The sequence below is a fragment of the Alosa sapidissima genome, chromosome 9 (assembly GCF_018492685.1).
Source record: "Alosa sapidissima isolate fAloSap1 chromosome 9, fAloSap1.pri, whole genome shotgun sequence".
Lineage (NCBI taxonomy): Eukaryota > Metazoa > Chordata > Actinopteri > Clupeiformes > Clupeidae > Alosa > Alosa sapidissima.
Window position 1 is genome coordinate 677,181 of NC_055965.1, and position 543,999 is coordinate 1,221,179.

At 40.7% G+C, this 543,999-nt stretch overlaps 14 protein-coding genes and 3 long non-coding RNA genes across 34 annotated transcripts; 9 read left to right on the top strand and 8 right to left on the bottom strand.

Moving 5' to 3' along the window:
• Positions 1-21,460: 21,460 nt before the first annotated feature.
• LOC121718531 (son of sevenless homolog 1-like) lies at positions 21,461-71,384 on the top strand. 2 transcript variants are annotated; one of them, XM_042103540.1, is made up of 23 exons: positions 21,461-22,537; positions 38,530-38,655; positions 39,372-39,503; positions 40,536-40,700; positions 40,840-41,049; positions 41,158-41,301; positions 43,874-43,984; positions 44,796-44,894; positions 47,343-47,470; positions 50,272-50,930; positions 53,916-53,997; positions 54,331-54,453; positions 54,626-54,729; positions 55,005-55,227; positions 59,180-59,299; positions 59,557-59,719; positions 66,158-66,275; positions 66,710-66,882; positions 68,517-68,633; positions 68,965-69,235; positions 69,525-69,569; positions 69,918-70,033; positions 70,112-71,384. In XM_042103540.1, exons 1-23 carry the CDS (start codon positions 22,451-22,453, stop codon positions 70,601-70,603), a joined length of 4,008 nt encoding a protein of 1,335 aa, XP_041959474.1. In that variant the 5' UTR covers positions 21,461-22,450; the 3' UTR covers positions 70,604-71,384. The 2 variants fall into 2 exon arrangements, with proteins under 2 accessions (XP_041959474.1, XP_041959475.1); XM_042103541.1 differs by lacking the exon at positions 69,525-69,569 and having other exon boundaries at positions 21,462-22,537.
• A 1,098-nt stretch (positions 71,385-72,482) lies between these two features.
• On the bottom strand, positions 72,483-73,988 carry gemin6 (gem (nuclear organelle) associated protein 6). Its single transcript, XM_042103542.1, has 2 exons — positions 73,479-73,988; positions 72,483-73,054 (listed from the first exon to the last, which is right to left on the bottom strand). The coding sequence occupies exons 1-2, from the start codon at positions 73,601-73,603 to the stop codon at positions 72,688-72,690; spliced, it is 492 nt and encodes a 163-aa protein (XP_041959476.1). The 5' UTR covers positions 73,604-73,988; the 3' UTR covers positions 72,483-72,687.
• Positions 73,989-83,628: 9,640 nt separating this feature from the next.
• LOC121719307 (serine/arginine-rich splicing factor 7-like) lies at positions 83,629-148,241 on the top strand. Of its 4 annotated transcripts, XR_006034232.1 has the most exons (7): positions 83,629-83,801; positions 90,730-90,910; positions 100,669-100,845; positions 101,907-101,987; positions 105,269-105,316; positions 147,210-147,382; positions 147,467-148,241. XR_006034232.1 is itself a non-coding variant. In XM_042104784.1 (6 exons), exons 1-6 carry the CDS (start codon positions 83,783-83,785, stop codon positions 147,244-147,246), a joined length of 543 nt encoding a protein of 180 aa, XP_041960718.1. In that variant the 5' UTR covers positions 83,629-83,782; the 3' UTR covers positions 147,247-148,241. The 4 variants fall into 4 exon arrangements, 2 of the variants coding, with proteins under 2 accessions (XP_041960718.1, XP_041960717.1); XR_006034231.1 differs by lacking the exons at positions 147,210-147,382; positions 147,467-148,241 and adding an exon at positions 101,098-101,561 and having other exon boundaries at positions 105,269-105,317; XM_042104784.1 differs by having other exon boundaries at positions 147,210-148,241.
• On the top strand, positions 139,640-140,729 carry LOC121719308. Its single transcript, XR_006034233.1, has 2 exons — positions 139,640-139,874; positions 139,909-140,729. It is a non-coding gene; the product is annotated as an uncharacterized LOC121719308 (long non-coding RNA).
• On the bottom strand, positions 140,483-144,995 carry LOC121719306. The gene is made up of 9 exons (XM_042104782.1): positions 144,500-144,995; positions 143,557-143,680; positions 143,020-143,254; positions 142,622-142,895; positions 141,803-141,977; positions 141,571-141,647; positions 141,068-141,395; positions 140,735-140,883; positions 140,483-140,625 (listed from the first exon to the last, which is right to left on the bottom strand). Exons 1-5 carry the CDS (start codon positions 144,773-144,775, stop codon positions 141,861-141,863), a joined length of 1,026 nt encoding a protein of 341 aa, XP_041960716.1. The 5' UTR covers positions 144,776-144,995; the 3' UTR covers positions 140,483-140,625; positions 140,735-140,883; positions 141,068-141,395; positions 141,571-141,647; positions 141,803-141,860.
• A 12,968-nt stretch (positions 148,242-161,209) lies between the features above and the next one.
• Positions 161,210-226,126, top strand: LOC121718555 (heterogeneous nuclear ribonucleoprotein L-like). The gene is made up of 13 exons (XM_042103580.1): positions 161,210-161,642; positions 197,615-197,733; positions 198,907-199,144; positions 199,636-199,721; positions 201,175-201,271; positions 201,427-201,499; positions 202,470-202,541; positions 205,734-205,948; positions 209,878-209,999; positions 213,890-214,091; positions 221,724-221,781; positions 223,549-223,647; positions 224,263-226,126. Exons 1-13 carry the CDS (start codon positions 161,430-161,432, stop codon positions 224,316-224,318), a joined length of 1,650 nt encoding a protein of 549 aa, XP_041959514.1. The 5' UTR covers positions 161,210-161,429; the 3' UTR covers positions 224,319-226,126.
• Positions 170,750-181,458, bottom strand: LOC121718557. The gene is made up of 2 exons (XR_006033972.1): positions 181,365-181,458; positions 170,750-170,819 (listed from the first exon to the last, which is right to left on the bottom strand). It is a non-coding gene; the product is annotated as an uncharacterized LOC121718557 (long non-coding RNA).
• On the bottom strand, positions 172,276-176,374 carry LOC121718556. Its single transcript, XM_042103581.1, has 4 exons — positions 175,367-176,374; positions 175,112-175,270; positions 174,339-174,434; positions 172,276-173,007 (listed from the first exon to the last, which is right to left on the bottom strand). Exons 1-4 carry the CDS (start codon positions 175,520-175,522, stop codon positions 172,678-172,680), a joined length of 741 nt encoding a protein of 246 aa, XP_041959515.1. The 5' UTR covers positions 175,523-176,374; the 3' UTR covers positions 172,276-172,677.
• A 9,086-nt stretch (positions 226,127-235,212) lies between the features above and the next one.
• Positions 235,213-281,137, top strand: LOC121718135 (atlastin-2-like). 4 transcript variants are annotated; one of them, XM_042102978.1, is made up of 14 exons: positions 235,213-235,313; positions 240,648-240,931; positions 244,925-245,059; positions 245,210-245,314; positions 246,253-246,303; positions 248,883-248,939; positions 256,780-256,872; positions 256,957-257,095; positions 258,312-258,439; positions 258,525-258,581; positions 259,016-259,087; positions 264,647-265,078; positions 266,039-266,053; positions 279,743-281,137. In XM_042102978.1, the coding sequence occupies exons 1-14, from the start codon at positions 235,238-235,240 to the stop codon at positions 279,851-279,853; spliced, it is 1,755 nt and encodes a 584-aa protein (XP_041958912.1). In that variant the 5' UTR covers positions 235,213-235,237; the 3' UTR covers positions 279,854-281,137. The 4 variants fall into 4 exon arrangements, with proteins under 4 accessions (XP_041958912.1, XP_041958913.1, XP_041958911.1 ...); XM_042102979.1 differs by lacking the exon at positions 266,039-266,053; XM_042102977.1 differs by lacking the exons at positions 266,039-266,053; positions 279,743-281,137 and having other exon boundaries at positions 264,647-266,004.
• Positions 281,138-282,950: 1,813 nt separating this feature from the next.
• LOC121718134 (lysyl oxidase homolog 4-like) lies at positions 282,951-322,617 on the bottom strand. Its single transcript, XM_042102976.1, has 15 exons — positions 322,592-322,617; positions 321,399-321,678; positions 320,304-320,944; positions 319,940-320,154; positions 316,237-316,275; positions 315,824-316,034; positions 315,043-315,223; positions 313,914-314,068; positions 313,507-313,674; positions 312,463-312,616; positions 311,048-311,291; positions 310,720-310,835; positions 308,648-308,784; positions 285,111-285,222; positions 282,951-284,913 (listed from the first exon to the last, which is right to left on the bottom strand). Exons 2-15 carry the CDS (start codon positions 321,661-321,663, stop codon positions 284,843-284,845), a joined length of 2,709 nt encoding a protein of 902 aa, XP_041958910.1. The 5' UTR covers positions 321,664-321,678; positions 322,592-322,617; the 3' UTR covers positions 282,951-284,842.
• Positions 322,618-325,785: 3,168 nt separating this feature from the next.
• map4k3a (mitogen-activated protein kinase kinase kinase kinase 3a) lies at positions 325,786-371,075 on the bottom strand. 3 transcript variants are annotated; one of them, XM_042104745.1, is made up of 34 exons: positions 370,868-371,075; positions 366,494-366,551; positions 361,544-361,634; positions 361,155-361,219; positions 360,248-360,303; positions 360,001-360,048; positions 359,774-359,816; positions 359,419-359,491; positions 353,051-353,182; positions 351,369-351,431; positions 351,053-351,134; positions 350,326-350,442; positions 347,125-347,203; positions 346,848-346,906; positions 346,418-346,480; positions 346,235-346,261; positions 344,819-344,877; positions 344,084-344,191; positions 341,983-342,034; positions 341,063-341,228; positions 338,451-338,560; positions 338,264-338,305; positions 336,019-336,103; positions 335,096-335,175; positions 334,459-334,519; positions 334,227-334,329; positions 334,088-334,146; positions 333,822-333,925; positions 332,182-332,353; positions 330,254-330,322; positions 330,032-330,124; positions 329,497-329,567; positions 328,186-328,241; positions 325,786-327,177 (listed from the first exon to the last, which is right to left on the bottom strand). In XM_042104745.1, exons 1-34 carry the CDS (start codon positions 370,961-370,963, stop codon positions 327,090-327,092), a joined length of 2,730 nt encoding a protein of 909 aa, XP_041960679.1. In that variant the 5' UTR covers positions 370,964-371,075; the 3' UTR covers positions 325,786-327,089. The 3 variants fall into 3 exon arrangements, with proteins under 3 accessions (XP_041960679.1, XP_041960677.1, XP_041960678.1); XM_042104743.1 differs by having other exon boundaries at positions 341,063-341,261; XM_042104744.1 differs by lacking the exon at positions 346,235-346,261 and having other exon boundaries at positions 341,063-341,261.
• A 3,730-nt stretch (positions 371,076-374,805) lies between these two features.
• Positions 374,806-379,868, top strand: tmem178 (transmembrane protein 178). 2 transcript variants are annotated; one of them, XM_042105621.1, is made up of 4 exons: positions 374,806-375,627; positions 377,104-377,217; positions 377,640-377,777; positions 379,124-379,868. In XM_042105621.1, exons 1-4 carry the CDS (start codon positions 375,216-375,218, stop codon positions 379,363-379,365), a joined length of 906 nt encoding a protein of 301 aa, XP_041961555.1. In that variant the 5' UTR covers positions 374,806-375,215; the 3' UTR covers positions 379,366-379,868. The 2 variants fall into 2 exon arrangements, with proteins under 2 accessions (XP_041961555.1, XP_041961556.1); XM_042105622.1 differs by lacking the exon at positions 374,806-375,627 and adding an exon at positions 376,512-376,935.
• A 14,302-nt stretch (positions 379,869-394,170) lies between these two features.
• Positions 394,171-422,144, bottom strand: slc8a1a (solute carrier family 8 member 1a). 6 transcript variants are annotated; one of them, XM_042104842.1, is made up of 11 exons: positions 421,991-422,098; positions 417,395-419,247; positions 404,250-404,353; positions 403,453-403,473; positions 403,196-403,213; positions 403,066-403,080; positions 401,816-401,884; positions 401,059-401,186; positions 399,777-399,876; positions 395,157-395,435; positions 394,171-394,957 (listed from the first exon to the last, which is right to left on the bottom strand). In XM_042104842.1, the coding sequence occupies exons 2-11, from the start codon at positions 419,191-419,193 to the stop codon at positions 394,581-394,583; spliced, it is 2,910 nt and encodes a 969-aa protein (XP_041960776.1). In that variant the 5' UTR covers positions 419,194-419,247; positions 421,991-422,098; the 3' UTR covers positions 394,171-394,580. The 6 variants fall into 6 exon arrangements, with proteins under 6 accessions (XP_041960776.1, XP_041960775.1, XP_041960780.1 ...); XM_042104841.1 differs by lacking the exon at positions 404,250-404,353 and adding an exon at positions 404,911-405,017; XM_042104846.1 differs by lacking the exons at positions 404,250-404,353; positions 417,395-419,247 and adding an exon at positions 404,911-405,017 and having other exon boundaries at positions 421,991-422,144.
• A 29,540-nt stretch (positions 422,145-451,684) lies between these two features.
• On the bottom strand, positions 451,685-454,512 carry LOC121719785 (myelin and lymphocyte protein-like). Its single transcript, XM_042105552.1, has 5 exons — positions 454,371-454,512; positions 453,357-453,524; positions 452,308-452,448; positions 452,134-452,211; positions 451,685-451,990 (listed from the first exon to the last, which is right to left on the bottom strand). The coding sequence occupies exons 1-4, from the start codon at positions 454,458-454,460 to the stop codon at positions 452,137-452,139; spliced, it is 474 nt and encodes a 157-aa protein (XP_041961486.1). The 5' UTR covers positions 454,461-454,512; the 3' UTR covers positions 451,685-451,990; positions 452,134-452,136.
• A 17,575-nt stretch (positions 454,513-472,087) lies between these two features.
• LOC121719293 lies at positions 472,088-473,238 on the top strand. Its single transcript, XR_006034226.1, has 3 exons — positions 472,088-472,224; positions 472,757-472,852; positions 473,110-473,238. It is a non-coding gene; the product is annotated as an uncharacterized LOC121719293 (long non-coding RNA).
• A 23,797-nt stretch (positions 473,239-497,035) lies between these two features.
• pgap4 (post-GPI attachment to proteins GalNAc transferase 4) lies at positions 497,036-499,514 on the top strand. Its single transcript, XM_042104756.1, has 2 exons — positions 497,036-497,363; positions 497,656-499,514. The coding sequence occupies exon 2, from the start codon at positions 497,822-497,824 to the stop codon at positions 499,013-499,015; it is 1,194 nt and encodes a 397-aa protein (XP_041960690.1). The 5' UTR covers positions 497,036-497,363; positions 497,656-497,821; the 3' UTR covers positions 499,016-499,514.
• Positions 499,515-500,901: 1,387 nt separating this feature from the next.
• On the top strand, positions 500,902-530,396 carry tpcn3 (two pore segment channel 3). 3 transcript variants are annotated; one of them, XM_042104752.1, is made up of 19 exons: positions 500,902-501,524; positions 502,135-502,217; positions 502,301-502,418; positions 502,603-502,731; positions 503,544-503,660; positions 503,902-504,020; positions 504,192-504,293; positions 504,923-505,049; positions 505,169-505,412; positions 507,332-507,476; positions 519,219-519,404; positions 522,297-522,361; positions 522,478-522,565; positions 524,477-524,546; positions 526,017-526,236; positions 526,370-526,460; positions 526,564-526,677; positions 526,878-526,987; positions 529,890-530,396. In XM_042104752.1, the coding sequence occupies exons 1-19, from the start codon at positions 501,429-501,431 to the stop codon at positions 530,006-530,008; spliced, it is 2,343 nt and encodes a 780-aa protein (XP_041960686.1). In that variant the 5' UTR covers positions 500,902-501,428; the 3' UTR covers positions 530,009-530,396. The 3 variants fall into 3 exon arrangements, with proteins under 3 accessions (XP_041960686.1, XP_041960687.1, XP_041960689.1); XM_042104753.1 differs by having other exon boundaries at positions 500,903-501,524; positions 505,208-505,412; XM_042104755.1 differs by lacking the exons at positions 500,902-501,524; positions 502,135-502,217; positions 502,301-502,418 and having other exon boundaries at positions 502,609-502,775.
• The last annotated feature ends 13,603 nt before the right edge of the window (positions 530,397-543,999 follow it).

Genomic DNA, 543,999 nt, shown 5'->3' on the forward strand with positions numbered 1-543,999 from the left:
ACTTAGCTAATCGTTTTTAGCGGTTTTGCTAAAAATGCTAACTAGCATGCTAACATGCTAGTGCTAGCATGCTAACTATGCTAACCACGTTACTTAGCTGACTTAGCTAATCGTTTTTAGCGGTTTTGCTAAAAATGCTAACTAGCATGCTAGCATGCTAACTATGCTAACCACGTTACTTAGCTGACTTAGCTAATCGTTTTTAGCAGTTTTGCTAAAAATGCTAACTAGCATGCTAGCATGCTAACTATGCTAACCATGTGACTTAGCTAATCATTTTAAGCAGTTTTGCTAAAAATGCTAACTAGCATGCTAACATGTTAGCATGCTAACTATGCTAACCATGTTACTTAGCTAACTTAGCTAACTAGCTACAGTGGGTAGGAGTCATAGTTGATGACAAGTAACAGTTACAATGGCTGAACAGTTAAAAAGTTCAGTAGTTTAAAGGGTTAAATTGTTTAACAGTAAAATATTATAGTGAGGACTTTTATTTTGAAACAGTTTTTGGCAGAGGAAGCAGTTGAACAGGATGTGTAGTCTTAATAGGGCCAGTTTGTATGCTTAAAGCCTGAGACTGGCAGTTGGTCCAGGTGGCCAGAACACCTGCCATAGGATTCTAATTGCTTAACGGCCGTATTGTGATGTCATAATCATAATGTTAAGTCAATGGGGAAATTTTGATAGTTTTTAATTAATAGTTTAAAAAGTATAAAAGTTACAAAGTTGAAAAATACATAGCCCAATTGTCCTAAGTAAGACCTACGTAACAAAGTTTGAATGAAGTTTCTACGTTTAACGGTTGAAGCTGCATTAAACGCGTTAGAAGAAGAAAAATAAGAACTAGAAAAGCATTTCCTGAAGGAAATACAGTGCATGAAAATGCAAAAATATGATGTAAAATATCATAGAGTAAAAACAAACTATATTGGTTGCTAAGTAGATGAGGTTTAATATAGTTGGAATGACTGAACAGTTAAATAGGTGGATAGTTTAAATGGTTAAATTATTTAGGTAGATAGTTGACGATAACTGACAGTTGGAATGGCTCTAATGTTTGCTAGCAGTTATGCTAACTATGTTAACAAAGATAATAATGTTAACAAAGTTACTATGCTAACTAGCATGCTAACTATGCTAACCATGTTACTTAGCTGACTTAGCTAATCGTTTTTAGCAGTTTTGCTAAAAATGCTAACTAGCATGCTAACATGCTAGCATGCTAACTATGCTTACCACGTTACTTAGCTGACTTAGCTAATCGTTTTTAGCAGTTTTGCTAAAAATGCTAACTAGCATGCTAACTATGCTAACCATGTGACTTAGCTAACTTAGCTAATCATTTTAAGCAGTTTTGCAAAAAATGCTAACTAGCATGCTAACTATGCTAACCATGTTACTTAGCTAACTTAGCTAACTAGCTACAGTGGGTAGGAGTCATAGTTGATGACAAGAAACAGTTACAATGGCTGAACAGTTAAAAAGTTCAGTAGTTTAAAGGGTTTAATTGTTTAACAGTGAAATATTGTAGTGAGGACTTTTATTTTGAAACAGTTTTTGGCAGAGGAAGCAGTTGAACAGGATGTGTAGTCTTAATAGGGCCAGTTTGTATGCTTAAAGCCTGAGACTGGCAGTTGGTCCAGGTGGCCCGAACACCTGCCATAGGATTCTAATTGCTTAACGGCCGTATTGTGATGTCATAATCATAATGTTAAGTCAATGGGGAAATTTTGATTCGTTTTTAATTAATAGTTTAAAAAGTATAAAAGTTACAAAGTTGAAAAATACATAGCACCCATGTCCTAAGTAAGACCTACGTAACATAGTTTGAATGAAGTTTCTACGTTAAACGGTTGAAGCTGCATTAAATGCGTTAGAAGAAGAAGAAGAACTAGAAAAGCATTTCCTGAAGGAAATACAGTGCATGAAAATGCAAAAATATGATGTAAAATATCATACAGAGTAAAAACAAACTATATTGGTTGCTAAGTAGATGAGGTTTAATATAGTTGGAATGACTGAACAGTTAAATAGGTGGATAGTTTAAATGGTTAAATTATTTAGGTAGATAGTTGACGATAACTGACAGTTGGAATGGCTCTAATGTTTGCTAGCAGTTATGCTAACTATGTTAACAAAGATAATAATGTTAACAAAGTTACTATGCTAACTAGCATGCTAACATTCTAGCATGCTAACTATGCTAACCATGTTACTTAGCTAATCGTTTTTAGCGGTTTTGCTAAAAATGCTAACTAGCATGCTAACATGCTAGTGCTAGCATGCTAACTATGCTAACCACGTTACTTAGCTGACTTAGCTAATCGTTTTTAGCGGTTTTGCTAAAAATGCTAACTAGCATGCTAGCATGCTAACTATGCTAACCACGTTACTTAGCTGACTTAGCTAATCGTTTTTAGCAGTTTTGCTAAAAATGCTAACTAGCATGCTAGCATGCTAACTATGCTAACCATGTGACTTAGCTAATCATTTTAAGCAGTTTTGCTAAAAATGCTAACTAGCATGCTAACATGTTAGCATGCTAACTATGCTAACCATGTTACTTAGCTAACTTAGCTAACTAGCTACAGTGGGTAGGAGTCATAGTTGATGACAAGTAACAGTTACAATGGCTGAACAGTTAAAAAGTTCAGTAGTTTAAAGGGTTAAATTGTTTAACAGTAAAATATTATAGTGAGGACTTTTATTTTGAAACAGTTTTTGGCAGAGGAAGCAGTTGAACAGGATGTGTAGTCTTAATAGGGCCAGTTTGTATGCTTAAAGCCTGAGACTGGCAGTTGGTCCAGGTGGCCAGAACACCTGCCATAGGATTCTAATTGCTTAACGGCCGTATTGTGATGTCATAATCATAATGTTAAGTCAATGGGGAAATTTTGATAGTTTTTAATTAATAGTTTAAAAAGTATAAAAGTTACAAAGTTGAAAAATACATAGCCCAATTGTCCTAAGTAAGACCTACGTAACAAAGTTTGAATGAAGTTTCTACGTTTAACGGTTGAAGCTGCATTAAACGCGTTAGAAGAAGAAAAATAAGAACTAGAAAAGCATTTCCTGAAGGAAATACAGTGCATGAAAATGCAAAAATATGATGTAAAATATCATAGAGTAAAAACAAACTATATTGGTTGCTAAGTAGATGAGGTTTAATATAGTTGGAATGACTGAACAGTTAAATAGGTGGATAGTTTAAATGGTTAAATTATTTAGGTAGATAGTTGACGATAACTGACAGTTGGAATGGCTCTAATGTTTGCTAGCAGTTATGCTAACTATGTTAACAAAGATAATAATGTTAACAAAGTTACTATGCTAACTAGCATGCTAACTATGCTAACCATGTTACTTAGCTGACTTAGCTAATCGTTTTTAGCAGTTTTGCTAAAAATGCTAACTAGCATGCTAACATGCTAGCATGCTAACTATGCTTACCACGTTACTTAGCTGACTTAGCTAATCGTTTTTAGCAGTTTTGCTAAAAATGCTAACTAGCATGCTAACTATGCTAACCATGTGACTTAGCTAACTTAGCTAATCATTTTAAGCAGTTTTGCAAAAAATGCTAACTAGCATGCTAACTATGCTAACCATGTTACTTAGCTAACTTAGCTAACTAGCTACAGTGGGTAGGAATCATAGTTGATGACAAGTAACAGTTACAATGGCTGAACAGTTAAAAAGTTCAGTAGTTTAAAGGGTTAAATTGTTTAACAGTAAAATATTATAGTTAGGACTTTTATTTTGAAACAGTTTTTGGCAGAGGAAGCAGTTGAACAGGATGTGTAGTCTTAATAGGGCCAGCTTGTATGCTTAAAGCCTGAGACTGGCAGTTGGTCCAGGTGGCCCGAACACCTGCCATAGGATTCTAATTGCTTAACGGCCGTATTGTGATGTCATAATCATAATGTTAAGTCAATGGGGAAATTCTGATTCGTTTTTAATTAATAGTTTAAAAAGTATAAAAGTTACAAAGGTGAAAAATACAAAGCCCACATGTCATAAGTAAGACCTACGTAACATAGTTTGAATGAAGTTTCTACGTTAAACGGTTGAAGCTGCATTAAGTGCGTTAGAAGAAGAATAATAATAAGAAGAAGCCTAGGAAGAACAGTACAGTGCATTTTCATGCACTGTAATAAGAAATTTTGGAAGAACAGTATAGTGCATTTTCATGCACTATAACTAGAAAAGCATTTCCTGAAGGAAATACAGTGCATGAAAATGCAAAAATATGATGTAAAATATCATACAGAGTAAAAACAAACTATATTGGTTGCTAGGTAGATGAGGTTTAATATAGTTGGAATGACTGAACAGTTAAATAAGTGGATAGTTTAAATGGTTAAATTATTTAGGTAGATAGTTGACGATAACTGACACTTGGAATGGCTCTAATGTTTGCTAGCAGTTATGCTATCTATGTTAACAAAGATAATAATGTTAACCAAGTTACTATGCTAACTAGCATGCTAACAATGTTAAAATGTTAAGTATGCTAACCATGTGACTTAGCTAACTTAGCTAATCATTTTTAGCAGTTATGCTAACTAGCATGCTAACATGCTAACTATGCTAATCATGTTACTTAGCTAACTTAGTTATCATTTTTAGCAGTTATGCTAACTATGCTAACTAGCATGCTAACTATGCTAACCATGTTACTTAGCTGACTTAGCTAATCATTTTAAGCAGTTTTGCTAAAAATGCTAACTAGCATGCTAACATGCTAACTATGCTAACCACGTTACTTAGCTAACTTAGCTAATCATTTTAAGTAGTTTTGCTAAAAATGCTAACTAGCATGCTAACATGCTAAGTATGCTAACCACGTTACTTAGCTAACTTAGCTAATCATTTTAAGCAGTTTTGCTAAAAATGCTAACTAGCATGCTAACATGCTAGCATGCTAACTATGCTAACCATGTTACTTAGCTAACTTAGCTAACTAGCTACAGTGGGTAGGAGTCATAGTTGATGACAAGTAACAGTTACAATGGCTGAACAGTTAAAAAGTTCAGTAGTTTAAAGGGTTTAATTGTTTAACAGTGAAATATTGTAGTGAGGACTTTTATTTTGAAACAGTTTTTGGCAGAGGAAGCAGTTGAACAGGATGTGTAGTCTTAATAGGGCCAGTTTGTATGCTTAAAGCCTGAGACTGGCAGTTGGTCCAGGTGGCCCGAACACCTGCCATAGGATTCTAATTGCTTAACGGCCGTATTGTGATGTCATAATCATAATGTTAAGTCAATGGGGAAATTTTGATTCGTTTTTAATTAATAGTTTAAAAAGTATAAAAGTTACAAAGTTGAAAAATACATAGCACCCATGTCCTAAGTAAGACCTACGTAACATAGTTTGAATGAAGTTTCTACGTTAAACGGTTGAAGCTGCATTAAACGCGTTAGAAGAAGAAGAAGAATAAGAAGAAGAAGCCTAGGAAGAACAGTACAGTGCATTTTCATGCACTGTAATAAGAAGCCTAGGAAGAACAGTACAGTGCATTTTCATGCACTGTAATAAGAAGCCTAGGAAGAACAGTACAGTGCATTTTCATGCACTGTAATAAGAAGAAGAAGCCTAGGAAGAACAGTACAGTGCATTTTCATGCACTGTAATAAAATGCCTTGGAATAACAGTACAGTGCATTTTCATGCACTGTAACTAGAAAAGCATTTCCTGAAGGAAATACAGTGCATGAAAATGCAAAAATATGATGTAAAATATCATACAGAGTAAAAACAAACTATATTGGTTGCTAAGTAGATGAGGTTTAATATAGTTGGAATGACTGAACAGTTAAATAGGTGGATAGTTTAAATGGTTAAATTATTTAGGTAGATAGTTGACGATAACTGACAGTTGGAATGGCTCTAATGTTTGCTAGCAGTTATGCTAACTATGTTAACAAAGATAATAATGTTAACAAAGTTACTATGCTAGCTAACATGCTAGCATGCTAACTATGCTAACCATGTTACTTAGCTAATCGTTTTTAGTAGTTTTGCTAAAAATGCTAACTAACATGCTAACATGCTAGCGCTAGCATGCTAACTATGCTAACCACGTTACTTAGCTGACTTAGCTAATCGTTTTTAGCAGTTTTGCTAAAAATGCTAACTAGCATGCTAGCATGCTAACTATGCTACCCACGTTACTTAGCTGACTTAGCTAATCGTTTTTAGCAGTTTTGCTAAAAATGCTAACTAGCATGCTAGCATGCTAACATGCTAGCATGCTAACTATGCTAACCATGTTACTTAGCTAACTTAGCTAACTAGCTACAGTGGGTAGGAGTCATAGTTGATGACAAGTAACAGTTACAATGGCTGAACAGTTAAAAAGTTCAGTAGTTTAAAGGGTTACATTGTTTAACAGTGAAATATTGTAGTGAGGACTTTTATTTTGAAACAGTTTTTGGCAGAGGAAGCAGTTGAACAGGATGTGTAGTCTTAATAGGGCCAGTTTGTATGCTTAAAGCCTGAGACTGGCAGTTGATCCAGGTGGCCCGAACACCTGCCATAGGATTCTAATTGTTTAACGGCTCTATTGTGATGTCATCAGCCCATGTTAAGTCTATGGGGAAATTTTGACTAGTTTTTAATTAATAGTTTAAAAAGTATAAAAGTTACAAAGCTGAAAAATACATAGCACCCATGTCCTAAGTAAGACCTACGTAACATAGTTTGAATGAAGTTTCTACGTTAAACGGTTGAAGCTGCATTAAACGCGTTAGAAGAAGAAGAAGAAGAAGAAGCCTAGGAAGAACAGTACAGTGCATTTTCATGCACTGTAATAAGAAGAAGCCTAGGAAGAACAGTACAGTGCATTTCCATGCACTGTAATAAAATGCCTTGGAATAACAGTACAGTGCATTTTCATGCACTGTAATAAGAAGAAGCCTAGGAAGAACAGTACAGTGCATTTTCATGCACTGTAATAAGAAGAAGCCTAGGAAGAACAGTACAGTGCATTTTCATGCACTGTAATAAGAAGCCTAGGAAGAACAGTACAGTGCATTTTCATGCACTGTAATAAGAAGAAGCCTAGGAAGAACAGTACAGTGCATTTTCATGCACTGTAATAAGAAGAAGCCTAGGAAGAACAGTACAGTGCATTTTCATGCACTGTAATAAGAAGCCTAGGAAGAACAGTACAGTGCATTTTCATGCACTGTAATAAGAAGAAGCCTAGGAAGAACAGTACAGTGCATTTTCATGCACTGTAATAAGAAGAAGCCTAGGAAGAACAGTACAGTGCATTTTCATGCACTGTAATAAGAAGCCTAGGAAGAACAGTACAGTGCATTTTCATGCACTATAATAAGAAGAAGCCTAGGAAGAACAGTACAGTGCATTTTCATGCACTGTAATAAAATGCCTTGGAAGAACAGTACAGTGCATTTTCATGCACTGTAACTAGAAAACGCAATTCCAGGGAATTACCAGTGCATGAAAATGCAAAACATATGGTGTGAAATATATTGTTAAAACAGAGGATGTGCTAATTGGCAACCAACATGATGAGGTTTAATACAGTTGAAATGACTGAACTAGGTAGATGAGGTTTAATATAGTTGGAATGACTGAACTAGGTAGATGAGGTTTAATATAGTTGGAATGACTGGACAGTTAAATAGATGGATAGTTTAAATGGTTAAATTATCTGCTAGGTAGATGAGATTTAATAGTTGGAATGACTGAACTAGGTAGATGAGGTTTAATATAGCCTGGCCACCTGGCCTAGGATTCTAATTGCTTAACGGCAGTCTTAATAGAGCCATATCGTATGCTTAAAGCCTGAGACAGAGTATATAGTTTTAAAAATGTAGATAGTGTAATGGATGTTGATAGACAGAAAGTTGAATGGATGTTGATAGGCAGATTGGTTAATGGATGTTGATGGATAGTTTAATGGGTGGATGAGTGAATGGTTTGAAGAGGATGAATGGATAGAAAGTTGGTTGAAATGTGCCTTATATCCTTGTAGAATGGAGAGACACAGAGAGAGTTGGCCTAGTTCAGCAGAAAGCAGTTGATACAGGTGCAATCAGTTGAACTGATTCTTTGATGGGGCCTAGATTTGCAGCTGGAAGTTGATACAGGTGCAAATCGCATGCTAACAATGCTAACTATGCTAACCATGTTACTTAGCTAACCTAGCTAATCATTTTTAGCAGTTATGCTAACTATGCTAATTAGCATGTTAACTATGCTAACCATGTTACTTAGCTAACTTAGCTAATCATTTTTAACAGTTATGCTAACTATGCTAACTAGCATGCTAACATGCTAGCATGCTAACTATGCTAACCATATTACTTAGCTAACTTAGCTAATCATTTTTAGCAGTTATGCTAACTATGCTAACTAGCATGCTAACATGATAGCATGCTAACTATGCTAACCATGTTACTTAGCTTACTTAGCTAATCATTTTTAGCAGTTTTGCTAAAAATGCTAACAATCTTAGCAATGCTAACATACTAACTATGCTAACCATGCTAACTAGCTACAGTGGGTAGGAGTCATAGTTGATGACAAGTAACAGTTACAATGGCTGAACAGTTAAAAAGTTCAGTAGTTTAAAGGCTTAAATTGTTTAACAATGAAATATTGTAGTGAGGACTTTTATTTTGAAACAGTTTTTGGCAGAGGAAGCAGTTGAACAGGATGTGTAGTCTTAATAGGGCCAGTTTGTATGCTTAAAGCCTGTGACTGGCAGTTGATGCAGGTGGCCCGAACACCTGCCATAGGATTCTAATTGCTTAACGGCTCTATTGTGATGTCATCAGCCCATGTTAAGTCTATGGGGAAATTTTGAGTAGTTTTTAATTAATAGTTTAAAAAGTATAAAAGTTACAAAGATGAAAAATACATAGCCCACATGTCCTAAGTAAGACCTACGTAACATAGTTTGAATGAAGTTTCTACGTTAAACGGTTGAAGCTGCATTAACTGCGTTAGAAGAAGAAGAAGAAGAAGAAGAAAATGCCTAGGAAGAACAGTACAGTGCATTTTCATGCACTGTAATTTCATGCACTGTAATAAGAAGAAGCCTAGGAAGAACAGTACAGTGCATTTCCATGCACTGTAATAATAATAAAATGCCTTGGAATAACAGTACAGTACATTTTCATGCACTGTAATAAGAAATTTTGGAAGAACAGTATAGTGCATTTTCATGCACTATAATAAGAAGAAGCCTAGGAAGAACAGTACAGTGCATTTCCATGCACTGTAATAAGAAGAAGCCTAGGAAGAACAGTACAGTGCATTTCCATGCACTGTAATAAGAATAAGAAGAAGCCTAGGAAGAACAGTACAGTGCATTTTCATGCACTGTAATAAGAAGAATTCGGATAACAGCACTCTAATAAAATGCCTTGGAATAACAGTACAGTGCATTTTCATGCACTGTAATAATAAAATGCCTTGGAATACCAGTACAGTGCATTTTCATGCACTGTAATAATAATAATAAGAAGAAGAAGCCTAGGAAGAACAGTACAGCTAATAATTCGGATAACAATAGAGCTCTAGGCAACTCTAATAAGAAGTTGCCTAGGAAGAACAGTACAGTGCATTTTCATGCACTGTAAAAAGATATGAACTTTATATGAATTACAAAATATATGAATGTATTGAAACATATGACATGATGCCATCTTTTTAGGGGGTGGCTGTCTGTTTTGGACAGTTCTACAAAATGTTATACTGCTTTGTGAATAAAGCATTTACACAAATAAAGTAGGCCTAATTTGATTTTCTGTAATCCTTAGTATTTACCACTGTTGGGCAAGTTACTGAAAATTAGTAATTAGTTACAGTTACTAGTTACTTCTTTCAAAAGTAATTGAATTACCTTACCAATTACTGTATATCAAAAGTAATTAGTTATTAGAGAAATTAACTTTTGAGTTACTTTTAAGTCTGCTATTAAAATGTCAATATGAACAGTAGCCTACTGAATAGTCACAAACACAATAAACCTAATCTTATTGTACTGTATAGTACAGTACGCTGTGTTTGGAAAATAGGCTCCCGCTAGATTTTCATGTAAAAATTTTTTTTTTTTGTCTTCAAATTTTCAAGATCCATCTTTAGTGTTTTTATCTGTATGTTTTAGATAAGCGATTATATCTAGTCCGAAAAGTGATTTTCTTCTAATTTTTGGACAATTAATTCCACTTTTTGCACACAAAACCTACAGATAATGTAGAAAGGTTGTTGGTTCTAAAACAATATCCATAGTTTTCAAACTTTGAGTGTCTGAAAAGTGTAAAAACACCTCCTCCCTTGCCTACAGTGGGTCCCAGTTAAAAATTGACACTTCATTCACGATCATGGTGAATGGTGAAATGTAAGTACAACTGCAGCCGCTTGGGGGCAGCATAGTCCGCTGTGGAGTTCCACGGTCGAACCAGACGGCGCATTCGACAGCAAGGGCTGTGATTGGCCGAGTTTTCAGTGCGTCTCTCTGTGTTTTTAGCAGCCCCTGCAACATGCTAGTCCACTGTAGCCTAAGGCTTGTACATAATGTTAAACATAGTTTTGGATTCAGTGGCAAGATTTCTTGATTGTACAGTGTCTGTCTCTCAGTAATGTTTTAAAATGAGAGCTTCGTCAGCTGGCAGTAGGCTACTTTGTCGGTAGTCATGAGAAGTTCGCTTGATAACAGAACATAAATATGCTGCCCAGAAACCTTGTGAATAGTTCTGATTTTTTTTACTACACTAACGAGGTTGAAATATAGACTTTGCCTACAGCATCTCCTTAACAGTAATGTTAACAAAATGACAGCATTCATATGACAAAGAAAAACGAATTCGGTCACTCAAGACTGTGCCACAGCAACCAGTGTAGGCTACAGTCCTACCCAATAGGCCTACTCGAAGCAGATAGCGTTGTCTGACGGTCGAGTGGGTTAATGCACGTATTTCCAGAACTGCAATACAAAAATATGCGCGTGTTAGTTTAGTTAGTTTTGTGATTTTTTGCACTTTTGCCTCATGTGTTTTCAGGTTTGAGGGCTTTTTTGGCAAGATTGACCTTGGTTAGACTCTGCATATGTTATTTCTCCGTATGGAAAATAAAGTCAATTTTCGACACACGTCTGTTATTAGTTCAATAACAAGTGTTGCTTGTTAAAACATTTGACTAGTGAAACTCAAATGATTTTAGAAATATTTAGCCAAAGCCAAACAGTTTTAGAGAGAAGGAGAGACGCCGGTGCAGCTCAGATGTCTTCTTAATTTTCTTTATTCTTTAGTAAAAGGTGCAGAACATTATTAAACTTTGACTAACGTTTCGATGTTCGTTAGTCAAAAACATCGACACATTGAAATGTTAGTCAAAGTTTAATAATGTTCTGCACCTTTTACTGAAGAATAAAGAAAATTAAGAAGACATCTGAGCTGCACCAGCGTATCTCCTCTCTAAAATATCTGTCTTGGCCTGGTTGCAACGGATTGTGGCCAAACGACAGAAGCGCGGAGAACCCTCCTTTGTCTACCAAAAAGTGTTACTTTGTGCCCCGCGCTCCCCCACTGCTTGTGGAAGAAGGGGATGGGGGAGGGGGGCTTAACGTGAAAAAGCTTAATGTCCCAAAACGGCAACAAGTCATAATGGTAGGCTACAGGGGGGAGGGTATGGGATGACCAGAGCCGTCATCTATCGTCTTTCCAGGCACACAGCTCGTTATATAGCCTATCGACTGCCTTAACAGATAGGCTTTGCTCTTGGGTTTGGCCTTACAGCGAACTCAATGCTCTTGTTGCTTGCAGTTTGTTAAATAAAGCGATGCAGATTACATTATTTATTTCTGATTAATTGCGTCTTTTGATGTATTTTGCAACATTTGCTTGTTAGGCTGGGCTACTGTCAATGTCCTGTACAGGTCAATGTTCAACAATTGCTGGTGTAGGCCTAGGCTATTAATCAATTAGGGACTGTTCGTTATTTATTTAATTAAGGGGCTACCGGAGGAGTTTTGGGAGCGTTAGTCAAAAAAGACGTGACCTCGCCAGCAAGAATTTTTTCTATGACCCTCCAAAGTGATTGAGAAAAAACGCATGACCCTCCCCAGTCCCAACAATTTATTGATGCCTTAGGCTACTGGGTCAATTTGGGAGCTTGCATGCTACGACTCCTTCCTTGAAATGCCTTGAAAAGGCTGTCGTTTGCACAATTTCACAAATAATCACCGGGACCGAAACAAACCTGTCAACTTTTCCCGGGTTTATCGCGTATTTTAACTTTTTCCTCGATGTCTTAGGAGGAGCTGCAGGGCCGTCGCAAGGGGATGCGAGGCCCTGTGCGAACTTGACAGATGCAAGGCCCTTTTCACTTACCTGCATGAAATCATGCGATAGCTTACTTTACACATAGCCAAGGCTACCGTCGGTGTATTTTAATAGTAGCCTAGTCTAATAAGCTACACAGCTTGCCTTTAAGAGGGGAAATTCAATTGTATAGCCTATAACATTAGCTGAGTCACATATTTTGCCATATGGTGTTTATCATAGGCTACATCACGAAACCAAATAGTGTAACAAAGGCGAACACTTTAACAGGGGGAATTGATTGGGCATGAATCATTGTGCTGAACGGTATTTGTCAATGAGCAGAAACACACACGACATTCAAACTATTGATAAGATGTACTGGTCTGTATCTATAGGCTAACATTGGACAAATAAATAACACTGACTCGCCATATCCTGACTCAGGAAAAAAAACATTTTCTTGCCTTGCCGCAAACTCAGCAATGAAATCATAGGCCAGTTTGCAGGTAGCCTAACGTCTTTTTCATAGAAGGGAGAGCCCAGTCTCTCCTGTGACATGGAGGTGCGCAAATAGTTTTTAATAGCCTGTTCAACTTCGAAAAGCTTCGTTCACCCGATGCCAGTCACTGATCGCAATTTCAAAGTTCGGAAAGCTTCATCTTTTTAAGTTTTAAGTGCAGTGGCCCCTATCTGCCCCCTTTGGAATTATATCTCGAGCCTATTATAAGGTCCAGTGCGTTATGTCCTGGGATTCGGATGTGCTCAAAAAGAAAAGATAAAACACTTTTTTATAGATGGTTATGAGGAGCAATGTGAGAGAGAAATTTGATGATCATTGATCGTTGTTTTGGGACGTTAAGCCTTTTCCATAGGCGTCAGTGAAGGAGATTGAAGAAAGACCATTTTTTTTATACGAAAATATTTCTTAACTACAAAAACTCAGTGTCATTCAGACTCAACCCTCTTGTTGTTTTATTATCTTTTTCGTTGTCGTTTGAACGTTGGCAAGCAGGCATGTTGCGGTTGCAATTTAAGTGAAATTTCTACAGTAGGCCTACAACATGCTGTTAGGCTGGGCTACTGTCAATGTACTTGTACAGGTAAATGTTCAACAATTGCTGGTGTACAGGTTATATAATCAATTAGCTAAATCATTTGTCCAGCTGTTTAAACATTTTTTCGTGCTACATTCAAACGCAAAAGGTGCTTTGATATATTTTTCGTTTGAACGTCGGCAAGCATGCTTTGGTTGCAATGAATGAGGAGAATTGCTTTTTTTTGCATTATTTTGAATATGACTCGCTCCAGTCTCAACAGCACGTACTTTTTCCACAAGTTCTAACACACATACTGTAGGCCTATCCCCTCTCGCTTTCTCTCTCTCCATCCCTGCACACGGTGCTTTCTTAAAGGAGCTGCACCATTTTACAACAATTGCATCTACATTTTCATATTAGAATGTTTTGTCAAGTGTAAGCTTAAACTACCGTGATCAATTTAAGTTCCCGTGCCCCCGCTGCGTCATGGAAGCAGTAAGTCAGTCGCATCAAAAATAGTAGTGGCACCCAAGTGACACCTTGTGGTTGTTTGTGTCAACTGCAGTTTGTGCCATTTCTGCTGAGAAAATGGGGTGCGTGATTCATGAAGGAACCCGTCCAAACTTAACGGGGACCCTCTGTATGTCAAAAAAACGATTTCTTAATCTTTATTAAGCAATTACTTTTCTTGATGCTTTCCTTAACCTGCCATGTCATTCTGTTGTACCTTAACAGAAATTTGTCTTGGAAATAATCTATAATAGTACAGGCAACACAGTACACCACTGGGTGTCATAGGCATGGGTAGTTAAGTAGCAGTAGGCAAAATGAACAAACAAAAGAATATAAGGTACAAACAAACAGACAAACCACGGATATAAGTTACAAACAAACAAACAGACAGACAAACCACGGATGGCCCTTTCACAGCCTGAACTAATACACAAAACAAATAACTTAAGGGAAAACATTGGTCAGACACTAAACCATATGCATTTGCTCTCTTTAATCTGGTATGCCCTCCAAATAAGCCTGGGACAGTTGGTCAAGGCTAAAGTTAACACCATCTTGGTCACTGTGATGCTAAGCACTAGTCTTGGTGTGGGCTATGGCTACCCTCAACGGGTCTCCAACTGCAGGGTTACCGAGGCCTGGCTCCCTCCCGATACCCCATGAGGCTGTGGAGCAGCCAGTGCTGGTGGGCTGGATGAATCTTGACTGGTGGGAACAGGTTTAAGCTTGGAGCGATGCATGGTCTTAAGGGGGCCCTCCTCTCCATACGGCCTGATCTTATAGTGTGTGCCAATTCCATCCAGACACTCCACAATTTCATACTTGGTGGACACCCATGTATCCTGGATTTTGTGGCGACCGTGAAAATGGTTCTTGCAAAAGAGTGTACATGTACATTACATTCAGCAGACACTTCTTGACCAAAGTCACTTACATACTGTATGTCAGCTATATTACAAAGGATCACATTGTCCCCAGAGCAACTTGGGGTTAAGTGCCTTGCTCAAGGGCATAATAGGGAAGCCGGGAATTGAACCGATAACTTTCCGGATACTGCACGCTAGCCCAACTCCTTAACCACTACACTACCACCGGCCACTAGAAAAACACTAGAGTGCCAGATGGTAATATGGGTACGGTGTCAGGACCACCATGCCTATGATATGCCACAGCCTCTTCTAAGTGTCTCCTAGCACTAGCATAGACAGAACAGAAGTCAGGTTCTCTTGATGTTACACCACCCAATCAGTCGGTGGACTGTCCCTGTGGTCACCTCCAGTATTTCCAAGTAGGTGGTCGACTGGCAACTGTGGCTTCTGACCGAACATCAGCTTGTATGGGGAGTGCTGTGTGGACTGGTACATGGTGGTATTATAGGAGAACAGGAGCTGAGGGAGCAACTGGGGCCATTTACGCTTCTTTTCAGGGGGTAAGGTCCTGAGCAAGTCATGAAGTGTCCTGTTGAAATGTTCACATTGGCCGTTCCCCTCTGGATGATAAGTGGTGGTTCTACTCTTTGTTATGCTGTAGATGTCACACAGGTGCTTCAACAACTCCCCCTCAAAGCTGCGCCCCTGATCAGAGTAGATTCTCCTTGGCATGCCATACACATAGAACCATCTCTCAGTTAGAATCTTAGCTATGGTGGAAGCTCTCTGATCATGGGTGGGAAAGGTCTGGGTCAACTTTGAGAAAACATTTGTGACTACCAGAACATTCTCTTGTCCTGTGGTACAATAGCCCAATCCAAGAGAGTAAAGTCAATGGAGATTATCTACAAAGGCTTAGTGGCTAACAGATTTCCCAAGAAGGTTCTGGCTACATCTGGGGCCAGTAGCACCTCTGGCATATCAAATCTGTGGTCCTGTCCACCCCCAGATGGCCATGGTTGTTGTGTAGGCTAGTGAGCACTTCGACTCGCAACACCTTGGGCAGTAAAAGCTGCAGCACTGGGTCCCTGGAAGGAGGAGCCTGGATCGCTCTGTACAAGGTCCCATCCACTTCCTGTATCTGGGACACTGCTTTATCAGCTGCTGGACTTCCCTTGGTTCACTCCACTTGTCTTAACGGGTAGGTGGTCGTCCCTGTCACCAAAACCACAGGTATCTGGAAATACAGGGATCAGTCCCTTGCAGGACTTTCAGGTCTCTTTTGGTTTGACCAGGGATGGTGTCCACCATACAAGATTCTGTCTCGGATTGCCTTTCAGACATAGCTACATGGATGAAGGCACACCACCTCCAGCTGAACCTCTCAAAGACTGAACTGCTGGTCATCCCAGCTAAACCTACCATACACCACGACATCAACATCAAATTTGACTCCCTGTCTGTTTCACCAACCAGGACTGCAAGAAATCTAGGAGTTGTTCTCGACAACCAACTAAACTTCTCAGATCATGTTGCCTCAGTCGCCCGGTCATGCCGTTTCGCACTCTACAACATACGGAAAATCAGGACTTACTTGACTCAAGATGCTACCCAACTTCTGGTTCAGGCAATAGTCATCTCACGACTCGACTACTGCAATGCCCTCCTGACAGGTCTCCCAGCCTGCGCAGTGAAACCACTTCAGATGATCCAGAACGCGGCGGCGCGCCTGGTCTACAACCAACCCAAAAGGGCACATGTTACCCCGCTACTCATCCAGCTACATTGGCTACCTATGGCGGCCCGCATCAAATTCAAGTCTCTAACGCTTGCCTACAAAGTAGTCTCCGGTTCTGCTCCCACCTACTTGAATGCCCTCATACAGACTTACACTACCTCCAGACCGCTGCGCTCCTCTGACGAACGATGTCTAGCTCTACCACCGGTACACTCAAGCCAATCCAAACTTTTCTCATCTGTTGTTCCTCGTTGGTGGAACACAACACTTACATAGCAACACTTACAACAAGTCTTACTGATCCTAGCACTCACCAGCCGTTTTAAACTGACAAGTAACTGTTAAAAACAGCACTCACCGACGCACTTATTCCTACTGTACTCTAATGTTTTTTTAAAACTGTCCTAAAATTGTGAGAATTGTTCTAAAACTTACTGTTTACCATGTTGTTAGTCGCTTTGGTTAAAAAAGCGTCAGCCAAATGTAATGTAATGTAATGTAATGTAATGTAATGTAATGTCATCCAAGAGTCTTGGATAGGTGCACTCGAGGCTTACATGTTGGCTATGCCAATCGGCAGGGGGACGTCCAGGCCGTGTGACACAGATCGCAGAGTGCTAGTGGGGTTGTGGGAAGCCTAGAAAGGGCATCGGCATTGCGATTAGCTGATATTTGATATTTGATGTTGTAATCAAAAAGGGGAAGCTGAGAAACCCAGCACTGTTCCAGAGCGCCCAGTTTCGCTGATTGCAGGTATTGGAGGGGATTGTTGTCAGTGTACACGGTGAACTTGTTGCCCAGGAGATACTTGCATTTTTTCCCCGTGATTGCCCACTTGGCTGCAAGGAGTTTGAGTTTCATGGCACTATAATTTGACATGTTCCTCTCACTTGGCCGCAAGCCCCAGCTAGCAAAGGCTATTGGTCGCCGTAACCCATCCTTCTCCTGTCACAGAACTGCCCTCAATCCTGCATGGCTTGCATCCGTCTCTAAGATAAAGGGATGACTGAAATCGGCATAGGCGCCTAGGACTGGCGCTTGAACAAGCCGTTCTTAAACATCCATAAACATATATTTTCAGAAAACTTGTAATGCAAAAAAATATTGTCTCTACATAAATAATAAACTAGTAAAGTTTCATAAGAATATCAAGGAGTTAAATGTTTTACCCTATTCACCCATTCTATGTTGCCTATGGAGGCCAGTTTTAGGCCGCAAATGCTAATTAGCAGGTTTAAAACTAAAAAGTCAGTTAACTAAATATGATATTCAGAATCAGCACCCAACAATTAGGCAAAATACCCTCTTTACCAGTGTTTTCTCACATTTGACCCCCAAGTGATAGTAGTCCCAGTCTTAATTATGCATTATATAAATGATGATGTCATGTAAGTGTGAAAATGGATCGTGAAAATTTGAAGACAAAAAAACTCCTTCGTTTTTTACCAAACAAAGAGCAGAGAGATAAACAACAGTGCGCTGTTACTGTAGTAGGGCTTACGAGATGGAAACGAAAGGGAAAAGGCGCAAGGGAAAAGATGACCATTTAAATTGTAGCCTAATGCACTCTTGCGTGTATTAAATCTGAAATAAGGAGGAATGTGAGGAGGCTGCTGTAAAGAATGCAGTATAAGTATACTCTTTTGATCCCGTGAGGGAAATTTGGTCTCTGCATTTATCCCAATCCGTGAAAAACACACAGCACATAGTGTACACACAGTGAGGTGAAGCACACACTAACCCGGAGCAGTGAGCTGCCTGCTACAGCGGCGCTCGGGGAGCAGTGAGGGGTTAGGTACCTTGCACAAGGGCACTTTAGCCGTGGATGTGGGCATGGGAGAGCAGTGCTCAACCACTTCCCCCGCCCACATTTTTCCTACTGGGTTGGGGATCGAACCGGCAACCCTTCGGTTACAAGCCCGAAGCCCTAACCAGTAGGCCACGGCTAGCCTCGTGAGACCATCCTGATCTCGCGAGCTTCAGGTTTCCACTCGCAGATCAGTCTGGCATCTTTCCGATAGAGAAAATTTGGAGCAGTTCACCAAACGAACGGCCAATCAGCATTGGTTTTGGGGCGGGTTTAGGTGTGACGCAACGAACAACATGACGGCATCCACAGATGAGATGAGCATAGCTATCGCACAAGTTTTATTCAAATTAGAAAGTATTCCTGGGGAAGCTGTGAAGCTATGAGTCTCAGCCATGCAGCTGGGAGGAATGAACGACACAGACATCCTCCACGGCCGATTTCAGTTCATAATGGAGGAATATACTTTCTTCAGAAGTGTAGGGCCTACCGTGAAAACTTGGTGGGAATTGTCGTTGATTAGGTTCATGTCACATACAAATGGTAAGTTAAAAAATGTTAACGTTACCTAACTTAATTGTATGTTAAACGAAGGCATTAGAAGAACACTTTGTTCATCTAATTGGTTGATTTGGCCAGTCGATAACCAACAATGGTGGTGATAGACAGATAGTTTATCCAATCAGCTAACCAGTATTTCCGCCCCTTCCCAAAAGTTCTCCAACGGAAAGTTCCCAGATGGACATGCAGAGCAAATCCGAAGCATCCATCTGGCGGAGTCAGGTTAGGCCACGGCTGCCCCACATAATAAGTTATTAAAAGAATGCATCTGCAAGAGTGTGTCTGTCATCTTGTCTGCAGTCGTTCATTCAAAATCAACAGAGTAACGCAAGTAACAAACTCATTTAAATTTCGGTAATTGTATTTGCGTTACTTGATTTACAAAAATACTTTGTTACATGCTCGTTACCATTTAAAGTAGTGGAATTACAGTAACGTGTTACTCCCAACACCCCTTACTAACCTTAGTTGCCCTCAATTAAAAAATAAATAAATACAAAATCACTATTTTTGCAATTTGCACATCCTCCCACAATTTATTCGCAACAAACTGATAAAAACCACAACTTCCATTGCAATTTTTTAGAAAAGTTGTCACGGAATCAGGCATTTTAGGTCACAACAATCTCAAAAAATCCTTGCGAAATCCTGGGGGGACTGACAGCGCCTCCACTTTCCAGCAGATTATCCCCGCTGCCCGACATTGCTGGAACACAGCCGCTGATCGTGAGGCGAACTGCAAAAGTTTGAGGGCAGAGAACCCACAGGAACATTGCCCCCCCCCCATGATCTTAAGATAATGAACTGACTGTATAAACATTCCTTCTTTATACCTTTTCTTTATACTTACAAAAGTAAAAATACTTAAAAAATACTTAGCATCCATAGCAGTATACAGTACCCTCCAGAATTATTGGCACCTCTGCTAAAGTTGACTAAAAACCAGTATAGATAAATAATCTGTTGGTGATTTATTGTAATCTCACAATGAAAAAAATAGGAAAAATCCAACCTTGAAGGGAAGCAAATTTATTTTGAGAAAAGGGAAAATCTCATAAAGAAATAGGCTAAATATTTTTAACAAAAACACATTGCTCACAATTATTGTAACGTGTAGGTCTTGAAAAGGACACTTGAGGATTTTTTGTTTTGTTTTTGTAAACGTTATACTTTTTGAGATATTAACATAAATCAAGCTTTTTTTCCCCCCATAGACTTTGCATAAGCACTATGACATCACAATGGGCTAATTAAATTGATTTGCGCATGTATCAGCTGCCAGCTGCTCAACTAGTTGCCTATAGGCCCCATCAAAGAGCCAGTTAAACTGATTGCACCTGTATCAACTGCTTTCTTCTCAACTAGGTCAACTCTCTCTGTGTCTCTCCATTCCACAAGGATATAAGGAACATTCCATCTAACCATTGATCCTCTTCAAACCATTCACTGATCCACCCATTAAACTATCTATCAACATCCATTAAACAATCTGCCTATCAACATCCATTCAACTTTCTGTCTATCAACATCCATTACACTGTCTACATTCAACTTTTAAACTATATACTGTCTCAGGCTTTAAGCATACAATCTGGCTCTCTTAAGACTACAGATCCTGTTCAACTATTTCCTCTGCCCACAACTATTTCACAATAAATGTCCTCACTACAATAATTCACTATTAAATAATTTAACTATTTAAACTACTCAACTATTTAACTGTTCAGTCATTTCAACTGTCAGTTGTCATCAACTATGACTCCCGCCAACTGTTTCCTCTGCCCACAACTGTTTCCAAATACAAGTTTGTTTTATATTTTATGTTAATATATGTTTTGCATTTTCATGCACTGGTGATTTCCTCGAAATTACATTTTCTAGTTTTCTATTGTGCTTTTTGTAAATTTGGATAAGTCTCGAGATGAGTTTTTTTCCTTTTCTTATTTAATTTTGGCATTATCTTGAGATATTAATTAAGTCAAGTTCTCGAGAAAACAAATGTTAACTCTTGGCATACAGACTTCCATACTGAGCAGTTGAGCTCTTGAGCAAGGCAACTCCTCACTGCTCCCCGAGCGCTGCTGTAGCAAGGCAACTCACTGTTCCAGGTTAGTGTGTGCTTCACCTCACTGTGTGTTCACTGTGTGCTCACTAATTCACGGATGGGATAAATGCAGAGACCAAATTCCTTAGCCTATACGCCAGGCCTAGAAGCCTAATTTACATTTACAGTTCACACCAAACATGTTTTGTAGCCAGGCCTGTACAATCAGTGTCCATACTTTAATGTCTGTGGCAAATGTGAGTTAATATGTTTATTTATAATAAGAATCAAAACAGGCCTACTGAAATTGCCCCCATAACCTTGTCTAAAACCAAAGACTGAGATGTATAACGCGAGGAGAGCTACAGAGACTGCTATGTTCTTTTCCGCCACTAAGTTGATTCTTAACGTCATCCATCAACAAATCCAGCTTTTTGTCAATAGTGTTATTTATTTGAGTGTGTTGGTTTGGTCTGCAACTAAAGTAAGCAACTGCTTTGCGTGTAATTACAGAAATATGATCGGAAAATGGACCAGGTGTGAAGGATCGGTTTTCTGTGTAAGGTGCGTCTATCGAATTCGTTGAGCGCAACAAGACATCGAAACGGCGTTCATTGCGCATGTACTGTTTTCCTCCACCAACTACTAACGCACGAGACAACAATCGCCAAAATAAATCAGCCGTCCCGGTGATAAAAACGTGTGTATTATCAAGAGCGTGGAATTACAAAACCGCCTGTTTCATGCTGTACTCCGACATCGAGCTGATAGGAAAATTAGTAGCTTTAAGTTGGGTGAGCTCATGGAGGATAAGGTGAGCAACCCTGCCGATGATTCTGTTGAAATGGGTCATTATGTATCGAACTGGGACCTTTGCCCTGTGCAGGCATAGCGCTTTTGTTAAGAGAATGGTTTAAATGTCTACTTGACGACAAACAAATTACAATCAAATTATTGGTACCTGTAAATCAGCATTTCCCATCTGAGCATTTACCCGAGGCAAGATGCTAGCTAACATTAGCTTGTTAACATGCTAATTATCAACAGATAACCAACTTCCGATTTGGATCGATCAGTGTGGTCAACGTCAGCTAACGTTAGATCATTCCAACTAACGTTAGCTAACGCTGATGGCATCTAAGATTTCTGTTTTAGATGTGAAATGTAACGCTGACATAACGTTACCTAGTTCATACGAATACTGTTAGCTACTCCACAGTTATTGGCTTGAAGGGTGAGTGGACTTAGCTGTCCTAGCTAACGCTAGCTAGGTGGTGACATCTGTAGCCTACTGTTAGTAGGCTAGTTAGCTAGCGAGCTAACATTACTCAACGATATGACGGCCGCAGTACCAAGTGTATTCTGGGGAATTCTAACGTTGCTTTAGAAGATATAAAGGCAACTGCCACACAAGACCACACAGCTTGGACGCCTATCGTGTTGTTGTTGTACTGTCACGGTGGCCCGGTGGTCCAACACCTTCCACTGCTTTCATGTGAGAAGAGGGCCGTGGGGAGACTCATCGCTGGCAACTCCTGAATTGCGCACGGATAAAGTTGGCTTGCTAGCTAACTAAAGCCATGCAAGCGGCACAGCTACAGTACGACTTTTTCAGCGAGGACAACGCACCGAAATGGCGGGGGCTGCTGGTACCTTCTTTAAACAAGGTAACGTAATGTAAACTCAAAATGATTGGATGTGTCCGACTACATAGTTAACACAGGTTATACTAACGCTAAATTGACTCCCAGGGTTTTGAGCATTATGATTTTTTATGACACGATAGTGCTGTAACTACCCAGCTAGCGTACCTTAGGCCTGAAGAATAACATTTGTACGTAGATGTTTACAACCACCATACATTGTCTGGCATTTGGTAGATTGCATTGTGGTTTATGTCAGATTTGTGTAACTGAATGTCTTAACAGTTTTGTGAACTTTTTGACATAGTAGTATAATGCACTGCAGAGCATAGCGTTAACGTTTCGCTTAGAAATTCTAGCTACTACTGCCTGTCATCCTCAGCTTACCAGCACTCCATGGCAACAGAGTAGTTCAACCTCATCAACATAACCTATCAACCATAATTATAACGTAGATCGTGTTGCATTGATCATATCTGATGATTGTCAGTACTTTTTCTCTGGATTAGAGATGGCAAAGAGTATTTTGTTTATTTTGCTTATACAGGTCATTTTGACACGCCATGCATGACTGGACGTTATAGCCTAATTACTACATAAACATACTAGAAATGGGCCCAGCAATTGTAAAACACATGGTCTCCAAAATTAACCACAATGCATGAGTGTTATGTCTAGTGTTCAAATAAGAATATTCAGATTGAGTTTTAGATTAGCCAAGCTAAATTCATAGGCACTGACAGAATGCAATTCCAAAGCCCTTTCATTTCTATCTGCAGCTAGGTTCCATGCTTCCTTTGCTACCGTGTGATGAAGCATGCCAGCTTAGCTACCCATTTCAGGTTGCTAGAACTTACCGGGGACGTTTTCCTATGGTTGTTGAATGTTTTTGCTGTCAAATATAATGCTAGTTTAAGGTTACTTGTTTTGGTTTATAGAACTTTCTCCTAACGTGTAGATCTTGGGGGAACCTTTATTGAGTATTGCAATGGTGCAACACTATGCAACATTTTGCCACTTTGCCAAGATATGCTTTTATCAGGTAGGCATCAGGAAAATCTTTTACAGTGAGACATTGCTGCCCAGATATCGGCAAAAGACATTAAGCCTAGTTAGCATGTCAGAAAGCTTCTAGCAGTGTCAATAAAGTTCAGTTCATGGTCTTGGCTTCACTTTGCAACGCTGTGCTGTGCGTACAACAGAGCTATCAGAACTCTGTTGTTAACATCCAGAATAAAGAACTATTCTTTTGCAAGCCAGCCTCAAGTTGTAACTGCTTTTAACTACATTGGATCTACTCAGTAAACCCAGTGTCTCCATTTGGAATTAAGGAGACTGTTTTCAATAGCATTCTTCACAGACAACATATCAAATGTTGAAAATAACAAATTTGACCATTTCATTGAAAAAAAATATGTTCATTTTGAATTTGTTACCAGCAACACATTTCCAAAAAAGTTGGGACAAGGGTCAAACAAAGGGTCAAACAAAATGATGGAGAAGTTAGAAAAGTGCAATGATAAAGATGGGTATGAAAAATAGCATCCCAGACAGGCAGAGTCTCTTAGAGGTAAAGACCTAGGGGTATTCATCACTCTGTGTAAACCTGTGTGGACAAATGATGAAACAATGTCATTTTAATGCTTCTTAACATAAAATAGATAGATAGATACAGCGGTGAAAATATACTTCCAATGCGGCTATTTGCATGAAATTTTCACCAGACATTAGTATTAACTCAGATAATCCACCCATGTAAAAAAAATCTAAACATTAAAGTCCATAAGTAGAGTTATGTGTAATAAATTGGAATGACACAGGAAAAAAGTATTGAACACGCCTGCTGAAATTTCTTAAATAACTTACTTTGGGGAAGAGCCTTTATTCGTAATGACAGCTTCAAGGCATTTCCTGTATCAGTCTCAGTATTCCGGTGTGATTTTGGCCCATTTTTTAAAAACAGATAGCCGTTTAATATTGAAGATTCCAGGGATCCCTCTTGTGAATCCTGATCTTTAGTTAACTTCCAAAACTGTTCAATTGTAGCCTGACGAGCCAGACCCACATTAAAATGTAGGGTCTGGGCACTCACTGTTTGCAGTGCTCAGTCCGAGGGGCGGGATAATCGGTTGTCTTTCAAATTCCCTCTGCACGCAATAGGATAGCAAACTTTCAACGAGCTTCGACATGTTTTTCTTCAGTAATAGTCATGCGGGGTGAGCGTGCATAGAGGCCATGGCGGTGGAGTGCATTACCTATGATTTTCTCTGTAATCATTGTACCTGCTGCATCCAAGTCTTTCTGGAGCTTTCTCCAAGTGGTCCTTAGCTCTTGGGCTACTCTTCTGACTATCCTTCTGACTTCCTGGTCAGAAGGAGATCCTGTGCAGGGCCGGTTGATGATGCAGTGATATTCCTTCCACTTGCATATAATGGCTCCAATACTGCTTACAGGATCATTCTAAAGTTTTGAAATGCATCTGTAACCAGTTCCATTGATATGTTTTGCAACAATAAGGTTGCAAAGGTCTTGGGGAGAGCTCTTTGCTTTAACACCTCATGACATGTTTCTTGTGTGACACCTTGGTAACAAAAAACCTTTTTATAGCCCATCAGTATGTACTAACCCAGTTTATTAATTTGCACAGATAGGAGGGGTTATTAATCTAACAACTTAGAGTAATACTAGAGTAACAACTTCCAATTTTTTACTCATAACTACTTATGGATATTAATGTTTGAATTTCTTTAATATGTGTGGATTACCTAAGTTAATACTAATGTTTGGTGATTTCATGTGAATAGCCTCACTGGAAGTATTCTTACTGAAAAAAATGTTGACGTGTTACTTATTTAAACCATTTAAAACAATACTTATTTTCCTCGCGATAGATAGATAGATAGATTAGGGATGCACGATATATCGGCGGCCGATATATTATTGGCCGATAAGTGAAAAAATGAAAATATTATTATCGGTCCGATAACAGAATTCTGGCCGATATTTTTTAAAGTCCTAATTTAGGCCTACGTAAGGTCCGTCTAGCTACACTGAGCTACTTGAGCTTGGTTGGCTATACTTTTTCCTCAATATAATGTCAGCGGTGTGAATGTATTTCACCACTCTAACAAAATCTGTGGATATGCGTTCATTTGGGAATCTGTGCATCTCAAAATCCTCTCGTGAATGATCCGCCATTTAACCTTACCAGAGCGGAGCTCAGCCCTATCTAGAGTCGTCTTGTGCTGATGTGTTTGCACTTTACCGCACTGGTCGGGGAAACAAATAAACAAACTTGTTAGTGGGACGAGTACATAAGTAGGCCTAGTTCCAAGTTGTGTTTTAGTATTATATTTGCATTACTTTAGCTTGGGTTTTGTATTATTACCTAGAAATATGCTAACCATTCCTGCCTCAGTTCCAGACAGGTCATCATAATAAGTTATTAAAACCTTCGGGGCTAACCCCTTTCATTTCTGCTGCAGCAGGTTGTGCGCAACAGAGTAGACGGACATAAGATACAGTCTGAGGAGTTCCAGCTTTATTCAGTTACCCGCAGTTGAAACTAAACCTAAGTTTCCCTCACAAACTCTGATTTGGTCGCTATACTGTAGCTTATTCCAAGCTGAGCCGTTTATGAGTGTTTAGTCCTAAATGAAAACGATTCATACTCTCTAGCCACTCACTCGCAATTCACTGACGTCAGGTTCACTTAAAGGAGCCACACATACTGTAGGGCTAGGCTACTGTTATGTTGACTGATGTACTATTGAGGACTATTATGAGTTCTGTCCATCATTTGGTGGTAGGTAAAATTACTGAAATAAAATTATGCTTATTAAATGCTTTCCCCAAATCACTTTTCACAATTTTTTTCAAGAGAAATATTATCGGTTATCGTATCGGTATCGGCCACAACATTTAATAAATATCGGTTATCGTTATCGGCCCTAAAATTCCATATCGGTGCATCTCTAAGATAGATAGATACTTTATTGATCCCCAAGGGGAAATTCAAGGTCCCAGTAGCTTATGACACCACGCACAACAACATAAACAGGATGATAAAAAACAAATCCACATGACTAAAATGAACAGTAAAAGATACTAAAATACTAAAACAAGGATCCACATGAATGTACTGTACTGTATAAGCATGAATGTAATGTAAGCATGAGGCACTTCCAGTAAAAGGGGAGGGACTGACCCTGTGATTCAATATGCCGTGGTAAGATGCTCAGTAAGGTGTGTGTCGTGGTAGTGCAAATAAGTCCAACAGTGCAGGGTTTAAGTCTAGCGACCAGCAATAAATATGGACAATATAAGAGATCAGTATTAAATATGGACAATATAATAGAAAAATGTAAGCATAGTAATATAACAATTATAGTATAAGTATATGGATAAAATGGAGGAAAATGTAAACATAGTAATATAAGAATTATAGCAGCAGTGCAAGGATAGCTTTGCAGTAATAGGGTATCAGCCATTGGTCAAGTATGATGTGATGTTAGACCACAGTCCAGACTGGGAGATGGAGGGATGGGTTGTACATATGGGTTAATATAGCCAGTAGACAGTGTAAGCAGTAACAAAGTGAACAGTTAGTACAGTCAGAGTCAGAATTTTGAAGTATTTGGAGAGTTCATCATCTACAGAGTACATAATATCATTAACATATTCAGAGAATCCAAAAAAAAAAAAAAAAAAAAAAAAAATTCAGAGCTGAAAAACAATATTGGATGGCTGTGGTCTTTTGGACCTCAGATGGTACTGCATTAAAACCAGACCTGTTTCTGTAAAGAAAATCATTGTATGGGTTCAGGAAAACCTCTGATAACCATTGTCTATGAGAACAGTTTGAGTCAGAAACTTTACCATGCAACAGAACAAAATTGTATTTAGACATGATACAGAAATACCACCGTCATATCTGGGCCTGAGCTTGTTTAAAATGGACTGAGGTAACATGGAAAAAGGTCCTGTGGTTAGACCAATCAAAATGTGCAATTCTTTCTGGAAATCATAGACTCATCTGGGCTAAAGAGGAGAGGGCCTTTCCAAGCATCCAACCCAACATCTATGACGGTGGAGGTGCATTAGTGCCTACAGCATGGGCATCATTAATTCGGAATGATGTATGCAGGTTGTATACAGGCCAAAATGAATTCTGCACATTTTTAAACAGTATTTCTCCATAGAAGAAGAGTCTGGGTGCTAAAATGGCCTGTCTGCAGTCCAGACCTGTCAAATTAGGTGCATCATGGAATGATAAACGTGATTAAGAATGCCTCATACTGTTAAGCAACTGAAATCCTATATTGGGCTGTAATGGGAAAACATTTACAGAATTTTGTTAATAAATTTCGATGGTAATAATGAAACCTATAATGTAACATTTGATTTGGTACAGACATTCAAAGGTTGCGTATGCTCTCTATTGACTTCAGTTCACTATATTTGAAGGTAGCGTATGCCGAGGAGGATAAACTCATTTAGGTAATAAGAATATTTAGGTTACTGTCTCTGCACGTAAGTAAATGATAATAAAGCTTTAGCGAAGGTATTAGTGTGAGGAGAGTCTTTGCTGCAGCTGCTATGCGATTTTAGTGAATCTAACTAGTGTCGCTATCGTGAAGCAAAAGCTGGGGCATCTCCTGTAACAAACTTTCAGAGGCTGGCGAGTTTGACCAGGGTCATTCAATTGTAATGGAAACACAAGGACTGAGAGGACCGTGTGAGAGTTCCTGGACCAGTTCCCGCCTCCTAGGTTTTACCCCAAACACTCGTAATGAAAAGGGGTCCTAAAACCAAGGCCTGTGAACAGGGTTTGGGCATTGGGCAAAGATGCTGCCCTGGGCTCCGGCCACTAGGGGGACCCGGCGCGGGACATTTAAAAAAGAAAAAAAAATATTATGATCATATTTTTGATATTTCTGATGTATTTCCCCACCCGTAGTGAGGCCCACGTTGTCTTATTGTCATGTGTCGTTGCCGTATCAATGCGTGCTATCACAGACAACAATGGCTTTGCATGAAACGATTAGGAAATATGAAAGCGGAGCTCGAAAAAAGAAAGCTAACTCAGCAAAAGAGAGAGCGGCAGCGAGATGTTCTCAGTAAGGTGCACCTGGCCGTACGCACTGTGCGTACCATCAGCCTACTCAACAACGAGAGAGAATTTCCCCTGTGTGTGTGTGTGTGTATTCACACCAAATTGGCCTACCATAACTTTGCAACTTTGCACAGTATCCCATTAACTGCATGACAGTAGGCTATTTACAATTTTCTGTAAAGTTTGTAAACACATTATCAAAATAAACTTAATGCAGAACTATATGCTCGCATACGCATGCGCACACCTTTTGTTTGAGCAGGAGAAAGAATACGCATACCTATTTCTGTAGGTGGGTGTGCGTACCATAGCAATAATTCCTGCAGGCGCCCTGTCCACTTTATTCAAAAGTGTCGATTGCTCTGATGAGGATCAAAATAGTAATAAGTCTATGTCTAGGGCTACCCCTGTCCCTGACAACGTTACCGTGTCAGTGTGTGCGCGCTAGACTGCGTGTTTCAATGTATTTGACATTGTGGCTGGCTAGGGTTGCGTGTTACAATGTATTACAGACTGCGTGTTACAATGCATCATGATGTGATGTGGTGGATTTAGGGCTGTGTGCGTGCGCGTCAAGAGTTTGGGAGTTGCACATTTTAGGCTGACCTTGGCTACAGCTGGCAGTTTTTTTTCAAGCCTTAGTTGAAGTAATTGATGGTAATAATATGATGGTAATAATATAATATTTCCTGGTTGATTTCTTTTTGTGTGCATTGTCCCACGTTTGTAGGCTACTTGTTTTTTGTGTGTTAGTACAATTGAATGTTGGTTATACGGAGGGAAAGTAATCTCATTGCCACCTACTGTTTGTGTTCCTAGAGTTTAGCGGAGTGGATGGGATTTATTTTTAGAAAAAATATATCTCGGTGCACATTGGGATCTTAATTTAATGCCTTCAATATGCTAGGCACTGGGGTCACCTCTTGATTCTAGTGGTCATACCTTTTAGGATCAGTTGAATTGTTTTGAGTTTTTGTCGTAACATGGTGATGACGAACTACAGTTGCATGTGACGTCACAGGTTTGGGCGCTTAATCTCTAACTGATCAATACGGCAATTTGCTTAAAGGGACACCAGGCAAGCCTGATGCTTTTTCTCTACAAAACTCCCCCTCGCTCGGTCTGAAGCTCTTTTCCTTTTCTTTGCGTCTTCCGTCAAGGGTTTTCGCTGCTTCTTCGCCGGCTCTGCCATTATACACACGTTTGCAACAATCTCTAGCATTTCGTTAGCCTGCCTCTGTGCTGTAAACTGATCCTGCTTCGGTCGGCGGGTAGGATACACCGAACTTGCAAGTGGGATATTCTTCACAGGCAGTAGGGGCGGGCGAGAGAGCCTTCATTCGCCCCATAATGAGTCATTTAACCATATACCGACTTACGAAGATGATTAATTAACACGAAAACGTTGCCTGGTGTCCCTTTAACTGGCGTAACATATTTTTGTAACTAGAAAATGTAATTCCAGGGAATTACGAGTGCATGAAAATGCAAAAATGGCTGCTGAATGAAATATTGTTGAATATTGTCTAAAATATAATCTAAGTAAAAAGATGGAGGTCAGATAGAGAAAAAAGCTGGCGGGGAGCCATAATTGTTGACAGCTTACAGTTGGAATGGCCGAACAGTTAAATAGTTTAAATAGTTAAATTATTTTATAGCAAATTATTGTATTGAGGACTTATTTTGAAGTTGAAGTTGTGGGCAGAGGAAACAGTTGGCGGGAGCCATAGTTGATGACAACTGACAGTTTGAAAGGCTGAACAGTTAAATAGTTGGATAGTTAAAATGGTTAAATTATTTAAAATGGAATTATTGTAGTGAGGAGTTTTACTTTGAAACAGTTGTGGACAGAGGAAACAGTTGACGGGAGTCAAAGTTGATGACAACTGACTGTTGCTAGAGTAGTTATGGTGGTTGCTATGCTGGTTGCTAGGTTTTAACTGTGAATGTGGTTGCTAGGCTGTTGCTAGGGTACTTGAAGTCGTTTCTAGGTTGTTGCTAGGGTGTCCATGGTAGCTACTATCAGAAATAAAGGAGTTACTACAGTAGTTTGCTAGTATAATCATGTTGGTTGTTATGGAAACTGACATAGATGCTTAATTTCAATGGTTGCTAAATTGGTTGCTAGGTAGGTGGTGGTTTAATATAGTAGGCTAGAGGCATAGTTGATGATAGTTGACAGTTGGAATAGTTGAAAAGTTAAATAGTTGGATAGTTTAAATGGTCAAATTATTTAATAGGGAATTATTGTAGTGGAGACTTTTATTTTGAAACAGTTGTGGGCAGAGGAAGCAGTTAAACAGGATCTGTAGTCTTAATAGAGCCAGATTGTATCAGAGAGGGTTAAAGCGGAGCGAGAGGCGCAAACGTTCGACAACTTCCGCGTTCGATTATTGCAAGGGGGAGGGGGGAAAATCCCCCTTTATGCAGACCAGAGTAAGCCCTCGCTGCACTAATGTCAATGGAGACTTGTGGAATTTTACCAATAAATTGGTCATTATGTCTTTCTGGATTTGTTGAGGGTTATTTGGAAAATTGTGTCATAATCTGTAAGTGTTTGTGATCATTTCAAGCCTAATAATGTATTTTTTTAGTGCTCGGATTTGTAATAAAATAACTTAATATCAAACCATGCTGCTGCCAGTTACTGTTTGGTTGTTAGCATGCTAGCTAGCCTCTTAGCTAAAGTAACATTTTAAACGGAGAAGTGTAATTTTTTTGAAATGACAACTAGCTGAATAACATTACTGACATTAGTTGAACTTGCAACAGTATATTAAGTTTAAGCGAAGTCCTTCAACTACTAGTCACTTGTTAGCGCATAGCTGTATTGCCATAGCTACTCCCATTCACTTGTATAGCGTTTTAAGCTAGCGTTAGCTAGCTAGCTAGCTCGGTTCACAGACTAATTAAATTATTCATTCCATGTCCTAAAAAACGATTCATTGGTATCATACATGATTATAGACAATAATACTGTGAACACAATTATGTTTATCTGCTCTTATTGCTTGTTAAGAGAGAAAGTTTATTTAGTGACGTAAGGTGACACTCCCACTTATGCAGACCGGAACTGTCCCGTTTTGCTCCCATAGTAACGAATTACGTTGCTCTATCTTGCTAGTAATCAAGGATCTTTGATTGTATGCTTAATAGTCCAGGCAATCTATGTGAAAAAATCACCCAACCCAAAACTAATTGCAACAGAAATGATTTGTGTTCTATTCAGTTCATGAAACCTTCCCAAATCACATACCAAAAGTCCATGAAAATCCAAGTGGTGGAACATTGTCAAAATTGGAATTATGTGTGCATAGGTCAATGGCGAAAAGCTGCACCTTTGGCAGTTTTATTGAACTTTTATAGTACAGGGGATATGTGAAAATTAGGTCAAATTCTTTCATATAAGCATGAAACTTGGTGAACCTGTACAGTTTGGAGCCCTGAACATTTTCAGATATAAAACAATTATCAAAAAACCCTAATGGTCGTTGTGGCAACTATTAAATGTTCCACTATAACTGAATTACACCTATATTCTTCATTATATCTCCTGAACCAAACATGGTATCTCAGAACAAGTGATGCCTACAGGGATGAGCAGTATTTATGGTACATGTATTCCATATTTCAAATACAAAATATATCGTATATTCGTAATTTGTATTTGACTGGGTTGAATAATTTGTATCAAAATACTTTATAGGTATGTATTTTTGTAGTTTAAAATATTGACAACTATTTTTGGTAAAACCAATACTTTTGGTTATGTGATGACATAAAAGTGCAAAACATTGAATGTAGCCTCTGACTGGTGCTGACTTATTGTGATAATATTGACATTCAGGAAGATGATCCAGTGCAAGTTGAGTAACTTTAGGCGGGTCAATATAGGGTTCAACATCAAAAAATTTGATACAAAAGGTTTTTTTATGGATTCTGGTACTGTTAGACATGCTAAATAACATACTAAAAATCTAGTAAAATCTGACTTTGAGAAAGGGGTCATTTTCAAGATGGCCACCAAAATGGCTGCCAAGAGGTTACAATAGCTATGGGCCCTATCATGACAGTCAAGAGCACGGCGCAAAGCGTATAATCATCACGATGCAACACTATTCTACTTTAGAATATTGTACACTATTGTACAATATCGTACAATATCGTTATGCCCGTCTCTTTTATTGAGCAACGCACCAAGGGGTGTGGCAATTAACGACCTAAGGAGGGGTCTAGCGCATTATCTAAAAATCGCTATCGTACACTACCTAAAACGCATTACGCCACTGACCAAGAAATATCTGGTCAGAAATCCATGGCGAGTTATTTATATGTTATTTTAAAGAGACACCAGGCAAGCCTGATGCCTTTTCTCTACAAAACTCCCACACGCTCGGTCTGAAGCTCTTTTCCTTTTTGTTTGCATCTTCCGTCAAGGGTTTTCGCTGCTTCTTCGCCGGCTCTGCCATTATACACACGTTTGCAACAATCGCGTTTCGTTAGCCTGCCCCTGTGCTGTGAATGCAGGATGTAAACTGATCCTGCTTCGGTCGGCGGGTACGATACACTGAACTTGCAAGCGGGATATTTTTCCTACAGGCAGTAGGGGCGGGCGAGAGAGTCTTCATTCGCCCTGTAATGAGTCATTTAACCATATACCGACTTACGTAGATGAGTAATTAAACGTTGCCTGGTGTCCCTTTAAGAGTGCATTATCAACAGTGATGGGCGAGTGCACAATTACACCCTGCTTTTCTCGTCCACAAGAACGTGCACCAGCGCGCATCCATGTAAAACATTACCAATTACACGATTACAATGGGGAACATAACGCCGCTGACTATCAAAATATCGATGCGCTTTTTGAAGGCGCACTGCTTGCTGTTAAAGGGAATGACAGATGTCACTCTCATTAGTTTAAAGGATGTTAAGCCCAAAACACACCCATGACTAATTAAGAAACATAAGATCCACCTTTTTGCCGGACTTTTGAAAACAAAACCACACCCAATGTGGACTGGACAAACCCCTAAGCTATTTGCTAGTGACCATGCATATTAGACAAATATAGCCCTATATCTCAATTACTATTCAGCCCACAGGGGTGAATCTGAGGACAAATGATGGTCAAATTAAACAATAATATGATTTTAAATGTTAACATTGAACATTTTTGCTCTAGCTTTTTCAGCGATATATTAAAATCAATGTGTTTTAATACAGAGTAAATGCAATATAGGAATATGTACCATGTCCAAGGCATGGAGGAAGATAATACTTAACTGGTATTATATCTCATCTAGAGGGCATATGCTTTTAGAAAATATATAGTTTAGGGTGGTTAATCTGTTTTCCCTGGACATTATAGGCCAAAATGTATCCACTTTACACTAGATTCAGCTTTACAGAATACAGGGCAATGTATTGTGCATGGCATGGAGGAAGATGGGAAATGTCTGAAATTGTGTAATATCTCTTCTAGAGGGTATATGCTTTCAGAAAATATATAGTTTAGGGTGTTTAATTTGTTTTCCCTTGACTGTACATGCCAAAATGTATCTACTGTACACTAGATTCACCTTTGCAGAATAGAGGGCAATATGTTGTGCATGGCATGGAGGAAGATGAGACATGTCTTAACTGGTGTTATATCTCATCTACAAGTAATATGCTTTCAGAAAATATATAGTTTAGGGTATTAATTCTGTTTTTCATAGACAGTATAGGCTAAAATGTATCCGCTTTACACTAGATTCACCTATACAGAATATAGGGCAATGTATGTGCATGGCATGGAGGAAGATGGGAAATATCTTAAATGGTGTTATATCTCCTCTGGAGGGTTTATGCTTTCAGAAAATATATAGTTTAGGGTGTTTAATTTGCTTTCCCTAGACAGTATATGTTAAAATGTGTCCGCTTTACACTAGATTCGCCTATACAGAATGGCAATGTATTGTGCATTGCATGGAGGAAGATGGGACATGTCCTAATTGGTGTCACATCACTTCTAGAGGTTATATGCTTTTAGAAAATATGTAGTTTATGATGTTTAATTTGTTTCCCTTAATAGTGCAGGCCAAAATGTATCAGCTGTTCACTTGATTCGCCTATACAGAATAGAGGAGTATGTATTATGCATGAAGGAAGATGGGACATAAGTTGATTAATGCTATATTTCATGTACAGGGCATATGCTTTTAGAATATGTATAGTTTTGGCTGTTCTATTATTTTGGTAAAACCATGGCCCATGCATAGGCATGCATTTTAATTATTAAGCTTAAACTATATTTATTAGTATAGCATGCACCTTTTGCCAGACGTCACAACAGTCACCTCTTTGGAGGCTAGCTGCAGTTATCTGCACCTTTCTGTCGAATTTGGACATTATCATGTCCATCTTCAACTTTGCCTTTATAATTTTCCTTTATTCATTCACTTACATAAACATACTGTGCTGTCTGATTACTGTTTTAGCCAAAATTGTGCAAAGTAAAGAGGCATCATACAGGCCCCTCTGACTGGATAGACAGTCTCTCAGTCAACCCCCGGGCAAGAGGTAAATTACTATAAGTCTATAAGTCTTGGAAAATGATGGACTGATACTTTCGTGTGATAGGCCTACTGTATATGATTCAGTGGCCTCTAAATCAGACCACCAAAAACACTTTCCTAGGCTAAATAATGCTTAACTATGTGTTTGTACAACTTTAACATTGTGGAACACTTACATGCAAAAACACACTGGCTCTATTTAAAGACGCAACAACAATTTCCATTGATTCAAAGGGCCAAAATGGAAAAATAGACACCAATTAGCAACAAACCAGTCTGAAATAAGCCTGAGAAATGTACTAACTCTTTGAAAATAAAAGAATGTTCCTCAACAATGCAATATTCTAAAATTCCATGTTAAGTTAGATTGGGTCAGATATTCTTTAGAATGCTTATTCTATAACATTCTAATTACAGTTTTGTCAGTTTTTGCTGAAGGATAATGCATAAAACAACCCTCATTTTAACATATTTCCACCAACTGGATTTTCATGGACTTTTACTATGGTGTTTAGATCACCAATTGAAATATAAAAATGTGAAAATAAATTCTGTTGCAATTAGTTTTGGGTCAGACCTTACTTTGCCTGGACTATAAAGCCTGAGACAGACAGTTGCTGGAGGTGGCCGGAACACTTGGCATAGGATTCTAAGTGCCCTACTGTGATGTCATAATCGCCAATGTTAAGTCTATGGGGAAATTTTTAGTAGTTTTTAATTAATAGTTCAAAAAGTATAAGTGTTACCTAAGTAAGACCTACGCACCACAGTTTGAACAAAGTTTCTACGTCAAATGGTTGAAGCTGAATTAAACGCACAAATACGTAGAAGAAAAATAAGAAGAAATCGGATAACAGTAGAGTGCATTTTCATGCCCTCTAATAACTGAGCGTGATGTAAACCGCATGGTGATTACCTTTATGTCTGAATAACTGGTGTTGTGCTTCTACTCCCATGAAGAGCTGGCAGTAAGTGTTAACTCATTGAATGCCAAGCTGTTTTCGGAAGCTTTGTCCTAGAGTGCCAGCAATCTAGACCATTGTTGATGATTTTTGTACAGCTACAGCATATTCTGTGTTATAGCTATGAACACATACAATGGCTCGTTTAAAAGGTGAGACTTTAAGCTCTCAGTGGGTGCAAACCGTGTATTTCTACACGCCTCTGTTCCTGAGAAATCCCACACTAAACAGTGGCTAGTTTTCATCAAAATCCCTGTTTTTTTGGAGATGGAGATGGAAATGGAGATATTGCGTCTTTTATGAGTCACTATCACCAACATATTCGGCACTCTGGCAAGGGCGTGCCCTCTTGCAACCGCGACTCGGCCTACCACTCACTCCGCTAGGCTTGCTCGTGGTGGACCTCCTCAGCACGGTGTTCAGTCACTCCTTGTAATGTTTTTGACCTGTCGTGGTCATCTTGTCTTAGTAGAAAGGTGGACTCATCCAGCGTTGTCTGGCGAAAACGCACCTGCTGCAATATCTTTCTTCGACTTTTTCATTTCTCCCTTCAGCACCTGAGAAGTGTTGCCTGCAAAGTTTCTGGGAAGAGATCTAACGAGACCTGCCACCTAGTGATAAACCCACGAAAAATAAATGACCTGATTTTGACCTGGCGTGCATGTCACTGATAGGCTAATCAGTGACTGATTCGAAACAAAGCGGCAACCACCCAGGCCCCAGATGACCTTAACCTGGCCCTGCTTGTGAAATATTTCTGTGCAAATCTTCTGTCTTCACATCTTTTTCAGACCTTGAAATTGAATCACGTGCCATGTTTGGGCATTAATATCCTGACAAATATTTTCCCTAGCCTCTTCAAATTTTCTAGGGTGGAAGACCAACTCATAAAAAGTGTGTAAACAATTTATGTACTAAATGTCTCCTGGTTTTTTAAAGGGCCCTAGATTTTGGAAAAATGTGCATTAAGTGTGATATTAAGGGTATTAAAAAAAACAGTTTTGTTTTTTCATTTGGTATCAGTCACCATTTCCTCTTCAAATACATCAGTTTATTAATGTTCTCCAACAAGTTGAAGTCTCCACATCAAATGACCGTGACGATAATAAGGATAAAACAAGGCGTGTTTGTATTTTATATATGGATATTTAACATGTAAAGTACCAATATTGTACCAAGTCCCATTCACAGAATAAATGCATATAGTTACAGGTGTTTTGGGAACACCAAAATGAACATTTACAATAAACAATAGATTTTAGTGCCCCCTCAGGTGAAACACAGCATAGCATTTTGCTCCTTTTATAATGGTGTTATGTTCCCAAAACACCTGTAACTACATGCATTCTGAGAATGGGACTTGGTACAATATTGGTACTTAACACACTAAATGTCCATATACTTGGCTATTTCCACATAGATTTTTATTGCCCTACCAGCTACCCCACATACCATTTCAGTTGCATGAAAATGACACAAAAATACAAACACACCTTGTTTTATCCTTATTATTGTCATTGCCTTTTTTTTGACTTCACACTTTGAGACATTAACAAAGGATTATATTTCTAGAGAAAATACTGATTGATGGCAGGTGTGTCACAATAAAGGAGTTTTGAGACCCTCAATATCACTTTTTTTGCATGTTTTTTCTGAAACTAGGGACTTTTGTAAAACCAATGAGACTGTGGTACAAACTTTTAATGATTGAATCGTACTGAGAACATGTTTGTCTTCCATTCTACAAAGTTTGGCTAGTCAGGCTAGGAATAATACTTTTTAAGATGTCCAAACATGGCCTCGAAGATAAGGCCTTTTAGAGAGTGTTCACAAGCAATGGCAAAAAGACTATGAAAACAATAGAATTGAACAAAAATATTTTACAGGTTTTAATTATGGAACCTAAACATTGTGTAGACAATCTTTGAGGAAATCAGAGTCTGTGCTGCAATCATTTTCCTGGATTTTGTCTGATTTGACACAGAATAACTCGTAAAAGTTTTCTGTGACTTTCATCATCTCTCTGCTTATATTCATCCCTCTCACACATTTCTTTACTTCACTTTCTAAGTCTTTTTGCATCTTGCACTGTAACTATTGTTCTGTGTATTTGTATTCTGTGTAAGTATTGCTGAAGAGATCAGGCAGGAGTTATTGGATCGAGAGTTTGCAGTATCATTTTTCCACAAGTATGCAGTATATTGTGTAAGCATCCAACATGCTGTGAAAGCTAGCAGTTCTTCTGTGACCTTGGGAGTGTTATTTTTTTATTAACTTAAATGGTAACATGCTTTTCTGTATAAAATTGTACACAGAAAAATGTCCATGTCCTAATTGTCTGCAGAAAATAAATGTGATGTATGTTGCTTTTTGTGTGTTCAGGTCCTGAGCCAGGTACACCCTAAGCTGTCATCCCAAGAGGAGGCTCTGCAGTACATTGAGGAGTTGATCCTGTTACTTCTAAACATGCTCTGTCAGGCACAGCCACGCACTGTGCAGGATGTGGCAGTGAGTGCAGTTATTATAGCAATTGCTCCAATTGCCTAGCCTCATGCATCATGCTTTTGAGAAGTGGACACATTAACTGCTTATAATTTATTTTGACTGTCTATCTATATTGCACACAGGAAGTTTCGTCAGACCTGCGTTCATATTCATTTTTTTCGTCTAACATATTCAGATTGTATTTTGTCTTTTCTCTAATGCCAGCAGATGAGTCTGATGAAATGTGCAGGTGCTTTATTCAGAGGTTTAAGTTCAAAGCTTAACCACTGAACATGGTAGTGCTGTTCTACCATGTATCCCTTACCATCATTCTGTCTCACTCCATATTTTTCATCTTTCTTTCTTTCTTTCTTTCTTTCTTTCTTTCTTTCTTTCTTTCTTTCTTTCTTTCTCTCTCTCTCTCTCTCTCTCTCTCTCTTTCTCTCTCCTTTCTCCCCCCTTCTTGTGCATATGGTGTAATCACAATTACGTTCTTGAAGCTATACATGTGCTTTGCAGCTTCATATATAGTTTACACATCTACAATGAACTGACCCAGTGTTTCTCCTTTTTACATTCTGGTTTCCCTTCAGTAGAGAGCTGTAGATGTGTTTGTGCTGGTGTTTCCTTAAGTATCATGGAAAATCATTCACCCCTGAAATGGAAACGATTTGTTGTGAAAGTGAATTGTACAGAAATCTGGTCATATTTTCACTTTCTGTGTTCCTATTTCCTTTCAGGAACGTGTACAGAAGAGTTTTCCCCACCCCATAGATAAATGGGCTATTGCTGATGCCCAGGCTGCCATTGAGAAGAGGAAGAGGAGAAATCCTCTTGCCTTACCAGTGGATAAAATCCACCCTTTACTCAAGGTACTACTTAATAACTTATTATCTGTCAGATTCCGTCTCTGGGTATCAACTGCTTATGTGGCACATTAACATACACCAAATTAGATTAATTAATGGTCCAGTTTTTCCTTGTGCACAGCCATTTTTTATGTCATCTATGTCGGATCAATGGCAATGATCAGATGCTAAATGCTGCTTATAAGTGAATATTGAGATCATTCAGATTCCATCACCAATATCTTCATAATTATATAGAAGTTATCAGGATATGGTCTATGGACACACCTCAAGTTGTCATTAGGGGGTGCTATAACACAGTGACACACATGCACATAAATACACACGCACAAACAGACACACACATAAACACACACACACACACACAACCACACACATACATACATACATACATACATACATACATATGTATACATACACACACAAAAGCAAACTCATACATGCACACACTCATTTACATACACATGAGTTGCAAGAGTAGGGGATGGAGACAAATTGATGTGTGATTTTATTTTTGCGGAGAGTGTGCAGGACTGAGCGGTGGTCATATTTTGTACCGCTATGCGGTACATCTAATATTTGGTATACAGTTATTGGATCTTTGAATTATACCAATTAGCAATTTTGAATCATAGAAAGCCAGCAATATTTGAAACCCAGCATATAACAAAGACCATACTATGTGTTTTCACGTTACATTTCACTGTGCATTTCTGAAAAATACCAAATCACAAAGATTTTTTGTCAATCAGTTGAATCTTCTGTTAGTTGTTATATAATGTGAATTCAGAGGGAAAAAAGTCTAAAACATGGAAATATGGTGAAGCCAAAACTGCCTGAGACCTGTTTGTAGGGGAGACACTGAAGAAGAACGCTCTGTTTACAAAGACCAAATTCAGTTCTCAGTTTGTTTTCCTGAAGTGCTGTGGGAAAAGTGAAAGGGGAGGGTTATGTGTATCTTTTCCAGCTAATGTGAAGGATTTTGTAATGAACATTTATCTCCTTAAACCCATAATGCCATCTTCAACCCAACAGGAGGTACTTGGTTATAAAATAGACCATCAGGTGTCTGTGTACATCGTAGCTGTGCTTGAGTACATCTCTGCTGATATCCTGAAACTAGCTGGGAACTATGTACGCAACATTCGTCACTATGAGATCTCCCAGCAGGACATCACTGTGGCCATGTGTGCAGACAAGGTGGGACGTTTTTTAAGGATCACCATCATGCCATTTGGGGTTTTGGTACATATACACATCGAGTATATATGGGATATTCAGAATTGGGTTGTTCTTAGTGTTAGTCCTCGGTCAGTCTGTGATTGCGTTGTCTTGACAGGTGCTGATGGATATGTTCCACCAAGACGAAGAGGACATTAGTGTCTTCCCCCTGATAGATGAAGAGCCGTCATCATCCGAAGAGCAGACTTACTATGACCTGGTCAAAGCTTTCATGGCAGAAGTTCGTCAGTACCTTCGTGACCTCAATCTCATCATTAAGGTGTTCCGCGAGCCCTTCGCATCCAACACCATGCTTTTCTCACTCCATGTAAGCTGTCGCTTTCACCTATGTGATGTTAGCTGCATTTTCTGTTTTTTATCTTTAAGCTTCAGTTTATGCCTTGCTTCTCTCATTGCCTGACTTTATGCCATTTAGGATGTGGAGAACATTTTCAGTCGTATTGTGGATATCCATGAGGTTACTGTGAAGCTGTTGGGGTTGATAGAGGACACAGTTGAAATGACCGATGAGGGTAGCCCACACCCTCTGGTGGGCAGCTGCTTTGAGGACCTCGCTGAGGTAATGGCACTGCCATTCTCCTAAGTAAATCTCAAATCATTGTTATCAGTAAAATGACATAAAGGGACATTTCATCAAGGCAGTGATTTTAATATGGAAGGCAAGTGAAAGAAAAAGAGAAATGTAAACAATCAGTTTTACTATTCTTGCTAAAGGAGCTCACATTAGCCTTCACTTTAGCACACAGCATTTTCCAGGGATATAATTTATTGTCAATCAATCAATCAACATTTATTTGTATAGCACTTTACAACAACCAGTAGGCGCCCAGAGTGCTTCACATCAGAAGCTAAGGGTAAAAACAGCATATCAAGCAGTAAAAAGATTGACATGTAGACTTAAATAAATAACTAGAATTGTCACACCACTACAGCAATTAAAAGCCATTCTAAACAAGTGAGTCTTTAGTTTAGACTTGAAAAGACCAATGTCCGTTATTGTCCGAATATCAGGGGGTAGCTTATTCCAGAGTTTCGGGGCCAAAACCGCAAAAGCCTGCTCATCCCACCGTTTATACCTGGACATTGGGACCTCTAACACCAATTGGTTAGAAGACCGCAAAGACCGGTTGTGCTCACGCAGGGTCAACATCTCAGATAAGTATTCTGGGGCCAGGCCATTAAGGGCATTAAAAACAAACAAGAAAATCTTGAACTCTATTCTAAAACGCACAGGGAGCCAATGTAGTGTATAAAGAACAGGAGTAATATGTTCGCGTCTAGGTGTGTTTGTTAAAAAGCAGGCAGCAGCATTTTGCACAAGTTGCAGACGTGAGATGGACGTTTGACTCAAGCCAGCATACAAGGCATTACAGTAATCGAGTCTTGAACTAATAAAAGCATGAATCGCCTTTTCTAAATCATGCCTGTTAAGAAAGTTCTTAACTTTAGCCAGGAGACAGAGCTGGAAAAAACTTGTTTTAACCACATTACTGATTTGCTTGTCAAATTTCATGTTACAATCAAAAGTTTTCATGTTACAACCAAATTTCTAACAGCTGGCTTGAGATAAGTAGCCAGAGCTCCCAAACTCCGAGCGTGTGTGAAATAATAGGAATAATATCAAATACTTTGATTGCACTGTAAAAACCTGTCTGACCGTGCTGCAAAACAATTTTTAATATTGGCCTCTACACAGTTAAATATACTTTAAAGTGATCACTTTCCATATTATTGGCACGGTGGCTATGTTGATAGTTCGGTTACTGCATTAATAGGCCTACACAATAAACAATGCATGCACAGAAGTACAATGATTGACACACATGGACCGTTAACCTTGCATCAACATTACTTCCTCTTGGTGTCGCCAGTCTGCAATACACACACACACACACACACACACACACACACACACAGTGCAACTGGAAAGTTTTCAGACCCTTTCAAGTTTTCCACATGTTGTTATGTTTCAAACTCATCTTAAAATGGATTCAATTCACTCTTTTTGTCATCAATCTACACACAATACTCCCATTCAAATTGACAGTCATATTAAAAATTAGGAGACCACTGGAAATTTGAATATGATAGGCAACTCATTCGTATGTCACTTAGCAACTATAAGATGACATCAGAAAAATTTGCAGTGGTCTCAATTTTTTTCCATAAAGATAAAAAAAAAAACTAGTTTGTATTGTTTTCAGTATATAGAGACTTACCTAGCGCTTTCTCGTGAAATCATTTGACTTATTTTACGAAAAGTTTGATGTATTTTAAGATATCTCATCCTGAAAAGAAGCAAATTTTTCTGCCAGTGCGTTAAGTAAATTTGTCTTGATAAGAATCTTTAAAATAAGTCAAAGTTAATTAAGTCAAAATGATCTTTTGAGAGAGCGCTAGGTAAGTCTTTTCATACTTAAAACAATACCAAATAGATTTTTTGATTAAGAACACTTAGTTAGATTTAATTGTTTGCAGTGTATATATAAAATGACCAAACCAGGCTTGTTTGGTTTAGCAATATTGATGGAGACCACACGAGGGTCACGTTTAACAAAAGCATATTTATTTAAGTAAATAATTGAGCACAAAAATAGAGAAAATGTCAGGATGGGTGTGGTAAGAAACAAAATTTGAATGCAATTCTGCATGGATGCAGTTTAGTGTAGAAAGCAAAACGAAAGTGCAACTTGGTCTAAGGTGGAGAGGAGGAACCTTGCGCAGCCGCCAGGTAGCCCTTTTATATCGCAACCGCTCAATTAGGGTAGATGACACACATTTGCCTGCTAGGCTCCACCTCTGTAATGCAGACATAAAGAGGACAAACAGACAGGGATGTAACAATATATATGATGTGTATGCCGCGACAAGCCAATACTGTGTGTGTGTGTGTGTGTGTGTGTGTATGTGTGTATATATATATATATATATATATATATATATATATATATATATATATATATATATATATTTACTTTTTTTTTTTTTTATAACTACTGTATTATAACTACACTGTTGATACACTGATGTTGCCCTTTGCACACATGTTGGAAATGTATGTCTTTTTTGCTAGTGGGTGAGGGACTGGTTGTTGGAATCTCATTTTAATTCGGGGTGTGGGTTTTTTCCAGGAGCTGGCTTTTGACCCCTACGAGTCTTTTGCTCAGGACATCCTGCGGAGTGGCTTCCATGATCACTTCCTGAGCCAGCTCTCTAAGCCTGGGGCTGCATTTTACCTTCAGGTTTGAAGCAACAATCAGATGCAGTACAAGACTATTCTGCTTACTCTAATTTGTCCAATATTGTGTGTTCTAAAATCTGAGAATGTATAATTCATAATAAATGACTCGCATCCGTATTGTGATTTACCTATAATAAGTGTGCAGGAACCTTGCGTTATTAGTCACATTGTTTCTTTCTAAACAAAGTTCACACTGTGAACTGGTGCTAGAGTATTCTAGTATAAGGTGCATTCAGACACACTAGTTCTAAGAAAACAGTTCTACTAACTAGAGAGGTTGCCCCTAGAACTACACAGTTCCTAGGGCTTTTGTATTTTGCATTTGCACAGTAGGAACTCTGAGATAACTTAACACACATTAGTAGCCCAATTATTACATGAACATAAAGTTATGAAACAGACAGCATAGCTATTTAGTTACTACCTGATAACATTATCATGAAGCATAAAAAAAGAATTAGCATTGTTCAATGCGGTTTTTATGTATGTTTAAGATTTAAACAGAAGCTGAATTATTTTTTAAAGAGATTTAAATATGGCACTTCTGCTGCCTTGGCATGCACATCAGTCATGGTTCCTATGTACAGAGAAAAGACCCTACTGTACCCCTAAGTAGGATCTCAAATAGATATCGGAACTGCGGTCAGAGGAACTCTTTGATCCATGCTATCCAAATGTGTGAAAAAAGGGGTTCTTGGAACTGCAAAAAGTTCCTACAGTACTGAAAGGGGGATTATCACAGAGGAACCCAACAAGTGATTGCACCACTCTGTCTATCTGTCTCTCTGTCTGTCTGCTCTGTTCATCTGCAGTCTATCTGTGAAGGCTTTAAGGAAGCTGTCCAGTATGTCCTACCTCGCTTGCTGCTAACCCCTGTGTACCATTGCCTCCATCACTTTGAGATCTTAAAGGTAAGAAGTCAACACTATCAGCATCCCCTGTAAACCTCAATGCTTAAGAAATTCAAGAGTCCTATGACCTATGAGCAGTTTTAAGTTAATCCATCGTACAGTATGTCTTGCTCCACTCTGTTTTCACCCAGACAAATCCATTAAAGGGATATTCCACCATTTGGGGAATTGCACTCATTTTCCACCTCCCCTTGAGTTAAACTATTGATTTTTACCTTTCTCCAGTTCATCCAGCCGTTCTCGGAGTCTGGCGATACCACTTTTAGCTCCAGCCTAGCATAGATCATTGAATCGGATTAGACCATTAGCATCTTGCCCGCTAGCATCACACTTAAAATTGACTAAGATTTCTGGTAATTTCTCTATTTAAAACTGGTCTCTTAAGTTAGAAAGTGTAATAAGACTAACGGTAAAAGACTGATGCCGATTTTGTAGGCTGATTTGACATGGAACCTTGCTAGATTGTGATCTAACACAAGTTATTCAACAATTGGGTTCTATGGAAGTATTTATTTGTTTCTGATTGGCCGAGAGACGTTCCATGAGTTGGAATATCCCTGGACATTTCAACTCAGACTTTGCACAGCTAATAATAAATCACTCCGCAATACAATGCAAAGATTTGACACAATGTTCTCATCCCAGCTCTCCACTATTTTAAGCAATGGGTTAGCCTACTCCTTAGCAAACCATAATGAAACAGTGCTTCACCACATCTGTGGATTAAGCCACACAGTCAACTCAATCTAAGTAAGATAAACGAGGATGCTAATTGTTCTCAGCATTGCCAGCATTGTTTATAATATGATTGTCACTTGGAGGAGACTTGTAGACCCTTACATGACATGGCCCAGTGCCCTTGTAACATGCATGCAGCAAAGCTAGATATGAATGTGATTTCAGCCCGACTTTCAACATTTCTTTCAAGAAGACACGTAAACCACAAAGACCAGTAACGAGGGATCTGGAATGTTGGTTACCTAGCAACCAAGACGCTGTCTATTGAAAAGGGAACTATTTTTTGATGCGTAAGAACGATGTCGAAATTAACATTTTTAAACAATAATGGGGTGTTTTCAGATTATTTAGTTTGTGGTAGAATTGTTGTATAAAAGCAATATAGCACTCGTGATCGTGGGATTGGTCATGGATATTCCCACGGCTGTTGTCGCCTGCGCCACTCGGCCTCCGGCCTCGTGGCTACGGCCGAACAACACCCGTGGGAATATCCATGACCAATCCCACTCTCACACTCGTGCTATATTGCTTAATTATTTAGGCTAACCATGGAATTAATCACATTTACACGTTAATTACCGGAAATCTTAGTCATTTTTAAGCGTGATGCTAGCGGACGAGATGCTAATGGTCTAATCCGATTCAATGATCTATGCCAGGCTGGAGCTAATAGTGGTATCGTCAGACTCAGAGAACGGCTGGATGAACTGGAGAAAGGTAAAAATAAATTGTTTAACTCAAGGGGAGGTGGAAAATGAGTGTAATTCCCCAAATGGTGGAATATCCCTTTAAGTCATTGTTCTAGCTTTTCCTCACTATTATTGCTGCTATAACTATTATGTTATACTTCATGGTGCAAATGTTTGTTCTATCTGCCCATGTCTGCTCCCAATGGCAATAGATTTGTGTCCGCAAGTTTTACTTGTGCAGGTTTGTAGTGATGCTATTGGTTGTATCTCAGCCATAGTCTCATCCATGGCAGGTTAAACAGATGACTACATACTTAAACCTCTGATCAACAACTCAACCGCACATCCTCCCTCCCACCTTATTCAATCAATGATACGAATCTGAATGTTGCAGAGGAGTCACAAGGACCAGACCATGTGCCTGTAGAGTCTTTTAATGAGTACAAATCTGGCACTCAGCACTCTAAGCCTCTTTACAAAATTCTTAAGGAGGGGAAACTAAAAGAGTAAATCTTTAAACTGCCTCTACTACATTTTGTTTGAAATTGACATTTTGAGTTTAGGGACTATAAGAACAAGCTTTTAAAGTTGAATGATATCAGATGTGGAATTAGCATTATATATTGTTGATGCAGGTCTTTTGTCATAAACACAATAGAAATTACTAAATAACACAACCTTGATTGTCATCTTGTTCTGTTGCCCTACTCATTCTGTGTCCAAAGAAAATGCACTGGAGAAGCAAACATGATTCTAAACTGCTTATAAAATGGTGTTTTAGGGTATACATTCACGGTTTTTGTGAGTCTCTAATTTCTGTAAAGGGGGAAGGGATATGAATTGAGGGATGAAGACGGGAGAAGGAGCACTTGTTCTGTACTTACTTCTAATCTCCCTCATGAGGAAAGCCTTACAGCGTCATGATCCTGTGTGTGTGTGTGTGTGTGTGCCTGCATGTTTGTCTTTGTGAGTGTATACTTGTGTATACTTCCAGTTTTCTTACCAACTTATTTTTCCCTAGCAACTGGAGGAGAAAAGTGAGGATGAGGAGGATAAAGAGTGTCTGAAGCAGGCCATCACTGCATTGCTGAATCTCCAGAGCAGCATGGAGAGAATCTGTTCCAAAAGCCTCGCTAAAAGAAGGCTGAGGTAGGAGCTTTAATCTGAGTCTCTATTTAAGAATAACTGCCAAAAAACTCTCCTCCATTGCATGCTCTTTGCAATACATTGATAATCATTGTTTCACCGACATATTCAGTGAAACATTTCATCATACACACTCAAACACATACTCAACCTTTCTCATCCAATATGCATCAAACAAGTCCTTCGTTTCCCTTTTGTCCTTAAAATAGTTACTTGACTTTGTTGCAGGGAGGGGGGTGAGTGGAGGGGTTGGTCTTTCACCACTGTTGACCCTGGGAAATTGCGTCAGGATAGGGAGGGATGGTAGGGATGTGGAGTTAGGGGTGGGTAACATTATTGTTCTCTGTTTTCTGGGAAAAAAGCAAGTGGAAGCTTGTGAGTAAAAGCTTCATCTCATTCTGTGAAGCCTGGATATTCGCATTTCTGGTCTTTTATTCGGTTTGTGGCACTATCATTTGGTGTGTTGGATTCTTTTTATTCATCTTCCATGGAAGAAAGAAGAGTTTCCACCTTGAGGACATAAATGATCTTCATTATTGGGGTTTCCAGCTTAGCTGTAATTTTTTTTTACATTTCTGGTCTCTAGTTAACATATTTTTATGGGGAAAGGATGGATCATTTTTTGGTATGTGTCCTAAATAATTTCAATTGTGTGCATACACATTGCAGGAAATGTAGTGTTTTGTGTATTAGAAGACTTTCTTTAAAATGGTTGAGCTTCCCTACCTTGTGTGTGTGTGTGTGTGTGTGTGATTTTGAGAGGGGTGGGTGGGTGTGAAAGACAAAGAACAAGGCATTACCCAATGTGTCAAGGCATTACCCTGAATTTGAGTGTCCTTGTCAGGTTATAGGAGGCTGATTGATATTATTTTATCTATTTATTAATTAAAGATGTTCGTTTGATTGTATGGCAATTTTAGATTTTATACCTCCATTCCCTAGTGTTTTGTTAAGTAATTTTGTGCCTTTTAGCCTGAAACATTTTCAGAGACATGCTTCTGATGTTTTTATTGAGATGAGGAGTAAATCTTGTGATGAGATCAGTGTCACCTTGCTTGCAGCGCAGAGTGACAGTGTTGTCTGCTGGGGCATCCATGCAGCTCATTTTGCTGTACTTTGAGGTGCTGGTATGAGAGGAGTTATCTACGTTCCATCTGCTCTCTGTCACATCTGACACCGTACTCCTCACGGCGAGGCACACGTTTGCCTCACCACTCCTCGCCACGTCTCAGAAACTACAGTAAGCTCTTTTGCAACCCCCTCAGCCAGATTTAAAGCAGACATCCTTTTGAGATGCCTGTACTGGTTGCTGCATTACAGTCCCTTTATTTATATTTTTTATTTGATTTTCTTCCCTGCTTTCCTCAAGTCCTTGTACAGCACAAGCAGATTCTCCTCTAAAAGATTCTCCCGACTCTAGAGGTACCCAATACTTACCTGTCTCACGGCTTGGACACACTGCATCTGTTGCTTGTGTGTTGATTTTTATTTCACCGCCCATGTCAGAGCAACCATGCCGAAATTGCGAGTAGTCTACAGATAAGAAGTGGCACCTATGTGTCATGTAAAAGGCAAATGTGTTGATTCTGTGCTTCAGTTATAGCAGTAATAATAGTGAGGAAAAGCTAGAACAATGACTTAAAGGGATAATCCACCATTTGGGGAATTACTCATTTTCCACCTCCCCTTGAGTTAAACAATTTATTTTTACCTTTCTCCAGTCCATCCAGCCGTTCTCTGAGTCTGACGATACCACCGTTAGCGCCAGCCTAGCATACAGGTAGATCATTGAATCGGATTAGACCATTAGCATATCGCCCGCTAGCATCACGCTTAAAAATGACTAAGATTTCCGGTAATTTTCCTATTTAAAACTGGTCTCTTATATAAACATATTCAGATCAACAACACCAGAATTCCAGCTTCCTCTTTTGATGGTAATCATTATATAATCATGGCAGGTGTGATCTTATCTTTTATTTGAACAACCAATGAATTACAACTGCTTGTAAAGGTTGCCTTTTATAGCAGTATCATGAAGCTAGATAGTCATATTGGTGTTTTTGGTGAAAGTGGAGGCTATATATGTATACTATAAAGATGATTGGCTATAATTGTATTATGTTGAAGGTAAAATAACATAGGTGAAGGAATGTAGTTTTCCAGTGCTCTCTCTCCCCTCTGAACAAGGTAAACATGATTGCTGTATGGTAACTGGTCAACTTTCTGGTCTTCACTTCAGCTCATTAATGTTGCTTATTGTGTATTGATGGCCAGTTAAATCAAAGGCAGACTATGTAGAAAAAAATAGAAGCAGTTCTGCAGCAGGGTCACTTCAGAAACGTTCCTGGTGTGAGCACGCACACACGCACGCGCAACCGTGCTGCAGTAGCAACACAATTCAGTCAGAACGTACACGCAATGGAGGCGGTGTGCCCAAGCCGTTAGATTAGAATTAATCTTCATGTTAATCAACTGTTAATCAATTGAACTCACATAGTAGTGTTTTGGAGCTGTAGATTACAGTGTTGGCTTGGTTATGGTTGTATGATCTTGTCCACACGTTCTTATTTGTAATTAAAACCTGTGAACTTCCCCTGGGTTATCACTGTTAACAGGAGTTATAGGTGTCCTCTTCTCAAGTACTCCTGTCTCCAAACAACTTCCTCCTAGAACATGTTTTAGGAAACAGAACGTCACACCATGTCTACATTATTAGGTCATTCTTTCCACATGACCCATCACTCACATATCACATTCTCTGGGTTTTTACTAATATTTGCTTTATATCCCTTCCATTGTAGCGAATCGGCCTGCCGCTTCTACAGCCAGCAGATGAAGGGCAAGCACCTGGCCATCAAGAAAATGAACGAAATCCAGAAGAACATCGATGGCTGGGAAGGCAAAGACATTGGTCAGTGCTGCAATGAGTTCATCATGGAGGGAGCTTTGACGCGGGTGGGTGCCAAACACGAGCGTCACATTTTCCTGTTTGATGGCCTAATGATCTGCTGTAAATCCAACCATGGACAGCCGCGGCTTCCAGGTGCTAGCACTGCTGAATATCGCCTCAAAGAGAAGTTCTTCATGCGCAAGGTGCAGATCAATGACAAGGATGACAAGGAGGGCGAGTACCGCCACGCCTTTGAAATCATCTTGAAGGATGGCAACAGTGTAGTTTTCGCCGCTAAGTCAGCTGAGGAGAAGAATGGCTGGATGGCGGCTCTAATCTCACTGCAGTATCGTTCCACATTGGAACGCATGCTGGACTCTGCAATGATGCAGGAGGAGAAGGAGGAGCAGATGCGCTTGCCTGGGGCTGAGGTATACCGCTTTGCTGAGCCAGACTCAGAAGAGAATCTGGTGTTTGAGGAAAATGTGCAGGCCAAGTCGGGCATCCCCATCATCAAGGCTGGCACAGTGCTGAAACTCATTGAAAGACTCACCTTCCACATGTATGCAGGTAAGAGGGGGTATCAGGAGGTTATTCGGTACTTTGTTTTAATCAATTATTTTTTTTCTCCATCTTGTTTTTTTGTGTTAATTTGTTTGGTGGGGTGAGTTACCAAGAGCTTCCATTTACTGCACTAAACTGTTATGTCTCAAGGAAGCATGTGCGGTGTGGTTTGTCTATCAAAAAACAGGCAGCACAATTTTCACAAAACTCATTAAAGGGACAGTGTGTAACATTTTCAGTTGTTTGTTAGCTATATTAACATTTCCCATTCATAAATGTGGCCTCAGTCATGTTTAATTACCACCACCACCAATTTGAAGCATACCTACAGTATGGGCTTAGAAATCGGCATTTACATATACATAGCGTTTATAAACGCTCCATCTACGTGCGCCATGTTAAAATAACGGTGGCCGGCTAGGGACATTTGTGAAATACAGCGCCGTTTTTGGCATGCAAAGAAAAACTTTCTTGGATTCATCTGCTGAATTTCCCTACATTCAGCGATGTAAGTTATGAACGCATTTTCTACAACCTACATGTCTTCCTAACATTCCGACATTGGCATTGCATTTTCCAACGAAACAAATAGAGAAAAATTTTGAAAACGTTGTTCGTGATCTGTCACTGTCTCAGCAAAGCTCTTGTGCACAGCCACCTGTTCAAAGGCTCTACCCAGAGACACCTACCATAGTTTTGCTAGAACTAGCAGACTACCACAACGTTGCTGAATGTATGTTATTATTAGGTTAGTTTGCAACAATGTACAAGTTTAACCCAAGTCCTTAGCATCTAGCTAGCGAACATCACTAGCCATTCCCATTCACTTTCAGTTTATTGTGCTAATGTTAGCTAACTAGCTCGGTTAACAGGCAAAATTGAATGATTTATTCCATGTCCGAAAGTGTGTTTCATTGGCATCACACACAAGCAATGACAAAAGAGAAAAGTTTATGTTTTGACACACCTACGGTATTTAGGAGCTAAGGCCATCATCTAGGTAGATTCGCAACAAGATGAGTTGCAACTAGATATGGTAACGTTAAATGCTTTGCGATGGCTTGCAACAGCTGGCAACAACGTGCACCATTTAATTCACACCGCTGCAACTCCTTCTGCGACGGTTTCGTCTCGACGCGGATCTTTGTTGTGAATTGGGTGTTACTGTATGTTTTTGATGTGCGACGGCTACCGTAGTTCTATTAGGTTGTAATATAATCCCTAAACACTAGATGGGAGAAGATCTTACACATGGGACCTTTAATTTTTGGAGCATATCCTACTCATTGGGTAAACTTCCATAGGCTATTTTCTCACAATGATAATGAAAGTGAGTGCCCTTATAGTTTAACTGAAGAATTTGTGTGTAAAGCTGTCTGTCATTCTTATAACATAAATAATGCATTCATAGCCTACCAGAAATTACCACATTTGATGTGGAGAACTTGTGATGTGCACTCAAGCCATTTCAATGCAGGCTAAATGTATAGGAGATCAACAAGTGGGCTAGTGACGAAGATAAATGACATTGTCACAAATGTGAGACAGACCGACCCTATCTTTAGTATTTTTGCCCCTTGAAGAATTTCAAACATTTCGAAATATGTTGTTATTCTTCTTATAGCTTAGATCAAAACAGCCTTATGACTGAGGCTTACAATTATTACAAAAAAAGTTAAATGCACTTAACTGTGCTCAGTTCGACCGCTGGTTGGTTTGAGGTTGCAGACTGGCATGCCCCAGCTGCAAAATATACTAAAGAAAACACTGAATACCCTTACCTTACAGTAGCTTAAACTATCATAGTTGGTTGATTTTTGCCTATATGCATGCGTGTGTAGTGGCGGCTGGTGGTTGAAATAAAATAGGAACTGGGTTCCCACGGGTCATGGAATTTCTGGAATATCATGGAATTTTAGAAAGTCTATTCCAGACATGGAAAGTCAGGGAATTTTATAATTTTTGGGGCAAAGTCATGGAATATCAGGGAATTTTGTTGTAGCAGTTTAAAATAGCCATCCTTTGTGAAGCGACCTTGGGTACCTTGAAAGGCGCTTAAATAAAATGTATTATTATTATTATTATTATTATTATTATTATCCTTTGGCCATTTAAGATTAAAATAGCTATGTTTTGAAAAATACAACCAATTGAAATTGGCTTAAAGCTATGCCATTGTTATAATGATAAGTTTTGATGGCAACTCTAACCTGTATGTATTGTAATTGTTTTTGGACTGTTGAGAAGTAGGGTTGACCTGTTACCACCCAAGTTCAACCTTGTCAGTTGAACTGCAGCATAAATATAGCACAGTGCTTCATCCATTTTTTTCTTGTTTCTATTAACCCTTGGGAAATAAGCCTTTGCAGCAAAATAGTGCATGTGAGCAAGCGTGTATGCAGAGGGTTGGAAAGGGAAAAAGGTGCTTCCTGTCCCACGCTACATGCTAGGCCTGGCTTCCCTGCTGCAACACACACACATGTACATACTTGAAAACATTCACTTAATCTAACACAGTTCACAGACAACCACCTGTGTTAAGCCTAGTGTGTGTATATGTGTGTGTGAATGTGTGTGTATTCTATGGACATGACCCTTTAGTATGAGCCTTGAATGGCTCTGCAATTGTGTAGTCAGAGCTATTTTAAGTAGTGTTTCTGTGCGCACACACATTGAGCTGCCTTTGTACGTCAGAGCAGTGTCTGTTTCCTGCCTTTTAAATAATTCCAGGCCAATTGTTTGTAAATCCACACCAAGGCAGCTATTGTTCCCACAGTAGCCTCACTAAAAGAACAGATCCATCATGTGGCCAAACAGCTCAGTGAAAACCCTGAGCTGCTTCTATGAAGTTTCAGCAATGCTACATTTGACTCCCTTTTAAGCATTCACTGTCTTGACTTAAATCTAATGCCTACTTTGTGTAATAGACTTGTGTACTTCACTTGGCAAACACAAAAATTAACTGATGAACTAAATGTCGTCTTTCACCAGACCCCAATTTTGTGAGGACCTTCCTGACAACATACAGGTCATTCTGCAAACCACAGGAGCTACTTGATCTGCTAATAGAGAGGTGAGAAGAGGCTACAGTGAACACATCATTTCATACACTGCTGTTTAAAAGTTTGGGCTCACTTAGGAATTTCCATACCAACATGTTATATAGTTTGGAGCTATGCTTTTGGTCACCGTCCTCTTTTTGGATGAAATTGGCTTCCACAGCTGTTTGTAGAATTGTGATGTTTGACTTGTAAAATTTGCTGTTTCAATAAAGGCATTGTAATCTTTTTTCTATAGATGAGTGCCTTGGCTTTCCTTCAAGATTTAACTTATATTGTCACAAAGAACACTACATTTATTTGGATGTATTACATCGTATTATGGCTGCTTCTCCCAACTGCTTCAGGTTTGACATCCCTGAGCCAAAGCCCACTGAGGCAGATCAGATGGCCTTAGAGAATGGAGACCAGCCCCTGAGTGCAGAACTGAAACGATTCCGCAAGGAGTTTGTTCAGCCTGTACAACTGAGGTATACATGCATGCATTGAAACACACAGACATATTTGGGTTGGCCATAAAGACTTTTCAGGTTGTCTGTATTGTTTAGCCTGACTGATGTCAGTGTTTTTTAGCATAATGAAAAACACACAGCATCAGACTTAAACATGCACTCTTGCCTAAAGTTAATTGTCTATCTGCAGGGTTCTGAATGTATGTAGGCACTGGGTGGAACACCACTTCTATGACTTTGAGAGGGATCCTCAGCTACTTCGACGCCTAGAGGAGTTTATTGGCACAGTTCGAGGTAAAGAAATGCACGTTGGAAAACAAGAGAAAGATATCCGCTCACTGTCTTCTATGCTCCTAGTGTAGTTTAATGAGTACAACGTTTTGATCGCTCAGATCTTCGTCAGATACACTCACATAGCTCTGTGGACCATTGTCATTATGATCATCACAAATTGGTGTATTAAGTTATTCTGAGCTATCTCTTCTTGCTAATCTCTTATGTATGTGTGCTTCATATAATATTTGTATTAAGTATTTATTTATATTAAGTATTGTGCTAACTCTTTGTAGGGAAGGCAATGAGGAAATGGGTAGAATCCATTACTAAGATCATCCAGCGAAAGAAGCAGGTTCAGGCTAATGGGCCAAGCCACAACATCACCTTTGAGAGTCCACCTCCTCCCATTGAGTGGCACATCAGTAAGCCTGGCCAGATTGATCAGTTTGACCTCATGACTCTACACCCCATTGAGATTGCTCGACAACTCACTCTCCTGGAGTCTGACTTCTATAGGTATGTTCAGCTGTAAATGCTGAGGCCTCCATTGTTGGTATGCATACATGTAATTGTCGCTAGGAAAGCCTTTTAAAAAGCATTGCATGCACATAGCTCTGATTATGGCTAACTTTGAAAATAGTACCGTAATTTCCCAATTATTAGCCGCAGTTTATACATTGATTTTGCAAAATTTTTCCTGCTATGAGGTTAATACACGGGGGCAGTTAATATGGTATTAATATGGTTTCGGTTTATAAAACCCTATCCTGTGACTTATACACAATGCGGCTAATACACAGGAAATCACTGTAATAAATAATATGATTGTTTAGTGAAGCTTTCTTGGTCAGCCCATCCTCCGCTTAGATAAATGTGTTGTAACAACAGCTGGAATCAATTACCATGTGCAGTACCATCAACAAAAAGAGGTAGAATCCATTCATACTCTTAAAAGGGTCTACTCATGGGCTACATTTACGCCGTCAGTTAAATATGACCCAATTCCGATGTGCAACATGGACGTGTAAACAGGAAAAAAACGCATAGATTCTTATATTTCCAGATCAGCTCATATGTGGAATTGATTTATTTTAGGCCTCATTCATATGTGGAAATAAATCAGATATGTGCCAGTGCGACTGCAGTCTAAACAGGCAGATTGGATATTCCCTGTCATTTTCAATTTGCACATCGTTGAAAATGCCCACAATCTTTTACGTTTTTGCATTTACATTACATACAATGTTGCTTTCAGTTTCACGCGAACGCACGACTGGCAGAACAATATAATTAAAATGAAAACAGAGATGGAAAAGCTGCAATAAAAGCGGTAGGCTCTCCACTTTCTTTTTCGCCTTAAAATAAAACCGACTTCTCATGATACTTTGGAAACTAAAGTAAACAACTAGCTACTGAAATGCACTAATGCAAGCTTATTCTGTGCATTTGCAGTGCCTTTTGTTTTCATTTCGGTGGCTGGTCATCATTTCGGTGCACCTCTGGTGTGCATGTAGATCAGTGTTGCGTGGGTCTGTTCACAAGCGCCCCGAGCTTGCCCGATATTTTAATCAACCCAACCGCAACTTGGACCGCGAATATTAATTAATCCGACCCGCTTATTTATAAAATGTGTGCTTTTGGTTAGATTAGATTAGATTCAACTTTGTTGTTATTGTGCAGAGTACAAGTACAGAGACAACGAAATGGAGTTTGTGTCTAACCAGAAGTGCAAAAAATGCAATTGCAATGCATGCAATGTGATATAAAAAGTAATTGGTGCATAGACAGGACAAAAGATATAGTGCAGTGTAGACAGTAGTATACAGTTGTTTTCAGAAGGTGTTTTAGAGTAGTATAAATTAAATATAAGTATGTGCAGTAACTTCATAAGAGCAGAATACATATGGCTATGTAATATGTAAGGGATAATGTACAGAACGCCGGGAATTATTGGGAAAATAAGTCCGACGCGCAGCGGAGGGGTCTTGTTTCGCCCTGAAGGGACTTATTTTCCCATAATGACCGGCGTTCTATACATTATCCCGCTTATTATACGGCTACTTGCCAAAACTAAATAATAAACTCCCCACGATATGACTTTAGCCTACATAGCCTAGCCTATTTGTTACCGTTCATCGTGGCATTTGCTAAAAAACAAATAGTTCGCAACAACACACACTGCTGAACTTGAATCAAACATTCTTTAGAACACAGCTGATCAACCGTCTGCTTTCACGTTTGAATGAAGTTCCAGTCCTTGCGTAGTGATATGAAAGACGTATCAGAAGCACAAAACCCGCCATTGACAGCGGTAATTATATGTTTGCAGCGGTAATTACATGAATTTATTTTACCATAGAACATTGGGAAATCCCATTCAAGTCAATGGAGCGTTCTACTAGCATTGTGAAGAGCCGTATAATAAGAACAATGTATGAACAACATGTACAGATATGTGCAATATAGTGGCAGTACCATTATAGTAGTAGTAAGAACAATATAGATATATGCAGTGTATTAACAGAATATATTACAGAAACAGAATAAATATGAACACTGCAGTTAAACACCACTCATTGACCTCCAATGAAGGAATTTCGGAGCTGCTTAAAGAAATGTTTCCCGACTCTGACATCGCAAAGTCATTCACGTGTGGTAAAGACAAAACCGGGTACATCATCAGATTTGCCCACAAGTTCATATTAGGCCTATAGCACAAGTGCAAACAATAGTTCACCAGTTCATGTAGTGGATGCCAGTTTGTGAATCAGCAACAGTTCATAGAAGATGGCAGTTTGTAATGCATCAACTTGCAGTGAATGCCAGCCAGTGTGCTGGAACTATCCATTCTCTCCATTGCACATTTTATGTAGTTTGTTTTATTTTATTTACTAAGTGAAATAAATATGTGCAATATGTTGTCAACATCAGTGAGTCTCTAAATCTATTCTTTTTTATATGTTATATATGTCAAAATCTGTGTATCGGTATATAATAGAAAGGTTGCTGATTAAGAAATTGTCAATTCAGTGTCGTGATGGTTTAAAAAAAAATCTGAAGGTAGTAAAAAAGGTATTAAAAAGTAGTAAATTTAACATAAGGATTGCTGTATATACCCTGAGTATGAACTATATACAAATGTGTACAGCTATGTGCAGTGTGGTAACAGTACCATTCTAGTGCAGAAACAGTAACATTTGAATAGTTAAAAATATGTGCAGCCTATCATGCAGTGTGATCGTAGGCCATTTCTGTAAAACAAACTAATTTATTTGCGAAACTTTTTACAACAGAACTACACACAGCTAGGCATGCAGGACATAATGTTTGCGCAGGAGAGTGAATGAAAATAAGAGCACAAGCACGTGCTTAAGATTAGCTAAACACTAAGACAAGACTTCAAGGCCATGGACATACATTTTTCTTTCGAAAACAGAAATGGTGAAGGCAGCAAGGTAGGCAAGAGAGATACATTGCTGGTCAAAACGTTAGCATAATAACTGGTTTATAATGCTGAATGAAGCACAATGCTTTACTGAAGCACATACACTGTTTAAAGTCACAGACACAATGAACTAAGGTAACTTTTATGCATGCGCGAACCTATACGGCCTATACATACCGGTAGATATGGCTGTGTAGTCTGTGTACCATTCCTGCAGGCGCCTGCTCACGGCTGTAGGCTAAAGGTTTAACGTGGGAAGGTGGCAAAGTATCAGCATTATTTTACTAAGCTGTTCCAGGTCAGTATGTAAGGGATAATGTATAGAACGCCGGTCATTATGGGGAAAATAAGTCCCGACAGGGCGAACCGGACCCCGACGCGCCAGCGGAGATGACCGGCGTTCTATACATTATCCTGCTTATTATACTAGCTTCTCTCCTCCATCTCTACCATCTTCACCTATGTGGCAAGTATGCTTCAACCAATGATGTCTTTGAAAAGCAATTAGTAAATATTTAAATTAAATATTGATGCTAGCCTTCTCGTGACTTTAAATATTTTTAGAAAATATATATTTAATTAATTGTAACTGACCCGCCCGCAAATGACCCGAATATCATTCATCATTATTTTTTTTTTTTTCAATTTCGGCCGGACTGCGCAACACTGATGTGGATTGTCTCAAGTGTTATACAAATTTAGTGAACCATATAAACAGATATCTGATATGGGCCACTCTCAAACTTAGATGTAAACAGGCAGTCCAAAAAATCAGATATAGGCAGAAAATCCGAACTGTGCATCAAGGCCTGCCGTAAAAGCAGCCATGGAGTTGCTTCCTCAGTTGTCCACAACTCAGTTGTATGTGCCTACTGGAAATCTGTAGCCAGCTTTGCTCAAGGTCATTCCCTGTGTTTCCAACAGCTTCCACAAAACAGCATTTTTTAGCTAATGCCGAATCTCTGAAAATTAAATCTGGTAGAAACAGCACATCAACTCATTTATTTCTGGCTTGGTTTACAGGTCTGTCCAACCGTCAGAGCTGGTGGGCAGTGTGTGGACCAAAGAGGACAAGGAGTTGAACTCACCTAATCTACTTCGCATGATCCGTCACACCACCAATCTCACACTCTGGTTTGAAAAGTAAGAATTCATTTTAAACTGTAAAACATAATTTGCTTGTGAAGGCTTTCTTAAATGGGCCGCTGTTATCCGCTGTTGCCATCTGTTTTTTATTTGTTACCTTTGTTACCTCTGAGAACCCATTACCTTTTGGTGCCTGCCCTTCTAGTTTCCCCCAAAAAATTGGTTGTGTCCACACTTTTAAAGCAGACATAAGCTCTGTTCGGAAATCCTGTGCATTGCACGGCGTGTTGATGGTTACTCCTGCCTCCTCTCAGGTGTATAGTGGAGACGGAGAACTTGGAAGAGCGTGCACTAGTAGTGGCACGCATTATTGAAATTCTGCAGGTTTTCCAAGAACTCAATAACTTCAACGGTGTACTGGAGGTGGTCAGCGCCATGAACTCCTCCCCAGTCTACCGACTGGACCACACATTTGAGGTAAGTTCAACCAAAGTCCTTTTAGGCAAGTCCCTCCACTCGGCGGCCATTTGGCACTCGTTGGGCATCCATTTCGGCAGAAATGCGCGTGCGCAAGGCTTCACGACACCAATCTTGCTCCAGTGGCGAGATCACAACACATGATTGGCACGATGTCTTCACAACACACCATATGATTGGCTCAATGTATTCACATGTCGACGTTTTGCCGAGGAAGGGGTGGGATATGTGTAGACAACGGCCATATTGGCGTGACAAACTAGCCCCATGCATTTCTGAGTGCTGTTCATTTTGAGTGCTGTGTCTCCACATTAGAAAGTCTCTGGTTCAACTCAATAAATTTGCAGCAGTGGAGCAACAATGGGTCATATTATTGGTTGGTGTAGAGTAGTGAAGATACAAATTTTACAAATTTGAACAAACAAGGTCTATACAGGTGGGTCTCAAAAAATGTCCCCCTAATTTAGTTCAGTGGATCTCCCATATATTCTAGATTCAGTAGATATAAAGTGAAATATTTCAAGCCATTTTTTGTTGTAATATTGATGATTACAGCTTACAGATCATGAAAACCAAAAATAAGTATCTGAAAATATTAGAATAAAGAGATAATACAAAAATGTCAGTTTCTTGAACCTTTAAACTCTAAGTCTGGTTCAGTAAGCACAACAGACAAAAGACTGCAGACTTGATAGTTGTCCAGAAGGCATTTATTGACAACCTCCACAAGGAGGGCAAGCCACAGAAGGTGGGCAGGGTGTTCACGGAGTGCTCTATGAAAGCATATTCATGTAAAGTTGAATGGAAAAGTGTGGTAGGAAAAGGTTGTGGACTGAAGCTGGAGTCTGCATCAGGAGCCACCATGCACAGACATATTCCTAGTGTCAAGCCACTCCTGAATCAAAGACCAGGTTAGAGCGTCTTATGTGGGCTAAGAAGAGACAGAACAGGGCCTAGTTTCCCGATAACGATGGAGACACGCTCTTACGAGGGTTTTCTACGATTCATCTTACGATCGTTCGTTTGGTTTTTTCGACTGTTTCCCGAACATGCTCTTAGCGTGAACGCGCGTGCACTGCTCTTAAGATGCTCTTAAGGGGAGCTGTCCACGTTAATAGTTCTGAAATATCCTCTTATTTGATGGTGATGTCAGGTGACTGCACGTCACAGCTATTCCAGTTTAAACTTCGGATCTACACATTAATTCACATCAATACGAAAATAGAAACACTTTGACATCTGCATGTAAGCATCCCAAGTAGGTTATATACCACACAGAGACATAAATAATTGTAATTATTTAAGATTAGATTGTTGCACCATGCAATAATTTGTCGCGGGTCACACGTTTGAAGATAAGAAAGAAGTCGAGTAAGAAAGTGAGGAAATGTGTTAGATTTTGATGCAGTACAGACTAAACCACATGTTCCTTTCTCTGCTTTTACCTCATAGGCCTAATAAAATATAGCCTTCACTTAGCAAAGATAATGGCAAACTATTCTGGCAACGTCTCGTTTCATAACTTGATTGCATTTTTGTCCGCTTTTCATCACATTATTATGACCATTAAATGTAGGCTATGCTATTTTGCACGCTAAAATCTGATTCATCACAGGTAAACACAATAAAGAATAGGAACGTAAGTTGGATAATGTATTCTAAGTTGTAATTCCTCTGTATGTCCTGTTGGTGACCTCAGTGAGAAGTACTGTTAAGATGCTCTTAGCCGGTAACGAGAACTCTGGAGCACTCTAGAGATCTACGAGTGTTTTCACGACGCTCTTAAGCTACGATGGTTTCGGGAAACAGTCGGCAAATCTTAAGACATTCGTAAGAGGGACTTTACGACGCTCTTAGGCTTAAGATGCTTTCGGGGAACTGGGCCCTGGACCGTTGCTCAGTGGTCCAAACTCCTCTTTTTGCATAAAAACAGAATTTGCATTTCATTTCAACTAGTGCAGTGCCCGTTCAAACATGCCATTCCTGTAGAAAACCTGTAGCTGAATTACATGCCTGCAGGTATGCCTGCTTTAAAAATAGGATGATAGGGGAAACATAATTTCAGCTAAACATAATCAATATTGAATCAATAATGAATACTGAATATTATATTAATATATATTAACCTATATTTTATTAATGTGCAGTAAGAAGAATTTAGGCTGCATGTGATATTTCTACAGATCAGAATGACATAAGCCTAACAGCTGTTTTGAGTTAAGGATATATTATTGTTAAGCTTATTGAATATCATCGTTTTGAAATTTGCAACGGTGTGACTCTCTGGTAGGCCTAAGTGACATCACGCACTGTCTGCCACTCGTTGCCTGTAGCTGATCGAAATGACATAAGCCTGAAGCTTTGATGTAAGGCTATATGTTTAGCCTATTGAATAGCTTAACAATATAAAAGACAAACCATTTTGTAGAAAGATGAGATCATATGAGATTTGCAACGATGCGACACAAAAGCTTTGGTAGCACAAGTGACGTCGCTGCATACAGGGAGTCATTATTGTTGAGGTCAGACATAATAATTATCCAAACATCTTGCATCTTAACCCGTGATTCAGTGCTACCAAAACTCCGCTTACCCTCTCTGCCTCTGGTCCTGCGCTGTGCTGTGTGAGAGGGGGAGTGGCTACGGTATTAGACTAGTAGCCTAAGCCTTATTTTTTGCACTCTATGGCTGACAGCCTTTAATGTAGCCTACATGTGCATCAGTTCTAGGCTCAATTTAATTTCTAGGAAAATGTTTTTTTATGTTTTTTAGCCTATGTTACAGCAAGAATTAGTGCCTGGCATGCGGGGGCGTGGCATCACAATGGTTGCTTCCCATCGTGATGTATGTCAACCATCACAATGGACAATGATCTCATCTATCGGCACAACCCTAATGGAGGTCACGTGTTTTGATGCAAGATGCTAAATGGTGCACATGTTCCCACGGTGATCACATGATTGCATGAAGACTTTAGCCTATATGTTTTTTTTTATAAACGAATAGAAAGCATCTTTACTATGTTCTGTTTATGTAGCTTTTCATTTTTTAAAGAGGAAAAAAAAAGCTTCAGATGAAATATTTTGGCGGACCCCCGGTTGAATATCACTGATATACAGTATGTTATTGAAGGTCTTCAATGGCACAGAAATAGTGTCTCGGACAAGTGTTACCTACCTGCAAGTGTTCCCTAGGCTTTAACATTAGAGCGGTCACTTACCTGTAAATCTATTGTTGCCAGAATATAAGTGTGCCAGCAAATTGAAGTTGTTGTGCTGCAAATCAAGGCATTTTTGACTGCTTGTGTCATCACTGATTCAGTGTTATTTTGACTGCATGTCCTGCTTGGTATTGTGGTTTGACAGTTAAATTTTAAGAACAAACTGTAAGTGATGCAAAATAATGTTATTTGGTATCTGTAAAATGCACCCTGCCCACCCTCTCGAAATCAGTTCAGTATGTTTGTTTTCACATAATAATGGTCTATGCACAACACAATCATAATATCAGGGCCAGCATGTGTTCTTGTAAAGTGCCTAGAATGAATAATGCAGTCACAAGTGCCTTTTACACTGCTATCACATTATGGAACAGTACATGAAAATTCCATAGAGGCTTTTAGAAGTCAGGTAAAGACCAAATTCGGCCCGTGTCCGGCCCAATTCCGGCCCACAACGTATGTCAAAATAATAATGTAACCCGACCCTTGAGGGTATTTTTAATTGCGACAAACAACGATACTGATTAAAATAGATGATAGATCCAAGTACGGTGACATCCCATTTGTACTGTCCTCCACTATTTGCTAGACATCCAGAGCTTGATTCAAACCCAAAATCGCTGCACAAAGTTTTCAGGAAATACTTGTATTAGGCTACACGTGAGAAACACGAAGACATGCATTTGTAATGACGCGGAAGCGATGCAGGCCATAGTTTTGCACAAATTGAAGCAGAAATAGGCCTACACCAAATGTTCGCGTGAGATGAAGTCTTAGGTAGGCTATGTTATTCACCTATTCTGATTCTGAAGGAGAATATCCTTTTGGAGATTATGATCGATCGTCTATTGACAGTGATGGTCACGTTGCATCTGTGAATGGAGGTGCGTCTTTGCGAATATACGACAGTGTCCACTAAGCATACCATGCTTATTTCGACCCTCTGCCCTATGGCGCGGGAATCGTGCCTAAAACCTTCCGACCGTCCATCTGATCAATCAACCAACCAACTGACCGTCATACATGTATCAGAATAAATGCCTTTTTATAAGCAGCCTACATATACCTACATGAACCTACATATCCAACATGTGCCCAGAATTGGTACTTATTCTGTTGGAACATGATGGATACATGTAGGCTTGTGTTGGAACATGAATACATGTAGGAAAACTGTACAATGTTGAAACTTCATTAAATGAACATTCATTAGTCTATTTGTGTCGTTATTAGTGACAAGCTATTGCTATTGTTGCTTAAACTATTATGCGTAATAACCATCTGCAAAACAGGACTACCAATTATCTGTGAGATATGAGAAATGCCATAGGCTGGCCTTACCACATTTTCTCTTTCTTACATCAATACGTTATGGAAGCATATGAGCCCACTTCAAATCATCTCCAAATATGTGATTATGTATCCTAGCCTATAGGCTAAGTTTAACAACGTTTTATGGACAATATGCCTCGGACTGCAATTTGAATAGATTTTGCTGTGCTGTACTGTAAAAGTAGGCCTACGGCCATTTCTTAGAGTGGCTTGAGATTAACATAGCCTAAATACTGTAATGTTGACACCAATAAAGATACGTTTATTAAGTAGGCTAACAAGAGTTTTCAGCTGAAATGGCATGAAGACTATGTGGACCGCCTGGACCTTTGAGCAAAACATCAGCAGACAGAGAAGCCCTCAGTGTAGCAATGCAGACTGCTCAGGGGAACCTGCTTATCCAACTGTCGAACTGACAGGCTTATCATAAATTTGCATTTATTTCAATTTGGCTATAGGCTACGTTTAAAGTTCCTATGGTTCACAACTACTCGCAATATGCTATCGACACTATTGGTCATGTTAAGCGTTACTTGCAATGTGAAACTAAAATCTACGACAGTAGAAAATTATGTTTAAAGACAAGTCTTTAAACATAATTTTCTACTATCTTAGATTTTAGACAAACAGACAAAATGCACCAAAAACAAAACCTCCGGAGAGGTAGCTACACATTTGTTGTTGCATGATAAAGCAATTAACGTGCTGGTAGGCGTTTGACATGACGTTTGGATCCACCGGTTGGTAGGAAGGGAGGTTTTTGGCATCATTCCCGCGCTATACTGCCCAACGTAGCTTGGAGGTTGCAGTGGTAATCGTGATGATAGTGTCCGTAATGGACGTGGTACAGACAGCAGGGATAGTAGAAATAGGGCTCTGAACTACAAAGTCACCTGCGATAGGAACTGATTTGACCAGGATACTTTATTGTAGGCCTTGTGGTTATAGGCTAGTAATATTTTACTATTGATATACATCTTAGGTGTTTTCCTGTTAATTTGTTATGTGGGTAATATGACAAAAAAGAAAGTAAACCTGCTTAAATATGTTCATCCAGTATTTACTGAAAGGTGTATAATTTGAGGTGTTTGCCATCCAGTGGCAAATTAGATGGGTAAATTTACCCCCTTCATAAACTTTTGTTTATAGTAAAATATTTTTACATTTACAGTAGGACTTTATCTCTGACCACTTTCAAGCCATGGCCTTTTGAAATTTTGATATAAAAATCCAATGGTGTTGCTTTCTTAAACCTGACTCCTAGTTTGCCAGGTTTAAAAAAGTTATGAGACAAATATTTTTATTTGGTGTGAAACACACACATAGACCTACCTGTTTTTATGCTTTTTTTGTTTGTTTTTATAATTTGTATTAATATTTATTTTATCATTATTTTATTTATAAGCTAAGGTTGCTAGCACAGGTGTCTAAAAATAGATAAAAAGACTTGCACTTTCTGTTTGTAGTTTTGTGTTTAAAAATACAGTATTTGAAAAAAACAATGCATTTTAGGAAATAGCCGTTGTTTTTTTGTATTATTCTTTAACACTGACGTGGCCCTCCAATCGGATGACATTGGCTCATTTGAGTTTGAGACCCCTGACTTAGAGTAACAGATCTGCAATGAAAGATTTGATTATTTGTAGCTGTTCTCTTTGAATTTGGAGGTATTTTTGTAATGTTTAATTTGTATGATATGCCCCTTTTTGATTATAGTATTGTGTCTTGCCAGGCCGTTTTAGTTGAAGGTTTTGTGTTTTTTTCCCCCTCATGTTTGAAGGACCATGTTGGAAGTGTTTTTCACTTTAACATGTTATTCTTTGGATTATGTTATGTTAAATGTGATAAAATCAATTAACTAAACAGTCAATACCTGTCGCCTTTAGCAAATCCCAAGTAGGCAACGGAAGATTCTGGAGGAGGCCCATGAGCTGAGTGAAGATCATTACAAGAAGTACCTTGCCAAACTGCGGTCAATCAACCCACCCTGTGTGCCCTTTTTTGGTATACTTCTTTATCCATCTCGTTACTAGCTAGGTTTTTTCTTGTCTAGAAGAGACATTGGTATAGTGACAATTATTTTTAAGAAATCTCAGATACTATTGAATGTAAATATATATTTTTCTTATGGAATTTCCTTGAGGGGATTCAGCCACTCAAAAAGTAAAAAAAAAAAAAGTTTTTCTCTGAAATATGCTCAAAAAGTACAACAAAAAACCAACAAAAATAACATTTGTTTTCTTGCTGAAGAACATATCAGGATATCTGTAAAGTAAACAAATCACATTTATATGAAGAACACCTTATGGTGTGTATATACTGTAATTGAATTGGTTGAATGTATACAGAATGTCCCTACAGTAATTTGTACCCTAGTGGAAGCATAGAGGTTTAAATGGTCAGAACTCCACAGATTACATCTTTATTTCTGATCCCAGGGATCTATCTGACGAACATCCTGAAAACAGAGGAGGGTAATCCTGATTTCCTAAAAAGACATGGAAAGGAGCTGATCAACTTTAGCAAGCGAAGGAAAGTTGCAGAAATCACAGGAGAAATCCAACAGTATCAGAACCAGCCCTACTGTCTTCGTGTGGAGAATGATATACGGGTGAGGCATGACATTATTTATCATTCTTTGTTTAAAAAAAGATATCTACACACTATCTCAATTAGTGTTTTCATTGTAAACAGTTATGCTGCAGTATGTTTCTGAAGGTTAAGTATGAACATAATGAAGTATGCCATAATAAAAAAAGGTAAATAAATTAAAAACTAAAATATCTGGGTTCGGTGCTGCATATTGGACATACTGTAAGAAATCCTGTTAGATATGTTCCTGTGTTTTCTGTACTATCATTTGAATCACCTTGTCTCTTTGATCTTCATTTCTTTTAGTATTTCACAATCTGGTGGATAACACTGTTATCTCACAACCCCAGATGACAAAGTGATTTTTATATGTAGAGATTTTTTCTTTAATTATTCATTGGCAGAACCCAAATATAATCAGTTATGATGGATAAGTGCCACGTCTGTTCTATTGGTGAATAATTTGTCATCTGGAACTTTTAAGCACAGGGGATTAAATACTTCAAGTAGCATATTTCAGAAATATTTTTGGAAATCTTAAACATAAATGTTCACAACAATAATTGATTGAACTAAATGTACTGCAAAGCGGTACAGAATATGACCGCTGCTCATTCCTACACATTCTCTCTGAAAAAGTAAATAACGCTGGTCAATTTGACTCCACCCCTACTCTTGCAACTTTTGTGTATGTAAATTAATGTGTGCATAGTGTGTGTTTGTTTTGTGTATGTGTGCTTGTGTGTGTGTGTGTGTGTCTGTGTGTGCATGTGAGTGTGTGTAGCTGATATGACCCCCCATGAATGTTAATTCCACAAAATTTAGCAAGCATTCAGAGGGTGTCATTGATCCTACACTTAAAATTTTGTGCAGTTTTGAACCTGTCAGCCAAAGATACCTGCGATTACACCGCCTCATTTTTGCTTTTTAATTTTTAACTAAGTGGTGCTATATCTCAAATGAGTGGATATGGGATGGGTTGACATGGTCCCTTGAGACCAACATACGAAAACAAGTTGGTCATCCTAGGCTCTACGGTTCTTGAGATATTCAGAGAAAACTGTGTCCGGCCTACCCTCCTTTCGGGGGGGCCCTGTGCAGTGGGTGGGGGATAGATCAAAACTATATTGGTCCCATGTCATTCATATGGGGCTACATGCCCACCAAGTTTCGTGCAGCTCGGTTTTTCAGTGTTACGGGAATCGTTGTCACAAATTTACTGAAACAAATGGGATTTCAAAGGGGGTTAAAATACCCCTGTCACCCACTGTAACTGCATTGAAACGCTTATAAAAAGAATGCTGCTATAAAAAGAATTGTAGGACTTTCTTGTCAAGGGTACAATACACCCACATATCTATTTCGTTACAGGCATTATTCACTCTTTTAAGATGGTGTGCAAAGCTGAAGTTTGTTTGTGATATTTTATGTTCCAGTAGTACTGTAAACGTTTTGGGGTCTTTGTGTGTACCACACATTATACATACATACATACATACTAGGATTACCCACGGTTCTACTTTACTCAACTTCAAGTTGCATAAGTGGGTCCATAAATGTTGTTCTTTCTTAAGTTTTACACTGCCATTCTTCATTCAATCTTCATTTGCATCCCTTGATATACCATTTATTCTACTGTCTGTTTTGTTGCAGAAATTCTTTGAAAACCTCAATCCCATGGAGGATAAAATGGAGAAAGAATTTACAGACTATCTTTTTAACAAATCTCTGGAGATTGAGCCTCGCAATGCCCGTACTCTGCCACGATTTGTGAGTTTCACTGCTAATGCATTCATATACAGTACACTTTGTTGTTTATCTGTCCATAGCACGTAGACAAATGACATACAGTAATAGGGTTCTTAAATGTGGTGTATGCCGTTTCAATTGAATGCACGTTTTGTCAAATTCAACAAGTTTATCCTCATAGTCCTCCAACTGTCTATTGTGGGTACAGTCAAAACAACTGGTGGCCCAAAACAACGATAAACTATTCCAGCCAATCAACATGATGTTGATCATGCAGCATGGAAGGGAGGGTTGTAATTAAAGATTAAAGTTTCAAAGATTTGTTGTAATTTGACCTCTGCCTTGCACTCAGCCAAAGAAGTACAACTGCCCACTGAAGTCCCCTGGTACACGGGTTACCTCAGTTCGGCCAGGGACCATGCGCCATCCCACCCCCCTACAGAATGAGCCACGCAAGATCAGCTACAGTCGCATACCTGACAGCGAGATGGAGGGTGCTGCCTCCGCGCCCAACTCCCCCCGCACACCACTCACACCGCCACCTGCCTCAGCTGCCTCAAGCAGTACCGACATCTGCAGTGTATTTGACTCACCACAAGGACCCTCAAGCCCCTTCCATTCCAGTATGTGACACTTTGACTAGCTCTAGGCACACTACTATACTAACTACCTTCCAGGTCATCACTCGCACTAACTTGCCATCTAACAATCATGAGTCCAGAAAAGGTAATGCATATGATTGAGAAATTGTTAACTGAGCTTAAAGTTTGCAAACTCTGTAGTCAAAATGAGGTATTGTTGAAAGTTTGTGATTGTGTATGAGTGTTTGTGGTCTCTCTTTCCAAGTGAGCCATTGGCATCCTTACTCTCCCTCTTAGTTGCTCTTCTTTCTTTCTCTCTCTACCTGGCCAGACTGCGACAGCATCTTTGCCCCGGTCTCTCTCCCCCACGGCCCACGTTAGTATCGGCCTGTTATCCCATGACTTAAGCTCTTGAACACACACTCAAGAGTCCCAGATATTGTGCTTTTCATTTTATTGAGACTGTGTGTAGCACTGTAGCACAAGGTGTTCCTCTTGATTTCACCATTACCCCAAAGCATCCGTGTCTATTGGTCTTATTCTGCTTTGAACATCACTGTGTCCCCCCTACTGTTTCTTTCCTGCATGCACTCACCACCACATCTGTTTCCACTGGTGTGTGTGCTTCCATAGCAACATGATCTCTGTGAGTCTCAATGGGTTGGATAAACTGTGCAACATGTAGAGAAGATGAATCTCAGGATGACATGTCTTGTCTTTTCAGGATCATCGTCCGTTTCCTCCATGGTGTATAGGAGTACAGAAGATGCTCCAGTGCCACCACCCGTTCCCCCTCGCAGACGTCCCGAGTCAGCTCCTGCCGAATCATCTCCCTCAAAGGTAACTGCTGGAAAACTAGGCCTTGTTAATAACTCCACACCAGGTACTAATCTCTCACTGTTCTTTCTTCCCGTTTAGATGATGTCAAAGCACTTGGACAGTCCTCCAGCTGTTCCCCCCCGGCAGCCTACCACTAAGGTGTATTCTCCACGTTATTCTCTGCCAGAACGCACCTCTGTTTCAGATGCTCCAGACAGCCCACCTACGCTGCCCCCAAGGGAGCCGGTCAGAACGCCGGACGTCTTCTCTAGCTCCCCATTGCATTTGCAGCCGCCACCTCAGGGCCGCCGGGCAGGACCCGACGTGGGCCAAACCTTTTTCCCCCCTAATTCCCCCTTCAGTCCTCTACCCCCTCAGACGCCATCGCCGCTAGGACCCCGCAAACAACTGGCCTCCACCCAACTAGACTATGAAGCTGTAACAGGCCCCCCAGGACCACCAATTCCTCCCAGGCAGAGCACCGCTCAGACCATCCCCAAACTACCCCCCAAAACCTATAAAAGGGACCCAGCCCACTCTTCATTGCAACGGGATGGCCTCCCTTTACTGGAGAATGTCAACCCCTCTTAGATTCTGGAGACCTTTGAGGGGTAGGAAGAAAAGTAACACTAAAGACCACCAGTCTCCATAACCCATGACATGTAAGACATTAAAACAGAGTGGGATTTTGCCTTACAAACAAGACTTAAATGCCAGATCACACAACCTTTGAGCAGTTATGATTGTCTTTTTCACACTGCAGACCATTAGAAATTGCTCTCCACCACATCCACGGGAATAGTGTGTATTTTTATTGTTCATAATGTACTTGTGAGTGAGTATTTTTTTTTTTTTTATGTGGCTTGATTTCAGCAACACCATCCTCCCCAACAGCTAGCACAAGCACGTTCTGCGAAAGAAGCAAATTCTGAAAAATATATTACCAGGTTGCACCAACACTTCTGAGAAGCAAGGAACAAAATGAATGTCCCTACATATATAAAACAACAAAAATAATCTGAATTTAAAAGTGGATGCACAATAAAATGGTGACCATAGAAAAACAGTCAGTATTGGACACTGGTGATCACTGACCAAGTTCACTCTGTGAGCCATCATTACACCAAAAGAAAAAAGGGACTGGGAATCTAGTGGTATTCTAGGCTTCACAGGTTCATTCCAGTTCTAGACTAGCAGTTCTGTTCCTGTGCAGTACCACAGTTTAAGGTACCCTTTCACATCAAAGAGGTACTTATGAAACAGTGAAGGATTTTTGTAATAACCTTTGTTTCTCAACAATAATTTGCTCTGCCCACAGGTATGTACAACAGATTGCTTCTTTAAACAAGGGAATAAAAGTTTATTTCAATCAGCTCAACATTAAAAGTGTAATCTCTGACTGCCTCAGTGAAACTGGCCCACAACACTGCTATACAGGGAAAAGCAGCAGGCATAGAAACAGATGTAGAAAACAGTGGGAACTTCTTTCTCTCTCTCTTGCTGTCTGCTCAGCGCTAAAGGGGAAACAGGGTGACTTAGCCTTACACTAAAAACCAACCAACACATTGCTGCAGATTCAAAGAAATTGATTTCTGACATTTTGCCATATTTGCAGTTACATTAGGTTCAACTTTGCTTGACCTGCATTACATTATGCAGAGTAAAGTCCATGGAGATGTGATCGGGTGAGTTGACAGGCCTTCACAGAGCGCTCACATCAACCACATCAAACACCTTTGGGTTGAACTATACAAGCTAGGCCTTCTCGTCTAACATTGGTGCCTGACCTCACAAATGCTCTTCTGGATGAATTCCCACTGACGCATTCCAAAATCTTGTGGCAAGCCCTCCCAGATGATTGGAAGTGGATATATCGGTCATACCCCTTTAAGATTTAGAATGGGATGTCATAGGAGTTCCTGTAGGTGCGATTTCCAGGTATCACAATACCCTTGTTTATATAGTGTACACAGACTATTGTATATTAATATTACACATGTTGATATGTAAATTAAAATAGTTGACGATTGAACAGTAAAAGTGGTTCAGTTTGTGCAAAATATGAGCAGTGCATATTGTAATGTTATGCCATTGCATGTCTTGCAAAGACAGTCTTAGCATTGTGATAAGGATAATGTTGGTGGAGGGAGATTCTTAATATGCTTAAAGAAGAGTACACTGGTAAGTGATCTTGTGAACATCTATGCATCAAAAAGAATAAAGTCATGTTAATGCACACATCTGTCATTCCCATATGCTACCTAGGCTATGCACTAGGGGCCTGGGACAGGCAGAGGGAACTTTCACTAGTTGGACAGATTGTGGTGACTGCAAGGCTTTTATGACCCTTGGAAATAGTTATCTTGGTAGTTCCTTAGTGAAACATCATCCATTTTAATCCAAAATATGCATCAGACAATGCTAGCAAGTAATCTCATTTGGATTAGTTTCTGGATGAAAATGCACTTCATTTTGTAAACAAACTTGATTTTATTTTAAGGACATTATGAAACTACCAGTCTCCAAAAAATAAAATTTCAGGAAATATGGTGAAACCAGAAGCACTAGTTTTTCAATCTTACATTTTTCTTTTCCACTATCCAAGCAATCCTTCAAAATGAATTCAGTCTCCAATAATCTGAAGGTTCGTGTTGAAATTGTTTTTGTGAGACATCTTAATATTTCTGTCCAGGGTTGCTTCGCACCAAGCCTTGCACTCTGGATAAAATTATCTCATTGGAACTACTGCAGTCATCCACACCGTAAGGGCTGCTGATGGTAAGAACATTGGCCACCCTCAACATCTCTCCTTCTTCTTTTACAGGGATGTGGTTCTTCTCAATCCATTGACATAGACTGTGTCTCCGGTGTCTGAGCTTCTCGGGGCTTAGGGTCTCTGTTCCATGGGCTGAAAATATGGAAGCCAAGCGTGTGGTGTTACCTTTGTTTCCATCCTGAAGGACCTCCACAGACTCCACAGCATGGCCTAGAACTACTCGGACATGTGCCTGATCCCCCTCTGGAAATGTAACCAACACCATGCTGGGCAGGGAAAGAAATTAAATATTTAGATCAGTAGGTTACCCAGGGCCACAATTATTCTTGTCCAACTTACCTAAACTAGCCAATAGCAACTGAAGGGTTTGATAATGGTGCAACACCAAATTTGCGCTGAGAGTAGTAATTAGTTTTGCTCTCCCAGTACCTGTAACTATTACATTTTCACTGTAAAATTATTGAATATTTTGTATATTTTATATATTTTGTGACTGACCACAACCATTCCCTGTCCAAACCACCAAAGCAGCAATACATCATAAATGAATTCGCAAGAAAACATCAAAGAAGATCTTGGATACGTGGGTTGAAAAACTTAATACAAGAACTTAACTTATACAAGGAGCAACGATTGTCAACGTAGTTGACGGACTCATCTGCACTGGACAGTTGCTTATGAGGGACTCACCTTGCTGAGACTGGATCCACCGTGAAAACCCAACCTTCATATTGATTGTTGTGCGCTGAAACTTTCACCAGTTTGGACAAAAAAGTTGACCACTTAGGTGGTTTGCTGTCACGCCATCCAGGCATACCTGTACAATGATCTCAACAACTGCACAGCTGTTGTTTCACTTAGACAATGAAAACTTACAAATCATTACGAGGTCTTCGCAGCAGAGGCAGCTGTCATCTATGTTGTAGCAAATAAATGATAGGCTGAGCTTCTTCTTCTTTAGTTTCTTGGCAGATTGCATTGTTAATTTCTTGCATACCGCCACCTACTGTACAGGAGTATGTAGAGTGTTGCAGTAAACCTTTCTTCTCAATAAATCGCCTAGCCTAGAAATCTAGACGCACCTTTTGATGTGGGTCTGGCTCGTCAGGCTATAAATCATTGTCTTTAAGGAAAATAACTAAGGCTCTAATTCTGTCGTTTTGCATTCATTGTTCCCCAAGAATATCCCCTTGAATTTCCCCTGGGGATCAATAAAGTATCTATCTATCTATCTATCATCAATGTTGTCCATTTCTTGCCATCTTTGCTCTGCTCACTAAATAAAGCATGTTTCACATCTTCCTGCGTTTGACATTCTGTGCATAACAGCTTCAGTGTTGCAGTGTTGTCTTGAGTATAGGCCTACTATTTCTTCCTTCCTATTTTTCATATTAATTGTTGTAATAGTGCCTAGCCTTAGGTTCTGCTTTCCATTCTTGTTACCACTTCTTTGTTATTTCAAATTTTATTTTAGCTTTCACTTCTCCTTTCTCTATTCAAACATTAATTTCTATTTCTTTATTTTTTTAGAGCCTTTTTAGCTTAATCATCTGCCTTTTAATTAGGCCTACCTCTAATTCCATGGAATTCTATAGCATGTGCTGGAACTCAACAGAACTGAACTGTTATTCCTAGGCTTTGAGTAATAATCGAGTAAATGGAGAACATGGCGTTAGGTTCACAGAAAGAAATGCTCGTTCGAGGTGGGAAAACGGCTTCCACGCGCAGTGGAGGGTGGTTACCTCGTAAGTGCATTTCTTTCTGTGAACCAAACACTGTTGAGTCCATTATTTAGTGTATTCCACTGCTGCCACTTGCGCTACGTTAATTTCCTGTTATAATTTAAACGTTTTAATCACTAAAACGGTGTTGTTTGTAGAACTACTTTTCGTCACATTAACTAATTTCTCGCAGGAAACTTGCAGGACAAACATGCCGTTACTAGTTCTAAATGGATGGTTTGATATGGCCAAATGCAGAGAGGTGATTATTACAGTGCATGAAAATGAAAAAGTCTTCTTCTTCTTCTTCTTTTTATTATTATTCTATAACCAAGTTCAAGTTTATTTATATAGCACATTATCATACAAAATGTCATTCAATGTGCTTAAAAGAAACAAAAAATAAAAATAAAAGATTAACAGCAATAATAATAGTAATTAATACAATAAAATAGATCAAGGGGAAAATAAGACTGAATGAATAGGAGGTAAAATAGAAATAAATAAATAAATAAATAAATAAATAAATACAATACAAATAAACCTACAAACTAATCAATAAATGCAGAATGAAAAATTTCAGTTTTTAGTTTCTTTTTAAAACACTCTAATCTAATATCTATTGGAAGCTGATTCCAGCGCTGTGTGGCATAATAGCTAAATGCCATTTCTCCTTGTTTGGTTTTAACCCTGGGGACTATTAAAGGGACACCAGGAAACGTGTTAATTAATCATCTTTGTAAGTCGGTATATGGTTAAATGACTCATTACGGGGCGAATGAAGGCTCACTCGCCCGTCCCTACTGCCTGTAGGAAGAATATCCCACTTACAAGTTCGGTGTATCCTACCCGCCGACCGAAGCAGGATCAGTTTACAGCACAGAGGCAGGCTAACGAAACGCTAGAGATTGTTGCAAACGTGTGTATAATGGGAGAGCCGGTGAAGAAGCAGCGAAAACCCTTGACGGAAGACGCAAAGAAAAGGAAAAGAGCTTCAGACCGAGTGAGGGGGAGTTTCGTAGAGAAAAAGCATTAGGCTTGCCTGGTGTCCCTTGCTGAACCGACATTTTACCGAGCCAGTGCCAATGTCACAAGGCAAAGATGTATCGCAAACGTGCTAATTACCGACCATTTCGTTTGAAAATTCTAAAACAACAATGTTATTTAATACTTCAAAATAACATTTTATAAATGAACCTCACATTTTTCAGTAGCCATAGGTGTGTAGATTTAAACAAAATCTAGTTTGTTTACCGGGGCTGCCTGAAATGTCTAATTTTGTTTACCACGCTCAGAGTTTAGTGCTGGGCCTTACACAGTAGTAGTAGGCCTAGGTAGTAGCCTAATCAAGGATCTTTGGTTTAGCTCTTCGAGTCACAGTAAAATGTAATTTTTGGTACATAGCTAATTTAGATACACTTATGGTGTGGGCGCTTGCGTTTCTTTAGGAATCCGCCGTCTTGGTTTGTATAGAAATGAATATTAAGTGACATATACACGGCTTGGGTTATCGTGAGTCAAACGAACAACTACGTTCTCACTGGAAACTGTAGCCTACTTATTTCAAATTTAACCAATGACTTTTTCGACAGCACAGCAAGATGAGACCATGATAACCTTTAGCCTCCCAAATATGACTGTTGGTTTAGCTTCCCAGCTGAGGTGATGGTTTGTTTTGCCTCCAGTGAACGTAATGACGTAGGCTGAGAAGGTACCTATAGACTTTGCATTAGCATTATGACATCATAAAGGGTTATTAACACTCTAAAAAATGCTGGGTTATTTGTTCAACCCAAACGCTGGGTTGAGGTTGTTGGGTCATTTTGGGTGGGGTTGTTTTACTCATGTTGGGTAATTTCTGTAACCCAGCTTGCTGGGTTGATCGTTTAGGACTGCTGGGTTGATAGTTTAGGACTGTGCCCCCTCTCCCCCACCTGACGTAGAGTACACTACCCAGCACCAGGGTGACTTTAACACAGCTGCATAGTTATTTGAGAGGTCGAGGGGTTAAGAAATCGTTCGAATATAATCGGCATATATTCTTTCAACCGTCCAGTCCAGCAGCTGTCAACATGCAATGGAAATCAGGCGATTTTGGAAGGTATGTATCTGCTTTATTTATTTATTTATTTATTTCAATACTGCTAATGTTAACACATCATTCAGTTAGTGAATTCAAGTTGTGTGTAATGTCACCACCAAAAACCACCCAATAAGTTACATGGGTATAATATGAAGCTATACCCTGAATGAATTAATTAGATATATTACCATATATTACGTGTGTTGTGAAGAGACTATGTCGTATATGCATGTTGTATGTGCAGCATGTTATGTATGTACAGTTTTTGCTGTGTAGTGTTACATGCTGTGCATTTACGGAGTTAATGTAGTAATGGGACTCCTAGAGTGGTTGTGTCTATTGGACTGACTATGAACACCTGTAGAGGACTGATGGGGTTGTAACAGACAATGATTATGTGCACCTGTGAAGAAGTGAGAAGTTTGTTGACATTGGTTGATTAACCACTTGTTTTCACCTGGCCCAGTGCTTTATATGAGAGTGCGAGGAGGACTGGGAGGAGAAGGCCATGAGAGGGAGATGTGACAGCAAGTGGCATGACGGCAGAGAGCCCACCATCATCGCAAGCTAAGTACCCTGCTAAGCGAAGTTATATTTCTGTAGCCTTACTTGCTATGTGTTAGTAAGTTGGGGAACGAAGTGGCAGGTGGCTGATGAATGTTTGTTGTCTGTTGCAGCTCAGGATTACATCGGCTGGGCAACAACGCAATCTGGGAGAATGCTGGAAGTGTCAATGAACTCCAACACATGCAACGTTGACAGCGGTGTCTGCTGAACCACCGAAGTATTCTCCAGGGGAGGCAAGCAGGAGCTGCCTGGGAACAGACATTCACCACCTGCCGCCGAGTCCAGCTGGAAGGGAGCAGAGAGGAGTTCCAGTTCCAGCGGTGAGGCTGGACCCCTTGTCTGAGACTCTGGTGTGGGCCCAGGTTCCCCAAGCAACAGGCCTACCAGACCAATGCGTGACTGTGGAAGACTACCAAGAGAGTGGACACGAGTGGCTCATTGCCCAAGCCGTGCTGCAAATGAGCAGGGGAAGAGTCCCACTAAGGATTTGTAACCCCCACCCATATGCTGTGGAGCTGCCCCCAAGACGACCGCTGGCCAGGGTGACCTGTGTGGACCACCATGATGTACAAGCCCGAAGGGAGCTGGTTCTGAGAAGAATGGGAGATGGTGAGGTGGAGGTTGACGTTCGAGCAGTGAGTACATGCCCCGAGAGTAACCATTTGTCTTTGTCGTCACAGGGTGAAGGACTTACCACTCACCAGCAGACCAGACTGGCGGCCCTATTGCAGAGGTGGGCTGGAGTGTTTGCGGCCCACGAAGGAGATTATGGCCGTACCACTGGTGCAGTCCTGCACCAGATCCCCACTGGGGAGGCGCACCCAGTACGTGAAGCCTACCGACCGGTTCCCCCCAGCCTGTACCCGGAGCCCCGGAGCTCCAGACACTCCTACAGGGCATGCTTGATGGTGGGGTCGTCGCTTATGCAAGCCATGCCGTGTCCTCGCTTATGCAAGCAATCAGAACTACAGCTCATTTAAGTTGGGGCTTAAATGGGCTGTTACAGACAAGTTTAAGGACTACTTGTGGGGGGGTCATTCGGGGTCAGTCCCTGCAGCTATAGTGATTCCACCCCCCTACCAGAAGGAGGTCTGGGCTGAGTACCTTAGGGCCACTCGGGGACAAAGACTTTTGGATGCATTGAAGGCTCTATTGGCTGGGAATGGTCGAAGACTCCCGGAAATGGTCCATGGACTGTCGAGAATGAGTCTTGGGTCGGTCTGGTCCAGAAATGCGCCCCTTCAGTCAATAGTCCGTCAGTATCCTTTTGAGGTGGTAGCTCTAGATTACCGGTCACTGGGGAGGTAACATGATGCCTGTGAAAGGTTTAATCAAACCCTCTTATCCCTCCTGAATTCCTTGGGCCAGGCGGATCAGGAAAGGTGGAGTGAGTGGTTGCCAGCTTTAGTTCAAGCATATAATAAAACCCTACACAGTAGTACAGGCCTGGCCCCCTTCTAGATGTGCGGCTCGAAGTGTCGCTGCCACAGGACCAAGGCAGTATATGAATGATCGGATCAGGGCCGCTACAATCGTAGGGCCAGGGCCCTTCGTCTGCTCCCTGGGGAACGTGTTCTTCTCAGTAACTTTCAGAGGAGGAGCCGGGGTAAATTGGCCAGTCTATGCGATCCGGCCAGAGGGAAGAGGAGGTCCGACGCAAACAAAGTGGTGGGTGGCTGATGAATGTTTGTCCGTTGCAGCTCAGGATTACATCGGCCGGGCAACAACGCAATCTGGGGGAATGCTGGAAGTGTCAATGAACTCCAACACATGCAACGTTGACAGCTGTGTCTGCTGGACCACTGAAGTATACTCCAGGGAGGATCTGCCCTGGTTTGGACTTTTTGTGGATTACCTTGCGCCGACGGTGCAGTTACCGGCTACATCGAAGTGCAGCCTATGGATTATTCTTTTAAACTCTGGTCGGCTTCCCGCAAGCGGACCAGCGGACTCATTCCTTTATGTGTTGTGTCTGTGTTGTCCGCGTGACTCGTCGGCCCAGCTGTAAACGCAGAGTGGACAAGTGAGCTGAACTGAATATAATGTGTAGTGTAATCTGACCATTGTGTGTGGGTTTAATGATGAATTGCTGTGCTGTTTAATTATGAATTGCTGTGCCCTCAATATTTGAACGTATCATTGTGTGACGTGCTGTGGGTATGTGTGCATATTTAACTTATCTAGGTGAATAACTTATTTACCTTCTATTTATTAATTTGGTTCTGCTTGCCAGTTGGGGGTGCTTGTGACGTGACTGCATGTGTAGCTGACCTCAAGCCTAGGGGAACTTGGGCCAGCACAAACCAAGTTCTTTACACTTGAAAGGAAAAGAACAAAGAAGGCAGGTGTTCAGGCATGGAGACAATGGAGTTCAAAGTAGGATCCTCAACTCCTTCTCTTATCCTGCCTACCCTGGTGAGTGTGATCTGGCACACCCCATTGCACCCTAGTGGACTGGAGTTGACCTAAAATGCTTTGCCACATTAACCAAATACCAGTTTATCCCAAACCTTCATAAAGCATGCTAATACAAGGTACCGACACAAAAGAAAGGAGGGGGGGGGTTACACATGTTTATAACTGGGCTGCTGTGAGTCCTCTGTGAATTTTTTTTCGTAATTGTGTAATAAAAGAGTGAACTGTTTGAGCCTCATGTGTTTGTGAGTCTGTTTACCTGCAGTTGTTAAAGGGCCGCGACGACTACTTTTTGGGATTTGGTTACAAATATAACCCAAACATTACATACATTTAACCGCACAGTTGTGTCAAAATAACACAGCAAACTGGGTTAAGATAACTCAATGCTGCCCCATTTTACTCAGCATTTTTTAGAGTGTAGAATGCATCAACTGCAGGTGCTTATTCATTTTGGAGTTAGCAAATACAAGGGCATCGTGAACGCTGCCGGGCTATTTTAGCTGAAACTGTAGGCCTAGGTAATCGCACACAGCTTGGACGTTTATGTGTGTGCCATCGATAGCTCCTATACACTGAGGTATACCATTGAAAGAAATGGCAGGTAAGGTCCGCTATGGCCGGCTCAGTCAGTGGCAGGGTGATGTATTCGGAACTATTTTACTGCCATTCCAACTGTCAGTTGACGGGAGTCATAGTTGATGACGACTGTGTTCACATTCTCGTTTCTCCCCCAAAGAACTCACGGTTGGAATGAAAAAGACGCAGAAAATGGCGTCATTCACACTAACAGACTAACAGATTAACAATGGAGTAAAGTTTTAAAAACAGCGGGAGTAGGCAAATTTACATAGGCCTATGCACCCACGTGTGAGTGCTTCCTTGTCTCAGCACGCAATGTCATTAAGAAAGAGCTTGCCACAGCAAAGATGCACATAGTATATGTTTATATTGTCTTTATAACCGAATTTAAAGCACCTAGGCTCTCAAACGTCTATCAACAAAAGCAAACAACAAATGTTAATAATTATGAGGCTACCATTATTAAAATGATAACCATGATAACAGATTGTCTGCCTAATACCATATGGTTGTGTTTCGCAAGTAAATACATGTAGCAAATAGGCTATATGGAATAAATCTCTTATTTCTCTCAAGTCCTGTTGGAAAATGAAATATGGATCTCCATAAAGTTGGTCAGCAGCAGGAAGCATGAAGTGCTCTAAAACTTCCTGGTAGACAGCTCCGTTGACCCTGGACCTCAGAAAACACAGTGGATCAACACCAGCAGATGACATGGTACCCCAAACCATCACTGACTGTGGAAACTTTACACTGCTCAAGCAACGTGGATTCTGTGCCTCTCCTCTCTTCCTCCTGACTCTGGGACCTTGATTTCCAAAGGAAATGCAACATTTACTTTCATCAGAGAACATAACTTTGGACCACTCGGCAGCATTCCAGTTCTTTTTGTCTTTAGCCCAGGTGAGACGCTTCTGACACTGTCTCTTGTTCAAGAGTGGCTTGACACAAGGAATGTGACAGCTGAAACCCATGTCTTGCATTCGTCTGTGCGTAGTGGTTCTTGAAGCACTGACTCCAGCTGCAGTCCACTCTTTGTGAATCTCCCACATCTCCACATTTTTGAATGGGTTTTGTTTCACAATCTTCTCCAGAGTGCGATTGTCCCTATTGCTTGTGCACTTTTTTCTACCACATCTTTTCCTTCCCTTCGCCTCTCTATTAATGTGCTTGGACACCGAGCTCTGTGAACAGCCAGCCTCTTTAGCAATGACCTTTTGTGTTTTGCCCTCCTTGTGCAAGGTGTCAATGGTTGTCTTTTGGACAACTGTCAAGTCAGCAGTCTTCCCCATGATTATGTAGCCTACAGAACAAGACTGAGAGACCATTTAAATGCCTTTGCAGGTGTTTTGAGTTAATTAGCTGATTAGAGTGTGGCACCAGGTGTCTTCAATATTAAACTTTTTCACAATATTCTAATTTAGATACTGAATTTGGGGTTTTCATTAGTTGTCAGTTTATCAAAATTAAAAGAAATAAACATTTGAAATATATCAGTCTGTGTGCAATGAATGAATATAATATACAAGTTTTAACCATAACCATAACCAACAAGTTTCACTTTTTGAATGTAATTACTGACATAAATCAACTTTGTCATGATATTCTATGACCAGCACCAAGTCCATAATTTATCTAGTTACGACCTCAATAGACAAACAAGGGAAACAAAAGACGCCGGATAAATCTATGACTCCTTTATTATGAAAACACAAAGGAATTATATCTGTATAATGGTGCATTCAGAGCACCTCGGAATAACAAGGACCGCCCCCATGGCTACTTTGTTTTTCCGACAGCAAGTGTTCATGTGCTTTGCTATCGGAATGTGTGACAAACACGGATGCCACAACAAAGGTTAAAACATACACTCACTAATCCTAAACAAACAACTGTATTTGCTTAAAATATAGTGTAAGATGCTCGTGAAAGAAAGATATGCAGCTTTCAAGTGACAAAAACGGCAAATTCCCAAGTTCACATTAAAACTGTTGGACATGAAAGGCCACATGGACTACAAACGAACTACAACATGACGACAAAAGTGATGACGAGCCCTTAACTGCAACTCTGTTAGCAAAATCTAGCCCCAGTTTCCAACCTCTGACTCACACATTAAGTGACGTGAATTATGATATTGATAAAATTCCTGTCAAAATGTCTTCCTTTCATCGTCAAGCCTTCCTCTCGTGGTGCCTCATCTACAAACACAATTTCTCTCCTCACAAATATTACATTTGGAACAATAAGGATATCCTTTTCAAGCGTAAATCTCTCTTCTTAGAACAGTGGTTCAACAACAATATTATTTGGGTAGATCAGCTATTTAATAGGGATGGCCTACTTTTCACTTATGATGAATTCCTTTCTGAATACAATATCCCTGTAACACCAGGTGACTTTGCTAGAGTTTTTGGAGCCATTTCATCTGGTGTGTGTATGCTATTTAGGTCCCAACCAAGAATTAGTTATGAACAAATGTTCTTACTCTCTCCAACCCACACTGAAGTGGGCAGAGCATGTTTGTCAAATGAATTCGGTGTCAGCAGACTAATGAGAGCTCTAGGCCTATGAGGGATGTGGCTGCTGCTCCTTCTGCAGTGTCGTGTTGGAATCAGCTTGTGGATGGGGTTAGGTGGAGGAGGGTTTGGGTTCTTCCTAACAAATACTGTATTACTAATAAGGTTAAGGAAGTCTCATTTAAACTCATTCATAGAATTTACCCAGCTAAGTCTTATATTGTAAAGAGATACAAACTAGATATTGATATGAATTGTAGCTTCTGTCACACCCGTCCGGAAAGTTCTGTACATTTATTTTGGCACTGCCCCTTCACTCGCAAATTCTGGCAAGATTTTTGTATTTTTATTTCAGAAAATAAAGGTGAAAAATTTGTGCTGTTTTGGAAATGTATATTGTTTGGCTTGTCAAAAGTTGATTCCAAAGAAAATGCACACACATACATAATTAATCTATTTATTCTCTTAGCTAAATTTCACATTCATAAGTGTAAGTTTATTGGTAGCAAGCCCTCTTTTATGGCCAATAAGAATGAGCTTAAACAGTACATTAATCAACTTCAATTCTGTCATAACCCAAAGCAATACGAACTGTTACAGTAGTAGCCTGTACATTTAGTTTTGGTTAAGCTTTGTGATCTCTTATTATAACCTTCCCTAGCGTCTGAATTGCATACATGTTTTTTTGTCTTTATCTATGTAATATTGAATGTTTCATGGTACCTTCGTGATTTTTAACTTGTACTATGTTTGTTGATGTATCAATGTTTATTCATAATAAAAAATAAAAAAATTAAAAAAGTGACGTGAATGACGCGGAATGATGATGTTTTCACTCGGAGAAAGGTTTTTCCGAAGCCCATGAAGGTAACTTCAACAAGCCTCGTCCCTTGAGCTTTAACAACTGCTCCAAGCGTGTAGATGTCGCCGCGTCATAGTGGCAAAGTGACGCATGCGCAACTCACATCTGCACTCGACTCACATCGGGTAGCGACAACGTTTAAAGACTTTGGGAAAGCAAAGTGGGTTATACAGCCACTGGGTGGGTGACAGCCTCCACGTTTTGACTGATGATCGTATACAATATAGCCTACACTGCGCTGCGCCATGTCAAGATACGGTCGTGGTAAGTTAACTCCCAATGCTCTAACAAAGTGACGTTAACGTTAACGAAGCCGAAACATGATGAAAAGAAAAACGGATAGCAGCCTAGAGCAGCTAATAGCGGTTGAGTTTGCACCAGACAGCTGATCTGTGGGAAACTATATAGGTTACTCAAAGTTGTTGATGGACTGACAGGCTAGCAAATTAACGACACATTGGCAGTAAGGATGTAACCTATTCTTTCACACAACCACACGTCACAGACCACTTGGAGGTTATGGTTATGGACGCTTGTCCAAAGCGACACATAAATACAAAACAATATAGCCTAGGCCTATTAATAGGCTAGGCTACTTACATTTAACAGGGCACAAATTAAAGGGGAACTTGGCAACTATTTTAACGTAATAAACCCGTTTAGAAATCATTTGGATGGTTAAATGACCTGTTCCGGTGAAAATGGTGACTTTTCCCGTTGCCCCTAGCGTCCCCAGGCGGAAAACCAACCTTGCAACATTGCGACTACCGTCCCGAAAAAGAAAAGTGAGAAACAAGAAACTCGTTTTAAATCGTGTTTCTTACCTTGTAACATCCACATTGTCTGCCAAACTTATGCTAACCGTTTTGCTAGCTTGTAAACAAATCCATGTGCTTTATCGTTACCTTTTTCCACAGTTTGAAATAGCATAATGCACAATTTCTCCAGTAGAGGCGGAAATCCTGCCAAGTTTCCCTTTAAGATGTTGGTCAGACTATAATAAGGAGAATATCAATGATAAACAACAATGTCAATTCAATAGTCTGTCATTCCGTGTCAAATCAGGCAAAATCCAGGAGGTTGCAGCACCGACTCCGATTTTCCTCAAAGTTTGTCTAGCCTATACACAATGTTCAGGTCCCATAACTAAAACCTGTAAAATATTTTTGTTCATTTTCTAAAACAATTCTATTGTTTTCACAATAGTTTTGTCCTTGATTGTTTACACTCTCTAAGGCCTTATCTTGGAGGCCATGTTTGAACATTCATATCTTAAAAAGTATTATTCCTAGCCTGACCAAACTTTGTAGAATTGAAGACAAAAATGTTCTCAGTAGGCCTACGATTCAACCATTAAAAGTTTGTACCACAATGTCATTGGTTTCATAGAAGTCCCTAGTTTCAGAAAAAACATGCAAAAAAAAAGTGATATTGATGGTCTCAAAACTCCTTTATTGTGACACACCTGCCATCAATCAGTATTTTCTCTAGAAATGTAATCCTTTGTTAATGTTGTCCCAAAATGTTAAGTCACAAAAACAAAAGGCCATGACAATAAATAAGGATAAAAACAAGGCATGTTTGTATTTTTGTGTCATTTTTGTGCAACTGAAATGATATGTGGGGTAGCTAGTAGGACCATAAAAATCTATGTGGAAATAGCTAAGTATATGGACATTTAGTGTGTAAAGTACCATTATTGTCCAAGCCCCATTCACAGAAATGCATGTAGTTACAGGTGTTTTGGTAACACCAAAATAAACATTTACAATAAAAAAATAGATTTTAGCGCCCCCTCAGGTGAAACACATTTTGCATCAGTGTCATGGTGCCCTTAATTATACAGGTTTTGAAATTAACTATATCACAATGATATTACATTTTTAAAGTCAGACAAGTGAGTGTTTAATGCATACAGTTTTGGTTGTATAGATTTTAAGGTTTTGTTGGGTATTTGACATGGTTGCTAGGTATATGACATGGTTGCTAGGCTGTTGCTAGGGTACTTGAGGTGGTTGCTAGGCTGTTGCTAGGTTAGTTGTGGTGGTTGCTATTAAGCTTCATAATGAACAGTGATATTGAGAAGCATAAAAATTACACATGAACTTGGAAATTAATTGGTTTAATGGACAACTATCCTTGAGGGATCAGATAATAGTTTATTTTTGTAAATTGTAAATCAGGTTTATAGGCCAAGTATACTTGCATACAAGGAATTTGGTCGCTGCATTTATCCCATCTGTGAATTAGTGAACACACAGTGAGGTGAAGTACCAGAGCAGTGAGCTGCCTTTCTACAGCGGCGCTTAGGGCAGCTTAGGCGCTTGCTCAAGGGCACTTCAGCCATGGATGTGGGTGGGGGAAGTGGTTGAGCACTGCTCTCCCATGGTCGGGGATTGAACCGGCAACCCTTCGGTTCCAAGCTCAAAGCCCTAACCAGTAGGCCACGGCTGCCTCCGTGTTTTTTTAAAACCAATGTAAAGTCCATCTGAGTTGACAAGGTCAATGTAGGAACATTTTACATTCAAAATGACTATTGCATCCCGGTGACACCCAACGACCTAAGCCACCATCACCTCACGCCCTGCCCCCGTCTGACGCCTCCTTGCCTGTGCCTGTTGAGGTGTCCACGACTCTGGCAACCTTGATAGGGACATCAAGGAGGTGGTCATCCTCCAGCCCCCACCCCCACACCCCCTCAATACCAGTGCAACACTCACCTCCATTATCACAGGCTATCGTACCCCCACCATCACTGGATATTGCACCCCTCCCCCACATGGCGATCACGAACAATGAGGTGACAACGACCTCAGTCAACAGCCATCAGACACACAGATCCCAGATGCACCCCTCCCCCTCCCCTCCCCTTACACCCCCCATCATCACAAAAGATCAAGTGAGAGCCCAACTAAAGAAGCTGCGCATCAATAAAGCAGCGGGGCCTGACAGACTGTGTCCAAGGCTACTCAAGGCCTGTGCTGCTGAACTGGGGGAGCCACTGAAGCACATCTTCAATTTGAGCCTACGCCTTGGACAAGTTCCATCACTGTGGAAGACATCATGTCTCACCCCTGTCCCTAAGAAGCCACACCCTAGTGAGCTTAATGACTATAGACCTGTCGCTCTTACATCACATGTCATGAAAACAATGGAGCGACTGGTCTTAGGTATGCTCAGACCCCAGGTACGCCATGCACTAGACCCGTTACAGTTTGCATACCAGGAGAAAGTGGACGTGGACGATGCCATCACTTATCTTCTACACAGGACACATTCTCACCTAGACAAGGGGAAAAGTGCTGTGAGAATCATGTTCTTTGATTTCTCAAGTGCTTTTAACACCATCCAACCCCTCAGACTGGGAGACAAGCTCTTGCAGATGGGTGTGGACGCTCACCTGGTAACCTGGATTACAGATTACCTGACCGAGCGACCACAGTTCGTCAGACTGAAGAACTGTCTCTCTGACACTGTGATCAGCAGCACCGGAGCGCCACAGGGAACTGTGCTCTCTCCAGTCCTGTTCACCCTGTACATATCTGACTTCTGCTACAACACCGAGTCATGCCACATGCAGAAGTTTTCTGACGATACTGCAATTGTGGGGTGTATCAGGAACGGGCAGGAGGAGGAGTACAGGAGCCTGGTGGAGGACTTTGTGCAATGGTGCAAACTCAATCATCTTCAACTCAACACTTCAAAGACCAAGGAGATGGTGGTGGATTTCCGCAGGTCTAAGCCCACTCTGCTACCAGTCCCCATTAATGGGGTCAATGTGGAGGTGGTAAGCACCTACAAGTATCTGGGTCTCCACCTGGACAATAAACTGGACTGGTCAGCCAACACTGATGCACTCTACAAGAAAGGGCAGAGCAGGCTGTACTTCCTGAGGAGGCTGCGGTCCTTCAATGTGTGCAGCAAGCTCCTCAGGATGTTCTATCAGTCTGTTGTTGCCAGCGTCCTCTTCTATGCAGTGGTATGCTGGGGAGGAAGCACAAAGAAGAAGGATGCGGGGCGAATTGACAGGCTGGTAAGGAAAGCTGGCTCTGTAGTGGGAGCTGAACTGGAGTGCATCACTTCACTATCTGACAAAAGGACCCTGAACAAACTGATCAACATCTTGGACAATGAATGTCACCCACTCCACAGCACTATTGTTAAGCAGAAGAGTCTGATCAGCTGGAGACTTCGCTCACTGCCTTGCACAACAGACAGACTGAGGAAGTCATTTGTCCCCAGGGCCATTGAACTGTTCAATGCTTCACTTAAGGGAAGAGGAGAGATAGACTTCTCTGCACAGTCTGTCTGCCTCTTCACCCCCTCCATGTTTGGATACTATCTGTCCACTAGCCACTTTTTACCACTGTCTTTCTGCCTCACTGTTTGCGTGCTATATTAGCACATTAGCACATATGCATAACCCCTCCCTGCATGCCACAGCCGAACTGTGGCCACACTTATACCTTTTCTTAAAATAGTTATATACAGGGCTTAAAATTCATTTTTCAAAATGGGGGGGAATTCCCCCCTTAGGTTATTCATGTAGGGGGGATTTACACAATTTGGGGGGGAGGGGGGGTCGATTCTGATACCAAGTCAAGAATTGCGATTTCAATACTTCGATACTTTTAAAAAAAAAGTGTTTGATTTTGGGGCCCCCACCACCCTGACGTCTTCAGTAATATATACTGTAATGGGATCATTCACAACAGTGGACATCCTAGATTCTGCTTGACTCTCTCCACACACACAAATACACACTGAAAATGATAGCTTATGTGATATGTTTCTATCATATATTTTTGAATTCATATAGAGTGTATTTATTTAATAATGCATTTTTTAAAGTATAGCATTTTACTAGTAATTACTATAGTAGCTAAACATATTTAGTAATTTGAATGCCTCATATTGACGTTTAACCTATAACACTTAGGCATATCTTTAATGTGGTGTGTAGGTCCAATTGAGTGCACATTGGTGATGAGTAGGTGTAATTCAGTGCCTGTCACTTTAAGAAAATACCTGAGAGTAATTCTATGGAGTAATTAGCCCCCCTTCAACCTGACGGTTTTAGGCTGTAGTCGCTAGTGAATAAAAGTTGTGCATAGTGCGGTATGTGTATGCAAATCATTATGTTTTCTATGTCATTAGATACAATAAATGTTCAAAAAACTAACATGTCGAAGACAATCTTTCTGGGATCAAGTGTTGACGTGACCTGAGCTAGCAGGATAGTTACCAAGGAGCTCTTTCCAGATGTAAAAGTTTGCCATGGTAGCGTAGCCTATTTGCGTAAGCACAAAGTGGCTCTCTCTCTCTCTCTCTCTCTCTCTGTCTCTCTCTCTCTCTCTCTCTCTCTCTCTCCGTGTGTGTGTGCGTCTGCATGAGGCTATGTTCAATTCAACTCGGTAGTTGATCAGTCCGGTCAATAGCACCGCATTCACGCCACTTAATGATTAGGCTATATTAACGTCATCAGACAGGCTGTAAAAGTGTATGCGGGAATTTCTCGCATTATGATGGCTAGAGTTGCGGGACTTGAACAAATTATGCGCAATACCCGCAATCCCGCAGTGAAATTTAAGCCCTGATATATATAGATATATAGACTTATTCTTGCACTGTTGGACCTACTCATTTGCACTATCACCATGACCACTATCACCGTGACACTCACTCACTCACTCACACAGAGCACCTTACATTACCTTACTATGCACAGAGAATCACAGGCTCAGTCCCTGCCTCAGTCATTGCAAGCGCCTCTTGATTGATTAATCACCACTATGTGGATACTGCTTTTAGAATTGATTTAGATTAAGTGTTAGTATAATTTGTAATATTAGTATATTTAGTATATTCTTTATCCTTACTGCTTAGTTGTGTTCTTATATTATATACTTTTAATTACTTTTTCTGCTGTTAGTGAATGTGTGTGTGTTGTCTGTATGCTACTGAGACCTTGAATTTCCCCTGGGGATCAATAAAGTATCTATCTATCTCTATCTATTGAACCTTCACAAATACCAAGGGTAACAGGCGACTCACATGTTCCTCTTCAATGAAATCCATCACCTTGGATATACAGTGCCTATAAAAAAAGTATTCACCCCCCCCCCCCCCCCCTTGGATATTTCCCCTTTTACTACTTTTATAAATCAATTTAATTTGTCCTTTTTTAACAATAATTTACAAAAATCCCTCTTTAATGTCAAAGTGAAAGCTTTGGATATTAAATACGCAAAAAAAAAGTGCATGTTGTGTGTGATGTCTGTATGCTACTGAGACCCTTGCATTTCCCCTTGGGGATCAATAAAGTATCTCTATCTATCTATCTATCTATCTATCTATCATTATTCATTAAAAAGTCTGACGGTGTTGACTAAAACTCAAGACACAAGTTCAATCAACACAAAAGTACATTAAAACATTTACAATTTGTAACGTTTGATACTGATGAAATTATTGACTTAACTGTAAATTATTATCATTATGATAAATTTTATATTACTTTTACTTATTTTTAAGGTATGTTAAAGTGAGGAGACCTGCTGTATTTGTTGTGCATGCTTTGTTGTGCTATCCTTGTCCTGATTAAGATTTTTTGTCGTTTTTTTCATGTTTTGTCCCAGATCTCAAGAATCACTAAACATGTATTTTAGTTTGTGTGAGTTAGTCTACACAGCTATGAAGAAAATTAAGAGACCACTGCACATTTTTCTGATGTCATATGAGTTGACAGTCATATTCAAATTTGACCTGTGCAGTCAGGTAGCAGTAATTATAGGTCTAGTTAGGACTGCAACGATTAATCGATTAGTTGACTATTACATTAATTGCCAATTATTTCGATAATCGATTATTCGGTTTGTGTCATTTTATTATAGAAAACACATAAACATGATCTCATTGAAGCTTCTTATACTTGAATACTTACTCCTCTGACAGTGAACTAAATTATGGTGTGTGGATAAAACAAGGCATTTGAATACATAATCTTGGGCTTTGGGGGAAAAAAATGAACGCCATTTTTTAATTATTTTCTGGCATTTTATCGATCAAACAACTAATCGATTAATCGAGAAAATGTTATTACGTACCTTCTTTAGGGACAATGGGGCCTAATAAAAAGTGATGTTTTGGCCACAATCAGCGTTGTATTAACTTTTCTATGTGTTTGTTACAGAGACTAAGGTATATGTTGGTAACCTGGGCACAGGTGCAGGGAAAGGAGAGCTAGAGCGAGCGTTTGGATATTATGGGCCATTGCGAACTGTGTGGATTGCTAGGAACCCCCCAGGGTTCGCCTTTGTGGAGTTTGAAGATCCCCGGGATGCTGAAGATGCTGTCCGTGGCCTTGATGGCAAGTACGTAAGTGGTGGATTTTCCCTCATTTGCCACCATGGTGATGAGACCCTCTCACACACATTCAAATATAGTAGTACTGTGAAGTGTTTTGCTCTCATAGAACACTCATCTTTAGGCCCTTTTGCACTATAGGAACTTTTTGCCATTCCTAGAATCCCCCCATTGTGTATGTTCGTATATGCTTACCTCGTGCTATCAGCTATTGTGCTATCAGGTTTGCAAACATTCATTCACAACAGCTCACATCCTCCACCAAGATAATTAATTAAATAATCAGCTGGATTTTTATACCTGGATAGACCTAGTAGTTTCTTGATCACGGTGTATTTTTCACAATAAACTAATTAAATTAATTTAATAAATGATTTTATTGTTCAAAACATCAGCAAGAGTAAACTGTTTCAACCATATTGTTTCAAAATGAACAATAGTAGCCTATAAACGAGGCAACTGATTTGCAATGCATGCTGGGAAGTAAATAAAGCTGAATTACGAGGGAACCTCAACGTGAAATGGACACTTCCATATCTGAACACAGTTCCGGTGCACCACAAAAATCAGCCCCCGTTATGATGACAGACTTACTCCTCAGACTCCACCAAGCGCGCCGGAAGCACCGGTGCAGGGGGTGCGAACGCACCCCCACTTTTCAGGGGTAAAAAAAAAAAAGGGCAGTTGTTGACCACAACACCGACACGACATCGCACAGTGGTTCCCAAATGGGGGTACGTGAAGGCACTCCAGGGGATACGTGAGATTTTAACCCTTCAAAGCCGATTGACGCAAAGTGCGTCAAAAAACACACCCTTTCTTCTCTGTTACATTGCTCCGCAATTGTTCATAGCAGCGAGAAGCCTTTATTGCGTGACAGCAGAAGTGGGGCTTTCCAACGAGATCACGCACGTTAAAGTATGAAGAAAAAAAATAATGAAATTAAATCAAATTGCATCATATTTACAGTCTCTGCGTTCACCTGCGCACCCATTACTCTCGTTTGAATTACTCGCAAACCCGTGAACGCATATGGCAAGCATATCAGATAAAAGAGGAGACATACTTGGTACCAAAGGGCTATCCATTGGTACCAAGTATGTCGATCCTTCTGGCTTATGAAAACAGACGAAGTGACTGCAAAATAATAACGTCATGTACAAAAAACAACTGCACACCCATTACTCTCGTTTAAATTACTCGCGGACCTGTGATCGGATAGATATGCCACGCATGTCAGATGAAAGAGGAGACACAGAGCTATCATTTGATACCAATCATCCTGAACATCCTTCTGGGTTATAAAACAGACGAAGTGACAGCAAAATAATAACTTCATATAGCTCGACTTACCTCACGTTTTTCTCTGTTTTTGTGGCAAAGCATGTTTATAATCCAACGCTATTGTGTGTTTCTCTATGGCAAAGAATGTTCATAATCCGGTTTTGAGATCCTAGCAAATTCCTGCATGGCATTCAATTCAAGGCTCTCACATTGCATCCCAATTTGTTCGACAAAGAAACACCTTTTTTGCCTTTACTTTGTTCATGGCAATGCAGTAAAAAGTTGTAGAGAATCATGAGTGCAGACAGGCACACACAGGCTTACATGTAAACTCGGGTCAAGTTAGGTCAGATCAGTTTGTGTTACAAATATGGAGCGCAGAAAGGTCATTTTTAATCACTAATTAATGTATAACATGATTACAGTCAAACATAAAGGGAACAGGCACAGTTGGGTAACTAGTGTCGTTTTCTTACGGGGATAAACAGTGACCTTTTACGCTAACCTTCAAAATGTAGCAAGTAGGTTACGTGCAGATCTTTTCATCACAGTCATTGACAAGGCTTGGCTACGTGCACAGGACAGAAAATGGAGATTGTGATCATTATTATTGTAGGCTATAGACTACCTCCTTTATTCCTTGAATGGAAATTCCGGTTATGCTGGTGTGTCTGTGTCTGCCAATATCAGGCGCAGTTTATTTTAGCAGATTATTCATTTAGAACTTGTAGCCTAGATTAATTCACTCTGTGCGTAAAAAGACGCTACTTGCAGTCCAATCAGCTTGAATGAAACCACCCGAAATCACTACACAGTACCTAACATAATGACAATTTTTGTTAGACTCTTTTTTAAAATTATTATTAGACTATCTTATATCGTAATATCCCACGTGAAAACGTGCGTGAATAGTTGGCCTCTGGAATTTTCAAAATTGTCTCGGGGAACCCAGCCCGAAACCAGCTTTTTTTTTTTTTTTTGCACCCCCACTTTCAAACTCGTTCCGGCGACGCTGGACTCCACTGATGATGATATAAAAATGCTACTTAATAAATCCTTCATGGAACGTTCCTAAAGGTGATTTTATGGTTGACAAAAATAAGCAGTAAGACATAAAGGGAACGTTCTGGGGACATTCAATAAAGGATCAAAAATGTGTCCTTGATATAACAGTCAGAGAATGTTCCCTAATGGAAAACAGCTGTAAGATGACGTAACAAGAATGTTCCCATACATTGACTAATCTGTGGCGGGGCGCCACAAAATAAAAACCGGCCGCCACACATTAATGTTCTATGTTGTACTATTTAAGATAAGATAAAATCCATTCCATGAGCTGCGCTTTAAGCACGTAGCCTTTCCTTGCCCTGCTCCGCTCTCTCTCGTAAAGAGCTCGCTGCCCCCACCTCTGCATGTGCGATTGCTGAAGGATTGTTGTTGCCACATAGAAGCATTGCATAGAAGACTGCGGGCTAAATTGCTATTAAATCCGTTTAGCATAGTGACTGCGCAAAATTGCTGCACAAATTTGTTTAAAACTGCTGCATTAAAGTTAGCTCTGCTAAGGTCTTATCACAACATAGTACATTGAGGAGACTACACTAAGTTAAGTTATGCAATCAAGCCGTATCTCAAAGCTAACGTTAGAATACTGTTTGGATGTCGAGTTTAGCATGCTTACTTGTTTGTCAATTTTGTTACTCATGCAGGGCTCATTTTATTGACTCTGACACTGAATGTTTGCAAAATCCCGATGTAAATGGAAAAGTGTTTTCCAAGACTCAAAAGTGTTTGTCGCAAGAAGAAGTACGAACCTTTATTTTAACTAACTACGTAGAAAATGTTATGAATTGCATCCACACATCAGCAGCCTTTTAACGGTGTTACAATTGCAAGGGTTCCCTCACGAACATCTTAGGGGCCGTTTACACGACGCCGGTTTTTGTGAAACCGGTGAGGTTTTGTTAACGGTTACGCCTTGCGTACACGACGCCGGCAGTTTAGGAGACTGAAACCGTTTTTGAAACCGGCTTCCGAAGTGGGAATTTTTGAAACTGCCGGCTAACTTTCGCCGTGTAGATGCCTGTAGGTGCGAAGCCGGCAATTTTATGACAACATAGCCCCACGTCTCAACTCAGCCACAGCACTCAACCTGACACGCTGCTTGTCAAAACAAACCAAACCATTTATTTATCATATTAAAATGTTTTTTCTTTCCCCTGTCATAATTTATGTGCACAATGTAGCCTATCAGCCTTTTGTGGCTAAGTTAGAAGCACACGTTAGCTTAACTTATGTTAACTAACTACATGTTAGTGTTTTCTCCAGTAGTGCTCAGACCTAATGCAATGCGTAGGCTAGGCATTTGAAATTTCACATAGCAGTCACATACCTTGAAAATGAACTTTATTAGTTTAACAGTTGAATTGAAAACCGAATTGTCTGTAGTCTCCTTATTTCATGCGACTGCTTAACAAACTGTTTCAACAATGTTTTCTTCTACATGATTCTTCGTAAACGTGAGCTTCTGCACGGCCGGCGCCATCGACTGGTCTGGCATATGCACTACAGCACATTTAGCCGGTTACACCTCTGTGTGTGCACGCAAGTTTTTCTTTACCGGTGTCGTTAAAGGTGTGAAAGCGGTAAGAGAAAATTCACCCGGCGGTTTCGTGTAGACGTAGCCTTAAAGTGACAGGCACTCAATTACACCTATATACTACCAAGACAAGCTTAACCCCCCCCCCCCCCCCCTTCCAAGTCATGCTACTGCCACAAATTCAATCACACAAAACACAAATATACAAAACAATATCTTTTGAGAAGGCCCCCAGAACGTCTTCTAAAGGTTTATTGTGTGTGACCTTCAGTAAACCTTTAGTCACACTTTTTTCTATAGTTTGGCTGGTCCTGCGACTTATAGTCAGGCGCGACTTATAAATGAAAATATATATAATTGAACATGTTTTTAAATGTAAAAAAAATGTTAATTCATATTAACTGAAATGAACCCTATATGAAACATTACCGTCTACAGCCGCGTGAGGGCGCTGTCAAATGCAGTTCTGCACACTTTCAGTCAGAGATTAGTGCTTGCAGTATGCCTGAAACACAAGTGAATATCTAAATTCTGAAATTATGGCTGGGATTCTATTTATAGCCGGCCCTCAGATTCAGACAAATAAAGGCCAGTTATAATTGCCTACATTGTTTCGATTTAACTCATAAAAGAGCTGCTCTTAATATTTTATATTGTTGGTTGGTTTAATATTGTTGCCAATGAAAAGTCACTGTCCTACACCATGGGTCTGTTCGAAACGGGAAAAACTACTGCCTTTTAAGATATCTAACTAGGAAGTGAGGCAGCAAGTTTTAAAAAAACAAAAAAACGCTGAAATCACCGATGTGGAAGTATTTTGTTGTTCATTCAAGTCAATTAACACTAACTTACCCAACTTAGCAAGTGAATAGATGATCTAGTTTCAGTCGAAAATTACCTTACATTGTGCATATTCCATGAACACTAACCTTGGGTCTCTTCGGAGTGTGCTGAAACAATCAAATTATCATTCTGTGTTGTTTCATTTCACTATGTTCACGCCTATGCGTAAAGATGCCCTGCCACACGTATTTCATTACTTTGTGGTAATGTCTGAAGTTCTGCCATGGACATTTTTTGTGGAAAACATGCTTTGGTTACCTTGTTTCAAGCCATCCTAGCGTGGTATTGAAAGCCTGCATGAAGACTCGGCTCGATTTGCGCCAGTCCTCATTAATATTTAACGAGCTAAGCTGCTTGACTCTTGGCTAACAGCTAGTAATTTTCGTCCATAACATGACAGCCGTTATCAACTAATTTTAGCTTCATGGCATGAACTTAGCTTGGCTAGCGAGTGCTAGCATTGTCCAAATGTGCATAAATAAAACCTGCTAGGCTAGCGAGTTCATTAAACCTGTATTGTTGAAGTTCTATTTGTGCATAGCGCACAAGTCCGTTGACATTCGGCCATACTTGCATAGGCCTACGAAAACTGTCACAGAGCTAAATGAATTTTGTGGGCACGGTCTCAACTGGGCGAGCTCATGAATAGTAATGAGCTCATCAATTCCACGTCAATCTGAAGAGGTTTTGCAATTGGCCTAATTTCTCCGCTTATTTCTTTTCATTGGCTAAAGCTGACAGAGGAGTTAGCTGTTCATTTTCACATTCACGACATAGCACAAACACATATGGACCTAACATGTTTAAAAAAAAAATACAAGTAAAAACGGTTATGTGTGGCAGGGCACCTTTAATGTTTGTTCTGTTTACAACTTTGCCATTGGAACTGTTTTAAAATAAAATGTGGTTTCAAAATAAAAGCCCCCGAAACAGAATAGGAAAAGGCCAAAAAAAAAGCAAATGGCATAAGGAATGCATTAATAGTAATAATTGAAAATCAAATGAAATTGTGACTTTAAAATCAAAAATTAAATCGAATCAAGGATTTGGAGAACCAAGACAACCCTACTCACAATATTTGAATTCAATTTCAATTTAATATCACTTATAGAGCGCCAAAATATTACACATGTCTAATGGCGCTTTACAGAGTGTTAAACAATCAGAGAAGGCCCATGAGTAACAGGGATGAGGGAAAAACTCCCTAGAATTGGGTACATGTAGGATAAAAACCTTGAGCAGATCCACGACTCAAGGGCCTGACCCATCTGCCTAGGGTCAGTACAGAACAGTAATGTCTGTTAGGTGTAGAGAAAAGAACATGTGTTTAAAGCCACCTGAGGTGTATGTTACAAAGATGTGGGATGGTTACATATCCAGTATGATAATGCATGAATCTTATTTAGTGTCAGAAAGTTCAAAAAGTCCAGTGTAGGAAGTGAATTGTCCAAGGGACTAGGAGTTGTCATAAGGCAAGAAGTGGGTCGTTAGGCTGCCAGGAATCCAGGCAGGAGGACAGCAATAGGCGATGATGGGGCAGTCGTAAGAAGGGACTTCAGTTGAGATAAGTGAGATGAGGGCCAAACACAAGGATGGCTGGTGACTGGTAATGGTATACCTCACAAGTGAGGCAAGGGGGAAGAGAGAGGGATATAGAGCGGGTTAGTATTACTATAAATAAAAATGGTTAAGTAATATAATTGGTACTAGTGTTATACCATAGTGAGAGTTAAGAGGGAAGTGGAGAGAGGGGAGAGGAGGGGTTTTACGGCGTGACACATGAAAACTCCATGACAGCGCTATGCTATAGCAGCATAACTAAGGCATGGTGAAGGGTAGTCAACACCAGCGCAGGTATGGTCAGTGACCACCGTCGCACGCATGATTGGGGTGCCAGTCACACAAGGACACAGCAGGGTGGTCCATTCAAAAAAAAAACCTGAGGTGGTTGAAGTTCCACACTGCACCATACCTAACTATGGAAGGCACTAAAGAGGTATGTTTTAAGTCTAGACTTAAAAATAGGGATGGTGTCTGCTAATCAAATAGAGGGAGGGAGATTATTCCAGAGGAGGGGTGCGTGGTAGCAAAAAGCTGCCTCCTACTGTAGTTTTTGAGATAATCACTACAAAGAATAATCACTTCTATCTCTCTCTCTCTCTCTCTCTCTCACAATCTCTGTCTCTGAGCCTGTGTTCTCTTTGTTCTTTGTGTTTCATAATGTTGTTCTCCACACTGTTTTTTGAGTGTGAGGGCTCATACCACATTTTGATTTTGTTATTTGGGTAACGCTTTAGAATAACATGTGCTTATTAGGTATTAACAGTGCATAATAAGCAGTTAACAATTCATTACTAACAGTTAGTTAACTGTTGTTATCCTTTAATAACATTAACTAACTGTTAACATGCAGCTTGTAAGTGTTAATAAGCAGCCTTTTAAGTTACTTACAAGCATATTTGTTAACAGTTGTAAGTGTTAACAAGCAGCTTGTTAATGGTGTATAAGACAAAGAGGTGGATAACTAATACGCTCACAGCAACAATTTTGAAGGTGTATTTCTCACAGCTAAACCAAGCTAGATGGAGAGATACAGTATATAGAGAGATAGAAGGTTGGGCTTGTTGGAACTATAGGCTACATGGTCCTCGCTTTAGATTGGGGGGCTGCAAAATTTACTACAAATAGGTAAGAAAGGTCTTATAAGCGTATTAGTTATCCACCTTTTTGTCTTATACACCATTAATAAGCATTAACAAGCTGCTTGTTAACACTTACAACTGTTAACAAATATGCTTGTAAGTAACTTAAAAGGCTGCTTATTAACACTTACAAGCTGCATGTTAACAGTTAGTTAATGTTATTAAAGGATAACAACAGTTAACTAACTGTTAGTAATGAATTGTTAACTGCTTATTATGCACTTTTAATACCTAATAAGCACATGTTATTCTAAAGCGTTACCGTTATTTGTTATGTAGGATGGCTAATTAAACATGCCTGGAATGCGTCAATAGTGTTACTTTTTTATGATGGGGGTACGTGAGCCGAGTCAGGATGTAGAGGGTGGTCCGCGGGGAAAAAAGTTTGGGAACCGCTGGTCTAGCAGATAAACTGAAGATGAAGACTCCAGAAGGGTATGGCAGGGACTACAGATGATCACTGGGTACAAGACTAAACAGACAGCTCAAGATGTAGACCCCCAGCTCCCAGATAGGCTTAATGAATTTTACTGCAGATTTGATTGCCCTCGACTCGACACAGCCCCTGCATAGGACATTTTCAAAATGTGATGTCTTGTCTGTGTCCTTTTTGCAACTAAATAGGAGATTTGCAGATTGTCACATTCTGTTTTTATTAACATTTTACACAGTGTCTAACTTTTTCTGTTTTGGGGTTGTAGGAATGTCAACAACAATCCAGCCGTTTTAGCAACTTTTATGCGGGTACCCGGCCCGTTGCAAGACTCCAGCTCAATGCCAACAACAGAGCGAGCTTACCTTACCAGCCTGTTCAGTCACCCAGCAAATACACAACAACTCCCCCCTTCCCCCCCAACGCACACACACACCAAACCCACACACCAACCCCCCCCATACACACACACCATTTCATCACACACAAAACATACCCCCTCCCCACACACACACACAGGTACACCCCCTCCCGAACACACCCCATTACCCCCCCCCCCCCCCCCCCCACACACACACACACACACTCACACACACCATTTCATGTAGTTTCTTGACCGTCAACGTTGACCAACAGGCCCTTTCCAGTCGGGAAAAATGCATTCAGTACTTGGCAATATCGTGGAAAACAAGAATGTGTATGTCGTGTGCAAATTGTATAAAAAGTAATCAGATTACGTTATATGTTTTGATTACAAAAATTGGCATGTGATCTGTAGTTAGTAATGGATTACATTTCGAAGTAATCTGACCCAACCCTGTATAAATACCAGTGTAAAATAAGACAGCAACTTTTCTAAGCATAAACATAGGCGAAGCACTGCTACTTGGGCAGAGTTGCATGCAGCACCTGAAAAGTCTGCTTTTACTTTTACTCCATGAATTTCCCCTTGGGGATCAATAAAGTGTCTCTCTCTCTCTCTCTCTCTCTCTCTCTCTCTCTCTCTCTCTGTGCGTGCTTGGCTGAGTGAGTGAGTGAGTCACTGCACGCACACAGAAGAGTAGGGTATGTATTAGAGGTGGGTGATATGGACAAAAAGTAATATCTTGCTATTTTTTGTGATTTTGACGATAACGATAATTAGTCGTTATCCTTTATGTGCCTAATGTGACCTTTTAACCAAATCAACCAATGCACTTTGACACATTTCCAGTTCTGCCCCCAGCTACATTAGAGAAGATAGATTGGCCTAACAATTTCCCAAGAGAGAGTCTGAAGCTGAAGTTCCTTTCAAAAGAAATCATGTAGGCTAGCATTTCAAGTTACAGAATAGAAACAAATGCGTTAACTTATGGCTAATGTATATGAGAAATTCCATAGAGATGCTAACGGTTAGCATAATCAATAAAAGTAGATATAGTAGTAGAGCGAACTTCAGTCCATTTACATAAGGGTTACATTAGAAGAGTTCTTTATTTACTTTTTTTTTTTAACTGAACGAAGTAGCCGCACAAAATAAACATTAGGTGTGTGACTGACAACGTGGACCCATTAGCTATCATGTGACTTGCTCTGCTGCAGCCAGGGGCTTCTCTTGCATCTCCTGGATTTAGTGAATGTATGCAGTTTCAATGCATGATCTTGAGTGTTTTCCCCCCTTATTTAAATACTCGATAATGTCAATTTGCACATTGTTAAAACAACAATCACAATACAGTATATATCGCCCACCCCTAGTATGTATCATCTTATCTAACTCGGTAAGATGGCGAATAAGCTAATTTCCCAAAATGTTGGCATGTTCCTTTAACAGAATGTTCTGATTTCTACTGTCTTTTCTAATCTTCTAATGCAATTCTGTATTAAATTATTATGTGAATGCCTTCTCTTGTGTTTCTCAATTAGGGTAATCTGTGGCTCTAGACTGCGTGTTGAGCTTTCCACTGGGACTCCCCGCAGGTCGCACTATGATAGGCCACCAACCCGTAGGCCCTTTGATCCAAATGACCGTTGCTATGAGTGTGGTGAGAAAGGGCACTATGCTTATGATTGTCACCGTTACAGTCGTCGGCATCAAAGCAGGTAATCTCATCCAAATTCTGGATTATTTAAAAATAACTAAACTTAACTTTATTTTGAAATTGCTTGGTTAGTTATTAATGTTGAATAATGTGAATGTACAGAGATGTTCCTATATATTTCTTTCTTGTTATTGTTAACAAGATCTGTACTTCCCCTATGTTAATACTAGTTTTTTTGCAAATATGTGTTGCTGAAATGTTTTACTCTGCAAATTACATTTTGAATGACTCATCGTGGTCCAAAACCTTTCAGGTCATCGTTTGATTCAGAATGTCACAATCCTTTACGATTCAATGAGGCATCTAGCAAATCCCACTCTATTGGTTGTTTCTATGACCAGAGCCCTTTTCCGCTTGACTCCTCCCCTGAGGCACCAGCCACTGATAATGGCACTTTACCCATTCAGAAAGGGCCCAAGCAAAATTGCCCTGCTCCAGACCAGCTCATCAGCCACAGTCAATTTGGTTTTCAATTTGGGTCCCTACGGTTTTGTAAGCAGAGCTACAAGACATGGTGGGCTGCAGTCCATCTTCACCTAGAAAAATCGGCATGCACCTCTATCAAGTCTCAATCAAGCAATTTGGCTGTCAGTATGATCATCGTTAGAAATCAGAAGATCTCGACTAGATGCCTGAGGTCGGCTGATAGATACTTCTAGAACGCCTAGATCTGCTAGACCTTTGGCGCAAAGAAGGGCTCCCCTGCAAACTTGCAAGGTTTATTTTAAATACCAATTAATATATCTTCTTTTCTTAATCTTTACTTCATCTCAAGTCAAATATAATTATTCTGTCAAGATTATTTCTTTTTGTAGTTTGAATAGTGTTTTAAGCAGGTAGACATTTAGCGCTGTAAGTTAGCCTTGGTTGTGTGAATGCATACTATATGAGTAAATCTCTTCTGAGACCATTGCCAGTATTATTTTTAGTTGTGTATAAGGGAAGTTGATGCTTTCAGGATTAATGGATGGAATTTGAGTAGACAGGGGAAGGATAAGCCAGTGTGTGTCTGGTAAAGACCATGGTCTGATTTTTATTTTCTTTCCTCTTCTTGGATGGAAGGTCCGGATCTCGTTCTTACTCACGCTCCCGTGGAAGGAGGTACTCATGTTCCCACTCAAGAAGCCGCAGTCGAGGTAGAAGGTGAGTCAAATACAACTTGTGTGCCAGATGATAACTTCCTGTGTCTTGATAAAAAGATCACAGTATAATATAGTTCCAAGTGGCAATCATCATGGTTGATGGCAAACCAAAGCTTGGATTGATCTTACTTTTAGCAGGATCACTAGATCACAGGCTAGAGTAGGTGCCCTATCTCGTTCCATCATACAATTTTGACATAGAAGAGGGAGCGGGAGTGCAGTGAGCGCTGAGCGAACGTGAGTTGTCGTCAAAAAAAAACTGTCGGGGGCTAAAAAAAGAGAAAGAAAGAGGGGAAAAAGAGATCACATGTCAAGGGATGCGACAGCAGTTAAATAAGTGGATGGTGAAAGGCAACAGGTAGGATTTGTGAATTCTGTGCTTGGAAGCTTGCAAATATTCATGTTAACAGACTAGCTAGCGTTTGCTAACACTGGGAATGTAGCAGCCAAATGGGGGTTTACAGCTATCTAAGAATATGCAAAAACGAGGTTGCTGAGCTGAAAACTGGAAATTATAAGGTAGCATACAATATGACAATAATCTGGAAAATATAACTAATGCAATGACTCTGGTTTACCATGGAATCATGTATAGATTTGCTCCTGTTTACTTGGAGGCTTGTAAATATTCATGTTAACAGACTAGCTAGTGTTTGCTAACACTGGGAATGTAGCAGCCAAATGAGGGTTTACGGCTAGCTTAATGCAAAACCAATGTTGCTGCGCTGACAACTGGAAAATTTAATGTAGCATTTACAATAATTGACAAGAATATGGAAAACATAACTAATAACTGTGGTTTACCATGGAATCATGCATAGATTTGTTACCAAACTTGGAGGCTTAGCCTACAAATATTCATGTTAATGTTCAAGTTTATCTAGCTCTAATGGCAAGCATCATCATTTAGAAGAATAATGCAAACAATGCAGAATCTATGTTTAGTTTTTATTTTGATTGTGCATTAAAACCTTCCGAAATGAGTTAGCGATCAAACATGCAAAGATAATTAATACCTTTGGGTTTTTACAATCTCCATGCAGCTTTACCTTAGTCGCTATTTTCCTCTCTTTTCTGTCTTTCAAACTCCACTGCCGTAAAAGTGTATTATCGGTAATTTTGTCTTCACCTATTGTGCAAAAGCCTCTTCTTATATTAATTTCACATTCTTACAACATAGCCACAACACAACATCAATACATAGCCTTGACACAGACACAAGGGCGTCTGCAGGAACCCCCCATATATCCATGATGGCCTTGAAGTCTTGAGTTGGTGAATTAGCTTAACATTGTTTGCTAATATAACGACTTATTTAGACTATGATTACATCGGAATTGACGTCCACGGTGTTATGGATCCATTTGTCTGCAACGCAGTGTAGCCTACAACTCTCTTTAGAAATACAGGAACAGCTTATTGTGCTGAAGATGACAATGGGTTGAAGCACTGCAACCCTCTGCGTAGCGTGCCAGAATATCCCCAAATTCTCGGATGCACAATAAAACTTATTTCGGTAGGTCAGTCACTTGTGCAGCGCAGGCTTTTCCAAACGGACGGTGCTTACAATGCAACACAACCAAGAAGCAAGGTTTCTGGTGAGGAGCAAGATGAGGACAACCTGAGGTTGAGTGAGTTCATAAAATTGAGCAGAGAATTGATCAGCTTTGAAAATATTTAACGTTGTTTCACATCATATTGAACTCATTCCAAGTAACTTACTACTACTACTACTACTACTAATAAATAGGCTATAGTAGCAACAATGAGTGGGGTCCAAAAAGTTTTAGAGCATAGGGACACTGGGTATTTGGGCATTGAGATTGTCAAATTGTCAGGGGAGGCCTTCATGCACTGTAGAACAGTTTGGGGGAGGGGGGCGGGTTGGAAAGTTTGAGAACCTATATACTACAGTAGGTACCTGTACTGTGTCGGAAGTTTACGTAGGCTAGACTAAACTGTATGTTTTGTTTTCCTTGTCTCCCATGCAAGCTTCAGTCATCCTGACCAGGAGCCAATGAAACAAACAAAAATCCTGAACGGTATTGTTTAGAGCTAAAAATGCACCTGTACTGTATTTGACAGATGTTGGTTGCTAGTGACAAAATGTTAACTTTCAGTGTAGCACGAGCTCTTTGTAAATTAACGCACAAGATACAGTTACATAAAGGAGTTGCAGCTTTATTTAGTGACCAAAAACCCACTAACTTTACCTCAGTCGCCAGCCCATCTAACTTAGTTTTGCTGTCTGTTTACTTTTCATATATCATATGATATAAGATATAGGCCCATAAGTGATTTTTTTAAAATGTGGCTGTTCATTTTCTAATGGAAAATCAAGAGTGTTGTTGCCCTTTTGAATATATAACACTACTATACCTTGAATGCAACGAACAACATGACGGCATCCACGATGAGATGAGCATAGCTATCGCGCAAGTTTTATTCAAATTAGATTCATAGCTTCCCCAGGAATATTTTCTATGAGTCTCAGCCATGCAGCTGGGAGGAATGAACGACACAGACATCCTCCACGGCCGATTCCAGTTCATAATGGAGGAATATACTTTCTTCAGAAGTGTAGGGCCTACCGTGAAAACTTGGTGGGAATTGTCGTTGATTAGGTTCATGTCACATACAAATGGTAAGTTAAAAAACGTTAGTTACGTTACCTAACTTAATTGTATGTTAAACGAAGGCATTAGAAGAACACTTCGTTCATCTAATTGGTTGATTTGGCCCGTCGATAACCAACATAGGTGGTGATAGACAGATGGTTTATCCAATCAGCTAACCAGTATTTCCGCCCCTTCCCAAAAGTTCTCCAACGGAAAGTTCCCAGATGGACATGCAGAGCAAATGCGAAGCATCCATCTGGCGGAGTCAGGTTAATGGTGATATGCACCTGGATGGCTTGTGAGAGTGACACACATTTATCTGTCCATCACATGACCATATACCAAATCAAATTTAATCACATCAGTTACAAACAATAACATATAGACCTTAATGAACATTTTAACAACAGTTCTATTTGTGTGTGCACAGCTTTTTTTCCATGGCAAGGATGACCTTTGCATGGAATTGCCCCCGAGTCTAATATAAATATAAACAGAAATGAGGCTCATGAATGTTCAACACCTGTATGCTATAGTGGTGGTATCAACTATTTTTCACTTAAAAGTGTAGTATGCGTGTGTGCAAACCTTTTGTATAGAACTGTAGTTTTGCTGATACTGTATTATAAGTGAATTTACATGTTCTTTTATCACTCTCACCCAGGTCTAGGTCAGGATCCCGGTCAAGGTCCAGATCTCATCCTAGAAGCAGGTACATTTTTTCTTCACCTGATAGTGAAGGCTGATTGCCAATTGTCACTGCAGGGCTCCAGACTGCAAGGGATCAGTCACTTTAGGTCAAAAAGCGATATGACAACCTCATCAGGGACGTGCACAGACATTTTGCAAGGCCGGGGCTCAAGTGAAAAAAGCCATGTTCAAAGCTATGGAATTCTGTAGCCATAGTCACTTTGGTGAAAATTTAGAAATTGTATTTAATTAACATATTTATTACTACAGTATGCATTCATGTAAAACAAGTAAAGCAAAGCATGTGTGGGGAGTGAAATGTGTGCATTTGCGCTGTCATTTTGAAACAATCAGATGTGCACATATGGAGCCCTTCTGCCTTAATGCACAGATATTGTAAGTTTAATTTCAAAATCCCTTGCTATTTCGTTTTGAAACGAAATCGGAACTGCTTCCATCTTCTATTAACCTAGCTCATTGTTGAACAACACTAGCCTATGCTACCCATAGACAGTAACACTACCACCGCTGTCAAACGGAAAGTTTACTTCTTCTCGTCTACACCTAGACATCACACCCTCTTCTGAATAGACTGTTCAGGATTGGTTTGTGAATGTGTGATGTGCATTGTTCACTTTGTTACTGAGAGCGAGAAAGAGTGGTTAAGTGGAGAGAGCTAGGGACGCAGAACGCCAAAGCAAGTGTTGCCGCTTAAAGCAATGATGACGGTGAAACGATGATGATGATGACCATGCTACAAGACCAAAACAGAGAGACTGAGGAGGAGCTTCTTTCCTCAAGCAATCCGTATCCTAAACAGACACAAGACTATATAAACTGCACTTACACTTTTTTACACACTTGCACATGGACTGTACACACACTGCACTTTATACTCTCTTGCTATTTATTACAAATATTTCTTGATCTTTCTTTCTTCACACTCGCACAGAAAAAGCTGAACATCAAACAAAATTTCACTACATGCTTTACATTAGTATTTTTATGTATGTGACAAATAAACCTCCTTGTATCCTTGTAAATACTCAATATAAGTTAGACTGCACAATGTACATAGACTATAAACATGCCCAATATTACTACAATTTAATAATTCAACATTATATAAATAAATGCTTACCACAGGAGTGCAGCAGCGAACTTGGCAGAGAGAGCTGAGTTTTGTTCAACAAACATTTTAAACCGCTGTTGAGTAAGCGTTCCCAGAATTCTGTGCATGTGTGTCAATGTGAATGAATGTGTAATTGTTAATTTTGTTTGTATTTACGTTTACCATGTGTACTATGTGCTCACGTCGTCACAACGTAACTGTAGGTCACAGAAATGTACCAGAAAGAAGTTGTTACCACATCCAGGCGATTCAGAAATGTACATAGCCACCACGTTATCCAACTACGTTGCGGCGACCTATGCGGCCTGCTTTAAAAATAGGATGATAGGAAAAAACATCATTCCAGCTAAGTATTCAATAATGAATACTGAATATTATACAACATTATAATAAATGTGCAGTAAGCAGAATTTATGCATGGCTGCATGTGATATTTTTTATCAAAATTTAGCTGTTTTGAGTTAAGGCTATGTTTAGACTATCGAATGACTTGATGATAGAGACAAACCATTTTGTGACATGATGCGCATCATCATTATGAAATTTGCAACGATGTGACTCAAAAACAATGTCTGGTAGCCTATTTGCAACATCACGCCCTGTAGTCTCTGGTAGTATATTGACATCATGCTCTGTCTACCACTCACTGTCTGTAGGCTAGCTGGTCATGCTTTGCATGTGTGGCATTCTGAAACGTCCTTAAGTTCAGGACCATTATCGCTTGGTTCAATTTGGGACCTAGCAGTCGGAATTGACCATTGCAAAAGCCACACCCCCTTAGTTATTGTTGCTCTGCCCGTCAAACTAAAAGTTACAGCCCAAGAGGCTCTTTTTGAGAACGACGGACCTGATTTCATTTAGAATCCATCGAAAGACTCCAGTATGACATGGAGACACATGTATAAAAATTCATATCTAGCTTTGTTGGGTGATAAACTTATCGGGAGACTAGTGTGATTCACTGATATTAATATTAGCTGTGCTAGATAGACTTGCATGCATGTTACAAGGACACTGGCTGGGCCATGTCATGTAATGGACATGGTACTGCGAAAAACGGAAAACATAGCCTACATTGCAGAACTACTCAACTTTATTAATTTATGATGAATAAATGTTACACTACTGTGCACAGCCCCATGCTTTTCTGACGTGACGATGCTAACTATGCTAACATTAGTTATCCTCCATATATATTAGTTATTAGTATCTCCTCCAAGTGATAATCATATTATACACAATGCTGAGAACAATTAACATCCTTGTTTATCTTACTTACATTAAATATATGCTAAATGGACTATATATTTTTTTTTATAATTTTTCTCCTTTTTTTGAGTTTTTTTTTTCTTCTATTTGTTTTATCTGTGAAGTGACCTTGGGTGTCCTGAAAGGCATTTTAAATCAAATGTATTATTATTATTATTATTATTATTATTATTACATTGAGTTGACTGTGTGGCTTAATCCACAGAGGTAGTAGAGCACTGTTTCGGATGGTTTGCTAAGGAGTTTGCTTAAAGGGATATTCCACCATTTGGGGAATTACACTCATTTTCCACCTCCCCTTGAGTGAAACAATTGATTTTTACCTTTCTCCAGTTCATCCAGCCGTTCTCTGAGTCTGACGATACCACTTTTAGCTCCAGTCTAGCATAGATCATTGAATCGGATTAGACCATTAGCATCTCGCCTGCTAGCATTACATTTAAAAGTGACTACGATTTCCGGTAATTTTCCTATTTAAAACCCAAGTTAGAAAGTGTAATAAGCAGGGCTTGAAAACGAAATTATTTTTCAAACGTTCCGTTCCGAACGGTTCAGGTAGGCCTATGTTTAACGTTTTCGTTCTTGCATGCGTTCCGCCACAAACATATCGGTCCTGAACCGGTTCGGAACGCAAAATATCGTTTGTTCTTAAAGTTCCGGCAGTGTTTGGCGGGCCTATCAAGTCTATTTTTGTGGACTTTACCTTAGATTAGACGTAGGGGAGAGCCGGGACGATTGAAACACGGGACGAATGAAACAATCCAGTTTTCTCCGAGTGTGATGATGATAGACAGACGTCCTTCGGTCAAAACATAGAGCATGTTAACCTCCTTCTATCAGCCAAATATCTTCCTGCTATGTCATTTTATCACGGAGTGATAAACGAGTTTTGATGCGCAAAAGTAAACTTCATTAGTGGTTACATTTTTTCGATTATCAATGAGTGTTTTTCATTTAAAGGTTTGACGTAATGCTTATTCAGTAGACCATTTAGTGTTCTCCACAATCCCAGACTTTCATATCGCATGCTTGTTTACATGGAAAGCAAATCAAGCTGTAGTGACATATGTCTGTGTCGGGACGATTGACCAGGCTGTAACTCCATGTATTTTAATTAAATGCACAAATAGGTGTGTTTAAACAATTATTTATGGAGGTAAGACATAGAAAAACAGTTTTAGGAAGATGAAAATAAATTTGGGCCCACCAGATAGGGGGTTGAGTTTCCCCATGTTATCCTATGGAGACTGACGGCCGGTGGGTCGTTAAGCCTACTTATTTGGATGTGCATTGGCCTAACCCACCTAAAAACCTAGTGAAACGACATTTTCAACAATATAAACATGATATAAATGGGAAAGCTTACCGTTCTAGCTATAAACATGGCAGAATCATCCACTTCTATTAGATATTAGATATTTCAAAAACCGCTGCATACATGCTTCATGATGATGGCAATGAGTTGTTAACAGACATGCACAAAGACGTATAGCCCTGCAACAATATATCTAAAATAAAAACTTTTGGGAGTACCATTCATGATAACGGTTTTGTTCAAAGCTGAAAATGCATCTGTATTTGACAGAGGACAGATGTAGGTTAGGTTAGATGTAGGTGACCAAATATTAGCTTTCTGTGTGGTACGATCGCTATGTAAATTACGTTTAATTAAAAAGTGTTTCAACTGTCCCGGCTCTCCCCTACTCATTATTTCCCCTTGATTTAGCCTACCGTAGCTATGCCCAAAAATAATAAATCACAGGCAGCATCCAAAAACATTCAGATGGGCTATCCATCCCATAGCCAGACTTACTGTAGGCCTAACCTATGCCTATAAATAATTTCTTATCAAAAATATTTCTGGATACGTGCTAAACTCCTTACCTGATTGTAGCCTAAGTTTTATCCATATGGAGATCTTCAAAGGCTTGCGCTATAATTCCAACCCTGTTTATAAACGAACCTGTCTGTTGCTGACAAGGCCTATCTCATATTTCCCGTTTAACTCTTCTACATAGAATAGGCTACAATTGCGCAAACATTTCAAATCCAGACTTTAAAAACAACAAGGCGTGGACAGGCAAAATAGGCTATTACGCATAGGCTACAAACAATTTCCAAATCAGTTTCAGTAGCCTACGCTACGAGCTGGCCTAAGATCCGAAGTGGCAGACGGATAGGTTACATTACAACAGCAAGACAAAATATACACATTTGGACCAAAGGTCCATTTATTCTTTTTTTTTTTTTTTTCAAACTGCAGAAATCAAATTATTATTTGTACAGTAGTTGGCTACATAGCGGCTTGTTAGCTCACATTAACAGTGTAGATGCGGGCTTGTTTTTCGCACAACCGGAAATAGTCTCCCTGACATAGGATATGCTTTTGTGAAATTTTATAAAATATATAGAGAACAAAAAAAAAACGTTATTAACCGGTTTTGTGGATTTCAGAATAACGTTTCTGTTCCGGAACAGTTGAAGATCATTTTGTTTTCGTTTCCGTTTCTGCTCCTCGTAAAATTCCGTAAAATTCCGTTCGTTTTCGGTTTTCGTTTTCGTTCCCTGAACCGGTTCGGAGCCCTGGTAATAAGACCAACGGAAAATGAAATGTGCCGATTTTCTAGGCTTATTTGACATGGAACTATACTCTCATTCCAGCGTAATAATCAAAGAACACCATGGGCGCAGCAGCACAATGATATCATGCAGCACCTGAAAATAGTCCCCGTAGACTAACTTCCAGCAACAAGGTTGAGCTGCAGCAGACAAATTGGCTAGTGACCTGGATTATTACGCCAAATTGGCAAAAACCAATGTGTCTTTTACTGATATATTTAATGATATCTTTTGTATTTCTTATCCAAACGTTAAACTTGGCAATGCACATATGTGCCTATAGCAAGACAAGACCTGCCAAGTTTGAAATCAATCAGTTACGGTTATAGAGATATGCGAATAACAGACAAACAGATAGACAAACATTCCTGTAATCAATAGATAGATAGATAGGCCTAGTAATAGATAGATAGATAGATAGATAGATACTTTATTGATCCCCAGGGGAAATTCAAGAAATTTGAATTTGATAATTGTCACCACCATGCTGCAGTCATACTATGTGCCGTAATTAGGGGTGTCACAATTCTCCAAATCCTCGATTCAATTTAATTTTCGATTTTAAAGTCACGTTTCGTTTCAATTTTCAATCTTTTTTTAATATTACTATTAATACATTCTTATGTTATTTCCTTTTTGTTGGCCTTTTCCTATTCTGTTTCAGGGGCTTTAATTTTGAAACCGTTCCAACCATGAGGTTGTAAATGGAACAAACATTAAACAGAGACATGAACATAGTGAAATGAAAAATCACAAAATTATAATTTGATTGTTTCAGCAAACTCCGAAGAGACCCAAGGTTAGTGTTCATGGAATATGTACTTTATATGTATTTTAAGCCTTAAAGTAATTTTGTACTGTAACTAGATCATCTTTTCACTAAGTTGATTAGTCAAGTCAAGTGACATTTATTTCATCCATAAGAATGGAAATGACAGTGTTTACGCCCACTGTCATGCTCACATAAAATAAATAAAAACAAGATAAAAAAACAAAAAAATAACACTGCAAGATAATAAGTTATTGTCGATTCTACCTTTGACTTCGAAGTTCGAAAGTGAGATGTAATTTCAATCGATTTCGTGTCTGTGATGCCCCTAGCCGCAATGCATAGCATTCAGTTTATTTTCAGATTTTGAGTATTAATGAAGCGCTTTTGAAGATGTTAGTAGCTCAGACATGAATCAGATCAAGGAAAACAAGCACATGGCTCAGACAGGTGTCTGCTTCAAACCCACTTTCTGGACAAAATTAAATGTGTACATATTTATTTGGTGTACAAAGTCATATTTCTAGGTTTTTACTGAGTAATATTTTGGTAATGGACATGCATTATTATACATTATGGAATGTATTGATGGCAAAATTATAAAAACAATATTTTAGTCAATTTAGAGTCTGCCCCCTCTCTTTCAAATCACTATATCTTTGAATCAACTTTTCCAACAAAGGACTCATTCTATCCTGACACGCCCCATTTTCAAAAAAGAATGTTTGACACAAAAATGTAGATGTTGGGAAAATTATGGGCACTGAGAAAAGCCTACTTCTGTTCAAAAATGAGGAAATATCATTCCAAACAAATGTCACTTTGGTTTCCTTACCCAGGCGGAAGCTTAGGAAAAAAATGTTTGTTTTTAATTTGAATTGAGTTGAATTGAGCACATCGACATGTTCACACCCTCCTCTTTCTGTTTGTTTCTAGCCACTCTGATTCCCGGAGTGAAGGTGGGAGCCCAGAGTGAGATGATTGATCCAATGTTTTTCACAACTCTACTGCCATAGTGGATATGTAGGCTATTTAGTTAGCAACTATCAGTTTTGCAGTTTGAATAATGCCCATTAAAACATTGATCTCATTAGAATAGGGGGATTGTAGCACCATGACACTGCTGTATGCAATACTTATGGTGTGGATACCTTGGACTTTGAGAAGTTTTGTTAACTGTATCAAAATAACTTTGCTCTGTGATGATTTTGTCAACCATACAGTAGTTTTTCAATTTGTGTGTGTGTGTGTGTGTGTGTGTGTGTGTGTGTGTGTGTGTGTGTGTGTGTGTGTGTTACTTAATATATTCATAGTAAACACAAATTAAGATAACTGACACAATAGATTAATAAATTATTTGTATTTATTTCTTTTGGGGGTCCAGTTATGAATAATCTGTTTACTTGATCCATCACACCCATCTGTTCCTAACTTGTTCATAACTAATAAATCAGTGAATTTATACTTAACATGTACCAAAGTGCTTACAAAGCCTTTCCCCCTGAACTCCTAAGACAAAGCACTCAGGCAATAGTGGCAAGGAAGGAAATTGTTTTTAAAAGGAAGAATCCTTAATCAGAACCCATCTCAAAGATGGCAACAGGGAAGCAGAGTAGAAAGAGAGAAGAAGAAGCAGATGGAGTCAGTGGCAGATAACGTAATTCACAAATCAGTCTGGGGGAAGCGTATCAGAATACAGTAACTGAGGTAAACTGTATGATACATACAAGACTGCCCTTGGGTGAAAAATGCAGTGAGTACATTCAAAGTATCAGTTGTACAAAACAGAGCAGGAGCAACAGAAGTTACTATTATAATGACAAGTCGTGTTATGAAACAAGGAATGAAGTCAATGCTGTGTCAAAGGGTCAGAAAAGTCTACCATGCAATGATGTAAAACAATAAAAGGTGTTCAATGAACATGTGTCTTTTTCAAAGGTGAATACTTTTATAGGCACTGTACATAAGAAGAGTTAAAAATTAAGGGCCGAAGTTGACTTCTGCAAGCTGATCGAAAATCTGTAGCTTTATCCCACTGTATTGATACTCTAATGGCCCTTTTCCACTATGGGGTAAAACCCCGGTGTCTGGGGTAAAGCCTTGGACTTTTTATGATTGAGGCCGGACCGGGACCGCGGCCTCAGGTAGGCCCTGGAGTAGGGCAGGGCCGAATCGGGATTCAACCGAGGACTTTTGGAATGGAATATGGTAGCTTTTTTAGGGTTGCCTAGCAACATAAGTGACATTGCTTATTTTTGTGAAGAAAAACGATCTACATAAAAAAAAAAAAATATATATATATATATATATATATATATATATATATATATATATATATATATATATATATTATAAATTGCTAAATAATTAAAGGATAATTCCGGTATTTGGCACTTTGAGTCCCTTTTCTGGTTTGTTTTGGATGAACTAGAGTGGTGAACACAGAAATGTTGACGATGGGTCCTCTCGACTTTTTGACTCGTTTAGAATCTCCTTTGACTGATTCTGAGTGGCTGGCTTCAGGCATGCACAAACATGTCCTTAAAACTAACCTTAACGTTCGTTTTCAAAACTGCAACTCACCGAGTGGTTAGTGATGTTCGTTGATGTTCCAAAACAAGTAGCGTAGCGAAATACAGTTTCTGTCGTGTTTTATTTGGCATTTTGTAAAATCCCATTGATTTCTGTTGGAAGACTCATTGCTCGTTGATATTACTGCACTAACGGAAACGGAAAGGAGGGCTGTTTACATTTGGTTCTAGTCTTTTCGCTCGACTGTGACTGTCCCGCGAGACCTTTTTTTTTACTGTCTACGCATCAGACTCAAATATTGAGCGGAAGTTTATACGCGGTTGTGAGGTATCTGAAAAAATAGTTCCACAATAGCTAATAACACAGATTGAAATCATACATTGTGCCAATATATTTGTTTTTAATCATCAACAAACAGCACTAACCACTCGGTGAGTTGCACAGTTTTGAAAACGAACGAAACGAGTCAAAAAGTCGAGACAAGACCCATCGTCAACATTTCTGTGTCCACCACTCAAGTTCTTCCAAAACAAACCAGAAAAGGGACTCAAAGTGCTAAATACCGGAATTATCCTTTAAGGATACAGGTTCTTACAATGTTATGACTTGTTTAAATGTCCTTGTAATTAATTAACCGACTTACTGAGTAAATGAAGGTGTTTTGAGATAGGTCTCCCCCATGTATGAACCCTTTAAAAGTAAGGATGTAAAGATTTTCTTTGTACTGGGTACCCCTTCATCTTTTTCGACGTGCATGGTACCCAGCACATTGAAGACTGATGAAGAGAGTCATGTGGCATGGTGCAACAAAGTTACATAGTGTAATGCCAGGCGTTCCAGGCATGCATCAGCTGTGAGAGAGAGGCAATTTGTCAGTGTATCATCTTTTTCAGGTAAAAAATAACATACCATTGCTTAAATAGCTTCATTAGCTCCAGGCAATATGTCATCCTGATGTGATTGCTGTTTCAGAGGGCTATGTGGGTTGGACAAGTCAGAGACAGAGGGTTACTGCCACAGACTCTTACCTCTGGCAGGAAATAATGACCTCTGGAGGGAGATAACCCATTATCTATATGGCGTATGATCTTCCAAAGATCTTTCTACTTTAAGATTTATTAGTCAAATTCTTGTGGCGCTTTGACTAGAGCTCATTGGAAGATTATATCACACATCTGTAATCATAGTAAATTGTCTGGTGTAACAACCACTTGTTGAGAATGTGAGGGGAACATTCCATTTCAACACAGTTAAAAGACAGTAATAAAAAAGTGTGAATAAGAATTGAATGCAACTTATGTATATTTATCTTCTAGTGTGTTCTAGTGCCACTTTGTAGTGCACGTCACAGAAACTTAAAAGGCTTGAAAGCTTAGTGAGTCTTCTGACCAAAGCTATATCAGGTTTTCAAGTTGCTCTGCAGTGTGTCTGATGTACTCTCATTAACATTAATTAAACATTAATTTTAATAAATATTTCATTTCTGAAGTTGAGTTAACCTAGCATAGGTTGTAAGTAATATGTAAGTGATTCCATGTTGTTAAACTGTCTCTGACATGGATGTGGTCTTACAAGCGTGCACACACTCCTCTTTGCTTAGCTGAGTGACCTCCTATGGAGATCAATAGCTTGTTTTTTTCTGTCTGGATGAGCAGTGGAAACAATAGATTCCTGGGTGCTTTTTTGGCTTTACAGCAGAGGCAGGAACAGATAGAATCTATTAGTTGTTTTTCTTCTCTAATATAGGGGACGTGAATGCCTGTGTTTTTCTGTATTTAGGCAAACCCTCCTGCTCTCCACTTAACCTAAACAAAAATGTTTGATATAAGAATATAGCGATATCTTTAAACCGTGCTGATTGAGGTGTTACATTCCATAAATTGGGACAATAGAATCCTAATATGTAGATTTTGAATTTAGTTTTTGAGCCCAGGTTTTGAGAGTGATATCAGTGTGGAAACTAATTGTTCTGCCAGGTGGGTTAGGTTATGCCTGGGTGGCAAATTAAATATTCGGTTACATTTTACTTGACAGTATCGACACTGTCATGAACATGTCATAAACAAGTCATAAATGTTTATGACATAACGCTTCTGTTATTAAGTGTCATTCGTTTTTTGTCATAACAAGTTGGGGTTAAGAGTAGGGTTAGAGGTTAGGGTTAGGGTTCATGTGTCATGACAGTGTCATGTCATTCTTATGTCGACACTGTCAAGTAAAGTGTTACCAACTATTCTGTGTGGATTTTTGATACGTGTGTGGCGACATAGTTTTCAATGCAAGGGAACATTTGAGTGGCTCTTAAACTTTACACAAAGCAAAATAAATAATCAACTTATTTCAAAGCATTGTCTACCTGCAAATCACTCATAGTAACAGTATTTAATCGTATGGCCAACCCACATATTACTGTAGCCTATAACTAGATGACAGTTTGGGCTACAGACATCGAACTGCCAAAGCATATACCCAAGACGGATCTATTTCCACCTGATCAAAACTTGTGGTGTTGCCTATGGAGTATTTATAACTCTTTCAGGTACAGTGTATAGGCTTTTATGCCTTTATTGATAAATGATAGTAAGGAGAGTCACAGCAAACAAGTGGGAGAGAGATGGGATGGGGTCGGGAAATGACTCAGATTGGACTCGAACCTATTGTAGGTCCCCATAGGCACTTAGACATGAATGTGGTATGGACCCTGTAGCCAGTTGCTAAATATAAATATGAGTGTTTATTCTATAAAATGCATCGGTTGTTTTGCAATGTTCTTATATGCACATCAATATCAGCATCATATCTTTTTCGCCTCAATGATTCTTGTGACGTCACACTATGCCTTGATCAAAGATGGCTGCACCCTAGGGTAAGCCTGGTGGCGAAAATCTGAATTTCTACCTTGTTTTTCAGCAAAACCACTTGAATTTCGGGTTTGATTGTAAAACCATATCTCATCTAAGATAAAAAGCATCCAAAAAACGGACATTGTTCAGTGCTTCATCTAATCAGTTCTGATTATTAAAGTGAGTATCGTGTGTTTTGCTCAAAATCATAGGCTACATGTGCATTAGGCTTAGCAATGAAAGCAGTGAGCCAGTGCACGCACTCCTATGCTCTTCCAAGTGTCTTTCCCCATGAATTTTGGCCGATCACAGTGTCACAGCCATTTTTGTGTTGTCAATTTAGACACAAACTGGCAAAGATTATAATTATAAGAAATTGAACTTTTGGTGCGTTAGCTTAATTTCACACACTTACAAAATCGCTCATATTATTACCATAAACATTGGCACCCATTTTGAAGCATTTTTAGAAGTTTTAATTTACCTTCCTGGACAAAGATCACAGTTTATTTAGCCCCAACGAGGAAGATGGTAAGAGATGCAAAAATCCTCAATTCTCTCTCGGAGAAGAAAAATCTGTTTTGGCTCCTCTTGCAGCAAGAGTTTGGTTCCAAAACGGTATATCTCCTGTGTTGTGTTGTGTTGTTTTAATTGAGTTAATATAAGAATATCCCAGTTACAGTTCCATTGAAATTACCTGGAAAACTAAATAAAAAAAAAAAGATCTATAAAAAATTAATTAAAAAGGAGGATTTTTGGAACCAAACTCCTCAAATAAGCCATGAACACTCACTAATGCATAGCACATGCACATTGGGGTCAGCCGTGGCCTACTGGTTAGCGCTTTGGACTTGTAACCGGAGGGTTGCCGGTTCTAAGCCCCGACCAGTAGGAACGGCTGAAGTGCCCTTGAGCAAGGCACCTAACTCCTCACTGCTCCCCGAGCGCCACTGTTGTAGCAGGCAGCTCACTGCGCTGGGATTAGTGTGTGCTTCACCTCAATGTGTGTTCACTATATGCTGACTGTGTTTCACTAATTCACGGATTGGGATAAATGCAGAGACCACATTTCCCTCACGGGATCAAAAGAGTGTATATATACTTAATTATACTTATACTGTACATGCTCACCTAACCTGAGATGTCATCAAGCCTGGCAGCTTTGCAGATGTTGACTAAGCTTCTATGCATAAAGGATTTGCGCACGTCAGCCTTTGCAATCATCAGAGCATTTAAGGTTTTAGTGGTAGTAGGGGCTCTCTCTGGGAGGCCGGTATTTAACCTCAAAACAGGAGTAGAAGCTGTTTAGCTCATCCAGGAGTGATGGGAAGAAGGCAGCAATGTTACCTCTACAGTTGGATCTGTCTTTAAATTCTGAAATGGTCTGTCCCTGCCACATGCTTCATGTGTTACTTCCTCTCAGCTGTGACTTGATCATCTGTCTATATTTGGCCGCTCTGATTGTTCTGCAGTGATCATAATGGGCTACCTCCTCCATAGAGTTAAGAGTCAATATACATACAGTATTATTACAGACAATACACAATTTACAAACAGTATACAGATGTTATAAGGTATACCTGAACAAACCAATGCATATGATCATGTGTGGTCTCATGGGTGCGCTGAACACCCTTGTGTGATCAAGTGCTTTGAATACAGGATACTCCACCACTGTGTAGGCGTTGGGACGTCCATTCCAGGATATCAGATAAGAGCATTGATGTGCCACAGTCAAAGGGAAAGAGGACAGCCATTAACCCAGCCCGCACTCCCCCTCCATCCCAATTATTCAAGCCCTTCGGGAAACCAAAACAGTTGGAGTTCACTGCTGGGCACATTGTGTAACTAACTAAAAGGTACATAGGCCACAGAAGCTGTATCCACGTCAGCTTCCCTAAAGCTGATGATACTCATTTGTATTGAGCCTTTTTCAGACAACAGATTTGTTCAGTTTACCTTTGCAGTGCTTTAAAGATCCTGGAGAGCAAGAATACATGTGTTCTAAGAGTGTTACATCACAGTAAACAATGTCATCTAGCCAAATCTGAATGTATACAAAATATCAAGTATTTTTAAAAAATTAGGTTTCCAAATTGTGAAAAAATAACCATTAAGACCAGGGATTAGAAATGGTTCAAAGAATGGAAACGAACACAATTTTTGGTTGAATGTAACCGAAAATGGGAACAAAACCAATTTCACTTGTTCTGGAGTAAAAAAAATTCAATTTTAGATGACGATAATGAGAAGATTATCGTTCCGATTAACCTTTCTTTGAATATAAAAATAAGTCTATAGGCTTGAAAAATCTGCCCACACAGTGTTCCCCAGACAGCTTATAGGATGATTTAGTCAGATTTTATGAATCCTCGGTGTTTCCCCTTGGCTATACCTACAGTATTAGTTGATAAAAAGAATTTTCATATCCAACACTATCTAACTGCCTTTTCCAAGTATGTGGCCTAAATTACTGAAACGTGTGAAATAACATTGGCTACCAGAGACACTAGGGAAATATCTAGGCCTGTCTGTCATGCAGTAGGCTATTACAGGGCTTAAAGCAAGGACATTTTCTGTGCCTGAAGTTAGGCTATCAGACATTTTTGAAGATCTAATATTATATAGGCTAATTGCCTACTTTCAAATCTTGCCCCTCACAGTGTATTTTAACAGTTTGATATAACAGCCTTGATATCGAATGTGTTTTGATTTAAGCTTTAATGCTGTTGGGTAAAAAAGCCTATAGTAATGAACCACTGGCAATGTCATTTTTAAAGGGATGTTATTAACTGTTCTTCTGTAATGTTCTAATTGGTTACCATTTAGAGGAGAGGCCTCAGAACACTGGAACAGGAACAAAAAAAATACTGTTTTTGCTCAGAACGAACTGAAATCAAAATCATTCTGTTTTCAGTCCCTGATTAAGACCTGATAAGAGGCCAATACACACTGCCAAAAAAATGTAAGTAATTGTTCAGAACAAAATGACGTAATAAAGGTCGAAACCCAAAACATTAACCTGTTAAGGAGTGAATTCATTAAGACAATGCCGTTCCCCAGAGAGTGAATTATTTTCCTGGCTCCTTCTAGAATTCTACGTGAACGTTCTATAGTTTCAGTGTTCTTAAAATTGTTTAATGGCAGAAAAGTCCCTGAGGGTAATTGTTGCGTCATGTTATAGAACCTTTTTTGAAAACGTTCTAATCACATATTTGTGATCGTACCAGCCAAAGATTCTATGGACCCTTTCAAGAGTTCCATTATCAGCATCATAGTTGGCCCCACAAGACTTCCTTTTTAACATTCCATATGTTATCTTAATGCAGAGGAAGTAGATTGGGGCCCAAATAGAACGTTCAAGCATTGTTTTTGTTTTTATTGTTGAAAGGGTCTATAGTTAACTAAGATGAATCATAAGACGATTCACCAATGGAACGAAATGGCACTAGTTCCGGACTCCTAAATAGGCGTGTCAAAACATAAACTTTTCTCTGAATAAGCAATAATAACATATACATATAATTTTACATATAACTATTTTACAGTCATTGTTTGTGTGTGATGCCAATGAAACACTCTTTCGGACACGGAATGAATAATTTCATTTTGCCCCGTTAACCGAGCTAGCTAGCTAGCTAACGTTAGCATAGGAAACGGAAAGTGAATGGGAATGTTCGCTAGCTAGCTAGCAGCTAAGAACTTTGGTTAAACTTATATATTGTTGCAAACAAACCTGAAATAACATATGTTCAGCAACTTTGTGGTAGTCTACTAGTTCTAGCAAAAAATATGTTAGGTTAGTTTATCAACCATCTCTGAGTCTAGAGCCTCTGAGAACAGGTGGCTGTGCACCAGAGCTTTGAGGAGACAGTGACAGATCACGAACAAAGCTATTTTTGTCTTTATTTGTTTCGTTGGAAAATACAATTTCAATGTCGGAATGTTAGGGAGACGTGGCTTCTAGAAAATGGGTTCAAAACTTACATCGCTGAATGTAGGGCTAAGGGATTGGTCATATTCCGTGAAAATGTTAATTTCTCCCATAGGAATACATAGACACTGGACCTCCCGCTAGACTCCTAAAGGGGCTTGACAGCTTCAAGTCAAGTCAAGTCAAGTCAGTTTTATTTGTATAGCGCATTTAATGTGCACAGAGTGCAACCCAAAGCGCTCCACATATAGGCTAAGACATTGCCATTGACACATAGACTAACAAAGACAATAGTGGACGGAGCGGCGTAGTCGCCAGCGTACCCGTGACACCAAGACATAGAACTACATTTAAGAAATAACAAACGCAAAAGATGCCGGACGGAGCGGCGTAGTTGCCAGCGTACCCGTGACACCAAGACATACAAGACAGACAACAAACAAATTAATAAATAAAATAAATTAAAATTAAAAATAAAATTAGTCCAATTTCCAACCGGCTGAAAATGTCCAAGGGCAATGATGACTCGCGTGAAACTGCTTCGAACCCCAGAATTTACCCTCTTATGAATCGTCTCGCTTTATCAACCGTCTCTGGCCCAGCTGCATCTGATCACATATTTGTGACCATACTCAACAGGTTAACCTATTGAGTACTGTATTCAAAATCATATCAAAAATCAAACCAAAAAATTTAAATCACAGAATGATCCACATTGCAGCAACTCATGAGGTGACTCAGTGGTGTGTATAGCTCCCACATGCCTGTATACAACACTCCTCTGGAAATATTCCTGATGAGATGACTGATGTCTCCTGGGGGATCTCCTCCCAGATCTAGATTCGGGCATCAGTGAGCTCCTAAGCAGTCTGTGGCACTACTTGGTGCACAGGATGGCTAGTCATTGGCATCAATGGCTTCATTATCCAAGAACTGCCCATACATTCTGGTCACATGAGGCCTGCCTGCACCAGGAGGAACCCAGGGCCCACTGCACCAACGTACGGTTTGACTGTGGATTTCATCCTGGTATCTACAGTAACAGCATTAAGGTTACCATTGGCTAGCACATGGAGGTCTGTGTAATCCTCAAAGGGTATGCCTCCCAAGACCATCACTGACCCACCACAATCATGGTCATGCTGGATGATGTTGCAGGCAGCATAATGTTCACTTCAGTGTCTCCAGACTCTTTCACGTCCGTCATGTGCTGGAGGTCATTTTGTAGGAATCTGTCCAGCTCTCCTCATCTAACAGCCCATCTCCCAGTGTCCCCTTCATACTCTTGAAACTGTGCTGGGAGACAAAGCAAACCTTCTTGCTATCATATGTGTGGATGTGCCTCTCTTCTTCTCTCTCTCTGTCTCTCTCTCTTTCTCTTTCTCTCTCCCTCACTTTCACTCCTTAACTCTATTTACATTGTTTGGTCTGGCTTCTCACGTTTTGAAAATCCCCAAACTATCACTAAAATGAAGAGCATTAGGTAAATCAAGTGTGATGCGTGCATTTGTCTGTGTGTACAGTGGGCGTTGCTTTCAAATGGCCACTTCAGTCGCGCATTACGCGGCGTGAAGCTGCGTGAAGCTTTAGTACCACTTTCAGCCACTGTGCGTCGCTCTGCCACTGTACATCGCTCTGTCAGCCTGCCTGCCGCCCCTTCTGAAAAAGCAGGAGGCTACCATTAAACATAATTGTTGCCGAGAGGAATCCCAGCCTACGAATTCAATAACAAAATAAATCTTGCATAATTAAACATTACCTCGATTTAGGCTACTTGCGTATGGCTTAAGGCTTGACTACACGGTGGTAACGAAAATCGAAATCTGCTTTTGATAGCCTACCGGTGCCGCTACACAAAACGAAAAAATATCTTAATTTGCTGTCTACATTATTGTCAGTGTTGGGGGTAACGCAACTACGCAAATCAAAACAGTGTCTTGTGTGATAATTGAGCCAGTAGAGAAATAACTGTTCAGAATTAATCTGTAGCCTTGGGTAGGCTTCTGCAGAAAACAATGTTTTTAACAGGCTACGCAATAGAGGCTTAGACAACTATGACCGATGTTTTGGTTTCGTAAATTAATTTGCCCTACTTCTTGACTGCAATGTAGTCAATTGACTGCTGGACATGTCATTTTAATTTTTCTGTACAATAAACAAATACATCTGCTTTATACCGCAGAATTACATTCATATTTGGCTGACTTCTGCAGACGCGCAAAAAAACACTGCCACTTCCCTCCCTATATTCCACTGATCACACATCAGACATCAGGGGTGCCTTTTTCCAAAAGCTAACTACGCTTAACCCAGATTCGAACTCTTGGACAGGGGACTGATAACTGCTGCGTAACGGCAGCTGTCATCATCCGGCCTTAACACACTGCGCCACAGAATTGACGGCGTTGGTGAATAGGGGATAAATAACAATAGAGTACACAACTGTTTCACCAGCACATTTAAATGACACGTGTTAAACGTTAATTCAAAGCAGTGGTTAATTTACAAGGTCAGTCTATATGAACCAATGAATTAACTTGATGACCCTGAGAAAAACAGATTTCACGGATTAACGGATGTGCAGGTGTGCCCGTCACGTGGGGCAGCCGTGGCCCACTGGTTAGCACTCTGGACTTGTAACCGGAGGGTTGCCGGTTGAAGTGCCTTGAGCAAGGCACCTAACCCCTCACTGCTCCCCGAGCGCCGCCATTGTAGCAGGCAGCTCACTGCGCCGGGATTAGTGTGTGCTTCACCTCACTGTGTGTTCACTGTGTGCTGTTTGTTTTTCACTAATTCACCGATTGGGTTAAATGCAGAGACCAAATTTCCCTCACGGGATCAAAAAAGTATATATACTTATATACTTATACGTGCTACTAAACGTCATTAACCACCTTAGTCCAGACTACTGAAGTTTGGAAACTATCATGGTCCAAACTTACAAGTACTATGTAAGTACGACAGTTTTGGGAAACAGTCGTAACTTACATGTTGGTTAGTTGAACGATGCATCGTACCACGTTAGTAAAAAGCTAACCTCCGTAGTTGTACGGGAAACACAACCCTGTTTATTTTATTTTATGAAGCCTATAGGCTACAGTAGATCACCTGCCACATTCTCACATGCAAAAGAAAGATGCAATAGCCATTGGTTAAGTATTGAGTATAAACCAATTAAGATAGTAGCCTATACAAAAAGTACTTCATACTATCATAAAAATTCGTTAAAACGAATAGCAATTTGCAATTTGACCAAAACACTGGATTAAATATCGTAGGCACGGGAGAAAACTTGTACATCCATTGGCCCGTGGGGAGATCCCATGCCAGTTGCCTCTCCCTTCAGTGCTATGACTCTGTTGATGACTTTGTCCAGGCCTCAGGCCCCTCCTCCTCCTGGACAATAGACTAGAGGTGGAGAGGTGGAAAGGTGAGTTGTGAGAATGCAGAATGCAGAACCTTTAAAGGTAAACAGGCCTATAACTTGACTAAAACCAGCCTATAACTTGACTAAAACCGTGCAAAACTGGAGGTACACCTGTTATCTGAGCAGTCTGTATGTCCTCGTTTTGCGAATGCGAGGACGATATGAGCCTGTTGCATTTCGTTAGATGTCCGAAACACGCATAATGTTTGAAAACCACTGGCTCGTAATCACAATAATTTAACACACGACAGTTGGATACTTCATCATGTTCCCATGCCTACATTTTGGTTAGTAGCATAGAGATCATTAAAACAATAAAGTATGGCTCTCCGTTTGGGACATCGAAAACTTATATTTTTGATAGGGTAGACTACCGTCGGAGATGCTGACTTGCAAAGGCCTCGGGATAACACGTTATCTCCACTATCATTAGTCAATGCCCCCTTGATCAAAGTGGGGAATGAAAGAAAAAGTTTGAGAACCACTGGCTTAACAAGTTACCTGCAGTCCAGAACACACAGAATATTGCAACAGAAAGTTGCCTTTATAATCAACTACTATTTGTTCCAACAGCATTCAAACAAAGCCTTTATAAAAGTGAAAAAAAAAAAAATATTCCATAAGAAGTAAAATAAAATACTGTTACTGTAGTAACTGTACCACATTATCCCAAGCTTCAAAGAGCTCCCCACGTCTGTGACAGGCAGACGTGACACCGCTAAATTCTCAGCTTGTTTATACCCCACACTGAACGCGTAAGACCGCTAGGCCCATCACTGTGGGGTGCGGTAGCCTACTCTCTGGGATTTAAGCCAAGCAATAAACAAGTAGGCCTATCCCCTATACAATGATATCGGCAAATGTTTGTTTTCCAAAGTAAGAATTTCACTTCACCATGCACCTTCGACAATGAATAGCTCATTACACTTATGTTACTATTAAACGTAGGCCTAACTGGTATCATTACAAACATTATTCTGTGTCCTAAAAACTGGCATTTTATGGTATTGTGTCATGTAAGGTCGTTGCAAAATCTAGAGAAATGTGTGAGGTGGTCAGCGGGGGACAATTGAGATACAAATTGGATTGTGTTATTACTTGAACATTCCACACTATCCACAGCTGTGGTATCGGGGGCAGGAGGATTACTGTTAGCGCAGGCTTTATATAAAATTCTTCAACAGAAGGCCTGCCTCCAATGCAGGCTTGCCCAAAATAAAGGCCTGTGGTTTGCGCAGCCTACAGTAAGTAGATTAAATAACAGACCCGCTACAATGTGCGGTATGATGATTTTTTACGAGCAAGATGTTTTTGGTGCCCTACGCGCACTGCATGTTCTTAAATAATAATGATCATCAGTAGCCTAATATTCAACCATTATTTTGTGTAAATGGGCTATGCATTGGGTTAGACACCAGGGGCCATATTCACAAAGCCTTTTATCGTACCACTAGGAGTAGGCTACTCCTAAATAGCAATAAAATATTTTAGCTAGGAGTTTCTCTTATTAAGTTATTTACAAAGCCTTTCAGACCTACTCTTAGTAAGGAAAAATGACAACTCCTGAACACATTCTGGAGCGGAGCGCTCTAGAATCTTTGACTAAGAGTGAGTGAGTCTTCGTTGCTATGGATGACGTTATTACCCATGCACGAGCTTGACTGAAGTGACCATCTTGATTGGCTGATGATTGTAATGCGGGAATGATTCCAAACACCTCCCTTACGATGATGAGTGACAGGTCTGAGAATGCGTGCACTACACAAGGACGGAAGATGATGAATAACTGAATAAAAAGGCCTAGCCTAAATGAATCAAGAGTAAGGCAAAACAAATAGCCTAATGAAACATACGGATTGATGTAGTATCTTTGTAACATTATTAAATTAATCTGTTACTATGCCTATGCCTACGTTTGCAAAACGTACATTTTAATTTGATTCACAATAATGTTACATTTAATTTACATGTTGACAATGAGTAGCCTAGTTTTGGTTGTTGTTGGTGGCGTTATTGCATGTTAGTTATGCCTACAATGCAAAATTGCTTCCTCACTATTGGAAGCTCCTGTAGCCGCATAGGATTTCAAAACATGGCGAAATGCCACAAAACCGGTTTGTGAATAGGTCTGTGAGTTAGGAGTCCTCTCGACTTCTTTTAAGCTGTCACAGAGGTGGGAAGGTGTGATTTGTTGGGGGCAGGGCCGGATTAACTGGGCACAAATGTCTGATGGCCCCCCCTGCCCCCCAGCCAACGTGAATCAGGAGGTCAGTTGTCTTTCGCACAGGAGGCCATCTAAGGCACGAGCGCATCTGTGAGGCCAAGCCTCACCAAGTAGCCCGTTTGTTTACAACTAACATTTTGAATATTAGTGTCGGGTGAATTAGGAAATAAGGCTCAAAATAGCCTTATGGCTGAAAGCTGCTTAGGATCCCCCCCCCCCCCCTGTCAAGCAATATAACCATACAAACGCGCGGCCTGCACTGATTGTTTCAAAATGAGTAATTTCGCCTTTGTCGGAACTGAAGAGCTGTGGACGGCACGGCAGGGCATGCCCAATGAAAATAAATTAACGCAATGCAACACAACACAGACCCCGCTTCTCTCGCGTCAGTCACTGAAATGAACGCAACACAGAACCCGCTTCTCTCGCGGCAGTCACTGACAGTAGCCTAGAATAAATGTATGGGAAAAAACACTTCCCCATGACAAAGACATCGTAAAACACTGAAAGTTAATATTTTGTCACTAGCAACATACATCTGTCCTTTGCATGTATAGCTATGAACAAAACCATTCAAGAGTTATTTAAGGGGGACGAATGAAACATCCTTCAGCTTAAGTTATGTAAACTTCCCACGACTTCAATATTTGACAACATATCATGAATGGTACTTCAAGTATGTGTTATTTTAGATAGATTGCTGCTGGGCTATATGTCTTGGTTCATGTCTGTTAACAACTCATTGCCATCCTTGCGGTTGCATCCATCCGCCCTTCTATGAAATGAAAAAGACGTAGGCTACCTGCAAGCTGGCCTATGATTTCATTGTTGAGTTTGCAGCAAAAAGCAAGAAGATGTTTTTTTTTCTGAGTCAGGATTTATTTGTCAAATGGTAGCCTACAGACCAGTGTCCATAGTGCACAATGTATCAATAGTTTGAATGTCATGTGTGTTTCAACTCATTGACAAATAGCGTTCAGCATGATTCATGCCCAGTTAATTCCCCCTGTTAATCCGTGTGATCCCGCGCGCGGACCGCAGGGGAAGCTGGCCAAATCGAAGCACTGCCCACTGTACTGTATGCGTGTGTGTGTTTTGTGTGTGTATGTGCATGGGTGTGTGTGAGTTTGTGCGTGCCTGTGTGTGTGTGTGCGTGTGTGTAGCTGATATGGCCCCCCATGAACGGAATTCCATGAAACTTGGCATGCATTCAGAGGGTGTCACAATCAGGGCTTTGAATCGATTTTTTTTCCCAATCGGTTCGTTCCGAACAGAAATGGAATTATAACGTTTCCGGTTATGAGTTCCACCAATAAATTGACGTTCCTGAACCGGTTAGAACAAAAAAATACTGTTCCCGGAACGGTTAATTTCGTTCCTGTCAGCTGTTTAATGCTATAGAATTATGTCACATCTTTCTCATCCAGCTTAAACCAAATGTAATAATATTACAACCATTATTAAATAATAATAATAATAATATTATTATTAATAATAATAATAATTAAAAAGGCCTACAATTATTTCAAATGTGTAGTTTATTGTTAAAACAACAAATTCCAACCTGGCATTTTTAAACAAACAACAAAAAAACAAAGATTTGTGACTGACATTAGGCCTAACGAGAGTAGGCTAAATTGCCTAGGCTAAATTGCCACGATGCAGAAAATATGCCTAACAGCCAATAATAAATAAAAATAAAAGAAATCATGCAGTCACAAAAGCAGATTACTCCCCATATCTGACGTTAACCAAGAAAGACGGAAGTGCAAATGGGTCAGCCTACATTCCAAACTGTTTATTCAGGCGGATGAAAAGAATATCCTCCAGAATTTTGTCATTCAGGGACGACCTAAGCGGAGAAAGAATAAACTTCAAAGATGAAAATGCGCGCTCCACGCTGACTTGGGTCACGGGGAGCACTATGACGGACATTGCAAGTTTGTGCATATCTGCATTTGAAGCGGCCATGGATGCCCAATAATGAAGAACATTCTCGGTGCGCTTTAATCGCGCTTCTCTGCAATAGGCGTCTAACAACGATGCAATGGGAACTCGGCCCTTTTGTATGACAGTGGTTTGTCTTTCTTTAGCCACCAGCAGCTTCTCAATTTCATCATCTTCAGATGAAGATGATGAACGCTCAGCTACACTGTCTGTGTTGGGGGCGGCGGACAGGTTTTGGATCATGTCCCAAGTGCGGCACAGGTGTAATTTCGCCATGTCAGCCTGATTATCTGTCAAAAATAGCCTATACCTAGGGTCAACAAATAAAGCGGCCACAAATGTGTCATTTTCAAACAATGTATGTTGACGTGATTTCATGCACTGGACCAGTCGTTTGGCAAAGGGGCTGTCAATTTTATCGGTATCTAACACACACTTCAGCCACTGGCCGTAAAAGTCACCTGCGGTAAGCTGTTCTGATTGGATGCATTTGGTTGTAATTTTCGCAGGTTTCAACACATTGACTATATTTGAAATGGCCTGCCACTGGGGTTCACTTAAATGCAGCTCATTAACGGTAGGCAACATGTCATCACAAAACAATCTGAGCAAAGTCGTTCTAACATGTCGTGTGTGGAATGCCAGCGCGTGGGGCAGTTAACTATGGCCCATTCTTTTAATAACGGCCACAACATTTGGAGTGCGCAACTTTTTAGCAACACGGCGTGCTTTACCAATGATGTTAGACACCCCCTTCTCTTTCAATGCATCATCTACTGCTAGTTGTGTGCTGAACAACGCACACTGTGCAAGATCTGCCCCTGAACAACAGAATCAATTTCAACATCAGGTTCTCTTCCCGTGTCGTCAGCTTCTGTGTCTGCATCAGTGTCCTCCTCATCATCATTGCCTGTCGCTTGCAGGTCGGACAATAGTTGCACTGCCTTTTTCATGTTGGCACCGTTGTCCGCAGTGATCGAGTACACCTGCTTCAGACTGATTTTATACTCTTCCAACACCTCCTGTACCACAGAAGATATATAGGAGGCCGTATGTCTTTCGCACAGTTCTCGAACAGCCAACGTCCGTAACACAATGTTTTCTCCTTCTGCATATTGCACATTAATCCCCAAAACAGAGCGATCCCTGCAAGTGGCACTGTCGATTTTCAGCAGGATAAGCCTGCCACTAAGCTCGTCTATCAGTTTTCTCCTTTCGCTGTCAGCGAGTGTTGTGACCCTCTCACGATTGTTGGCTGAATTAATTGCGAAACCATTTCCAATTGCTTGTTGTAGTGGGTCAATTATTTTTCTAAAGCCAGTGTCTTCCATTAAGGAAAATGGTCTGCCGTTCACTGTGACCAGCTCCAAACACGCATCTACGAGGGCCTCCGATGTAATGGGTACATGGAGCAATTTTGGCTTCTTCACAGTAACCTCATCTAAAGTTCTTTGACTTGGGCCAGGTCTTTTTTGTGTGGTAGCAGTAGAATTCGAAGACTTGTTGAACAGGTCCGGGTGACGCCTTTGGATATGCCTGTGCAAGTTCCCCCCATGGTTACCCGCTATTTCGGCTCCACATCCCTCAACGTTGCACTTCGATTTGTTTGTTGCTGGGTCAAAGGAAAAATGTTGGCGATTTGGATTCTCAGTATGTCTTCCCATCTACACAAACAGAAAAGGTGCCACAAATGAGAAAGATAATCCGTTTAGTGTGTTACCAAGAATAGCTAGCTATCTGTGCATTAGGCAAACAGAGGTGTTGGCGCCATTTAGCCAAATGTTCGCTAGTCCATCATTAACGTGGATTCGACAAATATAGCTATTGATATTGTGTTTGGAATGAGCGTTTTAATTAACGATGGGTCGTAATTTACCTCTTTTTTAAGATGTGTAGTGGAGACACCGCTCTCTCTCCATTCAGTCAGCGAATGTGTGATGTGATGTCACACAGGAAGTGATCCTCAGCCGTCATGGTAACGTGCGCAGGAAAATAATTACTTTTTTTTTTTTAGTTAATTAGGCAACGAAAACTTTTACCGGTAAACTTATTAACCGGTTACCATTATTTTTAAATAAGTGTTCCTGTTCCAGAACATAAAAAATAATAACGTTTCCGGTTTCATTTCTGTTCCCTGTAAAATACAAAAAGTTCCCGGTTTTTGTTTTCGTTCCTTGAACCGGTTCAAAGCCCTGGTCACAATGATCCCACACTTCATATTTCATGCCGTTTTGAACGTCAGCCAAAGATACAGTACCTGCGATTACAACGCCTCATTTTTGCTTTTTCATTTTTAACTAGGTGGCGCTATACCTCAAATGAGTGAATACAGGATGGGTTGACATGGCCCCTTGAGACCAACATACGAAAAAGAAGTTGGCCATTCTAGGCCCTACGGTTCTTGGTATATTCTCGAGATATTCACAGAAAACTGTGTTCGGCCTACCCTCTATCGGGGGGCCCAGTGCGGCAGGTGGGCGACAGATCAAAAACAATGGTTTTGTGTCTTCCTTGTGAGGCTACATGCCCACCAAGTTTCGTGCAGCTTGGTCTTTCAGTGTCCCGGGAATAGTTTTTTATTTACTAAATTTACTGAAGGAACAAAAAACTGACTAAACCTATATGACCGCCGCGTCGCTGGCGCGATGGTCATAACGTCAGTTTTTGCTCCTTTCCACATCCCATGTCACCTTCTATCCTGATATTATAGATCTGATATTGTACACTAACATGACTTTGTGACAGGCTACATGCTTAGATAAATTTCAACAGAGTCTCTAAGGGGGGGTTCTTCTTTTCAGTAGTCTATCTGGCACTGGGAAGAGGTTTATGACTGGGTTCATGAATGGTCCTGATAATTTGCTCTCTGAGTATTGATCATTTATTGATATGCTATATCCTTGATGTTATGTTATTCTTTGTTAGTCAACACCTCTTAAAATCTCTCTGTCTCCCTCACTCCCCATCCACATAAATGTATATATACTCTCCTTATATATACTCTCCTATATACCTTGCTCAAGGGCACTTCAGCCGTGCCTAACCTCCGGTTACAGGTTCGAAGTGCTAACCAGTAGGCCATGGCTGCCCGTGTATGCATGCTATCATGTAAATGTCAATGTCAATTTATTTATATAGCACATTTAAAAAAGAACAACAGTTAACCAAAGTGCTGTAAAAACAAAATAATAATAAAATAATTGTAATAACAACACAAAGTAGATCCTAAATTGAATTAACCTGTTGAGGAGTACGGTCACAGATGCAGCTGGGCCCCTGGGAGTACGATCACAGATATGTGATTAGAACGTTTTCGAAAAAGGTTCTATAACATGACGCAACAATTACCCTCAGGGACTTTTCTGCCATTAAGTGATTTTTAAAGTGCCCATATTATGCAAAAATCACTTTTTCTGGGATTTGGGGTGTTATTGTGTGTCTCTGGTGCTTCCACACGCATACAAACTTGGAAGAAAAACCATCCATGCTGTTTTGAGTGAGATACGGGTTTCAGAATTGATACCGCCAAAGAGGGTTAAAGCGGAGCGAGAGGCGCAAACGTTCGACAATTTCCGCGTTCGATTATTGCAAGGGGGAGGGGGGAAATCCCCCTTTATGCAGACCAGAGTAAACCCTCGCTGCACTAATGTCAATGGAAACTTGTGGAATTTTACCAATAAATTGGTCATTATGTCTTTCTGGATTTGTTGAGGGTTTTCTGGAAAATTTTGTCATAATCTGTAAGTGTTTGGGATCATTTCAAGCCTAAAAGTGTAATTTTTTAGCGTTCGGATTTGTAATAAAATAACTTAATATCAGACCATGCTGCTGCCAGTTACTGTCTGGTTGTTAGCATGCTAGCTAGCCTCTTAGCTAAGGTAACGTTTTAAACGGAGAAGTGTAATTTCTTTGAAATGACAACTAGCTGAATAACATAACTGACATTAGTTAAAGTGGATAGTTTATACTCAAGTGAATTTGCAACAGTATATTAAGTTTAAGCGAAGTCCTTCAACTACTAGTCACTTGTTAGCGCATAGCTGTATTGCCATAGCTACTCCCATCCACTTGTATAGCATTTTAAGCTAGCGTTAGCTAGCTAGCTAGCTCGGTTCACATGACTAATTAAATTATTGTTATGGTTATGGTTATGGATTTAGCAGACGCCTTTGTCCAAAGCGACACATAAATACAAAACAACATAATAATATTTAAAATTGAACAGGGAACAGATTAAAATGTAGGTCAAATATAGTAAGGAGAATAGTTGTAGTACACAATAATATCAATTCAAGCAATAGCCTAATAAAGCAATGTAAAAAAGGGGAAAGGCAATAATAAAACAATAATGTCAATTCAATCAATAATATAAAAACAATGACATGCTAAGACTACATTAAGGAGAATATCAATAATAAACAATAATGTCAAATTAATTAACAGCCCAATTAAAATAAAACAACATTATATAAACCATAACACATAAGTGCTTAAACAACTAAGTATATGTTGAATAGGAAAGTCTTTAGACCCCTCTTAAACGACCCAAAACTACCACAGGAACGGAGAGCACTGGGCAGTTCATTCCACCAACATGGAACCACTGAAGAAAAGAGTCTGGAATTAGACCCAGTTTTCATGACTGGTCGACACAACATACGCTCACCAGAAGACCGCAGTGGGCGGTTGGGGATGTAAGGCTTGATTATTGAATTAAAATAACTAGGAGCAGATCTAGTTAGTGTCCAATAGGCCAAAGTGAGAGATTTAAATTTAATTCTGGCTACTATAGGGAGCCAATGGAGAGTAACTAGGAGAGGAGTTACATGTGTCCTCTTTGGCTGATTGAAGACCAGGCGTGCTCCAGCATTTTGAATCAGCTGTAATGATCTTGTTACACAAGCGGGTAAGCCAGCTAATAGTGAATTACAATAGTCCAGCTTAGAGATGACCATGGTCTGAACAAGAAGTTGTGTGGAATCTTGTGTCAGATAAGGTCTGATCTTCCTAACGTTGTAAAGCATAAACCGACATGATTTTGCAATAGAAGCTATATGCTCAGAGAAGTTAAGTCGGTCATCAATTACAACGCCCAAGTTTCGTGCCGATCTAGTTGGGGTCAGTGAAGTTGAGTCAAGCTGGATGTTAATCTGTTGGGGAATAGCTGTTTTAGCTGGAAACACCAACAACTCTGTTTTTGAGAGATTAAGCTGAAGGTGCCGATCTTTCATCCAGGCTGAAATATCCTTAAGGCATGCAGAAATCCGGTGGGAAACAATAGAGTCATCAGGTGGGAAAGACAGGTAAAGTTGAGTGTCGTCTGCATAACAGTGATAGTCAAATCCATGGGAGCGAATGGTATCACCTAAGGAAGTGGTGTAAATAGAGAAAAGCAAGGGTCCTAATACTGATCCCTGAGGCACACCTGTGGTGAGGTCATGAGACTTAGATACCGGTCAATAAAAAAAAACCTCACGGACCACCTAGCTAAAAAAAGAGTAGACCTACTTAAATAGTTATTTACACAATAGGCTTACTCACTGAGCCACGTTGCTTATTTTCTTTGCACCTTGCTTATTGTGTCAGAGGATTCATATGATTTAAATTGGCATAACTTAAATAGGCAGCGTTGCAGAACTGTTTGGATTTACATAAAAGTTGGTTCAATATGGCAAACAACTCATCTATATTATATTTTACCATGTCTGCTCGCGGACCACTTGGGATAGCTTGCGGACCACCAGTGGTCCCCGGACCACACTTTGAGAAACACTGGTATAGATAGGAGAATGTCATGGTTAACAGTATCAAAGGCTGCAGATAAATCTAGTAGAATTAATACTGATGACTGAGCAGAGGACTTAGCTACTCTCAATGCTTCAGTCACAGACAGAAGAGCAGTTTCAGTAGAATGACCACTCTTGAAACCAGACTGCATAGGGTCTAGTAGATTATTCTGATGAAGAAAGTCACAAACTTGCTTGAAGACCACTTTCTCCAAAACCTTTGACAAGAAAGGAAGAAGGGAGACAGGTCTGTAGTTCTTCACCTCAGTTGGATTAAGTGTACTTTTCTTTAGCAGAGGTGTAACCCTAGCCTGTTTAAAAGAATAAGGAACTATTCCAGAACTGAGTGAAGCATTAAATACATGTGTGACTGCTGGTAGAACAGTGGGTGAGATAGACTGTAGAAGAGTGGACGGGATAGGATCTAATGTTGTTGGACGACATCGCTGAAGCAATTGAGAGACTGCTTCCTCATCAAGAGGAGAGAAAGAGTCAAATGATGCGGTCATACTAACACAAGGCAAAGCCCTCCTTATAGGAGCATCAAACTGAGCACTTATTTTAGCAACTTTTTCAGTGAAAAATGTTGCAAAGTCATTTGCTGACAGTGAAGTAGTTGATGGTGGTGGTGGAGGATTGAGAAGAGATTTGAAAGTAGAAAAAAGTTTTCTACTGTCAGTGGTGCTCTCAATCTTGCTTTGATAGAATGCCTTTTTTGCAAGTGTAACAGTGGATGAAAAGGATGACAGCAAAGACTGGTAGTTACTAAGATCATTTCCATCTCTGGATTTACGCCATTTCCTCTCAGCAGCTCTAAGTTCCTTTCATATAATTATTCATATCATGTCCTAAAGAATGATTCATTGGTATCATACATGATTATAGACAATAATACTGTGAACACAATTATGTTTATCTGTTCTTATTGCTTATTAAGAGAGAAAGTTTATTTAGTGACACTCCCACTTATGCAGACCGGAACTGTCCCGTTTTGCTCCCATAGGGAGGGAAAGTGAAAACCAGCGCCCCGAGTGGTTGCGTTCCTATCGAAGAGAGGCTCCAATGTTAAGTCCCATAGACCTATTTTAAAAAAAAATATTGTGAGGCCAAATCAGCAATGTTATCCACCAAAAATATTTTTCAGTGTCTATACAGTAATAATATTCTAACTGTGAAAATGTCAGACCCTATTTTGCCTCATTTAAGAAAATCGAAATTGCTCCTTTTGTTTCATAAACGAACTACAAAAGAAGTCACGTGACTTTACCCTTCAATGTTACTCACGTTAGCATGGTTTGTTTATTAGCCTGGTTAGCATTGACACTTAACACTTACAGCTAGCTCTTCATGTGAGTAGAAGCACAATACCAGTTATCCTGACATAAAGGTTATCACCACGCGGTTTACATCACGTTCCGTTATTACAAAAATATGTTAAGCCAGTTAAGCAAATTGCGTATTGATCAGTTAGAGATTAAGCACCCAAACATGTGACGTCACATGCAGCTGTAGTTCCTTATCACCTTGTTATGACAAAAACTCAAAACAATTCAACTGATCCTAAAAATAAGGTATGACCACTTGAAGCAATAGAGGTGACCCCAGTGCCTAACATATGGAAGGCATTAAATTAAGATCCCAATGTGCACCGAGATATATTTTTTCAAAAAAAAAAAAAAGATCCCATCCACTCCGCTAAACTCTAGGAACGCAACCACTAGATGGCGATGAGATTACTTTCCCTCCCCATAGTAATCTTGCTAGTAATCAAGGATCTTTGATACCGCCTTCAGCCTCTGGGTGAGCTGTTCGAAATCGCCAAGGGTTCATACGTCACAAGCCGAAATATTTGAATATCCCCACCCCCTCAGAGCATACGTACAGTGTCTCCACCCACCAGGCACAGCAGTAACTTCTTGGATAGCAGCCATTAGCGATTTGGAAGCACTGGTTCAGATTAGAAGACACCATGTCGAAGTACCACGCAAAATGCTCTGTTGTTGGCTGTACAAAAGAGCATAAAACACTTCATCGTGTCCCAGCCGAAGAGGACAGAAGAGCGGCATGGATTGAATTTATTTTTGATGGCAATATCCATGCTACAGTTGGCAAGAAACTGGCAACAATCATTTCGAGACTGACTGTTTCTCAAACTATGGTCAGTACAAGGCAGGATTAGCCGGGAAACTCATCTTAAACGACGGCGCAGTTCCAACTTTGTGCGAAATACCTGCTGACGAGGAAAATGTAAGTAGTTCTATACAATTTGTAAATTAGGGTAAACTTGTGTGTTGTGTGTTGTAGCAGTGTTTTGCCATTGACACCGAGGCGGCTAACCGCTAGCTTCTTACATTAGTTAGTTTACAAGTTTGCTTGGTTTCTCCTGCAAAGCCATTGTCCAGCGAAACTTTCGAAAGTTGGTTGCGCAACAAAAAGTTAGTTTAAAACAAGTGTGTGTGTGGGCGAGATTACAAGTTTGGTCGTCAAGCTATAGTAGATTTTTGCCCACCACATCAGAACAGTAGCTAGGCCTAGCTCGCCCCTAATCCAAACATATGTTTCTGATGTTTTTAGCAGCTAATTCATGTACAAGGGAGATGTCAAATTGTGCACGTATTTACGTGTTTATTTTGCAATTCTACACGAACTAACCAAGCAGTGTTTTGCTAAACTAACTAAGTAGGTAGTGTTTTGCCACCGTACAAGGTAACGCTAACCGCTAAGCAGCTATAGATAGCTTAGCAATCAGCATTGTCTCGACATTGAAACCCTGTTACCAAATCGGTCATGCAGTACACATCCCCGGCGGTTTCGGTGAATTTGCTAAAATAATGCGTTTGGAAATGTTTTCTGAACTGGAATATGTTAGTGTTGTCCAGGGTAGAACGAGTGTATGGTTGACATTGCTACATCACTGGACAATTTACACACAAAGCCAACCATTATTGGGGGCCTAGCAGCGAAGCTGCGAAGGCACCCATTGAGTTAGTAGTTTTAACTATTATTATTATTATTATTATTATACTTCCGCCATTGGAGTCTATGGCAGTTCCGTTATTCTAGCGAAATTAGCGATTGTTCAGCGAAAATAAGACTTCCGGTTGAGCAGAATTTGCTAAATAAAAGTCGCGTAATACACAACGTGTTCTAGACCTGTTTTTTTTAGCAGATTCGGTCTTTGTAGGTACGCAAACCCGTGTATAATTGCTCAAGTTCGATTGACTTGTCAGATGAAATGGAGAATTTTGAACCTGTCGCTATTCTGAGTGTCTGCACGTAATTCTTCATAACGTACTGATTCACTAGGTGCAACACCCAAACGGGTCCGTGCAGACACTAATTACATACAGCATATCGGTCCATTTGATTTGCTTTATATCCATTTAATATGCTTTACTGTTTACAGGACACAAGATCAGAAATCAAATGCCTAACAATAAAAAATAAGCGAAACAAATGTGGTAAATGTTTTGTTTAAATTTTATTTTGTTGTTCTTCATTTCATTTGCAATAAATATTTAATAGGTTTAAGAATGTGTAATTCTATTGCATGAGTAGTTTCATTGTTTCCTTATCAACAATCACCCGTTGTTTGTTTAGGCCTATTTAGGCTACACATAAATACTGAAGAATTAATGATACAATGCCGCAATTTAGAATGCACATTTATTAATAAAGCTAATGTTTTAACCCCAATGAACAGTGAACAGCTGGAAGACACATGCATTATATTCAAAATCTGAGGGTCAAGTCACAGTAACGTCGTACAGCACTGAAATGTAGAGTAGTTTAAAAACAGAAGAGACAGTACAAAACATGCACATGTATTAATTAAGCTGATGTTTTAACCCCATGTTAGTGGTATAAAATCAATACTTTTGTTAATCCACACAACTTCAGTAATAACGAATTTGTGGTCATCTTATGCAGATGCTTGGTCAATGATGATGACCACACTCAGGCACTGGAGTCGTAGCTCTCATCCTGCGGTGCATCCTTCAGGAACAGTGAACAGCTGGAAGACACATGCATTATATTCAAAATCTGAGGGTCAAGTCACAGTAACGTCGTACAGCACTGAAAGTACAAAACGGTTAACAGTAGTTAAATATAGCAAAAGACACTACGCCTAAAATAACACTAAGGCAGTTTACCAGGTAATTCAGTAAATGGTACATAAAGTTGCCTACAGTACATTATAATTTCCAAAAAAATACATAATAATTAGCCAATTAGTGACCCAATTGGCCAAATACTTTTCTACCAACACAAGGCAATGCCATGGGGAGTTGAACCCCACCCTGGTAAAACCAGAAGTGCCACCACCAGCATTTTTTGCCTTTTTGTAGGGAAAAGCAAAACCTGCATTACACACAATATGATACAATTAAGCCTAGTGTTAAGCTAATTAATGACATACATATGTAATGCAGGGAAAACGAAACCAATTAGCCTTCAAATGTAGACATTAATCAGTAAACTGAATTGTTTGTGTTTAAGCTGACATTATATGATAAGAAGCTACATGGACATAACATGCAAATGTGTGTGTGGTACCCTTTGGTAGCTTTAAAGTCAGGTTTCTACCAACATAGCCTAGTACATTATTCCAAGAGCTGAAGGACCTTACAGTGCATACAACTGGCACTAAACAAATACAATGTACTTCAGAAATTATGTCTAAATAAACTACATAGTCCATTCCTTGTCTCACCAGCTGGGAGGACCAGAGAAGCTTCATGTCTAACCTGCTAACGCAGGGAATAGGCAGTTATACACTTTCAGGCAATAATAATAATTTAAATATGTGACCTGAGAGTGCTAGGCTACCACTCATGACACTCTGTACAACTTGTGGCAAGTGTCTGCATCACATAGGCCTAATTCACACTGAACCGGAGTATTGAAGAGTATTCAGATAGAAAAAGAGTATTCATATTAAGGTAGGTAATAGTGTAGTATACCACTGCTTCGTTGAATTTCCCATGGTCATGTGCTCTTTAGAACATAGGTTATTTGCACACCTATGACACGTGTTCGCTGTCGGGGTCCCTCTTCTGGTTGAGAAGCGCAATAAACAATCTAAATATGTACTAACGACTGGCTTCTGCCCATAGCAACCATCCATTCAGTACAGTATAATATATTACATTAGATTACAAATTAGGCCTATTTGTCTATTACTTTGAAATATTCAAAAGTCAGCTATTATTGCATTTCGCAAGTCTTGTACATCGCCAGGTACGTTGCATATTTCCTTAAGTCTGTAGAATATTTAAGCCTATGCTTATGCTGGTTTCATTTAACAGGCAGACATGGATGTCTTCTATGTTCACATTAACGCTCTGGGATTTGTTTCCCTGTGACATATTATTGATTTAAGATCATAGGTGAAATGATACTGTTGTTATCATGACGTTTATCACGTTATGATCTCTATTTACATAGTCTGCCTTTATACCCAGATCTCGATGGCAAAGAATGGTCCAATAATGTCCATGTGTTGGTGTCTGACATCGAAACGCAAAAGAGCTGCTGCACTACAGGAATTCAGCAATCTTTTTCACACCACACATAGCCTGACAATTACAAAACACTTGTAACCATGTATGACTTGCCCTTCCTCCAACTGTTCCTACAGTACCTGTTATCTTCCTATCCTGACTGTCTGGTCTTATGCCTTTTTTCCCCCTTATGGTTTCTTCTCTCTGACCAGTTAATGCTTAGGGATGGCGGAGCACATCTACACCCAGAAGGTGGTAAACAATGCCACCATTCGAACCCTACATAAACAATTCCTTTGCCATGCTGAAAAGTTAGAACATTGCATAGCCTATGTTCTAAACAAACACACCTACCGACCTATATTTTGTCAGGTGTACTTGCGGGAATTGCGACAGAATGCCCACGGAAGCAGAGAATCTGTGCTGCAAGGAGACTCCTCCGGTAATGATCTAACTGGCGTTGGTTGATGCAAGTTTGTTGACAAAGGTTACTCATTTTGTTTTCACGTGTCACACACATGCGTGCTGCAAGGAGATTCTTATTGTAATGAGAACTATGGCATGGCTTTGGTTGATATAAGTTTGTTGGCATAGGTTACTCAAATTGTTTACAAGTTTGTTGGCATAGGTTACTCAAATTGTTTACATTCACGTATGACTGCTCAGGTGGTTAGAAGAATGGGCGACACCGGTACCCCTGTTGCCTGTATGACCCTCCACCCAGGATTAGAACCAGTCTGCCTCAACATATACTCCCTTCAAAATGCACTAAATATTTATAGAGCCGACTATGGCCCCCTGCGAGAGAGAGGATATGAAAGGTAAGATAAACCATCTTTAGCCTAAAAGAAAGAAAACAACCTGATGAAACTCCTAAAGCCAATATAGAAAAAACGGGTCCATTTTCAACAAATAGCTTATTTTATTTACATACAGTAATTTTCAAGTCTAATAAAATAATGCAAACACAAAAGAAGAATATCCAAACTATGTACAGAATTTACAATATCTTTTTTGCCAGGCGATGCAGACATCTGGCCTACAGATCCTTTGTCAGCTGGTGCTGGGGTTATTTAGGTAGAAAAGTCCGAGTTGTTATTCCGGCTTGTGTTGTCCTACGGATCCGAAGAGAGTTCCCAGACACAGAAGGCCAATATGTCGGCTTTAGGGCTGCCCTTGCCTAAAGCGAGATGTGTATGCAGCCACAGCTTCTGTCAGTGGAGGATGGTAGAATGCTGAGGACAGGGCATCAGGAACAGGGATTTTTTTGGAGCTCCTCCATGTAAGGCAGGGGGGTTGGGGACTATCTCTTCAAACACCCCAGCAATCAGGTTGTGGACGTAGCCTGGAAGAAAATGTTCAATGTAAATATGTACATAATGTCTCCTCGATATTAAACAGTTTTATTTGTCTTTCAAGAATGGCAATAAATAGTTTGTGTTTGAGTTACTTACAGTGTGTTGGTGGTGATTTTACTGGCTTCACAGTGTGCCCTCCCTTTTTGGCTTTTGGGAAATGTAAGCTGTACCTCAGTTTCCCTGAAGTTGTTCTTGCCTGAGTGCGGCCAGCGTTTTCATTGAAGTGCTTTGCTGCCAGATATAGTCTAAAAAACAAAATAGGCTGTAATGACAAATCACTATCCTACCAATATTGGTTACTTCCAAACCAACAACATCAAATTTGATAGTAATTGATCAGTGCAGATGATTACTTTTTCTCTTAACTGTAAGCATTTCTTGCAAAATCACTTTACACATAGTGGTTAATGTAGATGTGACAAAACATACCTGCACAACATCCCAATGAAAGGAATGACCACACTTTTGGGTGTGAAGCGCAAGATTACACTGTGGAATGCCTCCAGTGTTGAGGTCTGGTACCGTGAGCTTAGCCTCTCAACATCACTGAGGACCCTCTTATTTGTTAGGATCTTCTCCACTTTGTAGAGGGCTTTGGAACCTAGAGACATGAAGCACAAAGTAAATAAGTATTCAAAAGTTATGTTGTCACAAAACATTGAGTACAACAGACAGCTACACCCTTGGACTCCAAAAGCTGTAGGCTTCTTTTGAGTCCCTCTTTCTCCATGTTGTGGCTCCCGCCAACCTCATTGCTCTGTAAACAAAACACAAAGGGCATACAAGTTGTAGGAATTGTTGAAAGTCAAGTTTTGATGTGTGTATACAATTATGGTGGACTGGTATTTGTCTGTGAGTGAAAGAAAAAGAGACACCGATAAACTATGCATTGTGTAACATTGATAACTATTTACATCTGTGAATCCACTCACCTGGACTAGTTGAATGTCAATAATGCTGTTGGTCTCCAGATTCATCAAACTGTAACTTCCATATTTGGCAGAGTGACCTGCAAATACACAATAGTTCTATTAGAAGTAGGTCATATTATTATTATTATTATTATTATTATTATTATTATTTATTTATTTTTTTAATTTTGTGTGTTACACCACGGTCTGTCATAATAGAATATGTTTCGTCTAATAAAAAGCGGAAGCTCACCCGGTGAATCTGCTCGCATGTCCCCTCCAATCTTGACTTTCCTCTGACTCAAGAACTCTCATTCTGCTTCTTGGTACTGGTGCCATTGGTGGATCACAGCTGTTTCCAGATAACTGCTTGCATGCCTACGGAATGCTGAGTAGCTGATGTTTTGCAGATGCATGGCTTGAAATATCTACAAATTAAAAAAAATCATCCATGAGTACATTGTAAAGCACTGTATCGGGCCAGGCGCGTTGGTTGGCAATAATAACTTCCAAAATAATTTCCAGCCTCTAAGGGTCAGCATGAATAGTACAGGTGAGCACCTTCGAATGTAAATTAGGTGTGGGTCATCTGAGTTCATGTTGGCTCATTGCCTGTTGGAGGCACTTTGTAATGTAACTGTTGTGTCTCCACTATAGAGTAGTGCCAGGTAAAGTCGAGGAAGTGGGGCAGGGGAAACGTGTTACTAGGGCCAGGTAAAGTTGTGAAAGTGGGGGGGGGGGGGGACAGGTGTGACTATGGCCAGGTAAACTTGAGAAAGTGGGGCAGGGGAAACGTGTTACTAGGGCCAGGTAAAGTTGTGAAAGTGGGGGGGGGGGGGGGACAGGTGTGACTATGGCCAGGTAAACTTGAGAAAGTGGGGCAGGGGAAACGTGTGACTAGGGCCAGATAAAGTTGTGAAAATGGGGAAGAAGCATGAAGAGCCTTACATCTTAAGTGAGCAGGGCCATTTGCTTGCTATCCAGCAGACCCTGCTTCTGACCAGGACCAGATAAATACTGTTCAATCTGGTTGGATAGTAAACATTGGGATAAACTGTGGAGTGTACTATACCTTTTGCACTTGGAAATATGAGGAGCCGGTGAAATATATGGCAGCAGACAGTATTATGTTGCCTACAGGGGAGCTTCCAATCGCTGGCTGGCTCTTCCATTGCCTGGAAAACTGGCAGTGATGGCATTTTTGGTCGATGGCCAAAAATGTTCCCCGTCTGTAGGTCCTCACATCCGACAACCGGCGACAGTCTGGACACGTTTCAAAAAGTTCCATAAGGTTCTTCTCAAATACTATGTACTTGGAGTCTTTGTATCCAGTTAAAGACGTATCACTGTTTGAGACAAATGGCATTATAGACATCCACAATGTTAGTTTAACAAGCAAAGTATTAACACAAAGATATTTATCAACAGAAACATTGTCGTTTAGATGAAATGACAGCTCAAAACACATACGTGGGCTGTGATGCTTCTGTTACATTGCTGATTGACTGTGCTGGATCATACGTGGAGTCCTGGGGTTCAGGTAAAATTGTGGAGATGTCACTTTCCTCCTCTTCATCAACCCGAGGTCTTTTTGCTGGCCTTGGGTGGACAGCCTTGATGGGCGTAGAGGTAGCAGGGCCCCATGTTGCATCAGAGGTACTTGTGGCAATACTCGCAGTTCTCATAAAGGATTCTGTTTGGGTACCTGAAGTAAATGAATGTGTATTACTGTCAAGTTACAAGATACAGTATTAATAGGACACAGGACATTCAATATATCACACAAAACCGTAATGGCCCAATGGAAACAAAAAGATTTCAGTGACTGTGATAAGATGTATGATGTAACAAGTAGCACACCCACAAAAAGACATTCAGGAATATCATTCCTATTTGTAATGCAATTGACTTTCCCAAACATTGACAAGCACATAAGCACCTGCTTTACTATAAAAAGTGTTCTAGAAACTAGCACAACAGAAATTGAAAAAGAGTCAGATCACAAACCTTTGCTTCTAACGTGATGACCTAATGTACCCATAGAAAGCTGTGTAGCCCGACATGCACAGCTAGGTGGGTCTGTTTGGGTGCTGGTATGAATGGGGGTTGTCCCCAATGTCTGTGATGTGCTCTGGAAGACAAACACTACGTAAGCAAGTAATCAAACAAAACATTAATGTACAAAGGCCAATGTAATAATGACTAGAAGACATAAAGTAGACTGAAGTGTAAATACCTGAGCTCTAGTGATAGCAACTTAGCCTAATGGTGCACGTGTATAGTTTCCTTGTTCAGACTAAGCGTAAATCTCGTCAAAATGCATCCTAGGGTGTTTTTGTGAATGCAATGTACCCGAGTCAAACTTTCGTTTAAAAGCATAATTACGTTGGAAGGGAAGCACCACTTTTCAGCTTCCCAGTGTTGTCGTTTTCTGGTCAAATGGCCTTTTGAATAGCCACTACAGTTTTGATACATGATCGCGTCAAAATCGCTGTTTTTAAAACACTAAGAAGGCTCGACACAACATGAAACTTTGATCGAAGTATGATCAGTGTCTCTACACATCAACTCGAGCATTGAGAACATTGTTTGTGTACACATAGTTTACTAAAAAGAGAGGTTTTGGACAGCTCACTCCTTTCGAGCAGAAAAACCAAGTAGTTGTTCTTTTAGTGAACGACAATGGACAAGTGTAATTCTGCTTTTAAACTAAAGTTTGACTCGGGTACTTTCACAAAAGCACTCTAGAATGCATTTTGCCGAGAGGTACGCTTTAGCTTAGGTTAGAAGATTATAGGTTCAACAAGCTAAATCTCTCGGTAACGTTAGGTGGGTTGTTTTCTATGAGTGACAGCCTAGCTCGTGCCCATTTCATGCATGCTAACGTGAAGAATATGAACATGCTATTTAGTAACAAAAACCTTAGGTAGAAAAGTTTGTTTTTACTTACCCCCTGTGTGCTTGTGCTCGATCGTTGTGATGGTACAGATCCAGGTTTTAATAACAACTTCGATGCAAAACCACTACTGTAGGCACCGAAGTTGTAAAAGTCACTGTGGTCAAAATGATTTGAACACAGAACTAAATTAGGGCTATACTTCGCTGGTGGTGTTCCGAAGATAAATTCTAACCATTTAGTCCTTGACTCTTCTTTCTTGGGCAAGAAATGCAATGTTGATGTCTTATTGCCACAGATAAAACAAGCACAAATGTGTTCCGCCGCCATGTTAGCAAGTAGCTGTTCGCTTAGCTTCTCTGCAGAGATTAGCTCTGTAGCTCTGCTACCTCCTAGCCACAAAATCAATACTGTCTTCCTGTGGGCGGTCACAAGCCAAGGTGGGCGAGTTCATGAATAACCAGTTTCCCTTCGGCATCATTGGGAAGGGCTTTTTCTGATTCGCTTGTTTTTCCGTGTATTTTCTTTCATTGGCTAATGCGGGCAATGGGGGTAGATCATTTTCACGTGCAGCATGCATATGCAACTTGGAGTGAGCTATAGTATTTCGAAAGTAACAAGTATTAAACGGGTTCTCAGTGAATGACACCTTTTAACCAGTTTTTTCCTAATAAATTATTTATTTCACATAGGTTTATGTTATAGGGTTAGTCAAATCAAAAGTTTGTTTCATTATTCTGAACGATCTCCATTAAACCCAATGTGGTTAGCGGGACTTTTATTTTGAAAAAATGGCTAACTCTTAGCCGCCTTTGCTAGCAATAGATACATCCGGCACGAACATTCTATTTTCGCTAGGTTCACGCTGCTGTCTATGGCAGCCCATAGAACGCCTGGCTAAAAAGTGCAGATTTTTTGGCAGAAAGTTTCGGGACACTCCACTGACCACTCACGCTCATTTACGGATCTCTAAACCCAGCCGTCTAGCGCCAACAACAGGTCAAAGTTTGGCCGAAAGTTGAAAAGCTGGGTTGAAAGGTATTTGCAAGTCATTATTATTATGAAATTTAGTGCCCTGATTCAGGACCGTCCCATGATCACACTCACCAATTTACAGAACTCTATGCCGAACACTCTAGCGCCACCAATGGATCGAATCTGGACTCACATTCACGCATGTAACAATTGAACGGTGTGTTCGATTTTCACAAATCAAGCAGCGTTGGAATCCCTAGACTGACTTGAGTTGAATGACCCCTACTACGTCACTTTCCGCCATACTGGACCTCCATATTGGATTTAGTCCAAACTCTACGAAAAGTTACAGCGGTTACAAATTTCTTCCGATTTTCACGAAACTTGGTAGAGATGACCTTCTACCCGAGCCGCACAAACGATACTTGTCAGATTTTTCAATTTCATTTTTATTTGCCCGTGACAGCCAATCAAATATGGTGACGAAGCCACCAAACAGGAAGTGGACAACCATCTAGGTGACGCTTTGAGTTAACATAACAAAACTCGAGACCATTAGTCAGGACACTGTCCCAATCACTCACACCAATTTTCATGCATATACATTGAACACACTAGCGCCACCACCAGTTTAATGCTGGACATGTGTTTATTCGTGTGATCCTTGACTCTTTTGTCTGATTTTCACAATTGAGGTAGCGTCTGAATCCTTGGACCATCCCGAGTTCATCGACCCCTATCCCGTCACTTTCCGCCATATTGGACCTCCGCCATATTGGATTTAGTTCAAACTCTACGAAAAGTTTCAGCGGTTACAAATTTCATCCGATTTTCACAGAGCTCGGTGGAGATGATCTTCAGACCGAGCCGCACAAACGATACTTGTCAGATTTTTCTAATTCCACTTTATTGGCCCGTGACTGCCAATCAAATATGGTGATGAAGCCGCAAAACAGGAAGTGGGCTAACATCTCGGAGACGCTTTCATGTATGAAGTCCAAACTTGGTACAGGGACTTTGTATCTGATTGTGAGGAGACAGCAGGAAATTGGCATCATTTGGCCTCTATAGGGGGCGCTGTAATACAGGAAGTGAGCTTGTGTATCAGCAACAGTTCGGTGTATGAAGTCCAAACTTGGTACAGGGACTTCATATCTGATTGTGAGGAGACAGCAGGAAATTGGCATCATTTGGCCTCTATAGGGGGGGCGCTGTAATACAGGAAGTGAGCTCGTATCTATGCAACACTTCGGTGTATGAAGTCCAAACTTGGTACAGGGACATATTAGCTGATTGTGAGGACATGAAGGAAAGTGAGCTCACATCTCAGCAACACTTTGGTGTATGAAGTCCAAACTTGGTAGAGGGACATGGTAGCTGATTGTGAGAACGCACAAAGACATTGGTGTAATTTGGCCTCTTGCTGTGAGTGCTTGCTCATGCCATGGCAACGCCATTCCTGCTATAGCGCTCTGCTAGGCCCCCTCATTGCTGCTTGCAGCTATATTTTGTAATTAGTTTCTTCTTCTTGTGTAGTATTTACTAGTGATTTTATTTTTTACTTGATGTAGCTGTTGGCATACATGTAAGATGAAGTTGATGTAATTTCTCTTTTTGTATAGGCCAGTACATCATTAACATTACATACAGAAGAAAGACCAGCTACAAAATATATTGATTGCCAGACTGAGCCCCCTGAAAGAAAGTGTTGGCACACAACTGTCTTCTAGGACTCTGCAATTATGGTCATTACCAGGTCTTGCAGGAACTCCTGCGTTTTGTCTTACAGGAACTCCTGCGTTCTACAATCTAGAAAAAAGAGCTGACCAAGAAGACTGTCCTGAAGGATATTGCCAAACTCAGTCCCCACCATCAGACATCCTCTTTGGAGGCGTTCCATAGTGTCATTCTGCGGTTCACACCCAAAAACGTGGTCTATCCATATCTGGGGATGCTGTGCAGGTAAATGAAACTGTTTATTCTTTGAGAATATTTGCCCATTCCTTGAAATTGTTTTCATGTCTGATTTTCTTTTTACTGTCCAAGACTCTACCTGCATTATAATGAGAGTGCTAATCGAGGACAAGCCACCACATCTTCCTCTTTACAAACTGAGCTTTCCAAAATCCAGGAAGGGAGAGTGCAGAGCCAGACCAGTGAAGACAGACGCTACATTCCGTGTTTTTTTTGTTTTGTTTTTGTTTTGTTTTTTTTACACAAAAACAAACACTTGCATTGTACATGACAAAGTACTGCAACAGTGCTTTCAACACAATAAATAAAACCAAACAAACTTACTTAAATACCTGACAAACTACAAAATTTCACGTGCAAAATGAACAGAATAATGTAGTAAATTATACTAGTGATTCACTTTTTTGTGTGTGTGTTGATGATTTGATGGACATGATCATGGAGAAAGTCTTTGTTGACCCATCATCGTATGGAGACGAGATTCTGAAGATAAACATCCCGCCGGACCTGTCTTCTCAATATGAGCATCCAGACAAGGAGGAGGTCATCGCCAGCTATGTCTCAAGATTCAATCAAGGGGCGGGAGTTTGAAGCCTACATATCTTCCATGGGCGTCAGGAAACTCCCGTCACGACACACGAGGGGATCACTACCCGTATCTTTCTACCAAGGAAGCCCCAGCTCCAGCTCACAACTTCTGTAGGCTTAATACCTGTAACGAGAAAAATGAACTTTGCTAGTCAACAGGTTTTATAATGTATGTCTAATTTGGAATCGGTGAATCATTCAATACTGTATTTTTATGTACAATGACAGTGGTAAATAAATGTTTATTGCATGTGTAAAATGATTCATGTGAATTTGTGTAATATACAGTTTGCTAAGGAAATACTTGGCTATAAGTTCAAGAAAAAAAATCTGAAATGGAGGCTTTGGCAGACTATATTTGCTTTATTATGTTGTATGAACAGTGAATGTAAGTAGGTTATTACAGATAACTCACTGCTCTATTCCCCATAACTGTAAAGGACCGTAGTCAGCCCTGTAAATGTTGCATGCATTCTGCAGTGAGAACACCTTTAGACCGTCCATTACATTACATTTGGCTGACGCTTTTTTAACCAAAGCGACTAACAACATGGTAAACAGTAAGTTTTAGAACAATTCTCACAATTTTAGGACAGTTTAAAAAAAACACATTAGAGTACAGTAAGAATAAGTGCGTCGGTGAGTGCTGTATTTTAACAGTTACTTGTCAGTTTAAAACGGCTGGTGAGTGCTAGGATCAGTAAGACTTGTTGTAAGTGTTGCTATGAGAGTAGATGTTCTCTAAAGAGCTGGGTCTTCAGGAGTTTTTTGAACGTGGAAAAGGATGTCCCTGCCCTTGTAGGAACTGGCAGTGTGTTCCACCAACGAGGAACAACAGATGAGAAAAGTTTGGATTGGCTTGAGCGTACCGGTGGTAGAGCTAGACGTCGTTCGTCAGAGGAGCGCAGCGGTCTGGAGGTAGTGTAAGTCTGTATGAGGGCATTCAAGTAGGTGGGAGCAGAACCGGAGACTACTTTGTAGGCAAGCGTTAGAGACTTGAATTTGATGCGGGCCGCCATAGGTAGCCAGTGTAGCTGGATGAGCAGCGGGGTAACATGTGCCCTTTTGGGTTGGTTGTAGACCAGGCGCGCCGCCGCGTTCTGGATCATCTGAAGTGGTTTCACTGCGCAGGCTGGGAGACCTGTCAGGAGGGCATTGCAGTAGTCGAGTCGTGAGATGACTATTGCCTGAACCAGAAGTTGGGTAGCATCTTGAGTCAAGTAAGTCCTGATTTTCCGTATGTTGTAGAGTGCGAAACGGCATGACCGGGCGACTGAGGCAACATGATCTGAGAAGTTTAGTTGGTTGTCGAGAACAACTCCTAGATTTCTTGCAGTCCTGGTCGGTGAAACAGACAGGGAGTCAAATTTGATGTTGATGTCGTGGTGTATGGTAGGTTTAGCTGGGATGACCAGCAGTTCAGTCTTTGAGAGGTTCAGCTGGAGGTGGTGTGCCTTCATCCATGTAGCTATGTCTGAAAGGCAATCCGAGATCCGTGCTGAAACCAGGGGGTCGTCAGGTGGAAAGGACAGATAGAGCTGTGTGTCGTCTGCATAGCAGTGGTATGAGAAGCCGTGCGAACGGATAATCTGTCCCAAGGAGGTGGTGTAGATAGCAAAGAGGAGGGGGCCCAGCACTGAGCCCTGGGGGACCCCTGTGGTGAGATGGTGAGGTGCAGATAGCTGACCAAGCCATGATGCGTTAAGCGAGCGTCCTGTGAGGTAGGATTCAAACCAGGAGAGAGCAGCTCCGGAGATTCCCATGTCAGCGAGTATAGAGAGAAGGATACGGTGATTAACCGTGTCAAAGGCAGCCGATAAGTCAAGCAGAATGAGTACTGATGACCGAGCGGTCGCCCTGGCTTCTTTTAAGGCTTCTGTTACAGACAGCAGAGCCGTTTCGGTAGAGTGGCCGCTTTTGAACCCAGACTGATTTGGATCCAGAAGGTTGTTCTGTGAAAGGAAGTCAGAGACCTGTTTGGAGACTGCTCGTTCAATGCCTTTGGATAGGAAAGGCAGTAGTGAGACAGGGCGGTAGTTCTCGACTTGAGCAGGGTTGAGAGAAGCTTTCTTAAGTAACGGTGTTACCCGGGCCATTTTGAACGCTGTTGGAAATGTGCCGGAGGTTAGCGAGGCATTGATCACATGTGTGATAGCTGGAGCGATGGTCGGGCTGATGGACTGAAGTAGGCTCGTAGGTATAGGGTCCAGCGAGCATGTGGTAGGACGGCTGCATGTCAGGAGTCTGGACACTTCACTCTCGGAGAGAGGCGTGAATGCTGAAAAAGATGTTCCAGCAGTCCCTAGAGGTTGTAGGAGTGCGGTATCTGAGTCAGATGCGTTGAGTGGGCATGTAGAGAATTGACTGCTGATTGCCGCCACTTTGTTTGTAAAAAATGAGGCGAGGGTATCTGCAGTAAGGCTGGATGGAGGAGGAGGCAGCTGAGGGTTGAGTAGCGATTTGAAGGTTGAGAAAAGTTTTCGAGTGTCTGTAGCGCTGTTGATTTTGTCATTGTAGAAAGCAGTCTTAGCAGCAGTGATGCTGGCTGAGAAGGAGGTCAGGAGTGTCTGGTAGTTTTTGAGGTCGTCAGCTAGTTTGGATTTGTGCCATTTCCTCTCTGCGGCTCTGAGTTTGGTGCGCTGCGATCGGAGGGTATTCATTTGGGTTTAGAACCTGTTTGCCTATCATACATGGAGGCCTTTCATCCAGCTGCTGCAGCCGTCTTGTAACCCTGGCAGCATAAGTTCTCCGGCTCTGACGACATTGTTGCACAATTTCCACATGTGCACCTAAACAAACAAATACAAAAGGAGTCATACATGAATAAAGCTAAAGAAATAATAAACCTGGTATTTTTTACCCAATAATAGCACCCACGATTACATTTGAACGAGCGTGCTCCAGCTAGCTAGTACTTTCTCAGCCTGACGTAAGTAGGTGAATGGTAAGTAGTGCTAGGCTAGACTTTCTCAAGTTTACAATGCGAACACACCAGTATACACCAATATATCAAGCGCATACATGCAAGTCTCATAAGTATGACAGAAAAATACTACTGTACTTTAGGAACACTCAGTCTGTAGAGCAATGGTGTCCGAGCCCTCCCTAATTTTACTGTGAAAAACTGTAACGTTAACGTTATTATTAGTTACAGGATCTGCCAACTGAGCGAAGCTTGAAGCAGCGGGGTGTTTACAAGACATAACTTCACGTTTAGTGAACAAGAAGCACAATATAGTTTACTACTGTGTGAATACAAATTCATTAAGTTTAATAAATATTGAATAATAATTCATAATAGTGCCTGACCTGGCACTAACGTTAGCTATCGATAGCTAGACTAGCCTAACGTTAGCTTTCATGGGCTAAACACTGACTATCTAAGTTTCAAAAAAATAGAAAGTTTAACTAACCATTCAGAAGCGTCTTGCTGAATTCTCTGAGTCTCGGGTAGTGCAGGAGACTCCCCTCCTTCAGGATCAGATTCTGGTTCGAACATGTATGGTTGAACTACTGCCGCCATGTCCATGTGAAAGTTAACGTAGTAGTAGTGGTAAGAGTCAGTGGGGCGTGGGCAAAGATTCTAGAAGCTTTGGGCGTGGCCAAATTAGCTGCAGATCATGAATATGTAATGAGCAGCAGAAAACAGCACACTCTGGAAGGGGCTGAAACAGAGGGTAATAGAGGTAGGTAACAATCGTTTCCTACACGCTATTTCCACCAAACAACTTCAGAAACATGAACTCAAAGACCTATTTGAACTTGTTGAAAAATAGTCAAAATATGGGCACTTTAAGAACACTGAAATTATAGAACGTTCGCGTAGAATTGACCTGTCGCTAAGCCCCGCCCCCCATTGTTATCGTGTGAAAACTCGGACAAACAAACCAGGCTTGATTAGAAATACATTGTGGACAATGGCAGCTGACAGTATATGAAAGCAGGCTTTGAGGACGTTTTGGTCGATAAAGGATTTACTTTCCTCCAGAAGCTATCAAAAGGGACTTAATTATGCTATGGAGGGGTGTATTCAAAACTTTAGAATACATACAAGGTGACAAGCAGTTGTGGCGAGTAGCCGTGCAAATCACCGTGCAAAAACCACTGACGTTAATGCTAGCTAGCTAGGTAGTGGAAGATTGATACTAAGATATGTTAGGTTACGTTAATATTTGATGTAATAAGAATATAGTAGTTGGTTAATGAGCATTTTCATCTTGGGATTTAACAGGGAACCTGTGCCCACGTTTTTGGCTTAGCCTACATTACGTCGAGCTGTTGCAAACGAGACGTCCTGTAGGCCAGGGGTTCCTAAACTTTTCCATGACAAGGCCCCCCAAATACCACTAGGTTCTGGCCAAGGACCCCCTTGATGTGTTATTAAACCCATCGACAATACTACGGCAATTAAGCTAATCCTAATAATTATTTTAGCCACAAGCACTTCGCGATGGAGCATACAGTGTGTAAAAATTGCATTTGGGGCTTTCTGCTATAGACCCTTTCAACAAGGTAAACAAAAACAATGCTTGAACGTTCTATTTGGGCCCCAATCTACTTCCTCTGCATAACTCTGATAACATATGGAATGTTAAAAAGGAAGTCTTGTGGGGCCAACTATGATGCTGATAATGGAACTCTCTTGATAGGGTCCATATGAGAGTTATCACTCTACTATTATTCCCAGTCATAATCATGGAAAATATAATGTTCAGATAATGTGAGAAATTATTATAATGGCATTGTATAACAACACTCATAGGGTGTGTTCGAAACGGGTAAAGTTGCTGCCTTTTAAGATATCTAACTGGGGAGCAAGGTAGCAAGTGCGGGTCGAAACCGAAAAAACAAATTCTGCTGCCTTTTAAGATATCTTAGAATTCCCAAATAACGGTCATTTTTGAAGGCAGCATCGATGCACACTTCATGCTGCCTCCTACCCATAATCCCTTGCGGCAACGTCTGAAACAGCTGTGAAAGGTAAACAAACATGGCGGATGACATCGGTAATGGCTGCTGAATCTGTTTAAAATGTCATTTGTGTGATCTTATTTTGCTTAGATTTGCAGATTACAGATTAGAAATAAACAATTTACTATCTGATTATGCCATTGTTGTAACCATTAATAGCGTCTGGTCTGATATATCTGCCGGCCGTAAAACTAATTTATACCGTTAGCCTGCTAGCTTACGTAAGCTAATTTAGTTTAACGTCAGGCCTTTGCTAACGTCATACCGTAGTGTTAACCAAAAATTCTAGAGTGCTACGCTCATTTTTAAAAGATGCATTTAATCCAAAGTCATGTCTAGTGAGACAGCTCTCTATGTAGGGAGGGAGGCAGTAGGCAGCTGTCTCCCGTTTGGAACACACCCATAGTAATAGGTATATTTTACATTTTTCAAATGTATTTATTTGTTGCTTTTATTTTTCCTTCCAACTTGCTGAGGCCCCCCTGGCACCCCCTCTCGGCCCCCACTTTGAAAACCACTGCTGTAGGCTACTGTTGGTGAAAATATACCCTGTTTTCTAGTCTCTCGGGGAACCGGCTATCAGTATTCCACGTCCCCCATGCAAAACGTTTGACCATGGTTATCCGTTGGGGTTTTTTGAGTTAATAAACTCCATAAATAACCATTAATTTGTCATTTTATGCCTCCTCCCTGTTGTTTCCTATGGAGTTGTCCGAGCTGATGTCCGAATCCCGTTGAGGCTGGACTGTCATTGGCTCATCAGCGTTCTAAGGGTGGCGCTTAGCGACAGGTCAATTCTAGAAGGAGCCAGGAAAATAATTCACTCTCTGGGGAACGGCATTGTCTTAAAGAATTTACTCCTCAACAGGATAATAGTGATAAATAGCAGACATGTAATCTAATTACCAATTTTCTGCCTATTAAAGCTAGATAGGCCTAACACCAAATGCATAATTTGGCATGCATTGGTCTGCTCACCCCCAACTATATTTCAGCCATACTCTGAGCAACCACAGTTTGCATTTTCTCATGGAAAATAACATTTAGGGAACGTTTCCTGAAGATTTTATTAAGGTCATATTTTTGTATCGTATAGGAATTATCATCATCAGTGGAGTCTGAGGAGTAGGTCTGTCATTGTGTTATAACAGGGCTGATTTTGTGTTGCCTGTGTGTGTGTGAGAGAGAAAGAGAGAGAGAGAGAAAGAGAGAGATGTTGTGTGGAGGTGTCATGGGGTGTGATTGCTTGGCAACGGTAAACTTTTGTTATGTGTGTTCGACCAAAGATTCGCACAACCGGCGTATCATCATACAGAGAAATTTCTCTGCACCATGCCCCTTCTTCAGGGAAAGCATGGGAAAGATGGCTAGCAGTCACACATTACATTTAGTTATTAATAATACCAGCACATTCAATCATTTTACAAACACAATGGCTATGAAGAAATATGTAACTGACTCATGCCGAAACTATTGGAACCTAATTCGCTTGCAATAGCCCAGTGTTGAGGACAAATTTACACTTACAAGAAGTTCCAATTTAAAACTGTTAGCTTGCTAACTAGCTAACTGTGGAACGTCAGTATAAAATAGTCAATTATCTCATCTTAGTTGTAGGAAATACGTTCCTATTTCACGTGATAGAATTAAGGTGTGGCTTATGTTTAGTTGCTTCTATGACAGCTTGCCAAACCAAGTTAAACAGTCAGCCACAGGCAGCTTGACTGTGACTCCATTCCTGACACTCCTGTTAATAAACTGGAAAGAGCAGAAAATAGGAATGTGATGGTCGCCTAAATCCCAAGTACACACAATAACTCTTAAACCAACCATATATTTTGTGCTTTTCACATTTGCTTAAAGATTTAATAAGTATAATCCCTTTTCGCTCCCCACATCAATGCAGATCCATAGATTTCCATTAAGTCCAAGCGGTCTGTTTTCCCTGAAAAGGGGGCGGAGCTCTGCAAATTCAAAGTTCCTGGATGTGCCGGTGGTGTGTATAGGCTACTTTTAACTTTATCAACTGTCTCTGGTTTGACCACGGGTTCAATAAAGCACCAAAGATGTGTTTGGATTTGAAAGCGTCTTGAGGTTGCAACATATCGTAATTTAGCTTTATTTGCTTCTCAGCAGGCACTGCAAGAGCTAGTCAGTTGCACAATAGTTGATGTTTTGAATGATAAAATAATAGGATATGACCATTAAAAACCTGGTCTAACCTGGCATGAGAATCCAGCTCCTTAATTATTTAAATATTTTGATGGAGGACGTGAGCTATCATCAATGAATGTTTGCAGAGTCAGCTAGATGTGTGCAGAGGTAAGTAGGCCTATACAAACATGAACAAATAATAGCAATATAGATAATTGAAAAATAATCATCTAATTGCAAGGCAGTTGACGGTAGTCTCGCCCACGGTAAACGGTAGGCAAGTATCTCCCAAGACAGTGCATGCGCTGTAGCCAACTGGCCGAGAAGAGCTTTACCCAAACAAAACTTTTTCCATAATGTATGCAGAGGACATAAGAGGTTGGCTGAAATCATCAATTAAAGACGTTATTAAAAACTGTTTTACTGGCTATTTTTTCCAAACAGCAACAGTACAGTGGCCGACAGGTGAGTGGCAACACATGCAAGTTGACAAAACACATGCAAATCGACATAACACAAGCAACTTAAGAAAACATCTTCATCAATTTGATAACACATGCACAGAATTTAGAAAACACTACACTACACGCTGCACATTCACACAACAAAAACATTACAGAAACAGCCTGCAAATTCACAACACAAGCAACATTCAGACAACACAATGGAAGTGTTTCCCAGAGAATAGTGATGAACACATCTGGCACCTTTCATACACAGAAAACAGCTCAAAGTGCTTTACATTTAGAGCATTTAACATAATAATAGAGAAGAAAATAATAATAATAATAAGAAGAATACATTTTGAGGCTAACAGCAGGTTGTTGCAGTAGTATACAGATGTTTAAGGAACACAACGACTGGAAAACTGGAGTCTTAACCCTTAACCTTAGACTTAGTGCAAATGAGCTAAAATGTAAGTGAAGCATGTCATTAAAATATTAAAACCAAAACAGTTACGTTTTAGTAGCCTGGCTCTGCCTGTCTACGTACTTCTGCTCGATTTCTTTTCCCTACAGTACACCGTCTGGAATAGCTTGATTCGCCCTCGTTTACTTCGGCTTCTGGCCGCCAAAACCAACCAGCAGAGGGCGTCCCTGAGAGAGATTACGTTACACAGGCATGGTGTTTCAATTACTACGCCCCCACCCCCGAAGCAGACTGCTTGGAATACATCAATGTAGGGAGCGAAAAGGCTTATGAAATGTTAGCAAATGTGGATAAAACTAAAAGGCACAAAATAAGGTTCGTGTGAGTTATCTGTGTGTACGTTTGATTTAAGCGACCATTCCATTTCCTGGTGTGTCCAGGTATGTCACGAACGTCACAGTCAAGCTGCCTGCCTGTGGGGTTGGCAAGCTTACCTTTACATGTTATAACGTCAGCTAAACTTAAGTCATACCTAATTCTGTCACTTGAAATACAAATGTATTCCCTAACACTAAGATGACATGCTGGCTAATTATACCAGTGAGGGTTAAAGCAGAGCAATCAAGGACCTTTGGTTAGCCTATAAGGAAGTTCCACAGTTAACATTAACGTTATACATGTCCTTCACTGGGGTATTGGAAGCGAATTGTGTTAATGTAGCCTAGTTTTGGGATGAGTCAGTAGCCTACATATTTCTTCATAACCGTTGAGTTAGTAAAAGGACTCAGTGTCCTGTGAATTAATAACTAGATGAAATGTGTGACTTATCAATGATAAGATGCAAGCTTGCTTGCTAAGGGTGGGATGCAGAGAAACTTCTCATCAACACCTGGCTCATTAGACCTGCTAAACATTGCCAAAAGCATGGAATTGGTGGTTGACTTCAGAAGGGACAAGCAGAGGCTACATCACACACCACTGAACATCCATGGTGCCTTGGTGGAGACAGTGAGCCACTTTTAATGATTGGTTCAAAGCGGTTCAGAGGAACTCCAATGATTTTAACCGTTGTTAAAACTGCCTGCAGGGCTAACAGCGTAGTTGTGAGAATGTTCCTCACTGACCTCAAAGCGTGCGTAAAATAAGTTCAAGTCATTTACCAGTGTAGGGTCCACATCTGCTGAGGTGGCCGATCGTCCTCTGTAGTCAGTCATCAACTTCAGTCCCTGCCAGATCCTGCTGTCGCAATTTCCTAAGTGCGTCTCCACCTTCTCTCTTTACCGCTTTTTCGGCGCTTTCACTGCTTTATGCAGTTGGTAGGAGGCCACTTTGTAGGATGTCATGTCACCAGATGACAAGCCATTGTTGTTTGCAGATGTTTGTGCGTTCAAAGCCTCTCGGATAGATCTATCAACCCAAGGTTTCTGATTTGGGTACACTTTCACAGTTACCTTGGGGATAATTTCATCAGTCAGCTGCGAAATGAAACTTGTCACCACATCGGTGAACTCATCGATGTTGTCAGAGCTCATCCTGAACATGTCCCAGTCAACATCAGTCAACGCGTCTTGCTGCATGACCTCTGATTGGGTCAGTCCACCGTCTCACTTCTCTCACCGCTGGAGCTTCCTGCTTTAGACGTTGTTTATACTGTACTTCGGGAGAAGAAGGATGGCAGCGTGGTCGGACTTCCCAAACACTGGGAGACGGGTGGCTTTGTATCTATCTTTAAATGGAGAGTAGCAGTGGTCCAGCGTGTTTTCACCCCTAGTTGGACAGGAAATGTGTTGGAAAAGGTTCGGCAGAACTAGCATTAGGTTCACCTTGTTGAAGTCCCCCGCAACTATCAAGGCAGCATCTGGATGAACTGAAAGGTGTCTGCTTATTGTGTCATGAAGAGCTGACAGAGCAGTGACTGTATCTGCCTGTGGTGGGATGTAGACGGCAATGGTGATTATAGCAGAAAACTCAGGGGGCAGGTAGAAGGGACGGCACAGAATCGCCAGAATGTTCCAGATCAGGTGAACAGGAGCGCGACATGATGGATATATTTCTTGCTCATACCTCCTTCTTTTGGACTTTCCTGACTCTTCTGTCCTGTCCGCCCGAAAGACGGAGAATGTGTCATCTGGTAGAATCGCATGGTCCGGGACCTCTGAAGTTTACCAGGTCTCCATGAAACACGTTATGTTGCAGTCTCCTACATCCCTCTGGAAGCGAACTCGGGCCCTGAACATTTGCTAGGAGCACACTAGGCAAGGATGGTCGGTCGGTATGCACTAGTCCTTAGTTTGTTTTGGACACCGACCCGTTTTCCACAATGTTTCTTTCTCCAGCATCTCCGTGAAGATTCGTTGTTTGGGTTTGAATCTCGGAGGATCTCTCTCGGCCAACTCGAAAGGTCAGGTAAAAACCCAGGAAGATGATATAAAGTGCTGCCTTCGATCTTAAGAAGTGCACTAAAGTCATACGCAAGACAGAAGAAGACACTTGGCAATGGAACTAGGCCAGACTCTTTGCCGAAGAGGAACGTAGCAAAACACAGTCAAGAGTATGGTTCACGAGGCTAATCCGCCGCTCCGGGCCCCACAAAAGGAGAGTGGGCCGTACACAGTTTTCTGTGATTATTTTGAGAACCGTAGGGCCTAAGATGACCAACTTTTATTTGTATGTTGGTCTCAAGGGGCCATGTCAACCCATCCCATATCCACTCATTTGAGGTATAGCTCCACCTAGTTAAAAATGAAAGCTGTTGTAATCAAAGGTATTTCTGGCTGACATGTTCAAAACTGCACGAAATTTGAAGTGTAGGAGATTATAACACCCTCTGAATGCATGTCAATGTTTGTGGAATTCTGCTCATGGGGGGCCATACAATAAATGAATATATGCGTACATTTAGTGACTGTACACCAATCGGCCTGTAGATGGCCGGACACAGTTATATAATATAATATAATATCTCGAGAACCGTAGGGCCTAGGATGACCAAATTATTTTGGTATGCTGGTCTCAAGTACCCTGGGAATCCAGAGTTCTTGCGGAAGCATTTGCTCAGTGAGAGACTCTGGCAACAAGTAATGATGCACGTAACTTTTGCCCCTTGCATCGCGGGGAACCAATCATATATGTGTATCTGATAGATATGTTATTTGTGGCCAGACCCTTAATCTTTCAGATTAAGTCTGGTCCTCCAGACTAGGTCTCCAGTGGAAATGGCAACACATCCCATATCCACTCATTTGAGGTGTAGCATCACCTAGTTACAAATGAAAAGGCAAAAATTATGCATTGTAATCACAGGTATCTTTGGCTGATGTTCAAAACTGCAAACAATTTGAAATGTAGGATTATGACACCCTCTGAATACATAGCAAGTTTCGTGGAATTCTGTTCATGCATAATCTGATAATGCTAATCATAATCTGTATGTAGTTTCGGGATGAGTCAGTAACATATAACATAATAATACAAATATTATTTCTTCATAACTGTTGAGTTAGTAAAAGGACTGAATGTTCTGTAAATTAATAATTAGATGAAACGTGTGACTGCTGTCTTTCCCATTTGAATCAATGATAAGATGCAAGCTTAGTATGTGGTTATAATTTTTTCCTTGATTTTTTTTTCTGTATGGTAAGACATAAACAATTTCACAAACAATAAAATAAAATAAACAAATAACAAATAAAACAAAAAATAATAAATTGGCATTGCATATTGGGGACTCTCCTGGTATTTAACATCTTGAGCAATATTGTGCTCTTGAACAGTCCATCGGAAGTCAGGTGCTCTTGGACGATTTTCAGGCAGGCCGGAGCTCCGGAAGCATGGGTCAGCTGTTGTTCTCCAGGAAGCGCTTTGAAACCAGCCCGCAGATCAGCAGTTCGGCGAATCTTCAAAAGTGACAGATCCTCCATCGGTAGCATAGAAACATTCACACCTCCATCCACACTAGTCAGATGCTTGATAAGGCAGCTAGCTAGCACGACCACTCAGCAACAGGTTGGTATTAGATCCCACAGAGGCCACTAGTGTATTCAAGCCTGAGCGATTTCTCAGACACTGAAGGGGCAGCTCTGCATCAGCAACAGTCGGGCTTCAGAAAGGCAGAAACAGAGACGGTGCACACAGTTCACAGTCCAATGCAAGACACCTCAGTCCAATGGAAGTTGATGTTAAGGTAGTTAATGTTACCACGATAGGTTTACACCAGGAAAGAACGCACCCATGCAAGGCAAATATGTTTAACTTAAAGAGTAGATACAAAACTAAAGCAAAAAATTACATAAAATTATTTAAATGATAAAAAATCAAACAAAAACAAAATTTTCAATATATTCAAAATATTGAAATATTTGAATATCTTGCATGAAAATCTGCTGAATATATTTAATTATATGCAGAAAATATAAGAAAGTGGCCATAGATGGAAATATTTACCATAGATGTTATTATACTGGAATATGTTCAAGCTGCATATATGTGAATATGTTATTTTTCTGTATGGGATGGTGTCACGCACAGGTACGCTGGTGACTACGCTACTCTGTCTGGCATCTTTTTTGTTGATTAATTTGACATTATTGTTTATTATTGATATTCTCCTTAATGTAGTCTTACCATGTCGTTGTTTTTATATTATTGATTGAATGGACATTGTTTTATTATTGCTTTTCCCCTCATTTTCATTGCTTATTTTATTAGGCTATTGATTGAATTGATATTGTTGTTTATTATTACTATTCTCCTTATTATATTTGACCAACATTCTAATCTGTTCCCTGTTCAATTTTAAATATTATGTTGTTTTGTATTTGTGTGTCGCTGTGGACAAAGGCGTCTGCCAAATCCATAACCATAACCATCTTTTGTCTTGTGTGTCAATGTCTTGTGTGTGAGTGCTTCGGGTTGCACTCTGTGCATATAAAAGCACTATATAAATAAAAGTGACTTGACTTTACACACACGCACACACACACACGGAGAAGGTGCCTACTTTATCTAACACAAGAACCAATTAAAAGCAAACATCGAACTATTTGAGATTTTGACATGTTCAATACCTGCATGTTTTATCTTAGAAACTTCTGTGTTCCTTTAAAATTTTGCCAAGAGTCTGCAGCGGTTGAGCCTACGTACACCCACTGAACCAATCAACAGCAATGTTCATGGAGTCGGCTAGAGGATGTCCAATGAAATGACCTGTGACGCACGCTTAGGCTGTCAAAACCGCACTCTGAACAAACCTTGAAGGTAGGCTATTCTCAAACGCGAGGGCGTACTTGTAGATGACATGTCCTGGTAGTGTGCATAATTGTGGCTGCCACCACGCTCGTGACATAGCCTGACAGCGCCCAGGAAAAACACATGTGACTTCTGTCTGCACACTGCACATCCACGTGAAAACTTGGCGTAAAACAGATAGCGAATAATAGTCTGTTCTTTGGAAATGTCACTAATCGAAGAATATGGAGACGGTGAATATGAGAGGGCCGCTAAGCGCCTCAAAACGTCGGAGGTTGAGGAAGGAGAGGACCTAGAGGAGGGAGAGGATTCAGACTCAGCATCCGCGGAGCTGCTTGGAGATGAAGAGGATGAAACGGGGCCCAGTGGGGAGCAACGCGTCCGCTGGACTCTGTCAAAATATTGCTCGGATAGAAAGGTATGTTTGTAGACTATCAGTAGTAGCCTATAGCCTATGGTCGACGTAGGCTTCAAGTCTGCTGAACATTATTTTAACTGTGTTCAAGATGCCCAGACGGAACGTTGCTTAAAACAAGTGTGTCGTAGGCCTCTCATCAAAAATTAAAGAACAGCATAGCCGTAATTTGGTTAACGAACGCATACAGAAGACCTCTCTCTCTTTCTCTGTTTTTTTTCTCCTCTTTCACACACACACACACACACGGCCGTATAACACCAGTACAGCCTACATCATAGCCTACACGCCCACACACACACACACCATGTAGCCTACCTCAATTCTAATTCAGATCACATTGTTCACAAGCCATACGATCTTATGGAGCCTTAAATTAAACTCGCCACCGCTCATGACTGCGGCAAGCTTCACAGAATTGCGTCTGTCCATGTTGCAAATCGTGGTGATCTAAAATGACACAATGAAATATCAATGAATATGCGCATTTCAGTCGGATAATTTTAGTCTCATGAGACCCGAACCTGTGGAAACATTTTAGCATTAAGCTTATTTCCAGAATTGTTACACTTCTAGAAGGCCAACGGTTCATTCATAGAATCAATACGTTTGATCAATTAAACGCAATCTAAGTTCACAGCGAAAAGAAAAGTTTAACTCAATAGCATAGGCTAGGCTACTAATCTCGCGTTTGTGGATGTTGCGGCTCGACACCTGCCTTGAAGGCCTAGTAGGTGAAGCTATGCGCCGTAAAATGTGATGTCACCGTGAGAATGACAAGAAATAAAAGCCAGATCGTTTATTTAAAAAAAATAGCAACTATTCACAGGTTGCATATACTGTAATCCTTTCGGATTCTTGGATGCTCATATCCTAGGCCACATTCTACTAATCCAGTGAAGTGAGGGTCATATACATGGCTGTTACATGGCTGTTAAACATGGCTCATGACTTCCCAGGGCCAGGTCACTTTTATTGGCAAGTGGAAAGGGGAAGTGGCAGTTTTGTCTGAGGCATCACTTTTATTACTCCATCAGTGGTGGAACAGCATCCCAGCTGGGGTGAAAATGTTTATCACCCTTAGCATCTCAATAAATGGCTGTTGCATGAGATCAAAAGAGGTGTGGGCGGCAGGGTTATCTTACTCTTGAGAATCTGGAGGTCATTGCCAACGGTCAGGGCACGTGGGTGAGCCTGATAACGTAGGAGTCAGTTTGCATTCCCAATTTACTTTTTCTTTTTGCAAAAGAGAGGCACAGAATCATTAGTCAGTATTAGGGTTGTAACTAACAATTATTTTCATAGTTGGTTCATCTGTCAATTATTTCCTGGATGAATCAATTTGTTTTGATTAAACAGATTGTGGTGAAAACATGTCAATCAGTGCTTCTAAAACCCCAAGATTATGTCATCAAATGCCTTGTTTTGTCCATACCCCAAAGGTATTTTGTTTACAATTTGAGTACTTTTATGTATTTTCCTTAAAAATGACACAGAGATTAACAGGTTATCAAAATCAATCAAAAAGCTTTTCGATTAATCAATTAATTGTTGCAGCATTAGGCAGTAGCATTAGCTTTTATTTGTTTTCTATTTGTTTTTCACATCTCATCCTATCCTTCTGATGCTTTACCTCCTCTGAATTCCCACTAATATGCCAGTGTACATCTGTTTTTAGTCCATGGCATAGTGTCTTCTTGGGTTTCTGGTAGGAAACTGGAATCCCAAGTTCTTTTGAATTAGGTGTTTTTGGGCAATGCATGCCTTTCTCCGCTGTCTAAAACCTTCAGGTATGGCATATACAGAACAGTTATAACTTTTATAATAACTTGAGGTAAAATGGAAGCCCTGTACACTTCCATCACAGTCTGGTTTGGATCAGCAACAAAACAATACCGATGTGCTGTGTGAAGTTGCGCTGCTTGCTTTTAAAGGGAATAAAAGATGTCATTCTCATTGGTTTAAGGATGTTACATCCAAAACACACCCATGACTGATTAAGAATCAAAAGAATAACCCTTTTGCGCAAAGCGTTTGATCACAAAATGTGCCATCAAATTAGTGAATGTGTACTGGCCACGCCTTTTATGTCTATAAACTTAACGCCTCTGACCATCCTTTTCTGATCACCAAATAGAGCCCTAAGGTTGCCTTCACACTTGGTCGTTTAACTGGACCGAACCCGAGTGGGATTACTCCCCCTTAACCCTGACCCAGCTGGTCTCCGTTCACATTACATTTTTTTTTGCGGACCCGGATCCGTTTGTGTCATAATCATGATTCTTCAATTCTTTTCACCAATATCGCTTGGCAACGGCACAAAAAAAGGAAACTCATGTCGTCCGTGTGGTCTTTTGTCATTATTTCTGTTAATCAGGCGTCAATGTCAGCAAAATAACCATAACCAATTTAACCACTTTCACTTTGTCATCAACACCTACCGACGAATGAGAGTGATGTGAGCTGCTCTGATAAGGAGATTCTTGCGGAGGCAGGCTGTAATGAAAGGATGGATTTGCAGCTTTGCTGATTGAGTTTGAGCTATGCCTATGTGTAGCCTACCTTTCCCATTCACACAAGTAGGCTAAACAAACAAACACACGTCATTGTCAACCGCACCGTAGTTCTAGCGAACCGTACCCCAGACCACTGTATTCTATTGGTCCCTGGTCCACAGCTGGGTTCGGCAGACACACTATTGAAATTGATCAAATCATCGGTCCAAACAAAACTCGGGTCCAGACCAAAGGGTCTAGTGTGAATGCGCCCTAAGGCTAGTTTCACACTACCAGGCCGAAACCAATCTGATGTTGTCAAATCAGTGTGAACAGTGAAAATCACATGACATTTAACTGAAATTTAACTGATTTGGGCCGCTTCCATATGTGGTCTCAATCTAGTACAGGTCTGATGTTATATATCGGAATTCATGTGATTCTTACATGCTTGATCGACATTCATCAGAACATTTAATTGGAGTAGCCTACCAGAGAAGTTGGGAGCATGCTCACTGATGTGGGTTCTACTGTAGATCACTCGGTGGAAATGGAAGAGAGCTGCAAAGGTCAGTAGGACTACACTGTAGCTACATTTGTTGTTGTTTTGGTCAGTTCAGGACTGTAACCAGTTCACACTTGGGTTGGAATCTGATATTGGCCACATTTAATAAGAACTATGTGAACAGCCACAAAAACACTTGGGGAGACTGGACCCATCACTACAATGACCCCATCCCACCCTCAGCATAAGCATAGAAATAATGAAAAATATATTTAAAACATATTTCTTCCTCTCCACTCCTCTGCTTTAATTTCCAATAGTAGGCTTGACAGGTAAGATAGCCTTGTTGTGTTTCGCGGCATTGCCTAATACGGCTGCAAAGGTTTAACTATGCATTCCAGTCATTTGCAATTGTGAACAAAATCACATACTTCAAGGAAGTTCTCATTCAATTGTTGTTGCTGTAAACCAACGCGTAATCAGCTGTCCTTGGTATTCTCACAGAATTGTAGTTGCTGACAAACGTAATCATTTCCCCCTTTCTATTCCAAGTTGCCTGGTTTGCCTAACTTATTGCAACAGCCCTGAAAATGAGAGCTCTCTTGTACGCATGTGGGTTGCCTCAAGTGTTAGGCTGATAACCTGTAAACTTTTAAACTTTGAAAAGTACATGTAAATAGGTACTCAAAAAGGTCTGTGCATCAAGCACTGCTAATGTATGTAAATGCAAAAGAATCTACGGATAATTCACACGTGAGGTTTGGTCATCGAAGCACAACTTTAGAGGGCTAACATAACCACATCCTGTCTTCTGTGTATGTGTTATATATTTATTTCAGTCAGTTATTATATCTGTGCTAAATGGTTTTGGCTGGGTTTAAATAGATCATGCACAGTTAGAAACAAGAAGCAGATAAAAAGTGCAAACAAAAACATACCTGCTTTCGTATATCAGTCACATCTGTGGGTTAGCATGTACTATTAGGGTCAGGCCATAATGCTTTGTCTGTGTAACTGTGCAAGCATGTGTCAGACAAACTTCCTCTCCTCCGTGTTGCTTGTAAGGTTTGCAACATTAAATACATTATCTATGTAAAACCTGGAATGTACAAGTATATCATACATAGTTCTGTCATCTGTTTTGATTATGTGTTGTGTGTAGCACACAAAATCACAACATACATTAAAATGTCAAATGCCAGAAAACAAATAGCATAGTTTTTTTCTGTCAGTGTCCGCATAGCAGATGTTTGTTCATGATTTTTTGTTTCTGGACAGTTTTTTTCATTGTGATGAGAGTAGTATTTTGCACAGAATGTGATTACACAACCAATTAAGCAAAGTCTTGATATATGAATTAAGCATGTATCATGTTTTGTAATAGTTTGTGAACAATACTTTTCTGTCTGGTATGCCAACATTGTGTCGACAACATTTTAACATTTGCGACCATCACTTATTCACTTTTTGTCATAAAAAGCCTTACATTCTAAAATATACATTTTATGGAAAAGGCTGTATTTAAATTGAAATTGTATCACTTTTAAGATTTTGAATTTTTAATGATCGAACTGAAGTCACATGAACTGAATGATAGAAATGACACATGCAATGCCCCCAAGCAGAACTCAGTTCATGAATATTAACGGATATTTATTTTTGTTTTTACAAATGTACTATTTATGCCCCCCATTTTATAATACAGGGACACAGTCAGAAAGCCACCAGCAGTCATTTCTTGACTTGAGCAATACACATTCACATTTAGCATTTTTCTTCCATTTTCTGCCCAAAATGTGTTTAGATTTTGAAAGTCAGCCTGTGGGTTGAGAAAGATTAGGAACACTATGACGATGTTGTTGACAATGTGTTGATGTCATTGGCTTTTTAGAGCAGAGATGAGCAACAGGATGTGGGACCTACAGACGCAGATAGGGAGTCTGTAGCTGTTGCAGTTGATGTTGCAGCACTGCAAATAAAGCCTTGATCCAAAGTACTGATAGGAAGATAAATGACATGCAGAGCTGTAGTTTTTGCATTCTTTTGTGTTTTCTCTCCTGCATCCTTAAAGCAGGAAAACAGAAGCTTTTATTCACATTCAATTTCACATTTATGTGAAGACACAATGGTCTGTATCAATACCAATAGTTATTCAAAATGATAAACTATATTATTATAAGGAAGTAAATCTTATCTCAATTAAAGTCTCCCTATACATACATTGAAAAGCACCTTAACTCTCACATTTCTTAAATCTCGGTCATAGCTGTTGAAATGCCATTATCCTGTGTTGTGCCTGAGCTTTCCATGTCTTCAGGGTGTGCATCCAGTGTTGCAAAACCTGCAGACATCCTGTTGAATAGGGAACTTCTACTTAAACACAGTCAAGTTTCCTAAGAGTAAAAAAACAATTTCTCTGCAATATTACATCATTTGCTCATTCCCACATCACACACACTGTCACACATATACCCAAATACACATCCCCTGTACACAAGCACATATATCCAGGCATATTGGGGCAATTGCTCTGTCGCTAGCTTAGCCACTTTTTAGAGTTTAACACGGTTTTAAATTTGCGTTGAGATGAATACGTCACTTCTTACTCCCCATTTTTATATTACCTTGTCTACGTTATACATTTTTCTCTATATGTCCATATTTATTTTATGCTGGTCTCTAGACGTTATTCTTGCACTGTTGCACTGTTGGACTTACTTATTTGCACCACCACCGTGACACTCATAGAGCACCTTACAATGCACACTGAATTACAGGCTCAGTCCCTGCCCTGCATGCTTGATCATCCTTAAGCACACTATGTTGATATGTGATCTAGTTTATATAGTATATTTAGTATTTAGTATTTTAGTATCATGTTTATCTTCTACTGTCTCTATTGTACAGTGGAGTTTTTTATATGTATATTACTTTCTGCTGTAAGTGCAGTGTGTGATGTCCGTATGCTACTGAGACCTTGAATTTCACCTTGGGGATCAATAAAGTATCTATCTATCTATCTATCTATCTATCTAAATGTTTTGTATCAGAGAGGGCACCTGTAGGTGCGTATTAGCTTAGTTTGGACACAGATGAAGTTTAATGAAAGATCAGAGCGGTTTTGTCCCAGAAATAGACAAATATTATCCTTTCTACACAATTGGCAAGCGTGTAAGCTATTCATTTCCAACGATGTATTTGAATGTGTGAATTAAATGCTAAAATTACGTTATGTACAAAATGGACAACTGCAAGAATTGCGTTAGAGGCTAAGGTAGATGTGAAGTGTATGTTTTTCTGTTGTCATAAAAAAGACATGCAGGTTGCGCGTTCGATCTTGCAGTGCTGCAGATCTGGCTGAACGTAAGACATTGTATTGTATTGTAATGTAAGATTCAGCCAGATCTGCACAGGGCTGCAAGATCAAACGCACCCGCTGATTTCACGCTACCGAAACATGAAGCCAGGCAATTTGCTTCCTTCAGATACAGGTCTTGTTATAACCGCTCTGTACCGCTCTGTACACTTTTAAAGTTTCGGTTTGTCTAGAGACCCTCACCACACTACCACAGAAGTATAATTATATTTTGAGCATTGTCAGTGGGGTAAAATAGCGCTTATTTTTTGACGTGCTAACTGCCCCCTTAGCTTTCACTGTAAGCCCATACAGTGTTAATCCAAAACAGTCTTCCTCAAAACTCCACCAATTAACATAATTTTGCGCTCAGTCAAAAGTTTGAACTTGTTAACTACTGTAAAAAGACCCTAAGTTGTTTGTACTTTGGAGTTACACTTTAAAATCAGTTGCACCATTGCAGGTAGACTAAATGTAGCCTAATATTTTGAATAGCTCATATATTTTGAACGAGTAATCAACCAGCACAGAATGGCATTGACAGTGTAACATAGCTTATATTATGTATGTATTGTATTTAACCTGCCACCTTTATTTATTTCTCCCACAGCACCAACTTTTTTGTAAGTTTTTCAGTTGCTTCTGTCTTTTCAGTGCCTTTCTTTGGACATCACACTGGCATATCCCAGTTTATTAGATACATAACCACTAATTCCACACTTACGTCTATTATTTTTTCTTTACTTTATTGTCGTGATTATCCTTCAATCGTGGTGACTGGCATCAGGGGAAATGGGCAACTTTCTGGGGAAGGCATCCATTTTGTTTCTATCTTTTACTTATTATTATGCACCCTTCCGGCTACGTTTCATTAATTCACGGATTTGGATAAATGCAGAGACCAAATTTCCCTCACGGAATCAAAAGAGTATATATACTTATACTTATACTTAAATGCTATTTAAATGTATTGTGGCTACGATAGATGGAAGTGATGTTTTAACAGCATTAATAATATCTAGGCTATTTGCCAACTAACCTACTTGCTGTAATGTTAGATTTGTTGTGACAAACAGTTGCTATAGGGAAAGAAACCGCATGCTTTCACTCCTCTGTGCCATGCTGACTAGAAGCGGTCAGCAGATAAGAGAGGGTCAAAAAATATATGTAAGAGCAGAGGAGTACCATGTTCGAAAGCCCGAGAGTTCATGTATCCACAGCTGCAGAAATTAGCAAAACACCTGCAGCCACCATCGCCCTTATGAAAATTAACCATGGTTTTACTATGATAAAATAACTGATTTTTAAAAAATAAAACGGAAAACAAAAATGATTTTTCCGTTTCATGTTTTTTTGGGTAATCATGGTTTTTGGGTAACTATGATAGCCATAGTTTATCACTATGGTTGATAAAAAAAGCACCATGCCCCGTGAAAAAAGCACCATGCCCCGTGTGAGGATTGAACTCACGACTTTCTGATTATGAGACTGACACTCCACCTACTGCGCTGACAATGCTTCAGCTGTTATGTCAGTACGTAGAGCTCATGGTTTATCACTATAATTTTATCATGGTTTCAGAAGGTATAAACCATGCAAAAAGTGATATCTTACTAAGTGGATTTAGAAAATGTATCTTAAGATTTAAGACAATTTGTCTTAAATCTTCAATCTAATTTTAAATTAAGGTTAATTTTCTTAATCCATTGGTAGATATATTTACTTGTTCTTTATGTCTTAATTTAAGAAGATTTTGACTTATTTCAAGTCAAATAATCTTACAAGAAAGCTCAAAGTATCTTTATACTAAAACAGTACTAACTATTTTTATCTTAATATACAATTAGTAAGATATCACTTTTTGCAGTGCATGGATTTCCTCAGAAGGTATAAACCATGGTTTTCTTCAGAAGGTATAAACCATGGTTTTCCTCAGAAGGCATAAACCATGGATTTCTTCAGAAGGCATAAACCATGGTTTTTCCTTACCCAACTTTGTAACATCATTGAGTGTTAAAAAACATAGTAGTTACACGGTTTCCATGTTAATACCATAGTAGTACCACAGTCACCATGAAGTGCGATAGGGGAACCATGGTGGTACCAAAGCTACTATGTATAAACCATAGTAGTACCATGGTTAGGAGCACCATGATCATCATCACCATGGGGTACCATGGTAAAACCATAGTTACTGCATTAAAACCATAGGAAACCATAGTGAATTTTCGTAAGGGCGAAGTCAACGGCACTAATGGCTCTCAAGTCTCACGAATCGACTGTGTGAGACACGTACTGTATCTTTGCTTCCTCCTATGTAATGCTACAATTGGATTATTAAATACAAGTTGATCTGAAGAAGGAATCCATTCATTTTGTAGGCTACCGTTTGCTGGTTAGCCTACACATGCAGATAACCTGATAGGCTATGCGTAGCGTTTCAACGTGGAACAATGCTCTGCATTAAAACAAGCTAAGTTCAAATTCACGTTGGCATGGAATGTTTTATTTGTCAAAGAATAATTGAACGACCAAACTCATTTAAACTAGCCTACTAGACATGCCTGTTAGAGCCTGACTGAAACTAACTTGAACAAAGACAGAACTGAGAAGGAGGGGATAATAACCTGCTTTTAAATACAAATGTGGATGGATTGCCTTTTTCATGAACATGCCTTTTATAGCCTCATTATATATTACCCTAATAGACTAATTATTTGTTCTATGTTCGAGTTTGATTGTCTTTTAAAAAATGTTTACTATCCCCTGTTCATATGTTCATACTTTAGGAAGGAAGAGGGTGGAGGAGAGGGGTTTGTATTGTGCTAAAAATGTTCTCAACACTGCAAAAAAAAAAAAGTTGGCTGAACTTGAAAAATAAAAGTCAACCGATTTCACTAACTTTTTCAAGTTATTTCAACTGCAGAACTTTATATTTCAATTTGCAGGACTCAATAAAGTAAGTAAACACTTCAACTAGTAGAACACAAAATGTTAAGTTAATGGGACTTAAGTTGGTACAGCTAGCTAAAACTTAATAATTCAAGTAAGAGGGGCTTAAGTTAATGCAAGTAGCTAGAACTCAATAATTCAAGTAAGATGGGCTTAAATTGGTACAAGTAGCTAGAACTCAATATTTTGAGTAAGATGGGCTTAAGTTAATACAAGTAGCGAGAACTCAATATTTAAAGTAAGAAGAGCATAAGTTAGTTCAAGTAATAAAAACACCTCAAACACCATGTCAGTTACAACAAATGTTTTATTTTCTCTCACTCTTAAGAGTGCAGTGATATAGTCTGAGAAGTGTTGGGGTCATAAACTGTAAAAAACAAAATGGAGCCAACTCCAAAAACATGGTGCTTTCAGGAAAAGCTACAAGCTAAAACAATGTCTTCACACGCAGAACAATTCAATGGCATGCACTTAGTTTGAGCCCAAAATAATAAAAATAAACTTTGCATGTTTAAGCGCTGTCAGTGTCTTGGGATTCACAGTGTAGTCATGGCAAACACACACACAATATACAGATCTAGAAAATGCAGCTAGCCTCCAATGACTGCATTTTCTAGATCTGTATTGTGTGTGTGTGTGCATGCATGGTCACATTCTCTAAATATGGTGTGCGTGCGCGAGTGTGTGTGTTTGTCTGTGTGTCAGTCTATATTATGTTTTTCTCCCGCTGAAGAGCCTGGTCCAATGGCTAAATTTGTGTGTGTGAGTAACTGTTCCCCTATCTGCCATTAGCAGAAAACACATAAACAGACAGACACACAGGCAAACAATTGTAAAGCACTTCATAGATACAGTGATACAATCTGAGAAGTGTTGGGGTCACAAACTGTAAAAAACAAAATGGAGTCACCTCCAAAGACATGGTGCTTTCAGGAAAAACTACAAGCTAAAACAATGTCTTCACTCACAGAACAATTCAACGGCATGCACTTAGTTTGAGCCCAAAAGTGTGAATATTTCAGCAGATCAGTAATCAAATATAAAAAATGCAGCCACATTTCCTATCCTTTCCTTTCGTATGGCGTGCGTGCACAAGTTTCTGTGTGTTTGCCTGTGTGTCAGTCTGTATTATGTCTTTCTCCCTCTTAAGAGCCTGGTCCAATGGCTGCATTTTCTAGATCTGTATAATGTGTGCGTGTGTGTGTGTGTGTGTGTGTGTGTGTGTGTGTGTGTGTGTGTGTGTGTGTGTGTGTGTGTGTGTGTGTGTGTGTGTGTGTGTGTGTGTGTGTGTGTGTGTGTGTGTGTGTGCGTGTGTGTGCGCGCGCGCGCGTGCGTGAGAGTAACTGTTCCCCTATCTGCCAATTAGGAGAAAGACATAATAGAGACAGACAGACACACAGGCAAACACTTGTAAAGCAATCAGAACCACATAGAACCACCAAATTTTCTCATCCCCACTAGAACACAGGGGGCTAACTCTTCAGGTAATTTGGCCTACCTTCAACGTAGCCAGGTATATGAACATCCAGCATTAAGCCAGTCTAAGCGGACATTTAGAGGTGCTTGTAGCATTTTAGTGTTTTTGTTGTAGCAGCGTTCTGTCTTATATCTGCCTCTGCTTAGTGACTCAGTGTTAGATGTGAAGCAATAAACAGCCAGCACTGGTTTCTACCATCAATGTTTCTACCATCAATGTTCCTCCAAAGTTTAGACAGACAAACAGACAGAAGCCTATCTTAACAATTCGTAAAGCTTACGTCGAAGAGAAAGCGCTCTAGAGGAGCAGCTCTGAGCATCAAGTTCCACAAATACCTTCTGGATCACCTCAAATGTGTAACTAAGATCCTTTGGGTATTCCATGTTTGTGGCATACAAGAGTCCAAACAGGTATGCAACAGCAGATGGCAGATCTTTAATGTCTTCTAGGACCACAGTCTCTTCCAAGATGATGGCAATGTTGATTACTGTTGGAAGAGACTTCCTCACAGCAACATCATCTTCGAGTACTGTGAGGATGCCAATCTTCACATTTCTTGTGTAGATCTCTTCAGCATCAGTTTCCTGAGAAATCCAAGCAGAAAGAAAGAAGAAAAAATCTAGGGTCAGTTTTAGACAGGCATCTCTATTTGGCATGATAACCTTGCCAAACTAGTAGCTTAATGGAAATTCATGTGTTCATTATTTGCCTACTGAAACTCAATGTGTTTCTGGGCAATGCAAATACATTTTAGGTCCATGTGGGGTCCATTGCACTTAGGATATTTTATGCATGCCATATCCCAGCTAGAAGGAATGGGCTTTCAGAACATGCATCATTTGGGATATTTAATCAATTTTCCCTACAGGCATTTCAATTGCCTATACAAGGCTAGGTTGCATGGTAAATGAGGAGATGGGAAAGGTGGGAATACTTTTAGGTGTTATTTATATGATGCAAGCCATTAATAAAACAGATTCACAAATATAAGATGAAGAAACCTGTCTATAGGTCAGTCAAGCTCTGACACATTGAAACATATTCTGCCCTCCTTGATGGCATGGACTGTACATAGTTCTGGAATGTAGTTGCAATGTATTTGCATTTATTCAACGTCTACTAACTGCTGTTAAGCTTCACCTCGGCAAAGGTCATCATACTAATATGTAATGTGGACATATAGGAAGCCAAAAAGCATGACAACATTTGTGATGGGTGGTCTGGCTCATGGACAAGCTGTAGCATAGCATGGGTCATCTGCAGTAGGCTATCACTTTGAATCCAACTGATACTTGTGAGCACCTGTACTGTAAAATGGCCCTTTCCCTACATGCCAGTTCTAATTTGCATTTGAACACAACCACTGACAAGCGTGCAATTTACCCATGTCCTTTTTACAAAACAAACTAGGACTAGTTTATCTATCAGGTAAATTTTGCAACACTATTCTCTGCTGCATTTTGAACCTTACAATGGCAGCCTGGACTTTTAAAGGGACACCAGACAACATTTTCGTGTTAATTACTCATCTTCGTAAGTCGGTATATGGTTAAATGACTCGTTACAGGGCGAATGAAGACTCTCTCACCCGCCTCTACTGCCTGTAGGAAGAATATCCCGCTTGCAAGTTCAGTGTATCCTACCCGCCGACCGAAGCAGGAAGGCTAACGAAACGCTAGAAATTGTTGCAAAGGTGTGTATAATGGCAGAGCCGGCGAAGAAGCAGCGAAAACCCTTGACGGAAGACGTAAAGAAAAGGAAAAGAGCTTCAGACCGAGCGAAGGGGAGTTTCGTAGAGAAAAAGCATCAGGCTTGCCTGGTGTCCCTTTAAACTTTCTGTGCCGCATGGGGATTTTGTAGAGGATGATGGAAGGGAAGCCTGGGAGGAAAACAGATAAAGAACAATAACACTTACCAAGCACTTCCGAAAAAGGCATCCAGATTCTTCTTTTAGGACGAGAGGCAGTCCTTCCAAGGCTACTCTTTTCCTAAGGTCCATGATGTCTGACACCTGAGTATACATTGTGATAAAGAAAAAAATAATGTCAATTCTATTTTTCTCTGGATGTCAATTAAAAAATAGATTTACACAACACATCAACAAAGAATAATGTGAATTGCTGCGGAATAATACTGGTGCTGTCATACGAATGCTCCCCCCCCCCAAACAGCAATCAGCCTGTAGCACTGCTGAGCCTAAGTTAACTTTGAACCTTCAGGACACCTCTATTGTTGGGTCTGCCACTCACCACATCACCCCATACATTTTCTATGGGGTACTGGTCAGGAACGTTTACTGACTTACAACTGTCAACAGACCCAATACAGACGACCTGAAGGTAACCATCAGAGCAACCTGGGCTTTCATAAGACCTCAGTCGTGTAAAAGCAGCCCCAAGCAAGTCTTGTAGGCATACATACACATATGTGTTAGAGGGACAAGATTTCTGTAATTTAAGAAATCTTAAACCACCGTTGGTGTCATGTACTGTAATATTATGTTTTTTAAACACTGGATATGGGGTTTTGATGGGCTCAAAGTCACAGTAATCAAATTTGAAACTAATGAAACTTGAAACACTTTGTGTGTAATGCTCTATAAGGGCTTTGACTTCAACTGAATTTCTGAAAAAATAAACCTTTTCAGTTTCGTAATTTTTTTGGATGCAGTGTATGGAAACAAACTACCTGGTCGTCCAGAGGAGCAAGCAGTGCAGTCAACTCCGATCCAGCAGGCTCCTTCTTCTTCCGGTAATACTTCATTAATGCTGGAGTGAATTTTTCAAGCGATGACTGGAATGTCACCATGAGGTCTATGTTGGTGATCCGGTAGAATTCGCTGCAAATCTGTTAAAACAGTGTGACAGAGTGTTTAAGACAAAGGACAGATAAACAGTTAGAGGTGAGCAACCAAATGGAATGGTATAGTAAATAGATACTGACCTCATCTTTGAAGAACAGAGCAGGCCATCTGTCTCTCAATACTGTGACCAAAGGCTCAATGTCAACCACCTCTTGACGTCGGAAGGAAAAAGTAAGAGCCATCGTTTCTTTAACAAAGGTGCTGTCAAACTTCTTCTTTTCGGTTTCTTTAATCATTTGTAGTCTTAAGTCATCAAGGGTTTCATCAGATTGGCCTTCGGGATGGGGTGGTAAAAAGTTTACCTCTGCTCTTCTTGCTTTCTTGAGGCGAAACCTCACCCCTTCTTCTGAATCTTGTTGTCTTTTGTTCACGCTCACTTCTGCATGTCCTGCTTTACGTAACTTACTCCGGTAGTTCCCAACTTTAAACCAAAGGCTTACAATCCATCCATCATACCCGGTTCCAGGACCGTCTTCTGTGAGACATGGGTGCTTTTCTACTAGTGCTGCAGCATACTGTAAAATTTCATATCTTGCTTTTCCGGGTAGCAACCAGATACAAAAATGGAGTCAACTAAAGCGGTACAGATGGCAGATTTCATTTCTCTTGGGGGGACAATGGGAGTTTTGGTCTGCCTGTATATCTCATTGTCTTTTTTAAGACGAAGCTCAACATCAAGGGAGAATTTGGGAATTTCAATTGATCCTGGCAATGGCAAATCTTTGGATGTTTTAAGTCTTTTGTAAATGTTTGGAGAACCTAAATTCTCATGACTAGATATGCTTGCTGTGTCAAGTGACGACACCGAGTTTGTGTCGGACAGATCTGATGGAGGTGTCGTAGTATCATTAGAGACTATGTTGTCCCACACAACTTTTAGGACTGCTTTGTCCGCAGGCAACTCATCTATGCTGTGTAAATTACAAAGAGCATTCCCAAACTCTGGATCTTCAAATTGCAAAGAAAACTGTTCAGTCAGTCCAAGCATCTCTCTGAGAATCTCCTTAAGTCGATCCACAGATTCTGGCGGACAAGGAAGGTTGACCCGCCGAATATTGTCTGAAGATATACACACCCGTAACAGCATTTTGAGGAGATAAAATGCACAACAATTGAAGAATTAGTTACATTATCTCACAAAAGAGAGTACACGCCTCCCATTTGTTTTAAGTAATATTCAGAGGAAGATAACTACTATAAAAGCTGTACACTGACTACATTAAGTTATATCAAGTTTAATTTCTATAGTGCCGTCCCATGAAAATATATAATAAAATATTTGCAAAAAGTGATATTTGCAATATCACTTTTGTGATATGTACGTAATCTCAAGCCTACCATATGTGCTATGTGTGGAGGAAAATCATTTATAGAATAAAAAAAAAAAACTGTACACCTCAATGAAATATTATTTTAAACGCTTAAAGGGATATTCCACCATTTGGGGAATTACACTAATTTTCCACCTGTCCTTGAGTTAAACAACTTTTAGCTCCAGCCTAGCATAGATCATTGAATCGGATTAGACCATTAGCATCTCGTCTGCTAGCATCACACGTAAAAGTGATTTTGGGTAATTTTCCTATTTAAAACTTGTCTCTTCTCAAGTTAGAAAGTGTAATAAGACTAACGGAAAAGGAAACATGGTGATTTTCTAGGCTGATTTGACATGGAACTATACTGCCATTCAGGCATCAATGGGGGCATCCGTGGCCTACTGGTTAGCGCATCGGACTTGTAACCGGAGGGTTGCCGACTAGTAGGAACGGCTAGGTGCCCTTGAGCAAGGCACCCAACCCCTCACTGCTCCCCGAGCGCTGCTGTAGCAGGCAGCTCACTGCGCCGGGATTAGTGTGTGCTTCACCTGTGTGTTCACTGTGTGCTGAGTGTGTTTCACTAATTCACAGATTGGGATAAATGAAGAGACCAAATTTCCCTCACGGGATCAAAAGAGTATATACACATAGGCGTAATAATCCAGTCATAACCAATTCCTCTGCAGCAGCTCAACCTTGTTGTTGGAAGTTAATTTTCAAGTGCTCCATGATATGATTGTGCTGCTGCACCCATGGTACGTTTGCAACATTTCATAATTATTATGCCAGAATGAGAATATAGACGGCTGGATGAACTTGAGAAAGGTAAAAAACAATTGTTTAACTCAAGGGGAGGTGGAAAATGAGTGTAATTCCCCAAATGCTGGAATATCCCTTTAAAATACATACATCACAATGTTTTCACTTACCATTAATGCAATAGAAAAGCCTTTGGAGTAACAACAACACAACCTCCAACTGTATATGCCACCAACGGATGGAAGTCATTCAGCATGTCTGGGTCAAGGACACAAATCTCCCCATATCTGCTTTCTTCAATAATGTAAGACCTCATATGCTCGGTATACCACGATGTGACTTTCTTACAAAGAAATGACACGGTTTTCTGAAACACTAAACATTTCATAATCTTATAAAATTCAGGCAAGCCAGTTAAATATCCCGCTGAAAGGATCAAACCTGACCTGTAACTGATCCCATCCACACACACATCACTAGAGACTGACACAGAGTTTGTGTTTGGGTATTTGTTTTCAACGGCTGACCTAAGAGGTGCCTCCAAGTCACAGGTTGAAAAAGGTTCGACGATCTGAATAGTATGCCAGCATTTCCTGGTGTTTTGTTCCTAGTGTCAGAAGGATATTCTTAAAGTTTCTAGTGTCATGCACAACTTTTTTGAAGTAGCTGTGCTTCGCTTCAAAACGCATCGTCCACAATGACACCAGTGGGCCGAAACAATGAATCAAATGAGGATAATGATCCACAAAGTGATGCTTAGGCCGTAAGGGAAAATCTGGAAATGTTTCAATGACCAAGTTGCGATGGTCATTTATTAAACTAGCCATGTAACCCAGTGTTTCCTCTGAAAATGATGTACACACAGCCAACTCCACAATGACCTTCAAATCCATTAGGATCTCCCAAGAAGGTTCATTTTCTGGAATGCGGTGACCGATCATGAGGTGAAGCAGACGAAGGAGGGTCCAATTTTCGTGTGCATTCCCTCCAACAGTACCCTTTTTGAAACACGACTTGGCAATAATCTTGGGCTTATTCACTTTGTCAGGGTCTTGGTATGTGAATGTCTTGATATACCTATTTAGGTCCTTATGTGTGAGAAAACCTTTGGCTATCAAATCCTGCAAACACACTGCTAACTCCACTGGCACAATGCCCTCAAATAGGTCATGGAGCACATCAGGTGGAAACCCTGTAATGGGGTGAAAGTATGACAAAGCCTTACTCAATGCACATTCCCTTTTCACCCCAAAGACATGTGTGCTGCCACTACTTTGCAATGTCTCCACATGAGAGTTGTGTTCCTCAATGGTTCTCAATTTGAAATCCCTGACCTTTGTGCACTTAATATCATCCTTGGAAGTTACACAAAATCTGCAGTAGTTGGTGGCACTAAAACATTCCACAAATCCTGCCAAACTGTTTGCCCCAAGGTTATCTGCACAGACACAAAAGACTGTCCCTTTCAAGTGTTTGTAGTTAAGACCAGCGACAAACACCCCCGTTTGCTCCAAAAGTTGGATCTCTCGCGTTAAAGGGCTCAGGAATTTCTCATAACCAAAGGTGTGAACATCGTCACTGTTCCCAAGTGTAGCCAGCTGAATAGAAGTCAGATTAGAGCGGTACTTTGGTGGCAGATTGAGCAAAGACCAGTACACAGCCACAATCTTATGTTCCTTCTTAGACGTACCGAGAGGATTGCACACCTCAAACTCATCTATATACAACCCCAAGGAAATGTTAGGATCATCCTCACTCAAAAGTGCATTGGTTTTATAATAATGGCCATCTTGGAATGATTTGAGCTGTCCAGAAGCTGAGTTGTGATCAAACACCATTTTGTCAAAAACGTCTGCATTAGACAACAGGCTATTAAGGGTGTCATGAATAGAAACGTAAATGAAAGAGTTCTTACGAGTTCTTTCAAAAAGATATTCAATTGGCTTCAAAATTGAGAAATGTTCTTTGAAATACAAGTCACGTCGGAACTGTGTGGATAAACTACCCCGTTCGGAAGTGGTTTGAATGATAGGGTTAGATTCAAACATGGCATCAGTTACTTCCTGAAGGATTGCTGAATCTTTATCAATGCCATGCTTCCTGAAAATATCTGTTATTTTTTTAACAGCAAGTTCATTTGCCAGTTTCTCAATATCATTGAGCTCTAAAATGATTTTCTGAGTAGCATTCTTTGTGACATGGAGAACTGTTTGCATTGACAAAAATAAGGATACAAGCTTGTGTTCCAGTGCATCAGTGTCAAAACTTTCAAGAAATGGTTCATCTGCCTCTGAATCTATGGTAGCATGAGTAGAGGGTCCTTCGTCCCCATCATCAAAATCATAATCATGACTGTCTACCTCAGAGTCAGCACTTCTTAATGTATCTACAAGGACAGCTGCAGATTTGATGTCTTTGTCTGTGTGATTTCTGTGATTCCTACACTTGTGAATGTTGAAATTAGCAACATTCTTTATTTTATGCTCACAGCCAACAAATGGGCATGTTATTACTGTACCACTCCTCAAATGCCCTCGAAGATGTGCAAAATATTCACAAGCAGTACAAGCACTTTGGAATGAGCAATAATCGCACTTGAATGTTGATGAGATTTCAGTCAACGTCTTTTTGGCATGGTAGCGTGCAACATGACATTTTAAAGTACCTGATGTCCTAAATGTACAGACACAATCAGGATAGGGGCAGGGCCAAGTTCTTCCTTGATGACCTTTAGCGTGTACAAGCCGGTAGTGGTTTAGAAGTGTCGTCACATCCGAGTGAGCAAATTTACATTTTTTGCATTGCATCACAATTTCGAAGGAGATGTATTCTGTGGGGATGAAACAAAACAGAATAAAAAGAGATTACAGTATCTTAAATGCCATTCTTAAAAATGCAATACATATTTCAGACAATCAGACAACTTAAACAGAATATGTACTAGTTGCCACAACTTTTGACTGATATTGTACAGTCAATCACCTTAAAGATTTCAAAGGCCTAGGCAGTAACTTACAACTTAGCCCTTAGCCTACAAAGAAAAAAAATATCCCAAATAGGGCATCAAACTAATGTAAAACCTACACTGCCGCGGAACCACGTGATTTGATAACCAGCCATTATTCTGGTCACAGCCAGAGTAAAGGTGTTGGTAGAGATTTGTATCTTTTCACTGATTTGTGATTTGATTATGGCTTTAGCTACAGTTATGCAGCACAACAATAAGCAGGAAATACTTTCACGTGTCCGGGCACATCTTTGGGCTTTCTTAAGATTGTAAAATCGTGAAAAACGTCAGTGGGACAGTGTACTGTAGCTAGCTTAACCAGCTTTGGTTAGATGCTAGGCTGCTAAAAACGATGCTGCCCCTCGGCTATATAGGCTAAACGTCTAAATATTAGCCTGAGGCTCGAATGAAATGTAGAGCTTGTAAAGCTATATGTTACCCAGCATTTAATGTCGTGTAACGTTACACAGGTTCTGTGTTAAGTTAGAGGATGAAGAACACGTTCATTTTTGGCTATGACTGATTCAGTTTGGCCAACGACTCAATGGTTTTTCAATGTTTCAGATGATAAAATATTTGTGTGGTTGGTGCAAAAACGTACGGTAGCCTGTCATATTATCCCTAAATTCGCGTAATAGACTGTATGGTCCGAATGGAGTGAAATATATCAACTTACCCTTTCCAAACGTTGTAGTTGCGACAGTGTGGTCGAGATTCGTTTCCAATCCTGCCTTCCTCCAGGGGAATCCCCGTAGTTGGTACAAATGCGCATGCGTGAACTTCAAGAATCTCACTCCGGCCCAGATACTTGACAATTTAAGTTTTGTCAACTGAGCTATTCCACTTTACAATGTTAAATCGATGGAATGGTTGAGATTAATGATAATAACAAGTTTGGAAAGCTAAATGAAGGTTTTGAGTTTTGTGTGCTGAAAATCTTTTGTAAGCGTAACAGATGCCAAGTTTGATTTTTTACAGTGTAGAGTTTTTTGCAACTTTAATTAAATGTTGTAGTTGTTACAAACAAGGTGTTACAGATTCAGTAAGGGTAAGGTACCGAAATCAAATACCATTGAATATCGACACCGAACCTCAGGCACCGGCATCGGTACCGATATGGGTTCAAATGTCAATGTAGGTACCCAACCCTACGTGGAAAATTATCTTCAGAAAAAGCCTTCAATGTGCTTTACATAAACAAAACCAAACAATAATAACAAATAAAAGCATAGAAGGGCAATATAGTCAAAGAATAGTTCAAATGTAAAGATCATAATAAAAAGAAAACATAAAACACAAGGTAAAATCGTTTAAAAATAAAGAATAATTAGTAAGCAAAAATAAAGTCAAAAGTAGTAAAACAAGTAATAAAAGACAAAGTAGATTATCGAGGCAGATTCAGAATTTGTAACTCGGCACAGTTAGCAGAAAGCGTCTGAGAACAGTTTGGTCTTAAGTCTAGATTTAAAACTGGCTACAGTTGGGGCCTTTTTAATGTCATCCGAAAGTTGGTTCCACAGCTGAGCCGCATAGCAGCTAAAAGCTGCTTCACCATGTTTAGTTCTAACTGTAGGTTTTACTAGCAGGTTTTTCACCTGGGACCTGAGAGGACGAGAAGGTGTGTACTGCTGAAGCATGTCTGACAAGTATTTAGGTCCTGCTCCATTTACTGATTTATAAACAAGCAATAGTGCTTTAAAGTCAATTCTGTGACTTACTGGAAGCCAGTGCAAGGACTTAAGAATTGGAGTAATGTGGTCAGTTCTTTTAGTTTTTGTTAGAGTCCTAGCTGCTGCATTTTGTATCACCTGAAGCTGTTTAATAGTCTTTTTAGGAAGGCCTGTGAACAGTCCATTGCAGTAATCAGCCCTGCTGGAGATAAATGCATGAATGAGTTTTTCTAAGTCATGTTTTGACATCAGCCCTCTGAGTTTGACAATATTTTTGAGGTGGTAAAAAGCTGATTTAGTTATCGCTTTCATGTGGCTGTTGAAATTTAGATCACTGTCAATTAATACACCAATATTTTTAACAGTATCCTTTGCCTTCAACCCTTTTGTGTCAAGGAGAGTGGCAACCCTAAGTCTTTCCTCATTTTTACCAAATATAATTACTTCAGTTTTTTCTTTGTTCAGCTGAAGAAAATTTTGAGACATCCAGGTGTTGATTTGTTCTATACACTGACACATAGATTCAAGAGGACCATAGTTGTTTGGTGATAGAGCTAAGTAAATTTGTGTGTCATCTGCATAGCTATGATATGAAATCAAATTATTTTGAATGATTTGTCCAAGTGGGAGCATATAGAGGTTGAATAATAGTGGCCCCAAGATCGACCCCTGGGGAACACCACAGGTCAAGGACGTTGGTGTTGAGGTACAGTTTACGATGGCAACAAAGAAGCTCCTTTCTTGTAGATATGATTTTAGCCAGCTGATAACTATGCCTGTAAATCCAACCCAGTGTTCTAGTCTGTGTAGTAAAATATTGTGATCAACAGTGTCAAATGCTGCACTAAGGTCCAGTAGCACTAGGACTGATGTTTTACCTGAATCTGTGTTGAGGCGTATGTCATTGGAAACTTTAATGAGAGCTGTTTCAGTGCTGTGATTTGCCCGAAAACCAGACTGAAAGTAATCAAAATACCCATTTGATGTTAGGAAGGTGGTTAATTGATTAAAGACTACTTTTTCAAAAATGTTGCCAATAAAAGGTAGATTGGATATGGGCCTGTAATTGTTTAGCATGGAGGCATCCAGGTTATTCTTCTTGAGAAGTGGCTTTACAACAGCTGTTTTCAGTGACTTAGGAAAAGTGCCAGACAGCAGTGATACATTTAATTGGAGTCCACCTGTGGTAAATTCAGTTGATATAGATTTGATACATTTGGAGAGGATGACAGATCTCTTCTATGCAGCTCTGGCCAACGCTATAATAGGAAGTTTCAGATTGAGATGAGGAAGTAGGTATATAAAGCTCTACATTTTACTCAGATGCTCAGTTCTGTTTTGACATGTTGTTCTCTGATTGGCAAATACTACATGATCACATTAGCCAGCCACATTAGCCAGGACCCTCTACTGGTTGGGCGGCACACTCTTGATCTGATCTGATACCAGCTTAGCAGAATTTTTTTTAATAAAGCTAGGGCTCTAAAGCATGACCTCTTGGACTTGTCTGCATGTTCAGTTTCCAAGGGTTTGACTGCACTGAGAGGAGGAACCTTATACCTTAAGCCATTTGCATAGCTACCGTCGGGAACACCCACTGGCATGCGTTGACAGAACGCAACTGTGTGTGGGAGCCGTTAGTTTGCTTAGCAGCTAGTTCACTTTCGAGGCATTCTATCATCATGTTTGCATAAGATGGACTTATTTAGGTTAGAGAGCTTTTTTAATGATGAAATAATGCCTATTTCAATCCTGTGTGAACTGACTTATTGTGGCATACTAAAACAAAACGATGAAATCAAGGAAGCAATGTAAAAAGTAACAGATGATAACAGTTGATATGTATACAAGAGACAGGGAAGGGGTTTGACTCTGTAAGAGAAGTGGTAACAATTTCAAGAAAAGAACCAAAGAAGAGGAACTCCCTGTTCAGTCATGTCAGGCAGAAAATGGAAATGAAAGCCAGAAAGTCTGTATTAAATGTGAGAGTAGGTAAACACTCATTTTATTATATCATTATAGCCATGTTTGGAACATTTGAACATACTGTAAGTGTGATTAGAGGCACTTTTTAGCCTGGGTGCCATTCCAAACTTAGTCCCGCCACACGGGAAGTTCGGTCTGGCATTGCTCCATTGTGGTGGAAGTATGCTCGCCCTAAATCGGGCGGACCAATCAAATCAGGCTTTACGATGATGGACAGGTGAGCAACAGCACCTGGTCTATCACGTCATCTGAGCACGCTTAGATTAGGCTTATTTTTTAAACAAAAACGCTGTGGCTAGAAGGATACATGGCTTTTAAGACCCCATATGGAAAATTCATATTATTTAATGAGGTTGTATCACTGAAAATGATTATTTCTGAAAACTTTGGCCAAAGTTGAGATGTAGGAAAACTGGTGGTTTCACTTTCATCAAGGGAAAACAGCGGTGTTGCATTGCGACATGTTCGTTTGAAATCTCTGATTGACCACCTGTTCGAGGGATTTGCAACAGCCTTTCCCAGCTGTTTAACAATCAGTGTTCAACAGAATTATTTTTAAAAACGGAGGGGATATACTGTAGGAGCAGAAGGATGGTTCGTGTGTTTTCTTCCTACACCTCACGGTAAGCTATTTTGTTGCTCTGATTGGTTAGGTCTATCCAATTGAGTGCAGAGGCATTCCCCCCCTGTATCGGTTGAAACACGCCCCATAATTACGTCCCAATGGAGCAGTATCAGACTCATATTCTGACTAGAATTTGAGTATGACAACGTCAGGCTATAGATTCCTGACCTTTTTTTGTCATTTGGAGGTCAAATCAGCACACAGACGGAAATGCCTCATGTCACAGGGTCTGTTTTCTGCATGATCAGGCTTCATCTTTCAGCCTTTTGAGGTAAAATCAGCTGTGACCCTGATATGTAAGGGATTGTTTTTGCAAAGCATCTTTGCCATGATTTTACATACATATTGTACAGATGATTGAATAAATCCATTTGACTTCCTGACTCTTTGACTTATTTTTGGACATACAAAGAGGATACGTGTGCGTCTTACTTCTAAATTCCATGGTCATTGAAAACAAGCCATAGCATGTTTTTTGCTTTGTAATGGCCCATTGATATGTACCATGGCGTTATCATCCCTGCTGAAAAAATCAGCTTTTTTCATAAGCTAGAAATCAGCTTATGCTGGTAGCTGGTTTTAGCTGGTCTTTGCTGGGGTTTTTTTCAGCTGTTGCTGGTCTTTGCTGGTGTAGGCTGGTTGGGCCACCAGGTGGACATGCTGGTGTGACTGTCTTGCTGTGACCAGCCTGTCGTGTGGGATACAGCTGGTGTGAGATGGTCATGCTGGTGACCAGCCTGCCAAGCTTGACATTGTTGGTGTAAGATGGTCATGCTGGTTTGCTAGAATGGTCAACATAAGCTGGCATGGCCAGTTAAACCAGCAATGTAGACCAGCAACACCAGTTAAAATGACCAACTTGAGTTGGTACGACAAGCAAAACCAGCTGAATTAACATTAGCAGCTGAGGGTATGCTTTCGCAAGAGTTTTGCTGGTATAGCAGGTCAACCACCATAGGGTGTTCAAACAAGCTGGTTAATAAGCTGATCAACCAGCAAACCACCTTAAGCTGGTCAGGCTGTTTTCAGCAGGGATATTAAAGGAGAAATCTGGTGATTTTTCACATACAGTAGATAGTTTCTCGAGGTCATCGAGTAATGTTGGTACGAATAAAACAAAAACAATCGGTTTTACCTAGCTCGAGTTGCTAGTTCCAGCAGCTAAAGCAGCCAGGCAGCTACAGCGCTACACTGTGAGGGCATGTCCGTGAACTAGGGCTGTAACGATATGCGATTCGAAACCGAAATCGCGACAGATCATATCCCTGAACCTGTGTCACGGTGTGAAAAGGCAGAACCGCGACACACCCTTTCTAGTGTTTCAAGCAGCGCTTTGCAGCTTTCACGGCCGCATGAGCAACACACATCTCCCACTTTATTACGTTGTCCAAAAATTACTTTCATTGTAGACTATGCGTGCAACTTTAACAAACAGTAAACCCCCTCTCCTTGCCCCGCTCTCTCTCACTCTCCCTCGCTCTCGCTCTCAGTGGACACGCGCGACTCGGCCTGCACAATCCAAATAAAACATTCACAATCGTGAAAGCAAGGACGCATAGAAGACGACTAGCTAAATTACTGTTAAATCCGCTTAGCATCATTAGCATGCTGCACATATTTGTTTAAAAATCTTGCATTCAAGTTGACTGATCATCCCAACACCAATGTTTCCCAAAAGTGCCTTTCCCAAGAAGAACAAGTATTACCTTGAAACTTAAACACACATGGGGAAACTGAACAGTCAAATCAGTAGACTATGATAAGCTAGCCAACTATGCTACTTTGTTTACAATATTTCCAGGCTTCAACCAGACAGCTGAATTAAAGAGGTAGAGTTGTAATAGAAATAGTAGGCCTTGGCTATAGGCTAATCTGCATAAATATCATAAATTCAGTATTCTCTCTTTTTATATCAGGATATACAGATATATTATATTATATATTATATTATATTATAATCCTCTGGTGTTCTAAGGTAGGCTTACCTATATTGAACCGTGGGTCAAAAATCGTGATACAAACCGAATCATGAGGTTGGTGTATCGTTACAGCCCTACCGTGAACCCCCTTACATATAGGTACACATACAAGGAGACTCTTGTGAAAAAAACTCCACTGTGAAAAGGCTGTTAAAACTGCCTGAAGCCAACTTAACAACAACCTCTCTGATGGTAATTGTAAACTGCAAATATCACCCAGGCCGAAATGCTAGCAGCAAGTGTCACAAAACGTTTTTCACAAACTGTTTATGTGACTGTAGCCTTCCAACTGAAGACTGCATTTTAAAACGTATAACTAAATCAAATTCCACCTCGTCATCTGGATCCCATCCCCAATTCCCTAGTCAAGCATGCTTGCCTGCCATAATATCTCTGATAACCTCCATCATCATATCCTCTTTGTCAGCTGGCACAGTTCCCTCTTCACTGAGAGTTGCCATTATTAGACCAATTCTGAGAAAATGCAACGATTTCAATCATTGTTGTCCTATATCTAACCTGCCATTCATTTCCAAAATACTGCTGAAGGTAGTTGCATCTCAACTTCAGACCTACCTCCAAAACAATAATCTCTTTGAGCAATTTCAATCTGGTTTCCACCCCCAACACAAGCAACCCTGGTAGATAACAAATGATCTCCTCTGTGCAGCTGACACTGGTCTACTGTCCATCCTCATCCTTTTAGACCTCAGTGCCGCCTTCGACACAATTTCACCCCAACTATTGTTGGAGCGACTAGTGAGCATTGGAATCTGTGGTGCAGCTCTTGCATGGTTTGCTCACTATTTAGCAGACAGAACATTTTAGGTCCAGATTCAGGACCAGTGGTCAGAAAGCTCCATTCTCCACCACTGAGTCCCACAGGGCTCAGTGCTGGAGCCACTTCTGTTCATCATCTACTTCCCCTCAGTAACATTGTAACAATCAGCCCTTTACGTCCTTTTTAAACAGCTGTGTTACTATAAACGCACAAGGGGTTCTTGGGAATGAAGGTAGTAATCGACAATAACAAAACACTTCAATACTGTCACAAATACTTTTTGCCTTATTACACAAACACATATGCATAAGAGCAGGTATACTGCCGTTAATAAAGCACACAGCAACCAACAAATATTCAGACGGCGCTGAACAAACAAGAAAAGACGCACCAAACAGTTGAATTGAATGACGCGCTTAGCGCAGTATATATATATGGTGTAATATATATAATATATATTACACCAATTATCCCGTGCAACCACACAATACTTGAATCTCCCCCCCCCCCTTTGTCTCAGTCCCCAAAATTAAACTAAAAGTCCAAACTAAACGAAAACTTCAGGTCTTTCCCAGGATCGCGCTATAGTCTTTATATTCCAACCAGGAAACAGGTAGGCCGCGAAAATAATCCTCTGTCGGAGCGCAGCGAAAAATAAATAATCCACAACAAAAAAGGCAAAAGGTCAAGCGCTGATTCAGTGGTATACCACGCCAAAAAATACCCAAACGAGATAGATCTCACCAGATCCGTTGAACGTCGGGCAACGTTAACACGCGAAGTTGAAGTTTGGGGTCCGGGCACGTCCTCTTGCTGGAGACGCGCGTATGAGGTACAGTCTATGCAGTTGCACAATGTTTTCTCCTCTCCTCCATTAAAGCAGTCTCTTAAGACGTGTTTTAAGAGCTCTCGAACCCAAGGGAACTAGCTTTATCTCTATGTGGCTGCAGCAAACATATATTACACAGATATACATATGAATATCATTCCTCATACATAAACATTATAGGAAATCAAGATACAGTAATGTTCCGTGCAATAATAAATGTAAAGGAACACTTAAATTAATGTGACGGTGTCACAGATCCCCCCCCCCCCCAGCCGGAGGCATCGGGGCCAGAACCCCGAAGTAGGGCTTCAGGTTGACCACATTAACAGTGTCCATTTTTTTGTCCTGGTCATTCCACTGTATACGGTAATTGATGGGGCCTAGTTTTCTCATCACAGTAGCTGGACCTGACCACTTGGGCGCAAGCTTCGATGAGAAGTTTTCTGATGCTTTAGAGAGTGGGTGAGTACGGACCCAGACCAGGTCTCCCGGCAGGAGTTGTGCACCTCTCCTGTGGGTATTGTAATACCTGGCTTGTCTGGACTGACACGCCTCAACTCTCTTCTTGATTTGCTCATTCATTTGTTTTTGTCTCTCCAGGAGTGTGTATGGTGACTGTTGTGGCGTAGGAGGTGAACTGATGAGTCTCTCCAGTGGACCCTTCAGGGTCCTTCCGAGCGCCAGCTCTGCAGGGGTGCGGCCTGTGGTTTCATGATGGGCAGCATTGATGGCGAAACGGAACTCCCTGATCCACTGGTCCCAGTTCTTATGTTGGTCCCCCACATATGACGCAATCATTGTCTTGATGGACCAGTTGGACCGCTCCGTGAGGTTGGCTTGTTCTGGTCGGGTGTGATTGGGCCCTCTCCGGCCGCGCTGTGGTCCCCGAGCCGCTCCCTCAGTGCCTGGTCCACATTGTGGACGCCCATCAGCAGGCTGTAGTCCATGATCTTAAAGCTCTGCAGCAGCAAGCAGTCCCTCTGGATGGTCTTGCTGAGGGTGTTGTAGTTGTCGGTCTCCATCTGCAGGCCGTCAGGCAGGTCCTGGATGAAGTCCAGATCCTTGTAGGTGGGCACTTTCTTGTCGCGCTCCTTGGCCGAGGCGCGCCGCTTGTAGGTGGAGCCCTTCAGGTCGAACTTCATGTGCATGGGGATGGCGCGCGGCAACAGGTTGTTCATCACCACGATGCGGATGTTCTTGCCACCCGCCTGCACGCAGTACAGGCCGTAGAACTTGGGCAGCAGCGTGCGCTTGTTCTGGTTGAGGTTCATGAAGTATCCGGGCAGCAGCTTCTGTAGAAACTCAGCTTCTTTGTGCTGCACTGTTTTGATGATGAATTCGTCGTCACTGGAAACGTAGAAGATTGAGCCACTCGCTCCCGGATTTGACAGTTCGATGAGTGGATCATTGCAGAGAGAATACAAGTAGTCATCAGGTCGGATGCCAAAGAGTTAGTAGCGGAAGGCAATAGGAGCGTACAGTGGGCATCGCTTTCAAATGACCACTTCATTCGCGCATTACGCGGCGTGAAGCTGCGAGAAGCTATAGTACCACTTTCAGCCACTGTGCGTCGCTCTGCCACTGTACATCGCTCTGCCTGCCGTCCCTTACATAATTGTTGCCGAGAGTAATCCCAGCCTACGAATTCAATAACAAAATAAATCATGCATAATTAAACATTACCTCGATTTAGGCTACTTGGGTATGGCTTAAGGCTTGACTACACGAAAATCGAAATCGAAATTTGCTGTCTACATTATTGTCAGTGTTGGGGTTAACGCAACTACGCAAATCAAAACAGTGGTGTGATAATTGAGCCAGTAGAGAAATAACTGTTCAGAATTAATCTGTAGCCTTGGGTAGGCTTCTGCAGAAAACAATGTTGTTGCCGATTTAATACTATCTGGCGACGTTTTTAACAGGCTACGCAGTAGAGGCTTAGACAACTATGACTCACGTTTTGGTTTCGTAAATTAATTTGCCCTACTTCTTGACTGCAATGTAGTCAATTGACTGCTTGACATGTCATTTTTATTTTTCTGTACGATAAACAATTACATCTGCTTTATGCCGCAGAATTACATTCATATTTGCCTGACTGCAGACGCGCCACTTCCCTCCCCATATTCCAATATTAAGATAGTATAAAGTGCTTTTTGTATAGGCTACTATCATAAAAAAAAAAAATAGTTAAAACGAATAGCTATTTGCAATTTGACAAAACACTGGTCCTCATTTTGCGAATGCGAGGACGATATGAGCCTGTTGCATTTAGTTAGATGTCCGAGTCACACATAATGTTTGAAAACCACTGGCTCGTAATCACAATAATTTAACACACGACAGTTGGATAACCTACTTCATCATGTCCCCATGCCTACATTTTTGTGAGTAGCATAGAGATCGTTAAAAACAATAAAGTATGGCTCTCCGTTTGGGACATCGAAAACTTTTTTTAATTTTTAATAGACTTCCGTCGAAGATGCTGACTTGCAAAAGCCTCGGGATAACACGTTATCTCCACTATCATCAGTCATGCCCCTTGATCAAAGTGGGGAATGAAATAAAAGTTTGATAACCACTGGCTTAACAAGTTACCTGCAGTCCAGAACACAGAATCTATTGCAATATTCTGATGATCGGCGATGATATCGGCAAATGTTTGTTTTCCAAAGTAAGAATTTCACTTCACCATGCACCTTCGACAATACCTGGCCTACCTGGTATCATTACAAACATTATTCTGTGTCCTAAAACTGGCATATTTTATGGCATTGTGTCATGTAAGTTCGTTGCAAAATCTAGAGAAATGTGTGAGGTGGTCAGCGGGGGACAATTGAGACACACATTGGATTGTGTTATTACTTGAACATTCCACACTATCCACAGCTGTGGTAGGCCTATCAGGGGCAGGAGGATTACTGTCAGCGCAGGCTTGCAGGCTTGCCCAAAATAAAGGCATGTGGTTTGCGCAGCCTACAGTAAATAACAGACCCGCCAGAATGTGCGTTATGATGCTTTTTTACGAGCAAGATGTTTTTGGTACCCTACGCACACTGCATGTTCTTAAATAACAATGATCATCAGTAATATTCGACCATTAATTTGGGTAAATGGGCAAGCGTGACCACCTTGATTGGCTGATTGGCTGATGATTGTAACGCGGGCATGATTCCAAACACCTCCCTTACGATGATGAGTGACAGGTCTCAGAATGCGTGCGCTACACAAGGACGGGAGATGATGAATAACTGGGGCCGTAGGCTATTCACAAAGGCTTTTATCTTACTACTAGGAGTAGGCTACTCCTAAATCGCACTTAAAGATTTTAGATTGGAGTTTTCTCTTAAAAGTTATTCACAAAGCCTTTCAGACAACTCCTAAACTAGGAGTGAGTCTTCGTGGCTATGGATGACGTCATTACTCATGCACAAGCTTGACTGAAGTGACCACCTTGATTGGCTGACGATTGTAACGCGGGAATTCCAAACACCTCTCTTCCGATGATGACCGACAGGTGACAGGTCGGAGAATGCGTGCGCTACACAAGTAGTGTGAAGGACGGAAGATGATTAATAACTGAATAAAAAGGCCTAGCCTAAATTAATAAAGAGTAAGGCAAAACAAATAGCTTAGTAGCCTAATGAAACATAGGCCTATGGATTGATGCAGTAGCCTACCGTTGCAACATTATTAAATGAATCTGTCACCATATCCCTAGGCTACGTTTGCAAAGAGGAGAACATTTTAATTTGATTCACAATGAAACGTTACATTTCATTTCCATGTTAACAATGAGTAGTTTGTGTTGTTGTTGGTGGCGTTATTGCATCCCTTTTATGAATGCAAAATTGTTCCCTTGCAATTGGAAGCTCCTGTTGCGCATAGGCTATTTCAAAACATCGCAACGTAAAATGCCACAAAAAAGCTGTTTATGAATAGGTCTTAGTGAGTTAGGAGTCCTCTCGACTTAAGCTGTCCCAGACTTAGGTGCTACTTTTAGGTCTAAAATGCTTCGTGAATTACTTTTTGTGAAAAAATTAGGAGTCCTAAAGTTAGGAGTGACACGCCCATTATTTTTAGGAGTTGCTCCTAAATTCGCCAGTTAGGAGCTACTTTTAGCCTTAAAATTCTTTGTGAATATGGCCCCTGAATAAAAAGGCCTAGCCTAAATGAATCAAGGCAAAACAAATAGCCTAGTAGCCCAATGAAACATACGGATTGATGTAGTATCTTGTAACATTATTAAATTATTCTGTTACTATGCCTACGTTTGCAAAAGAGAACATTTTAATTTGATTCACAATAATGTTACATTTAATTTACATATTGACAATGATTAGCCTAGTTTTGGTTGTTGTTGGCGGCGTTATTGCATGTTAGTTATGCCTACAATGCAAAATTGCTTCCTCGCGATTGGAAGCTCCTGTAGCTGCATAGGATTTCAAAACCGCAGGTTTGTGAATAGGTCTGTGAGTAAGGAGTCCTCTTGACTTCTTTTAAGCTGTCAGAGGTGGGAAGGTGTGATTTTTGGGGGGAAGGGCCGGATTAACTGGGCACAATTGTCTGATGGCCCCCCTTCCCCCCAGCCAACGTGAATCGGGTGGTTAGTTAATAGGCCTATCGTGAAGATTTTTCCTGCCATCTAAGGCACGAGCGCATCTGTGAGGCCAAGCCTCACCAAGTAGCTCGTTTGTTTACAACTAACATTCCATTTAATTAAACTGCTTTATAGGCTATGCCGAAATAGTTTTCAACATTTTGAATATTAGTGTCGGGTGAATTGAAATGTTCTCAAAGTAGCCTTATGGCTGAAAGCTGCTTGGGACCCCCCCCCCCCCCCCCCCCCCCCCGTCAAGCAATATAACCATACAAACGCGCTAAGGAGTAATTTTGGCTTTGTCAGAACTGAAGAGCTGTGGACGGCACGGCACGGTATGCCCAATGAAAATAAATTAACGCAACGCAACACAACACAACACAGACCCCGCTTCTCTCGCGTCAGTCACTGACATGAACGAAACACAGAACCCGCTTCTCTCACGGCAGTCACTGACAGTAACCTAGAATAAATGCATGGGGAAAAACACTTCCCCATGACAAAGACATCGTAAAACACTGAAAGTTAATATTTTGTCACTAGCAACATTCATCTGTCCTTTGTCAAATGTATTATGTTCCAAGTACCCTATGCGTAATTCTGCTTCATAAAGTTGAACAAATACATTTGCTTATTTCACAGAAAAATATAAATAGCCAGTCTACAGTGCAGAGTTGTTAAGTTATGGTAGGCCAACTTGCAGTGAACATACAAAGAGGGGAAATTATTTCTCTTGCAGCTGAGTAGCCTCAGGTGCGCACGTAGACATAAGGCCGAACATGCAAGCGCCAATGAATCGTGCTCTCACGGCAATCGCGCCGTTAAACTTAAATAGGTTAACATCACTCTAAGTTCGCCTTCAAGCAAGGAAAACGATGATTTGAAGACATCTGTTTCGTTGGAAGGGCAAGGGGTAGCAACAGGGCAACACAGAGACAGGCCCGATGGCAGGGCTGTTATGAGAGTATTAAAATATAGGATATTCTACGGGAAAACATTAAAACGGCAAGTTAAAATACGTGATAAACACGGAAAACGTTGGCATGCATTGTTTCGGTCCCCGTGCACAGGGATTATTTGTCATACTATTAATCACATATGATTATTTGTGAAATTGTGCAAACAGGCGCAACACATTTGAAAAGGAAGGACTGGTAGCATGCAAGCTCACGGGAAAGATTGATTTAAGAATGTTATCACAAAGTGTGTGGTTGTGGCGCGGGCGGAAGACAATTGGCAGGGGAGGGTCATGTCTTTTTTTAACAATTCTGTCGGAGGGTCATTGAACAATTTCTAGCAGGCAAGAGAGGGTCATGCAACTTCCAACTGAAGCACTCAAAATTCCTCCGGTGGCCCCTTCAATAAATAACGATCAGTCCCTAGATTGCTGCTGGGCTATATGTCTTGGTTCTGTTAACAACTTATTGTCAAACGCATAGCCTATCTCGCGGTTGCATCCATTACAAACAAACATGCAATGTGAACGTCTATGATTGGGGAGAGCACTAAATGCTCTACTGAATAAGCACGAAGTCAAACCTTTAAATGAAAAACACTCTTTAATAATCCAAAAAAATAAACCGCTAATGAAGTAAACTTGTGACCATCAAAAATCGTTTATCGCCTGTAGGCCTAACTCCGTGATAACAGGACGTAACAGGAAGGCATTTGGCTGAGCAACGGAGGTTAATACTCTATATTTTGTCCTAATGATGTCTATCATCGTTGCACTCGGAGAAAACCAGAATGTTTAATTTGTCCTGCGTCTCTACGGCTGCAAACGGGATTCACTCGCAGTTAACCAAATATTTCTTTATTAGGGCAGGCATATTTCTGGCTATTACATTATTTCTAAACCAGTCTGCTAAAGTCTGTAGTGAAGTCTGTGTAGGGTTTTCCAGGCTCCATTTCTTTTTACGAGACACCCTGCTCACTTGAGCCATCTACCGGTTGTTTGGGTTGTTGCAGCGTCTCACTGGAAAAATACAAATTAAAGTCGCGTGATACCGAGTGATCCCACGCGCGGACCGCGAGTGAAGCTGGCCAATTCGAAGCACTGCCCACTGTACGTCTTAAATCTGAAGTCACTGTAGTGGTGAGCTGGGGTCAGGTTACTGCCCTCACTGGGAAAGAAGATGCTCTCTACGACGACAAAGTCCTGCATGAGCACATCTCGCTCTGCCTTCTGACTGAGACTGCCCACGGTGTACGTGATGCCCAGCTGGATCGCCCCCTTCAGAGCTGAGGAGGTCGTCTTTTTGTAGGTGGTCTCTCCAGTGGGGTCCACCCCCCTGTGTCCGATGGTTTTCTTCAAGGTCTGGGAGGTGCCTGAGGAGCCCGGAGCCTCAGGTGAGGCCAACTTCCGGGATCCACTGGCCCCTGTAGGAGCAGTCGAGCCCGAGTCAGCTGCACCGGCTGTCGCCATTTTGCTTTGACTTTTTTTCCTCTTCTTTGCTCCTCCTCCTCCTTCCTTGCATCAGGTGTTCTAGAGACTCACACCATCTTTAAAAACAAATATTGGTCTCGGGGATTACAGCGCGGCCGGAGAGGGCCCAATCACGCCCGACCAGAAGCGCCCCCAGACCCAGAAGTCTCTCTACTGCACCGCCATGGAGTCCATTCAGGGCGAAGCCCGCGGCAAGGGAGCCTTGGACACAGAGGACCACATGGGAGGCATTCCAGCACGGACTTCCAAAGGGGAGAGGCTACTCATCTACATCGGAATCATTGACATTCTTCAGTCCTATAGATTAATTATACAAGAAAAGACGCACCAAACAGTTGAATTGAATGACGCGCTTAGTGCAGTATATTATTATTACACCAATTATCCCGTGCAACCACACAATACTTGAATCCCCCCCCCCCCCCCTTTGTCTCAGTCCCCAAAATTAAACTAAAAGTCCAAACTAAACGAAAACTTCAGGTCTTTCCCAGGATCGCGCTATAGTCTTTATATTCCAACCAGGAAACAAAACAGGTAGGCCGCGAAAATAATCCTCTGTCGGAGCGCAGCGAAAAATAAATAATCCACAACAAAAAAGGCAAAAGGTCAAGCGCTGATTCAGTGGTATACCACGCCAAAAAATACCCAAACGAGATAGATCTCACCAGATCCGTTGAACGTCGGGCAACGTTAACACGCGAAGTTGAAGTTTGGGGTCCGGGCACGTCCTCTTGCTGGAGACGCGCGTATGAGGTACAGTCTATGCAGTTGCACAATGTTTTCTCCTCTCCTCCATTAAAGCAGTCTCTTAAGACGTGTTTTAAGAGCTCTCGAACCCAAGGGAACTAGCTTTATCTCTATGTGGCTGCAGCAAACAATACTGGCGCCACGCATTCAAACACCCTGCATTTGCTGAATCTCTCCACCGACCCACCAAACACCTGACGCACCCACCTAAGTAAGCTTGTATGCGTGGTCATAGCAATCGCGGGCGGCCGAGGCCTTAAAGAGACACCCCACATTCTTACCAAAACCACAGTGGACAATACATATATTACACAGATATACATATGAATATCATTCCTCATACATAAACATTATAGGAAATCAAGATAATGTTCCGTGCAATAATAAATGTAAAGGAACACTTAAATTAATGTGACGGTGTCACAACATCTTCAGGCACTATAGCATCCACTTTCACTCTTATGCTAATGACACACAGCTCTATGTCCACCAAACTACTACTCTGCCTCCCAATACCCTCATTGCTTGTCTCCATGACATACAGACATGGATGGCAAGCAGTTATCTGAAATCCAACAGTAAGAAAACTGAGCTGTTACTCATTGGCATCACATCTACGCTTGAAAAAAAAACAATATCTCTTCAATCTCCATTGGTGAGACCACCATATCTGTCTCCAAACAGAGCCTTGGAGTTATCATGACATCAAACGTTGGCAGGTGTCAGCCTTAGGACCTCCCAGAGTATTAACAGACACAGCTAGTAAGTGTTTTAAATCCAAACACATCAACAGTTACAAGCCATACATCATTTTTTGTCATTTCAGAGACCCCTAGAGGTCAAAGGTCACTAACTTTCTTGCACATTCTAACTATGATTTCCTGAGTCTATGTATCAAAACTTTGGTTTTGATACAGTAAAGCATTGAAGAGATATGAGTTCATTTCCTGTTTGCCACTTGCACCGCCGATTTTGATTGGCTATGATCATTCCAGAAAGTAATATGGTGGTATGGCATGTTCTGATGATGGCCTGTGCCAAATTTGGTGAAAATTGGATACAATTGGTGATAAGATAAAGCTTTTTGGTGTTTCCGATAAAATCCAAGATGTCGGAAAATCCAATATGGTGGAAATTAATGTCATAGAGTGCATCGAAAGCGTTTTTTTCCCTACTGACTGCAATTATGCCTCCTTTTTGACGAAAATGGGCAAATGGGTCAAAAGTTATGTGTGTGAACGCATGTCCAACCTTTACCTGTTGGTGGCACTACAGCGCTCAAGGTGCTGACATGAAACTTGGTGAAATTAATCATGGGACTATCCCTAATCAGTGTGTCAAATTTCTCCAATGGACTCCAATGGCAGAGGAATAATATTAAGAAAAGGTAGAAACACAATGAGTGCCTTCGCTGCTTGGCCTGCTAAGTCATCTTTTTCCAATTATCTGGTTTTCATAGACTGGGACAATATGTATCTTATCATCACAACTTGGATTTCTCTGTAAAAATCTAATCTGAATTATCAGTGAATTGTCAGTGATTTGTTCTTGCAAGATAATAACACCCTCCTCTATTTATTCAGGATAATGGTGATAACTCACACCGCATCGCTCCATCGCCTGTAGTCCATGTGCGGGGTCTGTGTGAGTCTGTAGTGGAGGCTGATCTTGTGGAGGCCTTGGAGAAATTTGGAAATATCTGGTAAGATAAGTTATCATTGTTGTAAATGTGTTGTTGTCCAACCATAGTTATTTTACACTTGTTTATGTATGTTGTATGTTTTTACTGTAGGAACATGACAAAATGGGTACCCCTGTAGTGCTCAATAGGCACCCAATACGTTGTAAACTGATAACAAAAAGGGAATTGATGTTACTTTAATGGGAATTGCTTGCTTATGTTACTTTAATGTTTTTTCCCTCAACATTTGGTACACATTCTTTGCTGTTATTTGAAATATAATTGTATGTGTCTATGTATTAAACATATTATGATATTATATGTATTATATGTTTTAAAAATACATTTCAAAAATACATTTAAATGTAAAAAAGGTTACACAAAATAAAATCTAACCAAGTGTTATTAATCTTATATTAAAATCAAAAAATCTATTCGGTATTGTTTTTAGTATGAACAGTCTTACCTAGCGCTCTCTCAAAAGATCATTTTGACTTAATTTAAGAACACTTTGACTTATTTTAAGGAGTCTTTTCAAGAAAAATTTACTCAACGCACTGGCAGACAAATTTGCTTGTTTTTAGAACAAATTTGCTTGGCGCACTGGGAGACAAATTTGCGATTTCAGGATGAGACGTCTTAAAAGAAATCAAACTCTTCTTAAATTAAGTCAAATTATTTTATGAGAAAGTGCTAAGTAAGTCTCTTTATACTGGAAACAATACAAACTTGATATTTTGATCTTGATATAAGATTAATAAGACTTGGTTAGATTTTATTAGATAAACAGTTTTGCAGTACAGTAAACAGTAACAGATTCGTTCACCACTCACCATTCATTGTCGTAATCTCTTGGAATTGTCTGTAGGTCATGCTCCAAACTTTCATCGATGCTGCGGAAGTTTTGGATGTAACGGAATACATGCTTCATTGTTGCAACAACATTCAAAACGAGCACACTGCTGTATTCACCCTACATGCTGTCTGTTGTAAACAAAAACAGTAGGCTAGCAGATGTGACAGCGGCCGCATATATTCTGCGTCATAGTGTATCTCGCCTCTTGCGAACTCTACAAGCTCCCACCCCTCACTCGACAACCACACGGAGATTCTGTAATGTGCGTGTATGTCACATTTTCTCATGTCACTTCGTTGTGCGGCTAATAACTTTATTAATGTTTCTTTGTCTGACAGCTATGTAATGATGATGCCATTCAAGAGGCAGGCATTGGTAGAGTTTGAAAACCTTGACAGCGCTGACCGTTGTGTGACCTATGGGGCTAAAGAAGCTGTATACATTGCCGGCCAGCAGGCCTTCTTCAACTACTCCACCAGCAAGAGGATCACAAGACCCACCAATGCAGATGACCCAAATAGTGGGAACAAAGTGTTACTACTCTCCATCCAGAATCCACTCTACCCCATCACTACAGTAAGACTCTTTGCACATCATGTATTACATGTCCACTAAAGTTGGAGATTAATCTACTTCACACTGTTCTTCCACAGAAACATCCTCCTAAACCTGTTGTACATTAGACGTCCTGCACATCTTCTAGCGCAATGTTAATCAATGTGTGGTTTGCAAGCCTCATGCAGCTTGCCAAGTTATAATTAGTAGCTCACACAGCAGCTAATAATTATATGATAACATAGACAATACTCTCTGTCAATAAAGATTAAACATTTGATTATATAATTGAATTGTACAACAACTACTGGCCTGATTTTCATGAAACTTCGTCAACATTGTCAGAAGTTAGAGATTAAAGCTAGTTACTGAGGTAAATGTAAAACCTTTCACCTTTTCACAAAGTTGTCTACACTATTTGACAAGATTCCATAGGAACATAAGCAGCGCATTGTTATGATCACTGACCACTGATTTACACTGCATTGTATTTTTCCCCTTATCTGCCTTAGGATGTTTTGTACACAGTCTGCAATCCTATTGGCAATGTGCTGCGTATAGTGATCTTCAAGCGCAACGGAATTCAGGCCATGGTGGAATATCCTTTCTGGAGTCTAACTGTACAAAATAAACAGAAGGCTCCATAACAGTTAGAGACTTTGTTTGAGTAACTCAAGAATATGAAAGTGTTGGTGGTTGTTGTGGTGATTATTTTAGATTAGATTAGATTCAACTTTATTGTCATATGTGCAGAGTACAAGTACAAAGACAGCGAAATGCATCTAACCAGAAGTGCAAAATGTATGAACAACAACAACATACATTTGTTATGTGCAATGTAGTAGCAGCAACATTATAATAGTAAGAATAATATAGATATATGCAGTGTATTAACAGAATATAATATAAGAAAAAAGAATAAATATGGATATTCAGTATGAAATATATAAACAGATATGTACTGTACAGGATTTACAGCTATGTGCAGTGTGGTAACAGTACCATTGTAGTGCAGAAACAGTAACATTATAAGAGTAAGAATAATTCGTACATTCTGCAGAGGTATTACTGATGATAATGCGCTTGCTACCAAGGAACCAGTTTCCACTTTAGAATGGGAGCCAATCTCCCAGTTATTAAGTGCTATTTCACACAGCAACCTGGGCAGTGAAATGCAGCAATGAGGTTGAGCCATACACTTGCTTATTCTACAACTGTTCTCCTACTATTTGGGATTTATTCAGACAGTATACAAGTAGGTTATGCTATATTCTATTTGGGTACTTACTACTAATTAGTATGTAGAGATCAAGGCTTACAAGGTCATTATTAAGATTATATCAATAATAAAGGCCTAATTCGTCATGAACAAGAAATTAGTGAATACACACCTAACAAATGGTTAATGTTGCCTAACACATGCCTTACAAGTCACTAATACAGGTATTAATTAGGTATGTATTGGTGGCTAACATGTGAACCTTAAAATAAAGTGTTACCGAATAAGTGTGCATTTATCTGTGCATGTAAACACTTCTAGTGTTTATGGATAGCATGACCTTTGTATAAGTATAAGTATAAGTATACAGTATATACTTTTTTGATCCTGTGAGGGAAATTTGGTCTCTGCATTTAACCCAATCGGTGAATTAGTGAAACACACACAACACACAGTGAGGTGAAGCACACACTAATCCCGGCGCAGTGAGCTGCCTGCTTCAACGGCGGCGCTCGGGGAGCAGTGAGGGGTTAGGTGCCTTGCTCAAGGGCACGTCAGCCGCGGCCCACTGGTCAGGGCTCGAACCGGCAACCCTCCGGTTACAAGTCCAGAGTGCTAACCAGTGGGCCACGGCTGCCCAATTTGGCAGTACCTACCACAATTTCTGCCTTTTTTATTAAGAGAGTGTATATCAGAATGTTTTTTTTTGTGTGTGTGTTTTGTTTGTGTTTTAGTAAACTCCAATGACCTTTTTTCAAACCCTGGGAAAATAATGCTTTGTTCAAGAATTCCAACCCTCAAACCTTCTATTCCTTGACTTGCCTCCTCTCACATTTGAGTCCATTCAGAATGCCCAGAGGGCGAAAGCCGCCCTAAATGGAGCAGACATATATGCAGGATGCTGCACTTTGAAAATTGAATATGCGCGGGTAAATCTGCAGTGCTTACACACATCCATACACACACACACTCTGGCAGCATGCATGCATACACACACACACACACACAGGTGCACTCTTCACACTCACAGTCACTCTAACACACATGCAGTGCCGCTGTGCTCTCTTTCGCCCCCTCATTGCAGCCCTCACGCCTCAATGTAATCAGAAATGATAATGACAGCTGGGACTACACAAAGCCCTTTCTCGTCAGGAGAGGTGAGAACATCTGTGCGATTCTATGTGTGTTACTCTGTGAGTGTGTATTTCTTTGTTTATTTCATGTTATGTGGAATTCATACTAAAATGTTGCATACACGCAAACCTAAAACTTGATGCACGCAGCATTCCATGCACCTTTTCTTTGTACATTCCAATTAACTTGAAATTAAGCGCACATGCACAATTACTGCACTTCACCCTCTCTCCTCTGTCAATCCTACTCATTTTAATATGCTAACTACAAGGCCACTCAAGAACGCAAACCTCCACAAAGTGTTTGTGTGTGTGAGTGGGTGTGTTTATGTGTGTGCGTGCATGCTTGCATGTCTGTGTGTATGCATGCCTGTGTGTGTGTGTGCATGCGTATCTGTGCTTGTGTGTGTGTGTGTGTGTGTGTGTTCATGTGTGCGTGTGTGTGTGCAGGCATGTGTGTGCGTGTGTACGTGTGTCTTAATGCTTGTGTGTGTGTGTGTGTGTGTGTGTGTGTGTGTGTGTGTGTGTGTGCATGCGTGCATATGTGTGCGTGTGTCTTTGTGTTTTTGTGCATACGCAAGCTTTGTATATCAGGTCCCAGGTGTCTGTGTCTACACCTAGGGCCTCATGTACAAAACTTGTGTACGCACAAAAATGTTGCCAACGCCATCTTTCAAGCTCATGGTCTCTGACTCTAAAAACCACTGCCACACTCTGCCACTCACGCCATTTTGTTGGATAAGAGGACTTCCACCTCACATTCGCTGGAAATTACCTTTTTTATTTGCTTACTATGAACCTTACTCTTTGAGGCCTTAAAAACAGCTCTCTTTTTAAATTGGCCATTTTGGATTGAGCTGTGTTGTGTCACATTAAAACCAAAGCAGTAAAACACATTTGTCATGGATTACTATGTTGTTAGCTGATTGAAAGGTGTGTTTGTTTTTGAACAATGTATTTATTTCACACTCCTCTGTTAAATGTCTGATTTCAGAACGTACCAAAGGAAGACAGCGACAGGCCATTTTAGGGGAGCATCCCTCTTCTTATGGAGATAATGGCTATGGTCAGTTCTTCTATTCATGTTTTTTCTTATTTTAAAATAATGATCACCAAATAAATATATGTTGGTACCCTTTCTACAAATAAAGAAGAAGAAAAAACATTGTATGCCGGGGAAAAAAAACATTGTATGCAGTCTGACAGGTGTACACTACAGACAGTAGTGTGTCATTACATTGTGATAACGTGATATCCAAAAAGGCAGCCGACTCACTTTCAGTTTTTACAGCAATATCTTTTCAATTAGTTAAAGTAGGCAAATCTAATTTGTGAGATCAACATACAGCGCTGAAAACTGGTATTTTAGTTTTTGACGCCTTGATCCAAAGTAACTTACAGATACCAATTGCAGGCGCCAGTTTCCCTGGAGCCATTAGCCACGTACTGTATGGGTCTAGCATTTTTTGAATGGGCCAGTGTTTAACACAATTTTATATAACATGGCACAGTGGCCAGAAGTGCACATATGACAGGTAACAGGTAACTTGTGGGCAGCCATGGCCCACTGGTTAGCACTCTGGACTTGTAACCGGAGGCTTGCCGGTTCGAGCCCCGACCAGTGGGTCGCGGCTGAAGTGCCCTTGAGCAAGGCACCTAACCCCTCACTGCTCCCCGAGCGCCGCCGTTGAAGCAGGCAGCTCACTGCGCCGGGATTAGTGTGTGCTTCACCTCACTGTGTGCTGTGTGTGTTTCACTAATTCACCGATTGGGTTAAATGCCGAGACCAAATTTCCCTCATGGGATCAAAAAAGTATATATACTTATACTTAACAAGTGCTATTCCTACTCTATAACAAAAATAAACCTGTAATTTGGCCATTAGACGTTAACTCTGTGGGTATTCTGTCCAACTTCCTTGGCTAAAGTGTCCTTCACACTAAGAACGATAACTAGAAAGATAACGGCAAAAAAAGCTAATATGAATGACAACGTCCACACATAAACTATAACGATAACTGCGATAAGCAGCGAATACCATTGGTCAGTGTGGAAGCTTTTATGGTTATAGTTATAGTTAATTTTCTAGTTATCGTACGTTCCTGACATGAATGGCCTTTAAGACTGTTAGATGAACATCCAAGCACAAATGACGGGAAGTAAGATCATTGGATAAACATATTTCCAAGCTTCCAGTAGGCCTTGTTCCTTTGTAAATTTGAGAATAATAATAATAAAAGAATAATAAGTTGAAAGTATTTTTTTTTCTAAGCTAACATTTCATTTTAAAACATCTCAATGAGAATGAAATCACCATAAAAAATATATTACCTATACCAACAGGGTCACCATGACTGTGATGTACTGTAAAGTGGGTGTAAAAATAGTGGTGTTCATTCCTTTATAAAAATTACATACTAACTTAGGAGGTTAATTTGTTTTAACCCTCATTTGAATTATTTGCAATTATCATATACAGGTTTGATGATGGGCCCATCACATTTCGGCCAAGGATTGTACACCTGCTGTCTGGTTGTATTTACACCACTGTTAACTACAACCCCAAATCAGAAAGAGTTGGGACGTTGTGTAAAATGTGAATAAAAACAGAATGTAATAATCTGCAAATTTCGTAAACTCATATTTAGTTGCCAAATGGACACAGACAACAAATGTTGAAAATGACAAATTTGTCTATTTCATGGAAAATATATTCATTTAGAATTTGATACCAGCAACACATTTCAAAAAAAGTTGGGACAGGGTAACAAAATGCTGGAAAAGTTGTGTAATGATAAAGAAAACAAAAGGAGGAATGTTTCACAACTGATTAGGGCTAACAATGATAACAATGAGGGCAACATGATTGTGTATGAAAAAGGGCATCCCAGAGAGGGGTATTCATCACTTTGTGTAAACCGGTGTGGACAAATGATGAAACAATGTAATTTTAATGCTTCTTAGCATGAAATTGTGAAAAATTTGGGGAATTTATCATCTACAGTACATAATATCATTAAAATATTCAGAGAATCCAGAGAAATCTTTGCCAACTAGCCATGGTCTTTTGGACCTTAGATGGCACTGCATTAAAACCAGACCTGTCTCTATAAAAAAAAAATCATTGCATGGGCTCAGGAAAACCTCTGATAACCATTGTCTATGAGCACAGTTTGATACTCAATTGAGAAATTCTAGTGTAAACTTTACCATGCAACAGCCAAAATTATATTTAGACATGATACATAAATACCACCGACTTATCTGGGCCTGAGCTTGTTTAAAATGGACTGAGGTAACGTGAAAAAAGGTCCTGTGGTTAGACCAATCAAAATTCGCAATTCTTTTTGGAAATCATGGACTCATCTGGGCTTAAGAGGAGAGGGCCTATCCAAGTATCCAACCTATCCAACTTGTTTTAGGTGCATTCGTGTAGAAGAATGGGTCTTTAAAAATAATTTTGCTACCATTTCGTGGCTTCCGCTGACAAAATAAATAGTTCGCCACACAGATTGAAGAACTTTACAGTTTCAGGTGTTGCGTGGCAACGTGTTACTAGCTGACTTTCACTTTCAATGAAATTCCATTGAAATAAGCAAACAGACTTCTTGTGGAGTGATCTGAAAGACATTAATCAGAAGCACAAAACCCATTGCCATTGACAGCGGTGATTATATACTTTGCCAGTGATAATATAGATTTAACAGACCTCCGAACGTTGGGAAGGCCCATTCATGTGAATGGAACTTTCTGCAGCACTCTGAAGAGCCGTGTTAAAGCTAATTGTTGCAGCATAAGCTCCGCAAACAGAGCGCTTCTGTTGAGCGCCAGAAGTAGCTTCGCTGTTGGAGGCAATTATTGCCTACAATAGACATTAGAAGCTCTCTGTGAGACAAAGAAAGTTGCATCAGCATACAGGTTGGCCCACTCTTTCCACTGAGCAAACTGCTCCAGTCACCTCAGGTCTTCTCCAGACTATTTGTTTCAGCTCTTTCCATATAGATGTTCAATAGGATTCAGAGGCTCGAAGGCCACTCCAAAATAGTTTACTATTCTTAATAGCCTGGGTGAACCTAGATGAACATGTTAACAGGTTAGTCTGGGTCCACCCAAACTATTGTTCTTAGCCATTCTTGGATAGTTTTAGCTGTGTGTTTTGGATAATTATGTTGGAAGACCAATGACCTTCAATTATGCAGTGTCATGTTGACAAAGTCCCCTCTCTTGCCTCGCTCCCTCTTCCTTATTCTCATTTTAGGCTCTCACTGCCCCCTATTGCCACTGCCCACCAACACCAGATTTAAGAGAAGCTCACATGATTTGCCAGAGGTGGTCGCTTATCCTTTACCCCAGACTTCCTCCTACATGGGGCATGCCACAAGCTCAGTTGCCATGGTGAGCGGCCTTCACCCTGGGAAGATGAACTGCACCCGCATCTTTAACCTCTTCTGTCTCTATGGAAACATTGAGAAGGTGAGTGGTTATCTAGAAGAGATTAGAGCAGTAGTAGTTGCACGTATGACTGGCAACATCACAGCATGGGATGGTAACAGGACCTTTACAGCCAGCGCTGCAGGAGAAAGACCAAGCGGATCCTCGCTGACCCCAGTCATCCCAGCCACAGTCTCTTCACCCTCCTACCGTCTGGTAGAAGGTACAAGAGCATGCGAACTTGTACCAGCAGATATAGAGACAGTTTCTATCCACAAGCCACCAGGATGCTGAACTATCATTCTCTTCATCATACCTAATCAACCTCGCACCTCTTCAGGGTTTTTATTTATTTATTTTATCTTATTATTTATTACAGTGCATGAAAATGCACTGTACTGTTCTTCCTAGGCAACAACTTCTTCTTATTATTATTCCGATTACCACTTTTTCCGTACGCTATTTCTCTTGAACAGTTTAACTTAGAAACTTCATTCAAACTTTGTAACGTAGGTATTCAAACGGACGAAGCTGCTATGTCTTTTCAACTTTGAAACTTTTATACTTTTTAAACTATTAAAGAAAAACTTTTTAAAAATCCCCATAGACTTAACATTGCCGATTGTGACATCATAATACGGCCGTTAAGCAATTAGAATCCTATGGCAGGTGTTCAGGCCACCTGGATCAACTGCCAGTCTCAGGCTTTAAGCATACAAACTGGCCCTATTAAGACTACACATCCTGTTCAACTGCTTCCTCTGCCAAAAAATGTTTCAAAATAAAAGTCCTCACTACAACATTTCACTGTTAAACAATTTAACCCTTTAAACTACTGAACTTTTTAACTGTTCAGCCATTGTAACTGTTACTTGTCATCAACTATGACTCCTACCCACTGTAGCTAGTTAGAATAGTTAGCATGTTAGCATTGCTAACATTGTTAGCATTTTTAGCAAAACTGCTAAAAATGATTAGCTAAGTAACATGGTTAGCATAGTTAGCATGTTAACATTGTTAGCATGCTAGTTAGCATTTTTAGCAAAACTGCTAAAAATGATTAGCTAAGTTAGCTAAGTAACATGGTTAGCATAGTTAGCATGTTAGCATTGTTAACATGCTAGTTAGCATAGTTATCATAACTACTAAAAATGATTAGCTAGGTTAGCTAAATCACATGGTTAGCATAGTTAGCATTGTTAGCATGCTAGTTAGCATAACTACTAAAAATGATTAGCTAGGTTAGCTAAATCATATGGTTAGCATAGTTAGCATGTTAATATTGTTAGCATTCTAGTTAGCATAGTTAGCATAACTACTAAAATGATTAGCTAGGTTAGCTAAGTCACATGTTTAGTATAGTTAGCATGTTAGTTAGCATAGTTAGCATAACTACTAAAAATGATAAGCTAGGTTAGCTAAGTCACATGGTTAATATAGTTAGCATGTTAGCATTGCTAGCATAGTTAGCATGTTTAGCAAAACTGCTAGAAAATTTTAGCTAAGCTAGCTAAGTAGCATGGTTAGCATAGTTAGCATTGCTAGCACTGCTATAAAACATTAGCTAAGTAACATGGTTAGCATAGTTAAAAATCTTAGCATAACTGCTAGCAAACATTAGAGCCATTCCAACTTTCAGTTATCGTCAAATATCTACTTATACACAGCCATTAAACTATTTGAATATCAACATTCATTAAACTGCTATAAAACATTAGCTAAGTAGCATGGTTAGCATGTTAGCATTGCTAGCACTGCTATAAAACATTAGCTAAGTAGCATGGTTAGCATAGTTAAAAATCTTAGCATAACTGCTAGCAAACTATAGAGCCATTCCAACTTTCGTCAAATTATCGTCAAATATCTACCTATACACATTCATTAAACTTCCAGTCTGTCAACAATTTAACAATTTAACTCTCTTAAAACATTAGCTAAGTAGCATGGTTAGCATAGTTAAAAATCTTAGCATAACTGCTAGCAAACATTAGAGCCATTCCAACTTTCAGTTATCGTCAAATATCTACTTATACACAGCCATTAAACTATTTGAATATCAACATTCATTAAACTGCTAGAAAACATTAGCTAAGTAGCATGGTTAGCATGTTAGCATTGCTAGCACTGCTATAAAACATTAGCTAAGTAGCATGGTTAGCATAGTTAAAAATCTTAGCATAACTGCTAGCAAACTATAGAGCCATTCCAACTTTCGTCAAATTATCGTCAAATATCTACCTATACACATTCATTAAACTTCCAGTCTGTCAACAACTTTTAAACTATTTACCTTCAACTTTTAAACGGTCTACTTTTAAACTATCTATTAAACTAGCTGTCTATCAACAACTTTTAAACTATCTACTGGCTATCAACAACTTTTAACTACATTCAGCTTTTAAACAGTCTACTTTTAAACTATCAACTTTTATTAAGCTATGCAGCCACCATGTCTATCCTAGCATCACCGTAGTAACCATCTCTGTATTATCTATTTTAACTATGATACATGATATTTTACATCACAACTTTAGCATTTTCATGCACTGGTAATTCCTTGGAATTGCATTTCTAGTTTACACACATACCCCCCCCCCCCCCGTTCTGCCTACACACACCATTTCATCACCCCCCCCCCCCACACACACACACACACACACACATGTAACCCCCCCGCCCCCCACCTAACCCCCATACACACACACCTTTTCCTCACCCCCCCTTACACACAAACAGGCTTTTAGTATTTTTAGTATCGTCGATGGGTTAGATGACATCCTGCAAAAAGGAGGGCCTTGGTTAGAACCTTGTAGCCAAGACCAAGTCCTTGTCATGTTAAAGTTTGGGAACCCCTGTTCTAGTTCATCATAGCTTAAAATAAAATGTACCTTTTATTTTTCATTGGATATGGCTCTCCAAAACTGATGCATGAGATGTTCTATACATATATGAATCTTTGAATAATTATTATTGTAATGGTTTTGCATTGTTTTGGTCTACAACACCACTCCAAATGGCACTAGGCAACCCTACACATTAGTTTATTTTATTTGCCTGGTTTAGCAACACACACATTTTCATAGGCTAGGCTAAGGGTCCTGTGTATCTGACAAGGGGTCCTTGTCTCATTGAAGATCTGCACTAAAACATTGTGTTTTATACCGTTGGTGCCCATTTAGCTATTTTTTGTTACCTCCTCAAATAAGCCAAAGATCCACCCGAGAATGACATTCAGCAACCCCTCTGGTATTCATCCTTTTGGAGCTGTGCACCTTTAGCCTGGTTTCACCAGACTCATTGCTTCGTTTCACTTAGTGAAGAGAGTCTGGGCACTCTCCATTGGGAAATGTTTTGTAATGGGTGTAGACTTTGCGTTAACTTTGGTTAGGCTGGGAGAGTGATTTTGATCACATTGATCAGGGATTCCTAACATTACATCCTACTTTGTATAACCTTTACAAATTGATAATAAATCACATCACTAGTTATGTACATTAGTACATTAGTTATGTACAATGTACAGTACTTACATTTGCTGTTCTTTCGACTTCAATTTTGTAGGCTTTGCTACTATCGTTTATCACAGCTACTTTCGATTTTTGAAACAAACATCATCCCCTCTCTTCGCTGATATATTTATAGATTATTTTTGTAATTATTTTTTGAGGGGAGAAATTTGGAGTCAAATTATTTGGCAGACCCCTAGTTTAATGATTGGAACACCTAACATTAAAAAAAATAGCTTTATTTTTAACTATTTATGGAAGGTGGGGTTTAATGGGGTTTAATTCTTTAATTTCCCCTTGTGGATCAATAAAGTATCTATCTATCTATCTATCTATCTATCTATCTATCTATCTAATGTATTAATGGGCTTGTATTAGCTTTTTGTCTGAAAATAATGACATTGTTGAAGTTTGCATACTTAAGTAAAGCACTTAGATGTTTGAGATTCCTTTTGATTCTGTCAGGTGAAGTTCATGAAGAGTGTGCCAGGCACAGCATTGGTGGAGATGGGTGATGAATATGCTGTGGACCGAGCTATCACACACCTCAACAACATCAAGGTCTTCAGCAAGAGGCTTAATGTCTGGTGAGAGGCATCTTTCTCTTGCCTTTCATCAGTGGCATATAATGTGTTTACTTATGCTGTGCATTTAGATAGATATTGCCTACACTGAGCAGCTATTAGAAGAGATTTTATTTTTTTTTAGTATACTTTTATTGGCCTTTTATGCCTTTAATTTACAGGACAGTAGAGAATGACAGGAAGCGAGTGGGAGAGAGAGTCGGGGTGGGATCCGGAGAGGACCACAGGGCAGGAATCGAACCCGGGTCGCCGGCGTACGGTGCAGGTGCCCCAGCCAGCCGCGCCACGGCTGGGGCCTAGAAGAGATTTGAAAGCACAGCACTTTTTGAATACATTACCCTGTTAATTTTACGAAGAAATAAAATCATGAAATTCAGATCATATACATCATAATATCATTATATCATTTTAACTCTATTTCATAGTTATATAGTGATTACCAAAGGCAGTATGGAGCAAAAACAGAGACAGCAAAGTTTTGACTTAAACAAAAAAAAAAAACATTAGAGTTCTTCCGTGTCAAATCAGATACGGTTGTGGCTGCACCGTCTCAGATTTTGTTCAGACCTGGGGCCTCATTTATAAAGCATTCTTACGCACAGATTTGATCTTAGACCGTGCGTACGCTCAGATGCCATCCATGCCAACGCTCAGATTTATAAAAACCGTCTTTGACGTGGAAAAGTGCTTATCTCCACGTCAGGTTCAAACTTGACGTACGACCATTTCCTTGTGGTAATGCCGGGGTATTGCAAGTAATTTGAGGTTCTAAGTGTGATGCATTTTCAAAATTCCAAGACCAACGATCTCATGTCTTTCTTTGCCCTATGCATGATCAATATCAGAAGATTTTTAAAGACGTTTTTGGACGCAGCTTAATGTTTCATGGTTTGGCATAAAACTGCTAATGAGAAGTATAGCACTTAAGAAAGTGAAAAAATGTATAGCTTTCTTATTTCATAAAAACACCAAGACATACGATAGAATGATTGAAACATTCTTACAGGTGATCTAGTATATTTAGTGTTCTCACCAATCTAATATTGACCATAAAATGTCCAATTGCCTTCGTTTAGGAGAGGACAAGTACATTCGTGCCAGGGATGTAGTGGTAAAATAAGAGGTGGGTGAACTATGAATTCTGCAATCTCGGTGAGGTGGACTGCGCCATGCGGTATCGGATTTTTTAAAAAGGCATTCGAACATGTTTGATAATGGTGGAGGTTATTATGCAGGTTATAATCTTATTTTATCACTACATCCCTGGCACAGATGTACTTTTCCTCTCCTAAACGAGGACAATTGGACATTTTATGGTCAATATTAGATTGGTGAGAATACTAAATATACTAGATCACCTGTAAGAATGTTTCAATCATTCTATCATAGGTCTTGGTGTTTTTTTATTATATAGATATTATGAAATAAGTAAGCTATACGTTTTTTCACTTTCTTAAGTGGGCTATAGTTCTCATTAGCAGTTTTATGCCAAACCATGAAACATTAAGCTGCGTCCAAAAACGTCTTTAAAAATCTCATGATATTGATCATGCATATGGCAAAGAAAGACATAAGATCGTTGGTCTTGGAATTTTGAAAATGCATCGCACTTAGACCTCAGATTACTTGCAGTACCCCGGCAATACCACAAGGAAATTTGAACCACAAGTTTGAACCCGACGTGGAGATAAGCACTTTTCCACGTCAAAGACGTTTTTTATAAATCTGAGCGTTGGCATGGATTTGAGCGTACACACCGTCTAAGATCAAATCTGTGCTTAAGAACGCTTTATAAATGAGGCCCCTTATCTATATCATCAATGGGTCCTAAAACCAAAGCCTGTGAAAATATTTCTGTGCAAATCTTCTGTCTTCGTAGCTGTTTCAGACCTTGAAATTCTTTCATTTTTTCAGCTTGAAAAACACGTGCCATGTTTGGGTATTATTATCTTGACAAATATTTTCCCTAGCCTCCTCAAATTTTCTAGAGTGGAAGACCAACTCATAAAAAGCATGTGTAAACAATTTAAATCTACTAAATGTCTCCTGACTTTCGAAAGGGCCCTAGATTTTGGAAAAATGTGCATTAAGTGTGATATTGAGGGTATTAAAAAGCAGTTTGTTTTTTTCATTTGGTATCAGTCACTATTTCTCCTTCAAATACATCAGTTTATGAAAGTCTCCATATCAAATGACCATGACAATAATAAGGATAAAAGAAGGTGTTTGTATTTTTGTGTAATTTTCAAGCAACTGAAATTGCATGTGGGGTAGCTAGTAGTACCATAAAAATATATGTGAAAATAGCTAAGTATATGGATATTTAATGTTTAAAGTACCAATATTGTACCAAGCCACATTCACAGAATAAATGCATGTAGTTACAGGTGTTTTGGGAACACCAAAATAAACATTTACAATAAACAATAGATTTTAGCGCCCCCTCAGGTGAAACACAGCATAGCATTTTGCTCCTTTTATAAGATATTAACTCCTTCTTTACACTACACTTACACTAGTTGAAGAACTAAATAGCTGAGAGGATCTGGCCATCCTCTGGACTCTGGCAGCTAGACGCTTAACAGTGCCACCAATGCCAACACACACTCTTACCATGACTTGTAGCAAAAAAAATGCTGTAAAATGCAAAAAAATTGGCCTCTGCAGCTTTTAGCACTTATATGATGCAGCACAGGTGTGGTTGGAAACAACACTGGTAAGTGGTGCAGTCAGCCTGTATACCCAAATATTGTTCTGAGTCAGAGTCTGTTATTGTATGAAGGAAAAAGGGTGCCAGTCCCAGCCACTACCACGACAGGACATCAATATTCACTGTATAAGAAGACGTATAAAGATACTCAAATGGCCTTTGAAAACTTCATAGCCACCGATGAATGAATAATGGAACATGAAAGGATATCCCCAATTAAGGCCTATTCTAGGTCAATGGTTAAAATATAATTTCTAGTACATAATTCGATATTTGGCATCTTTTTCATTTTCAAGATATTAGGAATGTCTTATTCTTTTTGAAATATGGGAAGGAAAATGTAGCCATTCTGTTTTAATGCCTTGTAAAAGGAGCAAAATGCTATGCTGTGTTTCACCTGAGGGGGCGCTAAAATCTATTGTTTATTGTAAATGTTCATTTTGGTGTTCCCAAAACACCTGTAACTACATGCATTTATTCTGTGAAAGGGACTTGGTACAATATTGGTACTTTACTAAGACTATGAAAACAATAGAAGTGAACACAAATATTTTACAGGTTTTAGTTATGGAATCTAAACTCCTTTTTTGTCGGTGCTGCAACCATTTTCCTGTATTTTGTCTGATTTGACACGGAATGACTCATTGTCATTAAGAAAGTAAAACTGAACCAGAGATAAAGTCTCTGTGTGTGTGTGTGTGTCACTGGCTATTAAGTTATCCAAATATTATAATATATATATATATATATAGTTATAGTTACTATTATATATATATTATAATATTATAGTATTTTCCCACTCAGTCAATGACCTGGCCATAGGTGACTTGTTTTTATTTTCTTGGATCAGAATTTTCACCATCCATCAGGCATATAACCCAGTTTTCTTTCACAATGTTTAATGTATTTAAGAACATAATCATGGGCTATAGTGGACATAGCCCCAAGACTAACATAAAGGCTAATGCTTACAGACTATCAGTGTTGGGCAGTAGTGTCACTATAAGTAGAGGTGTTATTAGCTTAACTACGCTTTTCAATAGCATGGCAGTAGTGTTATTATTTTCTGAATTAGATATAGCTGTTCAACCTTATAGTGTGGTAGACTTCACATAAACTTCATTTTCATAATGCCATGTGTCTCATTTTGCACTCTTTCCTCAACATATTATTTTCTCTACAGTGTGTCCAAGCAGCAGGCAGTCATCCCAAGCCAGGTCTTTGAACTTGAGGATGGCTCCAGCAGCTACAAGGACTTCGCTATGACCCGCAACAACAGATTCACAAGTGCTGGGCAGGCCTCTAAGAACATTATTCAGCCACCATCGTGTGTCCTCCATTTTTACAATGTACCTCCTTGTGTGACAGAGGATGAGCTACGAAGGGTATGTTACCATTCCAAAAGTTCTTTCGTTATGCTGTAAAAAGTGTAAGAGGATTTTGAGGTAGAATGGTGGCAGTTATAGCAGGCACAAAGCACACTAGTAAGGAAGCTTCTTTGAAAGCATAGCTTTGCAAGAGACCAAATATCTCACACTGGAAGAGGAACTATGGCAAAGCTACTCAAGAGAGAAATATAGGTTGGTAAGCTAAAACGTCTTAGGGTCTGATTTAGGTAAATAAGGCAAGGCACGTTTATTTATATAGCATTGATTCTTGAGAGTCTTTAAAGGGATATTCCACCATTTGGGGAATTATGCTCATTTTCCACCTCCCCTCAAGTTAAACAATTGATTTTTACCTTTCTCCAGTTCATCCAGCCATTCTCTGAGTCTAGCGGTACCACTTTTAGCTCCAGCCTAGCATAGATCATTGAATCAGATTAGATCATTAGCATCTCGCCTCGCCTGCTAGCATCACGCTTAAGGCGAGACACTACAGGTGAATAGGGTAAAATTTTTAACAAGCAGATATCACTATGAAACTTCCCCAGTTGATTACTTACATTAATATGAGAAAACAATGTATTACAAGTTTGCTGTAATTTAATGTTTACATATGCAAATTAGGCATTATCTAATTAAATATGCGCTAATTTGCATACATTTTAAGGCACGAAACCTGAGCATTGGATACAGCCAAGTTCAAAATTATGTTTTCATTGTGTTCAGATATTAGATGGGAAAACATTTACAGAGGGATTTATGAATATCTACTTTTGTTATCCTGTAAATCAGAAAATTATGTCACTAGCCTTAAAAAATCGCTTTTTTCCATGTTTTTAGGCATAAAATGTCATCTAAGTCAGGCTAGGAATAATATATCAACAAACCCCTCTGTAGAAATCTTCGACATATAGTTAGGCATAAATCCAGAAAGTTTGGTGTATGTACGAGCTTCTTAAGTGGAGTTATTGAGCTCAGAGTGTGAGCGGAAACTCATTTTGAGAAAACAGCCTTGAAAGACAGCCATTGAGATTCCATTCTCAGCCTAGACTCGCCTTTGAACTTTCGCGATTGGTTGCTGATACAAAGGAAGTGTCCATATATGGATCACATAGCGTGATACAGGAAAAACAGAGCTTTCTAACGGTAGTACACATGTTATGTTTTGGACCACGGTCGCGGGAGTGCATGCAAGGTTAGAATGCTAACTTTTGCTGAATTTAGGAGAAATATACAGGCGCGAGTAGACACAATATAATGAAATAAACACCTAAATGTGTAAATCGGACTTTTTTGTTGTAGTAGTGTGATAGAATACATGCTAAGGTAACATACTAGCTCAAAATCTCGAAATTGACCAGTGCATGAAAAAACGATGTTTTCACCTGCCGTGTCTCGCCTTAAAAGTGACTAAGATTTCCGGTAATTTTCCTATTTAAAACTAGTCTTTTCTCAAGTTAGAAAGTGTAATTAGAGTAACAGAAAATGAAACATGCATTGCATTGTGAGTGTACCATGAGCGAGCAATGACATCACGCAGCACCTGAAAATAGTCCCCATAGGCTACTTCCAGCAACAAGTTTGAGCTGCAGCAGTTTATTACAGTGCAAGAAAATGCACTGTACTGTTCTTCCAAGGCTTTTTACAGTGCATGAAAATGCACTGTACTGTTCTTCCTAGGCAACTTCAACAACTTCTTATTATTATTATTCCGCTCACCACTTTTTCCGTACGCTATTTCTCTTGAACAGTTTGACTTAGAAACTTCATTCAAACTTTGTAACGTAGGTATTCAAACGGACCAAGCTGCTATGTCTTTTCAACTTTGAAACTTTTATACTTTTTAAACTATTAAAGAAAAACTTTTTAAAAATCCCCATAGACTTAACATTGCCGATTGTGACATCATAATACGGCCGTTAAGCAATTAGAATCCTATGGCAGGTGTTCAGGCCACCTGCAGCCTCAGGCTTTAAGCATACAATCTGGGTCAATTAAGACTACACATCCTATTCAACTGTTTCCTCTGCCCAAAACTGTTTCAAAATAAAAGTCCTCACTACAATAATCCACTGTTAAACAATGTAACCCTTTAAACTACTGAACTTTTTAACTGTTCAGCCATTGTAACTGTTACTTGTCATCAACTATGACTCCTACCAACTGTAGCTTGTTAGCATGGTTAGCATAGTTAGCATGTTTACATTGTTAGCAAAACTGCTAAAAATGATTAGCTAAGTTAGCTAAGTAACATGGTTAGCATAGTTAGCATGCTAGTTAGCATTTTTAGCAAAACTGCTAAAAATGATTAGCTAAGTAACATGGATAGCATAGTTAGCGTGAAGCCTCTGCACAGCCCGGCGCCATCGACTGGTCTGGCACATGCACTACAGCACTTTTAGCCGCTTTCACCTCTGTTTATGCACACAAGTTTTTTCTTTACCGGTATCGTTAAAGGTGTGAAAGCGGTAAGAGAAAATACACCCATTGGTTTCGTGTAGAGGTAGCCTAAGACAATAGAGAGCAACAAGTACCCACACAGATGTAAATTGACTGCAAAAGGCATTCTTTAGAAATGTAAAAAGAGTTGGCCAAAAGGCTGGTCCTTACACAGCCCTGCAGTATTATGCCCTTTTTGCGGGACTGATGAGATGTTTACCTACGCTAATTTAAAACAACTGGCATGTCAACTTAAGAAGAATAAAGAAGAAATTGGATTCGGCATGATGAGAACGAAGCTGGAAACACTTCTGAGGTTTAAAAACACTTTTGTGAATCTGCTTAAGATATTTTGTGAGACCTTCTTAGGAAGATATTGGTAACTTAAGTCTATGTGGTGACTCTCTAGTCCTGAGCCCCAAGGCACACTATGGTGCCCCAGAACAGTCTAATCAGGCAACACTAGGCTACCAGCAGAGCTCTAGAAGCGCAGATCAGTGTGAAGCTGAAGTCCTGAGCAGTCTCTCTGGTCAGATGCAGCAGCCAAATCAGTAGCTCGGTGAGGGCAAGGCAGCTACCATGGCAGTTATTGCTAGCATTGCAGCTCAGTAACAGCTCGATTAAGCTCCAGCAATGTTAGGTCTTCCACAGTGAACAACACCACTAATTCAGTTTAAAATTATGCTTGTTAAAAAGCTTTTTGCTGGCAAACATATACTTCAAAATGACACTACAAAACAAGATAAATGTTATAGTTTATTTTTCAACATCAGCTAAATGGTTTTGGAAACAGAATGTCTATTGATCTTACCCTGCTTTTCACCGTCTCTTAAAACAACGATACCTTGAGCGCATCTTGCAGGCAGGCAAAATTGAAAGGTCACATTGATAGCCTATGACGTCACCTACCGGCAGCAGCGCAGGTAGATGAGGCCACCACCTTTACTTACTTTTAAACATTTTTTATTCTCAAATAATTTTTTCACAGGTTAATTTTTAAATGTTTATGAGTAATTTTATGAAGCATTGATAATTTAAATGGACACTCAAAAGGGCACTTATGGACATTCCTAGGCAAAGGGGCAGGGGCTCAGGCACCCATAGCTCCCCCCTCTGAACGTGCATGATCCTCAGTGTCAGTGGACTGACAAAGACTGAACAGAGAAATGGACTGAAACACAGTAAGTAGCCTGGTAGCCGCGTTAAGCAAATTAATAATGTGCAGAGTGCAGCCTTTGGTAGGTGATTTGTTCTGACGAGTACCAACCCAACAAAACATCACTTGTTTTTGTTCCTCATTGCTTTCCTAAATAACATACCCGTGGACTTTCCCTTAGTCTGCCTTCGAGTTTCTTATCTAGAGAATACTGTTACTTCTGCGACTGAAAGTCACATGCTCATAACTTTTAGCATTTGTTTCGAGAAAAAAAATACTTCATACGAGGTGATGAAGCCAGTCACACAATGTTGTGTTTCTGGAAATAGAAAATTATCATATAAAGACTTAATACACTTCAGATGTAAAGTTATTTGATATCAAAGTGACGCCTAAATGACTGGGGGTCAATTGAATGCTAACTCCAAGTGGTCCACGATTAGCCTTAGAGCCATAGCTGTCAACATTGAGCATTGAAAATAAGGGAGATTTCTAGGGTTTCTCACACAAAATACGGGAAAAATCTTTCTGTTGCTGTCCCTCTGCTAACAGCAAGAATTCACAAAACACTACAAAACTGCTGCACTAACTAAATGAGGTATGGAGTTAGGTCTAATGTGACTTTGCTTATAGATTGGCGTCAAATCATGTTCTCACATAAACTAAATTATCTTAAATAGGCTTATCACTTTATGTTGCCTTAAAGCAAGCAAAACAATGCTTTTAAAACATCCGTTTCACTGGAAGGGCAAGGGGGTAGCAACAGGACAACAGTACAGACTGACAGGTCCGGTGGCAGGGCTAATGTTATGAGAGTATTAAAATATGGGATATTTTACAGGAAAATATTAAAATGGTAAGACAGCAGGAAAACAAGTTCAAATATGTGGGAGAGTTGACAGGTAGGCCTATGCTCAGAGCCTCTGTTACGGGGTACAGTATGCTTTCTGAACCCCCTTGGTTGAAAAGTACAGTTTTGCCTGTCCACACTAACTTGACTCCGCCAGATGGATTGCTTTGCATTTGCTCCGCATAAAAAATGAGCAAAAATACTGGTTAGCTGATTGGATAAAACATCTGTCTATCACCACCTATGTTGGTGATAGACGGTCCAAATCAATTCCTTCATTCCTCCCAGCTACATTGGAGAGACTCCTAGCTTCCTAGCTTCCCCAGGAATACTCAAATATTCGGATAAAACTTCAGCGATAGCTATGCTCATCTCATCCATGGAAGTCGCGTCACACCTAAACCCACGTCAAAACCAATGCTGATTGGACGTTCGTTTGGTGAACTGCTCCAAATTTTCTCTATCGGAGAGATGCCAGACTGATCTGCGAGTGAAAATCTGAAGCTCGCGAGATCAGGATGGTCTCACGAGGCTATGTCCACACAGCAAAGATAGGGCTGCATTTTTTTAAAATTCCCACTCTGGAACCCGTTATCGGAAAAGTGCGTTTTCAGGTACCTAAAATGCCATTGTCATGTGGACACAAGACCAAAGTGATTAAAAACGTTATTGTTTTCACAAAAATACCAATTTCGTCGTCCCCGTGTAGACAGCACCTTAGTGTCCCACTCTGCCCCTGCTAAGGGGAAATGGCAGCTATCAAAATATGTATGTAACACTGGAGGAGGATAATGGAGGAGGCTGCGTGTCAACCAAAAGCACAGTAGCCATTCATTTGTATGGGTAAAGTGGGCTAATCGTGTAAATCTATAATTTGGATCATCACAAATAAAATGCGAAACTAAACTACTGTATTTCCCTCATCAATGGGCACTACATTTTGGTATGCAGTAGAGTAAAAAGATATTCTGAAATGGCCTGGACAAAATGTTTGACAAATTGAAAGACAAAGAGCTAAAGAATACTTCCAAGGTGAAATCCAAAGTCAAGGTACATCAGTATCTAATCACATCTGTCACCTTTTGGACAGCAGTGGGCATCTTGGAGAACAACACTGTTTGAAAGAAATACCTAAAAAGCCAGACTGGAACTGGTAAAAAATAATATTGTAAGTTACAATCCATCTGGATGAACGGTCCTTATAGGACTGATGAGGTGAAACTGGAACTTTGACAAGTCACTATACTTCTATGTTCACAGACAAAAAGATGAAGCTTTCAAAGAAAAGAACACCATGGAGTAAGATGTGGTTATACAGTATTTTGGGGCTGCTTTGCTGTGTTTAGCATGGGGTTCCTTAAAATCTGTGCTAAAAGGGAAGATAAGTATAAGTATATATACTTTTTTGATCCCGTGAGGGAAATTTGGTCTCTGCATTTAACCCAATCGGTGAATTAGTGAAACACAAACAGCACACAGTGAACACACAGTGAGGTGAAGCACACACTAATCCCGGCGCAGTGAGCTGCCTGCTACAACGGCGGCGCTCGGGGAGCAGTGAGGGTTTAGGTGCCTTGCTCAAGGGCACTTCAGCCGCGGCCCACTGGTCAGGGCTCGAACCGGCAACCCAGAGTGCTAACCAGTGGGCCACGGCTGCCCTAAATGATAATGACATGATAATGATAATAGATAATGACCCAAAACAAAATTAAAAGCACCAAAGAAAGCTATGAAAGCTATGAAAAAAAGCAGTGGACTTGAAGTGGTCTTCTATGAGCCTAGGGCTGAATACATCAATGGAAAAAGCCTAAACACGTAGTCTGCAGAAGGCACCTTTTGAACCTGAGACAGCTGTAGCAGTTTATTTAGGATACGTGGGCCAAGCTACCTGTTGTCAGGTGCAGAAGTGTAATTAAGAACTACAGAAAATGCTTGTTGGTAGTGCTAGCCTGTAAAGGCTGTGCAACACAGTAACACACTACTAGGTAAATGATATATTTTTTGTCCATGCCATGTTCATTTGTTTTATTATCTAAACTGTTCTGTTGATTGAAGAGTTTAAAGCAAAGTCTGATTTGCATTAAACATGAAGTAAATAGTGATGAATGCTAAGTTTTGGATTCTTTCAGAGAAAAGTTGAGGGTTCTTCCTTTTTCGTCGAAGGGTCCCAACAAATTTGGCCACAACTGTAATTGTACTGTATGTAGCACATCGTGGCAACGGTCAACGTCTGAAAAAATAGTATTACTACAGTATGTATTTTGGTTGAGTTATTTTCAGTGCCTATAGACAGAGACTTTCTAATGAGGAGACACAGCACTCCAAAAATCCTCAATAGAAATGCATGGGGTTAGTTTGTCTAAACATATCCCACCCCTTCCTCGCCAAAACGTCGACATGTGAATACATTGAGCCAATCATGTGGTGTGATGTGACTACATTGAGCCAATTATGTGCTGTGTTGTGCAGACATCGTGCCAATCATGTGTTGTGAACTCGCTGCTGGAGCAAGATTGGTGTCGTGAAGCCTTGCGCACGCGCATTTCTGCCGAATAGGATGCCCAATGAGTACTCAAAAAGCGTTGCAATATGGCCGCCGAGTGGAGGGACTTGCCTAAAAGGACTTTGCTATAGACCCTAATTTGATTTACATATTTGACTTGTATGTGTGTCAGAATTCTTATGTATGTCAGAAGTTATAACTTACAACATACTGTTGCAAAAACTGAAAGGAACCGTATGTAAGAAATGTATTTCATTTAATCATAAAATGGCCCTGATATGTCACTAGACATTAATAAATCATGCGCATTTCAAATACTTATATCACTGACAACAGTACTCCGGCCAGGATATTGTCATTTAAAAAGTGAAGTTGCAGCCCCCAACTGATGTTCATGTTGTCATGTTGTGTTTTGGCCTGATGCGCCACCCTCCTATCTACTAATCACGAAGTCAGTAGTGTTTCGGCATCCGGGTTGCCAGCTCTGCCAGTCAGGGGGGAGGGGATACACCGCTCTACAGTATTTTGAAAGTGATTGCCGTACCAGTTTTGGCCACAATCTTACATATGGTTCCTTTAAAGAAAGAAAATATTTCAAGTTATCTATAAAGAGAGTCAACTACAGTAGTACAGTACAGTAGATGTATTTGTATTTGTAAATGTAAAAAGTTCTTTCTTATTTAGTTATGTTCAGAACATGGTGTCCCTGGTTTCATCAAGTTCAAAGTCTTTGATGCCAAACGTAAGTTCTATTTTCTTAATAATAATAATATGAATTATTTTAATAAACATACTTAATACTATTAAACACACTACTGTTACATACTGTACATTTTTTTGTTTCCAGTTACACCCATATAAAGAGGGGATTCCAAGAGTTGCTCTGTAGTTAGGATTATCCTTAATCATATTATGTTGATCTTGTATTTAAGGTAAAGCTATTATGTATATTCTACGGAGCCCCTAAAGGGACATGAGCAAAAAAATATATAAAGTTTAGTTTCATGTGCTCACACAAAACTTTCATGTGCGCACGCAAAACTTTCATGTGCGCACATGAAAGTTTCAGGTACTTAGGCAAAACCTTTTCGTGTGAGCACGCAAAACTTGTCTGAGCACATGAAAGCCTGCTGTATATTGATGTAGCCTGGGGCATATTGGAGACAGTGGCAGCTAGAGAAATGACTACTAGTACAGGAGTTACGGTATTATAGTACTATATTTTAACCTAGGTCTTCATTATAAGGGCATTGCTGATTTGCTTGCAAGTTGTCACCATTATATTGTTTCCATACGATATTTAAAACTAATTTTGAAGTCTTGTAATCTGGTTCTGGTGCATGGGATACACAGATTTGGATCGGGCAATTACTTTAATCTATAAACAGTTACAAACATATGCCAACTCAACGGATATAGGTGAATGTACACAAAATGCAAGGAGAATGAATGTATTAAACATAAGGAAAGAGGATGTTCATAAGTATAAGTATTAGTATATACTCTTTTGATCCCGTGAGGGAAATTTGGTCTCTGACAGACAGACAGCCATTATCCTTTCTAATCAACCGGAGCTTGTTGCTGACTGTGACAGCTGGCTGCATTCTGCACAGTAGGAGGTAGGGATGTAACGGTATGAAAATTTAACCTCACGGTTATAGTGACCAAAATGATCACGGTTTTCGGTATTATCACGGTGATAAAAAAGTGTCCTGTTCAATTTTTTTTATCATGTTTAATTGGCTATATGCTTATAGCTTAACTTACCCTACCATAACTTGGAGTTTGCTATTTCTGTTATTTGGATCCAATGAGTGAGACCAAATTAAGCGTTTGAAATAAAACTTTAGGCTACTGTATTCTCCTCCTGATAACGTGAGTGGAATTGATTTAATGTGGATGCGAACATAAAAAGACGCAGAGTGGCTACATGATACAGTGCACATTTTGCGGTGGACATGTTCCGCCTTTTAAAATCAGATGTAGCCTAATCCGAATCGTAGTTAAAACCATCAATTAGACAACAGAATCAGTAGGGTACCAGTTTTGTTTCATTGTACCAGGCCTACTGTATGTCAAAAGCAGGCTCGGATGAAGCTGGGAAGGATTAAACACACGGTTTCCACACCGCGGTAATCAACCGTGATAATTATGATATTTGAAAAGAAACCAGTAATTGTTATCAACATTTTTATCGCGGTTTACCATTATACCGGTAATCCTTACATCCCTAGTAGGAGGATGTTCACAATGGCGCGAAATACTGTAGGTTTCAAAGTGCGCATGAAACTAAACTTTAGATGTCCCCTTAGGGGCTCCGTAATATTCAGGCTTTTGTAGTGTGTGTGTGTGTGTGCACAGGCCTATACTGTATGTAATGCTCAGCTTAGTGTGTTTTACTGCAGTTAAAACAGTTCAGTTGCTGAGACTGCACCCTGTTTACTTAATGCCTGTTTGGCCTACCGGTAATAATGTTTTTTTCTACTATTCGCTTGTTTACTCTCTCCAGCCAGCTCTAAAACCATATCAGGTCTGCTTGAGTTTGACAGCAAGACAGATGCTGTGGAGGTGCTAACAGTGCTCAACCATTACCAGATCAGGATACCAAGTGAGTGTGCTAGTACTCTTAAACCAACTTTTCATTCAGGGCCTGGACTTATCATGTTTAGTCATTCACTTTTCAGTGTTATGACAAAAGTTAATTACAAGCATGAGCATTTGTAGGCACAGCAGATATATAGTCTACTTTAATATACACCAGTTATGTCCCTTAAAGTCGTGCAAGGAATTTTGCATTAATATCCTGGAGAGTGGTTTCCTCCTCTTTTTCTGGTTGTTGTGACTACTGTCTTCTATCTTAGATGTAAAGCCCTTGTTTTCACAACACATCTTATCCATCCAAAAGCTCCTAATGTGACTACTGTCTTCTATCTTAGATGTAAAGCCCTTGTTTTCACAACACATCTTATCCATCCAAAAGCTCCTAATATATACTGCTAGACATAAAAGGCCACTGAAAAAATCTGCTTTGCCAGAAACATTTAGCCTATGATTCCTTTCATGCTGACTTACCAAACTTTTTTCCTTAACACACTGTATTTAGTCCTCATTGCCTGGCATGACATGGCATGGTCTATTATTGTAATTACACTCCAAAAAAGTTGGTGTAATCCAATTTCTATGTTAACTCTCTTTGCTTGCTAATCTTTGTTTATTGTTTTAGATGGATCCAACCCTTACACTTTGAAGCTGTGTTTCTCCACTTCTTCTCATCTATAAGCCGAAGAACTAGAAAGGGACATAAGCCATGGAGTATTCATGTTAAGAAAGAAGAATGGAATAGCAGATCAAAGAACTCATGTACAAAGGAAGAGCCAAAGTGCAAAGCACTAAAATAACTATTTCTTTATTGGAAGTTGCAAACACCTATGGCCAAATCTATCAGTCTTTTAAACAACAGAAAACAATTTACTGTGTGTACACACTTTCCCACTTTTGGTTATCGCACACAATGCCCAAGTCTCTTCACAAACGTGAGTCAGATAAGCCTGAATTTGACACCCTTAACATCCACTCTTGCAGTGATCCTCATATGGGCTGAGACACATCTTAGATTGAACAGATTATCATGTACATCTTTCAGGTAAACCTCTCCACGGATGCTGCATACACCAATGTATGAACTGTATGTATGTATGCATACTTCATATATGATGCTTGTTGTGCATCCTGAAGGTTTATCCATGTGTGCAAAGTTAAATATGCACTAATATTAGAGATGTGAATTCTCGGTGCATTACGATGCATGTTGTTTTTATTAAACAGCTGTTTTTTTAACATTATTTAAACCAAGTTAACTGGTTGATCCACTCCCATATAACTGACACGATAGCTATGTTGATGGTCCAATTAAGATAATAATAGCCCCACCGAAAAAATACATCAGAGAAAATCGTACCGTAATGACTGATATGGACTGTTTAGCCTCCTTACATCACTGTTAGTTCCTCTTAGTGTCACCTACTGCAAATCACAAATATGATGCATACGCCACCTCAACACCATGCTCAGAGGTACTGTATGTATGTTTTTCCTTGGATTATCTTTCATCAATACCGTTTTATGTGTGAAGAAATGCTTAGCATGATTTTAGTGAATGTGTTAACACACATCGACACAGGAGGCCCTTAAAGGTGTCTGTATTATGTCACAATTTCTCTTTACAATCCATTATTCTCTTTGAATATCATGTCCTAAACATGTCCTTTTATTCTAGCATGCCATTTGGCATCTGCATTAAGTGATTGTCCTGGTACAGGAGGAAATGGGATTAAATTAATTCATTTAGGCCTATCTGTCAACTTGGCTTTTGTTAGATTTTTTTTCTGTAATTTTGTTGTCAATATGATGTCATTGGCACTGCTTGTAAGCTGTGTACTTCCTAAAAAATCAATAAATCTATATGTCAGACATGTCCTAGTTGGATCAACCTAAATGACCTTAGTGTATTTGTGCCTGCATCATTGTAGATAATCAGAATTGTTGAGGAACATAATTAAAAGATGTGAAATCTGTAAAGACTGTAATGTAGATTGTATTGTAATATATCATCAAGACAATGTGTCACAATTTATCATTTTCTTTCATGAAAGACCAACTTTGTTTTGTGTTCATTTAGGTCCGGGCCATTTTGGTGCCCTAAGCAGAGGTGTGCTCAAATTTGCAAACATAGGCGAACGTTTGCAAACAGCTTTCTGTTTGCCTTGAGTTCTCGCCAAACGTTTGCGAACACTCGCAAACAGTTTGAGGAGGTCGTTCTCCGTGAACAGAGAGTAGACCTGGACGTGATCTGGGCGAAGTGTTACCGTTACAATAGACTGTTTACACCAAATCAATCAAATTTATCTGTTCAGAGAAAACATATTCACCACGAACGTTCACCACTGCTGAATTTGAACGCACCTCAGAATTGTTTTAGTTATGATTGTGATGAATATTTAACTCTTAGTACATTATATTTAAATGATAACACAAATGTCAATGCAAACAATTAAAGTTAAATAAAAGGCCTATAACTTACAAACTAACTGCTTCTGTGTATGTGTTTTATGGCGCTGTTTCTTAAAGGTGCAGTCAGCGATTTCGCAGGATGTCGCATTTGTTTGTGTTTATTGGGGGCCAAGCAGCGAAGCTGCGAGGACCTCATTGTGTTTCTACGTTTTCCTATTATTATTATTATATGCAATGGGAGTCTATGGCAGCCCATAGAACCGTATGGTAAAAAGTTTTTGGCACACTGATTGGGGACGGTCCCATGATTCATGTCACCAAGTTTCATGTCGGCAACTCGAACCCTCTAGCGCCACCAACAGGCCAAAGTTGGACGTGCGTTCATGCACGTAACTTTTGACCTGTTGGTCCGATTTTCAAAAGTCAGGTATTGTTGGAATCCTTGGACCAAGCCGAGTTCAACGCATCCTATGACGTCATTTTCCGCCATGATGGATTTTCCGCCATTTTGGATTTCATCAAAAACACTTAAAATGTATCAGGGGTCACATACTTTCTCTGATTCCCACCAAATTTGACACAGATCATCTTCAGACCAAGCCTCACAAAAGTTATCACTTTTTGTCTTCGGAAGTATTACCGTTCGCCCGTAAAAGCCAATCAAAATTTGCGGCGAAGCCGCCAAACAGGAAGTGAGCTCATATCTCAGCAACCCTTGCATGTATCAAAACCAAACTTGGTACATTGACTCATGACCCCATCAGGAGGACCCTCAAGAAATTTGGTGACCGTTGACCTCTAGGGGGCCCTGTAATTCACAAACATGCCTTTTGGCCTGTAGCTGCTGCTGTGCTTAGAATTAAATTGTACTAGCGGTGTCTGGTAATACTGTGAAAGGTCCTTAGGTCAACTGAGGGCAACTTGTCACATCAATATAATTTATTCGGCCGCCATATTTGATTTGATCAAAAACACCAACAATTTCGCACAGGTCACAAATTTCATCTGATCTTCACCAAAATTGGCACAGACCATCTTCAGACCATGCCTTGTCACTTCATATATTTCTGTAACAATTGATAGAAGCGTTCGCCCGTCACATCCAATCGAAATTTGTGGCGAAGCCGCCAAACAGGAAGTGAGCTCATATCTCAGCAATCGTTGCATGCATCAAAACCAAACTTGTTACATGGACTCATGACCCCATCAGGTGAATGCCGAATAAATTTTGTGATCTTTGACCTCTAGGGTCACTGCAATTAGCAAAAATGCATTTTGCCTTGTAACTTTTGACGTGCTAGACGTGAAACTTGCTTTGACAGCTTATGGCCATAAGTCTGATTGCAGCATTGAGCTAACAGCATTTCGTTGCCATGGTTACTCCGGCCTATCTGCTTGGCCCCCTCATTGCTGCTTGCAGCTATATTGTTTATTTAAAATTATTAGCAGACGCTTTTGTCCAAAACAACGTACATTATGTTTGAACCAAGGACCAAACAAAACACGCCATAACTGTTATCGTACCACACTGTGATTCAGGGTCAATATGCTCTCTGGCCCCAGTGTAAAAGTTGTCTTAGGTGGTACATCCATTGTCTGGCCTTTTTAACCTGAGCTTGGATGTGAATAGCCCATGTCAGGTCCTCAGAGATGTTTACTCCCAGATATTTAAAACCACTAACTTTCTCTACCTGTATTCCGTCAATCAAGAGAGGGGTGTAAATCTGCTGCTGCTTCCTTCTGAGTAGAGGGTCTTTAAAATGAACGACCTGAACTGATTCGCCTTTCCAGTTCTCGTTCGTTCTTTCGTTCATCGCTGAATCACACTGACCTAGTGCTGCTGTGAATGCCTATGGCCCAGCTTCCTAAGGCAAGAGCCAAACCAATCGTATGCTGTTGTCTGTATTGTTTCTAAAACGTCCTCATCGAATTAGCCAATGAGGGGCATGAAAGCATAGCAACCGGGCTAACAAATGGGCTAGTGAGACTAGTGGGAGAGCATACGATAAAAAATAACGATAATGGTTTACATTAACAATTCCAATTTTTACATTTCAATATTGGCATTTACATTTAAATATCTGTCTAATGGTAAATGCATGCTGTCTTTGTATTTTCTGTATCATGCCAGGTTAATAAATGTCTCTTCAATCTGTCTCATTCGTTCGTTCGTTCGTTCGCCAAGACCCCCCACCTGTTTCACTTCGGTCTGTCGTTCTCTTTCAGTCAGTCACTCGTTCTTGGTTAAAAGCAGAGTGATTATGGCTCTCTAGCCTAGGCAAAATGGGGACTTGAAACCTTTTCATCAATACTGTATAATCTTTCTGCCAAGCCTTTAAACATGTTTGTCGGCATAGCCTACTGGGTCTTTGTTCCTTTATGAATTAACACATTTTAAAAAAAGACATTAGCTGATCTAGCTGTAGTCTACTCTATTTACCTTCAATATGTCAATTTAATTTCAAGGTGAATGAACACATTAGCTACTGCTGCTTTGTCTAAAAGTACACATAAAAGTTCACATAATCATGAAGTTTTACAACATTTACTACAATTACAGTGTTGTGTTGACCGTTTGCACAAACGAGGAGCTGAGAACCTGCATTCCATGATTCACTGCGTAGACGAGCTCTGGCTGAACGTTGTACCAGAAATGCGACTGAACGAACGAACGATTCAGAACGAATCATCTTGGCGAACTGAACTACGCGAACTGTGTCATGAGAACGAACAATAAAATCCACCACTACTTCTGAGTCAGTTGGAGACAGTTTGCCTGACACAAGGTAATCAATCAGCTTCTCCACCTCCTCCAAGAAGGCTCTCGTTGGAGATGAGGCCCAGGATTAGGCCTACCTACAACCCGAATTCCAAAAAAGTTGGGACACTTTGCAAAATGTGAATAAAAAAAGAATGCTATGATTTACAAATCATGTCAATCCTATATTTAATTGAGAATAGTTCAAAGAAAAAAATATGTTCATTTTGAATTTAATGCTAGCAACACATCTCAAAAAAGTTGTGCATTTTTACTATTGTGTTGCTTCATCTCTTCATTTCAACATCTATCTATAAATTACATGAACAACTGTCTGTGTGTCTGTTATTCGCATAGCCTATCTCTCGAACCGTTAGTCTTTTAATTAAAAAGTGTTTCATTCTTTCTGGTTCTTCCTAACAAAAAACGCTTTTGCTAAAATGTAGACATTTTGATTTCGCGACCACGTCTGTTGTAGGCTAGCCTATGAGATATTGACAGCGCAATAACCAGAAATCAATGTTAAGGCATTTGTGGAGAAGGAGGCGGCATTTGTGGAGGAGAAGGCGGCATTTGTGGAGAAGAAGAACCCCTGTATCGGTTGAAACATGCACCATAATCACATCCCAATGGAGCATCAACTAGAACTAGAAATGTAATGCCAGAGGAATTACAATAGTGGATGGAAAGCTGCTGGCTTAATGTTGGTGGGGAGATTCCTGGAAAAAAAACATTGAACCACTTAATCTTTGAGTTCATACAAACCCTTGTACCAAAAAACCTTGTGTGTCAAGGCGTTCTTGAGATATAACACTCAAGGTGTTTTTGACCTTGACATTTGACCTTTGACCTCCAACATCAATTCACTTCATCTTTGAGTGCATACAAACACTCATACCAAATTTCAGGCATGTATGTCAAGGCATTCTTGAGATATCACACTCAGGGCCAGATGTACGTACATTTGCGAACGTAGCGTTATCAGCATCATGGACACACCGCAGATTGCGAACGCTGTCAGACCCAAGTTTCCGTCGTATTTATCAATCGTTCAATCCTTAGTGTAAACTGCGCCTTTCTCTGCCTTTCTCCGCCCATAAACGCAATTTACGAACGTCCACAACTGAATGGCAGCGCCTACACACAAGCGCAGTTTTAACCGATGACAACATTAAAATGAATCAAACGTTTAGCGATTATGAAATAATACCATACATGATAAGATGTAAACAAGCAGGGAGATAATGAAGATCAGTAGTTCTACTCAAACTACTTGTGCACATAGGCTATGGAAGATTAGTCAAATCTAGCAAGTAGGAAAGTTTAAGTGAATGACGTGAAAGTGAAAGTAAGACATTCGAAAGGCCAACGAAAGTTGAGGTTGCTTTTGGTACAAATACTTTCACCACAAAAACTGGTGCTCTAAATAGCGATTCTGTTGTCTTTGAAAGGTTCTCTTATTGACGCATTGAACTGCAATTTGGATTAACACCTGCTTTTACAAAGCGGAAGTATTTAAGCGCAAAATAGACGTGCGCTTTCAGGCGCAGTCTTTGTACATACCGCGGAAAAATGCAAGTACACCTCGCTGCAGCCTGCGGGAAGGCGAGGCTTGACATCCAACATCCAACTCAGCCATGTTTTCTTTGCCTACATCACTCCCCATACGCTTTACTACCAAGACAGCCTGGTTGGTAGCGAAGCTAATAATAGTATCTTGTTTCATATTAGATGATAGAAACTAATGATGTAGGCTAAACACAAACAACATTTCACAACATTTTTCGTTCATTTGATTTCTGGTTTTGAAACAATATATGCACATTCAAAAAATTGGTCATTTTAAATATTGATGACAATGTGTTCAAACGGAAAACCAGCCATATTTCATTTCATTTAGCCCTCAAAAGTAGAATTAACATGGACAATCAATTTAACAGCAAGAATTCTCCATTACAACCAAATGTAGCCTACAAAAGGGCCATTTTGCTTTATTGACAACAGGTGAACCAGAAGCATGCATTGTGTAACCGGATAGATCAAGCTAGACATATCCTCATCTCAAATATAGGCTACTGCCCAGATAGCAAGCAGATATCAGACCACCGATAGATAGGCAACTTGTCGGCAACCCGCGATGGTAACGTTAGGCCACCGGCAGTCTGCCATATAAATGAATAAAGAAAAGGTTGTCAAAGCTGCGGCTTGTTAGCCCAGCGGACCGCGGTAGAACCGATGTGCAAAAACTCAGCGGTCCGCCGGCGGCAGCGAAACCGGTGGGCCGCCGCCAGCCTCTTGCCATCTGGATGGTTAACTTTGCTAGCTAGCTACCCAGCTAGCTAGTTCGTATCTGACGAACGAGTAGATCTAGTGTGACAACGTCGTTCTTATGGAAACGTTGCTGTTGCGAGTTGTTGCACTGGTTTGAATTGACAGTTTACGTGTTGAATTACACAATAGAACGTGTTTTGCAGTAAGTTGCTGGTTTGTAAAATGTAGCAGCCCGCTCAGTCTCGTCGCGAGTCCTGGCTCTCTCTTGATAGACCTCTCCAGAATAAGTCCTGCCTCCGTAACTTCCGTATCCATCCAACTTCTGGGCGTCGATTGTCTATGGGAAATAACATGGCGTTTCGAAATATCATTCCGATAAAACATCTGTAAGTAGCGAAGTAGAAAAAAATGGTGGGCCGATTGGCCTACACACTTCTGCCATCTAGTTTCCACTGGGTTTTTTGATTGTCGGTGCAGTTAAAGTAGAAATATATCAGTAAGAAGTACTAAGCTAACGCACGCTTCAGACGCCGCGACTCCCCCAGTCAAGGTTGCATAGCAACGGCAATGTTTCATAGTTTGTCTTCACCGAAATGGAGTTCGTGACACCAGAGCCTGTCTACAGAGGTGGCACTAACCCTGCGTGAAATCATCATGTTTGATAGGTTGTTAATACATTCTGAAAACGTTACTGGTCTGATCAAGGTCATGGTAAAGCTATCGACTCAATACGATTCAGCCTCTGATTCCTAGTCTGCTTATCATTATCTGTTATTCGTGAAAAAAATCTCATCTCGTCATGTCTTTAGTGTCTTCGTCGGCAATTTCTTTCTTTTTCAAATATCTCAATAACAAGCCAAGAAACTCGCACAGTCAAACCAAAGTTAAGTCAAGTTGAAAAGGTTTACGATTTACATGTATAGACCACTGAAACCATGCATGAATCACACGTGAAAATGACCATCACATTAGGTTGTGAATGGTTGGTTGTGAGCAAGATCTAACGCCCTCCTCCGACCGCGTACATCCGAACTAGCTCCCGGTTAGCATTAATAATCGTTTACTACTTAAACGGCACCGACAATCAAAAAATCCAGTGGAAACTAGATGGCAGAAGTGTGTAGGCCAATCGGCCCACCAGCTTTTTCTACTTTGTCACCTACAGAGTTTGACAGGTACGATCTTTCAAAACGCCATGTTATTTCTCATAGACATTTGACGACCGGAAGTTGGATGGATACGGAAGTTACGGAGGCGGGACTTATTCTGGAGAGGTCTATGCTGACTGCCTCCAGAGAATGTCTAATAAGGGGAGAACCTTCACTCTCGGAACTCTTCCGGTGTGGTACTGCATCTAGGGGCGCTCGCGGGCGAGTCCAGAATGAATGGAGGTCTATGGAGCTGTACCCCTCAAAATCCACTTTTCTCGGGATATAATTTTTTTTCAAGTAATTTGAATAATGTATTCGAAAGGGGAGACAAAGACAATACACTTGGTTGAGTATTATATTTTTTAAAGTCACTTTCACCTGATTGTCGTTGACAAATATCAGATTTGATTGTAGTTTGTATAACTTTAACATGAGTTATAGGTCAAAAGTTGAATGAACGAGTACTTATGTTCTTTTGATTTCTTACAGTTTGGGTCGTTGTTGCCCATAACACGCGAGTGACATCATTGACACGATTGAAAGGCTTTTTAGAACAATTAAGTGACTTTAAAAAATATAATACTCCACCAAGTGTATTTTCTTTGCCTCCCCTTTCGAATACAATATTCAAATGACTTGAAAACCAGTTCAGAAACCGGAAGTTTTCCGAGAGTGGCAGTTCTCCCCTTATTAGACATTCTCTGGCGTGACGTAATACAAAAAACATGGCTGACTTGGATGTTGCTGTTTGATGTCAAGCCCCGCCTTCCCGCAGGCTGCAGCGAGAAAAATGAGCTTTTTAACATTTGTAATCCCCTATTTCTCAAAAGGTATAAACTTTTAATAAACTTGCCCCACTCCAGACCTTCAGAACGGTTATTTCAACATGTCTGTACGTTATGCGGTTAGAGTTGCATTTATTCTTGAAAAGGTAAAAAGAAAAGGTTATAACAAGAAGAAGAAGCCAGGAGATTTCAAGATAGTGGATTCCATCCACTATAATTTGAGTATGACGGTGTCAGGCTAATGTTTTTCCCTATCATCCTATTTTTAAAACCTGCCGGCTTTCGCTACTTTTATGGTGCACATTTGCATTTATCTTGCCATTGTTTCGACAAACTTAACCTCACTTTTTTATATAAAATACCAGGAGACACCACCCTTTGCATAAAATCTTCTTCGACATACATGAAAGATTTAAGGGATTAATTACTCTGTGATGGCCAATTTATCAGTGGAGATGATTCTTTGTTCTCCTTGATTCAATTGTCACAGTTTGAGGCAGATCATTCCTGGCATTGTCATCCTGGAATGTTCCCATGCCAAGCTATTACGGAAAAAAAAATTGCACTAAGCCTAGATCATAACAGGCTTGTACAGTGGGCACTATTAATGACTTAATAATTTTAGCACCTGGACTCTATGGTGCCATGCGGTTGTCATGTGAAAAATGCAGTTTGGCACTGTTTTCCTGAAATATTCTAGGCCTGCCCTAAAAAAGATGTTTTCTGAATGTTATATTATTCTGTATTATGTGTGTCTTTCCAGATATGCAAACTGTCAATGCCACTGGCACTAATGCATCCCCATTCCATCATTGTTGCCGTCTATTTCAATTTTTTGATTGGTCTGATCACAGGGCAGTTTTCACTTCAGCAATTTAATTTTAATTTCACTGCTTGCTATGCCTTGGAAGTTGTAAGTCAATGTAATCTTTTAAGACCCACAATCTCAATTGAGATATGCAGTCTGGTGTTGACAAAGTGACCTTCATGGAAGTGTTTTCAGATTAATTTTAAATTATTCATTTTAAACAACAACAGAACACCAGAGAGTGAACTCATCAATTTTCTCCCTACCCAGCCTGATGAATAGTCATGGATAGCATGGAAAGTCATGGATAGCACATTGGCATCCTGGAATATTTTTCAGGATGTCTCAAAGTCCAGGATGACAATGCCAGGTATCATCTGCCTCAAAACTGTAAAAAGACTGGATCAGGAGGAATGAAGAGAGTACTGACTTCCCGTCTTTCAGATATGAAAAGATATGCTGAAGAAGATTTTGTGCAGAGCTTTGCCATATGATAAAGAATCTTAGCGAAAAATTATGGAACTGAACAAAAAGAAGTGAAGGTGCATATGGTTGTCGGAATAATGCCAAGGTAAATGCATGAATGCGCACCATAATCCTGCCAAAATACAATAATGGACTCATAAGTTTCTGGGATTTCTTAAACAAAGAAAGATGGAATTCCCATAAATTCACAATTCATAAATTGATCTTCGAATGCAAATTAGTTGATACATTTGCATGCAAATGCATATTAATTTTCACAAAAAATGCACAGAATGCATATCTAGACTAATCTGGTGAAATAATATCAATATTCTCTTTGATATGATGTAGGCCTACTTATAAAGAAGAACTCATTCATTGGCAATAAACATTTAGATTTTTCTTAATTTGCATACTACATCTGAAGTTCAGATATGCAACATTATTATGTACAACCATTTGATAAAATGTGAATATGTTGAGGCCAGAAGACATGTCTAAGTACCTACATCCAACTTATGACCAGGCATACATGGCAGGCCTACTATCATATCTGCTAACACTCAAATATACAAATGACTATCTCATTATCTATCTGTGATACAAAAATGAAATCGTTGTAGGTTTTGCCCTGTCTATAATGCAAAAAAACACACAAAAAACATTTAATGTAAACATTTGATGTAGGCCTACCGGCCTAAACCTAAGCTATGACATACTTTAAAGCCCACTCATTCACTTGTAATTGTACAGGGCCCATTAAGATTAAAAGATCCCCAGGTAAGAAATATGATCTAGATTGAACAAATCAGCCTACTAGACTGTACAAAAAAATCATCAGGCGCCAATCACAGTCCTGGACGTCTTGGACTCGAGTAGGCTACAAGGGGGAGATGCATGGGCTGTTGACGTCAGTTGGTTTTTTTCTTCATTGTTTTGAACAGGTCAAGATGGCGGAGGAGGAGAGCAGGTTGAAGCACAGGAATTACTGTGATAATAACTGCAAAAACCTTGTCTTGGACGAAGGTAGCTATTAAACTGTAAGGTAACTATTAAATGCTTGGTGCTGCTGATCTATACAATTAGGTTCAAAGTGGTTCTGAACGTTTGGGCTGATGCCTTTTTGGTATTCACCGTTGGATGCTCCGGGGATTGCTGAGTTGCTTGGTGGTGGCTAGCTAGGTCGGTCGGTATATATCTATAGCTGATGGTAAAGCAGATTGGAATTGGTTTTGTATTTTATGATATTGTATTTTGTCAAATGTTGCGCATAATGCCATGTTATTGGGAATTTCCATGTGTGGATATTATCTTCAGTATCTTGACGGTTCTTCGCAGAGTAGGTTACAGTACAGTAGGCTACAATGTAAAGTGATGTTGATAGCTAACCAGTGGCATTCCTCAGTCGGGCAAAGCTATCTAACGTTAGCTATCTGTAACGCTAACGTTAGTAGAAAATTAATTGCTCTTCATCCGATTGATTGATGTCATGACCACGACTATTGCAACGTTTTTTGTGCAATATATGATTTTGCCACGCAGATGAATGTTACTCGTCCTCAGGATTAATTAGTGTGATATGTCTGCTTTGCATACTTATTAATTAACTGGAAAGTTAGCTCTTCATAATGTGCCGCCTTGGGCTGATATTGCTATTTTTTGTTTTGTTTTATTTTTTATTTGCTAGAAACTAGCCTACTCGTCACATTTTTGAAGATATTTAACAGATGTTCTTAAATCCTGTTGTGAAAAATTCTAATAGATTAATGGCCATTTCCACTGCCTCTATGGCATTCTTTGAATTTCCTGGTAGACTGTGTTTTCTTTAGAAAACTTGACATTCTTCTGTAAGGAATATCTGTTAGCCTAGTTAAGAATAGTAGAATTATGAAGCTTGTTTTGGCTGTAACTGCTTACAGCTTGGAGTTATGACCTAGCACATTGCTGTTCTGAGCACTGAACCTTGATCCCTGGTGTTGTTAACAGCCACGTGCAGAGTTTCAAGGACTTTGTGTTTTTAAGCCAGTTGTAAGCATACTAAATGAAGGGTATTTGTTTTTTTCTGCTATTGAACATTTTGAGGTTTAGTGGCATGGAAGATTTCCTTAAAGTTGCAGAAACTTTTTAAAAAGATCTTATAACCCTTTAAAAAAAAAAAGGGGGGGGGTTAAGGCCTATGCAATGCTGTGCTTCCTTGCCATAGTTGAATAATGACAGTATGTAAGATACAGTGAACTCCTACCAACTACCATATACCATACACCTACCAACTGGCTATAATGTTATATTGCAGTGTTTCATGTAGTTTAGCCTACCTATCAAAAAAGAAGGTCTCAAGGATGATTAGTGTGTGAACGCTATAATGTTAGCTGCAAGTGCAAAGTTACTGTATTTTTCGGACTGTAAGTCGCTCCGGAGTGTAAGTCGCATCAGTCAAAAAATGTGTCATGAAGAAGAAAAAAAAACATATATAAGTCGCACCGGACTATTTAGAAATTTATTTCGCAAAATCCAAGACTAAGAACAGACAGACTGTGTAACTGGACACACAGAGGCCAAAAAGATTGAGAATTTTACTGGGAATGTTAATGAAGACCAAGGAGTTACGTGGCAGGCTAGTCGATTTTGCCTTCAAAGTGGTACTCAGTAGTTCGTATGGCCCCCACATGCTTGAAGACGTTGGGTCATGCTCCTAATGAGACGTCGAATGGTGTCCTGGGGAATTTGCTCCCAGATGTGGACACGGCCATCACTGATCTCCTTGACAGTCTGTGGTGCAACCTGGCGATGTTTGATGGACTTTGATGGCAATGTGCGCACCTGTAATTGCCTTCGGGAACCGGTGGAAAAAAATGTGCGGTTGGATTATCTTGTGGCTGACAGAGGCCACGGAACCATCTCCGTACGTTAACTCTAGTTAAGCTCCTCAGCTGACAGGGGCTCCTGTTAGCACATAAGCTTAGTTGCTGTTAAAAAATACCCACTAGCGCTGGGATCCTAATCACTTCAACACTGGCATGTAACATGCTCAAAACTATTGCATGTTATGGGGAAGACATGACATTTCTTGAAGCATTTGAATGAACTTGAAAGCAGAGTCCCTGACGTTAGATTAGGTTGCCTGCAAATGCTGTTGTCCATGACCTCGCAGTTTTATGGCAAGCCATTTAACATACCTTATGGCAAGCCGCCTACACTGGGTAAACTTGAAAGCAGAGCTTATTAGGGCTGTCACTTTACGTTCGAAAATCAATTGCACAATCGATTGGACCAACCAACACAAGTTTCGAAAACTAAAATAGGGAATCGATTTTAACCAAATATGCACACTATTCATTTTAAACGAATTAAACAAATAAAAAATCTAGATGTAACAAAACTCACAAACAAGCAGTAAGCATTGCGAAAGCTAAAAAGAAAATTCCCACCAATTTTACGCACCGGAAACAGCTGTTTCAATCGGCTGCTGTGCTGCTGGTGTTTTGCCAAATAATTGAGGACAACGCGATCAACCTCTGCGACATGAGAGAGACGAGTGATAGGCTCTAATAACTATCGAGTTCGATATGGAAGCACTTCGGGGTTTGGGTATATCAAACTATGGAGAAGGACAAAGCGGTATGCAAACTGTGCAGTCGTGAGTTCTACGTAGGCGAAATTTGTTTGACATTTCTAATTGTAAACGCAGCCACGTTGAAGCCTGCAGTAATGTTTTTCACTGATGTTATGGCAGTCCACTCTGCTTATTGTTTTTCGAGAATGTTGCATTCCTGTTTGTCATTGTGCACGAAACTTCACGCCAAGAAATCATCAGAAATATTGCTGGCTTGTGCGTATTCAAGCCCCCCTTTATGTTCGTCCTAATGCCTGTTAGTTGTTCGTGGATTGGCCTATATTTGCCGTTGAAAATTTAAACGTCTTTAGACATGAAAAATCGATTTTACAATCGATTCAATGAACAATTATGTCTCAAGAATCAAACAGGATTTTTTCACAAAAGTGACAGCCTTAGAGCTTATGTGTGCATCCATGGCAAGCTGTTTTAACATTTAAATGTATTATGCGTAGAAGCAATGATAGTAAATGGAATATAACAGTTCAATTTCATGTTTAGACCATTTTGTTGTAAAAAAAGAACCGGTTCAGGCATCGTTTAGCAGGGCTCTACAGTGCGCCCATTACACTCGCACATGCGAGTAAAAATGATGGCGTGCGAGTGCAAAAAAATATTTAGGCGCACTGGTGCGAATGACTTCTAACCATGTCTACAAAATACACCACAACATCGAGAAACATTACTGGTGCAAACCATAGAATCAAGTCGCAAATGCAGCATAAAAACTACACCTTCCATCAACGTTAGCAGTTTCGCGTTGTGACTCGCTAGTAGTCGCTTCTATCAAATCCAAGAGCGCGCAGAAAAAGCGGAAAGTTAGATTAGCCAGCCAAATGCAAAGATTGAAGAAATTAGTTCTTCTATCCACTGAATTTATCGGATATAGGAGGAACAGGATGAGATTCTGAGAATGCAGTGAGAGAAGGAAAGGTAACCTAACATGCCTTTTAGCCCAGTTGACTTATTGGCTGCAATATGCAAAATATAGCTGTAGCGAACAGGCACAAAAGTAGCCTCCCATAATACTTCCATTTTATTCAAAGTTAGAACGCTACTGACAACTCCAGGCTTCCACGCATGCTTGTTTGCTTACACCGAACACAAGCTGAAGTGCAAAACGAAAGTAGGCCTAACGTTTGCCTACTGCCCCCATCAACGCAGATATTTCAAATAAAAAATAAAAGTATGAAAAAATATATATCCTTGATTAGACTATGTTGGGTTTTGTGGAAGAGAAAATGGACTGTTTTAGTAGTAGTATTAGGCAGTATACAGTCAGATAGGTCACCATGGGCATATTTGGATTAGCTACAGATGGATTCACAAATAAATAAATTAGCCTGCATTTGGCAGGATACTTGATATACAGGCTAAATGCAAATATGGCAATGTATTCTATTATTTTGCATTAACAAAATGTAGGAAAATAGAACAGACTGAAAATAAAGTAGCCACTGATCTTTAAAATCTTGTTTCCTGTAGTTTAAATGTTGTCAGTCATTCTTAATCTTCGCAATTGGTGCACTGGCATGTTTAACTGTTAGCTGCAGTGTAATGTTAGATTATGTGTAAGTTAAGTACAGAACTGACTATGCGCCCAAATTTTTGTCTGTGCTCCTAATTTTTTTGACTTGGCCGCACAAGTGCTCCTGGAAAAAAATGTTAGTGTAGAGCCCTGCCGTTTAGCCAGTGGTGGATACCCAACCGTACTCACGGCACAAAGGGGAGTTGTTATAAATAGTTATGGCAGTGGGTAGGAATGATTTTCTAACGGTCCTTGTTACAGCGAAGTTGGAGCAACGTCCAGCTGAAAACACTGTTGTCTGACCAGTCAGTGTTCAGTGGATGTGAGGTGTTGTCCATAATGTTAAGGAGCTTTTGCAACATCCTTCTTTCAACAACTAACTCTACGGGTTCAAGTGTACTTCCAATTACAGAGCCAGCTCTTTTAATCAACTTGTTAAGTTTTTTTGTGTTTCCTTCTACTAAGACATTCTTCCTGACCCGCATTTTTAAATCTGTCTGCATCATTTTGGATCCAGTATTCTGCATAGTCTCTTTCTCTGAAACGTTCGAACGTAATCTTAATCTTGATTGGAGCTATGCGTCGTATTCAATTGAATTGACTAATAGGTAAACTATGTTTTAAGGGAGTGGGGTGGTAACTTTTCCCATGCAAAATTCAGGGGAAGGTCAGTTTTCAGTGTATCACCATCTTTGGAGATCAACAGGTCTAGAAAACATACGAACGATGGTAGAGAGGTAACATGCGGTTTTAGAAAAGAGATCTCGAAATCTTTTCACTGAGTGAACTGATGCCTGCAAAACAATAGGTCTTTCCCTTTTTAGAATAAATAAAGTATTTCTTGGAGCCCATATACAGTGTGCAGACCATGTCCTTCTCTTGCTCCCGTTGGTGAACCACACCTGAGCAAGCACACTTTGCAGTTTCTTGGAAATAATTTAATTGTATTACAGCTGCTAAAGTGATCACTCATATTTCTAGCCGAATTTGTCTGGACTCTCAGTTGTGATACGTTTCATGAACTGGCCCCCATTACTAACTATATGAATAGTCCTGGAATACACTTATCTTTCAGCTGCTGCAAATCTTTTTAGAAATGGAAATGTGTTCTCATTTTTACTTATCTTATTAACTTACTTTGGTGTCTGTTTGGATTTAAAGGCCTGAGTAGTGAATTAAATAGTCAGGACATTGTAATTATTTTTGTTTCCTTTTTCAGATGTACATGGAGTTCAGGACATGTCCATTCAGAAAGGCCTAAAAGTTCTGTGTGACGGCGATGCAATGCCCTTTGTAGAAGAACAGAAGATGGCTGAGCCGGTCCAGGTTGTGGTGGCCAACGAGGATGATCATGAGTTTGTTTTAGACGAGGTTACCCTGGAGCGGATCTTGCTGCAGGAAAACATCCGAGACCTCAACGTTGTAGTGGTGTCTGTTGCTGGAGCTTTTCGTAAGGGCAAGTCCTTCCTTTTGGATTTCATGCTCCGGTACATGTATAACCAGGTAAGTAACTGTGATTTACTGAAACAACAGTAACTTACTGTGACTTACTGCTTTGTGAAGATGCTTGTAATGTACCATCACCATGATTCAAACATAGCTTTACTTAGACATATTTTGAATGTGGAACACTTGCATTTATATTTGAGTTCGGAAAATTTAGTTTGGAGTTGCTCCATTGAGAAGTCACAATGCCCGAACCAGAGGTGTTAAGGCCAAGGTGTTTTTAGTCGACGAGTCATTTTACTATTGACTGCCTATTTAATTTTGGTCTCCCGCCTCAAAAGGCTCACTGTAATGTTATTAACTCTATGTTATTAACTCTTGAGAAGTACAATGACTGTCTTTGGATGTTAAACAGAAAAATAAATAAATAAACAGGCTACTTAGACTTTTGCAGTAATTCAATATTAGGCAGAGCTAAGCGGGGGGAGCTCAGCTAAGCGTAGTAGACTAGTCCAGACTCTGACTATTATGGCATTGTGGAAATTGCAATAAATGAAGTGAAGAGAGTGTGTCACATTGACAGCGCAACGGCGTGTCGTTTATTTATTCATGCAAAAAAATGTAAAACGAACATGACGCCACCCGTGATATTAACAATCAAGGTTCGCGTCATTAAAGAGACAGCATCCCTATAACACAGAACAAGATAGTACATTGACATGTCGTGTGGAACACATCTCAGATCGTAGCATAACTCACAACACCGAACACACTTGCCACAAGCAGAGCTGTAGCTCGACATCATAACATATCAGCACTCTGAAGTTTGCGGGAACCCTCCCATACGCAGCCCCGACATTAATTAGTTCTTGTGCCAGCTCTTCAAACCCCTCGCCATTTACGGAAAAGGCCTAATGTCTTTACAGCGAAAGCTGACACACTTCTCCGTAATCATGTGTTTCCCCTTTGCAGGGTTGAGTTTTGTTGCTGTAACAAATGATATGATTGTAGGTTGATCCTAGGCACTGGCAGGTGTGGACAAGCTTTGATCAACATGCCGAATTCCCGGTCATTCTGCAGAATGTTGCATCCTTTGGATTTCACATAGGCTAACCCACTGGCTCATTATTCTCATTATGCACATGGTGAAAAACTTTTCCACACCTCAGACTTTGCTTTCTTTGCCGGTGCAACAAAAACGTAAATGCCAGAGGCCAGCCTCCGTTTCACCTCCTCCGCATCCATTTTTGCATCTTTCTCGCAGCTAAATCACCTGACTGCTCATTTAGCCTACCGCGCAAAGCGAAGTGCAAGCCCGAGCACGCGTGAAATGATAGAAATTAAGCCCGAAACAGACCGAACCTCAAAGTCAAAGTCAAAGTCAGCTTTATTGTCAATTTCTTCACATGTTCCAGACATACAAAGAGATCGAAATTACGTTTCTCACTATCCCACGGTGAAGACGAGACATATTTTACCAATTTAAGTCCACAGACAAACATAACATTCAAGTAAACAAAAAAGTAAGTAAATAAGAGGGCACATATAATAATGAAAAAATAAGAGCAGCAAAATTTGGTTTGAAATTGTGCATAGACAGTCAATAAAATACTAGTGCAAAGTCAGGCCAATAAAAGGCTTGGGTAGTTCTGTTTGACCTAAGTAAGAAAGAAAGTGGCATAGTGGTGCAAGTTATGTAAGAGCAGCAGAAGTGTTGTGTTTTCAGGACAACAACAACAAGTTGTAAAGTGTGCAAGTGGAGTAGTGCAGGCGGCCATTGTGGGTCCAATGTCCAGGATGTTATGTAGCTGAGGGTGGAGGAGGGAGAGAGTTCAGCATCCTTACAGCTTGGTGTATGAAGCTGTTGGTGAGTCTGGTGGTGCGGGAGCGCAGGCTTCTGTACCTCTTCCCAGAGGGCAGTAGATCAAACAGATTGTGAGCGGGGTGACTTGCATCACTCACAATTTTGGTCGCCTTGCGGGTGAGGTGGGTGGTGTAAATGTCCTTCAGGGAGGGGAGTGAAGCACCAATAATCCTTCCAGCTGTGTTCACTATGCGCTGCAGGGCTTTCCTGTTGTATTCAGTGCAGCTTCCGCCCCACACAGCGATACAGCTGGAGAGGATGCTCTCAATGGTGCCTCGGTAGAATGTGGTCATGATGGCTGGTGGAGCACTTGCTCGCCCGAGTTTCCGCAGGAAGTACCTGTCGTGTCCTGCCTGGTTGGTAGGCTAAAATCAATGGTTATCATGGGTGAAAACTCATGAACTTTGGCACCCATATCATCCCTTACAGTGTCTATTCAGGGACAGAGATTTTTCCCCAGGTGTGGCCCAGGGACTCCATAGCGCCCCCTTATGACATTGAGTCTTGTGGTCAGCAAATCATTTTACCCCCACACACAAAATTTGGTAGGGATGTGGACCTCCCTAAGACAAAAGGCAAAAATGCAAAGTGAGTAAGTGCTTCCAATATATAAATAATGCAAAAACAAATAGCACACACATCAGAGATGTGCATTTGACAAATGCACCACATGTGAGTGCATTGTTGAATTCCGAAATGTCAAGTTTCGAGTCTTGGAAAACATTGGTATTGAGATGATCAGTCAACTTGAATGCAAGAGTTTTAAACAAATTTGCGCAGCGTGCTAGTAGGGTTGGGTATCGTTCGGGTTTTATCCGATACCTAAATATCGTGCTAAATCAACACTTTTAAAACGGTGCTGGTGCCTGAACCGGTACTTTGTTTTTACAATAAAATATCCAAACCAATGGTCGAATGCATGAATAGCTTTTTTTGATTGATAATACAATTTGAACATGAAATTGAAGTATATATTTAGTTTATTATCAATATATGTAGTTTCATTGCTTCTAGGCATACTTTTAATTGCAGACGGCTTGCCATAACTTTAAATGTTAAAGGAGAATTCCGGTGTGATATTGACCTAAAGTGTGTTGAAACATGATGCCGAGTGTGAACGTATGTCTCATAGCCCATCTCGGCTTGTCCCCTGCACTCCAAAATCTGGCGCTAGCTAGCCGCTGCTACCAACAGCTTTTTCAATGGTGGTGCTTCGGCATTGATAAGTCGACGATAAGTCGAGCGACGAGTAAGAATGGACAGGTATGATAAGGGATCCGATTCCAAAAATAATTCTGTGGAAATGCATTAATTCCAGTTGCTGCTACTGGAAGAAACTGGAATCCATGCATTTCCACTAAATTATTTTTGGAATCTGATGGCTGCAAACGCTAAACTTCGTGAAGATACTGTCTGCATAAATCGTCTTGTAAGTAAACTACCAGTGCTTTTTCAAAGTTCTCAATTTCTCGTTTTAAATGTCAGGGCCCTCGGAAGTCTACCAACGAAGTGTGGAGATACGTTGAGCCTCGTAAATGACAGCGTGGACAGCGGAATTGCAAGAAGTCTTATCTATGGAGTCCGCTTTCAAGTTTATCCAATATGTTCTCAAATGCTTCAGTACATTTCATGTCTTCCCCCTTAAGTCTACATTCAACTTTTAAACTATCTACTGTCTCAGGTTTTAAGCATACAATCTGGCTCTCTTAAGACAGATCCTGTTCAACTGTTTCCTCTTCCCACAACTGTTTCAAAATAAAAGTCATCACTACAATAATTCACTATTAAATAATTTAACTATTTAAACTATCCAACTATTTAACTGTTCAGCCATTCCAACTGTCAGTTGTCATCACCTATGACTCCCGCCAACTGTTTCCTCTTCCCTCAACTATTTCAAAATAAAAATCCTCACTACAATAATTCACTATTAAATTATTTAACTATTTAAACTACTCCACTATTTAACTGTTCAGCCATTCCAACTGTCAGTTATCATCAACTATGACTCCTATGACACACGCCAACTGTTTCCTCTGCCCACAACTGTTTCCAAATTAAAGTTTGTTTTTGCATTTTATGTTAATATCTTTTTGCATTGTCATGCACTGGTAATTCCGAGGAATTACATTTTCTAGTTAAAATGTGTAATACTTCTCATATCAATCCATCCTTTTTGACTATAGAAGTCAGATTTCTGGCTTGGAGGGAATGATGAGCCCCTTACAGGCTTCAGCTGGAGAGGAGGTTGTGAGCGTGAAACAACAGGCATCCTCGCATGGAGTGAAGTATTTGTAGTGGAGAAACCTGATGGAAACAAGGTAGTAAACTGATGAGGAATGGTTTGTGATTGCTGTATGTATGGTGTTTTATGTAAGAAATGTGACATTTTACAAATAATAATGACGTAACTACTCATCAGTAATTGATGCTGAGAATGGTGGATCTTGTTCCTTTTGTGTCTGCCATAGGTTGCTGTTTTGCTTATTGACACACAGGGAGCCTTTGACAGTCAGTCCACTATTAAGGACTGTGCTACTCTTTTCGCTTTGAGTACCATGATCAGCTCTGTTCAGGTGATTGTCATCTTGTTAATTTTGTTTTGCATTTTAAATTTCCTTCTTTCTTTCTTTAATGGACAAATTTGTGTCTTTGTATCTTTTGGTACATGGCTGAAAGATACAGATGTATTATTGCATTATTTTTTGATAACCCCTGTCCAACCCTTGTGTGATCCAGTTTAAGAGGTTTGAATTTAAATCATTTAAATATTTATTGGGTTTAAATCATTGGGATATTTATATAGTAGCTTTATTTAGGGTAAAATACAATTGTCTCCTATTTTTTGTCAACGAAAAATAAGTTTTAGTTTACAAAAATACATTTTAGTCGTATCTTGTCTTATCTCATTAACGATATTTCATGTTGATATCATCACAGTCGGTGTTGCCTTGTCTTAATCTCGTTTTAGTCATGGAAAAAAGGTCTAAAAATACTAGTGTGGACAGTAACCCTGTTAGCTGTCTGCCCTGTCTGTATGCTACAAAGCTAGTGTGCTGAGGTATTTATAATCAAAGACTACTCCTTCAAGAATTGCTCCACCACTATCACCACTAGTCTGGGATGTCATTTATTTTGCTTTTTCTCTGTGTTATTTCATACCATCAACTTAACATTAACACAGACAATTACATTTTGTTAACTTTGTAAGGCATGAAAGTACAGTTCAAATACCATACATTTTGTACAATTGTCAAAATGCCATTTTCATTGTAACATGCCCCCACTGTTTAGGTGTTTAGAGAAGTTTCCGTTTTGATAGCGTGATGGTAATACAAATGATTTTTGCACTGATATTTTGGAATACATGTGTAATTTCATTGTAGCGTTTAGTATGTTGTATGTTATTAGTATGTTATTAATTAAATTAAATACTAGATGTAAATCACTTTTTGTATTGATCCTGAAGTGTGTTTTTGTTTTTAAACTTGTAATTTTGTCAATTGTCTTTCAGGTATATAATTTGTCACAAAATGTACAGGAAGATGATCTTCAGCACCTTCAGGTATAAAATACTAATGTTTCTGTTAATAATAAAAATGCTTGTTATATTTGTTGTTTGAATAGCAATATTTGAAATCACAAGGTCAATGACAATGACACAATGACACTGCACAAAAGCACAACAGAAAGGGGAGAGATCAAATTTGTGTCTTCTGAGTTAATTATGTCAAGAGAACGTTATGGTTATGGGATTTGGCATAAGATGGCAGGGAGCAGATCCAGTAAGTGCAGAGACTTTCTAATGTGGAGACACAGCATCTCTTAGGTTCATCAAACTGAGCAATTATTTTAGCAACTTTTTCAGTGAAAAATGTTGCAAAGTCATCTGCTGACCGTGAAGTAGGTCTTGGCGGGGGTGGTGGATTGAGAAGAGACTTGAAAGTAGAAAAAAAGCTTCTGAGTTTACGCCGGAACGAAACAGTAGGATGAGGAGCTATCCAGATCCGTTATGAGATAGAGAGGGGCGGGGCAAGGAAAGGCTGTGTGCGTGAAAAGCACAGCTCAATGAAAGAATTGTATCTAATTTAAATAGTAAAACATATTATATAATATTATTGTGTGGCGGCCACTGTAGATTTTATGGTGGCCCGCCACAGATTAGTCAATGTATGGGAAACACAGAGTTCAGTTACGTAGCAGAATTATATCAAGATCCTTACCAGCCTTGTGAGTAGGAGGACTGTGGACATGTGTGATATTAAATGAGGTGAGTAGGGGACAGGAAGTCAACTGAAGACGAGTTATCCAAATGAACATTAAAGTCTCCAAGGATTAATAATGGACATGTATCCATTAGGATAGCAGACAGTAGAATGTCTAACTCATTCACAAAGCTGCCAAGTTGTCCTGGAGGGCAATAAATAACCACCAAGTATAATTTGTAGGGCTCAGTTATGATGATGGCATGATATTCAAATGAGTTGTGGTTCTGAGCAGGCAGCAACTGAGTAAACCTCCAGTCATCAGAGACAAGAAAGCCAGTCCCGCCTCCTCTACCAGATGAACGACTGGTATGCGAAAAGTCAAACTTTCGCACCCTGCGTTTATTACATAGGAGAACCGGGACTTTTTAATGAAATGTCGCTTACAAAGACATCGTACCACACTGAAAGCTGATATTTTGTCACTAGCAACCTACATCTGTCCTCATTTTCAGCTCTGAATAAAACCGTTCATGAGTTATTTAAGCAGAAGTTGAATGTGCGTGTTTCATTCGTCCCTCCTGGCCAGTACGAATGAAACCGGCAAGAGTGGCGAAAGAAACATACAGTTACTATGTACTTCCCGCAACTTCAATATTTGACAACATATGATTATAGGTGTTATTTTGGATAGATTGCTGACGGGCTATAGGCCTACATATCTGTTAACAACTTTTTGCCGTCATCGTGAAGCACGTATCTCTCGGTTATGGAAATATCATGCAATATGCCATTTTTTATAGTTAGAACAATATGTGTTCCAAATTATATCATGTTTCTATAGTGCAACATGTTATTTCACTGTTTTTACGTGGGTTAGGGCACCACACGTCCAAATAAGTGCCCTTAATGACCCACAGGCCGTCAGTGTCCATAGGTTAACATTGCAAAACTCGAAAGCTTGCCAGGCCTCCCGTGCCTAGTTATGGGTTACTAAGCCACGATTGGCCTGTGGCGGTTTTCGGGCGTGGCTTTGGAAGGGTCAATTGCAGAAATTCTTATTTTTAAAATTTAAAATGTGGCCTATTGAAAAACGTATGTGATTGATCCAGCTACAAAAGACAGCACTGGTTAAACAAGGCGCAGGTAGTTGCTTGCTAACATGGTAACGCAAAGCAGGTGGCTGGCAGATAGATTGTACATTAGCTCAGACATAGTTTTTAGATTTAATAGTACTTATTTCTCTTAGATTTCTCTTATTTCTTTTAGATTTAATAGTGCTTATTAGTTTAGTAAATTAGATAAATTAGTTCAGTGTTTCCCATACATTGACTAATCTGTGGAGGGGCGGCACAAAATCAAAATCGGCCGCCACACATTAATATTCTATGTTTAATTTAATTTAAATTAAATCTAAGCTCAAATCCTTGCATTGCAATCAAGCAGTATCTCAAAGCTAACGTTAGAATACTGTTTGGATGTCGAATTTAGCATGCTTAGCCTACTTACAGCTGCTTGTCAATTTCGTTGAAGGGCTCATTTTATTGACTGATACTGAATGTTTGCATAATCTCGATGTAAATGGAAAAGTGTTTTCCAAAATTCAAAAGTGCTTGTCCCAAGGAGAAGTACAAACCTTTATTTTAACCCCCCCCCCCCCCGTTGTCCAAGTCAGCTACCGCCATTTGAATCCAATTCTGTGGGAAACACTAGTTGGTAACGGAACTGTTGTATGAAAGTAATATGACACTCGTGGTTGTAGAGTTAGTAAAGGATATTGCCATGGCTGTAATTGCCTTCGGCCTCGTGCCTACGGCAGAATTACAGCTGTGGCGATATCCTTTACCAACCCCACTCCCACTCGTGTCATATTGCTTAAGTATGTGTATGCTGTACTGTATAAAAAGATAAACACTTAAACTTGTGTTTTGTTTCACAGCTTTTTACAGAATATGGAAGACTTGCCATGGAAGAAGTCTATTTAAAACCATTTCAAGTATGATTCATGATTTTCAAGTTTTCAAACCCCTTTCAGCTCAGTGTTTCACAACATCCTAACTAGTTTTGCACAGAGGTTGCACCACTACCAGCTTACCAGTAGTCAGCTAGAGGTGTAAAAAAGTCTGATCACAATTGCATACCTGTGTACTATGGGGTACTTAGACAGAAGTTCCCATGAGGCCATGACTTACTTATAATATGATGATTAAATGAATTATCATGAACTTAAAGCCGCTCAAAGACAGACCAATCATCATAAGCCCTTCAGCCGTTTACAAATGCGTGTTTTTGATGTCCTCATAAATAGCAACAGCTGACACCAGCAGTGATTTGACTGTTTTAGGATACAAAGAAGATGAATGGTGTACAAATGCTTATTTGATTCCTATAGAACCTTTCTAAAGAAGTGGATGGAACAGTTACAGTAACTTATCCAGTCAATAAGTGGAATGCTCAACTTAGTTGGTGAATTTGCCCTTTTCATTATTTAATAACTTCTAATAATCAAACATGCTATGCTGAGACTGCTTATGTCTTCTGACCTAGAGAATTGACCTGAGGCTGGAACAAGACCCCTTCGCTGCGCGTCGGGGTCCGGTTCGCCGTGTCGGGACTTATTTTCCCAATAATGACCGGCGCTCTATACATTATCCCTTACGTGTTCTCCTACCCTTCACATAACTGTTTCATCCACTGCTAATAAATTATAATACAATGGTGATGTAATCCAAAGTATTCAGAATATGTTACTCACTTTGAGTAATCTATCGGAATACGTTTTACATTACAAAATACATTTTAGGCCTTGTGTTTTGTAGTGGGATACATTTTAACCTGTTGAGGAGTACGGTCACAAATATGTGATCAGATGCAGCTGGGCCCCTGAGAGTACGATCACAAATATGTGATTAGAACGTTTTCGAAAAAGGTTCTATACCATGACTCAACAATTACCCTCAGGGACTTTTCTGCCATTAAACAATTCACCCTTCGCTAAGTCCCGCCCTCCTTAGTTACTGTTGCTATGCCTGACAAGCTTTAGCACCCTGCACGTCTATTACATAGGGGGAGAACTGGGACTTTTCAATGAAATGTCATTTACAAAGACATCGTACCACACTGGAAGCTAATATTTTGTCACTAGCAAGCTACAGTGGGCAGTGCTTCGACTTGGCCAGCTTCCCTCGCGGTCCGCGCGCGGCATCACGCGGCATCACGCGGCTTCAATTTGTATTTTTCCAGTGACGCTGCAACAACCAGCAGAGGTCTCAAGTGAGCAGGGTGTCTCGTAAAAAGAAATGGAGCTGGAAAACCCTACACAGACTTCACTACAGACTTTAGCAGACTGGTTTAGAAATAATTTAATAGCCAGAAATATGCCTGCCCTGCCCTAATAAAGAAATATTTGGTTAACGGCGAGTGAATCCCGTTTGCAGCCGTAGAAGAAACGCAGGACAAATTAAACATTCTGGTTTTCTCCGAGTGCAACGATGATAGACAGACATCATTTGGACAAAATATAGAGCATATTAACCTCCGTTGCTCAGCCAAAAGCCTTACTGTTACGTCCTGTTATCACGGAGTTACAGGCGATAAACTATTTTTGATGGTCACAAGTTTACTTCATTAGCGTTTATTTTTTTTGATTATTAAAGAGTGTTTTTCATTTAAAGGCTTGACTTCGTGCTTATTCAGAAGAGCATTTAGTGCTCTCCCCAATCCCAGACGTTCACATTGTATGTTTGTTTGTAATGGATGCAACCGCGAGATACACTTGTCATAGGCGCCGATACCGTGGGTGCTCCGTCTCTCGGGGACCCACTGAAAACATTGAGCACCCACGTGTGCCAGCTTACAGTCCCGGCTAAATTTACATTCAACACCCAGTTTATGTTAAATTCAGCATCTCTCATAATGTGATTGGATATGTTGCTGTCAATTCCCTACTCCATATACTAACCACCAATGAGAGCATCTCTCGTATGAAAATTCCTGACACTTCCCACCTGAAGAATTAACGCAAGGCTTTGTCTGGTCTTCAGCCCCGAATGTTTAAAATGTATATAGCCCTGAATATCATTTTAAAAGTAGTCTGACAAAGCTTATTGTTTTGTGACACAGCTAAACACTGGTACCTCATAGAACATCTATAACATAGCCTAGGTGGTCGCAACTCACAAAAGTAAAGCAGATAGAAAGAACTCACGCAAATCTAGTATCACTGTGCTTTATGATTGTTGGCTTCTGATGTTATCTTGCTAATTCACTGAACTGCATTAGGTGACACAAATGGTATTGCTTTTATCTTATAACTCCTTGTCTGAACGACTACCAGGCCTATGGTTTTTAAAAGTCAGATGTTCCCTGACAAAGACATTCGAAAATTAAGAGTGTTTATTGACCCTTGAAGACATCGCGGTCTGGTGCGCTATGTAGATCGTTTCTCGTACCATTTAATTTCTCAGAATTTAGGTCTACTAGGCCTACAATAACGTCATCACCAAATACATCTTTTATATTTAGTTGATCAACCACAAAGAGTAGCATAGGCCTACTGTGCACAGTGCTGAGTTGTTGTAGATGAGAGGCAACCCCTTGTTTCAAATAGCCTGGACAACATGTTACCTGGGTGTTGCCTACTTTATTAATTAATGGTAGCCTACAATAGTTAATTGATTCGCGTAACATATTAGTTAGCTCAAAGAGTAGGGAATCAGGATGGAGAGAGTCACGCGTGTGTTGCTTTTGCGGGATCGAATCCAGTTTAATGCTAGTTTTCAAAACATATATTTTTTACATGTCTTTTGTCCGAGTGGCTGTAATGTAGCCGAGCGCTCATGGCGTATGAAAAGCGTCTTCAAACCGCCTAAAAGAACTTGTTTGTGAATGTCTGACAACTGCTGCAGCGCATGCACGCGCAAGGAAACCAGTAGGTGGAGAAACCAGAAGGCACACAACACCGGAACGATTTTAAGGCTATTTCGCATAGGCTACTCAATGGTACTATTTCACACGCATTATAGCGACCCCCACTCACCGGGGTTTGGTTGAAGGTATTAATAGACGATTGGCGTAGCCTACAGTGGACTAGGGCTGTCAAAATTGCTCAAAAATGACGTTCGAATATCCCCTCTAAAATAAACACATGTATTCGAATATATTGGAATATCTAGGCTATATTATTTGCGCATTATGTCAGTGACGGGCATCAGGTCATCTGTTTTTAACTTTTTGTATGGTTATTGCTTGACAGGGGGGATCCCAAGCAGCTTTCAGCCTTAAGGCATTTCCTAATTCACCCCACACAGATATTCATGTTCGCAAATGATGAAACTATTTCGGTATAGCCTATAAGCAGTTTAATTAAATGTAATGTTAGTTGTAAACAAACGGGCTACTTGGTGAGGCTTGGCCTCACAGATGCGCTCGTGCCTTAAATGGCAATACAAATCTTCATGATAGGCCTATTAACTGACTGCCCGATTCACGTTGGCTGGGGGGCAGGGGGGGCCATCAGACATTTGTTCCCAAGGGTCTATGAATTGTTAATCCGGCCCTGCCCCCAACGAACGCAACTTTCCACCTCTGAGACAGCTTAAAAGAAGTCTAGAGGACTCCTAACTCAATAAGACCTACTTACTGTAGGCTGCGCAAACCACAGGCCTTTTTTTTGGGCAAGCCTGCATTCGAGGCAGGCCTTCTGTTGAAGAATTTTATATAAATCCTGCGCTAACAGTAATCCTCCTACCCCCTGCTACCACAGCTGTGGCATGCTCACGCTTTATGTCTCCTTCTTGCAAACTAGGCCTATAGCCCAACCATGTACTGTACGTCTTCAAAAAATAACAACTTGCCAGATATGCCTTCATATCTTTGGGCTTCATTCAGCATTTTGTTCTTCCACTGGAAATGACTCTTCTACATTTCCTGCCTGCTGCATCCTTTCTGTTTGTGTTGTCTGTCTCCAACGCACTTCTCCTCTGTGGTTGCCTCCGGTCTACCTCCACTCAACACCTTCTCCTCTCTGGAGGTCAATGAAGCCACTGACTCGCTCTGCTCCACACTGACCTCGTGTCTAGACGAGCTGTGCCCTCTTACCACAAGGCCAGCTCGATCCAAACATTCTCATCCATGGCTAAATGATACCCTCCGATCGCAGCGCACCAAACTCAGAGCCGCGGAGAGGAAATGGCACAAATCCAAACTAGCTGACGACCTCAAAAACTACCAGACACTCCTGACCTCCTTCTCAGCCAGCATCACTGCTGCTAAGACTGCTTTCTACAATGACAAAATCAACAGCGCTACAGACACTCGAAAACTTTTCTCAACCTTCAAATCGCTACTCAACCCTCAGCTGCCTCCTCCTCCATCCAGCCTTACTGCAGATACCCTCGCCTCATTTTTTACAAACAAAGTGGCGGCAATCAGCAGTCAATTCTCTACATGCCCACTCAACGCATCTGACTCAGATACCGCACTCCTACAACCTCTAGGGACTGCTGGAACATCTTTTTCAGCATTCACGCCTCTCTCCGAGAGTGAAGTGTCCAGACTCCTGACATGCAGCCGTCCTACCACATGCTCGCTGGACCCTATACCTACGAGCCTACTTCAGTCCATCAGCCCGACCATCGCTCCAGCTATCACACATGTGATCAATGCCTCGCTAACCTCCGGCACATTTCCAACAGCGTTCAAAATGGCCCGGGTAACACCGTTACTTAAGAAAGCTTCTCTCAACCCTGCTCAAGTCGAGAACTACCGCCCTGTCTCACTACTGCCTTTCCTATCCAAAGGCATTGAACGAGCAGTCTCCAAACAGGTCTCTGACTTCCTTTCACAGAACAACCTTCTGGATCCAAATCAGTCTGGGTTCAAAAGCGGCCACTCTACCGAAACGGCTCTGCTGTCTGTAACAGAAGCCTTAAAAGAAGCCAGGGCGACCGCTCGGTCATCAGTACTCATTCTGCTTGACTTATCGGCTGCCTTTGACACGGTTAATCACCGTATCCTTCTCTCTATACTCGCTGACATGGGAATCTCCGGAGCTGCTCTCTCCTGGTTTGAATCCTACCTCACAGGACGCTCGTTTAACGTATCATGGCTTGGTCAGCTATCTGCACCTCACCATCTCACCACAGGGGTCCCCCAGGGCTCAGTGCTGGGCCCCCTCCTCTTTGCTATCTACACCACCTCCTTGGGACAGATTATCCGTTCGCACGGCTTCTCATACCACTGCTATGCAGACGACACACAGCTCTATCTGTCCTTTCCACCTGACGACCCCCTGGTTTCAGCACGGATCTCGGATTGCCTTTCAGACATAGCTACATGGATGAAGGCACACCACCTCCAGCTGAACCTCTCAAAGACTGAACTGCTGGTCATCCCAGCTAAACCTACCATACACCACGACATCAACATCAAATTTGACTCCCTGTCTGTTTCACCGACCAGGACTGCAAGAAATCTAGGAGTTGTTCTCGACAACCAACTAAACTTCTCAGATCATGTTGCCTCAGTCGCCCGGTCATGCCGTTTCGCACTCTACAACATACGGAAAATCAGGACTTACTTGACTCAAGATGCTACCCAACTTCTGGTTCAGGCAATAGTCATCTCACGACTCGACTACTGCAATGCCCTCCTGACAGGTCTCCCAGCCTGCGCAGTGAAACCACTTCAGATGATCCAGAACGCGGCGGCGCGCCTGGTCTACAACCAACCCAAAAGGGCACATGTTACCCCGCTACTCATCCAGCTACATTGGCTACCTATGGCGGCCCGCATCAAATTCAAGTCTCTAACGCTTGCCTACAAAGTAGTCTCCGGTTCTGCTCCCACCTACTTGAATGCCCTCATACAGACTTACACTACCTCCAGACCGCTGCGCTCCTCTGACGAACGACGTCTAGCTCTACCACCGGTACGCTCAAGCCAATCCAAACTTTTCTCATCTGTTGTTCCTCGTTGGTGGAACACACTGCCAGTTCCTACAAGGGCAGGGACATCCTTTTCCACGTTCAAAAAACTCCTGAAGACCCAGCTCTTTAGAGAACATCTACTCTCATAGCAACACTTACAACAAGTCTTACTGATCCTAGCACTCACCAGCCGTTTTAAACTAACAAGTAACTGTTAAAATACAGCACTCACCGACGCACTTATTCTTACTGTACTCTAATGTGTTTTTTTAAACTGTCCTAAAATTGTGAGAATTGCTCTAAAACTTACTGTTTACCATGTTGTTAGTCGCTTTGGTTAAAAAGCGTCAGCCAAATGTAATGTAATGTAATGTAATGTAATGTAATGTAATGTGTTGTTTAGAAAATGTTTGATGTCTTGAGTTAATGCATTAAACATTGTTTGCTGGTAACCAGCCACAAATAGCCTACAGATTCTTCCGTGCGTACATTCTCTATTCTCTCCAAAATGTGCCTGTTCTATAGGCTGGCCAAGTGCGTAATTCTGCGGCATAAAGCAGATGTATTTGTTTATTGTACAGAAAAATAAAAATGACATGTCAAGCAGTCAATTGACTACATTGCAGTCAAGAAGTAGGGCAAATTAATTTACGAAACCAAAACGTGGGTCATAGTTGTCTAAGCCTCTATAGCGTAGCCTGTTAAAAACGTCGCAGAAGCCTACCCAAGGCTACAGATGAATTCTGAACAGTTATTTCTCTACTGGCTCAATTATCACATCACTGTTTTGATTTGCGTAGTTGCGTTAACCCAACACTGGGTTGCTGTCTAATAATGTAGACAGCAAATTTCGATTTCCGTTACCACCGTGTAGTCAAGCCTTAAGCCATACCCAAGTAGCCTAAATCGAGGTAAATCAAGCTTTTTCAGAAGGGGCGGCAGGCAGAGCGATGTACAGTGGCAGAGCGACGCACAGTGGCTGAAAGTGCTACTAAAGCTTCACGCAGCTTCACGCCTCGTAATGCGCGACTGAAGTGGCCATTTGAAAGTGATGCCCACTGTACATCTGTCCTCTGTCAAATACAGTTGGAATTTCATCTCTAAACAAAATCTTTCATGAGTTATTTAAGCAGAAGTCGAATGTGCGTTTTGTTTCATTCGACTCTCCTGGCCAGAATGAATGGAACAGGCATGGGGGACGAAAGAAACATACCATTTAAGCTATGTACTTCCCACAACTTCAATATTTGACAACATATCATGAATGGTACTTCAAATAGGTGTTATTTTTAATAGATTTCTGATGGGCTATACATCTTGGTGAACGTCTGTTTAACAACTTCTTGCCGTTATCGTGAAGCGTGTATCTCGCGGTTATGGAAATATCATGCAATATGCCATTTTTATAGTTAGAACAATATGTGTTCCCAATTATATCATGTTTCTATAGTGTAACATATTATTTTACTGTGTCTTTACGTGGGTTAGGGCACCAGACATCCAAATAAGTGCCCTTCATGACCCACAGGCCTTCAGTCTCCACAGGTTAACATGGCAAAACTCGAAAAGCTTGTCAGACCTCCCGTGCCTAGTGACTGGTTGCTAAGCCACGATTGGCCTGTGGCGGTTTTCGGGTGTGGCTTAGCGAAGGGTGAATTTTAAGAACACTGAAACTATAGAACGTTCACTTAGAATTCTAGAAGGAGCCAGGAAAATAATTCACTCTCTGGGGAATGGCATTGTCTTAAAGAATTCACTCCTCAACAGGTTAAATGTAACCTTCCCAACCCTTGGTGCAGGGTCATATCTCTCCATCTTTCTAATGGTACACAAAAACAACTATGTAATAGTTGGTAACTATCTACAATATCTTGATATGTTACAATAACACCCTTTTTCTTTCGACAGTCCCTAGTGTTCCTCATAAGAGACTGGAGTTACCCCTATGAACATGCTTATGGCCTTGAGGGAGGAAAGACATTTCTAGAGAAAAGGCTTCAGGTAGCATAATATTAAGCACCTTATTCAATTGTTTTTTTATTCAAGTTAATATGTTGAGTAAAATCTCCTCTTGATGTCTACCAGGTGAAACAAAACCAGCATGAAGAGCTGCAGAATGTCAGGAAACACATACACTCCTGCTTCTCAAACATCAGCTGCTTCCTACTGCCTCACCCAGGCCTCAAAGTTGCCACAAACCCCAACTTTGATGGCAGACTCAATGGTAGTTCTACCCTGCCCCTGTGTTTTATAACAATTAATATGTGTCAACAATTGAAAATGGTGATAACCTGTAACAAGTTTTTATTCCTCTCAGTATAGTATAGTATAGTATATAAGTATATAGGATATAATATATTCTGCATTTATCCTAATCCGTGAATTAGTAAAACACACTCGGCACACAGTGAACACACAGTGAGGTGAAGCACACACTAATCCCGGCGCAGTGAGCTGCCTGCAACAACAGCGGCGCTCGGGGAGCAGTGAGGGGTTAGTTGCCTTGCTCAAGGGCACTTCAGCCGTGCCTACTGGTCGGGGTTCGAAACGGTAACCCTCCGGTTACAAGTCCGAAGCGCTAACCAGTAGGCCACGGCTGCCCAAAAGTAGAATAGTTCAGACCACTCCATGAATGTTCTTTTACATTTTGTAGACCTTTCGCGGGAGAATCTTTTGTAAATTTATTTCTTTAAGAAATAGGCCTGATACATGCCTGCAAGGTTGTTCGCCAGCTACAGCAGCCATCTACCTAATGTTCAACTGCAGAGCGAGTGATGGAATGTTTCAACTTCCATTTCAATGGGGAAAAAAGCCGAGTAAAGTGCAGCACAAGCGGCAGCTTGCTACTTAGCTGCTCTTGCGCATGCTGTGGTCAAAGTTCACTGCATTGCAGCAAACACAACACAAATCTTTGGGCCATTTGCTCAACCCAAGGCAACCTACCGGCGAGTGTAGCACATGTTGCTTCCTATGTGTAAGCCCCCTGAGGCTTGAGCACTAATGGCTGCTGATTTTTTTCTGTTGAAAATATTACAAAGTAATCTGCAGAAAGGGAAGTTACAGATTGTGAAGGACGAAGGATTTTTAAAAAATAGAAAAGTTTGAGCCACTGTTTATCTTTTCTTGGTAGAATGCATTGTTTGCAGCTGTTGCTGTTGGAGAAAAAGCATATAGCAGAGACTTCTAGTTATCGATTGTTGTCGTCTCTGGATTTTTGCCATTTTCTCAGCTGTAGCAACTGTAAGGTCCATTCCTATTTTATGAATATTATCAGAAAGCCACACTGACTGGGATTAGATAGTCCAAGTGTATACTTTCATGCATATACCATGCAAATGTGTTTCTATTGATGTGATCAAGTGTCCTAATGTGAGGTTTTTACTGTTTTGTGGGGGCATTAGATCATGACCGCATCACTTAGTTTTCTCCATTCCCAACAGATATTGATCACGAGTTTAAAAAGGAGCTGATCAACCTTGTTCCATTACTACTGGCCCCTGAAAACCTTGTTGAGAAGGAGATCAGTGGATCCAAAGTCACTTGTAGAGATCTTGTACAATATTTTAAAGTGAGTGGTCTTTTTCCGAATTTCTTTCAGATCATGTTTGCCATCATGTTTGTCATCAATATGTACATATATTTACTTTCATAAGGCTTATATGAAGATATACCAAGGAGAAGAACTGCCACATCCTAAGTCAATGTTACAGGTTGGTTTGAACATGTCTGTTATCAGTGATATTTTTGTATATTGTTTATCTGACCCACCAAGGCAAAACCAGTCGGAAGTCACAAGTTGAGGTACATGGAGAAATACATTGTCTATGCTAAAATGTACTAATGTAGATTTCAGCATCATTTGATAGTGTTGCATCCACATTTCAATAGTTTAAACTAATTTTTCAAAAATTCATAGCTTATGCCTTTCAAAATGTACTTTCATTGAGTTGCATCATTGGAAAGACTTTTTTTTTTATTGCCTTTAATGAATTAATTTATTTTTAATGAACACCATAAGTACGTTTTGAAAAATTCACCCAATTCACGTTTTGCCCTGGAGGGTTGAATATTTTGTATTCATATTTTGGAGTTATATGGCAAGATGTTATGACAATACTTTTGTGGTGTGTCGCTTTACACATAGGCAACAGCTGAAGCAAACAATCTTGCAGCTATTGCTGGAGCCAAGGACACATACAACAAAAATATGGAGCAGGTGAGATGGCAAAACCAGCGTTATCTGCACTGATTGTGATTATTAACTATTAGCACACCACACAGCTAGGGGCAAAAACATCTATCCACTAGTTGGCTTGTCTGTACTAAGGTGAATGTCAGGATCTTTCTTAAAGAACCTTCCTGAAAGAACCTCTCAAGTCAGTTGGCCTTTTACAATGACTTTGTGATGGAGTAGCCCAGTGTTTCTCAAACTGTGGGCCAGTCCATGATGAAGAGACTGGTCTGTGGAGCCTCAGAGTTAAATTATTCCTTGTGTTTCTGTCACCCGTTTGGTAATTTGTGGAACAACTGATCATGGGATCGTGGCCTAATAGGAAAAGTAAACAAAAATTTCCCCGATCTTGAAATACTTGCTGATTTAGTGTCATCAAATATAGAGGCATAAATCTGGGTGAAATTGCTCTGTGCATGCAAGAAACTGAGCCGACTCAAGCTGCACAGATAATGTTGGCAGTGTTTCCCCAACTATGTATTCATCAGCTGCAAAAACAGTCGCCTAATTAAAAAAAGAAAAACAAGTGAACTTCGGGAACAGCTGCCGTTCGTTGCTCTCCAGGTTTGATGTCAACAAATAATAGTAGGCTAACATTGAAGGCGCAGTCAGGGATTTCACAGGAAATCACATTTGTTTGAGTTCATGGTTAAGTTCTCCTATAATCCAAGATAGATTTTCTTCGAGTTGTTAGGCTTTTAAGCATTTATTTTAACAAATGACATGGAAAACACAATGCACAACAACGCTATCAAGCCTCACTGGTCGCCACGGCCTTAAAGTGTCAGGCAATCAATTTGACTTGGACAGCAAAAATATAGTGTAATGACATGAAAGAGAAGTTTATACATTCTAAATAGTAATAGTTTAGCTCACAGGTGAGATGAGGCCAATGATTAAGCTTTATTTTTTTGTAATTAATTGTAAATAATAATTTCTGTGTTGTGCGTTGTCATTTCATTTTTGTTTCATTTAAATTTCTAATAATAATGTAAGTAATAAGTAAGGGATAATGTATAGAACGCCGGTCATTATTGGGAAAAGTCCCGACAGAGCGAACCGGATCTTGCTCCGCCCTGAAGGGACTTATTTTCCCAATAATGACCGGCGTTCTATACATTATCCCGCTTATTACACGGCTACTTGCCAAAACGAAATAATAAACTTCCCACGATATGACTTTAGCCTACATAGCCTAACCTATTTGTTACCGTTCATCGTGGCATTTGCTGAGAAACATAGTTCGCAACAACACACGTTGAACTTGAATCAAACATTCTTTAGAACACAGCTGATCAACCGTCTGCTTTTACTTTTCAATGAAGTTCCAGTTCTTGCGTAGTGATATGTAATACCTGAAGTAGAAGCACAAACTCCGTTGCCATTGACAGCGGTAATTATGACCGCCGCTAGCGAAGCGGTCATATAGGGATTGTCAGTTTTTTTTTTTTGTTTTTTTTCCCCCCAGTCATCTACTTTCTGAATTTTTGGTCAACGATACCCGGGACACCGAACCACCGGGGCACATGAAATTTGGTGGGTATGTAGCCCCACTAGACTTTTACGGAAAACATTCGTTTGGTCCCCGGGGGCCACTCCCCCTCTGCGCTGGGCCCCCCGAAACCCAAAAAATGCAGTTTTTCCTAAATAACTACCTGAACCGTGGCACCGAGGATGAAGACATTTTTATGTTATGTTGGTCTCAAGGGCCCACATCAACCCTTGCCCATAATCACTCATTTGTGATTTGCACCCCCCCGGTAAAAAATGGAAATGCAATATCATTCTGCTTTAATCGCCCCTCTCTTCAGTTAAGATGTTCAGAACTGCACCCAATTTTATGTGTATGATTAACCTGGCATTCTCTGGGGGTATGCCAAGTTTCGTAGAATTTCATCCATGGGGGGGGGTCTAAAAAAAGTTGTGTGTACATTTAGTGACTGTACACTCATTGGCCTGTAGATGGCGGTGCACACATACACACGCACACACACACACACAGGAACGTATACCATTAGTATTGGCAATTAGAACGGCCGATGCATAATTACAAATTCAGTAGGATTAAAGGAAAACCAAATATTCATCATAATAATAATAATTTGGCTGCATTTCCAGTATTGGCGTCACGTAGTCGTTTTTTCCACTAGATGGCGCATCGTTGCAGTGAGACGTCATTTTGTTGGAAGTTAATCTAAAGTGGGTTGGAAAGACACTACGCTTCCTACAAGGACAAGACTGTACAGTAGTTTACCGCAGAGAACGTCTAATAAGGGTACGATGATTTCTGCATGACATGTAATTCCCATTTCCTCTTGAAGCCAAAATAAATCTGAGAGTGTTTATTGGACATGCTTGTTTTTTTACTGCTGGTAGGCTATGTTAATCCTATCAATAGCAGGTAAAATAATGTTAATGTTACCGTTAGCATGGTTGAGTGATGGAGGCCGATTTGATTATTGATGTATTTGTAGAAAACCATAAATGCGTTTATAGGCTACCAAGCAAATTGATAACAGCACTAATTGTATCTTTCGACGGTCATCTCATTTGCTTATGACCATAACCTAGGCTACTAACAGGAGCTAAGTGAGTTAGCTGCTACATGATGGTTTTCTAATGGAAAATATATAGGCTACCTGAAAGATAACCTGTCTATGATGCATCCTAAACACATGGCACATTTCTGCTTAAGTCTCAAAAAGCATCTGAGTCAATGTTCATTCCCAAACACCCATATAGGCTACTTCAATCCTCTATTTTCAAAGGTGATTCAAGTAAGGAAGAGCATGGCTTTAAGTAAAGTAGGCTAACTGAAACTACATAAATTCGTCAAAGTGAATAATTTTGTGTCAACTCGCCGCAATGTAGATTTATTAACGCACCCATGATGTACATCTCCAAAATGCGGCAGCCTAATGTAGGCTACATTTAAACCAGATGTTTTAGAGCGCACGTTGAGATGTATTCAGGGCAGGGCTGTACCTACACATATTTGTTGCACGTGCTACAAAAATCATTCTTTGCGATGGATGATTTATTTAGTACCAATGTTACACCGGTCAGATACAGTTTTGCCTATGGCCATACCGTGAGACTGAGGCGCTTTTTGTTTGTTCGAAGTGCGTGTTTAGGGTGTGAGAGGGGAGTCGATGTGCTTTGATTCCAGCTTGGTAGTTGTCGTCTATGCGATTGAAAAACACGTGTGTGTAAAGTATCTAAACAATGATAACGCTTTAATTATGAAACCGGGGGGCGAACACGTCGCAGGGGGGGCGCCAGTGCGTGGATATCTCAATCGCAAAATTAAACAATATTTCTATCGGGCGCCTACCATGGACTAGGCTGGGTGAAAATCAAAGGATTGCGTCAAAAGATTGAGCTTGGTCTGGCGAAAGCCAGATTAACCATGGACCTCATAGTTGCAAAATGCAAGGGGACATAAATCAGCATATTATTTGCACAAACAATAACGGACAGTAGCTCTTCAACTTGGCCTGTTAAAATGTCTATGAACAGTCTCGCAACGCATTTCATGAAGGCCCTTTTGGACATGTCAGTTATTTGCACCACTGGGTAAAACGGCATTTTGTTTTAGACTACTGGTATTTAATTTGTGCATTGACAATAAAGCTGAATATCATATGAACTAGATGACTAAACTTATGAATATGTAGAAGAAGAAACATTCACAAAAATCCATGACCTCTCTTCTTGATAACTGTTGAAAACGGCATGGAACTGACAGGGTTAAATATAAAAAATAAATAAATAAATACATTATGCTGCTACCTTCTGCTTTTCCCAAATACAATGTAGCCTACAGGTGTACCTTTCATCAGTCCAGTTGCAATGGATGGACTGTGATGAACTGCCCTACTTGTGATTGTTTAGATATTTTAAAGGTTTTATAACAATGCTACAAATTTTTTGGCAAGTGCTGCAAATCTATTCACCTTTGCAGCGCCAGTAGGCTACTTTGTGTGCGGCCCGCAAACACACATTCCAAACAAGCATACACAAAAGTTTCAAGAGTGGGGGATGGAGTAGAAGATGGAGACAAATTCATTAATATGAATTATTTTCGTGGAATGGATGTACAGGACTGAGCGGCGGTCGTATTTTGTACCGCTATGCGGTACATCTAGTTATATGTTTGCAGCGGTAATTACATGAAAATATTTCACCGTAGAACTTTGGGAAAGCCCATTCAAGTCAATGGAGCGTTCTACTTGCCTTGTGAAGAGCTGTGTAATAATTACTAATAATGTAAATCAAAAAGGTGAAAGAAAACATGAATAATCCTGTCCATATGTGTAACTCTCAATCTGTCAGCTTTAGCTTCCTATGATTAACAGCACCGCTGCTGGATACATTTCTAGGGGAAACACTGGTTGGTAGGCGAAGAGGTAACAATATTCAATACAACAAAGTGGATTCCTGCAACTGTGCATAAAAAGAACATGGAGACGGGATAATGCACTGTATAGAATTGAGCATTATTAGTCAGATTTGAATATAACATAATCTTCCTGTTTAATAAATATATCCAGATCAGTTATTTATGCCTATCTGCTCCTCATTGTGTTCTGACATTCAAACAGTATTTTATAAAAAGCATGTAAATATTTTCACCATGTGCCTACCAGTATGATGCTTGCATGAGGAAAACTTCCCAAAACAATGGTTGAAGTCTGCACCCATATAATTGCTGCTGTTTTGTCATGCAACCATACTTAGTAACACACTGAAGCTGTTATTATTGAATTGGCAATTTTACTTTACTGAACCAGTCCTCTGATATGTTTTCAAAAAGTTGCTGATATGCAAGTTTTTGTGAACAATGTTTCCTTGGAAAACATCGACCGCTTTACTAATTATAACAACAACAATAGCATAATAATAATGACAATAATAATTGTATAAAGATTTCTGGGCTTATCCTTAGGCTGGTGTGGCGGGGAGCATCTGACTGGGCCCTATCAAAGACATGTCTTCAGGTTTTATTCATATTAGTGAAGATGACACAAATAAGTAGAAAAGCTATATACAAATGAGCAAAAAGCAAAAACAAGCTAAAATAGTATAGTTAAATCAAGAAAGAAGACAAATGAAGACAAACAAAAACAGTAGAATCTACATATTAGACTAATACAAACAAACACGCCACATTTTACATTACATTGACATTTAGTCATTTAGCTGATGCTTTTATCCAAAGTGGCTTACAACAATCAAGATACAGTAAAGTACCGTGCAGACAAGCATAAGCAATTTTAATTTAATGGGGTCGGTTACAGGTAGCCACTGGAGCTTGATTAGCAGCGGGGTGACGTGCCCTTCTGGGTTGATTTAAGACGAGGCGTGCCGCAGCGTTCTGGATAATTCTGAAAGGGTTTAATGGTGCAGACTGGGCGGCCCGTCAGAACGGCATTACAGTAGATGCCCATGGCTTGTATCAAGAGTTTACCTGACTTTAGAGTGAAGGCAATTTTTAAGAATCTGAGCATCTTTTAATAAATGACATTCATTTATTTTTCACAGGTATGTGGTGGTGACAAGCCCTACATTGCTCCCACAGACCTGGAGCACAGGCATGCCAAGTACAAGCAGGACTCAGTGCAGCAGTTCCGGTCAGTCAAAAAAATGGGTGGGGAGGATTTCTGCCGGCGATATCAGGAGCAGCTTGAGGCTGAGCTGGATGAGGCCTATGCCAATTTCGTCAAGCACAACGATGGAAAAAACATTTTTTATGCTGCCCGTACACCAGCCACATTATTTGCAGTGATGTTTTCCATGTATGTTGCATCCATGTTGACCGGTTTTCTTGGCATAAACTCTGTAGCCACAATTTGTAATTTCATCATGGGTATAGCACTGGTGTGTCTGTGCACCTGGGCATACATCAAGTACTCTGGCGAGTTCAGAGAAGTGGGCAGCATGATTGACCAGGTGGCAGAGCTGTTGTGGGAACAGGTAAGTGTTTTAAAGATTCTTATAGCTTTCTGTTTAATCTTGACTTTCTCTCTGTCCACTCTTTTTGTCTTGATGGGTCTGACTTTGGCCAAAGTCTATCTTTGTACACGGTGGAATTATAGAGGGCTGATTTTGAGTCTAACAAACTCAAAATCATTTTTGCCTTGTCTTCCTCTTCTAGCTCTTCAGGTCAATGTCCATTGACCACGTAGGACATGCCAAGAAAGACACTAGAATTTAGAACTTTGTTATTTTTAACAGAACAAAACCCACTGACAGCCCATTTGGCTTGCACTTCATGCTGCTTTACCAAGGGAGTCAAAACATGGGTAAACCTACATTTAGGTCAACTTTTCAGAGTTTCTAGCTTTTGAAAAAGACAACTTACCATCTCCAAATGTCTAGTGTATTCCTATACTAGTGGACTAGATTTCTACAGAGTCTTGAAATTGTAAGTGTGATTTAGAATATAATTTTTTCTCATTTTTGGAAAAAATATTTCCATTAATGACAGACATCAGTGGTGGATAAAATAATAATTTACAGAAATTTAAGAAATTTACAGATGAACCTACACCACTATGCCAATTTCCAGCAAAAATAAGGGTTTGTTCAGAAATAAGAGGAATGGTACCCATGAAATATTGGTTTATGCAGCAATTTTCATAGTCAATTTTCAAAGACATAGAGATAGACAAGTCATAATGGAATAGGCATGCATATCTCAAAAGTGAAAAAAAAATATATCTGACTGACATTTTTGTATGATAATTATAAGATGTCAGTATTGTTAAATGTCTTGTTTTCACCATTTTGACAGCAACATTGTGGCTGGATGTATCAGAAAGTTAGATGCATTCAACCAAATGACGTTGTCAATGGACACTGGCCTTTAGATTGTTAACTCAATAAATTTCCCATCTTTATTCTTTTTTTCCTTCTCATCTTTGTGCTACTCAGAGGACTCCTAGAAAGGTGAGCTGTTGATGTCTATGGGTTGAAGGGTTCATTCATTCATTTATTCATTCATTATTCACACAGGGCCGTATTCTCCCGTGCGTGTAAGGCTAAGTTAAGACTAAAGGATTTCAGCTCTGATTTTTATATGAGGTATGCCGTAAAGCAGTCGAATTTTGTAGTTCTTTTTGTGCTCGGGTTACTTACCCGCACCCAGAAGTTCCGTAGTGCCAGTAAAAGCGATACAGACCCCGTCAGGCTATGGCATACGTGTCATTCAACCTGTTGTAAGTCGATGTACGATATTATAAAGGTTGAAAAACTCCATAGTGTTGCTTTAAGCTGTGCTTTATATGAGTCTCTCAGAAGTAAAGATGTGGAGGTATTTATCACTCTGTGTAAACATGTGTGTGCGCAAATGATCAGGGATGCAAACACGGCGCGTTTCGGCGCCTCCCGCTTTTTTCACGTCAGTTTGGGTGACTTGTGTGAATCGTGCAGATCCGAAGAGTTTTTTTTTTAATGGGGGGGGGGGGCTGATCATCAAGGATGCTTTCCGGCGACTCTAGCTTTTTTCACGTCATCTACCGCAGGCTACAAGAGGAACCAGAGCGTTTCTCATATATATTGGGTTAATGTGCTTCTGATAACCTCCACTCATCTTTGATCATGTAGCAAAGGAGCTGTAGTCTATCGTTCTGATAGCAGCTAAGACAATATAGGCTCCGTTAGGAGGCAACTCTCTCAGTTCGCGCTCTTACCTCCGCAGTATAGCTACTTCAGGTGGAAGTTTTAACACGCAACACGCTGCTATCTGACTGATCATCCGGAACCGTACAATAATAAAATTATTCCTGTCAGTGACCTAGGCCTAGTATTTAATGTTATGTGGGAATTGCAAGAATACGGGTAAAAACTATTCCTTACTTCAACCACGGAATTGCGTGTGTCATTAATTAAAACGGTAGGAAAACTGAATGAAAGACGGCGCCGTTAATCAACAAAAACAGCACAGAGTCAAAACGTAGGCCTAATTTAAAGTCCCAGACATTTAAAGGGACAGCGATCACTCAAGACATAGGCCTACACCACGAGTGACGAACATGAAATGCTTTGAATAGCCTACTAAAAAAACACTGCATTTATATGACCACTGCGTATAGAACCATTCTAATCTAGCTAATGGTAAATTAAGTATATAGCATTCACATATAAAGCATTCAATAGCCTGATGAAAACTTGTTCAGTCAGTTAAATTGCTCTCATAAAAGGAACAGCAGGCCTACAGAATATTCCAAATAGGCTAGTTTCCTTTCACTTCGACTGCAACATATGAGTTAAACCATGTTCAATTCAAAAGCATCTGGCAAGTGACAGGAGGTTTTAGGGGAGGAAAAGAGAAAAAAAAGTGTGTTACCTGATTCCACAGTCAATGTTCAGTATTTGGCCTATAATTAAGCCTATAATATTTGGCATTTTTGAATCCATGAAAATTAATCAAAATCTATCATTTCCTATGAACAACAGACCCCAGTAACACATGGAATTGCTAAAAATTTTGAAGGATCGAAAATAATCCAATCATTGGCTTAAAGAATCAATATTGTATCGAATTGTGATTAAACTTGTGATTTACACCCCTATATGGCATCCTTACAATTAGGAAAGGTTTTTGGGAAGTATTTCTCATGCAAGCACTGTGCAACCATGCTGAGTAATGCAATGAAATCATTGTAATAGTTTGCAATTTTGCATTAGTAAAGCAGTCCACCGATGTGCATGTTTTCACTTACTGCTTTATTTTCAATTGTGCAACAACAAGACCATAACAATGATAATGGTTTTATATATCCATAAAGATACATTTCTGGAACTATCTTAGACTGTTTTGTTTTGGGGGTTTTTACGAGGGGGGTGGGGGGTTGGTTGGTCATGCTTTTTTGTCTCTTTTTTCACCTCACATGTGTTTGCATCACTGCCAAGGAACTGGGACAGTGTATTTTCATATAAAGAACATTTTTGTGTGAATAGGGTGAGCCCTGGATGGCAGAGGTGGTGGCAAAATGTAATATAAATGATATTTACTGTGGGGGCGTGGGCTTCGATAATCTCACTCCTTTTTGACCATACCTCTGTTTGCATCCCTGATGATGAAACAAAGAAGAATAATGAAGGATTTAAAGATTATCATGTACATTCCATATTATTATTAACATATTCAGAGAATCCAGAGACCTTTTTCTGTAAAGGCAATCATTGTATGGGCTCTGGAAAACTTCGAGTCCTATGGGTAGACCAATCAAAATGTGCAATTCTTTTTGGAAATCATGGACTCCTGGGCTAAAGAGGAGAGGGACAATTCAACTATCCAATGTATCCAACTTGTTATAGTGCTCAGTTCAAAACCCAGCCTCCATGACTGTGTGTAGGTGTGTTAGTGCTTATGGCATGGGTATTTTGCACATCTGGCAAGTCACAATCAATTCTGAATTATGTACACAGGTTTTGAGCAACACATACTGTTATCCAAACCATGTAATTTCAGAGAAGACGTTGACTATTATAGGAAAACAATGCCAAAATTAATTCTGCACATATTTAAACCGTATTTCTCCTAAAAGGGAAGAGTCCAGGTGCTAAAATGGCTTGTCTGCAATCCAGACCTGTCAAATTGGGTGCATCATGATTAAGAAGACCCCAAATGAAATCCTAAATCAGGCAGGAATGAGACCACATTTCATTTTCAAAACTCTATCAACTGGTCTCCTCAGTTCTTAAACATTTACAGAATGTTGTTAATTGAAGAGCTAAAGCAACACAGTGGTAAAAATGCCCATCCCAACTTTTTTGAGACGTGTTGCTGGCATACAATTCAAAACATATTTTTTCAAAACAACATTTTTCTCCTTCAGCAGATATGTTGTCTTTGAACTATTCTCAGTTAAATATAGGGTCGTCATGATTTGTAAATCATAGCATTCTTTTTATTCACATATAAAGCGTCCCATCTTTTTTCAGAATTCAGGTTGTACCATCAAAGGCAGTCAATGCTGTGTCAAGAGTAAGACTGGATATCTAGCATTTTAGATTCTTCCAGATATCTAGAAAGCATGCTACAAGGAGCTATAGCCAATGATGGTTTAAGATATAGACAGATGAAGAGCAATGCCTCAAAACCGAAGATGAAATTACAAGAAAAATATACTAGCTCTCCATTGACTTAAAATGATAAGGAGATACCATCACCCATAATTGTCTGCTAAAAAGTGAAACATGAAGCAGGAAACACCATCAAAAAGAATCTGTTTCTATAGACCCCTGAAGTTCGCCTACAAAAATGCTGTCGTCTTTGCTCATATAAGGAGATCCGTTATCTTGCAATTTTTCCTATTTGAAAATAACATGGTTATTATGTTATTAAAAAGAGCATCCCAGAGGGCCTGTGATTATCACACCTTTTACACTCTCGCGGGGACGAAGAAATCTGAAATGCAGATGCTTTGCCCTACACACTTTTGTCATCTGCCTTTAAGTGGGTTCTGTGATCTTTGGTACGTTAAGACAGTGAACTTTGATTTTTGCTACCCTAGATCTAACTTGCAGTGCAACTTGCAATAGGTAGTTAGCTTCGACCAACACATAGATCTCCTTATTTTGGCAAAGATGGCAGCTTTGGGTGCAGGGGTGGAGTGGGGCACTAAAATCCACCGGGAAAATTCTGACGGCTCTGGCCCCCCCTCCCCCCTCCCAACACACCCCTATGTCAATTTAAAATACTAATAGGCTACGTATAGGCTACATTTGGAGAAAGGAACTATGGATTGTGCTAATGCAATACAACAAGCCAATCAACCACAAACCAGGCACTTTCAATAAATGTGTAAGGAACTAGATATTTAAGTGCAGTATAACAGCTTTGTGGGTGGATGGAAATTTCAAGCATCATGCAAGGACATATGCTTGGGTATCATAGCACTCCAATAGTTGCCTGTATAAATAAAAAAAAATGCCTAGCCTACAGACAATGTCAACCTAATAACACAGGTAATTAAATAATTGAAAAACCAGGCACTTTGAATAGGTTTGTAGAGAACGATTAAAGTAGGCCTATATAGGCTTACATATAGACAGTTCCAACGAGTTCCACAAACCATTTATCAGCCTAAGTGGCCCATTAATTAGTCATAGGCTAGGCCTAGGCTACATATCAACATAAGACTACCCCTACACCCCTCACCATTACAACAGATCAAGTGACAGTCCAACTAAAGAAATTGCGCAGCAATAAAGCAGCGGGGCCTGACAGACTGTCCATGGCTACTCAAGGCCTGTGCTGCTGAACTGGAGGAGCCACTGAAGCACATCTTCAATTTGAGCCTACGCCTTGGACAAGTTCCAACACTGTGGAAGACATCATGTCTTACTCCTGTCCCTAAGAAGCCACACCCTAGTGAGCTTAATGACTACAGACCTGTCGCTCTTACATCACATGTGATGAAGGCAATGGAGCGATTGGTCTTAGGTATGCTCAGACCCCAGGTACGCCATGCACGAGACCCGTTACAGTTTGCATACCAGGAGAAAGTGGGCGTGGACGATGCCATCACTTATCTTCTACACAGGACACATTCTCACCTAGACAAGGGGAAAAGTGCTGTGAGAATCATGTTCTTTGATTTCTCAAGTGTTTTTAACACCATCCAGCCCCTCAGATTGGGAGACAAGCTCTTGCAGATGGGTGTGGACGCTCACCTGGTAACCTGGATTACAGATTACCTGACCGAGCGACCACAGTTCGTCAGACTGAAGAACTGTCTCTCTGACACTGTGATCAGCAGCACCGGAGTGCCACAGGGAACTGTGCTCTCTCCAGTTTCTGTTCACCCTGTACACATCTGACTTCTGCTACAACACCGAGTCATGCCACTTGCAGAAGTTTTCTGATGATACTGCAATTGTGGGGTGTATCAGGAACGGGCAGGAGGAGGAATACAGGAGCCTGGTGGAGGACTTTGTGCAATGGTGCAAACTCAATCATCTTCAATTTAACACTTCAAAGACCAAGGAGATGGTGGTGGATTTCCGCAGGTCTAAGCCCACTCTGCTACCAGTCCACATTGATGGGGTCAATGTGGAGGTGGTTAGCACCTACAAGTATCTGGGTCTCCACCTGGACAATAAACTGGACTGGTCAGCCAACACTGATGCACTCTACAAGAAAGGGCAGAGCAGGCTGTACTTCCTGAGGAGGCTGCGGTCCTTCAATGTGTGCAGCAAGCTCCTCAGGATGTTCTACCAGTCTGTTGTTGCCAGCGTCCTCTTCTATGCAGTAGTATGTTGGGGAGGAAGCACAAGGAAGAAGGATGCGGGGCGAATTGACAGGCTGGTAAGGAAAGCTGGCTCTGTAGTGGGAGCTGAACTGGAGTGCATCACTTCACTATCTGACAAAAGGACCCTGAACAAACATCTTGGACAATGAGTGTCACCCACTCCACAGCACTATTGTTAAGCAGAAGAGTCTGATCAGCTGGAGAGTTCGCTCACTGCCTTGCACAACAGACAGACTGAGAAAGTCATTTGTCCCCAGGGCCATTGAACTGTTCAATGGGAAGAGGAGAGATAGACTTCTCTGCATAGTCTGTCTGCCTCTTCACCCCCTCCATGTTTGGATACTGTCTGTCCACTAGCCACTTTTACCACTGTCTTTCTGCCTCACTGTTTGCGTGCTATATTGGCACATATGCATAACCCCTCCCTCCATGCCACAGCCGAACTGTGGCCACACTTATACCTTTTCTTAAAATAGTTAAATATATAGATATATAGACTTTACTTTACTTTATTTCTGCATTGTTGCACTGTTAAACTTACTCATTTGCACTATCACCATTGCACTATCACCATGACACTCATTCACACAGAGCACCTTACCTTACCTTACCTTACTATGCACAGAGAATCACAGGCTCAGTCCCTGCCTCAGTCATTGCAAGCGCCTCTGATTGATTAATCACCACTATGTGGATACTGTTTTTAGAATTGATTTAGATTAAGTGTTAGTTAGTATAATTTGTATTTTAGTATATTTAGCATATTCTTTATCTCCTACTGTCCTTATTGTTTAGTGGTGTTTTTATATTATATACTTTAATTACTCTTTCTGCTGTTGAAGAATGTGTTTGTGTTGTCTGTATGCTGAGACCTTGAATTTCCCCTGGGGATCAATAAAGTATCTATCTATCTATCTAAGACTAGCTTCTGCTAGTTTCTGCCTAGCAGTAACGTCAATGCTTTAGCTCCGCTAACCTTTCTCTCTGCCTTCCATCCATGTGTATAACAGCAAGCAACCACGCAAATACGTCGACTGTCAAAAATCCTAGTAGTTTTCCTCAAACTTGATCACTTGTAGGGTCATGCCATTAGACGAGGGGCCGCTCATTTATCCCCCTACATTTCTGTAAATAGACTTGACCTGCAATCGGTTCATTCGATAAACCAGAAACACATTCCCCATTCCCAGGAGGCTTTGCTCCATTCTAGCCTAGGCCTGCGTTAATTTAAGAACAAACAAACAAATTAAATTGTCTTTTTTTTGTGACCATGAAAGTTCTGTAACACCTGAATAAGACAAAAATGAATTAAGATAAACATGAAGGCCTACACAAAAATCAGCATGGGAGAGATGAGTGTGCAGGGTAACCATGAATGACATAGAAATTGAGCTAGTGGTATAAATATTGGTTGGACTTCTCCAAATTGTGAAGTAGATCTCAGAGATTTTCGCAGAAAATTCGAAATGCATTTCTCATGTACGACTCACGGCCGCGGTAAAAGCTCTATGGGCCGGCCGACCGGGAAAACTTCCGACCGTCCCGATTGCCACTCCGCCCCTGTTTGGGTGCTTTTTGTTGGTGAACTTCAGAGATCTATTGGCAGTTTAAATACTGTTAAGATGGGTTAGGTCACTAGCCATGCCACTACCATTGGCTAACTAGTTAAAAGGTGCACCTGTCTTGAAAAAAGAAGGAGCTCAATTAGTTTTGGCAGGCTCTGCGAGAGCTGAGGCCTGGTGCCCCTTGTGTTGCCACCATGACCGTTTGTGGATTATGAGTTTTGGTTTTGGATTCCACCATCAAACCAAAAACAAAGCCTGAACTACAAGAAATCAATGCTTGGGCTGGCCATAGGGTTATCAGGACACTGGGCAGGTAGTATGAGGATGCTGCAGGGATGTCGACCGGTCTGTTGCTTCTGCCAAGTTGACACACACGCACACATTCATCTTGGTTAGAACCTACTTCCAAGTGGTGCATCACATGTAGGGCTAGCGTGCAGGGTAGCTGTTCTCCTGTGTTCTCTTTCACGTTGCGAGTTCCGGAAGGCTTTAGCTTAGTTTAAAACAGTGGTGTTAGCATAGTGGTTAAGGAGCTGGGCTAGGATGTAGTAGCCTGAAAAGTTGTGGGTTCAATTCCTGGCTTCCACCGTTGTGCCCTTGAGCAAGGCACTTAACCCCCAAGTTGCTCCTGGGACAATGACCCTTGTAATATAATTGACCTATGTAAGTCGCTTTGGATAGAAACGTATGCTAAATGAATAAATGTAAATGTAATACAGAAGCTGGAACTTGAACTAGGCTACAGAAATGGTGTAAAGACGGATCACTTACTACTGTTTTTTTATGTTCTGCAACTAAACGGACAATGGGCCCTATTTGACGGTCTGTTCCTATGTTCTGAAGCGTACTGTATAGTTTAAGCGCATTTCCAGTCCTCTTTTGATATTTTGATGAAGGAATAAATGATGAGACATTTGGCGCATGGTTCCAAAGGGGTGGTTGTTATGTTTCTTAATCATGGGTATGTTTTAGGTGTAACATTCATTAAACCGCGGTGCAGTGGTAGTTTAGTGGTTAAGGAGCTGGGCTAGCGTGCAGTAACCTGAGACCTGTGGATTCAACCAACTTCTACCACTGTACCCTTGAGCAAGGTACTTAACCCCAAGTGGCTCCGGGGACTAGTATTGTCACGATACCAAAATGTATGTTTCGATACCAAGTCAAGAATTGCGCTTTCGATACTTCTTCAATACTTTTTAAAACATTTATTTGATTTGGGGGTCTCCACCACCTTGAAGTCATCAGTAATACTGAATATACTGATCATTCACACCAGTGTCCATCCTAGATTCTCCTTGGCTCTCTACACCATAGGTTCCCAAAAACTGGGTCGCAGGAGATTTTATTTGGGTCGTCAGCATAGCCTAGTGACAACTTATGTTGTGTAATGGGCCTAGCTTGTACCTTATATAGCTTAGGAAAGCTAACAGTTTTCTATTAGGGTCTAGATCTAGTTTGTTAACAGTCAAGGTTTTGTCATAACTCCCTCCCTAACTCCTTTTTGCATTTAGAATAGCAACAGGGGGGGGCGAAAACTTCGTAGAGGGGACGCCAGAGCGTGGATATCTCACTCGCAAAATGAAACAATATCTCTGTCGGGCGCCTACCATGGACCTTGCAAAATGCAAGGGGACATGAATCAGCCTATATTTGCATGAACAATAACGGACAACAGCTCTTCAACTTGGCCTGTTAAAATCTAAAAAGTATAATTTTAAATTGTAAAAAACATCCATAGACCAGGACATAAGGTTATTACATTGCGTCATAGGCTGCAGATACCAGCAGTTTCAATTGTAGATAGGCTCTAAAATGAATAGCAGTCTCCTCACATTCCTTCTTATTTCGGACAACAGTGCATTAGACATTTAAACCATCTCGCGAACTTCAGCCTACTAGGCTCCAGTATGGCGCATTATCGATCATCTTTCGGCTAATTCGCAAAAGCCTCTTGATCTGATATTTATTCCTTTCATATTCTTGCAACATAAACACAACAGCAGTAAATAGGCTACAATATAACGACTTCAGTTATTTGCTGTTACATCGGAATTGTCCACAGTGTTATGGATCCATTTGTCTGCAACGCAACATAGGCTACAACAACATCTATCTTTAGAAACACAGGAGCAGCTTATGCTGAAGAGTGATGACTGCGTAGCATGCCAGAATATCCCCAAACTCTTGGATGTACATTAAAATTGATCTTTTCGGTAGGCTAGTCATTTTGTGAGTGTAATTGAGATTGCAGAATTGTGGGAAAACTGAGGAGTCAGTACATCACCAAACCCTAATAGTAGTGGGCCAGACCTAGTAGGCGCTAGATATCTATCCAACCACTTAGATATGGCATGGTTATAGAAAAGTTTGAGAACCTGTGGCCTAAAACATTGACGTTTTGGGCAATATTGGTGGTTGCATTTTAGATCTGAAGTGAATTGGGTCACGATAGTCTGTCATTTTTAAAAAAGTGGGTCCCCAGAAAAAACGTTTGGGAAACACTACTCTACACACACACAAACACACGAAAAATGATGGCTTGTCATATGTTTCTATTTCATATATTTTGAAATTCATATAAAGTGTATTTAGTTAATAATGTATAGTATTTTGTAAGATGCATAATTACTAGTAGTTAAACATATTTAGTCATTTGAATATTTTATATTGATCTTTAAACTATTACAAGTAGGCATATCTTTAATGTTGTGTGTAGGTGTAATTGAGTGCCTGTCACTTTAAGAAATACGTGAGTAATTAGCCTTCAGTTTAATGGTTTAGTCTAGTGAATAAAAGTTGCGCATAGTACATAAGGATATGTGGATGCAATTCATTATGTTTTCTATGTCATTAGATTAAATAAATGTTCAAAAAACAAACAAGTCGAAGAAAATCTTTCTGGGATCATAGAAGAGATAAGTGTCTTGTAATGTTTTGCAATGTTCCTAGTTTGCATTAATGATTTTAGTGAGCTATACTGACAGACGTGACCTGAGCTAGCGGGATAGTTAGCAAGGAGCTCTGGCCATGGTTGCGTAGCCTATTTCTAAATTACATTAAACCCAAATAGTAGACCTACAGTAAATTACCTAAATCCCACAGCCTACTGTAGGTAGGTTAGCAACACAAACTTGAGAGATGCAAGTGAGCAAATCAACTTGATATTTTCCTATTAGTATGTGTTACCATAGCATCACTTAAACTAGCAGCCACGTCTCGCTGTTTATGGCACAACAGCAGCACATACATGTGTGAGGAGAAAAGACGTACAGCCACAGGCTAGTATCGATACTAATAAAATTAGGCATCGTGACATATTTAATTCCAGGGTATTACGATACTTTTGCAGTATCGGTGCACCGTGCAACACTACCGGGGACAATGTAATCCCTTGTAATATAGTTGACGTGTAAGTCACTTTGGACAACAGTGTCTGCTAAACGTATTAAATAAATTGTATTTTGGCGACGAGTGAGCGCATCTGTGCAGAAGAAATCTACTTGCACGTGAGACTGTGTACGCAACAGCAGGATTCCACTAAAGCTTGCTTTGCTAAAACGCATTTGTGTGACCAGCAAAACTCGCATCTACACTCGTTGAGTATTTGAACTTGTAGGCGCCAACAAGTCCCTTTGATTTGCGTGCTATTTAACTATGCTCCTCTGAGGATTGTCTAGTATCACTATGTGACAAAACACTATATATTGCCTTTAAAGTAAGCGGTGCGACTACTTTTAACATTATACTTCATGACCAAATAAAGTTGAAAAATGTTGATGTTTATGTGTCGTTATTTCTAAACTATAATAGCATTTCATGCTGACCTGTATTATGTTTATGTTGATGGAATTTTTCTAGGGCTGTCAAACTATTGTTTTTTAATCGCGATTTAATGCTGTGAATCGCTATAGTTAATCGCAATTAATTGCACATTTTATCACAGGATTAAAAATCTATTACTTTGCATTTCTGAACTTCCCGGAAGTCCATATTAGTAATATAAAGCAATGTTTACCAGTGTATCTCGATTGGGAATCAAATGAAAGCAAAGAAAGGTACTTTATTAACTTAACTTTTAAGATGTATTTGATTATTTAAATGTTTAAATATGCAAATATGTGCAGCAACACAATGTATTCTTCAGAAATATAGCTGATTATAAATTGAAATAACCTGAATGCTACAGCAGAAGTTAATGCACAAAATTATAAAGGTACGACGGAGTATTAGGGCCACGCATGAAGAAAAAAAAATATTTTTGCCATGATATTAAACTCGACATGTTGACGTACATACATACATAGTTGCTGTACCCACCCCCACAAGAAACTGAAATGAATAGAGCAAATCAATAATAATTAGAAAATATAATTCCGAGGAATTACCCGTGCATGAAAATGCAAAACATATGATGTAAAATATACAGTGTTAAAACAGATAATGTAGAAATAGTTACAATGGTTTTGCTTAGGTAGACATGGTTGTTGCAATGCTAAATAAAGCTGTTTCTATGATGGTTGCTAGGGTAATCATGTTGCTATGGAAACGGACATAGATGCTTTATTTCAATGGTTGCTAGGTTGGTTGCTAGGTAGGTGGTGGTTTAATATAGTTGGCTGGAGGCATAGTTGATGATAACTGACAGTTGGAATGGCTGAGTAGTTAAATAGTTGGATAGTTTAAATAGTTCAATCATTTAAGAGTGAATTATTGTAATGATGACTTTTATTTTGAAACAGTTGTAGGCAGAGGAAACAGTTGGCGGGAGTCAGAGTTGATCGACAGTTGGAATGGCCGAACAGTTAGTTGGATAGTTTAAATTGTTAAAATATTTAATGGGAAATTATTGTAGTGAGGACCTTTATTTTGAATAGTTGTGGGCAGAGGAAACAGTTGGCGGGAGTCATAGTTGATGACAACTGAGATTTGCAATGGCTGAAAAGTTAAATAGTTGAGTAGTGTAAATGGTTACATTATTTAAGGACTTTTATTTTGAAACAGTTGTGGGCAGAGGAAACAGGTGAACAGGATCTGTAGTCTTAAGAGAGTCAAATTGTATGCTTAAAGCCTGAGAAAGTAGATAGTTTAAAAGTTGAATGTAGATAATGTAATGGATGTTGATAGATAGTTTAATGGGTGGATGAGTGAATGGTTTGAAGAGGATAGAAAGTTAGATGGAATGTGCCTTATCCTTGTAGAATGGAGAGATATAGAGAGAGTTGGCACAGTTGAGCACCTGTTGATACAGGTGCAAATCAGTTTAATTAGCCCATTGTGATGTCATAGTGCCAATGCAAAGAAAATAAGCTTGTGTTTTGTTAATGTCTCAAAAAGTATTAAGTTTACAGAAACGAAAAATATATTGCACAGGTGTCCTTTTCAAAACCTACGTTACAAAGTTTGAACAAAGTTTCTACGTTAAACGGTTGAAGCTGAATTGGACACATACAATTTTGTTTAGAAGAAGAATAATTCTTGAATTTCCCCTTGGGGATCAATAAAGTATCTCTATCTATCTATCTATCTATCTAATAAGAAGATGACTTAATAGAACAGTGCATTTGCACTGTAATAACTAGATGTACTGCAAAGAGGTACAAAATATGACCGCCGGTCAGTCCTGCACATTCTCTCTGCAAAAATAAATCACGCTTGTCAATGTGTCTCCATCCCCAATTTTTGTGTATGTAAATGATAGGGGTGGCACGGTTAACAAAACCCATGGTTTGGTTCGTATCACGGTTTTAGGGTCAGGGTTTTTGGTTCTGTACGGTTCTTGTTATTTTTCCTTTTAATCTTAACACTTGAAATACCATACTTCAGCATATGATGTATAGCTTAATTATCCACCATTTAGGCTACAGTATGAGAGTGGTTGCTAGGTTGACATTATGGCAGTTGTTGCTAGGGTAGACAGGGTGGTTGCTATGATGGTTGCTATGGTAATCATGTTGGTTGCTATGGTGAGGTTGACATCATGGTAGAGGTTGCTAAGTTGTTGCTAGGGTAATTGAGATTGTTGCTAGGGTAGATAATGGCTCTGTTCGAAACTGTAAAAACTGCTGCCTTTAAAGATATCTAACTGGGGAACGAGGCAGCAAGTGCAGTTCAAAACTGAAAAAAAACTCTTTTTGATGCCTTCTAAGATATCTTAAAATTACCCAAATAATGGTTGTTTCTGAATGCAGCATCGATACATCCTCCATGCTCCCTACTACCCAAAATCCTTTGCAGCAATGTCTGAAACAGCTGTGAAAAGTAAACAAAGATGGCAGATGACATCGGTAATGGCTGCTGAATCTGTTGTAATGTGATTTCTTTGACATTATTTTGCTTAGATTTGTCAATGCCTAGCAAGAAATAAACACTGTACTATCCAATTAGACCATTGTTGTAACCATTGATAGCGTTTGGTCTGATATGTGCCTTAATCTTGGCATCATCCAAGGATATATCCCTCCCATTCCTATAATGCAAGTAACCCTTATGTATGCCTCATCATTCAGTTGAATAATAACTAGAAAATTTGGACATAAATACATAAATCCTTTCTTTCTAAATCCTTCCTGTTTTAATGATATTTATACATAATAAGGTTGTGACTTTCTTCTGTTTTAAATAAATCATGCTTTATTAGCCTGCCTTTATTTTGACATTAAGTGCTAATTAAACATGTAACAGAGTATGCATAACTCAAATGGACGTAAACAAACTTGCATGCTAATGGGAGAATACAGCTCATTAAGGTTGTACTAAATTGCAGCTGATGCTATGCTAACTGCTAAATGCTAACATCTGCAAACATTCTCTAGGTGCTTTCCAAAGTATTGCAGCTGGCCAGGAGTCAAATCTCATGGGGTTTCGTCTTGCCAGCGCAGAGAAAACGACTGTCCTCCAACAACAATGTCAAGAAGAAAAATTAAAGGCAACGTTTTTTGCTAGCTATAGGAACCCCCTTTTATGACTTTATATACATATTATACACACATAATACATGCACTTTTTGCTTCATTACCTATTGGTTGTAACACCATGCTGATTTGATGATCACTGTACACTGATTGAATTGAATTCCATTTTATTGCATTGCATCATAACATATGAATACGTCTCAAGGCGCTTTACAGAGCCCAACTTGAACTTGAACAGCACATGTTGGATGCAGATCAGCACTTTGGACCCCCCCCCCCCCCCGCCCTAATACTCATTCTGAATTATGATTTTGTTTTCTGTGGATGGCTGTGCTTACTTTGACTGACATCTGTTGGATTTTTATGAAGACCATCTCCCCTCCACTTTTCACAACACACTTTTTTTTCTCCATTGGAGTTGAAGCCACTTTAATTAGATGGAGCATAAATTCAAGACAGATGTAAACAAAGGCTTCACTGGGCAGGTGTGGCAGCACACAAGTCCTGCTCACTTTTTGTAGTACCAAAGTTTACATACTGATTACTAAACCTTATTTTGTACATGCTCCACTCGCCCCAGGTAGATGAAAAGGCGTTTGTATGTAATTATAATGGCAGTTGTGAACTCAGCAATGCCATTACCTGTTCCACTACACCATCATTATTGGAGCTAAGTTGTCTTAAAGCGAGTCGACACACTACCAGTGGAAGGCTGCCCACGATCATCCACATTCAGATTTTGAGATTTGATTATTCACATTCATATTTTCTCTGTGATGCTAAACACTTAAAAAAAGCATAATCTGACTTGTCTTAATGTTGTGCACTGTTCAGTATACACTACAAACACAAGAACATTTATGATGGCCATTTTTTTTTTTTTTTTGCATTATGCACTGTTATGTATTACTATGACATGTCATCGACAATTCCATCCAATTCCACCATGACCAATACGGTGTTAAGGGTTTCCTTTCTTCTTTTTTAAAATAACTCATCACAACTGAGGTCACATGTTATGAGTTGTAAATGTATATTTATAAAATTTTCTGTATTTTTTTTTCATAGCTTAAAGAACAGTGGTTTTCTGTAGGTCTAATTGCAGTTTGTGTGAAGAATGCATTGCGTCTGGTGTACATTTCTGAACATTGTTTTATTTGCCTCGAGCATCAAACTATTCCACCCATGCTCACCAAGCAAATGGAATGTTTATAATTCCTCTTTTTTGTTGCATTGTACAGTTACTTCTGTAATTTATTTTTGAATACTGGAAAAAATAAAACCGCTATACATAAAGTATGCTTGATTTGTTGTTTCTGCTATAAAAATAAGAATAATGCTAAATAAGAATTCCCAATGCATTGATATTATGGAATTAATAGCTATTCTAAGGATTTTTAGCTTTATTCAATTTTTTAAAACACTGTCACAAATAGCCTACCTCATAACATTTTAGTGATTATCTAACAGTCAGAATAATAGCAGTCATCCACAACCTTGCAATAAATATGGCAGGATTAGACATCCCCTCCTTCATTGTAACTGGGTTTCCTAACTATCACACCATGGAAATGCTGTTGCACACATCACAGGTATTGATTAACCCATAAAATCTCATCTCTGTTCTGCATAATTTTGAATTTTTAGGAGCCCATTAGCCCGTCTCTGACAATGCATCTCACAGACTCGTCATATAACAACACTTTTGGCATTTCATAAGCTGACAGAATTTCTACCTCAGGTTTGTGGCATAGGAAATTCAGGCAGTCAGATTACACTTTTTTTCACTGCAGTTCCAATACTCGGCCATGGCTTTTTATTGATTTGTTGTGAATTATGCAAACCTCATATGCACATGTTAACAGGTTTAAAACCTAATATTCACCAATAGTCTTAAATCAGCCACATTGGATATTTTGTGACGTTACCTTATGTTGATGCTCGACTTTGAAAACTGAGATTGAGTGCGGACTTTAAGGACTGCATGCTTATTGAACAAATATGAATGAATCTGAGGTATGTTCGACTGAAGGCCACAGTAACAGTAGGCCCATGCCATGCTTAAGACTCTGTGAACTTAGATTTTCAGGTCTTATGGAAAACCAAATTCATCCCAGCCTAAATTCATGAGACATGGGGCATGGAACTGGACTGAGTTTTTGTAATCCCACATTTGATACAACAGTCCTTTTCACACTAGTCTATCATACAACTCCATTCTATTCTTGCCTATGCTTGTTTTGCATCCACTGGATCGAAGCAATTCATTTTGTAATGTAATCTTTCATACGTAATAATTTGGTCCATTGAAAATGCTAACATTTTGCATATTGTACAACGGCCTTTATTCCCTCTTGTGTTGGGGCAGAGGGGGCCACTGTGACTTTTCATACAGTCGTTGGGCCTCATTCATCAATATCCTCCTAAAGTGTTTTCTTACATTTGTTCTTATGAAATGTCCTATGAAAATTATATAAAATTCACAGACTTAAACCTCAGAATTGTTCAGAGCTTTGTTCTCATCATGCTGTGCCCTATTTCTTCTTAAGTTGAAAGCATGAGTGTGGTGTAAATTAGCATACAGTAGTTAAACAGTCAGTCCCCATAAAAGGGCATGAGACTGCAGGGCTGTTACACATAAATTGAAAGAGAAGTTGAGTAAACCTAATGAAAATCTTGTGAAGGTGGTGAAGCAGCTGAGAAATAGCCCTCCAATCGTCTTAGCCCAAACCCAATTTAAGTTCAACCTAAGATCTCAAAATACTTCCTTTTTTTCCTCCATCTATTCTTATCTTGCTTTATTTCTCCTTAAAGGAACCGTATGTAGGATTTTGGCCAAAACTGGTACTACAATCACTTTCAAAATACTGTAGAGCGGTGTACACCGCATATGTGGTAACTAGAGCAGAGCTGGCAACCCAGATGCCGAAACACTACTGACTTTGTGATTACTAGATAGGTGGAGGGTGGCGGATCAGGATAAGAATTACATTTCTTACATACGGTTCCTTTAATGTTTCCCTAGGAGAAACGTGAGATCTCATGAGCTGAAGACGTAGAAAACCTTTGGGTTGTATCTTAGATTAATATGTTTCCTAGACTCATTAACTTTAGATATAACAAGTTTATTTCAAGTATTACTTTGAGCATAAACCATACATATACAAATGTTACCATTTGAACAATTTTTAAATAAACGTCAATGTAATAAGAGAATACAGTTGTCAATTTCACACTGACTGGAGCCTACTCCAGAGGGCATATAAATCTGTACATGACAATATATATGCAGTGGACTACACAGTTTATGGAGTATGTAGCAAAACTGCAGAAGTGACTTAAGTAGCTCAAACAGACAAAGGAGCACAATGACGGGACACATGTACCTGAATCATCATCAAATATGTATTAAACTGTACACGATTTTACAACATATTGATTTTATCCTAGTATTCACCTACTATTGGTGGAGGTATTTGTTATCACTGATACAGCTATGTAAGTCTGAAGTGGATGGCAGACAGAAGAAAACTGAAGTGATATGACAGTAGAGCTGTAGATTTCATTGGTAACATCGCGCCATGAAAAAAACACAAAATACAAGTAGATAACTAAAGCACAAAACACCAATTGCATATTTGCATACACACACACACACAGAGACACACACAGAGACAGAGACAGTGTTGGGAAGGTTTGTATTCCACACATACGTTCCACTTACAGAATACATGCCCTAAAATGTATTTTGCAACGTATTCTGACAGATTACTGAAAGTGAGTAAGGTATTTGACTTTGGATCACATCAGCATTGTATTATACTTTATTAGCGATGGATGAAACAACTTCAAATAACCTCACATAACTGTAAGACCCATAGCTAATTTCAACTACAACCCACAACCTGTTTTACATTAAGGATGGATTGATATATGGCCTACTGTGCCAAGAAACACTTAAGGTCATTGTGTCAAAGAACGTACAACAGAAATGTTTTGTCTGCACATAGGCTAAAAGGCTACCAAATCCCAAACAAAGTATACACAGATTTAAAAAAAAATAATAATTTCAACAGCACAAGGGGAGTTGCATGCAGAACACTGTCAAGAAACATTAACCTACACTGGCCTAAAACATGCTGGCTGGGTATACATGTAGGCCCAATTGGCCTACAACAAAACTCATTTTACATTCTACATTCCCTGAGAGGTTTTTCATTTAGGCTAATAATATAAACAGAGAGGGAAGGAGAAAGGTTCATATAGACGATATGGTGTGGTTAAAACACATAATATTATTTGAATTGGAAAAGCCTTGGCCTACATGTTATAAATATAAGATATAAATACAGTTACTCATATTTTGAATTTTAAATACGTAATCCTGTTACATGTATTCTGTTACTTCCCAATACTGGACAGAGAGAGAGAAATAGAGAGAGATAGACACACACACACAAACACACACGCACACACACACAGCCCCCACACACACACTTTAAAAGCAGAAATGTAATGCAGTAAGCTTTCTAGTTGGAACCATTGTCAAAACTGTGTGTCTAAAAAGAGCTTATCAGTATACCGTGGAAGTTTTTGTACCTTGTTTTTAATAATTTTAAGCAGATGATTACAAGTTGGGAAAAGAATAAACTAAGAAGAAATAGAAAGCAGGCTTTTATTTAAAACCCTCCCTATGATTCAATAAGCTTCATAGAAATGATGATTCCCAACATGTGATGAGTTCCACCTGATTATTATTCCAAGATAAGTGTAATCTCAGAATACAGACTGATTTAGTTAATGCTCACTCTTTTTTCCACATATTTATTTTCAGTGTGCCTCTCTTTCTCATTGTCTCAGAGAGCAGGGTAATGTTTATTTATTGAACAAGTGGGTTTTTGTAATTGTTATCAATTCAAGCCTGTCTAACTTCGATCCTCTCTCCAGTTGATGCATCATTACTCCCTGTTCTGTCACCTCGTAGGCCTACACTTATGTTGTTTATAGGAAGTTGTTGGTGATCTGCTGTTGGTGCTCAAACAGGTCCTCCACTTCAGCACTGTAAGCATCCCCTGAGAGGGGATGTCAGGAAGAATGTCAGGCATTAAACACAACAAACAGCAGTAGAATGTAGCAGTACTACATACAAATCTATGTCTACTGACACCACCAAGTGAGTGTACATTTAAAAGAATTGTACAATGTACATGTAAATATGTAAAGTACTATGCAAACAAACATGATCCCACTGCCTCAATTTGTGACTCACCTGCATGACAGCTGTACATGAAGACCCTGGCACCATCATATCTGCATCGGCAACGCATCACATTATTCTGAAAGTCTGATTCTGCCATGTCAAGGGAGGGGTTAACTTCCACCTGTGGAGACATGCATATCAGGGTACAGGTTGGACAGCTACAACACTTTTTTTGTATTTCCTTCCGTTTCTCAGAGACTGTATTAGAAAGACAAAATTGGATGAGATAAAAGCTGCAGGTCAACACTGCAATAAGAGCACTAATTAAATATAAATATGATATAACATTCAAATATAAAGATCAAATTAAATAATTAACATGGAAACGATACGTAAGGGATAATGGTGGTCTGTTCACAGAAATTAATGCACGGTCGAGGTTGTAAAATGGCCCCGACGCGAAGCGGTAAGTGCATTAATTTCTGTGAACAGACCACCGTGGAGTCCATTATCCCGCTTATTCCACTGTGGCCACTTGCGTTGTATTCATTTCTTGTTACAATTTAAACGATTTAGTCGCTAAAACTGTCTTGTTTGTAGAACTACTTTCTTCCGATACATATCAACTAATTAGGCCTACTCAACTTGCAGGACAAACTGCCGTTACTAGTTCTAAATGTATGGTTGCTACGGCCAAAGGCCAGTCGTTAGTTCTATCTCTCCCATTGTCAAGCGGGCATATCCCAAGATTCTGATGAACTTTAGCTTTGAAACATCGCTATTTTACTTAGTCATCTATCTAGCTAAAAGCCACCTCCGTCATATGCTACAATGTTGCCATGTTTTGAACGTCTGCATTTTACAGCTTGGATGCATATTTGTGCATATTATGCGTGACAGTTCATTTCAAATGGATCTACTTCATAGGTTAATGGTCGTTCTAAATGACGTAGGACAAATGAGAAATTCAACCAAGCAGTGGAATAAATGGGGATATAACACTGCCAAGTGGGTGTGTGGGGTTGTACTGAAACCAATGGAATCGAATGTTGAAAGCAGAGCGCACCACACTCATGTTGCCTACGTGTGGAGCTCCAAGAACTACACTATAGTCTGTATTAACTTAAATCTCACACCTATCCTTTCACACCAGCTGACCAATTACAAGCCAGCTGGGAAGGAGGACATTGTTATTGGTTTCAAACATTGCAGGATGTAAGGTCTCTTCTCTTCTCATCTCTCCTGCTCTCTCTTGCTTTCCACTTCTGGAGAAGACCATTCTGCTCTTTGGTCTCTCTCTCTCTTTCTTTCTCTCTCTCATTATAGTGGATGGAATTCACTATCTTGAAATCTCCTGGCTTCTTATTATAACCTTTTCTTTTTACCTTTTTAGAAATGAATGCGGCTCTAACCGCTTACAGACATGTTGAAATAACCGTTGCGTAGGTCTGGAGTTGGACAAGAGTTAATGTTAAAAGACGTATTTCTCTCTGTATGACATCACAAAGGAGGCTCATTTAGAAGGGTCGTAAAGTAATCAGGTGCAGGTCCACCTGCATACAATCAGGCGCTCCCTAGTCCTATACATCCTGTAATTAATCGCTTTTGAACCACACTGCTCAATTCTCTTCAAGACAGTTTAGTTTTCTTGGTGTCTGCTTCGTCCAACAAACAACGATGAAACAGACGTTTTCCTACCACGCCCAATGTAAGTTACAATTAATTTGTATTTTCTATTCGTATGTGAAGTCTGTTTTTAACAACTCGGCTAGACAAGTAAGCAAGCAAGCTGGCTGTCATGGATTAGCAACAAACTCGTAGCTGCTACATCTATAGAGGACTTTAGCAACAAACTCGTAGCTGCTACGTCTATATAGGAAGTTTAACTGTAGCTAGTTTGATAATATTGGTATTACGTCGAGTAAGTTCAGAACTTGATTAAGCGATAACCGAGGATTCAGTAGGTACTGTAAGTTATATTACGTTAGCTAGACCTCGGGAATGTTTCTAGGGTTGTGTGCAGTGGCGGCGGTAGTGCTAAGCCTTCTCACTAAAATTGTCAGCCGCCTTTCATAGCTGGCCTGACGAGAGAAATGGTCTTCTATGGCAAACAGTCACTGGCAACATGGGCGGATTATAAACTTTCAGGCCCCTGGGCCCAGATGTATTAAGGGCCCCCCACTAATTGGCGTATATGTGGGAGGGGGGGTTTGGGGGTCCTCCCCCAGAATTTTTTTAATTTGTTTGATGTGATTTCCTGTATTATGGTGCATTTTGGGGATGGCCAATACTAAATTCAATCAGATTCATAGCCTACATCCTGATTTGTTGATATTGAGGCAATGATTCCATGCAAAGGCTTGGGCTTCAGGGCCCCCTGACCCCCTGGGCCTGGGCCCGGTAGGCCCGTGCAGTAATCCATCCCTGACTGGCAACTTAGCCTTCGTTTTGAACTACGTTTGTATAAGTGGTAGGTTGTGGCGTAAAATGACTTGATTGTAGGCTTAGCTGTTAGTTTGTTGTTCAGTTGAACATATTTATCTAACAACTGTCTCTTTTTTTCCCCCTTCTATTTCTGGTAGGTGTTGCCTCACTCTGCTACTGGAGGATCAGGCTGACTTCAACTACTATGGATGGCAGGAAATCACAGCACACGTACATTTCTAGATGAGTGAAAAAATGCACTTATGCAACTAATAACAAGTTGTCAATGGTTATTTATGCAAGCTTGTGTAGCCTAAACCAGACATACATAGGCCTAGCCAAATTTATCCTGGCTGTAGATAAAGCAGGATAGGAATTTTCCAATATTTTGCCAGATTAGGCTAATAGTGGTTTACTGAGGTTTAAAGGGACACCAGGCAACGTTTTCGTGTTAATTAATCATCTTCGTAAGTCGGTATATGGTTAAATTACTCATTACAGGGCGAATGAAGGCTCTCTCGCCCGCCCCTACTGCCTGTAGGAAGAATATCCCACTTGCAAGTTCGGTGTATCCTACCCGCCGACCGAAGCAGGATCAGTTTACAGCACAGAGGCAGGCTAACGAAACCCTAGAGATTGTTGCAAACGTGTGTATAATGGCAGAGCCGGCGAAGAAGCAGCGAAAACCCTTGACGGAAGACGCAAAGAAAAGGAAAAGAGCTTCAGACGAGCGAGGGGAAGTTTCGTAGAGAAAAAACATCAGGCTTGCCTGGTGTCCCTTTAATATCAATTGAAATAGCCTACCATTGAAATCACATTGATCTTTAGTTTGGTTGTAATTTCAACACTGTTTCAATATTAATTTTAGTTGAAATACCATTGATCTGTAGTTAGAATTTCAACGTTGCTTCAATATTAATAATGAAGGGTGCAAAAGTGATGTAGAATCAATGTTGCAGTGCGACGTTGATTCAATGATTTTAACGTTGACAAAGTAATGTTGATTTTAACATAGATTCAATGACTAATTGTTATCTGGGTGCAGAATGAGCAATCATCAACACCAACTGAAAACCCCGTTTTGCAGGTAGCCTTTTGCATTGCATACAATTAGGCTTTCTCTGAACTACATTTTCCAAAGGCCAGCTTCGTGCTTGTGTCACAACTTCAGAACAGCTTGACGCACATGCATCAAATTTGGTGTGAACATTTGTATGGACTCAATGATGAAGTCAAATGTCAAGGTCAAACCCACCTTGAGTGTGATATCTTAAGAAAGCCTGATATACCGTAAAACTCCAAATAATAGCCCGGGCTTTTATTTTCCCAAATCGCCAAACTGCACCGGCTAGTATATGAGACAGGCCTTTAATTCCCTTTACACAAAACTTTTCCTCTGCAAAGATGGAAAATATTATCGAATTCATTATTTCAAACACACTGAATGTCTATCTATATGACTAGGCTATCTGATGACAATTACGGATCATCATTCATTTAGTGTTGAGATGTTGTTCATTGAGTGAGATACATTAAGATCCAAATAGCGGGGATAGCCAGAACAGATGAAACACGTTTTAATTAAACGTAATCTACAAAGAGATCGTATCACACTGAAAGCTCATATTTTGTCATAGTCACTAGCAAATAGCCTATATCGGTCCTTTGTCAAATACAGTTGCATTATCAGACCTGACCAAAACCGTTCAGGAATTATTTATGCAAAAGTGGAACGTGCTTAATGTTTATTTCTCCCTCCTTTTTGGCACGAATGAAACGGCATGAGAGAGCATGAACCATATTGTTTCTCCCGTTTTGTATTTGCCAAATTTGACAACAGTCTACATTCAAATAATAGCCTACTTCCAGGCGCGCGGGAACATATTTTTGACCAGGGGTGCTGAATAACAAAATAATCATGGATGTCCGACGATTTCTCCCCCAGCATATGATTCAAATTTAGACAGCTAAATACGCCATTTCACCGCCGTGTATGAGTAGGTCTAAGAGTGAGAAGTTTTATAATGCCCTGGGCAGCCACATTCCACTGCAACTATGCGCAGCACTTGCCACTCCGACTCATCAATAAAAACTGTGCGCGCACACACCAGTCCCATAGAAGCGCACTTGACTTTACATCATTAACCTATTTCAGTAGGTTATATAGCCAGAGAATGTCCGTAGACGGGCTCTGATATAGCCTAGTCTAAGGTATATTCCTTTTCTGACTTCTTTCTCTTTATCGCCATGGCATTTAGAATAAAGAATAACGGTCGCTGGCAACATTTTGTTGCCAGCATAACAACAAGCCACCATAGGCCTATATGCAAATTTTAAACACAAGGGATGAATTGAACGATGACGTAGTCGGACATATAGGCATAGTTCATATTGGAAAAAAAGTTATACAATTTGGAACTCTAGCTTTTCCCCAACGCAGTCTTTTAATGCCATCTAATCATAACGTGCGCAGTCTGCGCCATACTTAAGCCCAAATCACACCCAAGATTCGCGACGAGATGAGCAGCAACTTGATGCAACATTCTAAAACCTTGCAACTGTGACCAGACATGTGAATGCTTTGCGACGGCTTGTAACGACGTGCAACATCTAATTCACACTGCTGTAACCTCCTTTCTGTAACGGTTTCGTGTCATTGCGAATCTTTAAACAGACGATCTGACAGGTTTTAGAAGATTAAATACAACCCGAAACTAAAAAACAGACCAGGCCTCTACTGGAGACCGGCCTTTAACCCAAACCTGTAGCCACGCCAGGCGTTTAAAAGAGACAGGCGTCTCTTAGGGACTCCGCGATTATTTGTTTTATTTATTTTACGGTTTTAAAAGTTTTACGGTAAGGTTTTTTGGTACAAGGGTTTGTATGAACTCAAAGATTAAGTGATTCAATTTTTTTTCAGGAATCTCCCCACCAACATTAACCCAGCAGCTTTCCATCCACTATTGTAATTCCTCTGGTATTACATTTCTAGTTTCTTTTGGTTTTGCAATGCAATGCAATGTCTGTCAGTTGAAGATTTTGGCATTAGTGTGTGGGAACAAGTCACAGAATGTGTTGTCTCACTCATATCGTACTTGTGTGCAGCTCCTCAAATTGAAACATCGAATAGTTGAATATTCAAGGTCACTACAGTTGGTAACTGTTTTTTTATTCACTGTAGTACCCTCTAGAGCAGTGGTCCCCAAACTTTTTCTTCCGAGGGCCAGCTCACTATGCCTGGCTCTAAGAGAGGGCCAGAGACTCGGAGTATATTACAGTGGGCAGTGCTTCGACTTGGCCAGCTTCCCTCGTGGTCCGCGTGCGGGATTACGCGACTTTAATTTGTATTTTTCCAGAGACGCTGCAACAACCCAAACAACCGGTAGATGTCTCAAGTGAGCAGGGTGTCTCCATAACCATAAATAACCATAAGTAACCATAAATAGCTTAGTGCTGTGAACAACAGCAGTCTACCTTAGTTGAATATTCCATTACATTTAATCATAGGATACTGCAATTTAATACCATTGTTAGCTGTGTTTATATTGCAATCATGCCATATCAGTGCAAAATGTAGCTCAAATGAAATAATACTAATAAAAAAAAAATTGCATTCCCAAAAGTCCCAAAAGTGTATTTTATTCAAAATGTGTGAACTCTGAACTCTGTGTCTTTGCATACACAGCTCAAGTTGAACGACATTTGAACGAGTGAATAAAAAATAGAATCGGAGGTGGCAATCATCTTTATGAAAAAACATCCCGGAAACTCCCACTAGGAGTACCACTAGAGAGAGTCTGCGTAGCGCCTTTTAAGAACCACTGTGTTAAAGCACTGCTGAGATATTACCTTACTTCCTGTCTGCCAATATTGACACTGATTTTGATTTGCTGTATTGGATGAATGCTTTTGCAGATCAAAATGCCAATATACTTTTCTGAGGTTTGTTTCTGAAGAGTACTGTATCTGTGCCAAATGCCATTAAGGTTAAGCAAAAGTTGTGACCTGAGAAAATTGTTCATGTTTTTTTTTTTTTGGTTTCTATAAAATCCAATATGGCGGAAAGGGTATTGATGTTATGGGGTGCTATGCACTCAGTTTGATCCAAGGAATCCAATGGTACCTCCATTTCTAACATCTGTCAACATCATACAACTTTGACCTGTTGGTGGTGCTAGAGAACTCGAGGTGCATATATGAAATACTTTGCCCAACCACTGTGTAAAATTTCAAAACTATTATGGTTCTATGGAGAAGCATAAAAAGATGAGATTAAGAGGTAGAAACACAATGGGTATCTATGCAGCTTTGCTGTTTGAGCTCCAATTAAATAATAATAATAATTATAATAATATGTTTAATTTATATAGCACCTTTCTCAAACTCAAGGTCACTGTATTGTCAAATCAAAACAATACAAGAGTGGAGGGGGGAAAAAACTAATGTGGTAAGTCTATGCAGTGGTGGAGAAAGAGTGTTCATGAAACAGGACACACCTCGAAGGCCGTTATCCCGCTTATCACCCGGTTGCCACTGTAAAGCAAAGGAAACACGCGTTTAACCAGATCTACTTCATAGGTGTCCCGTTATTTAGAATTAAAAGCCACCCTGCCAGCCAATCAGAAAAGAGTATTTCTTCTCTCCGGGTGATGATGTATGCTTAAAGGGGCAGCGTGGCCTACTGGTTAGCACTTAGGACCTGTAACCGGAGGGTTGCCGGTTTGAACCCCAACCAGTAGGCACGGCTGAAGTGCCCTTGAGCAAGGCACCTAACCCCTCACTGCTCCCCGAGCGCCGCTGTTGATGCAGGCAGCTCACTGTGCCGGGATTAATGTGTGCTTCACCTCACTGTGTGTACACTGTGTGCTGTGTGTGTTTCACTAATTCACGAATTGGGATAAATGCAGAGACCAAATTTCCCTCACGGGATCAAAAAAGTATATATACTATACTATATTAAAGCCTGAGAAACTGACAGTTGGTGCAGGTGGCCTGGCCACCTGGCCTAGGATTCTAATTGCTTAAAGCAACACCAAAGAGTTTTTTGTACCTTAAAATAATGTTTCCAAAATTGTTTCCGTGGTTCATCAACTCGTAACAGGGTGAACGGCACTTCTGCATTTGCTTCACGGCCCTCTATCGGCTATAACCGCACTACGTATGTAAGTTTGCCAGATCGGGTAGCGGATCTGCGATAGAATGAGACATACTGTAAGAAACTACAAATTTGACTTGCATGATGTCGCAATACATCATACTTTCATAAAACCATGCAACATATTCTACCTGGTCTATGGACATTGTTATTTGCAAAGCCGTTGCTGGATAGACAAATAGTGTGCGTGCGATAATTTGTATTTTTCCAGTGACGCTGCAACAACCCAAACAACCGGCAGATGTCTCAAGTGAGCAGGGTGTCTCGTAAAAAGAAATGCAGCCTGGAAAACCCTACACAGACTTCACTACAGACTTTAGCAGACTGGTTTAGAAATAGTGAATCCGTGAATCCGTGTAGGGATTGAATCCGTTTGCAGCCGTAGAAGAAACGCAGGACAAATTAAACATTCTGGTTTTCTCCGAGTGTGAGTCTGTCGATGATAGACAGACATCATTTGGACAAAATATAGAGCATATTAACCTCTGTTGCTCAGCCAAATGCCTTCCTGTTACGTCCTGTTATCACAGAGTTACAGGCGATAAACGATTTTTGATGGTCACAAGTTTACTTCATTAGGGACTGTTCGTTATTTATTTAAGGGGCTACCGGTGGAGTTTTGGGAGCATTAGTCAAAAAAGACGTGACCCTCCCTCGCCAGCAAGAAATTTTTCTATGACCCATGGGCATGAATCATGCTGAACGCTATTTGTCAATGAGTTGAAACACACATGACATTCAAACTATTGATACATTGTGCACTATGGACACTGGTCTGTAGGCTACCATTTGACAAATAAATCCTGACTCAGAAAAAAAACATCTTCTTGATTTTTGCCGCAAACTCAACAATGAAATCATAGGCCAGCTTGCAGGTAGCCTACGTCTTTTTCATTTCATAGAAGGGCGGATGGATAGCCTGACGAGCCAGACCCACATTAAAATGTAGGGTCTGGGCACTCACCGTTCGCAGTGCTCAGTCCGAGGGGCGGGATAATCAGTTGTCTTTCAAATTCCCTCTGCACGCAATAGGACAGTGGCAGCGCTATGAGTCCCATGCGTTTCCCACCAGCGGAGCTAGTTGGCTAGTTCAAACGTTTGTCAACTTAATAAAAGCTTAACTCGTGTCACACTGTTTGCCAATAGCAACATCCATCTTATTTGTTTTCAAGTAGCAGGGAATTCAAGCCAAACCGTTGCAACTCTGCCATCAATCATTATTTTAAGCCCACCTAACGACTCTATACACGATTTCATTGGCCTGATTGAGTTTCGATTTCTGGAGCTCACAAGCCAACGGAGAGTTGCTAGACTAGCCCTGGGCACGCTAGGGGCACGTCTAGATTTCTAGGCTAGCGGATGGATGAGTTCAATGAGTTGTTAACAGACATGAACCAAGACATATAGCCCAGCAGCAATCTATCTAAAATAACACATACTTGAAGTAGCATTCATGATATGTTCAAATATTGAAGTCGTGGGAAGTTTACATAATTTAACCTGTAGGATGTTTCATTCATCCCCCTTAAATAACTCTTGAACGGTTTTGTTCAGAGCTAGTGTAACCTGCGTTGTGTTGAACCTGTGCGATTCAGCCCTGCACACGCCCGGACTCGAACCCGCGAACAGCAGCACCTCGGATCAGGAGGCGAGCGCGCTAACAATTGAGCTAATAGCCCAGGCTACTAGCTTGCATGCCAGCAGCACTCTTGAGGCGTCGGGGAGTGAGGTTTACCAACGTTCCACAAGCACAGCTAAGCTAGCCGGCATCCGTTACACTAGCTTATACATGCAACTGCTTTCGACAAAGGACAGATGTATGTTGCTAGTGACAAAATATTAACTTTCAGTGTTTTACGATGTCTTTGTTATGGGGAAGTGTTTTTCCCCATGCATTTCTTCTAGGCTACTGTCAGTGACTGCCGCAAGAGAAGCAGGTTCTGTGTTGCGTTTATTTCAGTGACTGACGCGAGAGAAGCGGGGTCTGTGTTGTGTTGCGTTGCGTTCATTTATTTTCATTGGGCATGCCCTGCCGTGCCGTCCACAGCTCTTCAGTTCTGACAAAGCCAATTTGACTAATTTTGAAACAATGAGTGCAGGCCGCGTGTTTGTATGGTTATATTGCCATAAGGCTACTTTGAGAACATTTCCTAATTCACCCGACACTAATATTCAAAATGTTGAAAACTATTTCGGCATAGCCTATAAGCAGTTTAATTAAATGTAATGTTAGTTGTAAACAAACGGGCTACTTGGTGAGGCTTGGCCTCACAGATGCGCTCGTGCCTTAGATGGCAAGAAAAATCTTCACGATATAGGCCTATTAAAGGGGAACTTGGCAACTATTTTAACGTAATAAACCCGTTTAGAAATCATTTGGATGGTTAAATTACCTGTTCCGGTGAAAATGGTGACTTTTCCCGCTGCCCCTAGCGTCCCCAGGCGGAAAACCAACCTTGCAACATTGCTACTACTGTCCCGGAAAGAGAAGTGAGAAACAAGAAACTCGTTTTAAATCGTGTTTCTTACCTTGTAACTTATGCTAACCGTTTTGCTAGCTTGTAAACAAATCCATGTGCTTTATCGTTACCTTTTTCCACAGTTTGAAATAGCATAATGCACAATTTCTCCAGCAGAGGCGGAAATCCTGCCAAGTTTCCCTTTAACTGACCGCCCGATTCGCGTTGGCTGGGGGGCAGGGGGGGCCATCAGACATTTGTGCCCAGTTAATCACACCTTCCCACCTCTGTGACAGCTTAAAAGAAGTCGAGAGGACTCCTAACTCACAGACCTATTCACAAACCGGTTTTGTGGCATTTCTCCATGTTTTGAAATCCTATGCGGCTACAGGAGCTTCCAATCGTGAGGAAGCAATTTTGCATTGTAGGCATAACTAACATGCAATAACGCCACCAACAACAACTAAAACTAGGCTACTCATTGTCAACATGTAAATTAAATGTAACATTATTGTGAAACAAATTAAAATGTTTTCTTTTGCAAACGTAGGCATAGGCATAGTAACAGATTAATTTAATAATGTTACAAAGACACTACATCAATCCGTATGTTTCATTAGGCTACTAGGCTATTTGTTTTGCCTTACTCTTGATTCATTTAGGCTAGGCCTTTTTATTCAGTTATTCATCATCCGTCCTTGTGTAGCACACGCATTCTCAGAACTGTCACCTGCCACTCATCATCGTAAGGGAGGTATTTGGAATCATTCCCGCATTACAATCATCAGCCAATCAAGGTGGTCACTTCAGTCAAGCTCGTGCATGAGTAATAACGTCATCCATAGCAACGAAGACTCACTCACTCTTCAGAATCTGTTCAGGAGTTGTCATTTTTCCTTACTAAGAGTAGGTCTGAAAGGCTTTGTGAATAACTTAATAAGACCTCCGAGCTAAAATATTTTATTGCTATTTAGGAGTAGCCTACTCCTAGTGGTAAGATAAAAGGCTTTGTGAATACTGTATGGCCCCTGGTGTCTAACCCAATGCATAGCCCATTTACACAAAATAATGGTCGAATATTAGGCTACTGATGATCATTGTTGTTATGACCGCCGCGCAGCGAAGCAGCGGTCATATAGGTTTAGTCAGATTTTTTTTTTTTTTCTTTTTCGCATGCCCAAATTTCCGTCAATGAGTCCCGGGACACTGAAAGACTGGGGTACACGAAACTTGGTGGGCATGTAACCCCACATGGATAGCATGGAACCATCGTTTTTCGTTTTGATCTGTAACCCCCCCGCTTGACTGGACCCCCCGACAGGAGGGTAGGGCAGACACAGTTTTCTGTGAATATCTTGAAAACCGTGGGGTTTAGGAGGACCTTTTTTTTTGTATGTTGATCTCAAGGGGCCATGTCAACCCATTCCATAACCACTCATTTCATGTATAGCGCCACCTAGTTAAACACAAAAAAGTAAAAATGAGGTGTTGTAATTGAAGGTATCTGTGACCTAACATAGTCAAAACTGCACGAAATTGGAAGTGTATGATCATTATGACACCCTCTGTATGCACGCCAAGTTTTGTGGAATTCCGTTCATGGGGGGCCACACAATAAATTAATTTATGTTACTATACACCAACTGGCCTGTAGGTGGCCGGAGACAGTTTTCTGTGAATATCTCGAGAAACGTAGGTCCACCTTTTCTATGTATGTTGGTCTTAAGGGGGCATGTCAACCCATCCCATTACCACTTATTTCATGTATAGCGCCACCTAGTTAAAAATTAAAAAGCAAACAATTAGGTGTTTTCATCACAATATCTCTGGCTGACAAGGTCAAAACTGCAAAAAATTAAAAGTGTAGGATCATTATGACACCCTCCGAATGCATGCCACATTTTGTGTACTTTCGTTCATGGGGGGCCTTACAATAAAATAATTTATGTTGTGGTACCCCAAGCTGCTCTTGTTGTCCCACTAGGGCAAACCGTCGCCGGATCCCCTTGGGTAAGGTGGTGGATGGCGTGTACTGCACCAGGGCTATGCTGGAGGGGCACTAGGACCCTGGGGAGGTGCTCTGGAGACTAGGGACGTCAGCACATCCACTAATTGGAGTCCAGCTGCAAATGGTTAGATTGGCTCTGAACAGCACCTGAAAAGACCTGTTGCTAGAGAGACAAAGGGGGAAGCAGGGTTGTGGAAGTAAATCCCATACAGCTTTTGACCTTGGTTTAAGGCAGTACGTTGTCTGTTTAAACTGCTTCAAGTGTGATTGTTTGTGCCCAGGAATTTTGAAGATCGGAGTGGACTGCGGATCAGCCAAGAGGGCCGACCACCTTCCAGACTCTAGATCCAAAGAAGATTGAAGAAGTTTTTGTTGCATTTTGAGTACCTCAGTTTGAGGCTTTATAAGTTAATAAAAGAAACCGTCTGCTGGAAATCACTCTCCTCGCGTCTTTGGATCCCTGGGAGTTCACATTTGGTGGAGAATGCGGGCAGTGTGACCCAGCTCGAAAAAAAAAAAAAAAACCCCAACCATGGATCCCGTGCTAAAAGAAGTTTTGTCCACCATCGTGCAGACACAACAAACGCTACAGAGAGCCCTTACGGAGTTCTGCAAACAATCATCGCCGAAGACCCCTGACAAGGTATTGACAAAACTAACAGCTGAAGATGATGTAGAATCGTATCTGGAACTCTTTGAGCGAGTCGCCACCAGAGAGAGATGGCCGAGAGAAGACTGGGCCCATATTTTGACTCCTTTTTTAACGGGGGAGGCCCAACAGGCTTGTAGAGATTTATCTATAGCCGAGGCAGCTAATTATACCCAGCTCAAAGCCATAATTTTGGCACAGTATGGCTATAGTCTACCAGCAAAGGCTCAAAGGGTCCATCAATGGGCCTACGATCCCAGCACACCTGCACGGCCCCAGATAAAAACTCTCCAGCGGCTAGTAAGGACGTGGCTCACGGAGGGCGACGGCCCTGCAGCGATTGACCGAGTGGTGCTGGACCGGTGTGTTCGAGCACTACCCAATGACGCAAAGAAATATGTCGCCCAGCAGGGAGTTCCCGACCTGGATCGGCTGATTGCATTGCTAGAAAACCACCGAGTGACACAGGATCTGATCAAACCCATGAAGATAGAGGGTCGAAGCAGTCCGGCGAAACTCGAGAGAACCAGCCTCCCCCGACCGGGTGGAAACAGTCCTAGGAGAGGAGTAGGAGAGCTGCCAGGTGTCAGGTGGGGCAGGTCCCCTGCCCAAAGTCCCCTGCCAACAGAGGATCGGCGTTGTTTCGTGTGTGGTAAAGAAGGCCACTTTGCAAGGGAGTGCCCTGAGAGGGATGAGTCCATGCCAACAGCGGGACCTGCCATGTCTTCGTTCCCATGTGGATACCTCACCACAGATTGGATGGAAGCCCATGAGTCTGCTCCACGGTTCCCCATAAAAATCATGGGACAGGATACAGAGGCCCTGTTGGATTCGGGAAGTGTCATCACCCTTGTCCGCCCCGAGTTGGTGAAAGATGCCCATGGGGAAGCAGTGGCCGTGGCATGTATACACGGAGACACTAAGAGCTACCCAACAAGCCAGGTGAGAATTCAATCTCCCAGAGGGACTGTGTTCACAAGAGTTGGGGTGGTTCCTGGCCTACCAGTACCAGTACTGATAGGCAGAGATTGTGCCCTGTTTGCGAGATATTGGAACACTCCACAACAGGCCTGGGGAGTAGGACCAAAGAAGGCAGCCAAACCAAGGAAGCCACCGAAGACCCACCAAGCATGTGCAGCCCCTCAAAGGAGGGTTCCCCGTCCAGCCCTGGAGAAGAACAGGACCCCCACCCAGGCCGCGTTGGTGGAATCCCGGCGGCAGAACCACAAACGCCAGAGCAAGGGGAATCTTCTGGAAGTAGAGAGGGGGTCACTGCTGAGCGTTTCTCTGACTTCCTCCAGATCCACAGTGAGGCTCCAGGGGGCGCCACAGAGTTCAGCCGGAAGCAACATGAGGATCCAAACTTAGCCCAGGCGTGGAAATCGGTGGTATTCAGCAGTGAAGAACAAGGCGGGGTGAGTCGACTTAATCTTCCATGTTTTTCAGTGAAAAATGGGTTGCTGTACAGAAAGGTAAAAAAAGGTGAAGAAGTAGTTAGTCAGCTCCTGGTGCCAAGATCCTATGCCTCTAAAGTGCTTTACTTAGCCCACTCCCATGTCCTCGGAGCTCACCTTGGGTCTGAAAAAAACCTATGAACGGATAACTTCCCGATTCTACTGGCCAGGTGTAAAGAGAGCGGTAGAAGATTATTGTCGTCATTGTGCTGAATGTCAGCTCCACAGCCCCAAAGTGACCTACCGCAGCCCGTTAATTCCCTTACCGATAATTGATGTTCCCTTCAGGCGGATTGGGATGGACATCGTGGGGCCTCTCCCTAAATCGAGCAGACGACATCGCTACATTTTGGTCCTCCTTGATTATGCTACGAGATATCCAGAGGCCATCCCTTTAAGGGCAGCCACTGGTAAGGCCGTGGCCAAGGAGCTATTCCTCCTATGCAGTAGGGTCGGGATACCAGAGGAGATACTAACCGATCAGGGGTCGTGCTTCATGTCAAATGTAATGAAAGCCTTCTGTCGCCTCCTGAAAGTGAAACAGGTCCGTACATCGGTCTATCACCCACAAACGGATGGCCTTGTTGAGAGGTTCAATAAGACATTAAAGCAGATGTTAAGGAAGATGATAGTTACAGATGGGAAGGATTGGGACCAGCTCTTGCCTTACCTTATGTTCTCCATTCGTGAGGTGCCTCAAGCATCCACAGGTTTCTCGCCCTTTGAATTGTTGTACGGTAGAAGGCCACGAGGTCTGTTAGACTTAGCCAGAGAGGCATGGGAACAACAGCCAACACGACACACCACGGTGATAGAACATGTGGAGAGGATGCACCAGCGGATGAGTCAACTGTGGCCGATGGTAAGAGAGCACATGCTAAAAGCTCAGGAGGAACAAGCTAGGCTGTATAACAGGGGTGCACAGGTGAGGAAGTTCAGTCCAGGGGACAAAGTGTTAATCCTCATTCCCACTCAAGAGTGTAAATTCTTAGCTAAGTGGCATGGGCCATATGAGGTGATTGAAAAGCTGGGCCCCGTCAACTATAGAGTGAGGCAGCTGGGGAGAAGACAGAGCAGTCAGATATATCATATCAATCTGATGAAAAGGTGGCATGAACACAATCAGGTCGATGCACAGGCACTGTCCACTCACCAGCCTACATCCGGACCTCCGCAAGTTCCCATGGGCGAGCAACTGGCGCCACATCAAGTCCAAGACCTGACCCAGTTGCTGTGCCGGTACCACGATGTTTTCTCCGACAAACCGGGAAGGACGACGGTCGTGGCCCACGACATCATCACGGAGCCTGGGAAAAAGGTACGACTTAAACCTTACAGAATTCCAGAAGCCCGGAGAGAAGCCATCCGGGAGGAGGTTAAGGCAATGTTGAAGATGGGGGTAATAGAGGAATCTCATAGTGCCTGGAGCAGTCCAATTGTCATTGTGCCCAAACCTGATGGGACGTTAAGATTCTGCAATGACTTTCGAAAACTTAACGAGATCTCAGCATTTGACTCTTATCCGATGCCCAGAGTAGATGAGCTGCTAGAAAGATTGGGACCTGCTAGGTTCATCAGCACCTTAGATCTTACTCGTGGGTACTGGCAGGTGCCACTTACAGACCAGGCTAAGGAAAAAACCGCCTTTACAACACCTGATGGGCTGTTCCAGTACAAAGTGTTACCATTTGGCATTCATGGGGCTCCCGCCTGTTTCCAAAGGCTAATGGATAAGGTCCTTAGACCTCACAGACATTATGCTGCAGCGTATTTGGATGATATAGTCCTTCATAGCACTGATTGGCAGACTCACCTGCAGCACTTGGAAGCCGTTCTGGGGGAGCTGAGAGATGCAGGGTTGACGGCTAAAGCATCAAAGTGCCGCCTGGGGCTAGAAGAAACAGACTACCTGGGCTACACAGTTGGAAGAGGACGTGTACGGCCACAAGCATCTAAGGTGGAGGCTATTACCACATGGCCACAGCCGGGCACAAAGCGACAGGTACGAACATTTCTGGGTCTTGTTGGATATTATCGTCAGTTTGTGCCCAACTTTGCTTCTCTAGCAGCTCCTCTTTTCGAGTTGACCAAGAAGGTTGGGAAGAGCCGCCTACAGTGGACCGAAGAGGCAGAGGAGGCCTTCGGGAAGCTGAAGGATGCCCTCTGCAGGGAACCTGTCCTGGCAACGGTGGATTTTTCTTTGCCTTTTGTCTTACAGACAGATGCTTCTGCGGTGGGACTGGGGGCTGTCCTGTCTCAGGTAAAAGATGGAGTGGAACAACCGATTACATACATCAGCCGTAAACTGTTAAAGCATGAGAAAAACTATGCAACAGTGGAAAAAGAATGTCTTGCCATAAAGTGGGCTATAGACAAGCTGAAATATTACTTGATCGGAAGGGAATTTGCATTAGTTACGGATCATGCACCGCTGAAATGGATGTCTGTCAATAAGGACAGAAACTCTCGAATAACCCGTTGGTTCTTGGAGCTGCAAAATTACAGGTTCAAGGTGGAACACAGAGCAGGCAAGCAACAGGGGAATGCAGACGCTCTGTCGCGAAGATCGGAGTGCCTGTGGTCCGTTTCCCCCAGGAATGGCCTGAAGTTGAGGGGGAGGGTATGTGGTACCCCAAGCTGCTCTTGTTGTCCCACTAGGGCAAACCGTCGCCGGATCCCCTTGGGTAAGGTGGTGGATGGCGTGTACTGCACCAGGGCTATGCTGGAGGGGCACTAGGACCCTGGGGAGGTGCTCTGGAGACTAGGGACGTCAGCACATCCACTAATTGGAGTCCAGCTGCAAATGGTTAGATTGGCTCTGAACAGCACCTGAAAAGACCTGTTGCTAGAGAGACAAAGGGGGAAGCAGGGTTGTGGAAGTAAATCCCATACAGCTTTTGACCTTGGTTTAAGGCAGTACGTTGTCTGTTTAAACTGCTTCAAGTGTGATTGTTTGTGCCCAGGAATTTTGAAGATCGGAGTGGACTGCGGATCAGCCAAGAGGGCCGACCACCTTCCAGACTCTAGATCCAAAGAAGATTGAAGAAGTTTTTGTTGCATTTTGAGTACCTCAGTTTGAGGCTTTATAAGTTAATAAAAGAAACCGTCTGCTGGAAATCACTCTCCTCGCGTCTTTGGATCCCTGGGAGTTCACAATGTGTACATTTAGTGACGTACACCAACAAGGATTCCCGGGACACTGAAAGACCGGGGTACACGAAACTTGGTGGGCATGTACCCCCACATGGATAGCATGGAACCGTCATTTTTCGTTTTGATCTGTAGCCCCCCCGCTGGACTTGACCCCCCGAAAGGAGGGTAGGGCAGACACAGTTCTCTGTCAATATCTTGAGAACTGTAGGGCCTAGGATGACCATTTTTTTCCGTATGTTTGCCTCCAGGGGTCATGTTAACCCATTTCATGTGCACACATGTGCACAAACAGATACACACACACACACACACATACATTCACAGTAATCATACGTATGACACATACTCACACAGTAGACATATGTACGCTTGCATGCACAGGCACATACACACACACACTCACACACACACACACACACACACACATGGACTGGACTGGGCGGCGGTCATATTTTGTACCGCTCTGCGGTACATCTAGTTTAAGAACATGCAGTGCGTGTAGGGCACCAAAAACATCTTGCTCGTAAAAAATCATCATACCGCACATTGTGGCGGGTCTGTTATTTAACCTACTTACTATAGGCTGCGCAAACCACAGGCATTTATTTTGGGCAAGCCTGCATTGGAGGCAGGCCTTCTGTTGAAGAATTTTATATAAAGCCTGCGCTAACAGTAATCCTCCTGCCTCCGATACCACAGCTGTGGATAGTGTGGAATGTTCAAGTAATAACACAATTCAATTTGTGTCTCAATTGTCCCCCGCTGACCACCTCACACATTTCGCTAGATTTTGCAACGACCTTACATGACACAATGCCATAAAATGCCAGTTTTTAGGACACAGAATAATGTTTGTAATGATACTAGTTAGGCCTACGTTTAACAGTAACATAAGTGTAATGAGCTATTCATTGTCGAAGGTGCATGGTGAAGTGAAATTCTTACTTTGGAAAACAAACATTTGCCGATATCATTGTATAGGGGATAGGCCTACTTGTTTATTTTTTACGTAGCCTACAATGGCCAGTTCAGACAAAGCCGAAATTACTCATTTTGAAACATTTGTATGGTTATATTGCTTGACTTAAATCCCAGAGAGTAGGCTACCGCACCCCACAGTGATGGGCCTAGCGGTCTTACGCGTTCAGTGTGGGGAATAAACAAGCTGAGAATTTAGCGGTGTCACGTCTGCCTGTCACAGACGTGGGGAGCTCTTTGAAGCTTGGGATAATGTGGTACAGTTACTACAGTAACAGTATTTTATTTTACTTCTTACGGAATAATTTTTTTTTTCACTTTTATAAAGGCTTTGTTTGAATGCTGTGGGAACAAATAGTAGTTGATTATAAAGGCAACTTTCTGTTGCAATATTCTGTGTGTTGGACTGCAGGTATAACTTGTTAAGCCAGTGGTTCTCAAACTTTTTCTTTCATTCCCCACTTTGATCAAGGGGGCATTGACTGATGATAGTGGAGATAACGTGTTATCCCGAGGCCTTTGCAAGTCAGCATCTCTGACGGTAGTCTACCCTATTAAAAATATAAGTTTTCGATGTCCCAAACGGAGCCATACTTTATTGTTTTAACGATCTCTATGCTACTCACCAAAATGTAGGCATGGGAACATGATGAAGTATCCAACTGTCGTGTGTTAAATTATTGTGATTACGAGCCAGTGGTTTTCAAACATTATGCATGATTCGGACATCTAACGAAATGCAACAGGCTCATATCGTCTTCGCATTCGCAAAATGAGGACATACAGACTGCTCAGATAACAGGTGTACCTCCAGTTTTGCACGGTTTTAGTCAAGTTATAGGCTTGTTTACCTTTAAAGGTTCTGCATTCTGCATTTTGCAATGAGCAGTGCTTTTCCTTTTGAATTGGAAATGCTCTGTGTCATTGTGTGTGTGTGTGTTTCTATGAATTGTTAATCCGGCCCTGCCCCCAACAACTCACCTTTCCACCTCTCCACCTCTGGCCTATTGTCCAGGAGGAGGAGGAGCCTGAGGCCTGGACAAAGTCATCAAAGGCATGTGATCATTTTTATGATAGTATGAAGTACTTTTTGTATAGGCTACTATCTTAATTGGTTTATACTCAATACTTGACCAATGGCTATTGCATCTTTCTATTGCAAGTGAGAATGTGGCAGGTGATCTACTGTAGCCTATAGGCTTCATAAAATAAAATAAACAGGGGTGCATTTCCCGTACAACTACTAAATACGAGAGCCAGAGCATTAAATATTGGGAACATCGTTAACGATTTTGCACAACGAAAGGCTCGTAAGATGGCCTTCTAATGGCCTAATTTACGCATATTGGGGATTGTATGCATATGAATGATTTTATTTGGTTTCTGCACGGTTAAATAAGTTAGGCTACATTAAGTTTTGTTTCTGCGCAGTGCGAGTTTATAAGCAAGCAACGCTTGCAGTTTCAGCAGAGGGTTGAAGAAGCGCATTGAGCGCATTGAGTGTTCCCATAATTCCATGCGAGTTGATGTTAATGCAGTAATATTAGATTACCATGGCCTGCAGGCTGTTAATAAAATTATTTTTAATGTTTTCACATGTAATGCATCCTATGTAGTCGTGTGTTTTTTATTTGAAATTGTAATATGTAACTACTAAACTACTTCGGTGCCTCAGGCCCTTTGTATAAACAATTGAAGTCACCCTTAATGTGTATTGCATGTATCAGAGCTAATTCATCCTGGGCCAAAGTATGTCAGTATGGGCCCACATAGTGCTCTCACACCTGGGCCCACCATTGGTTTGTTACGCCACTGCTAACCAACATGTAAGTTACGACTGTTTCCCAAAACTGTCGTACTTACATAGTACTTGTAAGTTTGGACCATGATAGTTTCCAAACTTCAGTAGTCTGGACTAAGGTGGTTAATGACGTTTAGTAGCATGTGACTGGCACACCTGCACATACAGTAACATAGACTTAATAATGGACTACCTTAGTTTAATCCGTGAAATCTGTTTTTCTCAGGGTCATCAAGTTAATTCATTGGTTCATATAGACTGACCTTGTAAATTAACCACTGCTTTGAATTAACGCTTAACACGTGTCCTTTAAATGTGCTGGTGAAACAGTTGTGTACTCTATTGTTATTTATCCCCTATTCACCCACGCCGTCAATTCTGTTAAGGCCGGCTGATGACAGCCGCCGATACGCAGCAGTTATCAGTCCCCTGTCCAAGAGTTCCAATCTGGGTTAAGCGTAGTTAGCTTTTGGGAAACGCACCCTGATGTCTGATGTGTGATCAGTGGAATATGGGGAGAGAAGTGTCAGTGTTTTTTTGCGCGTCTGCAGAAGTCAGCCAAATATGAATGTAATTCTGCGGCATAAAGCAGATGTATTTGTTTATTGTACAGAAAAATAAAAATGACATGTCAAGCAGTCAATTGAATACATTGCAGTCAAGAAGTAGGGCGAATTAATTTACGAAACCAAAACGTGGGTCATAGTTGTCTAAGCCTCTATTGCGTAGCCTGTTAAAAACGTCGCCAGATAGTATTAAATCGGCAACAACATTGTTTTCTGCAGAAGCCTACCCAAGGCTACAAAATCTGAACAGTTATTTCTCTACTGGCTCAATTATCACACAAGATACTGTTTTGATTTGCGTAGTTGCGTTACCCCCAACACTGAAAAATAATGTAGACAGCAAATTTAGATTTAGATTTTCGTTACCACCGTGTAGTCAAGCCTTAAGTCATACCCAAGTAGCCTACAGTAAATCGAGGTAATGTTTAATTATGCATGATTTATTTTGTTATTGAATTCGTAGGCTGGGATTCCTCCCGGCAACAATAATGTTTAATGGTAGCCTCCTGCTTTTTCAGAAGGGGCAGCAGGCAGAGCGATGTACAGTGGCAGAGTGACGCACAGTGACTGAAAGTGGTACTAAAGTTTCACGCAGCTTCACGCCTCTTAATGCACGACTGAAGTGGCCATTTGAAAGCGACGCCCACTGTATGTATTTTAACATTCTAGAGTGTATGTATTTGAACATTAATTTGAATCATCACCCCAGCCTTTGATCATGCCAAACCTTTTGTCGACCAAACTGCTCATGACCTTTGTCAATCAAATGCTCACATGACCCATTGTAACTTAGACAATCATGAGAACCACATGAGGACATATGATGACAATTAATAATTTGATGATGAGTCCTTATGTTATATAACCGTATGTTATTTGCACACCTATGAAGTAGATCCATTTTTTTGGCCGTATCACACTTGTATATTAATTCGCCGAACTCGTTAAGTTTAAATGAACTGTCACGTTGCATCCGAGCTGTAAAATGCAGACGTTCAGAACATGGCAACATTGTAGCATATGACGGAGGTGGCTTTTAGCTAGATGGATGACAGCAGGTTAAGTAAAATAGCGATGTTTCAAAACTAAAGTTCATCAGAATCTTGGGATATGCCCGCTTGACAACGGGAGAGATAGAACTAACGACTGGCCTTTGGCTGTAGCAAACATCCATTTAGAACTAGTAACGGCAGTTTGTCCTGCAAGTTGAGAAATTAGTTGATATGTGTCGGAAGAAATTCTAGTTCTACAAACAAGACAGTTTTAGCGATTAAAACGTTAAAATTGTAACAGGAAATGAACACAACGCAAGTGGCAACAGTGGAAGAAGCAGGATAATGGACTCCACGGTGGTCTGTTCACAGAAATTAATGCACTTAAATTAATGGACGACACCACCGTGTCGTCCATTATCCCTTACATACACTACTGGTCAAAAGTTTGGGGTCACTTAGAAATTTCCATTCCACTCCATTATAGATAGAATACCAGCTGATATCAGCAACATTGATTTTTTTTTTAATCAGGGAAGAAAGTTTTCAGATTACATTATATGCTTACATAATTGCAAAGGGGTTCTCCAATGTTTTCTCAGTTAGCCTTTTAAAATGACATCAGATTAGTAAACAGAATGCGCCTTAGGAACATTGGATGAATGGTTGATGATAAATGGCACTGTAGATATTGCATTAAAGATGGCAATAGCCATTTATTTCTACAACAGTCAAGAACACTTTTGGAATTATAATAAAAAATAAACAATGCAACTGATCTCAGCTGGTATTCTGTTTGTAATGGAGTGGAAGGGAAATTAAGTGACCCCCAATTTTATATCACAATAAGATCTCTTTTTGAAGTTGTTGTTTGGAATGATTCAAATATAAGAACAACCACCAAATTCTGTCTTAAAATGGTAAAACGGGAACACCACATTGCGTAGTTGATTCCTAAATAACTATGCAATCAAGGATAGACATTCTGAGGTGATTGTGTGTTATGGGTTTAAATGTATGTTTCTAAAATTGGAACCCCACTATTTGACTCAAATAAATCAGAGGCAGTGCACACATTCCCTCAGTCACTTAATCGCACACTTCTGTTGTGCAACATTTCTCATGGCAACCATGAGTGATATGCAAGGGTGTCCCACCATTAAATGTCCTCTGTACTTTTGATCTTAACAATACTCTGCATGTTTGTGATTACACCCTAGAAACTCATCTTGTGGCTAAATCACACACAGGAAATAAAGTCGCACCACTCCCTGCTAAATGAAAAATATGTTATCTTGCAGTCTCAGTTTGTATCCACAAACACAGTAACTATGCTGTGACTTCTGTTTCTTTTATCTGCATCAACATCAATGGTTGTCACTAGGCTTATTTAATATACAGTCTTTTAACAGCCAATAATTAATGAATGAATAACATTTTTTGTCATTACCAGATGATCTCAATAGTGACTTATGTGGTATTTTCAGACCCATTCTTTATGATGAATTGGCAATGTTTTCCTTTCATTATCAGATAGGTCTGGAAATAGTGTAAGCACGTCCTTTTGTTTAGCAACTAAATTATCTATGACTATGAGTGTGCCCTTTTTGTCAGCATATATTTTTTATACAACATTGTCATTTCTGTTGGAGCAGTGACATGGACATTGTTTATGACTCTGCAGTCTCCAAGCTAACTTTAACATCTAATTATCCTCCTGGCAACAGGATTATTTGGTTTAATGGGAACTGGTGAGCCATTTTAATTATTTCTCCATGAAGGAATTAAATCTAAACCCACTCTATGGATACAAAAAATATATTTTATGACTAGGATTTACCATTACTCTCTTTAGTCTATTTATATATCTGATTCTGTTAAACATTTGCAATGCTCCTTGAAACTCAGAAACATTGCTCTTTGGAACCAAGGCAATTATTATAAGATTATAGATTAAAGATTCTAACCTGGAGTACGTAGTCTCCTGGTCTGATGTCGGTGATGTCAACCCACTGGCAATCAATGTCATGGCGGTAGGTATCCCAGCAGCCCACAGTGATCCCCTGTTCTCCCATGTTGTAGCAGGAGAAGCGCTTATGTAGGCCTGTTGTCCAACAAAACTTTCTTAATGTTTGTATACTTTTTTTTTAAACAATCAATCACATTTAAATGTGGCACATGCTATTTGCACCCAGGTGTCAATAGCCATATGTGCTATTTTTACCCAGTGGGAATAGCATTTGCGGCTATTGACACTGGTGTACACAGCATGGCATAGCAGAGTCAGGTGTCTGTAGCCAGCAATGCTACTTAAACCTGGGTACACATATTTACATACAGTGTGTATCAGTGAATACAATGCTTTTAAAAATCTATCAATTAATCTATCTGTTATTTTGACTTTTTAATTGAAAAGCATTTATAAAAAATTCTAAAAGTCAATTAAGTACATCTCATAGTCATTCACTCTTAGCCCATAGGTTACATGTGATCTATCTGCCACAAGGAGTTCCTGAGTTGTAGCATATTGTGCTTTACAACTAGGACTTAAAAACTTGCTTTCACAGCTTGTTGGGCTTACCCTACACATAATCCACATGCTTATCTTCTTTCTGTGATAATAATCCATCAATGTATCAAGTTTCCCTATTTGAAATCAAGCTGGCTAAATACTTGTAAAGGTAATTGTAAGATACTTCGCAAATGTATTTATTCAAACATAATATGGTACTTAAAGGAGAAATCTGGAGAATTTTAACACGGAGCTCAGTTGATCATGTTCACGGAATACTGTCGGTCGGGAAAACGTGAAAAAAAAACAGTGCTGTCTGACGCAAGTTAGTGGCTAAAGCAGCCAAAGTGCTTCCAAGCTATCTTATAGGGGTATAAACTGTACCTGCTATCTTTGTGCCTCCTAACAGACTCAAAATGTCATGACAAGTGCTGTGCAACATCTCGCAACATTTCATAACCAAATTTGGCCGGTTAAAGAGAAGATTGTTGCGAGACTTGGCCCATATTTTTTGGGGGGATCGCCAGACAAAAAAGGTTTAAGAACCACTGCCGTAGCCTAAATTCAATACCGAAGTCGATCTCATGCCTTTTCCCATTAATGGAGACCAAATGTTTATGTCCAAAATAACAATGATTCAGCATCGCAATGTTTATATATCAATATGACTGTAACAACATGGAAGCTCCAAATGATAGCTGCAACTGCATACTACTGAATGGAATATGGAGAACCAAATATGACAGGATAAATAATTAAGTTGAATAGGCTTCAAAAAAGATGTACATGATCTGTATACACATGGATTGGCTTTAGGCTTCACGCTGTCATATATTTTTTACATGACCTGAATAACTGGTGGTGGCTAGATAATCTGGTTTAAAATAGAGATTATACAGTGCTTTGCAATTGATTTCAACGGTACCTTATTTTTGAAAAACGGACATACAGGTTAAAAGTTACGTGCACACACCTTCACAAACACAGACAGCCCAGCCCAGCTTTATAATTATGCAGCTGCCAGATGGCCTAGAACTCTGCCAGGTGTTTGCAATCAAGAGTCTGGCAGTTAGGGCTGTGATGTCATAATGGGTGAGCATTCCACCATTCAAGTCTATGGCAAAAAAAAATATGAAAAACGGGAATAACGCAAAAAACGACAAGGGGCAGTCACACCATTTATACAATGTGTATACTGACAATGTGTATACTGACAATGGTGTATACTGTAAATGGTGTGACTGCCATTATACATCGGTTCGGGCCGGAATTTTTAAAGTTGGAGCTGTGTCGATAGCTCAAACACGCTCAAAAGAAAGCATATCTGAGGAACTGCAAGAGTGGGCTTGCATTTATTTTATTGATTATTATTGTTAACTATTAAATACATGTTTATTATTGGATGTTTAATTGGTATGCTCATTTTCTAAGCTATTTTAATACTAAAATAAACTGAAATTCCACACATTATTTTGTAAAAAGTAGCACATATGTACACACAACACACATCCTGTTAAAGTAACTAACCATCAGGGCAGTAGGTGTCCTCCAGACAGAAGCTTGCCTTATGGCCCTCAGCAACCCTTGTACCATTTAGGGTCAGAAGGTCATAATGTGTAAACACTTCAATGCTGTGATAGTGCCTGAAAGTAACGGCAGAAAGACCGCCATCAGAAGTTATCAGAATCAATTAACAAAAAAGATCAGTTAACCATTTCTATTTTTTATCTCTGTTTGCTATTATGTTTGGATGGAATCCAGCAGGATGAGAGAGCCTATTTTTTAAGGGTCTGGCCCACCGAAAATGTGTTATGGTTTAACAACTTCCACCTTAATTCTATTTATTAATTCTCACCTGTGACACTGATGCCATACCCAGGACTCTCGTGGGGCACGGGGCATGAAATCTGCACGGCCCAGGTTCATGATGCGTGAGGAGAAGCGCAGTAGTCGCCTGTGCCCATATGGCCAGTGCATTCGGGCAGCAGAGGAGGACAGACAGTTCTCCTCATGTGCGCAGGTGAGGAGGTGCAGGGGGCGATCCTCAAGATATGCTGACTCTTGCACCAGCTGAGCATCAACCACCAGGTCAGGGGCAGCTATTGGACAAACAATGTGCAATACATTACATATAATCAGAAGTACAGTAACTACCACCACAGCCATCAGAGGCCCAGTGGCTCTACCTTTCACTAGACAACTTTTCTGAACTACTTTTATTTCTTTAATTTTACTTAAGTATATTTAATTTAAGCATGTATGCAAATTATATTAATGACAGGGTGTTTACAATGTGGAGAACTGCATTAAACTGCACAATGTTACGATGATTTGTGATTAATAATTATTACACGGATACCTGCCAGCATTCCTGGGTTTCTCCCATATTTCAAGGTAATCTCCCGGCACCCTCTCGTTTTGTTATTTCTCCCGGGAAACTCCAAGAATTTGCATGACCATCAAACTTAATCATGGATCAATTCATTTTTTCTGTTAGTCTGTCATTTCCTGGGTTGCCAAATTGTGTATGAAATACACCCTACACAGAACCTACACTACTATTGGCAACCAAAAACCCAAATAAGGAAGCGGATTCTCATAAGCAAGCGGGCTATTTGAATAGCCTAGTTTGGCAAATTGTTTGAGAAGAAATGTTGTGATTAACATATCACATTATAACTGTTATTGAGTGAGTGTTGATACACAATAAGCTGTTTTGCGGAAAATAAGCAGCTTTGGAGGAGATCTACTTCATTGGAGCCCCAATGTACAGAATTTATAGCCCTCTGCCAGCCAATCAGAAAATGGTATTTCTTGTCTTTTGGGGATACGTTTTTAATAATATGCCTTGTAGTTTCTTTTAAAAGTTGGTATACCATGATTATTGTGTGGGCATTTTTGTATTTCCAAATTACGAGCTACAGTACTTGTATTTTAATTAAATACATTTTTCACATCAGTATTTTGTATTTTATTTTGTTATATTTTATGAGCCAATATTTGTAGTTTGTAACAAAATAGTTTTTGATGTACACAGCACATCTGGAAGGGTGGCCTATGCACTTTTTTGTGCATACATTTGTTTTCTCTGAATCATTTGAGAAATTATCTTCAAATGTAGGATGTAGTATGTAGGTTTCTATGCAACATTTGTATACATGAGGCCCACAGTTCACTACTGTATTAATTAATGTTTCTACAGTTGTAGTTGCAACATTACTTTGTTGCTGTGTATTCTTGGCATGTCTGAATTCAGATTGAATTACTCACTCTCTGCACAGGTGACCCCAGCTGCTTTGCCACTAGGACAGTACACATGTGAATTTCTGCGACACTGCTGAAGGGACATCTCTGTGCCAATACAGTGTGTACCGCTTAAGATCATTTCCCCAGCATTTTGGTTGCCAGGCCAGTACCAAGTTTCCTAAATAAACACACACACAAAAAAACACACCAACAGGAGTTAGTTTAGAGTACGGAAAGCTAAAGAGGAAATAGACCCTAGAAAGGAAATAACAGAAATGCAGTAGGTCACCCAATGAATCTCTGCTATTAGAGGCATTTAAAGAGGCATCATCATATGTTTTCCATTCTCACTCTTCATGGGTTATTTACTGAGTGGAACCCCTGTGAAAATTAGTCATTTTATGTGCATGCATAAAGCACATTGCCATTTAAGTTCAGTCCAATCTAAGCACTAACAGTTTTATTTTTAAGTTTGTTTTCACTCCAAATGTCCTGCTTTCTTTCTTTCCCTGGACTGGTTTAGCATTTTCCTGAGAAGCATGCAATTACTCTCTACATGGGAAATAACCCAAAGGAGAAAAACAAACTCTGTCAGGAAACAAACGGAGCAGAGAATTCAAAATCTGAGTTAATACACAGTGCTAAAGTAAGTCTTACAGTACCAGTAAGTACAAAAAGTTATATTGTTGTTGAACTTCCATCCACACAAATCAGTGTTATTTGCCCTGATTTTCAAGCATTCTTTTCAGCAGGCTCACCCTTGGAGAAGACCCACCATTCAGGAAGTTACTAAAAAAAAACATTTCTCCTTCACAGGTCTTTTTTTAGTTTAAGTTTAGAGAATTTTGCTCCTATGTCTGTGAAATCTATACAATCATTTTTATTTTTTATTTTTATGTTATATTAATTTTAAACATTTGTCATGTTTGGCTGCACTTGTTTGTTATGATATTTTATAATGGCTGCGGCTTACAAATCCGAACCAAAGCTAAGGTTGTCTGAGAATGTGAGATAAATAAATAAAGGAAAATAGCTACCAGTTGGGAAGGAGGGGGCAAGCATACATACCTGATGGGCTCTAGAGGCAAAGCCATAGCCCAGCTGTCTGCACAGCACCATGGCCTCACGGATCCCCCAGTTCTCACTGCAAACAGCTCCCCAACGTTGAGTCTCACCCACTTCTATCAGAACCTCCACACGGCCCTCTGCCGGGTCCCGGCCACCAGCCAACCTCACCTAGGAGACAGTGAACAGGGAGGGAATAGGGCATAGTAAAACTACTACTACTACTACAACAGTAAATAATAAATCATTCAATAATATGGTTAATGATGCATAATATAATATGTTTTATTTAAATATTATACAGTACGTGTTATTTCATAAACTTCTTTTATGGTTTCTTTATTTTGTCCAATACATCTGCATAGAAATACAAATTTATGCATGTTGAAAAAGAGAGCTGGCATTCTGACTTTGGTCTCTAGGCCCATGCTTGGGACATGACAGCGAACTGAGACATCCTGGTTGTGTTTGCAGCTCCTGAGAGGGACCTCACGATGTTGACACTGTTTGATGGAGGTTTCTCTGCCAGTGCACTGTACCATGTTCATGTGAATAGGACCGGTCCCTATAAAACACCAAAAAGCATCAACTGTATTGTAGAGATGTCTTTGTGGATTAGTAGTGTATGTACCTATACAGAACCAGGCTCTAAAATGTAGATCTACGAATACCTACAGACAAATTCACATTTTATATTTAGTTGCTCTTCCCCTCAATATGTCAAATGGATCAGATCATGGAGGTAGCCATATGTGAGTGATGTGGACAGCAAGAACTGGGTGTGCAGCGGACCTCAGTGGCAAAATTATACACAAGAACACCAAAGGCACTGTTTAATAGTTGAAAATAGAACCCTCTTTAGATGGCAAGAGGAAAAAAAGTGTATGTGATGTAAAGAATCCCTGTAATTTGGTCTGAAATAGAAGATTATCTCATCATGGGCTTGTGTAAACGTGTCAGTTGTTGCCATGTGCTATGTTTGTTTTCTAGACAGTCATTACTCTTGTAAACACTGTTTTTCTACAGGTGGTTGAAAGATGTTGCAGATTTAAAATAAGGAAAGAATAGCCCTCTCTTGCATCTTTATTTGAGAGATATTGGTGATGTAGTCATTCCAAATTAACAAACAAATAGCTGCATGATGAAATTAATTAGTTTGCCATAAAGGCAAAAATAAATAAGAAATGGGTCATGGATTTCATGACCATGCATGACCAGTTAACTCAATGGATACTAAAAGCCACCACGTTTTGTGACTGGCTTTCAAGGGGTCCCAAGATGAATAGTTGTGGGCACTTAAGAGGGCGTTATAAAAAGCAAATCACCGTAGGACAGAATTTCGTAGGTAATAAAATAATACTTGATAAAAATGTATTCATTACAGAATACTCTGTTTGAGAGGTTTCATGAACCAAGACCTTGAAAACAATATTATTACAATTCAGATATATTATTTGTCTTTTTCTATGCAATGGACATCCTGAATGTGAGAGAAAAGTTCCTTTGTGATCTTTTTTCCATATCTTGGCAAAAAATTACCTTGACCCATTTGGGCTCCTTTAAGGGCCTCCTTAGCTGTGCCAAAGCCCAACTCCCTACAGACAATGCTTGCAGCTGTGATGTCCCACATGTGGTCACACACAGTCCCCCATTTTCCCTCCCGGAGCACCTCCACTCGCCCTTCGCCCAGTCGTGGTCCTGCCTTCAGGCGCACCTCTGGCTGGGAAAATAATAGTTCAAGTGTTGGATTTGGGGTCCTACTTGTATACATAATGGATTGTTAATGGTCATTTACACATGAAGTGATACAGCCTTTTCTCACAGAAGGTAATAGATGCTTAAAGGAACAGCTTGGGAAATTAGCCGTCTACCCCGGGGTTAGTCATGATGATGCAAAACTTTTTGCAAACTTTCTTTTCTCTGAGCGTGCAAATTGCAATACCCCGGTCTGACACTTCCACAAGCTAGCATAGCTTAATTCACGGGAGGTGAAGACTTCCTAACAACTCCAAAAATCTTAACATGTTATGACTTGTGTATTTAAATAACAATGTAACAAGACATAGTGATTTTCTAAGCAGATATACTGTATAACGCCTGTTCAAGCAGTCAGTGAAGTGAAAAGTAGTTCAAAATATGAAGACTTTGGTTCCAAAACGCTTAAAACATTAAAAAGTCATGTTATTTAATTGTGTATTCACTATCAATAAAATTGCAGATTCGTTGATTTGGCTGAGTAACGATAAATCAAATATCATTACTTGGAAAACAAAATGGAAAAACTAAAATTTGAAAAACTGAAAAACATCAAACTTGTTACCTTTGTTGCAGGTCGAGATATTGTCCTGCCAGCAGCTCGGGAAAATTGAGACCCTGGTACGCATCGTACTACTGCTGGCATGCCACCAACACAAGGCACATCATTATGAGGGACAGACAGCCGAGTCCGACAGTCAGTCACTGATGGCTCTGTACCTAGACACTGCACCTCCTCCACCCAGTAGCCCTTCTTAGTGACCATTACACTCAGTCTAGGAAAAAATGTTATAACAATACATTAATACATTACATGTAGGGTTGAAAAAAACCTAATGACAATACATTAATACATGTAGGATTGAAAAGAGAATGAATTATTGGAGGTGGGGACTGCAGATTTGACATTATAATGCATGATTATTAAATATAAAATAAAATTACTAAAAATAAAAACGGCAAACCAGATTACAGTACCTCGTAGAGGGGTCTGCTATCTTAGTGTCCCACAATTTCCTGTGATAGAAAACACAAATATTGTTGAGAAAGATGATACGGTTAAGGTACTAATATGCAAATGAACAAAAATGTATGTAGCATGGTTAATTTAAACTATGGCCATTTTTTTTGTTTATTTGAGAATTCACATCCCCCCTCCAAACACATAGACACACACATTCACAGACACAATGCAGATGCAAAAAGGCTTTGTATATACAAATGTACACACACATAAACATGATCAGGATATGCTACAGAGACAAAACAAACTAAGAATGCAATGTGGTTTTGAAGTTTCACAGAAGCCACATCTAGATCTCAATGTTTTCATTGTTCAGTCAAAAGCAGCCAAACCAAAGCCTTCATCACTCCCTCTCTCTCCACACAGCCTTGCTCCCCAGTGGCCATCTGTCTGGTGTAATACACTCAGTCGCTTTGTATAGAAACGTCTGGCAAGAGAAGCACTCATGGAAAATGCTGCATACACCATTTTATAACTCCATGAGCTGAGCTAAATGCAGCTTGAAGTTACGCTGAGTTAACAGTAACAGCTGGGGGTAACCAGCTGTTTATCCTAAGGTATTACTCCACCTTAAGACAAAACTGGACGGAAACCTGTGAGTCCCTCCTATTTCAAAAATGGAATCAGGAAACGGGTAACTGGGCATTAAAGTTAAATAGACATACGGCAGTGCAGAAACCTCAAGCTTCTGTTCAGTGGTCACACCACACAAACAATGGTAAATCTAGCACAGTTGCCTGGCAAAGATAAAAATGAATCTTGAGAAAAAGGAAAAAGAAAGAAAGGCTCAATGAAAACTGTAACAGAAAATCCACTTGTCTTTTTGTAATGTACCAAGGCCATATGCACTTAGTCTGGATTTGGGATTATGGTTTATAAGACTTTGTAAGGCTGATATTATAACAGCAGTCTGGAATTGTAAAAAGGAAAGCCTATCCACTCTACAGACGCTTGTGAATGAAACAAAGGCTGAGTCACCAAAACAGCCAACCACACCCCCTGCTTTTTTAAGGCAACCCCAAGGCTGTGGCGTCCACTTGAACTTCTGCCATATAGCCCAAACTTAGTTGTTTTGTCACATTTACACTACATATGCAGTGTGTTTTCCAGACACTTTAAAGACTAACAGTCTGTTAACATCAGAATAAAAATGCATAGGCATTGTGAGGAAGATAGAATGCTTAAGTTCAGTTCAACAAATGGACATGATCAGAGAAGTCACAAGAAACAGATGGAAAGAGGGCATGTATTGGGTGTGCTAGAATACATTGCATTTAGCCTGATCTCTGGTTGCTGGCTGACACATTTGTGCACCCAACCAGGGATATAAATATATTACCCAAACATTAGTCTTCTAACTCCATACTTTTCTCAGCTTATTTTATGCACAAATCATTACTGAGCTATTAAATAACCACAGCACCAACTGGCTTCATAACAATGGTATCTTAAGTTCCTATCATGCAATAACAACCACAAAATGCTGATTAAACCTAGAACACGTTATCAACAGGCTCTAATCAGTACAAAGACTCAACAATAATATCTGATTCTGCCCTACACTGTGTGCAAAATAAACAACATAATGCACATTATGTCTTTTGCCAAAATTGATCATTCAATAAATACACTGATATGTATTGATTCAATAAATATGCTGGTTCGTATTTGAAAGTGAGAAATGTATCTTTACATAAGGAAACATGCTCCCCAAGGAGTATAAGGGCAAAACGTTGTTGGCAAATAGTATGACTTCAATAGATCCCATACCATCAGATAGAAACACAAACACACACACACACACACACACCAACCTATTTACTCACACATACATCATATGCAAACACATGTACACTATTAAAGCCCTTATTATGAAAGAAAAGAAATAAGGTTAGGCACCTGGCTTGTCCTGTGTACCTAATTCACAATGACAACGTAAACTGAAATCTCTTAAACTATAATGAATATTTTGCCTCAGTGTCTCAATAAACGTTAATACATTAACTGTATATTCACTGTCACGGCCATTAACTGTCAATAAACAGCTAATGCAAGAGATGAGCTTGGCTTTCTCCTTTCTATTATCAATGTCAGTTACACACAAATGCAAACTATGCAAATGGAGGTCAACTACAACTTTCTTCCTCAGCTGAAGAAACCATATCCTGTCCCCAAAACTCAAAGACAAGAGGCAAGCAGAGGTGACCTCTGTCTGGCTTTATAGAGGAAAAGCGGCTTAAATAGTGTTGGCTAACTAAATGGTAGTATTAGGTTAGCTATCTTCTCAGAAATAAGTGAATTGAAAGCAGTGGATAAACCCACCAATTGAGGCATCCTGTATATAGTGCATGAAAAGACTCTGTGGTCAGTCATTCAGACAGAGAAAGTCTGTCTCTAACTGTTTCCATTAATATATTTAGCTAAATGGTCAGACACACGGGCTGGACTCAACCAATATATTATAAGGCCTTTGGTACCAAGGAAGTAACAACCTCTATTAGTAGATTTACTTTAGTGTATCAGGAAGTGTTTCCCTGTTACAAAACTCAAGAACCAGATTAAAAAAAATAGAACAGGGCTTTCAGAAAAAAACAATGCTAGTGTCTCTGTAAGCGCCCCTGTTTTACCCTACATACCACAAGACATATACTTTCCATAGTACCGAGAAACCCACTGGAGTCTAAGCCCACAGCATAACGTGCATAAGGAGGTATGTCAGACAGACAGAGAATGACAGAAATGGAGGGGCAGAGAGAGACATGTAGACAGGGTAAATGCAAATTACAGACAGCAGACTGATCTCACTCTTTCTTCTAGATTCACATAATTAGGGAGGGAGAGAAAACAGTTTTGTGGGAGAGTAATGAGCTAGACTAAAGTGCACATGGCATTCAAGATCCCCAGTTCTGGAATTGTTGCTATGGTTAAGTCAACACAACCTGGTTAAATTGTTCAATGTCTGAAAGTGTGCAGTAGGTTTAATTGTAATAATGCAACCTCCACCCCTCTTGGAGTTTTTACAAAATCTTTACACTTACAAACATAACTCATAAACAGATGAAATACATATAAAATAAAATCACATATTGTCTCTTATTTGAGCAGATGTTAGTGCAAGCTCAAACAAGTGGATTGGAATTCACCCTCATCAATTCCCTCTTCCCCCATTATGCTACACAGGGCAAATTGTTTGATGAACAATGTGAAGTAGGTCTAAATCATTTTTCAATGAGCTCCTTAGTTATAGTGACAGAAGAGCTTACATGAAATTGTGATGGCAGTGTTTTCTTAACGATTGCTTCCATACAATTGATTTATGATTAAGACCTAACGGTGTTATAACTCCCACATATAGTAGTGTAGAGTTGAACCTTTTATTTAGCTTTTGGGCCATGTTGTTCACATCATGTTACTGTGGTAACTACATTTACACTTGTAAAAGCTTGGTGATTTTTTTCCAATAGTGATTGTTTACAGAGTTTATAAAATGAGCTATTGTACTACAATATATATATATGTACAATATGTACTACATAATACTACACAGTTTAAGAAAAGGTTCCAAGCATGGCTACTCTGAACAAAATCAGAGTGACTTGAAATCATGATAGTGGGTATGATGGGTATTGATGGTCTACTGACGGTTGTTGCGCTCACCTGTATGTTGGCTCATCGGGCTGTTCTGCTGCAGGAAATCCCAGCATGCCACATGCCACCTGGCTACTTCTTAAATTCCAACCCAGACTACACACATGGCGCCACCTCCCATCCAGCTTCACCTCCACCACACCCTCTGTTACTACGGTGGGTTTCCTGGTACTTGTCAGCACAGGCCGCAGGCGAGCCTCATCAAGATTCACCCTGGTGGAGCCCTAAGATAATGAAAGAGTGATGATGTGATGATGGCAGCGATATGGAACATTATTTGCACATTTTATCTCCACAGGCCTTCATCTGTTGTGCCAAAAGAAACAACACAACACAAACATGAATGTCTAACATTTATGTTATCTGTGTTCACCTGGTTGTGCTGGTCAGTGAAATCAAAGTTAAGGTTGTTCTCCTGCAAGTTGGCATGCTGGGCCATCTGCCTGGGCGCTGATTGTGGACCCTCATAGGTGGGTGTCTCTGGAGCAGGTGGTGGTCTTCGATAGACATCTGTATTAGGAGTCTGATTTATTGTCTGTGAGGTGGGTGAACTGTGAGACCCCACTTGGAGTCCAGGGCTTGACTCGCTATCAGGTGCCTGCCTATAGGCTCCCACATTGTGAAGGCGGTTTGGTATCTGGTGGCCTTGGGGCAGTGAAGGCTCTTGGTTGCGGCGCCGATCATGATTGAAGGGGCGCAGTTGGATTTGATGGCCGTGCCTTTGATTGGGACCCTGGCGGGAGCCAGACCTATGAATTGCAATCTCATGACCCCTCCTCCGGGGGGGCTCTGGGATGTTGGAGATCTGAGGGGAGCGGGGTGACTGGAGTGAGGGGGAGGGAGGATGGACTGCAGCTTCTGAGGGCTGGATGAAAGTTCGCCCCTGCTCCGGGCTACACACAACACCTAAATCTTCAGCATGGGAACAGTCATTGATGCCCCAGCCATTTGAGTGGCAGTCTGCCAGTGAGCTCTCAGTGCCTGAGCAGAGAACGTTGTCCAACCAGATTTGGCCTATAGTGGGCAAGAGGACAAGAAAAGGTTTGTTGCCCTTATTTCATCCAAAACAAAGAAATGTGCAAAATGTATTTTCAAACACACAGCAGACAAGGACAAGGAAATATTTAGGTAGTCTTTTCAAGCAAACTGTTCTGTTGAATAAGTATAATCTTTGTACATGTTTAAATAGCCATATTGTCAAAAATTGTATGATGAAAGCATCTGCACATTTCACCAGCTACTGTATTATCCTCAATGAAAAAGGGACACTTGGGGAAGAGCACTAGAGGGATGTACTTGCTGTGTATTGTTTAATAGTTCAAGCAATATCTGATGCTTCTACTGTTAAGATATTTACTGTTTACCTGATGTTGCCAGACCAGTCTATCTATCTGCCTTTCTGTCAGAGAGACCAATGCAGACATCCAGAACATATGCACACAAAACCTGTAACACTACATGTACATACCTTGTCCTTGCCCAAATTTAGCACTGTGGGCCCAGGTAAGGCCCTGCAGAAAGCCCAACTCCCGGCATACTACATTTGCCAGGTTTATGTTGACCTCATCATCACACACTGTTCCCCACATATTGTTGTAGAACACTTCCACTCGGCCCTGGGTGGAACTGGAGCCATTGCCTGCAAGACGCACACGAAAACCTGGAGGGGCTCCATGACCATAGGGGAAGAGGAGGAGGTTCAAGGTCAGGAAATAGCCCAGCATCATCTCCATCAGTGGAGGCTAGACCTGTAATATCAGTTTAGCATTTATAAAAACCATTAGCCAAATACCTGAAAAGAACACCCTAATCACATCAACACCTTCGAGTCAAGTCCATAACTTTGCTTGATTAAGCATAATTTTCACTGCATCAGAGAATTTTGAGAGAAAAACATTGTTTGATTAATGAATTATATTTTTGCGCTAATGTACAGACGTGTAATCTTCAACAGCAAAGTAAGTGAAATACAGAAATGCGAAATGAAACTAAACAATCTCTGTTTATAAAAGGTCTGAATGTTGGGGTTACAGTTTTTGCTTGTTTTCCCCTGAGGTTTTAACTTTGTTTTGTGTAGTATTTATGAGCACTGCAAAAAGCTAAAACAGTCAAAAAGAAACACAATACCAGCATACACACTAAATATGCATTCATCTGACAGCTATGTAATTAGCAACATAGATATTTCAGCACATTCAATGTTATAAATCCAAAGCCCTTAGGGACTGTCAAAATAATTACTGGGGTTAGTAACAGCAAGCATTTAAACTGAAAAGGAAAGCAATAGAGAGAGAGAGAGATAGAGTAATAGAGACTCTTCAAGCCTAAATACTGTATATGAAAATATGTGTATACTGTATATACAATTTAAGAAAAACAACTGACAAAAAAGGCAAAGAGAGTGCTGATGGACGTGGGCATGCTGGAAACATTGTAAAAGCTACTGTGCTATTATTTAATTTGAAATGACTATTTCTACAATAACCACCAACTTTTCTTGCCAGTGGTGCTGCAAAATGGCAAAAACCTCTTCAAGACTCTCAAATTGTAAAGTCTTCCTGTTTGATTTTAAGCACCAACAAATATGAGAAAAATAATGAACAGGAAAGCAAACAAAGATATGACAGTAATTGTATTTAAAAAAAAAGAGTTATGACTTACCAACACTGATGCTTCTTCAATGAGTGAAATGTGTGTGTGAGTGTGAAGAAAGGGAACATTTCTCTCCTCCCTCCCTTCTTTTCTGTCCCTCCCTTTTGCCACTGTCATCAACCCTCTACATCTCTCTTGTTTTATGTAAATCTCTTTTATGTAAAAATCTTTTTTTACACAGCGCACTACTTTTTTCACCCACAAATATTAATTTAGCCTATTCTAAAATTACTATTTTTCAGCATTGTTATTGAGTATAATACTGCATCATTATTTTGTAGTTAATCCAGCAGATTTATCAGTTACACTAACTGACCAGTGGTAGTTACAGTAGATTAGATCATTAGATCAGGGAACTCCATATTGCTGGCAAAATCACACCTATCGCCGGAAGCTGTCTCATTGACCTTCTCCACAACTTCAAATCATATTTGCGTAAGGCTGGTCCACGTGAGGAGGACTTACACAAGGTTGTGGTTGTGTGAATTCACTGCCTGTGCTTGATTTTTCCCTAGTTCCCTCTCCTTCTTTCTATAATTGTACAGTAGCAACCATGATGGCTTCCACACACCCAAAATTAGTGGTATGGTGAAATAAATATGCTCTACAACACAAAGTCTGAATCCACATGTTCCTCAACAAATCTTGTGTTGTCAGGATGAAAGTTTGAAAATATCATGAGTATATGACATATGGATGTAAGCTATAGTACTGGAACCAACAGTAGATGCCAATTTCTCATCTTGATAATGCTGCAGCCCTACTAGTAAGCACAGACTTCACAAACCAGTGAACATATCTGATATTTTATAAAGTCTGAGTCACTCCACTGCAGTGTACTTGCCATTACTCTAATTTCAATATAGACCAAATTAAGACATGTTGTTGATTTTTTTTTTTTTTTTTTTTTACTGTGCCAATGTGTTTTCATGAACACATTTCATTTATATGATTCCAATAAAAGTAGTTTCTTTTCATGAAGTTATCTGTCACCCTCTATTGGTGATAATATATACTCACAAGTGCAACACCCTTGCAGTGCAGTTGCATGAAAATATCTGTCACTGGGCTCCTGTCTTATAAAGGCCTTATAATCACATTAAATATGAAGTTTTTACATGATCCAGACGTAATTTGTGTGTTTGTGCATGCGTGCATATACATATTTGTGTTTATGTGTGTGTGTGTGTGTGTGTGCATGTGCGCGTGTGCGTACGTATGCCTACATGTCTACTGTGTATGTATGTGTGTGCATGTGTCTTTATGTGTGTGTGTGTGCGTTTATGTGTGCGTGCCTGAGTGTGTGTGTGTGTGTATGCGTGTGAGTCTGTGATGCGTGCATACGTATGCCTACATGTCTACTGTGTGTGTTTATGTGTGTGTATGTGTGTGTTGTGTGCATGTATCTTTACTCTATGTGTGTTTGTGTGTGTTCATGAGTGTTTGCGTGTGTTCATGAGTGCGTGCGTGTGTGCATGCGTAGTGTACAGTCACTAAATGTACAGTAGACATGTATTCATTTATTGTATGGTCCCCCATGAACGGTATTCCACGAACCTTGGCCTACACTTCAAATTCTGTGCAGGTTTGAACAGCCAAAGATACCTGCGATTACAACACTTAATTTTTGCTTTTTCATTTTTAACTAGGTGGCGCTATACATCAAATTAGTGGTTATGGGATGGTTTAATATGACCCCTTGAGATCAACATACTAAAAAAATATGGTCCTCCTAGGCCCTTCGGTTCTCAAGATATTCACAGAAAACGGTGTCCCCCCTAGCCTCCTTTCGGGGTCCAGTCCTGTGGGGGGTATCGGATCAAAACGAAAAAACAATGGTTCCGTGTCATCCTTGTGGGGCTACATGCCCAACAAGTTTCGTGCACCCCGACCCCAGTCTTTCAGTGTCCCGGGAATCGTTGACACAAAATTACTGAAGAAAAAAAAAATCCGGAAGAAAAATAACTCTAAACTAAACCTACATGACCTTCGCTGTACGGTGGTCATAATAATTTTGGCTGTTTTTAATGTAATAAAGCCCATTATAAATCACTTGTTTTACTAAATTGTGGTCTCGTTTTATTAGATTGTGTGCTTGATTTAGTAAATCGTCCACACATTTTACTATATCGTGTGCACATTTTCCTAAATTCATTTTGCTCATTTTACAAAAATAGTTTTCTATACACCAAAAATATCTTGCAATGACCCCTCCAGGGTTTCGTAGGTAAACCATTTGAACAAAACCTAATTTCTGAAATGTTTTCTCTATTGTTAACGTGAGATATGTCTCCATGTAGGATGGTGTCAACCAGTTAAGTGAAAGCAGGTAATGTTTCACGATTCTCGCGAGATGTATCCGGGTCGATGACACCTGAAGTTGTGAGGCTGTTTTTTTTTTATGCAGATCGCTAATCAGCTATATGCTCGTTAATGTCACGTGGGCCAGACAGAAGAGGGACACTGCTTGCTCTGTTCTGTCCTTTCCAAACTGTATTAAAATGGTATGTTTAGCTGCCAAAATTTCTAAATTATCACAGGGGACAAACCCCCGGACCTCCACTAATATCGTCTGCACCTCCTCTCAGAAAATACTTCGGCAACACTTTACTTGACGATATCGACATAAGAGTGACATGACACTGTCATGAACACATGACACTGTCATGACACATAACCCTAACCCTAATCATAACCCTAACTCAAACTCTAACCCTAATCCGTTATGATAAAAACCGAATGACACTTAATAACAGAAGCGCTATGTCATACTGTAAACATTTATGACTTGTTTACCCTGTAAAATACCAAAAGGACATGTGTATTTGTTTGTTTCACTTTTGATGGAAAACCCATATTGTAGTTCTGAAAACTACAATAAAATGTGACTTTTTCTGGCGATAAGCAAGTAAAAAAAAAAAATGCAACGTTTAGCCTCATAGACTCCCAATCATTTTGCACTCGCTCACAATCGCCCTTGTGAACTTTAACCAGTTTCAATACAATGGGAGTTAATAGGAAGTGAACAGTCTCTCCATAAACGGGTTCTGCTAGTAGCTTCGCTACAAGTAGTTGAGCTACTGCCCATCACTGGAGATAATGTAAGAAATGCTATGAGACAAATCTAAGTTGAGGTGAACATAAGGACATAAGGCACAGAACAGTTTGACACCACCTGATAGCAAAGATTCAATACCAAATTGTTATATTAAACAGGAATATTTATTATCATTGTCAACAATATTTTTTATTCAGTTTGTACCTTATTTGTTGAGTTTCTGTACCATTGTCTGGGTTATTTAAAATGCTTCATCAGTAGCCCTATATGTAGCCCATGAAAACAAGAGTAAACTCTTTATGACATTTTCTACTTTGATTCTGTCATGGTCTGACCTAAATACAACTCCACATTCAGTCAGTGGGCATATCTTATAAGATGAGCCTGGTTAAAGGGAAACTCCAGTCAAACAACAACATAGGATATAGCTTAGCCTTTGGGGGCAGCTTAGTGGATTACTGAATGTGGCACAAACTACTGTCAATAGAGTTCGGTAATTGGCCTGTGCAGACTCTGTTCTCACAAGATGACGACAACCTGAAGAAGAGTTTATGCACTGACTGCATAGTGATTTTTCTTTACCTTCTTGCCCACAAAGACTATGCTATATGATATTCAGCTGTACATGTAAACGCATATTCCGGTCTAACACAAAACTGCAACAATTAACGTCGCTTTGGTCCCAAGCAAAAATGTACATTTATCATCATCCAAAAATAGACCCTAGGTTGTTAGACCTCTATTTCCCTTTCAGTATGAAGTGTAACAGCGAGTGAAATTTTAGCTATGGCCCCATTTATATTCATTACATACAGTCATGTGCAGGATTTGTGGACACACACTTGATAACATCTAGAATTACTGTGCAAAAAAAGCAAGTTTTGAATAAAACTTTAAATCATTAACACAGCTTTGTATAAAACATGGAAAACTATAAAAAAAAGCATAAAAGTCGATGAAGGTGGGCACTTCTTAATGATTTTGTAAAACATGCACAATAAACATGTGACCTAAAAGCAAACCTTCATAATTTGTTATTATACATAAATTGCACATAATATTTCTACAAATATCAGTAAACTGGATATGAATAGATATCTACATAACGTATATTTATACATTTCAAATTGATGTCTATATTTAGCCTACAACAGTTAGACCTTCAGAACTTTTGTGGTCGGTATTAGTGCTATGAAAATAATAATAATAATAATAATAATAAAAGTGTAGTACTACAAAAAATAGAAACTGTACTGTTTTTCCTTTTAAATTTTTTTTATCTTTTTTCTTTAAGTTAATTTAAAGCATTATGGTGACATCTTTCTACTGTTATGATGGTGGCTGTCTGACTTGTAACTTCAACACTCAACCACTAGGGCAAATATTTCAAAGATCCAAAAAGTTTGATGATCATATTCTGTGTCGTTGGGCAAAGAGTATACAAGAAGCTCAATAGCTGTTCTCATGTCCTGCCAGGATGTAAAGGTTACTGTGTGCTGTAGGGTCGTCCGTTGGCCTGCTTTCCAAGACTACAACCCTGTCAAGCCACAGAGAAATTTGTTCATATACTGAGATATATCATATAACATGTCAACAGCAATGAAACAAAACATTTTAAAACATCAGCCTACATTTCACACAGTTGTTTAGGTATAAAGGGCATTGTGTGAAATACAGGGGTGGGTGTGGGCAGGACCTCCTGATTGACACCTGAGACCCCCTTAACACAGATGACTCATTAGGCTACTGTGCTGTGCCTATCAGTGGCATGACTAGATAAACCAACAATAACCTGATAACTAACCTGAATAAAATGAGAAGCTATATATATTTTCCTTTTACATAATTACATTTAAACTACGAGAAAGACTATGGGGAAACAAACGTCTTCATGGATAACTTTGGGATCACTTCTTTTTTTTTGCTGAGGCAAGATGGATGCATATGATTTGGTGACTGAAACATGTCTATATTTCACTCAGATGGGTAGAAGTGGAAATGTCAAGCTAACAGGTCATAACATTCCTCCACTGCTGGCAACTAGGATGTTTATAATATCTTGGCCTATTATTACGACTCTTAGGCGTACTCGATACCCTAAGAACAGACATCCTATTGTGAACCATTTGAGTGAACCATTCCTAAGTCTAAACGGGAATTTAGCCCATCTGATGACAGAACAAGGAGAAGGAATTTCATTTGACATGTGGGAGTGATAGGATAGGAAATTGATATTGATACTTCTGGTAAAAAGCAAAAAAGCAATCTGAAGGTGGCTAAAACCACAACCTCCTACAGTTGAGTATTTCAAAATGACATACAGTACATATTTTGTAGAAATATGTGAATGCAACTTATGTTTCCAGAAGACAAATGGAAATCTTAAGATATTGGGTTTTGTTTATCATATACACATTTAAACCCATAATTAAAGAAATGGGGAACAAATAATGTCACAATTTTAATTTGCCATGGTGGCTCAAATAAAACAGTTGCCTTACACACCAAGATACAGCAGAAAATTAAAGGTGCTTTAATCTCTCACCTGTCTGATCCAAGTAGCCTGAATATCCTTGTATTATCTGAGATCTCCTGTGTAATCTGAATGGCCGAGAGACTCAGTGTTTGTTATTAAAAGTATAGTTATTGCATTCATTTCAATACAATTCCATTGTATTACATTTATTTCCATAGATTAGAAGAAGAAGAAGAAGAAGGAAAAAAAGAACCACAAGGTCATTAAAAATATTTTTTTATTATTATCATAATTATCTTATTGTACGTATCAATAGCTGGGTTTCCATTCCATAGGCGAATGCTAGGGGCACCCTGCATCCATAGGGGTGTCTGAAATAACGGCAATAAAAAAGGCTATTTTTTCACACCTGCTATCATTTCAAAATCTTACAAAAAAGACTTTGAAATGATTACTTAAAAAACGGGCGCATCTGAAACAAAGTGTGTGATGCAAATACAGATTGTGATGCAATCCTTCTTATCACTGCCTCATTCCACACATTACACGTTACCACTTAAAGTTGGAGATTCAGGTAGACCTTGCTGGAGCCTGTTGTGAGCGGTCTTTGCCTAAAAGGCAGCCAATCAGTGTGAACCTCACTTTTTTTTCATGTGGATGCTAGATAAGCATGAGGGAGTGCTACATGCCTCCTCTTCCCAAGCCTAATTATTGGGTTATAAATGGGCTTGTAAACTAGCATCTGAACATGTACTGGATGGACCAAAGTTGCATGGATCGTAAACGAGGTAAAATACTTCATTCCATCCATTCTATGTCATCTTTAAGATCACCGATTTTCAAAAATGTTACACTGTCATAAGCATGTAATCGTTATAAAGAGCTCTAAGCGATGCTGGGCAACGTCACTTCTGTTGACTTTCAAACAAAACAGAGAGCTAGCTTGCTACTTCCTCCCCCTCCCTCCCGTGCTGCTCCCGTGCAATTGAAACTCTCCTAAACGCGCTTCTCGTCTGTGATTTGCTGGAACAGTTTGTTATGTTTTCATGGGCTAGGTTTGCCCAGGTTGTTTTTGTTGCCGTTCTTGGAGCCTGGGCTGTCCACAGAGATCACGTTTTTTTACAGTGTATTCAGGACACAGACAGCTAACGGTTGGTTAGGTGATGTTTGCATTAAGTGACATAAAATGTTTTAGCCTAAAAAACGTGTGGCATCGCTTAGAGCACCTTTAAGATTTAAAAAGTAAGCAAAACCTCAATCTTAGCAGAGCTACCAGAAAGATGTCTGAACACTACACCATGGCATCAACTTGAAAATGACGTTAATCAATGGCATGAAACTCATGATCAGACTCAATCAAGACACTAAAGACAGACTTACCTCATTATACCTGAAGCTTCGACCTTGCATACCATGTCTCCAGAATGCTAAAACACTGTCCTGAAGACAAACTAAGGCAAAAAGAATACTTGAGATGCATAAGAATTCGTTAAAATGCATACAATTCAAGAGTCCACTTAAAATAAACATCAGGACAACTGAAAAACTGTTAAAAGTATTCTATAAAAATCAAGTGAACCCAGACAAACCTGTTAATAAACTGAATTTGCTCTGCGAGTTGGTCTGGAAAGGAGCTCATTGACATCTATTTCTGAATTACTAAATAACCAGACACGTTTCTACGAAATTGAGTAAATAACTGCATTTAAAGCCTTCATTTACAAGAAAGATATGCACTTCTGAAACGATTTGATAACTTTAATGCACAAATTTAAGTTTCATTTCACTTCTGGTTACGCTTGTGGTAGCAGTAAAATGGCAAGTTCTGCTCCTTCCCAGACGGACCTGCAGGGCAAATTTAAATTTTCTAACAGGTTCGTCTGGGTTCACCCAGGCTAGCAAACAGAGCCTTTACCTATAGACTCGATCTGGAAGTCAAATGTGAGTTCTGCTGATAGTTTCTTGCTTGATTTCAGCCTGCCTTGCAAATTTACTATCTTGATGTAGTCTGAGGGGAAATGGGTGGAGACGGAATACAATTAAATATTAATATGATAATATGATAACTAAAGCATTCATTAACATCTTTTAACTGTTAATATGGACACATTTTTAGCATAAAACATTTTGGACTTACGATCTAGGCACACTAAGATGGTATCTCCATCCAGCTGAGTTAACTGTATTACAGAACTCTGAGGTATGTCTGAGAGGGAAAACAAATGCAAAGAATGTCAAAATAATAAAAAAAAAAAAAAAAAAAGGTTTTGTGAGCATGAATAAATTGAAGGATCTTTCGTTTCACCTCTCCACATTGCATTGTGTTTCTATAACTGTGTGCTACAATGATCAATACTTTTGAGCTATGGGTCCATGGATAACCTGCTTGATAGCACATGTCAAAATACCAGATTTGTTTTTTGTTTCAGTGGCATGGGGGTATGGGTCAATAAACAACTAGGAAAATGTTTTCTGTATATATCTTGATTTTTGAAGTAACAGCCAATAATGTAATACTTTTAATGTAAAAAAGCCATTGATATCTTGCCAATAATGTGATGAAATTTCTGAACCAATAACGTAATAACTTTTTGCCAATAATGTAAAAAGTTATTACATTATTGGCTGGCTATTTTGTTATCGGTTGGGTAAAAAAAACAAAAACCTCAATGTAATTACTGCAGCCTATAATGGACAATCACCCTGATTAGAGGCCAAGCACCGAAGGCACCCATAGTGTTTCTACCCTTTCTTTTTTTCTATTATAATTATTACTGGTGTTATTATTATTATAATGATGATTATGCATGTTTATTCCACTATGGGAGTCTATGGCAACCCATAGAAATGGTAGTCTGGTAAAAAGTTTAGAAATTTAGCACACTGATTCTGGACAGTCACATGATATAATAGCGTTGAGTTGCCATAGTAACTCTGGCCCATTAGGCTGTTTGGCCCCGTCATTGCTGCTTGCAGCTTTATTTTAAGTTTTATTGGATATAAAGTGTTACTCTTCCATGGCACATAGTTACTATTACCTCTTAGCTGCTTAAAGATCTGACCACCAGTGGTGTAGTCTAAGTGATACACAGGACTACGCTAGCTTGGCTACGCCTACTTAGATCTCCTTTTAGAGAGATACTAGTCTGGAACCCCATAGTTCCATCGGTCAGCAGATTACCTGTCCAATCAGTGACAAGAGGAATGACGCTATAGTTTCAAAATTGAAAGTGGCTTTGGTAAACCATGAGATTTTGCAACAGTCCCCTGAGTGCTGGAAATGGAAAAAAACTTTCCTCCAAAGACACCCGTGCCCCACAATCCCTGCCACCCTGAGCACTTTACTGTCTACATGGGCAATACTACAGCCTACACTTAAAGCCAGAAACTGCTGTGTTGATCACAGTGTACCCACTACCGCTAACTAGACTACACCACTGCTGACCACACACACACACACACACAAACACAAACACAAACACTCCTAATCTCTCTTTCTCCTTGGAAATCTATTTGTTTAAAAAAATGAATAATAATAATCACACTTCATGTCTTCATATCCTACTCAATCAACCACTCTTGCAACTCATGTAGGTGAATGTATGCATTTGTGAGTTTGCTTTTGCGTATATGTATGTGTGTGTGTGTGTGTGTGGGGGGGGGGGGGGTTGTTAGGGTAATCATACACATATCCCAGAGACTGTTAGGGTAGTCATACACATGGAATTTTATGAAGAAAATGTGTACATTCGAAGAAAATTGCAATTAACCTACGTGTCAAATGTGTGTGTGCACCTTCTCATCACAAGATATTTGCAATTGAAGCTCTAGATTTTTTGCATTGATGTCAAACACTAGGTGGCACTACACCACAAATTAGTCCTAATGTCCTGGAGCTATGCACCTCCTAGTGGCAAATTTAACATTTCAATACTTTCACAATGGTTGCTGATTATTCCTCAAAAACTGAAAACTCTTATTTTGCGCGAGTAGAAACACTGCAGCATAGCCAAGGATCATAATACCCAGTACAAAATTGGCACATGAAAAGACTTAATACTATACCTGATTTGGTGACCCATGATAATGTGGAGTTTGGATTTACTGTCTCAAAACGAACCACCTGGTTGAATTCTGTGCCTTTGCTGACAGCCATACATATGAGTGGGTACTGGTGATCTTGGACCACCAGCATCTCAAACACCTCCAGAGGACAGGGTAAAGGGAAGTCTATACTCTATAGAGAATAGAGTAATTACTAAATTACCCTTTTGTTACAGTGCAGCAACAACAACAACAACAACAACAAAAAATGCATGCTGACTAGACAAGTCAAAAGAAAAAAAAATGCTCTGTAGAAAAAAATTGTAATGAAATGAAAATGAGCTAAGCCAGTTCAGTTCAGCACCCACTGCACTTGGTCAACTATAGCCTAAACCACATTAGAAGCTGTAATTTTTTTCTGGTTTTATGGGATTTTATAGAGATATAAATTGAAAACAATTGCCAAACGACATGCATGGGATTAATGCAACACTGATACATGGACTATTTATAATTTACAGAGAAATTCAGAGAGAAGACCGAAAGCAAATTGTGTTTAATTAAATGAAATTCTTTCCTCCCAGCACTCCCCTATTCTAAGCAATGGATTCCTTAGAACAAAATAGTTATATGCCTGCAGATTAAGCCACACAGTCATCTCAATATAAAGATAAACAAGAGTGCTTATATTTATTGTAATACATGCGTATAATCATGTATATAATTATTTTGGTCAGAAAAAAATCAGTAGGTGTTAATAATAGGTGTTAATTCATATACAGTTGTGAGAATAAGTTTATGAACCCATGCTAAAGTTGACTAAAAAGAGCCCCACATCACCACATACTCTTCAGCATACTTAGAGATTGGCATGGTTTTTATTTCAGTTAGCCTAATAGCTGGTTTGATTTGCTTTGAGAGATGATCTTATGGAAAGTACCCCATGCCAATCTCTAGGTATGGTGAAGGGTATGTGATGATGTGAGGCTATTTTAATTCCAAAGGCCAACGGAACTTTATCAGGATGCATAATATCCTGGATCCATGAAATAACTGGCCTTTAAAAATAAAAATCTGCCTGCCTCTATGGGAATTTAACCTAGGGGTGTGTATACCTATGCCCCTTGTATTTTAAGGAAGAACATTTATTTATTTAAAATTGGTGTCCTTAAAGGGTTCGATTTTTCCTCATTTTTCTAATTAAGGCATTACAATCAATTTCCAAAAGATGATTTTTTATTCCTCTTTTTAGTCAACTTTAGCATGGGTTCATAAACTTATTCTCACAACTGTACTAGGGTGAAAAACACATATGGTCTGTAGGCAAGGTTGGCCCCATATATGGTGGGGATATGATGTAAATACATAGTGCATGACAGATATATGGTCAATATTTTGGTTTGGTCTATTTTGCATATGTGGGCACGAACCCATTACAGACGATATGGTCCACATATGTCAAATGAGACTAACATGGCTGGCACATTTCAGCTTGAATATGCCTGTAAACACACCGTATGAAAACACACCAATGTAAACACACCAATGAATATACGATTTTAAATATTCCCAGACACAGAACCTTTTCATCCAGTGACAGACAGTAGGACTTGCTAAGAAATTACTGCTGTTCCACAGCCAGAATAAAATAATAAACTGACCTTAACCAGCATGAATTTCTGCATGGATTCGACCCACTCCAAAAGAATGATACTGGACTGCAAGGCACTGCAGAGGTACTTATGACCAGTATATGGGTTTCTTACTGTGGAATGAAAAATCACTTACTGTAGTCACTGTAGACAAATTTCTCAGAATTTTTAACATGCTTCAAAATATTGAAAATAAATGAGTCTATTGCAAGCCAAGGTTTTTCATAGTCTGGTGTAAAGGTAACTGCCCAAGAAATATCACCCGAGACACTTGCCTACACAACACCTCTGGCATCCTTTTGTGTCTGGAATCTTATTGGAGACAGTGTATTTCCTGTAAACAAAATAATTGCAAGTCAAGTCTACTTTTGAGAGTAAAACAATTTCTAATTAAAATGGATATATTTAGGCTACCTGGGAATAATCTTGTCAGGAAATTTGTGAGTTGGAATGGCATGCCGAGCATGCTCAAAAAGGCCACGCAAATTGTGAGAGTACAGCTGAGGTGAGGTTTTTCCTATCAGACATAGTAACATAAATGTTTTCAGTTTCACATGAGAAATAGATGTAATATTGATATAAATGTGTGCATACCTTATATAATGTGTATGGTCATTAATAATCACAGACTACACTAAAATCTTACCAGATATTGAGAGCAAGCTGTTATTCATGACATACAGCCATGTACATCTCCGAGGAAACAACTAAGGGTGAGACATTACAATGTTTAAAACCCATGTATGATAGAGATTCAGTTGACCGTATATTAGTATAGTATAAGTATATATACTCTTTTGATCCCGTGAGGGAAATTTGGTCTCTGCATTTATCCCAATCCGTGAATTAGTGAAACAAACTCAGCACACAGTGAGCACACAGTGAGGTGAAGCACACACTAATCCCGGCGCAGTGAGCTGCCTGCAACAACAGCGGCACTCGGGGAGCAGTGAGGGGTTAGGTACCTTGCTCAAGGGCACTTCAGCCATGCCTACTGGTCGGGGTTCGAACCGGAAACCCTCCGGTTACAAGTCCGAAGCGCTAACCAGTAGGCCACGGCTGCCAGTAGTCACCAAATCTGTCAACTGAATCACTGCTGTCTGCACTAAGCTGCTTAATGCACTGACAATCAGTGCTGCTATCACAAATGTGATTAGTCATAATCCTTGTAAATACTCACTTCTAATTTTTTTATTGCATTTGGATGTTTAGTGCCGATTGTTATACATAAGATTAAACATTTTCAATAATAGCAACCCATTAGCCATAAAATAAACACCTACCTGCTCCATTGATGTTTCATGTAATTCATTCAGGTTTAGAGTGTAAATACCCTCTTCAGCTCCAAATATAAGATGTTGATCTGAAAGAGCATTAAATATCTGATTAACTGATCTGATTACAAATAATTCCATTAATGCATAACTAATTTAATATTACGTTATTTTAAAATACAATACACAACATATTGTGTAGTCTGATTTTTAAAGCAGCAGTGAGGAGTTTGATCAAATCAAAACACCATGACTTACAAACAAAGGACAAAGGTGTGTTTTGTATTTGTAAAGCATGGTGTGCATATTTGCTAATCATGGGACATTTATAAATCACAATCATTTATGCACTCTATCTGTTGCATTTTTTTTTACTTAATTTGCTCGTGTAGTTGCTTTTTAGGATCTTCTTTCTGGACCTAATTTGTATGTTGATACTGGCACCAATAAAATTCTTTGTACATGAAGAATAAAGATTCTGCTTCTGTTGGGAGTATTAACACATCATTTTGAAATTAAGTTGCTCCCAGAAAAAAACTAGCAAGCTTACTACCTAAAAGGCATATACAAACCTTGCACAAACAAACAATAGTAAAAGTGGAACTGATTACAGCTGGCATGTTTACTGATATTTTTGACCCAGTCAATGCTGTAGTGAAATCTTTCTTTGCATTTTCGCTGTGTGGTCCTTCCCAGACTATAGACCTATAGTACACAGCCTGACATGACCATATATTTATGGATATGAAGACGACACATCTGTGTTCTCTTTACATATAACTAGAACTATTCATCCAAGCAACTTTACATAAAACTAGAACTATTCAGTGCAGTGTCGAGTGTGAAGTTGTAAGACAAAGACAAAGAAATATAGCATGTAGATGAATGTACAGTACATACAATGTTAAGCTCTTTATTACACATTTCAGTACCTCTAGAATCGGGGTTGATCCAGGAGGTGGCACAGTGGATTTTCAGTGGGCAACCATTAAAGACTTTAGAGAAGCAAGCTCCCATCTGCACAGAAAACACCAACAAACATGGTATATGCATACAGTACCTACATGCATAGATACATACATCCATACATACATACATGCATACAAACAATACCAGTCATTTTTTTATTATTATTTGGAATAAAACAAAGAGTTATGTAACAAGCAAAAAAAAAATTGTAGAAAAAAAAAGTTGCAATTGAATGCCAGATAACTATCAGGGGGTGTTAGATATCGGCAATGGGCCATTTTATTCCTCAGCCTAATTATAGGGGTGTAAATGGACTTGTAAAATAGCATCTGAGCAGGTTTGTATACCTTCTATGTTAACATCAGAGAACAAGGTAAAATGGGGCGGTTGTAGCGTAAATAAATGTGAAATACTCTAAAATACCTTCATCAACCTCATTTAACATTCAAACAAAGGTCCAGGTGCGCTGGTGGTCTGGTGTCCCAGGAATTGTTGACCAAACATTGCAGAAAGAAATACTTTGACAAAACCTACAAATACAAATTCCATGGGCCTAAGTTGGAAAAAGGAATCTACCAGCGGAAAGCTGCGTCAAGGTGGGGACTCTGATATGGGAGGGACCTCTCCAGTGAAGTGAATTTGAATACACCAATCACATGCAACCAGCGCTGAATTCTAATCTATCCACCGGCTAATACAGTAAATGTCAACATCGCTTTATGGTAAAAATGGGACATTCTGTTGTCCTATGTGAAAAACTGAGTAAGACAGTAGCCAAAATACCTATATACGTATAGGCAATACGACAGTGAATATCCTTAATACATCATCCAAAATAGTAAAGTAGTAAATGTATGTCATTGTATCATCAAAGAAATTTGCCTAATTGCTATTAGGAGGTCAGAGAGGTTTCACTTCATTATTCAAACTATGCTATCTCTAATCTCATCTTCATGCGTGACAATCATTAATTAAACTGACAACAGTTCAACACAACCTAGACCGGTCTTATTATTTAGGCTACTGCTCACTGCTGCTCCTGCATTAGGTCTTTCAGGTCTCTCAGGCTTGAACCACACTGCAACCTCGACCCAGCTAGAGAATAGAAGGGATGCCTATTTTTTCATACCTAAAATATAACTACGTTTATGTTTCACAACTACTCCAACAATCAAATTAGCCTCCCCCACTCAACCAATGCTAACATTATGTTACTGTTAGATGTAATGTTAAGCTGGAAAGACAATACTGGAAATTTAGATGAAGGATCACCATTTGTCTGTCCTTTACTTAATTTAAAAATAGTTATCGGCCATTATTTACGTTGATACCATTAGATCGGCAAATAGCTAATATCGGCTGATAAAACAGCACAATATTGGTCGGGCTCTACAGACTCTTTTTAGACTTTAAAGACTCTACCTGCCCTGCCCCAGTGTTAGGTATTGTTTTGTCTGAGAACTTTGCTAAGCCTTTGATTTATGAGTTTGGATTCCCAGTGATTGACTGTGCCTGTTACATTGATCGTGAGTTTTGGATTACGTTTTCTGGATTTCTGTCTTTCTTGCCACACGTATGTTACTGACCCGGATCGTGTACCTTGACTGTGATTTTTGATTTAACATTGGGATACTTCTGCCTGTCTTTGCCTCTCTGTATTACCGAACCTGGACTGTTTACCTGTACTACATTTATTGGACTTTCCCTTTTGATCTGATGATCATTACACCAAGTTAGCCCCAGACATCTGCATGTCCACATGGATCCAAGGAAACCAGCGTTTAAAAAATCTTCAATTTAGAAGGCATTTTTAAAAATATGTGTGGACAAAAGGCCCAAAGGCCCCCAAAATTATCCATTTTAAAAAATATCCAGGTACATGTGCACAGGGCCTTTAAGGTATTGCTTTAACGGCTTTAACCAAATCTGTTACTAATTAACTACAGCCTGGCTCTGCCCACTTCTGCCTACTGCGCGGCCACAGTGTGCATGCGCTCCCGTTAGCGCAGGGAAATACCATTCCTACTGTATCTTGGGCCTCATTTGTGTTATGTCATAATTTTGAGGTTTTTTTTCTACAGTGTAAAAATAGTAAAAATAAAGCAAACCTCTGACTGGTACTTTACATAGATGTATGTATGTGTATAGTTTAAAAATAGAAGATATGTAAAAAGCGTAGGTGCCATGTGTAATTACAAAAACACTTACATGGACTTTTGGAGTTGGAGGTAGTCCATTGCTGAGAGGTATCTATAGAAATATCAGTTACACAGAGTCAGGCTAAATCCATTAGAGACGTTTCACAGTAACATTTGGGGTGGTGTAATGAATTACAAATAACATTTAAAAATCAATCCATTCAAAGATGTGTAAAGTTGTTATACAATACCCATACCACAACATCCTTTTTGTCTTTTCGTGCAGGATCACTTGGAGACGAAGACGGCTTCTCCTTTCCTGAGGTCTCCTTCTTTCTGCTCTCATCAGTCAAATTCACTCCATTGCCTGGGGCCAGAGAACAACAAGTTTAAAAACTGTACTGTACTGTACAACCTCACAACTGGAGGGCAGAGCAGTGCTGGGTGGTGATGAAAATTATTTTCACCTAATGATCATTGCTTTTAGTTGCTTGGACAACTAGATGGTAGGTCTGTAAACCTGTTCCTGTAGAGTTGTGTTCAAACCTAACTCACTAGCAGTTAACGCAAAAGCAACCTGAGGTTGACTCTGCAAGAAAACAGAGAGGGGATGTATAGATTTTATAGATTCTATACTATAGAAGCTGACTGGGGATGAAAGACTGACTGAAAGACTGCCAGTAAGGGTGTGGGCAGCAGACGTTAAATGAGACAAGAGACTACTGCAAGCAGGGGCGCAGGAGATATTTTGAAAGTGAGGGGGACCAAATTGTGAACACAAACCCATAGTGAGATCAGATTTCCAGATATCAGATCACCACCTCTAGCCCACTTTCGACCATCATATTTTAAACTTGCCAGAACATTAAGATAATACCATTGATTGTTTTCAAAATATTTTTTGATAAAAATGGTGAAAACTGTGAGATGAGCACAATGCCAGATCAGCCCTCAGACCAGCTTCTTGCTATGTGCAATTCTACTTTTATTTATTTTAGATTTATTTCACACTACTTGGGCCAATGGTAGAATACTGGTCACAACTTGGGCCAATGGTAGGAAAAAGCAACATGGGATGTTGATATTTTATGAAACCATGAATGAATCATCATGCCTATGATCCAAACATAGACTACATGATCAAATAGCCTAGTTAGGCCTACTTAAATTGTCTGGTATAAACCAAATCAACTCTCCACTGTGTGTTTGCAGTTAATATTTATGCAACGTTAGAACTTAACAAGTGTTGGCTTAACAAGTTACCAGTCCAGAACACACAGAAAATTGCAAAAGAAAGTTGCCTTTATAATCAACTATTTGTTCCAACAGCATTTAAACAAAGCATTTATAAAATTGAAAAAAAAAAATACATAAGAATTAAAATAAAATACTGTTACTGTAGTAACTGTATCACATTATCCAAAGCTTCAAAGAGCTCCCCACGTCTGTGACAGGCAGACGTGACACCGCTAAATTATCAGCTTGTCTCTGGGATTTATGCACCAAGGTAACTGAAGTATCCAATTTGTGTCTTGAAATTATGTTTGAAATAAATGTCTTAGAACAAAAACGTTGATAGACTTGTATTTTACAGTTAGGCTAGTGAAAACGAGTTGATAAGTAGGCTAGTTGAGTTTGTTATCAATAAACATAACAGCTAATGTCATGTTGAGCAGGAGGAGTTGAGCACTAGGCTACCATAAATCCTCAAATTATGTTTACGATTGCCTACCATACCAACAATTGCCATCAGTCCACTAGAAGACATTGTTTCGATTTAAGTCAATAAAATAACACCTCTTCTTAATATTTTATTATGTTGTATTGTATTGTATTATGTTGGTTGGATTAATAGCCCACGGTTGGCAAAGAAAAGTCGTTTTCCTACCATGGGTCTCCAACACACGTTCTCAAGCTCATTCTCTTGCTGCCCCTTTCGAGCTACATGTAATTGCCAGAGGCTAAAGCCTACTACATTTAAACACAATTGTTGCGACTCAAGGCATTCCAGCCTACGAATTTTATTAAAAAAAAGTACTAAATCATGCATAATTAAACAATAACTCAATTTAGGCTACTTGGCTACGCAAAAAGGTTTCTTTTACAGAACAACCCCTATTCAATGAAGGGCTGCCTTGTCTTGCAATAAACAGCAGTGGAAATCCCGACACTTTTTCAACTGCATGAAACATAACAGTGAACCATCAAATATCTCCCAGATTTCAGTGCCCATCAGTCCCAACATTTAGCAATATAATCAAACAGTCCAAAAGTAAATTAAATCCCAAACCAAACCGAAAATGCTTTTGATAGCCTACCAGTATGCCGCTCCAAACGAAACGCATGTCTAAATGCAGGTTAGAAATATTTTAAAAAGCCTGCCTCGAATAGCCTACCAACCTGCCTCAAATAAAGATGATGATGAATGATTTATGCTAAGCAAGTAGCCAGGATTATTTTATGATTGTAGTAGACAAACTGGCTTCAGATATCCAACAGAGTGAATATGAGATTGTGCAGTCTTACAGTACTGTAGATGGCTGTGGTTAGTGATGTGATGCTGTTAATGGGGAGTTTTACATAGTTAGCACAAATCCTATATGTTATCATTTATTTAGCGTACCTATAAGGCTTTTTTTCCTTATCAAAAGTGAGGGGGACGATGGCTGTCTCTTCAGCACTGCGGGGGACATATCCCCCGCGTCCCCCGTGCCTCTTGCGCCCCTGACTGCAAGGACAAAGATATGGGACGGTGTGGCTGGCCTTACAGTTAACATTTTCGTCCTGATCCACTTTCAATTATGATCAAATGCATTTATTTTTCTGTTGCAATGGCAATTCACAATCTGATCCTGCTAACTCTCTTTACCTAAGCTGCTGAGTTTTTGTGGGGGCGTTTGCAGGGATAATGGCTGAGGAGGGCTACAGGCGGATGGTAGATCGGGGCTGTCCGTGGCTGGACAACACATGATAGTGTCATGGTTGCCATCATGGTCACTGGTGAGATCCACTTGAGGGGTGGAGATGCTCTTGGGCTGAGAGACGAGAGGCAAAGAGTTAGCTGCAGTCTGTTAAAAGAGATAACAGCTTGAGAGAAAGACATCTTAGTTTATTGTAGTGATAATGCCTAAATTAAACCAACTATGTAAAATCACTGGCATAAAACATCAAACACAAGTACTTAGTACCCCCTGAAAATGTTCTGTTTACTTAGATGCTTACACATATTGTCCCTTTGGGAATTTTCATTATGAACACTTATGCCATAGTATATTTCTAACTTCATACTTAGCGGGTGAGTTGATGAGCACTCAGTGAGTGCAGTGGGATGTGAAGTTCTTTGAATGTGGAATGTGGAGGACATCATTAAAATACGTTAACAGATCTTAGCAGCATTATGATTGACTACAGTGTACCTAGAGCAGTGGTTCTCAAACCTTTTGAGCTCAGGGCATACATTTTTCCCTCAATGGCAAGTCTAGATTATGTTTTGTTTTCACTCTCAGCACCATGTATGTCTGCCATCTTTTGTAATATGACACTTGATAACAGCGAAAATCTTTACGACGGTTTTTATACACAGTATTTTCAATACAATACAATCATAACAAAATGTCAGCCTTTGCTTGTTAAACCAAAGCGTAGATCCCATCCACTTTCATCCTATGCTTAGCACATGCTCCACACAACAGGATCTATTTGAACTCAAACTCTAGCATGACAAGAGTGCAAATGATCATAGGAAGCTGAATAAACATTCATTTGCATTATGCTCTGTTTCATGCTTACCTGAGGAGGTGGTGGTGGGGGTACTTTAGGTCTCATGGTGAATGCTTTATTTCTGTTGGGGTAACAGCAAAATTGTTACAAATACCAGGAAATATGAAGTACCACCAGCCTAATTGGTCTCATACCTGAGGCATGAAGATGTGATACACAGTAGGGATGCACCGCTACCCCAAATAAACTGATATTGGATATTGGTTTGGCACTGACTCAAATAGCTGGATTGGGCATCATGACAATGGGGCTTCAGGTATCATGACAATGAGGCCAATCTATTCACCCAAGTCTATGTTTTTCTATGTTTGTACTTTTACAATGTCCTCTGAGTTTATGCTTCTGTATGTAATGTAGTGATTTCACTAATCACTTTCTCCAATGTAAAAATGTTTTGTCAAAACTGAAAAATCTATTAGATTTACAATTATGATCTATAAACATGTATACAATATCTCACACACAGATACATTCTCAAACAAACATGATCAGAAGACACATGAAAGGCTGTTTACTATTACTGTATCCTTCAGATATATCTCTTTGCCGATCTAGAAGCATTTCAATTCTTTTGCAGCAGAAAATCACTGCACCTTTAATGGCTATGAGTCAGATGAGGTAGGCCCTCAGAGAAGGGATGGGAGTTAGTAGGTTGGACTTCATAATGTGAACAATCTGGGCCTATGAACTTAACCGGGTTACACAGGGACACAACTGAAGTAATCGGTTTGTGGAGTGTAAAATAGTTTTGGAGAACTGGTCTAGTTTTTTCAAATGTGCGCAGCACTCTCTCATCTCGTGTAGTGGTGTGTTTCTAGAGGAAGCTAATTGTTGCTAAATACACTTTGCGAACGGAACGCTTCAGTTGCGCACCTGGTGTAGCCCCGTTGAAACACAAACTACAACAGAGTAATTTCTGAGAGCTCTTGGGTGACTGTATAAAATGTATATTTTGCTGAGTACTACACTTCTGTAGGTAATTAATCATTTGAAAAGGCCCACTCTATACATTTAAAATTATATTATGAATATATAATATATTTAGAATTACCATGCTTCTGAATGTTTGACAAAGACAATATTTATTGGTATCTGTTGCTATTACAGTGTAACAAACTAGCAACATTCTCATAGAGAGATTGTTAACTTGATAAAAAAGAAGCCCACACTGACTGCTTTCCTGGTCATATGGAAGTATGTTGGGCACTAAACACAAGTAAAGAATATTAACGCAAATTAAATAGAAAGTGACTCATCCAGTATAAAGTAACTCTGGGGATATCTCCCGTACCAGACCAAGACATATGCACCCATCATTATTGATATTTGATATTGCTATATCATTATTATTTTGCTGTAGGCTTACCAACTTCATTTTTTTTTTTATTTTAACTATTATAATGATCATATTCTGTAAGTCGCTTTGGACAAAAGTGTCTGCTAAATACAATAACCATAACATTTCATTTTTGTCATCATCGAACAAACAAACCTACAACTTGATGTAAAGATAAAGATAAAGCATAACTTATCTTATCTTAATACTACTTTACAGAGCAAATTATAATCATGATGTGGCATACTCTGACAGTGCCAGGCAAAGATTCCTATACTTTAAGAGATAACCAAGTAAAACTCTGTGCGGAACAATAACTAGATTCATTTGTCCACCAGAGGACACTGATGACACTTTTGGGAACACAAACGATTTGCAGACTTTGAATCTCGGCTGACTGCTGCTCAGGGTTTCTGATCTGTGTAGTCATGGTAAGGTGATATTTCTACATCAATTATTTAAATCAACCAAAATATCTTCCATCACTTCTACTGTATGGCTTTATAAGCCTGAGAACATTCATGAACAACTATGTCTGGTTTTGTAACAGCCAGGCTACCATTAGTAATTTCTAATCCAGCAAGAGTGGACATTAGACACTATCTCAGAGTCCAGTCAGATTTAACTTCAGAATCTTCAGAATCCACCATATGATGGGTGTGGAATGTGGATAACAAAATATTTATGTTTAGCATAAAGGCATTTTGGAGGATAGCTAAGGATTATGAGGTAAATAAGAAGACGAATAAAAAATGTGAAATCTGAAAGACTTACTGTGATTGTTCTTTATCACTATTTCTACCCCAATAATCATCCTCAGGATCTTGTGTAGAATGCTCATCATGGTCTTCCCTATTGTCCTCCAAGGAGGCATTGCGGACCCTATCATAGATAAAGACAAGAAAGCTAAAATTATGACACTTAGGTAAAACACAACACAGTGAAACTAATTTAGCACACATGTCAATACAAGAATCTAAATTAGAAATATTGTCACATGCCAGAAATTATAAATTGTTGTGGGTTGGAGTAAAGGAATTGACATAATGTTCTGTGAGCAGTTTCTCTTTGTGAAGAAATTACTATGAAAGTAACATTGTTTTGATATTTAACATATGGGGCTCAAGCAGATCAGCAGGAGAAAGTTGCCATGGAAACTTCATGTCAAGATCAAGGCATGAAAACTGCTAATTTCATGTCAGTTGAAAAAAAGATTAGCTGAGATATGAGCTCACTTTCTGTTTGGCTACTTCACCACAGACTTGAATAGAGTGTGCAGTGTGATCTTGTAATTTGGTGTTAGCATTTGGTGAAGTAGCCAAACAGAAATTTGGTGTTAGCATTTTAATATTTCCTGGTTCCAAAGCAGATATAACATTGAGTGGGGTAATGAATGAACAATAAAATTCACTATTCAATTCACCATTGGTCCCCCGACTGGGGGGACCAAACGGGGAACGTGAACTACAGTTGGTCAGTCATACGATACTTTAGGGCAGTGTGACTTACATACTCCCTCCAAGAAAGGAACCACAAGAGGATCCATGTCCATAATCCATCTGAAGTTCCTGAGAAAGATAAGATTATATGAAATAGAAAAGTGGAACATTAAATAATCAAGTGATTTTCTAATGTGGTGATATGAGAAGAAATGACATGATGAAGAAGACAGATCTAAAGTACATTTTAAAAAGGGACATTGGTATCAAAGAAGGATGCATTTATCCAGATGATTAGTGAGACAGTTTCTGCACTTTATAATGGCCTATGAACACTCTAATCATGGACAGATGAGATGAGTTCACTGCTCAGTCCTCTAGCCAGACAATATCATAAAAGAGAATCACTGGCTACTCAGGGATGTTAAACCACATTGATTTCTCTTCCCCTCCCCATTCCAAGATTAGCACAATGCAATTCCCCTAACACAGCAAAATGTCATATCACTATTCACTGGATGTGCTCATGCTGATGCCTTCCTTTTTATAGAGGAGACAGAGAAGGAAACACCTGACAGAACATCTAAAGCTTTCGGGCTCAGTGGCCATGTCTAGTTTTGGACCATTTCTCTTACTTCAACTCGTAGGCAACTCAGTCAAACTCACATGCAGCATATTCCTTTCAGTGGATCCAGATTGAAGATACATGTAACCACAATCCCTCTGATCACTTATGAAATGTCTGACTTGAACAGGGCTACAAGCACTAGCAGTAGATAGGAGATGGTGACCAGAGACGAGGAGAGGCACAGGGGTGTCTGAATTTATCACAGTAATACCTTCCGAGGCACCTAGATAGCACTGCCTTTTCAAGAGAGCAACAGAACACCTTAGCTAAATGTCTCATTCAACTTTACTTTTCACTCCCTCAATTTGACTCTGTAAATCTCTCTCTAATGTAAAAGAGGTCTTGGTGATGAGGCATAAGAATAGGGTCCTGTTGTGACCTTGTAAACATAGGCTGCCCTGCTCTCTTCTCAAGGGACTTTGATCACTGAAAAGAGAAGGAAAGAAACGTGCCTACTTAAAGGACCATGCTCTCATGTAAAATATAGTCAGGTTATGTAAATGTAAAATATAAATCCGGTTTCTCGGCCAAGCATACTTGCATATACAAGGAATTTCGTCTCTGCATTTATCCCATCCGTAAATTAGTGAACACACAGAGCACACAGTGAACACACAGTGAGGTTAAGCACACACTAACACGGAGCAGTGAGCTGCCTTGCTACAGCGACGCTCGGGGAGCAGTGAGGTGTTAGGTGCCTTGCTCAAGGGCACTTCAGCCTTTCCTATTGGTCAGGGATCGAACCGGCAACCCTCCGGTTACAAGCCCGAAGCCCTAACCAGTAGGCCACGACTGCCCCTCAGTTATAGGAAAAGACTGGAAAGCAGAGGACAGTCTGAGAGATTAATTAAACATAACCTTTAGGTCTAACTCAACAATGAGTTGCTGTAGAAAAATGGAAATTATCAGAAATTAACTTCATGTCCATTAGAAATGTAAAAAGAAGAAAACATGAAGTCATAGATATTCCACAAGTAAAACACAAAAGGCAATAATTAAAAAATGCAGCAGGACACAAGAAAGACAGAGAAAAAAGCATACCAAATTAGATCTTGCAGTGTAGTAGATCTCTTCCACACAGTCCAAAAAATCATCTGGGTCAAGCTATTGCAAAAAGACCAAGAAATCACATTTCATATATTGGTACAAAATAGCAGCTGACAGGGAAAAAATCAAAGCAACAAAAAGCAAATGAACTCTACATGGGAAAAAATGCATAGGCATTAATTAGTTGAATAAATTCTTAAGCAAAAATTGGGTAGTGAACTGAACAGATTATGATTTCAGTTACACACACCTTCTCTTTTGTGTACTATTTAGTCTTGCCAATATTTGTAGGGTAATTAGCTGTAAAGCAATATTTATTAAACCCATTTATTGAGCGACACTAGAGGTACAAAGAGGTGGAAGATACAGAAGAAATGTTGGGTGATGAGACAAAAAAGAAAAAGTCCCACCAGCGGTCACTCACCGGCTCATGATGAGGTTCTGTCTCCTTCCGCAATGGAGGGTCAAACTTAACTTGGCCCACTGTAGGGAGGAAACCATAAGAGTGTTTAACTCAGATGTACGTAGAATTCGGTCTATTCCAAAAGGTAAGCTAGTCAAAGAAAACTTAATCAGTGATCAATTTTGACAGTTTAAAGAACACCTTAACCAGCAAGCCAAAAACCCTAGTGGACTGTACTTAATTATCATGGAATGGGTATAAGTGTTCTATCAGCATGATCAGTACTGCAAACACTTACAGTTAATTTCAGAGAGTGTCTTCTCCTCACGCGCATTTCTACTGATGGACTGAATCCGGTGAGGCACTGCCATTGGAGGCTGCAATTGACAAAAAACGTATGCACACACACACACACACAAACAAAATATCTTTCTGAACCACAAAACATATGTCATCTGACTCGTCATCGCATTACAATTCACAGGATGTTGATCTTGAAGTCTTTTCTTCAATGCTGTATAATACGACAGGCCCTTAAGTCTTGCAAAAGGTAATGCTGCTGTGTCATCAGTAATTGACGTCACTTAAAAGTGATGCTTGAGTGAGCAGCACATCTCATTTCTCATGCATGTCTATCCTGGATCCCTCCATCCTCCTTGCATTCTTCCTTATCTCCTTCATGTTTTATCAGAGGGAGGGGCTGGAATGTGGCATGGGGAATGAATGAAGGCAGGAAGAAAGGTAGGAACGATGGAAGGAAAGGAGAATTGACATGTACCCCTTGTGTCATTGACTGGTCTTGTAGCAACTTACTGTATCCATCAGCAGGGCACACTAACATCTGAGACTGTAAGTGGCCGGATGAATTGTCACTGCTGACGTGGCACAGACGTTTGAGCATTATGTGAAGGACACCATGCACTCTCAAGCCCAGCTACAGTGTATTTGATGTCATGAGAGATATGTTTAGCCTTAAAGTCTTTTTACGACAAGGACAAGCAGATGTATAATTTGCTCTCCCTTCTTCACTACTCTCCTAGTGGACAATAAATGCATGATTTGTGTGTCAGTTTAAACAGGACCCAGTAGAGCTAAGCACACAATGTAGATCTAAGTCCAGTGGGTCTTTGAAGTTGAACAACCTGAAATACCACTCCAACTATCAGTGAAGGCAATGAGTATTTTTATCAGACATCACTTATAAAACAGCTACAGACCCAAAAGAAGTTTCACAAATTGTCAACAAGGACATAAGTGCTATACCGATACTTTGACCATTACTTCTAATGTTACAGGAACTGACAGGCCTCTTCCTCAGGGAATAAAGCAGAGATGAAAAAGACAAAAGTCCACAAAAAGCACTTGGGCCTCATTTACAACACCTTGCTTATCAGTGGTGGCTGGTGCTAAAAAAATGTGGGGGGGGGGGGGGGGGGGGGATTAGATGCTTACTGTTTTGCTGCCAAATACTGGCCCAGCAGCACAACTTCAATATAAATGTTGCCCTCCTTTCCTTCTGGGCTGAAAATGTCTGGTTAAAATCTGTCAAACCTGTCAAGTCTAATGTCTAGGTCTCCGTTACGATGCTAGCAAATGGGCCTCGTAAAAGCAACTAGATGTACCGCATAGCAAACACGTTTGCTGAAATGTTATCAAACGTTGGTTTTGTTATCAAACGTTGGGGCGCTTGGCGCAAAAAGTTTCCGCTTGACAGAAATGGTCTGGAAAATGTTTAGCATCTTTTTCTTTCGGTCCGCATTTCAATGATACCATTCGATTGTGCCACAAATTATCCTTGGACCAGCAATGTCCTCGTCGAGGAGGCCCTAACCTTGCAGATCATAGACAGAGAAAGCATGCTCTGGGAACAGAACACAGTTGCATGTCCAGTGTAGCCATTGTTCTGTCTACACAGAAAATGACCAGTGTCTTGGTGCAACCGCACCCCCCGCACCTCTACTTCCAACGTCACTGATTCCGACAGATATGCCCAACACTTCGGCTTTTTCTCTGATGGTAGTGGGGCTAACCAGTAGAACTGTAATTGGGTGCTGTTATTTGATTTATCTTTACTCAATCAAAACAACACAATTGCAATTTTATTGATATTACCTGAAATACACAATTAAGACTTATTTTTGACTTTTTTATGTTTTTAAAAATGGAGATGCAGCGTTTAAACTCTTCATATTTTGTTTTTCTGCATCTGTTCTTTTTACTTTTGTCTATATAAAGCATACTGAATTGCACTATATTGATAAAAAAAACTTCCTTTGCCTTTCCGTATTATTATTGCCATTATTTCTATCATTTTTTCATTATTTTTTATAATTACCGGGATTATATTCATTGTATTTTATCACATTTAGATTTCTGAAAGGGATTTAAAGCATCTGTGAAATATATAGACATACATTTTCCAAATTTCCCTCACGGGATGAAAAGAGTATATATACTTATACTTATACATTTTAACATTGTAATTTGCTTTCAAAGATGTGGAAATAGATTCAAGGCGAGACACGGCAGGTGAAAACTACGTTTTTTCATGCACTGGTTAATTTCGAGATTTTGGGCTAATTTGCTACCTTAGCATGTATTCTTTCACACTACTACAACAAGAAAGTCCGATTTACACATTTAGGTGTTTATTTTATTACATTTCGTCCACTCGCGCCTGTATATTTCTCCTAAATTCACCAAAAGTTAGCCTTCTAACGTTTCATGCTCTACCGCGACCGTGATATGAAACATATCATGTGTACAGTAGTACAGTTGGAAAGCTCTGTTTTTCCTGCATAACGTTGTGCAATCCAAATATGGACACTTCCTTTGTATCCGCAACCAATCATGAAAGTTCAAAGGCGAGTCTAGGCTGAGAACGGAATCTCATTGGCTGTGTTCCAAGGCTGTTTTCTTAAATTGAGTTTTTCTCATTTTCCAGTAGAAACATCTCAGCCTGTAGCACCTATGTACACCAAACTTTCCAGTTATACACTTAGCAGTATTCTGAAGATATTTACAGAGGGATTTGTTAATAAATCATTCCTGGCCTGATTTATGTGACATTTTAATCAACAAAATATGGCAAAAATCCGATTTTTTACGGCAATGGACAGTATATTTTGATTTCCTAGGTAATGAAAGCAGATATCCTGAAATCCCTCTGTAATTTTATTTTCATCTTGTGTGTAAACAAAATGAAAAAAGAATTTTGTACCTGGCTTTATCATATGTTCAGATCTATCTATCGAAAATATGCAAAATCATGCATATTTAATGAGACATGCCTAATTTGCATATTTAAACATTCGAATTTCAAAAACTTGTAATACATTTTTTGTTCATACTTGTGTAAGTAATCAACTGAGGAAGTTTCATGGTGATGTCTATTATTTTAAAATGTTACCCCATTCACCTGTAGTGTCTCACCTTAAAGAGAGAACAATCTGTCAGTTGCATGGGTTAATACTTTTCTTGTCATATGTTGTCAGCATACCTCAGGCTCAGTGTCATCATCATCAATGTCAGAGTAGGAGGCATGGTCCGGGTTGCTGACCTTGTCCAACAGCTCAATGCCAAGAGTGTGACTGAGGGGCTGTGCGATAAAAGGATGCTGAAAAAAGAAGCAGGGACAAGGATTAGGAGGTCATATGAGCACTGTCAAAATGAATGCATTTACACATTCACCTACTGTATGATTAATTTGGTAACCTCAAAAGGTACCATCCTCCAGATTGTGCCAGATTGTTATACATGTGTCCTTCAAATTATTATTTTTTAATGGTAGATAGATACATGCCCAACATGGGCAAAAATGCATATTTTTCATCTTTGCCAATAGTTTCTACAAATATTAGACGCAGAGTACAGAGAGAAGAATAAATTAAACAATCTTTCTTGTTCAGTCTTATTCAACTATTTTTTTTCAATCTCTACCCTCAATAGCAGTGGTTCTTAAAGGAAAACTCAACTAAGGAAAACAACTAACAAAAACCGCTGCTACCTAGATCGAGTTGCTGCAGCCAACAGCTAGAGTAGCCAGGCAGCTACATGATTTACATGAAAATGCACTGTAGCTCCCTGGCAGCTTATGTTTCTATTTGAATCCAGAAGAAATGTAAAAAGAAAATTAATGAAATTGAAATATCAATAAACAACAAATAAATATCAATACATCCTTTATCTGCTATGAAGGAAATACTTGAAATATTCCAAATATGTACCTGCAATAACTTATCAGATGAAGGCCTCTTCTTTGGATTTTTTGTGAGCGCCATCTTCACAAAATGTTGAAAATCATTGGTCCTTAATAGTTAAAAAAGGGGCAACATAAGGATAGATATTGTTACTGTGCAGTACATTCTCAATTTGATCAAATTAAATGAAAACTATACTGTACTGGTGATGATACAATATCTGAATGAGGATAAAATGGAGATTGAGACGAAATCTTTCTGTAAGAATACTGCAGAAATCACAACTACTGCATGTTTACGTCATTGACGTTAAAATAGATTAAATCAAATCATATACCATTACCATTTAATTTTGTCTTTTAATCTTGGTGGTTGGAAATTGCTTTTTGTCATGAGGAATAGGGCTCTGAAAAAAGGAAGCAGGTATATCATTACTATCAAAATACAATTTACATAAAATATGACTTGCAGGTCAGAAATATTCTTCATTACTTTTCACAAACATTTGGGTGAACTGTATCAAAAGCCTATCATCTTCCTCTGCTCCTATACAAAATCACTACAGGCTTTATTATTGTTTAAAACTTCATTTAAGACATAATACAATGTTTGCAATTATTGGGAGCAATCAGGAATTAAATGAAAATGTGGCATAATTTGAACATCATATCCAACAATTGCACATTATATTTGACGTATTGGCATGACGTTAATTAGGGGTATTCCCTCCATCAATGAAGCGATGTGTTTTGCATCTCAATCCAATATATTACATAAGGAATAAAGTATTGTCCACAGTCATCAGAAAATAAGTCCCGACAGGGCGAACAGGTGTGTCGGAGTCCCAGGGATAATTATCGAATTAATTTCCGATAATTACCGGCGGACAATACATTATCCTGCTTATAATGCGGTTACTTGCAAAAACGAGAAAACAAACTTCACACAATGGGCCTTTGAAAAAAAAAAAATGACTGCTTGGTGGCTTCCGCTGACAAAACGAATAGTTCGCCACACAAGAACTTGACAGTTTCAGGTGTTGCGTGGCAACGTCTTACTAACTTAACTAACGTCTGACTTTTACTTTCAATGAATTTCCATTGCAATAAGTGAACGGACTATTTGCGGAATGATATGAAAGACATGAATCAAAAGCACAAAACCTGCTGCCATTGACAGCGGTCATTATATACTTTGCAGCGGTAATTATAAAGTTTTAACAGACCTCTGAACGTTGGGAAGGCCCATTCATGTGAATAGAACTTTCCGGAGTACTCTGAAGACCCGTGTAATAAGTAAGGGATAATGTATAGAACGCCGGTCATTACTGGGAAAATAAGTCACGACAGGGCGAGCCGTACCCCGACGCGCAGCGGAGGGGTCTTGTTCCGCCCTGAAGGGACTTATTTTCCCAGTAATGACCGGCGTTCTATACATTATCCCGCTTATTACACGGCTACTTGCCAAAACGAAATAATAAACTCCCCACAATATGACTTTAGCCTACATACTGCAGCCTAGCCTATTTGTTACCGTTCATCGTGGCATTTGCTGAGAAACAAATAGTTTGCATCAACACACACTGAATTTGAATCAAACATTCTTTAGAACACAGCTGATCAACCGTCTGCTTTCACTTTTGAATGAAGTTCCAGTCCTTGCGTAGTGATATGAAAGACGTATCAGAAGCACAAAACCCGTTCCCATTGACAGCAGTAATTATATGTTTGCAGCGGTAATTACATGAATATATTTTACCGTAGAACTTTGGGAAATCCTATTCAAGCCAATAGAGCGTTCTACTTGTCTTGTGAAGAGCCGTGTAATTATACTCAATACAACTTTACATCAATTAATGGTTGGTTGGTTTGTTGGTTAGTTGAGCTTGCTTACACATCTAACTATGTTCTTAATGTTTCCTTTTCTAACCAAAGATTGTGCACTCTATCCTTTTTCTGAGAAAGTACAATTATTGACGTATCTAATGGCTGGGATCAGAGCTTCTGAAATGTATATTAGGCCTACCTCATAGGGTGCAAGTCAAACATGGGTGGCTGAAGCTCAGCAAGTTCAATGGCAGTTATGCCCACTGCCCAAATGTCACAAAGTTGGTTATAGCCTCCTTTCCTCTCAACTGCTGCAACTTCTGGTGCCATCCTGCACAAAATAATGTCAAGTCAAGTCAATTTATGTCATTGTGATCAGCTACAGACAAGTATGTCATATGATGATGCATCATTTCACAAAATGGTTTGTCTTCTCTATCATGTTATTTAATAGGCTACATACAGCCTTGACGCAAAACAGCTGTTAGGCTTATGTCATTTTGATCTATTCAGTATTATATATTTTTTCCCCTATCATCCTATTGTAATGATCTGAGCCTAGCTGTTATGACTGTGCTCCCATGATGCTGTGCAGTATGTGTAATGTTCATGTTCTAAACTGTCTAAACCATGTGGGTTGGCAACGTTGTATGTCCTGTCTGTTGTGTTTATGTTTGCAGCTAGTTACAGTGTTCATAATTAGGGTTGAGTGGTGTGTGTTTTAGATACAGCCTCATATAGATGCTTAGTGCTGGAGCATAAGGGTCAGGTCTGGCCCGGAATTATGTGTTTGTGTGTTTTGGTGCGTAACCAATAAAAAACATTCTAAGACAAACTGTGCAGTTTGTTACATTGGTGTCAGAAGTGGGATGTCGACCCCTACTGGACGGGAGGAGAAAGCTGCAACCGATGTCCGGGCGATGATGAGTTTCCTGCCAAGGCGACTCTTCGACAGCACACTCGCCCATGGCCACCTGCTGGGCCCAGCAGATGGAGCCAGCCTGCAGCGTGACCGTAACGAAGAAGCCCGCCCCAGGCCACAGGAGGAAACGAACCGGGGTGATGGCAGCATCCCGCCACTGGAACCCGCTCCACACGGGACCGAGGGAAACCGGCCGGTCCCCGGCGTGACGGCGGCGGAAGGGCGCTCCAACGCCAAGTTGCCCCGCTACAATGGTGAGAGGCCGCTGGCGACATACCTGGTGCAGGTCCGGCTGGCAGCCGAGCTGAATGGCTGGTCGGTGGAGAGAACGGGCGTACAGGTGGCGTTGGCCCTGGAGGGGGAAGCGCTACAAGTATTAGAAGACCTGCCACCGGCAGAGCAAGCAACCTGGACCGCAATCGAAGCCGCTCTGCAACGACGATTCGGCCAGAGAATCTTCACCAGCGATGCTCGAGAACAACTCGCTTCCAGACGGCGACACAAGGGCGAGAGACTGGGCAAGTTCGCGGCTGACCTGCAGCTGTATGCCCGGCGGGGCTACCCAACGTACAGCCAGAGTCTACATGAAGAGATGGCACTGGAAGCGTTGTGCGTGTGCGAGGCATCCATCCAGAGCGGCTGAGAGAACACCTTCGCCTGAGCGCCCCCAGCTCGCTGGCCGTGGCGCTGGCGGAGGCCGAACGGGTGGAAAACATCTTCCACACAACGGAGTCGAGGCATTGCGTACACCAGACATCGATGGAGGAAGACGGGGGGGGAGTTGGAGACGACGCGACAGACCACAGCACAGCCACCACAACGCCGCCCACGCGAATGGAAGAGGCCGGCCAGCGGAGACGGATGCTACCGGTGTGGCGAGCCGGGGCACATTGCGAGGTACTGTCCCGCCCCAGCACCCCTTACGCGCGCGCCCTAGTCAAACTAGAGGGAGGTGGCACGGCGGGAGGGATGCCACCTTCAAGTTTCACTACCTCCCTGGCTATGGACTGCATACGGCTGGGCCGGCTCGGCCAAACAAGAGGACTCTATGTGGACTGTACGCTAGACGGGACTCGGTGTCGCGCCTTGATCGATACTGGCTCCACCATCTCGCTGGTGCACCCCGGTCTCTTACCCAGACCCAGAGGCTGGGAAGAGACAAAAACACGCATCACCACAGTTACCGGAGAGCGAGCGGAACTGTATGGACAAAAAGTGGTGTGCGTGTGCATCAATGGTGAGACGGCGAGCCGCCAGCTTTGGTTGGGTAGCATTCAGGATGATTGCATTCTCGGCCTGGACGTGCTAGAGAAATGGGGGGCTGTGGTGGACATTTCCCGGTTCACACTACACTTAGGGACGAGCAGCGTAGTGTTGCACACGGCGGGGAAGACAGAGCATGAAGTGCGGAGAGCTGGCGCGACGAAGAACCCTCCAACTCGCTCCACACAAGCCCGCAGAAAGCAAACTCGCAAAGAATGCTCGCCATCCAAGACTCCGCCCCTCCCCACACAAGCCCGCGAAACTCAAGCCCGCGAAAACAACAGGCCTCATCCAGGTCCGCTTGCTGAGTCCGCCACTGCTCAGCTCACGCCCACTAGAGAGGAGCCAGGAGAGCGGGTTGAGCAATCACCACTCTCCGCTCAGAGAGCGCGGCCCTCTGTAGAGACAAAGCAAGCCGTAAATTAACTCTGCACTTGTAGCTGTGAGCGGCTGAGTGAAGCACAGGGTAGCCAGGTGCGGAGGCTACTAGCAGCGTACACCGACATCTTTGCCGCAAGAGATGAGGACTGCACCCGAACGAACCTGGTCCAACACGATATCGACACCGGAAATGCCCGGCCCATCCGACTTCAACCTCATCGCTTACCGTTCGCCAAACGACAAGCAGCTGAAGAAAAGATAAAGGAGATGGCCGCGGCAGGAGTAATAGAGCCAAGCAGTAGTCCCTGGGCTGCGCCAGCTGTACTCGTCCGGAAGAAGGACGGCTCGTGGCGGTTCTGTGTTGACTACAGGCGCCTCAACCAGGTAACCCGGAAAGACTCCTACCCGCTCCCCCACATTGACGATGCGCTGGACAGCATTGCCGGCTCCTGCTGGTTTAGCTCGCTGGACTTGCGCAGTGGCTACTGGCAGATTGAGCTAGCCCCGGAAGCTCGGCCGAAGACAGCGTTCACCATCGGGCAAGGGCTGTGGCAGTTCCGGGTACTTCCGTTCGGCCTATGCAACGGACCAGCGAACTTCGAGCGGCTGATGGAGCGTGTCCTGGCGGGCATTCCACGAACATGCTGCGTGGTTTACCTGGACGACATCCTGTGTCATGCAACGGACTTCACCGGTGCCATAGAACATCTGGAGAAGGTGTTCGACGCCATACGAGGTGCTGGGCTCAAACTGCACCCGAAAAAGTGCCATCTGTTCCGGAGGCAAACCGGGTTCCTGGGCCATGTCGTGGGGGCTGCCGGAGTGGCCACCGACCCAGCTAAAGTGGAGACGGTGAGACGTTGGCCTGTTCCACGCGACGGTGCTGAGCTGCGGAGCTTCCTGGGCCTGGCGTCATATTACCGGCGCTTCATTCGGGACTTTGCTGCAGTCACCAGCCCGCTGCATCGATTGACGCACAAAGGCCAACTCTTCGAGTGGACACAGGAGTGCGACGCGGCATTATGAGGGCGCTATGTGAGGCCCCAGTGCTCGCTTTCCCTGACGCTCGACTGCCGTTTATCCTGGACACCGACGCCAGCGATGTGGGCGTCGGCGCCGTCCTGTCACAAGCAGGCGAGCAGGGCGAGCAAGTGGTCGCATACTTCAGCCACTCACTGGACCGAGCGGAGAAGAATTACTGCGTGACCCGCAGAGAACTGTTGGCTGTGGTGGTGGCAGTGCGCCATTTCCGAACCTACCTCTACGGCAAACGGTTCCTGCTGAGAACGGACCACGCGTCGCTCACCTGGCTGCTGAACTTCAAAGAACCAGAGGGCCAGCTGGCTCGTTGGTTGGAGGCGCTCCAGGACTACGACATGGAGATTCGACACCGGGCGGGTCGCCTTCACGGCAACGCGGACGCCCTGTCCAGGCGTCCGTGTGCAGCAGACCAGTGCCAACACTACCACCGGAGGGAGGAGAGGAGCCTGGCCGCGGCTCAACCGGAGCCCGCTCGTCGGCTACAGGCTGCATCACCGCTGGCAGAGAGAGAGAGAGTCGCTGTTTTCAACGCTAGCCAGTGTCGCGCCAACGAGAGGGTCAACGCTCGCCAACAGCACGCCAGTGAGGGAGCCAACGCTCGTCAGCAGCACGCCAGCGAGAGACTCAACGCTCGCCAGCGCGCACCCATCAAGAGAGCCACCGCTCGCCAGCTTCACGCCAGCGAGAGAGACAACGCTCGCCAGCAGCACCCCGAGGTCGTCTCGCCGCCTTCCGCTACCAGCTACAGTGATTGAGAGACCGGAGACAACGCACCGCAGCCCAACACCACAACGCAGCACTGCAGAGCGGCAGCTGGGGCCACGGACGCACAGTCGCCGGTGGACGTGATGTCGAGGGAGGAGATCCGGAAGGCGCAATCGGAAGACGCCACGCTCGGCCGAGTGTGGTCATGGATCGAAGCCGGTCAGCGACCGCCATGGACTGACGTATCAGCACTCGATCCAGAGACCAAAGCGATTTATTCACAGTGGCCGGGAATAGTAGCACGTCAAGGACTGTTGTACAGACACTGGCGAGCTCCCGATAGACAATCTGACATTTTTCAGTTGCTGGTTCCTGCTGGATTACGAGCCTGTGTACTGGAACATGTGCATGGGGCAGTGGGGATGGCTCATTTCGGTATTGCAAAGACTCTTCGTCAGCTGAGAGGCCACTTCTATTGGCCGGGATGCAGGCTGGACGTTGAACTGCATGTTCACTGCTGTGACGCCTGCACAGCGAAGAAGGGCCCCACGCGACGCTCACACGCTCCGCTGCAGCAATACGCAGTCGGGGCTCCCATGGAGCGGGTAGCCGTCGATGTCATGGGCTCACTGCCAGTCACAGAGCGGGGAAATCGCTACGTGCTCGTGGCCATGGACTATTTCACTAAGTGGCCGGAGGCGTATGCGGTGCCAGATCAGAGCGCCCACACGACAGCGGACAGACTGGTCACTGAGATGTTCTGCCGGTTCGGGGCACCAGAAGAGCTCCACAGCGACCAAGGGCGGAATTTCGAGGCAGAGGTGTTTGCTGAGGTTTGCCAGCGCATGGGCATCCGGAAAACGAGAACAACACCTCTGCATCCACAAAGCGACGGGCTGGTGGAACGGTTTAACCGGACGCTAGCAGTGCAGCCATATTGGCCGACCGCCGACAAAAGGACTGGGACTTACACTTGCCCCTGGTGCTCTGGGCATATCGCACAGCGGTGCAAGAGTCAACGAAATGCACACCGGCAGCTCTGATGTTCGGGCGAGAGCTACGCACGCCGGTGGACTTGGTGTTTGGTTTGCCTCCGGAAGCGGAGATTGGAGGTAAGCCAGGGCTGGAATACTACAAGCAGCTACGCGAGAGACTGAAGGGAGTACACGAGTTGGCCCGGCAGGCTATGAGTGAAGCTGGAATACGTCAAAAGCGAGCTTACGATACGCGCTGTCGCGGCCAGGAGTTCCAGACCGGCGATAAAGTGTGGGTGTACTGCCCGTAGAGAAAGAAAGGCATTTCCCCGAAACTCACTAGCCAGTGGGTCGGGCCATGCGATGTCTTAAAAAAGCTGTCTGATGTGGTCTATCGTGTGAGACTGATTAAGCGTCGGAGAGTTGTGGCTCTCCACCGTGATCGACTGGCCCCGTATCGACCCCTGGCCTCAGCTGAGGGTCGTGGAGACTTTGACACTGACTGTGTGGAACTTGGTGACAATGGAGCTGTGGCTCTAACACCGATCACCGTGCAGCCTTCACCGGAAGTCACCGCCGCGACAGCGGGGCGCCCACAACGCCAGCGTCGCGTCCCAGCCAGGCTCAGGGACTAACGTAGGGTAAGACTTGAGTCAAGGGGACATGGACTAAGTCTCGGGGGGCTGTGTAATGATCTGAGCCTAGCTGTTATGACTGTGCTCCCATGATGCTGTGCAGTATGTGTAATGTTCATGTTCTAAACTGTCTAAACCATGTGGGTTGGCAACGTTGTATGTCCTGTCTGTTGTGTTTATGTTTGCAGCTAGTTACAGTGTTCATAATTAGGGTTGAGTGGTGTGTGTTTTAGATACAGCCTCATATAGATGCTTAGTGCTGGAGCATAAGGGTCAGGTCTGGCCCGGAATTATGTGTTCGTGTGTTTTGGTGCGTAACCAATAAAAACCATTCTAAGACAAACTGTGCAGTTTGTTACACTATTTTTAAAGCAGGCATACCGGCCGGCATGTAATTGGGCTACAGGTTTTCTACAGCAATAACATGTTTGAACAGGCACTGCACTATTATATTAAAAGCTAAGGAAAAATATACATACAATTTCAAATAAAATATACAGTACTGTACTTTTACTGTACTAAAAATACAGTGTATGGAAAATAATTTCACACAAATCTGTAACAGAACAAATCTGGACCCCAAGGGTTTTCAAGATAACATTTTAAGGTCTTCTTAAATGTAGAATGGAGAATAAAAATATTTTACCAATAAGGTGTTCCAATGAAGGACTTCCTCTTAGCCAGTGTGGCTGTAATTTGTGCAGATACTCCAAAGTCAGCTGGTAAATAAAGACATATCAAAAAGATGCTGACACTTCACACACTCAGCCTTTTTACATTGTATCAAGATGTATCAAGATTTACTTGATGCATTTGTGCTCCATACAAGTCTTAAGTAATTCTTGTGATTATGTATAAGGAAAAGCTCATGTTAAAATCATACTTGTCATAGTTCATACTCATTCACCACACAGCAAATCAAGTTTGATGATTAGATGCATGTTTATTTATTCATTGCTTTTGCTTGACCATGAGAAAAAGGATACACAATGTTTTCTTACCTAATTTAACACGCCCATTGTCTGTCAACAAAATGTTGGCACCCTTTAATTAAAGGAACATATATTTATATATTTACAACATTTGTTTTACTTCAAGAGAGAAAGGCCAAATATGCAATGTTACATACTGGGTCACTACTAGATTCCTTCATAGCAAGGAAAGTATTATTCTACTTTCTATTTTCCTATTCCAAATTCAAGGAGACCCGATACAGATGCCACCCTACCTTTATGTCTCTGTGCATCTTTCCTTTGTTATGTAGATAGTATAGACCCTGGATATAATACAAGAAATAAATTAAGCACACCTTTTTTCATACATATATAAAATCATTAATCACAATGCTCAATGTTCTACAAATGCATCTGTAATCTTAGTATGGGTATTGCCACCAAAAAGCCCAAATGGTGGCATCACTTCTAATGTTCATAATAACAGCACAGTGTGGATAAATATTTATCGCTATGCCATACCTGTAGTGTTTCACGTGAAACATAAGCTATCTGAGATTCCGTCAGAGGCCCCGATACTACAAAAGAAGGGGTAAAGTGTATAAGTACATATAATGATTATTATTCCAAGGAAATTAAAAATTATTAAATTAGTAATGATCATTATTCCTGACACTGAAAACAAAAACAAATCAGGACAAGGAGTTTAAAAGTTGCATAATATGTAATGCATAATGAAAGAAGCCAATGCCATCTGAACTGAACAATGACACCCAATTCTACCACCACAAAAGTACATTTCAATATTGATTACCCTGAAACAGTTCCAAAATGGTCCATGTGATTCGCAGCCATTTTATTTCCATTTTGAAATGGGAAAACAACTCATTTCCCATTTGTTTTGAAATACCATAATCTTTTTTTTTTTTTTTTTAAATGCTACAATGTGGGCCTACTGTATTAACAGTGCCTACAATGTGCACATGACATATACAAGTTCCTACTTCCATGATACAAGTCCATAGAAGACCGGAGCATAAAGGACTAAGTGTAAATCTGTGTCTATGGTGTTAATTTACTTGCTTGTTACCTTAGCAGCTATGGGAGAAGGGAGGCTGCTTGGTGTTAATCAAAACTCTGAACCCTGCAGCTCAGTGTTGCTGTGACAGCAGGGAGTCAGGCATGTGGGAGGTACAGTGGCGCAGCTCACACCAGCATTCACACTGCTCAGTACGGAATACCAGATGCTAAAGGCAGCCTCCCATTCTTCACCCACACACTCCAGACAGCTAATGATCTTTTTAGCTCAGCGGAGACAGAGTTATGACACTCTAAGGGCACAGAGGTCTTAGCTGCAGCAAAGTAAAGGTTAGGTAACTTACAAGTAAGGTTATCCTTCTATCCTTGATTTCTGTGGTCCATATCTTACCATGGTATATGTCTTGAAGGGAGCCACCTCCACAGTACTCCATGCATATCCATAATTTATTCCTTCTGAAAAAGCAAGAAGCAAAAAATACTTCACTTGGGTCTAGCTCAGAAGGGTTTAGGCAGCATATTTTTATAGGTCAAAATACACCAGGCAAGAGTCTGGGGTCACGTCATGCTGCAGCTGAGAGATACAGGTAGAATATATATATATATATATATACATACATTTTACTTTTTAGTCATTCTCAATCACTAGTAAAGTAGCATGTGCAACATATCTGTTTTAGGACATCAATGCATAAGGATGGGAAAGAATTGGTGAAGAAGGTGGTATGGTGTGTGTGTGTGTGTGTGTAGGGGGGTGGGGGGGGGGGGGGTCCTCCTTACCTTAGGTAACTCCCAAAATAAGCCACAATGTTGGAGTGCTTGCAGTCCTTCATCATGATAATCTCCTGCTGCACAACTGCAAAATCCTCACCTATAGCAAAACACCCAGTTTAACAAAATCCTCACCTATAGCAAAACACCCAGTTTAACAAAATCCTCACATATAACACAACATCCAGTTTAACAAAAAAGCTAAGAGTATTCTATGGTAGAGGTAAAGGAAATTGAAGACGGGTTAACCTGAATTAAAACGTTTTCAAATGTACACCTTAACATCAAACACGCCCTATCAACCAAATCTACCACATCTACCACAGACCATTAGTAGCAAATGTGACCCTCCACGGCAAAAGCAAATGCATGGGTCAATTGTTCAAAATTATGTTATTGTGTTTTCATGAGACCATAAAACAAGCTTTCAAATGATAAGAATATTGACCAACAAATAGAGATAAGGACATTCAAAGTGTCCTGCACTTGGCTGCAGCTGGTATTATGTACTTTTAAAAAGCTCCAAGTCCATTTTCTAATGTCGCAACCATGACCGGTTTTGATCAGTTTGTCAAGTGCAAATAAAAGTGTTGCCGTGCTCGAAAGTCTTTGTTGACAAGGAGTCTGGCCAAACTAATCTGTGGCATAACATTATCTGTAATTTATCAGGTATAGCATTACATTTCACAAATATTCATTTAGCAAACGCTTTTCCAAAGCATGCATTTATGAATGAAATAATGGTAGACTTAACTTGATGTGTGCCTATATCTTTAAGAGGACGATATAAAGAATCAGAGAATTGTAAGAGGACGAACAATGGTAAGAGGTTTATGATCATTAAGCTGTGTTGGTCAGCTGGCAAGCAAAGTGAAACACATGCAATACATTAATTGGTTAGCCTATTTATTGCTAGGCTCTCCACTGCATTTGATTTATGACTGTCATCCTTCAGCTTACTGCTTTGGCAAAGTGGTTAGTTTAGTTCTGCACAATCCAAACCCTCAAAATTAGGGGCATTTGTATTTGTAAGCTACAAAAGAACAAAACATTAAACAGTCTTGTGACATTTGAACTAAAGTCAGTGAACACCATAAATCTATATAATAATAGCGCTAAAAAAAACTAAAAGTGACAGCTAGTACGATACAGGTAGGAATACACCAGGTTTTTGTCGTGGAGTCACAAATATGCTCAACCAACACAATGAACTCAAAATAAACATGGGAGAAGTGCTGGATAAAACAAATGATGTCCAATAGCATTTTGAACAAACATTTATTCCAAAGAAATGGTGGATGCAAAGCAAGTAATGGCATGGCATTCACCCCCTTTCCCCACATAAGGACACACCCATATCCTCAATGATCCATTGATCTGCATTTGGGTGGTGTTAAATATGCTTCCCCCAAGTAACTGTCAATACTGCCAGTGTGTTTCCATCTTTAAAAACCAACACGTTGGCACACTGTTGCCAGGTCAGCACATTTCCCAAGCCAGGGCTATCGAACAGAGCCCTTTCTGGTCTGTAGGGAAGGATGAGGCAAAACTGTAGGTCTGACAGTTTGAAGAGAAAAAAGGAAAAGGATGAAGGAGAAAAAAGGAGAGGCTCACTCTTCTCTGTGATTGGGCTGCTAAGGGGTCTAGGCCTCTAGCTGATTGGTAGAGAGGCTTGTGCTGTCAGTCCTATGGGCTTTAGACCTGACACCACTGATCGGAGCTGACCTTGATCTTCAGCTCAGGTCTCCACATCCATAAAAGTAGATGCCATTTTACATGAGAGAACGAGGGGAGGAGAGAGAGAACAAAGTGACTTTGTTGTGACTGCTTGCTTAATGATGGAAGCTGAGGTCTCATTAAAAGACTCAAACCTCCCATCCCTACCAACTTGCCTATGCTCGTGTGTGTTGACGCTTTTCCATGCATTCTACAGTGCTGCAGATAAATATTTTAACTTATGTAATCCCTCATTAAAATGTATGTGACTTTGCAGGGGAGGACCCTGAAATCCTCCATTTACTACCACAATCAAGTACAATTATTTTCAAAACCACTTTACTGAAACATTTCTTAGTTCAATATTTCTAGATTTCCTTATTACTGATTTCTCAATTCTTTAAAAGTGGCTATCACACTTTTCCTCAATCATTGTTGGGAGATCATATTGAAATCCTTAACTCCTTTTTTTGATGGATAAGGAATATTGTAGCTTATTGCTTGCCTACCCCTCTGATGCATACAGAATATCAGGTTCTGTGTGTGTGTGTGCTCTCTCGGGAATAGTGAGGCATTGCAGCATGGTCAGATGATCTGTGCATCCTGCTCATGCTGGCATTTGCTCTCAGATGATGCAGTGACATTTCCAAGCTCAAAGGTGACAGGCACTTCACTGTTGGGAAATGTAAGTGGACCTGCACTAACACTATGCAAGGTTAAGAAGACGCTTAACTTCAATTGGGCAGATATAGAAAAACAACCTGCTCCAGAAAAGCTGTAATTTCTGCACAGTTCTAACAACCAATATTAAACAATCATATTTATGACTTTCTGACATAGTAGGTTTAATGTTACAACTACAAGAACACATAAAGGTTTTTTTTCCATCTCCATCCACATAGGTTGTGAACTCTGATTCCTCCCTGTGTGCTTCGAGGTGAGAGATCAGTTGGAGTTGGAGCGTCAGCAAGCTGAAGTTAACCATGCTAGTTAATGACATCAACAGTACAATTTCATTTGCGCTCAATGGAATTTGCCCTCAATGGAATACACCATATTGGGCTGCCATCTTTCCACAGATGACCAGAGGGGACAAACCAAAACACTGGCTCTATAGAAGGCCTTATCAAACTAATACAATTAATTTAAAAATACCCAGCTGATGATACCCCAGTCTGTGTAATTCACAACGCAAAGGAATTTGTCAGTTTGACATCAAAGAAAACACTGTAGTAGAACCAATGAATGAAAGTTTGTGTGAAAAGAGCTGTTTCATAAACATTGGCTATAGTTGTCTGGATTGAAGTTGCTGGAATACCGACGTGGGCAAAAATATTTCCAATGTCACCAAATGTATTTCTCTCCTGTTCTGCATGATTTCTGCATTCCTGAATCCTGTCATCTTAATCTCATAGAACACCTATTGCATGCCTTCAATGAATGACACCTCTCCTAAATATGAATAAACTGAAGGCTTGTAACACAAATTAGAACTTAATCTTTGGTGAAGCCCGTCTTGGGTGCCCAAATACCGTTTCCTTTCTTTCATTTTGAACTAGGCTATAACAGGCTTCTTTCTTATTTGTACTGACAAGTATATGCAACTTGTATATATTTTCATGTCCTTTTCTTGTTGATGCTATTTCCTAATACGATAAAAAAACAAATAGTCTGATACGGCTAATGTGTATGGACACACACACACACACACACACACACACACACACACACACTTTCTCACACACCTTATACCAGCTCTTATACCATGCATTTTAAATGCCAGCTTGCTTTAGCATGCATGGCTAATACCAGTGGTTTAGCATGCATGGCTAATACACACAGCACTCTAAATGCCCTTGAGGCTCCAAAACAGCTGTATTGCAGGCTGTAAAACAGCCGATAAATCAGACCATTCCCAACCTTTCACTTGCTCCACACAACAGACAATTAAACAGAAAAAAGCACCTTCATAACTTGTTCATCAAATCTACCTTTTCCTGAGGGCAGGAGCCATGTTGTCAGAATCAGACACTGAGAGGTAAATATAGGCAGAGTGCACACTAATATGACAGATTGACCATATTACCATGGTGTAAAATATATCATGCTATTTGGCAGCCTTCATCCACACGTATTCTTATGTATGCAAAACATACACACACAAAAGCCTGGGAGAGAGGATGAGCCAAAGTGCCATGTTATCAATTTAAGCGTAAATTCATCACAACATGCATCTAAAATATGGCACAACATGTGCACATACACACACACACACACACACACACACACACACTCTCTGGAACTCTCTTGAAAGGGTCCCTTTCAAGAGAGTTCCATTATCAGCATCATAGTTGGCCCCACAAGACTTCCTTTTTAACATTCCATATGTTATCTTAATGCAGAGGAAGTAGATTGGGGCCCAAATAGAACGTTCAAGCATTGTTTTTGTTTTTATTGTTGAAAGGGTCTATATAATAGTTTGACATTTACATTGACACATGTTCTTACATTACATGTACACACACACATAGACAAGCACACTGTCCAAGTTTACAGTAACAGACTGAATGAAGGGTGAGCAGAGTTTTTGTCATGGTCTAATACCACCAACACTACAAATGCAAGTTGGGGGGGTTGAGTGTCCAGTGTTTCCCATATATTGACTTATTTGTGGCGGCCCACCACAATATCAACATTGACCACCACACAATGATTTTTCAGGTTGTACTAAATTGTGCTTAAATCTGGTTAGCATCATAACCACGCTGTGCCAATTTGTTAAAAACTGTTGCATTCAAGTTAATTCTGCAAACCAACCACCGCAAATGGAATTCAGTTCTCTGGGAAACACTGGTGTCTATGGTTGTGTGGCTGCTCTTGCTGCCAATAAAGCTGTCGCCTACCTTTTAAAGTGTTAAATTGTTGCATGATATAATCTATGGATCCATCGTGCCATCTAGTCTATACAGCTAAAAACACTACCAGAGGTTCACAATTGGAACACTGCAAAACTGAAACCACAGTATCACAACAATATATATCACAAACATTGGACAGGCCTGAGAGCCAACATAGCAGTATGCTCTAAAAACACCCCAACTAATATTCCTTAAGATTTAAGGAATCCTCAAACAACAGACCACCATGAAAAAGCTCTGCTCGGTTGCCATTCAAAATGATGTCCAACTGTTTTTCCTCATCTTAATCTCTGCTGGTTGCCCTACTATGAGAAAAAAATCTCACCAGGTTCCAGTTTAATGACTTTAATGGCAGCCAGCTCCTCAGTGGTGACATTTCGAGCCTAGAGAACAACAAAAAAGAACTTGTTAAGAACTCAAAACAACTGACCAGAAAATGATGCATGTATTTACTGTATTACAGTTAGCATGGTTTTATTAGTTATCATGGTGATCTGAGTGCAAAGGCATAAATCATAACAAATTCTAATCAGACTGTGCTCTCATTTTACATTGTGCTGGACAATGTGGCCCATAAGAAATCTTAAAAGGGCATCAGAAGAAATGAAAAGAGAACAGCACCTATGCAGTTTAAAGAGGAGGGTATATGGTAGACTAATCTCTCTCTCTCTCTCTCTCTCTCTCTCTCTCTCTCTCTCTCTCTCTCTCTCTCTCTCTCTCTCTCTCTCTCTCTCTCTCTCTCTCTCTGCAAGGGAAAGGTGTTGAGTGGTGCAGAACCACAGGGAGGTGAAAGAGAGAACAGCACTGCCAGCCAAAATGAAGTGCTCAGAAGGGGAGCCACATGAAAAATAGACGACCCACAATAACAAATGCAAAGATGTCAGCAGCAATGTAGAGGACAGATAGGTTCATGCAAGGATTCACTTGGAAGAGATGTCATCGAAATGGACAGGTAGAGAGGGAAACTGAGTAGATGACTCATTTAGGTGATGAATCTTCAAATACTGTATGCTCAATAAAATTGAATTTGTTTTCTACAGGCTGCAAATCTCACGTTAAGTTTTAACAGTTAAAATCAATCGCCTGCACTGTATGCAAATTAAAGCTGTGTTCAAAGTTGTTCGGGCAATGCTACCCGAGAACATTATGCATGGAGTTAGGTATGTGTAAAATGTACTAGGATTTCTTAAAATGTAGCAAACTATATTCATGTGACATGACTGTCCTTTTCTTTTGTGTATAAGGACCGGGAGAGCACGTTGTTCTTGGATAAACAAATGGACACACTTCTTTAAAGGAGTCCTTCCGCATACGTCCCCTAGTCACGTCAACATATTTTATTTCAAAGTGAACTGTGCTCTTCCCTGCCTGTAACAGTAACAGACAGGTAAATTAGAAAAGCACATTTCTACATATAAACTGTTCTCCTTTATGCTCCTTCCCCTGTTAACATTGGACCGCCCATAGCAATCTGAATCAATAAGACGGCGCCATAGAAATGAGTAACCTAGCGATACACATGGAAAATGCTTATCGTCATTAAATTATTAGGAATACAATGAAATACTCCTGTTCTAGCTCTCTCTGTCTAAAGTAAAATACATAAAAAGACATAGGCCTACACAATACGGCTACACGATTTGGGGAAAATATCTAATAACAATTTTTCTGACAGATATTGCGATTACGATTTGATTTGCAATATAACTTTTGAAAGTCAAGCTTCAGTTCAATATTCCAAATTTGACTTTAAGTTGGCAACTTCTTGATTGATGAACATGCCTAGTGCATGAAGAGCACAGCTCTCCTGATAGGTGAGCTTCACTGGCGGTCACACAAAATAAAATGCATAAAAGGCATAAAATGCATCCATAGCCTAAAAGTGGTTGCATAGGTCAATCAGTTCTTTCATAAATGTGGGGAACACTGTTACTCGACAAAGAAAATAGGGTTTGCCAAAGCTGCAAGGAATCCATAAATGTGTGGCTAGTCAAGGTTTTTAGTCACAAGACAGGTTCAAATCATTACCTGGTTACATGGTTAGGTACAGAAAAAATGTGCTTTCTACAGATGTATGTAAAATAATAAGTGATATTATATATCCATTTCATGAACAACCACACAACACAAAAAGAAGAAAAATAGAAATATATTACAAAAGATATTAAAAATGGCTGTACATTTAAGCTAATTTTTGATTTATGTCAATGATGATGATATTTAAGTAGATGTGTCTGCTGTCTAATTTTGTCTCACTTCTTTGTTTTATGCTGACATGGGGTTTAGAAACAAAAATAGCTAAATGTCTTGCTGTTCTTTAAAAATCACCACCACAAAATTACAACATTGACAACAGTGAAAATCTGAAGAGACTGACATAGTATACGTATGCATTTGGAGCCTACCCAAGTGTGAATGTGCTTGCAATCAGGCTTCAAGATGACACATCTCAGATCTCATGCAGTAAACAGCTTCATGTCAAAATTGCATCATGGAGGCTGTAAACTGTGTGTGTGTGTGTGTGTGTGTGTGTGTGTGTGTGTGTGTGTGTGTGTGATGTGGGTGTGTGTGTGTGTGTGTGTGTGTGATGTGGGTGTGGGGTGAAAGAGAGGGATCGTGGGAAACCCCTACCACGCACTGATTAAGAAACATGTGGAGGTGGCAAAGGAGTGATGAGATGAAGACACTGATTGTACCGGCCAGAACAGTTGAACCTTCCTCTCTACATTCCAAATTTCACCAAATATTAAGTAGGCCTATTATTCCAGGCTTGCTACCACGTGCATTGTTGCCAGATTGGGTTCCTGCTAGGGGTGTAAGAATTCACTGATACACTGAAAAAATTGTTTGAATGTTAAAGATGCAACTGGGACCCCTGGATTGGTCTTAATGTACCATGAACCGGTTGGTGGCCCAGTTCTAAAGTTACGAATCGGTAGACTGATTATTTGCTGCTACTATAGCAAAGCTGCTGCAGAAGACCTAACATAAGGTTATGCACATAACCACTGTTCCCTGAGGGAAAGCAACAAGATACAACACTGTACAACACCCGCGTGTGTCTGGTTGAAGACACCTGAATTTACACCTAAAAAGTAGGTGACACTTCCGAAAAATGTCTCTCAAACCCCTTAGCCTGCCTGTGTCTTTAGCAACGCTTGCCAATGATGACATCACTGGGGTTTATAAATAAATATGGTCAGCTTCTTACTTTATCATTAACCACACAGTTTCAACTAAACTCTCAGAATGGTCAAAAAGCAAACACATTGCAGCAACATTGAGAGTTTTTATGAGAAGAAAATTATTTAGAGAACACTAGCAGAAGTAATGAGCTTAATTTTATTGTCACTTGATGTGGTCTCCCATCCAGTTATTGATCAAGGACACTGCTTAGCTTTTGACTAAGACTACAGTATGAACATAGGTAACACAGTGAGTCACGGTCTGCACTTCCGATATGAAACAGCTTTGAGGTGTTGGATGTTTCAGCGTTTCACAAAGCCTCGCTTTGCCCATCCCTATATTGCAGCCTCTGGTGGTGTTCCAATTACCCCAAATCAAAATGTGGCTTATTGTCACTAAAGAACACTTGAGCAGGGCCTACACCCAAAGACACAACAGGTCCTGGGGCGCTATCAACATGTGTAACCATCAACTATACGGTTATGACAGTTGAAATTCAATCAATCAATCAATCAATTTTACTCATAAGCTTATCGCTTTCAATCACATTTGTAATACAAAGTGCTGAACAGTAGACAAGTGCATAGGAAAAAGTCTACATAGAACTAGGCTTACTAGCCTAAATCTTACGAAAGAGTAATATGCTACCCATAACAAGACCCTGAGTCCAGTGAACCTCACCATTCATCTCAGTGTTAGTTTTTCTAATAATGAATACTTTGACAAGATTTTGGGGAAAATTCTTGAAAGATTTAATTAATCTTTTAATGAATGCCCCCCATTCAAGTTTTACTCAAAAGACTACAATCTTTCAAAAATCTCCCAAATCTTGTCAAAGTCTTCTGGTGTAAGGAGGATGGATATGGTATGGTATGATATTGTATTTAGTTTTGAGATTATTCCAGAAACGTGTCTTGTTAAAATAGCCTAGATCGTTAGGGTTTAATACTCTGGCTGCAGAATTCTGGACCGAACTTTGCTTTGTAAACCATTTCACTACTAGGCTAAACAATAACAACCTGCTGGCATTGGCTCAATAAAAGGAAGAAGCGGTAGCCTAATTGCTGACTAACTTCTTTTACTTCTTTTAAGTAAACTCAAAACTCCAAGACTCATCAGGGAGGTGATATGTTCTGCAAGGGATCCCAGCTGGGATACGTCAGACACGGGATATTTTGCATCAAAATTAGCTAAGCCTAATTTAAATAGCCGATAGTACGTGACCATCCATCCATTTAGGCTGCAACTGGCTGTCATGTTAGGCAAGCTAGAAAATGATGTCGGCTAAAGGCTACTCTGTAGTAGCACTGTGCATACTAGTGAAATCTAAATAACATATCTGTTCAAATAAGTTTGTATGCTTAACGTAGCCTAACTTTTGCTCTGAGCAGGCAGATCAAACAACTGTAGCTAAACGGCCATTACTGCTACGTGTTCTTTGCAATAGCGAACAAGTGTATGTACTGAAAAGAGCTCACATAGTCAACCATAAACAAAACATTTCCTAGCCTACCTTGTAGACATCACCGTAGGTACCGCTTCCTATCCGCTGAATTATCTCGAAATCCTCTTGGGGATTTCTACGCGAAATGTCGGGATTGGAATTCATTGAAACGTCTGAAGGCTTTTATCAACCTCAACTCCTAACTAACAAAATATCACGAATTGTGAAAAATGTATTTTAAAAAATCTGACAAACGCCAAACATGGCTTCCCTTATACAGTGCGCCTGCGCAGAATGACAGCCACTGGTACAATGGGGATTCTTGAAAAAGAGAATAATATTAAAGCAACATTGGCGAATAAATTTCGTCCAAAAGTGTGCTGAAAACACACTGGTGCACACATTGGCTTCACGTCCTGGGGGGTATTCCAAGTACGTGGTTTAGTGAGAAACCTGGTAAGTTAACTGAGAGTAAGTGATAAACCTCCTACAACAAGAGCATAATATGCCATTGTTTTGTTAGGAGAATGAAGCAAGCTTTTCTATTAGGAGGTTTACCACCAACCCAGATAGAAATGAGTCATTGAGATTAGGCTATGTTAAATCGTCGGCTATTCAATTCAATCAATACATTGCCTTAAGAGGAAGGAACCATTGTTGTCGAATGTCAAAACCCCTTAAGATGCCTGCAACTCTGGGCCAGGGGAGTATTCCAAGTAGCCTACATGGTTTAGTAAAAAACCTGGGTAAGTTAACTCAGTAAACCTCCTGCAACAAGAGCCCTATGGCATTGTTTTATAGGAGAATGAAGCCATATAGCTCTTCTATTAGGAGTTTAACTACTTACTCTGACTGAGTTAACTTATCCAGGTTTGTTACTAAACCACACACTTGGAATACCCCCTTGTGTTGCAGGACAGAGAGCCTAGAACATCTCCCAATTCAATAACAACAACAACATATAACCGCAAGCAGTAATTGTCGGGGTCAAAGCACAATGGCAAGTGCCCTTAAACTGTGTTTAGGGCCCAGAATGAAGGTGGGGGCTGTAGCACCCCCTATGGACCGAATTGTACGAAATTTGGTGGGCGTCCAGAGAATGTAGTATGAAGTGCCCTTGACCTAACCCCTCACTGCTCCCCGAGCGCTGCTGTTGTAGGTGTGCTTCACCTCACTGTGTGTTCACTGTGTGCTGAGTGTGTTTCATTAATTCACGGATTGGGAGAAATGCAGAGAACGTATATGCAGAGTATATATACGTATACTATACTATACGCAGCTTTTCTGCTTGGACCCCTAATAATAATAGGCTAATAGCCTGCATTTATTCGTATAGGACTTTTCAAGCAGCGAGAGGCGGGCTGAACAACAGTTGAGGCTAGACCTCTTCAATATGCCAAATGATGCAGGATGCAATCCGATCAATTCTGATAGGGAGAGATAGCAATCTGTATCACTATCATTCAAAAATGAGCTATTCCCAGCTAATACAGCTGTTCCCCAACAGATCAGCTTGGTTCACTGACCCCTGCTAAAACGGCATGTAACCTGGGTGACACAGTTAATGACTGACTAAATTTCCCTGAGCATGTAGTCTTAATTACAAATTCATGTTTATCCATATACAATATTTGGAAGCACAGACCTTACCCAACACAATATGCCACAGAATGTCCTGTGATATTCATGGTTCTATCCAAACTGGACTACTGCAATGCATCGTTAGCTGGCCTTCCTGCTTATAGTGAGACCATTAGATGATTAAAAATGCAGAGGCACTTCCAGTCTTTAAAAGGAGACACATATAATTCCTCTGTTAGTTACTCATCATTGGCTTCCTATCAGACACAAATCCCTCACTCTGGCCTATACTGAATCTGCACCTTGCTATCTTAACCAAAGTCCTTTTAGGCAAGTCCCTCGACTCGGCAGCCATATTGCAACGTGTTTTGGGCACTTATCGGGTATCTATTTTAGCAGAAACATGCATGCACAAGGCTTCACGACACCAAACTTACTCTAGCGGCGAGATCACAACACATGATTGGTACAATGTCTTCACAACACACCACATGATTGGCTCAATGTATTCACATGTCGACATTTTGCCGTGGAAGGGGTGGGATATGTGTAGACAACTGCCATATTGCCGTTACAGACTAACCCCATGCATTTCTATGGAGGATTTTTTGAGTGCTGTGTCCCCTCATTAGAACGTCTCTGTCTTAACTCCATGATCCAGCTCTATGTCCTCCTGTCCACTGCAGTCCTCAGATGAGCAAGCGTCTGCTATATCGGCCTTCCATCAACACTAGGAGGCCTCAGTCAAGACTCTTCTGTGCTTCCTTGTCAGCGGAATGATGTACCTAGTGCCAGTGTTGGGAACAGGGGTGTCAGACTGGGGGTAAAACCACTACTGATTATAGGGGCCCAAGGGGAGAGAGGGCCCTATATTAATATATTTTATTTTACCTGGATATTTTACCTGGATATTTTAATTTCCTAATTAAATTTCATATTGCATGTCAGATTAAATGTAAAGTTAATGTATTGGCTGAATAACTTGGTTGATTGAATGACTACAACATCTAGGCCTACAGATTCATGTGTACAGAGGCCCGATCACTATTATTATTATTTATTATTTTTATTTATTTATTTATTTATTTTTATAATTTTTTTTTTGGGGGGGGGGGTGGCATTGAGGAACATGGGGGCCCATCAGGGGCCCAGGATCTTGTGCTACCTGGTTGGGAAGTAACTGAATACATGTATAACGGATATTTAAAATACAAATTATGAGAAACTGTATTTTAAATACATTTACCATTTAAATGGGTGGTATTCAGAATAGTTACACTGATAAATTTAAAGGATTTACATTCACACATTCATTCATTACATCATTATAACACGTAGACCAAGGCTTTTAAAACTTAAATTCAAATATTTTTCTATTTGTATCTATGTATCTCTCAGGTGGCTCCTTTCTCTTTCCCTCTCCATTGATAGCCTAAATTTATTTTATTAATTTATGTACAGTATGATATATGCCTTTACCTTAAATGTAATATTTTGATGCCATTTGAAGTCATTTTGGTCCGCTAAGAACTTTAAACATAAAGTATAAACATTTTGAGGCAATTATATCAGTTCCCTAACCATCACCAAACATTTCATCATATTTTCATGTTTTCATACATGCCCATCGGAAAAGACTTTTAAGACTTCTGAGTCTTGGGACCGTCAGAGACTTTGAGGTAGATAAAAGCTGCCTTTTCCTTTCCTCAACTCCATAGAACTTCAGAACTGCTTGGAATGCACACTGAAAGCAAAATACAAAAGGAAGAGGCTATCTACACCAAAATCTTCTGTTAGTGAGCCCATAACAAATTAGTGAGGGTCTCCAGCAGATGATGTGCAGCTTAGACTCCTAAAATACTGTACACAAAGGCTGGTCACTTGAGCAGAGGCCATTTCATGGACAACTTAAGGTGTGTGCATATGACTTTGGTATGATTTACTAAAACACACGTGAGTTAAAAAGTATGCTTTAAAAAATACTTGCATGCATGTCACCTCCCTGGCTACTAATTTTACTTTTAGTTTTAAAATAAAGTGTAAAACAAATTAGCTTAATATTGCCAAGTGATTGTATTTCTTCCAGAAAATACAATCACCAGGCTGCAGGCCTATCAAGGTAGTCTGTCTAATCTGTTATTCCTTAAATAGCCTACTTAATAGCTAAGGGTGTAGCCTTGGCACTGTTACAGCCTAAATGCAAATGAGAAATGAAAAACAATATTGCTTGAATTGTTGATATGATGAATGTCCCACAATGGGCCGTGTGTTCCTCAAGTCTAAATTATCACAACATTAGCCTCATGATATTCTGTTTATTAATTCTCATAAACATGCCCATGCTTAGGTAGCCACTTCATCATCTTAGCCTATGACACAAAGCTCGCGATGGGAGTGTTTGGCCCGTCTCGTGGACACACCCATCGCTAAGGTTTGCTCAGGCGCGACAACCTTGACATTCCCTCGCACTTTTGTCGGCAAGGGGATGACTCCCATAACGAACGTTTTGGATTAAGTATAACAACTTCTCTTCTTTTAAGACGACGGTCACAGGGAGCGCGCAGGTAAACTGTAGGCTATGTTATTGCTGCTGGCACGTTCAGCGCAGCCCTATAGCTGCTAGTCAGCTGCTGTTAGATCTTTCAAAATACACCCTCCCTACCTATGCAGCTGCAGCCGATGCTACTGTTTAGGGGGGAAATTACTAAAGACTAAATTACATGTGTAGGGGTCTGCAGAGAAAGTTAACTGGTCATGCCTAAACTAGGATAATTGATGTTCTAAGGTCATTCCGTGGACAGAAGAGCGTAAAGAACTCTGGTCTGATGTTTGAAACATGGAGAAACAACCGCTTGTAACGACGCTCAGCTTGTCCATGAGCCTTCTTTCTCTCATTTTACTGGTCACCGCTATTTTCACCGACCACTGGTATGAAACGGACACAAGGCGACACAAAGAGAACTGCGATCAGTATGGCACTGACTCCAACGATCAGAAAAACAGGGAGATGCCCATTTATCACCTGCCGTTGGTTGACAGCGGCAACCCCAGGCGCAACCTGGCTCTAATGAAACCTATTCACGTTGGGAGTCGAGAAGAGGAATTGCTCGAAAATTGGAGGGCGATTTTAGGGATGGGGATTCTGGAGACGGAGTGTGGGAGACCGCTGTTCTCCACCTTCTCTGGTCTGTGGCGCAAATGCTACTTTCAAGGCATTGACCGGGATATTGACAAACTAATATCAAAAGGTAAGATAAGAAATGTAGCCTTAACGGAGATAGGACTGATGAGTGCAATGTTCTCTGACTGTTGTCATTTGTCTGATTTGTGTTGTGTTCAACTGTAGGCTAAGTTGTCCGTTGCGTCAAAAGAGAGGGCTTTTTATTCGCCACTGTAAGCCGAATCGTTTCCTGAGAAAATCGATGAAAGCGCATCTTCCTTATAGGCCTATAGGCTATAGATCGGCTGATTCATCACGTTTCTATCCTTGTGCTTGGACAAGGCTATTTAATGCAAAATCACGCAAGTGTAGGCCTTATTCTCGCTATTGTAACTCAAAGTGTCAATACAACATATATCTAGCCTATAGTTTTATCACCTGACTCCAGCAGTGTTTACATTGGCATAGCTAACAATTACAAATGCCTAGGCTTATGATCATGTTTGAAGGGCCAATTAGTTGTATATAGATAAAACAGTATATTGCCATGCGAAACATTTAGAAGATTAATTTGACAGCTTGGACAAACAAATATAATTTAAGTCATTAATGAAAAGAGTGATGCAGGTGCATTTTTCAGCATACTGTAGCCAAGGCAAGGCACTTGACCTTCATCCTCCTGTTTTTCATTACTGCAGTAGGAGATTAAATGTGTAGTTTGGCCTATTGGCCTACTGTGCATGTGTACCCCTAGAAATGAAACCGGTGCAGTAGTGCTAGTGGTCACTGAGCAGGGTAGATAGATAGATAGATAGATAGATAGATAGATACTTTATTGATCCTCAAGGGGAAATTCAAGTAGACATACTTTCTTTAAGTGTAACCTTATATGTGTTTTGTAAGTTTGATATATTGCTGATAAACCTGTTTTCATCAGTGGTTCATTACAATCATGATACAATTTGTATGTGCAAATTGTTTCACTGTAAATATATGACACCTGCCCATGTAAAAGCCTCAAACAACAACACTTAAAGGATTGCACACAAGCTGTCTTGTTTTCGAGAAGATATAATACAAAGACTGCATTCACTTGGCCTGATTGCTGCAGTCCCCTGTGCAGGTCTGGCTCCGGCATAGAACAGGTCCACCACTGAAGCCAATTTCTTTTCTTTTTTTTTAATTCAGGCAGATAGTGACAGAAGGTCATGCAGAGGGGTGGCAGGAGTGATGCTGCAGCTATGAAAGTTATAAAGCATTCAGGCAGTATGATGTGCAGAGGCCTTCCACATTGATGGAGTTGTGTTGAGAGTGATAGCATATATGCTACACACATACATTGTGACACTGCTTATTGATAGACTGACAGTGGATGTGTTCGATAAATAAACAACAGGTAATTTGTGTCCTGCCACTTTACTGATTAAAAAAAAAAACTGTTAGAATGATTATAAAATCATGCTTCCTTCTTCACTTAACGTTAAATACTCTGGTAAGGTTAGGTCATTTGAGGCTCTTCACAATAACTGTAATGATTACATGAGCCTGCAATCTGTCTACCTAGGTATTGCAGATCGTTGCACTACTGTAAAGTATCACTTCTCCCAGCCCATCCGGCTCAGGAACATCCCCTTGAACCTCACCAGAACCATCCAACAGGACGAGTGGCACCTCCTGCGTAAGAGCTTTTGTTTCCTGACGGTGTTTACACTATGCATAGCACTCCAACTCAACGTCTGTGAGCTCACAGGCACACAACAAGTGTGCATTCTCTTCCCTGTCTTTACCTTTTTTTTGGAAAAATTCATTGTTTCATTTTTATGATATTCATTTTACAATTTTGCTGTGTTATTCTGGAATGATTTATAATGTAAATATTTAAACTTTTATGGCTTAATTGTTGTTTTCAACCTAAGGCATGATAAATGCGTATTTAGCATCATACAAGAGTCACTTTGGACTTCCTGTCCAAACATACAGAGCTCTGAGGCAATAGCTAGAGTAAATGTGCTACATATCTTTAATCTTCCTGCCTGTTGCCTAGTCACTGTGTGGGTGGTTGTCATGGATACAGTGTGTGTGTGTGTGTTTCATGAGCAGATCTGCGGCGAATCACAGCAGGATTCCTAGGGATGGCTGCTGCCGTACTGCTGTGCGGGAGCATCGTGGCAACGGTAGGATTCTTCTGGGAGGAGAGCCTAACCCAGCATGTCTCTGGCCTCCTCTTTCTCATGGCAGGTAAACTACTTGGATGTCCTCCACTAGCCAAACAGCCCATCTGGATGCATTGTACTTGTTTCCTATGATTTTAGTGCGCATCAGATTCAGCTTATCACTAGTCTCCTGGATTTTCTATTCTTCCTGTTGGCTGATGGGTTTCTATTAGCTGGTAATGGCCGTTTTGTTGCCTGGTAAAATGTATGAAAAACCGCCAAATTTATGTCATGATGTTTGGTAATAACAACACATAAGTACGATGTAGACCAGGGCATTTGGGTTGACAGAGAAACAGCCTGATCTATCTTTTTTCACCGAAAGGGAATGACCAAAGATTCTTGATTAATCTGCTCTACTTCAACCCTCTCTGGTTCCATCAGGCTTTAAGTAATACTTCCATAATTCTGGGTGGGATCTCTTTTATGTTCATGCCTTTATTTGCGTTTGGACTATTTGGTTATCTTCTTGGACTTTGGGACTAATATGGCACTGAGTTCTGGGGACAAATTAAAAGTTTGCTACTACCTTTTCAGTATTTTGTTGTTTTGTAAGTGTTGAGTTTCTAACCCGTGCCCAAGTCAGACATGATTCAGTTTTATTACATTGATATAGGGTAATTTACTTCACACTTCTTCATATGCACAGTACATTACGTACATTTTATCCTGAGGGACCCAGTGCAGTGACTATTGAACTGAACTGAATTGAGCGGGTTGTATTGAGAAAGAAAACCATGGGAGACATCATCTCATCGTTATGTGAAAAGATCTCATAATTATGATTCCGTTTCTGGATCTCATCAGGATTTCCTAATAATGTATTCAGTTTTGTTAAATGCAGGAGTCAAGTGACAAGGGGTACAAGCATCAGTGACCATAGCAGTAGGCCATGAAACCCGAACAGGGCTATTTCTGTGAGCTTAACACAAAGCTGAATGGTTTTGTAAATAACCAGCAGCCACTTTCTCTAGACCTTTAGGTGCAAAAGAGAGGTTGGAGAATGGCCTGTTTTTGGACATGTCTGGATGGCTTCTTCAAGTGATGTTAATGATAGCTGTTTAAAGAGCAGGTAGAAAATGATCAAAGTGCAGGGAGTGGCTCATGATATGGGTGGTGATGTGATGAATGACATTGTAAATTGAGAAAGGGTCAAAGGCAGATCATTTTTTTTATTTTTACTCTGACTTTTGGAGAACATCAGAGAACCTGGAAGATTACAGACACCTGGTCAGCTTTTACTGAACAGTTTAAAAAAAAAAGTTTTTGGAGCTCTTATTTCTATGTTGGGATTTGTTGATATCCTGTACAGACCTTCCAAGAATATTGAGGCTTTGATCTTTACAGTATGTTTTCACTTTATCATTTCAGGAATTTTCTGCACCATATCGCTGTGCACATACGCAGCAAGCGTGTCCTACGAACTTGCCCGAAACCCACCGTTTATCTACGGTCTACCCAGTGATGTAGACCATGGCTACAGTTGGTCAATCTTCTGTGCTTGGATCAGCCTGGGTCTTAGTGTTGCCTCTGGGTGCCTCTGCACAACATATCCCTTCCTGAGCCGCAGTAAGGCCCTTCAGTCCAAAACTGCTCGGGAATCTTCAGTATGAACAGCTGCCGGTACACTTGAGGAACCATTCCAGCTCAGGTTCTGCTGAGCAGTGAAGATGGAACTTTGGAATACCCACAGCAACAGTTTGTTTCAATCTCTGAAATTTCATAGAAAATGTAAATTGTTTCCTGTAAGAGACTGGTATCCCAGCCTTGGCAAAGTCTTGGCAGGCACAAGTCCATTACATAGGCTAGTATTGCTACACATTAAGGTGATAATGCAGTGCGCCAGTGTTGCAAAATGTCATCTAAGGCCTATTACAGTAATCCATGTATGCCAACACAAAGTCCTTCTAAGCACACGCATACTGTATACACACGCATTGACTTTAATTCTAAATCATGTTTATGTAAAAAGTAAACAGTACCAATCACACAAACATTATGAGTAGGAATACTATTTATGGGACTTTTCATATGAAGCCAGGTGTTGTGGCTGAATATTAAATGGTCTTTACATATTTTGTCATGTGACACACAACAGAACTAATGTGGAACAGGTTTTGATATCAAGTGTTATAATTTATTGTATGCGGCAAAGTGGATTTTGTTTATGTGTTAGTATTCAGGACTTTAGTTCCATTGATTACCAAGGTCAAAAACCTTTTTCCTTGTTGAATATTAATCAGACACTCAAGGTTTGGCCTACGTGACAGCTGGAAAAGATGTATATGTAAGCTGTGTACTGTATGTATAGCATTGACTATCAATTGTTTTTATTGTTGAACAAGATCAAATGCTGCAAGACATTATTGGTGACGTGGACACATCTGGTAGATAACAAACAAAAGAATGTGATGGAAAAAAGGGTTATGGTTAAGTTCTTAAAAATAGCCATCCCAGCCCAAATGAAATGTATGTTGCAGTTTAAAACTAGAAAAGGAAACAAAGCAAAAGAACAGAGAACTGAACTGTCTGAGAACTGTGAGTGACAGCTGTTGCTCAGGGCAACGCTGTTTAATGATGTTTATTGATCAATTGAACCTTCATTGTGGACACTTCAGCCTTTACTTAAATGTTGATCTAATCACAAAGACACTTCTCATTACTTCTGAGCTCATAGACAAAATAAAAGTATTTGAACTGTAAATATAATTAATTCAGTATCACAGTTTTCTAAATTCACACATATTGTCCTACTGGCTAGTTTGTCTAATGCACAAAATACAAAATCACATGGGTGTTGTTGCAATACAGACATTTTACCAAGCACTTTTCCTCCATTGTATTAACTAGACAAAATGTCAACCAAAGGCTGAACAAATCTGCTATTCATGTCCTTTGCATAGCACAGGAATGGAAAAAAGCAAAGGAATAAGTGAATCTCATGCTGTGAATTTATTATGGTAAGTCAAGCAAAAATGGTTCCTTAAAGCTTTGTGTTCCTTAAACCTAGATGTTAGCTCTGTGAAGTGAGGCTCATGCAATGCAACTTTGAGTTTGCAACAAGCTGCTCATTTAATGAGCAGACAGTCTGTCAAATACAGGAAAGGGCAACTCTAACCGGTCTCAGCCAAAATAATTGAATTTCTTGACCAGATTATTTAAATATTTTGCACCCAACATACTTAATGACCTGGTTTCATGGATTACGCATATAGTCCTGGACTAAAAGCATTTTTGAATGGGTATCTCCATTGAAGTTACAGTAGGCTATCTCTAAGTCCAGCAGGCTTGTGCAAAATTTCAGAATTTAATTGAAACCGGCTTTTAAATTTCAATTCAATTCTTGAATTTCACTTGCATTTCAATTGCGGTAGCAAACAGGAAGCAGGATTGTAATTCGAATTTTGCACAACCCTGAAGTCCAGGTGAATGTATGGGAAACCACCACATATGCAAACACATATCAGTTGTTGAAACACAAATGTCATTGTTATTTGGAAAATGTATATTCATTTTGAATTTGATGGCAGCAACACATCTCAAAAAAGTTGGGACAGCTTCACTGCTACAACTCTTCTTTTGTCAATGGAAGAGACCAGTTACTGGAGTTTTGAGAATAAATTGTTATCTCGTTCTTGCCCAATATATTACTTCAACTGTTAGACAGTCTTCACAACTGTGTTTTGCGTTCCATGATGCACCCAATGTGACAGATCTTGACTGTCGGCAGGCCATGTTAGCACCTGGACTCTTATGGAGCCATATTGTTGTGATATGTGCAGGATGCAGGTTGGCAGTGTTTGTTGAAAAAGATGTTGTCTGGAACTGTACGCTAACAATAAGTTGGATGGTCCCTCTCCTCTTTACCCCAGAAGACGCGGAGTCCATGATTTGCATAAAATTACACATTTTTCCTGGTCTAACCACAGCACAGTATGCCACTTTGCTTCAGTCCATCTTAAATGAGCTTGGACCCAGATAAGATGGTGGCATTTCTGAAACATGTCTATGGTTTCTTCTTTGCATAGTTTTTAAGCAGCGTTTGTGGATGGACCATCAAACTGCATTGGTAGACAGTGGTTACTGGATGGTTTCCTGAGCCTATACAATGATTTTCTGTACAGAAGCAGGTCTGTTTTTAATGTAGTGCAATCTGAGGACCCAAAGATCACAGTCATCCAATACTGATTTTCAGCACCATCCCTTGTTTACAAAGATTTCCCTAGATTCTCTATATATTTTAATGGCATTACGTATTGTGATACATATTTCATCACAAATTCATGTTGAGGAACATTATTCTTACATGTTGTATTATTTGCCCACACTTTTGTTCACTTTTGAGATGCTCTTTTTCTATCCAATTATGGTGCCAGTTAACCTATTACAGTAGGTGTGAAAATGTCCTCCTTGTTTTCTTTAGCATTAAACAACTTTTCCAGCCTTTTGTTGCCCCATCCCAACTTTTTTGATGTATGTTACTGGAATCAAATTCAAAATGAGTATCATTTTGTCAGTTCAGATTTGCCAATTTCAACATTTGATTGGTCTATGTCCTTTTTGCAACTAAATATGGACTTATACAATTGGCAGATTATCACATTATCAAGTGTCCCAACTTGTATAAGGGGTCATTTGTAATAATTACCACCAGTGTTGTTGGTTAACATTTCCACATCCAATATTAATCTCCATTGACAGAATAATTTTAAGTGAAAACATGTTCCCTTTGAAAAGTGAAACAATCAATTTTGGACTGTTCTTTTGGCAATACATTTGATAGGAAATCTGGTATTAAACATGTTCATTAAAGGGAGCCCATATAATGGTTATCAAAATAAACATGTTTTGTTACATTCTGTTCCTATTCATGATGTTAAAGATGCCCCCAAGTGTAGCACTGTAGCTGCCTGGCTGCTCTAGGTATTGGCTGCAGCAACTCAAGGTAGCACTTTTTTTTTTCTTTTTTTTCTGTACTGACAGTCCTCAGTGACCTCAAAAACAGATCTGTGTGAAAAAAACGCCGGAGTTCTCCTTTAAGTCCTTTAGTAATGTGCCTTGCCCTATTACAAGATCCCTTTTCTACATGTATTGCACCCTATGCACTGTATGTAGCAAAAATTGACTTACATCTCACCATGTCAACTATTTTAAAGGTTCACAAACTTTATTGTTGAGAGTGATTTTCTTTAAGGCCTTGCGTGGCTATGTAAAACAGCCAAACGTGCAAAAACCAAAACAAAGGAAATTTATTTTAAATGGATATCCATCCAAGTAAGTTACCAGAGCCATGAAAGCCTTCTTCAATCTAAATCATATCTTCATAGAAAACCCCTTTGAACCTCTGTGAAAGCATGTCAAAAATACATGTAATTAATTTCAATATTTTATTCCTACCAAAAGAAGAGGCAACAATTACACTCACTTAATTAGATAGCCTTAATTTTTTTTTAAAGTATATTTTTTGGGGTGCCTTTTATGCATTCCTCTGCTTTTAAAACATCGGGGGCCCTAATATGCATGAAAACGAAAAGTCTAATTGAATGTTATTGTTGACCATCACCCATGATATTGCCAGGTAAACCATGTTACAATATGCACAGGTATTTATGAGATGTTTTATTGTTGCTAAAGAGTGCAATAATGCAAGCTAGAATACTCAGAATAGAATACATTGCAATCTATATTCTAATAGGCACAAAAACTCTGCAGTCAGGTGTGTTAAACTGGAAATTAACATAGGAAAAGGTGACTGCTTGCTTTATTTTATCAACATGTCAACCATTTCTATGCAAATCAAATAATGAAAACATACAAGAAGCTTTCATTACATTGTAAGAATAGAATACTGGCATTGCTCTGTTTTTTGTTTGTTTTTTACAGACATTTTCATGAACACTGCTAGGCTAAACACATTGTTTTATCAATTTCTACTGAATAACAGACTTAACAGAGTATGCTTATGACATTAACATGTTAAAGGAGAATTCCGGTGTGATATTGACCTAAAGTGTATTGAAACATGATACCGAGTGTGAACGTATGTCTCATAGCCCATCTCGGCTTGTCCCCTGCACTCCAAAATCTGGCGCTAGTTAGCCGATGCTACCAACAGCTTTTTCAATAGTGGTGCTTCGGCATCGGGCTAGCCATGCAAATAAATCACTGTTTTACACCCATTTACGAGGCTCAATGTATCTCCACACTTCATTGGTAGACTTCCGAGGGCCCTGACATTTAAAACGAGACATTGAGAACTTTGAAAAAGCACTGGTAGTTTACTTACAAGACGATTTATACAAACAGTATCTTCACGAAGTTTAGCGTTTGCAGCCATCTTGAATTTAGTCACGATAAGTCGAGCAACGAGTAAGAATGAACAGGTATGATAAGGGATCAGATTCCAAAAATAATTCAGTGGAAATGCATGGATTCCAGTTGCTGCTACTGGAAGAAACTGGAATCCATGCATTTCCACTGAATTATTTTAAGCACCACTATTGAAAAAGCTGTTGGTAGCATCGGCTAACTAGCGCCAGATTTTGGAGTGCAGGGGACAAGCCGAGATGAGCTATGAGACATACGTTCACACTCGGTATCATGTTTCAATACACTTTAGGTCAATATCACACCGGAATTCTCCTTTAAGTATTTATGTTGAGATGGCTATGTTTATCATTGGTGCGATACCCTTTGCTGAAAGGTAGTTTTGCCTGGAGAAAATATTTCAAGCGCCATATCCAAAGGCTTCTACTTTCAGATATTCATTACATTGAACTGATAATAAAAAGCAAAACTGCCCAGCCTTTACAAAAACAGGCCTACGTAAATAATGGATAGAAGGACTAAGTACAGCACCCGCCACATCTACTGGCACCCCTGGTTAAGTTGAGTAAAAAGAGGAATGAAAAATCATCTTTTGGTGCTTTATAGTTTCACAATGAAAACACAGAGGAATAATCCAACCTTCACGAGACGCAAATTTATTCTGAGAAAAAACAAAGCATCATAAATATTTTTGACAAAACACATGAGAGTAACAATTACTGGCCCTCTTTGACAATATTATAAATGAAATGTAAATTAATATTTCTTTAATTTAAATGCAACTTCTTCACTGCCAAAAATAAAATATGTCTGTGTTTTTAATCTTATATTAAGATCAAAAAATCTATTTGCTATTGTTTTTATTGTGAAAAGACTTACCCAGCACTCTCTCAAAAGATAATTTTTACTTAATTTAATATGAGTTTGTCTCATTAAGACAAATCTGCTCAATGTACTGGCTGCCAAATTTGCTTGTTATATCTTAAAATAGGTCAAACTCATATTAAATTAAATCAAATGTTTTTACGAGACAGCACTAAGCAAGTGTCTTTATACTGAAAACAATATCAACTAGATTTTCATCTTAATGTAAGATTAATAACACTTTATTAGATTTTATTAGATAAGCAGTTTTTGCATTGTTTCAGTTAATAAAAATGTGTATAAACTTTCAAGCATTCCATGACTTCCTGTTTCATTAAGGTAAAAAATAAAGTGACACAGATGTCATTCTTTAACATGAGAAAGACAAGAGAATACACAATTCAAATTTGTTTGGGATAATGTGTTGACCTCTATAAGTAAGGGAATGGCTAAAACAAATATTTGCCTGAAAATGCCCTATTTACCATTGAAACAATAATTAATAGATTCCAATAAACAAGAAATGTGACAAATTTGCCTGGATAAGGACCCATGTTGCGAAAGAGTTGCGGACAAAAATACCACCTTAGGGTCACAGAGTCAACAAAAAAAACTTGTGAGATTCATATTACCAGATTATTCAAAATACGTGACAGGGGAAAAAAGGCCCCTCGCCATTTAATTAAATGTAAAAGGTTGGAGTTCCAGAGTACTATTGTGACTTGGAATCACCTGCAATGGTGTTCTGTAGTGAGATTAAATTAAAATTGTACTTTTTGGCAACAAACACTCATGGTAGGCTAGGCATATATAGAAGGCTCACTATACTGAAAAGAACCCCATGGCTACTGATAATGTATGATATAGGAGGTCATAAGAGAAGATTAAGACCTGTTGTATTGGCAAAGGGAGGCTTTAACATCCATTAAATACAAGGGTGCCAATAATTGTGGCACATGTGTTTTTGTTAAAAATATTTATTTTGTTTATGATGCATCATCTTCATTTTGAGTTTAAGATTAATTGCCAATAGATGATTGGACCACCTAGTGAATAGAATGGACTATCCACTGGGTGGTTTTTGCTTTTCACCTCTCAGTGAGTTCGCTACCTTAGAATAATAAGGTTCTATCTGACATTTTTGTCAAAATGGAGTTATTTACATATTTATATTCTTTGAAAGTTTCTTAAGTTCAGATGAGGTGTTTCTTAAAGTTGTGTACATATTTGGACTTTATATCAAAAATAACTTGTTCCATTTACCATGTAACTCTATGGAATTCTAAAACTTTGAAACTCAATATCTCAGAACTACTCAAAAGATAGAACCTTATTATTCTAAGGTAGCGAGTTCATTCAGAGACTTTATAATGAGACACAGCGCTCAAAGAATCCTCCATAGAAATGTATGGGGTAGTAATGCCAATATGGCAGTTATCTACACATCCCGGCCTTTCCTGTAATGTAACCAACCGCATTGTTGGAAACGGCATGATTGACGTCATCTATAAAATAGCTGCCCAAAATAACTGCCCTAGGGCTATATCATACAGTTGGCGCAACCTGCCGCCAAGCACGATGCAAAGCTTGTTCTTATCTTATCCTAATTCAGAGATTAATTTTTTGCAATGCACACCAGTTCAATTAAACATTGCGTCCATGTGCGTGTCGATTAAAAACATAGGTGTGGTCAGGCGCATAATCCAAAAATCGTTATCTTACATCCACTGAAAGTCAATACGCCACTAACCAAGAAAAATCTGGTCTATAGCAAAAAGCACATAATAAAGCACAATGGTAAAGATGTCCTGTCACGAGATGTAAGCAACCCTTAGCCGACAAAACGAGTCCCAGGCAGGCAATGACTCATTTTCAGGATGAATATCCTTAAGATTTTTATTCAGTCATTGGAACATTACTGGGGCAAGTTGTGCTTTTTTCAGGCTATTTTTTTCAATTGTAACCCCTTGTCAGTAAATTGTGTAAGTAAAAAACTGAGTGTACTGCAGAACTGTTTTGTCATTGTCACGTGAACTTAGTTTCAGTTCAGTTTGCCCATAAGTTAAAATAATAATTGAGTGTAGATGCATGTAGGATATACTCTGCTAGTCACACACTAGCAAGTATTAGTGGAATCGTGCAAGCAGATTCCTTCAGACGCGCTGACTGTCAAAATACCGACCTTGATGTTGCACTGCTTGCTTACTCTCATTGTCACTCTCATTGGTTTAAACTAAGGATTACGCCTAAAACACACCCATGACTGATTAAGAAACATAAGAACAACCCTTTTGAACAATGCGCTTGGCCTCTGATCACAAAGTCATGCTGTTAAATTAGCAAATGTGGACCGGACATGCCTTAAATGTCTTTAAACATTATGGGCCCTATCGTGCACCCGGCGCAAGGTAGCGCAAAGCACGACGCAAGGCTTATTCTTATCTTATACTCAATAAAGTCAGGAAATCGCCATGCGCTGCACTTTTATTAAACCTTGCGCCCAGGGGTGTGGCAATTAACGACATAAGGTGTGGTCTGGCACATGATCCAAAAATCGCTATCTTACACCCTCTAAAAATCATTACACTACTGACTAGAGATGCACCGATTGCAATTTTCTGGGCCGATACCGATTTCCGATTTTTCATAGAGTTTGACCTGCCGATACCGATTTTAGCCGATTCCAATTTCATTTCTTCTAACCATTTTACAGCACACACAAAAATAGTTATTTTCTATCTTTTCTTTGATAGAACATGTTAATATAGACGTGTAATCAACTTATCAATGATGAAATGGCTGTTAAAAAAAAATGGAACCGGTGAGCATTCATTTTCAAGTCTAACTTCAGATGCAGTATCAAATTATGGATTAAGTTAAGTTATGGAACACCCATTTTATGCTTCTCACATCCAATATCCAACTAAAGATTTAAGAACAATTTTCATGATACTGCATCATACTACCATGTAACATATTTTCATATGCATTGATGAATTTATGAGAGGGCGCGGGAAAAGTGGTAGCAGCCTAGGCTATCACGCAAACACAGGGGAGAAGTGCTAATAGCGATTAGGTGCTCCACCATATGAAAACAGTGCACGTCTGTTTTGCGGTGAAAAAATTAAATCCAAATTCCGGTTAAATGCATCAATTAGGCTATAGAAACTTACAGAGACGACTGATTCAGTATTCAGAGCATCAGTTTTCTTCATTGTAGGCTACTATGTCAAAAGCAACTTTAACGTTTGTTTGCCTTTCTAATAGGCTATCCTTTGTTCACTTTCACGACATCCACTTCTCAATCTGCTAGACTAGGGTATTTTAAGGCATAGCCCTAGTGTACGTGCAAATAGTTAGAGTATTTTTTTTTTCAGTGGAGTAGAACTACTAGGGCTACTGTATGTCGCTGCTTGTTGACATCTTATTATGTAGCCTAGCCTATGATCGCTAAACTTTGATTATTTTTAATGTCGCAGTCGTTTATCTCCGTTCAGCAGTCTTGTGGTTCAGCTGTGGGCACGCAATTAGCGGCAGGGACGGGCGGTGATGAGCGATGTTTACGTAGCCTAATGAAGTGACAGCTTAGTAAATTCCATGCAGTAGGTCAATGGTAAAGCACAGCGTTTGCTGCATAGAAAAACTCAGTAGCCTATTAGCGCTTTCTTTGTAGCCCTACATCCAGCTCTGAGTGTTGGCCTGGTTGCTAGCTTCTTCAAACTTTGTAAACTCAGCTGGGTGTTGTTACATTTGCGGCGCACGAGTGTATTTGACCGGCATAAAATCGGCATGTCTCATACTGACCGGCCGGTCGCCGGTCATGGCCGATCACGTGAAAATCGGCCGATTCCGGTCACCAGCCGATCTATCGGTGCATCTCTACTACTGACCAAGAAAAACCTGGTGGCGAAAGGCACATAAAGCACAGCTGAAGACACACTGTCACGAGATGTAAGCAGTAACTCCTCTGCAGGATAAATATAATATCTATATTTTTATTCAGTCATTCGAATATTATTGGGGTAAGTGTTGCTTTTTCAGGCTACATTTTCGATGGTAACCCGTTGTCAGTCAATAATAGGGTTGGGCACCGAAACACGGTTCTAATATGGGTGCCAACACAAACGGTAGAAACGGCTCCTACACACAGCTGCATGTTTGCGTTGCTGAATCCCATTCACTTGCTCCCATTGAGAAGTTCAGCTGTTGCTGCACCGACAGACAGCACCGGCCAATCAAGCCAATCTATGGACGGCACCAACCAATCACATTACGTTTTAATTCAAGTCATTTGCATAGCTACCGTAGGGAACACCCACTGGCATGCATTGACGGAACGCAACTGTGTGTAGGAGCCGTAACTGCATCGAATAACAACGTGGATTTCGGTGCCTCATTTCTATGAAACAACATCAACAGTAGGCGAGCCTATACGTTACACAATATCCTTGCTAATGCGCTAACTGACATTTATTTGAAATGTTCAGCAAAGTTTTAAGGTGAAAACTTCACGGTGTGTTAAACAACATAATGGCATGATATTAATCTTTCATGTGCATGAGGCCCATAGGCTATAGCATCACAATGAATATGAAGATCATGTTAAAAGTTAGCTGGCAAAAACATAAATATGTAGGTTACATACCTGATGTCACTGAGCTGTCAAAGAGGCTACAAAACCATCTCCTTAGTTATTGCTAATTAAACTCAGCTGACTGGTGTTAGCGCATAGCCATAGTTGCTGTTAAAATGCCTACTAGGCTAGCGCTGGGAATCTAAACACTTCAACACCGACATGTAGCCTAACATGTTCAAAACTACTGCGTGTTATGGGTTGTTATGACTTTGTAGAATGTAAATGAAGAGGCTGTGTAATAGTATTTTATAACTTTACTAAAGTCATCGTGAACAATGCGTACAGCATCACATGTACTCGAACTTCACTTCTTCTCTACCCTCTTACACCCATTACCCACAGTATCAGATTCATAGTAGTCTGACCCCTAGTGGCACAGAATGCAACATATTCCCCTCTTACTTAAGAATAATACGTACTGAACTTATTCAGGCTCTCTCAAAACAACAAACCAGACGTTGAACTCACACACAAGCCTATAAATGACCTTTTTGTAGTTTAGCAACGTATACTGTTTTAAACTGAAGTACACATCAGCAACATTCATTTCTAAATTAGTCATTCTTAATCATTAACTGAACAGACTAATCATTTCACATAGCCTAGTCCTGTAGCCAACGTGGCGGTTGTCTCACGCGAGCTGGAACCTCTATGTCCGGAACACGATGTATATCGTGAGGAACATCTGGCTGAAGAACTGTAGGCAGGTCTTCAGTAGGCAAGTCAATTACAGGAAGGTCTGAATTAGCCGGCCTTGCAGGGGTATTGGACAAAGTTAAGTGAGAAGCGTGCCACTTCTTCCCATCCTGTAACAGATAAGTGGCAGGACCGACTTTCCGTTGGATCTGCATTGGGTCTGTGAACCTTGGGTGCGCTTTTGGCACATGTGTCGGTTTCCGAACGCGCACGCTATCTCCCTCTCTGAATGTAGGAGTGCGCGCACCTCGTCTGAAGTCGGTGTAGGTTTTCATTTTACTCTGCTGAGCTGACACTCTCTGTGACAGGGCCGCATTATCCTTAGAGGAGGACACTAGTGGCAGAATATTTAGGCGAGTACGCATCTTTCTCCCTATGAGTAATTCAAAAGGAGAAATCCCAGTAGTTGAATGGGAAGTAGAGCGATACACCTGAAGGAATTCATTGACAGTGTTTTTCCAGGGTTTCCTCTCTAGGATGGCAGATTGAATGCAGCTTTTAAGCACACGGTGGAAACGCTCAATAGCGCCATTTGCAGCAGGGTGATATACCGATGTGCGTATGTGCTGTATGTCTCTGGATTTCATAAATGTAGCGAATTCTGCAGACGTGAATTGGCTTCCGTTATCTGTCACTATGCTACTGGGGTTTCCAAATCTGCTGAAGACTGATGTGAGGAATGTTATCACATTGTCAGACGTAACAGTGGCAGTAAAAGACACTTCTGGCCATTTGCTGTGATAGTCGGTTAATGTGATAGCATATTTGCAGTTCCATGGAGCGACTTCAAACGGCCCGACTATATCAATAGCCAACTTCTCCCATGGCTGAGATGGAAACGGTACCGGCTGTAGTGGGGCAGCGGCAGGGGTAGCGGTCTTGTCGCATGACTGGCATAACTGGCATCCCTTGATTTGTTGCGTGACTTGATCATCCATGCCTGGCCACCAATATAGGTCACGGAGTCTCTGTTTCGTCCTAACTATTCCTTGATGGCCCTCGTGCGCCAAAGTGACCAGTGTGTTACGCAGAGAGAGTGGAGCAACAAGGCGAGTGCCTCTGAACACATAGTCATTTTGCACACTGAATTCATCTCGCAAGCGAAAATAGGGGCGGACAGTGCCAGGGAGTATCGCGGAAGAGCGAGGCCAGCCTTTAGCAATCTGTAATCGTAGGGCAGTAAGTTCTGGGCAGGAAGCAGATGCAGATGAAAATTCATTGGGTGATACAGCATGCATAGCAGTAGACAACATTGCAACGAACTCTGGCTCAGTGTCCACGCAACCATCAGCAACGGCAGGGAGCGGCAAGCGTGACAAGCAGTCTGCAGTGTTGTTCTGAGAACCAGGCCTGTATACCACATCATAGGTAAAACATAGTAGACGCGCAGCCCAGCGCGTGATTCTCATGCCTGCGCGATCAGTCCCTTTTGAAGTGAGCAGCGTAGTTAATGCCTGATGATCTGTGCGCAATGTGAATTTACGTCCCCACAAGTATGTTCTCCACTTTTCCACGGCCCATACGCATCCGAGAGCCTCCTTTTCAATAGTGGAATACTTGCGTTCAGCAGACGACAATGTTCTCGAGGCAAAGGCAACAACGCATTCTGTATGGCCGTGCATTTGGGTCAGGACCGCACCTAATCCATAGTTGGACGCATCAGTTGAAACGATCGTAGGCAGGTCAGGATCAAATAAAGCCAGAGCTGGACTGTCTACCAGCAGCGTTTTGACAGCCTCGAAACTGCACTGAGCCTCCTCTGTCCACTTAAACTCTGCATCTTGACGGATGCAAGCGCGCAGGGGTTCGACGACTGTGTCGTGTTTTTCGTGTTTTTCCCCAAAGGATTATGTCGTCTAAATAATGGGCTACATTAGGCAAACCCCCCAGCACTGTAGCCAGCATTTTTTGGAATGCTGATGGGGCTGAGGCTAACCCATATGGGACTCGGCAAAATCTGAACAGCCCATCGTGTGTAATAAACGCGGTCAGGTCACGACTCTCTTCGTGTAAAGGCAATTGAAAGTATGCTGCTTCCAAGTCAATGGTAGAAAAGACAGTAGCGCCTTTGAGCAGTGACAGCAACTCGTCAATATGTGGAAGGGGGTAACTATCAGTAACAACAGCCTTATTCGGCTCTCGCAAATCCACGCACATTCTAATGCCTCCTGACTTTTTTTGAATGACCACGATTGGGGAAACCCACGGTGAAGCGTCGATTCTCTCTATTATTCCTTCTTTGAGAAGTCTGTCGATTTCTTTACTCACTGAATCTCGCACTGACAGCGGCAAGCGACGCAGCTTCTAAATGAAGAGGCTGTGTAATAGTATTTTATAACTTTACTAAAGTCATCGTGAACAATGCGTACAGCATCACATGTACTCGAACTTCACTTCTTCTCTACCCTCTTACACCCATTACCCACAGTATCAGATTCATAGTAGTCTGACCCCTAGTGGCACAGAATACAACATGGGTTAAGACATGAAATTTCTTGAAGCATTTGGGAACACACTGAATTAACTGGAAAGTAGAGACCCTGTTAGATTAGCTTGCTTGCAAATGCCATTGTCCATGACCTAGCAGTTTTATGGCAAGCGGTTTTAACATACCTTATGGCAAACCGCCTACACTGGGTAAACTTGAAAGCAGAGCTACCATTGTGTGTGATTCATAGGAGCAATGAGATATTGATAGTAAATTGAATATAACAGTTCAATTTCATGTTCAAATTTGTCTAATCAATAAAAAAAAAAAACATTTCATGCTTTAGACCATTTTAATTTAAAGCAACACCAAAGAACTTTTCCTCTGTCGCACGCACTATTTATATATAGTATATAAGTATAAGTATATATACTTTTTTGATCCCGTGAGGGAAATTTGGTCTCTGCATTTAACCCAATTGGTGAATTAATGAAACACAAACAGCACACAGTGAACACACAGTGAGGTGAAGCACACACTAATCCCGGTGCAGTGAGCTGCCTGCTACAATGACGGCGCTCGGGGAGCAGTGAGGGGTTAGGTGCTTTGCTCAAGGGCACTTCAGCCGCGGCCCACTGGTCGGGGCTCGAACCGGCAACCCTCCGGTTACAAGTCCAGAGTGCTAACCAGTGGGCCACGGCTGCCCCCAATTTGTTTGTTATTTGTTTATCCAGCACCGGCTTTGCAAATAACAATATCCACAGACAAGGTAGAATATGTTGCATGATTTTATGAAAGTACGATCATCAGATGCAAGTCAAATTTGTAGTTTCTCATGTCTCATTCCATCGAACTACAGATCCGCTACCCGATCCGGCAAACTTTATAGTACAGTTATAGCTGATAGAGGGCCGCGAAGTGAATGCAGAAAGTGCCGTTCACCATGTTACGAGTTGATGAACCACTGAAACGATTTTGGAAACATTATTTTAAGGTACAAAAAACTCTTTGGTGTTGCTTTAAAACATTTTAAAAACAAAGTACCGGTTCAGGCACCATTTCGGCACCGGCACCGTTTTAAAAGTATCGATTTAGCACCGGTATCGGATAAAACCCAAACGACAGTCAAACCCAACCCTAGTCAATAATGAAAGTAATTAACTGTGTAGAACTGTTTTGTCATTGACTATGAGACCACAGTGAAGTAAGCTTTCACTCACACTCACAAACAGGTTTTAGTAAAGCAAGGTTTAGTGGAATCCCTGTTCCATACAGTCTTGTGTACAAGCAGATTCCTTCAAATGCGCTGCTGACTATCAAAATAAATATATTTTTAAATCTCTTTCATGAGTTATGAATTGTAAGACGTAATACATAAAGGTGAATAGAAAACACAGTCTCTTGAGCAGAGTCCCACCCATCCAGACCATGTGATGAGTAGTTTAATTAATTTACTGCAAACAATAGTCAATAACCAATTTGTTTTTAATGTTTTTTGGCAAGCTATTAAATTCACTACAAAATGTCATCTAAACTGAAGCCTCCTTGTTGATGGACCCTACCCAGATACTGTATTGGATCTGTGGATAATAATAGTTGTCATATTTTCGAAACACTAGACACCCTCTATAATACTATTCTAAGCATATTACCACTACTTCTACTATTTTGAGAACATCCCCCATCAAAATCTCATAAACAACATCAGTAGTAAGTAAAACAATATTTCAAATGTGAACAACAACAAAATCAAAAAGTAGGTCTATTATTAATATCAATATTACTATATTGATTATGCAATATTTTTCATATTGTCACATTGTTGTCCTGTGTCCTTATCATCCCAATCGTCATCCCTTTCTCTGCAGTGGACTGCTTCAGAAACCCTTAATGATGCAATAGGCCTCTAGAGAGGAGAAAATAATATACATAAGCCACAGGCTAAAGAAGAGGGTGGTGGTGAGTATCTTGGGTAATCGTGGGCCTCCAAGCTCCCCCCCAATTTCAGGTCGACGTCTGTACATGAGGACAGCAATGGCAACGAAGGCAAAGATGGTGAATAGTGTGACAGAGAATGCCAGTGTTCCAGGATCCACATAGAATGCTTTCCCGTTTGCTGTATGGTAAATGGCAGCAATGGACCATGCAACACCAATGCCCAGGAAGACATTGACAGCATTGCTCCCAGTGACGTTGCCAATGGAGGCATCTGCATACTGATCCTGTACTGCAGCAACTTTACTGGCAAATGTATCTGGAAGAGGAGAAAGAGATGATGTGTTGTACATGCTAAATAAACATTGCTGAACTGCAAGGATACAGCCCAAATCTGTGCAACTGTAGATGGGATTTGTTGTTTTGTTGTTTTCATTGGATGTTCAGTAACCAGTAATGTAATGACATAATCTATTATCCTCTATTATTTCTGTAATATAACTGGAAACTCTTTTTACCTGGTACAGAGGTTCCTAGGGCAACAAAAACCACTGCTGTCACCGAATCTTTCAGGCCAACGGTACAGCCAAAGTGAGAGGCCAGATCACCAATGACAGCTGTGAGGACCCCGATCATGACAATGGACACAACGAAGCATGCCCAGCCATTCCAGTAATCAGTGGGCGGCACAAAGGCAAAAAGAAGCTTCCAGAAGATGGTGAGGAAGTGCATGACATAGTCAAAACACGAGGGGAGTTTGCTTTCTGCACCATTGTCATCTTCATCATCATCATCCCCTAAGAATATGAAATTATGTATAAGAAAGGAAAGAGAAAAAGGAAAATTATTGGTTTCTGATATATTCATTAATTCCCTTCATAGAGGACTATGATTTAGAAAACTGATATGTTCTACTCAAGAATGTGCACATAATCCCTGTACTGCCCACAGCCACTTTATGATGGCACTGACCAGCAGAAAAAACAATGTTGTACCCACAGATTAGATGCTATTTTGAAAAATGAGAGTTCTCTTTCAATCGAGTTCACTCAACGTTAACCAATGGGAAGTCATCTCTGCATGACATCATGGCTCTGAATCTAATCTACGTAATCTAATCTAATCTAATCTAAGCAATCTCCCATCAATTCACTAATCCTCTTTCATCTCTTCAGTGACCATCGAGACACTTAAACCAAGCTGATTATCAAGACACTCATAGCCAAGTTGACTCAAAAGATGCAGGCGGATTTCCGTAAATGCCTGTGCCTGCCTGGTGCACAGTGTTGTGTGTAACACGCTACGAAGTAGAGTGTTAAAAAGTAGCGCGTTAAAAAGTAGCATGTTACAGTAACGTAACTACTTTTACGGGTAAAAAGTAGTGTAACACGCTACTACTGAACATTTGGTAATGAAACTTAGCTCCTTTTTCAATTCAGCGCAACGTTACATTTCCCAAGGACAGATTTGACAGCGACACTGCTTTCTCAGCTGCGCACTTGTGCAATAGTCACGAGCTCCACACGGTAGCCTATTACGTGACAGAAGCTGGTAGCATGAAGAGCAATCATGGCAAGCGAGAAGCCTAACTTCTGAGGGATGGAGGTATTCCCATTACTTCGAACTTGTTGAAACTAAAAGGAGGAATGTAAGGGGTACACTGTGCCTTGGTGAGAAACTGTTGTCCACTGCCGTTAACTCAACTGCTAACCTATTGATACGATTTGCACTAGCTTTCCACCAATGTCCTCCATAGTAGAACCTTTATGTAGGCCTACACATTTAAGAACAGATATTGGGTTCCGCCCAGTCGAGCAACATAAAAGTAACGAGTAACGTACAAATTTACTTTCCATAGAGGGTACTGGTAACTAAGTAAAGTAACGGGTTACTTTTTTAAGAAGTAACAAGTAACGAGCAAACACTACTTTTTAAAAGTTTTTTACTTTTTAAAAGTAACTTCCCTACACTGCTGGTGCGATTCAGCCCTGTCCACACTGTCAGCGTTCATTGCAGGCAGAGGCATCTAGGCCTCCTCACCAACACATCAGCAGCAGGGCCCTAGGCTGCACATGCACAAGCTCCAAGACTGACTCAACAGCCTGCATGTCCCCGTGGCTATGGTGGGAAGCACTGTCCTCCTAGCGCTCCTGGGACTCACTGCACACGGGCATGGTTGTGACCACGGACGCCTCGCTTCACAGCTGGGGGCCTGATGTGTTAACTATACACCATGTTCCTCACGCTGAAATATTAAAGCCCTATACTGTCAGTTTGTCAAGTTTTGATCAAAATGATCACGGTCACGTTGGTGGACTATTTTTCCCACAGCTCTGTCACCTGGTGAGGAGATTGCAGTTATGGACATGTATGCATCTGCTATCAATTCATGTGATATATTTACCTGGTGTGCAGATTGCTGGTGCGGGCCATTCTGTTCAGAGGCTGCCCACACCAGTCAGAATGGGGCCTGAAACACCCAAGTTGTGGTGAACGTATGGGTCTGCTTCAATGTGGCACAGGTGGACCTGTTCACATTGAGGGAAACTACCCACTGTGAGCTGTGGTTCCTGATTCACAGGGGCGCAGGAGATATTTTGAAAGTGAGGGGGACCAAATTGTGAACACAAACCCATAGTGAGCCAGATATCGGATTGCCACCTCTGGCCCACTTTTGACCATCATATTTTAAACTTGCCAGAATATTAAGATAATACCATTGATTGTTTTCAAACAAACTACTTGGGCCAATGGTAGAATACTGGTCACTACTTTCTAATGGTAGAAAAAAGCAACATGGGATGTTGATATTTTATGAAGCCATGAATGAATCATCATGCCTATGATCCAAACATAGACTACATGATCAAATAGCCTAGTTAGGCCTACTTAAATTGTCTGGTATAAACCAAATCAACTCTCCACTGTGTGTTTGCAGTTAATATTTATCCAATTTGTGTCTTGAAATTATGTTTGAAATAAATGTCATAGAACAAAAACATTGATAGACTTGTATTTTATAGTTAGGCTAGTGAAAACGAGTTTATAAGTAGGCTAGTTGAGTTTGTTATCATAAACATAACAGCTAACGTCATGTTGAGCAGGAGGAGTTGAGCACTAGGCTACCATAAATCCTCAAATTATGCCCGGGATTGATTCTATTTATAGCAGGACAAATAAAGGCAGGTTCCCATATACAAGACGGGGTAACAATTGCCTACCATACCAACAATTGCCATCAGTCCACTAGAAGACATTGTTCGATTTAAGTCAATGAAATAACCTCTTCTTAATATTTTATTATATGTTGTATTGTATTGTCTTATGTTGTTTGGATTAATAGCCTTCGGTTGACAAAGAAAAGTCGTTTTCCTACCATGGGTGTCCAACACACGTTCTCAAGCTCATTCTCTTGCCGCCCCTTTCGAGCTAATTGCCAGAGGCTGAAGCCTACTACATTTAAACACAATTGTTGCGACTCAAGGCATTCCAGCCTACGAATTTTATTTAAAACAAAAATACTAAATCATGCATAATTAAACAATAACTCAATGTAGGCTACTTGGCTACGCAAAAAGGTTTACATTACAGCACAACCCCTATTCAATGAAGGGCTGCCTTGTCTCGCAATAAACAGCAGTGGAAATCCCGACACTTTTTCAACTGCATGAAACTTAACAGTGAACCATCAAATATCTTCCAGATTTCAGTGCCCATCAGTCCCAACATTTAGCAATATAATCAAACAGTCCAAAAGTACATTAAATCCCAAACCAAACCGAAAATGCTTTTGATAGCCTACAGCGTACGGGTATGCATGTCGCTCCAAACGAAATGCATGTCTAAAACCTACCTTGAATACCAGCCTGCCTCAAATAAAGATGATGATAAATGATTTATGCTAAGCAAGTAGCCTGGATTATTTTATGATTGTTAGTAGACAAACTGGCTTCAGATATCCAACAGTGAATATGAGATTGTGCAGTCTTACAGTACTGTAGATGGCTGTGGTTAGTGATGTGATGCTGTTAATGGGGAGTTTTACAGTTAGCGCAAATCCTATATGTTATTATTTATTTAGCGTACCTATAAGGCTTTTTTTCCTTATCAAAAGTGAGGGGGACAACGGCTGTCTCTTCAGCACTGTGTGGGACATATCCCCCACGTCCCCCATGCCTCCTGCGCCCCTGCTGATTCACAACAATAATCTGTCACTGGGAACGGATGTGTTTATGCACTAATGGCTCCTTTACTTGCATACACTTTGCAATGGATGACTCTACAGTCGTCCTGCACCAGAATTCCTTCTACCAGCCTAAGATGCTGACCTCAGCCCTTAGCCCGTAGAATCTGCCCACCTTCTGCCCTGACATATAGCAGGAGAAGCTTTGGCACAAACTCAGTCTGGTGAGAATGCTGTATACCTACACCGAGTGAATGCAACCCGGCAAGACCGAACAGCTGTTCATCTGCTTTGTAGCCCAGGCTACTGGTTATGGGCCATTGAAACAACATTTCTCCCACTGGTTGGTCGAGGCCATCAATGTAGTGTATGACTCCTCAGGTGTTCCTCCCCCACTCCGGAAGGAGCATGGCTGCCTCCTGGGTAGTTTGGAAAGACATATCCATAGAACAGATGTGTATGAGCACAAGTTGGGCTTCGGATGATTCCTTCACCCGCTTTTAAAACCTAAATGTTGCCAGCCTGATGGGAGCCCACTCAGGTAGCTCTCAGCTGTGCACTTGTGAGTTTCCCTCCAGTGCCAGTGGGCCACTACTGCCTGGAAATGCAGTCCGCTACAATCGCGTACACAATCAACCCACGGCCAGCTGTCCTGGGCCCCCCAAGGGACTGTCCTCTCTGTCCTCTCTTCCTGTTCTCCCTGTATACCTTTGACTTTAGGCTCAAAACAAACATGTCATCTTCAGAACAGCTATTATGCAATACCACTCCAGAAGCAAACACATAGCCCCTTTGTTTAGTGACTTTCATTGAAGATGATAATGATGACAATGATTGGTGTTTTTCTTGGATTGAATAAAGATTAATGTGAATAACATGTGTATAGAAAAAAACAAATGTATCATCTTTTCTCATCATCAATTTAAAAGAGGCCAACAGGCTGCCCAAAACTTACCCGAGTTGACAGTAATTGCCTCTGCAAACTGCTCTCTCCAGCTGTTCGTGCCAACTATAAGGGCCAGGTTGGTTTTCTTTATCAGTTTATCTACTGTGCTCTGAGGAAACATACAGACACCCACACCCACAAAGAAGACACATAAAAAGGTTGGCACCACATAACACATTTGTTGGAAATCTAATTAGATCAGCTATGTTTACAAAGGCTGACTGGGAAATCTCTCTCCTAATAGTATGCAATTATACATCAACTATTATGTTAGTTATTTGGGTGATTCCTGTTTTGGATGTGCTTTTTGGCTTACAATTTTCTGAAAATTCAAGTTATTGTTTTTGATGTTTTTAACATTTTGTCAGAACAGTGCCACACTTAGATATGAGGAATGCATGTTGGCCAAGCTCAGAGGCTGAAAATATTATATATAGACATAGTCTTACAGGGTGGAAAGTTAGCTCTAGCTCTTTGAGTGAGCAACATTTAGCTAGCACACTCTACATATGAACAGAACTTAAATAACTATTTCTAACATGTTTTTAAAAATATTTTATATTTTTGATAAACATTTTCCATAATATACACTAACAGGGTAGAACTTTACGGGTGCCTCAAGCAGGTGTGTCATATGAAATTGAGAAAAATAAAGATGAGAGTGACTGTTGGAGCTTTCCTCAGTTTTCCAGTTGCATTCCCTTCTAAAACAACTGTTGTCTCTTCCTGCAAATGGCTATATGGATTTGTAGTATTTTTTGGGAGGCAGGAAAATACAGACTAACAGAATGGAAAAGGACTGTGGGGACATATAATATATCATACTACAAAAAAAAACAAATATAGTTTCACCAGATTTACTTCCTTGACTAAAGGAAGTGTACCCTAGTCTATCAAAGCAATACAGAATAAGTTGACGTTTTTAGCATTTTATAATATAGAGGAAGTTGATTACATTGCATTCTGGGGACCTGCTGAATTGAAGGCATATACCACAGAAAAAGATGCCTGAAAGAGGCGTAAAAAAAGCAATTAAAAACACCTAAACACATAATACAATTGATTTGTTATAAATATTTGTCTAATTGTATTAAAGAATAAGAGTAAGGAAATCATTGGGACATGGACATTTGATCCAAAACCGGAATCACTCATTTACATTAACTAGCATCATTTACTGTAAAGGGTCGTTCACACCAAGAACAATAACTATAACGATAACAACAAAAAACTGTGACATTTATGAACTGTCATGTCCAGACTGTTTAGTTCTCTTGGGAAAGCATCATACCTTAAATTCATAGGACTCCTCTATGATCACTTCCAGTTTCACGTGCTCTCCTAGCATGGGCTGCCCGAGTTCTGCAATACGTCGCTCCTCTTCTTCTTTCTTGGACATGGCCATCTCATCCCTTTTCTCTGAGAAAGTGAGGAGCAGGCAGGTAGACAGAGATGGATACGGTTAGAGTTGGACAGTTCAGCAAACAAGGACATAACAAAGTTAGTAAGCCAAACACCCTTCAGGACTAACACAAGCAAAAATGAACTGTTCGTTGTTTGTTATGTTTTTATGGGCTAAGTTTGCCCAGATTGTTTTTGTTGCCGTTTTTGGAGCCTGGGCTGTCCATAGAGATAGCATTTTTTTTACAGTGTATTCAGGACACAGACAGCTAGCGGTTGGTTAGGTGAGGTTTGCAGTAAGTGACATAAAATGTTTTAGCCTAAAAACGTGTGGCATCGCTTAGAGCCCCTTTAACCGCGTGGCATTGCTTAGAGCACCTTTAAGGAACATGCATTAAAGTGTATCAAAGTAGCATGCAAATAGCTAAAACGTGATAGAAGCTTCTTAGTAGACATCTTTACTTACTTCAACTTGTTATTAACTGATTTTAAATCCAAGATTAAGATAAATCTTATATTATATCCAAAGGTATATGACTAGGAGAAGTGCCACCAGAAATCTGGCCAAACATGCAAAAAGTTAAGTGACTAATAATGAATGGACAGAAGTAGACTTGAAAGTAGAAATAAGGGAAATAGATGTATACCTGCTATGTTGATAATGGTGGAGGGGATGTGGTTATCTCGGCCCTGCACTTTCCGGTAGATGTCCCTGCCTGATGATGTTAGAGACACTTGGCTGAGTAGGATAAGAGGTGGATGTGCAGTTGTGTTTGTCTAATTAACTCTCTTCTTTTTTATTTAATGGAGAGCTGATGTTTTTCATTTTGTGGAGAAATCCAGAGTGTAACTTTAGCCTGGAGACCAATCCACATGATTGAGAGGCTGTCTGTCATTTACTCTAAAATTGGGTTCCTTTACACATTGTGTTCAAGAATATTTCACTGTCACAACAGTAAATTAATAATAGCTATTGTTGGATTCATTATGTTGCACCAGAGCACCGGAGCTGTTCTACTGGTACCTAAATCTTATGCAGCAAGCGCACATACTGTAAGTTTATGTCAAGGGCAAGAAATAGTATAATCCCCCTCTTAGCTCGAGTGCCCTTTAACTGAACAGACAGAAAAGTTAATTCCCTTTTGTATTTTATTAAGAACAAATTATCACCAGTGACTAATGCTGAGCCATACTGGTGGGCGAAGTAGATTTGGATATTGATAATGCATTGTGCAAAATATGTTTAGAACAATAAATCATGAATCATAAAGACTTTGGAAACAGATAACAAAACAACAGCACACATTATAACATCCTGTCATTTGACAAGATTGTAGAAATTCTAAAGCAGGCATGACATAATAAAAAGGGAAGGAGTGGGCGCTCTATCTCAGACATGCTATGCACACATGCAGGAGGATGATGGTGTTCTTGATGTAAGCAGTGTGTGCTATGCATGACATAATGTTGCAATCAAAAATATAACTCTTTTGCACTAGCACATACCCAGACACATGCACAGCCACACACACAAATACATGTGTGTGTGTGTATCTCAGAACATTGTGACACCTTGCCTCCTTTTTCATGTTAGCTGTGTTACTATGCAATGTCAGTGAATATTCAGTAAACCATAACATCTTTCATCATACATGCAAAATATGAGGATTCTCTGTTGATGGTGAGTATCATCTTCATTTAATCATTCCCCCGAAGAATTTAACATTTGTAAACGACCAAAACAGAATGCAGTTAAAGTGACCATTCAGACTACAGAGATTTCAGAGGTGGTTAATAGTTAATGAGTTATGGGCGAGTTAATGAGTAAAGGCCACCCTTGCCACTACCCACTACAAGTTTCAAAGTAAAAGTAAATTCACTAAATTCAGTCTCTTACCATAAAGCTTTTTATCTATTAAAAGGCAAGATGAAATACATTAAAACTGTGACTGACGAACAAATTGTTAATTAAGCAGTTAGCTAAGTATTAATATGATGTATAAAAATAGTTGCATGACATAGCATACCTGTCTTCACAAATCCACCTATAACCACAAAGCAAAACACAATTAGCCTACCATCAGACATACTATATCTCTGAATGCTATTATTTCTTATTATATTTCTTAAGTTCAAAACATTCTGAAGAAATTTTGCAGCTGAATTCAGCCTAGCTTGTTTTTGTTGGCGAATACCTATTGTGGTGAATACACATCACTTGCAGTAAAGTCTTAAAGAAGAGAAAGTGCTCTCATATGAAATGAAGAAACAGAATATGGCTTACCACACTCATGTAGAAGCACAGCTGACCAACAGGAAGGAAATAAGACAGTAAGTATATAGGACAGCCGAAATAAGCAGCAGAGGAGAGAAAATAAGAGTAAAGCAATATGATCAGTAAAAATGACAAATCAACGCTACATAGTCCACCACATACTTACTTGTTACTTAGTATGGAAATTACAGTATAAATGTTCTATATAGATTTTTTTTATACCGGTAATGACAGGTACAGGTCAAAAACAGTACATATCATGTAAAAGTGAATAAATTGTTTAATGTAAAATCATGTTAAAACAGTGCTGTGCTGCTACCACCTACTCATAGACTTTCCAAACGCACAATTTGTCTGCATCACAAAGCTTCTCACTACACTAAAAAAAACAATAACCACTTTTTGTCAAAACAAAAAGACACCCTGCAAAACTTTTAAGCGCAGCAATACACCACCTAAACCAAATAAAACCAGACCAGCTACTGCCATGCCATGCCATGCAATGACTGACTCATATAGTGTCATATAGAAGGTCTGAAAGGTCACCGGTATTTTGACTTATACAGTAGGTGTGATCCCACTGTGGACTGGCCATAGCCACTGTCACAACCACTCTGAACAGGTACACTGTCATTAGAAGAGGAATTGCGAGTATCCCTCTTGGTGATATACTGTATGTAGAATAGCAAGGGGACAGCTCAAAGAGTAAGGAGCCAAAGAAACAAGAGAGGAAAAAGCATATGGGAGTAGTGGAAGGAAGAGCAGGCCATTCAAAAGAGAGGTTCTACTTGTCTGCTCTCCCACACCTGTCCATCGCAGCTTTTTCCAGTGTGGCTCCTGAAGCTGTATGTAGAAGTTGGCCTGTTTGTTATATTCTTCATGGTCAAGTATTTTTACCGTTATGGTTTTCCTGTTGGGACAAAAAATCACACGTATGACGTATGGAATTGACTGGCTGTGGTAAGGGCCTCCCATTAAGCATCTCCCTCTCATTCTCTCTCTCTCTTTCTGTCTTTCTTTCTCTCGCTCTCTCTCTTTCTTTCTTTCTTTCTTTCTCTGTCTCACACACACATACACACACAACCACACACACTTTTCTGTGTCCTGGTTTCAGCCAGACAGATAGTGATGAGCTAAATCAGTCACAAAAGTGACATGATACATGATCCGGAGTCTAGACCGATGGGAACAGGAAGTTTAAAAACAGCCACCTCTACCTGCAACAGCACACTGTCAACACCACATGGTCAAATGAAGATCAAACCTGACCTTACTACCCTGCACCCAATACAAATGATTTACCATACTGAAAGTATGACATAGCAGACACTGCACTATGTTTTGGAAAACTACAGTTTACAAATATCAAGGGTTTAACTAATGACGAAATGTCATGTCATGTCATGCGAAATCTCCAGTCTGGGTTGTCAGTCTGAACATGGGAGTGTCTGGTAAAGCACACCCCACCTTTTCTCTCACTCATCTCCACTATCTGTGGCTCTCCAAGTTCGATGAAAAGGTTCTTGTTCTTTTCATACTCCTCATCGTCGATTATATTGATTTGAAAAGTTTTGCTAAAAGAGAGACAGAGAGAGAGAGAGAGAGAGAGGACAGGAGTGGAAGGGAAGAAGCAGAGAGGAAGAGATGCATGAAAAAATAGCAGATGTGTGGGCATGAAATGTGGCAGGCAAAATGAAGACAAAACTGTGACAGAGTGATGAAAAGTGTGAGGCTGGTGAGTTGGTGAGAGCACCTCAAAATATAATAATAATAATAATTTAATTACAGTGTCATCATATCACCATATTTTTTCCTGCTTGGAAGTGGCAAATACAGTATTTCAAGCCACTGCCACCTGTGATGATACATATATATGAACGGAACAGGCAAAGACAAAATGTGTCAGGTCAGATAGATCAAATGGACCACATGCACGGAAGGCTCTTAACCCAGCTCATTTGGGTCCGGTGGAGCGTCAGCTGTGTTGTAACGACATCTTCTGTTATATTCTGCTCCTTGCATGTTCACTCAAACACTTATAACAATAAAAATGTTGACACATGCATAAATCCTTCTACACCGTAATGTGCTGATTCACTAGGTGAAACTCCCAAACGGGTCGGCGGCTTCTACAACACACCCGGCTCCACCAGAAACAAATGAACTGGCTAAAGAGCCTTCCGTGCATAAACCGAATTGAATACAAACGTAATGTAAAGTAACTGGAAAATGAGACTAATCGAGACTAAGAAAAAATGAAAAAATTAAAACCAGGAAATTAATTGGATAAAGAACCAGGATGGAATGTTGAAAATAAATGGCAACAATGAAATATGCAAAAAGAAAACCAATCTTTTGCGTTGTATTAGGTGAAGGGTGCTTTCCCAAACAAGTCTGAATTTGGTCTAATGTTAAGACAAGCTGCCTGTTTCACTCATGTTGGAATCAAGAGCTAATTGGACATGCGAAACATATTGTTAAGTTCAGCTGTCAAGTAGTGAGACCTTTTATGTCTGTACATTTGCTACTGTAATTCAAGCTCATGTGACTTGTCTCTCTCTTGTCTGTTTTCATCTATGTTATGAGTGCCTTGAGGACAGTTCTAACCATGGCAGAGAGTAAGTACCAGTTTGAAGGGTTGAGTCAAATATCTCTTGCCATTTGACTTAAACAGCTTCAGGTGACTATTAGACTATTAAACAGCTTCAGGTGATACAAAATGCAGCAGCTAGGATTCTAACAAAATGAAAACTAAAAGAACTGACCACATTACTCCAACTCTTAAGTCCCTGCACTGGCTTTCAGTAAATCACGGAATTGACTTTAAAGCACTACTGCTTGTTTATAAATCAGTGAATGGAGCAGGACCTAAATGTCTCAGACATACTTTAGCAGTACACACCTTCTCGTCCTCTCAGGTCCCAGGTGAAAAACCTGCTAGTAAAACCTACTGTTAGAACTAAACATGGTGAAGCTGCTTTTAGCTGCTATGCGGCTCAGCTCTGGAACCAACTTTCGAACCAATCAAAAAGGCCCCAAATGTAGCCAGTTTTAAATCTAGACTTAAGACCAAACTGTTCTCAGATGCTTTCTGTTAACTGCGCTGAGTTACAAATTCTGAATCTGCCTTGAAAATTATTCTACCTTGTCTTATTACTTTTATTACCTTTTTACTACTTTTGCCTTTGTTTTTTTGCTTATTAATTATTCTTTATTTTTAAATGATTTTACCTTGTGTGTTTTATGTTTTCTTTTCATTATGATCTTTATTATTATTCTTTACTTTTTAAACTATCCTTTAACTATTGCCCTTCTATGATTTTATCAGCTATTCCTGTTTGCTTTTGTTTATGTAAAGCACATTGAATGACCTCTGAGTATGAAATGCGCTATATAAATAAAGTTGACTTGACTTGACTTGACTTGATAGCCAGGCATTATTCAAACTGGAATGCATGTGGATACTTGCTGGACACATGTTATCTCATTGTTTCAGTGCATAGCTCATGTAGGCTATGTAGGCAAATGTATTGCCTTAAGCATGGTACGACTGCCTGTGTTAATATTGTTCTTGGTCTCTACTGATATACTGATGTAGAGATGCTACTAGCAGTTACTAGCTACTGTGATATATACAGCGCTGTATATATGTCAGCAATAATATGGCACAAATGAGAATTGGGTTGGAAATGGATAGCCTATACCCACGGCTAGAATTCAGCTTTTGGCTTGTGCAAGGCCAAACCACATCCATGGGTAGTCTTTTACCAACCCCATTCTTACTCCTGAAATATTGCTTTTATACAAGAATTTCTCTTCGAACTAATCAAGTTTAAACCAAGTCAAACATCAACATCAAATTGGGTTTTCTATAGTTCATGTAGATTTTTGTTTGTTCATTCTCTGCCCCAAATAATAAACTTAGCACAAAAAGTAAGGAAATTTGTGTTTGGTAGATTATTTCTCTGTGGTAACAATGCTTTTTGGCAATAAATCTTATACCGTTGGAAAGCCTATTTAGTTAGTGAAAGAAACATGCACTTGTGGGATGAGCAGCAGTGCTGAGTATGTGAAGCCTGACGAGCCAGACCCACATTAAAATGTAGGATCTGGGCACTCACCGTTCGCAGTGCTCACTCCGAGGGGCGGGATAATCGGTTGTCTTTCAAATTCCCTCTGCACGCAATAGGATAGCGCTATGAGTCCCATGCGTTTTCCCACCAGTGGAGCTAGTTGGCTAGTTCAAACTTTTGCCAACTTAAAAAAAGCTTATCTCGTGTCACACTGTTCGCCAACAGCAACATCCATCTTCTTTGTTTTCAAGTAGCAGGGAATTCAAGCCAAACCGTTGCAACTCTGCCATCAATCATTATGTTAAGCCCGCCTAACGACTCTATACACGATTTGATTGGCCTGATAGAAGTTTAATTTTTCGAGCTCACAAGCCAACGGAGAGTTGCTAGACTAGCCCTGGCAGCAAATGTAATTTGCTGCCGCTAGGGTGTGTCTACAGTAGATTTCTAGACTAGAGTATGTGGGTTGCGCCCATGAAAAATTGCCAAACAGGTTATTTTGCTGTTGCTATTGACACTTGTTTTGAGCTCTCTGCCCAGACAATCCGGAACAGAAGTCCTGCTGCCATGACCTGCCCTTCACCGTCAGGCTCGTTTGTGCTGGTGTTGGCAACACGTGCACTGGAACCTCAACATGTGGAGGAACGTTATGTTTAGTGATGAGTCTAGATTCTGGACTCATTGGATGGGATGCCCACAGCAGTGTGTGAACAGGCTGGTGACCAGCATGAGGAGGAGGTGCCAGGCTGTTGTGGCTGTGTATGGTTCTCCTACACACTACTGAGGCTCCTGTTTGTGAAATGAATGAATTGTTAAATTTCCAATATGTCTTGTTTCTTCAAAAATCAATCATCCAATTCACCAAACACCAAACGAGGCAATGGCTAAATAAGCTGTTTGGCATTGGCAGAGAATATTTGGCAATTTTGTCATGGGCGCACCCACATTGCCAAAAATAATTGTTACCACAGAGAAATAATCTACCAAACACAAATTCCCTTACTTGTTGTGCTAAGTTTACTGTAGATCCAATATAATAAATAACAATAGCCTGGTGCCAAGCAACATAAAATGACACTTTGCAGGCATTGAGTGAGAGAGGCTGTACTGTATGTGTACAGTCATTTGGACTCGCTTGTCCTCCCATTCCATGCTTATTTACTCACTCAATAACTAATGTGACAGTCTGAAATAAACTGCTCTCTCGCTTTGAATGAATGGACAATTCACATTGGACAATTCAAAACAAAATGCGGAGTGATTCGGCTACGTTCCTGGGATAGGCTATCCCCACTCATGAAAGCCTCTCATCCAATTAGAAATGAATGAATAGTTCAACCCTACAGTTGTATATGACATATGCTACATTATTCTACTGAATATTAAATAAGCTGTTAAGCTCCATGAGTAGGCCTATAAGCTCTCAAAATTCTAATAATATTTTTTTATGTTTATCCTCTAGGGAGATTTCAGTGTTGTGTCATCAGGGAGATTTTCACAGCACTATCTGCATCACACAATTTAGGCCTGTAGTCTGTCTGACGGTCCATTCATTTGGTAATGGAAAATATGTTTGAGTTTATATTACTCTGCATACTCTGGAAGTGTGCCAATAACAGAAGACAGGACCAGCAGAGAGAGTAAGGCAGGTAAAGAAGCAGACATCTGCTGAATTGGTATCTCAGACCGACATTTTCTTTCAACACAAGATGGTCTAACTCCTTGTATACATATTATGTGAGAAAGTGGTGGCATATTCAACTACAGTGAAACTAGTAGCATTACAGAATTAATATCAACTTAAATTAAACAATTATTGACCTTTCCATTGTAAAAGAGCCAATATAAATTCAAATCTAGCTGACCTATGTAAGAGATTTAGCTATTTTTGACAATTTGTAATCATATATTAAAGAAGTTTAAATTAGGCTAACAATAACTGAAATAGAAGAACTGAAACTATCATGTGTATATCATTGGTTGCATTGAGGTTGCAACCCGTATATCAGAGGGTCAAAAAGACAACACTCATTGGTAACAAATTGACATACATCAAAGTACATTTCTATAATGCTATTGTAGCCTACCCCCTTTAGGTCCTTTTCTTATAAGACCTCAGCAAAAATACAAAAGCAAAAGAGAATCTCTCTCTCTCTCAGGTCATGTGATCTAAGGGCAGTTTACCATTGAGCTATGCTGCCAATGGACCTGCAGTCTTAAAACAAACGTGTTAGAAACAACATAAGTTGTGTTATTTTCAACACATACAGGGCTAGATGTAGGCTACGTACATTTGCGAACGTAGCGTTATCAGCGTCATGGACAAACCGCAGATTGTGAACGCTGTCAGGCCCAAGTTTCCGTCGTATTTATTAACGGAGTGTCTATTTACACCCCTGGTACGAATAGCCTTGGCCACACAGCTGAGCTATTCACACCCTGTGACATAACAACAAAAAGACGTTGCTCACGTGCACAAAAAACATGGCGGACATTCGTTTTTTCGTCAGCAGAAACTGAAGAATTCTGAAACGTTTCGGCACTAATATCTGTTCAGATTAAGTTTTAGATTGAAAAGTTGTGTTTTATTTTCATAATCTTGGTTCAGTGAACACATACAACCGTCAGTTTGTTAGTTAACAGAAATTTTGTGAATATGACGTTCAGCATACATTGATATTTGTACCAGACGGGGTACTAATAGAACACATTGCTGTGTGCACCGGGGTACGAATAGCATACATTGATATTTGTACCAGACGGGGTACTAATAGGACACATTGCTGTGTGCACCGGGGTACGAATAGAATTCACTTCTTATTGCACCAGGGTACGAATAGCATACACTGCTAATTGTACCAGGGGTGCAAATAGCCTTACCCATTTATTAAACTAGTGTAAACTGCGCTTTTCTCTGCCTTTTTCCGCCCATAAACACAATTTACGAACGTCCACAACTGAACGGCAGAGCCTACATACAAGCGCAGTTGAATGAAGTTAACTGACAACATTAAAAAGAATCAAACGTTTAGCGATCATGAAATAATACCATACATGAAAAGATGTCACTATGACAATAGTGCAAAAGTAACACCAATGTAGAAGCTTCAAAAATACAATACATGCACAAGCCAACTAATATACAGAAACCTATACGATAGGCTACTGGAAGACATTAAAGATAATTAGTTAATGTAGCTATAATGTTCCACAATGTACCAGCAATATAGTATAGCCTACATGAATAAAATATTTCCAGCAACAGCCATATTTATTTTGTGTTGTTTCAGTTGTCCTAAAGTGATTAATGTCTACTACAATCTAGGTAATTTAGCTCTTTACACATAGGCTTCAGCAACTGTTTGGTGCTGCTGTCAGTTGAGCATTGTATAATTTAAATGTAGCCTATTGAATAATTTGAAATGATACTTTGAATTCAAGCAGAAACTCTTCTTTAATAATTGCTTGTATAGCCTAGGCTACTTGAATATGGAGATCATGTACTCCATGGCTACCTCTGATCAGTCAGAGTGATAGCCAATAAGGCCTATCACTTTCAGTGCTCCATGACAGTTGAAAATATATGCATATTTAATGGTAATCAAAGATTTTGTATTTAATTAGGTGTGCCCGACCGATTTGAGGGCCGCTTGGGCCAAATATGCCAGGGCCGATTTTTGGTCCCAGTCCGCCCCTGACGTACAGTAGGCTATGGAAAATTGGTCAAATCTAGAAAGTAGGAAAGTTTAAGTGAATGACGCAAAAGTGAAAGTAAGACATTCTAAAGGCCAACGAAAGTTAAGGTTGCTTTTGATAGTACTACTTACAAAACTGGTGTTCTAAATAGCGATTCTGTTGTCTTTGAAAGGTTCTCTTATTGACGCATTGAACTGCAATTGGATTAACACCTGCTTTTACAAGGCGGAAGTATTTAGGCGCAGAATAGACGTGCGCTTTCAAGAGCAGTCTTTGTAGGCCTACATACCATGGAATGCATAATTAGGTGCTATTAGATAGATAGATAGATACTTTATTGATCCCCAGGGGAAATTCAAGGTCTCACCAGCAGCATACATACAACACAAACACATTCTTTCTTTAACAGCAGAAAGAGTAATTAAAGTATATAATATAAAAACACAACTAAGCAGTAAGGACAGTAGAAGATAAAGAATATGCTAAATATACTAAAATACAAATTATACTAACACTTAATACAATATATAAAAATATACTAAAATACAAATGACAAAAATACAAATTATACTAACACTTAATCTAAATCAATTCTAAAAACAGTATCCACATAGTGGTGATTAATAAATCTCAGAGGCGCTTGCAATGACTGAGGCAGGGACTGAGCCTGTGATTCTCTGTGCATAGTAAGGTATGGTAAGGTGCTCTAAGGTGCTCTGTGTGAATGAATGAATGAATGAGTGTCATGGTGGTAGTGCAATAGTGATAGTGGTCATGGTGATAGTGCAAATGAGTAAGTCAACAGTGCAACAATGCAGAAATAAAGTAAAGTAAAGTCTATATATCTATATATTTAACTATTTAAGAAAATGTATAAGTGTGGCCACAGTTCGGCTGTGGCATGGAGGGGGGGTTATGCATATGTGCTAATGTGCTAATATAGCACGCAAACAGTGAGGCATAAAGACAGTGGTACAAGTGGCTAGTGGACAGACAGTACCAAACATGGAGGGGGTGAAGAGGCAGACAGACTATGCAGAGAAGTCTATCTCTCCTCTTCCCTTAAGTGAGGCATTGAACAGTTCAATGGCCCTGGGGACAAATGACTTTCTCAGTCTGTCAGTTGTGCAAGGCAGTGAGCGAAGTCTCCAGCTGATCAGGCTCTTCTGCTTAACAATAGTGCTGTGGAGTGGGTGACACTCATTGTCCAAGATGTTGATCAGTTTGTTCAGGGTCCTTTTGTCAGATAGTGAAGTGATGCACTCCAGTTCAGCTCCCACCACAGAGCCAGCTTTCCTTACCAGCCTGTCAATTCGCCCCACATCCTTCTTCCTTGTGCTTCCTCCCCAGCATACTACTGCATAGAAGAGGACGCTGGCAACAACAGACTGGTAGAACATCCTGAGGAGCTTACTGCAAACATTGAAGGACCGCAGCCTCCTCAGGAAGTACAGCCTGCTCTGCCCTTTCTTGTAGAGTGCATCAGTGTTGGCTGACCAGTCCAGTTTATTGTCCAGGTGGAGACCCAGATACTTGTAGGTGCTAACCACCTCCACATTGACCCCATCAATGTGGACTGGTAGCAGAGTGGGCTTAGACCTGCGGAAATCTACCACCATCTCCTTGGTCTTTGAAGTGTTAAGTTGAAGATGATTGAGTTTGCACCATTGCACAAAGTCCTCCACCAGGCTCCTGTACTCCTCCTCCTGCCCGTTCCTGATACACCCCACAATTGCAGTATCATCAGAAAACTTCTGCATGTGGCATGACTCGGTGTTGTAGCAGAAGTCAGATGTGTACAGGGTGAACAGGACTGGAGAGAGTACAGTTCCCTGTGGCGCTCCGGTGCTGCAGATCACAGTGTCAGAGAGACAGTTCTTCAGTCTGACGAACTGTGGTCGCTCGGTCAGGTAATCTGTAATCCAGGTTACCAGGTGAGCGTCCACACCCATCTGCAAAAGCTTGTCTCCCAACCTGAGGGGCTGGATGGTGTTAAAGCACTTGAGAAATCAAAGAACATGATTCTCACAGCACTTTTCCCCTTGTCCAGGTGGGAATGTGTCCTGTGTAGAAGATAAGTGATGGCATCGTCCACGCCCACTTTCTCCTGGTAAGCAAACTGTAACGGGTCTAGTGCATGGCGTACCTGGGGTCTGAGCATGCCTAAGACCAATCGCTCCATTGTCTTCATCACATGTGATGTAAGAGCGACAGGTCTGTAGTCATTAAGCTCACTAGAGTGTGGCTTCTTAGGGACAGGGGTGAGACATGATGTCTTCCACAGTGTTGGAACTTGTCCAAGGCGTAGGCTCAAATTGAAGATGTGCTTCAGTGGCTCCCCCAGTTCAGCAGCACAGGCCTTGAGTAGCCTTGGGCACAGTCTGTCAGGCCCAGCTGCTTTATTGCTGCGCAATTTCTTAAGTTGGACTGTCACTTGATCTTTTGTAATGGTGAGGGGTGTAAGGGGAGGGGAGGGGGAGGGGTGCATCTGGGATCTGTGTGTCTGATGGCTGTTGACTGAGGTCGTTGTCACCTCATTGTTCATGATCGCCATGTGGGGGAGGGGTGCAAAATCCAGTGATGGTGGGGGTACGATAGCCTGTGATGATGGAGGTGAGTGTTGCGCTGGTATTGAGGGGGTGTGAGGGTGGGGGCTGGGGCTATTTACAGTACGCTTCCCCTCCCATCTCTTTACGCTAAACTCCCACTTTCCTCTGGATCCTCCCATGAATGCATGCATGACACGAAAAACGCAATGTGCCCTTTTCAGTTCCCGCAACAGGCAGTTTGCACTTTAACATCTTTGCGGCCTGTTTGCGGCCACTAGGGCGGTGGTAGTGTAGTGGTTAAGGAGCTGGGCTAGCGTGCAGTAGCCTGAAAGTTAGTGATGGGGACGAGACCGCCTATGCCGAGTCCGAGACAAGACCGAGTCTTTGAAGGGTCGAGACCGAGTCGAGACCAAGTCCGTTGGTTTTCAAATACAGTCGAGTCCGAGTCAAGACCGAGTTTTTGAGGAAGCAAGTCCGAGTCAAGACCGAGTCCTTTAGGAGTCGAGACCGAGTCGAGACCAAGACCATAAAAACATGTCAGTTTTCATATTCATGATTTAATATCACCCCAATTAATAATCAACAGTTAGGCCCAGGCTTGGAATTTCACCATTTTAGGGGCAAGGCCACTTGGCCTTCAGTTGGGCATATTTGGTGGGGGGCACAAAGGCCACATGTCAGGGCACCAAGGCCAAAGTTAACTATACAGTAGTAGGCTATAAAAATAATCAAAGTTGTATTTAGCCTATTCACAGCAGTAGACCTGAATCACTGTATGAAACATTACAAAAACATGAAACATGACATATTACATAGAACTGTAAATCATCTGATCATCTAATATTTAGATGTCTAGGCTATATTTAATATTTATATTTATTTTATATTTGGCCTGTTATGGAATAATGTATTGAACAATTTAAGCACAGCTCAGCTTTAAGAAACTGATGCAACCTAGATGCATGCTTAGCATTTTTTGATCATTAAGACTCCTTTCACAAACTCTTACTCAGCTGTATATCCTCTGATTTTAATATTTACCTATATCTAGGCAATATTTGTAACATTTATTTTGTATTTGGCCTGTTATGAAATCAAGAAGAACGATTTAAACACACCTAAAGACCAAAGTTGGAGACATGAATGTAGACCTTGCTGCAGATTACATTTTTAATTTAACCGGAATACACTGGAACGGCTCACTGTACAGGGGACTGCTTTACACCTTTGTGTTCGGTAAGGTCTGCTGTTTATTCTGATATATGGTTTGTCATGTGTTGAACGAAGGGTTCGTGAAGTATTCCACCAATATGAATGGGTAGGGAGATGGGTGTAGCACTTTATGTAGACGTTATGATAAAATTTAATTATATTATTTACTTTTCTCACGAACTGTTCACCACAGCAATTAGCGGCTAACATTGTTTAAAAGCTGAGAAAAAGCTCTTTCATGTGATGTGATACATGTGCCTGTGTGATGAGTAGGCTTAGCGATTGCGAGTATATCAACTGAGAAGAATGGGTGAGTTTGGACGCACTTTCTGTCTTGCCATGCGCTGTCATTTTCTCCACTGTGTAAGACTGAATTAGTTTGCGCTGTGATGCTAAGATTATTTTGACAGGCTATAGGCTAAATAAAATATATATTTAAACGCTATTAAACAGACGCAAAGCAGAATATTGAAAGAAGGGGGCACCAAGGCCAACAAGGGGCAAAGACGTGGCTGCCGTGAAATTTCATTTTGATTTTTTTTTTATATGAACATAAAAAAATGCGTTGGTCTCGAGGACTCGGTTTGAAATTACGAGTCCTTCTCCTCCCACTGTGGTCCGAGACCGAGTCAAGACCGAGTCTTTGAAGGAACAAGTCCGAGTCGAGTCCGAGAAAGCAGAAATCGGTCTCGAGACCGGACTCGAGTACTACATCACTGCTGAAAGTTGTCGGTTCAATTCCCGGCTTCCACCGTTGTGCCCTTGAGCAAGGCACTTAACCCCAAGTTGCTCCGGGGACAATGTGATCCCTTGTAATATAGCTGACATATGTAAGTCACTTCGGTCAAGAAGTGTCTGCTAAATGTAATGTAATGTAATGTAATGTTTGTACATACCTCGCAATGATTTTACACGCACGTTGCGAAACAAATAGGGCCTACGCCTGAAGTGGGTGCAAAAGCGTTAGTACATCTGGCCCACAGTGTACACTTTTAAAATGAATAAAAGCAATGTCTTAGAAACAACGCAAACTGTGTTGTCCCTATCTGGACAGAGATGTGTTATTTTCACATTTGTTTGCAAGTGTGCATATCCAAATCATACAGGCTATGAATTTGTCTTGTAGGTTTAATTTTTGTGAAACTAAGGAATGCATAATTTAGATACTTGGACAGAGTATTAAAGAAAAAAATGAATACTGTTAAAAATACATGGTATTTCACGTGACTAACTGTGTCTTGAGGCACAAAAATAAAATGGATTAATAAGCAGGATGACAATAATGTGATATTAAATATGTCTGGTAAATATGCATCTCTGAAGACCTGGTAATATTCCAACTCCATACTTAGTATGTTCAAATGTATTCTTAAGTAACATGATTTATCCTTACTTACTCTAGACAATATACCAGGTGTTTATGTACAATATTTGAGGCATATAGTAAATCACATCATGTATTTACATTTAACAAAACCTCATAGCATCACCTTGGACAGTGGCTGTAGACACTGAAACATTTCAAATGTACCACCTCCAGTCAATTGCAAGCCGGAAATATAAACTTGTCATCTTAACAAGAGTGCTCTGTCTATATATGGAGCTGAAGCTATGATCCAGCCGGCCTGGCCTGCTTCAGTGTTCCTCGGTTTCTGGGCTCTGTCTTTGTACCTCTATAGTAATAGATCTTTCATCTTAATTCATGTGTGAAACATCTACAAGGTTCTATTTTAAGGTTCAATTATGACTGACTCCTTTCCACAGTTGTTTGTCTTTAACCAGGCAAAATGTTTCTAATTCCTTTCTACTGAAACTAGACCCTGTCACCATTATCAACTGGCTCCACTACTGTTTAATTCACAGTAATCCTGGCCATGATAGGAGTTTGACATTTTAAATATACTATTCTGTTGTCATTTTCTGTGCTTTCAAACTACTACACATTTCAATGATACTCAAAAACACACTTAGATTCTGAAGTATGTTTATGCCTAAGCCATTTGTTTTAGGGAATATTGAAGATAACAGATTATCTGCCACCACCATCCTGTCATATCCTTATGTCACCTGTTCATGCATAAAAGACGCAGCAGTACTCATTAGTATGCTCAAATTGTTGAGCAGTTGCCTTTCCAGTTCCCTTTCCTTCATGTACATATAAATCAAATGTGAATTTGATCATAGAGACAAAAACAAAAACACTTAAATACAGAAATATTAAATTGATGAAAAAAATGAAAAAATATATTTTTAGCTATTCAAAAATATACATTGCCTATTATTATATTATTAGTTATCAAAACTTTTCATTAGTCATCCAAACTTTATATATATATATTATACAGTCATCCATTCTTAAACAAAAGACTGCAATTGGCTAAATGATAAACAAAACAAGGAAAAAATATAAAAGACACTTACACAATTTCATCATTCTGGAACTCCAGCACTCCGTGTGTATCTTCAAAATCTTCACCACCCCCTTTAGCTGTGCCCTCTATAGTTTTGTAGGGCACCACCACTACCCCACGGGCACCTGAAGTACGAACAACTTTCACCTCCATCATGCCAATGCTTTCACTAACATTAACCAGTGGCTCCTCAAATGTAAAGATTCCAGCATGGTCATCATCAAAGATTGTGACCGTAGCTGTTGAGGGCAGACCAAGGCCGGCTAATGTCTCTGTATGGTTGATGTCTGAATATGAGATTGCTTCTGAGCTTGCTGAAATCACTCGCACATTACTGAGGTGAACCAGAAAATGCTCATCTTCTTCAAAGATGTCATCATCAATGATATCAATTCGGATCTCCTTTTCTGTTTCACCTGGCCTGAAGATGACTGTACCTTCAGTGAACTGGTAGTCAGACCCAGCATTGGCTGTGCCATCTTCAGTGCAGTAGTCCACTGACACAGTACTTGTCAAGTCACCACCTCTTCGGACTAGATTAAGAGCCACTTTACCACAGTTCTCTAAACACTGATATGTGCTGGGATCAAAGAAAATCTTTGATGAGAGATCGCTGTCAGACACCACAGAGCGCATCTCATGGTGTCCAATAGCTTTTCTAGCCTGGTCAGCTGCATGCTTCTTCAGGATATTTCCTGCCCCAGTCATAAGCCTAGTGGCTTGACAGCGATAGAAAGCTCGACTCTTTTGTTGCTGACAGAGGACCTGGTAGTTTGCAAGCTCAATGAGTTGCTCCATCTCCTTTTCAGGATGTTTCTGTTTCAGCTCTTTCAGGATCCGAGCCATTTCCATCCGGACATCTTCTTCGTCCATCTCTTTCTCTTCAGCACCCATAATCCCATCCAAGTATTCCTCTGCATGTGAGTTTAACATCTGCCCATCCATCTCTATGTCTGCTTTTGACTGGAGCTCTGCCTCACCCTCTGTCTCAATGATCACGCCCTTCCGTTTGCCCAGACGATAGCGTTTGGGCACATAATGGTAACACAGGAGTCTGCGATCAGCCACCCATGCAAAGAGCACACAAATAGGGAAGAAAAAGAGTGTAAGCAAACCTTCCCACACTTGCACCACACCTGGGGAGATGACAGCGAGGATAAGGTACAGCCAGGTGTAAGCAAAGATACTCCAGAATGCAGTGACGAAAAACACCCGCAGGTGCTTGACCTTGCGGTGGTCTCCATCTGGGATGACGGACACACACAGCCCAATTATGACAAACATATTGAAGGCTGCACTACCCACAATTGTATTGGGGCCCAGCTCTCCAGCATCAAAGCCATGTCCACACACCTCAACCACAGAGAGCATGATCTCTGGTGCGGAAGATCCCAGTGCCATGAGAGTCAGGTTGGAAACAGTTTCATTCCAGATTCGCACAGTGGTGGTACAGATTTCACCATTGGGTTTCTTGAATGTGATCTCCTTTTCTTGTGAGGTGATGACTTCAATTGATGCCATGAAGCGATCTGCGATTATAGAGACACCCAGAAACATATAGCACATACCCACAAAATAAATTGTGGCACGGGCCAGCATGTCTCCAAAAGGTGGGTCTGTAGGCTCCCATACGGGAAAAACAACACCAGGCTTACATGTAAAACTGCCCCCACATCCAGTGGTCACATTGCCCTCGGACTGTCCTGAGGAGTGTGTGCTATTTAGCAATGTTGAGTGTGTTTCTGGTACAAAAAAAGAAAAACTTATCCAAAGCTGCAGAGAGATTAAGAAGGTAAGTTGTTTATCCATAGTGCTGATCAGATCTGTGTTTTGCCTTTCAGTTAAAACAGTTCTGATGGTTCCCTGTATAAATGAGAAGGATAAAACTTGGTTAAAAGAGAACAGTGAAAAGTTTTGTCTGAATGTTCAAGTCTGTACATCAAAAAAATAATTATAACAGTAGTCCAAATACTATGGAAATATCTGAACCATATGAATTATAGTTATAGTTATAGTTTTTTTTATAGAAGGGAAAAAACAGACTAATTAGAAAGTTCATAAAAAGTTCAATACATCAACAGCACATCTACTTTTGGATATATTTTATTTATCAACAAATAACGTAATGGCAAACATCAAAAGTATGCCTGATGAGAAACCAGAATGAAAGCTATTCATAAACACAGACTGCTGCTTTTTTTAAAAAACAAACAAAAAAAACTCAACTACGTGTAACCTACGTGTGTACTGTAGTAATATCTATCTATCTATCTATCTATCTATCTATCATTCTTGGTTCAGTCTAAGAGAGGCCAGAGATGCATATTCTAACCTTATTCAAATGCTGCATAATCTTGGGCCTCACTTTCCAAAAGTATTGAAAGTCTTGTAGAATCCATCTCTCAAATCTCTGAACAATTTCAGACAATTCCCCTGAACTAAAAAAATTCTATAGCTGTGAGTGCTTTTGAGGACAGATACCATGGAGACAAAATGGGGCAGCTGTGGCCTACTGGTTAGTGCTTCAGGCTTGGAACCGAAGGGTTGTCGGTTTAATCTCTGACCGGTAGGTAAAATGTGCGTGGGGGAAGTGGTTGATCACAGCTCTCCAATGCCCACATCCATGGCTGAAATGCCCTTGAGCATGGCACCTAACCCCTCACTGCTCCCTGAGCGCCGCTGTAGCAAGGCAGCTCACTACTCTGGGTTTGTGTGTGCTTCACCTCACTGTGTGTTCACTGTGTGCTCTGTCTGTCTCACTAATGGGATAAATGCAGAGACCAAATTCCTTGTACACGCAAGTATACCTGGCCTATAAAACTGATTTACATTTTACATACAGTATGGGTGACAACAACATTACACACTACAAGAATTACACACTACAGTAAAACATATTTATGATGTAACTTAAGTCTCACAAACTAAGGACTAAATGACGAGACAGGGCAGAATAAGGTTAAGTACTGATGAGTGGGTCACGGTTTAAATTGGGTCATTTGAGTTTGAGTTGTAAATTGATATCATCAGCAGGCCAACTGCAGACCCTTAAAGTATTGATAACATTCCAAACCTGGGCCCTAATTTAAAAGGTGGGCAAAGTGCAGAGTGCAAAGTACGTCAACAAGCAACGTTGTCGTGTATAGATTTCCTTTTGCATGTGGGAGATATATATATATGTGTGTGTGTGTGTGTGTGTGTGTGTGTGTGTGTGTGAGAGAGAGATACATGTTTCATTTCTTTAGTTTATGGTAATAATATGGTGTCACTGTTTTTGTTAGGACTACAAAAATGACGTCCCCAGAGCTTCTCAGCCTGGCCAAACAGCTCATTCTCACAGAAAAGATTATAATAATGAAAAGCACACAGAACATTTCCATGTTGGTAGAAGAGAGTTTGCATTACTACATAGAGAGAATGAGCGAATACATTTTTGAATACATACACACTCACTCCCTCTTTCTCTCTCATATACACAGAACATACACACCTTGTAGCATGATCCCCCAAAAGCACTATTTTCATAATGTAATGATGAATACTTTTCTAGTTACTAAAGTGCACAAACTCCTGCACATGTTATACTCCTGAGAGTGTCTCACATCTCAATATCTTATTTTGTAATTCTCAATGTAGTCACTACTCTTAAAAAGAAGAGAACTAGAAAAATAAGTAACAATAATTAAAAACGATCCATGGATGTCTCACAAATCTAATATAACAAAATTAAAATCAGGCATTTGGGGTTTGAAACATTGTTTTTGTATATAAATAGACTTTGGAGGCAAGGAAGAAGGGTATTACCTTTAAATAAGTAATTGCTGAGAAGATCTGAATACACTAATAAAATAAAGATGACATATTGATATATCACTATACAAATGATTCAGCTATACGCAGTTATGTCAGAGTGGAACAGGTTTGTCAGAGAGTGCACCCGAAAGCACCACACATTACATTGTACCAATACAACAATAGAGTTCAATTCTTACTGTTATCTAACCAATTTACATATAACATACATATTTACACCACTTATTTTCATGTAGTGAATGTTTCATGTTCACTGCACACACATGGAACATTGTCAATTGCCATTATCCTATCAATGCTGTGGTTGGTTGCTTCATCATGCAATGTATGCATTGATTAGTTTAGTACAGTAGTAGGCCGTTATACTGTGACATGAATAAATTCAGATTTTATATGGTGTGATAGGGGTCAAATGGCAGTTGCATTTTTCTCAGTTGTCCCGTAGAGATGAACATTGGCATGTTTATGAATTCCAACCAACCATTTTTCAAAGATGCCTCATTCATCAAACTGTCTCCTGTTATTTATTGGGTAATAATAAGACTGAAATGAATGTATACATTACATTGCTGACACATATGTCTGACTTATTTGACATGGCCTTAAGTATTTCCAACGCCTGATAGCTGAAGACAAATGACATGCGCAGATATTTTCATCTGTGCTTCCTCTAGCCTACCTGCCATCTTATTGCAAGCATGTTAATAAAGTATGAATTTCCCCATATTCCCAGTTTGCTAAAATTGTGTGGAAAGGAGGGGATATAAGAAAGCACAAAGAAGAAAACACTCACCTCTGTAGTCCCTGTAGAGTAGAGATCCACTGCCTAAGGGAGAGAAGAGTACACGATAACCTCTCTAAATTTAACAGAAACACACATTGTTTCTGAAGTGCAAGGCCTTGGTGAGTGTATCTAAACATGGACAGCATAGCTGGGCTGCTGCTTATCGTCTTGCATTCTCTTGACTCCACTTCCTTACATGGTGTGCTAGAGGAGGCTGTCACTTGCTGCCTTACACCTAAAGGCCCTCCCTATCTGGTACCCCCCTCCTGTCACCATGGACACGTGAAAGATAAAGCACCAGTGATACTCCTTTGGCCTTTACCTTTCCCCCCCTCTTGTCTGCATTCTCTCAAGAGCAGGACAAGTGTCCCCCAGCCCCCCTCCAACCACTACTTCTCAGTGACTGTCCAAATTTTCCAATGCCCCTGCCATCTCCTGAGATGAGGGGCTTATTTTGTAAAGGTCACTGTAGAAGATCAGATCCTTTTTGTTTTTTGTTTGTGTGAAACAAAAAAGACCTGTTCTCTCTTGATTGTTGTTGTCTGCATGGCAATTGTGAACAGATTACCTTCCAATCTGTCAATGATATATAACTACTGTACAGTATTAAACAGAGGACCAACAGAGAAATTGCTCTTGAACCGGTTCCGTTCTTTGCACATTGGTGCTATCTAGTGAATCTGAACTGAACTGAAAAGAACTGACTTTTCAGGTCCCAAAGCGATTAAATTTTGGTTGAAATGCGGTTCAACATCTGGAGAATGAACCAGAACTGAGCAGGTTTTTTGTTGGTGGAAAAGCGCAGCAGTGAATTTACCTGTAAAAGTTCAATTTCAAGTAGACATTATCAATGTATTGGTCAAAAACTAATGAGCAATGGTAAAATTGGTGATGTAGTGCTGTGATGGCTTTTCTCAGACAACCTCAACCACAGTATAGTGCATAGCCAACAGTTACTGGAAAAGGCAGATGTGTTCAGATCTGTCCTTTATACATTTTCTATAAAAGGCTATTTGATTTTGATTAAAGAAAAAAAGCATACATGACATTTTGGCATATTGCAAGAGACAAAACAAAACATCTGTAGGCCTACTGCTGTTATATAACGTGGAAAGTTATGAGAACCGTTACACTAATTAAGAACTGAACTGCAAAAACCAACAGATTTACTTGATCAGCTGTTTTACAACCAAATGTGGAGATAAATGATAAATTGAAGAATACGTGTGATTGATTTCAAGTCATTTCAATTTAACTGATATCAAATTCAAATGTCAAGGGTTAATTCTTGTGTTCAGGAATTCATATTATTATTATTACATTACATTTAGCAGACACTTCTTGACCGAAGTGACTTACATATGTTAGCTATATTACAAGGGATCACATTGTCCCCGGAGCAACTTGGGGTTAAGTGCCTTGCTCAAGGGCACAACGGTGGAAGCCGGGAATTGAACCGACAACTTTCAGGCTACTGCACGCTAGCCCAGCTCCTTAACCACTACACTACCACCGCCCATATCACCGCCAATATAAAGCATTTAACTTGTATTAGGCCCTTCACTCTGAGATGTCTCACTGAAAATGAAATCAATTGCAATTTCCTCACAAACCTTTAGCAATACCTCATATGACATTTCATATTATCTTTTTGTTCATGTTTCTTTAATCTAATTCAGTTGTAAAGTTGTTGTTTCTAAGCAACCGTTTCAGCCGTACGTATATGTTTTCTACAATGAATCTCTTTTCTTGCCCCCGAGAAATTGAATTACACTGTTTGAAACAGAAATAAAATGCATAATTCTGAACTGATCAAATTTTTAATAATGTTACAACACTGTTTTCATCATTAAGATTGCTGATTGGATCATAAACGGCCACAGCAATGAAGAAGTGAAAGTGATTGATAATGACTATTATTGTGTTACATGCTCCAAATGTAAAGCACTTTGAGCTGCATTCTGTGTATGAAAGGTGCTATACAAATAAAGCTTATTATTATTATTATTATTATTATTATTATTATTATTATTATTATTATTATTATAAGAGGAATATGAGCTAAGTATTACTGTTTATGGCACCTTAACACAATGGGAGGCAAGAATGTGGTGTAACACATCTTTGTAACATGTTCTTTGTATCAAAGAATGTGATGTAACACATCTTTGTAACATGTTCTCTGTATCAAAGAATAACTGACCACTGTTGTTGTGTGGTGGCAATGCACTGCATGGTCTCCAAAGTGTTGAGGACAGAGGCTGAACTGCTATTGGTGGGAATGACAGTGATTGTGGCAGGGGATAATATAGAGACTACTTCGGTTATCTGAACCTGTCATGAGGGTGACTGTGAAGAGTACAGTGTGGAACAATATCATGTTCTGAGGTCTTGGAGTGAAGTGAGCTGGAGGGAGAAGCATCATCAGATACTCAGTCTGGTACTCAACATATGGTGATCATTTTTGGAATGGTTACGGTTTATTTTCCATTATTTCCTACATACTGGACCTTTAATCTACCTATTCAAAGTGCCTGGTTTTTCAATTATTTAATTACCTGTGTTATTAGGTTGACATTGTCTGTAGGCTAGGCCGTTTTTAAATTTATACAGGCAACTATTGGAGTGCTATGATACCCAGATATGTCCTTGCATGATGCTGTTTTTATACTGCACTTACATACTTGCATCTAGTTCCTTACACATTTATTGAAAGTGCCTGGTTTGCAGTGTTGGGCAAGTTACTTCAAAAGCGTAATGCATTATTTATTGCTTTTGCTTTGCTGTTGCTGTCATCTCAAAGTAATTTGTTACATTACAATATTACTGTCTTTGAATTGTAAGGCATTACACTACGTTTACATTACTTTCACCAAAATAACAGGAAATATGGATTTGGTGTTCTCAATAGATCTTCATGTGTTCAATGCAGCTCATTACACTGCAGGAGGTGATGTGGTATGGCATAATGACTGAGCCAGGCTTAAGGCTAACAAAAGAACAATATAATGGTTGCAGTTATGGCTCATGGGACAATGTAGGCCCCAAAGGCCAAAGGTCACTCACAACTTAATATAGTAAAATATAGCCATAGTGAAATGTATGTTGACTTTAAATGGTTCTCATCATTGCTGGTTGCCTTTCCTTCCACTTACAGTGGTGTAGACTTAATGCAAATAGTTTGAGAATAATGGCTACTAGTGCAGCAGATTAATGGCATATTTCAAGAGAATCGTTCAAATTGGTATAGAAGCATGACATTTGGCACAGATACTCTCTAAGGGTCACTTTTTGGGAAAAAGGCGCTGGCCACCCAAAAATTCAACATGGCGGCCATTTTTTCAAGATGGCCGCTATTTCTGTCAAATGTCATGTCAATTGTTCAAACAGTGATGTAGGCATAACATTTTGTGAAAGTACTCTCTTAAGAATGTTTTTTTTTTGTAAAATGTGCTTGTCCCTCAAAAATTCATGATGGCAACCATTTTTCAAGATGGCCGCCATTTCTCTTGAATCCTTACATCAATTTTTCAAATGGTGATGCTAGATGTAGTTAGATAGCCGCACCTGAATTGACAGGTTGTGCCAGCACGGGAGAGCCGAGCCAAGTGTAAGCGGGGCAACACATGACTTGTTCATGTATGCTTACCTGGAAGGTGTACAGATCACACGGGACTTAAATGGCTCTGGATGAATGATCTGGCTAGGTGTAGGTGATCCAAACCTAGTTGTATCCCATACTTGAATGTGTACTATGTCTATGATTGAGGTGGTAAAAGGATAACCCCTCGGCCTTAATCAGACAACAATCCCCCAAAATGGCAAATGAAAATCCCATGTCAGCCAAGAGATCAACTGATTGAATGAAATGTTGTCTTTGTCAGACAGACACAAAGGAACCCCTCCTATCACCACCTACCCATCATGTTTCTCAACATGATGGCTATAAAATGATTGCCACCAACATTCCACTCTTTCACAATAGTGACCAGGGGCCTCATGTACAAAGCTTGCGTACGCACAAAAATGCTGCGTAAGCCACTTCTCACACTCACGTCCGGATGTACAAAGACTGACTTGAACGTGAGAATGTGCGGTCCTCCACGCAAAATGTCTGGCGTACGCACATTTCCAATGTGTATCGTCAGTTGGCGACACTTAGAGGCAATGCAGCGCAACAACATTAGTTGATCGCGAGTCTAGGCCTTTATTTACAGTATATTGTGAAACGTGGATTATTAAAAATTATTCGAATGACTTCGAAAGTAGGCCTATGTTTCTATATAAATGGACATGCAACATGCTCAAATTCTAGCTCAAAGTTATGCAACAACCTATCTGTGATGACAACTGTAGACTTATTAGAGGATACGAATTAAAAGGGAATGTGAAACCTATAGCCTACACATATAGATAGAATAGATAGGCTGACTAATAAGCGCGGATATAAGCTATTTCCCTTAGTGTGATTGACTGCATAGGATACTTTGACTTTCCTCGAGTAAGCATTCGCATTATTGTTGTCACACTTGTGTGCAAATATAGGGATATGATCCAGAAATCGTAATGTTGTGGCGATGTAGCCTGGATCAACTTTGTTTATTCCACCTCGAGTGCGCGATGCGTGGTAGCCTACTTGGACACGATTGATGTAATGTTTTTTTTTAATTAATGCAGTTGTGTTGTAATGGTTCAAATACATCAAACCCAGTTATGCGAACCCTGTCACCTACTTGCAGACTGACCAATAATTCTACCACGGTCTCTGACCCTATAGCTAGCCACTGCTACGCTCTGTCACTACTGTTTTTTTTTTGTTATTAATTACAGATGATAAAGACATACGATTATTGCCATTTTGTCAGATAAACACTTCTACCTCGCATTCGCTGGAGATATTTTTTTAATTTTTTTATTAATTTGATGATTTCAATTATTAAACTTTGGAGCAGGTTCGAGTATGAATGGATCCACAAATGAGTTTTTATTGTTATTAATATTGCGGGATAGGCCATTTTGTCTTCGCGGAGGTCTGCGCTCTCGAGTGGCCTTCTAGTTAGCATATTAAAATGAGTGTGATTGAGGGAGGAGAGAGGGTGGAGTGTAATGCTCGTGCATGTACACTTAATTTCAGGTTAATTGGGATGTACAAAGAAAGGCTGCGTGGAATGCTGCGTACGCACAGTTTCATACATCAGGATTTTTTTGTGCGTACGCTACATTTCAGGTTTGCACGTACGCAATGTTTTAGTATGAAATCCACGCAAGTCTTTGTACATGAGGCCCCTGGAGATCCTTGAGAAGTTTGTGGTCCTGCTGTATGATCGATCAAGTACAACTGTCAGTGTAGATGAGGCTAGACTTGACATGTTTGCCCGAAAGCAGAGGCCATGTGAAGCCATTCCTCCAACAAGGGCAGCTCTGCTTCAACACACTAAACGTGCTGCATATCAGGCAGGCTGCATATGGGGTCAAGCAACCCAGTGTCAGTTAGAAGCAGAGTCCTGCTGACTGGAGATGAAAAAAGCTTGGTGAACAATGGGGGGTCTTCTGGACAGCAAATGCACCAGTTGCACAAAGTTGTGAACAGCTAGCCAAGTGTGGCTGCAAATCAGAGTGCATATGCATATATTGCAAATGTGAATAAAAAAGTAAGTTTGCAGTGGGCGAGAGCCGATTTCCTGATTCTGGACCATGATGTATATGAACACCTTCCTGGATATGTTGCCCCCAATACAACACTTGCTGACTGCCAAGCAGGGAGGCATTGGCTACCATTTTTAACAGTCTTTATTTTGACTCGACAGGGCACAACCTCTCAAGCTCAGGCTGGACACTCTAACCACAAGGCCTTTGAGCTGGTAAAAATGAGAATTTATGTTATTTTTTCAATCCTTCCTTTTCACTCAGTCCCAACAGAGTACACTAATAAAGCAACACTCACTTTGAAAAATGCCTTGAATTTTTGCAATTGCCTTTTTCTAAAAGTGTGGCCGTTAGAATATTTTTGCTAACATGCATGTGTGCATCAGTGTACATACTACCGAAATGACGACCATCTTGGAAAAGGTCTCCTCTTGAATTTTTTATTGGCCATCCAGTTTTTTCAAAAAGTGGCCTTAACAGAATATTTGTGGCATATTTTCTGTATCACTTTTTGGAAACAGTGGCAATGAACATAGGACAGGAATGGCAGCCATCTTGAAAAATGGTTTCCATCCTGAATTTTTGAGTGACACATACCTTTTCCCAAAAGAGTGTTCCTTGAAGAGTATTTCTGCCTAATTTTATGCTTGCATCACCATTTGAACAATTGAAATGATTAATATTCGACAGGAATGGTGGCCATCTTTAAAAATGGCGGACATCTTGAATTTTTGAGGGACAAGCATTTTTTTCCCATTAACATTTCCTTTAGAGAGTATTTGTATGAAATGATATGCTTAGATCACTGTTTGAATAATTGATATAATAAGCACTGAATAGCAATGGCGGCCATCTTGAAAAATGGCCGCCATATTGAATTTTTGAGTGGCCAGCGCCTTTTTCCAAAATAGTGGCCCTTAGAGAGTATCTGTGCCAAATTTCATGCTTCTATACCAAAGTGAACGATTTTTTTACTAATCTGCTGCACTATACGATCTTTGTCTGTAAAAGCAACATTTTAGTTATTCTCACTGCTTGAAATGAGAAGTATAGCCTAACCATGTTAGATCTGTTGCATGAATGGCAGAGATAACTCAAATTCCCTTTCTACAGTCATCTAAACAAGGCAATCAAATTCCAGGACCAGCATAGATTAGTTTTTTAATTCTTGGATAATCCTCTCTGGTGCCAATTGAGCATTTCTCAATTTTGGAAAGTAACTTCAGTTACTGAGAATTGTACAGAGTAAAATATTACTAAAATTGTATTGGTAATGCCTTACATTACTGCATTACAGCAAAACGCAATGCATTACTGTAATTACATTACTTTTTTAATTCATTACTCCCAACACTACTGGTTTGTGGTTGATAGGCTTGTTGTATTGCACTAGCACTTTCTCTCCAAATGTAGCCTATACGTAGCCTATTAGTATTTTAAAATGACATATATTTTGTTTGTGCTATTAATGCGGTGCCGTCAGAATTAGGGTTTAGTTAAAGAGTCAAAGTGAACTTTCCTCTGAAACTTTTAAATTTGTAAGAAATGAAGGCTATTCCATGTCAGAAATTGCCAAGGAACTGAGGATCTCATACAACACTGTGCATACTCCTTTAGCAGAAGAGCTGGAGTTGATGGCCCCTGTGCACTGAGCAAAAGGACAAATACACTAGAGCGTCTAGTTGGAGAAACAGACGCCTCACTGGTACTGCCAGCTCCATCAAATAGTACCAACAAATCACCTGTCAATGTCAATGTCAACAGAAGAGATGACTTCAAGATGCTGGCCTACAAGGCTGAGTTGTAAAGCAAAACCCATATCTCAGACTTGCCAACTGAAAGAAAAGGTTAAAAAGAACACAGTCAGTGAGTGGCTTAAGACTGGAAGAAAACTTTAAAATGTTTAGATCACAAAGAAGATCATTTCTGAGATGTAGACTACAACCTCCCTTTGCCAATACAACACTCATATGGCATAGGCCATTGTAAAGTTACAGGCAGCAGTGATTTGTGAGACTGAAATAAATTGCTACAAATTAATTGTATACCTCTTTTTTCACCTTTACCATAAGGGCCCAATAAATGTGGAGAGAATAAATGTGTATAAGTTTCTCAGATGAAAACATGTTAACTTGGCAGCCATATGTAACATCTCAGGATTTCAGTCAAGATAAGATTCCTATTTACATGTCAAACTTCAGATCTGGGCATATACCAGATTTCACATTATGTCTGGTCAGAATGGCCTGGTCAGTAAACGTAGACAAATGATTGATTATGCCTATAAGCACTAACACATGGTCTTTTCTTAAAACAGGGCAGGATATCTAGTAATTTATCTTAAATAATTAATGATTGGCAATCATCTCAACAATTAATAACTGATAGCCTGATTGATTGATTGTTTGTGTTTATGGTTAGCTATTGTTATTAGCCCTATTTTGTTAAATTATATTTTGTCTATTATTATATTAGTATTTTCTAATCATTATTATTTAATGGCTATATGACATTGTAAGTCGGACAAGATCAACTGCTAGAAACCATAAACATCTTCCCTGTTTAGTGTTAGGCTACACTAGTGCCTATTTTGTGCCTAACTATAGCCAAGTCTATTAGCCTGGAGATTCCAGACCCAAATCCGAAAGATTATGGGTCTGGCCACGAATAATGTAATGGCCCAACTCGAGGGGCGGCACCAAGCATGCATTTGAAAATCTAACTGCACGCAATTGGATAACACTATACGACCAATGTTAACTGAGTGATTCCGGACTTTGACGCAATTGGAAAACACTACGACTGTCATCTGTTTAGCTCGCCTCTGGCCCACCTATATCAGATACACAGATGTGATTGGTTCCCCACGATGCAAGGGGCAAAAGTAACGTGCATCATTACTCATTGAAAGAGTCTCTTGCTGAGCAAATTGATATTGTGCTCCCACGAGAACTCTGGATTCCCAGGGTACAAGTCTATAACACTCAAGTGAAGAAAATGTGCCGTGTAGGCCTACATGTGAAGTAGGCCTATGCTGAAGACCCAGAGGCTCTGTGAAGACCTATCTTATAGTGCCCTCTGCTGGTGTGGAAAGACTAGCCTTGTGTTCATGAGAGATTCATTTCTAAATGTTTTGGTTCAACATAGGCCTATGGCTCAAATGATCTCATCCCCAGATTAATGGCGTCAAACTCACACAGGATGTTGACTGTGATCAAGATGACATGCAGAGATAGGGTTTCCTTCAATGCTTGAAATGCTGTCGGCTCACTGGGGGCAGATTTGGCAGTCCACTGCATTTTGCTAATTAGTTCTCTGGCGGGTTGCCAACAAATGCCCCCAATATTTTGCCACTATTGGTCTTAAATCTTTTTCATTTATTCAGTTATACTTCATCCATCATTTTAATAACATTTCATGTCTTTTCTTAATATTCATGACATGTTTGGGGGCAGCCATGGCCTACTGGTTGGCACTTCGGACCTGTAACTGGAGGGTTGCCGGTTCAAACCCCGACCAGTAGAAAGCGGCTGAAGTGCCCTTGAGCAAGGCACCTAACCCCTCACTGCTCCCCGAGCGCCGCTGTTGATGCAGGCAGCTCACTGCGCCGGGATTAGTGTGTGCTTCACCTCACTGTGTGTACACTGTGTGCTGTATGTGTTTCACTAATTCACGGATTGGGATAAAAGCAGAGACCAAATTTCCCTCACGGGATCAAAAGAGTATTTATACTTAATGTTTGTTTGTTTTTATGTAATGTTTGTATATGTAATGTTCTGTTCATTTTTTGTATTTATTTGTGTAGTTAAATGTAGGGCCTAGGGCCTAGGCTATTTATTTACGTTATTAACGTTAGTCCATTGGGAGCTTGCATGGCTAGCTTTTGCCCTGGACCACTGGGTAATGTGCCGCTCTCTTTCTCCCTCCCTCATAAACACGTCCCTGTTTCATAAGTTAGGCTACAGACTAGCTCTCCAGCCTGGAAATGCCGCGCTCTCACAACAATATTGTGCTTTTGCCATGCACCAGCACTTTGCTGTTGCACTCCGGCAAATGCATGAGCGGACTCCAGCCGGTCCTGAATCCTTGCAGCAGGGGGAACAGCAGGGGAGTCTGGGGGCCACCCAAAAGCCAGCTCTGCCGGTGTGCGGAGCTCCCTCCCCAGCATGAGTAGTGCTTGAGTACACGCAGTAGACTCCTGGACCGCTGACCGACACTCCATGAGCACCAGTGGCAGATGCTTGTCCCAGTCTTGGCTATACTGACAGCTCTGATGTCAGTATAGCCAGCTGCTGACCAAGCATGAGGTGAAGTCTCTCCACCAGACCATTGATTTGGGGCAGTAAATGGATGGTACGGGTCAAGCGACATCCAGAAGTGACCCTAATAGAACCCCTGTCTGAGGCGACGGAGCGTCTTGGTCACACCAAAGTGACCTGAACCTGCTGTCCCATGGATGGCTTGTAGCACGGCTGTCTTGAGGCCTGCTGGAACCACCACCTGCCAACGCTCCTCACCTGTAGCGGGCTCTTTCCATGCCCTCTGCAGCACACCATCAACCAGACGCAAAGACTCAAACTTTGACCACAGCCCCTTAGTAGCCCTGTCACCTCTTCCCACGGTGGCCTCTGCTGTGACTCCACCCACCAAAGTACAACTTGCATGTCAGGGTCCAGCTCCTGCTTCTGCCTCCATTCCGTCACTCCCACCGCTTGCAGTTCCCGTGTGTTGTGCGCCAGGCCTATGCACCACTGTAAGGTTGTAGCTCCTCCAACCACCTGGCGACCTGCACCTCCGGCTCCCTGAAAGACATTAACCACTGGAGGGCAGAATGGTTGGTCCTTACAGTGAAAGGCAAGCCGCACAGATAGTACTTAAAGTGGCGCACGGACAGAACTACTGCCAAGAGCTTACGCCGGGTGACACAGTAGCGCCACTCAGCCTTGTTAAATGCATGGCTGAAATATGCTGCTAAAATGTAAATGTAAATACTTGTGTATACAAGGAATTTGGTTTCTGCATTTATCCCATCCGTGAATTAGTGAACACACAGAGCACACAGTGAACACACAGTGAGGTGAAGCACACACTAAGGGCTTCTACATACCTGACGCACCCGACCGGTAGCGCGACAACGTGATGTCAAAATGACGTAAATCTTGCTGGCGCGCCAGGTTTGAAGCCAGGTAGCGCGAGGTAGCGCACCACTCATTTTTTTTCAGACGAGCGCGACAAGGCGGAAACAGGAAGATGGACTAGTTCGAGGGCAAGCGAGAGTTGCAGTGTTTTGTTACAGTCGTGAATTTTTAATAGTTTGCTGGATAAGTTAACAAAGTTACCAGCGAGAGTTGCAACACATGGAATTTAGAGGAAAGAATAGAAACGATTTATTTTTAAACACAGGATATCTATTAAGGCCTGAACAAACTCTCTTTCAACTTCAGGAAATTACACAAACTCAGCCAGCTGCTAGCTAGCTAGCCAGCTAACTAAACTGTTTCAATTATTAAAATTTCCCTCGGGTTGACTAAAGTATCTTATCTATATATCCATCTATCTATCTATCTATCTACCTGTGCACACACCTTGGAAACTAGATGATAATGATGGTAGTTGTGAATAGTAGCAACCAAAGTCTGAAGTACCATCACAGAGGCTAGGTAGCTACTAGTGTTTCTTACTGCAGCTTCTTCTGCTGTGTAACGTAGTTAGCGTTAGTCTTTACACAACAGCGACACCTCTGTTCAGGAGAATATTGCAACTAGTGTCGCGACCACCACGCGCGAGTATAAATGGTTACGTCGCTTCTGTGACGTCACATTGTCGCGCTACTGGTCGGGTGCGTCGAGTATGTGGGACGTTTAACCCGGAGCAGTGAGCTGCCTTGCTACACCGGCGCTCGGGGAGCAGCGAGGGGTTAGGTGCCTTGCTCAAGGGCACCTCAGCCATGGATGTGGGATGGGAGAACAGTACTGTACCACAGACTGCACTTTGTCCCTCACCGTGCTGATGCCTTGTTCTCCCACTCCGTGTCCCAAAAAAGTCACTTCCTGCCGCATAAAATGGCACTTGTCTGGGTGGAGTTTCAGGCCAACTGTCCGAATCTTCTCCAGTACACGGTGCAATGACCCCAGAGCAGCTTCGAAAGAGGCCCTGGGTGCCAGGATATCATCCAGATACACCAGGCATTCCTGGAGTGGAATGCCAGCCAGCACACAGTCCAATAGTCTGGCAAAGGAGGCAGGAGCATTGCACAAACCAAAACTAAGCACTTTAAACTGTCAGAGTCCAGATCCAGTATAAAAAGCAGTCTTTGGTCTGGTGCTAAGTGATAGTGGCACTTGGTAATAGCCAGACCGGAGGTCGAGTGATGTAAACCAGGCAGAGCCAGAGACTGAGTCCAGAGACTCATCCATGCGGGGTAATGGGTATGAGTCTTTCATTGTCACTCCATTCAGTGGCCTGTAATCAGAGCACAGGCGCCACTCACCATTCTTTTTGGGGACCATGACCACCGCAGCTGCCCAGGAGCTGTCTGATGGCTCAATGATGCCTGCCTGCAGCATGCTCCAGACAGCTTTGTCACAGGCCTTCTGATGTGCCAGCGGAAGCCGACGAGGACGACACTTTATCGGGTGGGCGTCTCCTGTATCAATATCAATATCATGCTCCACCAGCTGAGTTCGTCCGACCTCATCCTCCTTCAGCGCAAAGCTGTCCTTGATCTCCCTCCAGATCTTCCTTATGGCAGACTGTGACGCCTCCTCCTCCGTCTGGGGCAGCCAAGCTGGGGACAAGTAACCCAAGCTGGTGGAGGCTGGCACTGTCAGTGGGCATGAATATAAGTTGACCTCCGTCTCCACCTGAGAAGGAGATGACTGAAAGCTGACAGAACAGGCGTTATGAAGACCTGAGGGGTTTTAGGGAAAGTGGGTGTTGCCTGGGGCTCTGCAGTAAAGAGTTCTCGCGCAAGGTGGTGAGGGAAGCAGCTGTTGATGTCATGACTGCCAACATGATGTCAGGCCCACCCTGGAATCTCACACATGCCTCATCCCAGGTCCAGCTGGCACTCTGTAGCCTTTAGGAAATCCAGTCCCAATATACATGGGTCCCGCATGCCTGCCACCCATACGGGGTGGCGAATGGCTTTGCCCTCCACAGTCAGAGTCAGCATCCCTTTACCCTTCATGGGTGCCAGCCCGCCCGTGACTGTGCACAGCTGCACAGTGGTGGGCTCTAACTGAGTCCACATCCAGTCTTACCAGTGTCACTGTTGAGCCAGTGTCCATGAGGGCAGAGAAGAGGATCCCCTCTATGGTCACAGGGATATGGCAAAAATCCACGACACAAGTTCGCCCGACCACCATCACAGGCTCTAAGGGGGTGTTGTCGTCTGCTTCAGGGGGAAGTGGTGACTGACTCTGAGGATGAGGCTGGGGTCCGCACCGCCTCCCTTATGCGGACCCCGCATCGTTTCCTGGGCACCTCCTCAGGTGCTGTTTCACAGGAATCACTCACACAGGCTTTTCTTGGTCCATATCAGTCCCCATCGCCGCTTTGGCTGTAGGCATACCCTCCTTGTGGCTGCCTCCAGCTAATGTGGTGATTTTATTTGATCATATACATGTGTATGTATGCTGATTTGATTTACCAGAAAATTGATGTAATACTGTTTGTAAAATGTCATGCAACATTTGCTGAAAAATTATGAGACTAAGTCATAAGACTGGACTGTCTGGAAGTCGTAAGATTGAAATGTCAAGGCAGGTAAAAAAAGAGGAAGTACAATTAGGTGACAGTGCTTCACAGAGCCAAAACGAATACAGGCCCTACCTAGCAACAAGTAATTACACACAGAACCTGGCCAATACATATTTTTAATGTCTAAATGAGGAGGAGTTTCCACCAATATCTCAAGATTGAAAAGGCAGGACTGTCTGGAAATCATGAAACTAAGTCATAAGATTGAAATGTCAAGGCAGGTAAAAAGAGGAAGTAGAATTAGGTGAAAGTGACACACAGAGCCAAAACGAATACAGACCTTACCTAGCAACAAGTAATTACACATAGAACCTGGCCAATACATATTTTTAATGTCTAAATGAGGAGGAGTTTCCACCAATATCCCAAGTTCAAGAAACTTTTTGATTGGCTAAAAAGGGGCCTGGGTTCTTAGGAGAAAGAGACATCTCCCAGGCCCCTAGAAGATCAGATCTCATCGGGGAAGCAGCTGTTACCCATCGCTCTCTTGCCTGACGGTCCAGTCCTGACGCTGTTAGAATTGTATCTTCACTGCAAGACGGCAAATAAAGAATCAACAGTCTTCAGCATCTCTCGTCTTGGTGTTCTCCTTCGGGTCCTTTGAGTGCTTATTGAGATTGGAGGTTCGAGAAAGTGGTTAATTTTCCACGACAGATCTGGAGGTTCTCTACCGAGATTTGAAAGGATTCAACAAGGGAAGCGGTTCCGTCCCGGGTGAAGCAGACTTCTCCAGTGCAGCGTTCCAAAGGGCCCAAAGGTAGGCGTTTTGCTTGCATTAGGGAAGGCTGTACTGGTGGAGTCGGTGGTAAAGGGTTGTTTTGCCTGAGTCCTCAAAAGAATAGTGGAGACACAGGACGGAGATTGGGTTGTACTGTTGATCCTAAAAGCGTTTTTAAGGAGAAAACTGTTGTGTGTAAAGGAAGCATGGGCTGCCCTGAGTTAAATGTGTTAAGGCTAGTCGGAAAATTGCATCGTTAGTCGTGAGTTAAATGTGGGTAAAAGGAGCACGCAGTGCCCTGAAATAGTGTTGTACTGTACTTAGTTTTCGAGATCTCTTGTATGGGAAAAAAATAAAATAGTGTTGTATTTTTCAAATGTGTAAAAATGAGCTAATAAGTGAATTACAATATTAACTGTGAGTTAAGTGTGTAAACTGTTCTGAACAAGGAGTAATGAACAAAATATGGGCATGGGCATGGACCCACAATAGATGCCAGGAAAGCGCATACACACAATTGAAATTGAGGAGCTCGACGGGGAGGAGAGGATTTAGAGACAGGGGACATCAACCACATCCCTTTGAAACCGCCATCACAATATTCATAAGGAAATTACAATATAACCACGGCTTGAACATAAGAAATAGCTGAATGAATAAAACTGTAATCTGCTAACTTTGCTTAAATAAAATATTGTGCCTGCTCTAATAAATAAAGGAAAAATAAAGCCAATAAACATACTTGACTGAAATAAAATAAAAGGTTAAAAGGTAATTTTGAGTAAAGAGACAGTATTAAAGAAAAATAGGGACACAATAGAACAATACCTAAAATAAAGTGATAAAACAATAAAAGTAAAAGGAAGAGCCTAGAGGGAAATTAACACAATAGGGCCCACCAATAGCGAATTAACCTAGAAGGACATTGGCATATAGTTTTCACCCAACTGCAGGAGAATAGATAGTACATTTATGCAATAAATTCTGAGGGCCGTATAGGTAGGCTCTATCAGTGTGATAACTATATAGAATTATTAGAGAGGGTAGGGCACTTGACAAGGAGAGTTTACTCATCAGTGTTAGGGACACCTATGGACACAAGAAGTGACGATAGCGATACATTGGAGTAATTGGAAAAGAACCGAAAGTAAAAGACTCAGAAATTAACTAGGTAGGACCAAGAGAGATTTTAAAAGAAGTATATGGAACAGGGACAACAGAACGTGATCTGGACCATAGATATTACTGAATACGACGAACACGACTGGGAAATAAGCGTCAGAAACCGAGAAGATCAGGAACACGTGGGGTACATGGGTCGGTACCCCTTTGGGTGCAGTTTTCCTTTCAGGTGCAGATACCGGGACGAAATAGACGTGGTGGCAACACTTCCCCTGGTGGAAGGATTGACCCCTCACACCCTGCCGGAGATAGAACAGGAGGGACCGCAGCCCCAAGCAGCTGGAAGCGAAGAAGGAGCAACGTCTGGCGATCCGGAAATAAAGGAGAGGTGGACAATAAAGATCACCGAACACAGAAATAGCGGGTGGAGCGTGAGCGTTGTAAACGACAAGGGAGAGGCATTCGAAGGAGGAAGAGCTGAACTGAATACTGTCCTCGACGATTGGGGAGACGTCGCGTACGCCATACTATACACAACAAGCGACCTGTGTTTGGACGTGCAAGCCCCACTGGTGATCAGAGGAATCACGCTGGAAGGGACCTGCGCGGAAGTCCTGAAAGAAGTGAAGAGAATCAGAAGGGAACAGACTAACCCCCGGCCGGGGCCGCCACCACCCTCACCGGCGTCCGTGCGATCAACATCATCCCTCATCGATTTGTCAAGGGTGTCCCCCACAGAGCCAGCGCCCCCAGGACTCCCTCTAGGGAACACAGGGCGAAGGGAACAAGGGGATCGAGCTGTAAGAGACACAGAGGAACAGGTAGTGGAAAAGCACCAAACAGCCAGAAGGTACCACTGGAGAAACGATAAACTCCTCATGACCGTCCCAGGAGGAGTGGACGAAGAGGACCAAGAAGTGGAACAGACTCCAGACAACGAAGAAGAAGTACAGAGAAAAAGGTGCATAGACCTATGGTACAACATAGAAACAGTCATGGAAGGTTGGAGTAAGGTGATCATTTACGAGGAGGAACCGGCAATTAGGGGAAGAGTCGCCCCCCCACTGTAAGAATGGGGGCGTAATGGAGGAAGAATACAGGAAACTCCTGCAGGAGACCCTCGCCAAACTGGAACAAAGAAGAAAGGGTGGAAAGCCATGCCTATTGACCTTTGAGGTAAACCCCGATTCAACAAGAAGAGGAGATGTTCACAGATGAAGAGTACGGTCAGGCCAGCTCAGATGAAGAAGAGGAGCAGGTAAACACTCCTAGGAGTGAAGATGACGAGCCATCAGAAACAGGGAAACTACATATGAACCCCCACAACAACAGTGGCAACAACCGAGAGGCAGAGGAGGATTCCGCCCAGGGAGAGGTGGACAAGGTAGACGAGGTTATGGAAGAGGACAGTACCAAGACCAACAGAATCAAGGAAATAGCATACAATGTTGGACGTGCGGAGGAACAGGACACGTCTCCAGGGAATGCCCAACAAGATCCAGAGGCCAGAATAACCAAAGAGGACGAGCATACCAAGGACAAGTGCAAAAGGAAAATAATGTTACCCAACAAGGAGGAGCCCCACAGCAGAAGCAGGCACCCTCCGGCCCAGTCTCCCCCTACTAGCCGATGCTGCAGGTTCTGATAGAGGACATCGAAGTTAAATGCTTAGTAGATACAGGGGCAATGTACACTTGTCTTCACCCAAGAGATGCCCAACACCTCCCCAGGTCTTCAGGAAAATTTATGAAGACAGTGGGTTTCTCGGGAAAAACGCAGCTGATACCAATGACAGCCCCAGTATCGATTCAAATAGAGGACAAGGAAATCAGAATACCAGTCTTGATAGCAGAGCACACACCTGTCAACCTGTTGGGGCGGGATGCACTGTGCAACTTGAGACTCCAAATTGAGTGTTCCCCATCAGGAGTGCAGTTAACGGGATTGGCAACTCAAATGGCCCTAAGAATAATTGCCCCATCACAAATTGAGACTCATCAAGTTTACTGGATTGGACAATTGGAACCAGACATGGAGCGAGTCATCTACAATGAGCATGCCTTTCAAATAAATAGCCTTCATGCTCGCCTGAGGGCGCCAAGATGCCCTTTTCACTGCACGATAAAATTCGACCAAACTCCAAACAGAGAGAGAGGAAGTGGAATGAGGAAATGAAGAAGTGGGGACGCATCCCACTTGACATACACGCGCTAGTGGTGGCCAAGGAAGGAGTTGCCGCTCAGGTGAAGTTTGTGAAAGGAAGGGACCTGGGCGTGATCTTTGATATGCCTGGAACGATGCCACATATCACTCTGAGAGTGGCCCGAGGCCACAGAGCAAGAGAGATGGGCCCAGTAATGCAAGAGGCTCGATGCAGCGAGTGGTAGGACACCGAGAATGATCAACTCCAGACGACTGTAAGCTGTGAAGGAGAGCCAATGTTCAGAATAAAGTTAGATAACCCGGTCACTGTGTGGGGAGTTCCCCAAGTAATCGAGATCATGGACACAGAACCACAGGAGGTAGAGGAGATACCCTACACCAAAGGGTGTCCATATGGGAATCAATTTTGTCTCTACCGCCTATTCCCAGGAGCGGGTCGCCATTGCTGGGACAAAACGAGACACACGCCATTCGACAAAGAGGACAGAAAATGGAGTGCGTACATGCAACACTTGTCATGGTGCCCTAAGGAGATTGCTGTGCAACCAGCACAGGTCTCAGAGGGACATCAAGACGAAGGAACGACTCTAAAGGAGGTCCCCACCATACCCTACGTCAAGGCATGCCCTTATGGCAACCCATACTGCATGTATGGCCTACTACGAGGGATAGGGTACCGATGTTGGGATCAGAAGAACCATGTACCCCTTAACAAATCTGACCCAGAGTGGGAAAGGTATATGAAACCTTGTTTGGACAATGAAACAGGTGAAAAGACAGGGAGGCCGGGACCGGCCCCCTGGAAGATGATGATGCTGCAGGAGGCGACGGAGACAGACGAAGAACGTACAGAGAGGATACTAAGACAAGGAGACATGTGAAAAGGATACAGCCTATGTGTTGGCTGTTCTGGCCGAAGGGGGGTACAAGGCATCAAGAAAGAAGCTACAATTTGCACAGCCCCAGGTGATCTACTTAGGTCGCCTGATCTTACACGGGCACAAGGGCATCGCCCCAGAACACATCGAAGCCAAGGCACCAAAGCCAGACACCATGAAACAGATGATGTCGTTTATAGGACTCATAGGATTCAGCAGTGATTGGGTGGAGTGCTATGAGCAAAAGATACGACGAGTTACTACGAGCTATGATCATACAGGCTGGGACCAGCCATCTGAAGAACTGCCTCACATGGACAGTGGACAGCACTGAGGTGTTTGAACACATCAAAATAGAGCTACAGCAAGCGCCTGCACTTGCATTACCTGATTACGGAAAACCATTCCACCTGTACGTGTCCGTCAGGAAAGAGCCAGAGAAGGATGCCTATATGACAGCAATCGTGGCACAGACCCAGTGCCATGGGAGAGGCAAACAAGCAATTGCATACTACAGCTCTAAGCTGGACACGGTGGATCAAGGCTAGCCACCATACTTCCAGGGACTGGAGGCTGTGTATTCTGCATATGTCAAGGCTTCCAGTATCACCATAGAATAGCCAGTGATAATACACACCAGTCACGCTATAGCGCAGCTGGTTGAGCAGGGGAAGTTCTGCGTGACGCCGCAGAGACAATTGAGGTATTACAACTTGTCACTTTGCCCTGACGTTACTATAAAAGCATGTGACATGGCAGGAAATCCAGCAGATCTCATGCCACTTGACTATGAGGGCGAACCACATGACTGCGTGGCGGACTCAATCGCCTTCTCCAAACTAAGAGAGGATCTGCAGAGCGAGCCATTGAACAGAGGACTCACCTACTTTGTGGACGGATCCAGCCACAACTATGACAACAAAACACATGTGGGATTTAGTGTGGTACAGATGACAGAACCAGGAACTTTTGTGACAATCATGAGTGAGCCATGTATACAGCCCTGTTCAGCACAGCTGGCTGAACTGAAGGCGCTGACAGCAGCATGTTCTCTAGCAGACTGTCAAGACACAACCATACACACAGATAGCGCCTATGCGCACAATGTCTGTCATGTGCATGGCGCCCAGTGGAAACAGAGAGGCTTTAAGAAGTCAGACGGAAGCCCAATTCAACATCTGGAGCAGATCCAGCTGCTGTTAGCAGCAATGATGCGCCCAAAGACACTGGCAATATACAAATGCAAGGCACACTGTAAGGGACAGGACAACATTATCTTCGGGAATGCACAGGCAGATGAGGCAGCTAAGGAAGCAGCGTTAGAAGCTAGGAAGTTCAATAAGGCCCCTAAATCCCCACAGGATAACGAGCCACACAAAATACTGCTAAACAGGATAGTACACAGCATGCCTTGTCCTACTTAATGCCCCTACCCCTACGATGCGTGCGTCTGGTGCTCCTAGTGGTATGATGATGACCATGAGCACCAGAACGACCCCTTGTGTTGTGCGCTATGTCAGAGGGCTAGCTGTCCTATATGCTGAGATAAGCCCTGTGAGGCTAGGTATCCACCAAGCGTAGTTGACCGTTTCTTCACAGACAATGACACAATCATACAAGCTCCAGTGGTAGCTCGAACCTTACCTGACGGACGAACACTTAGAATCGTTGACCCTATGGTTCAACTTAGTGACATAAAGGACGCGCAAGACGCAGCATCCAATACCGAAAAAACGCTATGGGAGGATAGAGATGCGTCGAGAGATAGAAACGGCGTGTGGAGAAGCCATGACGGAAGGGTGGTGGCCCCCAACCGGCTCCTTGACCTCCTCATCCATGATGCGCATGATGTAGATCATTGCGCAAGGGGGGAGGTCAGACGGCAGATACTTGACAAGGGGTTCTGGGCCCCACACCTTCATGATCGGATCAATCATGTGTTAAAAAATTTCCATACCTGCGCCACTCACAATTACAGAAACAACATAACAGTAGGCATAGGACCACGGCCCCTGGGACACGTCCCACTCCCAGAGGGACCGTTCAAACACCTGGTAATGGACTATATCGACATGGGTCGAACGGTAAACACATACAAACACGTGTTGGTGATAATATGTCATTACTCACGATGGGTAGAAGCCTGCCCGAGCAGGGGGCAGGATGAGAAAACTGTAATTCGGTTCCTAGCAAGAGAAGTAATACCCAGATTTGGGATCCCAGAGACAGTCAGCAGCGACAATGGCAAAGCGTTTACGGCTAATACATTGAAGAAAATCGCACAAGCACTATGCATCAAAACTATCGCCGGCTCCTGCTGATGGCCCTGGGTGTAATATTCCTAGAGAGCCTGCTGTTTTCCCTCCCCTATCTGTATCTGCAGGTGCTGGTGATACTGGAGCCGAGCCAGGCCGTAGGAGAAGGAGGGGACGTGCACCCGAGGTTGAAGCCGCTCCCGAATCCCAGGTATCCGGACCTGCCCCGGCCACAACCCCAACCGGCAACGACCTACCAGCTGGCCCTGCAACCCACTTCCCCGCCACAGACACACACGGTCCCATAAGGAGTCACGCCAAAGAAGCACCGAGGCCAGAAGAAGCACCACCGTCACCGACGCCACCACCACACCTTCAAGGGTACGACACCATCAACCTCAGAGATTTCCTTGATGACTGGAACCATTCCTATCCGACCGACGCCTCTGCCAACGACCAAAGGAGAGTACAGCCATCTGCCGCAGACAAGCACGAGACTTCGACTCCCTCAGGCTTCCCAATCTCCTTTCGCCTCCCCCCCGGACACCTCCTCAACAGGACCCGCAACTTCCTGCTGAACGTGTGGAGAGGCCTACAGACCCAGGGCACATCACGGGTGGCCCCCACTTCGGGGACGACCACCCAGGAACCAGTCAAGAAACAAGACAAATACTCCAGAGTCAACCAACAAGGATTCCCTGGTGCTCATTGGGGAAAGTACGGGGAGATCTACGACTAGCCCCTCCAAGGTTCCCCAGAAAACGACGAAAGCGACCAAGGGAGAGCAGACCATCACCTCCAATGACGCTCTGCGAGGAGACGGAGAGGAGTTGTTCAGCGACAGTGCCCTAGACATAGACAATGTTCTGTACTTAAAAGAGTCAGGAGAGGATATGCATACATTAGAACCAGAGACATTGGAGAATAATGAGCACACCCTGGTGCCAAACAATGTGATGACTGGAAATGATACGGAACACACCCTGGTACCAGACAACGTGAAGACCCAAAACGATACAGAAAGTAGAACTATCATCATAATCATAACATATATGTATGAGTAAAAAATAAATAGAATAACGAAAAAAGGCAAGGCTACAAGACTACATTTAAATTCCAAGTGAAGGAACTACGGTAACACTTGACAGTATCGATATAAGAGTGACATAACACTGTCATGAACACATGACACTGTCATGACACATTGTTACGGTCAGGTTGAGGGATAACACACACTGATGAATGGCTGCCTGAGGACCAGCTGACTGCTGGGCGTGGCAGGCGCAATGTTTTAAAAATTGATTACAGGTGGATACCTGAAGGAGCGCAAAAACGCCAGCCTCGCCGCAGGTGTTTGAAAGTGTGCACGCTACTCGCCAACGCTGTCTAGGATTACCTGTTTCTCCGACGTCCCCTCGGACTACTGTGATTTTTGTTTATGTTTGTACAACGTTTTCGTCTGGCACCCGGACTTTACTAACAAAACTTGAACTCCTAAACTGAACAACCGATTTCAAACAACAAATATTATAGTAAATTAGGTAAGCTGGCTTTTGGGTTGTTTTTGCGTTTGACTTTGGCATTCGCAGAATTTGCGTCTGTGGGTCGCAGGGTGAACCCTCGGTTGTAACACACATGAACTCTAACCTTAACCCTAATCCTAACCTCTAACCCTAATCCTAACCGTAACCTTAACCCTACCCCTAACCCTAATCCTATGTTTATGACTTGTTTATGACACATTCATGACAGTCATGTCACTCTTATGTCGATACTGTCAAGTAAAGTGTAACCGGAACTACTATGCCATGAGCGTGTGGTTATCAGTACCATAGCAACGCCAACTTCCACTCGGATTGTCAACGAGGCCATTGACTGTCGTATGATGTCCCCTTCACATTAGCACAGTTCAATTTTTTAACGTGTCCGGATGACTAACGGATCCAATTTTTTTTCGCACCGCACTCATTCGCATCGGTTCGGACCCATTCGCATGCAGTCTACGAATCTCTTCCGGTCGTTTCGCAGCCGTATCTACTGTGCTAATGTGAAGGGGGTGTTATACTCCAGTTGTCAATGGAGAAATTGTATTGAATTCTTACGTCCGGAATCAGCAGTGGGCGGGACTGTTGCAGTCTAGTAGACATGAGGTCAAGAGGGATCTTCGCAGACACAGAGGGAGAGTGGTGGGCGGGGTTGCAGGGAATGGGTGACATACAGCAGAGAAAGGAGCAAACATGGGCACGTCTTTTGGGAAGAAACGCAGCATATCATCAAACTATATTGCCTAGGCCTAAGCAATTTTGTCTAATCTATACTACACGCATTATGAAAAATCTCATACACTCATACACAATCTGAACACTTATCACTGATGTTTTCACTTATTAATAGCTCATCTATCTGAGTGAGGAGTTGTGCTCGTTAGAATCAGCTGTTTTAGAGAATGGTTGGAGTGTGAGACCTGGGTACCTGCCCACAGTTTGAGAGCACATTTTCATGATTTTGAAGCCTTTTTAACAAACTTGTCGAAACTTGTTTGATTGGTAATTCATGTTTTTCTGAGTGATTAATGATACAAGGGATACAAGGGATACAAGGAAGTTTATTGTCACATGCATATAGTTACTGGAAGTAAGAAATGCAGTGGTGTCAGCCTATTTGTGCATTTATGGTGGGGGGGTGGGGGGGGGGGGGGTGGGATTGGGCGGGGGGCACCAACAAGGAGCACCCAAGAGCAACAGGGGGCAGAAAGGCTGGGCAATCAAGGACATGGGTAGATAGATGGAGGAGAAAAATAATAAATAAAAAGTTCTATGGAGATGTGCAAAAGTTGGAGAAAGTCAGATATGTGTGTGTGTGTGTGTGTGTGTGTGTGTTTTGACGTGTGATGAAATAAGAAAATAAATAAAAGGTCTGTAGCATAGGGAGAGGGATGTAAAAGTGCTAAAAGTCATGTAGGTGTGTGTGTGTGGGGGGGTGGGGGGTGGGGGGGGGTTATGAGTGCTGAGGAGTAAATGAGTGTAAAGTCAGTATAGTGTGAGTTCAGAGTTGGGAAATGTTTGAGAGTGCTGAGGAGTGAATGTGTGCAAAGTCAGAGTGGCAGAGTACTACAATCTCTAACTGTGGAGTTCCCATACCAGGTGATGATGCTACCAGTTAGAACACTCTCAACCGCTGAAGTGTAGAAGGCCTTCATGATGGATGTAGAAACTTTGAATTTCCTTAGCTGACGAAGGAAGTAGAGTCATTGTCTGGTCCATGTTAAGTCTTCAGTCTTCTCTACAGGTTGCCCGCTGATCATTAGTGGGGTGTAACTGTAGTTCTGCTGCTGCCTTCTGTAATACACTACCATTTCCTTGGTTTTAGTGATATTCAGTGTCAAGCTGTTAGATTGACACCACTGTACCACCTCATCAACCTGATCCAAGTAGAGCTGTTCATTGTTGTTACTAATCAGGCCCAAGATCACTGTGTCATCTGCAAACTTGATGATGGAGGTATGACTACTGTTGGCTTTGCAGTCATGTGTGTAGATGTTGTACAGCAGTGGACTCAAAACACAGCCTTGGGGAGCACCAGTGCTGATGGTTAATGAGTCAGATGTCAGACCCCCCACTCTAACCACTTGTGAACGGTTGGTGAGGAAGTCAAATATCCAGTGACACAGGGTGGTGTTCAGTCCTAAGGCCTTCATCTTTGTGACCAAGGTGAGAGGTACTATCGTGTTGAATGCTGAACTAAAGTCAATGAACAGCATCCTCACATAAATCCCATTCCCCTCCTCCAGGTGAGTTAAGGTGGTGTGCATGAGGTGTGCATGACACCCCTTTCTGTGACGTCACAAACACAATATTTGGTTTACAGCGATTTTAAAAGCAAGTTTGGCCAGTTCACCCAGTCTGCTTTGACAGACGTCATGTTTTCAACTGATCTGACCTGCCCATTCTTCACACAAGCTTACATCACAGACCACTTGGAGGTGCAAAGAATATCAGATTTTTGGTTGATTTGACCATCGAACTTCGAAACAGGCACCTCATACATCATAGGAGTGGTTAACATCAAAAAATCTTGACTGAAGTAATTCAGCACCTTCAACATGTTTAGTGTTCTAGACTTAGTGAACACACATGGATTGCTATAAAAATTGTTCTTTCAAGTCAAGTCGGCTTTTATTGTCAATTTCTTTACATTGGTCTGCACTGGTCATACAAAGAATTGAAATTTTGTTTCTTACTTTCCCATGCAGACATAGACATACTTTAAATACAGACATAGACATACTATAGACATAGCCATAGACAATAAACATTAAATTAACGTGCAAGACTGAAATATAGAACATGTATGTATCAAAATAGAAATATAGGACATATATATAAAAAAAATAAAAAAATAGAGGTAGTTGTGTTGTATATTTATATAGTCTTAACAGTTACATGAAGTTTAAACTTGTGCTTGTGTGACCTGTATATTTACATTGATATGCAGTAGGCAGTAATTTCAAGTATATCAGGCTTGATGTGAAGCAGCAACACGTTAGGCTGCGCAGTCACAGTGCAGTTCCACAGGGCGGTGTTGGGGGGGGGGGGGGGTAGACAGGATCCTAGTTTCCTAGGTTCCTGGCTGGCTGGTGGGTGGGGGGGGCTGTCAGTGATGGGAGAGTGGGTAGAGTGTTCAGCATCCTGATTGCTTGGTGGATGAAGCTACTTGCCAGTCTGGTGGTGTGGGAGCGGAGGCTCCTGTACCGCTTTCCAGAGGGCAGGAGGCTGAACAGTTCGTGTGCAGGGTGGGTTGTATCCTTGACAATCATTAGTGCTTTTCGGGTGAGGCGGGTGGTGTAAATGTCCTGCAGGGAGGGGAGTGGTGCTCCAATGATCCTCTTAGCTGTGTTAACAGTGCGCTGGAGGGTCTTCCTGTTCTGATCTGTGCAGCTTCCGCCCCACACTGTGATGGTGCTGGAGACGATGCTCTCGATGGTCCCTCTGTAGAATGTAGTCATGACGGGAGGCGTGGCACTTGCCTTCTTCAATTTGAGCAAGAAGTAGAGGCGCTGCTGGGCTTTCTTCGCCATTGATGCTGTGTTGGTGGTCCAGGAGAGGTCGTCGCACCCCCAGAAATTTTGTGCTGCTCACTCTCTCCACAGCATCTCCGTCGATGGACAGTGGTGGCAGTTGTTTGTGGCCTCTCTGAAAGTTGACAACAATCTCCTTGGTCTTGCTGACATTTAGCAGGAGGTTGTTGTCTTTGCACCATTTAGCCAGCAGGTCTACTTCTTCTCTGTAGTGAGCCTCATCGCCCTTAGTGATGAGGCCCACCAGTGTTGTGTCGTCCGCAAACTTCACCAGATGGTTGGAGCTGTGAGTGGTTGTACAGTCATGTGTTAGCAGTGTGAAGAGCAGGGGGCTGAGCACACACCCTTGAGGGGCCCCCGTGCTCAGCGTCAGAGTGCTTGAGGTGTTGTCCCCGACACGTACTGCTTGTGGTCTCTGCAACAGGAAGTCCAGCAGCCAGTTGCAGAGGGAGGTACTGAATCCTAGCTTGTCCAGTTTGCTGATGAGTTGTTGTGGTATTATGGTATTGAATGCTGAACTGAAGTCTATGAACAGCATTCTCACATATGAGTCTTTATTGTCTAAGTGGGTGAGGGCTGGATGGAGGGCAGAGCAGATTGCATCCTCCGTGGATCGTTTGGCTCGGTATGCAAACTGGAAGGGGTCCAGGGTGGGGGGTAGGGTGGCTTTGATGTGTGACATGACTAGCCGTTCGAAGCACTTCATGATTATGGGCGTGAGTGCTACAGGACGGTAGTCACTGAAGCATGATGGTGATGATTTCTTTGGCACGGTTATGATGGTGGCAGTTTTGAAAAGTGATGGGATGACTGCTTGCTCCAGAGAGGTGTTGAAAATGTCTGAAAAACATCCTTCAGCTCTTCTGCACAGTCCTTCAACACTCGTCCTGGTATGTTGTCTGGGCCTGCTGCTTTGCGTGGGTTAATGGTGGCTAGTGTCCTCTTCACGCTGGCAGAGGACAGGTACAGGGGTTGGTCGTGGGGGGGAGGTGGGGTTCTCTGTGGGTGAGTGTCATTTTGTACTTCAAAACGGGCGAAAAAACTGTTCAGGTCATTTAGCAGAGAGGTGTTGTTCTCACAGCTCCGTGGCGCAGGCTTGTAGTCAGTGATGGCCTGTATGCCATAGGCTCTGTGCATCTCTGCTGTCTTTGAAGTGTGTTGTTATTTTGTCTGTGTAATCCTTTTTTGCCTTCCTGATGCCCTGGGACAGGTTAGCCCTCGCTGTTCTTAGGCCAGCTACATCTCCAGCTCTGAAGGCTTTGTCTCTGGCCCTCAGCAGTCTGTGGACGTCTCCTGTCAGCCATGGCTTCTGGTTGGCCCGAGTGGTGATGTGTTTTATTTCTGTAACATCATCGATGCATTTGGTGATGTAGGAGGTCACAGTGTCTGTGTATTCCTCAATGTCAATGTGGTTGTTGTGGGTGGCAGCTGTTTTGAAGATATCCCAGTCTGTTGTTTCAAAGCAGTCCTGAAGTTGTGAGACGGCCCCCTCCGGCCACATTCTCACCTCCTTCAGAACCAGTTTGGTGACTTTTGCTCTTTGTCTGTATCGGGGCAGCAGCAGGATGCTAATCTGGTCTGATTGCCCAATGTGGGGGAGGGGTTTGGCTTTGTAGGCTTCTTTCTGTGGGGTGTAAACAAGGTCCAGGGTGTTTTGTCCTCTTGTTGGGAAGTTTACATGTTGGTGAAATTTTGGTAGTACAGTTTTGAGATTGGCGTGATTGAAGTCTCCAGCGATGATTGTGAAGGCATCCGGGTGTTCACTTTATTGTTCACTGACGGCCCGATACAGCTCATTCAGTGCCATGCTTCTGTCACTGTTTTTGTTGCTGGGGGGGATGTACACCGCGACCAGCAGAATCGCGGTGAATTCCCTGGGGAGGTAGAAGGGTCGGCACTTAATTATCATAAACTCCGCCAGTGGAGAGCAGTGTCTGTGTACTACCGTAGCGTCTCGGCACCAAGCATCATGTGTGTAAACACAAACTCCTCCACCACGTCTTTTGTCTGCTAGGGCTCGGTCAGCTCGATAGCACATTAGCTGCTCCAGGTGTATAGCAGAGTCGGGGATGTTATCGTTGAGCCATGATTCAGTGATAACAGTCACGCAACAGTTACTCACTGTCTTGTTTGCTGATCTTAGCAACCGAATGTCGTCCATCTTATTGTCCAGTGATCTTACGTTTGCCAGGAATATGGATGGTATTGCTGGGCGAGTTGGGTTGGCTGCTAGCCTTGTTCCGACGCCAGCTCGCTTGCCTCTCTTCCTTGTCCTGGCACACCGCTTGCGGTGACGCCGGCCAGGTGAAGCAGACGGGTCCGATGTTGTGGTAGGCAGGCGAAGTATTCCCAGTTCAGCCAGCGTCTCTGTTTTTATGTCCAAAACATCGATACTGTTGTTTTCCTTCCGTATCTGCAACAGTTGCTGTCTGCTGTACATGCGTTCCGACGTAGTTTCATGCGATAAACATTCCGAAAAACACATTTTAACAACAAAAAAACACTGCACGTTCAGGAGAAGCAAGGAGTCGCTGCATCTACATGTGCCACTCAACCGTTTCATTACAATGAAACACAACAAAATACTTTTATAACATTTGAGCCCTACTATGAGATCGCAATGGCGAAGCAGCCTTTATTTGCACCTCCAACAGTATGGCGTACCTGGTGACCGGCCAAAAAACGCCCACAAATGCCCATATGTTTGTGTGAGAGAATTCACCTTATTCATCCAGTGGCCATTGTAAGCCAGAACGAGGCTACTGGGTGCACTTGCCATCACACCTCAGTCTAGCAGATGGCGCTAATGCACTCTGTTTGTAAACTGCCAAAAAAAAAAAAAACACAGAAGAAGGAGAATGGTTCACTGGCCTGCCAGACAGAGGTTAGGTCAGAGACAAGAGACAAACAGAGAGATGAGTCTTTGAAGTGGGTTAAACGCGTCATACCGGAAGTCAGATTTCGTAAGTGCTCATTCCATTACACCAAAGATCCTTGATTACTAACATTTAGGGGAATATAGCAGGACAAACTCTTTCACTCATTCTGCTACTCATTAGGTATCACCTTCTTATTATTATTTGTAATTCATATTTATTTATTATAAAAATAGATTGCGCCTGAGGGACTATCCACACGATCTGCCAGAGTCAGCTGGGAGGAAGTAGAAAAGACGGCTGGACATACCAGCTGACGTTGACGTACTGTAATGCTGTTTTAATAAACCATTGTCGCCATACATTTAAAGGGATATTCCACCATTTGGGGAAAGCAGACAAATGGTTAGTGACTGGATTATTACGCCTGAATGAGAGTATAGTTCCATGTCAAATCAGCCTAGAAAATCACCATGTTTCTTTTTCCATTAGTTTTATTACACTTTCTAACTTGAGAAGAGGCAAGTTTTAAATAGGAAAATTACCGGAAATCTTAGTCACTTTTAAACATGATGCTAGCAGGCGAGATGCTAATGGTCTAATCTGATTCAATGATCTATGCTAGGCTGGAGCTAAAAGTGGTATCGCCAGCCAGAGAACGGCTGGATGAACTTGAGAAAGGTAAAAATCAATTGTTCAACTCAAGGGGAGGTGGAAAATGAGTGTAATTCCCCAAATGGTGGAATATCCCTTTAACTCTCTCTCTACAGCTGTTATGGTCCCTTGATGCCACCTGGGAATATCAGGGATCGTCCCCATGATTACCTTATTTTTCCCACTGTGAGTGTTCATGTGCTTTACCATCGGAATTTGTGAAAAACATGGATGTCACAACAAAGGTTATAGCATTATTAATATAACTGTATTTGCTTCAAGATATGATGTAAGAGGCTTGTGAAAGAAGGATATGCAGCTTTTGAGTGACAAAAACGGAAATTCCCAAGTTCATATTAAAATGGTTGGACATGAAAGTCCACAAGGGCAACAAATGAACTACAACGTGACAACAAAAGTGACGAAGAGCCCCCAACTGGGCAACTCAGTTAGCAAAATCTTCCCCCAGTTTCCAACGTCTTATTCCCACATGAAGTGAATGATGACGTTTTCACTGGGAAAATTTTTTGCATTTATCCAAGAACAACTAGGATATTTTAAGATTTTGATTTTATTTCATCCTACATGAAAAGGCAAATTTAGATAACACACAATGTTTTGGCATACATCTAAAATGTTATTTCATAAAACCTGTTACTTAAATTATATCATTTGTCTGTTTTTACAAAAATAAGGATACAATTCATGTGTTTTACATAAATCATGATATTAACTGCACCGAGGCATGCAGCTGAATAAATGAAGAAATTTATACAATTGAATTGTGTTACAATGTAGATCTAAACAATTTTCAGCTCAATGCTTTGACGTCCTACAGAAGTTCCTGCCAGGACAAGACCTTGAAAAGAAGAAAAAGGGGTATGAATTGTATGAAATGTGCACTGGCACCTCTAACTAACAACCACAGGCACACTCTAAATCTCCCTGCTTCGACCTACTGTATACCATCATTTTAAATTAAACACACTTAAATCCACTTACTCTCTAGAAGCTCTTCCATCTAATGGCAGAGAATATGGCATGGACAAAATAGAGTAGTGTAGCAATGTAGGCAAACACCTAGATGAGGGAAAAACAACATTGTGAATTCAATCCAAAACAGGGAAAATACAGAGAATCTCATTTATTTGGATGTGTTCGTTCGTTAAGCCTTACGGAAGATGAGATGTTCATTTTGTAGTATTTATCCTGGGTGGTATTTCTTGGAGAGATATCTCCCATGTCAATGGTCACTTTAGCCAAAGGGACAGCAGCACTGAGGTAGAGGACCGCTGCCACGAAGTGGTAGAACACGTCCTTTACCAAGAAGCAAAGGTGAAAAAGCAAAAACTTTTCAACACATTTGAACACAGAATATAAAATTTACTAGACTATAGCTAACTAGCTTAAAGCTATTATTTGCCTTACAAATACAAACAACACTTTTGTTTTGTTGTGTGCTTAAACAGTTACACAGATCATAGTGAATAGCCTGGATGGTATTCCAGAAAGGATGAAGTAGTTAACAAACTCTGTCTCTCTGGGTTGATTTACTCTGAGATGGTAAACTGAAATTTTGGTTGCATGCAGCTGATCTGGGTTATTTCACTATGAGTTCAGCACTTGCCAAACTACTATAAAAAGCCATCATCAGTCAAGTTCAGAAATGATGAGTCACCATGAACACACATTAGAAAACTACCCCACTTCCTCTCCATTTAAGACATTCTCATATCTGCCTATGAGCAGAATGCCCACATTTTCAGAAGAATATGCAACACAGACTGCAGACACTACATTAGCCAATGACTAACAGCACAAACAATTATTTGTATGGCCAGACTTTTAACAGCACAAACTGTAAGAACCTATTATTATTAATTTGCTATACCAGTTCAATGCTGTATATTCATTTCAAATAACTTTTAATAGGCTATTAGCTTACAAGGAGAAAAGTGGTGACATATTTAGCCCTCTGAATACATGATTTTTAACAAAACCTGCTCTAGAATACATCCTTGTGTATTTGAAATGATAGATGTGTTCACTCCTTTACCACATACTGTCAAACTGGACAAATTCATTCCAATAAGATATACATTATGTTGCTTTAAAATTAAGGTTGTACAATATTAAGTTGAAGGTACTTAAGTGCAAGCATAAACATGTTCTAGAATGTGTAGATGTACACTTCACAGTGATATAGTGTATAAATGTTGTTTTACCGCTGCTGCCCATCCATGGCTGCTGTGGTGTGTTCCACAGATAAAGACAAACATCCAGATGAGAGTCATACAGAAACAGAAAACGGACACTGTCATCACCCATGCCTGAGGGTTATGAGGCTCAATAAATGTGGATGCCACCAGAGTCCAGACCAGACCACCAAAGACCTGAGAGAGGTTAAAAATAAGTAATACTTTATTGTCACAATGCTACCTTCAATCATTCTGTAATAAACAATTATCATAAACAATTATCTAAAATTCTATTTAAAACTATTAGGCCTATTATTTTTTTTATTAAAATTGTCTTGTAGTCTACGACTATGTTTAATCCATGTACGGACACCGCCCCCATGCTATTTTGTCCCTATTGTTATTTGGTCACCATCATGCCAAACTGGGCTAGCTTGTTAGGATGGTAATTCAACTAGGGGTGAGTCAATGGGAGTGGTCCATCACCCACCTGAAATCTGCCTTATAAACTGAACTTGACTGTCCAAATAATACCAAGTACTGCCACAAAACCTCCCTGTTTCTTCACAATAAATTGTACCATACATTCAAAAAATATACTTTTCTGAAATAATGCAACAGAGAGCAAATTAACCCATTAGTAAATTATGGAAAGACTGGACATTTGTGTATCTTTAGTACTTAATGAAAAACTCCATATTCAGCATTTATAATATTTACAAACAGTTAATACGTTTTTAGGCATATTCATACATGGCTTGAAAATGTAATTATCTTCCATTCTTCAAAGCACATCTCAAGACCTTTCTGTTTAATGATCACTTCTCCTCCACAGCCAACACATAGCTCCATACAGATAACTTGTCTTTGTTGTATTGTTTTGTTTGTTTGTTGTTGTGTTTCCTTGCCTTCCTACTATGTAAAGCGACCTTGGGTTTGAGAAAGGCGCTATATAAAATAAATGTATTATTATTATTATTATTATTAATTCATCATTACAATAGCACAATGTTTTGTCTGAAAGAATGAAGAAGAACTTACGATCTCTAGCAGATAAAACATGTCTGGTATTGATGTGAATATGGCAAAGCCAGTGGGCAAGCGCTGCCTGTAACCTGTGTCCATGTCCATGGTTAACAAAGTGAATCTCACAGTAAGTAAGGCACAGAAGTCCCTATCCTTTATAAAGAGCAAAAACTTGAAAAACAAGCTTGCCAAGCTCTGCCATCTTCATTTAAGACCCACCCAAGAACATAGCTGTCGCATGGGTGTGAAGCATACCTTGTCCAAAAATGTCTGGGGAATTTCAGGAACTTGTTTCCTTCCATCTAGAAGTTCTTTGTATCAGATCACATTAGGGCTGTGAGATATGACCAAAATACTACACACTTTCTGTCACGATTCTGGGCTTGGGTGTACTTACTTCTAATTTTGAACTCCTGTAGATAGATATGGTTTTATTCCCCTCTAAACATAGCCTACAATCTAAATAATGGCCAGTGGAAAGTGTACCGAGATAACCATACTATTGATCTAGTCTTGTCATACGGCATAAGCATAGAGCAGTTAACAATCTTGCCACAACACCCGACCTTAACTGACCACCATCTAATTACTTTTACAATGACATTACAATATGCAGTACCTAATTTAGCTGAATACTACAGCCGCGGCCTATCTGAAAAAACTAATGCAGGCTTTCTAGATAAATTTCGCTTACGCTTGCCCCATTCCGGACTCATGTGGTATCAGAAGGCCCATTCCTTAATCCAGCCGAGGTCGACTTGTTAACTGATAATGTGATGAACTCATTACGCTCAACCCTTGATTCAGTAGCACCACTCAATAAGAATAAGAAAACAAGTAAGGTGTCCTCCATGGTATACCACACAGACAAAAACCTTCAAACAAACAGCGCGTAAACTTGAACAAAAATGGCGTACCACTAAATTGGAAGTTTTTCACCAAGCATGGAAAGATAACCTTATCACCTACAAAAAAACACTCAACGAGGCTAAGTCAACCTACTATTTCTTGCTGATCGAAGAAAACAAAAATAATACAAAATTTCTCTTTACCACTCACTCTCTTGAGCAACCTTGCCATGCACACATAACTAAGGACTATGGTTGGACTACTGTTTGCACCTTCACCATGACACTCACTCCCTTTAGCACCTTACCAGTCCCGGGCCGTGTCACTACAAGCGTCTTATGCTTGATCACCTTCAAGCACATTGGACTTTCTTAATTTAATTTATATAGTGTATTTAGTATTTAGTTTTGTTAGTTTTATTATCTCTCTTATCTTCTACTGTCTGTATTGTACAGTGGAGTTTAGTTATATGTTTATACTTATACTTATGTTTACCATTTCTGCTGTAAGTGCATGTTGTGTGTGATGTCTGTATGCTACTGAGACCCTTGAATTTTCCCTTGGGGATCAACTCAACTGGGGAGCTCACTCAACGGGGCGCCATGCTGCTAGCAATCCAGTACGGGCGTGCTAGCAGCCACGTGGCCGACCCGCTCGTCACCAGCTCCCTCTCAGCAGCCGCCCTCAGGCTGCACTTTCCGCGGCGTGTCACCGCAGCACTCCTCCTCTCCTGGCAGGGCCCTAGGTGGCCTTTTCAACCGTCGACACTGTACCAAGCACCGGGGTTCGAGGGGGGTCAGATGAAGCTGCACCAACGCCACTCCGCTCCATCGTTTCACCAACCAGGACAGACAGGCACCGACTCCGCAGCAACCGGACCGCGCTGAGCTCTCCCGCTGCAGCTACCGTCTTCGGCGTCCCTCCTCGTGTTGCCTCCTCGCAGAGCCGTCCTGCTCTGCTCCCGGCCCGTTCCACTCCCTTGCGGCCTCAGCGAAGGCACGACCCCCGAGATGGCCATGCTAACGAACTCCCCACAATGAACTTTCTTTAAAGGCGCCGGCCAACAGGCCAACTAGAACGGGCGCCCACACAGCACAGTGCCTCTCACACGCACCCAAAAGTTTTAAAGTTCAGAGTTCAGAGGGCCTTTCCGTCGAAGCTGCCCCATCGTCGTGAGTTCGCTGCCCTCAGGGGCTCCGCCAACCGTCCATCGTCTAGGAACCTCTTCCTCGCCGCACTCCCTCGGCTCTGCTCACGCGTCGCGGCTCGCCGTGGAGTCAGCGCCCAGGCCAGCGTCGTCTTCCCCGCGAACGCTTCTTCAGGCCCCTCTTCCGGCAAGATCTTCTCCCACGGCCGCAGGCAGCTCCAGACGATAGCTACTCTCCTCCGTCGGCAGTAGCAATAGAAGGCCCCGAGCTTTTTAGTAGCCCTTACAAGAGCTCTCTCTGGATCCTCTTGCGTGGGCCTCCACCCAGTGGTATGGTCTTCCATTCCCAGCTTCTCTCGCTGGGCGGAGGCCATGTTCGAAAGTCGCTTCTGACACCAATGTAACGATTTGATAGCGACACACACAGTTGTCCAATCAAAAGGTTTATTAGCTGAGAACGAGAGCACACAGACCAAGACCAAGACACACCAAGATACAGAACACAATACACACGGGGCAGGTCAAACAGACACACACACTACACATACAGGGGAGGACGCAGCCCCCCACACAAAAAGGATCACACACGAGGGAGAACTAAAAGGGAAACATGTTACAATAAAGACGCTAACATTACACTCATAACTTAGGAGAATAACAACATAAACCCCCCAAATGTTCGCTCTCGTATCCCAGGATGCCCTGCGCGGGAGAACGCTAACACTGTCTTTTGCGCCGATGTTACAGTATTTTGAGCAAACATGAACTGAACGTAATGTATTAGGCTACTACTGCTGAACGTCACTGTGAACTCGTTCATTCTGGTGTCTGAGCAGCACGCTCTTTCAGTTTAACTTCGTTGAATAGGGTGCCAGATTTCTACAGAGCCTTCCACACAAAAAACCCGGCTAAAACACACCGTAAAAAAGGCCTTAATATGGCAGCATGCAGGTCACCATTTGTCAAACTATGGTCCGCGGTCCGCAATGTGGACAATGGTCTGCAGAGTGAAATTATTCCCGGGCCATCGTCTGATAATTTGCTGCGCAATTGGTCAAGGAGCCGCAGACAGAAAAAGAAAACAAACATTTCTGCAATTAGTAGGAAATACTTGTTAATTTGGTGTCATCAAACATAGAGGCATAGAATTAAGTCGTGGTATGAGCGTTTATTCAATGCATGCGTGTGCACGTTGGTAGCAAAGCTAAGCTTCAACCTATTGGAAGGCTAATTATGAAACGACATTTAATAGAACAACGTGGATTTATGCAACTTCCATAAAAAACAGAGCACAGACTATATAAAACACTGTTTGGCATTAAGTATTAAAGTCAGCCAAAAGCTATTAGTCTTAGTTAAAGATAGTTAAAGATCTCCAGATCAGTGATTTACGCATGATCTGACCCGCCATTTACCATTCCCACAAGCTGATATTGTGTCTCCTGAATCCTTACATTCAGGCATTCAAATTAAATGTAATTAAATAGCATATAAATATTCTATCAGTGTATGATGCTTGCATGAGGGAAACATCCCAAAACAAGGGTCTTTTGCAGGTCTGCTAAGTGTTGCACAACATTGTATCTGGCGTCGTCAGGGGTGAGGTTCTGTCCTCTGAGGAGGTTGTCCATGGGACTACGCAGTCTCCTTCCCAGGTGTAACTAAGCGGGAGTAATTCCAGTGGTCTCATGGACAGCGGAGTTGAGAGCGAATCGGAATTCAGGTAAGTATTGGTCCCACTTTTTGTGATTGTCTGAGACATATGACGCAATCATAGACTTCAGGTTTCTATTGACCCTCTCGGTCAGGTTCGTGGGAGTGGGAGTGACTTTCCAGGTCTGGCAGAGTTCCTTGAACATGTTGGAAACGAACTGAGGCCATCTATCAGACAGAATGTGGTCAGGCACGCCCCAGCGGGTAAGTATTTCGTCACGTACAATGCGGGCGACCACGGCAGCGGAGGCTGTGCGTAATGGAAACAGTTCTACCCAGCGGGTGTAATAGTCGACCAGGACAAGGAGATGTTCGTGTCTGCTCGAACTGCGGGGTAGAGGCCCCATGAGGTCTACTCCAAGCATCTTGTTGGGGTAGCTTACGGCTGTCTGTTGAAGTTTTCCACTTTTCTTTTGGCTTTCACCTTTGTGTTTTTGGCAGACTGTACAGGCGCGGACGTAGGTTCGGACTTCATCCCACATCTTTGGCCAGTAAGCCACATTTTGAACGCGCTTGTAAGTCTTGAACATTCCTTGATGTCCACACCAGGGGGAGTCATGGTATGCGGTCAGTAGTAGAGATATCAGTGTTTTTGGTATCCACACATGAAAGTGATGCTTGTCGTCCTGTTTGATCTTCCTGTACAGCATGTCATCCAGCACTGCATATTTATCCTCCGTCTCTTTACAGCCTCTTGCCAGGTCTTCCAGAACTGTCTGTATCTGGGGGTCTTTGTGCTGTTCTTCCCACAGAGTGATGGAGGGGAAGGGGAAATCCTGCGGCTCCTCTTGGCTTACAGCCAGCAAGCATGAAGGTCCAACAGGAGATCGGGAAAGAGCGTCTGGTGCCACATTGAGTTTTCCTTTGCGATATTCAATGATGAAATTGAATTTTTGGAGGAAAAGAGCCCAGCGAAGGAGACGACTGGAGGTCTTGGTGCTGTTGAAGACCCACTGCAAGGAGGCATGGTCGGTCACTACGGTAAACATTTTTGGTTCCAAGTAGTGCTCCCATTTTTCGAGTGCCCAGACAACCGCAAGACATTCCTTCTCAGTTGCTGAGTTGTTCTTTTCTGGCTTGTTCAGGCTTCGGCTTGCGAAAGCAATGACCTCTTCGTGGCCGATCCCTTTCTTTTGTGTCAGGATGCCACCAAGTCCCAAGTCACTGGCGTCAGTGTAAACGAAGAATGGAAGGGCTAGGTCAGGGTAACCAAGGACAGGTGGAGACGTTAGGTGGTCTTTTAAGGTTTGGAAAGCGCTCTCGCACTACTCATCCCATTGAAAGACATGGCCTTTCTTCTTGAGAGCGTTGAGTGGTTCTGCAATTTGGGAGAAACCGGGTACAAAACGATGGTACCATCCCGCTAGGCCAAGAAACCGCTGACAGATGTTGGAGCCGGGTAGGCCTTGATGGCCTCCACTTTTGTGGGGTCTGCAGTGATTCCTTTGGCAGATACAATGTGGCCCAAGTACTTGATCTCTCTCATACAGAATTTTGACTTTTTCAGGTTCAAGGTGAGACCTGCTACGTGAAGCTTTTCGAGAACGGCATGAAGGTCTTGGAACTGGCGTTCCACGGATGGTGAGTAAATCACAATGTCGTCGAGATAAACTAGACACACTTTTCCCTTCAAGACGGCCAAGACCAGGTCCATTAAGCGTTGGAAGCTGGCTGGGGCGTTCTTTAAGCCAAATTGGCATGACTCTGAACTGAAACGTTCAAAAACGAATGCGGTCTTCGCCACACTTGCAGGGTCCATGGCGACCTGCCAATAGCCACTGTTTAAGTCTAGCGTAGAGAAGATTGTGGAACCAGAAAGTCATTCTAGGAGTTCGTTTATGTTCGGCTGTGGGTATGCGTCGGTCTCTGTGACAGCATTTAGCTTTCTGTAGTTGACACAGAACCTGAACGTTCCACACTTTTTTGGAACAAGAACGACTGGTGAAGTCCACCCAGAATATGATGGCTCAATCACTCCTTCATCAAGCATCTCTTTCAGGTGCTGCTCTACGAGCTGGCGTTTTTCTGATTTCCTGTACGGCTTTTGCTTGATGGGTACTTCACTGGTGGTGTGGAAACTGTGCTTCAGCAAGTCAGTTCGTCCTGGTTTTAGACTGCATAGATCTGGCTTCGATTCCAGTAGTTGTCTTAGACCAGCCTTCTCCCAGTTTTCCACCTCAGCATCCTCGACTGCAAGATCAATGTAATCCTGAGCAGTAAGCTTCACCGGCTCTACTGGTATAAGGAGGAGGTATGCAAGACATAAGGGTAGTCGTGTGTGGTGTATTGTGTAGTGTGGTGTGTGCATCATTCTGCTGGAACAGGTATCTCTCGGGTCTTCCTTTGAAACTGTACTGATAGTCAGCTGCGTGGATCTGCAAGCCGCTGTGGACCAAGTAGTCAAGTCCAAGCACCACTTTGTAGGCCAGAGCTTTTGGGGTTAGGACTGCCACATCGTAAGTGCATGCAACTTCACCTAGATTGACGGTCACTTCGACTTTGCCTAGGGGTGTTTCACTCTTGCCATTGGCCAGGAAGAGCGGTCCACTAATCCAAGACTTCAAATCTTCCTTGGGCCGTTTGAGAGCCTTCCAGACCACTTCATGGATGAGCGTGTAGCTAGCCCCTGTGTCCACAATAGCTCTGCCATTCCACGGCCCAACATTGATGGTGACTACCAGTTGTCGTGGGATATTGAAGGAGTTTCCTGCCATTACGTTTTCTGTATGTGAGACTGTGAGGCTGATGCTTCCATTGCTCTGCTGTGCCGGCTTGGGTGGTCGAGGATTGTTCTTGGGATGGTGTGTGTTTTGGCAGCCTCCAGAGGCTTGGTATTGTGGGCAAGAACCAGGGAGGTGTTGCCCTTTGCAGCACCAGCAGGTAATCAGTGTGTCTGTGTCAGTATGTTTGGGAGTGTTTCCCCTCTGTGTGTTCTTGTCTCGAGTGTTGTGTTAAGTTTCATTCAGAGATTGTTGTGTCGTGTGTACCATGTGAATAGGCTGTTTTTATGGAATTATGTGATTAATTATGAAGACTGTAATATTTGCAAGGACTGGGGTAGTTGACATGTGCTGTTTGATGCATTTACTTGAAATGAACAATGTGCATGCCTGTGGGACAATGGCTGGGGTGATTTGTGTAATGGACAGAGATTGTGGACACCTGTGGGAAATGGGAAGCTATAAGGCATTGGTTGATTAACCGATTGCTTCCACCTGAGCAATGGGGATATTAGGTGAACGTGTGTGAGGTGAGAGGAGACCCCATGGAAGGCGGCTCAGCTGGGGCAGCTCAGCTGATGAGCGTTGTTGGCTGTTTACAGTGCAGGAGCGGAGCAGCGCGGCTACGAGTTGGAGGGAGGAAGAGAGAGAGAATGAAGGAGGCTCTTCACCTCAACGCACGCAAGTATTCCGTTGAGGGAAGTTGTATTTCTGTAGCCTAATCTAGCCCTGAGATGGTGTGTTGTAGGCCTATGAGCCCACAGATTGTTGACAGCACTTTTTGCCTTAGCCTACCGCTTCCGTGTTTACCTGCCTGGGAGACCACGAGTGTCTGAGACTCACAGCGGCTGGGAGCGAGGCGATTGGTCAAGGGGAGGGACTTATGACGTCTACACCAATCCGGAGCAGGATCCACTCCGGCATTGGCCTCGGCTGGATTTCCATGATCTCCCGATTGGATTATTAGTAGGCCTATTTGTTTTTCTTTTTTTTTCTGGTCGGCAGGGGAAGCTGACCAGTGGACATTTCTTCTGTTATCTGTTTGTCTGTCTGTCCGTCCGGATTCTGCTGCTACCTAATGCTGGACAGGAAGCACTGTGGGTGAGCTGGACAAGGAGTGTGTCGTAGTGTAACCTGAGTGGTGTGCGGTTTGTGCTTGCGTCACTTTTATTGGCCCATGAGTGTGTTGGTTTATGTGTGATACATTTAGTGTGCAACTTGAACTATTATTCACTTGGCGGTTAACCTTTTAAAATATGTTTTTGCTATTTGTGTAACTTAGTTACCATTGTCCATGCCTGTCCCACCACCCTATGTAGTTTTCCTTGTTAGAGCATTTTAAGATCAGTGGCAGAGAACTCTGTTTATGAATTTAGTGCCTGTTAATAATAAAAGTGTTGCCTTTTCAAATTTCTGTGGTTTGTGAGTCTGGGGGGAGTTCATTGGCCTATAGTCCTGTTAAAGGGCCGCGACAGTTGTTCTAGGTCTTTTTCCAGCTGATGACCTAGTCTGACCAGCTCCTTAACATTTTGGGAACGACCATGTAAGTAGGTAGCCAGCTGTGGTTTTATGTTCTTCAGAATCATTTTAACGATTTCTGCCTCAGTGATGGTGGGTTTCCATTGTTTACACAGGGCACGATATGAGAAAGAGAAGTCACGGATGGACTCATTCACTTTTTTTTTGCGGTTTCGCACACGGTCTGTGAGTTCTTCCTCATAGTCGTCGGACAAGAAGGCAGTCAGAAACGTTTTTTTTTAAAAACTGGGCCCATGTAAGGACCTCGGTCATGGCGATCTCTCACCAGTCTCTAGCTGTGCTGTGCAGAGCGGATCTGAAGGCTGCCAGAATCTCTGTGTCTGTTAGAGGGTGTATGGCTAAGAAGTCCCGACACTTGGAGAGGTAGAGAACAGGGTCTGGATCATTTGTTTTACCAAAAGTAGGGAATGACAGTTTCAGGACTTTCAGATGGTCAGACTTAACTCCAGTAGGTGGAACGGTGGCCATGGAGACTGGCAGTGAAGCTGGAGTGGCTGTTGCTGCAGAGTGCATGACTGGCAGCTTGGTAAGTGGAGAAGCGGTTAAAAGATGTTGCTCCATCCTTTTTTCAAGCTCCTGTATCTTATTGGTAAGTATGTTGTATTCTTTTGTGATATGTGTGGGTAGATGTGCTAATGTGGTGCTCAGTTGGTTGGTGAGTCTAACACAAGTGTCCATGTTTTGTGACAGGTGTGTGCAATCTGCTGCAAATGTTCTTCTCTGGGACGAGATCTCCTGCTGTACCTCCATTTGCAACTGTTCAACCATGAATCGGATTTCAGAAAGTTGTGTAGCATTTTGACTTTTGATTTCCTCTGTGATTATGGTTTTCATGCCCTTTAGCAAGTTATCCCATTCACTCTCTGTTTTTTGTTTAGTGTCAGCAAGTGTTGCATTGACTTTGGTGAATTGCATTTGTGCATTGTCAAACATATTCTGCAGTCTTCCTTCCAGGTGAAAACGACTCCTCAATAGAGCCCTGCACTTGAGCCCTAGGGGCCCGACAGCCCGAGGACCGGGCTTCGAGCCGATGACCGTATAATTACCTCGGACACGGGCCGGGCTCGGGCACTTTTATTTTTCAATTGAATTCATTTCTTTTAAAAAAAAAAAACTGCTAATTAAAGAACTATTTTGTGTTTAAATGGAAACACTTGAACGCAGCAGCAGCTGCTCTGCCCTGCACCTCCCTTCTGTAGGCCTACACTTACACATCCGATTCGCGCAACTTCCCGACTCCCACCACAAACATGGAGAACGACATAAAGAAAAAGATTGAAAATGGCGAATTGAAGAGAGTGAACAACACCAAGGGAAAAGCTCCGTTCTGGACTAAGTTTCATCTTATTGCAACCCTTCAAGATGAGCCAACCGGGTTTGTTCAGTGTGTTTTATGCAAAGCTGTTCTGTCATATGACAGCAAAAAAACAGGTTCATCACATCTCCAGAGACATTTTGAACGGTCATGTGGCGGACACCCAGGCAAGAGTTGTTGTCTTTATTAAGAAGAAAAATATTGATAGGCTTTTGCTACGTTTAGCCTACTAATAAACACTGTAATAAGGTTTAAGCGTTTTGTTGGTTTTTGTAGCCTACCTTATGTTTGGATTTGCTGTGCGCTCATTTAAAAAAAACGAAATAATCATTTAAACAACTCCACTACTAGTTCTCAAGCTGCTGTTCGAAACATGAGCCCATATTTTAACATGCTCTTTTATGTCCACTTTGATCTGTCAGAAACGTTTGTTTATTCACAGAAAAATAGAATGCTGTTTTTTTCTAACTGCAGAGCGTTATCCCATTTTCAGAGCGGCAGATTACATTTACGAACGCACCCAATGAATATAGCGTTCTATCACGCTAAAACATTGTTATTGGGAGGTTAAAAAAAAAAAAAAAAGTCGGGCTTGATACGGGTTCGGGCCTGAGAATTCTGAAAACCTGTCGGACTGGGCCGGGCTGGCGCTCCACCCCCTCGGGCCAGGGCCGGGCTCGGGCCCAGATAATAGGCCCGTGCAGGGGCCACTAGTCCTCAACACTTGTTTGGACAGTTCACTCATTTGAGACTCTTGGTTTTTCACTTTTTCAAAGAGCAAGTCCCAGTGGTCAGGGGTTTTTAACGCCAGTGCCCGCTGGCGTTGGAAGCTCCAATGGTAAGTCTTGCTGCAGTGACATATTGTAGAACCATGATAAAGAGGGGTTTAAGAGTGCATTCAATGGAGATTCGATGGGGGTGCATCGGGGTACAGATTGGACGGCTCATCGGCCAACATAGGGGATGCTGTAGGTAGATGGTCTCCAGCAACAGTGGTACTAGAGAGCTGAAGGTGCACTTGGTGAGTAACTTGAGGGGTCTGTATGTCAAGGAGTGACGTGATTTGTGTTGGTAGAGACATAGTAACTTCGGGTTGATTTTCCTGTTCTGCCATTTCCCGGTTCTCTGAGTCTGCCATTGCTGCGGTCTACTGTGCACCATGCACTGCAAGTTTTGTTGTGTGTTATGAAATGTTGTGTTAATAAAACTGAAGTAGAATGTTGTTGTGTGGTATGTTTGTGTCAGGTGTTGTGTTTGTGTGTGTAGTGAAAAAAAAAGGTGCCCACTTGAAAATCAACAACCCACAAAAGGGCAGATAAACCCAATATGCAAATGCTTAAGCAATAGGCACAAGAAATTTCAGCAGTGTGGCAACAATAAGTTAACACAGACCTGACTATGCATTTCAGCACATCAATAAACAGTTTAAATACATAACATTGCAACACATCAAAATAGCAAAACCAGCACATCACACAGCATAGCAGTACAACATAGAATGCACAGCATGAATAAACAATTCAACATAGCATAGCAGAGGATGCACAGCTCAATTCAACAGTATTTTGTCTTTTTTTTTTTTTACATAAGTGCCCCCACAATTCCAGAAGCGTCCAGAGCACAGAGTTCATTCATGTGAATGTATGTGACGCAAGTGTGTGCAGGCGCTCAGGTGTGGACGAGTATATGTGAATGAGGGTGTATGCAGGTGCTCGCAACAAGCGAGACGAGGAAACAGAGTTCCGTTGAAAGTTCAGTTCATTAATCAGTCTCGTTAGTCCCTGTTCAGGCGCCAATTCTGTAATGGCGCTAAGTCGGGCACTAAGAAAAAGCAAGTTCAGGCGCCAGGCAGGCCTATCAATCCTGCCACTAAATAATAATTAAACAAAGCTATCGCCAGCCATATCAAATAATATTAAAAATAAAGACAATAACCAAGGTTTCAAGCCACACGTCTTTACTCCTTACCAAATCAATCAAAAATAGACGTGCATCCAACAACAACACAAATACACACCCGCCGTGCCGGTTATCCACAACAGAAAATAAACAATATAGGCTACAACACAAAAGTCCAAAGTCTGGTATACTGTAACAATATATAGTCCCACTGATTACTTATTGACATTAACCATTTTGATGTAATACTAACCCACTCTACATCTCTCTTTCTTCCCCCTTACTGTACCTCACTTGTGAGGTATATCATCACCAGTCATCAACCATCCGTGTGCTTGGCCCTCCTCTCACCCATCTCACCTGAAGTCCCATCCTCGACTGCCCTATTACTGTCCCCCTATCTGGATTCCTGGCCCGTACAGCCTAGCGACCCATCACCTGCCTATGACAACTCTGCCCGGATTCCTGGCCCGTCTGCCGACCCACCACATGCCCCTTGACAACTCCCTTCCCCTGGACAATTCAAACACTGAACTATTTGAACTTTCTGTCACAAAATCAGGATTAATGCATTATCATACCGGATACGTAATCATCCCACCTCTTGTAACTTTCACACCATGTCCTATTCTCTACACCTGACTATCATCATTTGTCATGTATACAGACCTTACTGTCCTGTATTGACCATAGGCAGATGGGTCAGGTTGAGTCGTGGATCTGCTCGAGGTTTCTTCCTATATGTATCTCCAATTCTAGGGAGTTTTTCCTCGCCCCTGTTAACCATGGGCCTTCTTTCTTTCTTTTCTTCCTTTCTTTTCTTTTTTTTCTCTGATTGCCTGCATTCTGTAAAGCGCCACATACATGTGTAATGTTTTGGCGCTCTATAAGCACAATAAATTGAATTGAAATTGGCTTTCAATCTTGATTATGTTTTTTTGTAATTATGTTAAATTAGATTAAATTATCTCCTCCCAGCTCTCTCCTATTTTAAGCAAAGGGTTAGTGATGGGGACGAGACCACCTATGCCGAGTCCGAGTCAAGACCGAGTCTTTGAAGGGTCGAGACCGAGTCTGTTGGTTTTCAAATACAGTCGAGTCCGAGTCAAGACCGAGTCTTTGAAGAAGCAAGTCCGAGTCGAGACCGAGTCCTTTAGGAGTCGAGACCGATTCGAGACCAAGACCATAAAAAAATTTCAGTTTTAATATTCATAATTTAATATCACCCCAGTTAATAATCAACAGTTAGGCCTACAGACTAAGCTAGATTGGGAATTGTTTAGAGGAGCAGTCTTAACGTCTTAATATGGACTATGCTGACCTACAGACACTCACCGGCAGCAGAGCCATAGAGATAAATAAACGGCTCTGATGGCAGTATCTTTGCATTGCACCATGGGATGTCATTTTCAAATAATGACGGTCAACATTGCATTTTATTATTATTGTTGTTATGTGTTGTCTGTTTTTTATATGAACATAAAAAATGCGTTGGTCTCGAGGACTCGGTCTGAAATTACGAGTCCTTCTCCTCCCACTGTGGTCCGAGACCGAGTCAAGACCGAGTCTTTGAAGGAACGAGTCCGAGACGAGACCGAGAAAGCAGAAATTGGTCTCGAGACCGGACTCGAGTCCGAGACCGGACTCGAGTACTACATCACTACAAAGGGTTACTCCAAACCACAATGAAACAGTGCTCCAATACATCTATGGATTAAGCCAAACAGTTAACTCAATGTAAGTAAGATAAACAAGGTCGTTTATTGTTATCAGCACTGCCAGCATTGTGTATAATATGATTGTCACTTAGAGGAGACTCGTAGATAACTAACGTTAGGATAGTTAGCTAACCGCTGCTAACGTGCTAGCATCGCCTCGTCAGAAAAGCATGGGGCTGTGCACAGTAGTTCACCATAAATTAATAAAGTTGAAGTCGCTCTGCTATGTTTCCGTTCATTTGCAGTACCATGTTCCTTACATGACATGACCTGGTGCCCTTGTAATATGCATACAAGTCTATCTAGCACAGCTAGCTATTAATATCAGTGACCTAGATAAACCTAGATAAGCTATTCATTTTTATACATGTGTCTCCTTTATACATGTCATACGTCATACTAGAGTTGTTCAACGGATTCTAAATGAAATCAGGTCCGTGGCTCTGTAAAAGAGTCTCTTGGGTTGTAACTTTTACAAAGAGGCTTACAGCTGCCATTGAGCCATTGAAGTTCTAGTTAACTCTGGCAACAGTAACTAAGGGGGGCGGGACTTCGCGAAAGGTCTGTAGTGCTGTAGTGTTGTGATGTAAAATATCATGTATAGTTAAAACAGATAATACAGAGATGGTTACTACGGTGATGCTAGGATAGCCATGGTGGTTGCATAGCTTAATAAAAGTTGATAGTTTAAAGGGGTCATAGAATGCAAAACCGAGTTTACTTTGTCATAGATGAATATTGATAGTTCAGTGGGTGAAATGGACATACAGAGGACTTCAAAACCCCACCGACACCTCCTTACTATGCAAATCTCACAATTCGAAACTCCCGCCATAAAACGGGCGAATCCAAACGAAGCTGCGAGTTTACGCAAACTCGCAGGTGGTACCTTATTTGGCTCTGGCCTGTACATTTGTCACGCCTCAAAATTTACATACAGACCAGCCCACTGGTGCTCTGAGCCCAGGAACGTGAATGGAGAGCGAAGATGAGACAAACATTAGTTTAGCTGCCTGCTCATTTACTTCCACAGAAATTATAAAGCAGACAGTTCTTCAAGGATATCGAAAATGAGCCACGGTCGTAAATGCAGTGTTCCAGGTTGAAACTTAGGCTACAAAGAAAGCTGAGACTTTCCATAGTCTTCCCAAGGATTCAAAAGTTCGAGGGGCATGGACAGACACACGCATTTCAATGACTTCACACGCTCACACGCCACACATGGCATTTCTCACTCCGAAAAAAAATTATTAACTTGCCCGCACAGAAATTTCTAAGGGCTATATTTTACAAACGTGTCACACAACGTTGCTGTCTGTGCGCTCATTCAGTTCAGAGCTGCTGTTCAGTTACTAACCTTTCGGCCAATCAGAAAATAGGATTTCTCAACCAATCAGGAAATAGTTTTGTTTTGATGTGGGTCCGCGGAGTCGTGGAGTGAAATTAGGCCCGGTGCTTCGTCTGATAATTTGCTGCGCAGTTAATCAAGATACCGCGGACCGACAAAAAAAGAAAACAAACGTTTCTGCTATCGATGTCATTAAACATGGAGCCATACAATAAAGTGGTGGTAGGGTATGAGCGTTCATTCAATGCAGGCGTCTGCGCGAGAGAAACTGAAACTAATCGATAATGTTGGTATCAAAGCTCCGCTTCAACCTGTTGAATGCTATTTAATTGTTTAACGACACTTAATAGAACAACGTTGATTTTTGGAACTTCCATAGAAACAGAGCAGAGACTGTATAATACACTGTATAGCACTGAGTATTGTATAGTCAAATTTGAATATAACGTGGCCAAAAACTAGCCTTCTCTGTTAAAGATCAACAGATCAGTGATTTACGCCTATCTGCTCGCCAAAAAAGCTGGTATTGTGTTTCCTGAATCCTTACATTCAGGCATTCAAATTAAACTTCTATCTACATTCAGCTTTTAAACAGTCTACTTTTAAACTATCAACTTTTATTAAGCTATGCAACCACCATGTCTATCCTAGCATCACCGTAGTAACCATCTCTGTATTATCTGTTTTAACTATACATGATATTTTACATCACAACTTTAGCATTTTCATGCACTGGTAATTCCTTGGAATTGCATTTCTAGTTTATGTTATTATTATTTAATATAGGGTTCTAGAATAAATAAAACAGTGTGTTTCAAATAATGGAATTTGTGCTCTCTCATGAAGCTGGGTCTATGGGACATGGGGAGGGTGGGTCTCTGTTGATGGGGGGGGGAGGGGGCGTGGCGCCACGAGTAGTTCAAGTAGACGTAGGACTTTCATGTACTTCGATCAGGGGGGGGGGGGCGTGACACCATAGACATAATATACATAGACGCCGCATTGGCTGCTGGAAACAAGAAATGCGGCCGCCATCTTGGACCGGTCATACTCCTCGTTACGTTGCAGCAGAAGACAGAAGATGACAGCACTGTGCAGCATGTTCCTTCTCAAATCGGCGGACCATACTCGGGGGATTTACTTTTCACAAGTAAGATTTAACATAACCGTACTATTGGTTGTATTTTGTGAATAGAATATTACCAGAGAGCTGAGAAGGAGCAATCTTTGATATTACTGTATGAAAATCGTAGCCATCTAGCTAGGCTATGTTTACTCGGTGTTCACCCGGCTATGAACTGAGACTTGATAAGTCATATTCCATAACACTGACTTAGATTACAACTGACACAAGAAGGCTATTGTAGAAATAAATCATACTAGATTTGGCCGGCGAATTTTACACAAGTGGCACAGACTAGCCTATTGGGCAATCGCTAGCTGCTACTTGTAGCCTAAGTGTGTTGGTGGTAGCCTCACTATTTCCTGAATAAAGTAACTTTTCAATAGCTCAACTTCTTTATTTATCAAGTAGCTTAGCCAGACAAGCTACACTTTTCTTGTCATGTGAAATTAGCACAATTTAAAGTAGCTTCCTATGTAGTGAACTAGCCTACTGCTGTGTTTGTGTTAGGCTACTAATACATTTGACTGGGTGGTAGTTTTGTGTAGTGTTTTATTCATGGCAGAGTAACTGATAGTTTAGCTCACTAAAATTTCGAAGTAGCTTGCCCAACACTGTATTATTCACATGTCATTTACCCTAACAAGAATAAGATGCCTCTCAAATTCCTTTTCATTCATTTATTTATTATTTTGTACCTCTCCAGAACAACTGCCTTGTTCAAGAAGACTGTGAATGAACTGAACGGTCTCCTCACCCCCCTGGAACTGAGGAAGGTGCAGCTCTTCATTGCAGTACTGCAGGGCATCTGCTACACTGTGACTGAATGTTTGATTTATGAGCTCCACCTTCATCACCTGCATTCGCCACTCTGTGTCCCATTTTCCCATCGTCTGGTTGACTCCGTCCTCTTTTATGGAGTTTACCCAGTTTACTATGCCATCTTATTTGCCCACCTGCTGTCTGAAGCACTTTTGTTCTCAGCCAAAGTGTACCCAAGCAATTTTAGCAAGGTGGGAACATACAAAATGACATGCACCAGTTGTCGAAATCATAGAACCAACTGCATGACGGTAACTCTGTCTCACTGAGCCTGTGAAGACACTCCCTGATTCTTTACTGATTGCAATGAACGGGTTGATCTTAGCAGTTTCTAAAATGTTTCTTAATTCCTTTTTATTTAATCTCTTCATTGGGGCTGGAACCTTTCTGTGAACTGTAAATAACAGATGCTGTTGATGAACCCATTGACACTGTACAAGTGACAAGTCACCTTTTTGTCTTGAATTGATGAACTGTTACACTTACTATGCCAAACCAATGTCTGTTTTTTAAGGATCAGAAACAAACCTACAAACTTGCACTTTACAATATTTATGGAACTTGTCTAACAAATGCTGTTGATATTGAACCCAGTTACTCCATTTCCTTTATGCCACACCATTGTCTGTTCATCACTTTATTTTTGATGGCACTGAACTGAAAATGTTAATGGATTTTTTTCTGTAAATTTAACTCATTAAAACTTGTATCAAACCAGTTTTTGTCTATGCTGTCAAAAGTGGATTAGTTATGTTCCCAGTTTTTATATTGGATGTCATCACTTTATAATATATCATATATCAGAATATTCTATTACTGTTAAGCCCACTATGAATATTAAAATACGCACAACCATGTTTCCTGTATCATACAGCTTTTCTACTGGGAGGTTTACAACTTATTCTGAGTCAATTTACCCAAGTTTGTCACTAAACCACATAGGCCTACTTGGAATACCCCTCAGATGTCTGAATGGCACTGATCTCACTTACATGTTTATGGAACCTTTCTGTGGACTGTGAATAATGCTGTTGATGGAACTTTTCTGTCAACTGTGAACTATATTTAACTCATTAAACTTGTATCAAACTAGTTTTGTCTATGCTGTCAAACATGGATTATGTTCCCAGTTTTAAATACTCCCAAATAATCCCATTAAAATACGCTAAATCATGTGTCCTGTATCATAGGTACATGTATGACCTTTGCAGCAAAAAAAACCGCGTGAGAATCTGTTCGGTATTCAGTGAGATATGATTAATTAAGTGCGCTGACAGCTCATCTCACCGGCCAAACAGATTACACTGAGTGGAGTGGATGACCGGTCCAAGATGGCGGCTCCAAATCTCGTCAGCGCTAGTAAGGAAAGGAGTAGCGGTCGATGCGGCGTCTATGTATATTATGTCTATGCGTGACACTGTGTCAATGCCACGCCCCTCCCCCCTGAGAAACAAAGTCTCACTCCTTGCAAACTTCAAAACTTGAGAGCCCTGGGCATGGATAATGTTTTTCTACCAGAAGAAGATCCCTGCAAAGTTCAACAATCTGTTATTAATTTGCAAAACATTTCACCGAAGGCAGTTTTCAAAACCTTGTACAGTTAAGCAGGATTTGCTAAGCTGCTGTTACTGAAACGAGGGGCTGTTCCGACCGTAAGGTCATCACAACCGCATGCTGTAAGTATTATTTTGTCGCTAAACAGTTATTAGCCATGCTAACGTGTATCTAGCAAGTAGAATGTGTGATTTAGTTCATTGGCAAGGCTATTTAATTTTCCTGTGTGTCATTCGGATAAAACCTACATTTTACTATGCATGTTTGTCGAGATCTCTGACAGGTTATGTTCTCAGCAAGATAGCTAACTGAAGCTGAGTAACACGATAGTTTGGTTGCTAAGCTGTAATATAACCCATACCCATATTACACATACGTTTTTGACGTCAGAAGTGGAAACAACTTCACGTTATCAATTCAAATGATATCTAGTCGATATGTTGAAAGCAGTGTTGTCTAGATACAATGGATTTATTTGCACGTTCTTATTTTAGAACATTACAAGAACGGCAGCATGCCAAACAGATGCTCAAAGTGTGGCATCTTGCGGGGCTTAGAATATTAGCAAATGCTTTTGCTGTGAGTTAACAGCTTGGTGTGTGCATGCAAAAGTGACTTTCACTTGTGTTACAACATTTCTGTTGTTTGGTTTAGGTTTTATCTAGCAGCCATGCACTTCAATGAGAATGCTGAGTCCCCACAACAGAAGACAGCCAAGGAGAAACTATGTACAGACTTGCCAAACAATTTGTAAGTTTAATAAAATATATGTTTTTATTACAAACAACAAATCAAAATGTGCAACAGTATATGCACTAAAAAGAACTTATCGATTCACACACAACAGGCTGTCTTAGACCTGATGCTACTGGTGTCAAAATCATCATCAGTACTGTAAACAAAGCACAATGTTCAGGGCCATACAATTTGTTTATTGTACAGTATACAGCCTACAATGCACTGTATTACAGTATCCAATATAAGTCCTTTTTCTTGTCCTCTTCGAGATCATCAAAGACCCTCTTCCTTATTGGGATGCCGTCCAGCGGATTCCTGTGCCCCAGGACTTGTGTGCTCAGCTAGACAGACCTTCCATGGAGGATGCTGTTGCTGAACATGTCACGCGGTTCAGTTGAAAAGGGGTCTGAATCCAACGTACTGCCCTGAAGTATCCGGAAGTTCCCTCCATATGCGTAGCACCACACACAAGGGGATCATGACACGGACGCTTCTTCTAAGGAAACCCCAGCTCCTGCTCACAAAAGACCTGTAGGCCAAGTCACTTCATTGCCTGCAACGAGAACAGGGTGGAAAAGCAATTTTTTTTTACTATTTATTTTTTAATATTTTACATCAGAGTATCACTGGACGATTGTTAAAAAAAAAAAAAAAAAAAAGTTTACCATTTTGTGGTGTTGATCAAACTGTGTTTTTGCAAATGCTGAACCAATAATGAATGTGTATTGGTTAAAAACATTTTATTTATATACTGTAACTGCTAACACTTGTATCAGATTGTCCTCACCTTTCCATTCCTCTGATTCTCAAACAGCCATGGTCAGCTCTGTAAATATTCATTGCATTTTGCAAAGAATATAGAGGCACAACGGATTGAGGCCATGATGGTCATTCAGGTCAGCTCCTCAGGAACCTGGGTCATTCTTTTAATAACCTGTAAAAACAAACATAATTTCCCTGCTGTTATTTCGTAATTTTGAATGAGCAGGTAGCACAAAGTAGCAAATGTCTCCAGTTTTAGTTACCAGAGTTGTAAGATCACATATTAGGCTACTACAGGGAAAGAAGGTAATAATCTCAATCAGATGTCAGCAGGATAGTTACAAGATTACATTACACCGACTGTACCTACTGTATTTTAAACAGTGATATTTATAGGATTTTTGATTATTGTACTCTACTCCATTGTAGCCTACTATGTAAATTGCCCCTTGGGGATAAATAAGTGTTTTTGAATTGACACAAATTGGCCTAGTAATATTTTCGTTGACCTCGTTTCACTTCAGCCATAGGCTACAAACTGCACAGAGCTCCTGCCCAGCTAACTGGACGTCCCGTTGTAAGATCATACATTACTACATGGAAAGAACGTAAAAATCTCGATAATCAGATGACTTAATCAGCAGGATGGTAGTTACACGAGTACATTAGACCTACTGACACAAACGTAATATTTTCATTGACGCGAGCAGTAGGCTACTCGTTTCACTTCAGCAATAACGTTATAGCCTACGAACTGCACAGAGCTCCTGCCCAGCTAACTGGACGTCCTGTTGTAAGATCGCATATTACCACTACAATAATGTATGTAACTCCTAATCAGATGACCTATTCACCAGGAGAATATACTTACTGACTAAAACGAGTACTTTCCTTGCAAGCAGCACTCCTTTCACTACAGCATAGCCTGAACTGCCCACGACGGGCTACAAACTTTTCAGCTAGTTTCTAACTGGACATCTTGACAAAAATTGCACAAGGGTACAAGTTGTAAAACATTTGTTTGTGTGCAAATGAATAACTTCTGTTGCTTACAATGCTAAAAACGAACCTAATACAATGTTTAGCTTAGTCTACGACACTAACGTGCGAGTATTACAGCTAGCTAACTGGGTTACGTGTGGCAAACTCAAGTAAATGACAAAACTTACCACTCTGAAGTAGTCATTTCCAATCTATGGGCGACTGGTTGCTCCTTTATTTCAGATTCTTCCTCTGATTCAGGGTCAAATATGCTGTTCAACACCTATGTCTCCATAGTATTTCCACCTTGGCTGTTTCAGTGAGTGCTGTCGGCCATGTTTGCGTCTTTGCTCCGGAGCTTCGCTCGTTGTAAACCAACCAATCAGCACGCAGGTCATCTAAATATTCATGAGCATACCATAAAAGGAAGAAAACCTCTCGTTTCATTCTAGGGCTTTTAACCAGGCTTGCATTAGGGCGCATAGAACAGCACATATGCCATTTTCAGCCCAACCAATGTTACACACCCTATTCAGAGACCTTAAGGACCAGCACAAAATACCCTATATCATCATTCTATCACCCCTTTAAAAGTAGACTGTTTAAAAGCTGAATGTAGATAGTTTAAAAGTTGTTGATAGACAGTAGATAGTTTAAAAGTTGTTGATAGACAGGAAGTTTAATGAATGTTGATATTCAAATAGTTTAATGGCGGTGTATAGGTAGATATTTGACGATAACTGAAAGTTGGAATGGCTCTAATGTTTGCTAGCAGTTATGCTAAGATTTTTAACTATGCTAACCATGCTACTTAGCTAATGTTGTATAGCAGTGCTAGCAATGCTAACATGCTAACCATACTACTTAGCTAACATTTCTAGCAGTTTAATGAATGTTGATATTCAAATAGTTTAATGGCTGTGTATAGGTAGATATTTGACGATAACTGAAAGTTGGAATGGCTCTAATGTTTGCTAGCAGTTATGCTAAGATTTTTAACTATGCTAACAATGCTACTTAGCTAATGTTTTATAGCAGTGCTAGCAATGCTAACCATGCTACTTAGCTAACGTCTTCTAGCAGTTTTGCTAAACATGCTAACTATGTTAGCAATGCTAACTATGTTAACCATGCTACTTAGCTAACTTAACTAACGTTTTCTAGCAGTTTTGCTAAACATGCTAACTATGCTAGCAATGCTAACATGCTCACTATGTTAACCATATGACTTAGCTAACCTAGCTTATCATTTTTAGTAGTTATGCTAACTAGCATGTTAACAATGCTAACATGCTAACTATGCTAACATGCTATAGCTAACTATGTTAACCATGTGACTTAGCTAACCTAGCTAATCATTTTTAGCAGTTTTGTTAAAAATGCTAACAATGTTAGCGATGCTAACTAGCTACAGTGGGTAGGAGTCATAGTTGATGACAAGTTAGAAGTTGTTGATAGACAGCTAGTTTAATAGATAGTTTAATAATAGTTTAAAAGTAGACTGTTTAAAAGTTGAATGTAGATAGTTTAAAAGTTGTTGATAGACAGCTAGTTTAATAGATAGATAGTTTAATGATAGTTTAAAAGTAGACCGTTTAAAAGTTGAATGCAAAAAGTTCAGTAGTTTAATGGGTTACATTGTTTAACAGTGGATTATTGTAGTGAGGACTTTTATTTTGAAACAGTTTTGGGTAGAGGAAACAGTTGAATAGGATGTGTAGTCTTAATTGACCCAGATTGTATGCTTAAAGCCTGAGGCTGCAGGTGGCCTGAACACCTGCCATAGGATTCTAATTGCTTAACGGCCGTATTATGATGTCACAATCGGCAATGTTAAGTCTATGGGGATTTTTAAAAAGTTCTTCTTTAAAGGTCCAGTATGTAGGAAATAATGGAAAATAAACTGTAACCATTCCAAAAATGATCACCATATGTTGTCAGAGAGTGAGGAAACACGATGAATTGAAGTAATGGCTTATTTGACAACATTACTCTAACCCGTGAAACCCCGTAAAACCCATGAAAACAAATCAGTTACGGGGCGGAATCTCTTGGAATTTTCGTTTATGTTTTGAACGATTAATTCTAGAATAGCGTATTAATAATGGGCTATATAGCACGTCCTCCTATTTGGGTTGCCAAATTAGCAAAGACCAACTGTCAACAGCTGTCAGTTGTAGTCATGAACGTCTACAAGAGGCAGGCAAATTTCCAAAGAAACAAATTAAGTGGACATCGGAGGAGCTTCCTGAGATGGTGACGTCTTCGTCAAACGAAGAATATCAAGTCTGACGCAGAGCTGGACATATTTCTCCACAACAGGTAGCCTATGCTAAACTTCATCTGCATCGCTAACTTCAGCTACATATGTTACGTTGCTTAGAGAGGTATTTTTTGTTTTCACTGTTTCCGTAATGTGTAGCTGGGTCATGGTTGGAGAAACGTTAAAGCAGCTGCAGGTCAACTAATGTTAGCTAAGTCTTCATTACATCTGGCAACCCAGAAGAGGTTAGCGTCTGGTAGTCTTGAGAACGTTCACCAGTGTTTTGATTTTGGTCAACAGAACGTTCGGTAACAATCCTACAAATCGCACCTTTAATAGTTTAAAAAGTGTAAAAGTTTCAAAGTTGAAAAGACATAGCAGCTTGGTCCGTTTGAAGACCTACGTTAAAGTTTGAACGAAGTTTCTAAGTTAAACTGTTCAAGAGAAATTGCGTACGGAAAAAGTGGTAAGCGGAATAATAATAAGTTGTTGATGTTGTTGCCTTGGAAGAACAGTACAGTGCATTTTCATGCACTGTAATAACCAACATGACTCAATTTCTGAACAGCAGCGGATACACTCAGAGGGAGTACACATCATCGCAGGGGATTTTAACAAAGCTTGTTTAAGGACTGTGCTGCCTAAATTTGTTAAACACGTTAAATGCCTCACGAGAGGAAACAACACCTTTGATCATGTTTACACAAACATTAAGCAAGCCTACAGATCCGTACCCCTCCCCCACCTGGACATGTCAGACCATCTCTTTACTCCTCATCCTGGCATACACACCACTCAGGGAAAGTGCAAAGCCCACCACCAGAACCATTAACACCTTGTCTGATGAAGCTCTGGCTCAGCTGCAGGACTGTTTCACCAGTAGAGTAGAGTGTTTTTGAGCATGAGGACCTACAGACTCACACAGAGGCAGTGCTTGATTATATCACGCACTGCATGGACACCGTCACCACGAAAAAGCGAGTCCGGATTTACCCCAACCGCAAACCTTGGACGGGTAAGGTCCAGTCACTGCTAAATGCACGTAACTGCTAACAAATCTGGGGACCGGGCCATGTACAGCAGTGCAAGGGCAGACCTCAAAAAGGGCATCAGAGAGGCTGAACTGGACTATGCAAACAAGCTGTCTGATCACCTCGCAGACAACAACCCAAGGCAGGTATGGAAGGGGCTGAAACACATCACAAACTACAAAGGCAACGGGACAAACACAGAAATAGGCTTCTCACTAGCAGAAGAGATTAACCACTTCTTTGCTCGCTTCGAGAAAATAAATACAGCCGTGGCCTACTGGTTAGTGCTTTGGACTTGTAACCGGAGGGTTGCCGGTTCAAACCCCGACCAGTAGGAACAGCTGAAGTGCCCTTGAGCAAGGCAGCTCACTGCGCCGGGCCCAGGATTAGTGTGTGCTTCACCTCACTGTGTGTTCACTGTGTGCTGAGTGTGTTTCACTAATTGTTAGTGGGCAGCCGTGGCCCACTGGTTAGCACTAGAAATAAAGATCGTAATTCTTGATTTCGCTTGCAAACTGACGGTTTTATGCGTTTAACAAAGATTATGGAAATGAAACACCACTTTTCCATCAAAAAGCTTGTTGTAAAAGGCATAACTTGTTAGATTTAAGAACAATGTTCGTAAACTCAGTGTGTTATGAGCAAAGAATCTTTGGTTATGAGTCCCATAGAACAACACTGCCATCTACTGGATTAAAAAGTGTCAGCAGGCTACTTGTGGATCTGGGTGGCTTCTCTGCGCAAAGTTTGTCTCAAAAATACGTGATCCACAAATGCTGATCCACAAATAAGAAAACGAAAACTGTGTGTGCTGGTGATCCACAAATGCAAAATTAGATTTCACAAAGGCAATTTTCAGTTTTACAAATGCCATTTAATTTACAAATACACATCTACAATTGTGAAAACCAATTTACAAGTTACAAATATGATTTTTTTTATTTGTGGATGTCAAAACACGAATGCAAGTCAAGAAATATTTGTGGATGTCGCCATCTACTGGATTTCGACTTTGGATACCGACTTTCGATTTGGATACCGACTTTCATGTGAAGAACGTCTCAAAAACACGTAACTTTGGAAAGCGAAGAATGTGTGTGCTGGTGATCCACATGCAGAATCACATTTCACAAATGAAATTTTCGGTTTTACAAATGGCATTTTATTTACAAATGCACATCTATATTTGTAAAAATCAATATACGAGTTACAAATATGATTTTTTTATTTGAAGATATCAAAACACACATGCAAATCAAGAAATATTTGTGGATCCCCCTCTGCGCATATACAAATATTATTGTACCTATTACCTTGAGCAAGGCACCTAACCCTTCACTGCTCTCTGAGCGCCGCCGTTGAAGCAGGCAGCTCACTGCGCCGGGATTAGTGTGTGCTTCACCTCACTGTGTGTTCAGTGTGTGCTGTTTGTGTTTCACTAATTCACCGATTGGGTTAAATGCAGAGACCAAATTTCCCTCACGGGATCAAAAAAGTATATATACTTATAATTCACGGATTGGGATAAATGCAGAGACCAAATTTCCCCCACGGGATCAAAAGAGTATACATACTTATACTTACTTACAAACATCACCACCACACATACACCCTTGACCCCTCCCCCCTCAGAACTCAGCCCTCACACACTCACCCTTCAGGAACATCAAGTTTACAGGGTGTTCAGGGCAGTGAACCAGAGAAAAGGCAGGCCCTGAAGAAATTCCTGGAAAGGTGCTCAAGGCCTGCACTGACCAGCTGTCTACTGTGTTCACTGAATTATTCACCCTCTCCTTGTCTCAAGCCACCGTCCCACACTGCCTGAAATCGGCAACAATAGACCCCGTTCCTAAGTCCACCACCATCAGTAGTCTCAATGACTACAGACCCATTGCACTAACACCTGTGGTGGCAAAATGCTTTGAGAAGCTGATCCTAAAACACATCAAGGGCTGCCTTCCCTCCAGCTTCGACCCCCACCAGTTTGCCTACAAGGCAAACGGGTCTACTGAGGACACCATCTCCACTGCCCTGCACCACCTGGAGAATCATGGGACATCAGTAAGGCTCTTCATCGACTTCAGCTCGGCCTTCAATACTACAATTCCGGACATCCTCATAACCAAGCTTGCCGACTTGGATTTCCCCCCTCTTACGTGCGCCTGGATCAAAGACTTCCTCACCAACGGCCCACAGTCTGTCAGGATTGGTTACAGGAGTTCATCCACACTGACGCTCAGCACTGGTTCTCCACAGGGCTGTGTGCTGAGCCCCCTCCTGTACACCATCTACACCTCTGACAGCACTCCCACAACACCAAAAGACCAAGGAGGTGGCCATGGACTTTCGCAGGAGCAAAGCTGACCGCCCCCCCCCCCCCCCTGCATAAAAGGTGACAATGTGAAGAGGGTGTACTCTTTCAAGTTCCTCGGGACCCACATCTCCGAGGACCTGTCGTGGGTGGCCAACACTACTGCCTTTGTCAAGAAATTTTCCTGAGCCATTTCCTGAGGGTCCTGAGATGGAATAGGCTGCAGACCAACCTGCTGATCTCCTTCTATCGAGCCACAATTGAGAGCATGCTGGTGCACGCTATCTCTGTGTGGTACGCTGGCTGTTCAATGGCCGATCTGAAGAGATTACAGAGGGTCACCAGAACTGCTGAGAAGGTGGTTGGCTGTCCACTCCCCTCCCTGGACTCCATCGCCAGCTCCAGGTGTCTCACCAGAGCCAGGGCGATCATAAAGACAACCTTCATCCCAACCATCACTTGTTTAGCATGCTGCCCTCGGGGGAAGAGGTTCAGATCCCTCAGAGGCAAAACAAACAGACTGAAGAACATCTTCCTTGGGCAGTCAGAACTCTAAATGCACCACACCACTGACACTGCTTCTTACAGTCATGCCACTTCAGCGTGCGACGCTTCTGTCTTGCCGCACTCCACTCTATTCTTAAGGGTGACGTCAAGCGACTTTAACACGCCCACAAAGCCAGGGGCGCAGGAGGCACGGGGGACGTGGGGGATATGTCCCACGCAGTGCTGAAAAGACGGCCGTCGTCAACCTCACTTCTGATAAGGAAAAAAAGCCTTATATACGCTAAATAAATAATAACCTATAGGGTTTGCGCTAACTATGTAAAACTCCCCATTAACAGCATCACATCACTAACCACAGCCATCTACAGTACTGTAAGACTGCACAATCTCATATTCACTCTGTTGGATATCTGAAGCCAGTTTGTCTACTAACAACCATCATTAGAGATGCTTTTCGTTTGGAGCGGCATACTGGTAGGCCATCAAAAGCATAACATTTTCGGTTTGGTTTGGGATCCAATTTACTTTTGGACTGTTTGATTATATAGGGGTTGTGCTGTAATAGAAACCTTTTTGCGTAGCCAAGTAGCCTAAATTGAGTTATTGTTTAATTATGCATGATTTAGTAGGCTACTTTTGATTAAATTCGTAGGCTGGAATGCCTTGAGTCACGCAAAAAATGTGTTAAATGTAGTAGGCTTCAGCCTCTGGCAATTAGCTCGAAAGGGGCGGCAAGACAATGAGCTTGAGAACGTGTGTTGGAGACCCATGGTAGGAAAACGACTTTATTAATCCAACCAACAATATAATAAAATATTAAGAAGAGGTGTTATTTCATTGACAAATTGAAGCAATGTCTTCTAGTGCTGGTGGACTGATGGCAATTGTTGGTATGGTATAGGCAAATATGGGAACCTGCCTTTATTTGTCCGGCTATAAATAGAATCAATCCTGGGCATAATTTGAGGATTTATGGTAGCCTATCTCCTGCTCAACATGACATTAGCTGTTATGTTTATTGATAACAAACTCAACTAGCCTACTGTTCAACTCGTTTTCACTAGCCTAACTATAAAATACAACTATATATTGGCCTACCCAAAGTTTTTGTTCTAAGACATTTATTTCAAACATAATTTCAAGACACAAATTGGATACATCAGTTACCTTGGTGCATAAATCCCAGAGAGTAGGCTACCACACCCCAGAGTGATGGGCCTACAGTATAGCGTTCTTACGCGTTCAGTGTGGGGTGTAAACAAGCTGAGAATTTAGCGGTGTCACGTCTGGCTGTCACAGACATGGGGAGTTCTTTGAAGCTTGGGATAATGTGGTACAGTTACTACAGTAACTTTTAGTATTTTATTTTACTTCTTATGTAATATATATTTTCAATTTTATAAATGCTTTGTTTAAATGCTGTTGGAACAAATAGTAGTTGATTATAAAGGCAACTTTCTGTTGCAATTTTCTGTGTGTTCTAGACTGGTAACTTGTCAACATGTTCTAACATTGCATAAATATTAACTGCAGACACATAATGGAGAGTTGATTTGGTTTATACCAGACAATTTAGGTACTGTAGGCCTAACTAGGCTATTTGATCATGTAGTCTATGTTTGGATCATAGGCATGATGATTAATTTATGGCTTCATAAAATATCAACATCATGTTGCTTTTAGTTGTATTCTACCATTGGCCCAAGTAGTGTAAAATAAATCTAAAAAATTTAAATAAAAGTAGAATTGCACATAGCAAGAAGCTGGTCTGAGGGCAGATCTGGCGTTGTGCTCATCTCACAGTTTTGACAATTTTAATCAAAAAATATTTTGAAAAAAATCAATGGTATTATCTTAATATTCTGGCAAGTTTAAAATATTATGGTCGAAAGTGGGCCAGAGGTGGTGATCCAATATCTGGAAATCTGATCTCACTATGGGTTTGTGTTCACAATTTGGTCCCCCTCACTTTCAAAATATTTCCTGCGCCCCTGCACAAAGCATTCTGGGAAGGCGGCGCTGCATTTGAAAAAATGTTGCTTGCTGGCCGATGCCATCATAGACAGTAAAAGAAATGGACGAACAGACTCTGTCGTTTTCAATGGGAGGGCACTGAGTCAAATAGAACGATTTTTCAGTTGGTCCCCCCAGTACTGCGCAGACTCACACTTAACTTCGTGACGTTAGCCATCGAACTGAATCTTGTAACTCATATGATAGATACACAGAAATTCTTCTCACACTTCCTTCGCTTTCAAAGTCATCAAAGTTAAACATTTATTTATGTATTATTATTAATATCATCCTCACCAAGTCGTGTTAATGTTGAAGCTACCATACATGATCATCTTCAAAAACAGTCATGCTAAAACAAAACAAAAAAGTTATAGCCTTGAAGCTAATCTTCTTTCCACTTTCCCGACCTACGGTCAATCCATCGAAAACCTCTGAAATGATTAGTGCCGTTTTAAAAAAAATTAGGTTTACTTTTTTTTATTATTATTAGGTTGCCTCTGTGTAATGCTTTGCCTTAACATACGGTCGTGTATGCTAGGTTTTGCTTATGAGTTACCGTCATAGACAGTAAGGTGGACTGAGCTTCTTATCCAAACAATACGGTTATCTCCCTACGGCGCGAAAGAGGGATTAGGTCAAAGCTAGCTTCCCTCCAACCGAACAAGCTAACCATTCTTCTTACGGGTAACCAACGTTACGGACGAGGTAGTGGAGTCTGTTTTGCCTTTGTAGTGTTTATGTGGATTACACAGAAGCTACAATATCGACACAGGATATATGTTATATGAAGTTATGGTATTTCAAAAAAATCCTAGAATGAATGGCCTTCTATGGGAGTTAGCAGAGAGGTGGTCCCTCCAGCCTACGTCGATTCTTCTACTTCCGGGAATTCGCCTGCCCCCTTGGATGCCATAGACAGTAAAAGAAATGGACGAACAGACTCCAGTCGTTCTCAATGGGAGGGCACTGAGTCATTTTTCAGTTGGTCCCCCCAGTACTGCGCAGACTCGCACTTAACTTCGTGACGTTAGCCATCGAACTGAATCTTGTAACTCATATGATAGATGTACAGAAATTCTTCTCACACTTCCTTCGCCTTCAAAGTCATCAAAGTTAAACATTTATTTATGTATTATTATTAATATCATCCTCACAAGTGATATCAAGTCGTGTTAATGTTGAAACTACCACACATGATCATCTTCAAAAACAGTCATGGTAAAACAAAACAAAAAAGTTATAGCCTTGAAGCTAATCTTCTTTCCACTTTTCTGACCTACGGTCAATCCATCGAAAACCTCTGAAATGATTATCGTTAGACTACCTAACGGTAAAACTACTGTTTTTCATTAGGTTTACTTGCCTCTATGCTGGCTACATAGCTTTGTTCACGAGTTTCCGTGGTGGCTGGACTACGCTTCTTATCCAAACAATACGGTTATCTCCCTTCAATGCGTTAGCTTCCCTTCAACCAGACATGCTAAACATTCTTCTTACGGGAACCTAACGTTACGTACGAGGTAATCGAGTCTTGTTTCGCCTTTTATTGTTTATGTAGATAACACAAAAGCTAAAATATCGGCACATGATATATGTTATATGAAGTTATGGGAGTTCAAAAAAATCCTAAATGAATGGGCGTTCTATGGGGTTAGCAGAGAGTTGATAACCACCGCTACATCGATGCTTCTACTTCCGGGAATTCGCCTGCCCCCTTGGCCGATGCCCATCTTTATGCAAAATGAATCCGTTGAACGCGACGCGACTATCCAATGAAAGCACAAGGTTGTAGGTCCTTTGTTCTACCACAACGGTGCCTGGAGAAATACATTGACTGGAGGTGTTTCTGGTGTGGATTTGAGATTGCATTGAGTAGTTTAAATAAAACAAAATCTCGAAATGGCTTGTATAGTTTGTATAGACTATTAAAGCTACAGTTGGCAAGTCTGACAGATTGAGGGGACTTAGCCAACATTTTGAATGTTTACAACTCTCATGCCCCTCCCCCACTACCACCAAGCACCCTCTCATCGAGTTTGTGCTCGGCAGTGTGCACCAGACAGGGGGTCAGGATTTGAAGGGTTAGCTTCAGCCACTTAGCATGGCATTTGGCCGCCGACATTTTTGAAAACATGGCGTTACATGGTTGCAACTTCCGGCACAAGTTTTTACATGCTGATTGGTAGATGACAGCTCATGCACGAATTTAGTGTTGGGCACGAGCGTCCTTGCACGTCCGTGTTGGTTTGCATTTCTGGAAGACGACAAATAAAACAACTAACTACTTGGATTAAGCTACTGATACTTGACTTAATGCCTACATGGTTTAGGCTGTATTACCGGACTTTGTTAGCCTAGAAATCTAGACGCACCCTAGCGGCGGCAAATTCATTTGCTTAGCCTGTACGTCTAGTATCAAACCATAGGAATTTCTATTGGCTGACGCTGTGGACGTCATTCAATCACAGCGCTCTATTTTGTTAGAGAGTCTTAAGGCGGGCTTAACAGGATGATGACAGTCCTACGACATTAATTATCAGCTTTAATATTTTCAAATACTGTTAAATACATGCCTAAAATGGTGGTCCATTTATGAGAAACACTTACAGTAAGACAAGTTAAAACAAACTGACTATGAGCTGCAAATTTTAAACGAAGCGCCCACGTCTGAATGAAGGGAGGCAGTGCGACACCACTCGTATGTCGTGTAGTAACAGTGGATCAGCACCGAGCGTTGCACGCTGAAGTGGATCACCACCGTCGCCCCATCCAACTCCCCATTGAATTTTATCATCTGCTATACATGTAAGGAACGTGTTCACTTCGTCAACACTCCACGGCATGGACTTTTTATCTGCCATTGCAACACAACACAGACAGTAGGCCTAAGTTAGGCTAGGGCAGGCTATAATAATATTGCGCCGACAGCACTGACATGCTGGATATTTAAAAATGCCGGGCGTTACAGAATTAGGTCTATGTCACGCAACAATTAAAGACCGGAAGAACGTCTCTGTGTGTCGGCAGCGTCAGTAACGAGCAACCAGTAATTGTCACATTTTGGTACCACCTCGGCTCGCTTGGAACCTCAATGGAGGTAGTACCAAAAATAGTGGGCCTACCTGGTACCAGTTTTTGCTATTGGAAAACCAAAAAAAGCAAGTAGAGTCGAGTTGAGTTGAGCTGATACTATGCAGTGGAAAAGAGCTGTTTTACTAAATCGTGCGCACATTTTAGTAAATTGTGCTCTCCGTCAGAAAACATTTGCAACTTTGCAACGGTAGGCTACTGAGTCTTATAGTAGCTACAGCCAGAACTGAGAGACTCAGGAGAAGTTTTTATCCCCAGGCCATCCGAACTCTGAACTCACACTATACTGACTTTGCACACATTCACTCCTCAGCACTCTCAAACATTTCCCAACTCTGAATTCACACTATACTGAATTTGCACTCATTCACTCCTCAGCACTCATGTCCCGCTCCCCCCCCCCCCCCCCCACAGCTACATGACTTTTAGCACTTTTACATCCCTCTCCCTATGCTACAGACCTTTTATTTATTTTCTTATTTCATGACACGTCAAAACACACACACACACACACACATATCTGACTTTCTCCAACTTTTGCACATCTCCATAGAACTTTTTATTAATTATTTTTGATTTCTCCTCCATCTATCTACCCATGTCCTTGATTGCCTAGCCTTTCTGCCCCCCCTTACAGCACACTGCCCCCCCCCCCCCCCAATACACAGCACATTGTCTCATGAGGAAGCTTCTCCAACACACATATTGCACGCTGCCCTATCCCCACATACACAGCACACTATCCCATCTCCCCTGTCATCCCCCCAACACACACACCAAGACCCCTGGCAGTTGGGTTAGCCCCTTGAGCTGTGGATCTGCCCAAGGTTTCTTCCTTGGTAAGGGAGTTTTTCCTTGCCCCTGTTGCTCTTGGGTGCTCCATGCTGGTGCCCCCCCCCCCCCCCAATCCCAATCCTCCCCCACCTTTCTTATGCAGCCCTTGCCACTTAATCTACTAAACCCCTCTTCTACTGCACTTTTTACCCCCCCCCCCCATAAATGCACAAATAGGCTGACACCAGACATAATTTCACTGCATTTCTTACTTCCAGTAACTATATGCATGTGACAATAAACTTCCTTGTATCCTTGTACTTCTATAGTAGGCCTATTAGTTAGGCTGATGAGCATAACAATTCTGCATTTTATGACTAAAGCATGAAAGTTTCACCATATAATCTTCACCCCCTAAGGTTTAATTTCAGACGTGGAGCCACTTCAGATCTGACCTCTGGGGCTAGATATTTTCTGTATAATATACACATCTTTGAGGAGTAAAATATTTTTACAAGTCATTCCAGAATGCTACTGTGAAGATCTAGAACTTACATTAACTGCCATTCAAACTGGTTGATTGAGTTCATTATGACAGTATCAAATGGAACCTTTAACTGGCAACATTCTTATCACATACAAATGTGATTTATTTTTTCAACTTTAGGCCTATTACTGCTATGCCTATAGATAGATAAATACATAGTGGAATGGTATATAGTAAATAATATGATAAAGAGCAATTTAATAAGGAACCCCTTTCAAAAGAATACACAAGTATTTGTCTCAACAATGTTTTCCTTTTTTAATGTCATGTCTCTATTGGCTGTGTATGTCCAGGCTAACAGTCTCCTGAGCAAGAGCAAAGATCAGTGCACTTGAGGGCAGCCTGTTTGCACCTGCAACACATAGTACACCCTTTTTTGCAGCCACAATGGATCAGTTCATAACAGCCATGGGAGGCTATGGGAGGTCTAGAAGAGTGGTCTAGAATGCTGCCATCCTGTCTCATCCTTCACCCATACTTTGGCCTATATAGGACACTGACTGGATCTGCTCCCTGCTATCTCTAATTCAATGATCAAGATATTCTATCCCTAACCACTCACTGCACTGTACGCAGTAACAGTGTACGCAGTAACGTACACTTCTTGGTGTTATCTTAACTCCTGCTCTTTTGTCAAGTTGAGTATGATTCACCACTATTGTTCAAATAACTTAGCAATCGGTGTTATTGTCCCATAAACTAGTGGCACAGTTGATACAAAGCAGTTACGGATTATGGGTAAATGCTACTTTCCTGTTTATAATTTTTTTTCTTCTCATTACTGTTTATTGTGGCTTTTTTGAATTTGTATGAGGTAGAACAACTGATAAGCAAAATTACTGTATAAGAGTTTCAGAGTATTGTCAGGATTACCATTAAGAAGAAGACCATTATTGATATACACAAATCCGGCGAAACACGGAAGTAAAGCAGCACCACCATTACTGCGTTGCCTTGCTGCTAAGGAAGTAGCGAAGTAATGTGTTGGTCCTGTAGGCGGCTGTAGCAGACGTTAGCTGTAGATGCACAATCTTCTTCTTTTTCTTAATTTTTATTTAGTACGTATGCTGTCCAGTGATGCTAGGAAAAGCGTGTTGTGTGGTCGGCTGACCTAGAATTAAACCGTTTGTGAAATTCACAAACCTTTGTTGCACATTGAGTGCCCATGTTTACAGGCTTACGGATTACACAGAGTTCCTTGTCGAGTGGAGGACCAAGATGTGCGTTAAAAGTGGATGAAATACATACGATTAATAAAATAATCCTGAATACCTGTAAGAACATGTATTTAACTGCTACAAGTGGTCGTGGCTAATAGTTATTTGCAACTTCTGAAGCTTGTGATATTAGCAACACAGCTACTAATGATAGCATTCGGCTTATTGTTGTCATTAATTAATACACGTCTTAATACATTATGTTGTCAATAAATTACCTTCATTGGTATGTTTTGGCCACTGCCTGACATCTACCCAATGTTCCCTTTCACCTGACATTTTTTCATGAGCAGGATCTCCTATTTGATATTCTCTGACAGGATGCTTTCATTGAAAAGCCATTAGAAGGCACTGGCAAGTGTCACACCGTCACACTCCGCAGGCACGCAGTAATGGCGGCAGGCAAGATGGCAGCGCCCATAAAGTTCGCGGCGGATTGGTGTATAGAATAGAGTTGAGAGTAGACATACAGTATCTCCTTTCCGGGTTCAATGCAAAATTGATTACTTTCTCAATTAGCTTTGACCTGTCCACTTGAAGGTGTCACAAAGTTGGGCACTCAATGCTTACTTGCATTATGTGTCTGTGTACTTCCTCCTGGGATGGATTTGATATTCATCTTATATGGTGGTGGTTCTTGGACCTTGTTTACTATGCATGTAATATATATGAAAGCTGTAGCAACTGGATTGATAGTTGTAAAAAGAAAGTTTATATTCATGATATCAACACTGCACAATTAAATTTATGTACATCTGTTCCTGACTCTAGCACAATCAGTACTTTATGCCCTATGCACAGGATTAAGCTGTTGTGGATGGTCATCTACTTGATGGTTTGTGGCACCAACAAATAATTACACGACAACATGACAACAGCAGCCTTTAGCGTCAGTGTCTCTTAGTTATGTATTTTATTTTAAGATTAAATTTAAGGATTGATATTGATCTCTTTAAGACTCGGGCTGTGGCATTCTGGGAACAAACTTCTGGTAATTGGTTCAAGTCAACAAATTTATTTCAACCAACGATCATATTTTGAAACAACATGTAAATTAATCAAGTTAACTTTCATACCTTTTTTGACAAGAGTTTAGGTAAACTTTTGTTGACTTGACTAAGTAAGGGAAGTTCATTTAAAATAAATGTTATCGTCAAATTAACTGAAAAACGTAAGGCAGCAGGGTAACACACCTTTTTAAGGTAACTGGCATATTATTTTTTACAGTGTGGTCTTCTGATGAGCGTCTGTTGTGTCGACCAGCCATAAACGCTAGGTCAAATTCAAGACTCTTTTCCTCAGTGGTTCCTCATTGGTGGAATGAGTGCTCTCCGTTCCTGTGATGGTTTTGGGTCTTTCAAAAGGGATCTAAAGATAATATCTGTTCAACATGCACTTAATTTATTAAAGCTTTCTTATGCGTTATGGTTTGTATATTATAGTATTTATTTATTTTTATTAGGCTATTAATTGAATTGACATTGTTGTTTATTATTGCTATTCTCCTTAATGTAGTCTTAAATTGTTTAGTGTTACTTTGTATTGTTGTTATGTGTATGTCGCTTTGGACAAAAGCGTCTGCTAAATACCATAACCATAACCCAGCCCCAATCAGAAGGGTTTTGCTCAGGATCAAGCACTAAAGCTTGGTACCAGAAGCTGGCTTGATAAGTGACCCGCTTAATATGTTGCTCAAGTGCAGCCTTTGTGGGTGGGATGTTCTCTAAAGCTCTAGATTTCTGTGTGGTCAGGTTTTCTGGCCTCATTCACCTCCATGATGTCACTTGTCCTATCATACATTAGTACTACAAAGCACTCCAGCAGTGACATGGATAGTTCACTCTGATCATTCTTCAATTCCATGAGCTCATTGAAAGCTTCTGTGAAAGATGTCTCCCATGCAGTTTGATGTCTAGGTATCAAGCACTAGCAGATCTTGGCTCTTCAAGAAATGGGTTCCCCATCTCCTCAATCGATTCACTGTTATCAGGGACCTAACATGCTTCCTGTGCTGCTCAATGCTGCTCATGGTGATGATTTTCAGATTGTGGTGACATTACATTTTCAAATTCAGTAATTATTCTGGCAATTTTAGGGCCAGCCACCATCCAGCATCGCAGTGCCCCAGGATTCTCTGTTAGTCCAACTGCTCCACCAGATCCTTTGATGAGAGCATGGTTCTGTTCATGACACTGGTCTATTGCCATGGCTGAGAACTTGTTGCATGTCTTATGCACAACAAACCTCCCAGCATGGAATTCTTTCAGGATTGCTGGGTGTTTCTCTGAAATGGTTGTAGTCATGGTGGTCTGTGTTGAGCTTGGTGTTTGATGTTTGCTTCATCGAAGATCATAGACATCAATGCAAAAAGTGATGGTGGGACAGAATCGTTCTGACTACTGGGATGGAATGAGCTGTCAAAGTGAAACTTAGAATCAAAAATCTCTGCGCACCACTTGTGCTGCTCTCACCAAATGCATAGCTCCGATATGGTTATGGTTATGGTTATGGATTTAGCAGACGCCTTTGTCCAAAGCGAGACATAAATACAAAACAACATTATAATATTTAAAATTGAACAGGGAACAGATTAAAATGTAGGTCAAATATAGTAAGGAGAATAGTTGTAGTACACAATAATATCAATTCAAGCAATAGCCTAATAAAAAGCAATGTAAAAAAGGGGAAAGGCAATAATAAAACAATAATGTCAATTCAATCAATAATATAAAAACAATGACATGCTAAGACTACATTAAGGAGAATATCAATAATAAACAATAATGTCAAATTAATTAACAGCCCAATTAAAATAAAACAACATTATATAAACCATAACACATAAGCGCTTAAACAACTAAGCATATGTTGAATAGGAATGTCTTTAGACCCCTCTTAAACGACCCAAAACTACCACAAGAACGGAGAGCACTGGGCAGTTCATTCCACCAACATGGAACCACTGAAGAAAAGAGTCTGGAATTAGACCCAGACTGGTCGACACAACATACGCTCACCAGAAGACCGCAGTGGGCGGTTGGGGATGTAAGGCTTGATTATTGAATTAAAATAACTAGAAGCAGATCTAGTTAGTGTCCTATAGGCCAAAGTGAGAGATTTAAATTTAATTCTGGCTACTATAGGGAGCCAATGGAGAGTAACTAGGAGAGGAGTTACATGTGTCCTCTTTGGCTTATTGAAGACCAGGCGTGCTCCAGCATTTTGAATCAGCTGTAATGATCTTGTTACACAAGCGGGTAAGCCAGCTAATAGTGAATTACAATAGTCCAGCTTAGAGATGACCATGGTCTGAACAAGAAGTTGTGTGGAATCTTGTGTCAGATAAGGTCTGATCTTCCTAATGTTGTAAAGCATAAACCGACATGATTTTGCAATAGAAGCTATATGCTCAGAGAAGTTAAGTCGGTCATCAATTACAACGCCCAAGTTTCGTGCCGATCTAGTTGGGGTCAGTGAAGTTGAGTCAAGCTGGATGTTAATCTGTTGGGGAATAGCTGTTTTAGCTGGAAACACCAAAAACTCTGTTTTTGAGAGATTAAGCTGAAGGTGCCGATCTTTCATCCAGGCTGAAATATCCTTAAGGCATGCAGAAATCCGGTGGGAAACAATAGAGTCATCAGGTGGGAAAGACAGGTAAAGTTGAGTGTCGTCTGCATAACAGTGATAGTCAAATCCATGGGAGCGAATGGTATCACCTAAGGAAGTGGTGTAAATAGAGAAAAGCAAGGGTCCTAATACTGATCCCTGAGGCACACCTGTGGTGAGGTCATGAGACTTAGATACCTGTCCCTGCCAAGACACGTTGAAAGAACGCCCTTTAAGGTAAGATTCAAACCAGTCAAGAGCTTTTCCAGAAATTCCCAGTTCAGATAGTATAGATAGGAGAATGTCATGGTTAACAGTATCAAAGGCTGCAGATAAATCTAGTAGAATTAATACTGATGACTGAGCAGAGGATTTAGCTACTCTCAATGCTTCAGTCACAGACAGAAGAGCAGCTTCAGTAGAATGACCACTCTTGAAACCAGACTGCATAGGGTCTAGTAGATTATTCTGATGAAGAAAGTCACAAACTTGCTTGAAGACCACTTTCTCCAAAACCTTTGACAAGAAAGGAAGAAGGGAGACAGGTCTGTAGTTCTTCACCTCAGTTGGATTAAGTGTACTTTTCTTTAGCAGAGGTGTAACCCTAGCCTGTTTAAAAGAATAAGGAACTATTCCAGAACTGAGTGAAGCATTAAATACATGTGTGACTGCTGGTAGAACAGCGCGTGAGATAGACTGTAGAAGAGTGGACGGGACAGGATCTAATGGGCATGTTGTTGGACGACATCGCTGAAGCAATTGAGAGACTGCTTCCTCATCAAGAGGAGAGAAAGAGTCAAATGATGCGGTCATACTAACACAAGGCAAAGCCCTCCTTATAGGAGCATCAAACTGAGCACTTATTTTAGCAACTTTTTCAGTGAAAAATGTTGCAAAGTCATTTGCTGACAGTGAAGTAGTTGATGGTGGTGGTGGAGGATTGAGAAGAGATTTGAAAGTAGAAAAAAGTTTTCTACTGTCAGTGGCGCTCTCAATCTTGCTTTGATAGAATGCCTTTTTTGCAAGTGTAACAGTGGATGAAAAGGATGACAGCAAAGACTGGTAATTACTAAGATCATTTCCATCTCTGGATTTACGCCATTTCCTCTCAGCAGCTCTAAGTTCCTTTCGTACTGAGACTATACTGTTCGTCAGCCATGGATGGCGAGGTTAGAACGAGTAGGTCTTGAGGAAAGAGGACATGCTGCATTCAGACAAGATGCCAGTGTAGAGCAGAGAGTCTCTGTAGCGTCATTAACCTCAAGTGCCAAGAATGAGCTAGGAGTAGGTAAAGCAGATGTTACTAATGTTGCAAAATGGTCGATATCCTCTTGGAATGTTAGAAGTGTGTCTCTCACCTGTGCATGAGCCCTTTTGTCTGGTTATACATCTTGCCTAGATCTATACTAGGCAAGATGTATCTGTTATAACTTTATTATTTCCAATATTAATGAAAGAACAGTGCTTAATACATTAATAAAATGTGCAATAGTACTGCCTCATGTGCTATTACTACTACGTTTTACTATAGGCAACCATGCATTTTTTTATTTTTTATTATTATTTGCCATTCAAACTATTTTTTTATATAGTTATTGATCAGAAAAATCACTTCATGTAGTTTGCCAAACTATAGGCCTAAAGGTGAAAACAGAAATCACATTTGTATGTGATTAGAATGTTGCCAGTTAAAGGTTCCATTTGTAACTGTCATAATGAACTCAATCAACCAGTTTGAATGGCAGTTAATGTAAGTTCTAGATCTTCACAGTAGAATTCTGGAATGACTTGTAAAAATATTTTACTCCTCAAAGATGTGTATATTGTACAGCAAATATCTAGCCCCAGAGGTCAGATCTGAAGTGGCTCCACGTCTAAAAATAAACTTCAAGGTGTGTAGAAACACTGAACAAAATTTCATGCTTTAGTCATAAAATGCACAATACTTCTCATTATATGAGCTTAATCGCTCCACTAGTTGTATAATACTAATTAATACTGGTTCAATATATGTGATAAATTCCAATCAGGTTTTAGATCTCTGCACAGCACTGAATCTGCCTTGCTTAAAGTCCAAAACAACATTCTCTTAGCAGTTGATTCTGGATCTTGTGCCCTCTTGGTGCTTCTTGATCTGAGTGCAGCATTTGACACCATTGACCATAACATCCTATTAAAACGCTTGGAGGATGAAGTTGGTCTCCAGGGTTCTGTTTTGCAATGGTTATCTTCTTATCTTAGTGATAGATCATTTTCAGTTAGTTTAGGCAATTTCTCCTCTTCCTCTGCCCTTATAAAGTGTGGTGTTCCTCAGGGTTCCATTTTGGGCCCTCTTTTATTCTCTCTTTATATGCTACCCCTTGGCTCGATTTTCAGTATCACTGCTATGCAGATGACACTCAGTTTTACCTGCCTGTTAACACTAATAGCATTTGTTCCTTGGAGAATATTTTTAACTGTCTCAGTGACATCAAATGCTGGATGGCAAGACATTTTCTTCAACTGAACGAAAGTAAAACTGATATAATTATTTTTGGCCCTCCAAGTGATGTTTCTATCTTGAAGTAAAGTGAAGTAAAGAATCTTGGGGTTTTCTTTGACTCCTCTTTAAATTTTAATAAGCAAGTAAATGGTGTGGTCAAAGGCAGCTTTTTCCAGTTAAGAACCATTGCAAAACTGAAGCCCTTTTTGTCCTTTTCCAAACTTGAAACTCTTATACATGCTTTCATAACATCTAGACTAGATTATTGTAATTCATTATATGCAGGCCTGACCCACTCCACTCTCAACAGACTTCATCTAGTTCAAAATGCAGCAGCTCGATTATTAAGTGGCTCTAAGAAACGTGAGCATATAACTCCTGTGTTGGCTAAGCTGCACTGGTTACCTGTGGAGCACAGAGTTAAGTTTAAAATTTTACTTTTTGTCTTCAAAGCCCTCAGTGGTTTGGCACCTAGTTACATAGGTGACCTACTAATTCCTTACAGCACTCCAAGATCACTTAGGTCTTCATCTCAGAATCTTCTCTATATCCCCAAAACACGCCTTAAAACTAAGGGTGATAGAGCCTTCTCTGTTGTTGCCCCCCAACTCTGGAATAGTCTACCTGTACATATTAAGTCCTCTCCAACCATTGACTGCTTTAAGTCTAACTTAAAGACTTTAATTTTCTCCCAAGCTTTTAATCTACCTTAATACCCCCCCCGCCCCCCACACACACACACACTCTTTATTCTTTATTTTATTTTTGACCAATTTGTTTATTATTTCAATTATGTATTTATTTTTCCCCCATGTTATGTTATTATTGTTGCTGTACCATTGTCATTGTTTTATGTTTGTTTGTAAGCACTTTGGTTCAACTCAGTTGTTTTTAAATGTGCTATAGAAATAAAGTTGACTTGACTTGACTTGACTTGACTATATGTCCCAAATTACTATAGACCCTTTGAAGAGAGTTCCATTATCAGCATCATAGTTGGCCCCACAAGGCTTCCTTCCGTTTTAACATTCCATATGTTATCTTAATGCAGAGGAAGTAGATTGGGAACCAAATAGAATGTTCAAGCATTGTTTTTGTTTTTATTGATGAAAGGGTCTAAAAACGTTCTATTTGGGCCCCAATCTACTTCCTCTGCATTAAGATAACATATGGAATGTTAAAAAGGAAGTCTTGTGGGGCCAACTATGATGCTGATAATGGAACTCTCTTGAAAGGGTCCATAGTAGTCTATTCCTATAACATTCCTATTAGATTACTATAATATTTTGTCCCAAAATACTATAAGATTCCTAGGCTTTTTTTCCCTAATCAGATGGTGGCGCTTCTTGTTGGTTTCCTGTAGTAGCCTATAGCGTTTTTTTTTTCCGGAGTGTACTTGGCACCCCTTGTTACATAACAACAAAAACATGTTGCTCGCGTCCCCAAAAAACATGGCCGACATTCGTTTTTTCGTCAGCAGAAAGTGAAGAATTCTGAACGGTTTCAGCACTAATATCTGTTCAAATTAAAGTTGAGATGGGAAAGTTGTGTTTTATTTTCATAATCTTTGTTCAGTGAACACATACAACTGTCAGTTTGTTAGCTAACAGAAATTTCGTGAATATGATGTTCAGGCCTATAAACTATAAGTTTACCTGCAAACCTCAACTTCTTGTCGAAGTAGATAGACTCTGGAGAGAAGGCGCGCAATTTGAATAAGAAATCGGTTCTCAAACGGAAGTTTTGATTGCAACAATTAGCTAGTTCATGCACCAGGGTGTAAAAAGCATGCAGTACTATAAACACCTGGGTACGAATAGCATCCACTTCTAACTGTACATTGATGCAAACAGCATACCTTATTCAGAGTGATTACACAGCTGAGCTATTCACACTGTTATGTAACAACAAAAAAACATGTTGCTTGTTTTTAACATGTTGCTTGTTTTAAAAAAATATATATTATTACATTGTGTGATCAATATGCCAGATTAAATGCACAGGGGTGCAAATAGCATACACTGATATTTGTACCAGACAAGGTACTAATAGAACACATTGCTGTGTGCACCGGGGTACGAATTGCATACATTGATATTTGTACCAGACAGGGTACTAATAGGACACATTGCTGTGTGCACCAGGGTACGAATAGCATACATTGATATTTGTACCAGACGGGGTACTAGGACACACGCACCGGGGTACGAATAGAATTCACTTCTTATTGCACCAGGGTACGAATAGCATACACTGCTAATTGTACCAGGGGTGCAAATAGTCTTACCCTTTTTTTTTTCTATGTCCGAATATTGGGGGGCATTTTGGTCACATCTGAATATTGAGGGGGACACGTCGACACGTCCCCCAATAGCTCTGAGACGTAAGCTACCCTAGCGGCAGCAGGAACATACTTCTTTTCTTTTCTTTTCTTTTCTTTTCTTTATCATTTTCCTTGTAGATTGTAGGTTTTGTCTCATTTTCATTTAAGTATAAATTGAAACATAGGCTGCTTTACCTTTAGTTTACACAGAACTAGTATAATGGTCGTTCTCATTTTATCGTAGTATTACGGCTTATTTTACATTACCGTAAACACGCGCTGTTGGCCACCTCCTACACCAGAAGTTATGGAAAGATCACACATTTCAGTTATGGTTTAGCAGGAAGATGTTTGTTTATCTGCGTTCCTAAGGCGTTGAAGCTCGTACTCGTTCAAGACCAAGCGTGCTTTAACACTACAGTGTCGATTACGCCAAGATATATCTTAGTTAAGTTTAAACTTTGTCGATTCTTGACTAAAGGCATTATGATATGTCAAGAGTAATGTTCAGTTCGATAAAGTGCTAACAGGGCTAACTTACATCTGAAGACATTAGACGTAGCCTAACATGCAACCGGGACACTATTGCCAGACGATACGGAGTCAGAGATAAGTAAGTTCACCTCGCCTTATGGTAACTTAGATGATATCTTACACCTAATCAACGTCTGTAAATCAAGCTAACATCACGTAGCCATTAGCTTGGGAGCTTTCGAATTAACGTTAGAACTGCATGTTTCAGATGTAACGATTAACGATAGTAAGGCAACTTCATGTGAAAGGAGGTTTACTGGTGAGATAGGCAAATGGAATCAAATAGCTTAGCCTACTTGGGGTTAACGTAATGTTGAATGTAAGACATCGTTCTAATGGCACTCTGTTCTTTCTTTCTTTCTTTCTTAAAGGTGGCGGAAGTTTCTCAATAAACAGCTTGTTGAAAACCTGAAATGCTGGAGAGAGCACTTCCTGGACAAAAAAAAAAAAACCTAGCACAGTAGGCTATTGTTACAAGTAGCCTAACTGATAACTTGTGAGAGGGAATTCCATGCCCTGGAATGGAATTGTGCACAAATGCTGCGATGGAGAGTTGTTATCGCCCGACATGTGAGGTGGTCGAGCCCAGTCATTCAAGGCCTATTCCTGTGTATTCTGACATTTGGTGTAGTTCTACCTTTGTGTTGTCATCGTTTAATGTACTCTTACTACTTTCTGAAGTTCATGTACTTGGACTCCATGAGTGAGGAGGCTCTTAAGGACAGCTATAATAAAGGCCAAGAAGCACTACATTTCTGGCAGGAGATGACCTCATCAACAAAAGCTTCAGCTCTTACCCCAACATCTGCTCCAGAGTTTCCAGAATTTTTAGTAACTGTAGTCACAGCAAAACGCAGAGAGGGCCAGGACTACCATTATCTCCTGCAAGTGATGCAGCGGCTATTGTCTCTGCTTGGGGATTGTGGGGAAAGGCCCTGTGCTGAGGTGCTAGTATGTGATGTGGAAACTGGTCCATTGTTAAATGAGGATGCCACACTGTTAGAAAAACAGTTCCTGGTGGTGAGGCGCTCAGCAGAGCAATCAAAGAGAAGGGGTAGACTAAACACTTTTGAAAAAGAGAAACAGGACTATGTGTACTGCCTACGCAAAGGCTGGGAGTTGAGGAGACCAAAAAATGTACTAATGTTAGAGGATGATGCACTGCCAAGACCTGATTTCTTTTCTGTAATCCAAGATTTGCTCTCACGGTCCTTTACGCGTAACACTCTCTATGTGAAGCTGTACCATCCTGAGCGCCTGCAGAGGTACTGGAACCCAGAGCCTTACCGCATTTTCGAGTGGGTGGGCTTGGGACTTGTAGGGGCGTCTGCTTTCTTCTTTATGTTCTCGTACTGCTCTCGCATTTTACTGTCCTTCTCAGTTTCCCATTTCCTCTTTTTCACTGTGTATGTCATGGTTGCTGTGGAGCTGGTTGGCAGGCACTACTTGTTGGAGATGCGGCGTCTCTCCCCACAACTCTATGCTGTTTCTCCTGCAACAGAGTGCTGCACACCTGCCATGCTTTACCCAGGAAATGCCTCTGCACGGGTGGCTGACTACTTGGACCAAGTGACCTGTTCCAAAGGAAATGCTAAAGACACTGTGTTGTATAAGATTGCCAGAAGTACTCAAGGGGAGAGAGCACACAGTGTAGAGCCTAATCTGATCTCTCACATTGGGGCATACTCTTCGGTCAGGAGCAACCCTTTGCGTCCCAAGCTGCTGCCATAGATGCATAGGAAGTGGTGGGAAAAAAGTTTTGTATTTGATTGAATTCTTGGTTGGCCAAATGATTTGTAAGTCTGAATAGCATGTCTGTCCAACTGTTGATATAACCTAAGTTGGTCAAATGTCAGGCTTGGGAGGCTGTAATTGTTTTGTCATAGTTAAGCCTTAAGAAATATGTGTATCATATTGGTTGTGGATATCTATCTATATTGATTTTATTGATTTCGAGTTTTTATCTTGAGTTCTATCTGCTTATCATAACATTAACTGTGAAATGTTGATTCACAGCAGATGATTGGACAAATAAACATAGGCCTATGATGATTATTATAGCCTAAACATGTGTGTTTATTTTTAATACTGAAATAATTAACAAAACATACATTTTATTTTACTATGTTATAACGTATTTTGCATGAATGAGCCTTAAGTAGCCTAAACATGTATTTATCAAGCTTTGTTTTTTCCCCTCCAGAAAATAAAGTATCTAACACTCCTCAAAGTGAAAGGCACAATGTCTATTGATTAACCACATGAATTCCAATGCAAATTTCTAGTTTTTGCATGAAATTGCACTGTGCCTATTTATGAGGGCATTGTTCCCACCTCTTTTGGGGCCTACCATCAAATGTTTGAAAGAAAGAAGAAAGCTGAGAACCTAGTTTTCGTAAGAAACAGTCAAAATAACTGTGATGTACTGACACAGAGTTACAGAGGTTAGAATATAGTTTAGTAGTTTCTGCTGGATTACAAGCATCTCTGAACTGACCACATTTCAGCCCTCTAGGTCACTTGATATTACTTACAAACACAACTGAGCCCTGGCACCAGGTCTTGTGAAGCTGTGTGCAAAAGTAGATCAATATAGAATGAAAATATGAGTGCTTTAGACCATTATTTGCCAAGGTATGTTCATGCGTTTTGTAAAATGCCCATGGAAACTCCCCATTGGACTTTTTGTTATCCAAAATGCATACTGATAATCAAATGCTTTACTGCACATGAACCCCTTTGTGTAGAAGCATAATCCTGGTCTCAAATGAAAGGTAACACTTTGAGGTTTCTTGTGGACTATTTAGTTTGTATGTAAGGTGTTCTGATATAGACTGACTACACAAAAATATGGAATAATTTCAAAAAAGTCTCTATTTCTGCATTTACTTTGTTGGCTCAATAAGTGTGTATAAGATAGACTATACATCTGTACAACTAATATTGGATAATACAACATGAAGATTCAATTTCTATGGATTCTTGTGAATATTTCAGTACCCAATATGTTGCATCTACATATCAGCTACACTGACTGCAGCCAGAGGTCAGGGTAGCACCAAAAGCCGAGGAGGGGGAGGGGGCATTTTGGATCAAATTTAATTGAGACATAATAAGATTAATCCGAGAATGTAAAGCACTATACTGATTGTACATGAAAAAAAGTTGTCATTTATGGATTCCCAAGAGTCAAAGCTTTCAAATGGTGTATTTAATTACTATGCTACATAGCAATATGGTGCAGGCTATAAGATATTTGAATGTTGGGGGGCACTAAAGATTAACTGGTTGATGAAGTAGAATTGTGTGCACATTTATGCAAGAGGAGCATGATTGAAATTAAATGGTTGTAGCATCTTGGAAGAAAGGAAGTGGTAAGGTGACGACAGCTCTAGAGGGCATGTTGCGTTTGAAGGTTTGGTCACTTCCCATAGGTTTTTTTTTTTTTAATCGGGAGATCTCTCATCAGGGGACCATTCATTTAGATCATCCAATCAGAACACTAAACCGGTCCGGCAAAAATTCTTAAATCATTGCTTCATATCATTCAAGGGCTGTTTACGTGTCTACTTACTATGATGAAAGTTGTTGTAAGAAAATGTCAGTTTGAAGACTCCCAGTTCCCTGTGGTGTGGCAACTTCAGAGATAAGCTACATCAGCAGTTAATTAGAACTGTTGCGTAGCCTATTTAAGAAAATGAACAGTTATACTTTCAGCAAGCCTTTATCTGACTCTGCGATAATTTTACCTATAGGCCTGGTGAAATGCTGACCATCCGAATCTTTCTCTCAGTCTTTTCCGCTATTTCCGTCACATGACGGAAATCACAGTAAGCTACAGAGCAAAAATTTTGCCCTTTCAGCCGCATGAATTATAATGGAGTATTTTCCCAAAGCTGCAAAGAAAAGACAGGGCAACGTTTAATTACTTCAGGCTACTCTATTAAATATCCTCCTGAAAGACGCAACAATTGATCGTTGCAAGAGTTGCAGCCGGCTACTTCGGGAACTGCGCTCATCCTGGAAGAGAATTTCATTCCAGCTGTTCGCGTGCTGACTTTGAGGCGTCACCTCGGTAGCTCATGAGATAACTTTGAAAAAGTGCTTAAGAGTAGGCTAGAGCTGTTATTGTGCAGCCTGAAGAATGTCTAAGACCGGGAAGACCGAAAAAGGAGAGTCCGAGGCTGCAGAGGACCATGGGGTTAACACTAACTCAGATGTCGATTCCAAGACAAAATATGTGAGTACGGCAGATAGATGTAGGCTACCCCAGGTTTTGGACATTGTTATCTGTGACCTTAATTAAAAAGGTTGGTGCTAGGCCCACCACGGTTCTGTGTTACATGGACATGTTTATTTGCAGATGTCAAAGTTTCGCCTTCAACATAGGCTATTTAGCATGACTATCAAATGTGGATGTTAAAGGCCTTTGATTTGCGTTGTATTGCGTTGCGTTGCGTTTTTAAATCTTGAGCAGCCTACATCCTGCATGCCACCTCTTCTATCACCCTGTAAACCTTCCCCCCACTCCGCACTGACAAATTCGCAGTTTGAAACTAAATGAGCATTATTCATGGCTGTAGTAGCCTTGTATCAGTTTTCTTGTCCATCATTGATGCCCATTGCAATTTCTTGTAATCGACTCGGAGGTGCAATGAAATCCGTCTATCCAGGATTTAGCCTAGGAATAGCCTATGCAAAGTATACTAACTAGACTTAACTGAAGTGGTCTTCAAACGGTCAGAGTTTCGATAGTTAAATATGGCGCTGGAGTCATAGCCTATATGAAATTGTAGCATTGTAGCAATTAGGAATTTACTTTAATATGTAGGCTATGTTGCATATGACAGGACTTTGACCTTGCAGCAGTGTATGTCTCAGATGCCCAATACAATAGGAACATCTTCTTTGATGCCTCTCCGCAAGCAGTCAGGTAGGCTATGCTCAACCACCAAAACGTTTGTATAATGATGGTGAAGGAAAGATGTGGATGACATTTTTTATTTGTTTTGTCAGGCTCTATAAGTTTTACAACCACTGGGGCTTGCAAGTCCTTATCTATCTCTTCATAATTGTGGACCTAGGGCTAGCTGCGATTGAAGAGCCTGCACTGATTCCTGATATGCCAATATGGGTAAACAATTAGGCTAATTAACACACAACAACAATATGATGCCATAAACAAGTTAACAACAATTCAGTTTCATGTAATATAGCAAATAAACTCCATTGGTTTTCATTTGTGCACATAGGAAATGGATGTCCCTTTTCTGACACAAATCCCCCCACCCCACCCCACCCCACCCCCTGTCTTCCAGGCCTCCTCCATTGTTGAGCTCATATGCCTAATGGCTTTCACAGCTAGACTCACTCACTATGCTAAAGTCATTCCCCGTGAGAAGTTCTGGCTGGACCCGAAGAACATTTTTATCATTGTCATCATTTCAGTAAGGACCTATAACACTGTATTTCCCATCATGTGATGTTCACAGTGAGTATGACGGGACTACCCTGTAGTGACACGTACAGACGAATCACAAATGTGCCACACAAAATGCTGACAGTAGGGTTTGCATTTTGGGTCAGACATGCAGTTTTAATTGCAGTTAAATGTATTTTATATGGATGCTCTATTCCAAAAGCACACCCATTTAATGAATATATTTTATACTTAGCCAATACACCAGAATCAGTATTGCAAAGCATTATTTCAGCCTACTTGAATCATTTTCTGTATGACTTCTATGTTTTTTGTCATACGGGTTCTTAGCACACCACAGGAAACTTTATTGCAAACACATGGAATATGCTGAGGAGTGCATTGTTCATTGAACTTTGGCCTTTTGTCAAACCTATTCAGCACTTTTCACCATAGTTAACAACCAGAATGTGTGGTATTCATTCAGGGTGTGTTATGTTGTCTGAATTGCACACAATTCACTCTTAGAAAATCTAGAAAATGATTTCCAGTCATGCTGTTGGTGTAGATATTTACAGAGCCCCCAAAGGACCATGGTGGGAATGATCTTTTTAGAGCCCCTTTTGCAATCCCTCGCAATACTTTTGACTTTGCGAGGGAACGCAAAAGTGTTTCAAGGGAACGCAAAAGGAGCTCTAAAAATATATTTCCACCTCTGAAAAGGGAATTCCCACATGGTCCATTGGGGGCTCTGTACTAGATATTTTAATATATTTTTAGTGAATGTTTCTTTTTGTTATCTGACTCGTACATTTATTTCTTGCTCTTTCTATTTCTCAGCTCTCTCTGATTGATATGATCATATATGTGGGTTTGAAAACTGCTGGACATTTTGGAGTTCGTTGGTCCAGAGTCCTCAGACCTCTTCTGCTTGTAAACATTACAGAGGGTCGACAGGTCTAAATAACAAACTACTCTTCACATTCAAGAACTTGTTCTTATTACAGTATGCATGTCTAATACTGGTTTGTTGTTATTGATGCACTAGTGTTTTATGCATTTAATACAGACATTCCTTATCTTAGAGAAGATAATTCATCATAATGTCACATGACAATCAATCATAATGTGCCTTTTCAGAGGTGTTCCTATTGAAATAGTCTGCTCTTATTTTTTGACATTACTGTTTTCTCTTCAGCTGCGTCGGGCATTCCGGAGCATTCGTAATGCCCTGCCACAGATCTTTTATGTCTTCCTCCTGTTCATGTTCAGTGTGCTAATGTTCTCCCTCATGGCCCTGAAACTGTTTGGCAAAAGGCAAGTCAGCTTCTCCTGTAAATCTCACTCCAAAAATGACTTGATCATGCTGTGTGTGTGTGTGTGTGTGGTTTGTTTGATAGCAGCATCCTGGTTTTGTTCACAATGATCTCCTACAAATGTTGTATGGTACTTGTATTTTCAGTCTTAACAGGTGTCTATGTTTTCTAGGGGTCTTGAAACAGTGGAAGGAATCAAGTATTTTACCAACTACTTGGAGATTGTCTTTGATCTTTATGTTTTAGTCACCACTGCCAACAGCCCAGATGTCATGTAAGAGTTGGATTTTAGTTATTAAAGCTGTGTGTGTGTGTGTGTGTGTGTGTGTGTGTGTGTGTGTATATGCATGGGGCTATACATAACAGCATTCACATCTTGTTTTAGCATGTAGATAACACTCCTATGCATCCAACAATGGCAGCGCCATCTGACAATGTTTGTGAATGACAGGATTAAAAGTTATTCTGAACAGGAGGGAGATAGCACAGATAGTGTGGGGCCTCATGTTACACACCAGAAGAGCAGACATACAGCTCTGTAACGTCATTAACAGTGGTCTGCCCATCAGCTAATCTTCAATCCATGTCACCATGGGGGCATTCAACTGCATGTCTCCCTGTTTATTCTTCATATTATTATATTCTTCATATATTCTTCAGTAGTCAAGGCTGGATAGCGTTGAAGGCGCTTGAGAAGTTAAAGAACATAATTCACACCATACTGTTGGGTCTGTCAAGGGAGGAGTAGGCTATAAATCAGCCACTGATCAGCCATCTGATAACCAGCCACATATTTGGAATATAGACTGTTATTATAAATGGCGTAGTGTAAACCGAAGAGTGCTTAGTAAATATTGTTCTCTGGACAATTATAACACATTCTCTCTTTGTATTTCTTTATAGGATGCCAGCATACAACTACAGTAGTTTCTTTGCTATTTTCTTCATTGTGTATATCCTCATAAACACCTATATTTTCATGTCGGTCTTCCTTGCGGTTGTATACAACAACTACAAAAAATACTTAAAGGTAAAGTAAGTTTAGAGTTAAAATGACAGGTGTATAAATTATCTTAAATATTCTGTGGATTCAAAAATGTGAAATGTGTACAACTGAGGGTAGAATGGTCTAAAATGTGGCTTTTGCAGTTTTTCCATCAGTCTATCTACATTGTTTGTAATTTTCAGGAGGAAGTACGGCAGCTTGTGAAAGCCAAAAGGAGGAAGATGTTGCTGGCCTTTTCTGTGCTTCAACAGTCTGGTCTGGGGCAAGAACCAGTGGTGAGCAAGGCCCATTGGAACCAGCTGGTGTGTTTGGTCCAGCCTGGCATCAGCAGTGCCCACAGAGAGCTTCTGTGGAGTGTCTTTGATGACAACAACAAAGGTTACATAGGTCAGAACACAAGCATCCAAGTTCAATGTTTCTTCAAAAAGCTGTTACATATTTATTGATAATTTAAGTAGGTCATCATGAATATGATCAAAGTCTGTCATCAATTCTGTTGAATGGTATACACACTGCAGATTTGTGATGAATGAAAATAATATATGATTATTCTACAGTAGAGTATATTCAGAGGCTGTCTTGGTTCATTTAAACCAAATAGCCATCTTTTCTTCTCACTGCTGGTATTAGGGGTTTGGTTCCGTGTGTTGGGCTGTAATAGTACAATATGCCAATGGTTTGGTACACTTTACGTTTTTTCACCCACAGTAATGGTAAAGTTTCAATAACATCCTATAAAAATACACATGTAAACTATTAGGAACCATATGTAAGATTGTGGCCAAAACTGGTACTGCAATCACTTTCAAATTACTGTAGAGCGGTGTATCCCCTCCCACTTCACCCCTGACTCGAGGTTGCCAACCCGGATGCCGAAACACTACTGACTTTGTGATTAGTCGATAGGTAGAGGGTGGCGCATCAGGCCAAAACACAACATGACATGACAAAAAACAACATCAACATCAGTTGAGGGCTGCAACTTCACTTTCTAAATGACAATGTCCTGGCCGGACTATTGTTGTCAGTGATATAAGTATTTGAAATGAACATGATTTCTTAATGTCTAGTGACATATCAGGGCCATTAATTGAAATACATTTCTTACATACTGTTCCTTTAACTATATATTTTTTCTATAGACAAAACAATTCAATTCAGAATAATGGCGGTGTTTCTACAGTTTGTACTACAGTGAGGTAGCTTTCAATTGCTCTGGAGGTCCAACTATCAGTAGAGAGAGCTAGATTGGGTCAATATATTTAAAGTTTGACATATCATTAAATTGATACAATTAAAATGTTTTTTTCATCATGTAACAAAAGTCTGCTCCTATAGGCTAACCACCAAATGTTACTGTAAATCTTTGGCCATTAATGCTACTGTTATTTCTTTTATTGTTAAGCTACCCCCGGCTCCGGTGCAGTTTTGTTGTTTTATCAGTCTACGATGCAGGATGATGCAAAGCTACCGATTCAATTTCATAAAACTTAGTGAAAAGAATTACAGGGGCGATTGGAGGATCTGACCTCCCGCCTCCAAAAGAGATAAAATACTTGCTCTGTTAAAGGAACATGCCAACATTTTGGGAAATTAGCTCATTCACCATCTCCCCCAGAGTTAGTTAAGATGATGCATACCCTTCTTGTCTCTGCAGTAACGCAGTCTGAAGTACAGTACCCTCCATTAGCATAGCTTAGCATAGGTCATTGAGGTGGGCAGTTCCAACTATATGCCAAAAGTGACCGAAGATCTCAAACATTGTTGTATTTGTGTTGTGACTAGTATGTCTGAAAGCAAAAAAAAGCAACACCTCAATAATATGACAAAATCCTAAAGACATTCATCCGAGCACACCAGCACAGTCTTTTATGTAGTGTTGTCAGGGGCTTGTTGCTAAGGTCTCGCCACTTGTTAGACTTGACAGTGTTCTCTCAAAATAGCGGTGTAGAACATGTGTATTTCACTTTAGACCAGCTTTTTTTTGTCAGTAGCATTAACATAGCAAATTGTGATCATGCGCCTGACCATCGTTTTTTTCATCGACATGCCTGTGGGTGCACAAGGTTCATTTGACAACTTGTGCACATGATGGAATAATGATGATCATTGTGCCAGTGTAAACTAGCAACAAGACTTGTCACGCCTGGCGCCACGCAAAGTGTAAGATTGAGCCCAAAATGTTTCAAAAAGCATTTGAATTCATCATATTCACCAACAGGCATGTACAACACAATTTTATAGTACACCTGTTGAATAAACATTTTTTTATTCTTGTTCTCGTCTTTCTTGTTTCCCTTTTCTAGGAAAGTTGGAGTTCATCCAGCTTCCAGATCTGCTGAATATCCAGGTTATTACAATGAAGACCCGGCCACACCCACTGAAAAGATGGTTCCCTGCTGCTTATGACTCCAGCACTAGCCGTTTTGTCCAACGTGTAGTGCAGCACAAGTGAGACAGCTTCCCTTGAAAACCCTTGTTTGGCTGTTCAGGACCCCTGTATATTACCTATATTTTAAATGTATCCCTTAACTTCTGCACTGCACATACTGAAAGCCCTTCAGCACAGAATGATATTGAGAATGAATGATTATTTCACAATACATTACAATATAATGCACAGTGAAAGATTTTTTACAATACATTACAATATAATGCACAGTGATTTGAAGATTGGTGAAGATTTGAAGATTTTGAGTAGTTCAAGTTTAAAGTTTACAGTCATACATAATAACAAGGCACATCACTACTAGTAATGACATTCTTGGTATCAGGACCAGCTAAAGTTCAAAGACATCCTATGTAAGTTTTTTTACCTTAATATTACAGCTTTGAAGTAATTTTGATGGTAAACTTTTGTCAGAACATTCTCAATGGCATAGCAGAAAGCATCTGAAGCCACTGACTCTCTACTGCTGAACCCCCAATGTAATGTAGGCTACTTTAGTCTATGATCAGCTCCAGCAAGCTGTTGAGGCAAGTTGTTGTCCTGGCACCATGATGTCAAAGCTCTCACCTTTGCGCTGTAGGCAGAATCTCTCCATCTGTGCGTTGATGATATTATCATCAGCAAACATGATAATGTTGGAGCTGTGGCCGTGCAGTCATGAGTGAACAGGGTGTACAGCAGGGGACTGAGCACAAATCCCTTGGGGGGGCACCAGAACTGAGTGTGGAGGAGGTGACGTTACCTATCCATACTGCCTGTGGTCTGCCTGTCAGGAAGTCTAGATTGTTGATGAACATCAACTGCACATACATGTTTTTCTGGTCCAGAAAATTATTACTTGTGGTCAGTGTGTCTGACACCTTGCACTAAGCAAGAGAAGGAGATGGTCTGCACACTGTATGGGCTCCAAGAGGTACTTTATTTATTTTTAAAAGGCAACGTTTTGATCTCAACATCAGGCAAATAAGAACTGGTAGGGAAGGCCTATATCACATGACCATAGAGGCCTAGTAATCAGACACCTGCCAACCTGCCTACCAACATTATGCAAAGTACATGAAATATCAATGCATGGAATAGCAATCCATATAAAAACAGTTAAGTGTATAAGAATTTAAGGATTTACAATTGGCTATGCCATATAGGAAGACTAGTAACATGGTGGAAACATCACAAGAAAGGTTTAAGATCAAAATACATGTTTAGACCCTTTGGAGAAAGTTGATCATCCCACGACACCGGTCATTTGCACACTGCCCAAAATTCATAAAGACTGCCAGAATCCTCTGGGAAGATATATTATTGCAGGCATCGGTTCGCTTACTGAAAAGATTTCGACATTTGTAGATTCTTTTCTAAAACCGCATGTTACCTCACTGCCATCGTTCGTAAAAGACTCAATGGACATGATTAAGATTCTAAAGGAAGTCCAACAATCGGCATACTTAAATCCTCAAATTATGGCCGGGATTCTATTTATAGCCGGGCCTCAGATTCGGACAAATAAAAGCCAGTATAATTTTGTTTCAACTCATAAAAGAGCTCTTCTTAATCATTTATATTGTTGGTTGGTTTAATGTTGTTGCCAATGAAGGGTCATTGCTACACCATGAGTCTCCAACACGTTGCTATCAAGCTACCAGTCGCACGCAGCACCTTTCTGAGCTAGAGGCTGAAGCAATAACCTACATTTAAACACAATTGTTGCTGCCAGGCACCAGCCTACGAATTTGATAAAAAAAGGAACTCATGCATAATTTTAAAAATAACTAAATCTTAGACCTCTTTGGCTATATGGAATAAGGTTTCCCTTGCAGCACAGCACACGTTCCATGAATGAATGAAAGCGGATGCCTTATGCAATAAGCGGATGGAAATCCCGACACTCTTTCATATATGAAACATGCATGAAAACATTTGAAAGCAAAACTCACTGCCATGTAATATTTGATCGCTGTTTTGCTACTAAATGTCTTTCACGTGAATACGCACAGAAAGTGAAAGTAGGCCTACTATGCTCCGTGTCTGTAGCTGTCTGTTCACGTCCGCAATCGATTATAACGTTCCTCAAATGGAGAACACATCCATGTTCTCTCGCGTTATAGGCTGTCATGCTTCTGTGTTTGCAAAATTCCTGACTTCCTGATCGCTAAACGTTTGTTTTCCTTTCCTGTCGATAGTGGTTGATGTAGAAGCATCTATATAGGCTATAATTTGACTTCAGCGGTGACAAATCCTGCTGAGAGAGAGCAAAGACAAAGAGGCACACACAAAGTGGTCCTGCACGCGTGTGTGTGTGTGTGTGTGTGTGTGTGTGTGTGTGTGTGTGTGTGTCTTGGGGTTTAATTGAAGTCAGAGTTGCATGGTCTGTCCAGTCTAGCATTCAGGACGCTCCATTATTAGATTAACGTCCGACAGCGCTGTAAAATGTGTGGGAATTTCTCGCATTATGATGGCTAGAGTTGCGGGACTTTTATTAGTATGCTCAATACTTAGTAATAATTTATGCGCAATAGCCTACTCGCAATCCCGCGCTGAAATTTAGGCCCTGGTTTTAAATCTTTTTTTCTCTGCTTTCTCGGAGGTGGCCAGCGAGCATTTGTTCTGCTGCCAGCTTGTGCCAATATATCGTCCAAAATGCTTGATTGCTTTGCATTCTCCACATTTTTAGCTAAATTTTCATGTACCACATCAGCATTTTTGTTCAGTGAATCTTTTGTAAATTGCTTTACAATAGCGTCGGGCCCTTGTCAGCAGCCTTCGGCTTGCCTCTTGCCACTATTCACTCCTTTGTCTTCAACATTCCCTGTAGAATTCTCAATATTTTGGGCCTCAATGTGTAACAGTTACATAGTCTGTCTGTTCTTAGTCTTGGATTTTGTGAAATAAATGTCTAAATATCACCTGCTTGCTGCAGCCTTGGTCGGCACGTCCTTTAAAACCGCATCTTTTTCTCTCTCGAGCATTTAATCTGCTGCCGGCTTGTCTCTCCACATCATCCAAAATGCTTGATTGCATTTGTAACGGGCAAAACTGTACCCATTAAGGAACATTTACAATTTAGCATTTAGCCTACTGTTCTTACTCTATTCAGGGGGCAGCTAGCTATGTGGCCGTGTCAGTATTGTGTGAATGTGCACCTACCTTATAAATTCCCACCCTTCCACTAAAACCAAACAGACTAGGATATTAACTGGTTAAGTAGCGAATTTATTTGCACTTCACCCTCTAGTTGAATGAAAAATGAAAATAGAAAGTAATATACAAAACAACAACAAAAATATATATATGTATACTAATAATCACAAAAGAAAAGAGGCTTTCAGTGAGCCCCAAAATAACTTTATATTGTTAACATTTTGAATGCATGACAAAAACATGACAAACAGCTTAAGGCTGCATTTATTGAAACAGGCTACTAAAATGTTGAAACTTAAAACCAGCCTGTAAACTCAACCCTTCCTTTTAGCACAGAAAATCTTAACAAACAGAATGAGTCTACCGTAATGCATATGACTGAGAAGGCTATAGTTCCCAGCATGTAGGCCTATTCCGTAGTGTAGTTGCAACGCAGTTCGTGTAGAAAAGTTTGTGTTTTTAAACGACAACAGAAATGTCCGTCTCACTTAATGTGAATCTCAGTGAGGGATTATTCCGTCGTGTTGGAAAAGCACATTAACGCTTCAGTTCGTAGGCCTATTCCTCATGCCCAGTTCCTCATACTCACGAAGGGAGGCGGGAGAGGGAGAGCATCCAAACTTGCCAGATTGAGACACTCCAGCGCCGTCTACACGGGTTCAGTGCGCTGCAAACACTCCTTCGGACACAAAACAAAACTTCACGATCAGCTTCAACGCTTCACCGGCTTCCACTGCTTACCGCCATGTTAATCTCTGTCAGTTTCACTCTCCGAAGTCCCGCCCCTCCCTCTGTATCTGTGTCCTTTCATTGGTCAGTTCTGTGACTCGTCACACATTGCATTCTCCACATTTTTGAGGAGCATCTCGCCAAAGATTGTTAAGGCGGAGCAAGATACTTAGTTGTAGCAAAGATTGTTAAGGCGGAGCAAGATGTTTCATCAGGAGCCACTTCCGGGAACCCGGATCGCACGAGGGGGGTGTCAAAATCCCCCTTTATGCAGAGCAGAGGCAGCGACTGCTCCATTGAAGTCTATGGGCATAGCTCAGAATTTCACCACATATGCTAAGGTCTTGGTTCTATAGAGTTAGGAATGTGAATTTCGGGCACGTTTTCATGATCCTCAAACCCTTCTGAACATTTCAGGTACATTTTTAGCATTTTTGAGCATTCCAGTCTGGAGAAAATCAACCTTATATCAGGTGTGCGCCAGTTATTTATGCAGCTGCTGTTGGCCGGTTGCAACGTACGCTCGTCAATACGTCATCGACACGCCTCTTTATGCAGACAGGATTCGATCCCCATTTCGCGCCCATAGACATGAACTACGACGAAGTATCTTGCTCCGCCTTAACAATCTTTGGTTGTAGTTCGTCTATGGGCGCGAAATGGGGATCGAATCCTGTCTGCATAAAGAGGCGTGTCGATGACGTATTGACAAGCGTAAGTTGCAAGCCCAGCCCACCTCCAAGTCAGCCATGTTTTTTTTGTATTACGTCACGCAGTTTAAAATTGCTGGCGGTGAGAGTGAGGCAGTCAGCAGAGAGAGAGCCAGGACTCGCAACGAGACTGAGCGAGCTGCAACATTCTACAAACCAGCAACTTACTGCAAAACACGTTTTATTGTGTAATTCAACACGTAAACTGTGGATTCAAACCAGTGCAACAACTCGCAACAGCACCAACGTTTCCATAAGAACGCCGTTGTCACACTACTCGTTCGTCAGATAGGAACTAGCTAGCTGGCTAGCTAGCCAGCAAAGTTAACCACCCAGATGGCAAGAGGCTAGCGGCGGCCCACCGCTTTCGCTGCCGCCGGCGGACCGCTGAGTTTTTGCACATCGGTTCTACCGCGGTCCGCTGGGCTGGGCCAACAAGTAGCCTATCTACCGGTGGTCCGATATCTGCTTGCTATCTGGGCAGTAGCCTATATTTAAGATGAGGAAATGTTTAGCTTGATCTAACCGGTTAACGTTACACAATGCATGCTTCTGGTTCACCTGTTGTTAATAAAGCAAAATCGCCCCTTGTAAGCTACATTTGGTTGTAATGGTGAATTCTTGCTGTTAAACTGATAGTCCATGATAATGAAACAACACACCATTCTACTTTTGAGGGCTAAATTAAATGAAATATGGCTCGTTTTCCGTTTGAACACATTGTCATCAATATTTAAAATGACCAATTTTATTATTGTTTCAAAACCGGAAATTGAATGAACGAAAAAAATACACGAACCCAATTACAGTAACTAGCCTAGGCCTACATGAAAAATTCACTGTTGTTGCATGAAATGTCATTTGTGTTTAGCCTACATCATCAGTTTCTATCATCTAATATGAAACAATATACTATATAATTCGCTACCGGGCTGTCGGTAGTAGGCCTAAAGCCAAAGCGTATGGGGAGTGATGTAGGCAAAGAAAACATGGCTGAGTTGGATGTGGGCGGGGCTTGATGTCAAGCCTCGCCTTCCCGCAGGCTGCAGCGAGGTGTACGTGACATTTTTAGCTAAATCTTCATGTACCACATCAGCATTTTTCTTCAGTGAATCTTTTGTAAATTGCTTTACAAATACCGTCGGGCCTATATAGGCCTATTGCCTGGCTTGCCTCAGCGTCGTCACGTCCTTTTAAAACAGTCTTTTTCTCTATTGTGAGCATTTAATCTGCTGCCAGCTCCACATCGCCCAAAATGCTTGATTGCATTGCATTCTCCACATTTTTAGCTAAATTTTCATGTATCATATAAGCATTTTTGTTCAGTGAATCTTTTGTAAATTGCTTTACAATTACCTTCGGGCCTATAGGCCTATCACCTGGCTTGCTTTGGTCACATCTAAAACTGCATCTTTTTCTCGCTCATGAGCATTTAATCTGCTGCCAGTTTGTGACTCCACATCGCCCAAAATGCTTGATTGCATTGTATTCTCTGCATTTTAGATACATTTTGGTGTACCACATGGTATTTTCTTTCAGTGAATCTTGTTTTGCAATAGCCTACCTTCCTGCCCTCCTCTTGGCTGCCTTCACTCCTTCGTCTTCATCTTTTTGGCCTCAATAATCCAGTTACATAGTCTCTGTTTTTGGTTTTGGATTTTGTGAAATACATTTCTAAATAAATGTGACTTATAGTCCGGTGCGACTTATATGTTTTTTTCCTGTACATGATTTTCCTGTTCCCATTTTTTGACTGATGCGACTTATACTCAGGAGCGACTTATAGTCTGGAAAATACGGTACATACTTTAGATACCATGTCTCCAAAGGGTCTAAACATGTATTTTGATCTTAAACCTTTCTTGTGATGTTTCCACCATGTTACTAGTCTTCCTATATGGCATAGCCAATTGTAAATCCTTAAATTCTTATACACTTGACTGTTTTTATATGGACAGGGTTGGGTCGTAACTGATTACAAGTAATCTGGATTATGTAATCAGATTATAAAAAATAAGCAACTAAAATCAGACCAGATTACATAAAAAATGTGTAATCAGATTATAGTTACATTCTCAAAGATTATTTGATTACATTGTGTTTATGTGTTTCATTACATACAGGAATGGGCAGAAATTCATCAGGAAGTAGTCTATTTTAAACTACAAAATACTGTATTTTTGTATTTTGAAAACACTCAAAATATGTTTTTCAAGGGGGCATGGAATCACTTTGTAAATCAGCCTTCACTACGAAGACGAACAAAGGAAAACAACCCGAAGGCCCTCCGAGAGGCGGGGTGGAAGAAGGGCCAAACCAGACAGACTCTATGGCAACGACCGGAACGGACCAAGGCAATGATTGTAGGATTATGAGAAGATGCAGGTGTGGATGGGAGAAGGTGACCACTTTCAGGGGGCTTAGGATTCACCAGGGAAGGAGAAAGTGTGAGGAGGGAGCCCGAAAGCAACATTGCGCTGCAGCTGCAGGTCAGACAAAAGGAACCACAGAGCTGAGGGATCCAACGTTGCAGAGGGAAGGCAAGTGGCAGAGGCAGGAGGGACCTTGGTGAACACTGATTCCTATGAAGGTGGCACTGATAACACCACTAGGACACCAACGGACCCCAGAACACCTTCACGTTCAGACACCCAAGAACCAGGACCGAGGACTGAAAGGAAAGAACCAGGGAGGAGGCAACCAGTGAAATGGCCAAAAGCGAATGAGACCGCAGTTTGGCAGCAGCTGGACAAGGAGAAGCAGAAGGGGAGGAGGGAGAGGGAGATTGAGGCACTGGTGAAGAGGCGGCGTCATCTTCGAAAACAGTGGAGGAAGGGGAGTCCAGAGGAGAAGGAGGGCCTGAAGCCACTGTGGGAGGAGGTGAAAAAGAGCATCGCCAGCCTACGGAGGGCGGAGCGCATCCGCAGGCGCAGAAGGCGGAAGGAGAAGGAGAGAAGCAGCTTCTTCAGGAAACCCTACCAGCATGCAAGACGGCTGCTTGAGGATAAGAGGAGTGGGAAGCTGGAGATCAGTCAGTCAGAGCTGGAGAACTACCTCAAGGAGCTCTACAGCGACCCAGCAAGACAAACCCCGCTAGGACCACCAGGGTATGTTCCTCGCCCAGCTCCGCCAGCTCACCTATTCGACACTGCTCTGCCCAAGCTCAGTGAGGCAGCAGAGGTTGTTCGGAAAGCAAGGGCAGCCTCAGCACCAGGCCCCAACGGTATACCCTATAAGCTGTACAAGTATTGCCCAGGGGTCCTGAAACATCTATGGGAGCTCTTGAGAGTGGCCTGGAAGAACCAAGTCATCCCGACAGAGTGGCAAAGAGCAGCCACTGTCTTCATCCCGAAGGAGGCTAACTCCACCACCATCGGTCAGTTTAGGAGTATTGCGCTCCTGAACGTCGAAGGCAAGATCTTCTTTGCCATCCTAGCCAGGAGGTTGACCAGCTACCTCACAAACAACGGGTACATCGACACCAGCTGCCAGAAGGCTGGGGTGCCAGGCTTCCCAGGGTGCGTGGAACACTCTGCAGTGATATGGGAGCAGATCCAGCGAGCAAAAAGAGAGAAAAGCGACCTGCATGTGGTGTGGCTAGACCTCGCCAATGCAACGGGTCAGTTCCCCACCAGCTAATCGAGTATGCCCTGGACTTCTTCCATATCCCTGTCTGCATTCGCGCCCTGGTGTCAAGCTACTTCGCAGACCTCCAGATGTGCTGCACACATCAAGACTTCACCACGAGCTGGCAACGACAGGAAGTTGGCATTGCCATGGGATGTTCTATCTCTCCCATCCTGTTCGTAGCAGCATTTGAGGTCATCCTCATAGGAGCAAGGAAGATGGCAGGAGGGGTGAAGCTGCCATCTGGACAAAGGCTGCCACCAGTGAGAGGCTACATGGACGACATCACCACCATCCTCCAGACAGCAGCATGCACAGCGAGACTGCTGAAGAGGATTGACGAGCTTGTGACCTGGGCAAGGATGAGAATTAAACCTGCAAAGTCACGCAGCCTGTCCCTTAGGAAAGGGGTCAGGAGCGACCACACCACCTTCATTGCAGGTGGCGAGGAGATTCCGTTGCTGGCTAGTCAAGCCGTCCGTAGCCTCGGTCAGACCTACACGGCAGACCTCTCCGACAAGCAGATGGGGGGAAGCAGTGAGGAAGCAGCTTGCAGAAGGCTTGGCAAGGATCAGCGAGAGCCAGCTCCCTGGCAAGTACAACGTATGGACTTACCAATTCATACTGTACCCAAGGGTGATGTGGCCACTGAAAATGTGCGAGGTCCCCTCCTCAGTGGCAGATAAGATGGACATGTTAGCAAACGTGTTCATCAAGAAGTGGCTGGGACTGCCAAGATGCCTGTCAGATGTGGGGCTATTCGGGAGGAACATTCTCCAACTGCCATTGCAGTCCGTCAGCCAGGGATACAGGCAGGAAAAGGCTCGAATGGTGCTTGAGCTGAGGGAATCCACTGACCAGCTAGTGAGAGCAGCTGGCGCCCAAGTAAGAACAGGGAGGAAGTGGAAAGCCCAGGAGGAGGTTGACATGGCCATCAGCAGGTTAAAACACCAGGAGGTCACTGGAAGAGTCCAGGAGGGTCGAGCAGGGTTGGGGAGGGGCGAGACCCCCCTCTTCTGGTCCAAGGCCTCCAAGGAACAGAGAAGAGCCATGGTGGTGGCAGAAGTGGCAAGGACGGAACAAGACCGTCTACGTGTCAAAGCGGTGTCTCAAAGCCGGCAGGGAGGCTGGATGTCTTAGGAAGGCGTCACAGGCAGGCCCATGTCATGGGCAGATCTGTGGAAGACCCCCCAAGCCAGACTCAGCTTCTTAATCAAGTCCACCTATGACACTCTGCCTTGCCCCCGAAACCTCAACCTATGGTTTGGCGCGGAAGAAAGCTGTCCCCTGTGCAACACCATCAACGCAAGCCTCCAGCACATCCTCTCTGGATGCAAGACGGCACTGTCACAAGGCCGCTACAGGTGGCGGCATGACCTGGTGCTGAAAGAGGTGGCAGAGGCAGGCAGACAACAGGCCAACAGCCTACCTCCTGCCCCAGTGAGACGGCACATCTCCTTTGCTAGAGCTGGGGAAGATCCCAAACCCACCCACCAGACAGCAACACCAAGACTCCTCTCACCCGGTGGCGAGTGGACCATGAGGATTGACCTGGGGAGACAGCTCCATTTTCCAAGGGAGATAGTGGAAACCTCGCTCCGGCCAGATCTGATCTTGTGGTCAGTTCCAGACAAGACCATCCTGATGGTGGAACTTACTGTCCCGTGGGAACAAGGCATAGAGGCTGCCAATGAACGCAAACGTTCCAAGTATGCAGACCTGGCAGCAGAGGGTCAGGAGGCTGGCTGGAAAGCCATTACACGCCCTGTTGAGGTGGGGTGTAGGGGCTTTGTGGGCGCCTCAACAGTTCGCCTGCTGCGAGACATTGGCTGCACAGGAGCAGGGAGCTGGAAAGCCATCAAGGAATTGGCGGAGGAGGCAGAGAGGGGCAGCTTCTGGCTGTGGCTGAGGAGGAGAGATAGAGGGTGGGGGCAGAACACCTAGGGCATCAGCAGGGGGTGGCAGGTAGAGATACCAGCCATCGCTCCGCCACCAAGAGATGTACTGGGGTTAAAGGAGCGAAACATCAGTGACTGGTGGTCCCCAGCTGATGACCCGTTCCTGCCCATAGGTGTGTAGGGGAACACACTTGCATAGAGTGCACTGGTGGAGGTGCGTCAGGCAGCAATGCCCAGCAGGTATACCAATAGCCTGTATCTTCAAAGGTCACATCATACTTTCCCAGATATGGTTAGCCCAGGCTGTCCTGAAAAAGGAAGATACAGCATGTATAGATGGCCTTTACAATAACCACTAACTAGCTGAACAACACAAGTGACCACTTCTGCATAATTTGATGGAGTGCTGAAATGTACTTTTCAATACACTTTTTTCTCTATCACTTCGTTTGAAACAGACAAAAAGGGTCATGCACCTACCCGTGAGAATAACATTATATAATGCAACAGAAGATTACAAAAATTGCCATGTAGTCTGTACTCAGTATTGAATTACATTTCAAAGTAATCTGACCCAACACTGTATATGGATTGCTATTCCATGCATTGCTATTTCATGTATTTTGCATAATGTTGTTTCTGTATTGATGTATTGCCATTACATGCATTTTGCATAATGTTGTTATAAAAGCACAGCTTTCAATGTAATGCTGTCATTGCTGTCTGATTACTAGGCCTATATGGTCATGTGATATAGGTTTTCCCTACCAGTTCTTATTTGCCTGATGTTGAGATTGAAACGTTGCCTTTTAAAAATAAATAAAGTACCTCTTGGAGCCTATACAGTGTGCAGACCATCTTCTTCTCTTTCTGACACGTTTTGTCTGGCACCTGTTACAACATATTTTGGATGTGCGCACCCGTCTCTACAAATACGACCTTGCACTAAGCACTCGATAGTCAGTGGTCAGTACCAGCATCCTGTTATGACTAACAATGATCTTTTCAGCAGTTTGACATCTTGAAAGTGGTCAGGAACTAGATAGGGACACTGGCATTTTTAACTTATGTTACATTACATTGATGTAGGCCAAAACAGCTACAGTGTTGCTTAGTAGGCTTCCATTGGTACATGTTTGGCTACCATAGCTACCCTGTACTTATGTTGCAGAGTATGAATTCTAAAACTGATAGTTCCGGTCTTTGATTGTGATTGGCTGAATCGCGTTCAATGCCGTTGTAAATTACAGCATAAACATACACCATGATATACTTGAACGCATTTCGTTCTATATTACTGCGCTACCATACTTAATACAAAAGTTAAAGTAGCCGCGTCTCGACGTTGCTTGGCAACCATTCAGATAGAGGAAATATATTTCTTTGGCGGCAGAATGATTATCTGTGGATAAATCGTTACATTTCTCGTTGCTGTCCCTGTACTTTATGAAACTTTGCCAGGTACTTATAGCAACAGTTTTACAAAAGCAATAAGCCACTTGAGTCCGTAGGTTACACTCCGCTAGCGCGTCATGCCTGACAACGCCTAGCTGTTCTAAATTCTGTGTAACCTGCAATATCAGTTTAGACATGTCTATGCTCTGTATTTGTAAATACTGCACCAATGTTCTGTATGTTGTAGGGGGTTTGTCTACATCTATGACCTCATCATCCTGGTCAATGCAGTGTTCATTGGCCTAGATGAAGAGAACCCACTCATATCGAATGCAGAATGGGTCTTCCTGGCCCTATACCTGGTGGAGATCCTGCTGAAGCTGTACATATGTGAGCCACGAGCCTTTTTCTCCAGACATGAGTTTTGGAACTGGTGAGACTAATTTGTTGTCCCCTTATTTTAATGTGGATTATTTGTTGAGTAGATTGCACTATGTTGACCATTTGACATGAGTTAACAGTTTACCATTTGATTAACAATGAGGCAAAAGTAGGATATTTGTGTGTCCATCCAAAAACTTTTACAGATGATGTTTTACATGTGCTGAAAGTATTTCTACAGCTGCAGAGCATCATTACACATGTCATTATCATTTCACAACCTCAGTCTTGTCATTAATTTGGTCCCACAGCTACATGAAGGCACATTTTGTTTGAACACATACCTTTGCAGATGAGCATATATATTTGTCATAACAAAGTTTATTTTTCAATTCTGTATCATGGTTTGTCCTATTTCTTAAGAATTGTTTGTGCTCATTGGAGTCAGTAGCAAACCATCCCTTTACCTAATGATAACTCTAGTGGAGCATACATTGTTGTGGTAACATGAGACACTGTCAATTACATTTTGGAAAAGTGATTATTTTTCTACATGTTCTACATCTATTCTAAACGTGTCATCCAAAAAATGGCACATGCGAGTACAGCCACATACTGTATGCCCCTTCCATACAAAGGAGTCCATAATAACTGTATCTCAGTTGAATATTGTAAATTCAACCTATATAATCTGGTTGTTCTCTAAAGGGTTGTTGATGAGAATCACCAGACAAAAGTCCTTCTGCTAGCTTTATTGGGTGTAAACATTATTGTAATATAGGTTACAGTTTCTACCCCTGCTACCCACGTTATCTCCAGTGCTTTAACAGTTTAACTTGCGCAGATGCGCACACACATTGAATGAGTGCTCACACCACTACCCCCTATTGCTATGCCTCTTTATTTGATAACACTAAATGAAGAAATATTTCCTATTCTGGAAAAAGTTTAGTTTCTTTTTCTTTCGGTCCGCGGTTCAATGATAACATTCGATTGCGCTGCAAATTATCTGCGGACCAGCAATCTCCTCGTCGAGGAGGCCCTAACCCTGCAGATCATAGACAGAGAAAGTATGCTCTGGGAACAGAACACAGTTCCATATCCAGTGTAGTCATGGGTCTGTGTGTGTGGGGTAGTGGTGTGAGCGCTCATTCAATGTGTGTGTGCATCTGCGCAAGTGAAACTGTTGAACCACTGGAGATAACGTGGGTAGCAGCCAGGGACGGACTGGGACTAAAAAAGGCCCTGGACTTTCTTCCAAAAAGGCCCACTACCCTCGCACTCGCACACAACTAGGTGTCTAAATGGCCTTGAGTGTCTTTAAGACTAACACACATTCCACAAACTGTACAAAGCCTACAACTTGCTCAGGTTGGTGCACAGTATCACCAATATGTGTATGGACTATGGACCTAGAGTTAGAGCTATTGCATATGTGGTAGTTGTGGTAGCAAAAGTCTAGACAAGTAGACAGTGCAACTCATTCTTCATCATTCAATATTGAGGCAACAACCCGTCTGTTTTGCGCAAGGACAAAAAACTCTGTTGGTGACAATGAACGGAGTTGCATTTCCCTTTAGATATAGCCCATGTTCCACATTAATCGTAGATTATAACATCAAGGACATGCCAAATGTGTGTGTGTGTGTTTTCCACCCTCCAAACATGCCGTTACACACGCACAGACAGCAGACACTGATACAGGTAAAAACTGAAATAAGAATGCACTTGCCACGGAGACATTTTCAACAGCTGTTTTTTTTTACATTTATTTTTATTCAGGTTAATATTTAGCTTCAAAATGTGTTTTTAGCTCTTAAAAAATGACAGAGATCCAGACCACGGTGATAGCTGGCCTGTTTACATGCTTATGCACCGATCTCGTTGTCAGCTTAATTAAAAAAAGGTATACATCGAAGGAAGCAAATATGAATGGTTGACAATGACATGAAAAAAGGCATATGTGACGTGAGGTAGTGAGCCATTTCTCAATTGTGTGAGTTGGAAACCTTGGTGACACTGTAGCCTTTCCATTGTCCCTTGTGCCTATCCTGCTATTGAAAACGCGATGGCACAAATGTTGCTATTTTTTTTTATATATATATATATATATAACAGTGATAACTGAAGCGTAGACATAAGATACTGATAGGCATAAGTGAAGCATACTTATTTGGAGAGCTAGACACAGCTGGCTGATAAAGTAGGCTATATTGAGCCAGGCCGACAGCCGTTGGATGGACGGCCGTTCTGGACTTTTCCAGAATGTCCAGATTGCCAGTCCGCCCCTGGTAGCAGCAACAAACAACGTAGCCTTTTTAAAACAATGAATGAAGCAGATTCTTGCTGTCCATTAAAACAGCATAGAGACTGACTAGATCTTTAAATTGACTATCTAAGCATGTTTAAGTTAGGCTAATGAACATGTTGCATTTTATGCGGCCTGATTATGTCATTTTTTAAAGCTACATAGCCTGACTGCAGTTTTCCTCAACTTGACTGATTAAGAAGTGATAATAGGATATTTGATCGGCATATCATCAAAATGTCTGGAAAACGAAACCTCTGCCAGTCACTTTGATCGGCACCATTTTTTTCAAGAGGAAACTCTGATCTATTATGCATACTATGAACTATTAATAGTGATACAGCTCAAATGAGCACTTTCATACAAAAGAGGAAGGAATAATGAAGATACTGGAAGGGAAGAGTGACTTCATTGTTGACACTCGGGCAGCATTCATTATACCCACTATTGCACTATGCTAACACTGAAAATACAAGAATAGTAAATAACTGGACATTCAGGATTTACAGAATTAACAGATAATGCATATATGATCTTATAATTGAAAATAAAGCATGGGATCCTTGTGATATGGCTTTAAATGCTGAACTGCAACTGAAAAGCTCACTTTCTCAATAATCTTGTTCAATCCCCCAGGTTTGACACAATCGTTGTTGTAGCTGCTCTGATCGCCACCATTTTTAACTGGGCTCTGAGTTCCTGTGAGTTTCCTTTCCACACCCTTATTGTCTATCTGTTTATCAGATTTAATTTTTTTTTTTTTTTAAACGTTTCTGTTCCCATTGCATTGATCTGAATGGACCTTGTTCTGTTACAGCTGGAGGTTATACCAGCCGGCAGATCCTGGATATTGTGTTCATCCTGCGTGTTCTCAGGCTTATACGTGTGGTAGACAGCATCAAAAGGTGACCGTTTTTTTTTTTTTTTTTTCCCTGTCCACTTTTCATTTTTTTAAATGCATATATATTTTGCACTGCTTGTATGCATTATTTTCTACCAAGACATACTAGGATATCTTTGGATATTGATTATTGTCTGGAAATGACTGTGTCAGCAGCAGTGCTGAGAAGAATGACATCACTTTAATCTGGAGTCTATGCTCCAGTGGTCATTTAATCATAGAAACATGATCATGGATTTTGGAAGTAGATGGTTTCCATTAAAGGAGATGTTATGTGTATGCCTGTTCTCCAAACATACTATTGGACGAGGAACGATGACTGGATCACACCAAGAGATAGACTGCGTTTACAGCATACAGTATATAGCAATAATTGTGGGGAGGAATGTGTCTACTGAGTATTACTACTTATTGTTATGATGGTATTGATTGTTATGATGGTATTGTACATGAATGATTGAAATGTCTCGATGATCTGCCTTACAGATAGATTATTAGTTTTGCGCTATAATTTAAATTCTCGCTCACAGAATTCTCGCACACAACAATCAGTTGCAGTTTTTATTAAATAAAAATTATTGTAATAGAGGCTTCATTTAGCTCCAATGAAACAATCATAAAAACTTGATTAAAAGCCCACTCAGTCAGCCCAAGAGTCCCAATTAGACACAGGTCCCTTTTACTGGCTGGGTGTGTCTACAGCTTTAGACAAATAAAGTCAGGTCTGAATTAGAGGCCCAGTCTAGTTTATTTATGGAAGTTTCTTGGTTGTATAAAACCTCTTAAAGCCCACCAGATCACCCACCAGCTAGTTCTATGCTGCTTAGGTCGCGCATACAAGCGTAAGGCACGATGGTGTTTTAAGCCCCCAACGTTGTCTTCCAGGCGTATACGTAATGGTAACCGTATGTGTATGTAACAGTATTTCTAACCATACTAACATAAGTCTGTGTAACTTTTTGTAATATTCAAAGTGAAACAAATTATGTATGTATTGAGAAGGTTCTTTCATTGCACATTAGTGTGCATCTATCAGATCTCCTTCAATGGACCTACAGTATCTACTGCCATCTATTCTCCAATGACCGAGCATGCCTCACAACAATGGAACTATACATGGACCTGTTGTTTACAGTTTAGTTCCGCCTGCTTTGTCAATTTTATCTCCTCCCTCAAAGCCACAGGCAATTATGAAGTTTTTAGCATGTGAATAACAACTAATTCTAATCTTGAATTTCCCCTAGGGATCAATAAAGTATATCTGAAGAGTTCAGATGCAAAACCCTCTAAATCCGTCTGACCACTTTTCTTTTAAATGAGCATTTAAATTCAGGCTCCTATAGGTTTTTGCCTATAAATCGATATTTCAGACCAGGAAGAGAGTGGTATTTAGTGGGTTTAGAAGTTAAATTATTTGATTAGCGTATACTATGTGTGGAGAGCATCCCCTCACCATCTTTATCTCATTTTTGACATAGGTGGCATTTAGAGGCTTTTGCATCTGAACCCTTCATCTATCTATCTATCTATCTATCTATCTATCTATCTAATGAAGGGGTGGGTGGGTGTTCATGCTGTTTTCTCAGTGCTTTGATCTCTATGTAAGTATTTAAAGTGATCATTTTATTTGTCAGTGGATTAACCAGAAGGAAAACGCTTTGAGGTTTATGTCATTGCTATAATCATGTTTTAATGATGGTGTCACATAGATTGGAACAGAATGGAACTGTGATGCCGTAGTCCCCAGAGCGGAAACATGAAAAATGTAACTGCTGATTACCGTGAATGAATATTCAGAAGTTCATTGCATGCACCATACCATATGAGATATGTGATGACATAAACTGCAATATTAACAGGTGAGAATGGATAACTACTGCACATCTTATCCCTTTTTTGCATTATCTTACTCTAGATTTCGAACAATTATAAACACTCTCATCAAAATTGGGCCAACGATTCTCACATTTGGCCAGCTTATATTGGTGAGTGTCTAAACCTTTTCCTGTTAATATAAGGATATTTTCTGGACTATCTGTTTGAGAGCTGCAGCTTTTTTGACAGCTGGAACTGCAGCAGTCAACAAAGATAAAGACAAGGCTGTTGTAAGCAACAATATTTTCTTCAAGGGTGTGTCAATTTCTTGTTTCTTGATGTGATAGAAACAGATGTTTTCATATGAGGTTATTTGAAATACAATTAACCTTACTTTCTTTTTCAAAAAAACATCTGGTTCATGTTTTCCATGTGTTTAAATGACATTCATAAGATTAATAGGACAGTCCTTGTTCAACCTTTACACAACAGCCAAAATGAACAAGTGCTATGGGTATGATCGAAATGAATAGGAGATAATATGCATAACACAAATATGTGTAAAAAGGACTTGTGTGTGTATGGCTCATAATTGAGAATGCGGCTTATAATTGTTAAAGGAAAAGAGAAATAACATGAAACAATGTTCAAATGGTCTTCGATATTATCAGGATTTGGAAACCCTATGTAACCATGACTCTTCAATTTAAGACATTTTGAGTGCACTTTTGATATCATACTACTTTATTTTGAGGGCACAGTAAAGGAAATGGATATACAATTGTTCAAGACTGAGAAAAAAAAAGTAGCCAAACAAGGTTAGCAGTTTATGATCAAGCCTACACTTGATCAGTTTCATTTTCATGATGAATCTTGCCAAAGTGGTGAGCTAATTTCACTTGCTGTAATTGCTTTTTGCAAACATGACGCAGGGTACAACATGCATTTGGCTGAAGGCAGCTGCAGCACATGCTGCATTCTGAACTCTGGGTTTGGAAAAGGCCTTCCTTCACAGTACAAGATGTGCTGTCTGCAGCCAATCAATAATCAAGCTTAATCCATATACCATAACAGGGGGAAAGATACAACCATGCACAACTGGGTGGTGACAGCCGCAAAACATGCCGCATGCTGTAAGCAGTAGCAGCTATAACTGTTAAAGGAGAAATCCGCCGATTTTTCATATGGATCTCTTTTTCTCGAGGTCACCGAGAACTGTCGGTACGAAACTAAACAAAAAACAATCGGTTTTACCTAGCTCGAGTTGCTGCAGCTACAATGCTACGCTCTGGGGGCATGAACATATGGGCGCATGGACATTGCTGGAATTCACCTTTACATACAACAACTTGACTGCTCAACCACAGGACCCTGGTGGCAGGAAAATCAAGGCAGCAGTCATTTAATTTTATTTCATTTTCAAGCAGGTCTCTTCACAGTGGACTTCCATGTTCTAGTGTTAGTTAACATGTATGAGTGGTCAGCCGGCTATGAAAACATAGCTGGGATTACAACAAACTTGAGAATGGCCTCATTCGTTTGATGATGTCTTTAGCCACATTGGTTCTAGCAGTGACAGTAGTCGATATCACTTGCATTCAAAGTGACTAATCAAACCAATCATTTTGTGCTTCTCACAGGTGGTTTACTACATATTTGCCATGGTTGGTATGGAGTTGTTCAAGGGCAAAGTACGTTTTTTACCACCTGACTCCACAGACCCACAGAAGGAGTATTGTGGAAATCTCCTTCTGAAAGGGACGGCCTTTGCTAAGAACAATTACTGCAAGAATAATTTCAACAATGTTGTGTCTTCTTTCATTCTGCTACTGGAACTCACTGTAGTCAACCAGTGGCATGATATCCTTTCTGAACATTGTGTGTCTAGTAGAAATACCTTACTGAGTAGGTCCTGAAAGACCAGCACCATGTTTATATACCAAATACAAATACAGACAATGTGTGGCTGTTGCCTTCTTTAACACATTTTCACTATTGGCAAGTGGATTCACAGCTGTTACCCATGTTGCAGCACGAATCTATTTTGTGGTTTTCCACATTGTGGTTGTTATCATCATCATCAAGTAAGGAAAATGCCCAACATGGTGGTTGAGTCTTTCTCATTAATCTATTGAGAAGTAGCAAGCAATTTAATGTTTAATTTAATTGTATTTTTTTTTTTTTTAGCATTTTTGTGGCTTTTATTCTCGAAGCCTTTTTTGTTGAGTACACCGTGGACAAAAGTGTCTTACAGACGTCTTTAGAGGAGAAAATTGAAGAACTGGAGCTAAATGTTTCCTCGTGAGTGCCATACTGAACTACAGTACATCCAGTAAATAGTCCAGTCAACTTTGCTGTTATTTTCTCATGTAAATTAATAGTTGTCTTGAATGTTGTAAATAATCATAGACAGTATTCAAATGATATGGAATAATCAGTTTTGTCAGACAGAGAGAGAAAGTTGGTATTCATGACATTTTCTGTTTGTCTACAATAAAAAGGGAAGCAGATGGTAACTTGGGGGACGCCATGGAAACAATTGATAATGACTTGGGATCCTCTCAGACACCAAAGGAAAGACCTTCACTCATGTTCAGAATTGCTTCAAAAAGTGAGTCATCCCAAGACCTTGCAAACACCCTGTATGATTGGCCTAACAGTTTTGTGTGTTTTTTTTATCATTGCCAGCTTGCACACAAAGTGCTTCAACACATCACTAGTACACACATAGTACAGCACATACTAGTAGTATATGCTCTCACATACTGGTAACCTATGTGTATTTTGATTTTCTCAAATGAATATCAAGCAGAACAGATGTCAGTAGTGCTTTGCAATTGGTAAGGTATACAATTCTAGATTTACAAAGTATGTGATGGCATTACATTTTTTTCTTTTCTGTTTTTAAGTTTCACTCTGTTTATGTCCTCATGGAGAAATACTATGGGTTCTAATCATGAACCACAATGTGCACTACAAACAAGTTTCAGTGCTGTGGCCACCATGCAGTGAGAACAAGGAGTAATACCAATATGTATGTGTGTATGCAGTGAAGCAGCAATGGAGCATAGAATTAGTGCCAGTCACTTTGCTGACTGCTTAACTGATCATCACTTACTCTGCAATGATGGAGATTTTCGCAACCCATCTCCTCCTCATACCTCTGATTGATCAATCAAATGCCATTGATGCCTACTACACTGTTCTGCAGCCTGTGGTGGGTATGGTGCTCTCCCTGCCTTATACTTTCCATGTCTGCACATGGAAGGGCAGGGGGCTCCCAAAACAGAGCCATACCACTAAATGTAACTTAATACAAATAGTAATAAAACATTTTTGTAGTAGTGTAGAGCTTTCTAACATCTAGAGCAGTGGTTCTTAAACTCTTTGTCTGGCGACCCCCCAAAAAACATGGGCCAAGTCTTGCAACCCCCTTCTCTCAAACTAGCGAAATTTGGTTTCGAAATGTTGTGAGATGGGCATTGAAAGCAGAGGCAGAAAATGTTTTCTCATAGGTAGTCTATATCAACACCAAAGGCATTATTAATGTCACTGTCACTGGTAAGCTTATGTACAGCATCTTCAAGCTCATCATTGCAAGAGGCGCAGGTAGATATTTGAGTTTGCGTTGACAGAGGAACATTATGGACAGTGTGAATTGGAAGCCTACATCTAGGGCTACTGAATATTCCAGTTTTTAAAACATGTTGGTCTAAAAGCCTTTAGAAAAAAGCGGAGCGCTTTTTAATTTAGAAGCCGGAGCGGCCTCTCTGGTCTGCTCCAATTTCGCTCCGAAAACTCCGCTCACACCACGAGTCTGAGTCATGCCTAAACCCACTAGAATTCATGTCTTCCTAATAAAACCAAGACCGTTAAATTTCAATGATTGGTCATAAGTTCGTTGATGGGGATGGAGTTCGCTAAATATTTTAGAAAGGAAACTGTTAAGTCATACAAGTGTACTATTGCTACAAAACAACTAGTTACTAACAGTGTAGAGCATGTGGTGACACTTACAGTAAGTGAAGATTCATGTTGGAATCTAGGAAGACACATTTCGCGGAAACATGAGTGTGTGCTACGGAGAGCAAAGAAAAACGTGAGTAATTTAAATATGCTTCATATCAAGTAGAAGGCTAAAGTAAAACTTGGATGCTAAGCCTGTATTCTTTAGGCAATTAATTTAATTACAAAGTGTTTCATTCATCCCGGATCTCCCAAACAGAAACGCTGTTGCTAGAAGGTAGACATTAGATTTCACCATTGCGTCTGTTGTAGAAGATATTGACAGTGCAATAGCTTTAAAAAATGATCAGAAAACAATGTTAAGGTAATTGTAGGGAAGAAGGATGGTTCAGGTGTTCTTCCTACAGGATTCACCCCCTGTATCGGTTAAAACACAACCCATAATCACATCCCAATGGAGCAGAATCAGACTCACATACGTCAGTGTATTGATGTTGTCAAGCTTGTTCGTTGTTGCACTCTCAGTGTTTTAAAATAGGCCTAAATGTTCTATGAGTGAAATAGCCTATATTGCCGTTACTCGAGTTCTTTGGGATTTAAGTTTTCAGTTTAAGGTGACAATTCAGCTTGTAGATTATTTCTTCTTCTTTTAAATTAGGAGCGAGCGTGGAACGATTTCATTGGAGAGGGAGGATTTTTAATTGGAGCGGTGAGCGAAATTGAGCGGAGCGACCTGAGGCGAATTTGATCAGAGGAGCAGCCAAGTGAACAGCCACCTGAGCGCTCACTAGCTCTGGTCCCGACCCCCAGTTTAAGAACCACTGATCTAGAGGAACACGATGGACGCTAAGTTTAGTTGGTCGGCCTTGCTTTGGGATCAACCAAAGTTTGCATATAGGATTGTGTGCATAGTATTAAATTAGCAGAATGATTTAGGGCCCTAATTTGACGATCAGAAACGCAGTGCAAAGCTTATTCCTATCTTAGACTCAACATTTTCGCCATACACTTCTCTTTTATTAAACAATGTGCACTGCTTGCTGTTAAAGGGAACGACAGATGTAATTTTTATTGGTTTAAAGGATGTTACGCCTAAAACACACCCATGACTGATTAAGAAACATAAGAACTGGCTTTTTGCGCCAATCGCCCAACGTTTGATAATAAAACCGCCCTGAATGTGGACTGGACAAACCCCTAAATGTATTTAAGCTATTCACCAGTGATCATGCATTTTAGATCACCAAAATAGGGCCCTTAGTCAGTTATTAAATTAGCTTCACATCATGTGCAATGGATTTGCCTGCTGGGCCTGAGCTGGTAAAAAAAAGAAAATCAATATCACCATGAAACTAACCCAGTAGAATATATCCTAAGTGTATGGACAACAGGTAGGAATTTTTTTTTGTGAAACGTATGGAATATTCCGTTCAGAGTTGATGCGGTTGAAATGTTATTTTGTTGTTTTCTTTACCCATGAGCTATTGTAATTGTTCCCTTATAAGTTATATGCTATTCTGCTTTAAAGTAGTGTCTTGTCCCCTTAGGATATAAAACAGTGGATGGCCTGTTGCAGAGGATGTTTGAAGCAGACCTTACTCTGGACGACATTGATGAACAGGATGAAAATCCAACCTTTGCAAATCCAGTCTTTGGCTCTGTATAACTAGTACTGAAAGGGAATGAACAAATATGTCAGTTAAGCATTTATTTTTCCAAAAATACATTGTAAATGCATATTTTTGCACCATATATTTTTGAAAGAGACTAAATTTCTTGAATGTACAGCATGTAAACCAAATGTCAACCACTATATACTAACATATGTCAACTGTTTGTGTTAATGATTTTTGTATTGGTTGTCAGCAGACAACTTTATAAAGCACAATGCCAAAACTTTCCATGTTATATTTTGAATAATGATAAACAGTCAACAGTAAACAGTGATAAATAATGGGCTTGAATGGGCTGCACCAGTAGTAGTCTTTGAATGTTGTTTCATTTTCCTTAACTCAAGTGCCATGTGTTTTTAAATGAACAATTACAATGTCATATATATATATATAAAAAAAAAAATCTTTACAATTCTGATGTTTGGTGGGAATGCTTAGCCTGGCTCCGCCCTCCTACGTACTTCCGCTCAATTTTCATTATCCTTCAGTACGTTGTCTGGGATTTCGGTATATTCGCGGGTTTTCTCAGGCCAAATTTTACCTGTCCAATCAGTCAACAGAGAGGGTGTCTGAGAGCGATGACGTTGAGGTTGTGCGCTAGTTTGATGACATACGCCACGACCAAGCGTTAGCGATTGGTTATGGCAGATCCAGAGTAGCTCTGGGCAGATCCAATAGTTTTAAACTCACCTTCAAGGAAGTTAACGCTTGGCAATTGAATGTGGCCAGACTCTGTACATTATGAAATGTACGAGAGTCTTGTAGGACCAGGCTAGGGAATGCTGCCATTACAGCATATTTTGGTATCCGTCTGACCTTGCTACTTGACTTTGTCTTGCAGTGCTTCATCATAGGACAGAATGAACTCAACTAGAGTCTGTAATATCTGCGCAAATGTTAAGTAAATCAATCATCAACTCACAAACTATGGCATTAGCAGCATCTGGCTCCAGAGGTTCCAATTGAATAACAATGAAATTTCATTTAGATTTAAAATACACAAAGACAAAAGATAAGCTGCAATTTTTTAAGACTTAAAGTGACTTAAATGAACCCAGAGTTGGGACAAATGGGACATATTTTCACGTAAATTCTGAAATATTACAGTTACATTCATTTAGCAGATTCTTTTATCCAAGGCGACTTACAAAATGAGGAATGACATTCAAGCTACATGGCAAATGAGACCTTAGATCCAGAAATCATCTGGTCTGATTTAAAAGTGTAAACCAACAGCAATCAGGGCTACAACCTACAGTATATACAGTAAATATATTGCATAATAATATACAGTCATTTGTTACTGTTTAGTATCTTAATTGCAGCTGAAATAAATGAGTTATTATATTCCTTAGAACTCATTTATTATGACCGCTGCTAGCGAAGCGGTCATATAGGGATTGTCAAAGTTTTTTTCTTTTTTCTTCCCCCCATCATCTACTTCCTGAATTTTTGTTCAACGATACCCGGTGCACATGAAATTTGGTGGGTATGTAGCCCCACTAGACTTTTACGGAAAATTTTGGTTTCGTCCCCGGGGGCCCCCCGAACCGCAAAAAAAGCAGTTTTTCCTAAATAACTACCTGAACAGGATGAAGAATCTTTTATGGCATGTTGGTCTCAAGGGCCCACATCAACCTGGCCCATAATCACTCATTTGTGATTTGCACCCCCCCGGTAAAAAATTAAAATGCAATATTATTCTGCTTTAATCGCCCCTATCTTCAGTTAAGATGTTCAGAACTGCACCAAATTGTATGTGTATGATTGACCTGGCAGTCTCTGGGGGTATGCCAAGTTTCGTAGAATTTCATCCATGGGGGGGGGGGGGGGGGGGTCTAAAAAAAATTAGGTTATGTGTACATTTAGTGACTGTACAGCTCATTGGCCTGTAGATGGCGGTGCACACATATACAAATGCACACACACACACAGGCACCCACATACTATCGGTATTAGAACGGCCGATACATAATTACAAATTCAGTAGGATTAAAAGAAAGTCAAAATAAATATTCATCATCATCATCATGGCTGCATTTCCAGTATTGGCGATAAGTAGTCGTTTGTCCACTAGATGGCGCATCGTTGCAGTGAGACGTAATTTTGTTGGAAGTTAAAAGTGGGTTGGAAAAACAATGGACGCTTCCAACAAGGACTAGTTTACCGCAGAGAACGTCTAATAAGGATAGGAGGATGTTCAAATGAAATGTAATTCCCATTTCTTCTTGAAGCCGAAATAAATCTGAGGATGTTTATCGGACATGCTTGGTTTTTACTGCAGGTACGTTAATCTTATAATATCAATAAGGACCTAGGTAATGTTACCGTTAGCGTTGGTTGAGTGATGGAGGCCAATTTGATTGATTGCATTTGTAGAAAACTATAAATGCGGTTATATCAAGCAAATTGATAGCAGCACTGTAATTGTATCTTTCGACTGTCATTTGTTGCACGTGCTACAAAAATCATTCTGTGCAATGGAAGATTTACCAACGTTACACCGGTCTGATACAGTTTTGCCTATACTGTAGCCTACATGCGTGAGACTGAGACGCCTTTATTTTGTTTTAAGTGCTGCAGGGTGTGAGAGGGGAATCGATGTGCTTTGATTCCAGCTTGGTAGTTGTAGTCTATGAAATTAAAAAGCACGTGTGTGTGAAGTATCCAAACAATGACACCTTCATTTCATTATGGCTGCTTTAACAACACACCTTAAGCTACTGTGTAGTGGGTCCCATTTAGAAGTGGCTACTTCATTCGCGCTTTCCTTGACTCATGGAGCTGCGTTAATTTTATTAGGCCTACAACTTTTCGCCACGATATGGCAGTTTAAGTCCGCTTGATACTGTAAGGCATGAGCCATTGGTTTCCAAAGGAGATTTTATTTGTGTCGCCAGCATAGCCTATTGACAATTTATGTTGTAAATAGGCCTACCTTGTAAGCCTACCTGTAGCTTAGGGAAGCTAACAGCTTTCTATTAGGATCTAGTTTGTTAGTTACAGTTTTTGTTTTATAACTCCCTGATGCATTTTTGCATTTAGAATAGCCAGAGCGTGGACATCTCAATCGGAAAATTAAACAATATCGGGTGCCTATGGACTTATTTTTGATTTCTTAAAAGATTGAGCTTGGTCTGGTGAAAGCCAGACTAGCCATGGACCTCAGTTACACAATGCAAGGGAACATGAATCAGCCTATATTTGCACGAACAATAACGGACAACAGCTCTTCAACTTTGGCCCGTTAAAATGTGTATGAACAGTCTAGCGACGCATTTCATCAAGGCCCATTTGGACATGTCAGTTATTTGCACCACTGGTTAGATGTAAAACAGCATTTCGTTTCAGACTACTGTTACTTAATTTGTGCATTAACAATAACGTTTCAGACTACTCACTGTAAAAATTAGAACTTGCATTTTTTCAGCCAGAATATGTAAAGGAGTAAACAGAACTGGAAAGACCAGAAAAATATACTAAACTCACATAATGAATTTATCTTATCAAGTTTTGTGACTTCATCTCACATACTTTTGTAACCCAGTTGACTCAACTTCAATATTTAATTGCCTGTGTCTGTGAAGTCACCTGAAAAAAAATCTCATGTTGGCACATGCGTACTTTGAATCACTACGGGGATTCCCCACTGAGCCAGAAGGAGCTCAAGGCAAAGCCAAGAAGAACTACTCCATGTGGTGGATTGCGTGCGCGGGGAAGATCGCCAGAAAGTTTGTGGTTTCTCTCTACAGCGACCAGGAACATCGCAGTAAAGGTAAAGTACAAAATCAATCTACAGTCATTTTATCGCCTTAAACTCAAGTCTTGTATAGTTTGTTGAACATTGCAATGGCTAGCTAGCGTTAGTCTACTCAGCTGGCGAGCTAATGTTAACTAGTTAATGGAAGCTAACATAAACCGACATCTTTGGTGAGACTTTGGCCAATGATAATGACTATAAAGTTATGCGTACACCTCTGAACAACGAACGTTTCCCTTGCTTCACGTAATTCAGCTTATTATTGTCCAGTTGTGTCCATAGCCAAATTGCTGGGGAACAGTTTGTGTTGTAGCTGAAAGCGAAATGCCATAGCTTGTCATGCAAAGTTGTGTTTGCTAACTTGTAAGATGCTTCGTTACAATCTAAATAAGACTACTTTTTATAAACGTTGGACCAGTCCTTTTGACTTCATTTAACGTTAGCCAAACTTTGCTTAATAACAATACAAAGTGATATGTAAATGTTTCTCCTGTAAAGGGGTTTTCACATCGCCAGCAGTAGCTGCTATGCCCCTTTGCTTTCTGCTCTGCTCAATGCTGGCAAGTTTCACTGCTGTTTTGCTACTTTTGCTCAGAGCAAAAACGCTTTACGTCACGAATTCACATTTAAATTTATAAACAACATTAGCCTTAACATTATATCAGGGGAGCAGGAAAATAGACACAACCTTTTCACAACAATAGTTTGTGACTTGAAGTTATTTCCATGATTCCCAGCTTTAGCTTGCCTCAACCCATGTAATGTGTTGATTTTTTATTTTTTTTGCTTTCTCACTGATTGTGCGAACTAACGTCATGCGTGGCCGCGGTAGCAAAGACAAAGCTAAAATTGGGGTTGCCAGACTAGGAAAACGCATGCACTTTAATGACTACAGATTCATTCTGAATTATGAAAATTTGGGAATTAAATAATCTTTGTATCTCTGTCTGTGTGCCCAGGTGATGGCGATTGCAGAACACCGTAAAAGAATAGCCTTGGAAGGATTGCCCCTCTACCTCAGGGAGGACCCAACAAGTCTTTTCAAGAAATGTCTGGTAATAATCATTCTTCATTCTAATAATCAATCTTATTCTCTGTGCATGTTGTCTTATCTCACCACCTGTGTTTCTTCCTCTACTTCTTTGGCCCCTCTCTTTTATCCTGCCTCTCCTCCTTTTTCCTATCCCCAATCTCCTTGTGTCCTTTACCAACTTCTGTCCGTCTCTCTCTCAGTGGTGTCTTCTGTGTTTGCACACTCTCAGGATACAGATGCTGAGGAAGACTACACCAAAGGTGTGAAAATTGGGATCCTCACAGTGAAAGAAGATGACGTTGCAGCAGTCGAGTCTCTTCCTACGGTAATCAACACAGCCATCATTTTGGAAGAGACTGTTGTTCTCCAGGATATTAAGGATGTACCATCTGCATTTGCGTATTTGATGGGCCTTGTTTATGCAATCAATATGCAATACCCCAAAAACCTCAAGTATACCTTTGAGGTGATACAAAAGGTTTTTCTCAACCTAGGAGCTACCAGCTGTTCTGCGAGAACCCTGTCTTTCGGAAATAAAATGCAGGGACATCTGCGATAGTTTGATTGATGTAATGGCACATTATTGTAAGTTTTACTGATTGTTAGGACTGTGAGACCTTTTAAGTTTAATTTTATGCATTTGGTAACACTTTACTTGACGGGTGAGTACATAACATATTCATAGTAGCTGTAGTGACCGTTTCAGAAGACATGACAACATTCATACCCAACCCTTCAAAAATGTGGCAGTCAGAATGGCAATATTTATTGCCATTTATGCTTGTCATCTGATCATATCATATCTAAATATTTTTATGAATAGCTTATATTATTGCTATACAGGTTGTTAAGTATTCATAATCACTTATCCGAGTTTAAGACTGAGAGGTAAACTACATATAGCTGACCAGTATTTGTTGACCCTGATTTGTTGACACCTTGAGGTAATTATAATATTTTGCCACTTTGCCCACACTCAAGGGAAAATGTCCAAAGTTCCCGGGTCATCTCTATGTAGTTTACTTCCCAGTGTTAAACTTGGATGTGAATGAATGTTGAGTCATGTTTTATGAATAAATTATAAATACTTAGTTTGATAATTTCACAGCTGCTATGAATGTGATATGTACTTACCCATCATGTAAAATGTTACCATGCATTTTTATACAATTTTTGTTGCTTTGCGACTAAAGATACAACAAAGTGCATTTTATTATTCAATTTTGAAAACAATGGCATTTTCTTTTCAAAGCCATGTTTTATCCTCATTACAGTTTGTATTATGAGGCCCATAGCACTCAGGATCTTAACACTACAGTACCTATTGTGTATTGTGATTGTAAGTGACTTTTTTTTTTGTTATTATTATTATTATTTTTTGATTGTGTGCAGCTCAAAGATCACTGAATATAGTTGAAACCCCATTGTTTCAAAACATTTCTGATATATTATTTTATTGTGTGCAGATGAAAGTTCACTGATTACAGGTGAGAACCTGTAGTTTCAAAACATTTTTTTTATTATTTTTATTTATTTATTTATTTATTTTTTGATTGTGTGCAGCTCAAAGTTCACTGATTAGAGGTGAAAACCTGTAGTTTCAAAACATTTTTGAAAAATATCTGTGTATTCTATGCTGCATTTAGGCTGTGTAAAAGATCATTTTGAGGCTACTTGTGTGTGCAGTGCTTCTACACTGATTTCTGCAATAAATCACTTGCATTAATTGTTGCTTTGGGTTTTCCTTACTTTTTATCTTAAGTTGTACCAACTAGTAACTTAAACTTGTGTTTTGAAGTCCTCCGAATAGTTGGTAGAAAAAGCTTTTTATAGTTGAAAGATGTTTTTATTTCAAATTGATTATGTAAGTTATGCCCTCTCTTCGAGTATACTCACAAAAACATTTACAATAAGTTGCCTTATTTCTAGTTGTGTTTACTTAAAAAAGCCCTTGTAATAGGTTCCATTACTTTTTTGAGTAAACTAGGCAGATATTTTTTTTACAGTGCTGTTACTTAATTTGTGCATTGACAATAAAGTATCACATGAACTAAAGATGACTAAAATCTTATGTAGAAGAAGAAACATTCACAAAAAAATCCATCCATCCAAAAATGACCTTTGTTTTTGATAGCTGTTGAAAACTGCATGGAACTGACCGAGATGTTTTTGTTTATAAATAAATAAATAACATTATGCTGATACCTTTTGCTTTTCCCAAATACAATGTAGCCTACAGGTGTAAGTGACCTTTCATCATTCCAGTTGCAATGGATGAACTGTGATGAACTGCCCTACTTGTGATTGTTTAGAGATTTTAAAGGTTTTATAACAATGCTACATCTTCTTTGGCTATTCTACAATCTATTCACCTTTTCAGCACCAGTAGGCTACTTTCTGTGCAGCCGCACACACACACTCAGGCATGCCAAACAAGCATACACAAAAGTTTCAAGAGTGGGGGATGGAGTAAAATATGGAGACAAATTGAAGTGTGATTTATTTTCGCGGAACGGATGTACAGGACTGAGCGGCGGTCATATTTTGTACCGCTATGCGGTACATCTAGTTTCATTCTGAATCGTCTACCTGAGGGTAGCAATGCTATTTCCTGATTCAGTATGTAGGTAGTATCATCTAGAATCTTATGTGCCTCCCTGAGCACTGACTTTTCATACAGTGACTGTAAGTAACACTGTCCTACAATTTTCAAAGCTGTATTGACCAATCGCCCTAACTTGGACTTTAACTGAACTGAACCGGTGCGTGTGAAAGAAACCAGGCACTGAGCTGCACTGATGTTTGTCCTTCTTTACGCTTCTCTCATCCTCTCAAAGGAACTCTGGATCTCATTCATAGTGACCATTGGGTCCTTGGTTATCTGTCAGACCAAAGCCCTTGGTCCCAGATTACTCAGTTTGGCTGAGCGGCAAGATCTAGGAAGACTCTTGGTTGTTCCAAACTTTTCCAGAAATTTTCTTGTATCCTTCCCCAGATCTGTGTCTTTACACAACCCTGTCTCACAGGTCTACGGACAATTCTCTCAACCTCATGGCTTGGTTTTCACTCTGACATACACCATCAACTGAGACCTTATATAAAGAGATGTGTGCCTCTCCTAATAATGTCCAGTGAATTAATGTAGGCACAGGTGGACTCCAATCAAGTTGTAGAAACATCTCAAGGACCATTGATCGAAGTAAGATGCACCAGAGCTCAATTACAAGCATCATAACACAGTATGTAAATGGAACATTTTTGTCTTTTATTTTTTATAAATTTACAAAACACTCCACTTTTTGTGTAGCCTACTGTAGATTGATAAGAAAAAAATGAATTGAATCCATTTTAAGATGAGTCTGAAACATAACGAAATGTGGAAAAAGTGAAGCGCTGTAAATACTTTCCATAATGTGCTCTATATGGACTAACTGCATAAGACAAACCAGTGCTGCAAAAATCCATGTTGATTCCATACATGAGACAGACCTTGCACAACCTCCAAAACAATGGAGTGTGAAACAATGGAAGCACTGGCACAGAGTTACAGAGCCTAGAATATTGTCTTTTTCTTTCTGCGAGATAACAAGCATCTCTGAACTGACTACATTTCAGAGACCATTATTTGCCAAGGTATGCATTTTTTGTAATGCCTTATGGAAACTCCTCATAGAACTTTTGGTTACCCAAAATGCATACTGACAATAAGTCTGCATTTCTGAGGTTTCTTGTTTGGATTATTTGGATTGTGTGTCAGGTTCTGATATAGAATGACTACACAAAATGGAAAATTACACAAAAGGCTCTATTTTTGCATTTTCTTTGTTGGCTTCATGTGTGTGTATAAGATGGACTATACATTTGCACAACTAATATTGGATAAAACAACATGAATATTTAATTCCTATGGATTACTGTGAATATTTCAAGACCAGGAATGTAGTGGTAAAATAAGAGGTGGGTAAACTACGAACTTCTGTGATCACAGTAAGGTATCAGATTTTTAGAAAAGGCATTCAGAACATGTTTGATGATGGTGCGGTTATTGTCAAATGTTTATAACAATACAGTGTTATTACAATAATACAGTGTGATTTTTAAATGCTAACAGTTGTAATTGGTGAATAAACTTTTTTGAGAGGTGGATAAACTCTAATAAGAGGTGGAGAAACTATTTCTGAAATTTCAGTGGTGGGTAGCCTAAACTGCATTTAGTCTGCTTGCGTTTAGCGGCCTCCACTAGCCTACATCCCTGTTCAAGACCCAAGGCTGCATCTAGCCTACTTATTGGGGGCCAAGACCCAAGGCTGCATCTAGCCTACTTATTGGGGGCCAAGCAGCGAAGCTGCGAAGGCACCCATTGAGTTACTAGCTTTTCCTATTATTAGGGGTCCGAGCAGCGTAGCCCCTATTGTTTCTGTACTGTTCATTTTTGGCCAAAATTCTATAAAAGTCATACTGCAGCCTAAACCGTAACTCCAAAACTCTTCAAATTTTCAGGTATGGTTACCAGTACCCCCCTCTGCCCATAACCCAAAATTTGGGGTACTGCACCCAAAGGTGGCGCTATTGGAAAAAAAAAGTTAATTATGCTAATTTCTCCTTACCAGATTGACCTACAGTGGGCATCGCTTTCAAATGACCACTTCATTCGCGCATTACGCGGCGTGAAGCTGCGTGAAGCTTTAGTACCACTTTCAGCCACTGTGCGTCGCTCTGCCACTGTACATCGCTCTGCCTGCCGTCCCTTACATAATTGTTGCCGAGAGTAATGCCAGCCTACGAATTCAATAACAAAATAAATCATGCATAATTAAACATTACCTTGATTTAGGCTACTTGGGTATGGCTTAAGGCTTGACTACACGAAAATCAAAATCGAAATTTGCTGTCTATATTATTGTCAGTGTTGGGGTTAACGCAACTACGCAAATCAAAACAGTGGTGTGATAATTGAGCCAGTAGAGAAATAACTGTTCAGAATTAATCTGTAGCCTTGGGAAGGCTTCTGCAGAAAACAATGTTGTTGCCGATTTAATACTATCTGGCGACGTTTTTAACAGGCTACGCAATAGAGGCTTAGACAGCTATGACCCACGTTTTGGTTTCGTAAATTAATTTGCCCTACTTCTTGACTGCAATGTAGTCAATTGACTGCTTGACATGTCATTTTTATTTTTCTGTACAATAAACAATTACATCTGCTTTATGCCGCAGAATTACATTAATATTTGGCTGACTGCAGACGCGCCACTTCCCTCCCCATATTCCAAGATTAAGATAGTATGAAGTGCTTTTTGTATAGGCTACTATCATAAAAAAAATTGTTAAAACGAATAGCTATTTGCAATTTGACAAAACACTGGTCCTCATTTTGCGAATGCGAGGACGATATGAGCCTGTTGCATTTAGTTAGATGTCCGAGTCACGCATAATGTTTGAAAACCACTGGCTCGTAATCACAATAATTTAACACACGACAGTTGGATAACCTACTTCATCATGTCCCCATGCCTACATTTATGTGAGTAGCATAGAGATCGTTAAAAACAATAAAGTATGGCTCTCCGTTTGGGACATCGAAAACTTATATTTTTAATAGACTACCGTCGAAGATGCTGACTTGCAAAAGCCTCGGGATAACACGTTATCTCCACTATCATCAGTCATGCCCCTTGATCAAAGTGGGGAATGAAATAAAAGTTTGAGAACCACTGGCTTAACAAGTTACCCACAGTCCAGAACACAGAATCTGTTGCAATATTCTGATGATCGGCGATGATATCGGCAAATGTTTGTTTTCCAAAGTAAGAATTTCACTTCACCATGCATCTTCGACAATACCTGGCCTACCTGGTATCATTACAAACATTATTCTGTGTCCTAAAACTGGCATATTTATGGCATTGTGTCATGTAAGTTCGTTGCAAAATGTAGAGAAATGTGTGAGGTGGTCAGCGGGGGACAATTGAGACACACATTGGATTGTGTTATTACTTGAACATTCCACACTATCCACAGCTGTGGTAGGCGTGCGCTACACAAGGACGGAAGATGATGAATAACTGGGGCCGTAGGCTATTCACAAAGGCTTTTATCTTACTACTAGGAGTAGGCTACTGCTAAATCGCACTTAAAGATTTTAGATTGGAGTTTTCTCTTAAAAGTTATTCACAAAGCCTTTCAGAAAAACTCCTAAACTAGGAGTGAGTCTTCGTGGCTATGGATGACGTCATTACTCATGCACGAGCTTGACTGAAGTGACCACCTTGATTGGCTGACGATTGTAACGCGGGAATTCCAAACACCTCTCTTCCGATGATGACTGACAGGTGACAGGTCGGAGAATGCGTGCGCTACACAAGTAGTGCGAAGGACGGAAGATGATTAATAACTGAATAAAAAGGCCTAGCCTAAATGAATAAAGAGTAAGGCAAAACAAATAGCCTAGTAGCCTAATGAAACATAGGCCTATGGATTGATGCAGTAGCCTTTGCAACATTATTATTATAATTAATCTGTCACCATATGCCTAGGCTACGTTTGCAAAGAGGAGAACATTTTAATTTGATTCACAATGAAACGTTACATTTCATTTACATGTTAACAATGAGTAGTTTTGGTTGTTGTTGGTGGCGTTATTGCATCCCTTTTATGAATGCAAAATTGTTCCCTTGCGATTGGAAGCTCCTGTTGCGCATAGGCTATTTCAAAACATCGCAACGTAAAATGCCACAAAAAAGCTGTTTATGAATAGGTCTTAGTGAGTTAGGAGTCCTCTCGACTTAAGCTGTCCCAGACTTAGGTGCTACTTTTAGGTCTAAAATGCTTCGTGAATTACTTTTTGTGAAAATATTAGGAGTCCTAAAGTTAGGAGTGACACGCCCATTATTTTTAGGAGTTGCTCCAAAATTCGCCAGTTAGGAGCTACTTTTAGCCTTAAAATTCTTTGTGAATACGGCCCCTGAATAAAAAGGCCTAGCCTAAATGAATCAAGGCAAAACAAATAGCCTAGTAGCCCAATGAAACATACGGATTGATGTAGTATCTTTGTAACATTATACTTATTCTGTTACTATGCCTACGTTTGCAAAAGAGAACATTTTAATTTGATTCACAATAATGTTACATTTAATTTACACGTTGACAATGATTAGCCTAGTTTTGGTTGTTGTTGGCGGCGTTATTGCATGTTAGTTATGCCTACAATGCAAAATTGCTTCCTCGCGATTGGAAGCTCCTGTAGCTTCATAGGATTTCAAAACCGCAGGTTTGTGAATAGGTCTGTGAGTAAGGAGTCCTCTTGACTTCTTTTAAGCTGTCAGAGGTGGGAAGGTGTGATTTTTGGGGGGAAGGGCCGGATTAACTGGGCACAATTGTCTGATGGCCCCCCTTCCCCCCAGCCAACGTGAATCGGGTGGTTAGTTAATAGGCCTATCGTGAAGATTTTTCCTGCCATCTAAGGCACGAGCGCATCTGTGAGGCCAAGCCTCACCAAGTAGCTCGTTTGTTTACAACTAACATTCCATTTAATTAAACTGCTTTATAGGCTATGCCGAAATAGTTTTCAACATTTTGAATATTAGTGTCGGGTGAATTGAAATGTTCTCAAAGTAGCCTTATGGCTGAAAGTTGCTTGGGACACCCCCCGTCAAGCAATATAACCATATGTAGCAGATTGGGCTACGCCCTATTATTTGGCTCCTTTGCTTCTCCCCCTTTGCTGGATTGGTGTGGCTGCGTTCATCCTAATTACAGGGCGGACCTAGGCAGACTTATATCTAGGAACGCAAATTGCTACCTGGATGTGCTACTTTCTCTCTTTCCCGTCTTCCGGGGCGCATAGTAGTTTGGCGTGGATCACAACTTGGATGGTGAAGCCGCCATCAAGTGAATGCTCTCACGAAGCTTGGTCTGTCCTGTCGGCGTTGAGGCCGGTGTAGCACTGTTGAGCCTGGTGTCTGCCTTAAAGCAGCTAGAGTGGTGTTGTCGGAGCTAACGCAGCTTCCCCCTCCCTCTCCCTCAACTTGATGGTTAGGAACGAACTCTTTTTAACCTGATATATGAAGTCGGCTGGCATCGCCAAGTGTCTCCACGCCACACGCGGCTGCTGTTCTGTCTCTTACGAAGTTTATCGCGTCCTCTTCAATCCTCGGTTTGACGCTGGGGTTATTGTGTAACCTACTGGTGGTATTGTTTGTCGTACCAGTTGTGATTGATTGTGCATGGGATTCATTTTGGACTGATCTGCATAACGCATGTTTAGGGCTTTCTGGCCGTATGGTGCATGTTTGATTACTTGCTTCTTTCTGTGTATTTGCATGTGGTTTATTATGTTCTTTTCTTATGCCTTTCCTTTTTGTTCCCTGTGATGCATGTTTAGAGCTGCTTTGCGCTGCATGCACATTTGAGTATTTGCGGGGTTAACTCACCTGTATCTTACAGCCCCTTCATTGTAGTGTTTCATTGTGGGAACTGCTGTGCATGTGCATGTGTGTGGTTGGTAGTGGTGTGTGTGAGCGTGTATTTGTGTGCAGTAACGTTATTCCCCCCATCGCCGTGACCAGGGCGGTTGCACTGCTCCAGCTTGACCTCTGGGGGCTTCAACATCTGTGGGGCGGCCATTCCAGCCTCCAGCCCCACAGCTCAAAAGCTAAGTATAACCATACCGGCTAATGCTAAGTTAGTGTGATTGTGCTACCCACAGTTCTAACCATAGTCTCTCCCCCCTCTCTCCCTTGTTCTCCTTTGGACAGGTGCGGTGTGGTCCAAGCGAGCGGCAGGCTCACCCTCAGGTGGTGGGGTCCCTTCACGTTTCCTGTAGCACACCTCGGGTGTCAATCCTTAGCTTTGGAGTGCAGTGTGATTGCAGTGTGAGTGCAGTGATTGCAGTGTGATTCTCACGTGTGATTTGTGGGTGTCTTCTGGACCGCTTCCCCCCCCCTCCTGTAGTCCTGCCGGTCGTGGTAAGCCCTCGCCCTGCTCCGTTTTCCCTTTTCTTGAGATTGCCCATAGACCTTGTGTGCCAGCTGACGTGCAGCCTCGCTGGTCACCGTATGTACGGTATGGTATGTATGTGTGTGTATGTGTGTCGTGTCTCTCATACTGGTATCTTTCAGGGGAATTGCCGAGACATTTCCTCAGAGTTGGGTTTTATAATTGTAACTAAGATCTGTCAATAAAATGTATAT

Bases quoted from the DNA above. Each gene is read 5' to 3' on its own strand.
- LOC121718531 (XM_042103540.1), top strand. From the start codon at position 22,451: ATGCAAGCGGCACAGCTACAGTACGACTTTTTCAGCGAGGACAACGCA. The intron at 54,454-54,625 runs GTATACATGCAT...GTCTATCTGCAG, and splicing joins GTTCAGCCTGTACAACTGAG to GGTTCTGAATGTATGTAGGC. The intron at 66,276-66,709 runs GTATACTTCTTT...TTCTGATCCCAG, and splicing joins ACCCTGTGTGCCCTTTTTTG to GGATCTATCTGACGAACATC.
- gemin6 (XM_042103542.1), bottom strand. From the start codon at position 73,603: ATGCCTGGATGGCGTGACAGCAAACCACCTAAGTGGTCAACTTTTTTG. The intron at 73,055-73,478 runs GTGAGTCCCTCA...TTCCCTGCCCAG, and splicing joins GTGGATCCAGTCTCAGCAAG to CATGGTGTTGGTTACATTTC.
- LOC121719307 (XM_042104783.1), top strand. The intron at 90,911-100,668 runs GTACGTAAGTGG...TTTCTCAATTAG, and splicing joins GTCCGTGGCCTTGATGGCAA to GGTAATCTGTGGCTCTAGAC. The intron at 101,988-105,268 runs GTGAGTCAAATA...ACTCTCACCCAG, and splicing joins AGCCGCAGTCGAGGTAGAAG to GTCTAGGTCAGGATCCCGGT.
- LOC121719306 (XM_042104782.1), bottom strand. From the start codon at position 144,775: ATGGCGGCGGAACACATTTGTGCTTGTTTTATCTGTGGCAATAAGACA. The intron at 142,896-143,019 runs GTATGTGTTTTG...TGTCTCAAACAG, and splicing joins ACAGAAGCATCACAGCCCAC to TGATACGTCTTTAACTGGAT. The intron at 141,978-142,621 runs GTATAGTACACT...TTTAATTTGTAG, and splicing joins CATATTTCCAAGTGCAAAAG to ATATTTCAAGCCATGCATCT.
- LOC121718555 (XM_042103580.1), top strand. From the start codon at position 161,430: ATGTCACTAATCGAAGAATATGGAGACGGTGAATATGAGAGGGCCGCT. The intron at 161,643-197,614 runs GTATGTTTGTAG...CTATTTATTCAG, and splicing joins AATATTGCTCGGATAGAAAG to GATAATGGTGATAACTCACA. The intron at 210,000-213,889 runs GTGAGAGGCATC...TTTTCTCTACAG, and splicing joins AGCAAGAGGCTTAATGTCTG to TGTGTCCAAGCAGCAGGCAG.
- LOC121718556 (XM_042103581.1), bottom strand. From the start codon at position 175,522: ATGATTAAAGAAACCGAAAAGAAGAAGTTTGACAGCACCTTTGTTAAA. The intron at 175,271-175,366 runs GTCAGTATCTAT...CTGTTTTAACAG, and splicing joins CTCTGTTCTTCAAAGATGAG to ATTTGCAGCGAATTCTACCG. The intron at 173,008-174,338 runs GTAAGTGTTATT...TGGATTTCTCAG, and splicing joins GCCTTTTTCGGAAGTGCTTG to GAAACTGATGCTGAAGAGAT.
- LOC121718135 (XM_042102977.1), top strand. From the start codon at position 235,238: ATGGCGGAGGAGGAGAGCAGGTTGAAGCACAGGAATTACTGTGATAAT. The intron at 246,304-248,882 runs GTATAAAATACT...TTTGTTTCACAG, and splicing joins ATGATCTTCAGCACCTTCAG to CTTTTTACAGAATATGGAAG. The intron at 258,582-259,015 runs GTTGGTTTGAAC...CTTTACACATAG, and splicing joins ATCCTAAGTCAATGTTACAG to GCAACAGCTGAAGCAAACAA.
- LOC121718134 (XM_042102976.1), bottom strand. From the start codon at position 321,663: ATGGAGATGATGCTGGGCTATTTCCTGACCTTGAACCTCCTCCTCTTC. The intron at 312,617-313,506 runs GTATGTATGCTT...GTGTTTATTTAG, and splicing joins TTGCCTCTAGAGCCCATCAG to GAAACTTGGTACTGGCCTGG. The intron at 310,836-311,047 runs GTGAGAATTAAT...CGTTACTTTCAG, and splicing joins GTATGGCATCAGTGTCACAG to GCACTATCACAGCATTGAAG.
- map4k3a (XM_042104743.1), bottom strand. From the start codon at position 370,963: ATGAATTCCAATCCCGACATTTCGCGTAGAAATCCCCAAGAGGATTTC. The intron at 366,552-370,867 runs GTAGGCTAGGAA...GTTGTTCTCTAG, and splicing joins CCTACGGTGATGTCTACAAG to GCTCGAAATGTCACCACTGA. The intron at 360,304-361,154 runs GTAAGATATGGA...CTTCTTTTGTAG, and splicing joins CCTTCAAGACATATACCATG to TATCGGGGCCTCTGACGGAA.
- tmem178 (XM_042105621.1), top strand. From the start codon at position 375,216: ATGGAGAAACAACCGCTTGTAACGACGCTCAGCTTGTCCATGAGCCTT. The intron at 377,218-377,639 runs GTAAGAGCTTTT...TTTCATGAGCAG, and splicing joins GGACGAGTGGCACCTCCTGC to ATCTGCGGCGAATCACAGCA. The intron at 377,778-379,123 runs GTAAACTACTTG...TTATCATTTCAG, and splicing joins CCTCCTCTTTCTCATGGCAG to GAATTTTCTGCACCATATCG.
- slc8a1a (XM_042104841.1), bottom strand. From the start codon at position 419,193: ATGGATAAACAACTTACCTTCTTAATCTCTCTGCAGCTTTGGATAAGT. The intron at 401,187-401,815 runs GTATACATCTAT...TCACTTTCTCAG, and splicing joins CACCATTATCAACATAGCAG to AGAAAAGGGATGAGATGGCC. The intron at 395,436-399,776 runs GTAAGTTTTGGG...TCATATTCTTAG, and splicing joins GGCAATTACTGTCAACTCGG to GGGATGATGATGATGAAGAT.
- LOC121719785 (XM_042105552.1), bottom strand. From the start codon at position 454,460: ATGGACATGGACACAGGTTACAGGCAGCGCTTGCCCACTGGCTTTGCC. The intron at 452,449-453,356 runs GTAAAACAACAT...TTCTTGGTAAAG, and splicing joins GCCATGGATGGGCAGCAGCG to GACGTGTTCTACCACTTCGT. The intron at 452,212-452,307 runs GTAAGGCTTAAC...TCCCTCATCTAG, and splicing joins AAATGAACATCTCATCTTCC to GTGTTTGCCTACATTGCTAC.
- pgap4 (XM_042104756.1), top strand. From the start codon at position 497,822: ATGCTGCGATGGAGAGTTGTTATCGCCCGACATGTGAGGTGGTCGAGC.
- tpcn3 (XM_042104752.1), top strand. From the start codon at position 501,429: ATGTCTAAGACCGGGAAGACCGAAAAAGGAGAGTCCGAGGCTGCAGAG. The intron at 502,732-503,543 runs GTAAGGACCTAT...TCTATTTCTCAG, and splicing joins TTATCATTGTCATCATTTCA to CTCTCTCTGATTGATATGAT. The intron at 505,413-507,331 runs GTCAGAACACAA...TCCCTTTTCTAG, and splicing joins CAACAACAAAGGTTACATAG to GAAAGTTGGAGTTCATCCAG.